The sequence below is a fragment of the Melanotaenia boesemani genome, chromosome 3 (genome assembly GCF_017639745.1).
Source record: "Melanotaenia boesemani isolate fMelBoe1 chromosome 3, fMelBoe1.pri, whole genome shotgun sequence".
In the NCBI taxonomy this organism is placed as follows: Eukaryota; Metazoa; Chordata; class Actinopteri; order Atheriniformes; family Melanotaeniidae; genus Melanotaenia; species Melanotaenia boesemani.
In genome coordinates this window covers 35593624-36085103 of record NC_055684.1, presented here as the reverse complement: position 1 = coordinate 36085103, position 491480 = coordinate 35593624, and the positions used below count along the sequence as shown (strand labels likewise).

At 38.4% G+C, this 491480-nt stretch overlaps 24 protein-coding genes and 3 non-coding genes across 69 annotated transcripts in view; 17 read left to right on the top strand and 10 right to left on the bottom strand.

Annotated features, from left to right (window-relative positions):
* The window catches only part of otop1 (otopetrin 1), a 7591-nt gene extending 7176 nt beyond the window's left edge, over positions 1-415 (top strand). Inside the window, exon 6 of the mRNA XM_041979246.1 lies at positions 1-415. This exon is cut by the window's left edge and continues 1032 nt beyond it. The gene's annotated coding sequence lies outside the window, so the exon portion shown is untranslated.
* Positions 416-2805: 2390 nt separating this feature from the next.
* Positions 2806-4489, top strand: drd5a (dopamine receptor D5a). Its single transcript, XM_041980733.1, has one exon. It carries the CDS (start codon positions 3080-3082, stop codon positions 4460-4462), a length of 1383 nt encoding a protein of 460 aa, XP_041836667.1. The 5' UTR covers positions 2806-3079; the 3' UTR covers positions 4463-4489.
* A 71711-nt stretch (positions 4490-76200) lies between these two features.
* slc2a9l2 (solute carrier family 2 member 9, like 2) lies at positions 76201-184981 on the bottom strand. Of its 7 annotated transcripts, none has more exons than XM_041979489.1 (16): positions 184478-184567; positions 184229-184355; positions 183874-183914; positions 180714-180724; positions 178749-178831; positions 173956-174054; positions 165236-165396; positions 157447-157571; positions 155938-156083; positions 141495-141627; positions 131914-132101; positions 128234-128344; positions 121832-121933; positions 121479-121554; positions 97012-97139; positions 76201-76485 (listed from the first exon to the last, which is right to left on the bottom strand). In XM_041979489.1, the coding sequence occupies exons 5-16, from the start codon at positions 178812-178814 to the stop codon at positions 76243-76245; spliced, it is 1578 nt and encodes a 525-aa protein (XP_041835423.1). In that variant the 5' UTR covers positions 178815-178831; positions 180714-180724; positions 183874-183914; positions 184229-184355; positions 184478-184567; the 3' UTR covers positions 76201-76242. The 7 variants fall into 7 exon arrangements, with proteins under 7 accessions (XP_041835423.1, XP_041835416.1, XP_041835419.1 ...); XM_041979482.1 differs by having other exon boundaries at positions 173956-174057; positions 184478-184566; XM_041979485.1 differs by having other exon boundaries at positions 173956-174057; positions 184229-184262; positions 184478-184522.
* Positions 184982-189543: 4562 nt separating this feature from the next.
* wdr1 (WD repeat domain 1) lies at positions 189544-200416 on the bottom strand. Its single transcript, XM_041981070.1, has 15 exons — positions 200270-200416; positions 199323-199444; positions 198659-198749; positions 198421-198568; positions 198103-198283; positions 196486-196563; positions 195328-195408; positions 194765-194998; positions 193472-193559; positions 192670-192826; positions 192266-192353; positions 192039-192149; positions 191685-191858; positions 191433-191577; positions 189544-190374 (listed from the first exon to the last, which is right to left on the bottom strand). The coding sequence occupies exons 1-15, from the start codon at positions 200283-200285 to the stop codon at positions 190268-190270; spliced, it is 1821 nt and encodes a 606-aa protein (XP_041837004.1). The 5' UTR covers positions 200286-200416; the 3' UTR covers positions 189544-190267.
* A 109-nt stretch (positions 200417-200525) lies between these two features.
* Positions 200526-211604, top strand: idh3b (isocitrate dehydrogenase (NAD(+)) 3 non-catalytic subunit beta). 2 transcript variants are annotated; one of them, XM_041981013.1, is made up of 12 exons: positions 200526-200591; positions 202199-202321; positions 203368-203541; positions 205047-205167; positions 205307-205367; positions 205473-205605; positions 206841-206974; positions 207112-207214; positions 207344-207490; positions 208753-208847; positions 209025-209085; positions 209815-210541. In XM_041981013.1, the coding sequence occupies exons 2-12, from the start codon at positions 202280-202282 to the stop codon at positions 209902-209904; spliced, it is 1161 nt and encodes a 386-aa protein (XP_041836947.1). In that variant the 5' UTR covers positions 200526-200591; positions 202199-202279; the 3' UTR covers positions 209905-210541. The 2 variants fall into 2 exon arrangements, with proteins under 2 accessions (XP_041836947.1, XP_041836948.1); XM_041981014.1 differs by lacking the exons at positions 200526-200591; positions 209815-210541 and adding an exon at positions 211119-211604.
* Positions 211605-214373: 2769 nt separating this feature from the next.
* Positions 214374-243540, top strand: ptpra (protein tyrosine phosphatase receptor type A). Its single transcript, XM_041980484.1, has 22 exons — positions 214374-214812; positions 228054-228100; positions 228192-228273; positions 228352-228780; positions 233547-233640; positions 233840-233913; positions 234374-234510; positions 235024-235114; positions 235379-235455; positions 235569-235605; positions 235708-235805; positions 236111-236230; positions 236518-236684; positions 236779-236914; positions 237055-237204; positions 237308-237401; positions 237961-238037; positions 238203-238337; positions 238776-238901; positions 239113-239264; positions 239535-239670; positions 239937-243540. Exons 2-22 carry the CDS (start codon positions 228080-228082, stop codon positions 240009-240011), a joined length of 2508 nt encoding a protein of 835 aa, XP_041836418.1. The 5' UTR covers positions 214374-214812; positions 228054-228079; the 3' UTR covers positions 240012-243540.
* A 3404-nt stretch (positions 243541-246944) lies between these two features.
* Positions 246945-247995, top strand: gnrh2 (gonadotropin-releasing hormone 2). The gene is made up of 3 exons (XM_041980627.1): positions 246945-247073; positions 247209-247292; positions 247434-247995. The coding sequence occupies exons 1-3, from the start codon at positions 246945-246947 to the stop codon at positions 247470-247472; spliced, it is 252 nt and encodes an 83-aa protein (XP_041836561.1). The 3' UTR covers positions 247473-247995.
* Positions 247996-248252: 257 nt separating this feature from the next.
* Positions 248253-255799, top strand: zmat1 (zinc finger matrin-type 1). Of its 2 annotated transcripts, none has more exons than XM_041981097.1 (7): positions 248253-248428; positions 250637-250743; positions 250838-250909; positions 251161-251293; positions 251470-251757; positions 252151-252241; positions 253693-255799. In XM_041981097.1, the coding sequence occupies exons 1-7, from the start codon at positions 248290-248292 to the stop codon at positions 254651-254653; spliced, it is 1791 nt and encodes a 596-aa protein (XP_041837031.1). In that variant the 5' UTR covers positions 248253-248289; the 3' UTR covers positions 254654-255799. The 2 variants fall into 2 exon arrangements, with proteins under 2 accessions (XP_041837031.1, XP_041837030.1); XM_041981096.1 differs by having other exon boundaries at positions 251158-251293.
* Positions 255800-258468: 2669 nt separating this feature from the next.
* Positions 258469-262770, top strand: cd8b (cd8 beta). The gene is made up of 7 exons (XM_041980685.1): positions 258469-258726; positions 259831-260181; positions 261037-261132; positions 261320-261409; positions 261624-261657; positions 261918-261969; positions 262050-262770. The coding sequence occupies exons 1-6, from the start codon at positions 258672-258674 to the stop codon at positions 261934-261936; spliced, it is 645 nt and encodes a 214-aa protein (XP_041836619.1). The 5' UTR covers positions 258469-258671; the 3' UTR covers positions 261937-261969; positions 262050-262770.
* A 5598-nt stretch (positions 262771-268368) lies between these two features.
* Positions 268369-270580, top strand: cd8a (CD8a molecule). Its single transcript, XM_041980674.1, has 6 exons — positions 268369-268671; positions 268776-269105; positions 269200-269298; positions 269377-269493; positions 269619-269658; positions 269993-270580. Exons 1-6 carry the CDS (start codon positions 268623-268625, stop codon positions 270033-270035), a joined length of 678 nt encoding a protein of 225 aa, XP_041836608.1. The 5' UTR covers positions 268369-268622; the 3' UTR covers positions 270036-270580.
* A 563-nt stretch (positions 270581-271143) lies between these two features.
* Positions 271144-304892, bottom strand: cast (calpastatin). Of its 24 annotated transcripts, none has more exons than XM_041980224.1 (33): positions 304752-304892; positions 284256-284324; positions 282776-282919; positions 282019-282126; positions 281353-281493; positions 281028-281063; positions 280857-280958; positions 280651-280731; positions 280136-280174; positions 279224-279310; positions 278856-278975; positions 278554-278688; positions 278356-278460; positions 278111-278227; positions 277879-277992; positions 277721-277789; positions 276679-276759; positions 276468-276572; positions 276228-276344; positions 275989-276102; positions 275632-275745; positions 275347-275451; positions 275020-275136; positions 274787-274900; positions 274596-274700; positions 274404-274508; positions 274215-274307; positions 273996-274040; positions 273774-273905; positions 273480-273566; positions 272616-272645; positions 272279-272385; positions 271144-272187 (listed from the first exon to the last, which is right to left on the bottom strand). In XM_041980224.1, the coding sequence occupies exons 1-32, from the start codon at positions 304797-304799 to the stop codon at positions 272287-272289; spliced, it is 3078 nt and encodes a 1025-aa protein (XP_041836158.1). In that variant the 5' UTR covers positions 304800-304892; the 3' UTR covers positions 271144-272187; positions 272279-272286. The 24 variants fall into 24 exon arrangements, with proteins under 24 accessions (XP_041836158.1, XP_041836160.1, XP_041836157.1 ...); XM_041980226.1 differs by lacking the exon at positions 304752-304892 and adding an exon at positions 304126-304260; XM_041980223.1 differs by lacking the exon at positions 304752-304892 and adding an exon at positions 300088-300242.
* A 6958-nt stretch (positions 304893-311850) lies between these two features.
* On the top strand, positions 311851-325224 carry pcsk1 (proprotein convertase subtilisin/kexin type 1). The gene is made up of 14 exons (XM_041981612.1): positions 311851-312313; positions 313266-313370; positions 313506-313628; positions 316507-316653; positions 317766-317842; positions 318279-318367; positions 319370-319542; positions 319949-320161; positions 320260-320360; positions 320497-320730; positions 321437-321594; positions 321692-321825; positions 322089-322250; positions 323241-325224. Exons 1-14 carry the CDS (start codon positions 312125-312127, stop codon positions 323643-323645), a joined length of 2310 nt encoding a protein of 769 aa, XP_041837546.1. The 5' UTR covers positions 311851-312124; the 3' UTR covers positions 323646-325224.
* Positions 325225-326773: 1549 nt separating this feature from the next.
* Positions 326774-329348, top strand: LOC121636884 (histo-blood group ABO system transferase-like). Of its 2 annotated transcripts, none has more exons than XM_041980727.1 (3): positions 326774-327074; positions 327767-327829; positions 328081-329348. In XM_041980727.1, the coding sequence occupies exons 1-3, from the start codon at positions 326900-326902 to the stop codon at positions 329037-329039; spliced, it is 1197 nt and encodes a 398-aa protein (XP_041836661.1). In that variant the 5' UTR covers positions 326774-326899; the 3' UTR covers positions 329040-329348. The 2 variants fall into 2 exon arrangements, with proteins under 2 accessions (XP_041836661.1, XP_041836664.1); XM_041980730.1 differs by lacking the exon at positions 326774-327074 and adding an exon at positions 327531-327638.
* A 6563-nt stretch (positions 329349-335911) lies between these two features.
* Positions 335912-353297, top strand: ell2 (elongation factor for RNA polymerase II 2). The gene is made up of 12 exons (XM_041980489.1): positions 335912-336116; positions 338943-338990; positions 339488-339612; positions 339725-339888; positions 343743-344002; positions 344785-344909; positions 346531-346600; positions 346701-347367; positions 348356-348419; positions 348544-348715; positions 349468-349512; positions 351374-353297. The coding sequence occupies exons 1-12, from the start codon at positions 335943-335945 to the stop codon at positions 351488-351490; spliced, it is 2031 nt and encodes a 676-aa protein (XP_041836423.1). The 5' UTR covers positions 335912-335942; the 3' UTR covers positions 351491-353297.
* A 2424-nt stretch (positions 353298-355721) lies between these two features.
* On the top strand, positions 355722-361527 carry glrx (glutaredoxin (thioltransferase)). 2 transcript variants are annotated; one of them, XM_041980501.1, is made up of 3 exons: positions 355722-356023; positions 358876-359007; positions 360358-361527. In XM_041980501.1, exons 1-2 carry the CDS (start codon positions 355817-355819, stop codon positions 358987-358989), a joined length of 321 nt encoding a protein of 106 aa, XP_041836435.1. In that variant the 5' UTR covers positions 355722-355816; the 3' UTR covers positions 358990-359007; positions 360358-361527. The 2 variants fall into 2 exon arrangements, with proteins under 2 accessions (XP_041836435.1, XP_041836434.1); XM_041980500.1 differs by having other exon boundaries at positions 355724-356023; positions 361055-361527.
* On the bottom strand, positions 360897-396777 carry rhobtb3 (Rho related BTB domain containing 3). Of its 3 annotated transcripts, XM_041980492.1 has the most exons (14): positions 396623-396777; positions 392329-392363; positions 387506-387737; positions 386467-386659; positions 384299-384456; positions 383970-384078; positions 381196-381391; positions 380900-381096; positions 370239-370348; positions 368945-369050; positions 368062-368235; positions 365782-365948; positions 365407-365503; positions 360897-361194 (listed from the first exon to the last, which is right to left on the bottom strand). In XM_041980492.1, the coding sequence occupies exons 1-14, from the start codon at positions 396644-396646 to the stop codon at positions 361076-361078; spliced, it is 1917 nt and encodes a 638-aa protein (XP_041836426.1). In that variant the 5' UTR covers positions 396647-396777; the 3' UTR covers positions 360897-361075. The 3 variants fall into 3 exon arrangements, with proteins under 3 accessions (XP_041836426.1, XP_041836424.1, XP_041836425.1); XM_041980490.1 differs by lacking the exons at positions 360897-361194; positions 392329-392363; positions 396623-396777 and adding an exon at positions 388682-388760 and having other exon boundaries at positions 364929-365503; XM_041980491.1 differs by lacking the exons at positions 360897-361194; positions 392329-392363; positions 396623-396777 and adding an exon at positions 388045-388664 and having other exon boundaries at positions 364929-365503.
* Positions 396778-399197: 2420 nt separating this feature from the next.
* Positions 399198-401689, top strand: nudt2 (nudix (nucleoside diphosphate linked moiety X)-type motif 2). Of its 2 annotated transcripts, none has more exons than XM_041980498.1 (3): positions 399198-399259; positions 400144-400274; positions 400358-401689. In XM_041980498.1, the coding sequence occupies exons 2-3, from the start codon at positions 400148-400150 to the stop codon at positions 400681-400683; spliced, it is 453 nt and encodes a 150-aa protein (XP_041836432.1). In that variant the 5' UTR covers positions 399198-399259; positions 400144-400147; the 3' UTR covers positions 400684-401689. The 2 variants fall into 2 exon arrangements, with proteins under 2 accessions (XP_041836432.1, XP_041836433.1); XM_041980499.1 differs by having other exon boundaries at positions 399208-399259; positions 400137-400274.
* A 2717-nt stretch (positions 401690-404406) lies between these two features.
* Positions 404407-414793, bottom strand: ube2r2 (ubiquitin-conjugating enzyme E2R 2). 4 transcript variants are annotated; one of them, XM_041980497.1, is made up of 6 exons: positions 414202-414793; positions 413644-413854; positions 410696-410782; positions 409862-409959; positions 408825-408959; positions 404407-407794 (listed from the first exon to the last, which is right to left on the bottom strand). In XM_041980497.1, the coding sequence occupies exons 2-6, from the start codon at positions 413818-413820 to the stop codon at positions 407509-407511; spliced, it is 783 nt and encodes a 260-aa protein (XP_041836431.1). In that variant the 5' UTR covers positions 413821-413854; positions 414202-414793; the 3' UTR covers positions 404407-407508. The 4 variants fall into 4 exon arrangements, with proteins under 4 accessions (XP_041836431.1, XP_041836430.1, XP_041836428.1 ...); XM_041980496.1 differs by having other exon boundaries at positions 413644-413840; XM_041980494.1 differs by having other exon boundaries at positions 413644-413830.
* A 2898-nt stretch (positions 414794-417691) lies between these two features.
* ubap1 (ubiquitin associated protein 1) lies at positions 417692-424109 on the top strand. The gene is made up of 7 exons (XM_041980759.1): positions 417692-417855; positions 419126-419174; positions 419328-419452; positions 419842-420651; positions 420785-420943; positions 421435-421536; positions 421710-424109. Exons 2-7 carry the CDS (start codon positions 419135-419137, stop codon positions 421848-421850), a joined length of 1377 nt encoding a protein of 458 aa, XP_041836693.1. The 5' UTR covers positions 417692-417855; positions 419126-419134; the 3' UTR covers positions 421851-424109.
* Positions 424110-425142: 1033 nt separating this feature from the next.
* dcaf12 (DDB1 and CUL4 associated factor 12) lies at positions 425143-435066 on the top strand. The gene is made up of 9 exons (XM_041980758.1): positions 425143-425539; positions 427304-427594; positions 428468-428746; positions 430898-430958; positions 431100-431293; positions 431465-431530; positions 431719-431881; positions 432692-432870; positions 433005-435066. Exons 1-9 carry the CDS (start codon positions 425480-425482, stop codon positions 433161-433163), a joined length of 1452 nt encoding a protein of 483 aa, XP_041836692.1. The 5' UTR covers positions 425143-425479; the 3' UTR covers positions 433164-435066.
* A 73-nt stretch (positions 435067-435139) lies between these two features.
* On the top strand, positions 435140-450590 carry ubap2a (ubiquitin associated protein 2a). Of its 3 annotated transcripts, none has more exons than XM_041980756.1 (27): positions 435140-435218; positions 437012-437149; positions 437633-437710; positions 437868-437978; positions 440643-440802; positions 440933-441016; positions 441099-441162; positions 441664-441761; positions 441892-441950; positions 442047-442117; positions 442222-442384; positions 442475-442745; positions 442854-443158; positions 443280-443506; positions 443799-444081; positions 445065-445104; positions 445290-445464; positions 445844-445895; positions 446159-446474; positions 446629-446720; positions 448165-448215; positions 448294-448387; positions 448480-448896; positions 449011-449115; positions 449204-449271; positions 449531-449722; positions 449825-450590. In XM_041980756.1, exons 2-27 carry the CDS (start codon positions 437054-437056, stop codon positions 449918-449920), a joined length of 3768 nt encoding a protein of 1255 aa, XP_041836690.1. In that variant the 5' UTR covers positions 435140-435218; positions 437012-437053; the 3' UTR covers positions 449921-450590. The 3 variants fall into 3 exon arrangements, with proteins under 3 accessions (XP_041836690.1, XP_041836689.1, XP_041836687.1); XM_041980755.1 differs by having other exon boundaries at positions 440927-441016; positions 448168-448215; XM_041980753.1 differs by having other exon boundaries at positions 440927-441016.
* Positions 450591-452103: 1513 nt separating this feature from the next.
* On the bottom strand, positions 452104-457733 carry nop56 (NOP56 ribonucleoprotein homolog). Its single transcript, XM_041980757.1, has 12 exons — positions 457638-457733; positions 456868-456957; positions 456669-456783; positions 456231-456395; positions 455805-456003; positions 455149-455336; positions 454645-454796; positions 454322-454422; positions 453501-453649; positions 453190-453311; positions 452846-452965; positions 452104-452594 (listed from the first exon to the last, which is right to left on the bottom strand). The coding sequence occupies exons 1-12, from the start codon at positions 457638-457640 to the stop codon at positions 452286-452288; spliced, it is 1713 nt and encodes a 570-aa protein (XP_041836691.1). The 5' UTR covers positions 457641-457733; the 3' UTR covers positions 452104-452285.
* Positions 453061-453128, bottom strand: LOC121637596. Its single transcript, XR_006009902.1, has one exon. It is a non-coding gene; the product is annotated as a small nucleolar RNA SNORD57 (small nucleolar RNA).
* LOC121637600 lies at positions 454873-455003 on the bottom strand. Its single transcript, XR_006009906.1, has one exon. It is a non-coding gene; the product is annotated as a small nucleolar RNA SNORA26 (small nucleolar RNA).
* LOC121637597 lies at positions 455463-455598 on the bottom strand. Its single transcript, XR_006009903.1, has one exon. It is a non-coding gene; the product is annotated as a small nucleolar RNA SNORA51 (small nucleolar RNA).
* A 2387-nt stretch (positions 457734-460120) lies between the features above and the next one.
* Positions 460121-463612, top strand: mlnl (motilin-like). 2 transcript variants are annotated; one of them, XM_041980303.1, is made up of 5 exons: positions 460121-460203; positions 461950-462080; positions 463050-463151; positions 463253-463358; positions 463521-463612. In XM_041980303.1, the coding sequence occupies exons 2-5, from the start codon at positions 461961-461963 to the stop codon at positions 463526-463528; spliced, it is 336 nt and encodes a 111-aa protein (XP_041836237.1). In that variant the 5' UTR covers positions 460121-460203; positions 461950-461960; the 3' UTR covers positions 463529-463612. The 2 variants fall into 2 exon arrangements, with proteins under 2 accessions (XP_041836237.1, XP_041836236.1); XM_041980302.1 differs by lacking the exon at positions 460121-460203 and adding an exon at positions 460301-460351.
* Positions 463613-463772: 160 nt separating this feature from the next.
* On the bottom strand, positions 463773-476682 carry zgc:64106 (uncharacterized protein LOC393348 homolog). Its single transcript, XM_041980301.1, has 6 exons — positions 476397-476682; positions 471804-472043; positions 471066-471155; positions 470773-470961; positions 468932-469041; positions 463773-464087 (listed from the first exon to the last, which is right to left on the bottom strand). Exons 1-6 carry the CDS (start codon positions 476551-476553, stop codon positions 463908-463910), a joined length of 966 nt encoding a protein of 321 aa, XP_041836235.1. The 5' UTR covers positions 476554-476682; the 3' UTR covers positions 463773-463907.
* Positions 476683-491480: the final 14798 nt, after the last annotated feature.

Sequence of the window (491480 nt, the reverse complement as noted above, 5' to 3'; positions counted from 1 at the left end):
GGCTAATGTTTAACCCTGAGAGACCAGAGATTAAAACAAAACCATCACAGTCTTTAACAAGACTTTGCACTGTACAAACTCATCTGAGATCTACATAGAATTTCAGTCAGGTGTTCAGCAAGTTCTCAGCCTGGTGCTATCTTCCCTCTGGGTTCTTTGTATGTGCCAAGTTGTGGGAAACAAAAAAAAATCCTGTTTATTATTATTAATATTTTTTTTTTTTTATGTTTTCCCTCTTTAATGCAGATAGCCAAAAATATTAGTTCATTGTCATATTTGTATACTATTCTGATGAAAATCACTCAGATACTGATGATTTTGTGGGTATTCAATTATATTGTGCTGACAAAAAATTAGGTGCATATTAGGTATGAAAGTATGTTATGTGTCTATTAAAATAAAAAGTTTTCTTTTTAACACAACACCTGTCACATCTTCACTGTTTTTTATTTGTTAAAACCCCCGTTTCTAGAAAAGTTGGAAAATTTGATGGGATTCAACAAAAACTTAAATCTGTAATTTGTCAATTTGAGCCTTTATTTGACAGACACAACAGCCAGGGAAATGATCTTCATTGTCACTGGCTAAGTTTGGGGCGTGCAGCAAATGTTTACATGTCATGGTGTTGAGCAGCCTCTTGGGCCAACACCTTCAAGAAATATGTGGAATAATCTGAGCTGTGGGCTTCTTATAAATTTGGATGCCGCTGGTGATACTTTAGCCTTGCTGTGAAAAAGACGGGAATCAAAGTGGACAAAGATTTGCTTTGTAATTAGTGAAGCTAGTGTTATATAATTAGGGTTGTCTAGTACAGCTTTTGTTTTTTACCCATGGCATTTGTCACTTCTGTTGAGTCATGGAGAAACGCTACCTTGAAGGCAACGTGGTGTTTTCATGTGCCCCAAGAATATCTTCACTCAGAGTGTGTGCTTTTCTGGTCTGCCTGCAGTCAAGATCTCTCACCCACCTAAGCACAACATGAAGAAGAAAGTCAGACAACAGCAGCCACGCAGTCAGACAACTGAAATCTTGCATACGGACAGATCAATCTAGCAGGGCTCGAGGAATGAATACCCTCAGTTTAAAACCGATAAAACTGTGGGTTTAAAGTGATGAGTATAGTTAACAAGATGGCAAACACGCTCCTCTTTCAACCACCCTTCTCCAGTTTGTCCCAAACATTATTTTCAAGCTTTAAATTTAATTTAATTGGTCAGAAAAGAAACAGAAAAATTTGTCTATCTGCTAAAATAGACTAAACACTGTTCCAAACGAATATGAGCAAATGACCGATTTAAAGTTTTGTTGCATTTTTGAGTCCAAACTAGCCTCGAAATGTGGTTTATACATGCTTTACATCCATTACACCACTGGATGGAGCCAGATATTTGTTTTCAGACGCTGGTGAAGCAGAGCTGCTGCGCCACTAAATTATTTAAGTCTTAAATACTTCGAACAAATCTGCTTTCCACATACCTGCCAAAATAAGGATACGGTTAAAGCTACAAAGCTAGCAATAAATTAATAATTATTATTATTATTAATAATAATAATAATAATAATAATAATAATAATAATAATAATTAGAAATATTCTTCTTCAACCCTTTTCTCGTGGAAACACGCCCATATACGATGTACTTTTAAACCTGTACATCCGCTGGTTCTGATGACATCTGTGACAACATCTGTAAGTAAAGAAGTTAGCCTAAATTCTGTGTCGGACACAGGTTGCCTTGTGACGTGATGTGATCCTGAGATTATGGGTCAAGCTACTCCAGAGAATTTGGTATGGGGGCGTCAGGGGATTATTTAGACGTAGTGTCAGAACGATTTGACAGGCACGCAGACATGTCTAAAAATAACTATGACGTTTCAAAGACGGAAACCACACTGGTTTTGCTGCTGCTGCCACAGCCCTGACACACGACTCTGCGAAGCTACTGGCTTTATGTGCCCACTGAAAGTGTGAATGTGACTCACCTATTCAGAGAACTCCGCAAAGTGGATGAGTTTTGACCTCCAGTTAGCGGAGAGAAGAACTACCTGCGTCCGAGAAAGACTCCATTAAACCAGATTAAATGGATATCTCTCGGGACATTTGTTTAGAGAGTTCTATTTGGGTTTGTTATAAACTAGACTTTTGTGCTTTATAATCCTTCTAGAACAAAGACATGCACATTTCTGCAGTTTCTGTTATTCGAAACTGATAGATAGATAGATAGATAGATAGATAGATAGATAGATAGATAGATAGATAGATAGATAGATAGATAGATAGATAGATAGATAGATAGATAGATAGATAGAGTTTTACTTGTTGAAGGATGAATGCGGTGTGCCGCAGGCCATCTGCATTTCAGAACCACGGACAGCTCTATGAGCGCACTAGCGCTTTTACTGTGAACCGGATGTCAGTCACGGTGATATTAAGCTCTATATTTGTCCACTAATTACGGGGACTGCCTTGCTCCGTATCGACCCTTTGATAACATATTTTAAGTGCACTCTTAGTGCCGTCCACATACTAGTTAACACTGCACTGTTACACTCTATGTAGTCTCTTTCCGGTCACTGCAGTATGATAACACAAAGCATTGAAACTCTTTGACTAAATAAAAGCTGTATAAATTATTTGGATATTACAATTAAGCTCAAATCTTCAAATTAATAAAGTTTCCTCAGCGCGCTGTTGTGCGTAACACCACGCATATAGAAGACGTGATGGTGCATGCGCTCAAGCCTGGTTAGGTTCGTGCGTATTAGGTTGTTGGGACTCACTCCTCATCTACAGCACATATCTTGGACTGAGGGATCCACAGAGGCAGCCAGGTCAGACGACCGGACCGGCAAGGTTTCAATATGCGCTCGCCACTTCGTGCTGCGTTTCAGTCCCTTAGCGCACCTGGCACGTTGCTCGGTTCAGTTTTAACGCGCTCGACCCTCTCTTCTAGTCTGTTTTACACTCAACATCAAGCTGGCAGCCCAGCTGGCCATCGGGGACAATTCGGTGACTGGTTGATAACTAAGCCCGTCCCTGCACACGGAGCAATGGACTGCAGTTTTACTTGAGCAGCGAAATGGAGAATCCAGCCAAGTATCTCTCTTCGGTGCAGGGTATTGATTCTGTGCCGGCACCCCTCGGTGAGGTTATGTGGAACAGCACTGAAACGGAGGCAACAAGCGACGGGAGGAAGGATGTGGTGGTGCGTACGGTGACGGGCTGTCTCCTGTCCCTGCTCATCCTATGGACCCTGCTGGGGAACATCCTGGTCTGTTCCGCAGTGCTGCGCATTCGGCACTTGCGGACAAAAGTCACCAACATTTTCATCGTGTCCTTGGCTCTTTCGGATTTATTCGTGGCCGTCCTGGTGATGCCATGGAAAGCTGTGGCAGAGGTGGCGGGGTACTGGCCATTTGGCACTTTTTGTAACATCTGGGTGGCTTTTGATATAATGTGTTCTACTGCCTCCATTCTCAACCTCTGCATTATCAGCGTGGATAGATACTGGGCAATCTCGAGCCCCTTCCGCTACGAGAGGAAAATGACCCAGCGAGTTGCCTTTGTTATGATTAGCATCACTTGGACGTTGTCTGTGCTCATTTCATTCATACCGGTTCAGCTAAATTGGCACAAAGCCACCGCTGAAGATGTGGCTGGGGCGCACAACTCTTCCACAAGTCGGCAGATAGAGGAAAACTGCGACTCCAGCCTGAGCAGAGAGTACGCTATATCTTCCTCACTGATAAGCTTCTATATTCCAGTAGCAATTATGATTGTAACATACACCAGAATTTATCGGATTGCACAAATACAAATTAGAAGAATAGCCTCATTGGAGAGAGCAGCAGAGCACGCGCAAAGTTGCAGGACCAACAGAATAGAGTGCCAACACCACAACACCTTGAAAACGTCGATTAAACGGGAAACCAAAGTGTTTAAAACTCTGTCCGTGATCATGGGCGTCTTTGTGTGTTGCTGGTTACCTTTCTTCATTCTGAACTGTATGGTCCCGTTCTGTGACAGGCCGTCCACAGACCAGGACGCAGGTCTGCCGTGCGTAAGCGAGACGACTTTTGACGTCTTCGTGTGGTTCGGCTGGACCAACTCCTCTCTGAATCCCATTATTTACGCCTTCAACGCTGAGTTCAGGAAGGCCTTTGCCAGTCTGTTGGGCTGTCGCTATTTCTGCTCTAACACACCTGTGGAAACTGTAAACATCAGCAACGAGCTGGTCTCATATAACCAAGATACCCTCATCCACAAGGAAATCGTGAACGCTTATGTGAACATGATCCCCAATGTGGTTGAATGTATTGAGCATGACGAAACTTTTGACAGGATTTCACAGTTTTCTCACAACAATGAAATCGCCACCGACTCCGTTTGTGACTTGGAGGACTGCGAGGCAGACATCAGCCTTGACAGGATGTCGCCATTCACACCTAACGGATTACACTGACTCCACAATTTGCGTCTCCCCTGTGCGTGACTGGATATATGGACAATATAATCATTCATTCAACTCCTTTGTTCTAGAGGCTCCAAGGAAGCCATAGGTCAGGGTTCTCTGAGCTACTGAGAAGTGGGCCTTGCAAGTGTTAGGGGAGGTGGAGGGAAATGGGTTCAACTGACCTAGTCATTGACACTTCAGCAGGACACATGTCTCTGTAGCCACAAAGCCACCCTGCCACTGCTTTGCGTCATGTATGAGATGTGGTGTTGTCCTGTTCTGAAAAAAGTGATGTGTAGGTGTTAATTTACATGACAAGTAAAGTCTGTGTTACTTTGTTCTAAGATTCAATGTTGCTGAAGCTGTTGTTTACTCAAAGGCTTTATCTGGAGCATCAGTGTCTAATGTCCATCCTTATGGAGGGGAACTGTAAAAACTCACAGAGGATTCTTAAAGGAAACTTTGCTGCTTAATAACCTCATGTGTATCTAGTGCCCGCCTTTCCACTAAGTATGAAAATTGAGGGCAGCCTTACAGACGGTGCAACTAAGATAGTCAAATGCAGTCATTTCAGCGCCTTACAGTGAAAGAAAAGTTTTGAGACATGCAAGGAATGTGTTCTAGGGAGTTTAAGTTATATGATGCCAAAATGCATTATTGAAGTGTTTTGCCACTGCAACCACTCCGGTGACTCCACCTGCTCTGTTCCATTTGGACTATTAAACAGTTTGATACAAACAAAGAAAACCGCAGGCTTTGACAGGTGAAGTGTGATGCAAAAGCACAAAATCTAATGTGAATAATGGATAGAATCAGCCTGCATGTACTGGCATCTTTAATCCACAGTGAAATTGTCAATAAAACCAGCAGAGACATTTTAACATGTTACAATTATTATTGCTCTTTTCTATTACTTAATTTGTTATTGAGGCCAAAACTAATGTAATGTTTTAACCTTTCAGCCATATTCATCTTCTACTGAACATAGAAATAAAGAAATGATCAAGACTGTCTTACAGAAAATGACTGAAGAGAATCAATAACTCAGACACATTGGGTGTGCAGTGTTTTGTCAGCTGGAGGAAATGTTTCTACAGAAAGCCCACACTATAGAAAGCCAATGGGCCAACACAACTGGATGTCATATGTCACCTCTCCCAGATCTTTATACTGTGCAGATGACCTGATCTGAATGTACTACTGTCCTTTAAATGGTGAAGTGTGTCATCATTTGTCTAATAAAATACTGTCATGCAGAGAGAAACACAGTGTATCTGTGTTGTCCCAAACTATTGTGTCATTTGGTTTCAAACTGGACAAACATTTCAGATTGAAGAATTTTTAATTAAAAAAAAAATTCTTCTTTTGGTATTTTGTTCTCTTTGGATTTTATTTAACAGCAAATACTGACAGAACATGTCAGCAGAGAATCAGACAGTGAGGGGGAGGGCATGCAACAGAGATCCGCTACAGGTTCAGCGGACATTGTGGTTTTGGTGTGCTACTCCTCAGGACACTTTATTAGTCTGACCCGTTTTCCACAGGTTCAGAAATCTGATCTTTCCTCTGGCACATGCAAAGAAAGCTGAATCCTGCAAGTACGTGTGGCACAGTTGTGTAATTAAAAGAGCAAATTTAGAAGTAAAGCAGAACCGGAAAAATATTCATCACTCAGTTGGCCTGTATTGTTGATCATTATTATTTATTTTCCTTGGATTAATGTCAGAACTTTATGTAAAAATGTAACAATACTCAGAGCAAATGAAGTAGCATCTGTATATCCACAACAGCATCTGTTATTTCAGCCGGTCTCCACAGAAAAAATCATCGTGTACAAATCCCATCACTGTTTCACCACCATGTGTTTAACACACAAGCGAAACACAATAAGAAATGTGAAAGCTCATGGAAGTAAATGGATATGAATACATTTATCTCAAATTATGGGTTCCAATGTCACTCTTTGTTGGAAACTGACACTCTGGATATTTAAACACTAGGTTTAAAGCACTTATAAAGGCATGGATGGATGACAGGAAGTGGACAAGTTAATGTGAAGAATGCTGGATTAACAAAGCAATACCTGCCTCAGAGACATTTCAAAGCTATATAGAACAAAGAAAATGTAGAAGGGTGCTAAGAGAGAGCAAGCCCCTTTGCTGAAGCAATGTCTAGAAGTGTTAAACAAAGCAATCCCCTTGGGGTTCTGCTTCGCCTACCCAACAACTTTATGTAATTTGGCCTCACATTTCTTGTGTGATCTTAGAAAAAGACAGACAGAAAGAAAAAAAGATGCTGAAAACACTGGCTACCTCTTTTGCCAGGCAAAGGGAAAAACAAACCCTGTGCCAACTATCTCACTGCACTCGTTTCATTTAAGTCTGCTTACTCCTAGGAAGGCATTTATTGCAACATGTTCATATTCAGGACAAAAACAAGAAAAGCAATTCTCAACAAAAATAATTTTCTTTTATTTTTTAAAATTATTGACCACTCATTTAGTAGCAAATGTTACTTTCACCCTTTCACACACTCATCCTAATAATAAAGTATAAGGCTTCTGTATCTGTCAGATGAACACTTGACATGTGGAGAGAGCTGGAATTTCTTGACCCTCAACACCTGCTCTGACTTCTTAGCAACTTCCACCCCCACATGCAGGTGTTGGATGAATTACTGAAAGATTTTAAACAAAGAGAAACTTAATCAATCCAATACATCAAAGTCTGTTGATAAGCCTTGTGAGGTTTGTAGTAAGCTGGTGCAGATGAATACAAAACTGTAAACTTTTCTATCTTAAGACTTGGCAAGATAAACTTTTCTAAATCTGTGCACTCATGAGTTTGGTGACACTTTAAGACTCCTGCAGTCTGGGGGCTTCTGATTATAACCCCTCAAACTGTTTACTAATCTGTGAAGTGAACTATGAAAAATCTGCTTGAGGCATATACTCCTTTCTTATTAACACTGTAGTAATATAATATAATATAATATAATATAATATAATATAATATAATATAATATAATATAATATAATATAATATAATAAATGAGTGTATTAAAAATATTAATGTAACTTGAAGGAAGCAACCCAGTTTGATTGCTGCTGTTAAAATCCAACATAAACACAGATGCATTGAGCAAAATAGACCTGAAGCTACAAAAGCAACAACAACAACAAAAAAAAACCCTATATTTAAATTTCCAACAAAATATCTTTATAAAGCTAATTTATCTCTAGCTTCAAAGATTGCCCTCTTTTCTTGGATTGGATTAATAGGATTGTATGATGTATTTCTAGGTCTAAAACCTTTTCACAATTTGCACAAATTTTTACATTTTTATAATAAAAGTATAAAATAACATGAAATGATAAAGTATAGTAAAATATTTTAAAATGATGTTTTATGTTATTTGAATCTTCATTATCCATATTCATGCATAAAATAAATCCTAGAATGAAATCAGATTCTATAAAGCTTGATATCACAATATTAAAAGATTTGACTCTATATACATATATATATATATATATATATATATATATATATATATATATATATATATATACATACATATATACACACTGAGTCAAATCTTTTGAGTTGAACACAAGTTTTGAAAGTTAATGTTTTGGAGAAAAAAATACAAGAGAACAGAACAAGCATCATTTGGCATGAAATAGAAATACAGTAGATGTACTTTTCTTTCTTTAAGCTAGATCTGAGAAAATCTGATAATATCTCTAAAACCTCATCATGTCACTAAGACATAGCAATTTAGTGACAGAAATGGAACTTGGAAGTTAAACGAAAACACATAAATTGACCATAATTGAGACAAGCCGAAGCCCTGATGCTGCTGTTCTGTTTGCACCTCTCTCCTAATGATCAGTGTTCATCCCAGGAGATGAAAGACATGAGAGGATGGGTGGGAAGTGTTCAGCAGAGCAGAGAGGAGTTTGTTAGAACGAAAATATCTCAGTAACAAATCGTCAGCTCTGATTAAACTCTCGATCAGGTGAAGAACTGGTGCACTTTGACTCTACATTTTTAAAACACGTCTTGGCTTATCTTGCTGGTGTGATTAAAAGGAGAGTTATTTTTGATATCTAAGGCTAACATATTTTACATACTAATTTACTTCAAGTGAAACAGTGAAGATAAACCAAAGACCAAGTCCTATATAAAGATTTTTCTGAGCCTTTTCCTTTTTAATGACAAATCATTGATTAAATAAGTAAAAAAAATGCTACAACAGCAGCCTTGCCAATGGGCATGCTGTTGACAAGCTCTCTGTGTTGTGTCCTTGCAGTGCAGAGCAGATATGAGAGGTGGTTTGACCTCGATATTCAGCCATGACAGGAGAGCTGGAGAGGATGAGGAGGCAGGCTTAGGGGGGGTTACACCATCCGTCAGGACGCATTCATCAAAATCACTCTCTTTTCTTCTGTGCACACAGGAGCAAGAAGCACACACATTTAAAATAAATAGTTGCACCATTGTTTGGAGAGATTTCTTTGATTCTCCTTTCACAGTGTATTTACTCTGCTACTGTTAAAAAATAATAAAAACACCCCATAAAAAGCATTTTGTCTCTTGACTGTCTGCTCTCTGTTCTCAGCATGCTTCCGTTCACCTTCATCCTGAAAAAAAGGAAAAAGAGAAAAGCAGTTAAACTTCCTGTTTCCTGTAGCTTTCAAAGTAACTGAATCAACTAAGTTTACACAACTTTGAGCTTTTCAGGCCTTTTCAAACAATGAGGACTGAATATGAAGCCCATAAAGAAGCTTTTTAAATTAGCTTTTTTTCAGCTGGTCAGTCCCAGAAAGTCCCAGTAAATGATCCTAACTTGTCCAATGTCAAAATAGCGGTGACAGAAGGATAACAGTTAAAAAAAAAAAGACAAAACAAACACACACACACACACACACAAAAACCAACAACAACAACAACAACAAAAAAAAAAAAACACATATGATAATACATATGAATAGAGATTAACTGTTTTCTACATATATGTTTTCATTACACATTTTAGTTTCATGCAAAGGAAAGAGTGCAGGTCACATCATATTAGGGTATAACAGCTGAAGAGCTGAACAGTCAGAGTGTTCTCCCCCACTGACGAACCCGACACAGGTTCAATGAGTTGAATTAAAGCCAACAGATACAGAGGCTCCAGATTAGGTGACTGCAGCAACTGGTTAAACCAGTGGTTCCCAGACTTTTTCTGCAGGACCCCCTTTTCATTAACAATAATAATATCAACTGCACCCTGATGCTTACTAAGAAACACTCAAAGAAAGGTGCCATGAAATACTCTTTAGTTAATTGGCTGCTACTTTGTTAATTGTAGTTGCAACATATTAGCGGCAGAAGGAATCATCGGTTCCTCTGCTACAGGTGAGTGGAACGTTCTATGAGACAGATGCTGCTTTAGTAAAACAACTATGCTTTATAGGACAGTTTAATAGTTTATTTCTAAAGTAATCAACATGATTTTCTTTGTGTTCTGGATTAAAGGTCCCCAAACAGTGTTATAAGTTGTTGACTGCACATTGTCCGATGCTAATGTTTTGAGACATACAACACACTGTGGTCTCTCTTCATTACCCACCACTGACCATTACCATTACTTGACCATTACCTGGTCATGCGTAGGGCTAGAACTGCCTCTTCATATTTTGTGGTCTTGTTTTTTTTTCGGAGTTGAAATCTCTGCTGTTGATTCATCATCATTTGCCCATTGGTACTTTCACAAATTTGACTATGTTTTGCCAGCAGTGCAAAAACTATCAATTTTATTTAGCCTTGCTGCGCATCCCTTGTCATAAAAACATAGTTTACTTTTAAATTCGTAGCAACACAAACAGCAAACCTCTTTTGGCACATTTAGTTAGTCATTTATGCTCATTTTCTGCTGTTTGTGTGTCTTTTTACATTGTTAAAACACCAAATGGTTAATGTTAAATCACAGCGATGTTTGTCATCCTCTCAATATACAATGCGAAATGCTAAAAACTGCAAAATTATTTTGTGTGCATTACCTGTCCACTTTATGAGATAAATGAACTAAGAATTTAAATGTAAATTTAATAAATTGACTTTAAATTTAAATTTAAAAAAGTGTTTAATATATAGAAACTAAAACGGTGGCTGAAATTGCTTGGAGTAATAATAGATGAACATTTGAGTTGGAAGAACCATATAAACTGTTAAATTAAATAGGTAAGTCAGTTGCAGCTCTTATGTATGAACAGATATGTTTTTAATCAGTCATCATTGTACACATTCCTTTATATGACCATACATGACTAATTATATCAAAGTGTGGAGGAAAACATAATGGACAACTAATTTAGTTTTTATTTATTTATTTTTTTTTAAAGCCATAAGAATCATAACTAACATACTTGAACACAACCAACAAACTCCCTGTTCATCAAACTAAAAATACTGAGATTTGAAGAACTGATCAAATTTTACAATGGTTTTAATAATGTACACTCAATTGCCAAACAGAATCTAGTTAAGCAAAAGTAAATTCAGTTCAAGATGTTCTAAAATAAAGCAACTGTGAGAAGAAAAACTAAACTTAACTGTAGCACTACAAGAACGGTTCAGCTGCATAGTGAACAAATGATTAAAAGATATGAAACTATCAATGAGGCCTATTAAAACACAATATAGTGTGTATTATGATTTATTGTGGTTGGGTATTATTATTATTGTGTATTATGGTTTGTGATGTGCTACATTTCACTAGCTTCCAGTGTGACTGGATCCCCAAGATATCATTTCCTCACAGCAGCGTCAAGCCAGATGTTTTCGTTTTATTGTTCTTTTTTCAGAGACAATTATTAGTGATGGGAGCTCATGTTTGTACAAAATGGGGTATGGGTGGGGGGGAGTGTGCATGCGCTTTGTTTGTATGTGTGTGAGTTTCTGTACGATTGTGCCTTTTCATTCTTTGGTGTGTGAAGGCTTTTAAATTTAGTTTTTAATATGCATAATTTGTTTTTATTATGTACAGCACTTCATATTACTTTGTGTATGAAAAGGGCTCTATAAATAAAATTTGATTTGATATGATTTCATTCGAATAGTTTAGTTATTATGAAAAAAAGGGTTAGGACTCGATAATTATTTGATCAACTTATATATTTTTTTTTAAGTTTGGAAGCTTGGATTTTTTTTTTGTGTTAAATGTTCATAATTTTTGTTTGGAATTTGAGTTTAAAATAAAAAACAAACACATAAAATACAATACATATAAAAAAAAAAATAATAAAAAACAGGCTGGAGAAGCAGGTTTTTGGCAAATAAATGTGATTGGAACAGAATTGGAGAATTGGTGTAAGGCAAGGCAAGGCAAATTTATTTGCATAGCACATTTCATGTACAAGACAATTCAAAGTGGTTAGTGTAGTTTGATCCCATTATCTCATCTGTCCAGGAGGAGACACAAACTTAGGATTTGTGAGCTGTAATGTCTTCATTAGGAAAATATGTGTCCCAATGTTTATTATCAAGCAGAGCTTCTAAGTTAAGATGATGATAGGTACATTATCCACATAAGATTTTCTTTTAAAAAACAAAAATCACTGGAAACCCTTGCTTTGGTTGTAGCTATTTGAGATGAATGTTTCCAACCATGTCTGTAGGTTCTCTTTTAGATTTAGGTTCAGCAAACTTGACAAAAACTGCAGTGAAACACATAGCCACTTAAGTCTGGCATTAAAACTCCTTCAGTCTCTTTAGACCTCAATGTTTAACCATATTCAGTAACTCAAACTCAATAGTATTCAGACCTAAAAATAAAAATCATGCATGACTGAGGCTTTGACTCTTTACAACAGCCCAGCGCTTATAGCATCCTCATGAATTAGCTTGGATCCACTCTTGCATACTATTTCTGCCTCCAAAAGTATCCAAACGATGCATAAACACACTATGGAAATGGAGCTGAAGAAATATGGCAGGAGGTGAATGCATCTGTTTCAGGGAGTAAATGAGTCAACATTGATGTTTCTACTGGAATTCTCCCATCGATGCTGCATGCTTGCCTGTGCAGTGACAGAAATTCACAAAGCCAAAAGTAACATGCGAGTGCAACCAGGGGGGAAGACAGGTGAAACTAGGAACAATAAGGACAATTTTATGACTACAATATTATTATTTTTTTGTCAAAAGAAAAAAAAAAGTATTTTTTGGTATGCACATGATACTTCTAAAATAAATAACTGGCTGGTTTCTGATTGTTACCATGGTTATGCTGGCCTTAGTTCTGGATTAGTCTGAGTGCAGGGTAACACTTAAAGTAAAATTGATCTTCTATATGCTACAGTGACGCTGCCTGTTTTGCATTTTGCTAATCTCAACAATAATAACTTGTTGTGGAAGCTCACCAACAAACACTCAACTACTCCTTCAGATTCCACTTATGTGGTAACACTTTCAACTCCAGGTTCATTTTAATGACTTCATATTTCATTCTCAAGATATAAAATCATCTGAGCAAGGAACTTCCTTTTCATCTGCATTGTTAAGGGAGAATCACTACGACACTGTTGAATCTCTCTAATACAACAGAACAACTTTGAAGATCTGATGTTTTGCTCTTTGAAACTCCTTCCTCCACCTCTTGCTGCCATCCCATCCGCTTCCTGTCTCTGATGCACGCTGTGGTTTTGAGTTTCTTTCTGTGAGCCTGAATGGAGAGAAAGACTGGTGTCTGTTTTCCCAAAAGGCCAAATGGTCCACTGTGAATATTATCTCTCGGTTAATGTGCACATGTGAACAGAACCAATTCCTCTGTCCTAGTAAAACAGAATGTTCAAATATACAAATGAGCTAAGTATTTGTTGATTGAGATTCTATCTTATTCAAAGATGTCCTAATGCAGAAAGATTCGAAAAATAAGTTACCTTTTTTTAGCATCTTTCTTTTCTGAAAACACATACATTTTTAAGACTTTGCAATGTGGTTACAATTTTGGCTAAAGGAAGACAAATGCACTATAAAATGTATAAAATATTATAAAATATTAATGTTTCTAACTGTAAACATTTTACTCCCTTTATTTTTTCCTCACATCTGATTAAGTTTGAGGAAGTGGGATCACTGGTCATTGAGTTTCTCTACAAAGTGCAATATTGATGACTAAACTGTGTGTCTTTCTCTAGCTTCCTCCCATAGTGTGTATGAGTGTGAGCATGCATCTATCTCTGTCACTATATTAACCCTATGCTAGACTGTGCAGCAGCCTATCATCCTGTGGCAGCTGGGATGGCTTTTAGTGATTTTGTACAGGGTAAAGGAGGTATAGATCATCCATCTGAGGATAGTTTGGCTCAATAAACCCTGATCTCTGTAGCACTTCTTCAGCCCACCCAGCCCTTACCTAGTATGTAAGATATATACGTTGGATAGTGATAGACGCGTCAGTAATATAATAGCATGCCTTTCTTGAATTATAATGAAGAAGAATTTGACAGAAAAAAGAATGGGTGGCATCTAGCAGTTTGTGTTCTTTCTTTTTGGCGTGTGGGTTGACAAGTTTTAAACAACAAAAAAATATTTACTGTATTTTCAAACATTATGTTGTTCCCACTTGCAATGTTTAAGCTCCACCCTTTACGGTCAGATAAGTTTGGGACTCCAACGGAAGGGTTCCAAGGAAGTAGAATAGGAGACCTTGCTGCAGCCAGTAAAAGACAGTCGTGTTGGCTCTGGCCTTGTCTCTTGTTCTTTCACTTTCTCTCTTTCTTTTCCTCTTTTCCACTCTTTCGTTTATTTGCTGAATCAGCCATGGTGCACGTTCAATCCGAACAGTGTGTTTATATCTTCTAGCGAGCATGTGACACGGTGCATAAAGTGAAACTCGAAGCGAAACATTATGATTATATAACTATAATTCTTATATATTAGCAAGTAGGTTTCTGGGAGGGACCTGGGTGGAGTTTGCATCTTCCCACTTGTGTATGAGTGAGGTCTTTCCCTGCTTCCTCCCATGGTCCAAAGACATGCATGTTTGGCTGATTTGAGTCTCTAAATTCTCGCTAGGAGTGACTGTGAGCCTGATTGAATGTTTGTCTCTCTGTGTTGGTTCAGTGATGGACCATGAGCAGTTCCAGCCCCCTCACGACCATGCATTTAAATAATCTGTTATCTTGAGAAAACGAAGTTTGTTTTCTCAAAATAATGAGAGAAAATATCCAGTTATCATGAGAAAACATGCGAGACGAGCATGACCACTCTTGGCTTCTATATCTATGTGTAATAAAATGTGGTCTGGTTGCTGAAGAAAGGGCAACCATGCACCAAGTCTGTAGCATAACGAGCTGTAGGTCATACAGTGAAGCACCTCCAGTGGTTGTTAAATCAATTCCCTGTCATTCTTATGCTTGTTGATTCAGCCGCACTGAGGAAGATAATCAAGCATCAGCCAGACAAGCTCTGTGAGAAGAATGCAGAAAAAGAAAGGTCACATGGCAAGACCAGAAGCAGCAAGCGGCCTAATTAGTTATTAAGAGAAAACCCATCTCAGATGTAGCTAATTATTGCAATGATTATGCATTCAGGTACATTAATTTGATTACATTAATACATGTGTTCTGTGGACTTGGATTCAAGCATGGAATGTTTGAAAGTTGCATTAAGCATACTCGTTTTCATTTTTTTTTTTTAGTAATTCTTCACATTTGGAAAAATGTAAAAACTGAATTTAGAATTTGGTCATCCTCCCTGAGCTGCCACCTTACCATGGCGGAGTAGTTTGCTCATCCTGATGATCCTAGGAGCTAAGTTTTTGGGGCCTTTATACCCCTGGTAGGGTCACCCGTGGCAAACAGGTCTCTAGGGGAGGGACCAGACAAAAGGTGGCTCAATAGACCCCTATGATGAGTCAAATCAGTGAATCCATGTTTCCCTTGCCTGAATGTGGGTCACCAGGACCCCCCTCTGGAGTCAGGCCTGGAGGTGGGGCATGGGACCGAGTGCTTGATGTCTGGGCCTTTGCCCATGGGGCCTAGGCTTAGTCCGAATCGGTGACATGGACCCGCCTCCTCCTATGGGCTCATCACCTGCAGGAGGGGCCATAGGGGTCGTCTGATCCTTGGCTGCAGAAGCTAGCTCTAGGGATGTGGATTGGGAGGAACGGCCCCCCTGATCTGAATTTGAATGGTGTTTTGTTATTGGACTTCTGTGCTCGTCATGGGTTGTCTATAACAAACACACCATGTTCAGGCATGAGAATGTCCACATGTGCACCTGGCACCAGGACACTTTAGGCCACAGTTCAATGATCGACTTTGTAGTCCTATCATCAGACTTCAGTCGCATGTCTCTGACACTCGAGTGAGGAGAGGGGCGGAGCTGTCAACTGATCACCTGGTGGTGAGTTGGCTCAGATGGTGGGGGAGGATGCCGGTCAGGCCTGGCAGAACAAGTGTGTTGTGAGGGTCTGCTGGGAAAGTCTGGTGGAGTCCCCTTTCAGAAAGAGTTTCAATTCCCATCTCTGGCAGAGCTTCAACCATGTCCCGGGTGAGGTAGGGGACACTGAGTCCGAGTGGGTTGTGTTCCATGCCTCTAATGTTGAGATGGCCAACTGGAGCAGTGGCCATAAGGTTGTCGGTGCTTGTCATGGCGGAAATCCCCGAACACGTTAGTAGACACCAGTAGTGAGGGATGCCTTCAAGCTGAAGAAAGAGTCCTATCAGGCCGTTTTGGCCAGAGACAGCTGATGGGTATCAGAAGACTAAACGGAGCGCACTTTGGAGAAGACATGGAGAATGACTTCCAGATGGCTTCGTGAAGATTCTGGTCCACCATCCGGTGGTTCAGGAGGGGGATGCAGTGCTCCATCAAAACTGTGTACAGTGGGGAGCTGCAGGGACGTTGTGGGTCGGATGAGGGAATACTTCGAAGACCTCATCAATCCCACTGACACATCTTTCAATGAGGAAGCAGAGTCTGGGGACCCTGGTGTTGGCTCTCCCATCTCTGGGGCTGAAGTTGCTGAAGTGGTTAAAAAGCTCCTTCGTGGCAGGGCCCTGTGGGTGGATGAGATCTGTCAAGAGTTTCTTAAGGATCTGGATGCTGTAGGACTGTCTTGGCTGACACACGTTGGGGACAGTTCCCCTGGACTGGCAGACAGGGGTGGTGTCCCCCTCTTCAAACTGGAGGGTGTGCTCCAACTATAGGGGGATCATATCAGCTTCCCTGGTAAGGTCTATTCAGGGGTCATGGAGAGGAGGGTCAGTTGGGTAGTTGAACCTCGGGTTGGGGAGGAGTGTTGTGGTTTTCAGCGTGATTTTGGAACAGCGGACCAGCTCTACACTCTCTTCAGGGTCTTGGAGGGGGCATGGGAGTTTGCCCAACCAGTCTACATGTGCTTTGTGGACTTGGAGAATGTGTTCAACTGTGTCCCCTGGGGGCTCCTGTGAGGGGTGCTCTGGGAGTATGGAGTGCCAGACTCCCTTGTACAAATTGTCCGGTCCCTGTACGACTGGTGCCAGAGCTTGGTCCACATTGCTGGCAGTAAATCAGAATTGTTTCCAATGAGGGTTGGACTCTGCCAAGGCTGCCCTCTGTCACAAATTCTGTTCAAAGCTTTCATGGACAGAATTTTTAGCCGCAATCGAGGTGTTGATAGGATCTGGTTTGGTGGCCTCAGGATTTGGTCTCTGCTCTTTGTGTATGATGTGGTTCTGCTGGCTTCATCAGGCTGCGACCTTCAGCTCTCGCTGGAGCGGTTCACAGCTGAGTGTGAAGCAGCTGGGATAAGAATGAACACCTCCATATCCGAGACCATGGTCCTCAGCCGGAAAAGGGTGGAGTGCTTTCTCTGGGTTGGGAATGAGGTCCTGCCCCAACTTGAAGAGTTCAAGTTTCTTAGGTTCTTGTTCATGAGCGAGGGAAGGGTGGAGCGGGAGATCGACAGGTGGATCGGCGTCTTAAGTGAAGCGGACGCTGCATCGACCTGTTGTGGTGAAGAAGGAGCTAAGCCAAAAGGCAAAGCTCTTGATTAACTGATCGATCTTTGTACCTTCCTTCAACTATGGTCACAAGCTGTGGGTAGTGACCAAAAGAACACAAATGGCCGAAATGAGTTTTCTTGACAGGGTTGCCGGGCTCTCCCTTAGAGAAAGGATGAGGAGCTTGGTGGTCCGGGAGGGGCTCAGAGTAGAGCCACTGCTCCTCCACATCGAGATGAGCCAGATGAGGTGACTCGGACATCTGGTCAGGATGCCTGCTGGACACCTCCCTGGTGAGGTATTCAGGGCATGTCTCAACGCGAGGAAAACCCCCGGAAGGCGAAGGGCTATATCTGATGGCCTGGGAATGCCTTGGGACCCCCTCGGACAAGCTGGTGAATGTGGCCAGGGAGAAGGAAATCTGGGTTTCCCTGCTTAGGCAGCTGCCCCCATGACCCGATCCCAGATAAGTGGCAGAAAATGGATGGATGGATGGAATTTAGTTTTGCAAAAAAGAAGAGATGAATCTGTTTTACTGAAAAAAGGGGAAAATATATCAGGATGTCTTTCTTTTAGTATAGATAAAGTATAGTTTGCAATTCTCTTGTTTCTCTTGTTTGTATTTTAAAGCAAAGTTAAGTAAGAAGGAAATATTTCAGAGTTTAAAAATCATATTTATTAATACATTTTTAAAAAAGGTTAACATATTTTAACATTAACAAAGGACAAACCCACAAGTGAGTTTGCAATTGCTGCAGTGGAAGGCTTGGAGCTGAAACCAATAATTTTTTTTTTTTTTTTTTTTTTTTTTCTACTTTGTGTAGTCATTATGTCCTTGATTTGCCATGTTGGCATATCATGTCTTTCACTATAAGCCTTCATGTGGGACAGCACTGTTGCTATCTGTAAGATTTGCGACGGGTCAGATGTGATGGGAATGAGAAAATTCCACATGGCATGCTTCCATCATAATTCTGTTATGAAACAGAAAATCTAAAAAGGTTAGTCCTGCTTGCCCTTATCCCAGAGGACTTCCAAAAAAAGCACGATCTCAACCATCATGCATTTTTATCCTGAAGCGGTGTGGGGTCAGCCGCCATCTTGTCAAGAGAAATGACACGGCGCTTCCTGTCAGACAGGTCATCTCCTTCAGGTTAATCGCCCCAAACACAATTCTGCCTTGTCAAAATGAGACAGTGACAAATGTAGCAGCAACTGCAGCCACGAAGCACAATGATTCATTATCATAAAAGCTATTATCTTAGTGCAGTCCAGTTTGAGTCAGTCTCTTTTTTTGTGAGATTTCTTTGGTGATGATGGACAGAGCTGTTTTACCAGTAGAGGAAAATGAATGGACCAAACTGTATATAGCTCTACTGAGTGTGTGTTGTAAATCGATGATGTCTATAATGTGAAAGCTTCTTGAGTGATTATATGCATGGCATGTTCTTAGTCTTTAGCCTCAAATAATCATTTTATTTTACTATGTTCTTAGAAAAAGCTTAAGTCCCTCTGTCATTCAGTCTTTTCACTGCTGGATCATTTTTAAATCCATCTACTAATCTAATTAATAACAGCTGATTAAAAACAGTGTACATCTTTTTTAACCAAGACTGTATGTGTTTCATTACTCTAAAATGTGGTCCTGTTGACCTGTCGCTGCAATTATGATAAAGGCATTTGTGAGTATTTTGGTGTTTTTTTAATGTTTTTCAAATAAAAAGGGACACAACTGGAGACTTAAAAGAATGAGAAATTAATCAAGTCTATGAGAAGGACTTTATATTAAGCTCTGGATGGTTTCTGGACAACACTGTCCACTTCCATGTCATCCTCAGCAGACCTAGTACTACGGGCCCGTTCAATCAGATGTCCAGCCCTCCCATCCAGCCTTTTGATTTTAATTTATTTACCTTTAAATATAATTTTAATTTATAATGATTTAGCAGTTATTTTTATAGTGGTACTGAATAATCATAAGTAGAATCTGGTCCTATATGTGCTTTTTTGTCATTGAGAAAACTTAATCTCTTGAGTTATTTGTAAATTGTGTGTGTTGGTGTGTATATGTAAACTGAAAGAACACAGTGCTTTCTTTCTGTTATTGTGATATTTGGTTCAAAGTCATTGGCTAGTTTCACTAAAGTAGTAGCAGACTGATATCTTAGGACAACGGACATAAGAAAGCAGTCCAATTATAACATGAAGAAAGAAACATGTGTGCGATGTCACGCTGCAAGAATCACCCACTTCTGCAGCTTGAAGGTTTCCAGCAATATGATGAGACTTAGCAAGATAGCAACAGCTGCAGCAACCACAGGTGCATTTGTCCCGACTCATCCATACTAAGTGTAATAAATCACAATTACATGTTTCGTATGTCTGAGTTTTGTCTGCTGCAGATGTTACCTGATGTTATAAAGAGTTCAAGTTAAGTTGCAAAAAATAGGCCAAGATCAGGTTTGCTGAGCTCTAGTAGCTTTTCTCTAAAATAAATTAAGTAAGCTTGTACAGGTTAGTAACTGAGTGTTCCACCTCAGTTCCTCCTTGACTGGGATGTAGAAGTCTGTTCAGTGGCCTGAGTGTGATGAAACTCTCTGCGTTGTGCTGAGCGTTTGTGTTGTTTTGTGTAAGATTTGATCCATATGGGTCAGAACGTATCTCTTTTAATATCTCTGTTTACGGTTTTTGATTAACTGATCTCAACCTCAGACAGTCTGTCATTTAATTATAAAATGTATTATTGGTTGAAATTACCATATTGACGTTTTTATTTAGAAATTAAATGTTCTGTTTTATGTTAAATCTGTTGTGTTACGATCATTAAACTGGCCTAAAAAGTTGTTGGCCAACACTAGAGGAAAATACTTCTTTTAAATTGTATTCTATAATCTGCTTCACCCTGGGCCAAATATTGATTTATTGAACTGGAATTTGTCCTCTTATAAATTCAAATTTCACATGAAAAATGGGGCCCGCCCACAGCGATAAATTGCCCGACAGGTTACTGCGTCCTGGCACTGGGACACTAATTCCTCGGTTGCTTTAGGAAGCATTGTCTGTCCTTTTTGTCTCAATCCATGGATTTTTTCAATGACAAATAAATGAAAGTCCAAAATCTCCCTGGTCTTTCTAATAAGCTAACCCTTGCTCCTGCCAAAATGATTCAGTTGATGTCAATGTTTTCCTTGCATAAGAGCTTACACCCCCACTTAATATGCTGTTGAAGGCTTGTAAAGAGCATCAGTCTTTTTTTCTCTGACAGGAAACTTGAGTAAAAGTTGAAGAATTGCATTTTAATGGACATTTAGCCAATGATTTAGGATCATTTACCATGTCTCATCACTACCATGCTTGTGATGAAGAGTCAAATGTAAATGTATGAAATAGTGCAGTATTTTTAAATGGCTTAGACTTCTATGTCAACCTGATGCTTGACTTTGTGACATACCAAAACAATTATTTATCATGCAGTTGTACTATTAGTTTGCATTTGAATAACTTTGAAATTTGCATTTAATCATAATTCTTTCATGTGATAGAAATCATATTAATACAGATTTTCTTTAATATGAGATTATTATACCAGAAACTGGGACAGACACAGTATGATGCTAATCTTCAGTAATCTTTCAAACAGTATGTGTCCAGGCTTGTATGGAAGCTCAAGAATAAATAAAGTTGATGGTTTAAAAAAGAAATGCTTACAATCTGAGTCTAAAATTAAAGTTGGCTTAAGATTATCCAGACATCAGCAGACGTTGCTGTGCAATCTCAATCACATTTATTTGAGCTCAGAGATTTTCTCCTACATCAGTACAGGGGTGGGTTGTTGACAAGAAAGCAAATACTGGTTAATGTTCTGAACTGCTGCTGTGGACAGACACAGGTTAGGTTTTAACAATGTGCTGTATGCTTTGTAGGGTGCTTGTATTCCATCCAGGGAAACGTGTGTGCACTTCTGTTTAAAGATCCACACAGACCAACTATCATGTCAAAAACCTGAGTTGATATACTGCATCCTGCTTACTCATTTTAGAGAGATTTATTACATAGATCAGAGTAATTTTTACAGAACTTTATAGTCTGTAGGTTATTCTATCTGAAAGCAAGCCAATGTAACCTACTTTACAAATGTTGCTAACTGCAAGTAAGACCACCATGGATGACATCATATTTTCACAGGTCAGCGATGTTCATTTTTACGTTGTGTCCTGCCTCCCTTGGTCCTCAGTGATCAGGTAATTAACATGATGTTTTCATCCACCGACAGACAATGTAATTCTAATGGGATCAGACAGGGTTTTATAACAGTTCATTAGTCTTTAACAGGAATATGCTAACCGTAATGTGATCAAGCAGCCATACAACGTTTGTATGGCTGCTAGTTTAATGACTTCTTAGGGATTGAGATTGCAATGTTTGCAGTCTTTCGTCTTGTATGCAGTTGACAAGTGTATTCGTTTCCCCTTGTATCAAGACAGAGTAACAAAAAGTGGTATTCAGGGGACAAAGATTTTGTTACCATATGTGCTTATGTCTGTGTATGACCTTAAAATACTTGAAAAGGATGACAAAGACATTAAGAAAAGAAAAAATAATGACCAGTGCTGAACATGAATAATTCATTTCAATTCTGCAGCTAGAAATCAAATTAGTTGTCTATGTGGTAATGACTCTTTAAGAACCCTGTCACAAATTCTGCAGGCACCTCTCTCATAAAGCATCTTCAGGTGAAGTAGGGTGGGAGAAGCTCACGGAGATTAGTGTTGGTGTAACTAAATACGAATGCTGGACTGCCTCTCTGAGTGCTGACCTGTGACGACACGGGGAGTCAGGCATAGTTTATCTGTGGCAGGTTGGCAGATAGTGGCTGGCGGTTTGATGCTGCTGAAATCGAGGAATCACGTTACAAACTCTGTCAGCTTCCTCAGTGGCAGATATTTATGCATGTGTATGTTTGTGTTTATGTGTGGCTGCATGCATGTAGTGTGAGAAGTGAATGTGTTTCTTTATCTGCTCAATGACAACATATGTTGAGTGGAAATGTACAAGGTCAGGCATAGCAGAGAGTGCTCAATGCATCCCAGATTAAACTGATTTCTCCCAATTTCTAAAACAAAACTATTGTTCTATAGAGCGTTACTTTAAGGAAAATTTGATTCTAATCAAACAACAGAGTGATGCAGTGTTTGCATGATAAATGAAGAAAGAAGACAAAGAAAACAAATTCCATTTTCATTTGTAGACAAAATGGTTGGACTAAAGAACATTAAAAAATAAGCATTTGGTGGAACAATCCCATTTTTTATCACAGCTTTCATGTGATTTAGCATGGTCTCAGCAAATTTTTCATATTTCTCTTGAATAACTTTCTAAAAAACAAAAAAAAAAAACAAAAAACAAAAAAAAGGTTTGCTTGAAGGTTTGTGACCATCCATCTTCCTTTAATTTTCATCCAAGAGGTTTTCAGTAGGGTTGAAACCTGACAATTGGGCTGACCATGACAAATTCTTGATGCAGTGATCTTTCACCCAGAACTTGATCGCCCTGACTGTGTGGCATGGAGCACGGCCTACGTAAAGACCATCCCTCTGAACTGAGGAACACAGTCTTAACAGAAGGAAGCATTTTTTTTCTTTTTAAGTATAACCTTGTACGTGACTTTATTTTTTTTTATGTATGCGGACTTTATAAAGGCATCTTTTACATAGACATATTTGCCCAGTGTGAGACTGGGTTGAAGATCTCCTCAGGTCTCCATCTACAGCATCTAGGTGTAGAACAGAGCTGAAAGCTGGACTCATCAGGAGAAGAGGACGTTCCTCCAGTCTTCTACAGTCCAATACCTGTGGTCTTTTTCAAGCTTCAGCTTGACTCTTTTATTCTCACTAATGAAAGTTTTTTCTGGTGTTGCATGACTTCTGCTCTGCCTATATGAGCCTGTTTCAAACTGTGTTCTTGCCATGCACTTCACCTCAGTCTCAGTTTGCCACCATGTTTGAAGGTCATTTGATGTAGGCCTACAGTTCCTGAGTCGTCCCTCTCAGTGCTAAATTATTTTTCTCCTCTGCCAGACTGTAACTTTGCTCTCATAAAGCAGGATGTGTGATATGTAACATATGAATGTATACATAACAGATGTATAATAAAAGAAATTAACATTAAATAATTTATAATGATGTCATAAAAGCAAACATTTTTTTTCTGTTTTCAGTACTTTCTCTAAATATAAATCTTAACTGAACTAAGCCTGTTGTAAGTAATTAATTAACTTCCATTTATGAACAATGTTAAATAGCTACAAAGCCACAATTTAAAGGTTTATGATTCAAAATATTCTGGCATGTTCCCAGACATCCCCATATTGCTGAGCCTTACCTGCCTTAATTTTAATTTAGTGCTACTCACTCCATTAGAAAACAGTAATTATTCAAGAAGGACTCAGTAGTGAGTCCTTGAAGCTTTTGACTACCTTTTAAAAAATAAAAGAAGTCTCTGTAAACTCAAAAACAAATTGCTTGTGTTTGAAATCTTTTTATTACTGCATTTAAAGATTTGTATCGCAACAGATCTGCAATATGTCACTTTTTCCACTACATCAACTGGGAAAACAATTACTGTCAGAATGAGACAAGAAAAGAATAAGTCATAAGCAATAGCAGAGGAAAAACTGAAAGATGTAAGACCTGATGGAAATTAGATGCGAAAGAACGGTCCAATAGTTTAGATGGAAAGGCTTTGTTTCCCTCATCTCTATCCAATAAAGATTGCCTGTTGCCTAGTGCAAAGCATTTTCTTGACAAATAGAGCCAGACATTACTTTGTCACAGTGAAATGTTTTCACATAAACTACTAATATGAGACAAAAGGAAACATGATATACATTTGTCTTGCAGAGAAACTAAACACTGGAAACAAATAGTTTTTATTTATTAGAAGTAAACATAACAATGAACTGACAGATACGGTGTTACTCTTGATTGTCAGACAACATAGGGCATACAGCTTTTACAGTAAGATACTAATACACTGATGAGAACTAAGGGATAAAAGACAGACACCGAATGGAAGGAAGGTTGTTATATAAGATATACAACTGATGTCAAACTACAGACTTTAACTGGGTTGAAAGTCTTTGTTAGCCCTGCTATACTAAGACTATAACTCCACATCCGACAAAGGATTTTTACTTCTACGTTTTAAAATCCTTTGCAGAGAAAGAACAAAGAAGTGTATTTCCACGTTGCTTTATTTCAGCTCATATGTATTAAATTGTCCGTCACAGTCGTAATACGCTCGCTTCAGTCTGATGGTCTGATCAAGGAAATCATCTTGTAAAACTGGATTTTACCAGCATAAAGGGGCATAAAGGGCAATGCAGGAACTGGTTGTGACTGCTGATAGAGATGATAGAAATACGCTCAACAACTGGCTCTCCTTTGTTCTGTATTTATTTATTCATTTTTGGGATTAGGATAAACTTACATTACCAGCAAGTGATACCTGAGATAGTGTTGCTTTGGGTTATTCTGGCCTAAACACTTGCAATGTTAAAGTTAAAAATCTAACTAATCCTAGACTAACTAGCTCCACACGGCCATGCAAGTACAACACTGCAGGTGAAGCTAAACTTGCTGTAAAAGTGGCCCTTTCCTTAAATGGTCTGTGACACACTAAACAAGAGCTGGAAAGCTGAAACTTAAGCTGTATAAGGCTGTTTGTGAAGAGAGAGCAGAGGATTTTTGTAAAGACTTCAAATGCTTCATGTCCAATTTCTCAGGTAATTAACAAGTATACCACAGAGGATGATGATGTTAGGTCCTTGTTATTCATTTAAAAGTTTTAGTCTCAAATGATCATACACACACCAAAACAGGCTATCACACTGTATTTTGTATTAAAATGTGACTAATAAATAGACTTTGCTCTTTCCAGTTAATTATCTTTTTCTGTAGCTTCACTTAGTTTGATTGGTTTGTTTGTGGAGCCAAGAACCTCAGAGACTGAGACACTCTACTTCCTTTCTTTTAAAACAAAATAGTTTTATGTTAGGTTTCTAACATGTGGAGTATGTATTTACAGCCATTATTCCACCTTCACATTAATTGGATATGCTAGACATTCCTTTGCAGCCCACAAATGTCCCTGTTATAAGTCTCAAAATGAAAAATATTCTTAACTTTATGCATTTTTATTGGTATTATGTGGTATTATGTGGTATAAATGCTATTTGCTATGCAGGACTTTGGCCAACATGCACTGTTGAGGTGAGCTCTATTACTAAATTGACATGACAGCTGGTCACTATGATCCATATTGTCTCTTTATTAATGGAGTCAATGGTCTAAACTGAATAACTCATTAATTGCCAATTCCTGGCAAGGATATTGAATTACCTGTTCAATCAAAAAGCTATTTCCAATCCTCTCCTGGGGGTGGGGATTGCTATTAAACAACTGTCCTCTCCTGTTGAATCTTTTCCTTTTTCATTTTCCAAAGCACATTCAGTTAATGAATATTGTCCTGAGTGGGTAGCAGTGAAAGTTTATTTGCTTTTGTATGTTGCTGCATACATAGTTGTTAATGTGGTTGAGTCTGAGTTACATGAAAGCAGTCTTTTGTGTGTCAAATGTGTCCTGATTTTCTGAGATGTAATTTATTTTCATTTCTTCATCCACAGTAAAGCAACAGAGACATTATTTGGGGGGAAAAAGGCAACATAAATAAGGTTGATTTACAAGTCTGTCCTTGTCAGTCAGCAAGCAAATTTAAATTTATTTGTTAAATTAAAGTAAATTGGGCTGTTTGCTGCTCATAAAAACCTGCTATTCTCCAGTGAATTGGTACATTTTCATGTAATTTTCCAATTTCCATCTCAAAATTATCATTTGAACATAAACTCCGCCTTATGTGATCTCTTATAATTTAGAAAAGACATCACTGATCCCAGAAACAGAAGGGATAATTTGATACGTAGACTATCTAAATGCCACCAGAGAACTTTTGTCTTTCTTTCTGCCAAGTTGAGCTATTCCTGCTTTCTAGGGTTCTATTTTTGTTTGAATCCCTTTTGGCTTCTTTCAAGTCTGAGTCCTCCAAGACTTCAATCCTCCTGCTTCTTCATGTCTTTGAAAGATTTTAGCATTGGATGCTTTGATAATCTTCATTCAATCTCCATTGATTGTTTTTCTCACTGACATTATATCATCAACTTTTTTTATCCTCTTGGCCCCTCTCTGTGGCAAACAATGTTTAAGGCTTCACTGCTTTCTTTTATGCTCATTGATTTTCCCCAGACTGATGCAACAAGGAGACAGACCTGACTGAAACAAAGTTTTGCTCTGTCTGTCCAAAGACAGAATACAGCATACTGGGTCTTATCAAATGTTTCTCTCATTTCTTTACACATTATATGGTCTTTAAGCTACTCAGGCCCTATTTTCCCATGTTATTGGATGATCAGGTATCAGTATGTTATTAATCAATGTTAAGCAGGCATAGAAATGGTGACCTGTTTGATCTTCGAACAAGTGGGATGGTACTAACTATTGGGAATGAGGCAATAAAAACTCCAGATGCCTGTTTAGAGTAGAGTTCTGTTTATCGGAGTTTTTTTCTTTAAAAGCCAGAAATATTCATGTAAGTTTCTTTTCACATTATATGAGAGAGAAATTAGTGCTTGTTGCTGTTTCTTTTTTTTTTTTGCTACCACTACATGATGTACCAGGAACTCGTGCACTGACAAACGTTTGGAATTCAAACTGCAATTAAATGTGTTAATTTTTTAGTAATTAATGAGCATATATATATATATATATATATATATATATATATATATATATTAAGGTAGCATTTTACTTTCCCATTCCATTTCCTTTCAAATGGTTACTAACAAGAGCAGCTGTGCAGCTGGGCATATATATATATATATATATATATATATATATATATATATATCCCTCCAAAGTTTCACCAAATATTAAAAAAAGAATTTTAATCCACTTGTTTTTGACAAAATTAAACAGGATTTGGATAATTGGAGCGCACTTTGTCCTGACTAGACAGAATTTCCCTTCTTAAGTTGAACATTCTTCCCTGTCCTGCTGAACCTTATCTGACTGATCCCAGTCTTAGTGGTAGTCTGATTAAGCTCCTTTGTCTGGAATAAATGAAGACCTCTCATAAGGATGTCAACCTTGCAAATTCCAACTGATAAAGGGAAGACTCAACCTCTCTTATAGAGAAAATAACAACTGGTTGCCCTTTTACATTAGCTAGTAACTATGAATCCCCATTTGGCTTGAGACTTAAGCCTCACTGTCTCAATTTTCTATCTTTAATTTCTTCTGTCTTTTTTTCAGGCAACATGAAATCAGTTAAAGGCTTTTGCAGAAATCCACTATCACTAAATACTGTTGTAGTTTGGAACGCAGTGAAGCAGATGGAAGAAGGATCTAAGGTAAGATATATTCTCAGACCTTTTGTTAACAACCCTGAATTTTATATTCTTTGGAATTCAAAGGCATCTTTTGTTTAGAAAACTCCTTAAAAGTGGGACCTTTGACCAAATACAACCAAAATATGGAGTTTTAGTATCGTTTAGATACATCATGAGTGAAAAAAACCTAAATAAAACCCTTCTCTGTTCACTTATTTTGAAGTGTCTTTCTTTGAATTTCTGACAGGCACATCCATCAGTGAAGTGTATAATGCTCTCAAAGGGTGTTTTGTCCTTGATATTGAGAAATTGAGGCAGAGCAGGAAGAGAGTACTGAAGGTGATGATCTCACAAGAGATGTGTAAAGACCTTTGAGAAAACTAACCAATCTAGGGCACCGCCTCAAATATTTTACAAAGTGTAATTATCACGTCTTCATTGGTCCAAAATAAATACCAACACCCTGACACACTATAGTTCTGCTCTCTGTCACAAATATAACAGGATTCAGTTACACATGAACCACAGACTGTCAAGCTACAAGCTTGGAGTGTTTTTTTCCTCCAACAGTACATTAGTAATGTGCACTACAGACGATTGTTCAATGTTGCGAGCTATTGTGCAAGAAAAAACATGAAGCCTGCACAATATCTGGCTGGTTCAAGATAATAATGGAACACATCCTGAACTTCCTGGCTTGTGTAACACTTGTGTAACACACTTCAAGACTGGTAATAAAATGTGGACATCCTTTCTGGACCATCTCAGTGAGAATGTTGCTGCTGTCCTGGTGTTTGCTGTGGTGATGTAACTATATCTTTGTGTTGGCACCTTTTGGAGCTGCAGGCACATAATTCCAGCTGTTAAGAAACTGTATGTCATCTGTGTCACCTGTTTTGTTAACTGTAATTATGCAAACTTCTTTCCTCGGGTGAAATCCCCAAGAGACACAGCGCTGTTGCTCAGTGACCTAACATGACATCGTCCTCTTGTGCTTGTGTATGCGTGCATGTGTATGTGAGTTTCAGCTTCAATTCAAGCGTGAGAAGAGCCTGTACTATATAGCAGATCCTGTTTCCAACAACCTGTAATTAGATGAAGACCGACCCATCACAATACAGTGACTAATGTTCTCCAGAGCATTACTGAGCCTGAGATTGTGATATGCAAAAAAAAAAAAAAAAAAAAAAAAAAAAAACCACTCAAATAATTTGTCAAAGGTAATAATAAATAAAAATGTACTAAAAAGGCAAAGAATACATGGAACGACATAACCAAGTAGCTGGCATAGTGTACAGATACATCTTTGGAGAATATGGACTGGAGAAATATTACGAGAAACTGGAAAGATATCAAGGGCTCATTGAAAACAAAGCCTGGAAGGTGAAGGCAACAGTAGCACTGGAGAAGTGGCTCCAACAGATACCTGGAGAAACATCAGACATTTCAGTCCAGAAGAGACCAATCCTAGGAACAGCTAAGATACTGTGCAGGACTCTCAAGTTCTCAGGCCTATGGAAGGGGACCCGAACTTTAGATAAACAGCCACAGCTGAGGTTTCACAAAGCATCCAGCTTCCTGGAAGGTGAAGCCATGAGCTAAAGATTGTGTCCACATTTGTTTAAAAAAATTTCTGTTTATTTTTTTATACCTCATAAACAATGTTTTCTGTTTGGAGTTTGATGAATAATTAACTGTTATTTACATTTTTTATGTGAATAGCAATAAGGGTACCCTCTTGAATATTGTTGAATAATGGATTGATGATGAATGTTAAGGTAGAGATGCAGATGCACATTGTTTCAGTATTATTTTTGAAAATCTACACTGAAATAAACAAAAAAAGCTAACTAATAAAAAAATAAATAAAATAAAATACAGCATTCCAAGATAATCAGCATTCGAAATAATTATTTGGCTCCATGGAACGCTAACAGCCATGGCAGTCTCTGTGTGCTGTTTGACCTTCAACAAACCACCACAGCTATCTTAATTGCTTTGAGCTGTCCAGTGTTTTTCACATAATCTGTTGGTCACTGAGAAGGGCAACAAACACACCTCTGAAACCTCAAGTGTATAAAACAGCTGTCAGCTTTTTTATTTATTCTTTTTTTAACTTTTACAAGGGCAGAGATTCGTCAGATCATTTAGATGCTGATTCACATTTTGCTCACTCCTTTGAGTGCAGCTAAAATTGAAAATGATAGTTTCATTGCTTTTGTTTGTGCTGATGCAGCCTTTCTTCCAATGTATTTGGGTATTTATTATTTGCTGCTGCTTTTGTAAGGTAGGTATTTTGATAAAAAACCATTTTTGAACAGCACTCTTTGTAGAGTGTGATGATTCAGCTATTTCGACATCAGTGCTCTTATCAGCACCATTGAAGTTTGCTTAAAATATGTACATATTTGAGGAAAAACTAGTTAAAAGTAAACAAACATGAAGGTTGGACAATAATAATAAAGACTTTTTCAGGCACTAGTTTATGTGCGCTGTGATATATTAAAATATTACACCATTCACCAACAACATCACCTTGAGAGAGAATTGTCAATATGATCACTTACCAACAAAGGTAGTTAGAAAACCTTGCATATGTGTTGTCTTCACATGCATGTTCATGGTACATTTTGACACATGCAATTTATTGTGACCTGGCTGGTCATTTTATCCATCATGTTGCTCTTGTCCAAACAAAGGAGCAGTCATTTTCTGTCTCACTGAAAGTAGGCCATGGAAAAGGAGAACAGGAAAATCCTGAGTACACTGTCTGCAGTAATCATTTCCTCTCAGCATCCTTCAGTCTTACAAGGTTACTTGTAACAGGCTGCAGGGGACGCTCAGCTCAATTTACACTTGCAGAGCATATTATTACTCAAAGTCTGCTGCAATGATCAGGTGGCATTCAAGGCAACCAAAAAACTTGAGTAAGTAAGCCTGACCCACATGGCCATTTAGGAGTGATAAGGTTGTGTGCCAGGTTCTGCTGGATGAGACAGTAAAGAACAAAGATGGACCCTTTTCCCAACATCCTTTTGTTTAATGGATGAATCAAATCTCAAAATTGAAAATGGAGACAAAATAGATATGTCTCAAAAATAGGCCTGGACTTCGATCAACCCAGCGTTTTACCACTGCAGGCAGATGCTGACGTGAAGGTATTTAGAAAAGAAAGCTGGAAAAGTGAGACAAAGCCGGTGCATTTGTGTGGAGTTGTCCAGACACATAATCGTTTGTGTTGATCTTCATTTTTTTCTCATAATCTGTTAATCTTTTTTATTTTATATCTATAAATATAATTGACCTGTATCAATCCTGATTAGTCATTTGAGAATCAGTTCTCATTTTCTGCAAATTTATAGGACATACCAATAGAATATAATAGAATTTTATTTGTCATTCCAACAAGTGCAACGGAATTACAAAATTCACAAGATATAAATTTCTGCAAAATATTAATCTGTATGCTATTTATCCCCTGGTACTGTAACATAAAGTCAAGTGCAACTGGTGGAATAAATAAGATACATAAATAAAAACACCTCAATACAGCAAATTGGAATCCAGTTGAGTCATGAAAGAAAGCTTGAAGAGAAGAGCTGGAAAAAAACATTTGATTGACTGTTGCAGTGTGTTTTGAATACCTCTCTGCTGTAGTTGTTTTGGAAAATGTAAACTTCAGTAACAGCCTTCTTGACAGCTCAGACATTTCTGCTATGTGCACTGAGAAAGACTTCCTGCAGCTTTGCATCATGTTTTTAGCTGCAAATCATACAAGCCTCTATCCAATGTACTTCAGTTCCAATAGAACTGAAATAGAAGTGTGAAGTGCCCACTCTGACATTCGTGCAATACTTCATAGTCTTTAACAGAATATTAACTTTGCTACAACCCTGGAAAATAGCTCACCATTGAGTTAAGCAAGGCAAAGGAGGTTTATCTGTATAGCACATTTATGTAGAAGACGGCTCAATGTGCTTTACGTAAAACATTAAAAGCAATATAGCAAGGTGAAAAAACCTTAAAAAAAAAATTGATGCTGAAAAAAATATATAAAAGAATTAAAATAAATTTGAAAGAAGAAATGAAAAAATAGAACCAGAACAAGCTAAAACAGATAGAAACAGCCATCCGAACAGTGAGGTACATAATTTACAAATAGATGTAAATGGAAGGTACAGCATCATCAGTATCATCATAGTCATCATCATTATATATATATATATATATATATATATATATATATATATATATATATATATATATATATATATATATATGCAAGAAAATATATTCAAAAAGAAAAATAGCAATTTTCCTATATTAATTACAATCAGTGGAAAGTAAAAAAGTTTAAAAATAAAAAAAAACTGCTTTGTAACAGATTCTCATGTTTTCTGGTAGTTTGTTCCAGATATAGAATATAGATATAGAATTTATTTTTAATGTGTAACTTGAATATTGTGGTTTAAATTGTGTTTTAAACATATTACACATTTTATTCTTGTTTTTCTGCTGTAAAGCAACATCGTGTCTTGAAATACGCCCTATAAATAGAAGTAAAGATGTATTATTAAAAACAAAGTGCTGATTTTGTTTGTTTGATTTGAACTCTCAGGGCCCAGATGATCTTAGAAGTCTCAGTGGCTCATATAGTGCCAGCAGACCAGCTATATATTTTGGACCAGAATCATTCAGAGCCTTGTACACCTGAAGAAACATTTTATATCAATTCTTTGGCACACAGGATGCCACTGTAAAGATCTGAGAACCAGGGTGATATGTTCCCATGTGTCTTTGTAAGGACACAAGCATGATCTGGATACGTTGCAATTTTACAGATTTTTAGAGATATAACAGCTGCTATAAGACTAAATAAAGAAACGAAAGAAATCCATGTAAAAAATATAGAGCATAAGATAAGTCTTTATGCTGATGATGTATTACTTTTCCTCCAGAACTTACAAACATCTCTCTCCCAGACAATCACACTCATTAACAAATTCTCAGCAATCTCTAACTACTCTATTAACTGGTCTAAGACAACAGTTATGCCCATTAACTGTGACTTACAATGCAATACTACAATACAGTCTGGAACCATTAGATATTAAGTCATAAACATTTATCCCAGATTATCAGAACTAACAAAGTTAAATTTTGTTAAGCTATTAAAAACTCTCACAGTGGAGGTGAGAACTCTTTCCATATCACTCATGGAGAGAGTTGTCACCATTAAAATGATGGTCATACCTTAAGTCACCTGTTTTCAATTATACCCACTAAATCATCCTAGTTGGTTTAAGTCACTGGACCCACACATATCCAAATATCTTTGGAAAAATAAACCATCACATATCAGTCTAAAAACTTTACAGCAGACTAAAGACAAAGGTGGATTGGACCTACTCAACTTTAATAACTATTTCTTAGCTAACAAGCTGCAATATATTTCTAAATGGCTTAAACCTAGCGGTCTAGAAGAACCATGGTTAGATGTAGAGCAAGCATTGTGTGAGGATCTAGCTATCTCTAACCTGCCTTTAATCAACTCAGCCATAAAATCACACAAGTGTTAAAAGCATTAACATCATTTCCTCTTTATTGGCTTGGTAGGAATTTCTAAAAATAACATGAAATAAGTCTTCACTTATTGAATGTAAGCTTACACCCATCTGGAACAACCATTAGATCCAGAAAAACTGTTGGGGTGGCTGGGGCAGCCTCGTGGCAATGGGTGATGGTGCCCCGGTTCACAGGGTGCATGGCTGGCTAAGTGCTGGCCCACACCAGGTGGTCGTCTGGGGGAACCTGGTCCTCTTGGGTGTTGTACGGGCCTTTTGCCTATGGGGGAGGGGTGGCTTTTGAGTTCTTGGGGCCCTGGGCCCTAAGCTCTGGCTGCCCTGGATGGCTGGTGCCCAGCAGGGTTGGTGGCTGCCGATCTTGGCCTGCTGGCACCTGGGGCTCTGCCTGAGGCTTTCCTCTCCCACTTTCTGGGCAGTTCCAGGGTCGTCTTTGTAGTGGGGTGGCCTGTATTCATGCTCCAGTATGCTGCTGATCGCTCTGGTCTCTGGGCCCACTCTGCCTCTAGCTTTCTTGGAGGAATGGTGGCATTTGCACATTCACACTCATTTTTGAGTCCTCACACTCTGCATGCTGACACAGTCACTGCATTGTCCTGCGGGTTTATACACTAAGGTTTGTTGCATGTATGTTTCTGGTACTCTGTTTTTTGCTGTGATACGTGTTTTTTCTTTTCTTTGTTTTTCTTTCAGCTTTGTCATCTCTTGTAAGTTGTCATGATGATTGTCATCACTATTTTGCTGTAAAGGCTGTTGGAAGTTTTCTGTTTTTGTTTCTGTCAAGGTGTTGCAGTTGGTTGGTGTTTGTTTGGATTGAAGGCTTGTTGGCCTCTATCTGTTGTATCTCTTTTCGCTTCTCTTTTTTTTCTCTAAAAAGATATTGCAAAAATCATTAAAAATGTAAAATAGTTCAATTAAACCAATTAAAAGCAAACCACAGTTTAGCTAAGTTAAAAGATACAATACAGATTTCAGGCACTTGAAAAAAGAAATGTTTTTAACCTGGATTTAAAAGATTCTACATTGGGTGAAAGTTTAATCTCCACTGGCAGTTTGTTCCTCTTGTTTGCAGCATAACAGCTAAATGCTGCTTCTCCATGTTTAGTCTGGACTCTGGTCTGGACAAGTTGACTTGAGTCCTTGGATCCAAGAGCTCTGCCACTTTGCTATTAATCATGCACACAAATTGGCATGCAATCACTGCAGCTGAATTACAGCAACGTTAGGCTTTTATGTTGTTCTGCATGACAGAGATAGCAGCAACAGCTTGCCTAGGTGATGCACAATGCCAGTCGGAGGCTAAATAAGTGTACAGAGTGGAAATACAATTTTAATTAGTTTCCTCTGATTGTGGAAGTCCTTCACAGCCATGCAGATCATGTGGTGAAAATCTACATTGCAAATTTGGTTGCCTAGTACTTTTCCTTAGCTATAGAGGTCAGTCACGTGTTTTCTGTGCTGGTCTGCAGCTCTGATGTATCTGAGGGCTGTATATTGAAACAGAAAATTGTTTCAGTGTTTAGATCTGTGGAGAGACAGAAGCCAATTGGGTTAGAAACTGTCATCAATATCTCATGTGATGTACGTGATGCTGTTACTGTGTTGCAGTATGGAAAAGCTTATGCTTAAGAGACTGAAAATGTCAATGCGGGACGTGATTGGACTGTTAGCAAGAAAACTACATCAACAGTAAAAAGGGTGATTACAGGAAGGCTTCAGAGCATAAACCCTTTATTATAAAGGTGAATGCACGTGTAAGTTCAGCACCACAAAAGCCACAGGTGCTGTCAAACGTATAAAAGAAAAAAACAAGTGATTTGCTGAAATGAGTCATCCTTCATATTTTTGACAACTGAGCAACTGCATGTGCTGCATACACAAAGAGAACGGCATCAGCCTGAACACTTAATTTGGTGGATCTTTCTATCCTCTGTCCTGTCCCAGTTTCGTTCGGGATGACAATATCTTCATTCATAGGGCACTAGAGATTACTACTTTGTGATATGACCTACTAAGTGACCTGAATAGGTTAAGGACTTGATCAGTATCCAGGTACATTAAAGTTGTTCTGCTTGGCACATGGGGGTAACTCATCTTACTAAAACACTTCATATAGGAAATGCACATGGCACATTAAACTAATGTTAATAAGAATACAAAAGGCTTGATGATGCCATATTTTTTTTTTACCAGTAATCCATTTGGATCACAGTGAATTGCTGCTCTGGATTTACTGTTAAATTGTGGATTATGTTCAAGCATAATGTGAATGTATTCTTGTATATAAGTCCCAAGTGGTTTTGTGTCTGTTATTGGCCTTTGTTATAGTGTAATTGTGCCAGCATATTTCTACCGTGCCACCCTAATTACTGTGCATAAAGTGGGATCAAATTAGCAGTTCCCATTAAGACAATGTAATTAATCAGAAGAACAAAACAAAGTAATCTCAACACATGAACTAAAAAAAAAGAAGAAAAAAAATACACTAAGACCCAGGTCCCTCTGCTGCCACCCATGGGAATTGCTGTGACTGTGGTAGGTGACTGGCTGTCCACCAGTCTTGTAGTTGTCAGTTTGATCTGCATGAAGATGTGTGTTGAGAAAGAGACAGAACTGTAGGTGTCTCCTGCTGACAGAGTATCATAGTGGAACATAGTAGCTGGTGTTTCTGGTGTATGGGTTAATTTACATGAATAAGAGTTGGGCACCTGTAGGACTTAGTTTTAAAATATGTGATGAAACTAAAAAACTGCAGTTACTATGTATAACAGCAAAAACCTCAGCATAGTTTTGAATTGATTTAGTTTTCCAATAGTACAATTCATTATTCTATTTTCAAACTTTAGTAAAATGGCCACCTCTTTAAAAAGTTGTGAATAACATTCCATTTAATCAAAAAAACATGTGTGCCTTTAAAGTTTCCTCTGTTTTTGTGTTTCATGCTGATAACTGATGCGATTTCCATGGAAGTTATGAGATAATGAGGCATCACCATTGAGAAAATGTACAACTGAATTTGGCTTTGCTTTTATCTGAAAGTTTTTAGTCGATCATACATTGAATCCATTGAATCTAATCCTGGCCCCAAACATTAATCAACCTCAAACTCACAACTTAGAATGTCAAAATAAGTAATGTTCAACCCTTGCGATCATTTGCACAAAGAAGTAAAAGCTGGAAGTTTTACTTTATCATGTTAAAAGGATAGAGAGTTAATTATAAGTGTTTCCACATAAATATACATTTTATGCTAAGAAAGAGACAGGCAGTCATCTGATATTGAAGCAAATCACTCCACATGCCGCTGCACAAACTCCTGACTGACTTATTGGGCTCTATCTCTTTAGAGTTCTGCAGAGTTTTAATGACTGCATTCCATTATGCAGTTGCAGTTTGTTAGTATGCAGCTCTGGGCAAAAAATGATTATGTGGTCACAGATATTATATATTATATATATTATATTGGTGTATGTTGTAGAAAACCTTTTTATTTTACAGTTGTGCATTTTGGCTTATACAACAAGTTAAAACACTTATAAATTTTACTTTTTTTTGCAATTGTGTCAGATCAGGAAAAGGAATAAATTACAGAATCACTCAATCATAAAGAAAAATGTGGAATCACCTTTTCATTTCCAAATATCTGCACATACCTGCAGACTGCAGGAAGCAATGAAAAGGTTTTTAAAAACCTTTCAAGAAGGTTTTTTAAAATGAATCATGCAAAGTTGTTGTTGTCGCAGTCAGCTGAGTCAGAGTTCTGTCGCATTCTCTCGCTATAAGCAGATTTTCACATTGGTATTATTTTTTCTATAAATCCATTCCTGGCTTGCTTCCTTCTTACCTTTGTGATCATATTTTATTAAAGGTGAGTAACTATTGTCTGTGCACTAATGAGTTTCTGTTAGTGACAGTCCCTTAAGCTCGCACTGAACTTTGCAAAAAAGCTTTTAAATTCTCTGCCACTGCAGCCTTTAATAGCTTAGATTCAAAACCCTTCTTGTCGTTTACAAATCCCAGAACAGTTCAGGCCCAGAATACATCTGTGATGTGTTCAGAGAATAGAAACCTTGCAAAGCTCTTAGATTCAAAGACTCTGGTCAACTTGTCCAGACCAGAGTCCAGACTAAACATGGAGAAGCAGCATTTAGCTGTTATGCTGTAAACATGAGGAACAAACTGCCAGTGGAGATTAAACTTTCACCAGATGTAGATGTTTTTGAATCCAGGTTAAAAACATTTTTCTCATGCGCCTATGCATGAATTCTGCACGATAACTTTTCAACCTATCTTGCTTTGAATCATTTTAATGTAATTTGTCTTTTTGTGTGATTCTTGCTATTCGTTGCTGTTTTATGTAAAGCACTTTGAATTGTCCTGTACATGAGATGTGCTATACAAATAAACTGCCTTGCCTTGCCTTACAAACAGGTTTAAAACTGCAGGAGCTGATCTCAGTTAGAACTTTTAAAAATGTCTTAAAGAGTTGGCAGGCTGATTCAATAGGTGTATGTTACTGCTTGTCCGGCTTTCCCTATTCTTTTGCTCTCTTAGATTTATAATTTTATATGTTTCATACTGTATGTTTGATATTGTTTTATTTTTAATGATTGTTTTAAAGATTACTGTCTGTAATGGAATTTGGGCTGCTGTTGTTTTAACCAGGGCTTCCTTGAAAAAGTTATCTCAATGGGACTTACCTGGTAAAACACATGATAGATAAAAATAAAAGTTAAAAATTGGGAAGCTTATAAGAAGGTAACATGCAGGTAGACTAGGTAAACATAAAAGTGTCATGATAGAATGTTAGAAAAAAAAAAGAAAAAACAAGTGGGCAGAAACAAGACTTCACTGTGCAAAACTCAGAAAAGCCAAAACATAAATGATAACTTAACACTTAAAAGAAAACAAAGTTAAAGCAATGATTGGCTAAAAGTGAAAATCAGACCCATTGAAATACCTAAAGATAAATCCCTGAAAGAAACAAATAAATTTCCACAATCAGTGATGAAACTGATGTTGGATATAAGACCAGGGGAGATGGTCGTCATTACATCCACATTAAATGCATCGAAAGACATTTCGATTTTAGACACTTTTCTTATTCCATTTGTAGGGGTGAAGATGTTGTGGAACCCTCAAAACAGGACAAAAATCAAGAGTCTGGAAGGATAAAGCATCTCACATGCATGGAAAGAATCTCCACAGTCACTTCTTAGAGCTCTGAGTTTTCTTTTACTTAGAAGTTAATGATTCTCTTTACATTGCCAAATAGCTCACCAATAGCAGGGTGGTTTACAGCATGCATCATCACAGTTCGATCCAGCAGTCTCAGAGTTTCAACCAAAAAAAAAAAAAATGCCTCACATGTCTGTTCCCCCCCTTAACACTAGAAGTCCCAGAGAGGGGTCAATTGACCTTTCTACCTTTACAACCCAGAGATGGGTCGATTGACCAGTAGGATTTTAGCTATAATCCTGTCTTAAGCTGTGAACAGCTTCTTTTGTTTGTAGACGAGTCAATTACTGGCACACCCCAGGAGGGCGCATACTTAGGGGAGACACTGTAGACTCTTGAAACTGGACTGTCAACTTTTGCCCAAAGCTTGGCTTGAGACACTGCTTGGTCCCCTGAGTATGAGATTGGAGTAGACCTCAAACAGATTCAGAAAGGTTTTCCTGCATTCTAGTATATTTCAAATAATTAAAAATATATTTGATATGATATATGATATATACCTCCTCGACACATTTGTGTGCTTTTAGAAGAAAAAAAAAAAGATAATCATTGTGGGCCTTCAATAAAAAAGCAAACAATTTAGAATGATATGACAAAATGATGAATTCATATTTTTTTAAAAAATCACTTTAAAAGGTCCAGCTCTCCTCTTTTCATACAAATGAAAAAATACAAATTTTTCAGAATTTTTTACCAATTTTTCAAACTTTCTAACCCAATGTTCATGTACCTTATGTCCAAAAAGCCCAAGCAATGAACAATTTTGAATATTTAAAATGAACATTTTTTGATTGTGGTGGTACAGGCAGGGTCTGTGAGTAAAATGTCCAGAAGCATTAGTGTCTAAGTCAAGAGGGCATAAATGTCAACATGACAAAGATATAAAAGAACAACTGTGAATTTTTTCCAATGCTTTTTATTTTTGTCATAAAAAAAACAACAAAACAGTTAAAATAATGCAAGTAATGAAACAATTTCACAAATATTTACACAAGGCTACAGTGGCATGCCCTTGTGTGAATGGCTTTTCTGCTCTTTCAGCAGTCCGTCTGTGCTAAGTCCAAACATGCTTGGCACTTCCATGGTATCTCCATCCTGCATTTGCCACATGTGTATTTGTAGCAGTCAACACATCTTACAGTTGCGCAATTGTTCTTGCATCGATGGTTGACCTGACATTTTGCCCTTTTCCCAGGGCTAGGTGTGGGAGGTTGCTGCTGAAGCAGTTGCTCCTTATGTGCCTTCTTCTGACTCACATGAGAGTTGGCCAACTCTTTCGCGAGCTCAACCAGGAAGTCCACTCTTCTCTCCTGCACTCCGGTGCATTCCTTATGAAGAACATGAGCGTTCCGTGCCGCCATGTCGATCATGTTGTAGAACACGGCGACTGGCCATCTCCGTATTCCTGCACGCACGCTGTACTCCCGCACCATCTGGTCCATCACATCCACACCACACTTTGTGGTGTTGTATTGTGTGACAGTGTTTGGCTTCCTTTTGGTGGTATTCTCAGTCTCAACCACATTGTGCATGCTGCTGAGAAGATAGACAGTCTTTTTCCGTTTCGGCGCATATACTGTGAGTGTTGCACCAGTGGTGGAAAACACTCGAGTGGTGAATTTAGTGTGGTCCTTCTGTCTAGTTGACTGAGGAATTTCCCGGCGAATCTTGTTGACTGTGCCAAGGATGGTGGTTTTCCGGCTAAGCAGTCGTTGCGCAAGGGACAGCGATGTAAAAAAATTGTCTGTTGTTACAGTTCTGCCCTTATCCATGAACGGCTCCATCAGCCTCATCACTACACTCTCAGAGAGTCTCTCTCCACTGGGACGACTGGGGTCCTTGCCAAGATATGGCAGGATATTGCAAATGTACTTTGATTTCAAGTCACAAGCCAGCCAAAACTTAATGCCAAATTTGTCCGGTTTTGTTGCAATGTACTGCAGAAAACTGCAGCGAGTCTTTGTCGGGAAAAGCTGTTGATCAATAGTGATGTGTCGACCAGGGTTATAAGATCTGATGCAGTTATTGACAAAAGATTCCCACAGATTAGAAATTGCAGCAAACTTATTTGTCTCCACTCGCTCACTGCGTGTGAACATGTTATCAAAGCGTAGGTGTTGCATGATGTTTTGGAAGCGGTTTCGGGCCATAGTAGCAATGATTCGTGGGTTTCCCAGCTCTGCTGACCAATTGTCACGTAGTGATGGAACTTTCTTCACCCCCCGCAAGATAATAATTGCAATAAATGCCATTAGTTCTGGGAGGTTCATGAACCAATCTGCCTGCTCCTTTTGCCGTGCATGCTGAATGGTCCATTCTTGAATGCTACGAAGCATTTCAAGTGTTATAAAACAGAAGAAGCTTTGAAGACGAGTCCGGATACTTCTTCTGGCCTTAGCAGTTGGCTCTCCATCTGTGCCGTATGGTTCTATTGGGGTGAAATTGAGACATGTCCCCAGCTGTTCTTCATGCCACACTGTGCCATCTTTAGCCATCTCTGTCCTCTCACTTCCCAACCGAGCCCTCTTTTCTGGCAGTGGAGCAGTCTCATCATCTGCAAGGTAAACAATTTCACAATTTCAGAGGACGAAAATAGGATGTTTTGGAAATAAGATTAAAAAAAATCCTTTATTTGTACCAAAATGGAGAAATTCCAGTGTTGCAACTCACAGTACAGGACAAAGCAGAAAGAAAGAAATTTGTCATACCAAAAAGTTCAATAATAGTTTCAAATCTTACCTGAAGACTGCTCAGAGTCAGAGTCCGAATCCAGCTGAATTTGTATCTCTTCTCCATCTGAGTCACAAGGGTTTGTATCGCTGAGGATCAGGTCCAATGCCTGCTGAGTTGTAAGCCGCCTCTGCATTTTGCTTCCTTCTATTTGTTGGAGGTGAAGCTAGCTATTATTTATCCCCCTCAGCCCACCATCCCCCACTGCCACAGAATTTACCAGACGTTTCAAGGTAACAAGGAGGGGCTGGATGCAATGGGTGCATTCCTCAGGTAATGGCTGCATTTACAAATGAAGAGATGCTAATTTTTGCCAGCAGAGTCGTCAGTTTGGACTAAAGGTCTTTCGACCCTTCTCTGGGACTTTAGGGAGACATCAAAATTCCTGGGACTTCTAGTGTTAAATAATTATCGGCTAAACCATTCTACAAAAAGATGGTGTCCCTCATATTTCTAAATACAAATAAACTACTATTTACAACATAACTTCCCTGAACTTATTTACAAACTACATGACTAACTAAACTTAATACATAACAGAAAAGCTAAAGTAACATTCACAGAAAACAAACTAACCAAAACCCCCATTCACTCCCATCCCTCTCTACTCTGACTCCTTGGTTCAGCCCAATCAGGTGATAATTGGACAATTTCCAGCAGCTTGGGTCCTTAGGCTGCCCTCATGTGTGCACTCCATGAAGTCACGCCCAGCAAGACCTCAGAGAGAGAGAGATGTTAGTGACTTTTCCCAAAATAAATCACAACTACAACTTAAGCAAAAAACCAATGTCACAATATATGGAACACATTCACCTTAGTGAGGGGGCTGTCACCCCACACCCTCACACCATTATTTAAAAGCAGCAAGGTTGATGATGCTGAGGTGTTTTATCAGGATGAAATAGCATCTTGCCACAGAACAATAAGTGTTAATATTTTTTCTTTAGGAAAGTGAAATCAGCATTAATGACGTGACCAGTAACCGTCTGGATCTCAATCTGATCTGGAACAACTTTAAAGAATTTTATAAAGTTTTGTTGTGGTAAGTCTTACAAAGCCATATCTTCAGGTATTTGATAAATTCTTTTGTATCTGTGTTGTTTACTTTATTAATAAATCTGAAAAAAGTGATAAATAAACATCCTCCTCCTACTGTCTGCCAGACACTGTACAATTTCAAATACAGTCTGTTATTCCCCACTCCTGCATCTCTGAATGGCTTTCTTTTTACACTGGCAAATTAAATGCTCAGCCTCAATATTGTTGGAAAAGTGGTTTATTTTGCTTTTGGTTGCATGGAGCAAGAGAAAAAGAGAGATCCTGTGCAGTCACATGAGCACTTCTTTTTGTATGACTATTTCAAATCACCCAACTGTGTTTTAGACAGACAGGTCGCTTTTAGGTACAACCTAGAAAACCATGGCCTAAATCCCTGGCTTATCATCCTCCAGAGATGTGTGCGCTCTTCCACACAAACAGACCCCCCCCCCCCCCACCACACACACACACACAAACACACACACAGAAACAAAATGCACACACCGCGACACTGGAATACAGCTCACAAGATCAAAAGGGTTGTATATGATGCAGGTTTCCACATTTTAAAATCTCTTGATGATAGCTTACTCTGGAAAAAACAACACCCTTTAAATGTTTTTCTCACTTCAGCTCCCTGAAACTAGAAGGGCGAGGGAATTGTGTGCTCTGAACATTTTGTCTGAATGTACTGCATCAATGTGACAGCTTCTTGGGATGCTGGAGGCTAGTGTCTGTCCTCCTCTTAGATCGCAGTCCTGCATGGGACAAAGTCTCTTCATAATGGTCCACTTCCTGTTTGTTATTCAGAACGAACTTGATTCTCTGTCAAACTAACTCTCATATTAGTGTACTGTTTTAGGTATGAAAGACAGAATAAAAAAAAAAAAAAAAAAAAAAGGTATGAAAGACAGATTGTTGTTTCAAAGATTTATGTTTAGGTAGCATACAATATTGCATTGATGTTCTAAAAGATCTTGCTTTAGACTTGCTTGTGGACATGTGTTAGAGGTTACATAGAGCAGTTTAAAAAATGAATGTGGTGTAAATGTGTGTAGGAGGAGCTCTGCAAAGTCTTGTCTGGGTGGTGTCAGTTGTCAGTGCTGTATTGCAAAGAACCGTCTCGCCCCAGTGTCCACTCAAGTTACGGCGCTGTGTATTTGCCAAATCATTATTATGAAAGCTGATACACAATTAGTTCGATGATCTATGAGGATTACATCCAATATCTGAATAGCCAAAACTCAGATGACATCATCCTGACTAGTTTACAGTTGGTTTAGTGCTAGAGACAAATTCTGTGTTGTCCAGGATTAGGAGTGGGAATAGATGGGCACCTCGCAATTTAATTTGATTATAATCCAGCAGTCTGCTATGAATGAAATGATGCTAAAATTAATTCTAAATTCAAAGTGCTTTACATAAAACATTTTAGCAGGGTACAGATAGCAATACAAGTGCATTAAAAAAGAGAGAGAGAGATTAAAAAGGTTAAAAGAAATGCAATTAAGAAAATAAAAACAGAATGAAGATGCTAAAATAAAATAGATAAAATGCAAGAAATAAAATTCCAGTGTGGGTGTGATTGCCGTACCTGCGGCCACACATTTAAAGGCGGTAACCCCCACTACACCATACACATTTCATTATGATTAGTTTGAGTTAACATTATTATATTTAATCTTGTTTAAGTTCTCTGTATTTAACATATGTTTTTCTCTTTTAATGGTGCTGGGGGGAACATGATAAACGCTTGGGGGCGGCAGGGAACTCAACAGGCAGAAGCCAGGGAGCAGGAAGTGCCATGGGCCCAGACCAACTCAGCTCCTTCCGGAGGGGGGAGTAATGGTCTTCATATTTTTGAACATTTAGTTTTGTTGTTAGGATTTTGATTAGTTTGATTTCTTGTATTATTTTTGAGTAATTCTTTTGTTAAGTAATAATGAGCTAACTGTTTAGGTTTTGTCTACTTGTTTAATGTATTTGTTAGTATTTGTCAACCCCTCTTGTGTTTTAGAACTGGTCTGATCAGCCAGTATTTAGGTACCCCTTTGTTTCATGTTTGGAGGTCAGGTTAGTTGTTTTGTTAAGTTGGTTCGGTTAGTTTGGTTTGTGTTAATTGAGTCTTTTGAGTTACCTGTTAAACGGTTAGTTTAAAGTTTGAGTTATCGTTGTACCTTTGTTCAGTTTTGTTCAGTTGACCCCTTTAAAAAAGCCACAAAACTGGTTTTGTGAATACTTTGGGTAAATAAACCCGTTCTTTTTTTGAAATCCAACTGTGTCCTTGTCCTTTACCAGCTCGGTCCTTCACAGTGGGGAAAGACAAAATCTACATCTGGTTCTTTTAAGCTGGAATCATGTTTTAATATTGACTTCCAAATACAAACTAGTGAAATGCAGCAGAGAACAGGTAGGACTTTAAGCTGGATTTAAATAAACTGAGTGTTTCAGCTGATCTGAGGCTTTCTGGGGGTTTGTTCCAGACATGTGGAGCATAGAAGCTGAATGCAGCTTCTCCATGTCTGGTTCTGACTCTGGGAACTGATAAGAAACTGGAACAAGATGACCTGAGGGTTCTGGTAGGTTCATACTGGGTCAAGAGGTCACTGATGTATTTTGGTCCTAAACCATTCAGAGCTTTATAGACCAGCAGCAGAACTTTAAAGTCTATCCTCTGAGGAACAGGCAGCCAGTGTAAAGACCTCAGAGCTGGACTGATGTGGTCCACTCTCTTGGTCTTAGTGAGGACTCGAGCAGCAGAGTTCTGAATAAACTGCAGGTGTCTAATTGATTTTTTAGGTAGAACCTGTGAAGACACTGTTACAATAATAAAGCCGACCAAAGATGAAAGCATGGACTAGTTTTTCCAGATCCTGCTGAGACATCAGATCTTTTACCATTAATATATTCTTAAGGTGATTGTAGGCTGACTTTGTAATTCCCTTAATGTGTTTCTCAAAGTTAAGGTCTGAGTCCATCAATACACCCAGATTTCTGGCCTGGTTGGTGGTTTTTAGGTGTATGGACTGAAGCTCTGTGGTGACCTTTAATCATTTCTCTTTGGCTCCAAATACAGTCGCCTCAGATTTGTTTTTGTTTAATTGAAGAAAGTTCAGACACATCCAGTCATTAATCTTCTCAGTGCATTTTTTTATCAAGAGCCTATACAGGTCCTCGATCTCCTGGTGACATTGTAATATATCTGTGTGTCAACTGTCAGCTATGGTAACTAATTTTGTTTTGCTTTATAACCTGTGCCAGTGGGAGCATGTAGATGTTAAACAGAAGAGGCCCCAGGATGGAACCTTGGGGAACTCAACATGTAATTCTTGTCTGCACCAGTGTAAAATTACCTACTGACACAAGGTACTTTCTATTCTCTAAATAGGATTTAAACCAGTGTAGTGCAGTACCAGAGAGGCTCATCCAGTTCTCCAGTCGTTAAAGCAATATATTGTGGTCAACTGTATCAAATGCAGCACTGAGGTCCAGTAAAACTTCTTTATAAATGAGTTAGATAAAGACATTCAAGCAAAACTACATCTATATGCTGATGATACAGTGATGTACACCCAAGCTTCCACCATTGCAGGTGCAGTAAATGAACTTCAGGCTGCATTTCAGACATTACAAAATATATCGTTGAGTCTAAAATTGGTTTTAAATACACAGAAAACAAAGTTCATGGTCTTCTCAAAAACTCTATCACAGCTACTTGACAATTGTCATATCTCGTCTTGAGATGGACAAGCCATAGAGAATCTTTATACAAGTACTTGGGGATATGGATTGATGATAACCTCTCCTTCAATGTACATATTACAACTTTAGTCAAAGAGCTTAAAGTAAAACTTGGCTTTTACTTTAGAAACAAACCTTGCTTTACTTTTAGTGCAAAAAAGAAACTTGTGGAAGCAACTTTTCTGTCTGTGATTGATTATGGTGATATATTGTACATGCAAGCTGCATCCTCAATCTTACGTCATGATGATTCAGTGTACCATGCCTTACTACGATTCATTACAAACTCCAAGTCCCTCACTCATCATTGCATTCTTTATGATTTAGTTGGATGGACATCTCTCAAAATTCGTAGACAGCAGCATTGGTATATTTTCATTTATAAAGCAAACTTCCGCTATACCTCTGTAACCTCCACTCTGTTTGCTCTAATACCTATCAGTTACGCTCCTCAAAGTGGTTATTTTTAATGTTCCCAGAGTTGCAACAGAATTGGGAAACACTGCATTCTCCTATTCAGCACCTTGAGAATGGAATAATCTACAGAAAGATCTTAAACTAGAAACACTTATGTCCATAAATGAATTTAAAGCTTCCATAAAGAATGTGGTGATGGAGACATGTGCTTGTTTCTTTTAGATGTTTTTATGACTATGTACTTGTTGTCTTACTATGAAAATGTAAATTATTATAATATGTATCCTGCATTTACTTTGTGCTTTGGCTGCTACCTTGGCCAGGTCTCTCTTGAAAAAGAGATTTTGAATCTCAATGGGACCTTCTGGCTAAATAAAGGTTTAATAATAATAATAATAATAATAAAAAAATAATAAAAAAAAGACTAAGACTGACATTTTTCCATTGTCTGTGTTCAAACATATGTCATTAATGACTTTGGTCAGAGCCTCTCAGTGCTGTGGTGCTGTCTAAAACCCAACTGGAAGACATCGTAGCAGTTGTTTTGTGTTAAAAAGTTGTTTAGTTTGTTTTTTCGATTATCTTACTTAGAAATGGAAGATTTGAGATTGGCCTGTAGTTGCTCATTTGTGTTTTGTCTAGATTGTCCCTTTTTAGCAGAGGTTTGATTACAGCTGTTTTTAGAAGTTAAGGTAAGACGCCGGGAATTAAAGACAAGTTCACAATCTGTAACAAATCTGGCTCTAGAGCAGAGGTGGCCAATTAATTTTTACAAGGGGTCACATGAGAAACCTGTGAACATGAGAGACAGCTTGAACTTAATTCTGCTCAACTTTTCTCCATTGTAAAATTCTGTAAATGATATATTATGAACAGCTGGTAGTGGTAATCAGCAGAATAAAACTATTCTGTAAATATTTATTTTGGGCTTTGTGACATTGTGGTGCATAGGTCCAACAAGAAAAAAACAATCACTGAATCAGTGCAAACAAGTTTATAGAAACGCAGTGGTACAACGACTTGTAATGTTTTCCTCCTCATTTGACCTTTTCAATGAGATAATCCAGTCTGTTCTGGCTTGAACAAAGACACTGAAATGTGGCTGAGCTGGCTATTTGAAGCTATATCTATATATATATATATATATATATAATATATATATATTTATATAAACATATATATAAATAATGTGCTGGTCAACAATTAAATTCTTTAATCGCGATTAATTCCATTGTCACATGCAAAATGTCCTTTTCCTTTAAGAAGGAGTACTGCTATATGAAGAAAGTGCAGTAAATTTTGGTTTACAAACCCTAAATCAGGAGTGTTCATCCTGCAGCTCCAGAGCTGAGAGTCGCTCTCTGGACATTCCACAATGTTTCTTAATACATGGCTAAAGAACTAACTAATGTTTTTAAATATAGATATACTAACAAGTGCAGGTTTTTTTTTTTTTTTTTTTTAGCAATTTTTCATTTTTTTTTTCATGGAATAATTGCAGTCAATTTCCACAACATAATGATACTTAAAGTACCAGAAATCTTTTTTCAATCCATTTTTCTTGTCATTAGATTGAAAACTGTGGGCTTTTTTCTCTTTTTTTAAACACATTTTTTTTAACACATCATATGTTATAATAACTATATTTACAAACATTAGTTCGTTTTCTAGCATTTTTAGCCATGTATTAAGAGCCATTGCGAAAGGTCCAGAGAACCACTTGCTGCTCCGGAGCTGCGGGTTGCTTTTAGGATGATTGAGGATCTCTCACGCTCCCAATTCAGCTTCCTGCCTTCAGGACGAAGGTTCCGCAGCATCTGGACCACACTGCTCCACAAGACCATTAAATTCTCTGGACTGTAAATACTTTTTTTGAACACTTAACTGTCTGCCACTTACACTTCATGTAGCGTCTACAAAATCAACTCTCTTTACTGACAACTTTGGGTTCCAAGTCTGTATATTTAATTAGCAGATTCTATTTTGAGCAACTTACAAGTAAAAATACTTTGCAGGAATTATTGTTTGAATTGCATGTACATAATGACATTGGTATTTTCTCAGCCTGCATGAACAAATTCTCCGTCCTCTAGCACAGGGATACCCAATTCTAGTCCTCAAGGCCCCTGACCTACAGACTTTTGATGGTTCCCTGCTATAACGCACCTGACTTATTTGTGCAGCACTTGCCAGAAATCCATTTAAGTTTAATGAGTAGTGTTGTAGCAGGGAAACAACTAATACCTGCAGGATAGTGGGCCATGAGGACCAGGGTTGGTGAGCATGCTCTAGCCAAAAGATTTCCTATCCTTGCAAACTTCTCATGATTTTTCCCTCAATGCACAAAAGACTTAATCAAGGTGAAAGTGCACATCATTTGAATGTACAGGTGCGGAATGGCTCAGCAAGGTAGAGTGGTCGTCTCGTAAGCCGAGGGTTGCCGGTTTGATCCTCGGCCAAGTCGAGTTTATGTCAAGGTGTCCTTGGGCAAGACACTGAACCCCTAATTGATCCTGATGGGTCGTGGTTAGCGCCTTGCATGGCAGCTTCCGCCATCAGTGTGTGAATGTGTGTGTGAATGGATGAATGTGATGTATAATGTAAAGAGCTTTGGATGTCATTCCAGGTACAGTAAAGCGCTAAATACGGACCATTTATCATTTACAGCTTTAAACTGTTTCAGGTCTTAGTGCTTTGGGTCCATTCAGGATGAGCTCCTGATACTGTGTGGACACATGAGAGAAACAGTTGGCGTCCTTTGACTTGGAACCCCTTTAGGAAACAAACCTGTGTGCAACCGTGTGCGTTATATACCAGCTTTGGCTGCTTATTTATGGATGCCCTATTTATTGAGTTGGAAGACAATGAGTTGAAAACATCTTGTGTTGCTGAAGAACATTGAATGTCAGACAAAATTCACCTGCGGACTTTTAACAAAATGCATCACTTTAGGCAAATTAAGAGATTTGTGACAAATTGGTATCACAACCTAGAGTCAATTTGGGGATTCCATAAATCAAAAGGATGACTGTGTTATGTTTTTAGGGGTAAAAAAAAAAAAAAAGAGAATTCTGATACATCAGTCTTAATGTTGTTAGGTTTTTTTATTTTTTCTGGCTAAAAAAAAAATGCTATATTAGTATATTACTTCAAATTGGTTTCGACTCTAAAGAAAGCCCAAGGTTACATTCCTGCCAGCACTTCTCCTCCCCTACATTGTCAGCTTTAAAGCTCCAAATAGATGTCTGTCATCCTTTGCAAAAATGAATTTCACTGAGCTGGGGTTGCAAGCTCAGGGATGCATTGTGCCCTGGCAGGCTCATTAAGGCTTGATTTTTGTCATTTCTGCAGCGGATGTGCCCTTCATCTGCACCTCGATTCCCGAGTGTGAATAAAAGATCTAAGGACAAAAGGGACTTATCGTTAAAAGGTAAATTACGTATGTGTTACACATCCCTGGAGGTTTAATGATTGCTTATGCACTACAGAGACCCTCTGTCAGGGTTTAATAAGATGGAGGTAGAGAGGAGGCCATGTATTGATAAGCAAAACTTGAAACAGTCACTGACTTGAGTGTACATCTGGTCGCAAATGGATTTAGCTAAAGTTAGAAAGATGTGCTTTTCAATGTTTTATATTTGGGGAAGCCTATAATATTTTTTTTCCAAAATATTTGCACAGTATCTCACCTCTTGAACTACTATCAGAATGAATTTTTCCTACCCTGCCCTCCACTGCAAAAGCAAGTGTAATTGTTGCTTTCTTCCGATCAGTACACAGCTAGAAATTCAAGTCATCTATTATTCATCACAGCTGGTCTCTTTGGACAAAGATTTCCTGTTTTCCCTTTAAAACCAACACTTGTGTACTATAAGATCTCCAGCAGAGAAGAATAAAGATTTAACTTTGCTTTTTGCTGTCTGTACTCTTGCATGACTCTTATTTGACAGTAAAACCTAAAGTAAAAAAAAGTTTTCTCCACTGAACTTTACAATAGCTTCGTTTAAGTTTTTTACTTTTTTGTTCTTATTGAATGTTTGCCATGTTTTAAACAGCATACATTTTATAGATATAACAGACTCTCAGAGGGGTTTGGGAGCTGCTTATGTCAGTGCATATCTGAGGTTAAAAGAAGAGACATTTCTTATCATAACAGTGAAGGGACCAGTGGGGCAGAATTAACTCAAGAAATCTTCAAATAGGCCATTTATACTACAGTACACTACACAACACTACAATGAATGCAGAACACTAAGCGCACGACAACATTTATCACAACTTTGGTTCTGGCTGGGCTCTACAAAGCAATATATTTGGTGTTAATGGGGAGTGCAGCTCCTCAATCTTTGCCCTTTTGACAGTCTTCACAAGCTTAATGGAACTGAAATTGTACAGTATTTTGAGATAAGGTGATTTCACTTTTCAATCACTGTGTGTGTATCACCTCTTGACCAGTGTTTGGAAAGAGAAAACAGGTTTCTTTAATTCCTTAGAAAAACTTAGTAAGCTGTTAAAAGGTGTCCCCTGAGAGAACCTTTGATTTTTGTTGTAACAGAGCCAGTTCAGCTCACAACATTTGAGAAAAAATGAGTGGAGAAGACTACTGCAGCATATTGAATCGATGCCCGAGGTGCTTTTATAAGGACAACTTCTTCATAATTGGACCACATTTGTATCGTGACAACCAGGTCAAGTGCAGAACTGTATCTCATTCAATGTGAAAATATCACCATTAATGAAGGAAAAAGGGAAGGTATTTTCAGTTTGCCCCCATTTTATTAGTAGAGCTCATTTGACATTCTGCTAACATCTAGTACCTCCTCTTACCTGTGTGTGTGTGTACGTGTTTGTGTCTGCAAATAATTACCTGAAAGACTATGCATCAATGCCTCTGATAGGGATGGGTCTTTTTAATTTCTATCCTTTCTTCTGTACCCCTTTTCTTCTTTAATTCCCCTAAAGAAAATTAATGTAGTTTATTTCACATACATTGTGATCCTATACAGAAAATATCATCTTTGCCACAAGCAAACACACTAATGTGCTCCTCACCCAACTCGAGTTCCTGTTTCCAAGGGGGTTCTGGAACAGGACACTCCTCGCTCTGCTCAAGTTCCTGTTTCCGAGGCAGTCCCGGAATGGTACGTTCCACTGCCCATGGTTGCTGTCCTTGAGGAGGTCACTCCTCCTCCGCCCATGTATCCTGCACTTGAAGAGGTTCTTCTCCGCCTCTGGTTCCTGTCTCTGAGGGGGTCACTTTTCCACCACATCTGGTTTCTGTCTCAGGGTAGGTCACTCCTCTACCGCCCTTGGTTCCTGTTTGTGTGCCTGAGGGGATTTCTGCTCACCGGGTGTCCTTGGACATGACGGAGCTCTCTCTGCTCCTTCACCCCTGGGTATTTGGCTGTCCACCTGCAGGGGCCTTGCCTTGCTGGCCATTCTGGGTTGATCTGTCTCACCAGCCCTTGTTGACCCGGTCCGCTCACCCAACCTTGGTCTCCAGTCTTCATGGCTTCCAGAGCCTGGTGTCCCATCTGTTTGGCTTCTTCTTTTTAGGGTTCTTTTTAGTCATGTCATTTTGAGTTCCCTTTCATGTTTTATTTTGTATTTACTCCCCCTGGTGTGTTACATTCTGTTTTGTTTCCTGTTTATTAGCTCACCCCGTTTTAACAGTTTTTTGTTTTTTATATATGTTTTTTTTAATGATATAAGATTTTTTTTCTTCTATTCAGACAATAATATGATGTTGTAACATACCTGACCTGTTTTGGCGGTCACCTGCAGCCTTCCTCTGGAAAATTGGCTAGAAATCTCTTGTCCGGTTCTGAATTGGTTTTAATCCTTCTTGAAAGAAAGGGACTACTTTGTAACTACAGATTCAAACAAAGGAAAGAATGACATACAAAGTTCCCCAAGGCTCCATTTTGGGCCCCCTATTATTCAGCGTCTACATGCTCTCACTATGTTGCACATGGACCCCACAGAGACAGAAGACAGTTTAACTCAGTTTATTTAACTCAAAAGCAGAAAGGACAGTCTTACTGTACACAGGAGTGAACGGATAATCATGGAGCCTAGAAGGGAGTGGGGACAAGTCCATGCTGGTGAAAACAATGTCCGACAATGAGTGACTGTGAAGCTGGGGCTTAAAAAGCCCAGTGACTGAATCGGGACCAGGTGTGAATGATGAGGCGATTGGAGAGTGACTAGCTGAAGCAGGTGTTTCTGATTAGTAATCCAGTGTGTGGTGGCCGTGGTGCCTGGCTGAACCAGGTGAGAGTGTGACACACTAGCAGGGATAATGAAACAAACTAAATATCTTACCCTATGCTAATGACTCTCAAGTCTATATTACTGTCTAACCAGAGGACAAATATGAAGCTGAAGTGTGTGCTTCAAAGGCCATACTTGGATGTGCCAGAATTTTCTTTGGATTAAAAATGACAAAATGACAAAAATGAGCACCCAACAATCAGTGCCCAGCTTCTGCCAGCAATGTTAAAAACAACAGTTCAAGCCAGACGTTTTGATGTAACTTTGGACAGTAAATTTCAAGAGACATTTGTAAACATTAACTGAGTCAGCCTTTTGCAACCTGAAGAATATACCATGAATACAGCTGGATTTATAATCGCATGCCGTATGCGTAAGGTCGGTTTCGTTGTCACCGCTGTAGGTCCACACGTAGGTCCATGTAGGCCCAATACACACCTCTTTCAGATCTGACATGCACCCCTGCTTGCAGAGCGGTTACATAGAAGTATTCCTCTGTGTTCTGATTATGGGCTTCTGGATTTCTAGAGTTTCTTGCAGAATTTGTGTGGTTACTGCGGAAGAGAAATTGCAACACAGTGCCATAACCATACACTTCAGTGCGAGAGCACATTTCACCAGCATCAGCTGCGTTGACTCTACCATATGCAGATGTGTGCAAGTATAATTCCAGCTTATGGGTGAATGATGACTCAGCATGATTAAGAAAAACGTCTTCATGCATTTGCTTTCATTAGGTTTGACTACTGTAATGGAGACAACTGAAACTAATCCTGAATGCTGCTCATATATTCCCAAAGGGCAAAAAAGGGGAACATATCACTTTGGTTCTCAGATCTTTTACACTAGCTTCCTGTATACCAAATAACTTATTTTCAAAGGTTTTCTGCTGGTGTACAAGACACTGAGAAAAAAAAAAGAAAAGAAAAAAAGTTGGATCTTCTGATGCTATATGAGTCTCCAAGACTTCTAAGATCATCTGGGTCAAGCTTGCTTTATACCCGAAGAGTTAAAACTAAACAAGAAGAATAATTTATTTGGTATACTCCTTATATCTGTAACAAATTAACTACCAGAAAACGTGAAGTCTCCTCGAAATCTTAGCTCTTTTAAATCACTGAAAACACTTTTAGTTGCCACTGCTTTTTAAAATAATGGGAAATTTGAATGTTGATATTGCTGCTGATGATGAGGTATTTCCTGTTGACATCAGTTAGTATAAAATGTAACTCACTGCATGCATTTTTTATCTGTTTTGATCATGAACAGTACAATGGGTTGCCTCAAATGTGTGATACAAATAAATTGATCTTGCTTTCATTTGAATTTGTAGTTTTGAAAGAGGAAACTTGGTCCATTCTCACAGAATACAAGATTTCTGGCTTAACAGTTTGTCATTGTTGTTTATTTCTTCTCTTCATGCTCCTCCATTCATTTTCCAAAGGAAACAGATCCAGGTACTCATTTATTGACCTTTTGCATGAACTTCCAAATCCTATCCAATAAATAAAATTTTAATGCAAGCCTGTATTTATTAAACATGTGTAGGCCACTAGTACACACATCAGTAAACACAAGCTGTTAATAAATCTTGCATGTTGTAAATCACCATGCTTGCACCAGTTCATGGTAATTTGCATTCAGAAATACCTTCAACTGATCATTTATGGTAAACACATCTCTTTCAAAATCACATGGAAATTGCTTGTGTTCTTTCATGGAGTGAGGGAGACGGGAAAAAGAAGAAGTTTTCTGCCAATTTTGAAGGCAGCCAATGTCACTGTTTAGTCAACTCAATTCATGTTACATTAAAATGTATTTATGTGGTACGTTTCATGCATGAGGCAACACAATGTGCTTTACCTTTTGGATGTTGTATTTTCACAATGTAAAACACTTTAGTTAACCTTGGTTGTTCTTAAATGTGTTGCATAAATGAACAGACTTGATTTGAAATTACTTGTACACACACTGTCAGCGTCAATGCAGATGCAACTCTTTCCTGTTTGATTTCAGTTTGATACTGAATTGTTTAAGAGATTTTGGAAACAAGTCAGTGTAGCCATAATAAAGTAATTCAGAATTATATTTGGCTTTGTTCTTCTGAAGTTACACCTTGACTATAGTACTTAAGTACAGTATGTAGATTACACAGTACCCACTATATGTTCCACTTAAGCCAGAGGTACTCTGCAATCCACATCTCATGTTGTGGCCATTCAACTAGCTTAACTTTTTGAATCCTTTACTTTGTAAAAAGATGGCATACAACACAGTGTTATACAGCTCAGTGATGGTTGGGGAATGTCCAACTTTGTGTTTTTGACTAAAAACCACATTTGGATATTCACCATAATATTTTGTTAGTATAACTCTGCAACATGTGGATCCTAAATCATGGCAGAAATCTAACAGGATTGTTTCTGGGAACCAAAAGTCACTGCGCTTTTGCCAAGCAGATTAGTTCTCCGAATAGGTGCTGACAGCACAGGGCTGAGTTTGAAACTTCTTTCAATAATGCCAGATCAGTAATGATACATTCTCAGCCGTCGGTCACAGGTGACTCTTCTAGGTTTTTAAACCAGTTCAGCTACATAAAGATTCTTTTAGACACCAATGGGAATATGCTTTGTTATGAAAGATTCAGTAAGGAAAACGGTATCAATATTAGCCAAAAGGAATTTATGAGTATTATTAATGGCATATCACCTAAGCTTCTGATGCTTAGGTGATATGTCATAAGTGACGCAGGTAAGCGACGCTGATGCTATAAGTGACGTAGATTCAAATCAGGCTTGCTCAAACATTCATTCATTCAGTTGTATTTTTGCCAGTCTAATCTAAAAATTCTTGAAAGCAGGAAAATAGTGTCTTTAAAAGGTACACGGGGAAGATTTGGCCAGCCTGACAGATTTTATAGATCGGAATCGTAACAGAATTGTAATGGAGAAGCCAAACTCAACAGACGTTCTTATCTTTATAGATAAGAAACTAAGTAGTTTTGATGCATGTTTGAGTCTGGTGAAGATTCTCCATGAAGAGTTCCAGGCGTTATGGGAATCACTGGAATTCAGCCAGATGCAGATGGAAATCCTGGCTTTGGAGAACACCAGCCTCAGAGAGCCGGTAAAATCCCTGACCAAGGGGTTGTCACGACTCTGAGTAAAATAAGAAGATAAAGAAATGGTGACTGATCTGCAGGCCTGGAGCATGAGAGAGAATCTGGTATTTGCAGGGATCCAAGAGCAGACAGAGGAGCCCCCCCAAGACCACGGTGAAAAACTTCATCCAAACTTACCTGAAGCTCCCGTAGGAAATAGTAAAAAAAATTGGAGGGCTGGAGGAAACCCGGGGCCAGCAGACCAACACCTATTGTAGGGAAGTTCGTCAACTTCAAACAGAAGGAGCAGGTGAAGATTCAGGGCCACAAACTGAAGGAAACGAACGTTGGTGTAAACGACCAATATCCGAGAAAGATCCTGGTTCGGTGACGGGTCCTGTTTCCCATCAGGAGAATATCAATCACTGAAGGCATTTGCGCTGTTATCACGAGGGTTATTTATTAATGGACAGCTGTACTGCAACCCGAACATCACTCCGTGGTTCTACTGACTTGTTGGTATGTGTTTTAATCTTCCTATATTCTTAGTGTACGTGTCAATGCATGAACTGCCATAAAAGATAGATAACAGCAAATTCACTGCCTACTCCGCTACACTGCCCTCAACATGGATGTTTCTTTAATTATTGTTTCCTTTGGCACTGTCATTCTTTTCACTTTTCACTGTTAATGGCAATCCCACCTGTCATTATATTAATGCAAACCGCGGCACGCACACACACTCAAACATCTGGCCCAGCTTGCTGACACACATCAGCACTTGTCACACATGCAATGTATGAGGGACCAACACAAGCACATTTGCAGACATTTAATACAGAGATCCATAATAGTTATGGATAATAGTTAATGGTTAATAGTTAGGCAGATATATAATAGTTACATTATCTACTCAAAATGTTCAGTTATTTATTGCAAATATTTATGGTCCAAATGTTGATGACCCTCCTTTTTTCACTCCTGTTTATCTCACTCCATTGTCACTTATAGATAACACACTAATTATAGGAGGTGACTGGAAAACCAAAAATAATCTGGGCATTCACCACTTTAGGAATCTATTATTAGACCAAATCAGTATTGAGACAATGTCTGCCTCCTTAAAGAATCAGTTAGCAGAATGTCTCTCCACCTGGTTTTCTGGGATTAGCAGTCAGTAATAATGAAGATCTGACAGTGCTGGCTCAAACAGGACAACGATTTGTTTCAAAGGTACACAATTATTATTATAAAGTCTATAAACACGAGTCTATTGATGATTTTTGTGATTTTTCTTTGTCACCTTTGTTAAAGTCTGGAAAACATTTCCAAGCCTCTTGATTAAATTCAACATGGCAGTCTCATCAGTTAGATTGACTTGACAGGTTGACATTTCTCAGTTTTAATGGATGTTTTTCACAGCAGATGTTTTGACAAGTCACAGAAGGAAATATAGAGTACTTACTAACAGCTATGTTTTTGTTTTGCAGTTATGTATGTTTCATCATCATGGTTTCCTGAGACCTAAGCAATGCGAGCAGTCTGCATATTAAATTCACCCATGTCAGCTGTGAAAATGTTCAGGACCTTTGTCACAGTTTCACGCACTGAAGCACCTCATAGGGATCAAATGCCACATTTTTTCCATACCTACTCTAATTGCTGATTTAGTATGTCTGAATGTTTATCCAGCTTCAACAATAGCTGAATATATGTCCTCACTTCCTGTTTGAAAATGAAATCCAACACAAGTCTGCAAGACTTTAAAGTTTTGACCAATAAATATTTACCAACGTTTTTATACAATACTGAATGCTAAACTCAGCCAAGACAGTGCTGGCACTGCCCTTGCCTGCCAGACTTTTTACATATTTGGACATTAATGTTCAGCAACAAATTTAAAGAAAGACTAAGGAAAACCCCCTTTGAAAAAAAGAAAGAAAAAACATTCCAGTGTATACTGAGATGTGGCTCTTAAGTGTTTTGTTTGGAGTGACATTGGAGTGAATGCAGGGTTGTCCTCTTCTGGGAAGATTGGCAAGTGTTTTTAATGTTTTCCACTTGTGAACAGTCTGTCCCACTGTAGTGTGATTAACTCAATAATGTCTGGACAAGGCTTTGTGACCTTTTCCAGACTGATGGGCAGCAACTATATCTTTTTTTTTTTTTTTTGAGGCTGTGTTAACACACCCCTGAATGCTCCAGACCAGCAGACTAGCAAAATGTCTGCTTTAGGGAGGGAGTTAGATGCCAGGTGTTGCACTTAATTAGCAACACCTGGCTGCTACTTACCGTCTTAATCCCAGTAGAAGTAGTAAGAGTCTATCTAAGGCTACGCTGAAGTTTTTGCCCATATTTGACTCATATCAGATTTTTAATGACAGTCTGGATGTTGCAAATTCGTTGTTTTTTTTTGGTTTTTTTTTAATCCAACCCAGGCCACTTTCATGTGTGATCCTAAATCGGATAAATATCTGATCTGTGTCGAAGCAACCTCAGTCTGAACAATAATGCTACTTTTCACCTGACAATGACATCACAGAAGTGAGACAAATGTCACAATTCTGCACCAGTGGAAGGGGATCATGGCAATATCGAATGTATTAATTCATCAATGAGGCATTATTTTGTCGGCTCCTACTTGGCAATTACTTGCAAAGTGATACACAAACGTGAAGTGTCCATGTTTACTTCTGTAAACATTACACACTGCATGTTTTAATTTTTTTCCTCTGCGCATATGTCACATACCGTTGACGCTTAAGAGTGAAGGTTAAATTGAAATAATAAAGTGAATGACTATGCAAAAAAATCTGTTAAATTTAAAAAAAAAAAATCGGATTTGACCATTAAGACCTGCAGTGTGAACGTAGCCTAATGTGTTTTTTATATACTGCTTCTGCATTTTTCTTTAGTTTTGCTAAATGAGGAAATGATGTATGTTTTTGTTTTTTGTTTTTTTTTGCTCTTCTGTTTCCTTGCAGTGTGCTGCTTGTGATGCCCCCCCCCTTTCTTTTTGTTTTTTTTAGAAATGCAAAGGCAGGCTTTTATTGCTAGTGGTCCTACTGCTCTTTCTCAAGGATCTTGACCTGACTGCACCCTACAAAGCTGTCAGCTGAGACGCCTGAGGTACCTGACACACCTCTGTCATCACTGGAGCTTTCAGACTCCAAAATATTGACCAGTAGTATTAGCATTCTAATATCAGCTGCTGCAAACGACTTTCCAGTTTGGACTTGCCTTACTACAAATTGTCATGGTTCTTTTTATTCCACCCAGTTAATTTGCTTGCTTAGTGATGGCTTGCTTTCATGTGTTGCTGTTAGCATTCTGAGCTTTACATAAATTCTTTGCACTCTAGCATGCTGACTTGTTGAGAGCAGATGATGTTGACAGAAGCACAAAAATGACATTACACCTTCAACCAACAAAGAAATTTGTATAGAAAGGCACTAGCTTTTTTGAAGGTAAAAAAATTACCAAGACCAAGGCGTCTTTTATATTTATATATGTATATATATATATATATATACATACATACATATACGGATGGATAGATGGATGTAATGCATGTAATAATTTTGTTTTCTGCAGTACAAGACTTTATTTGACCACGTTTGTGATATTTTGTGCTGTATATTGCTGCAACATCAGCTGTCCCCTTGCCAAGCCAAATTCAAAATGTCTGCTATTACTTTTTTCCTTCTTTCTCTGCATAGCTGTCTCCTCAGGCTCATAACATGGAAGACAAAAACCCTGTTGCAATTCTCTTTCAAGTTATCAAGAGAAATGCAGCAATTAATATTCATGCTTATTCTCTGTCTGCTCTTTGCATTTCCATATGATCAGTCTCTCATTGTTGATGTCTGATTTTTAACTCCCCATATTTTTCTACAGGAGAAAGATGGTAATGCTCCAGTAATGATGATAATGCACTGTAAAAGGAGAATATAGAATGTAGAATAATTAAGTTCAGTTATTTAAGATCATTCAACTTGACACTGTTAAGTAAAATTTATTAAATCATTTCATTTTTTAATTAAAGAATTGTCCGGATTCAATTAATTGGAAAGTCAACTTAAAATATTGAAATTGTTCCAAATTAAATATTTGATTTATCCAAAAGTAACCTGATATTTACAATATACTTAATATTATGGCATTATAAGAAAATATTTTAAATGAACAATTCCATGTTATATTTTTGTTTTAAAAATGGAAGTATCTTACTGCAGTAAATATATATAAATATATATATATATATTGAGACTAACATTAGATATCAGTGAACAGTTTCACTTAGTTTTGCTCATTTAGGTTCAGCAGCAATGTGTAAACGTAAGTATATAACAATATAACAGAACACAAATCTATAGGCAGAATCACAAAAGGTTAAATTCCTGCTGAGTTTGCATTTCTCCTGGGCATGTGCGACAATTGGTACTAAATAATCTGAGGTCTGACTGTTGAGTTGAACTAACTTAATAAAATAACTTAGATCTCTATTTAATTACTTGCTATGCTAAAAAACAAACAAAAAAAATGTGCTTTAGATCAACTACAGCCCACATATTTTTTTTTCTGTGTAAACTGTACATGCAACATGTGAACTTAAAAAGCAGTTTTTAAAATTGCCCAAAGGAAGACTTCAAGTATCTCTGTCTCTCATACATATATAATTACAAAATACTATTGATCATATTTAAACAAGTTTTTTTTTTCTAAATTTGATAAAAAAAAACTTTGCTGTACAAAATTTGTTACTCGTTATTTTTCTGTTGAGTCCATAATTAACTGAATATTTAAGAAAATCATTATTATCTTCACATCTCACACATTTCAGGGATTCAGTGTGCAGACAAAGGCTGATCCAGTCGATTGTGAACTGTGAAAGCTTGCAGTGTAACGGAGCTCATGTGAATGATATCTGACAAAATTAAAATCCTTCAGATAAAGGTTCTTTGGACATTTTATCATTAGCATTCCTTTAAATACTGTTTAAAAATGACTAAATGTTCCAAACATCTTTGGAAATCTTTTTTATGCATGAGCTAATAAGGATAATAATGAGGATGCATTGGAAAATTTGGGAGATGAACATGAGTGGCTGAACATGAGCCAGTCTATTTGTGGACCTGGAAGGGAGACTTTGGCCCAGCTCCACATTAACCTTCTGTTTTTTAGGCTACTGCAATCAGCAGCTGCACAGATGGTGTACTGGCACACAGTCATTTTGTAACTTTTTCAAGAGACTAGTCTGTGTTTTTCTCTCTTAACCCCAACAGACATGCTCTGACCTACATTCGCTCATCTGTCTCTGACTGGCATCATTATATGAATGATTATTCAAAGAGCTGATATTTTAGTGAATATTCTTGATATAAATGACAAAAAAATGTAAATGATATAATTGGGTGTTTAGGGTTGGTGTTTGGATGTGTGTCTGTGTACACTTGTGATTGTGTGTGAAAGAGACTATAATGAGGAGGTCATGTATTTGGCAGCGTTGGTCTGTTAGTTACATAAGTCAAAGTTATGGACTGATTTTGATTACATTGTCAGAAAATCTCAGAAATAGAATAAGGAACAGATCATTTCTTTTCTTGTTTTTTTTTTTGTTTGTTTGTTTTTATTTGGGGCAGGGGGGATCTGGATCACCACCTTAATCCGGGATTTTTTTTTAAAGGATTCTTAACAATGGGGAGATAGGGATCATTTTTTTTAATCCCATAACAATATTTGCCCCAAAATTCAACACTTTTTTTTTATTTCAATGGATTTTAGTAGACTGAATCAAATAATAGACACAGACATTAAATTGTGAACTCTAGCTCTAGTGATGTCTGGAAAAATGCAGTTAATTGCACTGCAATTCAAAAGAAAAGAAAAAGAAATAGAAAATATCCCTGGCCAGAATCGAACAGACAAGTGCCATTTTAAGTATTGTAACTAACAGCTCCAGCTGTTCTCTAATTAAGAGTCTACAACATGTTACAGTACTTTTAACTTTTTAAATGTTTTCGTCCACACTCTTCATTAATAGGCATTAATATCTGACAATAAGCCAGGGTGGGATCAGCCAGTGACAGTTTTTCATGTTTCATGTTCAGTCTGACGCCTCTAGCAGAGGAAAACATCTCCTGCTCAGACTGCAGCTGTGTGTTCTTTTGGATGGGCCTGAAGCAGCATCCACGACTCGTTTAGAAGAGTAAACGGTACGTGCTTTCACGTCAGTTTCCAAAAGTCTCCAAAGACAGAAAAAGTCGCTAGATTTATCACTAGTCGATTCTTTAAAATAGAGTCACAAGAGGGGAAAATGCCCGATGTTGTCAGCCGAACTCTGACTTGTGTACCAGTTTAATCAGTGTACTGGAAATTGTGCACTGACAAACATTTCAGGTTGTTTGGAATTTAAACTGTGAATAAATGTGGTAATTTTTTTTTTTTATGTAATTAATTGGTTGTAATTAATACATTAAAGTCCCACCCCTGAAATATTCATTTTGTCCCATGTGGCTGCATCTATTAGTAGAAAATGTATTTCAAGAGATTTCTGATGTTTGCAGCTTGAATCAAACTACATATTGTTGGATTAGATGAGCTTACAGTTGGTCAATGAGTAGTCCAGCTAAGCCTAAAAATTAGTTTATACTTGGGTATAACTTTTTAACTATACTTTTTCTGAGAAATTTCAAATGGATGTTTCCATGAAGAATCTAGGCTCTGAAGCAAATGCATCCATTTAGAGCCACTTTTTTAGATTTATTTTTTTTCTAAGTGAATTAATATCTTAGCTTACACGGTTCAAAAGCTAGCAGGGATGTTGATGCCACATTAAATGTGTATACAAGCCAAAGTGTGATCTAAAAAAAATGGAGGCATTAACTGAAAATCCGGTGGGAAAGAAAATAGGCGACGGTGGCCATGCATGGATGTTTCAGGATTGGACAATAAACTGTGATGTTCTATTTCAGTACATCTGAACTTGTCTAATCCTCTTCTTACTTAAACTGTCAGCAGGCTCTTAGTGCATGAACAGGCTTTCCTTGCAGCTACAATACCTCCTGCTCTGAACAAATAGCCTAATGACACACTTCCAGAGAAATCCTGTTTTAAGCTCAAAGACTGAAATCCTTCAGTGTCTGTTCCACTGCTTTGTTCTCTGGCTCTATATTGTTAAGAAGGTTCAGAGCAACGTGTAATTTCCCAGCTATGCATGCAATGTTTCAGATTTATATTTTTCATTCTCTTCAACAGCAACTTGTCCAGACTAGTGATGTTTTTGTTTCAGCTATTTTCTTTTCCTTTTAATTGGTTTGTGGTGTTATTCATTAAGATCTACACAGTTAGGAAGCCATAACGACGGGTGCATTCAAATTTATAGATGTAGCTCTGCCTCAGCACTTACCTCAGTTAATATAGAAATTAACAAAGATGGCCGGACCCACAACCATAGACGAAACACCTAAATAAACTGTGGTGAAAGGGTTATATTCAAAAGAAACAAAGACCTGGCTTTGACAAGGTGAGGTAAAGATTCGGCTTGGGGCAGGGCAAGGTGGGCTGCGAGGAGAAGCACTCAGGTGAGTCTTCAGGTGAGTGGTTGATTGCTACTGAAGAGGGTGGCTTTTCCTTGTGAGTTTTAAATTGTAATCAAGCTCACCAATGATGGAGCTGACAGTGGTGCTGCAGAGTGGCTGAAGGCAATAGAATTGGTTTAAGACCAAAATACATCAGTGACCTCTTGACCCAGGATGAACCTACCAGACCCTTCAGGTCATCTGGATCCAGTTTCTTATCAGTTCCCAGGGTCAGAACCAGACATGGAGAAGCTGCATTCAGCTTCTATGGTCCACATGTCTGGAACAAACTCCCATAAAGCCTCAGATCAGTTGAAACACTCAGTTCATTGAAATCCAGGTTAAAGATTCACCTGTTCTCTGCTGCATTTCAATAGCTTTTATTTAAAAAAGTTCAAATCTGTGCCTGTTTCTTTCAGGCTTGAATTTTTAAACTTGATCATGTTTAAATACTGTTTTAATCCAATGTTCTTTCTTTTACTTTTGTTTTTAGTGTTACATTATGCTTCTTGTATTCTGTATAGCACTTTGAATCAACCCGTCGTTAAATTGTGCTATACAAATAAACTTGCATTGCCTAGAATGACTCAATGCTGGCTGAAGACAAGGAGGCTCTTCTCTCTGAAGCAGGATTTAGGAACCCTGGTTCTTGGTCCACTGTCTTGCAGGTTTTAGACGTTTCCCTGCTCCAACACACCTGATTCGAATCAAATGAAGCAAACAGTTTATCCAGTTCTGTACAGTGGCTCATTAATGTGAATCACGTGTGTTGTAGGGATGTTTCTTTCAAGCCCAACTTCACTGAATAGATCATTTTTTTTAAATAAGTCTATAAAACTTTTCAGGCTCATAAGCATTTGTCTCGAATTATATATTAATACAACTCTAAATACAGTAACACAATCACTGTCCCAGTTGCATAAGCATAAGTTTTTTTCCTACTTTTCCCATGTGAAAACACTGAGTTTGACACTTCAACACAAATTTAAACACCCAAAGATGAAAACAGTAACACAGGGTTGAGAACATCTTTATTAAACAATAAGCCAAATATGAGACAGGGAGCAGCATGGGAATAATGAGGTAATGACTACCCTTCCTACCCTCACCTATGGTCACAAGCTGTGGGTAGTGACCGAAAGAAATGAGTTTTCTCTGCAGGGTGGCTGGGCTCTCCCTTAGAGATAGGGTGAGAAGCTCGGTGATTCAGGAGGGGCTTAGAGTAGAGTCGCTCCTCCGCATCGAGAGGAGCCAGATGAGGTGGCTTGGGTATCTGGTCAGGATGCCTCCTGGACGCCTCTCTGGTGAGGTGTTCTGGGCACGCCCCACCGGAAAGAGGCCCTGGGAAGACCCAGGACATGCTGGAAGGACTACATCTCGCGGCTGGCCTGGGAATGCCTCAGGATCCCCCCCGGATGAGCTGGTGAATGTGACTGGGGAGAGGGAAGTCTGCATTTCCCTGCTTAGGCAACTGCCCCCGGACCCGACTCTGGATAAGCGGCAGATAATGGATGGATGGATGACTAAAGATGCTTCCCCCCAAATGCATTACACACGGACAGACGACAGATGGAGATATTTTTGAATGAATCACTAATTCGACACATTAAGTCAATTTCATGGCAGTTGTGTCAAAGTAACTCAGTTTTTCACGAGGCTTTGGTTTCACCATCCCTACTATTGCAGCTTGACTGAACCACATCGAAAAAGATGAGACGAGACTCTGGCTTGCAGTCAAACTTCAACTTTAGTGAACAAACTTTATGTACATGTTACAGGGAAACTATAACTTTCAACAACTTTGCTTCATTTGCTGACATCACTCATTTCGCACTAAAACCAGGAAGGCAAACTTAGTTCAAATGCATAAATGGTAATGAAGTTTTCATATTAATACAAGAATCAGAGCATATTTGTTTCAAAGTCTGAAATAAATTCTTCGACTGATTAATTAGGTTGAAATTAATTACACTATCACTTTAAAACATTTAACTTAACAGCTTCATGAATTACATCATGAATGAACAAATATGTATTTATCATCACTAATGTAAACAATTTCTTCTTCAAATAACTGACAACACTTAGTGTGTTGAAACAAGGGAACATGTAAAACTTGCAGGACAGCAGCCCTCGAAAACCAGGGTTCCCCACCACTGCTCTAAGCATGGAGATTCTGGGACGCTGGGTCATACAGCTGAATTTGCCCAACTGAAAGATTTATAGGATCAGAAGAGAAAACAATTTCACCTGAAATAGAAAAACCAGATTACTGAAGAAATTCTTCACAGAACATGAGACACACTCACACACATTGGCATATGTTTCCACAGGTAAGCAGACAAACAAGTGCTAACTGAACAGCAGAGCCAGGCTAAGAAGCAGACACAGGTGAGAGTAATCAGCCACCCAGAGAGCCATGCCAATGGCAGGCAGCAGAAGAGCTGAGACAGAAAATAAAAAAACTGGAAAAATCTCAGATCCCATTACAAATAGCAAATATGGTCCGCTACCACCATGGCGTTATCACTTTTGTGAGACTGCTTTTTACTGAACAAGTTTGATTAATTAGGGATTGCTTATTGTTGTGTGAGTTGTCTCACTTAGTCATGAACTAGCATAAAGTTCAAGATGTGCTGCTGTACCTCTAATCCAATGTCAAATGGGAAAGTCTCCAGCCGCCTGCGGCCCTCTGCAGAGTAATGGGAGTATAGATAATAGATGGTCAGATGAATAATTTATTAGTAAAGGACGCATGCAGCCTAAAACTCAACAAGAAATTAGAGATTCAGTTCATGTCACATGTTGTGTTTAAATTGTGACCTAGCATTGTCTGACCTTAACCATGTCATCGATGGTGAATGCAATGTTTTTGTGTGAGGCTGTGAGCAAAATCAATATTTTATTAAATGTTGTAATGGAAAATTGTAATTGACTGTTTTGTCTTTCTCCGTTCATTTTCATTGAGTTTGGTTTCAGTTAAGTTTATTTATAAAGCACCAATACAATATATTTTCATTGATTATATGAAATTAGTCCAACTACTTATAAATGGCTGATTGTGGAGCTGTCATTAGGTGCATTTCCATAACCCCTAGAATTGCGCAAAACCTAAATATCGCAATAAAAAAAATGGTAACACCTAAATTTAAAAAAACCTCTCAAATATTACTAAAAAGGTTTTACACTTTCTTGAGGTAGTTAGTTAGATGTGTCGATATAGAAGTATATCGCAAAAGTGTAGTGGAAACACTTTTTTTGCATTTACACATCCCTGACATGACATAGGGGGTCACGTGACCAGTTCATGTCAAGTAACGATGGCACAGTTTGAGTAGACACAAGAGACGGAAATCTTTTTACAAATAGTTAAAAAAATATATAATTGTCAACCTTGATAGCAAACAATTACAAAGTTTTACAAAGACTTAGAAGTATCCATCCTCCTCAAAGTGGAGTTTCATGAGATGAGATTTAAAGAGAATTACGGCTAAAGGCTGGTACACACATACGGATTTTCTAAATCTGAGAGATTTTTATCTGTTAGAGACCCCACACATGAAGAAAAAAATCAGATATTTAACAGTTTTGATCATGCTGTGTGTGGTGTGCTCCGATAATCCCAGGACAGAACAACACACACATTAAGATTCTGTCCCACAACTGATCTGGAATCTAGTCCTCCAAGCCAGAAATCTTGCGTGTTGTATTGTTTAAATTAAGGAAAGTACCGTTTAGTTTTTTTTTTATAAAAAAAATAAAGTAAAAGATCTGGTCCAAAGACTGAGTGACATGAATGATAATAGGCGATCAATCTACTATTAATCATCATATAATAATTTTAAAGCTGTTGCATGGCTGTTAGTGTTCTTGAACCTCATATATGTGAAAGAAAAAAAGAAAGGATGAGAAGGGCTGGATGAAACACAATGTGAAGCATTTTGTATAATCTAACCTGAATCACTAACTCCGGACCAGTGTCCTGCAGGTTTTCAACATGTGCAGCACACCTGACTCAAATAATGGGTTGTTAAAGGCTGGTGTAGACCTTGACAACAAGCTGTTGGAGAATGATGTCATTTGAACCAGGTGTGTTGCAGCAGGGACAGATTGAAAGCCTGCAGAACACTGGCTCAAGAGAGTTTGTGATCCATGAGCTGAACTATTTGTCTCACAGAGTTTGCTTTATTGCGTCTGTTTTGCAAATAATCTGTTACAAATTAAATAAAAGCGCCATCTGATTAGATAAAAAGTAAACTTAAATGGGTCTCTTGATTGTACAGGTCTGAGTTACAAAGCTTAGCCATCTTTTATGTTGTCTGTGAGACTACAATCAACATATTCATCTATTCTTAGAACTTCTGCAAAATTTACAGTATTGTGCTCTGCAGTAGTCCAGTTTTGAAGCTATAATGGCAGTCCTGGATCATTTGTTATAGCCCTAAGCAACATCTCTCAGAATGAGTTCATAGAGTAGTACGAGTGATATTGATGCCAAAAACGACAAGAAGATAGATAGTTCTCTTGTCCTGTATACCAGTAACATGCACACACATTTGTTTTGAGGGGAGGCATTAATCAAAGGGTCACCTGTCTGTTCCACTTCAAAGCAAACTGCCAGTGTCCCACAGTTAATCAACAAGCATTGCCACTGTGGTATAAGCACACAGAGAAACTCTTGGCCACTATTAACTATTAGCACCACTTGTGGACCATCATGTATAAATAAGTTCCATAGCAGGTGTAGAGTCAGATTTTTTTTCTCCTTTTCCTTTTTGTCCAGCCTTTCTGACATTGTGCAGCTCTTGGATAATGATGATTGAAAAAATTACTCAGAAAGGCAAATTTAATTAAAAAAAAAGTACAATAGCATAAAAAGTTAAATAAATGAAATAATGAATCAGATCATACATACATAGCTGATTATTTAGTTTGGGGAGAACGGTTCACTAAGCATGGAGTTTTGTTGTCATAAGAAGAAATTTATCTCATGGCCTTTTCATTTTTTTTTCTCTTCTCATGACACATGCAGTGATCTTTACTTGATAAATTCTTGCACCATGATTAGTATGAAAGAATCTGTCAGAAACAGATTACAAAATGAATATGATGTAATTAAGGAAGATAACATAATTCCCTTTCAGCACTGCATTGCAGCCATTAATTGAATCACATTCAGTGAAGAGAGAACTTAGCTGATAGTTTATCTGTCATTACTTCTTCTGCATGCTTTGATTCCAGTGATTAGCTAACAGCTAAGTTAATGGGTTGCCAGCTTTCATTAATAATACAGCATGTTACTAAAACACTGTGTATCCTTCAGCATAAAATAAAACCCATTCTTTTTTATACTTGCACATCACCTTCATGTATACTGCACACAGTCACTGACCTTGGCTCCATATAAGAGGATGATGTAATTTCTTTCATGAGTATTTTCAACAGTTTAAGCAAGAAGGCTCTAGACTGGTGTGTTTGCACTCGAGACTGGTCCAGACAGATATTTTCATGTGAGTGTTGGATACATTTGTGAAAACTTTGGCACAGATATCACTGATGCCCAGGGTATAAAAGATAAAGACTTCAGTGGTTTTCTGTTTTTTGCTTTAGGTTACATGGCGGTGTGGAGGTTAACACTTTTACTTTTCACCCTGAAGGGTTTCAGTTTGGACTTCGATGAGGTTTTCTGTGCGGAGTTTACACGTTCTCACTGTGCATGCATGAGTCTCTCTGGGTACTCTGGCTTCCTCCCACAGTCCAAACACGTGCATGTTAGAATAGCTGCTGATGCTAAATTGACCCTAGGTGTGAGTGTGAGTGGATGTTTGTCTCTTTGTTGGCCTTGTGATTGACTGGTGACCTGTCCAGGGTGTACCTTGGCTAATAGTAGCTGGGATGGGCTCCAATTCCCCTAAAACTGTAAAATGACAAGGTTTTACTTTGCCAGCTGGATTGCTGTTTGCTTGGATTAGGGTTTAAAGTGCTTTTGTGTAAGAGTGGTAATTGATGACATGACAAACTGTCACACTGACACAAGCACAGGCACGTCTTAATCTTTGTATTCCTTTTAAATCAACTATTACACACCACGTGGTTTTAAAATATACAAAAACAGAGGCTTTGATGAGGCTTGCAATTATCCATCCACAAATTGTTTGTTTTTATTCTCTTCATATTGTCAGGGCAATTTGTTACACTAAAAATGACTAAATACCTCGTGAGTGTTTAAATGCGTTTATATGGTAAACGTTGCTGGGACCAAACTGAAAGCAAATGTGTCTAAAGCTGACAGGTGACATCTCTATTTACCATTTTGGTCCATTTCACTCATTGACCATTTTAATGGGCTTTACAAGCTTTGTTCTGGGTCCAGAATTAAGGTTGGTGTTTTAAAAGTGCCAAATACCAGGTGAACGTGTCTGCAGTCCTCCATTCCCGGTTATAATGCAGGAGAGATGGCCAGTCCAACATGTTGACCGACTGTCTTGATCGATCAGCTTAGTTTATTTAGATTCAGGAGTTGTTTTTTGTTTTTTGTTTTTTTTTTTCTTTTGTGTGTGTATGGGTTAGAGATGGGGAACAGCAGCCCAGATAAATGCCATTTTTCTTGTAAGCCAAGACAGGGAGTGAAGGGAAAAATTGCATGACTGCGTCTTGAGAATGTCCTGGCATACTAAGTGGAGGCATAGGCTACATGACATGCTCCCTGCAGTTTTTATCTGTTATAACAATGAAGTTCATGGGAAGAAGGTAGCACACTGGTACTGAAAAGTGTGGATGGGCTGAGATTCTTCTGCAGTGCCTCAGAGGCTTGCTGGTTGGGGCAAATGTGATGCACCTTCTTGTGAGTGCAGGACTTGTTCTTTATTTTCAGTTGTTAAATCTTTTACATTTGGAATTCCTCTGCATTAAGTACAGTGTTCATCTCATGTAAAGTGTCATTTCAAACTCCAGGAACTCCTTCAATCATGCTGGTAATAGGTGGAACCTAAAGACATCTGTTAGACATCAGCCAGAAGTCCTAATTGTTGATATATCTTTATACAATGAGAGCAGCTGTGTTGTGTACCATAAGGAACATGATCATTAGCACAACTGTCTCTTTATCCTCATAAACCCTCCTTCTGGTACCACAATGGTTAGAGGTGGCAGTTTGCTGCATGGCTGCACCGTTGCTGCAGTGTACATGGCCAGTCAGGCATGAACTTGAGAGTACCACCCCCCACAGGTCACAGCACTAGAATGGTAGACTGTTGCCTTGGTAACGCATTTATATATATATATATATATATATATATATGTGTGTGTGTGTGTGTGTGTGTGTGTGTGTGTGTTGGTGTTATGAGCTTCCTCACATTACCTCTCCAGGTAGTGTTGACTTGATAGAAGGAGAGGGTGGCTGTGATGTTTTCTATTTCAGGCTGTAAAACATTGTCCCATTAAGTTGTTCCATTTCCTGAGTGATGCCACTTAGAGGCTGTTTTAAAGCCTGACAAGCAGACTGAAAGTCCATTTCTTGTTTGTCCTATACCCTAACTGTGCATTCATGGCAGCTTTTTGAGTGATGGGAAGTATTTTGTTGTGTTTTACCTCATCTGTAATTTTTATAAGAATATCTTTCCTACTGACACGATTTCCACTCAACACTGCAGCTGTGCATTTATTTATTTGATGATCAAACAAAATGGGGCTTTTTTTAAATCCCGAGATAAATCTAAGATTTGGACAGCAACCATTTATCAAGCTATTTTAAGGAACCCGATTTAAATTTATATTTATTGATTTTACAAGTTATTTTTGTCTAAAATGGGCTACAATACATAGAGAAAATGCAAGACTCAGGTGTTAGAATTTTGACTAAAGACAGTTCCCCACATGTTCTGTATATTCTGACGTTTACTTGCTATTAAAAATGAATAAGGGGGAAACTTGTTGCCCATAAGACCCATTTAGGCAATATAGTTGATTGAAGACTTGTTTCTCTCTTTGCCCACACTCAGTATTCTTACAGTAAACATGTCCACACACCATATTCACACACTGTGTCAATATTTGGTCAAGGTTGTCTAAAGAACTGAAGCTGACTTGTGGCAACTAACACCCCTGAGACTGGAAGAGAAAGCAAGTACTTCAAGGACACTGCATCCTTTTAATGGAGCAGCATTTGGAAGCACCCTTAAGTCATTTCACTGTTTTTGCTGAGTGCAAAGGTCAAAAACATTCTGAAAAATCCAACCCCTGCAATAAAACTGAAATTGTCATGACTGAAAGTTTCATGACTACCCATCATATATCTCTTTGCTGGTTGACAGGGCTCAAATGATTAGCCACTGGTCAGGCAGTTTAAGGGGTCAGAGTTTCAGTATACTCCATAAACATATGAAACTGCCCATCTTGCCTACCATTGTGAGATGTTATCCAACGTTCGTATGACCTTACTGGATTTGCTGGTTCCAAAAAGAAACTGGAGGCTGATGGACAAGTGCATGTGCTTCTGTGCAGGCAGAAGGAAAACACATGATTTACACAGTGATGTGAAATTAGAGGTCTGACTCCTGTAATCTGGAGGATGAACTGATTACTGCCTGTTGCTTTTCTTTTCCATTGGTGGTTATTAGATGGAGAGGCCAAATCCCGCAGTGATGGGTGAATAAAGTAGGCAGGCAGAACAAAAGTGGGTTAATCCTCCACTGCTGTGGTAATTCACTCTGAGCAGGAATGACTTAGAATGGCAGGGATGTTAATTTCTAATATATGCAGGCTCACACAAAAATAATGAAAACAAATTTAAGCCTGCTGACTATGTGATAAGATGCATTTAGTTTGACATAGGGGACCACATAAGCAATGTTAAAGAACAGAGGCAGACCTCTGCATTAAAAACACCTGTTTGGTTGTTACAGTTCAAGCGCTGAGTCATTCTACAAGGATAAAAATAAACAAAACTGTTTATCAGTGAATTGGCACAGCTGCACAAGGAAATGTCTCGTATCATTGCAAAGCGCTGAGATTTTATAGATAAATAAACCATTCAGAAAATAATCTCATCACACACACATTTTCTGTTAAAAACCAGCCATAAAAAAGATGTCCACCTTTTGATTAATCACATAGTTAAAGATATTCTGTAGAAAAGATTGGGAACTTAGAGAGAGCTGTACACAAATTGCAATTTTAGTTTTTTCGATTCCCTTCGCAAGTTTAAATCTTCCTGTGTGAGAGCCATAATTTAATCCCAAACTGCTTCTGCAGCAGGTGTTAAGATGATTGTAAAACAATCTATGAAGCATTTTGTAGAACCTGGGAAGAGTTAAAAGCCCTTACACAACTGCAAACCTTTTACTGAGTCCAGGCAGCGTCAAACAAAGACACTAATGCAAGTGTGTGACAGCCACCGAAGTCAGAAAAAGGAGACAAAATGTTCTAACAGGACATCACTGGAAGAAAATCCGCACATTTGGAAACTTAATTTATTATTTAAGGATTAACATGTCATCTTGTCTATAACGTCTCTACGAATGTTAAAAGATTTATAGACGGATGAAAACTGTCCCGCTGTATATAGTGAATCATTTTTAATGTGATTCCAATATAAGAGACAGGGGAAGAGCCACAATACTTATTCAATGTAAAGTTAAGCTCAAATTAATGGAGTGTGAGACTTCTGCAAACTGAGCCTTTTGAATTAGCTTTGCATTCATAAAATTTGGTGGTTTTTGGGATGAAATTGCCTCTTTGTAATTCACTGTAAGAAAAAAAGGCAATGAGACACACCGACTAGAAACCAAATTTAGAAGACTCACTCTGGGAATGTTTTTTTCTTTTTTTTCTTTGGATGAATGTTCAGATGAAATTGAGGCATTGGATTTCATCACCGATCTCTTCACATGGAATCACATCATTATGAACAACAGGAATGATTGCAGTGACCTGTAAATGCCATTCAGACTACTCTCGCTCGGTAAAGGTGCAGCTGAAATGATGTCAGGAGAGATCCAGTTCAACTCTGACAGAACAAGAAAATATTTCATCAGATTCCTTTAAAAATACCTTGATTGGTATTTTTTCTAATCTTTTAAGAGACTAATTTGGGCAAACACCAGAAGTAAACCCTCTGCCATTGCTGAGGTAGCATTTCTGTGCATGTCAAAGTAAAACAGATGAGAATCTATTTTTTCTTAAAAATGTCAAAGACGTCTGGAATGATTTGTGCATTTTTGGCTGTGATAAACAGTTGTCAGTCTGACACTAAATTCTGTGTATCCATGTTGCCGTCCAGCTTGTGAGACAACAGGTAACGTTTCTTATACTAACAGACGAAGAGGTAGCAGGCTGAGCATTAATGACCGATTTGGGAGATATATCAGGGTAATGTTGTCACCAGTAACACAAACAGATCACATACATGATGTCCTGCAGTTATGAAAAAAACTATGCTAAATAATTGATCAAATAGAAAATAAACAGTTTGCAAAAGTCTGAAACAATTTCTTTAACATTTGACAATTTATCATAAACAGATTGTTTTATATTCTGATGTGAATTGTCAGTTATTACAAGCAGTTTCTGTCAAATGAATCGTAATTTATATTGATGCTCTGATGTCTAACTTGGATCAAAACAGAATAAGTTTTAGCCCTCCAGATAAAACTTATCAGAAATGTAGACCACTGTCTAACATAGTCAGGTCAAAATATTCATGCCGCTGTCCATGTCAGCTGATATGAAGCAGTTAGGACTCGCCACTTCAGTAATGGCAGCACCGCAAGGTGGCGCAACCCACAAAACGGCTGCCAGATTAGTCCATTGGTAAACATCAACTGTTATTTTTTTAAAAACTGAAAGGAAAATGTGAGTTAATAATTATTCTGTCAGCATCCTTGTATATAAAAAATTGTCACGGTGAAGAATTTCAGCTAAATGAACCCACCCAAGAGCAAACTTGTGTAAGATTTACATGGACCCTCCTGCTGTACCCACTTCTTACTTTACATAATTGGAGGTTAATTTAACACAAATTATAAGAGGATATGTGAGTGGCTGGATAAGCACAGTAATTTATCAAGCACAACATTACACCACAGTGCATCATATTAAAATGAAGTATTTATCATTGAAGCTCTGATTACTCTCCCACCAGCAATCTACAGCATACCTTTCTGTCAATTACTCTCCATCTAATGCGTCAGAGAATATGACTCCTTGAGAGTACGATGCTGGAGCAGAGATATGCAAGACACCAATTGTTATTCTCCTCACTCCCCTCCCTGCCTGCCTGCCTGCCTGCCTGCCAGTTGGGCAAATGGAATTTGTAGTGCTAACCTACAAGATATGATCTGGGTTTAAATTGAAAGTGATGACACACTGAAATTTCCCCACTTCTGCTACAATGCCATATGAAATTTTGGTCCCTCTTTTGTTGTAATATCACACACACACACACACACGCCTTTGTGCTTGTAAGAGAAGGTTGAGTGTCAGCCCTGTAGTCAGTGGACTTCGAAATGTTGAATACACCCTACTGTGGAGCAAACTGTGACTGTTATCCAATGCTACGCTTGTCCGCTTCTGTTCAAATCACTTCCTCCGCTTGCTTTCGCCATCTGTTGGTATGTAACACCAGCTCTTTCACACTTGGGGAAGCTCCAAAGCATTGTCAGCTTTACAACTTTGCATTATTTTTTGCTCTCTTGATGTCATTGTTGGAAAGTTACCATCGCATGATAATTCTCACTGTAATGATGAATGATACAATCAACAAATATAAATAAGTGGTGCATTATTTTCTTCTTCTCACCTGGTCTATGCAGAATGAACATCTTTCATCATATCCTTTCTTGACCTTTTGGTAACTTCTGCAGACATCCTCAGCTTAGCTCATGTTTAATCTCCATGTTCTATGATTTTGACTTACAACTGTAGCTGGTGAGCATAAACAAAGTAAAAAAAAAAAAAGTGAGATTTACCAGAAGAAACTGGTGGAAATAAAATGGGGAAAAAATGGCAGCAAAGACTGAGTTCATGAGTTCAACACAGCTTGAGATATTTTTGCTTCTGTCAGAAGGTGCCTTTTAAAAATCATGAGTTGAAAACATTGAGCCACCTTTTTATGTCAGTTTTAGATTTTGTTTACATTTTATATACACTACTCAAATGCAATACATAACTGAATGTTGTTTATCACTTTGATATATATATATATATATATATATATATATATATATATATATATATATATATATATATATAATGTTCAATCATTGTATATATCAATCATTTTTAAAGTTTTAAATGCACTTGATGTTGCTACCTGCACCCCACTATAATGCTTTTAAAGTTTTATGTAAAGCACATTGAGCTGTCTTGTACATGAAATGTGCTATACAAATAATTTTGTCTTGATTTGCCTTTTAGGTAAAGTAAGGCTTTACGAAAAAGCAAATATGAAACCTAGTTTCTGTCACTCCTTTAATAAAATACACAAAAATACACAATTTCTGTAAACTAAAATATTGTAATATTTCTTAATATTTCAGTCATACAAAACACATACAAAAAGCATGGATTTCAGTTTAATCAATTATGTTCTCTAAATAAATATGTAAAAACAACAAATACTTTTATTTTAAATTTTCACCCTGATTCTCCATAACCTGTGTACTTTGCTCAGTTAGAAAGAACTCTCCATCTTTGTGACATCTTGAGATTTTCCATTCATGTCAGGTGAAATGGACAGAACCAGCTCCATTTCCTGGCCAGGTGAAGAAACGGGCATTTTGTTGATCTTAGCAAAGCTCTGGCTGATGTCCATAAATGTTTTATTTTTGGTTTCAGGGAGGACAACACAGAGGTAAATGGATCCCAAGATGCAGACAGCCACAAACACCAGGAAGGCAAAGGACTGCAACGTCTCCTGCATAAACAGAAAACACACAGACAAGAACAGACCATAAATAAATTTACACTCCCCAATAATTTGCATCTAAAACAGCACTTTTGTTGTTTTTGAAATCAATGATACCAAACAAATTATTCTCCAATTGAACAGAATGAAAATATATACATTTTTTATGTCAGCCTTTAAACCATTTGACAAATAGTCAGCTCACACACGAAGCTAAATCCAGCCATTTTTTCAGCCTTCTTTGGCTCTTGCCAACTCCAGCGAGACGTCATCTGTGGCATCTGCTTTGTCATCTGTGTGTCAAGCTGAGGACAGCAAATCATCCTCCATGATTTTCCCCTCTAAAGGTGCCACAAGCTTCTGTGTTCAGTCCCTGAAATTCCCATTTACAGCTCAGACATTTTAGCAGCACTAAAAGCTTTGTTTAGAAAAAAAAAAAGTCTCCAGTTTAACACATTTTCTGAAAACATATTTTTTTTGCATGATTATTTATCAGACCCAGAGTCAGAAATCTGAAAGATTTAAGAGTGCCTTTCTATCAATTTTTCTAAATGAACTTTTCACAAGTGTGTATTTGCATTTACACAAATGTGTGTTTAGGTACTCAAAGTATGAAAACTGACCTTGTCCAGTGTGTTATGCCAATAAAGGAGATTAGTGACAGATTTAAAACTACACACTGATTTCACAGAGAGATTTAAATATCCAGAGAGGGTGTGTGTGAGTAAGTGAGAGAGAGAGAGAGAGAGAGAGAGATTCTGTGAGACAGATTTAGCATGAAACAGAGAAACTTGACTGACCCTCACCAGTGTGTCACTCAACTATAATCCCTTGCTCACAAGGGGACCAACCTCACTTGCAGTGCAGGGTTATAGAAACACCCAGTGTCCAGACATCCATGACTTTATCGAAGAGCTACTTACCGTTTTGATTTCACACTGCTGTTATATCTGACAAGGCTTTTCTGTTGAGTTTGCGTTATAACACCAAAAAGAGAAAAAACAGAACACCGTACAAAGGGCCTGACCCAGTTTTCCTGCAGCCTCAGTGATGTAATGCTCATCTGCAAAGTTAGCAAGTTCCTTAGAAAACAATGTCTTTCCCTTTTCGTTGTCAGAGGAAATGAGTCATAGTACAAATAGGATGTTTTTGCATCCACTCTGTCATTAATTGAATTTTTTAAAAATAAGGCTGTCCTGTTGTTGACACAGGGATAAGCCTTTGAGCTGCAGCAGTGACACAGCTGGGTTCGGTTTAGGGCAAAAACAGCTAGGAACATAAAGACCCATCAGTCGCTCTAGACACAAGAATCAGTTTTTCACCCTCTGATACATTTCACATCAAGACGGACTTAATGAGAAGTGATGGCAGTTTCAACAAGAGCTTTGAGAACTGGATTAAATGTCAAATGCCTGTCACTTCTAAGTCGGGTTATATCCAACACTACAACAGTAATCTTGCTTTTGAACAGATTAACAAACTGTGAGAACATTTTGTCAGAGGTAATAATATCCAGCGGGGAAGGGGCAAAATGTTAGAAGATAGAAAAGTGTAAAACCAGGTACGATGGAACAGAAGGGACAAAACACAAGTGGACAGGGCAGAACAGGCAGGAGAGGGATGGGACTATGTCAAACAGAAAAAAGAGGAGATGGGAAAGGATGGGCTGAAACAATGCAGAATGTCAAGGCGTGACTTAAAAGTAAATACAGGCAGGTATGATTCAGGTTCAGGTTGAAAAATTAATGTGTCAGCAGCTAAGTTGCATATAAATAACTAAACCAAAACAGCTAAAACTGATGGGCTGCTCTAGTACCTAAAAGTAAAAAATTAAGGTGGTCTTTTCCCCAAAATGTTCCTGGATCCATTGGAAATTTGCCTTTAACTCTTTGTGGGGCTTTAGCTTGATGAGTAAGGTAGGCTATTGGTTCTTTCTCTTTCTTTTATCTCATCAAGGGACAAAACTTTAGTTTGACATTACAAAACTGTGTCACAAAAATATGCGGCAAATACTCACATTTAATTTTACGGCAAATACATTTAATTTAAAAATACAAATTTGCCACTTTTTGCTTGTACCAGAAAAATACAAAAATAGCTGGTTAATATAAAAAAAAAAACTTAAAGGTTACGGTAGATTTCAGTGACTGTTGCAAAATAACAAAACAAAACAAGCAACAGAGGCTAAAACTTTTAGAAACACAGGACAAAGGGAGGAGGGACAGGACAAAAAGTAGAACCTGATAGAAAAAAGACAACAATGCAGAAAGAGCTGGAAGACTTGGTTTTGGAACAGGAGAGGGCAGAACAGTACAAAGCTTAAACCTTCCCTAGATCATTAAAAAAAGGCCTCCTCTACTGAGTTTCCATGTGTGGAAATATACTGTTACAGCCCTGGGATTCTGGGGCAACTATGACTCATCACTGGCGAGTGGGAGCTGTGTGCTGTTGTGTGTGTGACGTTTTAAGATGCATCTCCCCTGGGAGGCACACTCAAGGACAGTGTGTGCATCGCATCAAGGACAGGGATGTACATGAGATTAAACTGCCAATATCCACACAGGGGTGTTCAGTGATTTTATGGGTTATTGTGAATGAGTGCTGTTACGCTGTAAGCACAACAATAAAAGGACAAACAAGCATTTAACAACGGAATTATGGATTACTACTAAGATAATGCTAATTCATCACAAAGGCAAACACTAGGCAGACAAAAATCACAGTATACACATGTAAATAATTATGATATCTCACTAGTCTTTACAGATGCTACACAAATGAAGCATGGTGTTGTTGCCCTTTTATTACCTCACTAAATCCTTTTAAAATTGACCTCTTTTTTATTTTGTTAAAAGCAATTGTACAAGCCCATTACATGCCAACTAGTATCCAAAAATCAATGTGTTATTATAATAACAGTGGACAATCTTTCCATAAGATTAAATTAGTGATGGGAATTGTTCATTACAAAGCATTATCAGCTATTATTTTCATTAGAAAGGTAATGGAATTTTCATCAGTCTTTGACTGACAGCAATTTGGATGCTTGAAATGATTCTGTAATGAATCTCTGTTCATTTTCATGTTCGTGCCTTACTGGATTATGATGTGCTCTAAAAATTAATTTGTTGCTTTTTTAATGCTTCATTTAGCTTTGTTGTATTCCAGGGACCCATCGCGGCATGTGAAAGGTGCTGTCAAGAAAAAGAAATCAGCATTTTTCTTTCGATATTATTTTTATTGTAATTCATAGAATGTGGACAACAATTTCCTCCATTTCCTTTATTTCCAGTCTATTTCTCCAAAATGTGCATTTGTGCCTGGAGAATGAGACAAAGCCACAATGAAAGTAATAAAAGGGCAAGCCAAAAGATCTCTGTGGAAACTTTAAATAAGGCTTTCAGTGTGATGAACTGCAATGGGCTCTTCAGAGCTATGACATCAAAATCTGCCTCAACAACACTTACAGGAAATGAGTTCTACAGCTGCACGGCTTTGGATATGCTGATGTTCCCTTATCTCAAAAATGTGAGAATACTAAGCCATAAAATCATGATTTGGTATCCAGTTTGAATAAAAATGTAAACCAACATCTGTTTGACAAGATGTCAAACTTATGGAGATTATTATACTCTTGCTTCATTTTGATTAGTTTTACATGAAAGCATTAATGTTTATTTTAACTGTAACAAGCAGGTGAATTGTGTGCAAGTATTTACCAACATGAACCATGAAATCTTCTCAGTTAAGTATATTGTACAGTAATTCATTATTGTATTTAAACCTATGGCGTATTATATTTAATTTGTTTACAATGCTCAGTCCACATTCATTACAAAACTCTTCAAAGTGTGAATAATAGATACATCACTTAGTCATCTGGAGGCTCCGAGGGGAGACCAGGGGTGCCCTCTACACACCTTTGAAGAACAGCCTTATTTTAAAACTACATAAAGAAAATAAAAATAAAGAAAAAGTCACTTCTCAATGACTGTAAAACAAGAACGACGACAAACAACCTGAATTTTAAGCACAAAGAAGGACAACCATAAACTGGCAAAATTACCTAAAGATATACACAACACTAACCAAATACACAAAAACACCCGGGTCCAGATGCATAGTTGATACGTTCACACATACACTGCACGTGCATCCTTTTTCTCCACACAAGCTCTTTATTAAGAAGGTATGCGTGGTGAAAATATGGCCAGTCCCACATTCTTCAGACTTTGTCTACACAAGTCCACAGGTAACCAGTGCAATCTTGAAATGAGGTGGAAACAGAAGCCACACAATCTACCATAAAACAAGACAGATAGTAGAGGTTGCTCGGTATTACAGTGGTCTGTGACTTGTGGGAGCTATAAATATCTGCAGCTGTGCATCACAGTCTTGTATATAGACAGCTGTGGACAACCTTTCTAATGACACTTTCATGATAAAATTAGCATTCTGAGATTGTTCTGATTTACTTTCACATGATGGTTTCATGCTGTGCTGTTTAAAAATAGCTGTTTAAGAAAACATCTTAAATAGCAAACTATGCAAGGTCGTCCTTTGCTCTGGAGAATTTCTGTTTTTTTTGTTAGTTTGTTAGTTTTCTTTCAGTTTGTGGCCACTAAATAAAACTAATTCCTGTCTTGGTTTTATATTTAGTAAAATTCATATGTAAATGGAAAATTATGGTGTTGTCCACATCCATTTATGGCTAAAATATGGGTGGAAATCAGATTTAAGCAGAGTATTACAATTACCTATAACCATACTTACACACAGCTTCATAAATCTGAAACAAATGCATATGCACATTTCTACATTTCTGCATATACAGTTTTAGTCATGAAACTACACTCAGTTTCATGCATCTGGCCCCAGGCACCCAACAGTCTGTCAGGCTCTTACTACACATGGGATGGATCGGGGAGTCATGAAGGGGTCTGTTGTGTTATTAGATATACATGTATTATATGAGGCTTTACAAATAGTATTAAACGATATTAATTTAATTTAATTTAATTCTAAAATACTTTTAAGATGCTTTATTTAATTCATCCTTTTAGGGTTTCTGCACACACATTTATACAAGCCTGAGAGAGACACCCCAGCAGTGGCCTGTCATGGCAGTGGAGGGATGTGACAGTGCAGGGGTGTGTTGTCTGAGCAGGGGTCAGAGCTGGTTTCAGGTGCAAGTCAGGAACCAGTGAGTCACTGCTGTGATCTGGATGCCCGGCTTGCGCCTGGGAGTGTGTAGGTCCAACACAACAAAGCCAACAAAAGGAATGCTGCTGCATTGGCTGCCTAAAAATAACTCTCTGTCGCTTCCTGTCTCTCACATTTGTCCACACCTTCGTCGCCTCGGTCAGCAGTATCTCCTGGGTTCTTCTCTTTGCCTCTTCAAATTCATTTTTACAGGTCTTATCTGGCATCACGGCCTCTTTGCTGCATGAATCTTATCTGTCTAATTACATTCAGTTCTACTTTCCTTCCATTTACTGACATCTATTGTCAACAATTTCATTACACAACCACAGATGTGTGTGTATGTATGTATATAAATTGAATATGTACATGCTCTGAATTGAGTAAAACTAATTAGGCATAAAAGGCCAAGCAAGCAAGGTGCAACAAAAAAAAATCTCTCAAAAATAATACAGAGGTAGATTCTTATTATATTATATTAGTGATGGGTGACAATTTTTAATTAAGGTTCTGGTCATTCCTTTTGAATTAGGTTTGAGCATTACTGCTAATGTGGAACTGAGGTAAAAAGGCTGCTTTTTTATCTTTCTGCAAGCTGATGTCGTGAGAAATACTGTGGACTTTATGTTGGATATATACAGAGACTGTTCACTTTACATAACAGACATTTCAGCTGTATTGTACATTTTAAGCCAATAGGCATGATGATGCTGGCAATTAATTCAAAGTAGCAGATTAGAGTCCTCTGGAGGACTGATCACTCCTGCATAATTTGCATCAGGTCACGCAGGACCAACATGATTCAAATCCCACTGCAACCATCTAGAGTTTAACAGCGTACTGTAACTGAATGAGTGGGAATAATGCTCAAACTTTAGTCTGCCCTAGAGATTCTTCTAGAATCCTGTTTTAATATTCCTGTCACCTTCATTTGTTAAATCCAACGTTGTTATAAAAGGAAAGTAAACACAAAAGCTGTTGGTGCAGCTGGCTCCCAATACAGGCTTCTACAGCGTACACTGGTATGTTGGTCATTATATAGTCATTATCAACACAGCACCACAGCTGTTTATTACATATATATTATATATAGTAATATACAATATATTGGCACTTAGGATATGCTGGACTTTTGCTCAGAAGATGTTGCTTCTGAGAGAACCAACGCATACACTGCATAAATAACACTAGATAAGGATTTAACAATGATGCTATCTGTTGGTTCCCAGCGTTGTGCATGAACAAGCTCAAAAGAACACGCTTACTGAACACGTTAGTTTTCTGTAATAGTTGAACTGATCAAAATTGATTTGCAAAAATACTTGAACATGAACTCGCTCAGATTCTGTAGGGTCCTGCAACAGTCACTGCCTACATTTCCCTGGCGATACACCCACTTCACACTATGTTACCACTATGCACACTTAAGCATAAGAAACCAGGAAGGGTCCATAGTAACGCTGGTGCAGTCCTGCTCTGTAAAGGCAAGTGCACGTGAAAAGAGAGGCATTGTAGATGTTTGTGTTTGTGATTATTTACAGGAATAATATGTACTGCCTGAATATGAAATCTAACATTTCTGTGCAAATTATGTCGGAGCATCAGTTTCATCAACGTCTGATTGGAAAAGACATGGAGTTTAAGCATCTGTCCAGTGTGAGAAGATACAGTACAATAGTTCTACTTTTTTTTTTCCTTGCTTCAAATTTAAGAAGAGGTGAGCTGAAAATAGCTGTTTGACCAAAAATGTTCTGTTACACTGAAAAAGGTTATCTTTGTCTTCTGTCCACACATCGGGTCCATGTGCATCTAAATTGTGTGATAGAATTTAAGGTCTTTCCTTTCTTTCACTCTCACCTCTAACCTAAAAATGAACTGAAGTTTGAACTAGTTCATGCAAAGAAAGAACTTGAACAACACTATTCGGTTCCTTAGGGTATAATATTGTATGAATTTGCTTGTATGGACACAGTTATTATAAAACAGGGCTAATGTGGAGTTGTTTAAATTAATGATGTCTGTAAAGTACCTTGAGATGACTTTGTCATGAATTGGTACTTTGCAAATAAAGCTGAATTCAAGTGAGGTGAATTGAATTAAAAGCAGTTATATATACAGAAATGTAACTACACAGTTTCAGCTTCTTAGTTACGGCGCTTCTATGTTACGTGGTACTGTATGGTATGGCTCTCTCACTTTCTTTTGGTTTTCCACTGTAGCTGGTACCGTGAAACGAATAATATCAGTTACCTTTTTGTTTGGTCAGCCAACATGGTGAAACTGCAGAGTGGGTGTAAACAAAGCTCCGTGCGACATACTTCTTTGTTCCATAAGTCGTTTGAAAGTCAGGCAGAACATTTACAACATAAATTATGGATATTTTGGCACCTTTGCGAGTCTCAGAGTTGTAAATGTGATATTTTTCCTGACGGGCAGCTGACAGAATTATGGATTACAGGTTCATTTTGTCCAGCACTCATTTTGTGTAGGACATCAGAAAACATTACATGATAGATCAAATTACTGCTTGACAACAAGCCAAACTTGTGCAGAGTGCTTCAATAAACTGTACAAAAATGTTTTGAAAAATAAACCGACCCATCATCAACAGACAACCTATGATTAGTAAGTAATATAATTTGTTTTCCGGATGATTTGATTTGTTGTCTCAATTTATTTATTTTTACTGTTAAAATGGAAAGGAATGAAGAGAAAAATGTCCTCTTCTAGGAAACCACAGTTAAAATCTATGATTTAAAAAGGGGGTTTCAGCTATTTTTGCATCCAACACATGACACTTATGGTGCAGCTGAGTGAAAAACCAAAATTAGTTTTATCTGGAGGGGCTGCAGGGAAACCAGGCAGAGAACATTTGACAGAAGGTCAAAGCAACGTCACTGCAATGTCCACCAAGCCCCGAGCAAAGTTTCACTCCCATCTTTAACTTCTACTCTGACTTTTATCCAACTCTTTGTCTATGAATGTGTTCTTCTAGTTACAGTAAGCTAACCTTTTGGTTTGTGTGGGGGTTGGCATTTGTGTGCATCTTTTACTTTTACCACTGAAGCAGTGCTCTAGATCAGGGCTACTCATTTCAGTCCTACTAGGGCCACAGTTCTGCAGATTTTCAAAGTATCCCTGCTCCAACACATCTGACTAAAATGAAATGTATCCATCAGCCCACCAAGTTCTGCACAATGACTCATTAATTTTAGTCAGGTGTGTTGGAGCAAGGACAGATAAAAAAAAGACTGCAGCCCTCATGGGACCGAATCGAGTAGCACTGCTGTAGATCTTCAGGTATCTTCAGGTAAAGTATTCTGGAACTGTATGGACAAGAAAATCAACTATTGTCCATTTTAAACAGGTTAAAGTTCTTACTTATCATGAAATCTCTTGACATATAATTCCCTTTACAGTATCTTTAAACTTTACCGTATCAAATGGCATATACATAGCAGTCATTTAATGACACCAGCTGAAGCGTGAATGGGTGCACAGGTCGAATAGACAACAAAAAGACTGTCCAACTCTTTCAGTTTATACTTGAATGAATACTGTAATACTATAATGAATGAAAGAGGTGAGCAATCACTAATATAATTGGGTCATTTCTGTGTATTTCTGGCTCACTAGTTTTATTGTTGAGAACAGATCAGTGATGTATTGTTGAATATTTGAATCCCAGCTCCTGATTTAGTACATTTTGTATTTTTATGCCTGCAACACTGAGCATTCATGTTGTCTGTGGTTAACCTCATAACCTCAGCAGTGTGTGAATACAAATGAATTCCTGCTTAGTGAAGTCTTGATAACTGCTTCAGGCTAAATTCTTGCATCCAACTGCTTCATGTGGAGGTCAGATTCATTCCTGAGTTACACTACTGCGATGCTCACCCATGCATTCATTTCAGGGAAGTAATATGAGATGTAGATTAAAATCCCAGGAGCACAAAGGATTTAAGATATATGCACAGTAATTGTGAAAACACACACACATACACATAATGGTTGTTGAATAGCATAACAGTCTGTGGCTATTTTAGTAAAATTAAAACATAATTGAGTCAGTTTAGGCAACACTTACATCCCTGTCAATCACTATAGAAACAGATGCACTATACGTTTAGTATTTTCAGCCTAAAATAGAATTTAGGTGTGGTTTCATCAGAATTAACTGGCCTGCTGTTATTCTCCTGTAGTTAATTTACATCACCTAATGTTCATCTAATGTTTTCTGGGAGGTATTCCAAGAAAATGCAATCTTTTCCACTTAAATGGGAACGATAAGTTATGCAACAGGGGATGCTTTGATTTAAAACAAATGATATGAATAGCTTATGTATTCATTCAGTCATGGATTTAATATATTAAAATGGTTCTTGTCCTCTAGGAATTACAATATGTGTGCATATGAATGATTTTGCCATAACTTCAAAAAGAAAAACTCAGAAGGCCTTAAGCTAAACTCAGAGCCTGCATCAGCTATTTCTGTTAATTGTAAATTGTTAGTTATAAATCTCACACAGACAAAGAAGGCTTGGATTACTTAAATGAGTTCAGGAAAGTCTTGGCTCAAGAGAGTGCGAACTTCAGAGAATATATCTTTTTCAGCTTGTGAAGATTGTAATGTCAAATTCAATTAAGATCTAATAAGAGACAAGTGTGACATTATGACCAAGGGCAAAGTTATGTCTCTATTAAAAGCATGCTAGAGCTATGTCCTCATTGCAAAGGACAATTATAAGACAGCCAGTAAAACTCCACATCACTTTTATCATTAAATACTGTATAACGATACATTTTACAAAATGTATTTTCAGAGTATTTTTATCAATGTCGTTGATTTTAAAATTTGCTTAACAATTATTTTAAATAACAACATATTTGTCACAGAATGGTTGCATGATCACACTCCCTAAAGGATAGGTTCAGTCATTATTGTTGATAAGATTGTTGAAGTAAGATGACAAAACTGAATGAAGAGCTGAACCCTGAGGGTGATTTTAGCCTAGTGTAAAGGCAGGATTTTTTTTTTTTAACCAACAGCAGTGTATGTCCATCCCCTCATAATTTCTCAGAACTGTATTTATTTCACCAAATATAAGACTTTGGGTCTTACAAGGATATACTTTGTACTATATGTTAGATTAGACAGGTATATGTTTCCAAAGGCTCCTCTGTAATTGGCCCTGTGGTACCTTATTTTTCTTAGAAAGTGAATTTATTCACTTTATAGTGTGTATTTTGAGTTTCTGGTGGCTAAAAATGCTTGGTTGACATGGACATTTTTGGCATTTTTCAGCTTCTTTACCAGAAACACTCAGGAAATCCAGTCATCTGTCAAGTTTCCAACATCATTGTCACAGGTGATGAATAGCTTTCTAGACTGACAGGATAATGTGCACTGATCTAAAGCTGCATGGATGTGAGTGAGGTAGTTAAAGTTTGTTATTGTTCGTGGCATTTTTTCATAAAATACAAAGTACTCCTTTATGTTTGATCTACAGAAAAACAGAAAACAACCTTATATAAACTCGTCCTTGTAAAGACCTGATGTGACTCAAATTTACTTTTACCATTAAGCCTGCGGTGACACAAAGTTATATAAATTATTTTTAGATATTGATTAACATGAGGGCAGCTCATGTTGAACACCAAATGCTTTTATTTCAAACATATTTTTTCAGAAGCAAGAGGAAAAATGAAAGTTTTTAGTAGACAGTTAATGATTTTTCCACAAAATCCTGTTCTGTTTTTTTTCAACATATATTAAAGGCTAAATAATTAGGATTTTTTCCCAGTAAAAATAATTTTAAATGTTTTCATTTGTTGTGAGGGATAAAAGGAAGCCTCCCTATAAACAATCTGACTCTCTACATCAACAATGTTTGGTCAAGCTTTTCTCCTTTCAAAATAGGAGTTACGTGACGGAATAATGTGGGTGCAGCACTTTACTACTTCCTGTTTGTTTACACTCTGTTTTATGCTAACGTAAATTAGTGCACGAAATTAGCGCATTGCATTGCAAAACATAGCAACTTACAGTGTGTATGAATCATCTTCACTCGTTCACTCATTTATGATGTTTGCTGGCGCTATGTTCTCTGTCCTCCATGAACTGTATAAAAGAACCGTCATCACACAAACCGGCAACCTACGTGAAACTCTCCAAGGGGGAGGGAGGAAAACTGCTGTGTCTTAATGTACTTTAAGTATTCATCTGAAGAAATTATATAATGTCTCATCATCAAATTCACCAGTTTTTACTTACAAAAGCAAACTAAACATGGTCATTTTAGTCAGATCCATCAAAGTGAATCACAATATTCAACTAGTTTAACAAAAAATGAAAAATTTGACTAACAAGAGGTAACAAGAGGGGGATTGATTTAGTTAAAAAGAAAAAACTCAAGGCACTGCAGAGCTGGGAATTTGAAATGAACATTCACAACAGGGTTGCAGAGATGTGCTAAGAATTATAACCAGACCACACTGAGGCCACAGAAAAACATGTGAAGGTCAAAGTCAGGGACAACTAGTCTTCAATTTTGTTGATGGAACTGATAAACTTGTAAGCTCAAATATGCTAATTAATTGTAAGATACGCGTTATGAATTTAACTTTTTATGAGCTATTTAAGCTTTATAAGCAGAATTCAAGCCCCAGGGGTAAGCCACAGTAACAAGATATTTTGGGTGTGGGTAAGTGTACTAATCAATTAAATTATTTGTGAATGAGTTTAGTTAAACAATTTAATTTTTACCATATGAACAATGTGTTTTCAGTAACAACTGCTATCTGATTTTTTTTTTTTAAATAACTAAAGATATAAGTTCTGCACTGCAACCTGCACAAGCATCAGCAGGTCAAGAGTTTATCTCATGGACTGCAATCCTAAATATATGTGACTAATTTTTAATACATTGTTGTGTGTGGTAAATATTTGCTTGGTAAACGTTAAGAACTATTTCAAGACTTGTAGTTTGCAAGTTTCAATAGTAAAACCAAGATTTTCAGTTAGCAAACAAATTATCAGAGTACAAGAAGCTCACTAACAGGTAATATGCACTATAAAAACAAAAATGTTAGAATTAGTTAAACAATTTGCACCGATTTCAACATTTTTTATTTTTATATTACCCAAAACTGAGCACAAACTCACTTGAAATAAATTCTCATCTTTTATTTACATATGTGATTACACAAATAAATTAGTTGAAACAAGATTAAATTTCACCAATTTGTTTAATTAAATTCCTCATAGTAATAAGGAAACGTAATAATGAGATATTTAAACAATATATTTGTGTTTTTTTTTTCAGTTTTGTGTGTGTGTGTGTGTGTAATGGGTCTCTTAAAACGTTAAATCTTTCATTTCTATACTGTTAATTTCATCCAGACAAACTTTCCTTGAAGATATATTTTGCTTGTTAGATATTATGTCTGCTAACATTTATAAATTGATATTTTGAGGGGTTAACAGATTTTCTTTTAACCTTATATGTGAATATGTAAAATGATAGTATTCTTATCTAATACACACACACAAAAAAGGATAATGCTCAAAATGTGTAGGTGTTTTATGAAAGCATCTGAGAATCCAATAGATTTAAAAAAAATACATTTAAGCTCATATAAAACCAAAGTTATGGTTAAATAAACTCGCTAATGATGTGAATTTCTAAGCTAACTAAATAAGCTAACTACTATTTGTACAACTATTTGTAACCTTAGGAAATGGGTTTCTTCAGAAAGTACCACATAAATGACGCCATGTGCATAGTTAACGAATGATTTATGCATGATTCATCATGGAACAGTGTTCATGAGGAAGGTTGTGATTTGCTTGATTCATCATAGTAATGGCCTGTCCGGCTCTTTTCAAAGATTCAGCTCCTTTAGAAGAGCTGGCTCTTACAGATATTCATTTAGTATCTTTGGGGGCTTCCACTTTTGCCAAATTGAGCAGTTATGAGTGGATTATGTATTTGAAAGCAATTTATTTATTATTAATTTATAAAAAGTTTTAAAAATCTGATTCTTCTCTGCTTTTCACTCATTTCTTAAATTTTCCCTAACATGTTTTTATTTAACTGTTGTTCCCTGTACCTGGCCTGTACCACTACACTAACTCTTTTTGGAGAGTCTGCTGCCCTTCCGTCTTTTACATAATGGTATGATCCTGTTCTGTCCTCTCACGTGATTGTCTACATAGCGTACCAATCAAACTGAAGTCCTGCCACTGCCTGATGAGAAGGAGGAGCTGATGATTTGGCATTACCCAACTAGAGTTGGCTCTTCTCACTTGCTAAAACGACACTATTGTTTCATCACTCTCCAAAGTGGCTAATAAGCTTTATTTGTACCCTGCAAGTTGAATTACAACCAGCATTTGATGGGTTGGTGGATGGTAATTTACAATCCTAACTGTGAGGAAGCTTTGAGTCATTTTTTGACCAGGATTTGTCGTTTTATTCACATATTAAACAGGTCATTTGGGGGGCTTTGTTTCAACTTAAGAGCATTGCCAACATAAAAATAAACCTCTCCCAAAGCAATGCTAAAAAAAAGTGGTTCATGTATTTATCACATAGACTGAACTATTGTAATGAAATTTTAGCTGGATTACCATCCAACTCCCTTAAAATCCTTCAGTTAATACAAAACAGAGCTATGATCCAAAACAAATGTTATATAAATAAAGTTTAGCTGTCTTGAGATTAAGAAGAGATTTGATAAAAACAACATATAAAACATGATTAATGGCTTCAAAAAGACATCACAACAAGCTGGATCCAGCTTGTGCAGTTATGAAGAACTTGCTCACTTAGGACCTCTGGCAAGACATTAAAGACCATATGAAAACATCAAAGACAAATGGAGAGGATGATGGAGAGGAAGATGGGGACCGGTAGGCAAAGACTTAAAACTGGGAGGCTGTGATGTGCATTGTTTTCCCAGCAAATCTTAATTCAGCTTCTCTCTTTTACCAGACCACATGAAAATCTTCAGTGATGGGCAAATACACGTAATTAGGTTCTTATTCATTTTTCTTCTACACATTTTCACTGCAGATCAAACACAATCCTCCAGGTTCTCTTTTTCGAGCTAGTTTCCCTCACAAAACTGCATTTAGTGTCCTTTGATCTCTCTGAAATGGAAGCTTTGAGAATAATGAGTGTAAAATTACGTAGGGGAAAAGTAAACTTCACAAAATATATGAGCCCAACAGATGAAGAAATCAATCATTAATAATCACATACCTTCTAAAATTATTTATCTATTGTAAACATTATGTCAGTGTCATGCTGCAGTTACTGTTCATAAATTGTACTTTTCCAGAACTTCCACCAAATTATGAATTTTAAAAGAATGTAGATATCATTCAACTTCCCAACTTGATCTTGTCTAAAACAAGCTTAGCTGGCTGGTCACTCTTGTTCATATAGACCAGGGATCACCAACTCCAGACCTCTTGGACCAGTTCCCTGCAGATGTTAGATGTTTCCTTGCTGCAACATTCCTGATTCAAACTGAATACTTCTCCAATTTCAGTACAAACCTCTTAATGACCTGTTAATTTGGTATTTCCTGATAAAAACACACCACAATCTTGTATCTCTTACATCAAAGGAAAACTATCAAAGGGCCCTTATAAATTATGTCACAACCAAAATAATTTATCATGATATTGTTTAGATTTATAATTTGGAACTGATGTGTTGACACACCATGACCACCAATTTAAAAAAAAAAAAAATAGTCCACAAAATATTGTTTTTCTTTTTATAACTGTCATGATCCAGAAACACATAGTCACTGACTAATTATGTCTGATGATATATTTAAATGAATTAAGAACATATAAAAATAAACATTACATAGAAAAACAAACAACTCCTGACAGCTGCTGAGATTAGCTTGGTAGCTTATATCAACTACCTAAACAAGCTGGCACACAGAACGTGTCACTGCACACAATCCAAAAGCTAAGATTATTCTGTGTCGAGAGAGTCTCCAATCCTCAGGTTATGAGCCAGGTTTGGCAGAGACATGGCTCACATACAGTTCAGTGCTGCTCTGTGTGGCACAGAACAATGAACTGGAACATTGATGAGGACTGTTGTATGCACTCACCAGCTTAACCCACCCCCAACTTCAGTTGTAATTGTGTTGGAGGTGGCCCAGCCCCTGCTGGGAAAACTGTAGCCACTTTCAATCTGCAAGATGTTTGTATTCAAAGCACAAAGAGATAATGGAAATTCTCCCTCAGCATGGTTAGCCTCTATGCCAGGAGTGTGAGAGGGTAAAACAAGATGCTGCCAGTCTTTTTCACACTTGCTGTGTGAAGTGAAAGGTGCCTGAAATCAGTGTAACAACAAGAAAAACATCCTCTGTCAGTGTTGTTGTTCTCAAGTGTTATTTTTCCTGCAGGATTATAACAGGGTATCAGGCACCCCCTGCTGCACTGCCTTACAGATTCTCTGAAGCCCTGGTACTGATCTGGGATTTAAACTTGATGTTGGACACTCTTATTCAATATTTATTTGAGAAAACACAACAGGAATATGCTGTCATTGCAGGCACCTCTGGTTACAGTATCAGCATGGGGCAGAAAACTGCAGACCATTTCCATTCGTGGGTTAGACCCAGAACAATATAAAATGTGAGGTTTGCTGTGAGGTTTCAGCAACACCTCTGTTGTAGCTGGTTCAGGTGTCTCTGGTATGTAGGCCAGATTTCCTGGGAAGACCCACAACAATCTGTCACTTATCTGACCACAGTCAAACAGCATAAAGTAGAGACTAGGAATTTTATGATTACAGATTTCATAGGTACAATTATTATCAAAGAAATAATTATTGTTCATGATTTCCCAACACTATAAATGTGTAAAATCAAATTAAAACTCCTCATAGGTCTGTAAGTTTTGATAAGGGCTGTTAAAATTAACACATTTGTGTAACGACATTAGTTTGTGGAATTAACGTTTTTTTTTTTGTTTTTTTTTTATGAATTAACGATTAAACAAAACAGTTATTACTCAGGCCATATTAAAAATATGAATTTTACATTATTTCAGCAAGAGAAGCTGAGTTTGGGCATGAACCAAATCCACAAAAATAAATAAATACATACTTAAACATGGGCATACTTCTTTATTTAGCATCAAATAATGTTTAAGGTATTTTCAATCAATCAAAATGTGCCAAAAAGAAAAAAAAAAGATAAGCCAAAAACATTCTTTCTAGGCTCTTGTGGTTTATCTACAGATGGGAACTGCAGATCATTTTTATATTTACTACTCACATCCATTTAGTCTTCCGAATTTACACAATATCTCTTGGTCCTTTTAAATATGGTTTCCTCTCTGTAGGTTTAATTCAAGTGATCATTTCCTACTCATGAGACTTGCAGCGCTAACTAGTTTCCTTTGGGAACATAATGTATTTGCCTATGGACTTTAAAGGAGTAAATCTTTTTATATATGTGATTGAATACAAATATATTCTTGATTTTAACAAAGCGTAAATTTACATCTGCATGTAAATACATACAGCGATTTACCAGTTTTAATGATCTGGTGTAGTGAGGTTTAGTTCTTTTGAGTGACTCACCCACTGATTTGAGTGTGATATTGATTTGGTTTATACCTAGAAAAGGGTCCGCATGGGCTACAGATCCAATTTTACACAGAGCACTGCTACATCATAGGCCCTGCTCAAGCGAATGTCAGTTCAAGACATTTGACTCCTCAGACTTAAAGAAGATTACCAGGAGTGTCTAATCTCTTTGGGATTTGTCTGAGCAGTCAGGTTGGTTCTACAGTAAAGCAAAACAGCTATTCTTATCTTTACAGACACTGAATGAACTTGGAAATAGAACTAATTCAGAGATACTGAGTTTGGCCGAGTCCACTGTCATTATTTTTTATGTGCTATTAAATATATCGAGATAAGACTATACAATCTCAACAAATATACTAGGTAGAGCAAAGAGTAGTGTACAGCAAATACAATGGAAAAATCTATCTATCTATCTATCTATCTATCTATCTATCTATCTATCTATCTATCTATCTATCTATCTGTACTGTGTCCATCCATATGTATTCTATTCTATTGTATTCTGTCATGATTATATACCTAAACTCTTAAAATGTATTATACAACGTAAGCTAAGCAGCAAACTCAATGTAATACTCTGCAGTCCATCAACTGACCAAAACATATCCACTAACACCCCCAATTCAATTTAAAACATTAGTACAAGCACAACATGCTTCTTCGGATGGAGGTTTTTAGAGTTTATAATTCAGGAATTAAACCTGAGAACAAAAGAGTAAAGTTAAAAAAAGGAAAAAAATCAGACTGTGAAATCAATGAAAAACAGCAAGAAGCACAGAAGGACGAGAAAGGAGACTAAATGAAAGAGGGGTAATTTTGACTTGCCCGGAGCAAAAGTCTGCTTTTAGGAGTTGAAGGAGGACTTTGCACTTTCCAGGAGAACATCCCAGTCTCAGACACTAAAAGGATCATATGTCTTAAACTGTTGTTTCTTAAGATTGTAAGTTCTTAACAGATGATCATAATTCACAACAAGCAAATATTTATGTCATTTTCTTGCAATTTAAAAAAGTTTATTGCACTGTTTATTATCTTACAGAGAAAGTAGGCAGTTTGCTGTGGTGGCTAAAATATGAAATAGATATGAAAGAGATATGAAAATCTGCTTCAACCCGTTAAGATCAGATACAGAATTTCAAGTAACGTTCAACTCTGACAACTGGAACCAGCAGTGAAATCTTAAAGTTTTCAACAGGAAGAAAAAAAAACAGAAAAAAATTTGATAGAAACATTACATGACATTGATTTTAATTATCAAGACCTGAGTGTGCTAACATGTCTTTTAGGTGAAGTGTGCTTTAATAAGAGATTTGGCCTGGTTGCGAAGACTTCCACAGCAGAAAGGGTTAAATGGAATAAAAACCTGGCAAAAACCTATGGTGCCTGCAAAGCTTAGAAAGAGGCTACAACTATGTATTCATCACTGATGTCATGTACCGTGTTTCACCAGCTACATCTTGTAAACAAATGGCCTGCGGTGAAAATCAGCATGTCAGCAGCAGCAGCCAACTCTGTTGTCCACACCGGATCTGTTCAGCCACAGTTCTACTACACACTCAAGGCATTTTGACAAGTTAAAAAATAATGTGGAAATGAAGCCATTCCAGTGTGTAGCAGATACAGTGCACAGATGGCTGCACTGAGTGAGTAAATGGACAGCTAAATAGCATGTCTGAAACATGACAGATAAGTTTCAATACTTTTGATTTAACATGTGCACTTCCATAAAGTCTGAGTTCTGACAAAGTGATTTAAAAGACAATTCTCAAGTCAAGGCATTTGTAGTAAGGGGACCATATTTGTCCCTCAGTATTCTGCAGTTTCAATCCACAACCCTTCATCTCTCACATGAAGCGAAGTCTTGTCAGAGTGCATTTTATATATTTTGCTGTCATTATCTGGCAGTTATAATTAAAAAAAAAAAAAAAAAAAGTTTGACGGTGCCACAATAAAAGGGAGTAAAAACTGTCTAATTTCCCTCAGGGATAAATAAATTATTTTCAGTATAATCCTATTTAAGCTATAAAAACCTGGTGGAATACCCTAAAGGCCTCAATTTTTTAACCTCACATCTGTTTCAGCAGACGTTATGATCACAGTAATCTCTATTGATGGAAACAGGACAAGAATTTTCATTTGTGTGCTTCACAAAGTTTTGTGGGGTTTGACATTAAAGAACTCGAACCGAAAATCTGTCGGTTTGTTCCATTTAAAGAAAAAATAGTTCATCAAGACACGCTTGTATAATATAATTCTATTGCTTAAAACAAAGGATATAAAAGAAGAAGAAAAGAACTAAATATGTAGGGGAGAACAGGGTTGGATGTCACATTTTTTACTTTGATTTCAATTCTCAAAATTGGTAGCCGCAGATTGATCCATTTTAATCTCTAATGGAAGCCTAAAGTGTCATGTCAAAATTAATTAACTTTTCACTCCTCAATATAATGGTTGCCAAATACAACCACCCCTCATTGTGGGGTTGGTTCTCACAATGCTATTTCAATGAGGAAATAACAAAAAAAGTCATCTGAAAAATTGTATATTTTATTGAAATATTTTATTCTAAAGCATTTAACTTAATATTTTATTTGAAACAACCATTTATTGAGGCTACAACCTCTCATATATCAAGTTTTGGTTGATGCCTTAGATGTCACGTGACAACCAACCCCAACAGTCAGAAGTTAAGCTAGCAAGCATAAACAATAGCCTAGCAAAGAAAAAAACTTGAACTGTAGCTCTTCCTTTTTATTATACAAAGGTAATAAGTGTTACATTTTAAACCAGTGTGTAAAAGACTTAGAAGAAGAATACAGAAAAACTGAAAGGTTACATTTTAATGTCAAAAACTTAAAATGTCCTCTCACCTCAATGTCAAGAGTCAGAATGCTAAATTAACCATGTAGCTAATCTATGACCACTATTAAGGAAATTTTAGTACCACTGTCTTTCAACAGCTTCCTCTACTGGTTGAGTTGTTGCCACTGTGACAACCAACCCGTGTGACAACTAACCCCGGTCTCCCCTACTGCATGACAATTGTAAACAGAACAATCTCTGGGTTAAGAAGCCATTAGTGACAGCTTCCAAATAAACATGACTCAGTGCCCTCCCTCCAAGAGAAGCTGTTAGTAGTATCTAATTGGGGATACTGAATCCATATTGTTTGTGAAAAGACTACAGAAAATCTAAATTAGTGTGCTGAGTGAATATAGTCCAGAGAAGTCAGAGTGAGGTCAACATGATGAGACAAGGTGCCACTGCAAGAATTAATGAGGAGCTGGAAACTCCAAAGGGCTGCAAACGCTGACCTTATACAAACATGGCTGACACGGTACCAATGGCCTAATTTTAATAAAAGTTCCCCTGTTTTAGAGCAGGAATGCCAGGTCCAGTCTTCGAGAACTACTATCCTGCAACTTTTAGATGTATTTCTTCTCCAATACACATGAAATAAATAGTTGAACACCCTAATGTGCATGTCATTCAGCTCTACAGAGGACTGGTAACCAGGCATTCATTTGATTCAGGTGTGTTGGAGAAGGGGTTCATCTAAAAGTTGCAGGATAGTAGGTCTTGAGGACTGGGCTTGGCCACCCCTGTTTCAGAGTTTCTCCTCTTAAACAAACAAAAAAACTTGAGCTGAGTAGAGCTGCTGGACGTTAACACAGAGTGTACTCAATTAGAAGAGCAAACTTACTTGAATGAATGGAAACAGGAGGCCTACAGCAAAGTTGGACAGCCAGTTTACAGTACCAGCGATCATGAAAGCAGCAGGTCGGTAGGACTGTTCAAACAGTTCCCCAGTCAGGACAAATGGGATGCCACCTGATAAGAGAGAAAACAATAGTTCAACCATTAATCACAATAAAGAAATAGAATACTACAAATGGCTTTAGTCTGAGAAGCATTGTGTGCTTAAAAGCCTTAGACAAAGCAAACAAAGACTTCTTTATTGTTTGCTCTTTCTTAAAGATGAATAATATTTTCTTGGCTCTTGTTGTTCTGCCCTCTCATTACAAAGTTTAATTACTTGTTTGCCTTGGGTCTAAGTACAAGTCTGATACGAAATGCTGAATCTTCCTGTTTGCTTTCCACAAAGCACTTTAAACAAGAAAGTCATGATAACTTGGGTTCATGTCAACATTTCATGGTCACTTTGTCTTGAATTTCAGTTGTCAGAAGAAGCACACAGTCCATGGGACAGTCCCCAGTAGCATGGGACCCTGCAAGCTATAAGCTGTCCACATTTCTGCAGTTATTTTATAAAGAACAAGAGAATCTATTAAACAAACTTGCTAATATCACATTCAATTTGAACAAGAGGTAGAAATAATCTATACTCTAAGCAATGAGGACAAAAGATGGTTGTATCTGTCACTTTATTTAGTGACTTAAAAAAGAAAAAAAAGGTTACTGTGGACTGTAACCATGCCGTACACAATCAGAACCAAACTCTGAACTTTCTTCTTCTCTCCCTCACCTTACAAACACACAGACCCCGTCAGCTACTTCCTCCATCCACTCACCACACAAGCACACCCATAGCATCCCGGTCACAGAACAGTGTACTTTCTTTTCTTTAGTTTCACATTCTCCGGCCTTTTGTTAGCAACCTCAGTTGAACCTCCCCTTGACTAGCAAATTCGTAGCCTGTCATTTAATCATAGCCACCCACTCGTTCTCAATATAACCTTAAAACCACCAACTCCTGCAAGATTTGTGTTGGGTCCCATGGGACCTGCTGGATTCCAGTCCCATTGCAAGGTTGTAGCAGCAGGTTTCATAGTTGTGGTCCTGCCCAGAAAAAGCTCTGTCCCATAAAAGCTACTGTATACCTTGGATATACAGTAAGTTCATCCATCCATCTTCTATACCACTTAGTCCAATTCAAAGTGGCAGGGAAGCTGGAGCCTATCCCAGCAATTAGCAGGTGAGAGGGAGGGTACACCTGGACAGGTCGCCAGTCCTTCGCAGGGCTATACAGTGAGTCCTAAACGCAATTTCATGGTCTAACCTGGATGAAATAATATATTTGTTATTCTTACAGGTGGCTATTTGAATATTTAGGTTGGTTGGCTTTAATAGGACATGACTGTGCAAATGAAGAACATTTTATTAGCCCACTTCTTAACTTTATCACATAGTCAATGTGTTGATCTGGTTGTGCTGTAAATGATGTGACTGCAGGTTTTTAAATGCTTGCTGGTTAAATATTGATGCCTGAGGTTTTCTTCACAATTCCATTTGGACTGTGTGTTTGTAGGTGTGTTTGTTTTTGCACAGTAATCACATGGCTGCTGAACCAAACATTGGCCTACCTCCACAGGTGGGTTACTGCCTGAAAATGTCTGGGAACCTCTCCTAAGAGTCCTGTTGAGACTGTTATATTGAGCCTTTTGATGAGGGTAGAGGAGAGAAAAGCACTGGACTGGTGGCTGATAGTTTTGTGTGGATGTTGGTCTACATGGAATAATGAGCTTTGGTGATTATTTAAACTGTGGGTGTGCGAGTGTGAGTATGTGCATGCAGTATATGAGTTGGCGTGGTCTGGGTGAAAGTATGACTCTCGGCCTGACTTTTTGTCTGAGTCTGGCCCTGCTTCAAACTTTCATTGACTTTTTTTTATATAAGTGTACCATGCATTGTTTATTGGCCCCTGCAGATTATTGGGAGGCAGCACTTTTCTTTGAAGTTATCTTGTGATGTAGGTGAATGACAAACTGCCATGTTGAGTCCTTCTTTCAACAATTATAAGGAGAGGGTAGGGCCATCTGAGAACTGGGTGATAACTGTATTGGTTAAGTGGAACATCAGGGACCAATTAGGTAATCTCCCGAGTATGATATAGCAAAATGTGACTTGATTTTAGATTTGTTTTAAAACCATTAATTATTCTGAATGGTATTGGGAGTTTATATTTTTTAGAATTATTCATCCATAATATAAACTGAAAACTATTATCTTCACTATCATAATTATTACTATTACTATCATTACTATTGTATTTAAGTATTGTAGGTTATATAGGCTTATACATTATATAAACAAGGACGCATCATTATCACTACTATATTGTTGTTGCTATCATTATTGCTGTAGATATTATATTGTTACTGTTATCAATACAATTATTCTTACTGCATAGCTCCATTACAAACATGTATTTTGTTTATGAAGTTATTTTTATATATGCTGAGTATTTTCTTTATCTTCTTCTTGCTGCTTCATCATAACATGATGTAATGTATGGCGTTGCCTAGTGTTTATCATTAATATGTGACTGTTGTATGTATAATGAATATGATATTGATAATTATTAGAATTTACTAGAATATGGAGAGGCGGTGTGACAAATGGGTGTCCTTTGTACAGAACACTTTGTACTTGTAGTCTTTTTTTTTTTTGTTTGTGTTTGGTTACTTTTTTACCTTATGTTTTAAAAAAAAACTCAAATCAAAATCAGATAATGTCATGTTTATGTACATGATGGAAACAAAGGGTGTGTTCAGAAAGCAGTTTTCATAGGTCAAGCCAAGAGTACAATATTCTGTACGGTCCACTTTATTAATCTGTTGCTGCAGCTGACTACATCTGACAGCTGATAGAGCTAAATATGTAGAGTATTTTGATGTAGATTCATTGAAGTGAAACTTAAAAGACAATTCTGCATAATAGCTTAAATGTTTGGATTGTTGAGCTAATGAAGAATAGTTCAATCTCGTTTACACTGCTGTGTTGGATAGCTCTGAACTGGGTGACCTGAGCCTTCTGGAGTAGCCTCCTGAGGAACCTTTTGGATAAAGGCAGCAAACTTCAGTCAATTAGACCAATGATGCACCTTTCAGTGAATAAGAAACTGTTGTTGACAATCACTGATCAATACCAGGCCAGTGCAGATTTCCTTTACCTTTGTTCTGTCTACAAATGGACTACTCAGTCAGGAAAGATGGGTTTTCTCTTAGTTTTGATTTTGTGAAAGGCTCCAGCTGTCTTTTAAAGCAGGTTAAAAGCTGGTCATACAAAAGAAAACAATTTAACCACCATCAGTTTCTAGTATCCAGTTATGTCACCTCTCAGTAAGTAAATAATTTAAATGTTTTATTTCAACAAAGATCTTTGTTAGACTGAAATGTTGTAATTTTATTTGTTTGTTCGTTATTTCTATTTTTATCTATTGCATGGAGTAGGGCTAATCTGTGCAGGCAGACCAGTCTTTCTTTCCTCATCCAAACAAAGATTTAAAAAGCTTCTGCATTCGGGAAAAGATGTAAATTTCAAAGTTAGTACTTTGTAGATTCATCTTTCACAGCAATTACAGCTGCAAGTCTCTTAGGGTGTTTTCTATGTGGTTGGCACATCTGGCTGCTGGGATTTTGACCCTTCTTCAAAGCAAAATTGCTCCAGCTCCTTCCAGTTGGATGGGTTCCACTGGTGTACAGCAATGTTTAAGTCATGCTACCGTCTCAGCTGAATTGAGGTCTGGTCTTTAACTTGGCTGTCCCAATGTATTTAAATGATTCAGTTTAAACCCCTTCAGTGTTGCTTTAGCTCTCTTCCCTGTGGGGCTTTCTAGTTTCTTCTGGGTTGCTTTTGGTCTTTGATGTCTGTCAAAGAATTGATGTCAAAATCCTGCTTTTAGTTTCTAACTACTGAATGGGTTTTGGTGGATGGCCCTCAAAAAGCAGGTTTATTGTGGTGTCATGTGTTTTTCAGTTTTGTGCAGATGGGCTTTAATGGTACTTTGTAAGACTTTCAAAGTTTAATTTTTTTTTCTTTTCAACCCATTCCTGATTTTTGCCTTTCCACAGCTTTGTCCCTGGCCACTTTGCAGAGGTTCTTGATCTTCATGGTGTCGCTTCCTTGGTTGTTCCTCTGGATTTGTGGTGTTGCAGACTCTGGGGCCTTTAAAAGTAGGTGTGTATGTACTGAGATCACAAGATGCTTAGAATGCACACAGGTGGACATTGTTTAATTAAGTCTGTAACTTCTGCAGTTAAATGTAAACAGCAAAACATTTTAGGGACTTCATAACAGAGAAGGTAAATAAATTTGCCTGCACCACAATAAGCTTTTAAAAACTTTTTTTTAAGATAATCTTGAATTTCACCTGACCAATCTGGGTATTTTTTAGTCGATTGTTCAAATACCCCTCTGCTGTGACATACTGTTTGAACTGGTAACCGTCCGGATAATTTATTTTAATCTATGCATTCAAACATGAATGCTTTTACAACATAAACTGATGGATGCAAGACTCAGAAAAAAGCAAACTTTTATTCACAGCAGTTACAGTCTTAATGATATTTCTGCAAGTTAAATCTTATCAAGGTCATGTGTTATCTGAGGTTTTTTTTGTTTGTTTTGTTTGTTTGGTTTTTTGTTTTTTTTTGTGAACACAGAATATCAAAGCTTGCTATTAATTCATTTTAGTAACCAGTTACAGAAAGATGGGCACCCTCTAGCCACACATGCAGGTTTTTCTCAACATGATCCATGCTGTTAATTTGGCTAAATTTATTACCTAAGTGTTATTAGCTTATTAGCATTACTTAAAGGTAGGGTAGGAGATATTTTCGAGGAGAATTTTTACTTTATTGCTTAAAATCCCCTTCACACCTTGATTGTAGACAATTAATTAAATGCTCTAACCCAAAAATAAACACATTTAGTCACCTATGGAACAGACAGAACTGAAAAAACACCATCCAGTCATTTTAACCGGCCCATTCTAAAAGATTGGTGGTGATATGTCTATCAAACTCTACTGCCATTTGTCTCTCAGCCCTCTCTGCGGTACTCCTCTTCGTGCATGAATCCCTCTCAGATGCTTGGAGGACTCGCAGGGGCAACGAAGCGAAAGCCAGAGTTTGAAGAAAGGGGTTTGGACTTTTGAATTGTGTATTTTCAAACTGTAGCCTGCTCCTGTTTTTCCAGGATCTCCTACCCTACCTACCTACCTACTTACCTTCAGAACTTCAGGTAAATGGCTTTATATTTGGTCAATCTGGCTGTAGACTGTCTTTTATAAAAATGACTTTTATCAACTGAAGTTACATAATTCTTAGCATCCTCATGGAATTAATTACTTTTGAGAATAAGCTAATTCATTACTTGAACAACAGACTGTTAATCAAATGTGCCCAGCTGAATAAAACTGTGTGTGCTTGTGTGAGTTTGCGCATGCACTGCTCACAGCAATCATCTGCATATCAAAGACTAATCATCTGCCTTTGAGCCCTGCAATTATAAATTACAGTTGATAATGGGCAGCAAACACAACATCCACTTATCCATATATCTATGAATTCAGGCATATTGTGGATAAAGGGATGAAGCAGGAGAAAAAAAAGCCAAAGCATATTTTATTAGCTTAGTAGATTAAGTTATTTTAGACTTGAGAATTTGCCAAAAGAGGCAGTATCTTATTAAATCTACCTGCCCTGTAGTTAAAGGTTACATACAGATTGTGAGCCCACAAAGCACCAGAACAGTAAACACATTCCTGGAATTTTGTCATAAAAATCTTCAAACTTTTTTTTAGATGCAGCTAAAATAAAATAAGAACTTGGGGTGCTACTGTGATGCTTTTACTTATTAAAAAGGCCGTGAAGTTTTTATTTACACAGTTATGGTCTGGTGGCCATTTCAACATGTTACAAAGCAAATAAATTGTGTGCTGCTAGCTGCAAAACTGTCCAAGTGGAAGTATAAATCTGCTTCACACATCATGCAGGGGAGGGTGTATGTGTGTGTGTGTGTGCATGTGTGTGTATACATGCATTTGAGTTCCTGACTGTTGGAGGGGGTTTAGACCTTTTCCATGATAATCCGCTCAGTATAAAAGTGTTTTTCATGGAGTGCTGCTCCCAATATGAAAAGCTTATTCGTGTGCTTGATCAAAAATGGCTCAAAAATCTACAATCTGCAACTTAAAAATTTTAAATTTAATCAGGATCCATAATGTTACAAAGTTATTTTCAAACTCACAGCTTTAGTTAGTTGCAGGGGCTAATAGAGTATCCTTGTTGCCACCGCATGTTGTGGTCTCACAAGGGCGAGTTGAGCCAAGGGACTGCTCAGTAATTGGGCTATTTATGTTATTTGGTCAGCATATGTTTGTAGAGGGCCTCAGAGGAGATGTGATGCATTGAATCATGCAGAATGAAAGTATGCAGGTTTCCCTCCCAGGCAAACAGCACTGCCTCACTTATTAGTATACATCCATGCACAGTCAATTATTCATTTTAAAAGTAACCTAGTTTGAAAATCACTCCCTGTTACACCGGTCTTATACTGCATCTCCTCTGTTGTAATTTTTCCTAAATATAATAGTCATTATTCTGCAATCTGCAAGCATCCCTTTAACTGAGAAGTTAGGTTATATTTTTCCTGTATGACCTATTTCCACTAAAGATTGATTTTTACAAGAAAGTACATACGGGCCCATTAAAAAATGTATATTTGTTTTTTACCTGGGGGAGTAACATGCATCAAGTAAAAACTGGATAACCAACAATCCGTTAGAAAACCAGAACAGCTTGAATTGAAGGTGTTGCTAAAATACAAACAATGTTTTGCTGCTTGAAAGCTCATCCATACTGGAAGTCTTAGAAAGGTCTTTTAAAAATTTTAAAAGAAATGTAAAAAAGTGAGAACAATAATCAACATAAACTACTTTTACTAATTGAAATTCGATCGTGTTCATGACTGGTAAGCAAATTATTAAATTAATTACATTTAATTGTGTAGTGTCGGCATACCAACAACTACACTACTGATAAATTAAGCTAGGGGTTAATTATTGGGGGCATAAGGTTTAATTAGAAAAGATTTTCAACAACATCTTCACATGCATAACAGCACTAAGCCGATCAGACAGATGTTATAAATTTGCTTCGTTGTGGTTTGTGTGTTACACGCACTTATGCACTGGCTCCTGTTTCAGCTTGACCTCCTAAGACATCCCATTTTTTGTGTGTTGGTCACACTCCAACAGTGCCAGAGCCTTGATCTGCTGTGCCTCAGGCAGAAACCTGCAGATGACTGGGCAGCAATGAGAGAGAGAGTGAGCAACCAGAAGCCAGTGCTTTATATTTCCCTTGCAGTTGGTTCTGACATGGGTTTTTAGCAGCTCATTTGTGTAGTTTACCAGGCTGCCAGAATTCTAGGTCATGTTTGTAAATACCCTGCAAAATAAATACAGTAATCAATTGGAGGCTTTTATGGTAGCATTACTTTGGCCCCAGGAATGAGTCATGTGGTTAGCTCCAGATGTGTGCTTCAGAAATTATCTAACAACTGCACTATAAATACACTCTAATTACATAATAGAATAATCATGACACACCAGTAGAATAGCAGCCTCTCCCTTAAACCCATGAAACCAACATGTCACAAAAATACCATGATCTAGAGAGAATTGCACACTGTACACGCATGCTGAGAGTGAATGTGTAATATTTAGTGACATCTGTCTTCTGCAGAAGTACTGCAATACAACAGGGACCAGTACCAGCTTTCTATGTGACTCATTCTAAAGTGTAACTTACAGTTTCACTTAATCCTAGATTAATGAAACCTATAATATATCTACCAACAGATCACCCTAAATTACACTCATCAGCTCTTACAGAGTCAGGATGCCAGCAAACAAAGTTTATTTAAACAAAATAATTTCAGTTTAACATTTAAATATATCATAGAGGAATGGCTTAATCATACTTTGCTGCTGATATTTTTGGACTTTAATTCAATCAGCCCAGCTGATGATGACCAGCCAGCGTTGTAAAAAGCTGTCTGATGGAGCAGATCTATGTAAGAGTGAACATACTGACCACTTTGATATAAAGTCAGACTATAGTCAGTATATCATTTGATTTCACACAAGGAGATCACAAGGAGAGTGGGTCATATACAATCTTGTTACCACTATGCTTTTTGTGATTTTACTGAACGTCACTTCAGCAGATAAATTATGTCACCCTCTACCGAGCCAGGGCAGTAAACAGTTTGGCAATATAAAGTCTAATAAAAATGAGGTAAGCTGAAGAAATCTATAAGCTCAGGGTTAGAAGCAAAGAGAAGATGAAAAAAATGTTTCTTCAAATTTTTCTTCAAATTCTGGTAAATCCTTTAAAGCCCGACCCCAAAAAACTGGGAAGAACATATTTTTTTAACCTGAAGTCTTCATTTGGCCCTTTGAAAAAATGTAAAATATAAATAATAAGTTATGAGCAAAATTATTTTTTGTATATTTACCGTTTATTACAGTGTGATATGTCAAAATTACTGTAGTGCAAAAGGTATCCACCAGGGGGCAGAAGACAAAAATCAGATTGTGTTCAACAGGTTTTGAGCAAAGTTTTTACCATAAAGGGATGAAAAAGGTCTCAGAAACTGTATGTATTAAATATGATACACATTATTATATTAAAGGGTTAAAATGTTACAGGCAACATTGTTACTCTAGTTGAGGGCATCAGCTCAGCTGACATTAGTATGGAGCAGAAGTTTGCAAAAAACCAGATTTTCTTTTTAGAGGTTAGTCAGGGCCACCTAGCAGCTCTCTAGACTTATTAGATGTCCTGGGCTCACACTGCTGAACATCTGTAGCCTGCAGAGAAGATCTGAACATCATGAATCTTTCATGTTGATGATTTCATGTGCAGAACAAGTATTCTTTAACTTCTTTGAGAAGTTGTGCTGCCTGGCTGACAATGAGATGTTTTTCTTCAGAATCTTCAGAAACAACAGGGGTGGTGCTCTTTATGAATAGAGAAGCCAGTTTTAAAATTCTCACAGTTTTGTATACTTTGTTAAAAATCAGCCTTGTTTTTTTAGTTTAAAGAAGCTAACAGTCATTTTGAGGCATTTCTGCAAAGCATTTCCTTATTCTCCTCTTATGACACTAATTGAAAATAACATCCAGACTTTCATCACTTTATAAATGTCTCACACATTCTCACAAGTTATCTTGCACACCTCTACATCTTTGCCTAATGCAGGATATGAGAATCTATGAATATGAAATGAACCCCTGCTTCAATCTCTATTTATTGCCAGCAGCTGTTCACCTTCAACTGTACTAAAAAACCACCCTCAGTGAATTTTGGAATGTTGTAATACTGCAGTAATTCACTCCTGCCTGTTTCCACCAGTAAACTGTTCTAAAGGTGATGTGGCTTAAACATAAAAATTTGTGCTGGGCAACGATTAAAATTTTTAGTCGCATTGTTACGTGATAAATGTTCTTTTCCTTTAAAAGGTCTACTGCAATATGAAGAAAATGCAGTATGTTTTGGTTTATAAACACTAAATCTATCTGGACCTTCCACAATGGATCTTTATAAAGGCTAAAAATGCTGAAGAACTAACTAATGTTTTTAAATATAGATAAAACAACAAATACATTTTTATTTTTTTTTTACAAATTGTCATTTGTTTCATGGAATATTTGCATTGAATTTCCACAACATGAGACTAAAAGTAATATATTTTTATCCATTTTGTTTGCTTTTTTAACAAATTTTCACTAAAATTTATATCCTATACAAGAAAGTCTGTTATCTTTTTGCAAAAATTTAATGTTTTTCTTTATTTTAAAGCCAAAAAATAGAAATAAAAATGTGATTTTTCAAAAATGGCAACAACTATCCTAAAGTAGATATTTATCAGAAATTATAAGTTGTATTTTTTTTAAAAGTCTCAAAACATTTGTGGCTCGAAAGGAGTTTTATTTGGCTGGCTGAGAAAAAAATGGCTATTTGGATTGGAAAAGCTGCAGACCCCTGCACTAAACACAAACAGGTTTAGTAACAGTTGTCTTTAAACAGCAGCAGTTAAAATATTTCTTAATATATATTAAATCAAATATTTATGACAGAGAAGGATGAAATTTTCAGGATTCACTAACTAAAAGGTAAAAAGTCAGTGGGGTGAATTTAAAGCTGTGAAGATGCTTCCTTCTAAACACAGAGAGAACAATATCTGATGAATATCAGCCGGTGAACCATCAGCCATGCAGGATTAGAATCTCACAGTTTATAGATAGTGAGGAGATATAAATATTCACAATATGCACAATAACTTCAATCCATGCACCTTTAGCGGTTGATTATCCAGATTTCTGGCCTATAAATTCTCTAACCTTTCATTCTTAGCTTGACTGTTTAGCTTCACCTCTGCACCTGCACCCTCCGCTACCGGGAGTTAAGGGGTTAACATCTAGTTTTACAGGAGTAACGTCAGGTCTGTACATCTAACTATAATCATGTGTGGTATCCACAGAAAGTCCAGAATCTCAGCTAACAGCTCAGTAAAATAATTTCTATGACAACCAAACACAGTTAGGACAATTAAAGACAATTAAAAGACCAAGTACACAAAGTCCGAAAAATAATGTAAAAACAAATTATCTACCTGTGTCCACTGGAAGGCATGAACACAGACAAACGACTCCTCTACTGAAAGCTCACAGGCAAAAGAACAGTCATAAAATGTCTTACCTTTGCTGTCTTGCCTTGAAACATGTATCCACCAGGATCAAACCAGTTTAGTTTACAAAAGAAAAGTTTCTCATTGTCTTTTGGGAGCAGTTTCCCATCCAAAAATCACAATTTTCTGCCCATTTGCATGACTTTTGCCGGACAAAGAGAAATGCCAGTGAGCAAGATGTTTGGCGAAAAAAAAAAGAAAATAAAAAGAAAGAAAACCTGTGTTGTGTGATAAAAAAATAAAAATAAAAAAATGCTGTTAGTCAATTAATGCATTAATGCAATAATAACCCTTAATGTGCCCAGCCCTAATAAAAATATAAAATCCTGACCGTTCCAGCCCGTGTTTAAGATAGTTATTGACCTTAACTGCTTATTCAGCTTATCATATTTAATCTAGTACATAAGAAACATAAAAATGTTCAAGTTAACAAAGTTAAACACTAGGAGGGGTCCTAAACGTTCAGAGAGCCAGAGGAACTTTAATTTGAATATAAAACCAGGAATTGGGGCGCTACCGTGGTGCTGTTCATTAAAAAGTGGTCCTCACTGCATGATTTGAACATATTCCGTTTCATTCATCCAGCAAAATAGATTCAGATATTTCAGGGAGGAACAGTGTGAGAAGCAACTAGAAGGAGCAGATTAGATTAAAAAATTAGTATCAATGGTTTATTTTACAGTGAGATAAACCTCTGACACATCTGCAAGGTTAACATTTTAATCTGCCTTGCTGTGCTATGAAAACCAGTCCAGTTTTTTCTTAGGTCAGCTCTGTATAACAATCTCCACTGGAAAACAATTTCAGTGCCTTTTTTTGTGTCATTTCAAAACATTATGGTTTTTGTCAGTGGTGCATAAAAAGCTCAATACAAGAAATAAGTCTCAGCCTGTCCAACCAAAAGAAAAAACACCCTGCTGTAGCAGCTGATGTGCATTGCAGGGAGAAGTGAAAAAACTCTTGGCAGAGGATCAATACCAATCAATGGTCTAAGTGAAAGCATAAAATGGTTTTCTGTTGCATTTTAATAAAAGGAGGCAGTGGACAAAATGAGGGCTCCACATGAAGCTGTGTTTCTATGTGTGATGAGGTTTAACAAGACAAAAAGAAAAGTTTATCATTTAATACATGTTACTGTGGCAAAGTGCATTGAAGAGGATGCTTTAAATTGACCTTGGAGCAGCCACAAGTAGAAGCTATCCTTTAACTACTAACATCTCATTTTATCCATTCCTCCCAGCACATGCTCTGCTGTGCAGCCATGAAGTCCACGCAGCAGGAGTCATTATTTGCTGTGCAAAAAACTTCCCCTTTTAAAATGGCTGCTGTGGATAATATTTATTGTGGAGAAAAAAAAGTCTTTTGAGCAAAGATTTGAAACTTTTTCCTTTTTTAATTTTCAGCTTTCATTTATCTTTAAGGTCCTGCATTTTAAAGCTGCAGATAAGCTGGAAACATTGGAGAAACTAATCTAGGTTTCATTTCCTTTAAGTATTCATATAAAAGTCTAAATGAAAGATTATTCAAAGCACAAGACTTCAAGACCCTATGCCAGTTCATTGTCATGTACCTGTTGTGTTTCCCCAGTCTTTGTATTTGTAAGTTTAGTTTGTTATTAAAACCTTGACTTCTGCAGCAGCCTGCCTCATCAGCCTGCATTTGGGTCCTCAACTCCACCACCCTGTGACAGATGAAGGAATTCAGCCATTTGATTTTTCTCTTTGTGTGTACACTGAACACAAAATTTGTTTTTTATTATTGTTTCCATCACTTACTATTAATATGCATATTGGATGAGCTGCTTAAATCTTAGTGTTGCATATGATTTTGTTACTCTGAGCCTTTAAGTGGATGGTAATGTAAACAGTATGCACCTGAAGATTGCACCACAGCTGGAATATATTGCTATGTACTCTTACAAATCTTACAAATTATGTACATTTGATACAACTTACATTATATACAACTGAAAACTTCTTTTTTTCTACATTAACATCAGTAATTATTTGTATCAGAATGTTTTTTACTTAATTCACTGTTCCTCAAAGCTCCTATAAAAGCCATGTTAAAATTTCCACAACCTACCACCCTGATTAGGAAAACATTACACTATTTTAATCCTTGATGTTGAGGCCAAATGTAAGCGTAATGATGGTGTCATTTACTCTTGGAGGAAGAGTGTGTGTCTTTGCTGTGAGGATTTGCAAAGACAGTAACTGATAAGAAGAAATAGTATGGAGAGTGTGTTTGTGGGCTCATGATACGTTCTGATAAGCGTAGACTACAAACTACTTTAGCCATATCCTCTTAGTATGCCAGATGATTCTAGAAATAATTAACAAACCCTCCCAAAAACTTAAAAACGAAATAATTATCCAATATATTGCATTAGTTGACAAATAAATGACAAATATTTGCATGAAAATATATAATCAGGAGGAGAAAGAACAAAACATAGCCAGTGACACATTTGTATCTCATGATCTTCCTATGAATGGCCTGTACAGAGTAATTTTCTTTTGTTGGTTCTTAATTTACATCAGGACAATGGCGGGGTCAGTGTGATATGACAGGGAACAATTACATCCCTTTTTATCACAAAACAATGAGTATCTATAGTGACTGCCTCTGTTGCATTTTCATAATCAACTCCAGACAGATTCTTACTGGAGTGCACAAAAGAATATCATTTCCATTTTATCTCTCAAATCAAATGTGGAAAACATCAGGTGGGTTTTTGTGATGTGAGTGAATGTTTCAGTCCTGATGAAATTGAGATACTAGGAAGGGAAAATATGCAAAGAAGAGAAAAATAATAGCATCCCATACTTTTTATTCAGTTTACATGCTGCACAAAAAGACCGAATGCTTCAGTTAGAGGCAGCTCAAAGATCGTTTCTGCAAAGGTTAAAAGATACCAAAGCTTATGGTCTCATCTCACTGTTTTCAGCCTCCTCTTTAATGAAGGGAGCCATAAAATTCTAAACCAATGATTACATATAGGAATGTGACAACTGTAGGTTTGTTATGTTTATTTTGGGTGTTTTTTTTTTTGTTTTGTTTTGTTTTCTACCATTTTAAAGCAAGTGATGGGGCCCTGAGGTAGTTTATGCAGATAGAGTGTAAACACAACTTCACACAGTGTTGCAGAAGGTTAATTGAGAACAGAGGTCATATTTTCTAATGAAGTATGAATGCATACTTCTATATATACTACTACATAACAATAATAATACAATAATAGACATTTGTATTCTAACAGCACATTAACCTTGGACATTTCCAACCTAAAAAATGGACAATCATTCAGTTCGATTCAACCACTAATGAAATCAAAAATTGAAATCATCTTTACAGGAAGAAAAAACAAGCATTTGTGGGTTGGCAAATACGGGCCATCAAATCTTTTGATGTTTTAAGGCATTTTGGGATTTCTTTCCTTCAATTGTTAACCTCTGTTTTAATTTTAAATTATCTGAAGCCATTTATTTTATTTACAGGTTTGATTTCATATGCAGAATTATTCTAATCTCTATTTTATCTTTAAAAATTTTATTTTAGGGCAACTATATTCCTTGTTTCATTTCTAAAGCAACAAAAGTAAAGTTTTCTATCAACTAGCAAACAGAGTAAAACACCTGCTTTCCAGACTCTTCAGCACAAGGTGTACCTAATCAAGTACATTTCCATATTTATCTTTACTTCTCTTGATGCAATAAGCCACATAATACCTGTAACTAAACAAATGAGAGGGAAACTCGAATGTAACATCCCTGGCAAGAAGATCCAGTAACAAGTTATGTGGATGAAAGTGAACTTGACAACACAGAAGATGAAGAGTAGCAAGTTATGTCTGAAGTTGAGCTGTGAGATTTATTCTTTGTGAATGTGTTGATTTAGTTTTTAATATTTTCAATGAACTATTCTATTTTATGTCTTACATCATGAAGTTTTAATATTCATTACATCATATGATGTAAACTGGCTCTGAATTGAAACCTAAATTGTCCCTCAAGGGGTAACATTTTGCTTTAAAGTATATTATGTAAGTGTGTAATTTTCACTTTCCTTATGGAAGCATCACAAACAACAAACCAGTTCCAACAGGTCCTGTGCTGTTTTGTTCCCCATCTCCTCCCATCTGAGAAGCAGTGCCAGTCTACACTCACACACCAACCATACTTTGTTTAAAGTGAATTCCTATAATACAGGGGGTTTATGACATATGTTTGATGTATATGTGACAAGATGTAGAGCCCTATATAGATTCCATGAAGCTTTTTTTTCTTCTTCTTCTTTTTTATTTACGTTGATGTGCAAGAAAACCTGATTTACTTGACTGAAACATATTTTCTGTTCGGAACATAAACAACTTTTGAGTGGTTTGGAAACTTTAAATGTGGTTAAAGGTCCACCCACTACATGGAACCTGTATTCTGGGCAAAATATCCAGCAGCTCTATAGAAGATTCATCCAAGAACAGCAATTGTAGGATTTATATGATGAGCAAAGAGGAGCAGAGGGAATAGGAACTGTGACAATGGAGGTTATTATATTTCAGTTCAAATATTCTTGTTTATAATCTTCCCTCAAATAAAAAAAAAAAAAAAAAAACAAATTGAATAGCTGAATAAAGTATAGCAGCCAAGCAAGTTTAAATGATATCCTCGAACAGAAATAAAATTTTGTGTAGTTTGTTTCAGCAGTTTGGGGTCCAGCAAATTGCTTCGGAGGGTGAGAGGTCGCAGGGGGGGACAAATATCCTGTGAACAGCCGAAAAACAACAGCCCTAATTAATCGAATGACATCAGATCGGCTTATTCTGACAACTGAGCTCACAGAATGGCCACAAGTTTCTGTTTAATTCTGTGTAACTGACAGCAATGAGAGCCTTATTAGCTTCCTCTTTTTCAGAGATCAATGCTGTCATCTTATCAAAGCGAGAAAAATAGTTGGAATGCATGTCCGTTGGCAATAAAGCCTCTTCTATTGTTGCTTCCACTGATCACTCACCCTTCTTCTTTTGACAAACAGAGCGGCTCGCCATTTTTTAGATCACAAATTTCATCAGTAGTGTGCTCCCCGAAGGGAAGACAAATAAGACAAAAAGAAGTAAAGAGGATAATAGATGAGTTTCCACCATATGCAAGAGCTCACAAAGGGCACATGTCTCGGTGGTATATCAATTGTGAAATATAAACGAAAAACCACAAAGCTTTCTTCATGCTGCACAACAATCCTATACCAAAATAACACCATGTTTGGCTCTGAGGGATGGCAGCTGGAGTGTGCAGTGTTTATTTTCATGTACGCAACGTTTTAGTCCCCTGCTTTACATGAGTGAGTCACAGGAATGAATTAATTCATTAAACTGTGAAATGAGCATGTGCTGAAAGTACTGCTAGTCTGGAACTTTCTTAATATTAGATTTTCACATTTAACAGAGCAGGAGAAAAGTCTTAGTGAACATGGATACACCACACACACAGACGATGGTCCTACTGAATAACTTTTTTAGATTTAAGTCCAAGGTATCTCTGAAATTACTTTTTCTACTCACACTGTAGGAAATTTCCCAGGAGGACCCTCCAAAGTTTCCTTATGGCTTATTTAAAACCAGCTACTTTCTTATGGAGTGTGAGTTACTGAGATATGACAGGATTTCACTTACAAAAATGTTACCAAAGTGTAATAAAAGTCAACAAAGTTATCATCGACTCACTGACTGCTGGTCACACTGTGATTGTCTTAACTTCAACAGACACATAAAGCAGACACCTGAAAGCCTTTACTGAAAGTATCTGCTGCATTCAAAATATCTGAGTATTTCTCCTGTCAGATGGGTTATAGGCTATCTGAATTTGGATGCTAAGCAACATATTCCTAACGGAAAAGTGCTCTATGACAAATATGACTGACTGCCAATAATCACATTTACAAGTAAAAAATATTGCAACCAGCAGAAGAACTGAGAGCATAACATAATTTGCATAGCTATTACTCTTGTGTCCTCTTTTTTCTTTTTGCCTGTTTGCTTCAGCTTCACCACAACGAATCATCTGCTTCCATCTAACCCTCCTCTGCAGTCCTTTGCATCCTCTTCTCTTACACAAACTGATTTCATATCCTCTTTCATTAAATGTATAAATTTCCTCTTTGATTGTCCTCTACACCTCCTAACTGGTAGTTCCTATACATACCCAAACCATCTTAGTCTGGCCTCTCAGACAGCTGTCCCGCCGATGCACTTATTGCATCCATCCTTGTCACTCCCAAAGCAAACCTCCACTGGAATTTAAATGTATCTATTTATTTGACAAGGACATGCACAACAATACATTTAACTTAGACACAAATATGTTTTGTGCCAGCTAGCAAAGCTGCTAATTTCCACCTGAGGCCCCTGGAGAGGTGGATGTTAAATAACATTTAAATCTCCAGTTCTGCCTCCTGTCTTTTTCTCAGGGTCAATGTCTCACAACAGTCTTGTACAACTTTCCCTTCATTCTTGTTGATATTATCACACATCATACCTGAAACTTTTGTCAACCACTTATAAGCAGTTTCTATATGTCTGGTAAGTAATTATGATCACCTTCACCTGTGGCAGAGTCACCTTCACATCTTTATGTCTACTCCCTATAACCTCATCGTACCACTTGGGTCCCTATAATTCACACACATGTATTCTGTGTTGCTGCAGCTAATCTTTTTACTTTTTGCTTTTAGGACATACCTCCACCTGTCTAGATTATCCTCCACCCATTCCCTGCTCTCACTGCACATCACAATATCATCTGCAAACACCTCATCTGTCAGCTTGTCCATTAGCATAGCTAACAAGAAGGGGTTTAGAGAGGGCTCAAATCACACAGGGGTTTTTGGGGAGGATAACATCCTGGTGTGGTTTAAGATGTTTAAGCAAGGTTCTTATAGGTTAGCTTAGTCCAATTTAAAACAGACCCTTGAAGTTTAATTTTTACTAGCTTCTAAATATTACCTTGCAAACAACAAGTGCCCAGACCACGAGAAGAGAACCGTCGTTTAATAGTGTGACTAGTGAGGCTAATCCACATCATTGAATTTATTACTGGATGAAGCAGGATTCCACAATAACAAAAAAGCAGGAGCCATGCGGATCTCCCTGCTGCTGGCTTTGACAGGCCTCAGTCAATCCCTTCATAGGTTATGACTCTTAGGGACTGAGGCCCTTACCTGTTGGGTGGAGAGCCAGCCTAAACTACCTATACCAGCATTTTTGGCAGGTCTAACAAGGGATAAAGGATTTCACCCATTCCAGCATTCGACACCCTGCAGCAAGGTGTGATGTGGGGTTGTCAAACACATGTAGGCTCACATTCCTGAGATGTGTGTTTCTCAATGTGACACCACTGATGCAGCCTTCACTGTATGTGTGTGTGCTAAATACAGATCGTTTTAGATGCTTCCTAAGAAAGAGAAATTAATATTGAGTAGCAACAAGTGACAGCTAACGAATGCAACCTTGGTGACATACATGAAGATAAATGAAAAGAGCATTAACAAGATTTTAAGTATTGTGAATTTACTTTGTAGTACCCCCACAGGAAGCTTGCATTCAAGACTATAATTTTAAAGCACCTCTGGCGGTTCATGCCCGAAATGCACTAGTCCCAGTAATTATGTAAAACTGAGCATTTTCTCGTCTAAAACACGGGGACTACAGAGTTGCCCTCTGCAGACAAACTTCAAATCAAATCCAATTTAATTTATAAACTGAACCTACAAACTTAACCTTTTCTACAGCTCTGAAACAATCTGAAAGCTGCATGGACTTACTGGAGGCAGCAACTGTGTGGCCCGAAGACAGAGTGGAAATCTCTGTGGGTCAGACAGCTAATGTCTTTAAACACATCAATACTTGTAAGTGTGCACGCCTGGAAAACACTGGTGCATCTGTTCTGGGGCAGTAAGGCCCTGTTCCCATGTGTCGTTCCATTTGCCGGCATTCACCTGACACACTCAGTGTCTCCACAGTCTGGAGGACTTCATACATTATCCCACACAAAGCAATTCCCTCAAGGAGTGAATGCACTTTGACCTGAAGGTTCAACCTGTGTATTAATGGAATCCACGGAGAATCATCTTCCACAAACTCTGTCACTGTGTATAGAATAGATATGACTCATACTTGTTTTTGCTCATGTCAAAAAGCAGCACTGTTGGTGCTGCTCCTACCATCACAGCTTGTTTCTAAATTTGCACTGAGAATAAAAACATATGTCAGAGATTTCACTGCAGCCAGTACATGAGGGCTGGACATACTCTTCTCCATTCAAACATCATTTGTTGGAGATAAAAAAAAAAAAAAAATCTTTTGTCCACATATACTGTTCCTTCCACATTAACACATTTATAAGATAAATATAAATAGCTCCTTATCTTAACTACCAATGTCATTCTACTTGGATCTGTTGGCCTCTAATTGGTATTCTTGTCGAATTCAAACATTTGACTATTTCTACCCAAGAAGTTTGTGTTACCAGTTTTATTGCCTAATCTGAGCCAGTTTTATTGCCTAAACCTACCAAAAAACTGAACAAAGAAAAGCAAGAGAACAAGCTTGAAAAAAAAGGCCTCCACTGGGACTTGTGTGGGAACTTCAAGCTACAAGGTCAAGCTTTTTAAAGCGTGTTTAATCAATGATTCTCACAATATGAACAAAAACCAAAAAGCCAGTGGTAGCAAACTCACCCCTGCCTTCACACTCTTCACATTTAATTGTATATGTTTGCTAGAAGAGTCTATAAATATGGAGGTTCAGCAGCTTTACTGCCCAACTCAGAGCCTGGATTTGAGAGCTTCTGGAGCTTTATTCCAAGGGGCTTTTATAAATTATTGTTAGTAGTATTTTTTACTTTTTCCCAGATATAATGGTCTCCTTTGACAGCTAAGTTAATGCATTGGTGATTCTTAATTGGCCATAAATATAATGCATAAATAAAATGTAAGTGATGTCTGTCTGTGTCAGTCCTCCATGACCCTGAACTGGATGAAGTGCATATAAAGAATGAATGGATGGACTTTAGCAACACTCCCCCAAATGCAGCTGATATTAAGGTTGCATAAGTGTGTCCTCAGACTGGCTCACAAATCCACCCTGCACTCTTTTCAGATTGGATCATGATTAATGCCAATTTCTGTCCAGTGGGAAGCACTTTAGTGTAGTGAGACTGAAGAAAAAGTCAATACTAACACTATTGTTCCTCGCTTTATAAAATGTCTTGATCAGCACAGGGGTGCAAAGGAGCAAAAACCTCCATCCCTGATGTATATTTCCCAATTTCCCAGCTTGAAATTATATCTTGACTGTGAAAAAACTAAAATTGTTTGATTTAAATTTGTCTGAAAAATGTAAAAGAAGCACATTTCTGTACAAAAATTTTGGTAAAAGATTAAAAAAATATCTGAACCATTCAGTCCTGTTTTTATGCTTCTTTACTTTTTAGCAAGATAAACAGAACTGCCCTTCCAATCCTGTATGATATATTATTAATACATTTCTATTCACATATGTGCTTACAGCCATATTCGCATATGTATAGCGCTTGTCATTATGCCTGCTGTCTTCCTGGGGCATGTAGCATGTAGGAATAAAGTGGTGGCACGATGCTGCTGTCTTGTTAGCTTGTTGTATGTGGTGTAATAAGTTTTCATGTACAAACTCAGAGTTACATGGGTTATGGAAGTGTTTGAGGAGATTTTTTTTAATTCTCAATACTCGATACTCAACAGAAGTGACAGCATGACAGAATTTAATGATACTGCACCAGGCTGCTAGAGAAGGCCGATTAAAAAAAAAATTGAGCTGAAATCAAAGACTGTTCTCATGTCTTCATTTTGAACAGCATCTGAGTTTAGAATGGAGCATGAATAATGTGAAATTTTATTTACCATATACTTTCTAAAACAAAAATCACATCTTTAAAGTTTCACATTCAGAAAACACATTTTCAGAAAAGAATGCTGCCATATAATTTATCATTATATCCTAAAACTCCAATGTCTCTCCAACTCCCTATAGTTTGTTCAGCTGCTTTTATGCCAGCCGTCTCAGGAGTCCATACAGTGATTCCCAGACTCAGCCACAAGCAATGAAAGGACCCAATTAACCCCACAAGATATATCTGCACTGGTCACCAGCTCTGGTGTTTGGCAAAGAAATTGACTTTCCTCAGCAAACGACAGATCCACTTGTCAATCAACTGACCCAAACCATCTGCAAATCTGTCTCCAGATACAACACTGCCCAGCTTTCATTAACCAAGGTTACAGCAACTTCCAAAAGTCTTATGAATGTTGCGGGCAAAAAATATAATAGTTTGCATATTTGTTCTACAACACTGTGCATATAGTGCACTTCTGCAGCTGATTCCTGTTGCTTCTATATGTTAAAATGAACACTACGCCCAGAAATATTTTGTTGTCTTATAGGACTAAGGGTCATCAGCACACAGTCCAAACAGGCATGCAGCCTCTACCGGCTGGCTCTGTGGCAACAAAGCACAGATCATGACAAGTGTCTTCATTTCCATCTTTTCATTTGTTAATTCTTATTCTCATTTATTTTTTAGTTTTAGTTTTGTTTTGAACAGCTTTCCGGTTGGAAATTTGAACATAAACTACACCACTGGTTCCCAACCTTTTTTCCTTAGGGACTCCCCTCATGCACAAACTAAAATGCCATGGACCCCCTGCTCCACCCTGTGCTGAAACCATGTTTGGTTTTAGGTTTTCAAAAATGAGATTCTCACCATATATAATGTATTCTGGTTGGGTCCTGTCCTTTGATAAAGCCAAAGTCAAATGAACAACATACAGCCAAAAAAAATCTTTGTAAACATCATGTTAACATATGCAATACTTTTATGGATGGCTTGGTGCCACATCAAAACCTACTGGCCATAAAAATTGAAGAATTCTGTGTTGATAATACAGAATAGGATGATAATGAGATTGGTTAGAAAATATACTCACCCCATGCAGGTCAAAAAAAATATGTCAAATCTCTGCTCTTCATCTAGTATTTTTTTTAGTTGAACATGCATTTCACACTGTTACCTTGTTGAAGCAAGAGAAGTTCAGATGGGGGAATATAAAACAGTCAAAGTGAATATTAAACTAAATGCACTTTTATAAAGGCCTCTATGAGATCAACTAAATTTGAGTAAGTGCTGCCATGAAACTAATCATCAATATAAAGATTATCTATAGTTTTTCATAGTAAATATGTTATATAAATATGCTGATTAGTAATAGACACACAGTAATTTAGATTCTTGAATAAAAAATAAATAAATAAATAAAACAAGCCATATATTTGCATTTTGTTGCCATAGTCTCTGAGATGACTGTAGGATATGCAGCTTAAAGGACATTGTCACAAATGCAATGGAATAAGAGTACTTTGTTCCACATCAGTTTTAGAAAACCATAAACTCTTACTATCTTGTGACGTGGAATTTATTATATTCCAGTAATTTGTTACAGTGGCGCCATATAAATGAATATCAAACTGGATTGTGTACTCATTATTTAATCTGAGCAGTATTATTATTAAAAAAAAAAAAACATGTGCAACGGGGAAATTGTTGTGGAAAACAAAGAGTTTGTAAAGTGGTTTTCATTATAAATGAATTAGACTGCAGTGTTGCATTTTGTTTCTTAACTGTTTCTTGACTTTCATTTTGTCTTCCATCCCCTTTCATTTTTTATATGTTATTGTAGATTTTAATCAGGTATGTGCACTGGGAGTGAACTGTGCATAGAGAGCTTTGATCCTTAGCAGCCACACGCTGGCTCACATTCATTTTTAATTGTCATAAAATTTACTATTCAAAAGCTGTTCTATTGTTGTAGACACATCCTGGGTGGTACATTCAGACATACTCTCCTCGCTATAAAGCTAACAATGACAATGTTGACAGTTAATTTTAGCTCTTACACCTTTCCAAATAATATAAAATAAAAAAACCCTCCACACTGCCTGTGAACACAACCCCTTTTCTACATACTTATTACCTGTTTTTCTTCAATAATATTACATTTCTTCAAATGGCACTTTCTGAATAACTACAACAATAAATAAAAGAATAATAATAAAAGAATAAAAGAAACAATAAAAGCTTTCTGTGCTGAATGGATTCTTGAGGCTCTCTAGCTGCTTCCTATTAAGCCTTTCTAGTAAGTGTCAGCACCACAGTGTGCCATTCCTGATGTGACTGTGTTGTGCTGACACTGTGCAAGTTTTAAGACTTCCCCACTGACACGATGGTAACCAACAAGCAGAAAAATAATCCATATTGTATTTGTTATAGCAAGTCTTAGAGCTGCAAAAGCAATTAATTGAATAAAAAAAATACCACCACACATGGCAACGAGCAGCCACAGATAATTAGAATTAAGATTAATAAAATTAAAAACCCAAACATTTTAATACAATCAAATTATCAAAGAAAAAAGTGAAACAATAAAATTACACATATACTGGTAATAAAGATAAATAAAAAAGAAAACAAAGACTGAAACTGAAAATAACCTTAAGATTTCAAGAAAAGTATGAATTCATAAAAAACTGCAAAGATCTGATGAATTATACAGCTGAAGGTTGAGTCCATGACACATCGTCTGTCTCTGCTTCAGCTGAGAAAAGGCTCCAGCACCCAAATGAACATGTAGAAGTGGGTTATAGAAAATAAATGGATTCATTGTAAAATAAATAAATAAAAAATCTTGAAAGAACAACTCAAGGATTTTAAAAAAAACTATTCAAGGAAAAACTGAAATAAAAAGATTCAAAGACAGAAGAAAGGAGAAAAAAAACATGTTGAGCTATGCCCTTTGGAATGTCGAACAAAAAGGCATCACTTCTTCTCTTTAAAGAGAAACATAAACTTTGTCTTTTTGTCCAACTGCGAAATATCTGGGCCACGATTCCCATGATGAAGCGACTTCACAGGAATTTTTGCTCCTCATTTATCCACTCAAAGGCTCAATGCACTACTGGGGCCATCCCTCTTGTGAAAATCCCCCTCTTCCCCTCCCAGAGAGACTTTTCTTCCAAGGGGCTATAAATTATAACTATAGGCTGAAACAAACTGTCATCCCTCAATGATTACCATGAAAATGCACCTCAGCAGGATATTTAATGACTTCAGTAAAGGTGTAAGTAAGGAATCCTTTCCCTCGAGTTACTAAAGATCTGGGTCTGGTAAGAAAAATCTAATATTGTACATCTTCTGTTCCAAATGTGATATCTATGAAGAATCTGTCATCTCATCCTGAAATAGCACTATTCTTGGTAAATGTTCCCTGGAGACATAATTATTCCAAAAGGAGGTGTGTGGAGACAGTAATGGCCTCACTAAGACCCACAGTGCACACACTCACACACTGCCTGCTGTGCATTTCAGTATTACTCCATATACAATACTGTGCAGTATGGCTTCTATTTGGTATGCTAATAAAGGACCACTTTCACTGTGAAGATCAGTGACATGTGTTTATTATTCCAGACCACAGTGGAGAAAGTCACATTGATTCACCAGCAGCTACTTTGCTGCATTAAAATGTGAAGGGTAATTTCCACTGTTTACTTACATTGAAAAGCTTGGAATAAAGTGGTAATTTTACCTGGTCCAGAGCAAAAGGCAGCAATCACAGCCAGAATGCAGACGTAACTGAGGTATGGCATCCACGACACACTTTCCTGGAATGAAAGGTTAAATATCAAGAGACATGATCATTTTTGACATTCAGCAGATGAGCACCTAAACAGTTTCTCAGATTATTGGTTGTGTAGCGGTGATAAAACAATATCTTTTTTAAATAAATCCATGTGTGGTATTCGCAGAATAAATTCAGATTTATACTGTAAATCTTATGTTCACAGTGTGGTTGTGACACAGTTTGCAGGATCTAGTGTGTGCACACTGCACCACCATTACGAATACTATATAGCATGAAGAGGAGGAAGAATAGTTTACCTGGAAATTCAGGAAAACTGTGAGCAGGCTGAAGAAAACAGCCATGGAAGAGAAACCAAATATGAGGAGGGGTTTCCTCCCAATTCTCTCTATAACCAGGCCCTGAAAACAGACAAAAACCGAAACAGGATTAAATCTGAAAGCTGTACTCCTGTTTTATGATATAGACCAATTCCTAGAAATGCTAAAATCATAAGGCCACAGTTAGGCAAGTCAGCTAGCTGATGGGTATAGTAGCTGGTCCTCCGATCTGATCCACACTGGTATCTTTTAAAAGCTGCCGAAAAGGACTTTGATGAAATGAGACATTACTTGTCCCCAGGGAGGAACTTTACTCACTGGTGATCTGCTGACTGCTGCTGCTTTCAGATGAAATCTCTTTACAACTCTGGATGGATTTACTCACACACAACACTGTATGCAGCTCATCAATAATTCTGTTACCACTTCACTTTTCACCCAGGTGTCTTTCTGGATTATGGATGAGGCACCGGCCATGTGATTCAGGCCGTAGCAGAGCACACGCTACAGCTGCAAGCTTTATTCCACTGTGGCCTCTGAAATGCAGAGTATTCATACTACTTGCATCTCTCTTCATCAGTGGGATTTTTGTGAGGAAAAACGTCACAGCTCTTTGTACAGTGTGTGTCCCTGCACTGGGTTGCGGGGTGTGTGGGGGGCTGTACCTAGTTAAAAATAAGCCTTATCCCCTTTTCTACAGTTTATATGGTTGTTATTTTACTCTTCTGCACACTTTCCTGTTGGCATGCCTCAGACTGCATCAGCTTTAGATTTGGCTTGCCTCTTAAAGCAGTGGAGTTCCCTCAGCATGTGTGTGTGTGTCCTGGTGGGCCTGGTCTTTGCAGGTATGAGGCATTTCCCTCCCTGACACTACCCACACTGCAGCCACACATGGTTACATTTGCACATGAACATCAGCAAACACACAGCTCAGTAAGGTCTCTGAAGGTTTTGGAGGATGGATATTTATGAGACTGCATATATGAGTGTGAGCTAGTTTGCCAAGAGTAAAATAGAAGTTTGTTTATTGTAAGACTGCATTATGCATCACTTGCGACAAACAAGACCTGGGAGACAGAAGAAGAGTTATCACTGAATATATTATTTTTTTTAGGTGTTCACTCCTCCTTTTGTGTTTTGAATTAATTATCTTGACACTGGCTAGCAAGCTGAACATGCTTCGTAAAATAATCTCAACAGTTCAGCAAATATAGCTGGTGAACAAGTCATTCCACTTTCTGACAAAAAGTAATGCGAATAATGTGCTTCCATCTCTTTGTGTAAAACATTTTACTAATAATTAAATGGCAGTAGATGAGCTCTAACATCCTACCACAAGCAGCCCAGAATACTATCCTGCTTTTTAGACTTGACAGAGGTCAGAATGGTAACTTCAACCCTAACAGTCGGCGGTTGCTGACAGTCTGGTCACAAGTCATCACATCAAAGAGCAGACAAGCCATTACAGACAACTGGCTACAACTTAATCTGTCTGTGGCTCTTCGCTTTACACAATCACTCAGGATTCAAATACGAAAAACTGCCTCATAAAATAATAAAAGTAGTGCTTTAATTGTTTTTTACAAAGATGGTTATTAACAATAAAGTATGTTGACCAAGATATTAAAAAGTATTTATGTTTTTTTGTTTGCTTTTTAGTTAATGCCAACTTTCTAATTTTTTTTATAAAGGAGTCAACTATTTGTCACTTTCTGGCTGCTAAAGGCCAGAATGGATTCCAAAGAAGACCAGGTTTTCATAGCTTGTTTTCCTGCTTTCAAAGTAAATAAGATCTTGCTTTAATCTTCTGCATCTGATACAGAAAAAAAAAGAAAATCTGTTCTTCTTTTAAAAGCAAAAACCATTTTAAATTAATTGTTGTGCTTTACTTTAATTCAAAGTGCTTCTTCACCCCCACAAGGTCAGTTTGTATATTCCATGATAATTTGTTTGTGTTTAGACTTTAATTTGCCAAAGGGCCCCGGAGTGTGAGGACAAAGCCGAATGTGTGTGAATTAATGCAGGGTGGCATCAAATCCTCAGCTCTTGTTTGTTAGCTAGTAGAATGGTGACAAGTGTGCTGCGGTGAAAGGGCATTTGCCCAGTAGGGCACTGGAAAAGAGGGCAGGAGGTCAGTGGATAGCATGTTGCATTTAGGGTTTCGAAACTGTGCCTGTTTTTCTTTTTCCATTATGTGCTTCACTTATAATAACAGTTAAAACGAGAATGAAGTGAGAAATACTACAGCAGAAAGTAGATAAAGTGGATAAAAAGTAAAGCTATGTATCAAAAATTCAACAGAGTTGGGGGTTGAGACTTGAAAGAAATATGAAGTTTTATTTATTCCAATATTTTCAAAGATAATGTTAAAGTCGGTCAGTATAACTCTTTCCCTATGTTTTTTCAAACTTCCTCTGCAACCTTCTTCTGTGTAATAATAAATTACATCATTATTATTATAATAAATTATAATAAATTATATGATTATAAATTATTATCCAACAGCTAAGACCAAGTTCTAGGAAAAGATGTAATTGTTTGGATAAATGCTTAATTTCCCTGAGCAGACAGTTGAATGACACCTTAAGATTAATGAATTCACAATTTACTTCTTTTACAAAAGGGAATTGGATCTAATGTCAGTCTTTTCCTCCCACTCAACAACCTTTGAGCAGGCTACCAACTGCTTCAAACAGATGTTTTTTAAGTAGGTGGCAATATTCTTGGTCAGTGCCATCAGAGAAAATAAAGCAAAACAAACCTACACTCAGCCTCATTTACATAACTAAATTGGAAAAATGCTCCAGCACAAATCTCATATTCCTAACATGTGACTTCACAACAGACTGATGTCTTTGTACCAGAGGTCCAAAGCTGCCCAATTACTTGATTTATTCAATAAGTTGAAAACATAAGGTGTTAAAAAAATAGCTTTGGAGGCTTTTGGTTGTTTGAGTGAAAGGGGAACCATTGCCCTTTCACTGTGCAATAGTACTGAATCACAGAAAGCTTTAATCAATTATCACCTAAACTAGTTGGTTTTTCTGTAATTCGGTAATCTGTTAATTATTATTATCATTATCGCCCTCCGTACTGACCAGGATTACCTCATTCTGTGAACAATTCTCTGAAAAAAACTCAGGAATACTATCTAAATATCTTAAATCTTTTCAGGACGAAGCTCAAATATGAGAAGTCAATGAAGCATCGAGGAAACAATCAGTATTCAAGCACCTCAGTCACACACCGTTGGAAAACAGTCAGAGATACTATTATGTGCATGACAGGCTGATAGAACAGCTGTGGCAGGAAACTACTGAAGCACTTGCACTGATGCAGAAGGACAAACTATTTCAAAAGAGATTAAAAAGACTAAAGACCCAAACCATAACATTTACATGTATTTCCTGTTTTCCCCTGTTTTATCCTGAAAACATAAGCCTAACAGGAACATAAAGGTTAACACACCATGAAAGCTCTGAGTGTGACTAAGCAAATATATCCCATCCATCATAAATAATTTAGCAACACTTCAAACTCCAGCCTTTTTCTTGTAAAGCAAAATGTATAATATGAATCCAAACAATTCCTATTTCCACACACAGCACTCTCAAATAAAACACAACCTAACACTCAACTGTTGAGCAAATGTTCATTTCCTAGAAAAAGTTATGTTCTTGATCAAGACCAGACCTGGGTACTCCCAAAACTTACCAAAGCCAAACTGCAGCATGCTAACACACAGCTAATCAGCTGATCTTTGCAGATCATTAGTCTAGACTGGGTCCATTCATGAAACAAAATATCTCAAATAGTAACATGTATGCTAAGCGAGAAGTTATTGTTTACATGTTGGCAGTTTTAATGAAAATCATTGCTGACATAGTGAAGTCAGTCTTAGCTAAAAGTACTTTGTGGTGCATGCGTGCAGCCACAGAGTTTTGGAGTCACTCCAAACCTTGAAATACTGCCACTTAAAATAATCTAAAGCAGCATTTTAAAGTCAGATGTCAACTTTTATATGAATATCATAAATATTTGAAACCCCTGAAACTAGAATTAATGTTTTTCATATGTCTCTGACTGAACATCAGGCTCATACAAATGTCCCAAGAAATGGTTAACCACTGTTTCCTCTGTGTGACCACACACACCGAGAGAAAAAACATGGAATTAGTTACTTTATTTAGCTGATGCATGATTTCAATTGAATAATTTATAAAATGCCAGTTTGGCATTGTTGTGAGCAACATAATAAGGGTGGTGTTCAGTAAAGGAAGTTGGAGGCCAAGTTAGCAATGCCTGATGGGAAGTTGCTGCAGGTCCATAGTGTAAACCAATGTCAGGAGAGTTTACACTGATGTTTGAAGTCAGCCACCTGGCAGTAAAGTCACTCAGTAGGGTGTTTCCTCTGCCACAGATCAAAGATCATCTTCAATGTACCCACGCTCGCAGGAATCTCAGAAATAGATAGCAGCCCACAAGGGCAATAACATATTTAATCAATTAGATTTGACAAGGAACAGTTCACTCTGCACTTTTAAAAGTTCAAGCAACTAAAACGCCTCTTTTGAAATGCCCCCTTGGCAACCGATGGGATTAAGCCTTTAAATCAATAAGTAATTAAAAGTAGCAGACTCATTTTAGATGTATTTTCAGACAAGAGGAGAAAACAAATTGTATCATTGTGCTCTGTATAATTTAATGTTGCATGACTGAAAATAAAAACCCTTATGTCTCAGTTCTGAAAAGCATTGATACAGAAGACTGTGTTATTGTTCAGTAAGGGAGAGGCACCAGGCGGCTGCTTCTTTGAAATTGTGAAAGCAGTAGCCAAAGCAAAGAAGCCCCTGCATTAAATCCCTAGCTACCTCGTCATCTCCTCCTGGAGGATCTCACATGGAGGTCTTCTTTCAGTGGATGGTGCTCAAATACCTCCCTTGAGAGGGACTTATATTCTGGCTTCTGTAGTCCATCACTCATAAAAAAAGGATTTTATGCCTCTGGCATTGTATTTTAGCACGAGTGGATAACATAGCTTAAATATTTACTCCCCATTCATTGTAAACTGGATCAATGGTATGCCACCATGTGTGGTTCATTATTCCCATAGAGACACTTAAAAATTATTTTTATGAAATACAGAAAACTATAGATTGAAACACTTTGTTTTAAAATGTAATTACTGGTAGTCCAACATCACTCAGCTGAGTGCTGCTACAGAATGGAAACTGTGAAAGTTGCTCCATCTGTGATTTTCTGTTGGCTAGCCGAGGTTACCAAACATGCTATGTGATGAAGAAATACTGTGGAAGAATGATTAAGCTGTGTGTCACACATAATGGTGTTTTATGTTATCATGTGTTGTTTTCATTAAGGGTGACTCGAGTCAAAGTGTGAGCTAACCTTGTTGGTTCCTTTTATGTTGTAAAAGAAATGTTCATGTAATCATGTTTGTGCTACTGCATTGTGAATTGTCATGCCTGTATAACCTTTAAAAGTTGTCAGGAATCGTATTTCTGTTTGGCTTTTATTCTGTTATCTCTTACTTTCACTCCCTTTTGTAGCTGGTGTGGTGGTGGTGGTGTTACAAGGATATTCAACTCACCTGCTGCTGTTTAACTCAGTCTGCCTACTAAAGATCCAGTCTATCATAGTCCCCTCATCACCAGAGTGTTGCCTTTCCTAGTGGTACAACGCTGGTCATTCATAGACTTTTGCTCTAAAGTATCAGTTGTTGGATATGAATGTTCCTGGTTTTTTTTTCTTGGGAATGTCACCACCACCACCTCTGCCTCAGCTAGTTTTTGTTAACCCAGGACTCTTGGTTCTCCTAATAAGCATTGATGTTTCTTTTTTAATCTGCTGTCTGGCCTGTTTTCCTGTAAACTGTAACAAAAGTAGCTTGCACTCAGTGGAACAGTACTGAATACACAATTGTTTGCTAAACAAGAACTGTATGTTGATATCTGTAGGTTGACACCTGAGCCTCAGGACAGCTGGACCCTAACAAACAAAGAAGATAACCAGCCATACAACAAGATAACCATCAACACAGTGGGTGTGGGTGCATGGTTCTTCTTCTTTGTAACTTTACTCTCAAAAACTGGCCTCTCTTGTTCACATATGAATTACTGCTTAAATGCCCCCCTCCCCAGCAAAGCCTAACACAGACGTTGTAAGAGACTGTGTGACTGCTCTCACCTGTACAGATAGTAATGAACTGTCTGATTTCTGCAGACTCCAGACTCTTGTTAGGTAGATAGTAGAACATGCTGAAATGAATGAATTAGCTCAACTACAGTGCTGTGTCCTTTACCAAAAGAGATGCTGATTTTTTTTTTCTTTATTAGGATGAAATAAAAAAAAAGGGATACTTACTGAGATAATGGCGGCCAGCGTCTCTATAGCCCCGGTGCTCAGTGTGACGTAGGGGAGAATGTTTTCTGCAAAGCCGGCTTCCTGAAGGATCCCATTAGTGTAGTACCAGATCTGTGAGAAAGTAAATAGATTTCTAATGGTGTTTTGTTTAGCATGAATCACAAATTTTGTCACACAATGAAACCTCTATATTTTTCTACTTGCTGGCTTCAGCAGCTTTAGAATATTTAAGATAATTTTAGAATCTACATCACTCTGGTGGGTGTGTCTCTCTATGTCCCTGGTGATGATGATCTGCACCTGCTTTAACCTCTTCATCAGCAACAGTACATCTTCCCAAACAACCTTTCACTCTTCACCAGATTGTTGGTTCTCCTTTTGGTAACTAAACTGGGCCACTCAAGCTGGTAGAAATTGTGACTCAGCTCTGCTTTATCTCAACTACTTGCCCTATGCTCATGTGTCTATTCCCTGCATGAAATCTTCCCTGCCTGCCAGTTCCAGTCACACTGTCCATCCGTCTGCTCTGCTCCAGCCTGGTTCCTTTTAAATTCCAATAAAGCCTTTATCACTCCAGCTCAGTTCTGTGTCTGCATTTGGATCCTGGTCTCTACCCATGATATCACCACTGGGTTCTAGCCGAACGGGACCATTTATAGTTGAGATAAAAATCCAGTGTTGGTCTTCATGAATATTTATGATGTATTTCATGAATAAAAAGCTGAAAAGATGTCACTGAATCAACATAGCAATGAGATTAAATGTGGAAAATGGCCACATGCAATTATCAAAATTTGATAAATTAATACTTCAGAAGAATTACATCACTGATTATTTTAGACAATTAAATCTGAAATGCCAGAATATATTTAGCTCTAGGATATGCAGCAGGATATGAGTTGGTTACCATGGAGACTTAAAAAAGTTTAAAGAAAGTCACCTTTGCACAGTGAAAACCCCGACATCACTCACAAAGCCATAAATCTCACTTCAGAGTGCAGCCCTCAGAATGAGTATAAGAAATGCATAAATATTTCAAATGCACAGATTGCACCAGGTACGTAGATGGCAAGAGAACAAACCAAATTCAAAACACACATAGCTTTTTATCATCTGATATCTGCTGTTTAAAATCAACAGAATTAAAATTTAGGAATGAGGAGCTCTGACACGATCACATAATAACCCTATGGTTGCAGAAACCTTAGACGTAGCTTTAGGTCATGGTTTTATTATGTTAATTTTTATAATTTTTTTCATATTTACTGGGATCATTTCAACAATTCTAAAGATGATGGGGTGGAAAATAAGGTATGACAGACCCAATAAAAACCCATTTAGTAATCTAAATTACATTCCTGTCTCATTTGAATTAAACTGTATTTAAATAAAATAATTTTCACGTTTATGATCATTCAGATGAGCTGTGTTATTTTTTAGGTTCACTGCAGATATTAAGATGTGATCATGGAAAATTAAGTTCAAACACTATTACAATTTACTATTTAAATATTCATCCTGTGAAGCATTTGTGGCTGCCCTTGATAACACAGCTTAAAGAGTCACGTGGAAGACATGAGCTGCATATTTCTGTGATGAGCAGGAGCTGCCGTTTAAAATCAGAAGATGTATTAAGATTTTAATTTTAAGCTTTAAGCAGGTGTTCAGGTTGCTATCCTCAAATTGCCTCAAGCAAATTTTCTCCATTCATTCTGCACTTTTAACAAACTGATCGCACCAGAAATATGATAAAAACCATAGTTGTTTAAACAGCTTCTGTTCAAAGTGGGCTACATGTGTCTTCCTGGCTTGCAATGCAAAAAAAAAATGGTGAAGCTTGTTTCTTTACCTTCCAACATGCTTAATCTTGGGAAAAGTGTATTCTAAGCCAAAACTTGGTTGCTCTTTGGGAGTTAATTACATTACCTGTACTGAACCAAAATAAACCTTACCAAATAGTCTTCTAAACATGACCATCTCATCTAACATGAAAGAACAAGAATTTTAAAAAAGCAAAAAAAAAAAAAACACAAAAGACAGCCAATAGAAACAAGTGGTGCTGTAGCATATAAAACACAAGCCACGTTCCCCTGGGTGACAATCACGGTTTACCTCTTCTCCTTCCGCCAGCTGCAGACTTCTGCATTATTCGTGCCACTTTAGGAGTCATGGCTAATCAACATATTTTGTTGTTACTCCAAGAGATGGTGTAATAGGAGAAGTCCACTCTCCTGCCTTTACTTTGCAGGCCCAAGACAGGTCTGGTAATTTCCTAACCACTGGAGAATGCTGCCCAGCATGACGATGGTCGAAAATCTTATCCTTTATAAGTAAAGGAGCCTCTCTGTGAGCTCTTGTGTTATCATTATCTTGCTGAGCTATTTTTTAAGTAATCTTGCCATTAAAAGCCACCTCAACCACCTGTCTCTGTTCTTATTGTGAAGGAGACAATAAATAAATAAATATTTTTTAAAGAAATAACATGTATGGTCACAACTCTAAATATGGATATCCCAAGGGGTAGGGCATAAATGCAGTGTGCTGCTGCACCTTTTCCACTTCCTGATCAGCACTATTCATGTTTTTGTCACTTTTAGGACCTAAATAGGACGGCACATCTGAATGGTTCTGCAGGAAAACAACAATATCAAAGTCTACGTGCCTGCTGATTTTTAATTAGATTCACATCTGTTAAAACCCAACTTTCAGGGGTATGAGGAAGGATGTAAAAAAGAAAATAAAAACGTTGAGGACAGGTGGTAAAATTATAATGAGCACATTTTATTGGCACACATGTGGAACAGAGGGTAAAGCCTGCAACAAAAAGAAAACACAAAATGAATGAGTGTTGGGGTTCGCGGACCTGCTGAAAGAAATATACCAGAACCTATACCAAAAACCACCGAGTGAAAACCAAAAGACTGTACGGAACTCAGTGAAGCTAAAACCAAACAAAAGAGCAGCAGACCCATAAACTAAAGTGACCGTAGTCACAACCAAAACCAAACACTAATCTAGCCCAACACTGTAACTAAACACAAAGCACCCACTGTGGCAGAACAACTAAAGGTGTAGCCAAAGCGTGAACTGAACTGAGTGAGAAACAAAGGTGAATCCAAACTAAACACAGAACCATTTGAAGTCCCCACATGGGACGCACCACAGCCAGGAATTCTCCTGCTGTGCCCAAACAATGGTCTGCCCCTCACATGATTCAGCCACACGAAGCACAGCGAGCACTCAGTAAGCTTTGCTACCTAAAAAATCCACCACAACTCGGAATGAGGCCACCTGTACCAACCAGCCACATTCCTACAACACAGTGACTAAGCGAGGGGAAGCAGCCTGTGCCAATCCACCCCCCGACTGGCTTCGGCTGCAGCCTTTTCAGCCTCAGCCTCTAGCAAGCTGCAGCCTGATTGGTCCATAGCAAAGCCAATCAGAGGGGCGGGGACGGAGGTGTGCCGGCCCCAGCCATTCCAGGCAGCGCTCTGAAATCACTAATCAGTGATAAAACCGGCCACAGCTGCCTGCAATTAGCAGTGGCCGTAACAATAACAATAAATAATCTAAAAAATATAAGGGAATAAGGTACCCTAAATAAGGTAAAACTGATTGTAAGATGAAGAAGTGAGTTATACTGAAAATGTGGGACAAGTGCAGAAAGAGCTTCATCTTACGGCATTGAGGCCACAAAGCTGATAGCAGGCCATGGTGATGATGATAGTGATGAGCTGCCAGCGAACAGCTGGGTTCCTCAGGAGCTGTAGCACAGAGACTGTGTGCAGGTTATCCTGAGCTCGAGCCTCGGCATGGACCTCTTCCAGCTCCTGGGACACATCCTTCTTCCCCAAAAACCTCTGAAAAGCTGACACAAACACACAAGACTGGTATTAAAATTATTAAGTTTACATAAACTATTGATAACAGCCATCATGCTGGGATCAAAGAACCTGGGGATTTGTTCCACTGCAAATGAGAATATAGTATATTCTCACAAATAGAGCTATTTATTAAACCTTGAATATCCAATTAGTCTACATGAAAATATAAACATGTCTCCTGCAGCTTCACTTGGCCCCTTTGGTCTGCATTCTTACCTTGAAGTATATCCAATTATTTCACTCCTTTTGGTTGCACAAAGTGGCTATTACAGGTAGAACAGTTTGATAGCATGAGGTATTAGAAGTACAGACCAGTGTGGGAGGTGTTACATTTTTTAAGGAAAAGAACATTATTAAAGCTTATTAAAGCTTAAAAAAACTGTTTGGATCCTTACTGGTTCAGCTTTCAACCTTTGCTGTGCTTTGCTTCCTGTACCACTGCTTAGAGAAAATATTGTCCATAAACTGGCAGCAGGTTTAAAGTTTGATTTTAACTCCAGGAATTACTCTTCTCTCCAGGAGTAGAGGTACAGGTTTATATATAAACTTTCCTATAAGGAAGAAATGTACATCTCCAAAGAGTCATTGTAATAGGAAAAACACAAAAAAAGAAGCAAAGAAATTATCATGAGGCCAGCTAATGGTGGATTTTCAAGCTAAATATACTAAAAACAAGGGAGAGTCGAAATAACGTACCTTTTAACAGACATTAGCAGCACTGAAGCTATGCTCCATTTTTCCCTCCGACTTGCATCTTACCCTTAGCTTACAGAGCTATTGTGTTTGGGCCTGATCTCAAAATAGTACACAAATAAAACATTTAATGAGATATTATTACAGATATTGGGTTACCAGACTGTTATTTTCTGTTGTTGTTGAGGCGTGAATTTTAACGTAAAACTTATGGTAAGTTTGTCACAAAAAGCGTCAAAGACAAAAACAAGCCATCTTGTTACCCACTAGGCCAGAAAAAGGACTTTAATTTGTGGCATATAAGGGCGTTTGTTTGGAACTGTGAACAAAAGTGAAGTTTTAAAGTAGTATTTTTGTGTTAATAAGCATGAAAATAAGAAGAGAAAGTTGTTTCCCAGGACATAAATCAACAGATAACAGTTAGTGACAGTTTCACAAAGTTCGCTGCACCTGCGTTGAAATATGCATGGGATGAGATGAGAGGGGATGAGATGTGAAATGTGCTGGAAGTAACAAGCTATTTATACCCAACGTCATGAGGTCATGTTATGAAGTCCTATAGGATTTATAGTAATTACATAAGGGTAGAGCATGTTCTTCTCAGAAAGAATGTTCAAATAATGTGTACTACATAATATTGTAATTATCTTCTCTGTTTCTGTAGTTAATATTCTCAATTTGTTTTAAAAAGACAACCTTATTTACTAAGCTTTGATGATATTTTTCCTTTGACTTTGTCTTATGAACATTTACTGAAGGACAACATGCCATCAATACTTTTTCTGGGTCAACTACACACAGAGAAAATAATTAATTACTTAAGTATATTTGTTTACATGAAAACTCCACAGGGTCCCTTTAAAATGTAAAAATTTGTGGTGCTCCCTGAGGCTACATATCAATTATGTCATGTTCAGAGTTTAAATACCTCCTCTGAGACAGAAAATGTTTTAATGCAATGTAAATGACTCTCAGCTCTTTGCTTCTGCCACCTGCAGTGATTTAAGGAATTTGAATGCTTGATTTCCCTGCCATCTAAGCTCAGTATAGACATATAAAGCTTTATGCATTCTTAATAGTCACCAGCTTAATGCATTTCAGGAATCCACCTATGACTAATACTGACACCCTGTATGAGAGTTAATGCAGTAGCTATGTTACAGAATATTAAATAAATGTAAACTAAATTATTACAGAGCACCCCCAGGTTAAGCTAAGGAAAAGGAAGCTGTAATTCTTCTCCCTCAGTTTCTAAATCGATTCTTAATCCATGAACATGACAATCTGTGCCCACAGATTTGTAAATGAAATTGTGAAAGACTTCTTTTCTCAGCGCAGAGGGAAAGAATCGTTTCAACAGCAACCACTTAACGGGCACCCTTAAATCTAGATAAGGTGGACTTGCTTAGCGGATAGGACTTGCCATTCAAAGCCCCATTTCTCATTCTCTGAAAAGACATTTGAGATTTCATGCTCAGTGTTTTACAAATCTGTGGGCACAGATTATGAGCCCCCCCGGCAAAGTATTTACACCAGCATTAGAGATTTATGTATGTCTGTTTTTTCCCCTCTCAGCTGACCTTAGGGAAACTCCACAGATAATTGCCATTTGACTACATTAAAAGTCTTTTCACTGAAAAGTAATTAACTGGCACCAGCTTTTCCTGCATTTTAAACTTGTTTATTGTACTTCATAATTACAGAGTAGCACTTTAATTGAAAATGTGGAGTAAACTCCTAATAATAAAAACAGCCTTTTCAAAGTTCTGCAGCACATTTTTCTCAGCAGTTTATTCAAGGCTAAAACAACAAAATACAGTTTAGGTTTCACTGTAAATTGGCATGAAAGATTTTCAATCATAAGTACAAACAGGTATAAACACATATTTGAGTAAAGCTGAGTATGCTCAAGGCAGTCTTTTTTCCATCTTTTTCTTTGTAGTTTAGAGCAGTCCAAAGATGTCTAAAGCCTTGCTACTTGAATGAAATGGGCAGGTGGAATAAATTGCAAGTAAAGACATCTTCCTTACTTTGATTATTTCTCCCCCAAGGGTGAATTTCTAAGGTTATTGGAAAACCGGGTAGCTAGAGAATTGGGACTCAACCCTGAAAAGCACATTTCTGAAAACAGACGGGGAGTAAAAGCAGGTTATTAAGGATGTGGGATGATTTTGACAACACAACATATAGACCTACAGAGCTGAAGCTTGATCCACGGTCTCCTGGGTCTGCTGGTACAGCTTGTGGAGGAAATGAGTAGGTAAAGGTGTCTATGACTGCAAACTGTTCGAACTATAATACAGTAGTCAGGAATTTGAAACTTTAAATCACACAATGGATTTCATTTGTCCATTGGCTTAAAAACTGCTTGATTTTAGAGCAGAGTATTCACAACCAGTACAAAAGAAAGCAGGAAGAAAGCCACAATGTGACTAAATATGACTCCTAATTATATAACATATATATTAACATGACTGCATATAGTATATTTAAAAAAATAATGCAGAAAAAGGAGGACATCTCATTGATAAATCAATTTATGACCTTAGGTGCATACACATTAGGTTTTGTTTTGAGATTGTATCATTACTCAGCATTTTATTTTTATCTTTTTTTTTTTTTTTTTAAAGATTTTGTTTTACACTTATGGCCTCTATTCCTTTTGGAGAAGCGAATAAGAGATTGAACAAGGCAGAGAGAAGGTAAAAGTGTAGAACAAGTACACTTTGCTTTGCAGTACAATGTCCCATGCCAGCGACTGGACATCAATGCATTGATAATTTTGGATTCAGCAAGGAAAACCCAAGAAGTCATCATCAGAGGAAGTAAGGAAAAGAAAGAAAGAAAGTGACAGAGCAAGAGATAAGACAAGAGTCTACATTGGACTGACTTTTACTGGCTGCTTTTACTTTTATCTATTAAAGTTCAGGAGTGCTGCTTTAAAGCAGTAATACACAAGTTTTGAAAACCAGTGAGCATTAGACTTCTGGACTCCGAGTTCATCTTGTGGGATGCTTTTTAAGACTGCGCTTCATTAACCAGAGTAAAGTTTCAGACTTGGGTCCATACAACAGAAATGTGCACACAACCATCAGTGCTTTAAACATATTGAACGTGTGACCCATGTGGCATTTTAATCCTTACCTTAAAATGTAATTACCATCATGTAAATGCATAACTAATTGTTTTTCCCTGCTGACAAAAAATATGGTAAGCTATTTAAATCCAAAGTCATGCTGGGGCTGTCCATGTCAGTGTCATGATATTGATGTTTGTATGAGTGTGGCAGGATGTCCAACAGTGTCATTGTGCCCATGGAGGAGTTTGATCTGATTTCCCCTGCGGGACGACAGCGTGGCTCCACTCTGTGTCACTGTTGTGACCAGACACTCACAGTGCCACAAGGTGCAGCGATGTGACAAAACAAATAACCTTTGAATAATCCTACAGCTCGACTGAACTGATTGTGCAACAGCATAATGTGACTCTTTCTAGAGATTTAAAGAAAACAATTTATGTCTTCACATTAAATACTTGGACTTTTGATTGCATTGGGTGCATTTAATTAAAATAAAATATACAATGGCTTAATCTTATTAGTGATTACATATCAGTCAGAATTCTACTACTACAACCACTAATAAATAAATAAAAGCTCTATATAGCTATCTAACGTGCTACATTAGAGCCCACCCTGATGTCCATAATAAAACTATCTGTATCAGACCATAATTTTTTTTTTTTTTTTGTAATAATTCTGATATTGGACATGAACATTGGCTTGGCTCAGTGGGTAGAGTTTTTGTCTTGTAGCCTGAAGGGTTGCCGGTTTGATCCTCAGTGGTATCCCTGAGCAAGATACCGAACCCCAAATTGCTCCTGATGAGTCATGGTTGAACACCTTCCGCCATCAGTGTGTGAATGTGTGTGTGAATGGGTGAATGTGATGTATAATGTAAAGTCCTTTGGGTAGAAGCATTATATAAATACAGACCATTTTTCCATTTAAATTATTTATGATTACAGTCATATGCCAGATATGAATGTGATGTAAAGAAAAGTAGGGCTGCACGGTGGTGTGGTGGTTAGCACCACAGCCTCACAGCAAGAAGGTTGCTGGTTCGAGCCTTGGCTGAGGGGAGATTTGAACCTGTGGAGTTTGCATGTTTTCCCCATGTATGCATGGGTTCTCTTTGGGTTCTCTGGCTTCCTCCCACCGTCCAAAGACATGCCTGTTAGGTTAATTGGTCACACTAAATTCTCCCTAGGGATGAATGTGTGTGTGAATGGTTGTTTGTCTCCTAGTTAGTTAGTCCATTACGGGTCGTGGGTAAGCTGGAGCCTATCCTAGCATTTTAGCAGGTGAGAGGCAGGTATACCCTGGTCAGGTCATCAGTCCATCTAGATCAATAGATCAATCACATCACCTAAGCAGTGAAGTCCAAGCAATTATAAACTCAAAATGTTTTGTCTTTCTTTTCTTGTCTTTTTTTTCACTATATTTCACGCTCTGTAATCTATGAATGGTGGCAGGACCACTGCAGCTACATGACATGACAGGAAACAAGACTGGATGCACGAGAACATGCTGTTCCTGTCTGACACTATGATGATAATAGGAAATTACAAGGCCTGCCTGCATGATCTGTGTGCACTGACAACAATTCCCTTCACTGCAGTGCCGTAACACATGCCAACGATGTAGCAATGCAGCACCATGCAGATTCATGCCAGCAAAGGGCTGGCTGGCAGTGGCAGGAAAAAATCCCAAGGGAATTTGGGTTGGCTGTCCCTTAACCAGACTATCATGTCCACCCAGCACAGCTGCTTGTTTCTAGCAAAGATACATTTAATAAGTGTGTATATTAAGAACAACTCAAAAGTTTTAGAAATAAAACAAATTTAGAACTTTAGATTAAAAACATTACTTTTTTTTTTTTTGATTGATTTTCCTGCTAATTCACTTTTTTATTTTGGCTTCTGAATAAGTTCATCTTAAGAGCCCTCACATTTCGTTAGTGCCAGTTTGCCAGAATTATTCATTTGGTGCAAATATAAAAGAAGGACAACAATAAGAAAATTGCCCTTCAAGAATTCTGTCAAGTACAAACACTGTCTGTGATTTTAAAAGCATTAAACTTTGGAAAATTAACTGCATACAGCAATATATATAGAAGAAATAAGAAAATTAAACAGGAGAAACTTTTAGTTACTTTAGTTTGGGTGATTGGAAAATGGACTTTTCTTATGTTGTGAATTAATAATCTGTCAGAAAAATAAAACAAGTGGTACTTTAAAAATATTGCTGAAATTGAACTTTACTAAGCTCTTAATATAAAAGTAAAGTGAAAAGTTGCGTTTGATGATGAATTATCCCTAATTTATTGTTATTAGAAGTCAACATTGTCCACCCTCCTTTCACACATCACCATTTCCCATGTCCTCTTATCACCTCTACTAAGGCAGAAGTTATGTTTTCTGCAGAGTACGTCTGTCTGTTTGCAATATAACTCAAAAAGTAACGGACGGATTGTGATGGAATTTTCAGGAAATCTATGAAATGGAATGAGGAAGAAGTGATTGAGCCGGATCACCACCTGGATCCAGGAAGGATTCTTTACAGGAGCAGAGCAGGTCTTGCTAAACATGACACTATTTGATTTTCAGCATTGATCCTCATACATTTTTCTTTAATTTTCTCAGAGTTTCCTTTAAATATGACGGCTATCTATCCGTCTGTCTGTCTGTCGGTCTTTTGATCGATCATTTTTCGAACTACCGAAAAGACACATAAATAAATATTCAACAATTTGTTTAGACCATTTTGAGACTGGTGAGTAAAATGATGTAGGTTTGCGCCAGCCAATGGGAAAAAAGAAGCTCTAAAGGGAAATATTATCCCTAACTAAAAAAACAAAACAAAAACAAATGCCTTGTAAAAATAAAAAAAATTTTATAATGGATAGTGGGGGTCTGCGTTCTCTGAGTCCTTCATTGTTGTAACTTAAGTACATTAAATATTTAACCATTTGCACTCCAAGGTCCATATAATTTAGTTAATTTAGACTTAGATTATTAAGATTGAGATTAGTATATCAACTACATTTAAACTAAGTTATAGCACTAAATATATTGTTAAAGCTGAATTTTTTAGTGTAAATGTTTATTAATATTCTCTTTTACTGCCTCATCTTAAATCGTATGGCTGTGCCAAAGACATTTAACATCTTATCACTCATCATTGTAATAAAAACCGTTTCATGTGAAGTCTTATATCACTAATACTTCACTAAACTTCTGCACAAAAAGAAATAACCAGGATGTTCAAGGTTACAAAAAACACAAGTAAGCAATCCTTCAGAGAGTATCCTTCTATAATGTATAGACACAGACATCAAAGGGCACATATCACCAGGAGACAAAACTGATCAAAGTCACATGTTACGTCATTTTTTTTGCATACTTCATTAATACATGCACTTTTAGATGAGACTCAACCAGATGCTGCTTCCTTTCATGTCACATCATCTCAACATTGGACAAGATCACATCAGAAAAAAACAGATTTATTGAAGAAAAGAAAGAGAGGCTTTTTGTTTCTGAAGTTGAAAAAATCTGCTACTCATAATGCAGGTTGCACTAATAAAAAGAAAAATGGGGGGGGGGGGGGGGGGGGGGGGGTCTAAAGTTAACAGAACTGAAAAAAAAAAATAATAGCCTTCATTGTAATGAGAGTCACACAACCTGATACCTGAGTGTTCAAGGCCTTTCTAGACCAGAGGAGGTAAAGTCCAATTAAATATTCACTGTGCTTCTTGGAGTCTCAGCAGTCCCATCATGAAATTACAGGATGTAGTCTGTAATGGACATGGACGTTACAATGAAAGGAGCCTAATGCCTCCATCGGTGAGTTTAAAGGGGCGCTGAGAGAGAAAATTTAGTAAAAAAAATGTTAATACTTCTCAGTCAAAGCTTAACAGACAAAATTGTTGCCTCAGAATTGAACTGAAAATGACTTGGTGAATTCTGTGCTGTAAATCTACATTGTCTCCAATGTTCTGTAAGGGGTATGACAGACTGTTAAGTAAAGGTTTGGCTGTCCAGGAAATTAGACTACTTGTCACTTGATTTATTGCCAAGATTTTTCCTACTGATTTAAGCCATTTCTTTTCCATTTGTAAACTACATTTCCAGGTGTAGTAATGAACAATAATTCTGGGTATGCTTTAGGATTGGACTATGTGAGATAACCAAGTAACACATGCTTTGTTTCCATGGTTCTCAGTCATGGTGCTCTTTGCTCTTTATGTCCAATTTTAAAAGAAAATGACACCACCCAAAAAATTTTAAACAGCACTTAAAAAACCAGTGTGTAAAACCCCAGTGGTTAATCTTATCCTGAGGTTATGTTTTTATGTTCATTTTAAAAGGCAGCACACACAAAAAAAGGCCTTCTGTATATTATGTATATCATGACTTTAGCTTTGTTTATACAAATGAAAATATCAAAATAAGTTTTGACTATTTTTGTCAAGCTAAATCTTTGCATTAATCAGTTGGAAAGGGTGAAAAAAAACTCTGATCCACTTTAACATACAAAAACATCAATTTTTTTTAGTATTTAGTTATTTTTTCACATGACGTAGAGGTACGGTTGCATTAAAGAACGCTGTATAACATTTAGGTTTGATCCTGCTGATGTGAATGATGTTTTGCTACCATGGCTTGCTGAGACATTTAATGAAACCAAGTCATCATTAGTCCCTTTTGTGCCTCCCTGCTATTAAATGTCAAATGTTTGCTGTGCTGGAGATATTGCATGGGGTTAAGAATTTTAAATTAAATTAAACTAAATTAAATGTAAGAGCTGTTGAAGAGATAAAAACACTAACAAGTGCAGTTGATACCATTCCTCCATATTCCATCTGTGTCTTCTTTTGCTAACATTTTTAAAGGATAATAAAAAAAAGCACAGAGTAGCTGTATTGGGAGGTCTTACCACGTGACTAGTTTATGATGTTGTATTAAGATAAAAGTAGTTTTTTGATTTAGTTCAGTTTTCCAGGTTTAAATTAAAATACCTCCAAATATGAATAGCAGGAATCTGCTCCCAGACAAGAGACATTATACAGTTATCCTGCAATAGTTTTGCTCATTGAAACTATGATGCTACATCATTAAATACTATGGATGACATAAATAATGCCAACAGTAAATTAATCATGGATCTCTGGTCTAAATTTATACTTATATTTATAGCTATAAATTTACAGGATCAGTCAAAAACCAAACCATTCATTTTGAATAATGTGTAGGTAGCCTTTTGAATTTGTACGTTTTTACAATAACAGCATTTTTTTGTAAAATCATTACATAGGCTCCAATAGTGAGGCGTTGAGAGGGTTTTATGTTAAAGTCATGTGGAAATGTGTGACACTGTTATAAAACTTTTTCTTTTGGTTTATGTCCTAGAACATAGAGTTCATTTCATGGTTTGTACACAAACATAACTGCACAGCTGGACTGTAGTTTCACAGTATTTTGTAAAATTCCCCTGAAAGGAGGGATTTTCGGCTTTCACAGGCAATAAAGTCTGGAAGGTTTGTTGGTGAAGAAGGCTGCTGTTTGCGTCATGGAAATGTATTCGAGCAAGCGTTGGTGTGTGTCTCTGCTGCGTGTAATACCTCTTTCTGCTCCCGCCTCATCTCTCCTCTCCATTAGCAGGAAGCGAGGACTCTCAGGGAGGAAGGGCAGCACGCACAGCTGCAGCACTGCCGGGAATGCCAGGAAGGAAAATAGGTAGTTCCATCTGGATTCCTGCAGTCAGAACAGCAACAGAAGAGCTTCAGCTACAGAAGCACAACAGCATGTTCGACGAGGACATTTGACAAAATCGACAGCTGTTAGAAAAAACTGAGTTTTGTATTACAGAAAATAGCACAGAGCCTCCCTCAAGTATGCTAACACATAGTGAAGAGGTCATGACAAGAAAAATAATGTATTGTGTAATATTGCATTTATCCTATATTTATCAAATATACGTGCAAGCCTGGTGGGTTGAAGGCTGTCTGCTTCTGCAATGATGTGTGATTGAGCTTTTTTGGCTCAGAAAGCCTGTGAGTGAAGGCTTGGATGTAACCTGAGCATTTCTCAAATGTTAAGTAATTAAAAGGAAACAATAAATAAATATATAATCCATCTAAGTAGGTAAACAATGTCATCATTAAAAAATCATCACCCAAACAGCTTCAGACTTAGTGAACTATAGAAAATCAGTGTATGCACAATAATCCCCGGAGGATAAATATTTATCAAGTCTGGCAAATTTATGGAAGCAAGTATTCATAATGGTCTTTTAAGTGGCTTAATTTAAAACAGCAGCTAATGAGGATCACCTGGGAAACACAGTTACAATTTTCCTCCAAAACAAGATGAAATCTTTTCCATATTTCATCAGACATTCCTTAATCGTATCACAGCATCTGACAAAAAGCAAATGGATCAACATAATTAAGTATATTTATAATTGGCGTCCAGTGATTTGTGCCCACAGAAAGATGTTATGGTTTGTGTTTCCAAAACAGCTTCCATGGGATTTAATGACAATTGAGTTCTAAACATGCTCAATAAAGATCAATAAAGATAAAGATCAGCATCCTCGACATAGCTTAATTTGATTTTTAATCACTCTGGATAAGATCTTGACATGCTCTATACATGGTTATTCTTACTGAGGACTGCACTGGCTTGATATTGGAACACATGTGCACAAGTAAACATAACCATTGATGAGCACAAATACAGATGGACTCTAAATGAGTTTGCCTTGTACACGCTTTGAAGAAAACATACATATGTTAGTGCATACCAATATTACACACGGGAAACATTTTTGGATGCAAAGCCTTATCTATGAGCAGATATACACATCATGACCTAACCTGAGCAAATGGGAGGGGAATACTTTATGCAGGCACTTGGAAGAAGGTGCCCTTTACATAGAAAATGTTAGCTCCAAACCCATGAGAAGTGTGTATGGGATTTAGATGCTTCAAGTTGTTCATTTTTCCATATTCAAAAGCTACCGCATATTTTATGCCACATTCATTTTGGGGGCAAAAATAAAAACTAGAAGAATGGAAATTAACTAAAACTATGTTTTCAAAACTGAAACTGATTAAAGTCTGAATTTACCTAAAAATGCAAGAGAGACAATATGTGTAAGAGACTCACTAAATGTATGAAACTGCTATGAACGTACAGGAATGTCAAAACAAAAATACACATCTTTTAGTTCTTAGGTTTAAATACCAAGACAATAAATTAATCTGATCTGTATCAGGTCTTAAAATTAAGTAAAAAAAACTTTAGTTTGTCTTTGCTTATTTAACAAAAACTAAGCCAAAAAGCAGAAGCAGAGCATAAAAACTAAGTTCTGGTTCCACAGGCGTTCACAAGTAGCAGCCAGAGGTTGCTGATCCCTGGCTGGTGTGGAACATTCTGGAAATAAGGAAAGACTTCAGATATGATCTTAGAGAAGCAATTATTGCTGCCCAACAATTTGAGAAGGGTTATGAGGCAAATTCCAAAATATTTGAAGTCCATCATTCTACACTGAGAAAGATTATTCACAAAAGCTGCTGCCAATTTTCCAGGAATGGATATCCTTTAAAAAAATATGCTTCCTCCAACTGAGTCAGGCATAGAGATAAAAAAAAGTCTGAAAGTGAGAAAGAAAGAAGAGCTAAAACCAGACTGTGTAAGAGAAATATTACTTTCTTATCTTGCACAGCCCTTAATTATGTTTCTGGGTATTGTCTGTCGGGATGTCTAATGGAATATGAAAACATATAAGATGACTGCCTTTTTGTCTCTGATAAACCTGAATTGTCTGCACTGCTGGTGGCCCAGCTCCTTCGGGTGATTCTGTGCATTTAAATAGGGCTGTGGTGTGGGTAAGTTTGCTTTCCTGAGGAGATGCTCACTGATGCTGAGCAGTGGACCAACTTATCCAATCAGGAGATGAGATGCCTGATAAGGTGAATCCTCTCAGGCAAAAGAAAAGTGTTCTAAGAGGCATCGATTTCTGTAGTTCGTACCATTAACATCTCATTGGAACTCAGTGTTTTACCTCATTGTTATTCTCTGGTAAGATGTTGATGAACAAGAAAGCTGCATGCAACAGGAAACACATCCTTCAGTACTGTGATGACCCTGACTTGTTTCCCTATTCCTTCCTCGCTTAGGATGTAATGTTGTTGATATTCTTCTCATCCCTGATGCGGTTGATTTTACTGACTTGCATTTGTAAATGATCTTACTGGAAACATTTGCTTTTTCACCTCCAACTTTCTACTTTCCAAACATCATTGGGTCAACCATGAGGCCTTATGTGACTTTTTCCAGTTAGCAGGAGGCAGGATGTCATAATTCAGCCTAATAATCAGGTTGAACTGTGCCCATTATTTATACAGAGAAAACGATAGTTGACTAGGCAGTGGAAACACATATGAATAATTGATGGATTCAGAGCAAGGTCCTGACACAAAGTCATGCATGGAAAAGCAAAGTTACAAAGTTAATGAGCAGTGAGAGTTAAATGCTTTAAATTTAAATGGCTTTAAACTGGGCCAACCTCAGTGTGTCTGTCTCTGTTACTTGAATGATATCAGTCCTGATGATGAATTAACACTAAACAAAGCATGACCTGCATGTTTTTTTGTTTTTGTTTTTTGTTATTTCCTTTTCATTGTTCTTTAAGGTTCAAGGCTGTACATTGTCATTTTGCGATGTGAACAAATGCAGAGGATAAGACCTAGCTCTGTCTTCTAGACATGAGGAAAAAAAATAAAAAAAACAGAGTAAAATGTCAAGCTTTGGTTGCTGTGAAGCTCTGCCGTTTGTTTAAAGAAGGCAGTTATAAAACCAGAAAGAGGGTTGATGTGAATGTTTAACTTCTCAGACAGACATAATGAAAATGTTTAGTAGTCCACTTCTGTGTATCCAGTTATGCAAGATAGTGTCCTTTGTATAAAAGTCAGCCATAATTACATTACCCATGTATTATCAATCTGCTACTGAATATGCTTCTCTCGAAATTTAGTCCCGCAGCAGTTAGAGCTAATATACACTCGAACAGCAGGTGGTGAGATTAAGGCTGTCACTCACTGTTTCTGGATATAATTGTGTATTTAGATAAATATTCTATTCTCCTGTGAATGTAATCACTAAGGAAAATGTTTCTCACAAAGGGGTTCTGCATGTTGCAAGCCAAATGCTTTAAAATTCAAAAGCACAAGAATGCTTGAACTTCAGCGTTTACATTTTGTCAGTCTGTTACCTGTAGATAAATATCTCCCTGCGGTTATTGTATGTCTGTAAAATATCAGAAAAAAAACAACACTAATTTCACAAAATTCCACAGAGTGAGAGGCTGTTTTATAAAACTCTCACGTCACTAGAAACTCAGCATTTGGAATACTGTAAGTGGGCATCTGCCAAGATAAGAAGAAAAGCCCGTCACCCTTCTGCCTGCAGCTGTTTATGATGAATGTCACCTTCTCTATAAGCCTGTTTTGTGGATGGTGTGTCAGAAGAGCAAACAGACAGCTGGCCCTTGCAGGTGTGTGCATTCTCATTCTTAGAATATTAAAGCAGAAATTAAGTGAAATTAAAAATACTTTATTCATCCCGGGAGGAAATTGCAATGTTATAGTTTTTTATAATATTAATATTAATATTAATATTAATATTAATATTAATATTAATATTAATATTAATAATAAGGAATTTATTTGAAGAAGATAGTAATTTGTTCCAGAGGGCAATGGCTGCTGGCAAGAGGGATCTCTGGTACCTCTCTGTCTTGCATCAGACTTGACGAAGCCTCACACTGAACACACTCTGTTGTTTCCTCACTATGATGTGAAGAGTCCTCCATTATGTTCAGCATTCTTTTCTGGACAATCCCCGGCACAGAACCAGAACTAGAGTTATCCCCAGTACAGAACCAGAGTTATCCCTGGCACAGAACCAGAACCAGAGTTATCCCCAGTACAGAACCAGAGTTATCCCTGGCACAGAACCAGAACCAGAGTTATCCCCAGTACAGAACCAGAGTTATCGGCAGCACAGAACCAGAACCAGAGTTATCCTGGTCACAGAACCAGAACTAGAGTTATCCCCAGTACAGAACCAGAGTTATCCCCAGTACAGAACCAGAGTTATCCCCAGCACAGAACCAGAGCCAGTTTTCCCCAGCACAGAACCAGAGTTATCCCTGGCACAGAACCAGAGTTATCCTCAGTACAGAACCAAAACTAGAGTTATCCCCGGCAAACCAGAACCAGCCTTCTTAATCAATTTGTTCAGCTTTGAGTCTTGGGTTCTGATGCTGCTGCCCCAGCAGATGCTGCAAAGCTGATTGCACTTTCCACATCAGATTTAGACAAGATCTGCAACATTTTGGTGCAGACACTGAATGATTTCAGCTTCCCTAAGAATCAAAGTCTGCCCTGTCCTTTCTTGTAGATGGTTTCTGTGTTGCATTTCCAGTCTAGTTTGTTGTCCAGCTGAGTGGGCTCTCTGACTAGGTAGATGATGGTGTCTGTAAGAACATTACAATAAGCAAACTGTAATGGGTCCTGAAAGTTGTTCACTTGCTTATTAAGGTGACCCAATAACAATCTCTCAAGTACTTTCATGATGTCAGATATAAGGAGAACTTCTCATTTGGTATAGATGGTTGGGCAGTTTTTAGGTACTGTAACAAGGCAGGATATTTTCCATAGTACACGAACTCTTTTTGACTTCTTTTCAGAAATATACACTGGGATTCATATACTGCACAAGAGCATACCAGTCATGTGAGCTGGAAATAAAGCCTCTAAACCAGTCACCACAGGTTAATCAGATGCTTATTATGAATTGGAGAAATAGTAGACATCAAATAGTTTGAAATCTTAGCAAATAGAACAGAGTCAAAAAGTATTATTGTCATAACTACAGAGTATGCGTGTTGTGTCGTTAGCAACAGCGTCATCCTGAAAGCAGAAAGTATAACCTGTCTCTGTGTAAGAACTTTTAAAGTTCTCCATCAATTTCATTAATTTAATTTGGGAAGGAAATCTGCTTGTTTAGGGTTAGTAATACTTAGCTTTGGGTTAAAATATGTCAATTTTTTCACTGTGTTAACTATGTTTTAAAATTATGCTACAGAATCCCCAGAGCATTATAATATGATATGAAGTAACACAGATAGAATTTATCATCACCAAGTGGGAGACGGGTTAATGAGACATGGCTTAACTGCCCAGTTTATATAAAATCCCGAAAGGTCAGGATGCCTGGTTCCTCATGTTTTAAATTCAGACCAAGGGATGAGTGGAAGTTGAATGAAGTTAAATCTATAGTGTATTTTGCAAAGCGTCGCTTCTATATGGAATTTAAATTAGTGAGAATCTTATTCTTAATATATTTGATTTATATATAGTATATTCCATTCAATTTATTATATACCACGTGACAGAGCTAAAGAGGAGTTAAGGCTGGTCTTGCATTGTATCTCTGAGGATACACAAACATTATATAACTCTCAGAGGACCTGATGTGCTCACACACCATTTCTTAACAGCAGGTTGTGTAAACCTGGGCAAGCAAGCTGACTGGACGATTCAAATCCCAATAAGATTTGTGTTAGAACAGAGACAAGACTAAACATGAACACACAACAGACACATACAAACCAGCCACAGCACAAACGCAGCACACATGCCTGCACACTCTGGAGAATTCATTCATGACCTTTATTGGCAATGTGTACTCCAGTATGCTTACTGCATTGCTTGTTTCTGAATGCATTACAGAAAATACAATGTGACACTGAACTCAAAGAACACATACACAATAGCACATAGACAATGTCTCCAATGCAATACTCCATGCCATACATGTGTAGAATATAGGCACCAGGAAATGTACTTTGGTGACACTTGCCATTACAAACAATCAATGCTCTTGTTTGTCTGAAGTCACAGAAAATTATGATGAAGAACACAAAGTTTGTCGGAGATAAGGGCTCATTCTGGTTGTTTGAGGCGGTCTTAGGGTGCTTTCTGGCACGTTGGCTAAAAGCCTGTTCCTGCTGTAAAGCCGAAATAAACATGGCTGTCCTCAGGAAGAAGGTCACTAGCTGTGCATGAAGGTTAGATTAATTATCAGTTGGGAAAGCTTATCACAATTTGGCACCTGAAAACAAGTGACATGTTGGGCGAACTCCCTAAAACAGAAAACACCATCGAGAGGAGGCTTAATAGTCTGAACAAGGGCCTTGCACAGACAATGTCAATGCATTCATCACACTGAATATGTGGTAAAACTCTGATGTGCCAGTGAAATGACATGGAAAGCGGTATGTCTACTTAACAGAAGCTGCACAGAGAAAAAAGCAATTCCATATGACATTCATGAAGTTGGTCTACAGGTTAAAATGAAAGATGGAGCAAATCAGTACTTAAACTTTAAAAATGACTCTGCTTTGTCAGAAGCACAGACTCATCACCAATGTGAAGATGTCAGTGCAAAGTCACAGCTGAAGAAAGTAATGGAGGAAAATTAATTTATATTTGCACATAGGTATAGAAAAAATGAAAATACAAAGGCAGAAATTAATTTGATTAGAAAAAGCACTCTCTTTGCATTAAAATGTCAAATTCAACTGGTAGCCTTTGTTTTTTTTATCTAGACAAAGAAGCTTAGCTTTGAAAATCATGATATTTTTCTTTTCTGGTCCATTTAATTTAATCAAAGAGACAGCCACACAAATGAAGTCCCAAACAAAATAAAAAATGAATTGCAACACTCAAACCTTCATTATGGATAGGGAATCGATCCAAAGAAATTACACTACAGGAAGCCTCATTCTAGACACACTGGAAATACACACATTAGAATTGTTGGAATGATAAATGAACATTTAGAGATTATATACACATGACAAAAACTAAGCCCAGAACAAAAGACAGTTCAGTCATGTCTCTGAAGTCTCTTACTTACATGAAAACACATGACAGGTACTGTTTAATAAATGACTCATTAGATGTGCACATCAACACCTTTAAAATCCTAAAACAGTTTTTTATTAATAAAAGACTTGTTGTGGACCAACTATTTTACTAGACTCCTTTTACTGGAGCTTTGCTGAAGTAACAGGACAATTTTTGTTGCTGTATCATCTGCTACTGGAGTACAGTATGGCTTCAAAGATAAACTGCATTTGTTACTGGTCAGACTTAAAGGTTCACTGAATCTACAGTCATGGTTGTAGCCTAAAATGGTAAATACTGTGTCATTAAAATTTCAATAATATTTTATTTATAAGTCCTGCCCACAGGATGTCTGGTACCAATGGGTTAAATCTAGGATGTTTTTTGTATCGTAATAAATCATCTTCCACACACTCTGCAAAATACTTGTTGGCTTAAATGTCAGTTCGTTCATTATTTGATGACGACATTACCTATAAAACTGCTGCTAAGAGTCTCCTCATGAAGCTGGACACCATGCTGTCATCTGTGCTCCCTTCAGCACGCATCACTCCGATTTGTATTCTCATGTCAACTGGCCAAAACGTCACTCTCAGAGGCTCATCCATTGGTATCAGTTTATTTATAAAACCTTAATCGGCAAAACCCCAGCTTACCTCCCTCCGCTCTTTACACATTATACATAACAGTGATCACAAGTTACGCTCCACTAATCACATTAACTGACTCATCCCAAAAGCCTGCACAGCTTTCGACCGTTTAGCTTGTCAATTTGCAGAATCTAATGACTGGAACCATTTACAGCAGAATCTAAAACTCGGCTCATTCATTCCATTTTCCTCTTTTTCAAACCTATTTTAAAACAACTGTCTAATCGCTGCTCCTGTTATTAACTGTTCCTTAATGTTTGGAACTGTTTTATTGCATTCTTTCTATTTTTTTTTTAACCGTGTATATTGTATTTAATATTTTGTGATTTTACTCACTGCATGTTGTGAGACCTAATGTGTGTTTTATGGTTGCCTCTGCCCCAGGTTGTCATTGTACATGAGTGTAGGTTTTCAGTTGACTTATTTGGTTAAATTAAGGTTAATAATTAATTATATCAACTATGTCCGTTTGTGGTGGTAAATCCTTAATTATTCCTTAATGTTTTAGTATTTTAGTTATTGATTTGTCTCTTTATTTTGACCTAATCTTTAAAATAAGGTATAATTAAAAGTACCCTAAAGCCTCCAGCTTATTGAAGTCACATCAGTTATTTAGAGATTTATCGTGTTTATTTAACTATTATAATTCTCACACTCATCTGAGCAAGTGCAAGTGCCAAAAGATATGATTGCATGCTTTAAATATAGTACATCAATTTAGCTATCGCATATACCATTATTCATTTATTAACAGTGCCAAAAGTAAATGGTGATCCGAAGACAAAACATGTCAGCAGAGGAGGGCTTGATGTTCTTTGCCTTCTGTTTGCATGACACAACTGACTGGCTTTCGAAGCTTATCCGCCTTGAGCGAATGTCTGTTTTTCACTCTAAAAGATAAACAGAAAATGTAGCATATAAAAATAATCACGTTTAGATGATGGATTCCTGTCATGAAAATGCTTCAGCTGCAGGCCAAATCAACAAAAAATGGGCACAATGATGGTATAAAACGGGTGCTAAAACTGAGAAGGAATGAAGTGGGTAAGATCTCCTCTGGGGCTACCAAGGTGTGACTGACAATTCCTGCAGTTATCTAACTGAAATAAGGGACAGATAGAGCCAGACACACAGCATTGTGAAGGGTAAAAGTACTTTTTTTTTTTTTACTCAGACTGCTGATGGGCAAGCTGCTGTCAACGAGCCTGAAAGAGTGCAGAAAAATAATTAAGTGGGAGCAGAGATGGAACTTTTTCTGTGCCAGCTCAAGTTTGAATGTCAAGCTGAAATGGAACTAAATTCTGCACTGAGGGTGCAGAGTTGAAGAAGTCAGCTCTGAGCCATGAGACCTCATCAGTTAGACCTTGGCATTTAAACCTTTGTGGCCAGATCTCACCTTTAATGTCCTGCAGGGCACAAGGCAGACATGTGACAATCAGGCTCGTGATTACAGTTTAACCCTTGTGGATCATTAGTGACTGTTTTTTACATTCAGGTCATTTTTCCTGCAATTTTTGCCCACTATTTTGGTTGTGTTACTTTATGCTTTTTGTAATCAAGTGTATCTCTTGATAAGGTCAAGAAGTCACAAAGGAAAAATTTACCACCCAGTCTGGTTAGCAGAGGAAAAAAAATCATTTATTTCAATTATTCAATTATTTTTTTTCCACGTTTTTGCTAAAATCTTTTAATCAACTTTAGTCCTTTTCAAAACTGCCAAATTTGTAAGTATTCACATATATTAACCATTAAAATGGCAATTTTTTTAAATGATGTCACTGTTTTTAGTTTTTAAAATGCACATAAATTTAGTAACTTTCCATATAACACATGTTGGTGATCTGGTGGATTTTGTTTTATTTTCAATTTTTAATCAGCCCTAAATATACTAATGATTTAAGAACATTCTACATTCTAAATAAACACTTTAAAAATACTAATAATCCATTAAAATCAATGTTGTTACAACTTTTTTGTATATTTAAAGATTAGTTGTAAAGAGAGAGAGAAATCAACTCCCCAACCATGTGATTAAATTGGCATTTAAAGGGTTAAAATAATTTGAATGACTGCATATTTGGTAGTTTTCATGAGGACAAAAGTTGATTCAAAGATTTGAGCAAAAATTGTGAAAATAATAATAATCTGTCTCTTTTTTTTTATAAAAGATTTGTGGTCCACTGAATGGGTAGTAAATTGAAACGAACCACCAGGGTTAAATAGGGAAGCAAAAAGTAGGTTCGAGTGGCTTCATGACACTAAAGGTAACTTTTTGAAAGACGCATGCGACAAAAGTTACTGCAAGTCAACTCAGATGTAAAAATTCTGTCTACATGAAAATACTCCAAATAATTTACGTCAACATGTAGTTTTCTAAAGCAAAGTGCTTTTATAGTTTGTGTCATCAGTTTTCCTACTATTTGAGGAATAATTTAAATTCCATTTGAGATTTTTAATCATCTGGTCTGAAGCACTTAGGTTGTTTGGAAAAAAAAAAAAATCACAACCCTGATTACTTTCCCAGCATTAAATGACTAAAACATCACTGCTGATGGCAGTTTGCAGGAGATAAATTAATGGCACTCTTGGCTCTGCAGACTCCATGCAGAATGTCAGCTCCTCTTCCTGTGCGGGAAACCCTTGCTGATGCTGCACTATTTATGAATTTGCACTTTCCCCACTGCTACTCATTACATGAGATCAGAGAGGCAAGGAACTGCTACTTAAACAGGTCAGTGAGGGTGGGTTTCCAGGTTAGTCCACAAAGGTGGATACTATTACCAGGGGTGGAACTCAGGATCATCCCCTTGCACTCAGGTTCACAGTGAATTACAATTATGAAGCGAAGGGTAAGGACAGTTTTATATCTGACATAAATCTGTTTGATTTTGGTTTCAAGTCTGAAATGCCTTCATCTTTAACGAAATTTGTAACAATCTGAGTTCAATGTTTCACTGTTTTTATTTAAGTCTTGTCTTTATTCATCAACAGATGTCCTGTAGAATAGAAATAGAGCAGAACTTAACTGTCATTGCAACAAAAGTGCAACGAAATTACAAAGCCCTCTTGTCAGTGCAAGACAGAATAAAAAAAACAAAATAGAATAATTGCAACATAAATGAAGAAGACCGAAGCTCTTCTGTGTCCCCACTACTGTTGTAGTAAATTCACATAGAGACGACTATGTGAATTCCCCCCCAGAGAAAAATATATATAAAATAAAATAATTTAAAAGCATTGTTTTCAGATTTATTATTCATTTCTTCATAGGTGGGATGAAAAGGTGAACAATACTGTGCAACAGTCTGGAAACCATTGGTGTTGATCAGTAGCTCTCCAGAATTTCAGAAGGTCCTTCATCGATTTGCTTAGACATTAGCTGCTTTCCTCTCATTTTCAGTCCAGTTCTTGTGTTTTCTGTTTGTTAAATCACTTAACACTGACCTATGAATCATTCAAGCATAAAAAAGCAGAAAACCTAGGAGATAAACCAGTGTTCTGTCTGCACATAATGGACAGCTTCTCAAAGAAGCTATTTTAAATTGTGTCCTTCAGCCCTTCGTTGCATGCAGGCTGTGGTAAAGACATCAATTGTTTCTGTTTCCTTAGTTGCATCTTTAAACATGCAAGAGATAGCACTATTTTAAATCCATAAAATAGTATGTTCGCATAAATAAAGAAATCCAAAAAGTTAATTCCCAATGAGTCACAGGTTGAAAACTCTGTCCTCAAAATCTGAGAAAATATATATACCATAGTAGAGATGGGGGCTTAAGTCACACTTCAGTCACATTTCCAGTGACTTTAAATCCAACTTGGACTCATGATTTGAGACTCGTCAAACGTCTTATTTTTTTTCATGATCTTCTCACTGTCATTTGGATCAGGTGTGTTGCTGCAGGGAAACGTCTACCTACAGGACAGTTGCTGATCCTGCACTAAAATGCAGCTTATTGACTCTCCTCTCTACATTTAGGGGAAAAAATGCTATCAACTGCAGCATTCATTTTTAAAATTTCACTGTGGGTCCAGATGGCTTTTGGTTCACATTAAAAACTCTTAGATAAGTTATGTTAAAAGCATATACTAATATGATTAAATTTCCATGTTCATTTACAGATTTTCCGAATTCAGTAAAACAAAGAAATCATCCAGAATAGAAGGTATGTGTCAGTTTACGCTAAAGATCAGTCCTGTTACTAAATGCTAGTGGATAAAGGGTGAGTACAGACTTTAAATTCCTTGGATATTATAGCGGTCCTCTCAACAGACCAGACAAGAGGCACATGGCAGATTAGTCATTACAACTAAAAGTAATTTGAGACTTGACTTGGACTTACCACTCAGAGACTTAATTTAGACTTGAGGTCAACGACTTGACTTGTAAACAAACACACACACACACACACACACATATATATGTATGTGTGTGTGTGTGTGTGTGTGTGTGTGTGTGTGTGTGTATTTAACCAGATCATCATTTTTATCAGTTTCTTCATCAATTCATTTATCAACAATATCATTTGTCAACATCTGGTGGTTTTATGACAGATTATCACCATGTGATCATGTGTAGATGGTTGGTAAGATGATGCTGTATGAATTATGTATTATGATCTAGAACAGTGGATCCAACCTGGGGTCTGGGACCCCCCTAAAGGGGTCCCCTGAAATGCACAGGGGCTCCCCGAAGCTTTGAACATTCAGAGCTATTGTGAACAATGTTCACACATTGTTCCTTTTTTAAGAAAACAACTAAGGGTATATGTTGTTAATTTAATTTTGGCTTTATGGTAGGATAGGGCTCATCCAGAATACATTGTTTATGGTGAGAATCTCACTTTTGAAAGCATAAAACCAGCATGGTTTCAGCATGGTGTAGGGCAGGGGGTCCATGGCTTTTTAGTATTTACATGAAGGGGTCCTCAAGGATAATAGGTTGGGAACCTCTGATCTATGACATGGTAGAGATGATGCAGAACATATAGAAGTACTTTACATGCATTTACTGACCCTTGGATATCTGATGTTTACCCAAGAGAAGGTCAGTCAACAATTAATATTTGTAAGCACCGGCTCTAAACTGGCGAATTTCAGGCAATGTCATGAATGGTGATTAATCATGATTAATTCATTTGTAAGCTGAGATTAATCTGATCAAAACTTTAATCGACAGACAGACAGACAGACAGACAGACAGACAGACAGACAGACAGACAGACAGACAGACAGATAGATAGATAGATAGATAGATAGACAGATAGACAGATAGACAGACAGACAGACAGACAGACAGACAGACAGACAGACAGATAGACAGACAGATAGACAGACAGACAGATAGATAGATAGATAGATCAGGAACATCATAATTAAGTGGTAGTCAGACTGCTGTGAGTCCAGTTGGACACGAGTGCTGTCGTGTAGTGCTAGAGGCAGTGCATTTGTTTTTCACCCTTCCCCTCCCTACAATAGTCCTTGTTCTTGACAGTACAGAACAAAGGGCAACAAACATCCAAATTTTAACTTTTTATGTTGTCAAAGAAGCCAGGAGAACTATTTCTGAAGATCACATAAAAAAATTTAAAGAATGCTTGTCTATTTCAGTACATTATTTCAGTACATTTCGGTGTGTGTAGAAGAATAAAGGCATTCATAGCAAAGACTTTTATACAGTTTTGTTCTGTAAATATTGTATTTCACAATGTTTGTTGGATGTAGGAGCCATAACTTTTAAAAAAGAACAACTTTTATTATATCAAAACAAAGTTCATTCTGTCATTGATAGACTGGTGATAAAGAAAAAAAATAAAAACTGCCTGCTGACTAATGCACAACCTGACAAACAACATATTCAAGCAGATTCAATCCTGTACCCTGGTGGCATGTGCTGGTGCAGAAATAGTGCAGAGCAGGTTTTTTGTGTGTCTGTGTCTGAACCATGTGCTCCTCCTTTTGCATCAGCTTTCCACCTGTCAGCTAGTTGTAGACTGTGGTAAAGTTTTTTTTCTTTCATTTATTCATTTATTTCATACACAACTTAAAACAGACAAACACAACAAAAAGGACAAGACAAAGTCTTTGAAAAAGAGTAAAGAAACTTATTTCTCTTTACCTCTTTTTAACAGTGACATAAATATCAATTTAACTCAATTTAACAGACTTCTCACCTATCAGATTACTAGATTAAAAGTTTTTGGTTTTTTTTACTGAAAAGTAAGTAACAAGTGAGACATCTTAAAGGAGGAGTAAACCATTATTAGAAAGGAGCCCAAGAATAAATAAGTTATTATTTAATCCTGCTCCTTTCCAGACTTCCTAAAAACTGCTTTTTAACTATTCTGTGTTCTTATATTTAATATTATATTTTGTCTGAAATTTAAAAAAAAAAAATGCCTATAGTGCCATATTTTTACAGTTTCTGCAGCACTGACCTGACCAAGGAGCTCTGGCAGCCCCAGCACTTGTCCTATGAAGACTCCTAAGCAGATCAGGATGGAGTTGAACTGGCCAATGAAACCTCTGATATGTCGTGGGGAAATCTCTCCTAGGTACATGGGGAGGGCACTAAGAGCTATACCTGCCAGGTAGAAAGGGATACATATCAGATTTAAAGTGAAACATGTATCTTAAAAAAAAGAAAAAAAAAAAGCCCTGCGGAGTGGCTGTTGTGTGTGGACTCAGCTCATTCCAATGTGTTGAACCTACAGCCTTCTGCAAGGCAAGGCAGGTTTATTTATATAGCACATTTCACGTAAAAGACAACTCAAAGTGCTTTACATAAAACAGTAAAAGCATTACAGCAAGGTGCAAAAGAAACATTAAGAACAGGAGAATTACATAGAGAAATTTAATTTAAAAAAAAAAAAAAAAAAAAACAAGATCCTCCATTGTTAACCGCAAATCTCCCTAACTGAGCCTTTCACTGTTATCACTTCGCATCATCAGTAAAAGAAAGAAGGAGAAAAAAGCTTTTTAATCATTATTTATGTCTCTAGAAGCTTTTACTGCAGAGACAGCATCACACATCCATCTGCTGAACCTGAGGGAGGATTGTCATGGCTTCTCATGGTCAGCACTGAGTGAACATTCAGTCTCATAATGAGCTTTATTCATTGGTAATCAGTGGTGGAAAGTAATTAAATTATTCATTTTGGACTATACGTCTAGTACATCACAAAGGAAAGCATCATGTTTTCTATTCCACAACATTCATTTCATGACTTCGGTTAATTTTAAAATGACAACAATTTATAATTCTACAAGATTTTACAAAAACAAAAACAAGTGATATTTGTGGATTCTAACATTTCTTACAGCAGTAAGACAGTGATTTTTTTTTCTCAAATCTCAAATATGGTTTAATTTCAGCAAACGGTTTAAAATCATATATATGCTAGATGTCAGAGAAGCTTCAGAAATTTCAGATAAGGTTTTAGCTGCTTCAGTATCTCACTGAAATCAAATAATCGAATTACAAATATAAGATGACTGATTTCCTCTCATATGCATCATCTCAAAAACTTTAGATTACCTTGTGTCTTCATTACTGTACATGAAGAAGTTTAAACTAGATCCAATTTCAGCAACAAGAACAGTAACATGCTGTCAACAAACTGATGTCTCGGTTAAAATAATCCTAATGATAATTTAATCCAAAATGAAAGATCAGTGTGAGAGATTAAACCAGTATAATTTAAATATTATGCTCGTAATAGTTATGCTGTTTCTCTTTTGTAAAGAGCAGGAATTAATTTAATATCATAATTGCACAATTTATTGATGTTTTGGTTGTTGGATCTTGTTGGACTTATAATATCTCCCCTTCCGCTATGTGCACATGTAATAACTTGTGATGGTCAAAATTACAATGTACTGACAAAAACGTCTCAAATTAAGTAAAATAATAAAGTATACATACAATGTTTGTTTAAATGACTTACCAGAGTTCACCCCCATAATGATACGACCAATAATGAGCATCTCAAAAGATTTGGACATCTCGCCAAAGGACAGCAGCAGAGCAGCAATCACAGCAAAGCTGTTATTCAGCAGCAGGGTTCCCTTTCTGAAAGTCAGTTACATGGCTTGAATTACAATAAATAAAGAGAAATTAACTTTAAGGACACTAAAGAAATCTTAACACTCAAATCAAAATTAAGGTTTAAAAAAAGATGTTGTCAATATCGAACATATTTCAGCAATGAACACCCAAAAATAGTAAAATAGCTGGGGAGGCCTTTTTAAAGAGAGAGAAGAGGAATAAATGGAGCTTTTGTGCCTCTGGGAGCATAAAGAACAGAGTGAAAAGAAGTAATTCTTCAAGGCCAGAAAAGCAGAAAGATTAGTTCTATAAAGAAAGCTGCTCATGTCAAGCCAGCAAATAAAATCAATTCAAACTTATTTTTAAATGGCTTGAAAACTGAAAGGTAAACAAAACTCAAGAATGGTAATCGTGCATAAAAACCTGAAAACATTCACTTATCAGGCCACAGTGTCACCCACCGCACAGGCGAAGGACAAGACATGTTCCAGTCCCAAAGAGGACCTGAAGGCCAGACTGAATCAGGACTTCTTAACAAATAATCCAACAAAGACTTAAACTGCAGCCTTCAGACTCATGCAACACAAAATGCTTCAGTCTACTTTAAATAGTTGAGTCCACAGGGAAAGTAAGGCTAGCTTTGTGGTTACAGAGGTGGGCTTGGGTCTAAAGAACCTGTGTTCAAGTCTCCGGGCTGGAAACTGAGGTAGGCCCCTGAGCAAGGTCCTTAACCACCAACTGCTCCCCAGGTACCAGAAGCTAGCCCAGCGGCCCCCCGCCCCGAGTGTCTAGGATGGAATAAAGAAGTAAAATAACAAATAAACAAAGCAGACTTTTGTGTTTAAGTTGAAATTTATTATTTAAAGCACATTTTTTTTTATTTATTTATTTAATTATATTATGTCACTTATTTGAATTGGTCTATATCTGTAGATTTCTTTTCTGTCTGTAAAGTCTTCCAAAAATCCAGTTGACACAGAAACAGTCAATGTAAACCTTTCTGTTGTGTGAGCAGCTGTTTTCACTTTCACAAATACTTCCTGTGTAGCCACACAAACGGGCCATGTCTGTCTCATTGGTGGCTTCTCATTATCAACATATCTTCTTGTTTTTGCTAATTCACGCTTTCCAGGCTAACTTCAGTACAAATTAAAAAAAGATGGTTGCACTTGTGTTTGTCGGTCAGTGTAATATCAAAATGTCACCCACAGAACATGAGTATTTATTTAGAATTTATTTGTAATTTGTTCATTAATGAGTAAAGACGACAGATAAAAACTTGATATGCAAACATGTTCAAAAGATCTGGAACAAGCAAAAAGCTGCGTTTTATTGGACATTCATGCACAAGCCTGGAAACGCTTAAATACATTGTCATATAGGGTTGGGTAATATGTACAATTTCCACTGTGTTATTTCTGTTGTCATGTATGTTTGAAATTGTACTTCAATAAATGTTTTAAAATATACTTTATTCATACTTTGAATCAATTCCCATTTCAGTGCCACCAGCACACCCTAAACTTTCTCATTTTCTTTCTTAATCTGGAGGCTTTTGCAGGGGTTTGTTCATATATCATTCATAGCCTGATTTATAAAACATCCTTTTCCTTAAAGTGGAAAAAAATGATTTTCTGTTGTTGAAAAGTTTGAAAGAAGTATGCACACATCTAAATGCATACGAGCAGTCTTCTGTCCAGGTGTTATCTCAGTTGCATACTGAAAAATTACATTTCTCAAATTAAACTATGAAGGGAGACACTACAGGTGCATAAGCTAAAAGGGAATATTTGTTTCAGGATTAAATAATAACGCTTCACCGTGTAGTGTTAGAGGTCAGTGTCAAAAGGGCAAAATGAAATATGCTTTGTTTGGCTGCTGCAGTGAGAGGGTTAGCAGAAAACATCGTCTCGAGGGCAGCCTCGTTTGCATTATAGCCGAGTAAAAGGATAAACAAATCATATTAATATTTTCATGTCACGTCTTCACTCTGAAAGAAGTCCCTGTGGTAAAACATCCAGACTTTAAAGTTTTTTGTTTTTTTTGTTTTTTAAAAAGACACAAAATTACCTCAGCTTCAAAACTTTTAATGAAGAACTTTCTTGCTCTTTGAAGTAGTTTTCTTTTAGATTGCTTCATGTGTCCTCATCTGATAATATATTCAACTCTACTTCCTGACATCTGAATGTCAACCACTCCGGGACTCTGAGCTGAACTGCCGGCTGGCCCCCAGATGTCTAGCAGAGAATATGGAGGAAGAATGAATAATTCCTCTAAACCTAATCAACATGTTTAAAAACAGCCACCTGATAGATCCAAGGTGAATCATCAGGGCGTTTTAATTATCTCAGATGACTGAACAGAAGTTTCATACGTCTTTCTCTGCTCCGACAAACATTTTTATCAGTACAGGATAACAGATTCTTTTGAATGTATATTATTTTGGGGTGATTATGTTTGTGCTTTACTCTGTGCCTGCAATCCTGTGCAAAGCCGGCAAAACAGCTCGGCCTGGCCGTAACCCTCTACACATGCATGTCCTTCGAACTTGTAGATAATCATTTACAGAAAAAATAGATTAAAAGAAAAACATAAATCAAGGGTTATTTGCATAAAAAGCATGGTGCTACATTAGAAAAACAACACATATATAACAATTTCTTGACTGCTGTCTTACTGACTGTCTTCAGGGGAAATTAGGGGGGAAACACGGGGTTGTCTTTGTCATTATTCCACAAACAGCAAGTTTAAAAGCAAAGGAAAAAAGAAATGTAAATGTAATTCAATATAATAAAGAATAAATAAATATAAAAAAAAAAAAATAAAAAAAAATTAATTCACTGCACTAGCACTACATGACAGCACCTAGGTCCAACTGGACTCAAAAGTGGTCTGACACTTAATTATGATGTCCCATCTTGTTTGAATTCATGCTTGTGTTGTTCTTCCTCTCAAATGTAAGTCGCTTTGGATAAAAGCGTCTGCTAAATGACTGTAGAATAGAATAGAATAGAATAGAATAGAATAATAGAACTGACTGATCCATTTTTGTATGCGTGTACCCTTGGGGTGTTTGGAGAGACTCTGTGAGGTAGGTAGGTAGGTAGAATATATATATACACACACACACACACACACACACATATACATTATAAATTAATAGTTGTGACTTGAGCTTGTATGATGAGGTGAGTCAGTTCAGAATAACTACACATGTGGAAATATACGCATGTACATTTAAAAAAAACGTCTAGATCTTAAAAGTTGCTCTGATCATGAATGAGTAAATGTGTAAATAGGTAAGATAGATAAAATAAAAAAATATAAATATAATGTATAAATGTAATGCCGCAGCCTCACAGCAAGAAGGCCGTTGGTTTGAGCCTCTGCTGGGGGGAGGTTTGAACCTGGGGGGTGGTGGCCTTTCTGTGTGGAGTTTGCATGTTCTCCCCGTGTATGCGTAGTCTCTCCCCGGGTTCTCCGGCTTCCTCCCACCGTCCAAAGACATGCATGTTAGGTTAATTGGTCTGTCTAAATTTTCCCTATAGGACTGAGTGTGTGTGTGAGTGGTTGTTTGTCTATCCGTGTTGGCCCTGGGATGGACTGGTGACCTGCCTCTCACCTGCTAAAACACTGGGATAGGCTCCAGCTTACCCGCGACCTGTAATGGACTAAGCAGTACAGAGAATGAATGAAATATGTAAACAAATGTAATAAAATCATGTAAATGTGTAAGTGAAGTAAAATGTTGGTAAAACTGGACTTAATATTCTCCCAAAATAAATTTAGATTTAATCATGTTTTCTAAAAGGGCAGTTGACTAACATTTGGACTAAAAAACAGTTTTCATGCTGTTATTTTTACTGGTTTGGCTCACTTGAGATCAAATTCCACTGTATGTGGCCTCTGAACTAAAATGTAAAATGACTCCCTTGATTAAGTTGGTACTGGGCTGAAAAATTATTCTATATGGGGTATGATGTTGAAAAAGAACCATTGTGCTAGATGACCGCAGATTCTCATCAAAATACAGTTTAATCTAATTTTAAGATTAAGCAAATGATATGAAAACAGATTTAGATTCAAATGTTGCTGAAATGTGAGTAGTACACTGAGTTTTGTGAAAACTTCTATTGATAAATAACACAAGAGGATATTATAATTGAGGGGGAAACAAGTCCAAATCTGTAGAGGTGATCCATAATAAGTGAAACACCAGTGTCTGGAATTATAAAACTAATTGAGTCATTGATTCAAAAACTTGCAAAAATCCATGACCACATACAGAACCCGTAAGAGATGACAGCCTCAGCCAACAGAGCATTCTACATTTCACAGAAACTTTATTTTTTCTTTTGCATAGTTGTAGATAGGTTTGGTTATTTTTGTTGAAAATTAAAACCTGCCAGCTGGTAGGAATGTTTTAGTGGTTTAAAAGGGGGTTAAAAAGTGGAAAAAGAAAGATGGAAATAAAGAAAGAAAGGCAGACGAAGCAAAAAGACTAAGGTTATCCGATGGCATTCAGTCTCCTCTGATTGAATTTTTGTGTCTGCTAAGAAATAAAAACCCTTATCTGTGGTATTTCAAAAGGATAATTCTTCTACTATAACTCAGCAGACAAAATAACATAAGTGTTTGAAAGAAGCCAGGAAAAGTAAAAGTTCCCATTTTACAAATCCACTAGTTTTATCTCACTGCAGGGGACAATTTAAAGTGAGGAAGAAATTGCATGTTTATATGTAAACATTCAGAGCAAAAACTCAATATTTTCAGATTTTTTTAATGTTATCAACTTTTTTCTTTTGCGTTAAAAAAAAATCTGTTTTAAGATTAATTTATTAGTATAAAAACTAAACTCAAAAGTGTGAATGCAAAAACACAAAAGACTGATGGGAAAACATGGGGACTGGTGTTTTTTGCATTCAACCCTTTCTGCTGTGGAAGTCTTTGCAATCAGGCCAAATCTCTTATTAAAGCACATTTCATTTCTTGATGATTAAAATCAATGTAATGTTTCTATTGATTTTATTTTTGTTTTGTTAAAAAGTTACAGATTTTACTGCTGGTTCCAATCGGCAGAGCTGAAGTTGCTTGAAGTTTCAGTGATTAAAGTTTTTTAGGTCTGTCTTAGATCTTAACAGGTTGAATCAGAAGATTTTCATGTTTTTTTTAGCCACCCAGCAGACCTGCCTGCCTCCCTCCTCTGTAAGATAATACACAGAATAATAAGCAAAAGTTTACGGAGGCTGGAGATTACTTTAGTTAAATCCTTCAAAATAACTTTTCTGATATTAAATTGCAAGAAAAGGTCATAAATGCACCTTAATAATTGCCTGTTGTCCTTTTAGTGTCTGAGACTGGAATGTTCTCCTGGAAAGTGCAAAGTCCTCTTTCAACTCCTAAAAGCAGACTATTGCTTCAGGCAAATTGCTCCTCTCTCTCATTTAGTCTCCTTTGTCATCTCCCTGTGCTTCTTGCCGTTTTCCATTGATTTCATAGTCTGATTTTTCTCCTGGTTTTACCTTTACTCTTCTGTTCTCAGGTTTAACCTGAGAGTTATTAACTCTAAAAACTGCTGTCCGTAGAATCATGTTGTGCTTGTACTACTGTTTTAAATTGAGTTTGGGGGCGTTAGGAACATTCTTTGGTCACTTGATGGACAGTTGAGTATTACATTGAGTTATGTTATGTTGCATAATACATTTTAAGAGTTTAGGTATATAATACTGACAGCTGTCCAGTTTTCTCAAAATTTCCTGTAATTTTACATATGGATGAAGTCCAGACACAGTATTTGTCCGGGCTGATATTTCACATCAGTTACAGAGATCAACCATGTCCAAATCGGACATTCAGGAGCTTGAGAGGCTGCCGTTTCTGCCTCTGAGGAATGTGCGGTAGTCTTCAGATAGCTCCATGATGTGTGTACATGAGCAGTTCTCAAGGCCCACCCTGAAAGTGGCTTGTGGCACATTTTCCCAACGGCTGTCACTTGCCTTCAGTGTTTCATCCAGGTGAACCATGTCATTCAGGTGGGTTGTTTCCAACCAGGAGAGACACAACTACAACACAAGTGAAAAAGATGTCCCGCTCGTCCCGTCGTTACTCATTCTATTCCTACTACATTCTAATGTATTAGCAGCCTAAAAATACTCTAATTTAATGTTTACAATCGCCCCTGACAATAAAAGAATAAAGGTTAAACATATTATTAAACAGTATTTCCTGAATCCTTATGGCCCTGTGAGTTTTCCAAAGCTGTTTATTGTTTAAAGAGCTACAGTGGCCTCTATATTGTCCAGATAGATTGAAATCTTAGTTTGAATTAAACTTTAAAAGATCCTCTTTAAAATTATATCAAAGATATTGACAGATGTCCTTTACCTGAGTTTAAAACCAGGATATCCACCAGTGTCTAAAATGTCATTTTCTAAGGGGGGTGGGAAACTTCATGAGCTGATAACTATGATACAGCTGCCACTCAGGAAGGGTTATCATACCAAAATATCACCAACAGACATGGATCTTTTAAAAAATCATAAGTGTGTTTGTCACCTTCAACAACAAATGAAAATTTGGGCTCTGGCCATGGACTAACACATCCTATTTGGTTGAAGGAGTGAAGTGATAGTACAGGAGAATGTCATGCATGGAGAGGAAACCAAGGCAAAAACATTTTTAGGACATGATGGATGGATGGATGGCCAGATTGAGATTTTTGTTCTTCAGATTCTAACATCTTATTCATGACACAATCTGATCTGGATTGGTGTGTGATCGAGTATCGTTCTCTAAAATGAAGTGATGTTTTAGAGGTGTCCCAGCATGGTGGCATGCATGAATGCAAATCTTCACCTCATTTTCTCCAGACACTCATTCACTCCTTGCATGTGGAAAAGTGAGTGCATACACTATTAGAAGCTGCTATTTTATTTTCCTCTCTGCTGACCTCTATGTTGCTTTTGACTCATTCCAGCGATTATGGATATGTTCAGATAGATGCAGTGCTGATATCAAGACAAAAAAAGAGCCTTTCTGCTTTTCTCAACATGTTCTGATGAAACGCAACAATTTCCACAGCATCATTTCTGCTACCTCTTGTGTGCCCTGAACAAATTCCTCCTGTACCCCCTCTCTCTCATTTCCAACCATGAGATCACATCTCCAGCTGAATCTCCTGCTGTGAAGCACATGTGCTAACAGCAACAACCCAAAAAAGTCTGGTGCAAATTGTCCTCACATTCTCCAAAACATCTCTGTTCATGTGTAAAAATAGCTATGCAGTGAGACTCATATTTACAGCATGTTGTAGCAGTGAGTGTGATCCCCACAGAGTGGCAGAAACATGAGGAGACACTTTACACAGATTTAAACCTGATGCAACACATCAATGCCTTCTGCAGTGCTAAACAACTCTTTCTCCATGACAAGACGCCGTTGAATGCTGATTCAATTTTCCAAATGAGATGATCAATTAGCAGGCCTGTTGCTTGGGCTTGAACATTTTAAACTGCTCATCTGTGGAGAAATGTGCTACAGCTGCAACACCTAGCTCAGCTAAAAGTGAGACAACCTCAAGACATTTAAAAACTAGGTTAAATTCAAAGTTAGCAAGAGCCCAGCCTGGATTCCCAGGGCAATACCAGTGTAAGGAAGACCTGTTATTATGAGCACATGGGTGAACTCACCTTCCAAGTACTTTGATGATTAAAGAGACAGAGAACGCTCCAAGGAGGCCTCCAATGGCAAATATGGACACTGTGATGGACCACAGGAGGGTGGATGTCTCTCCTGGGATAGGCTCGCCATATCTCTCAATCCAGGTCTTATTGTAGAAAGCTTTGATGTACTGAGATAGAAGAGACACAGAAAGAGACATCTTTCAAACTGGTCATATTCAATATTAAAAAAATGTAGTGTATGTAAATTGTAACGGTAACTCTGAGGTGGATAGACATGGTGAGATTTGTAAATAAAATGTGCATGATTTGATGCACCATTTTGCTTATACTTTATAGAGTTCATCCTGTAAAATTGTTGCTCGGTAACTCAAAAAGATGTCTTTTGTTTACAGTGTTTAAGCCGTTCTTCATAAAACTGAATAAGAATGCAAATAATTCTTAAATGTGACCCTTTAACTTTTGACATGGTGTTCAGGGTATTTTGTAAGTCAGAGGTTAGGGTTCGGGATAGATGTGTAGCTTGGTGGAGGATGGAGAATTTATTATTTGCAACTTTATTGTTGTCAACTGTTCATCGTCTCTTTTTGTGTTCTTTTTTGCTTTGTGGTTTAGTGAATGGGCTTGATTAAGTGCTATATATGCAAACTTAATTTAGGTTGAATATTGCCACAAATAGAAATCTGTGTTGCCTGAATTAATGACAGTAGGTGACAAAAAGTGTTAGATGTATTTGTTCAATCAAGAGTTATGTCTTTAACCAACGTGTGAAATATGGGTGGACACGGGATGAGGGTGGTGGGCTGTGAGGGTTTGGTGGGTGATCCTCCCAGTCCCAGACCCTGGGTTTGTCTTGAAAACAGAGCCACAATTCAGCCATTAGATTCCAGCATCCACATAAACAGCTGTTGACTGGTTGATTATTGGTCTTGACTGCAATATTTTCATTTTTATTGTGCTTTTTATTCTTATAATCAAAGCTTGATGGAAGTAATTATAAATTAAATTAAAATTAACCTATAATCAGTTGTGTTTTTGGCGTTGAAAAGGGTTCAGAGCTGTTACTTAAGGTCTTTAAGACACCCTGGAAGACACCAGTATTTCACAAAAACAGTTAAAGATTTTGAATATATTATAATTTGTGATATCTATTGACTGGCCACCCCACACTAACTCGTGTCTTATCGTTCTCATTAAAAACTTCCTGGATATGTCTGCAGAGAGGAAGATGAAGTGCCAGTTAAGGACTAAACTGGACAGGCCTACACGTCCTTGCCACAACTTGCTGGGAAAACCTCAGCAGCATGTTAAGCAAACATTGATTCTGCCATGCTGCAAAGCAGAATACCACAGGAAATCATTCCTTCCACTAGCCACTAAATTTCACATCCCAACACTGTGGAGTAGATCTCTAATCATAATCTTCTGTAAGTACTATAATATCTGTCTAGTCTACTTCATGCATTTACTCTATCAGATGTTTAATGTATTAGTGTTTAATTCATTGCCTCATTATACCTTTTACTTTCACTTTTATTTTTCTGTTTTTTCCTGCTGTATTTCAATTGTTTTAGGTGCACAGTAATGCAGGAATTTCTGATCCTGTTCTCGAAATGGAAACAGAGAAAACTGGTCAGCTCCATCAGAAAATTGAATTCACTGAAGTACCCATGATAGTGACGTAGTATTGTGTTTGAAATGAAGCTAACACTGAAGAGCTCAAGCTCAAACAAACAAAAATGCCCTTGTATCTATTTTAATCTTTCATTTTACTAATGCAATCATCATTGTATTTTCGTAATCCATGCTACACTGCTGACAGTGCTGAAAACAGAGACAAGTCTGCATTTACTCAACAAGCATCATGCATAACAGTTCTGAGTGCTGACAAAGTGACCTCTTGTGTGACTGCAGAGCCCTAGAAACTTAAATAGATTTGTTTTATGGAAGGAAAAGAAAAGAAGGTCACAGGTTACATTTGTCCCTGCAGGGCAACAAAGAGCATTACTTAACTGTGTGTATCATACTTGAAACAGTTTCTGAGACCTTTTACATCACTTTATGGTAAAAACTGTTGCACATTATCTGATAATTCTGCCCCCTGGTGGATACAATAATTACATATCACACTGTAATAAATGGTAAATACAGAAAAAAAATTGTTGATGTTTTACATTTTGTTAAAGGGTCAAATAAAGTTTTCAGATTAAAATAAAATTACTTTTCTATCGATTTTTTTTTTGGGGGGGGGGGGGTTGAGCTTACATAAACTGTCTTTTCTAAAGGTTACAATGGACAGTTTAAACATTGGTCTTTTCGTTCCACTTCTCTCACTTCTGGTTTGCGCTAAAGAGTGAGCTAAAAAGCTAACTGATGAGCAAGATGAGGCTGGTGCAATGGCATCTAATTGCATACAGTATTTAGTGCCTCGGAGCATCTGTATTAGGACTCATTTAGAATGTATTTTTGACATTTGATATGAAATTCCTTTGCTCACATTTTAAAATGGGCCTGCTGTGTAAGGGGAACACTGAATGTTGATTTATACATGCTGTGATTATCCATGCTGTGTGTAGAGACTCTCGTGGTTTTAGTGGTCTGTTACTGAAGAGGCAGATTAAAGCTTTTGTAAGACAGCAGCATGAATAGTGTCTGTGCAGTGTGCCTCTTTTATCATCTCATCATTCAAATAAAGTGTGGCACTTTCTTTTTGTCAGTCATTCATTTTCAGCTAAAAGCTGGCAGTAAGCGCCTCAGTGATCATTAGATTCTGGCACAGCAGGAAAACATACAGCAAAAGAGGAAACATGCTGGCTCATTTATTCTTTATGAATTTTGCAAAAAAAAAAAAGGAAAAGAAAAGAAAAAGCAGACAGCAGAGCCAGTGATGGACCCCAGCAGTGGTGGACAGAAGCTAGTGTTACATTAATGATCAGCTTATGTTCCTGGTGGGCAGGAACCATGAAGGAGAATAAAAAACAAGCGATCACTCACTGTGCCTGTAAACTGGAAAATTAGCTGTATTGGCAGAAGGATAGTAGCTGGAACTTCAAAGAAAGAGTCCAGCTTATTTGAAGTGGGGTTATAAAAAGTACTTATCCTTAGTACTTATCCATAGCTTCTAACGTAGTCACCTACAGTAGGAGCTGATGATGCATCACATTTTCAAGGAGACAGGAGTGCCAGCAACAGAAAGCTGTAGATGATGTGTGTATATATAATATATATATATTATATATACACACATATGTATATACATATATATACACACATATATATAGATATATAAATACATATATAAACACACACACACACATATGCATGCCATATGCAGCACCTTGGCTCAGAGGTGCAAAACTACACTTTTATAATGAATCTGGTGGCTTTGAAGAGAGCAATGCAACCACTACAGCTCCCTGCTGGAAAGCAGTGCATGACAGTGAACTATAAATAATCCAAACATTGTACAGACTTAATTATTGACTGATTAATTTTTAGAAGGCTAAAATAAATTTTGTTGCAACACCATTCACAGCAGTATCACCTCTTACTTTCCATACCAGTACTCCCACTTGTTTTGTTTAAATAAGGATTTGCCAATCCCAATTTAAACACATAGAATATGGATAAGTACCTCATACTAAACCCACTCCAAAGAAAATCAATTATTCCTTTAAATTTGATAACAAGAAATTAAAATGTAAGAAAAGCTAAGAAAAAAGTTGACTTACTCAGGATTTTCAGCTCAGAATCTGAGCTACTTTTTTTTTTTTTTACTTGATCAAAGTTTAATTGCATTTTTTAAAAGTATTTTGTTAGTTTTTCATAACTCCATTTATGTTATGTCCTTATGGAATTTATTGTATAATAAATCTACGTACTGCTGTGGGTGCAAATACGACCAACATGTTTAAGATGGTATATTGTCTAATAAAGCCTATAAGCCCAGCCTCTACAAAAAAGGGAATTTTTAAAGCAATGTTAAGCCAATTCACTTTCAGTCACCCATGAGTAAGTTCTAAAGAAGGAATTTAAGGGATTTCTGAGAAGTCATTGATGTGCAGTCCACACATGCAATAAACCATGTACAGTGTATGGGTGCTTCGAATTTTTAGAGGCAGCAGAATTTTAACTAATAGAATTTTATTAAAGCTTTTTCTTTCTCCATTTCTTCTTCTCTCTTTTGCTTTCTCTCTCTCACACTCTCTTTCTCTCTCTTTTTCTCTCTCTTCCTCTCTCTCTCTTCCTTTCTTCCTCTTTCTTTCTCTCTCTGTCTTTCTCTCTCGCTCTTGCTTTCTCCTTCTTTCTCACTTTCTCACTTTCTTTGTCAAAACTAATGCACATACATACATTTATGATAAAATGTGTGGCTTTCTACTCTTCTTGCTTATAAATGCATTGTGGTTCTGATCCTGGAAATCAGACCAGCCAGGTTTCCTGACTGAACTCAACCCACTGGTCACAGTTAGCACTCATACAGGTAAGAGCCCCACTACTCCATGCAGCGCCAGTTTTGCCACTAAGCAGACTAGGCGACCACTTAGGGCCCCGCACCACTAGGGGGCCCCCTACAGAAGAAGGTTGTTTCAGTGAGTGGTTTATGGGCTTCGTTATGAAGAGGATTTATCCATTCGGGGCAGGAAAAAAAGGGGAAAAAAGAAGGCTGATGAAGCAGCTGTGCAAGGACAAGGTCATTTCTTTTGCAGTTATACTGTAAAGTAAGGTATTAGTCCAGTGATGATGAAGATTAGACATGTGACAGCACATTTTAAAACCCGCAATTTTATTTGAGGAACAGGTTTAGCAGTTGGTTAGCCAGCAAAGCAGTTGTAGCTCAAGCTAGCAGTAGGGTTGCCAACCATCCTGTAAAATATAGAATTGTTCCTTATTTGACAATTAAATGTCTCCTCCCTACATTTTATTGGTTCAATATGGACGGTCCATATTGTACGCATTGTGTTTCGGTCACGGTTGCCTAGAGACCGACGCCACATGCCGGCGCTGCTCACAGCACCTGCGCCTTTTTTAAAATGTCCTCTGCACCCGATATTCCACTTGGCTTGACAGCATCAGTGGAGATGTTTACAAGACAGATTGTAAAATGTGTTGCATTGTTTTCAGTGGCGCACGGTGGGCTTTCTGACATCATGCATCAGGAGAGCAACACTGGAGGCTCATAAGAGCACAGAAGATTAGAGCGTCAGTGTCCCAGTTCTTCATCCCCCATCATCTCCTGAGACTGATCCGGTGTGGGACATCATGTCGTGATTGATCCATGTCCAGAACTCAGGACGATGAGATTTTAAAGTCGATTGAATGATAATTTATTTAATATATGGTAGTATCAGCCTTTATAAAATTATATATGTCCATTTAAAGAAGAAGTCAGACTAATGGATTAACAGTTAATAAATAAATGTTATTTAGAGGAAAGGTTTATTTTTAAAATAACTTAACTTTAAAAGTTACATTAAGGTTTCCATGCATTTAATTTATATTTAAAAAATTCATTTTCACACACTCCACACAAACATCTGCTTTAGTTACTGGTGCTACTGCTGCATGATTATGCAGTATCTTTTTAACTAAGTTAATTGTGCAATAACTAAGTTGTGTGCATATTGTGTGCATTGTGCATATTTTGTTATATATTTTCCTCCTGTATGTTAAATAGAGATGCATGTTATTACAGCTTTATGGGGCCTAATTAACAGTCCTTTATATGCAATAATGTTGCACAATAGTGTCCTAGAGTGTTTTGAATAAGTTAACATACATTATACCATGGTCTGGGTGAATACTCAATTCTGATTGGCTGGAGGGTGTCCATTAAAAAGTGATAATGGACACCTATGAAAGAAGTTCCAGTCAAAAAGACTCATTGCTGTAAATTATCTCGCTGATTAAACGATAGTTGGTAACCGTGGCAACAGAAACTCAGACGCTGGGCTGGAGACACGCCAGATCATGTCTGTGACGCGTATTGCTGTGAAAGCAGGTGCAGGCTTATTGGGCTTCGTCGGTCCAGGAGAGACGAGAATGGAGCAACATTGTCGTCCTGCAATGTCCCAACCAGCAGCGGTCAGGGTCCACAAACGTTAAATCTCCGTCCTTCAAACACCACTATGGACATGCCAGTATCTTTATGAAATGTCACGATCAACGGCAACGTTGCTTTTAATTTTAAATAGGTCGTCGCCTGTCTTTTTGTCTTGATTACCTTACTCACATACTTGATACAGAGTGAATGGTGGATAACATAAAAACGATTTAGGATAGACTTGCTTGATACACATTTAATGAGCAGAGTGAATGGTGGATCATATTTTATGCAATAAAAACGATTTAGGAAACTATCTGTGGACTTTCACTGTTTGAAACAAAATGTTGCATCATCCTTTTGACACACACACAAGCTGTAAGAGCTGCACCCGCATCTGAAATGTTTGTGTCACGTAACATAACTGCGGTCCCCAAAACTTATTCTGCTTAGGGCCCACTGAAGTCTAGTCTACTGTATAAAAGATAATGATAATAAAATCCAATTGCAATGTGTATGATAATTTCATCTGTTGGCTTCATATGTTCACAGCTTTTGTTCTTGTTTTTCTTCACTTGCTAACCTTTAGTTGTATCTGCTTTCATGCAGTAATTAAGAAGAGACAGATTTTGGGTTAGCTTTTTCTTTACTGTGGTATATCCATAGTGCCCAAATATAGAAAATAAAATAAATACAATTTTTAATACTGGATCTTATTTTTCTAACCGTTCTACCTATTGGAAGGGTCTTCCTATTGGGTCTTTCGCATCCAAAAATTTTTTGGCCAATTTTTTTCTCTCTCTCTCTCTCTCTCTCTCTCCCCATTTTTATGGATTTATATTCATTATTTTGTTCCCAGTATTTTTTTTTTTCAAATATCCCAGTGGTAAGCCTCAAAGGATCTGAACTCAATATGCCACTCTATGACAGATGTGTTACAGGGTCTACCTGTAGTATATAATTATTAAGGTGTGGTAACACACGCACCCACAATTACAGTCATCATCAATCACTGAGAAAACACGGAACAGGTTCATTTGGCCATTTTAACTGTAGTTGTGCAGATTTATGCCAGCGCAGCCACTAATGAAGGTGCACCCACTCACATTGTGGTCATGCAAACCAGGGCTGTTCTAGCCAAGAAGAAACACAAATTACTATTTACTTCAGTATTTTACAGTAAAAACTAAAATCCCTTTTGCATTTTGTACGTTTCCCATGTTTGTGTGGGCATCTGCTGAGCTCAAGGCTGTAATCTTTGAATACTAATTAAATTACCTATGGCGTCTAATTACCACTGAACACACACAAGGCCAAACTGGAAAGCCTGACTTCTGAAAGTGTTGAAAATAGCAATTTCTTCACAAAACATGTAAAGACCGAAAACATCTTGTCTAGTTTCGTAAAGCTGAATACACTGATCATCCACAAAATTAAAACCACCTGTTTGAAATTTTATAGCATGATCCTCACGCTAGGGAAAACCCTGATCCAGGAGATGGACAAGAGAGCTCTTGGGGTGTCCTGTGATATCTTGCCATAGAAGATGTGTCTGGTTCAGACAACTCTTTAGCTGTTGTTGAATGCCAGAGTAACTTTTACAGGACGGTTTTCCTGCAGAAGGTGACATTGTTGGAAAATGATAGAAGTTACTCATTTCACATGTCATTGCTTTGAAGATTATGACTGATGGATGTCTCTTAGTTGTGCCAGAAGAAGTCTTAGTAAGTCTTAGTAGTCATTTTACATGCATTAGTTTATTTATCCAATTTGGAATTTGTGTGATCAAATAGATGGAAAAAAAAAAACTTCTGAGGATTATGATCAAACTTTTTAAATAATTAGTTCTGCATTAACATGAAAGTGATATGAAAGTTTAGGGATAAAACAGCTTCTACTAAAACTGAACAAGCTGGAACCATTTTAGTGTCACTGGATTACATGGTGTGAGAGGAACTTATATTGTTGTGCATCTCCTTGAGGATCTGAAAACTCCATTATTGGTCTTTCTATGCTCGATCAGGTAAGATAGTAATGATAGCATCTAAATCACAGCAAAGGGATTTTGTACTGAGTACACTTACTCATCTTCTGGAGGAAGGGGCTTAAAGCAGCGAGGGAAGAGAGCAGAGCTACTGGAGGAAGACAGCAATATTGTTTTCCATTTATAGATATTTCATATTACAGCCTTAAACCAAACAGACTAGACCTCTGTGACATGTTTTTGTTTGTGTGTTTTTATTTTTTTTTTAAATCTAATATAAAGTGGATATATTGTGTTGTAAATTACATTTCAAAGCATTCAATTTAAATGTGAAGGTTACTTGCTTCTTTTAAACTTGTGAGTACCTTCATCATTACCTTAGTAGAACAGCTCCCTCATTTCATGCAGTATAACCAACACAGTGCACAAAGCTATTTGTCCAGTACTCACATAAAAAGTCAAATATATAAATATAAAATACTTTTGGGTGAATCATAACTATATTTTAAAAGCAGCAGTAATAACAATGTGTAAACTACTCCTGTTAGCACAAAACAAAGTTGTAATGTTATAAAAAACCTTGCTCTGAAACTGAATCATAGTCTAATTTAGGATATATTGATTGTGAGACGTGCTAACACAATGAGAAAACATGAGCAATCAATAGTGGGTTCCCTCAGCAGGGCTGCCAACACTTCGACTCACCACAGCAGGCGCGTTGACCACAGAGAGGTTATAGCCATAAAGAAAGGATGAACCCAGGGCCCCGAAGAAGGCTGCACTAAACAGGCAGGCTGTGATTGGTTGCTAATGAGAAAAAAACACAAAAGATTAGATACACAGATCCACGCTGGCTGCACAAACACAGGCTTCATCATTGGCAGTCACATCAACGTTAAGGTCAGAGCATGCCATGGGGAGTGTTTTATATAGGTCCAGGTATTTAGGTCAGGTTTTCACTTCATTTTACCTTTGAGTAGATCCCTGCTTTAACATTATTGGCCTTCTAGCGCAGCCTTGAAACTGTTTCGTGCAGCAGAAAAAAGGTGATTGGCATGCAAGACGTTATTTATTACAATGCACACATATCTAAGTAAATAAACAGATATATGCAGTCATATAGTGCATGCACGCTCTATACATTTTTACACCTGCAACTGAAAATAAGCACGTTTGAAGATGCAAACAAGCTTCAAGTTGCTGGCAAAATACATAAAATTGTGATCTTAACTTCGCTTTGTGGAGAGTTTGTTTATTCCCCCCTTTTTTTTCCCAAGTGATCTCAAGGGCTTTGGTTTGTCTTTCTGGTTAATTAAGGTGGACACATCACAAAGCAAAGAAATTATGCAGCACGCTGGAAAGTTAAGGCTGAGAATCCCTGACAGCTTGCTCATGACCTCCAGCCAGTAGCTCTGTGTGTTTGGGCAGAGTCGGTAGAGGCTGGACGGTATGAGCATCTGTTGTTTTGTGTAGAACCCGTACGGTGAAGTTTGTGAGTTGTTTAATGTATTCTGTGGCAAAGCTTTAAACAAATTTTTTCCTATCAATGTCATGGTCAATACCACTGTTGATTCTTGAAAGAAAGAGGGAATGAAATTAGATTTTGGTATTTAAACAGATGATGGGAAAAAGTGTTGGTAAAATAAATCATTGGACAAAAAGCAGGGGACAGAACATATCTTGTTATCTGACATTTATGGGGTTAAAAGCAAAAAAGAAAAAGGAAATGCCATCATTAAACCATTTTTTCCCTGTACAATGAGCGTGCTTAGCAGATTTTTTGACAAAATTACATTATGGCATATCTAGAGTGCAAGCCTGACATTTAAGCCAGAAGGTGGTGAAGATGCTGAGGAGTATTAATGAGTATTATGACTTATACTTTTGGTAACATGAATGTGTTCTGACTTTTATGTGAGCTAAGGGGTTGAAACATTGGGCTCATTGTCACAGCAGAGGAAAGCTTAAGGAATGGAAACAAATATTTGATATAATCCTGCATTTTCCTCTCATAATTTTAAATTATTATACATGGGACAACATTGTGAGGTAATTTCTAAGACCTAAAATAATTTTATCCCATTGCTGTGGTGTGGGTCCAATCTAAAATAACATCATCATCACTTTTCTATATATCCATGTATTAATGAGTAAATAACAAAGAGCATTTATATAAAAAAAGTGCATAATATACTTGCAGACCAAATGCTGCAGCAGCAACCTAGCTACACGGCTACACATGTAGGAACAAGACTCGGAAGGGCTAATACTGTACGAGTGTGAGTTTTTGTGACAGATAGGAAGAAAAATACAGGCATTTAAGGATTTGACCTAATAATGATAAAAGCAAATTATTAGGGAGTTGAGTACAACCTGGGTGGCAAATGAAGTTCTGTTGGAGCTGTTTAAAATCAACAACAACAGCCTGCAAGATACCACATCTTAGTGAAAAGAGATTAGGAATGTGTTATTTTTAATCAGAACTCCTTTATAAGTAGACTTATTTGTAATCAGCATGGAGGATACCAGTGTTGAGCAAGTTTTAAGACATCATCTACCCTGTAGTTTTCCCTTTTTTACTTCTTTAGAGGCAGGATGCTTTGGATTGATGCTGGATTATTCCTCTTCTCTTCCAGTAAGAAAGTCCTCTAAGCCAGTAATCAGGAATATCAGGTATTCATGGTGGCATCTACAAATATAATCTGCCCATCAAACTTTAGGCTCATTCTTACTCCCACCTCTGTGTTTCACCATCACAAATTACTGACAGTGTATTCACAGCGGCAGACCGGGGCAGGCTCACAACACACACGTTGGACCTCATCTGAGCTGAATGAATTTATAGGTCTCATGTTCTTCCAATAGATCTCTTGCTGTTTTTACAAAAGTTTCATATTGAAGTTTTATAAGCATAGGCAAGTTTTATCATTTTTGTGGATCTCATACATACAGGTTCACAGTGTGCAATTTTGTTTCAGACAGAAAGTTGAAATTCCAAAACCTCTGCGGCAAGTCTGATAAACTCGTTTTTATGATTAGTTAGACTTTGCAAGCAGTGCACTGTCTGTTGTCTTACTGTTGGAGGTTGTCTGCCACAGCTATGATTAATGGCACAAAGGCTCAATCTCTACCTCCTGATTACTGCTGAGACTGCGCTTCCACTGATTTTAATCACCTTGTTATGTCCTACTCCAACATCTTCAAACCGCTCTTTTGCATGAGGGGTTATATTGAAAAAATGCTGACAGTTAAAGCTCTCACAATTCAAAATAGAGAAAATTCAAGTATCATTCAACTCAGTCTTGTTTCTGCCCATATATATGTACTGCTGATAATCTTATTCTTGCAATATGTAATGCATGATGATGGAAACCGACAGTGTCCCTTTGAGGTTTAGCATGACCTGTACACACAGGTAACCCAAGCACAGTCGATGGCAAACTTGGTACACAATCAGGCAAAGGCTATGCATTGTACAATTTTAATTTGTTTATCAATGCACAGATATTAGCATGAAGGCATTCATTAACAAAACAAAAGTGAAAAAAAGATGTCATGTTCTTTTTTTCTTTTGAATGTGTTAAATTTGTCCATTTTGTCTATGTTCAGCAAAAGATTTGCAGCCATTTCTGTGCACAGCCAAGCAATCCGTGTGCAAGTATCTCCATATTAATCTTTTGAAGCAAAAAGAAAAGAAAGTAGTTACTACAGTAATGGACAAAATATTTATATGATCAACTTATGCAGAAGCTAATAAAGAGGGAGATTAATGAATACCCAGGTAAGCTTTGAATTCTAAATAAATTGAATATTTTAGATAATTAAGTTATGCTACATGCATTATTTCTGGCAAAAGACATTCACGCTAATGATGTCCTTTGTTAGCTTTGAACGACACTTAAAAAAATAGGGAACTTCAAATTTTACACCAACAATTTGCATTCAATGATACAAAAAAAAATTATGTGAATGATCATCAGAAAAGTCTTAACATATTATTTTACCATTGCGATAATTTTCAGTACTAGCAAATAACTGATAATGTATAAATTTAGATCACATGTCTTATAATGCACCTCTTAATGTTTAACAAAAAATTAAAATAAAAAAAATTGAGATAAATTTAGGTTGTGTGCTTTGCGTTGTGTCTTTTAGTGAAACATGTGACTTTGCATGTAATATAATGTGCAGTACAAATATTAAGTCTAGCAAGTTGTCATTACACAGAGCAATACTACATCAAGACATATTACCTCCATCTGTAAAACCTGCCAAGTAAAGCATGCAAGAAAACATTAAACATTAAAGAGGAATTACTCAAACATTAAGGCATTATTCATGTTTAAGTCATTGTATTATATGTGGGTCGATGCATTTCTTCAGAGCATTTTACAAAATACAACCCATAGTAACTGACAGGTACATTCTCTTTTATGTGAGAACAAATTTATGCATCAGTGCATTTTATGCGTCTCACTCCTACTGGGGGGGGGGGGGGTGTTTGGAAGGTTTAAATGTAGGTGTATAGTCATGAAGATATTGTTCACCTTTAATAACAGTTTCAGCAAACAGAAAGAGATAAAGCTGTACGAAATATTTCCACTGGGACCTCGCTCACTTGGCATAGCAGAAAAGCTACGTAGCGGATTGTAGGATGGAGTGGTTTATGACTGACTAGGTGGAGGGTGATAAAGTGGAACAGGAAAGGCAGCTAGATCAAAGCCATAATGCTAATGTCTGTCACAAGTGGTGAGGGGTGAGGATAAATAGAGATTTTATGAAAAGTTATAAACATTTACAGATGTTCATAAACAGAATAACGAACATGTGTCTTAGATGTGAGACTTTGTGTGTGCACAGCATAAATCAATCTTTTTCCACTGAATAATACATTTTCTCTACTTTTGTATAACACAAGTCAGGATTATCAGTTAATTATCTTTGAGACACATGTGAAGTTATTTTCTGGGGTGTTTTTTCAACAGGTCAAATCCTTAGAGAGCAGGAACAGGGTTTTAAATAATAGATCTTTGAGCTCTTTCCAGATAGCAAAAATCATGTACATACTAACTGAAGTATAATACAAGTTTAGTCACATGCCTGTGGTCACAAGTGGTTAATGCAGTGTTTCTCAGTCCTGGTCCTCACTGCCCTGTAAGTTTTAGAGGTAACCCTGCTTTTACACACCTGAATGAAAGGAATGGCTCCTTAACAGGATTGCACTAACACAGTGAGAAAGTTAATTAATCTGAATCAGGTGTGTTGGAGCAGGAACACATCTGAGACATGCAGTTTCAAACACTGGGTTAAGATACGGCCCAACAGGAAAACAACAAGGATGGCCGTGTTCTAAATAGTGTTATCATGACAGTGCAGGCAGCCCATATATCAGACCAGGCATAGCTGAGTCCTCCCAAGAGACACCGTGTTATATCATTTGGTACATGTCAAAGAAATTACTTCCAGGCCTTAAATAATTGTGGCATAATCATACCAACCTTTTCAGAGCTCTTCTCTGAGTTGTTCTTTTTGTGATCAGCTTGTCCATCTTTTGGTTTGTCCATGTTTAACTTTCAGCAACCTGAAAAGATAAGGTCATAATTTAGCTCAACACATCTAGTTAACATGGAATAACAGAAGGAATGCAAGAACCGTTTCACAACGTGGATGGGGAAGTGTAATTTCTCATAGAAACTAAAGAGTGAATCATCTGGTGAAAAGGAAACGGCAGTGCATCTATGTGTTGACATGCAACACAAAGAAAAACATACAGGATTAGGATCAGAACTTGGTCACAAGTTCAGGATTGTACCACACAAAGTAGGCTTTAAAGTTAAGTTTTAAAGTTAAGTTAGTAAAAATTAATCTTACCCAGACCCAAGCATTTAAGACAAACTTTCTAACTACAGAGAGAAACAACAATGATCTGGATTTGCTTTGTACTGCAGTAGAATTTCACACTGGTGGAGGACCAAAGACTGAGTATGCCACCTAGTGGTAACATAACCAGCAACACTTTAACACGTTACAGGAAAAACTACATCTTAACTTTTAGCTGTGTAGCCATGCAGTGGAAGCAGAGCCTGATTACGGGGTTTTAGACTGTCCAATACAGCTCAAAATGAAATCTTTATGAAATAAAAATGTAGAATTTATCAGAAAACTATGCTTATGTATAAATGTGTAAAATTCACAGACTAAATATCACTCAGTCATCTTCTGAAATTTAAATGAGTTCTTGATGGGATGCAAATGAAAACCAGCAGGACTCTGAGTCATGATGGACATGAATAAAAACCCCTGCTGTGCAGTAGCTTTGTAGGAAGATGACATTTCAGCCATGTCTGTCCATTAAAAATAAAAAAAAATAAAAAAAATAAAAATAATAATTTGTGGTTAAATTATGACAGCCTTTGCCAGCTGCAAGTTATTCTCAGATTTGAAATATTGTGCATGCACCATAAAAATCCCACACATCACAACGCAATAATTTTATTAGAAATGAAAGAAAAATATCTGATCAGTCCGACAGAACACTTCTATTGAGCATCTATAGTTTCAGTCCCTCCCTGCAGCAAAAGACACACTCTTTCATGTGCATGGCATGCGTCAAGAGTCTACGGTTTGCTTAACATGAAGAAAAGATTGTTATCAAACCACTGCTGCAGTTGTCTGCATACACAGCTTGCATTAATTTATGCACTTTTGCCAGAACTTTAAAAGACTTAAAGAGAATTTGTACAGAGCAGTTCCTCGAGAGCACAAACTAGAACTTGCGATAGAACATGGTGACAGAGTAGGAACATCCCAAACTGATTAACAGCTTCACTCGTACAAGGGCTATCATAAAACAACTACGCCCAAGTTTGTCTTTCATTAAGCTTGGACTGCATCACATGCATCATGACAGCAATAAAATGATAAGGTGGTAACATTGATACCATAAAATTATGTAATTTCCCCTAACACAATGAGAAACATGCAAAAGCAGCAGATTAATACTGACAACGTTTCTCCCCCCAAAAAACGGAGATAAACAAGGGAATATCAAAATTATTAATTTATATATCTGCTCCACTCTAATGTCTATTACTACCCTCTATGCTGAAATGATATCCAAGTTGCAGAATTATTATAATTAATGCAATCATTATAAGGCAGACAATAGCACATTTCACCACCCAACCGTTAAGGTTCCACTTGTTGGATACACACTTCTTTTCTTTAAATTAATTATTTGTGTAAAGAGTAAAGAATAATATATATACACACACACACACACACTATACAGCCTATGTGCATGAAAATATAATAGTCTGCAGAATGTTAATAGCTAAAGATATTGGCTTGTCTAAAAGCACCAGAGTTTAAGCAGCCTGGTCAGAAAGAGAATCTAAAAACCTGCTGTTATTTTTCTCAGTTAATAAATATTGAGTAAAAAGAATCAGCAGAAACATTCTTACCTGCATACAGACTGTGTGTCCAGAGCATAAAGAGAGAAAACAGTACATGTCACAGAGACAATTGTGATAACACTGACAAATTATTAACTTTGATGACTCCCCTTACTCTGTGATACTTTATTATGTCATCATTACAGGTCTGCTACATTCAAGGAAAAAGAAAAACGAACCACATTTCCCTGCAGAGACATTGTCACAGTTCTACAAAGAAGAATTACTTCCACTTATATATGAAAATGAAATAGCAACAACTTGAAAGTACTTGACCTCAGAAAGCATGGATCAATTATGTCCTGGCCTTAAACCACACAAACCAAAGTTCATAAAGAATCAACATCATGACAGACTTTACACATTGTGCATTTATGCTTGCATGGATGTGTTTGAAGCCACTGTAGTCTTTGGTTAGAAGATACAAACTTTTCTCATTGGTGTCTCTCAGAGAAAAAGACGTGAAAACTATAACCTGTCTTCTTAAGTAATTATAAATACCCAAAAGATATAATACTGTTTTAACATTTAACTACTGTATTGCAACTAAGGAGCCACAACGTTTCAAAGGAATTGATGTTATTTCTGCTCTGTTGTGGTTGCACAATTTTAGAGCCACTGAGGGAAAACTGAAAATGTCAAATAAATCTTTATATCAGTATTTTTAACTTCAGAATTCATCCTACCTTAAACAGCAAGTATAACCCTGTTTTTACACAAAAGTCCATGAAATTAGCCACAACCAGGTCAAATCTGAGCTTATCTGCATATCAGTGTCTTAAAGATTTTAAAGCCTATATGGTACCGGTGACATGCCAAAATTAAAGTGCACGTCTCATCTGTAACACTGGAGTTTTCCAACCTGCTGCAGTAGAGTTATACTCCAGGATTGTGTGATGTGACTGAACTCAAACCATGTTAGAAACTTAAACCAGCACTAGCAGAGAAATATTAATTCTCAGTCATGCATGACTTTTCTGAAATTAGCAACACTCAATTTACCTATACTAATAAGCAGCTAATAAACAGCTATAATGTTGCATTACAGCATTAAAATTCTGCAGCAGTCCTGCAGCTTTTTAGACACAAATTAAAGCAGAACTTGATGAAATGTCATGTGTGACATACATGTCACTCACTTGTCACTGAAATGGATGGTGAGTCAGACAATCATGCAGGATTCTCCAGATTTCTGTAATTCTGTATGGACTGACTGACAGAAAATACTCTTACTCCAAGAGTGACAGCTACTGAAAACTGCCCTCACATTTTCTATGACCATTAGAAGAATAAGTGCAATATAAACAGTAGCTACTGTCAGAACGTGTTCTGAATCAGTTAATTTTCCCAAGAAATTCAATCACATGTGTATCAGTTATGGAGCATTTACTACCACAGTTTTCATGTTTTATTTACTGCATGAAATGTTACTAGCCTATCAAATGTTTTAGAGTCAGCTTGGCTAAAAACAAAGATAAGCAGTCCATCTGAAGGTTAAAGAGATAGTCTTGGTCCAGATACAAATTATTTTTAAAGAGTACTTTTCCTGTCTTATTTCTCATTGTGCTTGTTTAGCTTGATTTCTCTGTGAGTTTACATAAACAGATTATCAGCAAACTCAGTACGAGAAGAAAAGAATAAATTATTTGTGCTGGCAATGTGATACTTTGAAAGTACATTGTGCTTGGATAGGTGCTCCTATCCAAGGCCTGAGCCTTGCAAAACAAAAGTCAGTCTCTCCATTTTATGCCTGAACACTGCAGTCAGATATGAGGAGAGCAGCTGAATCATGAGACATTAAAAAAAAGTCATAGCTTGAATATTCTGGTGCTTACCTCCCAAAAAGTTTGAAAAAAATACATTCTGTCAACGATAAGTTGAAACTCCAAGAGCTGGAATTGATGAGCAGCTGGAAGAAAATCCTTCTTTCTCCTGTCATAAGGATAATTAAGACCGCCTCAAGCTCACCCATGCCTTATTGTTCTGTTACATTCCTTGACTATGTGTAAGTATGAGCAACAAGCCCTTCTTCAGTATGACTGGTCAAAGTCCAGAGAAGACCCCAGGTGAGATGTTTGATCAGCAAAAAGACAGAATGAAGCAGCAGAGTTAACACAGCTAATCCCAAGCTATTCCACAGCAACATGTTGGAGGCTAATTTCCTGACATACACGCTGTAGCCTGTTACATAATTAGGCAACACAACAACTCTTTTTATCACCAAAAAAAACTTTCTCCTCAGGCAGCGTTTTCTCTCATCAATGGCTGCTTTCTTCTCCCTCATAACGATAACATTTTCAAAACTAGTCTGGCAGCAGTCTATAGTCCAAGCATGTGAGCTGCATCGCTGCAATATGAGCACTGCCTAAAGAGAAGCATCAGTATTATAATCTAATTTGAGCTTAACAGTCGTGCCACATGGCTTGAGCTGGACTGGGTAACTTTAAGTGTGTGTTGTTTGCCTTGTCAGGAGCTGCTGTGGGAAAACAATATCACCCAGTAATGAGGCTCTGGTTTGTAAACTGAACACCCCCTTTGGGACTTTTCTCCTCACTCAGCCCTGAAGTCTCGGTGACACTTGGTGTTGTGTTTCCAAGTGAGTGGACTGACGTTTTAGTGAGCAAGGAATTCACTGACAGACAATGAATCTTTATCTTTTTCTGCCCCTCAGCTCATATTTTTTGTTTTCAGGTCATAGTTATGCTGTGTGACACATTGCCGTTAAAAAGCCTCTAAATCTCCTCAATAACAGACTACCAAATAAGTTGCTATCATATTATGTTTAATTCAGGTTTACCATATCCCACAGTTCTGTCCACATCAGGCTGCTTTAGGTTTATTGCTTCGTTGTCATGTGTTTGTTGAGCAACTAAATTAAAGTCAATCCAGAACTGATTCTGCCATCACAAAGATCCTTCCTTGCCCCATGCCCTATATCCCTTTTATCTCCAATTTTTTAATACAGTGGTGTAAAATCAGATGTCAGCAGCTGTGTTAAACATTGACTTCACTCAACCACCACAAACAGCGAGCTGTCCCTCTTGCTGCGACTTTTAAAAACAACCTTTTTTTGTGAATGAGAAAAAAAAAAACATTTCTCAGTAAGCATTTCATAGCAGGATCACTAGCTCTGTATGAAACATAAAAGAGACAGGAAAAGAAAACTCACCAAGACACTGGTTGTCCAAAATCAGGGTTTTCCTGCAGAATCTTCAAGTAAAGCCACAGTAGGCACATCATTAGGAGGACACCATCATCACATGAGATCCTAACTTAATTTACTTCAACTTGAAGCAAAAGTGTTTAGAGACGTATTGTGGCACGCTTCTGCAGCTCAGTCAGTTATCTGCCATGTTAAGTTATAATCTAACACATCATTAACCACCAACCGTTTCATTTTCACACTATGCCTAACACACAAACTGATTTTATTTCCTGAAATCAATAATAAAGAAAATGCTAAATGCTAGTTGACCATCACATTGTCATCTAAAAGTTTTCCACAGTTGTCTTTCTTAACTTACCTTGCAGGTTGCTTCATGAAGCTCAGCCTGGCTGCTTTTCAACACAAATATTGAGGATTTTAAGTCAAATTGTTCACGTTTCTACCTTTTCAGTGTGCTTCTAGCCAAAAGGAAGATCACTGGCCACCTAAATGTGGTTCTACAGGGAGAGACGAATAAATCTTCTGTTAACCTTTATGAGCTTTTTTTCCTCCCTCCACTGGTAGCAAACTGTGTATAAACATTGTGAAAGAAATTCAACCCTGGTACCTTTAGCTGTTTTCTTTTCAAACGCTCATTTCTTGTGTTCAGTTGTGCAGTCAGCCTAAGAACCTGTTGTGATCGTATAAGCTGGTAAAGGATTACTTTATTTAAGAAGGACATAAAGTTAATGATAAATACCAAAGTAAACCCTACCTGGTTACAAACTCCACACAGGGAGAAAGACTTTACCCATGTTTGGGTCATAACAACCCTTAGCCTGCACATCAGGAGTTGTCCTGCTGAGGATGTTAAGGTGTATTTAGGACTATTAGTTCTTTCCTGTATTAATAAAATGTTGTTCATGCCACTGTTGCAATACAAGCCCAAAAGCCGGATCAATTTGTCCAACACTTTACATTTAATATTTTTTGCATGCTTCATATTTTTACACAAAATCTTATATTTTAACTTCTTAACTTTACAGTACCTGTTTCCAAAATGCACCAACCTTTTAAATGTGCATTTGCAAAATGATCCACCATATTTGTTGCGAGAGCCGTGGACTTGAAGACCCAAATGCGGGCAGACGAAACAGGAGGCAGACCGGTGCAGGTAAAAAAAAAAAAAAAAAAAAAGGTTTTTAACTCAGGAACAACAGAAAATGAACTGAAAACCATGGACTTAAACACACAGACAGACAAACTAGACACAGGTGATGTGAATGAATAATCAGACCAGGTGCACTAACAAGCAAAAACCAAGAACACTGAAACGGAACATAACCTTAAATCCCAAAACACAATAAACCAAAAACATGACTAGACCCAAAACAAGAAAGAATGAAAGAAAACCAAGGAACAAAGCCAGAATCATGACAGGGCCCCTCCCCCAAGGTTGGCCGTTAGGCCACATAGACAGCACCTGAACCTCTGGTGAGTGCACCAGAATCTGCTCCAAGACAGTGGAGTGTCCCCTCCTGGGACCTCCTTGGGAAACAGCATGGATCTGGGCATCAGACGTTGAAGCACTGGAGAAGACCTGGGCGCCAGCGTGGGACGCCGAAGAGCTGGTGGCAGCATTGGAGATGTGAGGCGTGGAGCTGGCGGTGACACTGGAGACGTGGAGCCGGCGGTGATGGTGCAAGGCGAGGTTGTCTGGATCCTCGCCTCCTTCTGGCCACTGCCACACATGAGTCTGCCTTGAGGTGTCCAGATTGCCAATATGGACCCATCTGGAATGGCAACCTCTCAGGTGACTCTTCCGTCAGAGAGGTACGCCACTCAAGCCAGCTCACCTGTCCGTGTGAGGCCAGTCCATTTCACTTCCCTCTAGCCAGTACCGCAGAGGGGATGTAGGGACGGCCCATTGGGTCCGGGTCTGGTGAGTTCATTCTGTCACCGGAGCCATTGACGTGAAGACCCAAATGCAGGCAGACGAGGCAGGAGGCAGACCGGTGCAGGTAAATAAAAAAAACAAGAACTGAACATGAACTTAAATCCCGAAACACAATAAGCACTGGAGCCCCCCAGGGCTGTGTTCTGAGCCCGCTGCTGTACTCACTGCATACCTACGACTGTGTGGCCACTTTCAGCTCCACCAACATCATGAAGTTTGTAGACGACACTGTGGTGTTGGGCCTGACATCTAACGACGACGAGACAGCCTATCTAGAGGAGGTTAGAAACCTGGAATCATGGTGCCAGGTCAACATTCTCCTCTGTAACTTCAGCAAGACTACGGAGCTGATAGTGGACTTCAGCACAAAGCAGGAGAGGGATTACCAGCACCTGACCATCGACGGGACCCCAGTGGAGAGAGTGGACAGTTTCTGGTACCTAGGTGTTTACACCACACAGGACCTGACATGGTCCTGTCATGTTAACACCCTGGTGAAGAAGGCCCAGCAGCCTCTTTATCGTGAGACGCCTGAAGGACGTTAAACTGCCCTCAAGGGTGATTATAGATATTGATATTTTTGTATTCTTTTATTCTTTTATTCTTCTTATTGATATTAATAGCTTTCATTCTTTTTCAAATATAGTTTTTCATTATTCTTCAAATATAGGACAGTGGTCATAAGCATTTCACCACATATTGTACTGTGTATGGTTTTGTATGTGGCAAATAAAATTTAAATTTGAATTTTAACCAAAAACATGACAAGACCCAAAACAAGAAAGAATCTAAGAAAACCAAGAAACAAAGCCAGAACCATGACAATATTTTGACATGAGAAATACTTCATACTGATTACTTCTCCATGCAATTCATTTTTATGGTGGTGTAGCTAAATAGTGCACCTTCCCCTAAGTCTTCTCAAAGGTCCTTTGTAGTAACGTTGCTATTGGAGTTTTCTTTTGAACCCTTTTGAAATTAAATTAAAAAATACTTTATTAATCCTAGAGAGAAATTGCAATGTTGTGATAGTTTCTTGTTTTGTTTTGTTTTGTTTTAAACAAAAACAACAATAATGATTAGTTAAAAGTTATAGATATGTTCCAGATGGTGATAGCTACTAATAAAAACTATCGTCTGTAATTTTCTATCTTGCAGAGAATCCAAGTCTCTCACTGAACATACTCTTTCCTCACTGTGTTGTGTAGATGATGTGAAGAATCGTCCATTATGTCCAGCATTCTTTTCCTGGTCTCCAGTTATCCCCAGCACAGAACCAGCCTTCTCCATCAGTTTGTTCAGTTTTTTTTAAGTCTCTGATGCTGCAGCCCCAACAGATGCTACAAAGCTGATGAGGTGGTTGTTTCTGCACCATCTCATTTCTTAATCACGTTTAGAGGAAATGGCTGCCTGAAAAAACTTCATCTTCTCATCAGCCACTTTTACATTAAGACACGAGTGCTGGGCAACTCCTTAGAGGTTACTATTATTAGAAAATAAATTTAAGGAGCCACTTTCCATTTAAAACTTTGAAAACTGCATCACCATGCAGACCTTGGTTAAGTTTCATCACATTTTTTGCCTGGTGCTGCTCACTTTGTTTTCAATCTAATTGTCCAGAAAGAGAAATACATAGATGTTTCTTAAAATATAAAAATGTTTCCTCTCAACTTAGAAATGCTGCATATCATTCCTAGTAAGAGATATACCCAAGCTGTCTCATAATGGCGTTATGCTAGAGTGTCATCTTGTAGATCCCTTGTCCAACATTATTTTAATCACACAGTAGATTGTAAAATTAAGTTTTATGAGTGGGACTTTAAACGGTGCTAAGTGAATTTATTGTGCTCATAAATACCTTTACAATTTGTGGCACTGCCAGAATTGTAAATGGATGGCACCTTAAAGGCATTTAAAAGTCTGAGTTGGGCAGTACAGGTGAAACTCAAAGAATTAAAATATCATACAAAACTTAATTTATTTCAGTAATTCAGCTTAAAAGGGGGAAACTAATATATTATACAGACTCATTATATGCAAACTGAGATATTTCAAGCATTTATTTATTCTAATTTTGATGATTATGGCTTACAGCCTATCAAAACCAAAAATCAAAAAAAATTTTAATATTACATGAAATCAATAAAAATAAAAAAGAAAAGAAAGGATATTGAATACAGAAATGTTGACCATCTGAAGAGTATAGTCATGCATATGAACTCAGTAGCTGATTTGAGCCCCTTTTTCATGAATTCCTGCCTCCATGCGGCGTGGCATGGATGTTATCAGCCTGTGGTCCTGCTGGGATGGAATGAAGACCAGGATGCTTCAATAGCGGCCTTTAACTCTTCTGCATTCCGCAGTCTCAAGTGTCTCATCTTTCTCTAATCATTGCCCCATAGATTTTCTACAGGGTTCAGATTAGGAGAGTTTGCTGGCCAACCAAGCCCAGTAATCCTTGGTCACTGAACCAGGTTCTGGTTCTTGTGGCAGTGTGGGCAGGCTCAGGTCTGCTGGAAAAATAAAGTCAGCATCTCCACAAGGCTTTTCTGTTGAAGGAAGCAGGAAGTGTTTTAAAGTCTCCTGGTACACGGCTGCGTGGACCAATACGGGCAGATGACATGGCTCCCCAAATCAACAGACTGTGGAAACATCACACTGCACTTTGATAGTCTTGGTTTGTTGCCTCTCCATTCTTCCTCCAGACTCTGAAACCTGGATTTCCAAATAAGATGCAAAATTTGTTCTCATCAGAAAAGAGCACTTTGGACCACTGCTCAGCAAACCAGTTCATTTTTGCTTTAGTTCAGGTAAGATGCTTGTGACATGTTTTATTCAGGAGCTGCTTGACAAGAGGACCAGGATCCGTCTGTGTGTGGTGGCTCTGAAAGCACAAACTCCAGCCTCACTCTTCGTGAAGCTCCCCCACATTTTTGAGTGGCCTTTTCCTGACGATCCTCTCCAGGCTGCTTCATCCCTGCTGGTTGTGCATCTTTTTCTTCCACACTTTCCCTTCCACTCAACTTTTTTGATGTGCTTTGATGCAGCACTTTGAGAGCATCCAGCTTCTTCTGCAATCACGTTTTAAGGCTTTCTCTCCTTTGTGGAGGGTGTCAATGATGGTTTTCTGCACAACTGTCAGGTCAGCAACCTCCCCCAGTCTATTTCAGTCTACTGAAAAAGAGACCGTTTAAATGTTCACGATTCCTTTGCAAGTGTTTTGGATTAATTAGCTGATTAGTGTGGGGAAATTAGAGGCTACAACACTGAACCGTTTCACACTTTTCTAATTTTCTGAGGTTTATATTTTTGGGTTTTTAAAAGCTGTAAGCCATGATCATCAAAATTATAACAAATAAATGCTTGAAGTTTCTAATTTTGCATGAGTCTATATATTAGTTAATCTTCTTAAGTTGAATTACTGAAATTAGGTTTTGTGTGATAATTTTTTTTAGTTTCCCCTGTTAATCACCACATCCTTACTTTCAGTAATAGGATTTCTAATAAGATAATTTTACAATTATTTGTCCTTTATTAATTCGTTGTGGGGTAAGGGGTGGGGGGGATAAGTAAACATGACATTGATGTGACAGCATTCAATGTTCAGACCAGGGGTGTCATTACATTACAGCCAATAGGCAGTTAACATTTACGGTCAAGTACGCACCTGAATAATGATGTCATTCAGATAACTAATGTAAACAACCTGCAGCATTTGAGATTAGTACATGAAGGGGTGAATGCATAAAAAGTTATTTATTATTATTCATGAGCCACCTCCATTTTGGAAGAAGATGCAAAAAGACAGAAAAAAAAAAAAAAGACAACCAAACACAGCAGAAAAAAAAAAAAACAGAACTTCTAACCCAAGAAACAGCATTTTGATTGTATTTGTTCTTTATCTTCTTATTATTGCTCCCCAGTTTAACAGGTAGAGTAGTTGAATACCAAGAAGTTTGAAACTTATTACAAAGCAACAAGGCAAAAGAAAGAAAAAAAAAAAAAAATCACTTTAAAAATGGAAAGTGATGTGAGATGCAGCTGGGACCAGTTACTGCTCATTTCAGGAATGTAACCAAAAGTTTATTTCTTTCCAACATAATTCTGATTAATATTAATAATAAAAACAAAAGTAGCTTTTGGTTCCTCCTTTTAGATAGGATGCAATGACCCCAACCACAACTAGGATTTCAGTTTAAACTGAGTCACCTATGGAATGATGAGCTAACAAACAGGTTGCTGGGTCCATGAAGAGGTGTAAAAGCACTCATGGTTACATTTCCATGTACGCTCAGGTTAACCGCATTAAAAAACAGATCATTCTGTGGAAGCCATTCCCAAACATAACCATTTACAATTCAGATTACATACAGCACAGAGCACATTTGGATGTTTAGAAAAAGAAAAGCTTGAGTTCTACAGTAGTCCTTGTCCCTGGAGATGTGAATGTATGCTTGCAGCTCAGTATGTTATTGTCCACTGTTTGATGCTGGCATCGTGGGAGGTGGTGACAAGAGTGTGCTCGTCTATCCAGGCCAACCCGCTGACGTGGTGCAAACGGTGAGAATCTGCAGACAAAGCAAGACAATAACAAGTTAAAGAAGATGAGTTCTAACCCTGGGGAAAAATAAGCAACCAAACAAAAAGCAACTCTTACAGAACAGTTTACTCAACACAGAGTTGGTTGGTCCGATTCTTGAGCATGTTTGATACAATTTATGATCACCTCTTTTATTTGACTATTTAATAAATCCATATTTTGTAAATGCATCTCTGTAAAAGTAATTTTAAGTTTTTCTGTCTTTTTATCCCCATCATGGGTCATTTAAGCCCTTTTCATGCACACAGGATTTAAATTAATGACATCAACCTTTAAGTTAGTGACTAAAATATTTAACTAAGCACACATGGGGATGGATTATTCAATCATCACAATCTGATGCATTTGTCTACCGATGAAGACAAATCATGCATGATTGTTCTGGCTCCAGAACTAATAGTGAAAAAGTTGGGGCAAATCTAGAAGATTTATGCTGCAAAAACAAAACTTTTGTGCCAAGCTAAAAGCTTTTAGCTGGGATATGACGTATAACGCTTGTGATTTCTCTTTATATTGAACCGGTATGTGGAAATTGTTAAGGAATATGAAAGACATCAAAGGTAAAGTATGAATTCACACAGGAAAAATGGTGATTGTGTTTTACATATGAAAAAGGAGAGCATTTGGTTTGATGTAGTTTCTCATGTGAGTAACTTGTTTTTTAGTGTCGATAAAGTTTATGCAAAGATAAACCATTGATTTGTTTGGGTGAAGTCGGGGTTGATGAGTTCGCCTCGACTTTCCAAGTGGGATATCCGACTTCAAAGGGGTGTTTGCGATGTCTTTCCAATTGGGAACTCGGAAAAACCAACTTCCGAGTACAAATCGAACACACCATTAAGACAAACTGTGTTTGCCAGGTAACTTAAAGTGTCACTAAATAAACCAATGCCTAAATGCTAAAGCAAAATGTAGTCTACATGCTGTTGACTACATTTTTGCATGTCTGAGTACACACAACATACAACTTGGTATACCTGCATATATCACAGGTAATAAATTAACACATGCGCTCATATGGCCAACCTGGAAGTTTGATCCTCTGGTCAGCATCTCCGACCGCCCAGATATACACCATCATGTCCATTCCACCAGTCGCAAAGTGCTCGTTATCAGGTGACCACGCCAAAGTCACTGGTTTGGCATGGTGTCCATAAAACTCATTTTTGACCTAAGGGGGGGTAAAAACAATTCCCATTAAATGCTAAAAAAAAAAAAAAAAAAAAAAAAAAGGATGGATAAAAATAATTAACTACAAAAACAAAGACAAATTTTTACCGAGTATCCATCTGCCACATTAAAGGCTGTGGTAACTTTCTTCTCATCAATAACAGCCAGATAGGCTCCATCATTAGAGTATGCCATGTCTGTGATGGGTCCTTTAGAGTCAAGAGTTTTACCCTCATCCTTCAGAGTGTTGCCCTGAATCGAGTACAGGTGGACCTTCCCATCCTGAGAGGACAAACATCAGGATATAACGAAGGGATGAATGAGTTTGTGTTCTAGGACTTCAATTTTTGTTATAACAAACAAGAATATGCTGATGCAATTTTATCCCCCTGAACCTAAAAGTATTTTCAAAGGGCAAATAGCTAGCATTATGGTCATGTCTGGCAGAATAACTTCACTTACTGCTCCCCCCACTGCAGCAGTGGTGCCACCAGGATGGATAGCGCCAACCTCCGCTTCGTAGCCAAGGTTGTCCAACGTGAAGACTTTCTTCTTATCCTTCAGCAAGACGATCTAGGAAAAGTAACAAGAAAACTCAATACCAATTATCTGTCACATAATGTGGTATACAGTCTTGTAAATGAGTAAAAACAGGATCTGGCTAACCAATGATAAGACAAAGAAGTTACCTGCCCGATGCACACAGCCAATGACAGCCCTCCTACTGCTGCTGACACACTTTTAGGCTGGAAATCCATCTTTACCATATCAGAGGCACTGAAAGCCCAGCAGTTAGGGTTATTAATGGACAAAAAAAAAAATTAAATTAAAGCAATTTCATTTCTAAAATCTAATCTTCAATACAAGTCAAATCGAAACAGAAGACAAATTCCACTGACATACATTGTCCCGTCATCCAAAACTATTTGAGGAAATAAAGGCCTCTTACGATAACATCATAAACTTTTCTAACTTGTCAATGATAGAAATATAAACAATGCATACAAACTCATTTTAAATGCAGAACATCAGTATAATTTCCAGCAGGTAAATCCCTGTTATTATCCATGTAGCAACAGGTAATGATCTTAACCTGTATTCCTTCTTCTTGAGGTTTGTGAAGCGCAGTGTGTCGTCCATGCTGCATGTCACCAGTTCATTGGCTTCGTCAGTCACCATCTTGCTCACTTGGTTGCTATGGCCTTTTCCTGAGAAACAGTCATTCTCTCCCGTTTCTGCATCCCAGTAATGTGAGGTAGATGTTAAGGGGAACATGGTATGGTACAGTACTGCATGGCACATCGTTACCAGCTTGTTTTCTTTTACTGTCAGTACCATCTGACTGAGCAGGATCAACCTTTTCTAAGCAAGATGATGTAGCAGAAAAGTGAAAACCAACTGAATGGAAGGGAGCCAAAATGTTAAGGCTCTGCGCAATTTAATTGATTAAAATTAGATTCCTATTGCAGGGGGATTACTCTGTGCATCACGGACTTTACAGACCTTGGACTGAGCCTAAATCAAATACAAGCAAGCAGCATAAAAACACCACAACCCAATAAGCATCAGATGAGGACCTATAGCTAGCAACATGGGTGGAAATAACAGCATTGTCAAGGGCTAACATGTCACTCATGGACCCCGTGGCTCAAAAAATAGATTAAGAAAAACTGAGGTCATTTGGAAAAAGTGTGTTTTGGTCTGCCTACAGACTGGCTGAAACAAACTCACAACGCTACTCTACGATAGAGGATATGTGATCATAAAAACAATTAATCCTTTTGTCTTCCACTGTCAGAGCCAAGCGACTCAAATTTCTGGTTTAATTGCATGTTTTACATATGTTAAGACACCTATGCCACTGACTTTTATAACATAATAACTTGAAAGGATATTGATGTGTCCATCATGACTCCCCGAGTAGATGTATGATCGTCCTTCATTTTTGTGAACGGTCAGACACTGGATGGATTTGGTGTGACCCTGTAGGATGAACAAGTGCATGTTATTAAACATAAGGACAAACAAGAATAGATTAGTATTACCCACCATCCATGAAGAACATTGTACAGCATTAATTCCACTAAAAGGCATGTGCTTATTTTAAATGCTTTGAAATTTCCTGTCCAACTAATGCAGCGTGGCTCAGAATAACAACTTAACATGGTAAGTCCAGTTACTGGGTCAGCTCGCTATAAGCTGGCATTTAGGGAGGTTAAAAAGAAGGAGAAAAAAATGAGTATTACAGCAATTTCTACCAGCTTAATCGCCACTGTTAATGACATATTTACCAATCAGAGGTTTTTAGTTACTCTTTAATGTCCCCAAATCATGGTACATTCAAAGACTCATTAAAAGCAAGTCAAACAAAAAGTATCCAGCCACTCATGGCAAATAAAACATTGTTTTAGCATTTCAAATAGCTTCCTCTATAATGTACATAGTGAGCTTATTTTGGTATTATTGAAACCAATTGTCCAATTCAATAATTTAGAAATCATATGTAGTAATTTTACTGATGTCAATCTTTTATGTCTGCACCTGGAAACACTAACTGGAATAAAAGGCATGTGACATTCATCTTAGAATAAATTTGAGATCTACTCTGCTGTGTAACAGTGTGTTGATGTTGAACCATAAAACTGTAGCAATTATTTTAAATTGCTGTCACCTCCCTCTGATCTGCTCCAGGCTCATTTCAGGCACAGCTCCCCAAATGTGGAGTTTCTAAATTTAACTGGTAGATGCAGATCAGCTAAACAAAAGTGGGGCGTTAAATTTGCTGATATCGCACCTCCTGTGGGTTGTTTGGATATGCTGCTGTTCTCAGCTCAACGGTTATGAAACCATTTAAGAATAAAAGTTTTATTTCTCTTACATAATCAATTTGTTGTTCACTTTCTACAGATTGCTTTAACACCACTGCTGCTGTGTTACTAGTTGAACCGTGGAGATGTTGATAAATCTCAGTACTGTTGACAAGCTGTATCCAACAATTTTAGCTTATTACACTTTTAACTACACTTACAAATCAAAGTGGGCAAACTATTAGAAACTCTATGTAACTGGTGGACCTCAAGAAAGGTTAAAGACAAAAAAAGATTAATAAGAAGCACAAAGCTTTATTTCTTTCAAAGAACTGCATTGATCACATCTAGAATTAGCATCATTAAATCTTGTGGTCTGACCTTCACTGTACGTATGGGCCGGTTAGGGCTGTTCTTGTCCAGGTAGTTGATGTATCCAGACAAAGAGATGCTGAGGAGGTGGTCTTTCTGCCACAGGCAACCCAGCTGCTGGTCTGTCACATCAGAGCCCATGTTGAAGGTGGTGACAGCCGTACCTGCACCAACATCCCAGAGCTTCACAGTCTTGTCCCCTGAAGCAGAGATCAGCTGGGAACTGTCTGGGCTCCAACTGACCTGCAGGATATGAACCAGAGAGGTTGAAGGAAAATCTCAAAACAAGAAAAAAGAAAAAAAATTGAAAAACACCACAGGAGGTGGATTCAAGGAACATTATCCCTGATTTGAATAGGTAAATTAGGCTTTTTGTTACAATTCCACAAACTAGGCAGACTGCATGCAGAATGATTAGAGAGTTCTGACGAGATCCACACAGCTAACCAAGTTACTGCAAGTCAGGTGACAGCTAGGTTAAAAACTAGTTCATTACAGACTACATATAACATGATAACTGCAACATTACACTCTCCATCTTCTTTTTATTCATTTCTCACAAACACACTTACAGCATAAATTCCTCCGCCGTGGGCCTTCTCTCCACCCAGTGATCCAACACGTTCACCAGTTGTTCCATCATAGACAAATATCTGTGGAGATAATCGAGCAGACAGGAACATTCACTGGTCACTGTCTGGGAGTTTTGCAGACTTCTTTTCCAATTCCAAGTCTCTTGAGGTTGTCACTGGATCAAGTTTACATTTCAGAAATAGTAAACTTGGTTAAAGGGATTCATATTTCAGGTCAATTAGCTTAGATCTGCTTAGCCAAATAATGTGTATGTGTGCTGACGGTAAATCCTGAGAACTACTGGACTCTGTAGCAGCTGGCTCCAGTATTGTCACCATGGGGGACGATACAAGGGCCCCTTATGTGAAATCAAAGTAGTGTCAAAGGATACATTTACATTGACAGCATAATGATGATGTTAGCTGTCATAAACTGGACTACACCATCAAATAAATGGGAATTTCAAATCAAACTTAATTTATAAAGCATTTTTCATACTTGCTTTAAATAATAAAAACAATTCTTAATATATATATAAAAAAAAAAAAAAAAAAAAAAAAAAAAAAAACACACACAAACCTTCACACATTCAAATAGAAAATATCCAAGATCAAGAACACACACATGATCATACTCTCTGTTTCACAATCATCACACTCGTACCCACACAGCACACATGTACAACCCCCACCCCTCTCTGCACAAACAAACTGACTTCTAGTTTGTCTCTTTAACTGAAACGTCAATATAAAAATACATCTGGAGATAAACACATGGTTTGACACTAAGGGGAGGAAATAATATCTTGGGGATCTGTCCACACCTGGAGTCACCTCGTTTCTTAATCTCTTACCATATATTCACAAAAGATATTTCAGTTAAACTTCATAAGTCATAACCGAGATAATTTATAATTAAATGAGAGTTAACTTTACACAAGACTGACTCAGTGGTAAATGTCGCATAATAAAACTACTTTAGTGGCTGAAGATAAATGCTGCTCTGTCTAAAGCACTTCTCATTAGTAAGCTATTGTTCATGTGTGCCTGTAATCAGCAGATTAAATGGCCATCTGCTTTATACTGGTCCAAATAACTGCATCAGTTATCCTCCATTTAATACAATGACATGCCCACACCTAGTAATCTGATACTTACCTGGCCATCAGCGCCAGCTGTGACGAATCGGCTTCCGTCTGGAGAGAAACGGACACAGTTGACAAATTGGCTGTGGTCCTGTATGAGTCACCAGGGAGACAGGCCAGAAGAAGAAAAAGAAGTGGTGAGACAATAAATAAATGTTTCTTAGCACTAATTTGCCACTGTTGCATTCAATAATCATGTTATTATATTTTAATATATGTTGTCTATGTATTATGTAATTGTACTTTATGTTGTAAGTCCATCTACCTGCCAAAGGACTAAAGATAGAAATTAGTCATTGGCCATATCTCGCATATTTACATGAGAATGTACATTAATATGCATAATCCCTATTTTTAAATAAATAAGAATAAGAAAAAAACTTTGTTCTCTAAGACTCACACATTTCTAGCAGAGCTGTAGATGTGTGCTTACACCTTAAAAAAAAAAAAACAAAAAAAAAAAACTCCAGAGTGGAGTGGGGTAGAAGACATGATTCAAAAAGCACACAATGGAAACGTTTTGTTTCCAGCTTGTCAAGAACAACGAATCTTTGACTATCTGTGCCGATTTTTATACGAGAATGTAATGCTAATATCTGCAAGTGAATGAACAGCAACATGCAGGTCATCATAAAAATAAACAGCCACTCTTAGCACATATATGCTGTAAATACTTTTTCTTTTGTATCCACACACTTGCATAGCTTCCAGAGTTCTAGCCAAGGCAGAGAAGTCAGAGGCTAATTTGCATTTTCACATGCAGCCCCTACAGAAAATCCACAAAATCCCAGGCCTGTGTCGCTTTTATGAAAACAGCTTTAGTCATCATCATGACAAGACAGATACTCAGCTCTTCCTCATTTTACACCGTTGTGGCTGACAGAAGCTTTAATTCAATAGCACGCATTGAAAGAGACAGTGAAAAAAAAAAAAAACATGGCTAAAATAAGACACTGCTAAATATTTAGCTGAGGTCAAAAGCAGAACTTGCTTTGGGCATTCAAACAGTTTCCTGCTGCTGTCTCAAAAGAAGCATAGTCACTGATAAAATACACAGAGGGGAGGGGGCTTACTTAAAACCCAACCGCACAGTCTTATCTGTCCACTTTCACCATAAGAAGTAATGAAACATTACTTTCTTGAAGTAAACATGAGCTTTCATTTGATTAAAAGTGTGATGAGACAAACCTTTGACACACACAAACATTCTGTTGAAAAATGTTTTACATTTCGAGAGGGAAGCCCTGTTATTTCAGTCTGGAACACACACACTCTCCAAGAATTTATGGGGGAAGTAGGTTACATAATACAGAAACAAGGCAACACTGTCAAAAACCACCAGGGCACGACAGATTTGAGATGACCAGCGGGTATTAAAAAATAACTTTTATAGCTCAAAATCAGAGACTCTTAAAGCTTATCATACGCCTGCATTTGCTGGAGGCGAACTAGCTGTTACCAACAAAAACAGAAGTCAAAAATTACATTAACAATTGACCAGTCTGTGGGATTTACTACGCTGTAACCATAGCAACCAGCCCCAAATGCTTTGTTTAAACACAAATGCTCCTCTAATGAAGCAGCGCAACTGGCTGAGAGCTCAAAAAAAGAAAAAAGGGCTGCTACTCACCCGCAAGGTGAATTTGAATTTGAAGGGTGGTCCTTCAAAAAAGGAACCACAGGTGTCATCACTAGCAGTGGCAAGGCGGTAAGGGCGTTTCTGTCTTATGTCCACACTGTTTATCAGTTTTGAATGGCCAGACACCTCTCCCACTGATGAGCCAGAGTCCCACAAGAACACTGCGCCAAACCTACAATGAGAGATGAAAGCTCATTAATGTTCCAGTTTACACATGGCTGGCTTCCTATACTTTTTAAGAACGTCACATCATTTAATTTCAACTTTAAAATGGTTCACACTGTCTAGAATAAAAACTCTGACCCTTACTTTTCTCGTCCATCCCCAACAACAGCAATCCTCTTGCTATCCTCTGTCCATGCAATGTCCTTGATCTTCCCTGAAAGAGGGGTGTACTCATATTTGAGCATGTGCTCTTTCTGTGTGGTGTCCCAGATACGGATCCTTCCTGATGCATCTAAAGGATTTAAAGGCATGCATTTGATTAAAATCATGACATTTCTAAGTCAATCAAAGATGTGTTGGTATGTTTAAATGTGTCTTGTACCTCCAGATGCAATATAGAATCCACTGGGGGCATACTTGGCCACAGTAACCGGATGGGCATGCTCAGTATAAATGTCTGCAATAGCTGGATTCTTTCAAAGAGAAGAAACATGAAATATTAGCACAACTGCATCTAAAGGAAGGCATAATGGTGGTTTCCTTATAAAAAATAAAAAAAAAAAAAAAAGGTCAAAACACAGTCAAGTGAAATTTCTCTATAATTATAATTTATTCTAACAGATTTAGACTGTTTGCGCAATATGCAATAGCCATTTCTCAGTGAAACAAAAAGTACTGCCAAGTCTGTTCTTACTAATTACAAAGTAAAAAGAAAACTAAAGGTGAAAGTTTAAACACTCAGAAACTGTCAAATTACAATGCTTTCGATTTTAAAATTACAAAATCATATTGTGGCTAAATCAATAAACTTGCTGCTGTGCAGACTTTAGTGCACATTAATGTCATTCATGTAAGGTGCATCACACACTGAGGCATACAGAGTACTTCAACTGGAGCAAACACCTCCACAGCTCTGATGACAACTTCCTTCATTCAGGAACACTAATGAAATGTAATTCATAAGTAAAAATCACAGTGAATAAAATTAACGACTAGTAACTAAATCGGTAACATTTGTAATTACAGCTTAAAGAAAAGAGAATTACTTCAATATTCCTGATGATGACACACTTCCCATTGGTGTAGAGGAAGTTGTTTCCTTTGGGATCACCACCAATCACCTTTGCAACTCCCCTCTCCATCTGTGGGAGACTGGCGAATACACGTTCTAAAAATAAACAAACAAGTCAACAAGAGATGTGGTAGCACCTTAACCAGAATATAATAAAGCACTGCACTGAACTATTTAATGAAACGTCACTTGAAGACAGGAATATGTCAAGTGAGTATATAAATCCTAAGATACTTCACTTTAAACAATGAATAAAGTCATCAATAATTGCTGATACAACATAGTGATAAGATAATCTCAGGTACTTCACTAATCTTTCTGTATAAAAAAAAGTTTCTAAATTGATCACTAACACTAAGCTTTCTCAAGCAATGTTCAAATATTAATTCATATCAAAGTATGTATGAGTAGCATTAATAAAAGACAAAATATTGTACATTTATTTTATACTGGTTTAGATTAAGTCGACAAGCATACAAGATAAAATGTTACTAGAGCAAAAGAAACGGAAACAGAAATTCTTCACTCCCAGCTTTGCTGGGGGAAATCTTCTGTCTGGACATGCCACAACAATGCGATGTGAGCACAACTATTTCCTCTTGAGTGGCGTTAGCTCACTAGCTAATGCTAAGTTTGAAGTGCAGTCTCTAAAGACTGCTAAATGTCAGGTCATCTTTCGACAAACTATATTTCTTAGATACAGCTCTGTTTAATCAGGCAGAATAATTTCCGGTGTAGAATTTTTATCTTTTATGTGCAAGATATGTGAGATGCGATGTCAAAAATCACAGAGCAATGGGCGAGGCTAGCTAGCTGTGGGCTAGTTGAATGACTAGCCGAATTTGCTGACTAGATTCACTCAAAACAAGAATTTCGTTGCTTTTTAACTCGGCCGCTGACTTAAAAAAGAACCAGACTTACTCAGTTCGTACGGCATTTTCCTTGTTGGCCTCTAACTGATCGTTACTTTTCCCAATGAATGAAATAGTGCAGACAGAGACGTTCCTCTGGCTGTGTGCACAACCCTCCCTGATCACACAAACACGGAAGCGGGTGCAGCGCTCCCTCTGCCTGGCTTTGTCCATATATGGTAAACTCAGATTCTACGCCGCAGCTGTCAGCCAGTAGCCGTGCGCGGTAGCTATTGGGATAAATTTCACCTAAATATGGTCTTTCAGGCGCCAGGGTAAACGTATGCCGTCCCAAACTTCCAGCAGTCAAACGACAAAGCAAGGGGTTGAAGGTCAGTTTCAGCTTTTGGTGAGATAGTTTTAGTTAACAAAATGTAGTCACTTTTCTGACAGACATTCTTGTTCACCTTTTGGAAAACAAAGACCGTACAAACCATCAAAGATACTTTAAGCATCAACAAAATTCTAACAGTTATACAAAAAAAAAGAAGAAAAACATAATAACAAAATTAATCAAGGTTGATCACAGAAATACCTTTAAAATAAAGTTAAAATAAAGTTGGCAATGGAAAAATTACCTAAGAGACCAAACTGAGGGCACTATCCATATTCTTATGTGAGCTGCTTTGGGCTCAGAAAAATGATGGCAGTATGAATAACCAAATTATTCGCCCCAAAATGCAAATGCTGACTTGATGCATAAACTGGCCTAAATCGCTTAAATGCAATCTCATTTTTTTTTTTTTTTTTTTTTTTTTTGTTGTTGTTATTCTATGTCATCTTGTGTATCAGTAGAAAGTGTCACCTGCCTGAAATAGTACAGGGAATCCCCTAACCTATTTGGGACCTATTTGGAACAGGCTCATTCTGAGAGTGAACCTCTCCAGTACTAAATATATTGTCAAAACGACATGGAGTGTAAAGACAAGATAGCCAGCATAGAAAATCCCAGGTGTGGTGGGGGTGTAAAAATGTGCATCCTCAGCACAGGGATATTTCAGACCCTCTGAGCGCAATTCAACAACTCTGACACAACAAATACCTGAAAACCCCTGTATGTTCAAGGGGCCATATCCTGCTTCAGCCTAGTCATGTGTACTAAACTAATCCATGAATAGTGGTTATACAAGTTAGTATAGAGTTAACAAGTGTAGAATGACATGGACTATAAACTTCCTGGTATAATATAGAATTGTATGAGTGCCACACACAATCTCACACACACCTCAAATAAATGAATAAATAACTGGAGTTAACAAACACGGTATCTGTCAGGGATGATAACTCCTTTTGGTATGGAATTTGGCCTTTGTACCATTGCAAACATGAAATGCACAAAACTTCTATGATGCAATGAAGGAAGAGGAAAACCCAAAAGCTATCATTTAGCATTTAGTTTATTTTCTATATAGTTTTTTTCTAGATCAGGGGTTTCCAACTCCGGTCCTCGTGGGCTACTGCAGGTTTTACCTAACACACCTCTGCACAAGCCTGTTAATGACCCAGTGATTTGAGTCAGGTGTGTCACATCAGGGTAGAATCCAAAACTTGCAGGACAGAAGCTCACGAGGACCGGAGTTGGAGATCCCTGCTCTAGATAATTACAAGTTAAATAAATTGCGCAATGGCATTCCACATTTTTTCCTTTATAAAAAAACAGAAAAAGTTTCAGACTACTTTTGTGATATCTAGCCATTTCTTACAATTTTCCTCTGTGTATTTTTCATTTCATTTATTAATTTAATTTAATTTTGTTCTAATGTAGCTGTCATCTGGTCTGCTGTCATTTCTTGGAGCAAGCTATTCACTTAGCCGAAAAAGGGGAGACTGCTTATCTGCTTTTTGACATACAACCTTTAAAAGCAAAAAACTGCATTGCATCATACTTTATGACATGCAGTGTTTCCCCATCTTGCATGTCATATGCTTTTTTGTCCAGTTGGGGCCACTGTGGTCCTATACACACACTGCTCCACTGAAGCACCACAGAAGAAGCAGTAAAGCTGCTGAAGCTGGAACGATGGCGGCCGCCTTGAGAGGAAGCTTAGCAACATTGGTCAAGGTGAGTGCACAGATGATGTTTAAAGGCTAACGGATCAAATTCATCAATATTGAACCGTTTAAGGTATATCACGTTAAACCCATCGACCCCCCCTTTTGGAATTAGCTGACTGTATGAGACACTGACTTTTAGCATTGTGGCTTAAGTGACTACTATTCTGAGCCTCTACGATGAAAAAATTAGTGGAGCTACTTGTCTGTAGCGAATTATGTACGAAGAACAAAAGGTTATAATAGTCCTTTCGAAAAGTAGGTAAATGTCAAGCAAACCAACACAACCAGTTACATAGCGTGTCTTTTGGCTAGCATAAGTGGCTTAGCTTAGCTTCCCAGTTTGGTGACCCTTTTAAAACCAAAACAGCCAACAGCGCAATCATCTCCAAATGCAAAACCTCATATACAATATGCACAAAAGAATAATTAAATAAAAAGAATGCGTGTACATGTTTATAAACTACAAACACAACAGTCATCATATACTTTAAATCTAAAGGGCATACAGATGTAATTTAAACACTATTCAAATGAATTTAATGCCAGTCAGCACCATTAGTTCTTACAGTAGCAGCTGATTATCTGTTAATATTTTGAATAGTTTATGACTCCAGGTCTCTAAATTTAAATAGAAGTTTAAATTACATTTGAAATTGCTCTTACCCTATTGAAATAAGTTATCATGTCCTTGAAATTACTTTTATCCCATTGAAATGAGTTATCATGCCCCTTTTCTTTCATGAGCCCAACTATATCTATATATATTCATCGAAGCCCAACCTAGTCAGACCAAATGCAACATATGTTTTTTTTGCCTTTTTAAGTTAGGTGCAGCTTGAAGATTTTATCAACATTTTTTTTCAAATAATGATGAGGATTTGAGTAAAACAAAAAATAAAAAAATAAAGCTAAAGGTTTATTTATGTGTAAACTTTGTTTCTACAATGACTGGGTCTACATATAATGAGTAATATCAAAGAACAGGATAGTTTGTATTTGCATGTGATATTCCGTAGTCTGGTTATTCATCTTGTGTTTGTCAACATCTTTCAGGGTCTTGGAGGCCCCAGGTGGCAGCAGCTGGCCTCCCGACAACTAAATGTGTCGGCTTGTCTCTGTAGTTCAGAGACCCCACCAGCTCGTGCTGATGGTACTTTCAAGGTCACAATGGTTCCTGGAGATGGAGTGGGACCTGAGCTGATGACTGCTGTCAAGGACGTCTTTAAGGTACACTGTGCCTGGACAGAAAGGACAAAGTTAATGTTTGTTTGTTTTTTGTTTTTGTCTCTTATATATGCTTACAAACCACGGTGTGTACAATAAGAACAGGGCTGGTGTTAATAGAAATAAGAACAAGAAACGTTCTTAGAAGGGATGCACTGATACCAGTATTGGGTTTCGTTCTGATCATATGTGCATGTACTCGGTATTCATAAAAGTGTTCTGATACTACACAACCCAGTACCGTTGTGAAAAAACTGGGGCTGTCAAAATGAACAGATTCAGTGTTTCCCACAGACCAGGTAGCAATTTGTGGTGGTCCCCTGGGAATCAAGTGTACCGGTGGTCGGTGGAGTCGATCATCGGGGTGTGTGCAGCAAGTGGCATTTAAACACAAACTTTCTGAGCTGCCAGATTAAATATACACCTGTATGCTTGTCTGTTCTTCAGAGTCACCTGCTGACACAGTTTTAAAGCTACAAGACCCATTTCAAATCATTCAGCTCAAACTTAACTCTTTAGTAAGTAACGTAAGTTCTTTAAGAGAAGAGAGAACTAATCTGTTTCCACCTCACCTGTTGTTTCAGCAGCATTTTGGCTGCTGTCCTTCTGGCCTATCCTGAACAGTCCTGAGCAGCACTGAGATGTTCAGCTGTTTGGTGAACTAATGGAATGTTTTAAATTATATACTAATTAACATTTACTAGTCACAGCCATTTGACCGTTTAGCTTCATTTCAGACTGATACCTCCTCAAGCTGCTCCGTTTCCTCAGGATGGGGCCTTTGGAGCAGAAAATACTTTTCAATACTAATCTGGATTAAAGCAGCAAACAAGAGTCAATAAAATAATAATAACTTAATAATGTGTTCTATTAATTTTTTATTTGACTGTGGGCATATATCCTACTGTAGCCTATCTCAACTATAACTGCATTTAATCTTAATAGCATTGTTTGCTGTGTTACCAATGTTTTATGCTGACTTAAGGTACGGGATGTTCAAAAATAATAACGTTTAGTTCATAAAGCTAACATTACCTTTTTTGAGTTACGATCATTTTTGGGCAGGTGTTTGATAAACTCAAGATATCGTCGACCATCTTCTTTGTGCCAGATATCCCGCTGCTTTTTGTTTTCTTTTGATAGGCCTCATTTGATATATCACACAATTAACCACTCATTCATCGCATCTTCTGGTCCACATTCCATACCAGTAAACTGTAACAGGATTTATTAGTACTCATATCAATACTCCGTATCGACAGATACTCAAATGTAGGTACTTGTACTTGGTTTGAAAAAATAAGGGGTCGGTACTTCCCTACTCCTTACAGAATAATTCAGATTTTTTTTTTTTCCCTACTCTTTGCTGTTGTAGAGTCTTTCACTTGACTTATTTATGGAAAAATAACTACATTCATTCTACATTTTATTTCCTGAATAACAAACCAAAACTGACTGATGTGTTTTTCTTTATTGTTGTTGTTGTCTTGTCCCCCGCCGCTCTTTAGGCAGGTGATATTCCTGTTGAATTTGAGGAGTTCCATCTGAGTGAAGTGCAGCACATGGCCAGTGAGGAGAAACTGGATCAAGTGTTGACATCAATGAGAAACAACAGAGTGGCTCTAAAGGGTATATTTACTTATTCTCTTAACATTCGCCTTCATTTGTTCAAAACTTTCTAGTGATGTTAAGTTTGTAATGGAGTCCTTTGGCTGAAATAAAGTGTGACATGTAAGAATGAAAAAATGAATGTTTTTGTCTAATCTAGGGAAAATTTACGCACCCATGGAGTTTAAAGGAGAACTGGCCTCATATGAGATGAAACTAAGGTAAGATTTTTTTTTTTTGTGTGTGTGTGTTTTGTTTATTTTTTTAATAGGACAAAATAGTTGTTTGTGTATGTGAACTTAACCTACATCTCCGTTCATCCCCAGGCGTAAACTGGACCTGTTTGCTAATGTGGTTCATGTAAACAGCTTGCCTGGCTACAGCACACGACACAACAATCTGGACCTGGTTCTTATCCGCGAGCAGACTGAAGGAGAATACAGCGCCCTGGAGCATGAGGTAAACAACAGTTACCTTCTGCAGTCTACTAGCCTAAAAAAAAAGGGGCTAAGTTGTTTTTGGTGTTGTTTTTTTCTCATTTGTTTTGTTTTTTATTCTGCAAATTGCTTGAAAGATTTGACTCAGAGCACCCTTGGGTATGAGTGATGATTTGGTTTTCCATCCATTGTTCATACCTGCTTATTCCGGTGCAGGGTCGCAGGGGGCTGTAGCCTATCCCAGCTGCTAGGCAGGGTACGCCCTGGACATTTCAAATTTCGGGAGGTGACTACTCTTTAGCTTCCTATCCTTATATTTTATATATATATATACATATATATATATTTTATTTATATATATATATATATATATATATATATATATATATATATAATCTCAGATTGTTGCAGCATAATAATTTCTTATTCATCTTAAAGTGATGTAGTTAATTGTGGCTCTCCCTCTCTTCTTTGGCATCATCTCTTTAAGCTATATTACTGTGTGCATCTTCATTTTGGGTGGTGACTCCCTTTTTTCTCATTTCCATGACACTGTACCATTTATTTGAGCACTCCAGCAGTGTGCCTTGAAATGAAAATGTCTAAATCATATCTTTCTTTTTTTTCCCTCTTGAGATATTTTTTTTGTTTGCTTAATTGCTTAAATTTCAGTTTTATATGCTTTACCATAAAATTTCCCAATTTAAAATATTATGTCATGATGGTTATAATTATATGCCCTGGAAGTACTTAATTAATTTGTAATAATATAATAAAATAATTTTTAATTAAAAAAAAAAAATGTTAACCCCCCCCCCCCCCCAAAAAACAAAAGCCCTCTCCGTCACCAACCCACCTCAACTTGTTGATGAAGCAGGGGCACTCTCATGTCCTCGAGTGTTGCTATAGTAACAGGAGGCGAAAGAAGGGCAGTTGTAGCTCAGGAGGAAGATCAGTCAACTGTCAATCGGAGGGTTGGTGGTGTGATCCCTGCTAAAGTATCCTTGGGCAAGACACTGAAGCCATTTTGATGTGTTGATTGGTGAGTGAGTGTGTTTATGCTAGGCAAGGCAGGTTTTTATATGGCACATTTTATTGTCATGATGCATGTAATAAATGTGGAGCATACATACATAAGACATGAAACAAGACAAAGATATGTATGCTTTATGTAGTGTGGTAGTTTTACTTTCTTCCCCTGTTCTCCCAGTAAAACTATCTTTATGAAATCGCATGTACCCTCGTCTCTCTGTTTAGAGTGTGACAGGTGTGATCGAGTGTTTGAAGATCATCACTAGAGAGAAATCCCGACGCATCGCCAAGTTCGCCTTTGACTATGCCACCAAGAAAGGCAGAAACAAGGTGACAGCTGTCCACAAAGCCAACATCATGTAAGTGTATCCCTAAGGAAGTTTCCTTTTTGTTTGGCAAAAGTTTTGAAATCCCAGTCTTCTGATTCTGTGTTCATTTGGGTCATGATTTGTGCTACAGTTTCAGCCACAAATATCCTCATCCCCTCTCATTTCAGGAAATTAGGTGATGGCCTGTTTCTGCAGAGTTGTGCGGAGGTAGCAGAGCTCTACCCCAAAATCAAATATGAAAACATAATCATCGATAACTGTTGCATGCAGGTATTTTTAGCCTCAAAGTTTCTTTCCTGAACTTAGTTCTGTTTAATCAAACCAAGCTTACTCTTCTTTTTTTTTTTTGTGATGTATTTCTTCTCTGACCCTGTCCCTGCATGTATTTCTTTGCTGCAGCTGGTTCAAAACCCATACCAGTTTGATGTGCTGGTGATGCCCAACCTGTATGGAAACATTATTGATAACCTGGCAGCAGGGCTGGTTGGAGGAGCAGGAGTTGTTCCAGGGGAAAGTTACAGTGCAGAATATGCTGTTTTTGAGACTGTGAGTTACCTATTAAATGCTTTTCTCTTATTTCATACCCATTTTAATTCTTAGCCAGTCTGTTTTTGTCTGTTTTAGAATTCTTTATTCTTGTATATATGAAAGTAAAAGGGTGTAAATTTAATTTAATTTGTACCCAGGCTAAAAACCCTCAGGAAGCAGCTGGTGTTCTTACAGATGTGTATATTTATCCTCAGTGCACAGCTGGCTAATGGATTCCTATCTCATGTTGAACACCAACAAAAGCTGTTTGCATGTTTTTTTTTCCTATCGTCACTGGGTGGTAACCTGTTCCAACATATTCCTGACTGGGGTAGAGCTTGATGTCGCTTCCGATTTTTAAATACCTCAGTGTCATTCTAGATCCAACACGTTCAAAAAAAAAGTGTCCAGGACTATTAACTTTAATCTTCAAAACTTCAAATATATCAGAAATAACATAGAGACGCTCCTTCACTCAGTCCTTTCTCACATTGAGAACTGTGTGAAGAGCTGGTCACTTGCATGTCCCACAACTCTCAAACCCATAGAAGGACTCAATAAAAAACTAGTCAAAGCAGTTGATAAGAAACCTCTTCCTTTTCATCACAAAACACAAGTTACTAAACTTCCAAAACATGATTAATTTAAAAACTTTGTTTATGGTACCTCACGATATAGCACCACCCACATTGATGGAATTTATCAAACATAATATCAATGTCAATAATCCTGAAAATAAAATGCAAGCCTCCGCTAGAGGCGACGTCGCAGTGACACACAGGCATACTACGTTTGGTGAAACGGTCATGTCTGTCCGGGTGGTAACCTATGGAACCCACATACGCTAGTTTTAAAGCTAAACTGAAAAACTGGCTTCGGTCAAATCAAGATTTCGCTCAATTTAAACCACAGAAATAATGTTTTGATATAAAATTATGTAGACGTGTGGATAACTAGGTGTGTGTAAAGGTTGTACGTGTGTGTGTATGATACATCACTGTGTGTGTATGTATGTATTTAGGCCATTTCAAAATGACAAAAATAGGAAATATTCTATTATATAGTATATTTATCTCTATTACATTTTTAAGCCCTGCTTCTAACACAATCCAAGGACAGCAGATGGAAATATCTTTTGGCTAAAATCTGGGGTGTTTTCATAACACGCTTCCATGTAATGTTCATTAACGTTCACTGGCCCTACAAGTAAATAAAAAAAATTATGCCTGCAGAAAATAGTGTTATTCTCTGTGTCTTTCCTCTATTTTTTCTCCATTCAGGGTGCACGCCACCCCTTTGCACAAGCTGTTGGACGGAACATTGCCAACCCCACAGCCATGCTGCTCAGTGCTTCTAACATGCTAAGACACCTGAAGTGAGTCAGCTTCTTAAAGCCTTGTATCTACCACATCTCCCTCCATGTTTCCACTATCCTGGTTCATCATCATCATCAGCCCTCCTTGAGGGCTTGAAAACAGCCTCGTGTGAGAATGTTTGCATTTATAGAAACTAGTTCTGGCACTTTTGTAATTATCAGTGTGATGTGTTTCAGCTTGGAGTATCACTCCCAGATGGTGTCAGATGCTGTCAAAAGGGTCATCAAGCAGGGGAAGGTAAATATGTCAGTGTGGAGTAAATGCTAGCTCTTTCTGTTCTATGCCTACTAGTGCATGGAGGTATTGAGACCCCGCATCATAATAGAAATATGCCAGAAACACTAACAAAATTATCCTCAAAATAGCATAAATTTTCATCCTAGTAAACAAAAAGTACTAGAAGTTGTTCTGCAGAATGTGAACATGTGAAACTAATAGAATGTATTTCCTAATTGAAAAGGTCTTCATTGGTTTTACAGGTCAGTCATTGCAATGCTAAACCCACAGTGTATCATAATGATGCAGGCACTTTAGAAAATGAAAAAACCTCCAAATCCTAGCATTTTAAAACCTGCATGTGAGTGTGTTGGAGAGCCTTGGAAATACTAGATGTGAAATGGCATGTGAGCAGATCTTTCCTGCTCTGCTGCATTTTCTACTCATGCTTCACTTTCTCCTTCTAAAGGTTGTACATCCTTCTCCAGGACAGCCTGTTTTGTCCTTTTTATACTGGTTAGGACTAACTTTATCTGCCACCTGTTGGCATTAACATACTGAACATAAATAAGGTGTAAAGTCGGTCAGCTTTTGTTCCCACTTGGCTGGTCAGCCTCTTGCATATCATCTGAGTACTCCACCTCTTCATCTGCTTTAATTCCTTCCTCTACTTGAACCCTGTTACCCTGTGTGTGGGTGGAGGTTGTGTTCATTGTTGTGAATGTGTATACGTGTTTGTGCACATCTCAGGTACGGACACGAGACCTTGGCGGGTACTCTACCACTGGCGACTTTGTGCAAGCTGTTGTGGAAAACCTGCGTCACCGACCCATTCACTGAGATGTTTGGTCCCACTCCTCACTGACATTTCCTTTAATGTGGACATTGATCTTAACATGAAACGAGTGCATGTTAAGGCTCAGCTCCCCCTCTGCTGTGCTAAATGGCAGCTGTGTCTCTCAGCGTTGACATCAGTGGAAGCAGCAGTGATTTCTGTTTTTTTTTTTTCAGCCTATGACTATTTGTGTCAAACAGATCGGTCTCTTCCACAGTTGTCCATACCTTTTCCATTTTATGCTTTTTCAGTTTTTATTTGGCTGTTTGAGATTATCATTTCACCGATTTCAGCAGAATATTTTTTAATCCACCTCTTTACTGTCACACATTACTGGAAACTGTCTATAAAGCTGCCAGACTGTCTTATCAGTTTGTACGAATCTTCTTTTGCCTCATAAATACTGAATGTAAGCAGAACAAAATACAAAGTAAAACTGACCATTAATGCTGTAACATTTCTTACATGCCATGTCTTACTTAAAGTGAGTTATATTAAATCTCTCACATTGGAGCATCTTAAATCCAATTTGAGGTTGAAATCGGTCCTTTGGGTTCCTATAATGTTGTATCCATGTTTCCTGGATTGACTGTAAAACAACTTTCTGGTGTTGTACCACAATAAATTTCATACTTTAAAGATTTCTTAGTAGCCACAGATGTCTTGTCATGATAGTTGCAGTGTCCATAAAGCTACAAGGTTGATTTAAGAGTTATTTTCTTATTGAACTAAAGTATCAGCTGCAGTAATGAGGAAGATGATGTTTTTTTTCTATTTAAAATGGCTTCACATGGTAACGTTATCTAAATGTAAAAAATATCATTTTTGTTGTTTTATCCTGTGGCACAATCAGAAAAGCGAGGAGTTTTTGGGACACATCAGTCTGAGCGGTGTCACACTCCTTATAATGTAGTCAGTGTTTGGTCTTTTAAATTCCTAAAAAAAAAAAAAAGATTGTGCCCACTAAATTTGTTCTGGTACCTCAGCAACACTAAAATTCTACATCAGGTTTACATCTATGGCTGCTATAGTTGAATTCTTACTCTGCTGAAAAAGAACTAATTGGATTTTTATGTAAAATGACGTATAAAGTGTGCCATCTTTGCTCTATGAGTGTAATTTTCAAAGGCTCTCTAACATGCAGGCCCTGATACTGTATGTGGACATGTGTTGCTGCAGCTGTGCATATAGTAACATGCTGTCCTTATGTTTGCGACAGGTGCGCACTGGAGACCTGGGGGGCTACGCAACAAGCGATGAATTCACCCGGGCTGTCATTGCTAACCTGGCAGTCTAAGCTTTGTAATAGCAAATCTGTCAGCTGCTGAGATACACACATGCCTTTTTTATTTATTTATTTACCCCCGGCATACAGACTGTGCACACACTCAATGTATTCCAGCAGGAGCCTGCACACTTACCGCTTCTCATTCACTGTAAAATGCAGAGGACATGAAGAGATACGTTTCCAAGATCTGGTTTGCTTTTACTGCCATTTTAATTGGCAAAAGACTGTTTCCATGCAGTAACTTTACTATCTGCTCTCCAGATACTGTTAAAAAAAGTAATGGTTTTATGTCAGGAGATTAACCAGCAGTCAAAACATCATGTGTGTCTGCTACATATTATTCATTAACTTCAAGTTACAAGCGAATTGCCTTGTCATTTATGATGCGATGTGAATAATAAATGAGATATAACCAGCTGTGTAAAGTCCTCACATGACTTAATGGAAGACTAATGCAGTATTTAATTAAAAGTTTATTGCAGCTGCTGGTGGCTCAGCATGGATCCCTTCAGCATGATGAACCGAGGTCCTTACTAGCCCCCTTCTTGCACGGACATGAAAATTATCTGCAATAGGAGGTTCATTGATCTAAATTTGAGCATCAACCTGTATGTTGGATACATGAAAGAATTATAGTCTGTGTGTGATGGTAAGATATGCACCTGATCCCCACGACCATAAACCTCAAAAAAGTATTGATAACAAAATGTGAAGATATTCATAAGTTTTGTATTTTCCTTACTTCCACAATTCAGAAGAAGTGAGGCTGCAGGTCTTCTATTCATTAAATTACTGATTTGTTAATATTCTGAAATAATGAAAATCTTCATTCTTTCAAAATCTTGACCTATTCAGATTAAAAATATAAATATTCACATTTAAGTGTATTTTAACTATAGAAAACAATTAGTTTTTTATTTCGAAGCACCTTCCAAATATCTTCTTGCTGAAGCAATATTCTATATAAAACTTTATTATTGAAATGCTATTAGAGAAAATAGCAAAAATCTTCTGGTATTGCAAGCTATTACTACAGTGTGTGCAGAATTATTAGGCGAATGAGTATTTTGATCACATCATCCTATTTATGCATGTTCTACTCCAACCGGTACAGGCTTGAAAGCCTACTACCAATTAAGCATATCAGGTGATGTGCATCTCTGTAATGAGAAGGGGTGTGGTCTAATGACATCAACACCCTATATCAGGTGTGCATAATTATTCGGCAACTTCCATTCCTTTGGCAAAATGGGTCAGAAGAGAGATTTGACGGACTCTGAAAAGTCAAAAATCGTGAGATGTCTTGCAGAGGGATGCGGCACTCTTAAAATTGCCAAGCTTTTGAGGCGTGATCACCGAACAATCAAGCGTTTCATTCAGTCTTGATGGGCCAGATGGATGGGCCCGTGGCTGGATCAGTACAGGGCAGAGAGCTCCACTCCGACTCAGACGCCAGCAAGGTGGAGGTGGGATACTGGTATGGGCTGGTATAATCAAAGATGAGCTTGTGGGACCTTTTCGGGTTGAGGATGGAGTCAAGCTCAACTCCCAGTCCTACTGCCAGTTTCTGGAAGACACCTTCTCCAAGCAGTGGTACAGGAAGAAGTCAGCATCGTTCGAGAAAAACATGATTTTCATGCAGGACAATGCTCCTTCACACACATCCATGTACTCCACTGCGTGGCTGGCCAGAAAAGGTCTAAAAGAAGAAAAAATAATGACATGGCCTCCTTGTTCACCTGATCTTAACCCCATAGAGAACCTGTGGTCCCTCATCAAATGTGAGATCTACAGGGAGGGAAAACAGTACACCTCTCTGAACAGTGTCTGGGAGGCTGTGGTTGCTGCTGCACGCAATGTTGATCGTGAACAGATCAACACACTGACAGAATCTATGGATGGCAGGCTTTTGAGTGTCCTCACAAAGAAAGGTGGTTATATTGGTCACTGATTTGTTTTTGAATGACAGAAATGTATATTTGTAAATTTTGAGTTGTTATATTGGTTTCCCTGGTGAAAATAAATAAGTGAAATGGGTATATATTTGGTTTTTGTTAAGTTGCCTAATAATTATACACAGTAATAGCCACCTGCACACACAGATATCCTCCTAAGATACTAAAACTGAAAAAAGCCCCACTCCAACTTCCAAAAATATTCAGCTTTGATATTTATGAATCTTTTGTGTTCATTGCGAACATAGTTGTTGTTCAATAATGAAATTAATCCTCAAAAATACAACTTGCCTAATAATTCTGCACACACTGTATGCATCAAAATCTCAAATATGTTCAGCCATAACAATGTAAAATCAGAGTTAGCCAGTTTCAGTATCATGTTTCTATTTATGATTGGTTTTCACCAGCAGTACTGGTATACACAAAATTCAAATTTATACCTTTTTTTTTTCTTCCCATATTAAGTTCTGGGCTTGAATCTGCGTGTTTGTCACAAAAGAGAATAATTTTATAGGCTCCAGCCTGCATTTGAAGAAGCGGATACAGAAGATGGACAGACAAATTTAAATATAACATAATATTTAAATATAAATATACATGCCTGTCATTAATTTTACAGTTGTCTACCTGGCCATGAATATATATATATGTGTGTGTGTGTGTGTGTGTGTGTGTGTGTGTGTGTATAAAGTTTATTGGACTTGGCTGAAATTGGCTATAAATGTAAAAAGTTCATGCTAAACTGATATATCATTAATGTGGGACATTCAGGTTGAATGATGTCTCCATACCTTGCCATGTGGTGTCTCTTGGTTTTATGTCAAAATGTGAACAGTATGATGAAGAGGACTGTTTAAGTTGTCACTGAACCAGAACATTTAGAGGTCGATTCATAGTTCAAACACTTCCTTCAAAGCCTTAGAGAAAGTTAAAGTATATTCTCACATCATACAAAAAGCCTGAATATCCCCAACTTCTTGTGAGTAGTGTGTATGTGTGTGTGTGTGTGTACATACATATTTTTTTCTTGTTCTTTTTCTTCAAGTACATGGTTATATTAGTTAATTGGGGAAAAGTTTACGGAAAATTTATTGTAAAAATCTGATTCTGAACAACCTGTTGGGTCGGTCCACGTGCGGTGCGCTGCTGCAGTGTTGACCGTGCAGTGTGCAGGTCTGCCAGCAGGTGTCGCTGATTCCTGCGGAGAACCCGAGCGGAGAAGAGACGGGGCCTGGCCTGGGAATTTTCTGCTCGCTTCCCATTCTTCCTATGCAGACAGACACACAACATGGCGGACTAGAATAGTCGACCGACGCGCCCGGATACAGCGGATAAACTGTGGGATTTACCGTCCCGTGGGGCAGAGAAAGAACCTTCCGACGAGACGACATACGCGGGGAAATCGTTGTGTTTTTTCGGAGGGGTTCCTTCTTAGTCTGGATTTAGCAGAAAAACTGACTGCGAAGTGTTGGCTGTGTGTCCCAGGTCGTGCTTCCCTCCTCTGCTATCACCCAGAGCCCCCCACCCCGCTCACTCTCGGTTCTTGGGGTGTGGAGACAGCGGCCGGGGTTGAAAAACGTGGAAGAGAAAGAGCAGATCCATTCCCACTGGGCCTTGATTTTTCTCCCCCCTTTAAGGGTTTCCACCGGCCGCTGCAGGAGTTTTCGGTGAGTTTTCATGTTTTCTGTTGCGCAAAACCCAATCACACTTGTTACAATGTCGCTGTGTACGCGCATGTTTCCTCTCGCTGTAACAGTGTATCACCCACAAACAAACACTTTGCCCCCCTCATTTATCCCCCTACATGATGCTTATATCACAGTGGAAGTAAAGTGGGAACGTACAAGGAGCTTGGCTTAGTTTAATAGTTGTAACCCTTCCTGTAAGGGTTGAACATTTCAGAAGTAGCTCGGAGGCAGGGAGGGAAATTTTGGCGAAGGGGGCTCTCAAAAAAAAAAAAAAAAAAAAAAAATAAGAAGAAGAAGAGGGGGGCTAAAAGATGAGCGCGACAACATACAAGAGGTCAGAACTCGGCTCGTTGTGCTGTTGCGCTGGCACTGGAACAAAGAGGGGGTCTCTGGACTGCCTCACTGGAAAGTACACTGTATTGATCAATGCTTTGTTATTACACGTTCAGAGAGGGAGGGAGGGGAGCTGGCTGGGTTCGTGGGTGGAGGAGCAAGGGGGCTTCGTGAGACCCACAACAGGAATTAGGTCGCCCTAACATTAACATGTATCCTCTGTCAAATCAAATCACAGCGGCTGCTTTGTGCTTTCTTGTTATTCACAGGGCTTCAATGAAGCCTCTTACAAGCTCTAAGTTATTGTAATGATGAATATTCTCCTGTCTTGGTGAATATTGAGCATAACCAAGCATTGGATTTCATTTTTCTGGGTGCTGCGATTTTTTTGTTTTCTTTTTTAATACATTATTTCCACTTGGACATTAAGTTAGGAATGTTGTCATGAAAACGTTTTTTTGTTTTTATCATGGGAAATTGGGACAGTTAGAAGAAAGTTATGGAATACAAGCTACACCAGATCATTGTGCTAGAAAAGTAGCTTAAATGCTTCAAAGAGCAGAGTGATGCATCATCAGGCTGCAGATGCATGGCAGAGCCTGGATTGTCACATCTGTAAAAACCTTTGGTGTGTGTGCTTGCAGCTCTGTTTCTAACATCTGGTTTGATTCAAAGAACTGCAGCACATATACATCATTCCCCACTCCGTCTGTTTCTCCACATCAAGTTCTCAGAGGTTGTCCTGTCATGTTTGTACCATCAGACTGCAAAACTCAAGGTGCACAATCTCCAACCCGCGTTACTCGTCTTTTTTCAGGCCTACTGTGACCTCTGCTTGTCAGGCCTCAACATGTTTATCTTGTTCTCCACAAAAAGCTGTTGCACCATTTTTGATTGTCAAACAGCATCGTTTCCTCAAAGTTAAACTGTAGAAGACGGATTTTTTTTTTTTTTTTTAAAAGTGTGCCTTGGTTATGTGACAAAGAAAAGCAGAGCTGTTATCATCTTGCTCTGTATCTCCTACAAGCTATTTTAAGAAAAGAGGTATTTTTGACTTGGGAAGCAGAGCTTGAGCGATCTTCACACCACACTTTTCATGATTGGCCTAGTTTCTAAAAATAATTATAAATATAGCTTGAAATTGCCATTGGGGAAGTGTATGAAGTTTCGGTGGGTGGATTACCTCGCTGTTATGAAATTTCACAATTTCAGTGCTCTGACACAATATTATGAGTTGGCTGGTTGGGTGGGGTTGGAAGTATATTTTTGTTTCCACCTGTAGGCCTGTGTGCTGTTACTGTGGAAGAGCACTGTAATTCAGCCTATGACAGGATAAACACTGCTGCGTTTAGAGGATTATGAAGTTTTATGGAGCCTGATTGCTGCTTCATGTTTTATGTCATTCAGCCATTTATTTTACAGCACAGGAAATGAACCTGTGTGACTTGTTTTGATTCATGAATCAAATCAAATTTCATGACTCATAGAAGGACTTCAACAAAAGTCATTCAGCTCTTTTACTTCTGTAGGTGTAGAGTGACAATAATTACGTTCATTTCAGGTTGAGTGAATCATAGTTGAGGTGGGAAGGCTAATGCTAAAGATTGGATAACAGGATGTGTGTGTTTGTTGGAGGATTTGAATATAAAATTTTTTCCCACTAAGTATTTTAGTTATGCAAGGAGTTTATTTTTATCCTGCGAGCTTAAAGTTGGTTCATATCAGTCAAAATCTAGTGCCACATCCCTGTTTATTTGTTTAGCTTAGAGTGGCACTATTTGCTTTTTTTGCCATAAACTGTGTGTGGATAGTGGCTCTTTGTTGGGCAGCTGGGTTTGGCACATCCAGGTAACTTATTACTTATCTTTTAGGCATAATTGGGGCAACTTAAATAATTTAATTCTTATGCAGAATGTCTGTTAATGTGTCCACAGCACATTTAATAGGATTTTTTAATTGTTCTTTTATTCGTAATATCATAGTGAAACAAGTCCTCCCATGGAAAAACATTGATTTACTTTCCTAAACAATGCCTTCTCAGTCAAGGCCAACTTGGGTTGGGTTTGAACACTTTTAAGAGCCATAGTTATAAATATTTATATTTGCCCTTGGCATCTGTCAACCAGCAAGACCTTTTTGTTTGCCCTGGTTTGGAAAAAAAGGGCCAATCATAAGGATGCTTGACAAGTTTTCCAGTACTTTCCTTAAAACTGGTTTTGTTGAAAGAGATTTTGGGGCTCTGGCAACACTCTGGCTCTGAAGTTAGACCTTTGATTATTGCCTGGTTGATGGTTTTCTTATCTTTCAGAGGAAAAGGAGGAGCAGAGTGTGATGGTCATGTCCGATATCAGTACTGTCACTTTGGGTTCCAGCAAAACTAAAAAAAAAAAAAATTATGCCAAGAAACCAATTGTTATTGTTTGTAGGGCTTTATTTTATTTTATTTTTATAGCAATAGTCATCTAAAGATCAAGTTATCATTTCATATTTTAGGGTGCTACAATAATTGTTAATTTTGACTTAGTACAGTTTTGTTTTTTGTTTCTTTTCCTTTTGCCGACCACAGTGATGGACATGGGCTTCCATGTGTACTTGAACTTGACTAACATTTTTCAAAAAGCAGTGTAGGTTTATCTTCAAAAGTTCTCCAGAGATTTGCTAGAACACAAGCAAGTCTTATCATGACAGGCTTACGCTAACTTTCAGGGCTTCCGCTGACAAAAACCTTTCTTGGCCTGCCAGCAGTTTTAAATAGTGGGCTGCTTGTTGCACTTTTTTAACAGATGTATTCAGGCTTCCCCACACAATAATTCATCTCCCCACCCTTCCCTTAATGCACACACACCAGATCTTTACACAACTATCTATATGAGAAATGCTCATGGGCCATTCTGTCACCAGCTAAATTAGGTGACCTTCAGATATTTTTCAGATCCTTCATAGCCTCTACTTTTTTATTAAGAAAATAACACAAAACATATGCCAAGGTATTTAACAAACCTTAATTAGTTTATCTGTAAGCTAGCCCCTCTCTATCCCTGATTGCTTCAGTTACAGTGGGAGACTCACTTTATGTTACGTAATAGTCGTAACACAGGTGTACTCTGAATTTAGTGCAAGATAATTCCACTAAATTAGGGTAACACCTAGCTCAGTCTGCTCAGTGAGCTGCAGAATGAACAAGGAGCAGCAGGACAGCTGACAAGGACATGGCTGGTTATGACCATTAAGGAACTGTGTTGCTTTTAGCTTAGTCACTTACTAGGAAACAATGCTTTATTGTGTGATGGTGGGCAGATCTGATGTTTGGAATTGTTTCAACAGTACGATTTGATTGGCTGGCGTCTTTACAGATGTTTAAAAATGCTGAACTGCAAAAGTTTCACTGGTTGGTTCCATTTGGGGACCCCAAAATATATAATGTAAGTAAAAAGAATTCAAGGGTAAATTGATTGAGGGATGGTATATTTTGTCCAGCCGAGTTGCTGTAATTCCATCGTTTCCGACATTCGGCAGAGTACCAGAGCCAAGCTGACTGGGGGTAGGAATCTTCAGGTACACCAAAATTCAATTCGATAACAATTCAGATGGCTGTGATTTGATTTATAAAACAATTATTGATGCATCTTTTCCCCCCTGTTCGAAAACTTGAAACACGGTTTCTCATATTTGTCGACAAACGAAGAAAACTCCATCTACTGTTATGTGCACACCACAGACGGTCCAGGCGCTGCACTTCCACATTTTTAAGTTCCGCCTTTTGCATTCCTCTACATTGTTTTTATTAATTTACAGTTAATCAATTTTTTAACATTTGTACATCAATTCAGAAGCATCCACGTCTGCATTGCTATGCATCTAAAATACAGCTTTTCCACCACTGAGCACTCTGGTGAAAGTTATTAAACAGTGGAACCAGATTTTGACTTGGCAGTGGAACCATCTGACCATGGTATATGGTAAGTATACTTTACTAGTGTATACTATGATACACTTAATTAAAGGCTACATTAGCCAGTATTTAAATCAGCATCAGAACTCTGGCATCAGTTGTGTTCATCCTTTGTAAAAAAAAAATTTCACAGAAAAATACCGTTTTTTAAGCAGGAAATGTTGAACACCAGCAGTATCTGCTCAAGAATAAAAGAAAATATTCAAAATAGTCAGGATCTGTCTTAGAGAGAAATCACAAACAATCAAGAATCTTAAGTTGGCATTCAGTGCCAGCTTTCAGGTCTTTGTGGGTTTTGATACTTAATGCATCTCACACATTTTGTTCGTTGCCAGAAATGTACTGAGGTCTGATGTCCAGCCTTAGCTGCATGCTGCATCTAGAAATTGGTTATGGTGCTTGAGTTTCAAAGGGCAGAAGTGATAGTGAATCGAGGTTCATTGTGGTTCTCGAGCCATCCATTTGGACCCACACTACACTTGAAGGTCACAGTGGCTTTTGTGGGGAGGCCATGCTTTGCGCCTCTAGATCCTCTCTGTATCCAATGTGGGAAAGCTTGAGAGGCCCCTGGCATCCTCTGTGAGAAACCCCACAAAGCAGCAGACACAGGGCAGAGCTTCACAGAATCACCACTTTCACCCATTGAAACGAGTAAATTTTCTTCATCCCCGCAGTGTGATGGGCCCAAATCATCATTACAGGCTTAATAACAGACACAGCGGTCACTCTTCCCCCTCGTGATTAGCCAAAGTAATAATCCCATGCTTCTGTTCATCTTTTCATCAACTCACCAGCTCATGAATGAAGCCAACAGGAACAGAAACCACACCAGCAGGGAGTAGTATTCCTCAGAAAAGGAAGTCCAGAGGATTGTGGCTGTTGTATGTGGCACTGGGGATGTATAATCTGTGGTTTGTTTCAGAGCAAGAGTCCTAACAGCCCCAAGTTAGGCCTACTTCAGTCTCCAATGAAGAGAAGCATTCACAGTATTCCCGTTGCCCCAGACCCCCTCCTTCTGAAGACATAGAAACAGTATTAATATGCCATGAATGGAGACAGACAGACAAGCATTATCCAGCACTGCAGCAACTAGTGAAGCAGGATTCCATGTTAGAAAGCCAGAGAAAAATATTTCTCTGTATGAATGATGGAGTCCCTTTGAATGCACAACTAATGGTGTCCTATTAGTCAAGTCTGTGGTCTGTAGGTCACGCACTCGCCTCGAGTTGTCTGTTTGAAAGTTTTACTAAGCACATATATCATATTTCTTCTAAGAATATTATCAAACATGTAGTTCCTTGCTGCTTTAGTAGTATTAGTAACCATTTGCCACATTGTGTTTGGGTTTCTGCCAAATCTCTCATGAATGGCATATAGTAAACTCATTCACAATCAGCAGCTACATAAACTTCTTTTCTAATGCTTTAGTACTTTAATCCCCTCAAATATCCCTAAATCCATTCTAAACCATTCACAATTTCTTGTGAGCATAGAAAAGGCTATTATTTCTCCACCTAAGGTCACAGATCACTGAAAATCCACAGACTTCAGCTGTGACTCACCATTTTAAATAACCATCCTTCACTGATCTTATGTCTTGGCCTTTTGGTTGTCATGGAGATGTAATTAGGCTCCCTTTATGTGCTGCCTATAAGTGTTTCTTTCAGTGTATCAATGAAATGTGGTGGGAACAGCCCAGCCCACACACTGTGATTGCACTGCACTGAGGTAGAGGAACGTCTTCATTAATGAGCTGCAGAGTTCTGCACAGTGCCGCTAACTCTGACATGTTGTAAGCCCTATGCCCTGTCTTCTTGCTGCAGGCAAAAGTGCAGCACGATAATAAAATGTGATGCCGCTTTCCATGTCAGTCTCAGATTTAGCTTTTTTTTGCATTACACTTTTGAGTCTCCCATTTCTAAGGATGCTTCAATCCGATTTCACAATCTCAATCTTCTCAATCTGTTTTCACTAGAGGTTCTCCTCTAGGCATGACTTAGCCCCTCGTATTTAACTTAACTGTAAACAAAAGACAAATCTGTCAGTACCAAAAATCCCAACGCTTGGCTGCAGTTTGTCTGAAATCAGATGCAAACATCAATTCTGAGATTCAAATCCCTTTAGCTGAATGGCTTGTCTCCGTGTAGTCGGACGAAACAGGATCACAATAAAGATATAAGTAAAACTGTGAAACTTTTCTAGAAGAAATTAAAGTGCAGTTTAATAGCAGGAGGGCTCAGTACTATGATGCTGTTCTTGCAGCAAAATTTAATTTGTTTAAACATTTGTTGTTGTTGCTGTTTTTAATTAACTGGGATAGCCATCTTTCTTCTTGTAACATACTGACCATCAGTGTTCTGCGGACATCAGTGTCATCAGAACCAGTCCAGTAACTACCAGTACCTTCTCTAGAACAAGCCTGCAAGTACAACTACATATAGGGATGACTTTATGCTAGATTCTACAAATAGTGTTGAACCACAGTTTCTAACAAGCACAACTGTATGGAAACTGGTTCATGTCTTTGGATAGACTCCATACAGTGGACATGAGAGTCAGCTGCCAGCTGTCTGGACATCAGCTAAAGTCAGTTAATCTTATCTCATTGTGTTTAAGTTATTGCTTCAAGTTTCAGAGCTTCTATGTGAGACTTTCCAGTGAGCTGCGCCCCACTGTTGGTAATAAGGTTCAACTAGACCTTACTTCTCAGGCCTCTTACTATATACCATTTATTACCATGTGATAGTTTAAAATTATTATAATGTGGTTTTCTAATTCTGGGTATCTATATGGGACAGAAGACAAGTATCAGATTATGTTCAACAGGATTCAACAGGATTTTAAGCAAAGTTTTATTCTATAAATTGAAGCAAAATGTTTCAAACTGTATGTGACAAATATGTCACATTGGTCTCTTATGGGTTCATTTTCATTTACTTTGGAAGTGAAAGACCACATTTAAAAATATAGTGTGACATTGGCAAGACAGGTGCCCTCTCCCCTTATTGTTTTTAACTTAAGAAATAAAGCAGTCTACAGGTTTGACAAACCAGCCACTAGGCCAGAACGACACGGGGAAAAATCTTATTGATGATTTTTCTGACCAATATTGCAGTTTAGCTTCCAATTTAACCTTCAAATTCCAGCTTCTGTTCAGTGTCCATGCAGAAATATATTTTATTTTTGAGATGGAGGATTATCACATGGCATCAAAATATGAACAGCTTCATATTCTAACAAGGACAAAAAGCTGAGATATGAACGGCTTCACTTGCCACCTACATGATGCAACTGTGGCCAAAACAGAGAAGTTTCCTCTAGAACAGGTTTTTACTTGGTCCTTGTAAAAACTAAACAGTCTGATGTTATTTATCTGATGTACAGCACTGCTCATCTTTTCACTCTACATGATTGAGAACGTGTTTAGAGCGACTCCACTCAATAAAATGTCTTTGTCTTTTTCAGATGTTGTACCCTCTCATGGGGGAAAAATCTGATGGGACTTGTATCCCCCACGGGTGTGAAGCCCGTCCAAGAATGTGAGGAGTGAGAGTAACTCGCACTTTCTCTGCATTTTGCACAAACATCCAGCTACTCCGTCCTCTGCGCTGCGGCTGCCTCCTCTTCCCCTCCATCTCACCGGCTGTGAGAGAGTGGAGGATAACAAGCAGCATAAATCCGATGTTAACATATTTTAGGTTCAGACAGAGCAGAATCACACTCGGACGTATTTTTTTTAAATCTCAAAAAGAGGACCCTGCTGTCCACCGGAAAGATGACAGAAAATACGTCTGAGGCGAGTGGATTTGTAAAACCGCGCTGCAGTGCTGAAACCTGGACAAGGTGCCGTGTAGCTTGTAAAATAATCACACTCTGTCTGATTTGCTAATTGCAACGTGTTGAATTGCGATTTCAGTTTAAAAAGGATTAATTGTTCAGCCCTACCAGTTATAGCTCAATCAGAATTTTGTGATTCACAACACCAACCAAGTGATCACTCTCAGCTATTTATTTATTTAAAATTCTATCTCTTCCTAAGCATTTTGCAGACCTTAACAAGAACTGCTTCCCAAACTTTAAAATTGTGAGGCAATATAAAGTTATGAAGCTTTCTTTGTATTGTAAATTATCCATAAATACATGAATAAGAACAGCAATGTAGTTTCACTTTATTAAAATAAACATATACAGTAAAGTTTAGTTGACTTATGTTTGTATACATATATAAAGTTATACTTTAGTGGCTTTGAAAACTGATATTACGAAAACTGGAAGAGCAGTAATCACCTGTTTTATGAAAGTTTGAGTTTAACTTTTCATTTAGAAGCTATTGTTAATCTGTCGGTTGGAATGAATGAGGGCAGCACGCCGTTTACTCAACTCAATCATAACTTATCTGAACTAACTGCAAACTTTTTAAAGAACATCTACACAGCGTCTGTATGTTTATATGGTTGTGATGTTTGTTCTCTCACACAAGTGTGTGGTATAAAGCATCGTAGGGCTTCTGTGTGAATGTGGAAAAATCTGTGAGTGATTGTTTTTTACCGGTTATGGCTGGTCAGGCTACAAATCGCTCACTGGCATCTCTGCTTGTTTATGTTAACCAGAAAACATTTTTCATCAGGAAATCAAAAGAAGATTTAAAAATGACTCCGTCCAAACACTCAAAGCCAGCCGAGCATTTGATACTTGTTGAGCCGCTGCAGTCGGTTTTAATATTTATGTTGTTGTTATGATGCCGTTAAATGTGCTTCTGGAAATCAGTCCCTTTTTATTTCCATCAAAAAGAGAAAAGCCGTCCGGTCAAGTCTCTGGTGTGTGCTTCTTACTTCCATTAGTTAAACTGCTGTTGTTTTTTTTTGTTTTAGTCTTTGGAAAGCTGTGACAGTTTTGCACTTATGTCATGGGACAGCTCAGTCCCAGCAGTGATTTCTGAAACAGACTGGCTCTAAGTGCACCGCCTTGTCTAAAAAAATACTCACATGGCTGCATAACACAAACCCAAGTCAGGCGAGTGTGAGCTACATGACTGTTTCTTGACTGCGTTCATTCACCATCAGATGGATTTGTACGTGTTTCCTCTGCAGGGAACAGCTGGTAGGTTTTTGCTTCTGTAATATGTGGTTGTATTGACGTACAGAGCAGAGAACTGAAGTAAAGAGCAGTTAGACTAGAAGTAAAATGTCTTTTACCAATTAAATTAAAAAGGTCTTTCATAAACACACCGAAGAGGTTGGATTTAGAATTTGTGCTTTTGAAGATGTAAATGCTTTGGGCAGAGATGGAAATTTAAAGTAAACATATAGAAATGAATAAATAATAACTGAGGATGCATTGATCACTTGGCTGATGATGTAAATCGATCAGTTTCCAGTCAGCTGTGAGTGGTTGGTAGAGGGGACTTGGAGACTTTATTTTTTATTTTAATCCTTTTTTTAAACCCAAATGTTTTGTTTCAAGTTATTGAAAGATTCAAAATATAATTTTACATTAAATATAAATGACTAAAAAAGGACCTTGAAAAAAGAAACAGATCAAATTTGAAGTTGGAATTGGCTGATAAAATTGAGGCTGTTTATTAATTTAACTTATACTGTTGCAGATGACGAGCCCATGTTGGACTGATGCTGTCACCTAGGGGGTAATATAAGGTCCCTTTGGAAAACATGTTGCTGTTTATCTTGTTAATGTAAATAATAAATGATTTTACTAGATTTATGGAGGCCCACACTTCCTTGGAGGTGCACATATCCCACGTCGGTTGAACACTGGTCAACAGTAGAACGTCAGTTCTGAAAATCCTTATCAGCTTGTGAAAGATTGTAGTCAGTTGGCAGATTAATTGGGCAAATTATAGGACCTGTTTATACCATTTCAAGATAATTGACATTTATGATCTTCCACCATTGTCACCAGAATCTAATAGAACATTGTTAAACTTTGGCTAGAAAACTAAACAAGTTATTTACTCAAAACATCATTTTCTGTTAACTAATGTGACTACCCACACACCTGCTTTGTCTCCTGCATCCTCCGTGAGGGTGCATTACACATCTGCAGAAAGTGTACAGAACTTCAAAGTGGCACAAATAGAAGCTCCAGCCAAGTGCTTCTTAAATTAAAGATGCCTTCCACCAACTCATAAGTCAGCTGAAAAAAAGATTTCATGCATTTATAACACACACACTGGAAGATGACAGCCTCTCTGGAGGCCAGGACACGTCAAGATGCATCTCCAGAGCTGTAGACATGGTGCTACACAATTTCTCCATAAAAACCTCCAGGGTCCATGCAGCATCTGTGGGGCAAAGCTTAGCTACAGGATTAGCTTTTACCTTTTACATCAACACAGTGACACATCATCAAGTCTCTGTGGATGGCAGACTGAAAACGATGAGTCATACTTCACTATAAAAAGGTCACTGGGGGGGAAAAAAACTTGTTCATGACAATATTCATCAGTCAGCTTTGCCCATCACATCAAATTTATCCTAACTGTGTATCACAGAGATTCAGTGAGAGGACGGTCAGTAGAAGTAGCTGTTTTTAGGCTTGAGGTGGAAGTTGGATGAGCTAGGGACGTTTCTGTATGACCAGACAGAGAAAGGAAGGTCATCATTTATTCATGAGATTTTGTTTACAGGGGCAGATATGTACTTTGTCAAGAAAGCTCTGTAGTTTGGCACATTTAGATTTTCTCAGACTGGAGCCATTTTTAGTTTAAATTCTTCTGGGTTGAACCAGCAAACAATCAGTGTTTGTTTGTCGTAATGTAAATGAATAGCTATTATAGGGAGACGATAAATATTTAAGCTAAAATGTTTATAAATAAACATTAAAACCAATGTTGAAGGAACGGGGTGAAGATGAAGAGAGGAGGGGTAAAAGGGACCTTACTGGAGAAAGTTTAATCCCAATGTCAAGGAATAGGAAAACCTATTCAGATTATACACATTGTTTTTGTGTTTACATACCCAAAGTGATCGGGATTCTCCTGATGGGCTCATAATCTTCTGCATTCTACCTTATGGTTCAGCTGTGCCAAAGCTGTGCAAACATAAGCATGTAATTAGTCTACAGTGCATTGTAGAAGTCTGGATACTGACCATTCTCTTGCAGTCTCTCTTCAAACATCCATGTTGTTCTTCTGCTCCTCATCATCTTAGTCTTGTGTGTTTTTCTCAATAGAGAATTACATGTCATTAGCACCCTTAGCCCACGGGGTTGCATATATGTTAACTCCCACCAATCTGCTGCAACGGGAGCAGATTAAGACTTAATTTTGACTAAATTAATGTAGCAAAAGCCTCACAGCCAAGTAGACACAGAAATAATAGAATATGTTAAACAAACCAAGACACGACACAAGTCCATCCACTGAACTGGAAAACTGACCAATATTATCTCCTCTTGGATTTCTGGACTTTTTTTGTTTGTTTGATTGTTTGTTTTTTTTCCTAAGAGGATAAGTTGTGCATGTAGTTATAAATTCAAGAAAAAGCTCATGAATGTTTTAGAAATGGGACAAAATCTGCTACCTCACAATTATGTGTTCCTATAGCATCATTATAAATCAAATCATTTCTTAAAAAAATACTTTATAAGATGTTCACCTGCATTTTTATTTTATTACTGAGAAAAAGTAAGTGCCTCTAATATTTTAGATATTTCTGTTTGGAAGATTTAAAATGAAAAAAAAGAAAGAAACAAAGAAAGCCTGGGGACAAAGCTCTGGATTTATTTGACATGACGTGACCTTTTTTTGGTTTTGAATCATGAAATGTAGAAAAAAATTGATTATTTATGTGCACATACTATTTAAAATATTTGGGGCTTTTTTTTCTTTTACAATTTTAATGGCTGGAATTGTTGACTTAGTAGGTGCACAGATGGATGACTGAGAGAAAAAGGGAGCAGCAATTAGATTAGTAGGTTAATAGCATCCTCATTGACTACATAACTTGTTCATCATGCCCAACAGCTGGCTGCAGTCAAAGCAGAATTGTCCTGCACTTAAAACAAAATGTAAGTAGCACCGTAAATGAGCTTCACTCAAAACATCAGAGGATTGGCAACTGACACTATGTGCGCTTTTAGCACCCAGTCTATGGTTTGCCCACTGATGCAGTAATCCATCAGTCTGCATGGGGCAGCACGCTGTGTTTGGCTCAGTCTACTGTTCAAGTATCGCTGTAGGCGAAGGCAGACAAGCTGAATTATGGCAGGGTCAGGACCGCAGGATTAGGTCCAGGGATTATCACAGCTCAGTTAGCCTCTGGGATTATACAAACGCCGGACAGTTAGTCTGACCGACCACCGGGCTTTCGCCAGGATCTCCTCAAGTCTGTCCAGCTCTTACTCATCCACATATGCGTGGCTGAGCAGCTGAATAGATGCTTTGTTACAGAAGGAATTTAAGTGGCACAAGTTCTTTTTTTCATCCTGCTTGGGAGGGTAAATGGTGAGTGTTAGGAAAGTAATAATTGGGTTATACACATTTTTTGATCGCACAAGCAAAAATCTGGATGTGATCAGATATTAATGGCATACATCCTGCTCCCATTGTGACAGCTGCTAAAAATGTGAATTAAAATGTTAGTGTTTTTTATTATTATTATTATTATTATTGTTGTTGTTGTACTTGTTATCTAACTGGAGTTTTCTGGAGAAACATTCATTTGGACCACAGACATTTTATGAGCCATTCATTGTGTTACAGTTCCAGTGAGGTGAAGTGCTCAAAAATCAGCATCACTGTTGATGGGGTGCTCATATTTATTCATGTGTGAACACTGTGACATAGGTTTCAGAGAAGCATGCATAATACAAGGATCCAGATTTAGTTGAAAAGCAGTACAGTTAAAAACATGAAGAAAATGTAAACCTCTGGGTCGCCTCAAACGTCTCACACCTGTTTTCTGTTGCTTTCCAGGACCACGCTGTGCGAATGAGTGATTGATGCCAACTTCGCTTCTTCAGGTAAAAGTATTTGTTTTTAATTTCATTCCATGTCATAATTAAATTTATTTTATTTTATTAATTTCTTTTGGCTGGTGTGTTTTCCACCCAGGGCAGAATGGGTGTGTGTCCCCTGCTCTTGCTGCTTGGTGTAGCCTTGGGGGCCTCAGCCCAGGTTCAAGCCCCCATCACAAGTAAGACCTGCATCCACTTTTTATATGTTGAATAGTTCACGGAAACAAATGACCAAGTTTCATCTTTTTCTTCACAAGGTCCTCCAAATGCCACAGCCAAGCCCACAGACCCGCCTACAGCACCCTTCCTCAACGACACGGTCCCACATGCACCAGCCGCCCCCGATCCACCCACAACACTTGCCCCCCTAGTAGTCGTGCCGACAACAGTGACAACAACAACAGTCACCACAACAACCGCAAGCCCAGCTGGCAACGAAGACCCCCAACCTTCTGGTCCCAATGGCACTGTACAAGTGTTACCAGTTCCTCCTCCACCAACTCCAAATCCTACTGATCCCCCTGAGGCACCAACAACCACAGAGCCCCCACCTCCTTCTACTACGGCAGAGGATGAGACAGCCTTTAGTACAGGCTCAGCACCTCCAGAGACTGACCCTAGCGTCACTGATGATGTCGACACCACCACCATATCCATAATATCCACCTCAGAAAAACCCCCAGATGGTGAGTTGTAGACTTTCAGACTTTTATTTCACCCCACTGAAAACCGCCTCTCACGGATGGATTAAGTTTTAAGTCTTAAAAGATGATTCCAGATTATTACATAGTGTTTTTGTTGTTCCATGAATAGATTATATGTTTCATACAGAGATTTGAGGTTGTAAAAAACCTACCAGAAATTTACAGTTTACAGAGCAACAAGGTTTCTCCTCTAGTTGTGTTAAACTTTGTTAACTAACACTTTGTTGTAGCTTTGTTACCGTGTTCCAAACTTCATCAGAAAAGACCCCCGTGTTTTAACTGACCATTAATCACCCTGGATTATTAATCCCAGCGTTAATGCACAGCATCTTTTCACAGTTGCATTGTAACAAATCTCTTTTAGGGCCTTTATCCAGACAGTCATCAGACTTGGAGTGTCGGTGAACGTTTGTCTCTCATGCGTTTCTCGGCGTGTTGTGCATCGTCGATGTTGTCAGACTGTCGATGTTCAGCTGATTCAACTTGCTGAATTGGCATCGGGACTGTCAGAGAAAGACTTCACTCTGATTGGATGTTAATGTAGCAAATGACGGCAGAAAAAGAGTCAGCAGTGACCACAGGAAGTAAACTGCCAACTTTATATGTGCCAACAGCTTGGCCTTGTAGAGTGAAGATACTGCAGACCAATAATAAGACACAATTTAAGAACAGCCAGCTCTCTGGTGTTATTAAAAAAACACACAAAACAAACACTTGTTTGCTTTTTATGTATTCATTCATTCATTTAAGTACCTTCTCAACCAACTATCTTCAGTGTGATCTTCTGATATCCCTTGTTAAATAATACATCTACTGCCACCCGCTGATGTGCTGGCGAGCTCTGTCTTTTTGGACAGGTGTAGATTTTGTGTCCTGGCCTTTAGTTGGAAGTCACCTTTAAAGGGTGTTTGTGTTGAGACTGAGGTGATAAGAGCAGCAGGTGTTTGGTCGCTGCTAGTTTTTCATCGTGATTCAGTGTATAAGAGCCTTTGGAAGACTGGACCTTAGTAGCTCAGTGACATGAGGCTTTATGTGTTGGACCGTGATCAGAGGGCTTACACGCATTTCATTTCAACAGAAAAAATAAACACGTAAAACTGGATGTCAGAAATAAACCCTCTCACACTCACAGCAGCTGTTTGGTTATTTAGATAAACATGAGAAAAAATGAAGGGACTGCTTAGACTCTGTTTCCAGACTAATCTCTGACATGGATCTCTTGTGTTGCTTTGGTTGGAGTTTCCTCATTTGATTTTTATTTTTCAAGCAAAGCTCCACTGGCTGATAATCAGAAAATGAACATAACGATTACTTTGTCTTAGCTATGTGTACTTTGATTCTGGTTCATTATTTAAATGATATCCAAGTAGTTTCTCTCTTGATAGTGTTTTCCTCCTGTGTTTTGATTGATAAATGAATTCTCTTCTTGTTCATACCTGCATTTTGAAAGCCTCTTATGTGTCATCTCTTTACCTAAAATACATTTTATGTGTGAAAGCGAACATCAGGTTTTTGTGGGAAAGGCAGTAGCGGCGGGTAAAAAGAGTTTGAGGCGTGCGAGCTCCGCGGTCAAGAGTCAACCTTTAATATTTTAGATAGTTGGACATTTTTCTGCTTTTAGACTCCATTGTAGCAGCGCTGGAAATATCCTGACATGAAATGCCTGCATTTAACCAGTCATCCACAAAAATCAGAATGCCAGCCACAGTAGATGACCCACACACACACACACACACACACACACACACAATACTAAGAATCTTATTTATAGACAAGTTTTCTCCTATGCGGTAGTTGCCAGGTTGAGGTTATGTATAAGGTGGATCAGAAGGGGGTTAGCAGGTGTAATATGGGACAGATATGCACCTTGTTCTGGTACTTATATCCTATATTATTTAATATTTGTCATTTTATTTATATCATATTATATATTGTAGTATTACATATGTTGTAGGGGGGAGTGGTAGACTAGTGGTTAACAGAGGTGCACATGGGTCTGGAGAACCCGAGTTTGAGTCTCCACTGTGCCAACAGAGGTGAACCACTGTGGGCCCTTGACCAAGGCCTTTATTCCCTCCCTACTCCTACCTGGGTGCCAAAACATTGAAGCCCACTGATCTGTAGTACACCTTAAAATGGGTCAAATACAGAGCCAAAGTTAATTTTATAGTAGTAGTTATTAATTATTAGTAATTATTATTTCTAATGAAACATCTGGTAACCTCTTTTTTGTGTTTAGCAGTTTGTGTTTTTAACAAAGTGGCTTCATCGTGGTTAAAGCTTGTGAAATTCTCCAAGTCTCAAATGCCATTCAGCATATTTTTCTAGCATCCTGAAATTTATGTGCATGAAACATGATTCCCCCCTCTTTCTTTTGCATTAATTATTTATGATACATGATAATTGAGAAATGCACAAATCACCAGCCTATGTCACTGATTCATGTGGTAAGATGCTTTTCTTATGGAATGCAATAACATCAGGCATGTTTTGAAATTTCCTCCAGAAGCCTCCAAATGTTAGGTACAGTAACTGGCAGTCAAAACAAATGCAGCATATGCAGATGAATAGCACTACATAGTGTTCTCATTATATAATGTGATCACTTTAGGTTCATAGGTCTTATGTAATTGCTCCTTTGTCTTCCTCTGGACATCATGAGTGTGGCGTGAGGAGCTGTGAGCTTCCTCTAAATGGCATCTGGTCCATCACGGCCGTGTCACTTCCACATGACACCCTTAGCCTGTTGTGCTCCTGCTCTTTTTAAATGTGCATATTGTCCTGGGGAGAATGCTGAAAAGTCCTGGGAATTGTGAGTGAAAATGCAACATTACTGGGCGGCGGGCCAGAAACCCTTCTCCCAGAAAGTGCATATAGAGCACGAAGTCAAATGATGCATTCTTTGCGGCATACTTTTGTAATGTGCAGAACTTTCTTGAATTACATCCATGGAACAGCTGATTTTGTCTTTCTATTGTCACCACTGTCATGCACTTTTCTAGAAAAAAACAGTTCTTTTGTTGCACCCTACTGTGTCTTATTGAACAGTCATCGGCACACAAACAGCAGGCGGGTTTTTGTACACAAAACTCTGCTTGTTGTTCAGGCAGATCTCATGTCTTTTGTTCCATCTGTTGCAGTGAAAGGTCACCAGGAAGACCACAGGGTTGACTTCAACTGGTTATAGTCATGCATATAGTGGAAATTATACAAATTGGTCAGCTATTGTAATCTACAGGGGGAAACATCAAGAATAGATAACTTTCTCTGTGTAATGTCTAATTTGTAATGGTAAGCCTATGTGACTGCAATCCTTTCCCTCCAGTCACAAGCAAAACAGCAGAGCTGTAAGCCGTCAGGCCTTCAGACACGTCGAGAGCATTCAACATCACAAGTTTAAATCATTTATCAAATTGACAGCAAACTTTCTCACGTCTTTCAGGTTTTTTGTTCCATCTCACAGTGTCTGCTGTCATCATGGGTATAACTAGTTACTAAAACAAAAGGTTTACCGTCTCGGTTAAAATGTGATTTATCTGCTCACCCTGAGTCTGACTGTTGAACTCTTTTGTCTCTTAAAAAAAAACTACTTAAATATTAACAAAGTTGGCAGTTATGGAGCTGAAAGCTGGTGTAAAAAGAATCTGTGGACAGCTTAAGAAAGAGTCTGTTTCCTGTGAATTTTAACGCATATCAAAAAAGGTTGTAACACCTAAAAATAAAGCACAATAGCAATATTATATTACCCAAAGATGTGGCTTAACATTTTACTTTTCATTCTATAAATATATGATCAGCTCAGATGGACGAACACAGTGGAAAGAAGTGATTGCAGGAGCATCCTGGTTTCAGCTAACTGATTAACGTAAGAGCAGGAATCTTTTGAAATATTCCTAAGTGTTTAAGTTGCATAAGATGCATAAGAATAAGCACATTTATTGCAGTAGTTTTGAAAATCTGGTGCTGAAACACGTAATTTTAGACCAGGACTATTCAGTTCAGTCCCACGAGGGTCACAGCCCTGCTGGTTTTCAATGTGTCCCTGCTCCAACGCACCTGATTGAAATTAATGAGTCGTGGTGCAGAACTTAATAGGTTGTTGATCCATTTAATTCTAGTCAGGTGTGTTGGAGCAGGGACACATTGGAAACCTGCAGGGCTGTGGCCCTCGTGGGCCAGAATTAAGTAGCCCTGTTTTAGACCTTTTTAAATACTCTGATAAAACGATTGTTACCCCAGGAAACAGGAGAGCTCTCAGTTTAATCAGTCCAAAGGTATCTCAGTCCTCTGTCAGCCCTTCAAAAGCTTACCAATTAACACATTATATGTAGCATGTTTAATGTTTACATATCACTTTTGTCTTCTTTCATACGAGTGATATGAACTGGCTGGTAAGCAGTGTTAGCTTTGGCTAGCTGTTTCTCCTGTTTCTAGATTTGCTGCTAAGGTAAGCAGCTGCTTGTCATGAAATAAAGTGTGGTATTAATAAAGCTTCTGGGCAAACATCCTAAAAGCACCTCCAGAAGGTTCTTTAAGGTAAAGCAGGTCCTCATCTGTGCCTGTACTTTCTTTGGGAAGCCTTTTGAAATGATTACATATTTTTGTACAATGTAAATCAATCCAGAGGGAACTATGACCGATTTAAATGTTTAATTTAAAATCTGTTCATCTTTGAGACTTTAAAAATTGGGATATATTTGCTTTAGTTTAAGCACACCTTTTTTTTTGTGTGTGTGTCTCTGATGTAGACAATTATGAGGACATGCCAATCATAGCTGTCATGGTGGCCCTTTCCTCCCTGCTGGTCATCATCTTCATCATCATCATCCTTTACATGCTCAGGTTGGTGGAATTTAGTCGATGTTCTTCAGACAACAGAGGCATTAGGTGCTGCTGTTACCATGGCAATGACTGATTGGCATGCTGCTGTGAGACAGCAGCACTCTGTGTGTGTGTGTGTGTGCATGTGCGCACGCATGTGTGTGTGAGAGAGAGACTGTGTGTTTTTCTGTGTATTAACATGCACTTTGATCTTTGACAGATTTAAGAAGTACAAGCAGGCAGGAAGCCATTCAAACTCCTTCAGACTGACCAATGGCAGATCAGATGATACAGGTGAAACAACCAGTGTGTGTGTGTGTTTATCTGTGCTTTGGATTTGTCAGAAGTTGCAACATGCTAAATACTCAGTCTCATTTTTGGCATTAAAAATTGGCAAATATTTACAGCCAACTTGTTGCTCATAGTTCTTTTTTCTGATAAGCCTCACTTGATCTTTCCTCCCCGTCTGATAACATTTCACCATCTGTTTGCAGGAGGCTTTTGTTTGTTGTATTACCTAATCAACAGACTTGCCATTGACTCCCTTATGTTCCACTGTTAGCTCACATCGCCCTCTGCTGGCCATTTAAAGAACATCCAATGAATGATGAAGTCAATATAACATGCTGCTGGACAGTTCCAATCTCATGTTCTTACCCAGTATCCCATGTCTTTATCTCCACCTGTCTGGCCCCTCCCGTTCCTTCCCTCCTCTCTTCACTCTTGCCTCCTCCCTTCCTGCTTGTTGGCACAGAGCTCCAGAGTGTGCCGCTATTGGCCCGATCACCCAGCACAAACAGGAAGTACCCACCCCTTCCCATAGACAAACTTGAGGAAGAAATGAACCGTCGGATGGCTGACGACAACAAGCTCTTCAGAGAGGAGTTTAATGTATGGAACACTTTGTCATCTAGAACCACCTACAGACTCCCAGAAATTTGACTAATTTAACAGAATAAATATTCATAGTTAATTAAGAAACATACCAAAATATTTGTATGTATAAAGAAAATAGACACAAAAATCTTACAAATTGGCTCAATACTGATATTCTAGTACATCTTTAACTAAGAACTAGCAGCTTTTCAGTAGTTTGAATATGGTACCATTAAAAATTCCACATCTACTTATAAATCAGCTGAAGTGAAGACATTTTAAATGTACTGAATTTTAGATGAAAAAAAGTCAAGTTTACAACTTTAGTAATGTTACTGCAGAAAAAAAAAATTTAAATGTAAATCAGTGGTGATTACATCATGATTATACTTGGCCAAAACAAAAATCTTACCATCAAAACATCAAAATAAACTATCTATATAACACTTTTCAGACAAAGTAATTAAAAGTGCCTAAAATAAAGCAACCAGGTGCAAACATTTGTTTGTTTTTTTTCCTTTTGTTTAGGCACTGCCGGTCTGCCCCATTCAGGCATCATGTGATGCTGCTTCCAAGGAAGAGAATAAAGAGAAGAACAGATATGTCAACATACTGCCATGTAGGTTACAGTTTATTTGTTAATTCAAGCTTTTACACATATTTCCCTGCACAGTTGTATTCAGCCTCAGTGAGTTGGTTTAGAGGTCTAAAATTTACCCGGGGTGGGAAAAGTTGTAAAGCTTTACATGTTGGAACTTCAATTGTGGGCTCTTTTTGTACTTTGGCTGTACTTTGCTGTTCTTTATGTCCTCTGCCCTCTCTCTCTCTCTCTCTCTCTCTCTCTCGCTCTCTCTCTCTCTCTCTGTCTCTCTCTCTTTCTTAGATGATCACTCCCGGGTGCATCTCTCATCTCTGGAAGGAGTTCCTGACTCTGATTTCATCAATGCCTCCTTTATAAATGTTTGTACAACATCTTTTCTCCATAAGAAACAACTCTTCTCCAGACATAATGGATATAATCTAATTGTATCAGCATCACCCTATTATCCCTGTCTTGTCTCTTTCTTTTGTAGGGTTACCAAGAGAAGAATAAGTTTATTGCAGCTCAAGGTGAGGTTGATATCTGCACTGGAGGGATAACAAACTATTATGATGTCCTCTAATAAACTAGATTATTAATACTCTTTATTGCTTTATCTCTTGTTATTTCAGGGCCAAAGGAGGAAACTGTAAATGACTTCTGGCGGATGATCTGGGAGCAGAATACAGCCACCATCGTCATGGTGACTAATCTGAAGGAGAGAAAAGAGGTAGGAGACCTAGAGGAGCAGGGATGATGATGATGCTTTCATTTGGATGTTAAACCACTTTTTTCACATATAAAAGAATATACTGTTAAAATTTAAATACATTTACCTCTATAATTGGGATAAAGGTGCATTTTTTTGTTCCTATATAAATCCTAATATGACTTGTAATCCTGACCGTGCTCTCAACTCTAGTTGGTTTTTCACTGTACTCATCTTGTCAAAGATGCAGCATGTAATTATTATTATTTTATTTCTGAGAGCTGTAAACTTGTGTGCTCAGTCTGAAATTCCTCCCTGTTATTTAGTGTAAGTGTGCACAGTACTGGCCGGACCAGGGCTGTTGGACATATGGGAACATTCGTGTGTCTGTAGAGGACATGGTGGTTCTGGTGGACTACACAATCCGCAAGTTCTGCATCCAGCAGGTATCATGAACAACTTATTAGATATGCTTTATGTCTGTGTTTACTTTTTAATTATATTTCCTACTTTATTTTATTAGCATTATGTAGAGTTCTCTCTACATGTACTTTTACTCACTGATTTCATGTACTGTATGTCATATTTTGGGGAATCGAACATTCGTGTACATTAATCTCTGAATGACTAAATGCTGTCGCTGCAGTAATAAAGCCATTTATTTTGTACCATGAAAATAACATGTATGAATGGAAACCCTGTGGACTGTGATATGATTTGGATTCTGTTTCAGGTGGGAGATGTCTCTGGGAAGAAGCCTCAAAGGCTCGTCACCCAGTTCCACTTTACCAGCTGGCCAGACTTCGGGGTGCCCTTCACTCCCATCGGCATGCTCAAGTTCCTCAAGAAAGTCAAGACCTTCAACCCCCAGTACGCTGGCCCCATTGTTGTACACTGCAGGTACATATGTGGCTCTTGAGTTCCCACTTTACTGTTGTCATGTGTTGGTCTGCATGCCATACACAACTCACAAGATCTTGTTTCTGTCTGTCAGTGCGGGAGTGGGGAGGACAGGTACCTTTATAGTGATCGATGCCATGTTAGACATGATGAACGCGGAGAGGAAGGTGGACGTGTTTGGTTTTGTCACTAGGATAAGAGCCCAACGCTGTCAGATGGTCCAGACAGATGTGAGTCTGGTGCTGACACACATCTCTCACCACACATTAATGATGAAAGTATAGAAATGTCAACAGTTTCACATAAATCACACAACTGTGTGATCAGTTTCATGTGAAACTAAGAGCGATTCATGTTTTGTCTCCCACAGATGCAGTACGTTTTCATCTTCCAGGCGTTGTTAGAGCACTACTTGTATGGAGACACAGAGCTGGAGGTCACCTCGCTGGAGTCCCACTTGGCTAAGCTCTATGCCCCTTCACCTGGAGCTGGCTGCAATGGCCTAGAGGCTGAATTTAAGGTGTGTGCACACTCATCAGTTTTCATATCTTTGTAAATGTATTTTGGAAGTTTTACAACAATTTTTTATTTAAATTTAACTAAGCTGATCTCATGTTCTATAGAAACTAACATCCATCAAGATTCAGAATGACAAGATGAGAACAGGCAACCTGCCTGTCAACATGAAGAAGAACAGAGTACTACAGATCATTCCCTGTGAGTAAGGGCTCGTTTATGCTCGCTTTCTGCAAACAGACAGGTACATCTGTTTAAAAAAAACATAGCCGACATACTCCCCATGCATGCTTTGTGTTGGTATAGTAGTAATGCAATACCTCCACTAGAGGGCAGTGCAGAGTTTTGTATCAGTTTTAACAGCAATCTGCAGTAACAAATATGGTACTGATGGAAGAGATCATATTAATTCACAGAAAGTGACATAAAAATTGGAAGTGCAGTTAACAGCGGTGGTCTGTGCAGCCATTAAATACTTCATTTTCTACTTCTGCGTTATTTTCAATGGTTGCATGTGACTTCAGGCTGTTTTAAAATGTATTAAAATAACTAAATAACGGACAGAAGACTCTGTCCGTACACGTGTATTTAACATTCATCCTAAATGAGCCTTAATGCTTTTCTTATGTAGTCTCATGTATATTTGGTTGTCTTGTTCCTGTTACACAGTGATAAATGTCAAGATTACATAATGAAATTCCAAATCTCCCCATGTCAAAACTCCCTCCAGTCAATGTAAATTCTTCTCTGTTTGTCATAGATGAGTTCAACAGGGTGATCATTCCAGTCAAACGAGGAGAAGAGAACACTGACTATGTCAATGCCTCCTTCATTGATGTAAGTGTTGAAAAAACACAAAGCCTGGATTAGAGAGGACCATTTCATTAATGCAAGCAATCGATCTGCCGTTTTTCTCCCTTCTTTTGTTTATTTTGCATCATTCAATCTTTCTTCTTCCCTGTCCGGACATCACTTCCTGTTCTCTCCTCCAACTGGACACAGGGCTACCGGCAGAAAGATGCATACATGGCAAGCCAGGGCCCCCTACAGCACACTATAGAGGACTTCTGGAGAATGATCTGGGAGTGGAGGAGCTGCTCCATAGTCATGCTTACTGAGCTGGAAGAGAGAGGGCAGGTGTGTGTTTGTGTGTAAATACAAATATCCATAGATAGATAGAGCCAACACCAACCACATGCCGCCAGTCTTGTCACTAATCTGAATATCTCAGTATAGTTGATTTTCAGTGTTTGTAAATTTAAGCTTCTTTGACATACGCATCATTAGTATGAGCAAGTCATCTTAAATCAACAGCATAGAAAGCTTTTCCCAGACAGCATGGTGGATTTGGTGTCAGTGTCTCTCTTTGCTCATGTAATTAATGATTCATGTCTTGGAATACATTTCTCTCTGTGGTAAGCATCCCACACTCGTTTGACATGCAGATGCTTGAGCTGTAGACATTAAATGTATAAACAAAATTCCTCAAATTTAGGATGACAGACTTTTTACATTTCAAGAACTTATTTAAATGTCATGAAGGGTAATCATCTGTTTCCTTCTTGCTTCCATTAGGAAAAATGTGGCCAGTACTGGCCGAGTGATGGAGTGGTGGCCTATGGGGACGTCTCTGTCGAGCTTAAAAGGGAGGAGGAGAGTGAGAGCTACACAGTGCGTGATCTCCTGGTTACCAACAACAGGGTGAGAAAAGATTTATTGAAACAAGATCCCCCTTTCACACTGCGATCTTGCATGATTAAAAACAAGGCAACAGTTGTACCCTTGAAAATATCTTAATAGATCCAGCAAATACAAACACCCAATAGTTGAATAGATCACAGAAACATTGTCTGATAATAGGCACATAGGCTAAATGTTATTTTACACACTAACCTTCATCATGTGTTTTCAGGAGAACAAGGCTCGAGCTGTGCGTCAGTTTCATTTCCATGGCTGGCCAGAGGTGGGCATCCCTACAGATGGCAAAGGCATGATCAACATAATAGCTGCAGTGCAGAAACAACAGCAGCAGTCCGGCAACCACCCCATCACTGTGCATTGCAGGTGGGATGCATTAAATGCATACACACTCACTGCATTTTTCACTTTTTTTACCTCACTAAGATACTTACGAGTATTTTTTTTTCTTCGTTGTGCCTTTTTTCCTCCCATGTCATAGCTTTTAATAGTTTTTTTTTTTTTATTTTTTTTGTCGAGATAGACATGTGAAGCCTCTAGTTCAGGCTGTTTTGTACCCTCTGTTGATTATTTCTACACACTTAATACAGTATGAACACTTTAGCTAACACATTTCCCTCGTGTGCACGTTTGCAGTGCTGGTGCTGGCCGGACTGGGACTTTCTGCGCACTGAGTACAGTTCTGGAGAGGGTGAAGGCAGAGGGCATCTTGGATGTCTTCCAGACAGTGAAGAGTCTCAGACTGCAGAGACCCCACATGGTGCAGACACTGGTAAGAGTGCAGATAACCTACATAACCTACATACAGCAACTGAGACATTTGCTTTCCTCATGATTTACCACTCAGCAGAAGGAAGAAGGAAATGCTCAGATTTTATTTACAGATGTAGAGGACGTAATCACTACAGTTCTTTCTTATACCAGGCACTTTAGTTTTATTTATATTCAAGGCAGACGTTGTTGCTTTGTGATTGTACTGCGGTTTGTTTTTAAAGCTCGGATTTACAGATTATTGACTTTTTTCCATCCCCTCCTCAGGAGCAGTATGAGTTCTGCTACAAAGTGGTCCAAGAATATATCGATGCTTTTTCTGACTACGCCAACTTCAAGTAGGGACCTGCCATGGGTGGATGGACATCCACACACACTTATTACATGCATAAGCGCGTATCAGACAACACACGTACATTGTCATGCAGAAAGCTGCATATTCCCCATCTGGTGGATCTCTCAGAAAGACTCAATTTTACTTGATCTGTGGATGGGAGGAACTGGCCCGCAGGAAAAGGGAACAGAGGTCTACGCCCGAAAGACAGGGCAGTGCAGTTGGACATAAAAAAAAAAACTGAGATGCCTTCTTGAATATTTTGTAATGATGTTAATACAGCCCTTCACCTTTTATTTGCTTTACTTTTTCACCCCCAATATGTATATATACTTACTGTGTTGCATTTTATTACATTGGTTTTGGACACAGTTTTGAGTCTGGCTGCATTTTCGAGTGGCACCTGTAATGTATTTTATTGGTATATAAAGATATATAAAAATATAAATATATAAGTATAAATAAAATGTTTTGGTGGCTAATGTGCAACATCAAGAGTCAAGATGAGGACGTTCGTGTTTTTTTTTTTTTAAGTAACTTTTTAGGGACAGACTTCAGATATTTTTGACTTTGCCTGAGCCTCGCTGCAGCAGTATGTGTGGTAGCAGAAGTTTCTAATTCACCTACAAATCCTGGGCTGTTTTCCTCTGCTGGTCATTCGCTGGTCACACAAAAAAAACTATCTTCAAGACATTTGCAGTTTAGCTTTGTTTCAGGTGTTCACAGGTCACTCACCTTGGGAAATCAAAATCTGTGATGTAGCTCATATTCTCAGGTTTTCATACACACACACACAACGACATGCCTAATATCCGGAGTCTTTTTTTTTTCTGGAATCTGTGTGTGTGTTTGAACCGGAGTAGAAGCTGGCAGACTAAACTTTGTGTTTTCACATCATTGTCTTCAGTTTGCAATGTTGAAAAAGTCTTTCGCTCGTCTAGTTCATGTAGCTCTGCAGCCTGAGAGACCAGCAGCTGTGTTTAGACTCCTAAAACAAGGAGGCTGTTTAACACTGCAGGGATCAGGAATGAACACATTCCTGGATTAAAACAGGAATTGAGGATAGTTTAAAAGATTTTTGTGCCCCATAAATCAGAGAATATAAGACCTCTCTAAAACCATTAGTCTGTTACAGTATGTAGCTGTGTCCTTTTCATTGACCAGCCAAACCAGAAACACAATCACTAATAACTCCATTTTTTTCATTATAGAAATCGGCTAATCCCAAATACACAGCATGTTTTACTTGTTTACAGACGTACGTCAGTGTTTCTTTTGGACTGTGTCAAGTATTTTTCCTCCGTGTGGGTCTTCTTTGTGTTTCCTGGGATTAACTGCCTTTTTTTTTTAAAGATCAGAATCACATCATTTCATCTGCCACTCCTTTAGAGAACAATGCCCTTTTTATTTTTCCAGATGAATACTGCTGCACAAGAGTTTCTTTTCATCCAGATGCTGTTGCTGACAGATTCCATAAAGATGGATGACTTGTTACTTTTATAGTGGAGGCCTGCTATGCCGTGTTTGCTCAGATTATTTCATCTTAATGGAAGTCCTGTGAGGACTGTTGACCTACAGTGTTTTTATTCCAGCCCAGGTCATTATAGAGGCCTCGGCCTTTTTGATTGTAATGAAAGATAAATGATGTCATTTAACCGCAGGGTCGGTCCTAATTTCAGCTCAGTCAACTCAGGAAATGACTGATGCTAGCAATGTTTAACTGTACTAATTGAACAAATTCACCATGAGGTTCTCTCCATGAGCGACTGTGGCTCCCACCAAAGTGAAGGTATTTAGATCATTTCCCTTGGCTGGAATTTAACTTCAGAGCCATCTATTTTTAGGATTTATTCAAGCGGTTTCAACCATTCTTGATGTAGACTTTAACTGAAAGCATATTGTTCTTATGCACAATCTACATTTCTCTAACACTCCCATATTTATTAACTTTTACTAAAGGAATGAGCACAATCAAATGTATTTATTGCAACCGTTATTAAAGATTACATGTGGAGCAATGAGAAAGGGCAATTGCATCAATGTTGATTGTTTGAACACTCATGCGCTATTTGCACCAAAAGCAAAGCCCTTAAAAAAAAGAAAAAAGGAAAGAGAAAAAAAACGGAAAGAGAAAAAAAACGGAACCAAATGAGAGTTGAGGTCAGAATGATGAAATGGTTTTGCATTTAGAACATGGAAGCTGTATGTAACTCCTCAGAAGCTCCTCCAGGTCTCAGAGCTGAAACTTGGCTGTTTGTGCATCCTCGTCTTCATGTCAGGTCTTCCTTCTTTCCAAAGCATCACAAGTGCCCACACTCATAGTTAAGTGCCATCAATCTCTTCTTTCATTTCCATCGCAGCTTGCTTGGTCTTTAATTGACGGGTGAAGAAGCTTAGCTGTGTGCAGCCTGCGCTTAAACTGCATGGGTTTGTTGTGCTGAGTCACAATGTCTCACTGCAGTTTGATAGCCAATCATGACACTGTGCCATCCGTGGAATGCTTTATGATTCAAGCTAAAAAAAATATTAAAAAAGTGCCTCATTGATAGGCTTTTGAAAGTAATTATTTCTCCAAATTTCCTTGAATTTGTGGATCAGCCATTGTCAACTGGGTGCATTTCCGCAGCTATCTTCTGAGGAGCAGTAATAAATGCTTTGTGTGAGACAAATCGGGGGCCAAGACCAAGACCGGTTAGCCATTTTTTTTATTCACATTCCGTTAAGTTGCATATATGTGAATCTCTTCATTGAGAAGATGAAACTAATACAGAGACTCGTGTCATTAACGTAGTGGCTTCATTTCATTCCATATCAATCGAATGTGAATCCATAACAAGTAATCAGTTGTGGGTTCCTAAATTTCGAGAAAACGTATAAATTAAAAATAGTTTCATATTTTATCATCAATAAAAAAAACATTTGTCTCCTTTTTTCTGGGAGTTCGGTCCCAGTGGAGTGTTTTGAATGCTCCAGAAAAATCAAAATCTTCTCAAAGTCTAAACAGAGAGACCACAGAAAACTAGAATCCAACGTCTGTCTTCTTGCCACCTTTGTTGTCCTTCTTGTCCTTTGTTTCCTCTCCAGCTCCATTCACTGCGGTCAACATGTTTCTTTCTTTCACTTTGTCTTTGGACCATTTTTCGCCGTGGTTTCCGACCCCTACCTGCCTCCCTTTGTACATAATGTAAGGTTATTTATATTTCATTCCTGCCTGCTGCCTTGCTTATTCTGCCCCATTTTTTCTTTTTTCTTTTTTTTTTTTTTTAACAGATGTATATTGAAGTGTATCGGGACCATTTTGAAATGTATTAGATGTTTTTGTTTTGGCCATCTTTAATTTGGTATAATTGTCTTACACAAATTCATTTTTTTCCCCTTTTTTGCTGAAGTTGGTTTCTAGTGTTTTGTTATTCAACATTTGAATATATGTATATATATAATTATATATATGATGAAATTATATATAATTATATAATGCCAAATGGCCTTTCTAAGCAAGATACTGTTGAAAACTTAATAAAGTGCTTGAGATTTTAACATTTGTTTGTATTTGTTTTCTTTAAATACACAGAATTACTGTTCTGTCACAAATACAATATAATGGTGTTTCAAGCTCATTATTGTGTAAAGTCAACCGAATACAGAAAAATAATTTGAATCATTGTTAACAGAAGTTTGATCATTTGGAGCTACACTCCAATGTTCTCAGGGCTTTTTTTTATTTAATTTGAGATGGGATTTTTAGATATTTCCTGTAGAATAAAAGTCAGGAAATACAGACCATTTTATTTGATAACTCCAGGCTATTCTAGCAAATTTTTAAATTAAATGCCATTTTTTACACATCAAGTCAAAATCAAATACGTTTATGGTATCTGGGACCCAGAAACTTGTTCCTCGACTGTTTGTCTCGGTATCATGGTACCTATACTTATGACAGAACTACAGAAAAAAACAAACCAATGCATTTAGGTCCATGTTTTATTATTTAAGATAACTTTAAACTTAAATAATGAATTCAAAATTAAATTAATGTCTTACTTGATTTAAAATACAGCAAGCAACCCTTGATGCCTCCCTGCAACCTCTGGAAAATTCACTGAAGTCCATCACTCACATAGCTGCTCATCAGTTAAGCCATAAAAACCAAGTATTGTTTAAGTGTAGCAACAATACTTCGTTTTCTACACCCAACAATTATCTGGGTATCTGCTTTATCCTCTTGAGAATCGCACTGCCTGGACTCTCATCTAGTTATCCAGTCTATTTATCTATTAGGGGGGTGGAAGCCTAGTGGTTAGAGGTTGGCCTTGGAGCTGGAGGACCCAGTTATAAGTTCCCGGACTGGCAGCATAAGATGAACTATTGTGGGCCCATGAGCTTAACTTCTACCTACATCCAGGATGTACCAAAGTATACACCCTACTGCTCCTTGTGCATCTTGGTATAAATAGGTAGGGTTAAATGGAGAGAAACAGTTTCCCAATTCGGATTATTAAAGTATACATTATTATTTTTACGAGCCCAGTTGTCATTCAGCTGGAGATGGAGTCCAGTGTGAACTGTATCTAGTGGATCAGAGAACTAAAACAGCCACGCATGCTCGTGCTAACACCTAAGATATGTGCCTTCAGACTGTGGACGGAAACCCATGCAGGAACATAGAGAATCCAGTGAAAGGTATCTGTCAGGAGCCTTCTCCTCCATATGTGTAACTGTGTCCTGTATTTTTTTAACATGTCAATGATCCTGCCAGTCAGTCATTAAGGGGAAGAGATGGAAACATTGCTATGTAGTCAGTGGATGAGGTCAAATTTCAATTCTACAAGACAGACCCTTTTTTTTTTTTTTTTTAAACATGGTGACTGCTCTTCTTTCAAGTATGAAACCAGGAATCATACCACGAATGTCAAATTCAGCCAATATTTATCACTTGAACTGTCTTGTCTTGCAAGACACCACTGTCATTATCGTCTTTGGAAAGAACAGCTCTGTATAGGGCCACCATAGTATCTGGAACTCTGAAAGGGAATTACCTTTCATTTTCTAAATCATTGACTCCCAACCTGTTTCCCTTGAGGACCCCCTTCAGCAAATACTAGAAAGCTGTAGTTTCATAAGCAAGATTCTCACCGTGAATTATTATTCTGGCAGAGTCCTGTCCTTCGAGACAGTCAAAGTAATATTAACAACATATGGTCTCACTTTTTCTATTTTTAATAGGAACAAATCTGCTCTGTGGTGTTTCTCAGACACATTTTATTAATAAATTGTTGCAGGAAAAGTCCAGCTTCCCATGAGATAGACATGAAGCAGTCCACCACTGTATCTCCATCTGCTCAGTGACCTCCCTAAAACCCCAGTACATGGATTAAAAAACAGATTGGATGCACAAAGTAGCCTTATGGATTTTTTTTCTACTTTTTAAAATTTTTGACAAAGGATACATGTGTTAAAATATTGTAGCAGATTTTGATGACGCCCACCCCTTAACCCCACCCGTCGTCCCCGTCATCCCCTTTATTCACTTTGGTGAACCAGATTATTTAAAAAAAAACAAAAAACAAAACTTGAACGGACAAACTTCAACTCCTCTGTGTGGATATTGTCTTGATTTTTAATCACAATGGCTTTGAATGGTCAAATGCCTCAGGGATCCCCTGTACTCTTAGGGGGACTCCCCAAAGGGGGGTCCCAGACCCCAGGTTAGGGACCACTGCTCTAATTGATAATGTCGTCATCTGTGACCTGGTCAGGAATTCATTGTGTTTTTTTTCCTCGTGTTATCAAGGCTACAGAATTTCTCCTCACTAAGAGTCAACAGAAGGGATCATGTGTCGTCATTGTGGTCAAATGAGAAGAAGAAATTAAGAAATTGAAGCTTTTGGGATTTACATAAATTTACTGTAAGAAATTTTTGAAAGCAGTTTTATCTGTAAAATGATTTATGTCTGTGTAGTCAAAATAGATTTCTAGATGTATTTTTGAGAGGGTGAACCTGTACAATCCAGAAATTTATCCAACACGGACCTTTTTTTTCTGTTTTCCTTATCCTGTATACTTCAGCATAACTAAAAGCTCTTTACATTTCAAACACTATTTAAAGGAGGATTATGTCCAAAGATGGGAAACCCCAGGATGTCAATGCTGTTTGCAGGTGATAATTGGAAATGGTTGGGTATCTCCACCTCTTGTGACCAGGGACGCTTCATTTAACCCTTGGGGTCAATGATGGGTGAGACATGTGTTGGGAGGGGGTTCTGGAGACTGGTACATATATCAGGGAGGAGGAGGCAAGTGTAGAGAATCTTTACAGAAATAGTTGTGAAACTGTGAGATCTTGAAGGCTTCAGCACCTGATCAACTTTACAATCAACTTCGAGCTCAAGCAATAACTTGAAAGAACTCCTGTTTTAACTAAGTTGTGAGCGCTGAGAATAAGGTAGGACATTTCCATGTATCTTTACTCTTAATTAAACTGTTTGTCTCCCAGTTTTATCTGACTTAAGATCTGATATTTCAATGTGAAGTAGTTTAAATTTACTGCAGTAATATTGGGGAAACAGTCTTTTTTAAAGGCAAACACAAGATAAAATCTCTAAAATTATGTTGCTGTAACTTTCTTCCAGATGCAATAAAATCTTTGGATGTTTAATTGGTTCTTTTCACACAAGTGTTTTAACTTTGATTTTTGTCAAACTAGAAAAATGCTTAGCAAACACATAGTAAAATATGTCAGTCCAAATATTAAAAACTACAGCATTATTGTGCCCTTTGCTTGTGTGTCTTGAAATGCAAATATTCTGATATTAAAAAAAAAAGCAAGATCAAAATTATATTTTCAAAATTCCCATAAGTCCGTGGGGTCAGTGATTAACTAAACTTACGATGTAAACCTACTGCAGACTAATATTCTGTGTCTGCTTTTAGGGAAGAATATCATGTCTCGGCTGGTTTTGCTGCTGGGGCTGCTTTTATATGTGGGGGCGCAGCTCTCATACGCTCAGCACTGGTCTCATGGTTGGTACCCTGGAGGCAAGAGGGAGACAGACTCCTTTGGAACATCGGAGGTCGGGATTAGTGTTTGCTTCACTGAGCATGATTTGGTCATTTATCAGGCAGTTCCACTTGAAACAGAAGATATGTTTTACTTGTTTATTGTTTCCTCATAGTCTGAACCTCACTTTGCTTTTTCTTCTTTTTAGATTTCAGAGGAGATTAAATTGTGTGAGGTAGGAGAATGCAGCTACTTGAGACCCCAGAGGAGGAATATCCTGAGAAACATCATTGTAAGTCCAAACCTTAATATCATATAACTCCTTATTCTCGCTGTATACCACATTTGACATCAAAATAATTTAGGCAGTACCACAAAACAACTATGAGTTGAGTGTGATCCAATTTAATTGTATACCATACTCTTTTCACAGTTGGATGCTTTGGCCAGAGAACTTCAGAAGAGAAAGTGACTACTTTCCACCTTTCACTGCTTTTCTATCCATAGCAACCATCCTCCTCAATATCTGTGTCTTGAAATTGTTCTGTGATCTTTTTGTTACATCTTACATCTTGTTGTCTGTAAATTTGTTTTCCAGCATTGAATTTCTTATCCTTGTGGCAAACAAATATGGAAATGATGGCCCCAAATAAAATGTCTATTTTGATATTAACCTTGTTACTCATTCATTTTTAAGTGTACAGAATTGTTTTGAAGGCATAGGCGCTGTGTAGATTGTATGGATGGAGTATAAAAAGGTTTAACTTTTACAAGCTGCAGAAGCAAATAAATAAGGAAATGAACAGCAAACATTGTCAGATGGATAATTAGAGTGGAAGAATACAACAAAAATACATTTAAAAAATCAGATTGTCAGGAATATAATACACTGGAAAATCACTAAATCCTCTGGTTTTCCCTGAATTAATTACGATTAACTGTTCTGATGTTTTGTGCGTCCGTAATAAATGTTCATATTTTTTGTTTTTATTATGTACGTTGGCTTTACCATATGTATACTTAATTTTCAATATATAAATGTGTTTTATGTACCTGGTGTTGTGTAATCATTTCTGCTTTACTTGCAAAAGTGATTCTTAATTGTCATTAAATTCCCCACATAAATTACATCCATTTTCAAAAATAAACTGTAGAATAGTGTTAAGATAAAGACAGGTACCGTCCTCATCGCTTTCGATAAGGGAACACATCTAAAGCTAGAGAAGACGGGGCAAACGCCCCGATTACCCTGACATTATTGCGCATGCGCTAAACAGCTAGGGAAAAGGATGGAGGATTCTAGCGTCTGTATTCCGCAAACTGCGGAGTCAGACCCCCAAAATAACACTGCCAGTACCCCTAACGCGGCTTCTGTCGTAGATCTTGACAAAGTAATAAACACTAAAATTGATAGTACTCAGGTTGAAGGTGAGTTGTGTCTAGAACGTGAAAATTCAGCCGTTGTGTGCCCTTAAATGCTGTGGCAGCATTAGCTGTTTTAGCTAACTGGCTAGCCAGCTCGTCCGAGGGAGCTAGGTAGCTTCTTAGCTAAACACGCTAATGTCATCTGTAGCTAATGTTTTAAAGGTACACTCGTGCAGGAAGGTGTTGACGTTATATCCCACCTAAGCTGTCTCATTACACTCTGGCCATTCTGATATTTAAATCATACTAAGTCGGGAGATTTCTCGTGTTCGCCTCGTTATTTGGTGTCTGCGAACTGGGTCCACAACAGCCTTTGACAAACCTTTAAAGAACAATTCCTGAAAGTGGTTAGCGTTATTTGGCTGAGCAACGTACTGCCTTTTAGTAGCAGAAAGGCAAGACAACCTCAGCTTATCACCATAGTTTAAAATAGGTTCCCCATTTGTATTAATTAGGTCAAAACATGATAGCGAAGCAATACACAATCTATTAGCAAACTTGGGTGCGCAAGGGTACACGTAAGCTGTTATTGTGAAGGGCGTTCTCTCATACTACTAATAATCAAGTTTAAAATAAACAAATGTTCATTAGGATTAGACTAAAACAGTTGTACCTACACATTGTACAAACACATACTTTGAGACACAATTTTTTTCTTTTGCTGCCACTGTCTACTATAATGAGACTATCATTTGGTAAGTACAGTTTTAAATGTATCGGCAGATACGGATATATCGTGTTTTACGTGGAGCTTTTTTAGATTTCAGTTCTTCGTAGACTAAATGTCGCAAAGTATGTATAGGAAATTAAGGCATTTGTACACTTACTGCCCTATTTTCTTAGTTATCATATGCCATCATAGTTATTTTTATGTGGTGAGGAGTTATTTAAACAAAGTCACCAAATATTTTTTGAAACTCAATTTAAGGTAATCGGTTTAAAGTTTAAGAAGAAAAAAAGGTTATAAAGTGATTTGATGGAGAAATTACATCTCCAGTGACATTTCCATCTAAAAAATAAAATGCATCTACTGGTCATAACCTATAATTAGCTAAATATGTGTATATTTGTTGCCTCCAAGAATCAGCAGATTTAATAATAAATCATCATTTTATTTATCAATGCCATATAAATACGTCTGAGAACAGGTGGAAAAGTGCATTCTGGTTTGTTTTTTTGCAAGTACCTCAGAGAAATTGCTGTTCTCATAAACATTTACATTTTTCTCTTCAAGCCGTTGGCTCAACGTTTGTAGTTAATATTCACAGTAATCTGACACAATACTACGTGTTTTTTTTAATACTAATGTTTGTGTTTTATTAGATAATGAATATTTACTGCGCCTGGCTTTGTCTGGAAAAGTTGTCAAATTTTTATGCCAGCCTCAGCACAGTGATTACAAAACTTTACTCCTGATCAGAATTCCCCTAAATTTCTGTTAGAGGAAAAATGTGTATTTCTACCTGATAAGAGTTAGTATGACATATTAAAAGAGAATAAGCACAGTTTTCTCTAATTCCCTCTTTATTTATTTATTTATTTTCATTAAATTCTGGCACATTTGTGATTCCAGGAGTACTGTACAATATCTTTATTAGGAATTACAAAATGGATGCAGCATTAGCAAAACATGAACACACATCAAGCCTTGAACAAGGAGAAAAGAGACCAAAAAAAGAGCCATATTTCATGTTATCAGTGCAGTGTTTTGTTTAGTTGCGCTTCACATGCCATTAAAGCGTCCTGTTACTTAAAAGCCACAATGTGAACAGAATTTTTAAATTTAATTTTAGCTTATTACAAGTTGTGAACATAAAAAGCTAACCTTAGTTTATCTTGTCCTGATAAATCATTTTAGTATTTGATATACTAGTTGTGGATTAGTGCCTTTTTTTTATAACTACAAATTTAAATGAGCTATTTTGACACTTTTATTAAAGAAGCTGTTTTCCTTTTTTATATTCCAAAACTAATGTCCAGAAAGACAAGAAATAATAAACACATTAGACACGAGCAGTTTTTAGCTTTTGATCTTGTTGCTTCTTAGCAAAACATGTTTAAACTTTTTATTATTTTTTTTTTTTGGACAAAATCAGTGTTTCTTTGCACAAATTTACTCACCATCTGGATTTAGTTTCAAAATTCATTGTCCTTTTATTTGCTCATAATTCTTAAATAATCTTCCTGTTTATTCACTATTCTGTGACACAGGGGAAAGGAGTGATGAGGAGCTACTAAAGGGTCTCCTCACTGACAATTATTGCCATGTGTGTTGTTCTGAGCTGCTATTTGAGTCTCACCGCCTGTCTCACTACAAGGTATGCAGCACTTTCCAGGCTCTTGGTTTTGTTAACACAACAAAAGTTGGAGTCTTTGTGATAACGCCTCACATACTGTGTTCTCTAACTGCAGGGAAAGAAACATGCTCAGAAAGTCAGGGTATTCCTAAATGCTGTAAGAACAGAGAAGGCCAAGGGATCCCAGGTCAGTTCTTATTTGGAGATTTTACTTCTTACTTTGGGAACAATCATTTTCTTAAAATATGACACGGTTTAATTAAGCAACTAGTTCCTTCCATAATATATTTTTTAAAAGCATATGTGGGACATAAAGAAACCTTGTAAAAATGTATAATCTTTTTTTTTTAAGTAAATACTTTATTGTTCTCTGCTTATTTATTTAGTTAAAAAAGAACTGTCTGTCTCCAGTCTGACGTCTATTCTTTTTTACAGCAGACTATGCCTAATGATAAAAACCGTTTCTGTGAGCTGTGTAACATGGTGTTTAGTTCCCATGTCGTGGCGAAATCACACTATGAAGGCAAAGTCCATGCAAAAAATCTTCGTAAACAAAGTCTTCATCCACCAGGCAAGTGCTCGTTGTGTGACTAATAAGTACGGCGGTGATGTGGATTTTAATATTTACAGAATAGCAATATATTTTGTTGACAGCATGATGATTCCACTGTGCTTTCAGCTCTGTTTAATGTCCAGAGAGTGAACAGAAATAAAGTAGACATTCATCATTTATCACTAAATTTACAGACAGAGACCCAGAAGCATGTACTTCACCAAGTCTCACTCAGGATCCGGACAAATTTGACCAGAAATCCTCCCCAGAGGGTGACACGGAGCTTTGTGTGGACCCAACAGATGACTCTGCTTCCCCTAGCACAGATGTTGCTCTCACGGATCCTAAAAAGTACTGCTCCCTTTGTGCTGCCTCCTTCAACAATCCCCAGATGGCCTTCCAGCACTACAATGGACGCAAACACCAGAGGATTCAGGCGAGACAGGACTTGCTCAAAGAGCTCGGAGAAGATGTGCAACAAGGTATCACGGGATCCTGCACTTCAGCAATAAAAGTACATTTTATCTTAAATATGTTAACACATTATATGAACATAAACATAAAGGAAAACAACAGCAAAAAAAATGTCCAAAAACCACCAAGCTATCTCAAATATAATCCGATATTTGATCTGGGTAACCCCCTTAACCATGGAGACTTTGTCCGAGCAGAGGCTGCAGATAAATAACAGATAAATAACAGCTTAGAGTTTCAGTGAGTGACTGTAGTTGATTTGCACAAAAATGATTTTGCATGTCTTCGTTGAGAAGACTTGGAAACAGGTTAGGAAACAGCTAGAAATAAAACTAAAATACAATAAAGGAAATTTGATGTTTTATGCCATTATACGTTTTTTCTGCACCTTTTATCTCCAGCCAGCTACCTAATGTGTCATATGTGTGGTGTGCTCTTACACTCTGTGGAGACGTATCAGGCTCACATGCAGGGTAACAAACACCAGATCAGGTAAGAGAAAACTTTTCTCACACACATTCCATGTTTGCTGTCATCATGTGATTTTTCACTACAATTCACCCAGCCTTTGCAGAACATTTACACATCACTTCATAAACCTCCAGACCAGGTGTTTGACACAGGTTGGCAACTCTTTGCTGGTAATCAGACTGCTATTAGCACGGTATGATTACAGGGGAATTGCAAGTATCTTGTCAGATGGCTCCAGCTTTCTGTTGTCCATCTGCTAAGCTGGACTAAGGGGAAGGTGTACCCTAGCAAAAAAAAAAGTAGGTTATGCAGCATTAACAGTAAAATAATGTTTTATGCCTCTGATTAATGTAAAGTGACAACCCAGTGACAAGGGGAGCGGTCCTAAGTCATATTCTTAATTTCAAAGCATTAGCTTACATTGTGCAGTTAATAAAGATCAAAATGAAACTTGAGGTGGCTCTTTACACATCAAGCTGACACTGCTGAATCAGGTGAGTGACGACAGCACCATTTGTTTAATATAGTCCACTCTGTGATTCTGGCTTGATGTGTGTAAGCACATGCCATGGAGGGAACATGTTACCTCTGTTATTACCTTCCTTTCCAGCTCAAAGGTATCAGCAGCAGATTAGCTTCAACTCCCTGTCCAGCCTCTGTGCTTTGACATATGACATGGTGTGTGGCAAAGCCACGTCAGTCCCTGCTTGAAAGGCCTTTTTACGGTTTAATAATCAGTGAATAGGAGCCAAACCCGTTTTAAGCTGCAGCATTTAGTCCACGTCGATTGTGTTGATAGAATATCAGCATCATACCACTGTGCTGCTGCACCTGATCACTGTACAACAAGGTAACCCTACCAGGGGCAGGACATGATGTGTTTCAGACTTACTAAACTAATCATTTGAAATAGTTTTTAATTTAATTCAAGGATATTTTCTTACACTTTTTACGCTTTCCCCGCTCCTGTTTTGGTTTTTAATTTTCGAATGAAGGTACAGTATTAGCAGCTTTCAGTATTGAAAGTTCCTCTGATTTTTACTGTACACACAGTTTAAGTGGATGGTCATATTTTTTTCTGTCTGCTGGATGTACAAAATAGAAACGCTTTGAAATATTGTTTGAAATCTAAAAATAATTTCAGCCAGTTTATGCAGAGTAGAGTTACTGCTCCTCTGCATCGAGAGCAGCCAGATGAGGTGACTCGGGCATCTGGTCAGGATGCCTCCTGGACGCCTTCCTGGTGAGGTGTTCCGGGCACGTCCCACCGGAAAGAGGCCCCGGGGAAGACCCAGGACACGCTGGACGGACTACATCTCGTGGCTGGGATGGATGGATGGATGGATGTGGATGGATGGATGGATATGCAAATAGGAACCAAATTGTTTGTTTTTTGTTTACTTGCTAACATTTAACATGACTTTGACTTTCAACTCACTAAATAGTAATTCTGTTTCTGTGTTCCTGAGCAGGGAGAAGAAGATTAGTGACCTCTTTAAATCCCAACCAAAAGTCTACAGCACATTTGCAGATGAACTGGCAGATTACATCCAGGTTCAGAAGGCTCGTGGAATCACCCCAAAGGCCAATCAAGTTCTTCCTCAAGATGGCACACAAAAGGAGGATGCAAACAAAGAAGAAGAAAATCAAGAAGAATTAGCAGAGTGGGATATGATAGAAACAAATCAAGCTATCCCTTCCAATTCCAACCCTTCTCATATGTCCCACCCGGGAATGTGGCATCCTCCTTATCCGGGTCCACCCTGGCCACCTCATGGACGGGACTTCAACTGCCCTCCTCCCCTCCTCCAATGCTCAGTTTCCTCACAGTCCACCAGCTGGCCCACAAACAGCAGACGGCAAAGAAGACTTTCTAGTTCCTCCACATACACCACCTCCTCATCCACAACCCATTCCTCCGACAGCACTCTCACAAGTGACAGTGAAGCAAGTGAGCATAGGCCCAGAGAAAAGAGGAGGGTTCTAAGAACCAAGAGGGACAGAGGCAGGAAGGGAGGAGATGAAGTCTCAGAGAAGGGGGAAAGGAGGAAGAAACGCCGGAGGCAAGAGAGTGATTATGACTCAGAGGAGAAGGGAAGAGAGCAGTCTGTGGATTCAGAGGAGGAGGCAAGGAGAAAAAAGCTAAAAATTCATGGCAAGTGGAGACGACAAGAAAGAAAACACAAGCAGGAGAACTTTGAAGCAGTTAAAGCCGAAAGGCAGATGGAAACTTTACAGCCAGAACATACAGCGGAGGATAGAAATGAGACGGAAGTACATTTACAGTCTGACTTTAACATTGAGCAAAGTGACAGTGGACACGACAAGCCAACCAAACCCAAATACAGGAAAGAGAAGAAGAAAACAAAAGAGAGAGTAGACACTAGGACAGAGGAGGAGAAGCTGTGGGACGACTCTATTCTGGGTTGTTGAACTGGCAGGAGCAGCTGACCCCTGTCCTCTGAACTTTCCACTTTTTGCAAATATAAAATTATTAAAGAATCAAGTTAAATTATTTTACTTTTTACTATAATGTTAAGTAATATAATGCAATCCTTTTGCACAGCGAACTGTTGGCTGCGGCGTTTATACCTGTTCTTGTCAAATTATGCTTTAGTCTTATCGCATCACTGATTAACTGTCAATGAAGAATTTCTGCTTCTGCCAAGAATTTGATCAAGTGTAATCCTTACTGCGGTCTGTGGTTGGCGCTGTTGAGCTTCATTCAGAACATCAGTAAAAAAAAAAGTTCATAGATGCTGGAAGCTTAGTCATTTCATTCCTTCTGGACTTCTGGGTGCTTTCACTCACAGGTCCAAAGTCTGAAAGAAGGCTGTAAGAGATGTTTAAAGGGTCAACATATGCCGGATTTAGAGAATACTTGATGGATAAATTATGGGTGTGTTGCACACAGAGCAGCATATCACAAGCACAAAAGATGAGAAAGATTGTAGAGTGCTGAGGCATTTCCTTATTCTGCAATGAAGAGTGTGCATGCCAATATGTTGTGGATGTAGTTGCACATCCAAACAACACATGTGATGTTTGGGGTCATACAGGTGCACAGGTTGAAGTGAGTACAGATCCTCAGAAACCTCAGAAAACAAGTTTAGCATGACAAGTTGAACAAAGCTAGTTCACAGTACCTGCAGAAAAGGAAAGTCAATATTTAATCAGCTACGTTTGCAGCAGAAAAAATGTGTTTTTAATTTAAATGTAAATTCTTTTTTTGACTCCCAAGAATCCCCTCAGAAGAGTTTTACATGCAGCTCTGGGCATTTGAATGGTGCAGCAGTGTAACAGGCCAATCTGTTTGTTCTTTTGTGCACATCAAAGCTGCTCCTAGGAAAGCCTTTACACATTTTCTTTTATTTTAAATATATATATGTATATAATGAATTATCTTAATGTGCCTGATTTGCATAGTGAATACTGGACAAACTTGATAAAATATTCTACATTTTTCTAAGCTGTGAACGGAAGAAGGATTATAAAGCAGGGATTTGCACAAAAGAGTTTGCCATTGTGTTTAATAATTATTCAAAAGCTTACATCCTAATTACAGAGAGTGATGCTAAATCTAAATAAGAAAGTGGATGTGTTGTCTGCTACAGATGTCTTAGAGGTGTTAAAGTCAGATTCTCGGTAAGCCAGGTCTGGACCTGAGTTTAAACAAACTGCTGATGGGAACCAAACAAGGTCCTATATCTCTGACACAAAGTTCTGTGAACTGGATGTACAGATGGAGTGTTAGAAGTAAGAAAATGAGTAGAGAAATGAAATGAGAGGCAAACATCTCGGCTTTTGCTTGAAGCGTTGAAGCAGAGACCATCAAAGGCTTCGTCGCTCTGCGATGTGTAAAGAGCATCTCTGAAGCCCCCTGAGATCTCCTGTTTTCAAAGAATCCTGTGGTCTCGTTCCCTTTCTCGCTCGGATCTTCGACCCCCGTAGAGCTGTCTGCTGCCACATCCTCTCAATTTAAGGCCCCCGCCAGACCGTTCTTACCCTAACCTGTCATGCAGACACAGAAGAATCCAAAAACAACATTTATTTGATATTTAAAGGATCTTCAGTCTGATCAAGGAACTCTGTGGATGATCAGCGAGGCGATCCTAAAACGAAGGAGGTTCGATGGAGATGTCCCTTTTCATTTTGGGAAAACTGCGTTAAACGAACGTCCAGTGTCTCAGTTTGTCCTGTGAATGCCGCATACATAAATTTGGTATTAAAACAGTTGGTTTGATTCTCAGTTATGTCAGAACGGATCAGTTGTGCACTAATTTGAGATTTGATTATGTACAGATTAGCTGTTTATTGCTGGATTTTTTAAATTATTTTTCTTTTTGTTTTTTTTTCTCAGTAAATTGATGGAACTTTGGATCATTCAAAAGTTATACCAACGTGAAGATTTAAATTTTTAAACATAGTATTATAATTATTATCATACCAGTTTTTTTACTTGTTATTATCTAAGTAGTTTGTTTTTAAGTGTTGGACAATCATGTATTTAAGTCTTTTTTGCTTGTATTTGCCTCAGACCTATGATCCTGTGACACAGACTTACATGACAAATAGATTGTTTTTTTTTATTAAAGTGTATATTTAGTTAAGAAAAAGAAAAAAAATCAAACAAACTAAAAACCATTCATAATTGATTCATTGCAGATTATTTCTCATGTCTTTTCAAGCTTTGCGTTGAACTGCAGGATGAAGTTTACCTGAAACACGTCTTCTTTTTCACTGCCATGTAATGAAGACAGACACTTTTTAAAGCTGGAACTTGGGTTGTGAAAGTTCAATATCAATTTATTTATAATCCAAATTAAACAAAGATACAGAATATGAAAGCAACGTCCATTTCTAACCATCAAAGCCGACACGACATTCCTAAGAAGATGATTTTACCATTCATTTATCTTATTAAAGTTTTTGCTGAAAACATATTTAGCAAAAACTTATTCATGTGCAAAATCTTCACAGGCCTCTGTTTAAATCAGGGGTGTCAAACATATGGTCTGAGGGCCAAAACTGGCCCTCTAGAGGATCCAATTTGGCCCACGGGGTGAATTAGGTCTATATGAAAATGAGGTAAAAGAAATTAACAGCAGTTTTATAATAAAAGTAACCGTAAGTCCATGTGAGGTTGCATTTTTTTATGTTTAAATATAAAACATTTACAAGACAGACAACTTTATTTATTTTATATTTTTCTTAATCTCACTTCAGTTTGTAAAAGGTGAGTCAGTTCAGGTGGCCTTCGTTACTACACAGATATGGAAACGTACACGTCGACATTTAAAATAACTTCTAGATCTGGAAGACTTACTCTGGTTATAATGTGACATGTTTTATTTTTTCCAGAAACCTGTGATTAAACCTTGTAATTAATGTGTAAATGATGCAAAAAAAAAAAAAAAAAAAAAAAAATTGAAACTGCTGTTTCATCAATTTCAGGGTAATCGTATTTTTTCTACACTTATTAGTTCATGAAATGTAAACATCTCGATAATGTACTTGTAGTCTTTTGCACTAAAACAAAGAGAAAAATGTGACGTTTAAATTATTTACGTTATTTTGCTTTCATGTGACTGATTCAGCCTTGCATCACTGTTAAAAGAAGTTGTGCTGTATGTGGCCCCTGAACTGAAATGAGTTTGACTCCTGGTCTAAAAGCTTCCTTAACAAGCCTCTAAACACGTTTTCCACAAGACTGAACTTAAAAAGCTCTTTACATGCTGGTATAGTGAGTATTTAGAAGTAATGTGTAACAATGAGGATTAAAGTTTGTACTAGTAACCCCTCATTGCCGGGTAATATTTCAGTGTGCAGTTTATGCTGCATACACTGGTATTTCCCCGTCGCTCTGCAGTGAGGCATGATACAAGCGTGCATACATGCATGTAGGGCTCCGCTGAGCTCTAGGTCACGCACCTGGGCAGAGACCACAGCCCTGCAAGCTGCTGCTCAGAGAATATAACTTATTGTTTGATATGTGGCATCATGTCAACTCTCATAAAACTGTGCTACATGTCTTCAGCTGTTTGTCATGTGCGATACGAAACACTTTATTTTGTGTTTGTTGAACTGTGTGTTCTTCGCCTCTGATGAGAGGATTGTTGGGCACATGTTAGAGAAACATTATAATGTGATGGAAAGCCTTCGTTTTTCTGCTACATTGTCTTTGCTAATGATCCATTTTGCTCACATTTTAAATCATGCCATTTTTTTTCATTTGTGTGTTTGTGTGTGGTATGTGTGTCTATGCACTGTAGCTGGAGTATGGGCCCTTCTGATAGGCCCTGTTTGTGTCACATCAGGGTGTCGTCTTAAAGACTGAGGACCCCGTCAGCACAGTTCCTCCCATCACCTCTGACAGATAGATAGCAGGAAAAGAAAGTATCAGCCCTTCTCAGCTATCAGTCATCTCTACACACACTGGCGACCCGACAAAATGATCCCACTGCCACTCGCATGGACTCTGATGGCAGCACAGATTTGGACATACGGTAAGACCCCTTTGTTCCTCCAGCATTTTCAAGCCCCCGGTGTTGTCGACATCATTTCTCTGTCAGGCGGCCTGAAGCGAAGGATGTTCTCGTCTAAACTGATGCAGCTCTGTTGTTTTTACTTCTACTTCATGTCTTTGCTCCACACATACAGTCCCGATGGTAGAATGTGTTTATACAGACCTCACACATCATTTGATTTGATGTTTAAAAGTTGGTTTTTTTTTGTTTGTTTTTGTTTTTTGTTTTTTTTTAGATTTACAGTGCAGGTATACATTGTGTGCATTGTTATGCTGTTAAGTTGATGTTATGCGTACGATCCGTACGATTGGTCGCTATGGTAGTCAACATAGTAATCAGCTTTTTATTTACTTGTGTTTATGCCATTAAAACGAAGTATTTACACTGCACATTGCACCTTAACAAATATATTAATAAGTCACTTTGGTGATTTGTTTTGTGTCACAGTTTGTGCATTCTATGATTATCCAACAAACTTAAGAAAAAGCAATCTTTAACCTTTCCCACAGTCATCTTTTCACCTTTAGATATGTCAAAACAGAGTATTGCAACAGGTATACACTGCAAATGTATGTACATGTCTAACAGGAGATAAGAGATTAAATGACTTCCAGCGAAGGCCGCTCTTTAACATTAAGCAGTCGTTCCTCAAAGCTGTTTTAAAATGTCACCATCGTAGAGTTTAAGATTTCTTCATAGTTCAGCTTTATTTCTACTTTGGTAAAACCTTTGGTGAGAGCAGTGTTTTTTAGAATCACCTGTTACTTTTGGCTCTTTTCTGCTTTCCGAGAAGCGCGATTCCTTCATTGTTTTATAATCAGTCTTTGTCTTGCTGCAAACCGTTGAGGCTTTTTGCTTTATGAACGCCTTATGATGAACATGCCAGCTTTTATTTATTAAAATAAGTTTTAGTAACCCTCTTAAGAGTGTCAACACAGTCCTTGAGTTTTTTTTACCTTGACTTATTTTAATGCTCCAGTTTAATCAAACAGTCCTAATCTATTAACACTGTCCTGATCTGTACTGTATTCTCTTGGTTTTTCAGTGTCTAAGAAGAAACATCCCTCTGTTTTCTCTCCCCAGGTTCAAGCCAGATCCTGCACGAACCCGTCAATGTTCTTTACCCTAAGATCTCTAGCAGTGAGACTCTTGACTGTGACTGTCAAAACATGGCCTGCGACAATGTCTTCTGGTTCCACACGGTCCCCAGCAAAGGCAAAATACAGTTTATTGGCAAAAGCAACAATGCTGACCGTGTCATCTATGGGAAAGTGGACACGAACCGGTATAAATTAAGCAAGAGAGGCAGTTCATCCTTTGTGTTGCGCATCATTAACGTGACTGAGGCAGACGCCGGGATTTATTCTTGTGTCCTGAAGGACACGAGAACTGATACAGAAAAGTTTAGACCCGGGACTCTTCTTCGGCCTGGAGGTTTGTATGCTGAAATGCAGACGGTTTTGTTTCCAGCAGTCGAATGTCCAAATTAAATATCAGTTGTCAAAAATGGTTTTAGTTTATATGTTTGATTTCAAGTGGAAGATGGTAGAGAAAAGTATTTTGGAAGGAGGGATTAACTGTGGTGTATAATCAGTTTAATATAAAGACTGTTCCCCCATGAAGATCCCACTGTTTGCAGTGCAACTGCAGTGTTTCAGATTTAAGTGCACCAGAGGACGTTGATTAAAGTTCTCATCTTATGTTTTATTTTGTTTTTACACTGTAATGTTCCACTGTTATCTGATCTTGCAATCGCAGAAATTGTAAATATGTAATAAAATGAATTAATAATTAATTAACAATAAATAATTGTTTTCAGTTTAAGGTTCTGACCAAAGTCTTACTTCTCAAACCTTAAGTTTGTGTTGCTTGTTGTAGAGTTCATGGACTCAGCTCAGTGACTGATTAAGTTTTTATTAAGGGACGAAAATGCATCAGTATGTATTAGAGGAATTATTGTTTGACTGTTACTTTGGTTTATGGGTCAGCACGTATTTAGGCTCACTGGTGCTGCGGTACTAAACAAATGACAAGAATGTAAATCCTTTTGAGCAAAACAGTGAAAATATAAAAAAGAAAAAAAAAAACCTGTCCGCTTAGCCAGCTGGAGAACCGCATGCTGCAAACATCTCATGCCTGCAGAATAAAACTGTCCAAAAGAGTCTGGTTGGACCTGTTTATTATGTTCATCATGGCAGTTTGCCTTGTTAATCCTTATTAAATTATTTTGTTATGTCCGGGTGCTTTTTCTCGCTTTGTCTTCATGGTTTTTTGGTCTTTATCCAACAGCGACCCCTCCAACAATACCCCCAACCACGAAATCCCAAAACTCCAATAGGAAACCCATACCACAGGGCTGTCGCTGCAATCTCAAATATCCACCGGGTAAGTTTTTCGGGATTTTTCAACACTTCATATGTATCTCATGTAAAAACATATTGTGTCCAAGGTCTTTAAGTCATTTGCAATGATGTACAGGCTGCATAAAATACGTAACCATCTCCAAATCTCTAACGAAATCAACATAACTATAACCAGTCTAAAAAATCATGAGCTGTGTTTACTGTTGCAGTTTTCTGTGAGTACTATGTTCTGTGGACACTGGTTGGACTTCTAGCAGCCCTGGCTCTCGCTGTTCTCTGCATATTGTATTACTACAGCCGTGAGTAGTATTCCTGTTCATTGCGCTCACATGAAGTCAGGCAGAGAAAAGTACACCAGTTGGGAGAGGTTTATGTTGGGTGATGCAACTAATTTTGCCATCAAATGAAAATATTCTTGTCACAGATTTGAAATATAAACATTTCAATTTAAAAAATGTGTTTTTCATGTGCTTGTCTGATGTTTTTCTTTCTTTTAATCATTCCTTCCGATAGGACTTCCCAAAAAGTGTCAGCACCACTTTGTGAAGTAAGTCCGGATCCTGAATAATGGCTGTATTATTTTATGTCTTTTAAACATTGTATGCATTCTTCCTGTTCAGCACTTTGATCAGTACTTACTGTTTTAAAGTGTTTTATAAATAAAGCTGGCTTGGCTGTATTTTCTTTCCCTTTCTTTCCCATTACAATAATAATATTAAAAAGCTTTAGAAAACATTTCATTTCACTTCCGAAACAGTTTGTTCTGAAGATGCTGTAAATTCTGCCTTTTTATTTTTCTCTATGAAGGAAGAGAATGATGACCTAAAGCCATGCATCTGCAGCTTTTATCAGACTTAAAGTAAGCACTCTATATGTGTCATGTGATGTTAGACTAATGAACTTCATTAAAGCTAATGAAGCCGGCTTGTGTGATTGCAGGCGCTGAGCTGGAACCGTCTGACCTGAAGCATCTTCAAGATTTGCTCCGCTGCTGACAACATGTCATGTTAAATACAGTGAAATGAGTCAGTCAGAAAAGAGCAGGAATGATGTAACATATTGTGATATATTGATGTTTTGTTGTATATTTGACTAGACAGAACGCTGGTATGTTCAGAGCTCTGTGCCGTCACCTTTCACCTATATTATTTTTGTCATTGAACATTATGCAGATGATGCCATCATTTATAAACGGACTGTTTTCACTTCAACAGATATTGTTTGGCTTTTTCAGATTATTGTTGAACAGATATAAAATGGTAAAGAACTGTTTGCTTGTTAGACAGGCATCAGGTTAATTAAGATATCCTGATGTGTTTCTTTCCTGAGCAGTTAAATAAAAGCAGTTTATACGATTCAGTTTCTTTATACAGCAACAAGTAATATAATGGAACTTTACAGAATAAACTGAACTCAGTTTATTCCAGTTCAGTCCATCCATAATAGTTTTAATGTCAATTCATTAAACGTGAAGCACGAATAAGTTTATTTATATACATACAAAAACTACAGAGCAGGTAAATTGAAATACTTTTTCTTTCTCTCTTTAATTGTCATCCTGTTTTCCTGCACCTTTTTTTTCAAAGAACTGTAGAATTGTGAATTCACACATCTGTCTCAGAGAAATTTTGTTTAACCAATAAAGTTGTACATGTCTAATCGTTTACAAATCTGTCCCTTTCAATACAAACAAGCGCTCCTGCAGACTGATGACATTTACATTTGCAAAGATAAAAACAACACAGGTACAACGTGGCCAAACTCACGTTTCCACTGACACAAATGGCTGAAGCGTAAATAACTGAGGACCTGAGAAGGTCTCTGCTTTAAGATGCATGTTGAGTTGTAGTGTGAGTGTGTAAGGAGAGGTTTGGAAGTGGGTGTTGTACTTCCATTGTCAATATTGTGTTTAGCGGAAGTTGAGTAGGAGAGTGACAGAGTTTGGTTTCTTCTTTTACTTTTGATGTTTAAACTCACATCATATTCAGTTTCTGTTGAAATTACCTCCCTAATGCGCAAAGAGGCTTTACTGTTTTAATCTTAAAATACAGCCTACAGAGCCATTTTTGTAAAATGTAAGTTTCTCTCTCCCTCACACACACACACACACACACACACACACACATACACACACAAAAGCATGTTCACACCTGTGTGACTGAGTAGTGCAAAGGCTCCGCTGAGTTAGTGGTTGTCCGGGTCTCAGGGAGTGTGCGCAACTCTTTCCTGTGTGCTGGAGAGAGAGGATAGACGGAGCCATGTTCACTGAGATGCTATCGCTTCGCTCAGCTTTGAGCTCATCTCGACTCTGAAACAAAAAGACCACAAAAAATACCGCAGACCGAACCACAAGCACTAACAGAGTCAGTAAAAGAAAGACTCAAAAAGTTTTAAGACATGTGAACAATGTTAAAACAAAATAATAACAATAATCAAGGAAAACCTGTAGATTCTTGTTGCATCAGCTTTTATTGGATTAATTTCAAATAAGATAATACAAATCTACAACAAAATGCATTTACACATAACTGGGGAAATATGTGTATCTGAGTAAAGTGGGATTATACTGTTATATGTTCAAACATTCATAAATTACTGTGATAACAACAGACAGACATTTGGTGAGTGCCTGTAAATGAAGGTAAAATGAGTCACATTCATTTGTCAGGTTAAACAAAAATCTGATTAAAAACTATACAATACTGTAATTCCCAACAGGGAAAAGTGGAAAACTAGCCTCATTTACTGGATATCATAAACAATATAAAACAATACAGTTCAAGCTCGTCACAAAAAAGCCTCCAAAATGTCCAGTTTGATTTAACATTGCAAAATATTCTAATTTAGCCATTAAGAGTGTAAAAGTTGCTGCAGCATGTAAAACATCTTATGTACCTGATCAGCCTGCAAGCAGCCTTTACTGCTGCGTGTTATCACTCTCTGTAGACGTTTGAGGAAATAATCTATTTGCTTTCATCAGTTCCAGGAAATGAACGTATAAAGATGGCAGCTGTAAATCAAAAAGATGACTGTTAGAGAGTCATTATTCCTGCTTTTTGCTTCTTTTTAATATTACAAGATTATTTTTTTCAGTAGTCTTAAGACACAATAAAAATTATATTAAAAAAATAAAATATTTCCAAAGCAATTTGTACTTTTTCTTTTAAATCAAACATAATACAAATATAGTTCAACCTGAAATACAATATCAGTGTTAATGAAGGAAGTTGTTGCCTTTCTTATTTATATGTATTCATATATTAGGATTCTGTAAGTTTCCAAAGAAATAAAATTAAGTTGTGTTTTCTGTGAAGAACTGACAAATGTCTTTTGTGTCAATTTGCCTTTAGATGTATGTTTAGACTTGAAATTTGAGCTCTTTTAATCACATTAATGTCTCTTTATTTTCCTTCAACAGAGAAGTTTTAAAGCTAATTGAAATTGTGCAAAATTTTAGTAAATATAATTTTATTACAATAAGTACAGAAATAAACCTGCCTGAGCTATCTTTACTACCTGGTTTGAGTATGTAATGATAAACTAAAGTGTTCTCATTACTGTTTCTGTCACTTTTACTATTTTTATCTTAATAATAACTGTCATCTCAGCTATTTGTTAAAAAAAATCTTATTATTGTCCAAAGGAAAATAAAACATGCAACGAAACATTTTCTTTTGTTTTTCTTAGCATGAACTTTAATGGAGTTAACGACACTACAAGATGAAGACGTCAGACCTTAATATGTAAACATCTAAAGCAACATCAGCAATTTATGGGAAAATCTGCAGAAAATATACATAACAAGCTGTTAAACAAAAGATCTCTAAATGTTTAAAGAGGACAAAATATGATCGTATAAAAAAGTAGTCCCTACTGATGCGTCAAACCATGAAAACTATGCTAATGAGCTGCATTGACAGGACACACACGAAACAGTATAAGACATGTCTGCTTTAAATGTTAATCCGTCTGCAGGTACAGGATGATGTAAATGTTAAAAGTGCTTAATTTATCACACATTTATCTAAACCTGTAGGTGGAAATTCAGCCACTCCAGTCCATTAGCCTGTAATGAAACAAGTGTTAAGCACAAAACCTCAAATATTCAAACCAACCCCCCTTTTTTTAATTTAAAATAGTCAGTTCTTACAGCAAATGTTGTAAATACATTTATGATATTGTATAATGGATGAAAAAAGGAAAGATTTTCTTTCATCTGTGTGCACACATACTATTCACAAAAAGCTATGGATATTCAGCTTTTTTCATGTCAGAATGAACCTAAAATGCATTATAGCCCTTACAGGTGATCTTAATTTGACCTTCTTTAAACTTCTAAATTTATACGTACAACTGTTCAGTGCTAATACAATTACTGCATAACATGCTGTTCTCTAACAGCAAAAAAAAAAAAGCCAAAAGAAGTGTCTGAACCATGAACAGACCACTAAATGTTCTGGCTGCAAGACGACTCGACATCTAACACATGATGAGCTGATGAAACGTTGACATTTTTATGTTGTGGTATTCCCACCACTGTTGTTAGCTTTTGTTTAAAATGCTTGAGATGAAGGAATTACTGTTGCATGATTCGACTTAAATACCCAATAAGATCAAAGTAGCATCAACTTTTTACTTGTTTTTATAAATTTCAGCTGAAAGCTGAATATTTCTAATGTTTTGTAAATAATATTTTAACAAAAAAGTCCTAAACTGAGTAAAAACGGATGTGACACACACAATAGGCACATACTGGAACATGTTTCTACATAACACACATTTTTTCATATCTTATATTGAATGCAAATCCAATCGAACATTTTTTTTTTTTTGAATGAGTTCATCAAACAAATTCCAAAACAAATATCAGTAAATACTGATTTCTTTCCACTGGGGTTGATGATGCCTCTGCATTTACAGACCTAACAGGAAGTCCTGGACGATCATCTACCTGCATGTGGTCGATTCCTTCCTCTGAGAGCTTTCCATCTCTATTTACTCCTCTTGGAGCTCTCGGTTTCCATATGACAGCAGCAGAGCAGTGACCGATGAAGCCAAACTGGTGAAGCTGGTGAACAGTGTTCGTCCTCTGACACTGAGGATGCTGCCATTTTTCAGAACGTAAGGACCAGTCTTCTGACTACATTTTCAGTGTTCATGTGCAGGATGTGCTCCTTTTCTCACTGGCTTCCCCCTGGTCACCCACCACATAAACACACACACATATGCAAGTTTCAGGTTGGAGACCCCCTGTGTGACTAAGATAGGGAAGCCCATGCAGGTGTGTTTGTGAGTGACTCATCCCTGAAACAGAGATATGGAAAGGTGAAGTGGGCTAATCGAGTGCGTTTTGACTGGGTCTTCCCTCTGACAAAGCAACAACAGAATCCCCTGCTTACTGAAAACGCTGCTAAGACCGAAACCAACCTGGTTTCTGTCTAGATTTAACTTTAAATAAATGTCAAAGGGATTTATTAAAATAAAAAGCATTATTGTTGCTAACCGGCACCTGCGTTTTAACGGAATACTGTGTCAGGGTGAAGGAAAATCTCTACTGCCCATTTAATAAGATGTAGTAATTGCCTCTTTCTCTTTGTTATTTCATTCCCACCTTCTATTTGTGTCTATCTCCTCCCACCCATGGAAAAGACAAATCGCCCACAGAAGAGTGAAATGTCAGCAGTTGTTGCCCATCACCAAATCTGCGCATTTATTTTCCAGGAAACAGGAAATGTGACGAGCTGAAGCTCATAGAAAGTTTCACTTCCCCACAACTCTTAGACCAGCTTTCACAAGAAGAGAAAGAAAATATTAATTCATGCTGATAGATTTCAAGTTATAATCCTTTGTTATTCACTTACTGTTTAATGTCTAATACTGGGAATCAGGTGCTAACTTGCCAAACCATTAAAGTAATGCTCAAGTTAGTTTTTATCTTTAAAAGAACAAAAAAACAAAGTTGAACCAGCAGAGCCTAAAATAAACCTGACTTTTAGTTTCAAGTGTTGTTAAAGCTGCCCAAACATTTTGTTTTAATTAGACTTTAAATGCCTATAGCTTTTAAATTCCAGCTAATAAAACCTCATAACCATGGTCATTTTCAACCTTGACTTATCTGACTAGAAAACACATGAGATAAAATTCTGTTCTTTGTTGGTCCAAACATACAGTAAGAGTGTGTAGCCACAGCCCACAGCCCGACCACGGATGTCAGAGCAGGTGTTTTCTTCCTCAGCTTTTTTTAAATGTTGAAGCACCTGTGGAGGCAGGATGAAGTGTTGCCTATAAGATGACACACTTGTGAAACATTTAATCACTCAGATCCACACTAATATCACCAAAGTGATTCATGATTTAGTCATTTAACTGTTCAAACAACAGCACGGAGGTGCACCCTGCTTCTGTTGCCATCTGCTGGTTTAAGTTTTCATCACGCACAAGGGCAAATTTGGACTTTACAACTTTTTATTTATGTTTTTTTATTACAGAAAGTTGTTGTTATAATGCCAAATTTTAGGCAATAATATTAATTAACATAACATTTACACAAAAATAAGAAAACACAGTCAAGAACTGGCCTCTGGTAAATATGATAAGTTGCAAATGGGTTTAGCTTCAGAATTACAGGTGTATCACAGGTATTACAGGAAGTGTATGGGTATTGTGTATTCATACTGATAATCAGTTGTGTATGTACTGATAAAAATACAAGGTAAAAACTGTTCAATGTTTCCTGATATCCTCACCCACCCTGCTCTTTGTCCATTGAACCAGACAGCCATACAGCAGCAGACAAGCAGGAACACCGCTTTGCTTCTACGCGTGTTATTCTGAAGACACTATTAGAACTTATAGATATAAAGCCTTTTTTCTGCATCTCAGATCAATCTGCTGAAGTTGCCTGGAGTCAACATGAGGAACCAGAGGCCACTGAGATGATTTTGTTCTTATTTTCTCTGAAAAATAAAAAGTTTTGCAAGAACAACTGGGGTCCCGTGCAAAGGGGAGGTCAAAGGTCATGCAAAGACTACATTTTTCAATGGAAACTTCGTCAGGGCAGATTTTGTCTACATCTTGTATAAAGATGAAATTCTTCATTTGATTTGTGCAAAAACAGAGTGAAGTTGTGTAAAGTAGGCTGCCACGCAGACTGATAGCTGGTTCCCCATGTTTTTAGACTTCCTACCCCATCTATTTCAGCCCACACACTGCACACTTCTGCTCTTGTGTGTCAATTGGTTTTGGATCACGTTGCACTTGTCAATGTTTCAAACCAAAGACAGAGAAGCGAAGTTCAGCTCTGGTGGGCTCCACTTCAAAACATCATACAGACCACGATCACGCTGCAGGAGGGCTCTGCAAATGCTCAGCTGCAATGATCCCATTTGACACAGCGGAGAAGAAGGTTGCAGCTGGGGCGTGGTTTCATATCTCACGGAACCATCTCCTAACAGCTTCCAATAAACACCGCATAGACGACTTAAGCAGCGTTTGTTGTCTTTAAGATTTAAAATGGACCAAAAATGGATTCAGATGCTGGTGATTCTGGTATTTTATCAGCGTAAGTTCACTCTAAATGTTTTTCAGCTTTTTTTCCTCCCTTGTTTTGTGTGTGAAACATTGAGAATTGAATGATTATTGCTCTCATTTTGTCACAACATTTAGAAATCACCCCAGGAACTGCTATAGCAAAGGTGGTAAAAGAAGGGGAGTCAGTTGAAATCAAGTGCAAGACTGAAAAAGGGACCCTGGGCTTCTGGTTTCGAGTGCTGGACCAATCTGGCATGGAATTCATTGCATCATTCAGCCCCTCTGGCCAGATAAAGAAACCTGGATCCAATTTTACGGAAAAGTTTACTTATAAAAAGCAAAATGAGGATGTGCATGTTTTGACACTGAAATCCTACAGAAGTAGTGACAGTGGCATCTACAGCTGTGGCTCTCTGATCGGTGGAAATTCACTACAATTTGGAGAAGTCTTCCAGCTGTATGAAGGTGAGTTTGATTTATTTATGGTCTAATACTCACACAATGGATATTTCTAGAGGAATAACACCACCATGTTTTGTGCTATCTCCTGTTTTAAAAGAAAAAAAGAAAGAAATAATAACAACACCACCATGCACCACCTTACCAACTCCATCCACGACTACCACGAGCTGCGTTTGTAAAGAAATGGCATGGACAGGTAACTTTCCCAGAACATGATCAGGTAATGACTCCTTAATGATGCTGTGATAAGAACACAAGCTGTAAACATCCACAGGTGTGGCAGGGACATCTGATGTTTCCATGTTTTGTACTCCAATCATACTGGGCCCACTGGCCGGCGGCTGTGGCCTTCTTCTGCTGTGTCTCATCATCACCACCATTTACTGCAACAGTAAGTCTGTCTGATAAATTACAACAAAATGTACAATACATGTTTCACTGAATTACAAATTCTGGTGGAGTTGGCTGAAGTTTTGAAGAGATCATTTGTGAGTAAAAAAAATGTCTTTGTTGTAGAAATGAGGACACGACGGTGCCCACACCATTACAAGAGAAAGTAAGGCTTGTTTTATTTGTCTTTCCACATGTGGATGTAACTTTAAATTGAATTATTTTAATGCACGTCTCCTCCAACAACAGGAAACAGTAAAACAACAAAACAGGAGTGAAGGCATTTTTATATATTCTGTAATTTTCTGATTTTTATTATTATTTCCTCCTTTTTTTTAAAATATTTTCTATAACTTTTACCGTGTAATTTTTACCAAATTTAAAAGTTTTCACCAGAACTCTTTTCATATTAAATATTTTTTGCCCAACCTGAAATTGCTTGTTTTCTTTTGATGTCTAAGATGAAACAAGTCTTTAATAATAATTTTTGTCTCACGCAGGCCGAGGATGGGGGTTCCTGAAAAAATGATGACCAACATCTGATGTAAAAGTTGCAATTTCATTCACGTTTATTCAAAGTGACATTAATATTGCTGTTATTTGTTTGTTTGTTTGTTTGTTTACAGCCGCTGTTTTTTTCTTTTGAAATTAAAAAAACACAAAAGTCTCACGAACGTAGAAGCAGCTAATATGCAACTTAAAACATCTTAATTTTGCATGACAAACAAATTCCAAAGCATCAAATATCCCGTAAAGTTTTTCACCGAAGGCTGACAGTGTTTTATGTTTGTTGATGTTTATTGTTTTGTTTTTCAATGAAATAATGTGACACAAAACATCTACTAAATTACCATTTATGCTGAAAGTAAATGAAAATAATCTTGAGAATTTTAAACTATTGTTTATACTCATTCTTCAAGTTGAATTTGTGCAAAAAAATGTACATATTTGTTTATTTTTGTTTTTTTTTACATTTACATTATAACAAATTCAAATTCTATTATAAGTATTTACTTTTCTGTATTGAACTTACCTTGCCCTTCTGTAATTTCCTTTATATTTCTTTAATTAATAAACAAGTGATATTATTTCTTGTTGGTTCTAAAATCTTGATTTTTTTTTCACTTCTCTAAATTATAATCCCTAAAAAGCATTTGTAATAAAGTTAAACATTTCTAAGATTAAAACTTAATAAAAAAAAAAGCTATACATATTTCATATAAATTTACATATTATTATTTAAATATAAAATATTTTGCAATAGTAATATATATATATATATAGTAGTAATAGTAATTATAGTTATAGTAATATATATATATATGTTTCTGTAATGAATTGTAATATTTATTTAATCATTTTACACACATATCACCCACTCATTTGCATCCCCATCAGTCATTCAGGGTCTCAGCACAACAATACAATATTTAAACAAATTACATTTGTTTTAAGCCCCTCTTGAGTCTAAAGGAAGTGGGCTGCTTCAACCGTACAGGGTAAAAAACCACGCGTCATGGAGAAAAGAAAGACACGTTCGAAGGAGAATTTGTTCTTTCTTTCTTTAATACAAACACACACTCACACATTTCCTTCCACCTTAAGCACGACCCTGTTTGTTAATTTCATTTTATTTTTTAAAGGCAGTGCATATGAGATTTATCTTTTAGGCACAAATGACACCAGACCTATTGGTTCTAATTTTTACATTTTCTTTATTTCTGTTTTAATTTCCCAACATCAAAGTCCATTCCACTGAAAACCTTTGCGTTTGGGACTTTTGACCCCAGTCGAAATCTTTGTAAATTATACAGTGTTGTCTTTAATAGAGCGAATCTCTTTTACAGTATACAAACAACAGTTTGTGAAGCTTGTAAACACCTTAGTTTACTAAGTGCACTTCTGAATGTAATGATTTCTTTTTCCTGAAAGGCCAAATAGATAAAAGCAGCCATCTCTGGACATAGAATCCCCCACAGAAATAAAGAAGCATTTGCAAAAAGTTCTCCACTACAGAAAAAAAAAAAAAAAAAGCAGAACACCTCCTGGAAATCCTCCACTTTACTGATAATGTAAACTATGCATCGTTCAAAATATATGCAGACTAAGCTGTACACTAGTGTTTTAAATTGGCATCCGACCACAGCATGATAATAAATTTGACTTTTCTGTCTATACCATGATTGCACAAACATCCCGATACAATACACCTACTCTGTACTGCTCCCACACAAGCTGACAGCCATCACTGAACCAACCAACATCACAACACTACCTGCCTTACGTAACTACTGTGTTGCGATATTAATGTGTCACTGGAGAATGTCAGCTGAGATGTAAATGCATGAAGTTTTTTTTCTGTTTTAAACTCCTCTGTTTCCCCATAGTTTCCCTTCTCTCCTTCTTTTTGTATCTTTGCTTGTTCTTTACAGCCATCCTGTTGTGAAAAGTTTCCGTTCATTTTCTCCAAAGACAGAAACTGAAAGCTTCTCATCTTTGAATGTACAGCCTTGCAAGAAAGGCGGCACTCGCAGATAAGTTGATGTGTGTGTGTTGGGCTAGTGCTGTGGATTTTGTTTGGGTCTGTGGGTCATTCAGCATACATTCTTGATTTAGAAAAATAGAATTATTATCCAAAGAGCAGCTCCCTCACTGATGCATCCCTGTCGCCTGGAGGATGAGTTACACCCACGACCTGCAACATGTCAAACATTCAGCTGTCAGTGAAAACACGGGATGTAGGTCCCAGCCGTGTTTACAAGATTTAAAAAAAAAAAAAAACTTACCAGGTGAACTAGCTCTTGCCTCCCTTAGCTGTAGATTTTGGCACAACGTCAGAGCTTAGCTGAGCTGATAGCAGGTCAGTGGCGTGGGGCTCAGCTGCATGTTGTGTCTGAAGAAGTTTAATATATTAATTAATAAAAGGAAAATAATAAAAATAATAATAATAATAATAGATAATTGCATCAAACAGAGTGTAGCGTTCATCACATGTCACCGCAGGCATGTGAGCGCTTTCAATTTACTATACTGGAATTTTTTTTAAATGATACACACACACACACACACACAAAAGCCAAACGTTGTGCATCTTTAACTTCATGCAGCAAGCATTTTGCTTACTTTAGACCTTGACTTCAACTTGCTTTTGCCCTGAAACAAAGTTGACAAATGATGACGCTCATCAGGTACCCCTTTAACTCATGTAACTATGAGGTGTGATGCATAAGTTTTAGTGTGTAATTCACAGGGGGCGCCATGTAGCAGTAATTAATGCAGTGCAGGATGACTCCTAACAAGCCATGGCTAAAAAATCGCCTCATTAAAAACAGCATGAGGTTAGCAAAGATGGTGAAATTCATGGACTTCGGAAATCACGCAGAAGTAAGAATCCAGTCACAGTCGGACTGAGCCGCGATGGGGACCTGCGTCACTGAAAATACAGACCTAGTCTCTACGGAAAAAATTATATTGATACTTCACACAGTGCTGCTTCATGATGTCACCTCTATATAATTTAAAATATCCTGTCATTAACAAGGTAATAATTAAAACAAAGGATAGAAAAAGACACAAAAGTGAAGGATGTTGTCACAAGCTGCTCACTCTCACCTTCCTGTCCTCAGGTTTACTTGCATCAGTCAAAGTTAGTACATGTAGATAAAAATAATCATGCATCACTTGATTAATAAAAAACTTGAAAACTCCCAATAAACACAGTTAGGAACTTTCAAACACACAAACAAAAAAGGAGGACTGTAAAAAAGAAACACACAGTTTGACCAAGAAAGACGTTAAAGCGCCAGAACGGAAAACTCAAAGTAATACGTCTTAAAAATGGAAAATACTAAACGGAAGAAAAGGTCTGTAATCATTAGCAGATATTAACTTTTAGATCCCAAAGTAAGAGAAGAGATTTGATCTGATCTAACTTTCCGTTGTCTGATAATGTAATCTCACATCTTGAGATACAAATCTTCTGTTTACCTTTGGCTTGTCTGTTTTAGATTTAGACTTGATGGGGTCAGGGAGCAGTGTACCAGACAGGGAGTCCAGAACAGGACCGGCCATTGGCTAGGAAAGAAAAGCAAATACAGTATTAGTGAATTTAAAATCATGAACATAATTAACTCCAAACACATTCAAGAAAATTCCCAGAAAACATCTTTTAAGGAGATCTCTAAGTCAGTGTTGCTAGAATTAAAATAATTAATTTTATTATTTCTATGACATCATCTCTGTACTGGATGAGGTGGAGAAGAACTGTGTCCCCTTTGTTACCTTCAGGGGCTCTGAGTCCAACACAGGAGGTTCCAGCTTTGTTGTGGATTTAGTGACCGGTGCAGGAGGCTTGGGAGCTGCAGAAAAGTCACTGGACAGAAGGTCCAAGGCTTCTGTATCATCCACAGGGTCCTGCTGGGCCCAGAAGAATAAAAATGGGAGCTTAGCATCCTTTTGTTATACCTTTCATTTAATTGATAGTGTATCATGTGAGGACCCAACCTTTTTGGATGTTGCATCTGATTTTTTTTCATCTTCTGCCATTTTCTGTTACATTAAAAACAATATTAGACACAAGGAGAAGAGAAAACATGAAATATACATATGAAATAAACATGTGCCAGTAAAGACTTATTTATGTTGCCTTATTCTCTTCTTAGCATAAGAATTTAGTCACATAGATGCATGTACGCCACCCGCTTTCGGCAGCCGTAAGTTTACCTTCAGGACTTTCTCAGTGGGTTGGTAATCTGGTGGCAGGGTGTCATCTCTTTCGCCCATTTTTATCGCCTTCTCTTCCACAGCCTTTTTCTCCTACGATGATCAAACCCACAACACAGGGCAGCTAAAGTAACTTAGTTTTCTGAGGGCATTTCAGGTGAAAGTGTGCATTTGAAGCATATGGGCTACCTTGACAATGTCTTTAGCAGGAACTGGGGCAGGCTGAGGAGCAGGTGTGATATCCTTCAGTGTGTGTGACAGAGCATCGAGGGCATTGTCTGCTTCAGCTGCCAGCTGAATCCACAGAAAAAGAAAAAAGATTTAGATCTATCTGCAGGAAAATAGTCTAAAAACAGACTTAAGCTGTGCTGGTGTCTTTACCTGGCCAGATTCAGCTGGAGGACAAGGTGACGATTTCACTCCTGGAGCAGCAGTTGAGGCAACAATATCTCCTCTTGACTTGGCATCCAAAGTCAAGCCAGATGGCTGAGGGAGCGACAGAATAAAGTGCACTGTATGAAATATATGACCTTCAGTAAAAATTTATTCTTTTTACTTCCACAAATCTGCACCTGTGTGGGAAGAGCTGATGGAGGCACAACAGGAGCCTGGACAGCAGGAGCTGCTGATGAAGTCATGAAGTCTCCAGACAAAATGTCCAGAGCCTCACCAGTTCCCATGGTGGGCTGCAGAAAGAAATATTGTAATTGAAGATGTCAGTGCAAAGCATTTTAAAAATGGTATTTTTTACTGTGGTGAATTGCTGATTGCACTTGGATCACTGAGCTCATGTTCTGAGTCTCACCTCGGGTTTTGGAGCAGGCAGTTTTTTGAGCTCCTTCTCATTGAACCTATAGTTTGGAGGAAGAGTGTCCTCCCTCTCTCCTACACGCACACCCTTCTCCTCCTTGAGTTTGTCCTCCTGTAAAAAAAGAAGGGTGGATGCATGCCCATTTATGCAAATTTAAGCATGCAATTAAGTCCAGTTCCCTCTTGTTATCACACAAAAACCTCATAAAAACTTGCACATCACAGAAATAAACAGAGGAACATAGTTAAGTATTTGAGACAGATTAAATTTGACATTTTACACAATAAAAACGACAGTTATGAGCATTTGTGTTCTCCTTACAGAGACAATATCTTCAGGTCTGAGTTTTGGTGATTCAGGTTTCGGTTCATCTGCTGCTAACGTGTCACCAAGAGCACTGAGAGCATCCAGAGGCAAGGAGCCACCCTGTGGATGTGAGAAGACAGGAAGCTGTTAGAAGACCACTTCTGAGATGTAACTTTTGCTGCAGAAATACAGATACATGCACACTGATGATGAAAGAAACATGTAAATCCCTTCTGTTAGCTTGAAAAAGAGACAAACGTGAACAAATATGCACACATTTGTGTTCACTAATGGATTTACCTCTGGTGCCTTCTTGGCAGGAGGAGGAACAGGTGCCTGAACTCCAGCAGCTTTAGATGAAGCCACAAACTCTCCGGAGAGGACATCCAGCGCTGACAAATCATCCACCTTTACCTGGAAAATTGACACAAGAGTTCTTTATGGTAGAATATTTTGAAACTTTATAGGAAATTTAAAGAAAATTGCTTCATCATAACATGAATTAAGACTACCTTTAAATGTGAAGATTGTAAAGAGACAGAAATTGGTACATATCTAGACAGGCTTCATCTACATAACAGCACACAGCTCCCTGTGAAACTACTGTGCATGTGTTACTGTGACAATATGTTCATTAATTACACATCTACAACATACCTGTGCAGGAGGAGCTGTGGGGGCAACAACAGGAGCCTGGACTGCAGGAGCTGTAGACGAGGTCATGAAGTCTCCAGACAAAATGTCCATAGCCTCATCAGTTCCCATGGTGGGCTGCAGTGGAACACAAAGAGAAGAATCAGTTTCCTGACGTTATCAATTAATCCATTTTACAAGTCTTTGAAACTAAAACAAAATATATACTTAAAACTTTAAAATTTAAATGGTCCCTGTCTTACCTCTGGTTTTGGAGCAGGCAGTGTTTTTATCTCCTCCTTGTTAAACCTGTAACCTGGAGGAAGAGTGTCCTCCCTCTCTCCTACACGCACACCCTTCTCCTTCTTCAGCTTGTCCTCCTGTTAAAAGAAACAAGCTATGTGAAAATCTCAGACATAAATGTAACCGACAGGTTAACAGTTGAGGTTTTGTTTTGCAATCAAAGCTGGAAACATCATGATAGTGATGAATTTTGCTCTTACTGAGACAATGTCTTCAGGTTTGAGTTTGGGAGGTTCAGGTTTTGGTTCATCTGCTGCCAGTGAGTCACCAAGAGCACTGAGAGCATCTAGAGGCATGGAACCACCCTGAGAGGAGAAAGGAGGAGATTATTTAATCTTAATCTGTGTAAAACATGACAGTAAGCAGAGCAGAGGGGAAGAAATACAGAAAAAGATGAAATATGTATCACACCTGATCAGTCTTGGCATCAGCAGCAGTTTTTTCTGCTTTGGCTTTCTTATCAGCAGGAGGAACTGCAGATGATTCCACTTTCTACAGCAGACAGCACAGATAGCATTTGTGAATAAGAGAGAAAGCTGTTTACATGCAAGACATTATACAAGCTCTAACATTTCCAGATTTAATTCAGTTTAAAACAAAACAGCACAAATAATATTCAGAGCCAGAAATAGTTTACTTCCAAATAATATTGAGAATTTGTTTTCAGCAAGAGAAGAGGGTTATGTTTTAAGAGGGAAGCTGAATTTTAAAATGCAGCGTGTCAGAACATCTTTGTGTGTCGTAGTAAAAACATAAACCAGTTTAAGAGAAGGTACAAAATGCAAATATCAAAAAATTATATAATTTAAGCTTGAAAAACAAGTTTTACAAAGGACAGTGATGATGGTGTGATAGTGTCAGAAGTGTGGTGGTGTTTTGTTTCATTTATTTATGTCTTCTTTGGAGGAGGGAGGGGAGTGTGTACTTCTTTTTTCTTTTACTGTGAAGTAGGAAATTTGACTTTTAGATCAAATATTTTAAAGAGAGTTGAGGTGTTTGTGTATTGTAGAAATGGAGTAGGGCGTTATAAGTTTAAACTTCTGCTTGCTTCTTTTCAGACATGAAATGTAAATATTGTAAATATTTTAAATCAAAGAACATGTTTGAAATGAACTTTGAAATGAAATGAATGAATGAAACTTTATTAAATTAATTTTATTAAAACTTGTGAAAAGTATCTGAAACATTTTTTTTATGCATTTTGTTTTACTTTTGAACACAAATGCATCACAGAGAATAACGCTGCTTTCTCTGGCCTGTTTTTCTGCACAGGAAATGATCAGACATTAAAGGTAATGAGTCGTGATCCTCTGCTCCATGGAGAAAATTCATGAAATTCAGAGGTTTATTTTTTGCTTAATCTTGCTGATAGGACACACTGCCACCTCAGCTCTGGCCTCGGCAGAGGACCCAACACATTCAGGAAAGCAGGTGTGGTGTTGCTGTACTGCACCTTGGAAACAGTAGCAGACAGACCAGCCTCCATCTTGGCTTTCTTATCAGCAGGAGGAGCCGCAGCTTTCTAAAACATCCAAGAGAAATGATCAAATAGACAAAAATTATATAATTGCTTGTTTTCATCTGCTGTAACCAGAAATAACTCATCTGTACCTGTGCAGGAGCTGCTGATGAAGAGACCATGGGAGCCTGGACAGAAGGAGCTGCTGACGAAGTCATGAAGTCTCCAGATAAGATATCCAGAGCCTCACCAGTTCCCATGGTGGGCTGTTAAAGGAGAGTGGATATGAAGAAAAGAACGCTGTTAAATATTTTAAGTAATGTAATGTTTTATCCAGTATCAATTCTTAAGAAGATTCTTCATGTTATTTGGTCCCCGTCTTACTTCTGGTTTTGGAGCAGGCAGGTTTTTGAGCTCTTCCTTGTTAAACCTGTAACCTGGAGGAAGAGTGTCCTCCCTCTCTCCTACACGCACACCCTTCTCCTTCTTCAGCTTGTCCTCCTTTAAAGAGGAAAGGTGAAAAATGAGACATTCTGATGAAGCGAAATGTCTCTTTTTATTACATTTAAATTGTTTTTTGATTAGAGGTTATTTAAGATGAGACGGTGTGGTTGTTTTCGTGCCCCTACCGAGACAAAGTCCTTAGGTTTGAGTTTGGGGGATTCTGGTTTCGGTTGATCTGTGGGCAGTGTGTCGCCAAGGGCACTGAGAGCATCCAGAGACATGGAGCCACTCTGAGGGGAGAACAGGATGGATGAGATCAGCAAATTATTATTACCAAAACTGCAAAGTTTTGTTTTTTTTTGTCAACTTAATCTTGACCTCACCTTGTCAGCCTTGGGTTTAGTGTCTACCTTGGTGTCCAGTCCAGCCTTTAGTGAGACATCAGCAGCAGTTTTATCCATCTTTGCTTTCTTATCAGCAGGAGGAGCAGGACACACAGCAACAGCAGGGACTGTTTTCTAAAAGAGAGAGAGAAAAAAAAAACATGATTATATAAGAAATAGTTTTAAAATCTTTAAAATAATTTACTTTGTTGAATTACAGTGTACCAATCATCTGAAAATAATTACTTTGAGTAGTTTAAGTTGAACACACAATTGGCTAAACAACCATTATAGGAAATTACCACGGAGAGTCCAGCCTCATGTGAGATATCGTCTGAGGCTTTCTTCATCTTAGCTTTTGTATCAGCAGGAGGAGCAGGACACACAGCCACAGGAGGAACTGCTGCAGGAGTTACACCTTTCTACAACAGAGACGATGTTACAGGACAGTCAGAGCTTCATCGGCCTAATGCCGCATTGTGGAAAATGCAGAAATATTTCACATTTTATAAATTTGGATAAATAAGAAATAATGCACCCTCTGTTACAGTATGTAGGTATGCGTTCAGGGCAACCCCTCTTTACAGCACAGAGTTATCAGGAGGGCACATGTAAATGTAAAAGATGGAGGATGGATGTGCATCTGAGCACTACATGCTCGAAGACTGACCTCTTGCTTCTTGGGTTCAGGTGGAACAGTGGACGTTGTGAAGCCAGCTGAGAGGGAATGCAGTGCCTCATCTGTACTCATTGGTTTCTGAGATAAAAAAAAAAAAAAACACCTCTATATAACAACATAAGATGAATACCTTTTTAAAACTAATAATTCATTTATTTAAAATAAGTAAGTCATCCAACTTGATAGATAATCCACCACTAGAGGGCACTACTAACCAAGTCACAAGGCAAACAAAAGGGCAAAATAATATAACACAAAACAGACTGCAATGTACCAACGTGAGGAAAAAGTACAGGCACACCCTTTCACATTCCACAGAGACCAAAAACTCACATATAAATGCTCTTACGAAACATGATTGACACAAAATATCAAGTTCCTTTATCTCAACACTGAAATCACTCAGGAAGAATGTTATCTGGGTGGAAAGTGACAACGAAAGATCATGACACCATGATAACCTGGGGGTGGGCTGTGATGCAAATGTGGGTGTGTTGAAGGTGAGTAAATACTCATCTACAGATGTATCACTGTGTGTGCATGTTTCTATGTGTTCGTGAACACTGAGTAAGTGGATTGTTCTGACATGAATCAATAATCTGTAACCAAGAAGGAAAGTTCAGCACCGTTTCTAAGCCAACACCCCCCAATGCAACGCAACATTCCCCACTCTAGAGGAACCAGCTCATCGTAGAGGGGAACGAGTTCTTGCATGTGTGTGTGTGTGTGTGTGTGTGTGTGTGCATGTGTGTGTGGGGGGGTGTTAGTTACTGTAAGTTCACTTTCTTATAAACGCTGGAAAATGTTTATGAGAAGTGTGTCTTTGAGGATTATCTAGATAAACTGAGGTGAGTGTACGAGGTTGTGACTCCACTAAAGGCCAGCTGTGAAAATTTTACTTACAGGCACATCCTTAGGTTTGACCTCTGCAGGGACTGGAGTCTAGAAAAACAATGCATATTTATTTGGTAAGAGAAAAATAACAAAGGTGAAATATATCAAGAACTAAACACTAACAGGAAGGCTTAGTTAAAATGTGAACAAAGAAAAGGTGAGGTCCAAAACGAACAACTTTGAAAAACCTCAAGTGAACAACATTTAACATCTTACACCCTGGAATAATTTATTTAGCAAAACTAAGATTAAATACAGAAAAAGAGTGTGAAATACTTGGTACACTCTCATCACTTCAATAAGAATTAAGAGGTTAAGCAGCAGCCAGGTGATGCTTTTCAAATGCACTTGATTAATTGCTTGCCAGCAAATGTGAGTCCTTCTATAAAATCAGACATTTTGGTAGTTTGCTTATGTGAAACATTCAGGTTGTGAACCATCCCAACAATGAAATCTTAAACAACTACATAAAAAAAGAATAAAAGAAAGAATAGAAATGCAAGCAGAAAGTGCGATAAACTGACCATATCTTTAAATCTGTAGCCAGGAGGCAACGTGTCGTCTCTTTCTCCACACTTCTGAGCCTTCTCAGAGGTGATGCCATGCTGCGATACATGCGTCACGTGGTTATTCACACACACACACACACACACACCAGATACATGCAACTCAGTGTGATCACTTAGGTTTCACTTTTCTAAATATAATCACAAGCGCATGCAAGCTCTACCTCTATGACTTCTGGCCCAGTGTAAGCAGGCTGTGAGGGAGTGACAGGATCTGATGATGGTAGTATGCTGGCTAGGGCGTCAAGCGGATCCACAGCAGGTGCCTGCACAGGCAACACAACTCAGCACACTGGAGCAAGCAGCATGCTTTCACAGCTTAAGTAAGACTTTACCTCTTTGGCTGCTGAGGGAGGAACTTCCACCTGGACCTGCAAAATAATAAATATTCAAATTTTGTTCCAACTTCACCACTACTGTCGTTCTTTGTTGGACAGCAATTACAATTTGAGGAATGATATCAGGCCAGGTATGACGATTTCTCCTGGAGATTTGTTTTATTTCTCCATATGTTGAAAAAAACTGAAAAGTTTGACCTCCATAAAGAATCCTTGGAAGTGCCCCATTAGCACACCATGCCAATATTAAATCCTACCATCAATATTTGGCAGAAAACGTATCAGCCAGCTTTCACCCAGGTTGTTAAAAAGGATCATCTACCTTTGCTTGTGTTGTTTTAGAATCTCCTTTGTTTTCTTGCACAGATACATTTCCAGCCAAAGCTGCAGCAGCTGGCTTCGATGTTTTAGTGGGATCGGCTTTGGACACGTCAGCTTTGACTGCTGCTGCAGAAGTTGCACTCTAAAATATAATGAATTGGAATCTATTACAGGAACATGTCCAGTGAAATTACAGATTGGGTGTGCACATGCAAATTCTGTGATGTACAAGGAAGCAATATCAGCAGAAAGACAGCCTCCACCAACTTGATGATGTCTACAATGTGAGGAGACTAGAACAAGAAAAAAAATGAATAAACTGCAGGCTTCTCCTCGTCCTTCCCTTTCTGACTCAGGTTTACACTGTGATTAGTGTGGTGCTGTAGAACAACAAGCAGAGGCATGCTGAGCAGAGAGCTGCAGAGCGATGAGCAAAAAGTCCTTCAACATTTCCAAAATGTTCCACTCCAAAGTAAGAAGAAGGAAGGAAGGAAGCAAAAACCTTTTTCAAATAAACTCCCAGAGCAATTCATAAAGTGTTTTCAAGTGGGGAGATTTTAAAAAGAAATGTGATAAAACTCTGCAACAGGAAAGAGCAGAAAAAAAGGAGAAAGCCCCTTAAAAATGAACCTCAAGAGTCAGAGCAGCCTGTAGTAGCAGAGTCTACCTTGACTGTTTTTTCAGTTGAGATTGCTGCTGTTCCAGCTGTGGTAGCTGTTCCTGAGGCTTTAGAAGGAGCTGTAGCCGCGGCTTTGACTTGGGAGGCAGGCGGAGTCTAAAAACATTTAGCCAAATAACTATTTAGAAACACAAGGATGAAAAAGTCACAGCAGCTCAAAAAGAAATGAGATGCATTAACAGGAGATTTGTTGAGACTTTAAACTGCAGTGATCACTGGTCAAATCAGACTTCACCCTCATCTCAGCTGGGATTCAGGAAAACATGAAAAACACCACCTGGTTATGACATCCTTAAATCTGACATCTGTCCAGGACCAACATTTGTCCCTGCTCATGACATGTCAATAACAATAGCACCGGCCAGCACAGTGTTAGTCTTCAAACAAGGAAGATGTGTTTAAAGAAAATGATGAGTAAAGTTATTCGGGAAATTAAGCACTGCGGTATGTGAAGAGCATTCATCCCAAGCGTGAAGATACAAGAGCTCATGGTGAGTGTTCAGGGTGTGACGAGTATAAAAGATCAAGATCTGGTTGAGCCACAGAGGGATCACACAGAGAAGTAAAGCTGTTTCACAATATGAAAAACACAGACGAAGCTGGAGGAGAAGAGGATAGAGCTGCCTCATGATGAGCACACACCGAGTGTGTAGACCAAAAGAAGGAAGCTGTGAGATTCTTGTTACACCGAACAGCCAAAAGCCCCCTTTGTCCACTTTCATTCAGACATCCAGAGTCAAACTACCTCTGGTTTGGCTTTAGATGACCCTGTCCCTGCTGTTCCAACTGTGGCACTTCCTCCTGCTGTAACACCACTCCCTGTGGCTCCACCTGTTGCTGTGGCAACCACCGCAGGCTTTGAAGCCATGCTGGATCCTGCTGATGCTTTCTGCAAAGCATCAAGTTTGGAGAAGTTGATCGTCAATATTTGCATTTCCTCAGCTCTTTGCATCACCTCAGTGACTTGTTAAGAGGTTGAACTGCCAGTTTTACACAAAGATTTGCTTGTTAAATCATCAAGAGCAACTTTGTAGGCTAATAGTGTTTTTATTTCCTTTGTCCATAACGATTACTGAAAGTCCTGATCGGAAGTTCTGCTGCCTCAATTTTTTTTTAAATGACATTTGTGTGCATCTTTTGCAAGAACCCAACCTTTAGGACAGTTTGATAGATGGAAAAGCCCCCCCCCCCCCAAGGTATTCTCATTGTAAAACTGCCATCAACATCTTAGTGGGGCAGCAGATTGTTCACCTTTTTTCTTCTTCTTTTCTCATAACTTTCAAATAAAATCAAAACATTTTTAGGACTATTTTAATTGACGAGTTTTGGATACAGTGTCACACAGCTAAATATGTCAAACTTTCCACATACACGCACACTAGGAAATAAAACCGGAGCACTTATAACCCGCTATGGCACAGTTAGCAAAGATGAGTGATGAAGGTCAAAAAGGAAGGAAATTAACAAGAGTCTCTTATAGCTAAAGGTTCGCAAAATGTAAGCAAAGTCTATAAATAACTCATAGTGTCAAGCATGTGATGTTATAAATTTAATTTCCTTTTTTTTTCATCAATTTATTTGTTTTTGTTTTGCTTGTTTTTTTACACGACCTCTTAGACAAATAAACAACATCTAAGCCTAGTTGAGGGACAAATAAAAACCCTTCCTGTTTAACAATGCTGGATTGTTCAAACACTGTCTGCTTGTAACAGAATCCTGCAAGAGAATCAGACTCTAAGGTGGAAAGAAAAGGAGGTGCAAAGCCTGCAGTCAGTTATTTCACAAATTGGATCTTAAAGAAATAAATGTTAGAGTTGCATTTAATAAAGAATATTTTATGCCAAATGAGAAAATAAATCTTTCTAGAAGCAGAAGCCACACTTGAATAGACACAAGTATTTAATTTCCAAACAGGTTAACACTTAAAACTTGGTCCGTTGTTTCAGAGCTGCTCTTAGGCTGGGTGTTGCCTTCCACGTGTTTGAAAGGAAATATAAAGTAAATTTTATTTTCTGTGTATTTCTGAAAACAGTCTAAAGCCTTTTACTCCACACTGATGTTGTAGCTCTTAAAAACAACACAGATCTAAAACAGGAAAGGAGGCAACAACACAGCTCTGATAATGGCGGGGTCAGGGGTCAGACCGACACAGGAAGTTCAGTTTCTTAAGAGAAAGAAGCGGAGGCAAAAGAGGTTAAACAGCATTACAAAGGAATGTTTGATACCTCAAACTGTGCCGGATTCACAGTGGAGACCTGAGCTGCCGGTTTGGGTGGTGCCTGGCTTGGCTGTGACTGCAGAGACAGACAAAAGGAAAGAGAGAGAAATGTCACACATGTGCTGCAAGCGCAAGAAAATGTTCTAATTGTATAACAATCCAAACAGAGAACAGCTCAATTTCACAAGAGCAACATTTGTGGAAAAACAACACATTCCATAAAGCTTATTTAGAGCACAGAGTGTGCAACACCCGGACGCTAACACAGACTTCATACTACAGTCAGAGATGGCTGACTACGTTCCAGACTGAAGGGTGTGGCTGTTGTTTGACAGCATAGTGCAAAGAGACCCAGTATTATTGTTGTCGGTCACCTCCTTGGCAACTGGCAGCAGTAACAGTAAATGTAGGATTCTCAAGTTAGCCACTGTTTAGCTGAGGTCACAGTTTTAAAATGAACCGCTAACATAGTTCACGTTTGTCTTTAAACTGACACAGAAAGGTCAGATGAAGACATTTTTTAAGCTAACACATGCACCACGCTGCATTTCCTCTTACAAAAAGTCAAACTGTGTCAGAGCTGCTGTGATCTGTGTCTTGATAAGATCTCCAGACAACAAGCAGTGTTACGTCAGCTCATGACAAAACAGACATTTAAAAAGAAAAGCAGCAAAGTAATATTTAGTTAATAGAGCTGTTGGTACATTTATTGGTATTATGTTCATATGTGGTCAGAGTATTGAGCATTATTCAAATTGGCTCAAACAGGTGTTATATCCTTATAAAAAGGTGGAATACAATGAAGCCAAACACAGCAACGACAACATTTTCTATGAGATGTTCTCTGTGAAGCTGACAGTTTGTTGGCTTTTTGACAAGGCTAATACCTCAAAACCAGTTAAGTGAGTTGGAAGTAGCTTAACTCCTGGAATTAATATAATCTTATTCAGACCAGAAAGCAAAAGTATGCTAATGGCTGGTGTCACTGCAAGCCAAATGCTTTAGACTCAGAATCTGATCAGTGAGACAACGTTTAGAGAACATATCTGCCATGCAAAAGGGTCTTAGCCTGATGTAGTTTACATATTTATTTTACTTATTTAATCTTGTCCTTATTTAAAAACCGCCTATTTTTGTAACTTTTTCAATTCTGTTTTTTATGCTTTTGTTTTACCAAAGCACACGTCTTCATCTACCTATATATTTATACCTATATATATGTTTTTAGGTATATTTGATTGTGGTCTGGGCTGTTTCTGTGACCAGGAGTCTGTGGTCAGAGTGACTCCTGGTGTGCGTGGATCCCCAAGATATTGTTTCCTCACAACAGCGTCAGATTATATTCTTTTATTCTGAGTGTTTGTGTATGAGAGAGAGAGAGAGAGAGAGAGAGCGAGAGAGAGAGAGAGAAATAATAAGTGTGTTTTAATTGTTTGTTTCTTTGTTTTCTAAATTCTTTGATTGTGTTGAGCACTTTGTGCTACTCATGCAATCATTATCCTGTTTCCATATTTTAAAGATATATGACAAGTCCTGCAAATACCACGTACAGTAGCTTTACCTTTTTGCATAATTTCAAGCAGGCTCAATAAAAATTGGATGCTATATAGAAAAAAAAGGATAATATTACTGAAGAAATAGTAAGTCCCATAAATTGGTGCCCTTAACAATTTGTATATGCAATATACATTTATCTTAAAGTTATCCCTGTTGGTTACAGAAACTGTAAACATTCAGTGGCTGCCATTAAAAGCTCGAAATTACTCTGCTCAAATATTAGCTCTAAAGTTTACAGATGTAAATCAACTCTGTACAATATAACCAAACTGTGAACACACTTCAATCAATCAATCAAAAGTGTATTTGTGTAGCACTGTTCATACATAAAGGCAGCACAAAGTGATTTACACAACAATAACAACTAAATATCAGGAGCAAAACAGACTAGAAAGAAGCTTTCACATACCCAAGCATATAACTCAACCAAATTAAAAACAAAAACACACATCCAGTCACTTTCTCTCACACACCCTCACAGGTAAAGCACACCCTACCAACCCAACATTAATACCATACCCCACAGACAAACCAATCCCCAATATCAGGCTTAATGCTGACATGAGGAAGCATGCAACAGTTTTCAGGTGGAGCTGAATATGCTGCACAGCCCAGCCCATTTGGAGAAAAGAGCCTCCACCCCTCTGATGTGAGGGCAGGATTTACTGCTGTTAGTTCACATCCCACCCAACACATGGTGTGGCATTGTATCATTGTTCAGTCAGACCAAGCTTAGCCTGTTGGTGAACATTACACACAACTGTGTATTTGTTTATTACATGTTTTAAAGTTCATCTGGATATAAAGACAAAGGAAGAAAGTCATCCAGTTGTCAAACAAGTTATGACTGACCAATGTATGAACTCAGTATTTATAAATCCAAAAGATTTAACATTTAACATTTAATTTAACAGAGCTATTAGATCCAGTGAATACATTATCAAGCTTTAAGTGAGTTAACCTGTTAAACCAGCTCTGCATCAGCTGTGCATCCTCAGTGAATCCAGGCTGTATCTGTATGACTGACCAGTGAGTAAAGAGAAGCATGAACAACAGAAAGGGACAGAAGTTCATAGATGAGACATAGAACACAATGTATTTCACCATATGAGCCATCTGCAATTTGGGACCTCTGGTTTAGAAATGATTGCACCTCAACACAGCCTGTGATTGCCTCACACGCTGCTGTTACATTTAACACAAATGAAGCCACAACCGCACTCACAAATGTAACATCGTACACTGTGAGCAGCTTCGCTTCAAGGGCAAATAAATGGTTGAGTTTTCCCCATGTTTTGGGGGGAATTACCTGACTAAAAGTGCATTAAAAAATATTAAATTCCAAAAAGGAATGATCAAAATCATCCAAAACAGATAAAATAAAATCAATATTTGTACAATCAGTGTTATAAAAACAAACTTTCTTCTCAGCTACAACTTTTTTCTCTTTTGCTATGCTCTTCTAGAAATTCAATTGATATAAATTGGAGGAAAAGTGAACAGAATATTGTTCAAAAAGCAAATGAGGTGGAAGTTGCATAAAGGAGGAGAGGTCACAGGGACCCAGGCCATCCCCCCGACACAGGGGAAGTCAAGCTGCCTCTGTAGTCACTGTAAACACTGAACGTTACCAAGTCACCATAAAATCATTAATAGACGAAGAAAAAGGAAGAGTTGTTCTGCATGCTGGAAATATGTGTATCCAAGCACAAAATTTTAAATACAGACATCTAATAAATGGAGACACAATGAAACACGATGGAGGAGTCCATAAAGTACTAACCAAAGCTTGACAGAAGGGTGGTTTTCGTCTCAATATAACTATCACCCTCTGACCCCTCACATACATTTTTTAAATTCCACTCTTAAACAACAGAACACACTCATCAATGTGCATTTTCACATTTATCATTTTATCACAAGGATTTAATCTTGGAAAAAAGCTTTAATCTACACATATAAACAACGTGGCCTTTGTTCGAGACTCAGTCTGAAATCAAAAGCACTGATTGATCGGGCAAGTCTGAACTTAAATCGAACCACTGCTGCAGCAAGAAACCAGCTAAGCTACCCATTTCTTCCACAGTCCATTATGAGAACCAAGGAACAGCGTTGCATGCAACGAAATGATAATATGACACATTATCATATCCAGCACAACTCATTCTGTTAGAAATCATACAAACCGTTAGTACATGTTAGTTTTAAGTCAGTCTTCTTCTCCTCAACTCTGCACTGAAGCAAAATCTCTTATTTCACAAAAAACCTGTTTTTCATGTCAAAAGATATGGAATTAAAAAAGCCACATTTTTAAAAATCTGAACAGTGGTTGCTCACACTGGAAAAACAGCCCACAGGGACGAATACTAAAGACCCACAAGGGTGAAAAAAAAGAAAGAATTTATTCAGGAAGAACCTGAAACAAACCACTGAGCTATTAGTAGTAAAACTGCCTGTTGCTTTAACTTGACCCTGATTTTCAGCTGTTTTAAAAGTTAAAGTAGAGGTTTGTTTTGCACTGAGCTCACTGGGCTCAACCTAAGATCCAACCAAGCTATTAGAGTTTTCTGTCAGCTGTGACTCAAAAATGCTGCATTCCTACACTCCTCTTGTCTCTTGTTGGGCAGCAGCTTGTCAACACTAGGCTTTACATCCATAGACACAACAGTGCAGCACAAGATAAATGCAGTGATAGCCAAACTGTAAAATATTTTCCACATTTCCACATGTCAATTTTTAATTTTTTCAATTCCAAAAATACTAAGTGACAACTTTTATAAAATCTTTGCCGGATAAAAATATATATATTAAAAAAAAAAAAAAAATTATATATATATATATATATATACTACAGTCACTGTAGCATGAATTCTTGCTTTTGGTACTGATCACTAGACCCACGTCATTATATTTTTAACCAAATGGCTCAAATGCTATCAAACTGTTAAGCATTAGCTTTAACTCGTCGAATAAATGTGGTGCGTTTATCAGTGCTGACAAATAACAACTGAACATGGGAATTAGGAGAGAAAATCTCACAGATATGAACAGATCACAAAAAAACAGACACCACACTGTGCAGCAGATGCTAATGAAACACAAGCTAACTGCAAGTGGTTGATGTTAGCGCAGTATGTCAGAATTTTCACAAGATTTTTCTCACCAAATGCCATGACTGTAACACTTAGATAGGACAGAGCTAACAGAAATACATTGAAATGTTTCCTATGTGAAAATCTTATGCTATTTTTATTATTTGCTTTTATCCTTTAAATCAGAGCAGTTATTTTTGTGATGTATGCTTATACAGACAAAATCAAAGTTGGTAAGGAAACTGCTTAGATGCAGTGGACTATAAAATAATGCAAATTAAGACTAAACTACAACAGCATCCACACACTGGGATAAGCTTAAGTATAAATACATATACATAGTATATGCAAACGCTTAACATTGTAATTTAATTCAATATACCTGTAGCTGCATGGCATTAAAAGTCCATTTGGAACCTAACACAGATATCCAAAAGCATGTTTTTTTTATTACTTTTTAAGTTCACTATTTGTGTAAAAATCACTGGAGGCCACAAATATGCAACAAACTATTTGAGTGGGGGCTGCATTGCGCACGATACAAACTGTATGCTATCACATGTACAGTTTTTTGGTATTATATCATTAAACAATAAGGAGACTAAATGACACTGATGATAGATAAAGCACTCCTATTAACGTCTCGGTCATTCTGGAAGGGCCATTAGGCACCCATCACATGACCATGGCAGTGGAGTAAAACAATGTGGATATAATGTCATCGTGTCATTTAAAACCTTTTTAAATATGATTCTTAAGCCATGTTCTGCATAACATATTTGTTTGTCTAAAGAGAACAGACAATGCAATATGTATACAGGCCTTACCCAACAACTGTGATAAAGGCCTGGCCCTCTAATGAAAACTGATGACTAATGCTGCGCCCCACCCGACACCACTAGAAGGCACATTGCTGGAAATCACTCCTCAGTTCGCTCTCTGCTCTAAAATAGCACTGGTGACTTTCTAAATGGTCAGCAGTGATGATGTACATCACCCAAACAGTGCCAATGATGCAAGCTGCAGTGTAGATTTATTGTTATTGCTCTAAGGAAGATTTGATGAGCAAACAGTTACAGGCTATGCTGATGTGGCGCTGTTAATTCACTTTTTTGTCAAATTAATTAAATTCAGGAGAAAGACAGAGAAAATGCATCATGGTTTCTGTTTTATTTCTGCCTCGTTTTGCAATTTAACACTTTACATTAGATAATTGCTTCTCATTCATTAAGGAAAGACTGACACACTGACCTTATATTTTTACATATTCTTGCTACATTTGTCTATGCACTGCACAGTATGAGGAGTTCATGGTGACTAGCAGAAGCAGAGTTAAGATTTTGTCCAAAAGGTGCTTTGATAGTCATTGTGAGAAACAGTAAAACACAAGTCCGGTGTCCTTCAGTGCACATTAAGGAGTTTACTTTTTATTTGGATCCCATATTGTTGCTACCTTAGCAACAACTGCCCCCTGGCTCCATAAAAGCAACAATAACAAACATGGTAGCCTAGTTTGTTGCCAACTTTCCTTAACTCGACAAGCCAAGAAACTTTAGAAGATAGATGCTACATGCTGTTAGATCAACAATAACTTGCTAAAACTCTGATCTGAACAAAATATTCACTGAGGCAAGAGCCATAACAAATTTGACAGGTATCAGTCTAAGAGGAAGCTTTTCCACACAGGCATTCACAAAAGAACCGGCAGAAAAGGAAACACAATCCAGATACGTACCATAGGTTTGACTGAGAGTGATTATCCTCAATGTGTTGTGTATTCTACCAAGATTCCCTCTGAAAGCTGACAGACACTTACTTGGGAAATACTTCAGTCCAAAAAGTAAGGCGAGCAAACACCCATGCACACGTATACACACATGCAAACACACCCAAACACACAAGCATACACACCCAGTGGTAGAAAAACTTGCTGCTCCGCCCTCTTAAAATGTGCACAGGCTCCACCTCATCATCCACAAGACAGCAGCGCAGGCTCAGTCAGATTGGACAGTCAGACACACAATGACCCACCCACTGCTTGCTGCCTATAAGGAGGACTACATTAGCCAGCTACAGGGAAACTTTGGGTTGGGTCAGGGCAGGCTCTGTAAGGAGGGATGTTGTGGTCTGATAACAGCCATGACACCAAGCAGGAAGAGTTAAAGCAGAAGAAGAGCTGAAGATTGAAGCAGGGATGTGGCAGATGTGGATTTGCTGTAGCAGTGTTATTTGGCAGAGTTTGGGTGTGTCAGGTAGACTCACTCCTTAGGAATCTAGACTGCAGAGCTGCTTGAACAGCAAAGACAGCGAAAGAGCGCATGTATGTGTGCCAAAAAAAAAAAAAAAAAAAAAGCTGAGGGAGGGGGATCACATGACACGTCGTCCAAACCACCCAGAGCAGAGAAAATTACAAGCTATATCTGAGATGGAAAATGTTACACCTAAGTGAACATAAAGAGCTTCCGCACATTTTTCAGACAAGTTCTTTCTGGTCTTTAAAGTAGATCCTGGACAAAGGAACAGGCAGGAAACAGCTTCTGGACAGCAGCCAAGGGTTGCAGAAGAATTTAAGAAACACACAGCCCTTTCCCTCTGCACAGACACACAGCACACACTGTTTGATTCTGTAGTATTAGCTTTAGCTGATCCTGAGAATTTAACCCTCCTTGCAGATCAAATAATTTCCAACAAAAAAACCGATCAAACTCTTAGAGAAGGGCGGGGCTTTTTAAACAACACCCCCTTCTGTCTAAAAATGCTCATAGCACAACAAGCAGTCTGTGAGGTTTTATGGGTGAGAGCAAGACAGTGTGTGTGTGTTTCTAAAAGTCATCATGCCTAACCAAGTAGTCCTTGGTAACACTTATCTTTCACGACAACCAGTGAGCTACAGCAGACCCACCCATTCGGAGGGGATCAACACCAACAGCATTGCAGCTGTAAAACAGGGGGTTACTAGTCTGATATATAAGTTTGTAAAATTAAATATATTTGTCTTTATGTTATCAGGCAAGTTCTGAGTTAAGCTAGAAACATCCACTGAGAGGAAATAAGAGCTGAAATAATTACTTTACAAAACAAAAAAGCTAAACTGGCAACCCACGCTTTGCCCAAAAATTCTCAAGAGTTTACAAGAGTGTGAATAACATTCAGTCTGAAAATGAACACCAGCTGCCAGGATGAATATATTTTCTTACTTTTGTCATCATGTAGAGAAAGGAGGAAAACTCTGCAGCCATTGTTGACTTGACTGAGCTGAAACACTCACAAAAAATGAAGATAAGGGGGCAATTTTTATAACTTGACAAACCAGAATAGTAACTGTTTAAGGGATAGCTATACATAGATTAAATCTGCACTGGAGGGAATTTTAAAGGAATGCTTTTAGGTTTCAATCAACGCTGCATTTGCTGTGGAACAATAGCTGGGTTTCCATTCACCAGAAAATCAAATCTGAAGTGATGTGTAAAATGCTAAATAAATAAATAAATAAAAGTGAATCAGACTCAATTGGATTTCCATTCTACCAAATATACATAAAGTCTCTTTTAAAACTGTTTCAAAGTACCTCAAACTGGCGTAAGAATTTATTTGTGCACTTTAGTAAAAGTTTTTCTCTGTTTTTTTTAGCCCATTCTATTCACCTTTTCATAATTATATCTTAAAAATATGAATCAAAAACTGCAACAGAAATTGTCACTGGTTGTAATGAACTCTCAAATGTAAGTCGCTTTGGATAAAAGCGTCTGCTAAATGACTGTAGAATAGAACTCATTTTGTGTTGTAACCTAACATGGACTGCAGAGCTTGTTAGCCTCTTTTAGTGCATTTTTTTAATGTTACTAAGTGGTTGAGCAGACACGCCTGTTACTCCCAGCCTGCACCTCGAGAAGTGGACAAACTGCTTGCTTGGAAACTACATGCACTACATGCATATTTATTCTTTGATAACAATCAAAATATTTCTCTCAAGAGTTGGTAGAGCTAAACCAAACAATCGCTAAAGGAACTAATGAGTTGGGGTTTTTTTCAAAATAATTCTTAGTATTCATTGTTGGTTTCTTAGCAACATGACTTTAACTTAGTGTTGTTTAATTATTTTTTGAAATATTTAACAATATGTGAGCTTGTTGTGGAGCTCAAGTGACTTAAATAAGAACAGGAAGAGGCACAAAATAACTTAAATCAAATTAGGACACCTCATACTCCTCTGTCATCTATGTATAGGGCCATAAATCTTAATGAGTGTGATCTTAGGGGATAGTAGTGGCCTAGTGGTTACAGAGGTGGGCTTGGGTCTGGAGGACCTGGGTTTAAGTCCCCAGATTAGCAACTGAGGTGAACCACTGTGGGTCCCTGAGCAAGGCCCTTAACCCCGAACTGCTCCCTGGGCACCAGAATCTGGTCTGGCAGCCCACTGCTCCTGGTTTAATGTTAAAATGAAGAGGACCTTCTTCCATTCTGGTATTGCTCCCGGTGAGAGGCGCCAAGCAGGTGTGGGCATGCTCATTGCCCCCCGACTTGGCGCCTGTGCGTTGGGGTTTACCCTGGTGAACGAAAGGGTAGCCTCCCTCCGCCTTCAGGTGGGGGGACGGGTCCTGACTGTTGTTTGTGCTTATACACCAAACAGCAGTTCAGAGCACTCCCTCCGGGGACTCCCTCGTTCTGCTGGGGGACTTCAATGCCCCCGTGGGCAATGACAGCGAGACCTGGAGGGGCGTGATTAGGAGGAATGGCCCCCCTGATCTGAATCCGAGTGGGGTTTTTTTGTTGGACTTCTGTGCTCGTCATGGATTGTCCATAACGAACACCTTGTTCCGGCATAAGAGTGTCCACATGTGCACTTGGCATCACGACACTCTAGGCCGCAGTTCGATGATCGACTTTATAGTCGTATCATCCGACTTGCGGCCGCATGTCTTGGACACTCCGGTGAAGAGAGGGGCGGAGCTGTCAACTGACCACCACCTGGTGGTAAGTTGGCTCAGACGGTGGGGGAGGATGCCGGTCAGGCCTGGCAGACCCAAGCGTGTTGTGAGGGTCTGCTAGGAACGTCTGGCAGAGTCACCTGTCAGAAAGAGTTTCAACTCTCTCTCTGGCTGAGCTTCAACCATGTCCCGGGTGAGGCAGGGGACATTGAGTCCGAGTGGGCTGTCTTCTGTGTCTCTATTGTTGAGGCGGCCAGCCGCAGCAGTGGCCGTGAGGTCGTCGGTGCCTGTCGTGGCGGTAACCCCCCAACTCGTTGGTGGACACCGGCAGTGAGGGATGCCGTAAAGCTGAAGAAGGAGTCCTATCGGGCCTTTTTGGCCTGTGGGGCTCCAGAGGCAGCTGATTGGTATCGGCGGGCTAAGCAGAGCGCAGCTTCGGCGGTCACTAAGGCAAAACCTCAGGCATGGGAGGAGTTTGGAGAGACCATGGAGAATGACTTCCGGACGGCTTTGAAAAGATTCCGGTCCACCATCCTGCGGCTCGGGAGGGGAAAGCAGTGCTCCATCAACACTGTGTACAGTGGGGATGGGGGGCTGCTGACCTCGACTTGGGACGTTGTGAGGCGGTGGAAGGAATACTTTGAAGACCTTCTCAATCCCACCAACACATCTTCCGATGAGGAAGCAGAGTCTGGGGATCCTGGTGTTGGCTCTCCCATTACTGGAGCTGAGGTCGCTGAGGTGGTTAAAAAGCTCCTCGGTTGCAGGGCCCCAGGGGTGGATGAGGTCCGCTCAGAGTTCCTTAAGGCTCTGGATGCTGTAGGACTGTCTTGGCTGACACGCCTCTGCAGCATCGCGTGGACATCGGGGACAGGTCCCCTGGACTGGCAGACTGGGGTGGTGGTCCCCTTTTTCAAAAAGGGGGACCAGAGGGTGGGCTCCAACTACAGGGGGATCACACTCCTCAGTCTCCCTGGTAAGGTCTATTCAAAGGTGCTGGAGAAGAGGGTCCGGTTTTCGTCCCGGTCGTGGAACAGTGGACCAGCTCTACACTCTCTTCAGGGTCTTGGAGGGGGCATGGGAGTTCGCTGAACCAATCTACATGTGCTTTGTGGACTTCGAGAAGGCGTTCAACTGTGTCCCCCGGGGACTCCTGTGGGGGGTACTCCGGGAGTATGGAGTGCCGGACCCCCTTGTACGAGCTGTCCGGTCCCTGTACGACCGGTGTCAGAGCTTGGTTTGCATTGCCGACAGTAAATCAGAGTCGTTTCCGGTGAGGGTTGGACTCCGCCAAGGCTGCCCTTTGTCACTGATTCTGTTCATAACTTTTATAGACAGAATTTTTTAGGCACAGCCGAGGTGTTGAGGGGATCCAGTTTGGTGGCCTCAGGATTGGGTCTCTGCTCTTTGCAGAGGATGTGGTTCGGTTGGCTTCATCGCGCCGTGATCTGCAACTCTCACTGAAGAGATTCGCAGCTGAGTGTGAAGCAGCTGGGATGAGAATCAGCACCTCCAAATCCGAGACCATGGTCCTCAGCTGGAAAAGGGTGGAGTGCCTTCCCCGGGTCGGCAATAAGGTCCTGCTCCAAGTGGAGGAGTTCACGTATCTCGGGAACTTGTTCACGAGTGAGGGAAGGATGGAGCGTAAGATCGACAGGCAAATCGGTGCGGCGTCTGCAGTGATGTGGACTCTGCATCAATCTGTCGTGGTGACGAGGGAGCTGAGCCAAAAGGCAAGTCTCTAGCTTTACCGGTTGATCTATGTTCCTACACTCACCTATGGTCACAAGCTGTGGGTAGTGACCGAAAGAATGCGAATACAAGCGGCCAAAATGAAATTTCTCCGCAAGGTGGCCGGGCTCTCCCTTAGAGATAGGGTGAGAAGCTCGGTGATCTGGGAGGGGCTCAGAGTAGAGTCGCTGCTCCTCCGCATCGAGAGGAGCCAGATGAGGTGGCTCGGGCATCTGGTCAGGATGCCTCCTGGACGCCTCCATGGTGAGGTGTTTCGGGCACGTCCCATCGGAAAAAGGCCTCGGGGAAGACCCAGGACATGCTGGATGGACTATATCTCGCGGCTAGCCTATGAACGCGTCGGGATCCTCCCGAATGAGCTGGTGAATGTGGCCGGGGAGAGGGCATTCTGGGTTTCCTTAGGCAGCTGCCCCTGCGACCCGACTCTGGATAAGCGGCAGAAGATGGATGGATGGATGGATGGATGGATATATATATATATATATATATATATATATATGAAATGAATAAATAAATCTTGGTATATGGGTCACTTTCTTTCACCAAAAGTATGAAAACTATGTCTGTTTATATCATGTCATTCCATGATACAGCATCTTAAAGTGCAGTATCATGATAACGCTGCATCTCACAAGTTGGTGTATTAAGATTTTTACTAAATGCTTGTAAATTTGAAAAATAAGAGTTTGCTTGATGCCTATAAAAAAAAAAAAAAAAAAAAAAACAAGTCATGTCACTCAGAGGTTTGATGAACACTAACCTCAGGGTTCCAGTATCCCATTCAACCAGACAGACAGACTGGTGAAACCATGAAAGTGTTTTAGTTATTTTGGTACACGAGGACAAACAGAAATAGTGGCGTTGTGTAAGCTGTAAGCTATAGATGCCCTTTGCTATACTGCCTTTAAATTTAGCACTCTGTGTTTCCTCTGGTTCATTGACCCACACACCAAAACCAGAGACATACAAATAAAAATGTATTCACCTTTTTCCCAGCATTCCCTGTCTGGACATGTTAACTCATGCAAACTGTATGCCATGTGCTAATAAAAGCCATTAGCTATGTGACAAAATACAGAGCAAGAGCACCAAACTCAGTCGCAAGAATTATTTAGATAGTTAAAAGAAATAATAATCATCACTAACTTCAGCTTGTCCCTTTCATTAAGAGAAATACCAAGAACCTCAATCACTGTATCATATCCAGTAAGTCTGCAGCTACAGAGTCTTCATAACTCATCTTGCTCTCCAGGAAAAACATAATGTGGCTACAAGCATAAGCTTTTCCTCAAGCATGGCAAATGTAAACAGGAATGGAAATGCACAAACAGAGCAACAGCACTTCGCTGAAGCCTTTTAGTCAGGTGCAGTGTGCATTAAAACCTGGAAGAGATCCCACAGTAGCTTTTATATAACTGAAAATGTTTGGTTCGAAAGTGAAGCTCAAGGCAAAATAACAGGGATGTGAGAATTCTGATGAGTGCAGGGAAATATTACAGCCTATCCATGAGATAAACAGCAATATTTGGTAACACATTTAACAACAAATAGAAAGATAATGTTTGAGCAAGATTTGTGTCAACAAAAGTGCCTACATATTTATGGTCACGTGCACACAACGTGCCATTCCACTCTTGCACAAGCACACACACAGCCTAAGGGTTCGGTGCAGTGTTCCATGGGCTGAAGCATCTCATCAATAATGCCTATTCCCAGCCATTCTCACAGCAGATTTAATATTTTGTTTTGTTTTTAATATTCAGAACACTCAATAAGTGGCTTTGCAAAGGGGCTAGGACAGCTTATGATATCTGAACTTGAGTATCCAGACACCACATGATGTGATGTCAGAAAAGTCCACGTGACACCGGCTCTAGCTGCCAACCCAGCAGGGCTGCAGTGATTTATTTCAAAGCATAAAAGAGGGAAATTCAAGTTTTAATTTCCTGCCAGTGGTGAAGAGCACATGCCTGACATCAGACTGATTTAAGCAGGATGTGTCAGCACCATCTAATATTAGTGGACACAGTTTATACCTTTGTTCAATGCTATTCTAGGGTTCTCTACAACAGAAAGAGTCACCTTGCTCATGCACCATGCTTAGGTACAATATGTAAGCACTTTGCATGAGCTTTTTTTATCTCGGGATACTGAAAAACAATGACTTCTTTTGGAAATTAAGGTTTAACTAATAAATCATTTGATAATCCAACAGTACAAAAGTTTTCCCTAAACTTGCTGTAACAACATGAGGCTGTTTTGCTGTAAATATATTATTTTTAAAATTTCAATGTGTTGAACATTTCTCCATTTAGGGATTTTTCTGAGTGGTTCTTGTTTTTGTTTATCTGAAGCACATGTACAAGGTCACATGATTTCACTGTTCAGCAGGTGGTGATAATATTCAAGGAAGACTGCATGCTTCTAAATGTTATGTCTGCTTTGGACTCCACCCTGTCTTAATGGAAACACATTATTTTTTAATTGTTAAATACTTCAATATGCTCACCAACTTCTAACTTTGTCTGCTGTTTGGTGCTGAGCAGGTGAAGTACAGTGGGATGTAGATGTTCCAGTGAAAGCAGCTTTATAGTCTTTTTTAGTTGTGCTGTTTAAATGAATTCCTCTTCTGTGGAAGCATCAGCAGCCATTTATTAAAACACATTCAACATTTATATTAATCTTCCCCCACAGATTCATTCAGATGTTCCTTTAACAGAGACTGAGAAGTGCCCTACACATTCACTTAATACTTGCCACTCGCTTGAGGTTGAACAGTACATTAACCTTACAGGTTTTTCTCAAAAGATCATGTCATATCGCCGTGACAACTCATATGAGCGTGCAAGCATGATGGATGGGTTTAACCAAGAATGTTGCTCTTTTCTTCTTCAGTCATTGATGTTTTGAAGAAATTTGAGCTTTTAGCAATCTGTGATAACGACTGCATTTTTATCAGCTTTCATTTATGCAGCTTTTATGTGATCTCTGTGATGCCTGTTGAGTGTGTGACGGAGTTGTAGCACAACCTAAAATCTGATTTATTTCTTCTTCCACATTCATTTCACCCAAGCACTATGATAAAATCACTTGCTGCTCCAAATATTAGCAATGACATTAACAGAGTAGGAGAGTTTGAGCAGCATTATTATCTATAGATTGAATAATATAACTGGTTAAATTAAGCACAATGCTACTGTTTAAATCTCTGTTTATGTGACTGCATACATAAACGCTACTAAGTCAGACCCAGTAAATCTTTGCTCTTTTAGACGTGACATCAACATGCTCAGCTGCCACCAGATTAATGGTATCAAAGGGGTTTGGAAAAAGGGGCTTATGAGAGTTGTGAGAGTGAAGCAAAACAACACATTACTGACCCCGACAGTTAAAGCTATTTAAGAAATTAACTTAAAAAGCTCTCAACTTTAACACGACATGAAAACAGCAGGAATGTCAATGTCAAAATTGACTTGTGCAACTTCCATAAGACCTACAGTAAAATATGTGTCTGTTAGGTCCATGTTTGTTTTTGATCATTGTGTCACTTCACTGCAACGGTTTTGTGTATGAGATATGTTTGCTTTCAGTGGAATTAGCCATGATAGATGAGTGTGAACTGCAGAGGAGGAAGAGTGCTGCAAGACCAGAGCTGGGAAACTTTATCTGAAAAACACAACAGAAATCCTCCCACCACAACTCTGAATGCTTTCTCTGTGCAAGCCATACTCCCAAGACACATTAGTCTTTAACCTTTAACACGTATAATGACACAGAGCAAACTAGCACAGCCCTGATAAGAAAATAGTGACATCAAGAAAGTCTGTGTAGACCTGGCACATATCACCACACAATCATGTTCTCTGGATGACATCCAAAAACAGAGAAGAAGACAATGATGAGGTTGCAGGATATGACCCAAGTTACATGCGATTCTAATTTGAACAAGTTTATTCCAGAAACACACCCTTTCAGATTGCTTCATCTGTTGCTGCCGATTATCAAAGGGGAATGCTATTTGGGGTGAGAGAGAGAGAAATCAAGCCATTTATGTAATATCCCAAATAGAACTAAATGTTCTTTTTCTATTAACAGCAAATCAGGAAATTATCAGCATAAAAACACACTTTAAAATAACCATGACAAGCAGGAATGTAGATTTTCATTCGGGTTTGATACTTGTAGCTACTCCTGGCAAACACTGCAGGCCTTGTCTCTGCGTCGGTTTAATATCTCACTCTGAACTGAACTCTCAGACCGGGTGCCTCACACATTCCAGCAGAGAGAGAGAGAGAAAGACATCTGGCTTGGATTGATTTTCCCCTATAAGTCCTCTGTTAAACAAACCAGTACAAACTAGACTAAAAGGACTAACAAAACAACCATGTATTCTTATATTTGCAGACTGATGTGAACTAACAAAACAAAACACACGTGGACACTTTATGGATCAATTACTCAACACACACCATGGAATAAGCACCCAAACATAAACAGATTTAGCACAGACCTGCTCCTCCACAGCTACATCCTGCAGGGCTGGGGCATCCCGAGGGCCTCGGATCCAACTCAGTAACTGGCCCATTTCAGCTTAATGTGCCTCTGAGTATACGTCTGTGTGTCTATGTATGTCTGTCAGCCTCTGCCTTATCTGCCGAATTGCTGCATGCTTCCAGTAGACAGGGAAGGAGAAAAGAGGGAGGGCAGAGGGACTGAAGGGGAGGCGGACAGGGAGGGAGGGAGGGGCGTGTGGAAGTTTCAGTGGGCCAGGCCGTCACTCACTGGGCTAAAAAGGGAAGTTAGCTGACCATGGACTGACACCCGCCTGATGAGGGGTCACATCTGAGCTCGTTCTCAGGGAAACAGATATGGCTTTGACGCACACACACAAGGGCACACATGCATGAAAACAAGCACACATGTGCATGTGTAAAACAATATTTACAGAATACCATCAGGTTTATCTGACTCAATAGCTCCAGTTCTTTATCAGCAACAACATGCAGAGATTTGTGGTAGTTTATAAACATGCTCTATGTCATGGCAAGACTCTCGACGTACACATGCATGTGGACACACTTCCTATGTACGGCCACTCATAAAAGGCTTGTGCATTTGTCCTGGCTCCCTAATTACCACTGACAGTAAACAAAGCGATATGGCTGAGCTGAAAACTTCTAACCCTGTTCTCTACTACAGTAATATAAACTCTTTAAGATAATAGCAGGAAATGAGTTTTATCAGCATCGGGCTGAGCTAAAGAAATCTAATCTGATAGGAATGGAGTACATTTAATCAAACCGACTAAAATGCCTTTAACAAACGGAAGACTAGGGAGTGTTTCACTGAAACGTAGCTGGTTGCTGAAGCTTAAGGCATGGGTGTTGGCTCTGAGATTTAACCATGCATAAACCTTTCTCCTTTGGATGTTTTACTTCAAACTTTATTTAAATGTGCCTAACTATACACAAAAGTGAGAAAAATGTCTATATTTGAGTTTCTGTAGTACCTTCTAATATTTATTAACACTATGTTGGAACATAAAGTCATCTAAGAACAATTTCGTTGCTTCTGCTGATTGTATGTCGTTCAAAGTCATTGAAGGTGCAAAGTGCAACATAACCATATCTCTGTTGCTTAACTTTGTGACTTTATGAGTACCTTTGGATAGATCATAGGTGGAGCCAGCAAAGACCTTTGCATGACTTAAAAAAATCTGTCTTACAGCTGAGCTGTCTTTTATTTTTAGGTGTTTTAGAAATAGATCACAAAGCGGATATAATTCACTTGACACCTAATATGTTTCAACCAGTCTGATGTGAAACTCCTGTTTGTGCAACAAGCAGCACAAACATGAATCATCAGGGCTGCATTCAGGTGAGCCACCCCTGGAAAGAGCAGAAGAGAGACTGAAGAGCAATTCACTTTACAACGTGAAGCAATAAAGCAGAGACAATAAAGTACTTCTCATGATAGAAAGGGGAAAAAATAAAATCTTTATTGGATTAAAAACCTGCAAAATTAACAAAGGGATCCTGTTTTGCACCAACACAAGCCATGACAACAACAGCCATGCAAGTGATAGTTGCTTATTAAATCAAATACCACCAAGACTCTGAATGCTTTCGATATGCAAGTTCTACTCCCAGAACACATTTGTCCTTAATCTATAACACATATAATGATACAGAGCACAGCCCTGATAAGAACATAGTGGCATCATATACAGTAGATGCTTTTCAAATCTCACCACACAGATATGGTGCATTTTGTCTGATGGACAGTTAATGAGAAAATTATCTCCAACAATATATCCTAAATAAAACCTCCTACAGATAATGGCATGTTTGTAAAGGCGGGACTTAACTGAGAATATTCATGTTTTTATTCTGTATTTAGCATTAAAATATTTCAGTGAAGGTATTGTTCATATCTATGGGTAAATCATAAAGCCCCGATGATAGCTAATTCTGCATAATTCTGCATACTTCTACATGTGCCAATTTGCCAAATGAATATGCATTTTTAACACACACCTCACTCACTAAACCCATAACATTTGCCAAACTTCTTGTTTGCTCCCACTAAAACTTGTGGTGAATTGTTATCTTTTATTAGGAGGGTAGTTTACTGGGCGCAACCTACCCTGCTCCCATTCTGCCAGCCAACACACACATAGGGACAGGAGGCTACGCGGGGCAATACATTTTAGTCATCATACTAATGAAAAAGCAAACACAAAGAGCATGACCCCCCTTGATCATGATCATGATGGTCATGCATGCTTATGTGTTCACAGATGTACACACAGGTTGTCCACATAACTCAAAACATGGCACAATCCCTTTCAGACAGACACACCTTGGGCGAGGTGAACTGCTGGCTGACCAAGCCTGTAAAACTAGCTGGTGCACCATGGGAAATTACATGTCTTCAGCTGTAACCGCCCAAAGAGCAATCTGAATGCAAATTACTTGAGTACGTGTTTGTATTCAACTATTTTTCAAGAAACAGCTCATGAAAACATACTCAACACATTTATCTAAAAGATGCTGTCATCAACACGTCTGCATTTAGACATATCTATGTTGTGCTATATGTAACTGGACTCCCCCTCCTAAACTTATATTTAGAGCCATGCTAGAGTTAAATCATTACTGTCTCTACCACTCGCTCTCCTAGATTTACAAATGTCAATCATCATCTCACACACACAGTCACAAAACACATCAGGTGTACTTGTCTACCTGTCGTCGGTCAGCTGTATGAAGAACAACTAAAGGCTGTATTATTTCTTAAAGAATTTATGAGTCTCTTGAGAATTGGTTCCAGTGGTGAATCGGACAGGTTTGTTCTGGAAAATGATCTTTAGATGCTTAACAAAGAAGGCACAGAAGAGGTGGTGGTGTACAGATGTGCAGCTCTTATCTTGGGTATCAGCTTTAATGCGCTTATTGTTACTACATCCAGCAGAGGGAGACAAACACAATGAAGTAGTTTCCTTCCTGTTTGTGCTCCAGCTCCATCTACCTCAGAACAACATACACTGACTGCATTAAGTTTCTCAGATTTCTCCTTTTACTTAGCCTCGTCTTTTAATTCTAAAAATCTCACAAAAACAGCAAAAAGTAAATTTTTTGTGCATTGTCACATTTTTTCATTTACTGCAGTTGACACAGTCAATAAAAATGAGCATTTCTGTGTGCTTTTATAAATAGGTATAGCATTTAATCAGAAATCTGTACCATAAGATTCCTCCTTCCTGTGTGGTGGAAAATAATTCAGTGGATGTACATGTCGTACCTTTCCATAATGAGACCATACAGTCGGATAGCAGACTGAAGATTCGCTACCATGATGGAATGCAAGGGGGGAATGTGCTCTTCCCTGCTACAAACACACACATTCATAACCCAAAGCAGCTTGCTATTTTAAGTACATTTTAAATGCTTAATTATTCTTTAGCACACCATTCAATGGAACCTCTGAACAGGATGCAGTGATTTCAGCTTATTGTTTTTGTGGGTTATTCATTTTACATAAGATTAGCGTTGTTTTCTCAGTTTTTGGGTGTGTAATGCTACCCAGTTGAATGAACTAAAAGCAGTTATGATCAGGTTTAAATGTTTATTTTTTAATATTATTCAGGCTTCATTGTGAGCAGAATGCCTGTGGGTGACTCAGTAAGCGATCATTAATAACACCACAACACAAGACACTGGGACTAATACAAAAATGAGGTGTGTGAGCTGAAGCCTGTAGCTCAGTTTAAACAGTCACACACCCTCCTGTATAAACAGTGTGACTACAGGAGAGTCTTACAATACTTTATTTAATTTTTAAGTTTATCTTGTGTAGACTGCCAAGTTTTTTAAGCTCCTCGCAGAGCTCAACCCGTTTCAGACTAGTTGCGCTGGGTTTGTGCAATAATATGGCGTCTACACTGGTGCCAAGTTGGACTTAAAAGTGAACTATTCAGCGTTTTGCCAGAGGGGTCAAGAGAAAGGGAGGGGGTAATAAAAAAAGAGAGAGAAACAGATGTACTTACAAGACTCGTCCAATACGCAGCATACGCCATGATGAACCAGATGTGGTTTTCGCCTTGTGCCACTGTCTCCTGTCCTTAAACCCCGATCCTTTTTCTCATGCCTGTCCAAGCGGAGTGCCACTCCCCTCACAACTCAGACTATTGTCATGCAGCGGTCTGTTCTGTTGCTTCTTGTTCTGACTCGGTGTAATTGCTGATGTTTCTCTCTTTGCCCGCTTTCAACACAGGCACAAACTCACCCTTAATTCCAAGTAACTGTTTGTTTCCGAAAACGTCACGCAGCAGAATATGTGGACGCACGATGATGCTTCACTTGTTGCAAAATGAGGATTCTGTTTGCACCATCAAGCAACTTCCCAACACCACTGATTATGCAAAGTAAATTGTCCATATGAATAATCAACTCTCAAGCAGAGTGGAACTGAAGAAATTAACTGTAAATGTTGTGTAAAGTCCAGAGCATCAACCTATAAATCATAACTGTGTGTCACAAACGCTCTGAAATATGATCAATAAAATGTTTCTAATGCATGAACAGTGAGTGCGTAACAATATTATCCGATCCAGTCATGTCTTCTTCTGACAACCATTGCACCATTTGTCATGCAGTAATGAGGAAAACCTACCTCCTTTGTGTTCTTGTGTTTGCCATGGCTTCTCCTCTTATGTGGCATCTTTAAAACCTTAATGGATAAACTTTTCAAGCTCCCTCTGCGCGCTCTGCCAGCTTTTGGAAACCAGAGTTTAAGTGTTCTCCTTCTCTGACTCAGTTATGATGCCCCTCCCGCTGTGAAAAACTTGTAAAGGATCAAAGTGGATTTAATCCCGAAAATATAAAAGATAGTCTAAATATGACGTGTAGCAGCGTTTAAGGTCTTATTCAGCCGTTTCTTTGTGGGTTACATGAGTTTATTTTTATTATTATTATTATTTTAACATTGTGGTTACCTTTAGCACATTCTACTCAAATTTTGAGCATATTGATAAAGACAAATTCATAAAGTGGAACCATAAAACCTGGCCTGATATTCTAATGTATTTTTTATGATTTCCGTATTTGAAACAAACATGTTATTCTTTTACTTTTTACCCCTCCCTGAAGACACACCCCATAGTTTGGGGAAGAATTGACTCACTCGTTCTCCATCGGAATCACGAGCGCTCGCTTAGAAGCACAATGCTGCCCTCTGCTGGTCACAATCAGAACTGACCAAGTCAGTCAAAAGCAGCAGCTTGCTTGTACACAGCTGTAGGACTGGGACGCTTGTGGTGTTCTTCAAACGGAAAACACAAAAAGCTGTGCTTCTGTCAGGTTTATTCGTGCATGTAAAAGCTCATAGTGTGTACAGAAATTGCTGGTGCTGTTTTCTACTAATATACTCGTGGGTGACCACCTCTACATATCTTATTTGTCCCAAACTTCATTTGCAAAAGAAGAGCTATGCCTTGAAGTTCTCGTTCTCAAAAGAGGGCACATTCTTTCTCAGAAGCAGGCATTTGAACAGGACACACTATCCCCTAAGAAAGGAGAATTTACACTGTCAGGAAAAGGGGTATAGTAGGAATACATTAGTGCCCCCTAGATACAACCTCAACTTATGAACCTACTAGGGCTCATAATTGGACTTCAGGGTAACTATATGTACCTTTCTGAAGACCTTAAGGTACATATTGGCTCATACCTAATAAATTATAAATACTGTATATGTGCTGTTTATTCTAAATTTTGGGAGACTGTCTTGTGAAAGAAAGAAAGAAAGAAAGAAAGAAAGAAAGAAAGAAAGAAAGAAAGAAAGAAAGAAAGAAAGAAAGAAAGAAAGAAAGAAAGATTTAAAAAGTTTTAATAATTTAAAGGCTTTAAAGTTCCCTCATACATAAAAATCAGATTTTAAATAATTTGAAGAAAGAAAAAAGGTTTACATGTGCATTTAGATTTTTATCAGTGTGCTACAACACACTCTTCACTAATCATTTTTCTTGTTTACATGATCTTTGCTTGTTGTTGGGATGTCGGTGGCTCTGAAGGAACAGTTGTCTGCCAGTGAGGAGGTTGTTGGTCTGAGACCAGCTTTCTCCAGACCACATATCAAAGTGTCCTTGGACGAGACACTGACCCCTACGTACCCTACAATGTGTTCACTGGCATGTAAATGTGTGTTTGATAGAAAAACGGTTATCTTTCTTTTGACCTGTGGAGGGAGACAGACATTTTTCTTATTTCAAATATTTCAAAGGGTAGAAGACAACCACCAGGTACTGTTCTGGTGAATAAAAGGTCAAATCTACAAGAGTGCAAATAAGTACCTACTGTTGAAGGTACAATACCATCCCAGTGGCAAGTCTTTTTACCCCTAAAGGTACAGTTTTTTTGTTTGTTTGTTTGTTTGTTGTGTTTGTTTCTGATCCAGCAAATACACCCATCAACTGAATTGCACCACATGCCTATTAATATTTTCAATACATTGTTTTTTCTTTAGACGGACAATGCTCCCCTCTCAGAGTTAGACGTTACATTTGAAAGGATTTATTATCCCACAGTTACTTCACCATAGGAGAATACAGCAAACCTTTTCACCATTTTTAAAACTCGCCTACATCAGTTCTTCATTATTGTAGGTACTTCTACCAAAAACACTCAGAAACTCACAGACCACCTTTTAAGTAGATAAAGCCAAATGGACAAATTTAACTTTATATTATTATTTAGTAAACAGCTTTTATAACAACATTTTTAAGGGTGGTTATACATACTGTCTTGGTCCACCAACATCTGATACAGGCTTTTTTAAGATCCAGGCACCATCTGAGATGATAGAGTTTCTTTTCTGTGTCTCACTCATGTTATTCTAAGGTTGCACCATTTTCTGTTCAAGGTGCTGCAACAACAGCCAATCAGACACGGTGATCAACAAACTACGGAAGTTACAGTCACAGATGTAACAATCACAAGCAAGATTAATATAAAAAGATGGAGCCGGAGAAGTTTGAAAAATACCAAGAGGAAAGTGAAAAGATGTGGGAAGTAAAAGTGGGAATCAGAGCATTTGAATTTTCCCAGTTTGGTTTTGTGGAGAAATATTTAAAAAGATCTCTGTCCAGAAGAGCGCAGCCCTTGGAGCATCTAATAAATTGTTAACAAACCTCAAACTTTTAAATGGAAAAGAAATTTCTGCAAATCTTTATGTGTATAGAAATTGCAAAAGGTTCAATTTCAACTAAACTCTCAGTAATTTACTGAAACATACTGTTTGAATTTTTACATACTCTCATGTTTATGCCTCTCTGTCACACTATGACATGCAAGTGTTTCTGTACAGATGTTATGAAATGTTAAGTATACTTTACATATGATTATTAAGAACTAAGTGGAAACATTTATTACTTAATTACCATCTATGGACTTGGTAATCATTCATAAGTACTACCAGAGAATGTGGAGGTGTTTTATTGTAAGTCATTTAGAAAATGTTAGAGAACAGGGTTTGATTGACATATACAGAAGGTATAAAAGGGGGATTGTATTGTACTTTGGCTGGAAACAAACTTAAGAATAAAACGGTTCTAAAGAAGACAGTAAATCCAAATGAAATCAGCTCTGATGTGTACTTCCTTTCTAATCTGCTTCCTGTGCGCATCAGACCTTTTATTTTCTGTGGGTTTTATTCTGACCACTCTGATGTCAGCCACACAGAACTAACGAGCTGATGACATGCATGTCTGGATAACACCAGACCTTTGTGCTTCCTGATACGAGTGCTGATCCCCACATATCCTCCGATCAATTAACAGTTTCCTCAGTCCATCATCTGCGAAGTGAAGTCAATCTCTCTGACACCAGAGCAACATTTTCGCAGCGTCCTCTGATAACAGATGACATTTCTACAATGCTGCGTGAACTTTGGAGACATGAATGACTGAAACAGTTTCTTAACCTTTGCTTTTGTCCCTTTGTTGTAGGAGTTCCTAAATAGACAAAGCACCATTTTAGCTTCTGTATCATCACAGGTCACAAAGGTTCTCCAAAAAGCTGATGTATTTACGCAAAGCAACATCTATCAAGCAGAATCGAGTGCTCTGGAGAGATGAGATTTAAATTGTGTTCTTTGACCACCATTGAAATGTGTTTGTGTGACAGTTTAGTGTAAATATGATTTAATAAAACAATATATTTATGTCAAATCTATGTGGAAACTTTTCTTGCATGTTTGTACTCCAATGACCTCAGTTAAAATGCAGATGCCAAAAGGAGGTGTTGGCATGGCAACCATGAGTTCTTGTTAGGGGTCAATGCGGACACATATCTGAAGAGTGACATGCGAGAACATTGACCCTTTTCATGGTGTAATGGGTCCTTTTTTTCTTTACAGTGGTTTGTTTTCTGATCTTGATGGACAGCAGTGTGTGTTTGATGACACACTTCTGTTTCATCCCATTTATTTATCAGCATTATTACATATAAATAAATCAGCTGAAGTTGTTTTGAAATTTGAAATAGGTCTGTGATTTACAAAAGCTTATTTTAGGCAAGTAAAATGGAAAAAACTGGCTATGACTGGAAAATACAGACTATTGTAGTTTCTAATGAACCGCGAGATGAGCAGGAAGTGTGGTCCAAGTCTCCCCATCTATTTGCCACACTTAATTGATTTTAGTTAAATTTTTATGTATTGAGGTGACTCCCCAGCCACCACATCTTCATCTGCGTCACCCTCCAGCTAAAAGCTTTCCCTACACACCGTGGGTCTGTGCAACTGGAAAAGTAATTAGATGACGAAGCACAGTCAGACCTCTGAACTCATTTAATGGAAAGGATGTTTGCGCGTTTGTGTTGGTTTTGTGAGTAGGTGTGAGTGTTATTTTGTGGAATAAGGGATCATTTTACTGTGCATGCTTTCAGCAGACAGCTCAGAGGTAAGGATGGAGGACACTGAAGAGTAAAAGTAAAAGATTTGGTGTCTTTAAAGTGAGCAGGATCTCCTGACTTCCAGCTTCCTAATATTTCTGCAGCTCCTCCGCTTTGTGTTTCTGTGTGAGTGAGTCCCTGGGTCAGAGCAAACAGTTGTTGCTAGGTAGAGATGGATTATACAATAGATGTGGCGCAGACCTGTTTACACACAGCCTGATGACCAAAGGTAATGACTAACAACGCACTCTATAGAAAACCACTGCTCATCGGAATGAGAACTGAAGAGTCCTTCACTTCACTAGTGCTCTCATTGCTGTTTCTTTGTTCTTATTTATGGTTTGGTTGTCATTATTGGAACTGTGTGTTGTTTACTGTGTCCAAAAGGGGAAAAATAACCCTCAATATGTCAGTGTTACTATCTCTGTATCACTGTACACACAAAAAAAGACATTTTCCACTAGTTAACAACCTGAGCAGCACCTGAGCTGCTGGACCATTGTCATTTCCATCAATACCTGCCTCAGTTATTGTTTGACTGGGCAAGAAGAGAGAACATGTTGTAGCTTAATGATGGAAAGATTCATAATCCATCTATTGGTCTGAAGCCACATTAGCTTAGTCATTACTACCAGCAAATGTTCCTCTATAAGAAACAACAGAATGGTGACATTCCCATCACTTTGATGTTTCACACAGTGAACATTTTAGTTTAAAATGATTAAATCATTAACTTTAATTTTACCCTTAACAACTGTATGTGTAAAGGTTTGCAGTGGAAACAATTCTGCTTTGACATGTTTTAATTCATAAATGTCACATCTAATATGTAAAATTGAAATAGCCCATAAAAGTTATACAGTAAACATAAGCCCTCAAATAAACTGAAGTGCACATTTCTCAACCAGACAAATAATTTTTAATCAGTGTGGATCAAGTATGTCTAAATAATTATTTTATTTCACTCTCTTAATTTCTCTTGTTTTAAGGTGATGTCAGAGCAATCCCCAGTGAATTTGGTAAGAAACGGTTTATGTGAGTTCTGTAAAGCTATTTGTCTGCTTTTATTTTCACTATACATCCACTGGAGGCTCTACCTCCTCTGCCTGCAGGGTTGTTGCCATGGTGATCATCCTCATCTGGCTGGATAGGGGTCCTGAACTGCAGCCCTATGGCTGTAGTGTGACTGAGTAAAAGAGAGACTAGAATCAGGTGTGTGTTTTTAAATTGCTATGTTGTATACATCGGTGTATGGAGGCTTATTTTATTAATATGAATGAATTGTTTTTATTATGTAAAACACTCTGTGTTGCGTTTGGCATGAAAAACAGTTTAAAAATAAAATTTAATTGATTTCATTGATAAATAAAAAAAAACTGCTTAAGATATCCAGCATGTTCTGTTAGACTCATTTTCTGCTCACTTAAAAATCAGACATACAAAACAATTCTCAGCGTTTCACTGCTTCTCATCAAGGGCAAATAAACATTGGCTAAATAAGATCACATACGACAAAACCTGAGCTAATAAGCCATTCCACATATCAGTTATTATACTCATCAACACAGTTATTGAGTTTTGTTTATTTTTGTTGAGTTCATAGTGTAGCTTAGTTACTCATTCATATTCCTTATTTTGGGTTAAAATCCTCCATAACAATTAATTATTTTGCATAATTTTAAACCAAGTAATAATAGGTTGGGCTGCTAGCTTTCAGCGCTGTGTTTATGTGGAAGCTTAACTTAATGGATTTTGTACACTATTAATGAGTAGCAACGCACCTCACTGTTTTAACGCCCTTTGCTCATTACTTGCAGGAAATGATGCTTAAATTAAGAGAATTTAAATTTAAATATGCTTAAATTAATTATATTAAGATAAAAAAGAAAGGGAACACATAGTTCCCCAGGTACAGCTACACCACGACAAATGCAGTTTTTTATCACAACTGCCTCGTTGCACTTGAAATGATGCTCACACGCCCTCTAATTTTGGTAAAGGAAACTAGCTGTTGTGTACGTGCCTCATGTAACTCATAAGTCTTTTCTGGGGCAAAAGAAAATAAAACTAAGGTAGTTTTGTAAAGATCCTAAACAGCATGAAGTAAATTTATTTAGACATTATATTATAGTGTAATTAGGACTATAGATACTTGCAGAGCCGCATATTCACATTCATTTGATCACTTTCATATTATGACTCATTTATGAGGCATTTATTTGTTGCTGATTTCTTTCTAATCCCAACAGCTGATCGTGCTTTAATCTGAACAAAATGTCTCAGCTGCTGCAGGGACCAACTTCTCCTCACCTCCCTGTGTGTTCGGATCAGTTTCATCTCGATCTCGCGATGTGCGCGAGGAGCTCTCCGCAGTGCTGAAACGTCTCGCGAACACCCGCCTGAAGACGGATAAGGGGATGCTTAAATCTAACAGATTTCCTTTATAATCTGTTGTTCGGAACAAACGAAGAGAAACACAGAGAGCTTTAGAAAAATTATTTATTTCACGAGCCTTCGCGCGCGTGTGAAATGGAGGAGATATGAGACAGATGCTGCACAATATCCTCTTCATAATGATCAACGTAAAGCCGAAATAAATATTCGAATGGGATCAAACAAGATTTGTTCTATTGTTGTGTTTTTTGTTTTTGTCTTCTTCTCCTCCTCATTGTCCTCCTTTAGGGATAAACAGTAAGATATTTTTAGTTAGATCTTCCTCCCTCCTCCCGCTCAGACTTTCTCCCTCAGGAAAGAGAACTCAATCTCAACAAAGGTAGACGCCAAACTGACGTCAGAGCACCAGTAATTTGACGTGTGAACACCCCCCACAAACCACAAGCACACACGCGCAGCGCACAGACCAGCCCTACCTACCCATCAACTGTATTTCCTCTGCTTGGCGGACCAATAAGGAGCAATTTCATGTTCCCTCCATCACAGCCAGCGGTGTCTTCGTAAAGAAAAGAGGATATACTGATAGAAAATTATTTATTCTCACCACGTGACAAATATATTCAGGGCTTTTTTTGGCTGCTTTTCTTGGGGACAACAAAGCTGCTTTTAGATATTTTCTCATCTGGTTGAATTCCCTCTGACATGGAAGTGCGATGTCGTCCAGCGGTGATATGCTGTGTTTTTGCCGTCCTCTGCTCCGTGCTCCCCCGGTCGCTAGGGTCTTCTTTCAGGGACAGACAGTACCTGAACGAGTGGGCTGTGGAGATCCCTGGCGGGCTGTCCGCAGCGGAGGCGATCGCCAAGGAGCTGGATTACGAACTGGTCCGACAGGTATGGCACCAACGCCCTGGAGCAAAACACTACTACAGAATAATAAAATAAATAAATAAAAAAGCTTAAATGAGTCCAAACTGAGGTGTGTCTTCACAGCTTTCATATGAGTTATTTATTAACTGGCTGGGATCGAAACAAGAGCTTTATTTCACATCAAGGTTGTTATTTAACAGGCAGTTACGCAAAACAAAAAAAGAATTTGTAATGAATTTTTAATCCTAGTTGCCCACATAAGGCTGTGTTGAGCTGTTAAAGCAGATCAGAAAAATAAATAGCAGGAAAAACAAAAGTCACAGCTTTTTCATCTACATTTTCAGCACAGTGTTTAAATATAGGACATGGATTTAATTGAGATATGACTCATTGTTTACTTACTTCTAATAACCCATAACTGGAAGTGGCCAGTTGTGTACATCTCTGACTTTCCCCATAATTCAGAATGACTCATTCATTCCCCTTTAATCCAAACATATGACCTTCAGTCTGAATTGCAGCGAGACCTAAATAATTAATAAATATCTTTGGCTTTAAACAACATAGGGTATTATTATTCTTGCACATAAAATATGCAATGCACTTGTTTTCCTTGCAATTTTTCTTTTATTTGGTTTGATCTAAAAACATTAATCAGAAGGCCACACTGATAGTTTGCTCACGGTATTTTACTGTTCACACCACTAATGTGGTTAAATGAATGCTTTGAAATCCTGAAAACCAATACAGCTATAGATCTAGTTTGGTTTATTTGGTTTTAATTTGAATATTTGGAAATAAAAATCTGTAAATGCTTGATATCTGTTCATAAACAGTTGGTATTTTAATGATAACAGATTGTGAACTCCATTACAGGTTAAATTAAAAAGCAAAAATGAATTTGTGTGACAAGCCTAAGCCACCAGATGGCTGGTGTTATGTCATTTCCCAGAATCTTCTGTCTTCCTTTCTGCAGATTGGGGCCCTGGAAGACCACTTTTTGTTCAAACACCGCGCTCATCCTCGCAGAATGAAACGTAGCGCCCACCATGTCACCAGGCAGCTATCAGAGGATGATCGGGTAGGTGGTCTTTTTCTTGTTTTAGTTTTTTAGGAAAATCTTAACCTAGTCCATACAGAAGTATGTAAACCCTTTAAAAAGTCAGATTAAACATGAATTAAACATGAACTGAAATGTTTTAATTCATTTGTGCAGGTGTTGTGGGCAGAGCAGCAGTATGAAAAACGACGCAGCAAACGAGCAGCTCTTAGGGAGTGTCGAGATTGTACCGTGGACAAGCTGTTTGATGATCCCATGTGGAACCAACAGTGGTACCTGGTAAGTCTCCAAGAAAGCTTAAACAATACATGATACATGAAAATTGACTTTAAGAGTGACTGTGTGCATCACTGGTAACACATCCAGGGTGTACTGGACCTCTCACCTAGGAGGAATTGGATGAAGCAGGTTTAGAAAATGGAATGGCTGGTTGGACAAATCAACCAATTTGTGGAAATTATCTGAATGTGACATACTTGCAGACAATAAGCCTCAAATCCAGATTGATATCTGCCTTTCTATGTGTAATTTGGGTCTGGTGTGGTCTTCTGTTTGCCTGTCTGCCCTCCCCCGAGACATACATAATGCTCTTTGAGTGCTGGATCACTCCACATGCTGTCCATGTGTGCATCAAGCTGAGGATCATTGAGTGCATGTGTCCTAAACGTTCACACTTAGAGCAGGTGTAGCAGAAAGTTTTTATGCACACATGTATTTGTGCATTAATGCATCTGTCAGGAATGCAGAAACAGACAGTAAACATATGTACTGAGGGAAAGAAATGACAACAATGAAATGAAGCAATAGAATATTATCAAGCAGTTTCAGCCAAAAGATCCATTTGCTTAATTGGTTACACAGTCCCTTGTGGAGATGAGAGGGGTGGAGAGACTAATCCAGCAGGATGAAGCAGAAAGCACTGTGCATTAAGGCCCAATTTACCCAGAATAGGATGTTTTAGCCCACTGAGGCAGAGTAGTAGGACACAGCGTTGTCACAGCTGTGTTATGTTCCTCTTTTACATCCATAACTAACAGATTTACTTTATATGAATACAAAACTGAGCCAAAAATCTTTACAGATTTTAATCTGTAAATTTAAAATCTGTCAGCAACAAATATATTGTAGCCACACTGCAACAGCGATTAAATGAAAATTTGTTCTCTCTGTGCACAATAAGTGAAGAAAAACTCAACCATGCATCATGTTGCTGTTTTTGTGGTCAACAGTTAGAGCCTACATCTAATGATCAGCAATAAATTAACTAAGCAAAACAACATGTTCAGCACCAAATGTGATCTCTTTTATTAGCTATATTGTGTCACAGCCTTTGGATTAAAGGGTTTATCAAGTGAAGCGGATTGATTATTGCAGTGAACACATCTTTGTATTTTTTATTTTTTTATGTTTACCCCTGACTTGACAAAAGTCAGGGGTAAGCAGCAGGGTACGCAGCAAGTGGTAATGTGTAGCACGTCAGTGCTTAGTGTGCATGCGGGGAGGAGAGAGATCTGTTCTCTCAGGCTTGACTTTTTTTTGCACCTGCACTAACCGAGTATGAGTCACACTTGTCGGGAATAAGAAAACAAATTGAGATGAATCAATTTTGCCGATGAGGGATGATGACTCTAATGGAATTGGCCTTAAAGTGCCGTTTATTGTATTTCCACATCAGCCCATGTCTGTCTGACTGAAAGAGCCACGTTATAGCTCATCTCAGGCAGTGCAATTTATTGTCTTCCTCTATTTGGCAAAGACAAAGGGAAATCTATGTAGTTCCCTTTATACTTGTCACTGTGGTTAAATGCTGTTTTAATAGTCTTTGCATAAATCGATATGCAATGCATACATGATAATGAAGGATTAAAGCAGTTAACACAGAGAATGAGAGATATAAAGAGACTGTATGTAGGGAATGCAAAGAGATGCCACAGATCACAAGACAGTGACGTCAGGAGGCCTGATTAATACAGATATTGGAGTTGGGGTGGAGCTGTGTAACAGGAGCAGGGGGGCAGTAATGATAGCAGAGGTGGCAAGCTGGGGCTAGACTGGGATCTTGATCTATTACGAGTGGGTGACCATCTGAATTTAATCAGGGAGTGACTCATACATCTGAAATTCCTCCTGTTTGCATGGTGATATGTGTGTATGGGGGTGTGTGCGTATCCATGACTGTATGGGTGTCAGTTTGTGTTAATTTTGCATTGAAGGATCTTGCTGTGCTCTGCTGTGAGTTTCCACTCACTCATTATGTAGTCAGTGCAGGGAGAGTCATATACACTGCTGTGTGTTTGGTGTACATCATTAAAATCAGTGCAAGCCAGATCATTGAGACCCCCTCAGCTGCTACCAGCATCAACAAGTGCACTATCTGGCTTGACAGATAACTGGCGAACAGCAGTTATGAGCTAGCCGGGGGTTAAAGCCTTTCAATTGAAAGTGTGGCATATGTTGTTAGAACTGCTGACTGCCCAATACCAATAAGAAAGATGGGTTAAATGTGAGATATGTGAGAGGATAGTGAAAAAAAAGCAATAAAAGTGGAGGCCAATAAATCACAGGGATGAGTCACATCTTGGAGTGGCGTTCTGCAGTGTCTGTGCATAATGCACAGAGTGAAAAAGCTGAGTTCTTTTTATAGTCTTAACTGTCTCCTGCTCTGAATCTGCAGGCTGCAGGCAAGCAAGCATCAACACTGCTTGTTTTCCTTCACTGCCTGATTCTACTCTTAAAACAGGCCTGCCCCACCCCATGCTGCATGTTATCTAGATAGCTTCATGGTTGGATTTCTACATAATGTGACAGGGGTACTGACTGCGAGTTGAGATGAAACAACAGGCATGACCATACATGTCTAGTCACTGTAAGACATCTTAGGGTTTAAATTCACTTTTAGATTTGTTCTAGTGCACAACACAAAAGCCTGAATTATTATGACCTTCAAGCATCATCCTGCAAGAGACCATGCAGTAAGAGTGCACTCAAGCTGCAACAAAGGAAACGCTGAAAATCCAGTAATGAATTTCTATAAAGGTCACTGGCAGACTCAGTGGGCTGGAAGACCCCACTTCAGCTGAACACTTATAAAAGCGTGAACATGTCAGAGATAACTACATATGTGTGATTAGATTATGGTTTTTTGTCGATCTTCCAGCAAGACACACGGACATCGTCCTCGCTGCCGAAGCTGGACCTGCACGTGATCCCCGTGTGGCAGAAAGGCATCACTGGAAAAGGGGTGGTCATCACGGTTCTCGATGACGGACTGGAGTGGAACCACACAGACATCTACTCCAACTACGTAAGACACCGTTTCCATGGAGACAGCCTCTGTCGTCTGGGTCTGCCGTTACCATAGCAACGCCGCTAGTGACACCTTAGAAGGCGATTCATAAAGACAGTAATGAATCTGCTTTATGATAACACCTGCCTCTGAAGAAACTTTGTGGTTTTTAATCATTTAAAAGAAAAAAACATATTTATGAAAACAACTGCACCCATTACTCTCAGTGATTGTAATTTGTACTATTTCTCATTCTACCCACAATGTTTTGACAGTCTGAAAGCAAATGTAGACCATTACAAGCGTGAATGAATGGAAGCTCAACAAGGTTCCATGTTGACAAAGTTTCTATTGTTTAGAGGAACTCTAAAAGCCTGATCTGTGGTGTGGTTTCAAAAAGCAATGCTCTCAACAGCAAGCCTCTGCTACATCACCAGAGCAAAAAAAAAAAAAAAAAAAAATCAGATGAGAAAGAGGGACGAAAGAAGAGAAATAACAGATGACAATAATTCCCTCTGTAATTAAGTTAATGCTGATTAATCCAGGGATCAATCAACTGAGACGCTCATCCTTAATAATCAAGGCATATGATCAGCATGCATTTGCATAACTTAGTATCAGTAAAATGATAGTCACTGATTTCATTTAATATGAAAGCCCTCATTGTTAAACAGAACCTGACAGGACTAACTGTCTAACTAATATGAGCATTTGTAGATTTTATTCTATTTCATATCCCAGTGGTACAACTAGCATAAAAAAAAACAAAAAACAATAAACAACAAAAAAATAAAAAAACAGACATAGATGCCAAAGTACCTGCCATTTAATACATATAATATATGTTAGTTTGTCAAGCTATGATCCATTTCTCAGGCAAAACCAGTATTTTAAATTAGTCTCAGTGCTGATGGCCACTGACAGGTACCTCATCATCATCATAGTCGACCACTATATGTGGACTCATTGTTTTGTCACAACTCTTCCCACATCATCAGTCATACTGTAGGCATCGCCATGGTGACAGGTTGGCCCATACAAATCTGCTTTGCTGCTTTTATCGCCGATGACCTCTGACATAATCCCAGCTTTTAAAAAGACTGAACTGGTTTCCTTTATGTTTCCTAAAGGATGCAGCAGCCAGTTACGACTTCAACGACAATGACCCCGACCCATTTCCCAGATATGACTCCACCAATGAAAACAAGTGAGCGTTTTGTTTTATTTACTTGTTTGCTTTTCATGTTTAACATGCCTCTACTTCTGATGTAGAGCTGTAAAAGATTTTTGTAAAGATATTTTTTCGACAGTTTTTTTATCGAGAATTTATCTGTCGAGCAGTCTCATTGCTTTACTTTGATTGTGTATTCCAGTGTAATAAAAGATCATAATCTCCAGTGCACAAGCCAGTTTTGCCTTGATGACACCCTGATCATCAATATTTAGTGGCAAATTTGAAAAAGATTGACACCTTTCTTTTTTCAAATGTATATATTTTCTTTAAAACAACACACCTACTTTTATAATGTCCCTTAAAATAACCCTGTGCTGCACTATTGTCAGAGTTTTCCTGGTGGATTAAAACAAAATTGACTTCTGTTTCCAGGAACAAACAACCATATTAATTGAGGATTTCTTTTCAGGCATGGCACTAGATGTGCAGGGGAGATCGCAATGCAGGCAGACAACAATAAATGTGGAGTTGGAGTGGCATACAACTCAAAGGTTGGAGGTAAGAGCTTAAACATGGAGGCGTCTATGTTTCCTACATACATTATTCCCCTACATGTTAGGTTCTTGGTGATGTAATAACGTGGTTATTGTTTTTTTTTTTTTTATTCTACAAGAAATCCCAATTTCTCATTAATCTTGTGCCTCAGCTTACTACTCACCACCAGCTTTCTGTTAAGAATTACCATTCATTTGTTGAATCAGCCTCATCAGTATTTTAATCATTATCACCATATCCTCCTTTGTTATGTACACTCTCCTGCTTCTTTGCCTTTTGTTTTGTATTCTTACAGAATCATTTTTGTTTCCTGATGATTTTTTTCCCCTTGATCACTTAATAAAACTTATTTTTATCTCTCCTCCATCCTGCTTCCCATGTGACACAGCTTAACCGTGACACAGCACACATTGTGAATTATGAAACAGATACTGTGACTGATGCAGGAGTTGTTCCAGTTTATCTCTTGGGTGTGAAAGCCCTGAGGACAAAACACAACACTGGTTAAAGCGATGCTGACCTGATACAACAAAACAGAAAACATGACAACAGAGTGCATCGTTTCAAGATACCTTTCATTGTGTATTTTAATGTGTCTTTTAAACAGCTGATGGAATCTAAATTTAATGAGGAATTATTCTTCAACAGGACACAAACAGCATTCATTGCATGCAGTGCTATAAACACTGCTTTTACAGTTTCCTCATACAGAGCTTTTATTGTAGGCAAATATTACTGAGAGAGGCCTGCAGAAACATAAATCACTTATTAAATAACTGAGTGGACTTCTGTCCACCTAGAAAGGATTTATAAACATGTAAGGGCTGCTCTTAAGTGGAAGCTAGCCCTTCAAGTTGCAGAAGCACCTCATCCTCAATATGTACAACCATTTTTTTTTATTATTGTTATTTTCAGTTTTCAACTCTAAGGAATATTTTGGACTTGTACTGTATATAAAAACCAGTCCTATCCTGTGATCTAATATTCCCATCCTTCTCTGCTCAGGGATTCGTATGCTGGATGGGATTGTGACCGATGCCATTGAGGCAAGCTCAATTGGATTCAATCCAAACCATGTGGATATCTACAGTGCCAGCTGGGGACCAAACGATGACGGCAAAACAGTGGAGGGCCCTGGCCGTCTGGCCCAAAAGGCTTTCGAATACGGGATTCAGAAGGTAAATTGATGAAATGGGGTATTTCTATTGATGTAATCTCCTAATACAGTACATACAGAAGTGAGTGAAATTAACTAGAAGAGAATTAATACAGATAATGGAGTTAGCTGCTAAGAATTAGGCTTTATTGACAAGATGTCACCATCTGTAGTTGTTTGCATAGATTATTAAATTGCTCCTGTATCAACATTGTTTGAAACTATCAGTAGAATTATTTAATCTATTACCTCTAAATAATTTGCAAAACATTACATTTCCCTGCATTAAATTACTTTAATTATATACATATTTTTTTGTATTATATACTTTTGTATTATGTATATACTTTATTATATATATTATAGAGAGTAGCCGTAAGCGATACAACATATCCAGCGTTTACTTGTCTTTTTCTTGCCTTGTGTAGGGTCGTGGTGGGAAAGGCTCTATCTTTGTCTGGGCATCGGGTAACGGTGGCCGACAGGGCGATAACTGTGACTGCGATGGTTACACAGACAGCATCTACACTATCTCAATCAGCAGTGCTTCCCAGCAGGGCTTGTCTCCATGGTATGCTGAGAAGTGCTCCTCCACTCTGGCTACAGCATACAGTAGTGGAGACTACACTGACCAGAGGATTGTACGTAGCTGTACTTGTTTATGTTCTGTTGTATCATGTCATGGTAGTTTTGATAAGAAATTGATTTATTTAGTCATTTTTTGTTTTTTGGTTTTCAGACAAGCGCTGATCTGCACAACGAGTGCACTCAGACTCACACAGGAACTTCTGCTTCAGCCCCGCTGGCTGCTGGAATATTTGCCCTGGCGCTGGAGCAAAAGTAAGCAATCTGCAATCCAAGCAATTGTCCCTAACATATGTGTACTATAATATACTGTAAACAACAATTTACAATGTAATGATGTGATATAACGATTCTCACTGACCTGCTTCTTTGTACATCTTTGCTAACTTAGTCCTGATCTTACCTGGAGAGACCTGCAGCATATTGTGGTCTGGACTTCAGAGTTTGATCCTTTGGCCAACAACCCAGGCTGGAAGAGGAACGGAGCAGGACTGATGGTCAACAGCCGCTTTGGCTTTGGACTCCTCAATGCGAAAGCCCTGGTGGACCTTGCTGACCCAGCCACCTGGAAGCATGTGCCAGAAAAGAAGCAGTGTATCATCAGGGATGATTCCTTCCAGCCAAGGTGTGTGAGGATTTTGCAGCAGCTGCTTTTTAGTCTGTCCCATTATTCTGCCTGTTAGAATATTACTTATGAACTAATAGTCAATTAGAAATGATAGACATACCTGAATAATACAACTTGGCAGAGACAATACTTTATTTCCTTCTGTCCTGACTTCTTGGGTCCAACAAAGCAAATCTTTGTAATTGTTAAACACTGAGATTAAAAACCGAATCCAAATGCTACCAGGAGAAATGAGTGCCCTCCTTTTCTTAGAGTAGATTAAAAGAAAACTGCTGCTGCCATGATACTTACACTGCTGAGAAACCTAGTTTCCCTATTACCTTACTATACCCCTGTTTAATCCCAAGGATTTGGGTCTAAATTTCCATCAGTGCTTAATGGTCTTCAAACCCCCTGCAGTTTTAGACCAGCTTGAACATAAAAATCCTTTTATTCATGTCTAGGAGAGATGGGGATTAGCTCTTTTTTAAAATAAATGATAAACTGCCTTAAAATCTGCATATATATATATATATATATATATATATGTATATTGTGATTGTTAGGATAATGGAGTTATGGTTAAGGAAAACATAGATTGGTGCTTTTTATGAAATCTTGCATGTTGTAATAATGAAATTAAACCAAGGCACATATGACAGACTTCTTATGTCTTGGAGAGCTGTTTGTGCTTCATTCACTGCTATAATAAATCATCCCACAGGGAACTTAAAGCAGCTGGGGAGATCACTATAGAGATTCCAACCAAAGCCTGTGCAGGCCAAGAGAACGCAATTCGCTCACTGGAGCATGTGCAGGTAGAGGCCAGCATTGAATACACCAGGAGAGGGGACCTGCACATCACTCTTACCTCCCCAGCAGGTTAGACACATGCACTCAAGTTTATATAAACATGTGGACATATGAGAAAAATATAACGAAGTCCTTAAATGATCCATTTCTGTGGGTTTTTCCTCAGGCACCGCCACAGTGCTTCTGGCAGAGAGAGAAAGGGACACGTCATCTAATGGCTTCAGAAACTGGGACTTCATGTCTGTCCACACATGGGGAGAAGATCCTGCTGGTACTTGGACCCTAAAGATCACAGACACTGTGAGTTTCCACACATATCTGTTGCAAAAAGACCATCTGTTATTTGAAACCAGTGTCAATATTTTTACATGTTGGTCAAACAAAAATTCCAATATTGCACTCAAAAGGTATATGGACACCTAAATTAAGTAGTCAGGTATACAAAATAATATTTTTACGTTAAGTTTCTTCCAAATAAAAAGCTTGTTGCTGTGACAAAAAATAACACATCATCTGTGGAATTCTTGAGCTTAAGATTAAATTGGTGCTACTCCTTTTCACAGTCAGGACGCATGGAGAACAAGGGAAGGATCTTGAGCTGGAAGTTGATTCTCCATGGAACATCAGAGAAACCAGAGCACATGAAGAAACCTCGAGTGTACATTCCTTATAATGCTGTGCAGAATGACCGTCGGGGTGTGGAGCATATGGATGACATGATGGAGGTGAGTGCAGAAGGAGACAATGGCCTTTATGTTGCAGGAAAGAGATAAGTAGGAGTGCGGGCCCCTGATACTTAAGACTTAATGTGATGACTGAACTGACTCATGATAACACATAGAGAGTACAATTTAGGAGATACAACAGTGACAATGCTGGCTAATAAGATGGTAAACAAGTTTGCACAAAACTTTCTTACCCTCAGGGTGAAGTCAGTCGTCACATAGAGACATAATCCTGTGAAATGTTGCAGGTGGTGTAAAAAAAACGAAGGCTGCACAATAAATGTTATTTGGGTCTGAACTGTAACAAATGTGTTACACATAGTGTTTAAGACTTCAAGTTAAACTTTTCATGGTGCACGCTAGCTTGTCTTTTTCCTTTTTTGATGGATATGGCACAAGGATTATTTTTTATCAGGATTCTGTGTCACTCAACACAAAACAAAATAATGTTTTGTGTTGTATTCACTTGTTCAAATAAAATTCTAAAAAAAAGACCAAGATTGAATGATCAATTGCATCAGGAGGTTTCGTAGTGAATTAGCTTAGGAGACATGGAAGACAACTCACTTGACTATTTTGGTACCTTCTTAACTAATAACATGCAAAGCTATGCTAATACTCGTCAGTCTTCAGCAACATGAGTGAACACATGTAGAAGTTATACCAACAGCCCATCACACTTTTTCTGGAAAGGCTCTATTTTTGTGATTGTATTAAATTTGAGGGTGTTTTTATTTTTCATTTTTCCTTATAGTTTTAAAAGCAAAAGAAGTTACTGGTTGTCCTGGTTTAATTTTGAGTTCAATGTTTTCTTTTTGATTTCCTTTTATGTGTGTCTTTCTTTTGTGTGTGTGTGTGTGTGTCGTATTTATAAAACAGAACCAAATAAACTCAATACAATCCATATGCCCTTTGCAAGGCTTATTCATGTCTCACAGTTTGTGAAATAACCCAATGGCATGTCTCCTTTTCTTTTGTCTGGTCATACAGGAGCCTACACAGGCCCACTCGCCACAGAAGGCTGAAGTTGCCCAATCCTCTGATTCAAATCTGGAGAAGGAGCCTGAAAAGCCCTCAAACTCCTCTCTGGCCTTGTTGCGTCTCCTGCAGACAGCCTTTAACCGACAGATCCCTGCGTTGCAGCCGCCCCGGCCAGCACTGAGGCCCTCTGCTTGGAGGAAGCAGCAGCTGAGCCAGAGTCTCTCCCCTCCTGCCACAAGACTTCCACCAGAAAAGCTGTTCCAGGCTCTGGACTTGATCAACAAGTACCGGGGTCCAGAGGACAGCATCTACAGTGACTACAGCGATGGCTTCTACAACAACAAGCCTTACAGGCACAGAGATGACCGACTCCTACAGGCTCTGTTTGAGATGCTAGATGATGATCGGAAGTGACAGCCAGGAGGTGCAGAGAGGAGATGAAGGATGGTGTTGGTTTGGGAGCAGAGGAACAAGGGGAAGGGGTGAAAGTAAGCAAACAAATGCTACTGGGTCTGGAGGGGAAGATAAGAAATACCCAAAATGCTGCATTTCTGATCTATTTGCCAATTACCTTCTTTTAATCAAATTTTTAATTCCTTCATTTAGTCATCCAAAGTTTCCTTAAGCATTTCAACATATGATATTATATTTAAAACCTCTCTGCTGTAAAAAGTATCTTCATGTGGTGAACATCAAATTATTTGATCAGACGAAAAGGGAGTTATGGTGGCCTTGTCTCTCTTCTCTTTACTGCCAACTCAAGCATGCCACCTTTAGGATATAAGTTTTGTAATCGTACCTATATCTATATCTGTTATTCAGACAATGATTGTAATTATGGCTTTAAAAATTCCATTTCACACCATAACATGAAATTTATTGTCCTAAAAAAATAAACTAAATTGAAATAAATAAATTGATTTTTTTAAAAAGATTTAAATTAATTGCAATTGAAAGCAATAGTGTGACAGATAATGTTAAATCTGTTGGCAAAAGATTTATCCTCCAGGCATCGACAAAGCTCAAGAGAGTAAAAGAGTTATTTTCTGTACTTTATAAAGTACTAAAAAACAATATATTTATTATGAGTTACTATTAACTACCCCAGTATACAGATAAGACAATTCACTAGTACTACAGACTAAGAATAAACCTTAAAAACTCGACATTGGTAATATAAAAATACATAACAAGAACCCAAATACAAGATTCATTTTCTTGTGCAATTTGTTTAATTTTGTACAAGCGCAATGCCGCATTAGAGGAAATATTTTTCTAAGGATTCATTATAACTCATGAAATAATATATAAAATATATAAAACCCTTTTAGCGTTTTATTTTACTGTGGCACGGTTCTCAATGTACAGTGTAGTTCTAACTACACACAAACACTGCCAAAACCTTGTTGTCAAAAAGCTCCTGTGTATCAATGACTGTACAAATAGCTAAAATGTGTTTATCACCTGTAACATGCCAGCTAAAAACACTTCTGTGAATCTTTGACAAGTTCATATTCTAGTACTAAACATTTGGTGTTAATAAAGCTGTCACAGTCAGAAGATAACCACAAGTTTGTGAGAACAGGGGCTCAGCTCTGCAACGTTCAAACACATTAATGTTGAACACCTTATTTTATGCTGTAACTGATGTGCATACTCATCTCCACATGGTGAAGATCGAGTTACAGATGCTAGTTTAATTGTTTAGGACATGAATTGCTATGAAGCCTCGACCAGTCTCTATTCTCCAACTTGGAGCTGCCTGCCCCCACTTCTCTGCCAACAAAGTGAAAGGAAATAGATGATGTTTGGGAAAACAAAGCTTTCCATTCTCCCTGTAATTTATCCATCATTTAGAGTAGCCTGTGCTGTTTTTTGTTTTGACTGACATCTTCAGTCCAAAGTTGTTTACATAAATCCAATATAATGTTGCCATTTCTGTATGGATGTATAAAAAGTATAAGATTTATCAAAATAAATTGCAAAGTAACAACTTGAGTCTTTTGGGTCTTTGATAGTAAACAATATATTATGGAAATAAATTAAAAATTAAATGAAAAGTACTTTTCAGTCCCCTAAAGGGGAAATTAAGGTAAGTAAGGTTATTTTTTATGTTTTGTTTTGTTTTTTTTCCCTTTACCCTGGTGTGTCCATGTTGAAAAGCACTGCAGGACTTCCTCTGTTAGCTTAAAGCAGCATATAGACATATATAGGATTTGTTTCTGCAGCCATGTCTCATAAAACATATGAAACTGCATTCTCTGTATTCCTTCTGTGTCCTTCTTAGTGATTAAAGCTCACATTTAAGATCACATTTCCCATCAGAGCGGCAGGAAAAAAAAACTTAAATTTCCTCTTCTTTTCTCTCTGCCTTAATCCTGTCCTGAATTCTCTTTGTTAATTCTTCAACTAATGTGGGATTTTTGTCCATTATTGCAGTGATTTTGGAGATTTTTATCAGTTGATCATACTGGAAAACAACTTTTCTGAAATTGTGGCCACAGTGACAGCTTACAAATAAAAGTAAATGTAAAGACTGTGTCAGCAGCTCATGGTTTAAATTTATCCAAGACTTTGGTTAGAATTAAACAATAAGTTATGTAGTTATAGCCTACTTCTCGACAGTGTATTAAAATTACCACCTTCAAGCTTTTCATGAGCTTTACTATATTTATATCTATATCTATATCTATATCTATAGATATAGATATAGATATATATAAATCTATATATATATAGATATATTTATATATATGTGTGTGTGTGTATATTAGACTGTTGGTTATAATTAGCTATACTGTGTTGTATGCTATTCATTATTTTTCTTTGTGTTTCAGTAATTGGAACTTGTATTAAAATAAGTAATGCTGTATATTCTATTTTAAAAATGATGCTCCGTTGAATTTACTTGGATTGCGCATTAAGCTGTTGTGTTGATGTCCTACAAAAAGACTGTGTTGATTCAGTTTACATAAATTTACCTTACCTCACTTACTTTACATTAATTTACAAGAAACTTTGCACTATAACTACACTATACTGAGAAAAATGATCTGAAACGAGCTAAAATATCAGAGTTGTAGTGTCTGAATTCAACATTTTATTTTAAATTTACTACCCCTCACACTACTGCAGATTTATGCATTGGTGAGTTTTTTTAGAGGTAATTTAATGACTTTACAACACATCATTTTGATATCTTTTTTTTTTATAAAAGCTACAATCTCTTGATCAAGAGCCTCTGTTTCAAGGGCTTTCTTTCCTTTTCTTTTGTCTATTATCAATTGAATATCCCCACCTTGTGGACAAAATGGATTCAACACCGGGAATTATTTCTTGTTTGTAAAACTGTGGTTATTTACTTTCTTTCGACTCTCATCTGTGCCATACTGTAAAAGATGTAATTGTTTACAAGGAAAGTAAAATTGTTGAATACACAATTTTATTGCCTAAAGTTTGTACTTCCAGTTTAAACTTATTCTGCACTCAGTCAGCTCCTCCCCACACATCTCCTGTTTCCCCACACATCTGGCTGCTTTGGTTTTGCTCCAAAAGTGAATGTTGCAAAAGCCGGAGAAGGAATGTGAGCAAGGAAAGTGGCAAAAAAGAATAGTAAAAAAAAAGGAGTGGAAAATGTTATAACAGCAGTGAGAGGAGATAGAAAGTGGATGCAAGTTAGGAAAATCAATGGCAGAAACAGCAACTTTAACAACACAGTTCCAGGAAAAGACAAACAAGCACGTAAAAAGAGGCAAAAAACAGAGCCTTTAAAACAAGGTTTGTGTGTTTATCCACCAGTCGGTCCTGGTATGGCACTGTTCCCGTTCTGCAAGACAGCTACAGGTTAGTATAATCTCTTCACCTTCTGCTCCACCTCTTCTGCTGTTTTGTGTTTTGTTACTTCTCACTGACCAGTGACTGCTGTATAGGTTTAAAGTTGCTTTAAAAACAAGGACATTTGGATTGATCCAGCCAATAAATAAATGAAACACCAAAGAAGGTAACAATCAGTTCCTGAAAAGGAGTAGCTCTATGATACTGAAAGATCTTTGGTTGTCATAGATTGATGGATGTCATTTCCCTACAGCATGGGTGTCAAGCTCCGGTCCTCGCGGGCTACAATCCTGCAGGTTTTTGATGTGTCCCTGCTCCAAAACCACCTGACTCAAATTAATCAGTAATTGTGCAAAACTTAATTGGCTGTTGGATCCATTTCATTTGAGTCAGGTGTGTTGAAGCAGGAAACATTGAAAACCTGCAGGACAGCAGCCCTCGAGGACCGACTTTGGACACCCCTGCCCTACAGCATCACATGCCCAGTTCTTGACAGCATAGATGTGGTTATGAAATGTGGTTTGCATTAGGAGCCAGCGACATTAGTAGAAAGATATTTAAAGACTACAATGTGTGAGGAATTTGCCAACCTCCCAGAGATTTCTCTTAAGATGTGAATTCTCAAAATTTTCTGTGAGATGTCTTAAGGGGACATTTGTAGATGTCTGATGTGTGCATCTGTGTGTTTGTCCTTCAAACAGGCCCAATCAGAACAACCAGGATACAACTATTTCTGTGCTGTTTTCTTCTGTTTCTTATCATATGTGAGTATACAGAAGAATACGTTCTGTACTAACATTTTGTATCAGGACACTGCAAGCACAAAAAAAAATTTGTGCTGTCTGCTTTTAAAGTGACCTTAACTAATGTTCTGAGAACATTTCCAGTCCTGTTTAGAATTGGCTTTAATTCATTTTCTCTTACACGTAACAGATTACTTGAAATATTTGTCTCAATGTCTCTTCATCTCAGAGTTTTGGTGTTTGAAATTGTGAACTATTTTTTATCTCCTTAGACTTCCTTAATGGACGTAAAGTTCCCATCAGTCTGGAAACAACTCAACGCATCCATCATGTCTTGGGAAAGGAAAAGGGGAGAATACTGACAAACATGACAGTGGTCAAGGCAGCAAGACCACGGTCTCAAGTGGAGACATCATGGGGCGCTCCTTTAGTTTGGGGTGACACCCGCTACTCAGTGTGGCGCAGAGCCAAAATTCCAGAACGGGAAATTCGCGTAGGTCTGTTGGTCCTTGTGGTGGGAACTTATGCCCAGTTTGTCCGACATTTCCTCTCTTCAGCTGAAACCCACTTTCTCCCTGGTCAGTTGGTCACATATTACATTCTCACGGACAATCCACGTTCAATGGATCCACGTCCACAGCTGGGGCCAGAACGGCAGATGAAGGTGGTTCAAGTCACAGAGCTGCCGGGGTGGGACAGGTTAGCTTACCGTCGAATGGTGCTGCTTGCTGATGCCATCAAAGATCCAATTGGCAGTGAGGTTGACTACATCTTCTGTGCTGATGTTGACCAGGAGTTTGTGGCCCCAGTAGAGGAGGAAATCCTAGGAGAACTAGTGGCTACATTACATCCAGAAATGTATGGAAAACCAAGAAATGTATTTCCTTATGAAATTGAAGAAGTCTCATCAGCTTATGTGGAGGAAGATGAAGGGGACTACTATTACACATCAGAGTTTTATGGCGGGTTGGTATCTGAGATGTACAATCTGGCTCGAACCTGTTCTTTACTTATCCTTCAAGATCAGGCTAACAGAGTGACTGCCAGAAGGCTCGAGGAAAGCTACCTGAACCGCTATCTGATTGACCACAGGCCGACCTGTGTGCTGTCACCAGAATACAGCTGGTGGGACTCACCCCTGGCTGCCCGTGTGCCTGCACGGAGGCTAGTTTCCTTAGGAAGGCAATGTGCAGCTAATAATTTTCAGAAGAGAGAGCAACACAGTTGCTGAAATCATATCCACTCAGCTAGAGATACAGATTGAACTCCTATGTGAAGAATAACTGGTAAAACATTACCAAGTGGTGTTATATCCAGACAGCAGATAACAATAAATTAGCTCATAATACTGTCATCTTAATAAAATCTGAATTTTATTTGATTTTCTGTTTTGTTGGTCAATAAACAGAGTCTGCAGTCTGCAGTCAAACTGCACAATTTGCACTGAATTAAACATGTTTGTGTCAACAGCACCTTTGTATGCTTGTTATCTCTGACCCAGCTGATAAAAAAGAGAAATAAATTGACCTGTCTCTTTAAACGAAGCACTGTTGTCTCCATTAATGTCAGCCTCAGAGATACTTGTCCAGTGCCTTTGTGGTCAGCAGCGATAAGAGTCAACATTGTAAGTGCACACTTTCCCCACAGTGGCCAATCATTAACTGGAAGAGCTGCCGTCTCTAGGTCTTTAAAGGCCAGGTGGGTGAAAACAGATCCAACGGATGCTGTTTCTCCAGGTTGTACATGTTTAAATTCTTTGAAATTTTTTTATGTCATTTATAATAAGCTAAAATAAAAGATAAACCCAAATGACCTGATTCTGGTTGTTACGTTGTCTGATTTACTTTCTCCTACAAACGCAAACCCCACATTCACACATTGCTTGTTCCTGCTTGTGTGCTGTGTTTTTATGGGAGGATTAAACTGGAGCAGATGTTTTTTTCCCACTGCCAACAGAATCTGTCCTCAGGCCCAGATCGCCACGTGGAGTGAGTTGGAGGTGAACTTCAAATAATCCCTTTTGTGCTTCTAGAGAGTCATTATCAGTATACACATTTTCTTAAACTTTATTCAAATTATAACAGAACTGCTCACTGGACTGTAAGTTTCTGTCTCATAACACCCTGCTTTCACATATCAGAATAACCATACACCACAGAACGACTGCCATTTGCAGATGTTTCTTAAAACCAGAGTCTGGGGCTTAGATGTAACCACACTTCCAGCTAAATGAACCTGTTGTGTTATCAGTTTAAGCTGCTCTTTTTCCTTATTTAGTCAGTTAGTGTCAGTGGCTTTCAAAATCTTGGCAAGTGGTGGCCAACCTTTTAAGAAAAAATAGAATGTCTATGATATAAACACATATTGTTCTAATAATTTTATAATTTCCAATAAACGTCTAAGGACCAAGTAAAACACAAAAGTACACATAAGTCAGCAAAATACAGATTTTTGGAAATAGCCTGCAACAGTTTTGGAATGAATGCCTGTGACATGAACAGTATACAAATCAAAGGAAAACATCCCAGAGAGATCCCCTTAAATGTCAAATAAATCAATATGACATTTTCTACACCTACAACTGCATTTGTTCAAAGTTGGACAGTTGTGACACAAGAAAAAGGGACAAAATTAAAACTACTAGGGGAACTAGTGGAGGCCATAACATACCTGAAGCCAGTAAATGATCTGGCCAGTGATTTAAGCCAGTTTTTGTAACTGATGAGCCAAGGATGGACAATGAGAAAGCATTCAATCAAAGTCTCAACTAATGTGTCTAACCCGCCAACTCTCTGCATCAGTTACTGTTTTGGCGGGGCATCAGTATTAGATTGCCAAGCATTAGCATGAGAGGAAATACAGGGCAAGTGGCATCAGTCTGAAAGTTTCCTCACTTTTACAAAAACAGGGTCTTGAAACAAAGGTCCAGTGTGTAGCATACAGGTTGTTTGTTCTGTTGATGGGAACACAGCATAATATTCGTGACTATCTTTTCCTTTTATGGTTGAGTGAAAATCAGAATCGTCAGAATGAGACATGTACTGCATATCTAAATATTAGCAGGTTGCCCTCCATGTAGACCTTTAAATTATAACCCAGCCTACAGGAGACCAACAAAACACTGCCCTTAGCAAAAAGTAGTACTACGAGGATACTTATTTTAAACTAAAACTGAGATGCTATACTGAAAGTTTACTTTTTATATCTTATATTTAATATCATTTAGAATAGTATAGAGATGTTGACTTAGCTTATATTGAAAAGCATAGAGAAAAGTCTGAGACTAAGTACATTAATACAGCAACTTAAACTTTCATACTAAAGCTTGCACTTAGTATATCTTGATCCAAGTACAGAATAAGGTGAAGTCATTGACTCGTGCTTACATTTAATTTGGCAGATTAAAAATGTTTTTCACTACACATGTTTGCTTTGAGGTATTACCCCTGTTATAAACCTACATGTTCAAGTAAATAGTTTGTGTGCTCAATTGCATTATCTTTATGTTCCTAAAAGTTTAGTTTTGGTAATTCTAAGTTCATGAAAGTGTACTTAAAGTGTATTTCAATAAACTAAAATGTGGACTAGAAGTATTTCCCTAATTCTTGTATACTTGGAAGTGTACTTTTGTAAACTTAAAATGACCTTATAAAGTACACTTTAAGTATACTTTTATAAACTTAAAATGTTCCAGTTTAGTCTGAAGAAGTATTAAGTTAGTATACATTCTAGTACACTACAAGTACATGGTCCGTAGGTTACGTGAGGTGATGCATTGGGTTTCTTGGGAAATGTCCTGACATGGCTCTGAACCTGCTTTCCACTTGTGCTTTCCACAGCTTTGCAAATGCACATCTGCCTGTTGTAGCATGTTTCTTCCACTTAGAGATCTAAGTCATCGGTGACACAGAACTGCTTTGTGGTTTTATGAAATAAATTCTTGAGAAATTCATCTTTTTTATTACTTGGGGTGGTTCTTTTTCATTGTTAATTTTTATCTACAATTTGTCCTCTTTGTGATGAAATGTTGGTCCCATGTTGCTCATGCTAATTTTCAAGCTAAACAGTCAGCTTATGGCCAACGAGCTGCATCATCTTCAGCAGCTTTTAGTTTTATGGAGGACAGCACTCAAGCCCGTCTGCTTAGGTTACATACTCAGTGGTACTTTCCAGGTTAAATAAAGGTTAAATAAAAATAAATAAAATCTCTCACTGTGCATTGAATGAAAATTATTAAGAGGATCATGTGATATCATGACTAACCTTTACACAAGAGTATTCATTTTCTACTGCTATCAAATCAGTTATCACTGGCAGCTCATCATTGGTCACAGGACGTTTTAGCAAACCACCTGCCTCTTTCACACAAGTCTTAATTTAGTCTTTTTTAAAGTGCCATAGAGCAGCAGAGTATGCTCCTATGCAAAATAACAAATAATATACATCCACAACATCAGAATACAGACAGAATCTCAGTTAATCAAAAGTTAAAATGCTTTTCTATACTGTTATAAGAATTTTAACTTCTGTGAAAGACTAATCCTACTCTGTAAGGAAGATAAAAAGCATTGCTCACATTTTTGGTGAGATTTCCTGCTGTCTTTAAAAGCATTTTTCACCTTCCCTTCTCTAAAGGGGGTGGGTAGCTCTTCCTCCTCTACCTTTCTCTTTGAAATACCTCTAACTTGTTGGTTTTGGATTCAAGTTATGCAACATACCTCACTTGATTATAGTCTACCGCTTTGGAAAGTCCAGTATTTTAAGCAGTTTGCTTTGGCTCTTTATCATGGTGGAATATTCCTCTTCAGGTAAGATTAAGGAGACTGTAGTTGTCTTGTCTGCCAGAATTTTGATATGGCCACAGATGCTATCAATAAATATCAAATCCTGATCACCTTTTACTTCCATAATCCCTCTCATCATTACGCTATAGCCTCTGTATTACACTGGTAATCAAAATAAATATCTTGATTTCATCTAACAGTTTGCTCCCAGTATTCATTGTGCTTATTTTCTTGTTCTTTAGCAGAAGTTCCCTTTAACTTCTCGCACTGATGAGCAATCTTGAACCTTCCCTCTGGCTGAGCTGTCACAGAAAACCTGATCTCCACTGATAACCTCTGTGTCACGTCTAAAGCACCTGGCAGTCTGCTTTTCAGAGCTGGACTTTTAACCTCTTAACATGATTCATAAAATCAGTGGCATCACTTTAAGAAGCAGGCCCCTATAGGTCTGATTGGTGGTCCTGCCTTGTTCTATAAATCACAATCACAAACACAAATGTATTCTATCTGATTTTTGATTGATTAACAATCTTGCTAAATACTTTTTCATTTTTGTGATATCTTGTTGGCAGATTTTTAAGGTTTTTTTTTTGTTGCTTCTTTTCCATGTGGAGCCATAATACATGAATGTAAGCAGTAGACACAGCCAACAGGTCCAACAGGTCCAAAACTGAGAAGGTTCTAGGGTTTGCAGGTCATGCAAAAAGGCTGAAAGGACATAACGAATATTTTTCAAAGGTATTTGCCTATAATTATATTAATTGGAGAAAATACTCTGCCATGTCTTATATAATGCAATTAATAGGCTGTTTTAAATAATTTTACATTTTTTGACACTGCATTGTTTTGTGCTTACTTATATCCTACAGTACAAAGCAGCCGACTGTTGGTCCGATCCATGCAGAGTACCCTTTTTATGCTATAATGCAAAGCAGTTTAAAGAGTTATTAGTTTAATCCCATTCATGTGGTTTACTTGTGGTGAGCGAGCCTATTGTTGATAATGTAAAGCATAGAAAGACTCAGCCCAAAATCCTTGACAAGAAGTATTTTTGTTGTTGTTGTTGTTGTTTTTTCTGGTTGGTTTTTTCTTAGCAAATCTCTCTACCGTTTTTAACCCCTTAAGTGCCAAATTAGGTATAAAGACAGGAGCTGAGAAGGATGCACTCATTCTCAGTGACACAGAGCAGATTAAAGAGAAAACATACACAAAACACTTTTTCACTGTTGAAGTACTTTCTCAGTTATTTTCTAATTACTTTTCAATATGCAAAGAGATAAGTAAATGTACCCCCATCATACGCTCTGGTTCATATTAAACATTCTTCTTTTTACTGGAGGCCTCTAACCACTTCCAAGCTACAGCCTTTTGATTCTTGTTATCCAAATGTAACTTTTTTTTTTTAACTCTGACACCTAAAGAGTTAAACCAGCAAATCAAAATCACTGAAAACTCAAAATGCAACAGAAAAGATTTTTGAAATGATCATAATGAAAATAAGGTTAATAAGTATCCAGACACCATATCATTACAGCACAAAATTTAAAAGAACCTTTCAAGTTTTACACTAATGATAAAAGACAGGGCCATGAAAAGATTTTATAAGGAGTTAGCTCTCATTTGTGGAGTTTACTTCAGCATATAGTGAAGATCACATAGGAAGGACAAATCTAATTCTGAAAAGCAAAATGGCCCCTTTAAATGTTAAGGTGCAGGAGCATCTTTATCCCTGTTACTGATGAGCCCCGACTACTAAAGCATGTAGCCCCGATTAGCTCTGGAGGCTAGAGCCTGGCTGAATAATACATCTATTAATGGTTAACCTTTGGTTTGTTTGTTTGTTTGTTGGGTTTTTTTTTTTTAGAATTGTCTGTGACATAGAATGAGACTGATGAAAGAGTAACTCAGAAACATCAGCTGTAGACACCACCCTGAGCAAATTATTTAGCTACATAAAAAAAATAGCAATCAAGTAAAAGGCAATGTATTCCTGGTAACACTCTTAAGCATCCTGTATTTATTGTTTAGACTGAAACAAGTGGGGTGTTTCTTTAAGGTATTTTTAAACCTCTATCAGGTGACACCTTTATGGCCTATACAAACACAGAAGCTCTCAAATCAATTAGTCAAATCCACCCAAAGGCTTTATTGTTTGCATAGCAAGTAACGTGTCAGACAAACAAGAGCCCTTGCAGAGATAAACAAAGTATCTGGAATTTAGATAGATTAAAAGAAAGAGAGGGCACAATATTATGCTCTGTAGCAAAACTGTTTAATTCACCCACTGCTGTGTTTTACTATTTTTAAGCAACAAATGATAAACTCATTCACATTAATAATAGTCTCTTAGGTCAGATTAAACCTTTCATGCGTGCATTTATCTTAAAAATCAACTGTATAATAGTTTATTTTTGGATTAAGGCAAAGCAAATTTGTTGATGGCAAGAAGTTGTAAACATATGACTTGTATGCAAGTGTGTCATAGGGTGGGGTGGGGAGCTACGGTAATCTGCTGGATTCACACAAGCCTTTCCCCACCCTGCCCGGGGCTACGCCACTAATCACCGTGTCAAGGGAACTGACACTGGTAGATAGTCCAGCTGACAAGAGAAAACACTTGTACCCATTGTGCTGATGTCACTTTATCTAGCATATTATTAAAAGAAGTGAATAAAGGAGATTTTTGTAATGTCCAGCATGTGTATAAAGTTTCAAAGTTGCTGAAATACAGGATATCTACTAACAACTCTGTTTGCTTCAGTGTTCTTATGTACCGTAGTATGAAGTAGTTGATTTAAGATATTAATTTGTCTGAATAACATAAAAAAAATTGTACACAGTTCAGAAGATTAATTAAAATACATAATTACTCTCAATTCACTGCATCAAAACCTCAAATGAATGTGACTTTTCACTGCAGGGTTTTCACAAAAGCTACCTTTAACATTTTCAGTAGGCTAGAATTAGTTCTACATTGTCAGCAAAACAGCAGTGTTTGTGTTTGAGGAAGGTTAAAGACTTACAGCGAAAGAGGAACTAGTAGCTAGAAATGTACTTTTAATAAATGTCAGACACCTAACATGACACCATACAGTTTTCAGTATATGCACAGCAAGTTCAAACATTAAAAACAAACAGTAAACCTAAACCAAATCATGAAACTATTAATAAGCACAATAAACTCTTACAACATAACAAAATATGCAACACTTTGTATTTACTGTTTTTTTTTTTTTTTAAGTGGAAACACTAAAAACTTTGCAAGTTGGGACCAAGCCAACTGTCAGCCCTGCAGGCAACAAAATAATCCCTCCCAGGAGCAGAGAGAGCACAGGGAGCCTGGCTGCTAAATGCTCCTGCTTCAGAGGGACGATGGTGGAGGGCTGGTAAAGATGGCGGCTCTCTCGGAGGATGGGAGGTACGGATTAAATTGTGGCCAACAGAGCGCAGAAAGAGTCACTGTATTACATGTCAAATTGACTGAAACGGCGCTGAGAGCGATAGAAAGCTACCAAAATTGCATGGTGAGTGAAACATACATTAATATCGCTAGAAAACAGCCTGGGCTCTCGGGCTGACACTGCTTGTCTCAGCCAGGAAGCTCAACTGCCACGCACAGCTAAAGCTACAAAGTTAGCTAAGCAGTTGACAGACGGAGTTTCTGCTTGATTTGGACCATATTAGCTTTGTGTTGTTGAAATAACCATCTAATGAAGATAAACGTGGATATGGTTTCTTGTTCTGGTCTTGTTTTACTAGCTGACAAAATATTATTAACTTAGAAAACTTGTTTGTGAAGTTAGACACTGATTAGGGTTAGCTCTGCTTTGGTGTAAATCCCCTATCCTGGTCGTTAACTCCTTTTTCTCTTACCAAGCAAATTTACGTTATCTGACAAATTAGGAATTGACAGTTTCATATCGAGCAATACTGTCGTTGTAAGGCAACTTTTAATTTTTCACTGTCAGTTTTTAAAGCTTTGTTAACAATCTAAACTTTAACATGATTTCGATGAGATGATATGTATGTTAGAGACATGGTTGAAATGTTTAAACGAATAAAACCTGTAGAAAATGTATTTTAAGTTCGTGGTGTTTCAAGCATGTCGGTGACTGGTCATCTTACCATATGGTTACATGTTTCAGGTAGCTGGAAAACCCAACACCGCAACTGGCAGGGAGCTCCTACCAGACTCTTTTCTTTTTATAGCTGTTTAACCTAATTATACAAACTCCCAATCAAACAAGCTTCTACACTAAAGGATTTTTTATGAACATATTAGCTTTTTCACATTCCCATCCACATCAGTTAGCTGAACGAGTTTAGGCAGTGGCAAATGCATGATATCCGATGGCATGAATATATGTTTATATTAACCTAATGCTGACCACATTGTGTTTATGTACTTTAACAAACTACTTAAGGAAAATGCATAATCTGACACCAGCTGATTTCAAGCTATAGAAGCCGAGTTTGCTATATAGTGCTGCATACCAGAACAGATTAAATATAACTAGTTAATCTTAGACTGTTCAGGTGATGTAATCATGTTGGGGTGAACACAGGTGAACTAATCTGGAGAAGCCTCTGCAGTCTTGAGTTGCATATGTTTGAATCCACGTTACCTGACCTAAACTCTGCCAGGCTGCCAACAACTACACAGTTACATAACACAGGGACTCTGTCTAGGTCCTCACTCAGGACCAGTGCTCTACAGCTTAGCATGGGCCTATAGCGTTCAGAGTTCTGTGTGATAGCTTTTTATGGTGTGTCTGTATGACACACACTATAAGAAACTTTTCCTCAGCGTCATCCCCATTGGATTGCTTTTACAGAAATGTCTTAGAAATTTTGAAATAATGTGATGATAGACTGATTAATTGTGAAGATCAGATGCCTTTTCCATGCTAACACACCTGCAGTACAAACAATGTCTGTTGCTGCAGTGGAACAGCATTATTTTATTTTATTGATGTAATTTGTCTCACATTCATTGTTTATCAGGGAAAAAAGGCTGGTATCTGTCAATAATTGCTGCTGTTTAGTGCTCCAAAACTCTTTTTTTTTATTATTAACAACCCCCTCCCCTATCATTCTTTTTAACAATGTTTGGCTTACATGTAAAATGTATTACCAGTTGATTTAGTATTTTATTTTGATGGATTTTCTAAAGCAAACAAACATGTACACTATGTTAAATAAATGTGAAGTTCAGCAAATCTGTCACTTTTGTGCTTATCATTCAACAGTGGACTCTTATCTAAAGTAAAGAGTACATTATATCTGCATGTCTGTCACTTACTGTTGAAACTGGCATCATCAATGGAAAAAAAAATTGTTAACCAGAAAAAAGCTCGATTTTAACAGATTATTTGCTGATTGCTGTCTGTTCAGACTGCATTATCACCAAGTTGAAGGAATTCTTTTGTAACAGGCCATGCTACAACCTTATTGGGTGTGTTGGTCTGTTCGCTGCACTGAACGGCAGCCTGCCATCTCTTGCTGCCTCAGCAGCCAAAACTGCCTGCTTTTTGTTTCTCTCCCTCTCAGTAATGTGTGTTGTAGCTGAACCAGTCATCGAACTATGGAAGCTGGCTATCTTTGTCTTTCTGTGGTGATGTGAAATGTGATCAGAACTGCCTGTGAGTGGGGGAGGGAGTCTGTGGCTCAGAGTAGCTTAGCTTTTACAACCAGGACATACTCTGTTCCATAAAATTATGCATTTACTCAGCAATTTCTTTTAGGTTAACATGCAAGTTTTGATGTTCTGCACTGAAGAGTGGCTGTTGATGAAATTTGCATTTTACTTCAGCCAGTTGATGCAGTGTTTCAGAAGTCTGGCTAACTGGCTCTTCTGTGTGCTTAGGCTATATGAAGAAACTGGGAGTTTTGTGCTTTTCTGTCTTGACCAACTATATACTGCTCCAGAACAGCCACTGCATATTTGTGGCTGTCAGCACCATTGCAAGTTGACACTGACAAGCGTACATAAAACAAGAATGCTTTTGAATACTTTGCATCTGAAAGATTCATATGCTTGGCATAGTATAGTGCTGCTGTTTTTCTTCTTTTGCCTTTACAATACAGGTGCAACCTAGTACCTTCTCATCTTAAAGCATCTAAAACTGCTCTTTATATGTAGATTTTTATTATTATTTTTAGTTCAAATGTTTCACATAAATATTCCAGCATACTCTGGAAAATTTAAATAGATAAAGTTGAATTTGAATGCTGGTCTTTGTAACTAATTCATCTCGTTTTAACTCCAAATTATTGGTTTAAATTTATTTTTATACATATTAATGTAGTTCCTAATATGTTCAACTGTTTTCTGTCCCTTCGTTTTTCAGAATGTACCTTCTTTGCGGCCTACAATACAATTTAAGGGACTCCAAGGGGTATGTACTCTAATTTTCTTTGTTGGTTGGGTTCCTTTTTCTTCTGTCCTCAAGATGTCTGTCACATGATCCCATGCTGTTAACTTTAAAAGATAACAGTTTTCCCATTCTTGATACTCAGACCCTTGTAGATTGCATTTTGATTTCTTCCTTTTATTAACAAAAATAATAATCAATTATCAGACAGATTCTGCAGAGCTCATCGAAGAGCCAATGAGTTTTTTTTTTCCTGTTAAGTCTAGGGTGTTTGGCGCATTAAAATATGTAAAGCATGCAGGACATGGGGCCATAAGCTCCAAGCTTTGGAAATCCAGTGCTGGTTGAACAATGATGTTTTAAAATTGGTTAAACCATTTCTGAGCATTGCAATGTTTATGCTTCAAAGATTGATAATTATTATATTAAAATATTTAGAGCTTACTGTCTCATGGAAATGCTTATGATTGGATTATAGAAGTTAAGTTATATCTTCAGTTTCTGTCCAAATTATTTTACAGCGCATTAAAATCCCCAAGATTAACTCCTCCACGGACACCTTCCACAATTTTGATTTCTACCTGTCTAATGTGGGCAAGGACAACCCTCAGGGAAGCTTTGAGTGCATCCATCAGTATGCGTCAAGGTATAATAATCACTGTTCAGCTGAATCAACTGTTACTGTCTTACTACACGTTGCTGGAAGGTAATCCCTCTCTGCCTCACATTTCTCTCTCGTACTCCCTCTTTGTCTCCAGCTCTGGGGCCTCACACCTGGCATTGTTGGCAACGGTGCAGGACAAGGTCACTGTATGTGCCACCAATGACTCGTACCAGGTGACCCGGGAACGTATGACCCAGGCTGTAGAGGACACACGTGAACGTGGGACCAAAGTCATCAAGCCTGGGGGCCAGTACAGAGGTAAGGCCCTCACTTGGCCTATCTGTAGCAGCGACTAGATTCCCACTATACACCACAAGATTACATCCTGTCAACACTCCCCCCCTTTAAACCTTGAGACCTTCCTCTTTTGACAGACTGCATAGGTAGGGATGCATGATATTACATATTTGGCTGATATATATGGTGGTATTTTACAACTCATTTGGCCTTTTACTGATATTGTGCATCTCTAATTCAAAGCCAATATTAAGACTAACTAAACCATGTTGCCATCAGTTTTTTTTGTTAATTATTATTATTATTATTATTATGAAGAGTCTAAGAGCAAAAGCTGATGAGTTTTTTATTTGACCAATAGTGTACCAAAATGGTTAGAAAATTAGTAAGAGTATAATAGTTTGATTTTTGTTCTGTTGACAGCAACAAAAACAGAAAATTGTAATGAGAAACTATATTGTGACTTTGTGTGATGTCAGACTGGGCCTGTTGGGCTGCATAATTTGTATAATTTATGATATATTAAAAGTCAGTGCTACTGACGTGCTGCTGTTAACCCTGCAGTGATGTTGCGAGGTACACGGCCTGCGTACCCGACACATTCAAATCTGAGATGACGCGTAAGCTCACTATCGATGCGTCATAAGACACGCAACTCATTTTTCCCATGAAAAATGACACATACATTGTGAACAACTTCTTTAAAATCACAGTAACTAGCAAAAGAAACTTTGTTAGCAGACCAGACAAGCGCTGGGTCATCTAAAAGACGTACAGACGTGGTCCCTGTTCGCACAGTGTCGTGACATGCTAGTTCAGCCACTACCACAACGACTAGCCAGACACCACAGATTTCATTTCAACAATTAAAGATATGAACTTTATATTAAGTAAACTCATTCATGTTGATGTTTTAACATTAAGGGGACGAGCTGTAATGAAATGAATAAAACATACTTTGGTGGCGGTAATGAAAAATACGTTGAATAGCAGTCGCGTGTGTGCATACATCCCACTTCCGATGAGATCCCGTTTTTCTTATGTAACTAGGAAAAGGAGAATGCTAAAATGCCACTGAAGAAAAAGATAAAACCTATTGCTGGTCAGCAGACGATTGGCACGTCAGGCTTCTGTGACAGCTGTTTTGTAATAAATTTTCCAGATTTGGAATTTTATTTATTTAATATATATACATACACAAATGTCTGGTTATTATATCCATATACCACCATCAAAGGAGTTTAACACTATAACTCAAGAAATAGAAGAATATAACAAATAAAAAGATTTTTTTTTTAAATTGGGGACCCATTGAATTTCTCAGGGACCCATTCAAATCACCAGCTGTGGGTCCCAGGAATCACTACATTGAAAACTTATCAACATCTCTGACCCTGTTTGAGTTGAATATAATAGTTTAATCACAATTATTTAAGATATTTTGACATAACTGTTTTCTCTCATTTTAAAAATGGCAAGAGGAAACATTAGCATAAAAGATAAAAAGAAAAATATGTGTTCCAGTATTTGATGCCAGAAATAGAAATTTTCTTTAAAAGGTGTTTATGAACCAAATTTCTTGCACCCTTATACTTTAACTGTTCTTAAAATCGATAGAAACAAATTAATTGTTCTTTTCAAATATATGTATGACAGTTCATTGTCAAGACAGTTGTAAATTAGGAGTTGCCAGTGTTTCTACTAGCAAAATATGAGAAAAGATCATTCTGTTTTTCCTCTTTCTCATCTATGTATATGTAAAATATTGTGTCTGAAAGAGCTGTTCAGGTTTGTAGCTTACAGAGAGGCAAAGCGCTGCTGATAATTACTGATAATCAGTCTGAGTATCACCTAACAATGTAGACTGCCCTTTTTAAACCCAAATGAACTACTATTGGCTTTTCCTTACAAGAGCTGCTTCTGCTAACGCTAAGACATCTCGACTATGAGCGAAGTAAGCCAAAAGCTCTGTTGTTGGCTGCAAACACACAAGTCATAATTCATCTCCCAGGCTCTGGAATCAAAGACCCCATGGAGTACTTGGGTTGAAAAATGTGAAATCTTTGCTAAATGTTAGTCTATTGGGCAGCTGCTGTTATAATATAATTGCTAGTTTGGATTGTATACTTTGAGGGGCGCGCTGACATTGAAGAAAATTTTTGAAAGATATTTTTAAAGGTCTTTTTCTCTTTCTTTATTTCTTTTTTTTATGTTTAAAGGATAACATTTAGAGCCGCTGTTTTAGGCTGGTAGTACATACCCATTTTTAAAACTGCTGTTGTATGTTTGACCCGTCAGTGTTATTTTGCACGCAGTTCCTCTTGTGTCTGGAGAATACCTAACCCCTGAAATTCTTGCAATTTTTGCCTAAAATATTATTTTATGGAGCAAAGAATAGTGATGGACTAACTGTTTTACTGGAGCCTTGCTGATGTATTAGTGTTTTTGTTGCAGTATCATCTGCTACTAGAGCACAGTATGGCTTACAAGGTAAACTGCATTTACGACTGGTCTGAAATGAATGTTTACTGAACCTACAGTTATGATTGTAGCCTTAAATGTTGGACATGATTCAGATCTCCAAAATCTCAGCTTTCCAATGATGTATAATGTGTAGGTAGAAGTCAGTCTTGGAAGGGAGACTAAGTAAAATACATACGGGACATCTGGACAAACGGTAAATTCAGGAAAGGAACTATTAAAGTTATGACAAATGTATTTCTGCAAATCTCGATAGTCCTCAGTAGTTTCTGTGATCTGGACACAAAATACGTGTGTGTCTGAAAGAAGTTTTTATCTGTAAATTCAGTTGCATATCTAGACCACAGAATAAGAGTCTGTTTCATTCATTACAAAACACATTTCTTCTCTCACACCTGAAACAGCCCATTTAGAGCAGCTGCTAACCCAGGGATTTAAACAGGGTTGAATGTGTGGTATTTGGGGCTGACACTTGGAATGCAAATTCAAAGAGTTTCATTTACTTGTTTAAAAAGGTTTATAGTACATTCCCTGTAATGTAGCCCTGGGCATATATTTGCATACACTGGTTCATACAGAAACTGGGAAATGAGAAGACTCCACAGAGCAAAGAAGTGGGTCAGGAACTTAAAGCACCTGGTTTAAAGTTTGTTTCACACGTGACGGGAACCTTTTAGCTTCTCACATTCAAGTAAATTCATGTAGCAGTCTATAACTGGCATTTTATCTCTCATTGTTTATAATCTGTATGTTTTAATGTTTGAATCAACATCATCATACATGTTGCTGTGACATTTGATGGTGTAGATTATTGAACTGTATACCTGCGTAAAATGATAAACGAATAAAACTTTCTTATAGGCAGTCTTTTTTTTTCTCTTAGATAACAACGTGAGCTTGCATTGCCACTAGTCTGCTTTTTGGCAAGAAGGAGGAAGAGTTTTCCCTTTATCTTCCTGTCTCTAACCTTAATCTCTTAAAGAGCTTTAGAATTTCATAACGGCCGCAAAGAAGTATAGAGAACGTACAGGCAACCTGGTAAAGCACATGGCCCAGCTATAGAGCAGTGTCTTATGTCTTCATTACTTCTGCATTTTCATATCAGTGACCCGAACTCCCTTGAAATAATAGAATCTCAGATTTCTGTGGTTTAGATTTTCACAGGCTGTTGCATCATAATTTTGGGGCCTGACAAACCTGACAAAAATCAGGTAGTTGCTTCCTTAGATTTGTAAATTAAGATAACAGCACCAGTGCTGTTTTTATTTGAATTAACATTAAACAGACGCTAATATATGTAGGTTCAGCTGTATGACATCAGCCTGATGATATACGATGATGAGGCTTCTTCCAAAAAATTGTTTTAACATTATTTCTATTTTTTCTACTTTTAGGAAAGCAAGTGCAAACTCGTAAGCCTGCGCTGACGGCTCCAGATATAGTTCCAGAGCGCAAACGATCCACACCTATCAACCCAGCCAACACGATACGCAAGTGCCTTTCCAGTAACCCTGTATCACAGAGGTCACTCCGGGACCGCATCATTCACCTGCTGGCGCTGAAGTCGTACAAGAAGCTGGAAATGCTCGGCCGTTTGCAGCGGGATGGTATCAACCAAAAGGACCGAAACTCACTGGGGACGACTTTGCAACAAGTAATAGAGGACTTTTATTGTAGCTTTTTGTGTATTTTAAATAAAACACTGTTTTTGAAAGTTTGCAACCATTTTAAAATGGAGGTGAGCCAAGTCACAACATGGGTTACTGAAAAACCAGTACAAAGGCTTGAGTTTGCAGAAAGCTAATTACTATATTGAGTAACTAGGCCATCCATCCATCCATTTTCTATACAGCTCATTCCAATTCCGGGTTGCGGAGAAGCTGGAATCTATCCCTGCAATTAAGAGGCGAGAGACAGGGTACGCCTTGGACAGGTTGCCAGTCTATCACAGGGCAAATACAGAGAGACAAACAACTACTTGTGCTCACACTCAATCCTAGGGAGAATATAGAGTGACCAATGAACCTAACATGCATGTCTCTGGACTGTGGGAGGAAGCCGGATTACCCAGAGAGAATCTATGCATATACAGGGAGGACATGCAATCTCTGCACAGATAGGCCACTGTTTGAAGCCCTCCCCAGCCAGTAACTAGACCGCTTATGACAAATCAGCACCATAAGTGGCCTTCAAGTATCTTACTTGACCCATATATAATTTATCAATGTTCAACATAAGATTGAAGCGTGCACATCTGCCCGAGGAAATCATGTCCACGTATAAAGGCTTCATTGATGAGAAAAATATCCATAACTTGCTAAACATTTGCATGCACAGATGGCCAGCACAGGAAATGTGAACTCTCTGTACATGTTGTATAGGTTTCATACTGTCATAGTTGAATTTGAAAACTCTACATATGTTTCTTCTAAACAGGTGGCAAACCTGAATCCCAAAGACAACACATACTCATTGAAGGACTTTATTTATCGTGATGTCCAGCGAAACTGGCCTGGCTATTCTGAAGATGAGAAGACACAGGCTGACCGGATCCTGACTCGGTACAGAAATGGCCTATTAGGATTTATTTAAATATTTATATATTTTTTTATTTTTATTTTTTTATTTATTGTTTTTTAATGTAACTTGGATGTTTCTTAAATTTCTTTCATATAGGCAGTAAAGATACAGAATGAAATACAGGGAGACACAGGCCCTCACTAGTTAGGTTGTAACTGAAGCATGCCTTTTGCAGTCATAAGACACGAGCCTCAACCAGATGGCTAACACACGGCCCCATTCAGGCTTTTCAGTAACACTTAAAGACAAGCATGCTTAGAACAAGGACAACATTTGTATTTTATGTGTTAACCGCTTGAAATACATTTAATATTGCTTTTTAGGCTAGGCAAGTTTACTTGTGTAGCATATTTAATGTACAAGGCAATTCAAATATTAAAACCATTACAGACGGTGCAAAGAAAGCACAAAAAGTTGGTAAAAGGCAGCAACAAATAGCAAAAATCACAAGAAAATCATAATACATTGAAATGATTAAAAGCAAGATAAGTTGAACGTCCCTGTTCAGATTTAATGCGTAGGCACATGAGAAAAATTTTTTTAACCAGAATTTTAAAAAGTCTACATTTGGTGAAAGTTCAGTTTCCACTGACAGTTTGTTCCACTTGTTTGCAGCATAACAGCTAAATGCTGCTTCTCCATGTTTAATCTGGACTCTGGTCTGGACTAGCTGACCTGAGTCTTCGGATCTAAGAGCTCTGCTAGGTTTATATTCTCTGAACATATCACAGATGTATTCTGGGCCTGAACCAGAAGGGTTTTAAAATCTATTCTGTGACTGACTGGAAACCAGAAGAAAGATTTTAAAACTGGTGTGATGTGTTCAGATCTCTTAGTCCTAGTTAAACCTTTTACTGGTAATATGACGGTATGATAGTTATCAAGCACACATCTAATCTAATTTCATCAATTTAAATTAGAAACTCCTGATGTACATTCAGTCTCTACAGATGCTGCACGATGTTGTCTTCCTAAACTGTAGCTTTTAAGTTCTTAAAACATGGAAATCAAAAATGGCTATCCTAGTAAATGCACTTAACTCATAATCACAGTAAAAACATGCACTGCATAATGGCCCATTCATGCTTGTATAGATGTCTACCTGCTATGAGCCCTTGCTGAGTGAGAGGTTGTAGGTATTTTATCAATGCAGATGGATTTGTGCAGTCTTTAAAAACCTAACGGCACATAGACCTCGGAGTTGATGCTATAGGTCAAATGCTTATTGGTTGAAAAATGTACTCGTGCCAGAAAGGATCAACTACAGATTCCATTAAAAAATAGAACAAAGTGCCAAAAATTGTTAAGAAAAAGTTGAAGTGAAAAGCAGCATCATCTAAACTAGGAAATCTGTATTATTCCGGCACTTGGTTTTGCTTCATGACCAAACAGATCTTTGTTTGTTTTGACTTGTGAGAGAGAAGCTAAAGCAGCAAAAACACAAAACACACTAACACAACCATGAGCAGTCCACAGCTCAGATTTTTCTGCATGTTTTTCAGACTGCTCCTGAGTAGCAGCAGTTTGCATTTGTGAAACCACTGGTGATGAATTCTTTTATTCAAACTTCCCCACTCACGGCACTCTTTCCTCTCTTGACAGCAAATTAGGTCTTCCAGTTGAGACGGCCTCAAATAGTTCTCCTAAAGAAAGTGTCCCCACATCCCCTCAGGTATCTAGACAAATGCTCATTAACACACTCACAGGGAAGCATACCATCATTGTCTTGATGTGTTTACTTTTTTTAATTGTGTGTGTATTTTTTCATTCAGAAGCGGCAGCCAGACTTTGACTTCATTGATCCCTTGGCTCCCAAGAAAGCTCGCATCTCTCACCTCAGCAATCGAGGACCAGCTGCATCTTCATCCTCCTCTGACCGCCGCGAGGATGAGAGCATCCCCAGCTCTAAACACTTGTCCCTACCCCCCAATGTTACCTCAGGCCCTCCCACCCATCTTCCCATTTCATCCCACCCTCCTGCACCCTCTCACCAGCAACCCAGCCCAGCCTCCAACTCCAACTCACCGAGCACCCCGGAGGGCTGTGGCACCCAGGACCTGCCCACGGACCAGAGTTCTTCCTGCAGAGATCCTTCACCCAGCCCCTTTTCCTCGGACAGGACCCTGCAAGACCGCTATCAGCACACTGTCCTGAGGCCAGCCACCTCCCCCAGCCCTCCTTGCACCTCTCTCACAGTTACCTCCACTGTCATCACCAGCCCTCCCTTATCTAGCAATACAAATAAAAAGTTCAAAAAGAAATCCAAGAAGCACAAAGACAAGGGTCGAGAGAAGGAGAAAGGGAAACGAACAGAAAGAGCCAGCATTAATCCTCCCATCGTAGCAGAGCAGACTGAGGAGAGTCGTAGAGCCAAAAAGAAGCGCAGTGCTGAGGAGGAAAATGGACAAGTTCTGGACAAATATTCCCACAAAGAACAAGGTACGTCTTCATCTCAGTTCTTCCCATATCCCCTCCTCTCTGCTGTGCTCCGGCTGCATAAGAGGCAACAAAGCTAAATCTACAGTCACAGCAGAAAAGAAAAATTAATGTTGTTGTACATCACAGACAATTCAGCAGACTTGTATACAAAACTATATACAAACAAGAGCACAGGAATTGGTCAATATCCCCTTTTTCTGTCTTTTTTTCCCCCCTTCCTTGCATGTAATTTGAAATATATTCCTCTCCTACTTTGTTTCTTTAAGGAGCAAACAGTCTTATTGGTTGAGGAAGCGCTGAATATTTTAGTCTTGTGTAACTTATTAATATGGAAATGTATTTCTGGCATCAGCATACAGCTGCAGCTAGTACACAAACTCTGATGGTTTAGGGGCATATAACGCGTTAATCAAATGGTTGATGGGTAAGGTTGTCAGAATATCCAAATATCTTTTTTCTTGTGAGGGTTTTCTGATTCTTATCAAAGCCCCAACAAACTTTCAGTGAGACTCTTTGATTTGGTCTTCCCATAAACTTTATTTTCTTTATGAGCCATTATTTTACAACTTTTTAGAAAGGTCTGGATGGCAGCAACACAATCCTAAACTGTAAGATTTTCAACCTACTGCCTCTTTAATGAATGAATGAATTAATTAATTTATTTGATAGGGACATGCACTGCAATGCATTGGCCTCAAAGGGAAACATGTTTGGAGCCAGGCTTTAGCAAAGCTGCTAATTTCCACCTGTTGTCCCTGGACAGGTAGTTGTTGATACAAGCACTGATATTTAAAACAAAATGAGGTTCTTCTCCTGAAAATATGTTTTTGGTCTGTACACAACAGATTTACTTTTGCTTCCAAACAGTTTTATTAAGGTCTGTTCAGAGCTTGTTGTTTAAAAAATAAATAAAAGCACAAGTTTTTGCCCACATTTTAATTTTGTTTCATTATCTGCATGCTCCTCTTTTCCCCATCTGTCTCTCCAGACAAAGAGCAGCTGGTCCAGTCCACTGAATTCTCTTCCAAAACTGAGATGCCTGACTTTGCAGTGTGAGTAACTTGGATATTATTTAAAAGTCCCATCTTTCTGGTGTGTGTTCCTTTTTATGTAATTTATGTAGTCAGTACAATCAATGTAGGGAAAGTTTGGAAAAAGGTTCTTCTGTGTTTAAAGGAAGTACACAATGCTGGTGTCCCTCGACCAGAGACAGAGCTACAAGGATGACTTCAACGCAGAGTATGATGAGTACCGCCAGTTGCACGCCCGTGTGGAGAGCATCACACGCCGCTTTACCCAGCTGGATACCCAGTGTCGGAAGCTGGCACCTGGCACCAAAGAGCACCAGGTTATATGGAAAACACAGCTTGCATCTTAAGATGGAGTGCTCTGGCAATAATATGAGCTCTCAGATAAGTCCTTACATGAGCTTAAAGATTGTTACAGTGAGGAGCAGAGTAATGAAAGATTTTACATTTAAACAGTAGTAAGAACCACATTACACTCTGCTAGTAGCTGTTTCACATGCTCTTCCAATTTTTTGCGTGTCTGGTTGGCTCCTGCAGAATCATATTAAGCATTTCAATTTCCGAGTTGAGCTGAGAAATGTTGATCAAAATTCATATACCAGTGTCTTTAGTTCAACTGGCAGTAGACAACATGCTGTATACTGTTATTTTATCCAGAATGGGGTAAATATTCACATTGAAGTCAACACCACAGGCAAAATTATAATATGCAAATTATTAATATAAATAATTTAAAGGGTGTAATCAAATTGAAACCCGTCCAGGTTTTTTCTCCTGCTCAACAAAGAACATCCATCTCAATTACTGTATGAACAAGAATTCAAACCCTCCCCTGTTTGAAAATGTACAGCTTCACATAAAAGCTGTAGTTTTAAAAAGAAGGAAAAATTAAAGTGTGTGAAATACGAATGTGTAAACTTTCCTTTAGTGCTGTGCCACTAAAAAAATGTAAACAGAAAATGAATTGATTCCCTGTGCAGTTGTATATTTTCACTCAGTAAACATACACGTCGACGAGCACTCACTGATTTTACTAACGTAGCTTTTTCTGTTTTTGTTTTTTTATTTACAGAAAGTGCAAGAAGAAGTCCTGAAAGAGTACAAAAAGATGAAACAAGTGAGTAGTTGCAGTCAGTTGTAATCATATACCCATGGTACCCTGTGTGTGAGGAATTGTATTGCATCAGAGTTGTTGGCGCAGTGCATTTCCCTTCTTTTTACTCTAACTTTAATGGCACATTGTGTAACATTTTCTGTTGTTTACTGGCCAAAATCAATGTCTGCATGTACATATGTCTTATCATTGGTGTATTATGACCTCGGCTAATGATCCGATACATTCTTGTGAGCGAAGAATTTTAGTTTTGTTCATACATATGACGGGTAAGCCGGTAGGGCAGCACCGTAACGATCTAAAACCCAGTACTGTATAAACTGGCCATGATGTTAGTGTTACGTCTGTTCCCTTCAGCTCTCTGCTGCAGCACTTCACCTGCTCTTTCTGTTTAAAGTATTCAAACTTTGCCATAATGTGTCGGGGTGTGCCGCTAGCAGATTTCCTAGATCCCATCCAGTGGACACAGTAAAATGTGATGGCTTTAACGGTGTCATCTGGAAGTTTAAGCTGTGTTTTGATTAAGTTTTTCACCGTAGCTTCGGGGAATCAAGATTTTCTCTCATGCTGCCTGCAAGTCTGTAACGGCTTCTCTGATTTTGTATCTTCTCGGACTCGAGTTTATGGTCTCCTTGTGGGTGGCGTTCTCCGTAGCTAGCTCCTGTACTTGTCGCATGCTAAATTCCAAGCGGTGTCAATAAATTCCATTGGCTGGTCCAATTCTTCGTTTTGCTCCTGAGCATTTGTGAACGAGAGAATTATTGTTGAGCAAAGATAAGATCAGCTTTCCAATAGTTAATATGTATTGGCACAGTTTCTATGAATGATGAAAATGTTTGATCAGTAGGTCGCCATGTTGGATTTTGCGAAAAGTCTTGTGTGTTCTTGCAATGCTACAGCATCATTTACGGTCTCCTGACTTACCTGACTGCTCCTCCTTACCTGACTAAACGCAGAGGAACAATATCTGACAGTGAATTTCCATCCACCAAAAGTTTTCCACCCGACCGATTATAATCCAGAGGTAACCTCTTCACCTGAGTGAGCACTAGTAACTACTGGATGCTTTCATCGGTATTGTCGTGGAAACAGATTGCGGCTACCATTGCTGCAGTACGTGTTTGAGAAAGAGAGACTCTGGAATGTGCTGTACATTAGAATGTGATTCAGGATTCCAAAGTTAGATGGCAGTAATTCTTACAAAATGTCCCTTTAACCTTACAACTAAATGCACAACAGCTTTTATTTAAAACTAATTCAGATGTAAATCTGAAGTATTGACCCTGAAACAGAAAATGAGGCCTGAACTTCCAACAAATGTCCTCCCTCTCGTGGTCTAAATATCAATTTGCTCACAAAGACAAGTTGGTCCATTAGCATTAGCCTTTTCCAGACAACAGATACACATTAATTGCTTCATAAATCTGAAGTGACAGCACTCAGACATGGGTCACTTTTAATGTTCCTGTTAATCTTCCTCGCAGTTGTTCAGACATTCCCACAGCGATGAGAGCGAGCCACAGAGTGTCAGTGCTACTTTTCAAACACATGTGATTGGATGATTATATTGAGGGAAATATCACATGAGGTCCTAGTTTTTATTTTTTGATTAAAGGTAGGTAATAGAGTTAAGATGCAGAGTTTTGCTTGCTTTGAGAATTTGATTCTTTCTTTAAATCTGATTGAGGCACAACTTTCATTCTGCCTTCTGCCTGCTGTGTCTTATTACTGTCAGTTGAGATCTATCTGGCATAATGTGACTACTGTTGTAAAGTTTCCATTTACGTTTCTGTGATGCTGACATCGGTAGTTTGACATCCTAGTTTTGTGTTTTTATTTAAGTTTTGTTTTATGTCTTTTACAGCACAACCCAAACTACCATGAAGAGAAACTACGCTGCGAGTACCTGCACAACAAACTGGCTCACATCAAGCGGCTAATAGCTGATTTTGACCAGCGCAGAGCCCAGGCCTGGTACTGAGAGAGCAGCACGGGGCATTTTCACTGATCAGTATTGTGAATGGAGTGTCAAACCAGGAGGGAGTGACCAACTTGGGCTTATTTATTAACACCCCTCCATTTCCTGCCTCTACAACTTTCTCCCTTTCCCTACTTCTGTCATCCTTCATTCCCTCTTTATTTTATGTTTTTGATTCCACAGGCTTTTATTTTGTTGCCTGCAGTAGTGAAAATCTCACTTAGACTTTACTCCCTTCATTTGGTTTCTCAATGGTTTTTTTTTCTTAAATAAGTAGCTCCTGTGGAATTGAATGCCACTGGTCCAGTGGAAGGGGCTGCCTGCATGAGCAATGAGGTGTGCTAAATAACTTCAACTCTAACTTTTTGAAGGACAGTTTTCAGACAAAAGTATTTGAGCATCAAATAAAATATTAAGTTGTATTTAAGTTTAAAAAAATGAAAAAAAAGAGGGAAATCTATTTATTTTGAGACTCGTAGTGCAAGCAAGAGTCTGCAGATGATGTATTGTTTAATTTTTCTTAAACATTGAAAAGAAAAAAAATTACCACGGGCCTTATGTGTTTTGACTTTGTGAAGCCATTTTGCACGCAAGATCCATACGTCACCTCATCTGGAAAAGATATCTCTGCTGCCTCATTTCCTCTTCAAAAAAAAAAAAAAAAAAAAAAAGAAAAGAAAAAAAACTGTATTGGAAAATGTTGCTTCAACAAATTGCTGCCAATGCTGAGTGAAGAGGAAGGAAATGTGACAGTAAGGAGAAGCAACAGACGGTGTGCATGGGTTGTAAATTTAGTTTTTAATGACCCACATCGGTGGTGAGGTTAGGGGAAAATAAAGACCCCGTCACCCACTGGGGCAGGCGGGGAGCAGTATTCCTTGCATCAATTAATATGTAAAGTTCAGTGCCTTATGGCGTTTACATTCAGAACGTGTAGTTGGGCTGCTCCTGCGGTCCACAGATTATGCAAAGGATCTACAACTGCCTAAAAACTGTCATATATGAATGAGTGAGTGTGTGTGTATGTGTGTGTGCTCGCGTTCGCACTTGTGCAAATGTCAGACTGGAAGAGAAAGGAGGCAATACGTCTGAAAGGAGTGTTACAAAATGAGTCTTTGTATGGTTGTGAATTATTTAGAGTAACAAAAAAAGTAATGTGGAGAAATTAGAGATATGAGGGGAGCGGGAAAAACAGAAAACAAGCTGCTATAATGTTTGACCAGCCAGAGCACTCGGGATCAACCTGGTTGGAGTAACAGAACCTGATCCTCATAGAAGTAATGCAGACGATCTTTATTTTCCAGAGTGGTTCCTCTCTTGACCCTGGAAAGGACTGCAACCGCCTCATGAGCTTAATCCAGTGGCAAAGAGCCTGTTTTATGTTTTAAAAAGAAGCCACTTTATGATGCGTCCTCCAGAGGACTCATCCTTCCTGTGTTCAATGTATTTGGTTTAGGTCTACTTCCACCGAGGAGTGAAAGATTTAAGTATTTCCCCAGCATTGATACAGATTTATTGTCATGGATGGATGGCTTCTAGAAGATTTTTTTTTTTTTCAACAAGGGAAAATTGTTTACAAACTTGTGTTAGAATGTTTGCCAAACATTAAATGCCTTCTGGTACTGCTTCCATGGAATACATTTTCCAAAAGGAGTGCAAGTTGAGGAGACGTGAATACTGAAATATGTGTTGCATTCACTGGTAAACATCCAGAACAGAAACTCGGGCACTGTGCAGTGGTCAGCCTCTTTCAGAGCTGGATCTGAGATATCGTTTATTCAAGTAAGAGTCTGTATCCTGTACTGGGGTTGAAAAAAAAAAAGCGAGACACAGGGAACAATTCCCTAGAAGATGGAGATTTAAGTAAATAGTTTATTTCTTGAATAGTTTGATTGTGGCATTCTGTCAGGCAGCCAGTCTCTGCAGTAGACTGGCTGTCCAGGTCGGCCGTCAGAATCAGTTTAGTATCTTTTACAAACTCTGCTCACCTGACTTGTTTAGTTACTATCCATCAGCACTTGTGTGTTGGGTGTGTTACAACAGCAGAGCACGGGGTCGTTCTTTTTTTTTTTTTTGGGCGAGTTAAATTTACAGACTCAGTAGCTACAGAGTCGTTCCCAACAAACTGATGTTGGAGTTTAACATAAGTCTTTAAGGTGCAGTCCGTCACCCCGTTTTTGTCCCCAGTCTTCTGAGTTCAGTTCTAATTGGAGAATCTTTTTCTTGAATCTGGTCAGAATAACGTGGATTAGCACATTGTGACTCGCTGTGGTGGGAAAAAGGAAGAAAGGGGGTTAAATAAGTCTTAATGAGGAAATAAATGTCCCAGCAGTGTTTAGAGAGAAGCAACTAGTGAATTTGGATTGAAATGTCATCCTGCCCACCTGAAGATGTACCAGACATTTCAATAAAAATAAACTTTGTGAAACCTGGAAATTGTGTGGATTTCTTTATTTGATTTTTCTTATGACTTTTTTAGAAATTACAAAACATGAAAATTTGATGAGTAAACACGGGCACAGTGGCTGAGAGACGGTCCAGAATGGACCACTTCCATCCACTATGCTGTTCTACACCTGATGGAAACCTTTTTTTGTTAAGAAGAATGTGGTGGTGTTACTTCTAATAATAATACAATGCTAGGCAACCAAATAGCTACAAAATGTAGATGTACTTCTCGTATAGTTTCTCTGTAGTTGAAAAAGTTGGTTTGAAACAATGTTTAGTGGAAAAAGTTCTCAACAGGTTAATCTGTAGTAACATTTTCTCTTGTCTGTATACAGAGTCAGGTTGGTTAAACTTGGACCAGAGCTGAAGTTGATAGAAATGCCACCTTTTCCAGATGGGTTCAGGAACTTCTAGGTGTGGGAAGCATTGGAGGAACACATGAAATCTGATTGTATTAGCTAAATTATAATGGGACAGAAGGCTTTGTGCCCAAGCATCAACCTTAGAGACGGAAAAGTAAAGTCACAGGAAGAGCTACACACTTCCAGAGCCACTTGCGTTAAAATGCCCAAACATGTTTACAGACTTGTAATAGAATGCATTTGATACAACTCATCCATTTCTATGAAGATCAGACAGGCGTGACGCCTTTAAGTGACAGTAGAGTGGTAACTGCATCACTTCTGTCAAAATATTCAATTTTTACTTTTAGATAGAAAAAATTTGATATATGAAATATCTTACTGGTGTGGAGGTTGGAGGTTCGATTTGTGGCTCAGTCACATATTAAATGTCCTTGCCTTGGACAAACCGCACCCTGCTAAATCCCCAAGGGTGGGTCAAGATGGGGGACCTGTGGGTTATCGTGTCACCCCTAAATCTGACCAGCCCGTCAAGTACTACCCCAAGAACAGACTATTAAAGTCTAACAAAGAATTTGTGTAAACTGACCTTTATCTGGAAAAACCTCTAATGCCCAAGTAGAAGTGAACGCAGCATGTGATGATTTTTTTTATTATTATTTATTTATTTTTATGTTCTATATGATGTTCTATGTGTTCTTGGTCATAATGCAGCATTAATACAACACCATGTTGCTGGCTGAATATGTGGGTGATTAGACTGGTCCAAACTAAACATTTTATGAGGAGGATGTAAAAGTTATAAAACCACCAGATGTTAGGACTTTTTGTGCAGCAGTAATTAAAGCCACCCAACACAGGATCACCCATCTGTTCTTGTGTGGATGGTAGACAGTGGAAACTACTACTACTACTACTACTACTACTTCCTGTTATTACTGTTATCATTATTTGTGGAAGTAAAGACGATGATAGTGATAATAATTATTATTTCACTTTTGGGCTATTAGATTATGTTTTGGTAGAAGTAGTAGTTATTTTTATTAATTAAGTAATCATGTATATAAATATTTCAAATATACCATATGGACCCCATGGATGAGAAGAATGCAGACAAAACACACTGATCCCACCACTTAACTCCAATGTTTTGTTCTTTTTTCTTCGTTCCCAGGTCCTGTAATGACGTACATTATCAAAACAGGATGATTTTTATGTATTTAACTAGAGAAAGTTCAATATTTAAAAAAAATAATAAAAATAACACTTATGTATGTTGGAATCTTCTGAATAAATTGCGCAAAAAAAAGGAAAGAGCCCAACAAGGGGTTGCCCCCATAGATATAGTGTATATAATAAAGGTTTTTATTTCTGTGAACTCATCAGCGCTGCGTCTTTAAGATGTTTGACACGTGTCGACGTCACACTTGAACTAACCAAACGCTGACGGGGACCATCGTTCATCCCGTTATACCAGTTATTTGGAACATCTGTCTTTTGCTTGTCGAAGTTGGTTAAAATGGCGCAGCAGTTTGTGAAGGCTCAGATCAAAGGCGACAAGGTGGTGGTGTTTCTCAAGCCCACGTGCTCGTACTGTGTCCTCGCTAAAGATGTTTTGTCCAAATACAAGTTCAAGCCGGGGCATTTGGAGTGTATTGATATAAGCGGGCGCAGCGACATGGGCAGCATGCAAGACTACTTCCTGGAGATCACCGGGGCCCGCACGGTGAGATACACTCACCAAGATTTACACACATTTGGGAAGCAGTTCTTTCAAACAAGTTTGTTTTTATAATGAAATTCTAAAGGAGTGTGTATTTTAATATATTTTGCTTCACGGAAAAAAAAAATCTGGGTTTTGTGAAGCATGCTACGAGGCTAAAACAGTTTTGTTTTTTTTTTTTGTTTTTTTTTGACGGGTGGGGTTTTTTTCTTTCTTACTTTGAATGCTGCGCCAACATACTGCCAGTAAAAGTAGGTGGAGTTGCTCATCATCATCATCATCAGTGTTGTGCAAGTTCAAAGTTCAGTTCATTCCGTTTAAATCAAATACAAATCAAACTTTATTGTCATTTAGCTACATACAACAGTAGTGCAGGCAAACTGAAACCAGTTAAAACAAATTTACACAATCACCCTACACACACATCACAACTAGCGACCTATAGCAGGAAGTACATTCTGCTACTATGAATGTATTAATTCACGTTCCTTGTTCACCATTTCAGCTATGAACTAGTTCAAAGTTCACTTCATTTAATTAGTTTTAAGTTAGAACTGAAGGGGAAAGACTAAACTTAAGAAACTTGTAGCTAACCAACTAACCTGATGCTGGGAAGTCATACCCCTAAAAGCTGCAGACAGTGTGATCTGGGTCGTTTGGGGCTGTTTGCAGGGGGTCTTGTCCTCTCCTAATGGCTTTTATTATTATTATTATGTTATTATTGAGGACTTGCAGATATCCTCTCAAACTTAATGGATTCTTTAACGCCTCTAATTTTTTAAAATCAAAAATCAATGAGGCTGACGTTTTAACTTGCTTTTTAAGTGCAAACTGACATAACTTGCATAGAAAATGTAGATTTTTATCGTCAGAATCTTCTGCAGACAGTATGTAATAGTTCTACTGCTGGTCTATAAATGTCTCAATGGTTTAGGACCAGTAAGCATCATTACATTACAGTCATTTAGCTGACGCTTTTATCCAAAGCGACTTACAGTGGTTAGGCAGTAGCATTACGGGTCTTGGCGAAGGACCCAACTGGAAGGTGTTAACGTTTGTCCCCTGTGGGATTCTAACCCAGGTCTCCCACACGGGAGGCTGGTGCTCTACCAGTTGAGCTAACCAGCCACCATCAGTGACCTCTTGACTCAGTATGAACTATGAACCTACCAGACCCCTTCAGGACATCTGGATTTGGTCTCTTATCAGTTCCCAGAGACGGAACCAGACATGAAGAAGCTGCATTCAGCTTCTATGCTCCACATGTCTGGGGAAGGAAAAACTCCCAGAAAGCCTCAGATCAGCAGAAACACTCATTTTATTTAAATCCAGGTTAAAGACCCACCTGTTCTCTGCTGCATTTCAATAGCTTTTATTTAAATGTCCAAATCTGCATCTGGTTCTTTTAAGCTTGAATTTTTAAACTTGGTCATGTTTTATTGCTGTTTTTATCTAATGTTTATCTTTCTTTTTCTCTCATTTGTTTTCAATTTTAAATTATGCTTCTTATTTTCTGGTGTTTCAAAGCGCTTTGAATCACCCTGCCGGCGAATTGTGCTAAGAAATTAAGCTTGCCTCACCTTATATTCCTGTAAGTAATCATAATGACAGAAAGCATGTGATGCACACGCTGCTTCTGCAGCACCCTTTTCTCTTCACCTCCACTTTTCAGAGCAGCAGGACTTCACCAACATTACCAAGGATGTGTTGCTTGCTGTGCACAATGCATGGGGGTAATGTATGAAGTAGGTGTAGCGCAAAAAAATGTAGGTAGTGACTGTTACAGGCCCTTGCATAATCTAAACGAGTTCAGGTTCAGGTTATGTATTTGCAAATACTTTGTGTTCACAGAAAAATGAGCGTGTTCTTGCTCATCACTGCGGATCACTCATCTGCTTCATTCTACTGAACTCTGAATCATTTCCAGATTTGTAAGAGTGAAAACCGCCTCACAGAACTCTAGAATTAATTTCAACCTGTTTTTGTGAACTCTGTCCATCTTCATATAACTGAATCTCGTTCTTGAAAAAAAAAAACATTCCTAAACGTGCATAAATTAAAATAATATTGTTCTCAGACTGCTTGCACTGCAGTGTGCTTCTGTGTTAAGAAGCCATCAGTATAATTTTTGGAAAGTGCATATACCTAAAAAATTCCAGAGCAGAGAATACAGTGGAGACCTTGTGGTCTGAAACCACATCTAAAGTGTCATATCTTAATATAAATCCAGAATTGTATAAAAGTTTTACAGTACAAGAAGCTTTAGGATGTAAAGTAAGGTGGAAATATTAAGATTTGGAACTGTTAGTAGATTACTAATAAAACTGAAGCAAATCAGGGATGTCTGGAGGCAAATGAAACCAAACCTTACATCATTTCACTGTGTTTTAACAAAAAAGACAAAAAAAAAACACATATTTTGCTGATGAAAAAGTTACTGAAGCAGGAAAAAGAATGATGTAGCAGTGTGGCGAACACAGTGGAATATTCAAAGCTGCAGGTGTTTTGTTGCTCTGGAGCATGACTCCACCCTGATCAAGGAGAGATGCAGCACCCTCTGCTTTGCATGGACAGGATGAATGTCGGATTCATCCTGTAGCAGGACAAGCCCAGTCCAGATCCCACAGGGGACAAGGAAAGTAATTATTTAACTACAAAGTGCACCCCAGCTGGATCATGTGTCAAAGTGTGCATGAGTAAGATAGTACAGGTGTGTACATCCTGTCATCAAAGGCCCAACTAAACACAAGGAAATAGTTCCATTTAAATGGCTTCACCTTACAGCATTTATAAGTAAATTAAGTGAATATATCTACCAGTTTCATCTCTGTTTTCTTACACTGGTTAAAATGCAGGTCCCACGGGTGTTCATCGGTGAGAAGTGCATCGGAGGCGGCAGTGATGTGGCAGCACTGGATAAGAACGGCCAACTTCAGGGAATGCTGGAGCACATTGGGGCCCTGCAGTGACCTGCTCCAGACCTCCAGGTACAGGACGATGCACACACTCTTTACCTTCACATATATATACTTTCATGAAGTCAAACTAATAAATTTACCCTGGTGAGCTATTGTGCGGAGAAATTAACCTATATAAATCAAGTAATATAGGAATAACTGCAGCAAATAACTTAGAAAGATCACTGATATGTTAATTCTAAAACATGTCTTTATTTAAAGTCAGACGGCATGTTATCTACAATCTGTACAGATCCCACCCAGTGGAGCCTCATGGGCTTCTCCACACACTGGATTTATATGCAGCACTGAGGCACACTTTATGTCACAGTCCAGAGTTTCACCTGCGTTTTACTGATTCCATCAGTGGATTTGGATTTATCTGAGGATTTCTAATTAGGTAAACTTTAATAACAGTTGTGCACCTGCAGATTAAATACATACCAACATCTTACAGATGCCAACCATTATTACCTGCATGCTGTCAACATCTGCATTGGTTGCTTGATGGATATTATATGCACAGCTTGCTAATAAATTTCTGCTCAAATACTGCTAAAACTGGATGCAAATTACATTTAATGGGCTTTGTTGATTTTTTGTAGACTATTATTAATCCATAGAAAAAACCATTAGGTGAAAAAGTTGATACTGATTTCACTTTGTTGAAGCTTTAAATGAAGATTTTCTTACCAGTGAAACATTAGACTGTAACTTAGTGCAACCCTGTTGTCTTTGCTCCTCGTGTTTAAAAAATGTCCACACATATTACAAAAAATTATTGCAGCACCAGAAATCATAATATCATTATGATTAAAAACAATATAGCCAAAAAAGGGCAAAATAAACATTGTATATAGAGGCAGTAAGGTTTTTAGCAACACCTTCATGATGTTTCCTTTAACAGATAAACTTCTTTCCACCTCTGTATATGCTACAAACCTTTTTCAGACAGACAGATCTTTATTATGCATTATTCCAGACAAATATGGACTAATTTCTATATAGTTATTTATTTTTAACTTACTAAAAATGTTCTACAGTTCAAGATCTGCAGGTTTTAAATGAAAATGATATATAGGTTATTGTTCTGGATTTGATGCACCGAGCACTTTATTTTAATACGGGCTAAGTGTAGTTAAATTTGAGGATTTAATTTCAACCCATCTTTTTCTTTTTTTTTCTTTTTCAATAAAAATGAAATGGCCTCATTGGACTCGGACTACAATCAAAATATATTCCATCTGGAAAGAGATTAAAATCCATTTGTCTCTAAGACACTCACCGATATTGAGTTATGGATGTGAAGGAATCTAATAAAAGAATTGTAATTAAATTGGTCCTGCTCATAAGCCAAAACGATTTTCTGTTATTTTACAGATGGGATTCAGTATGCCGGCGATACCAGCGATGTTAGCGGCAACTGACTACGCCACTGAAATGCTGATTTAGCCACAGACACGTCAAAAAGAGTCTTTTCAGCTGTAGAAATGCTGGATGTGCACATGTTCACAATCTTTAAATTCAACAGGATACAGATGCATCATGAGCCATCATGAGTTTAATGTGTGATGCAGCCGTCATACGGTACTTTCTCCCTGCTTATTCAACCTGAAGTTTCATTACTTCATTAATGTGGTTTCGAACAATCTGCACATGAGGCCGGTTTGTTTCCCCAACAAACATCTGGATATCTCATGGATTATTTATACTCATAATGGAGCCAGCTTGTGTCACTGTTCATCCCCAGTAACAGCCAGTAGAAAATTAATCTATCACAGAGCCTCATGCCAGAGGCCAGGCGGTCATTTTAAAACCATGTTGGGTTTTAAGGATGGATCATTTTGTATTGCCCATGATGAAATAGTCCTTATGCAAAGAGTCCTTATTGCAGTTGCTCATCTGCTTGACTTTTTTTGATTTGTCTTTGAATTATGTCTTTTCCTTCTGCAACAATATCCCTCAGAGTGAAGCCTAAATCCAGCAGGATTCTCCTCATATTAACCACCATCCTCTCATCCTCTTTTTACTTATTTTCTCTTTGGATTTCCTCCTCTGTCCCACCCCCTTTCCACAGGGTTTTGGCGTCCAGATGTGGTCACATGATTATGCAGCGGGACTTGCGTAGTTTGCGCCGTCGCTGCTGGTACTCACTAAGCTCCTGCAGGTAGCCTCTGGACGGCCAGCGTAGCCTCTCCACCTGCTCACGCTCCTCCTCTGGAACACACAAACACAAAACTCTAATCTACTGCACACCCAACATCACGCTATGCTAATAAAAACAGTTACAGTGAGATTTACTGTACTGGCACATACTCACACATACATAAACATTAGTAACTGCCTGGCTTGCTGCTATCAAACATGAGCAAAGAGGATTAAATATCTAAGAATTTGTTTCCACAAACAAGCGGATGAAGATCGGTTGTTTGCTGTTTCCTTCCTCTGATCTTTGCTTTGCTAATGCCCTTCAGTACCCGTCCAACAGTCTTCAATAAGTCTTGTGTATTTCTGTGTTGCTAATGATGACAATAAAATGTGCTTCTGCTACACAGTGTTGTTGTTAATCTTTGCAATTAGCCTGTCTTTTTTTTTCTTTTTTAAATGCAAAAGACAAAACCATAAACGGACATGTACTAAAGGGCTATCAAGCTGCAGTGTAAACCACAAATACTGCCATATTCTGCTGCATGGTAATATGGCCTTGGGTTTTCCACGGTGTCAAAAAGCATGTTTAATAACCTCAACTTCTCAAGAAAAAAAGTTTCTTTATATTCCAGAATAACATGAAAGAACAGAACTACCTTGAGCAGTGTTACTGGGATGTGAAATGACTTCAGACGCATCACCTTGTGGTAACTACATTACTTATAGTTAGAAAATGAAAAGCTTCAGAAGTAGGTGTTTATTTTTGATGATGAACTAAATGTCTTCTGTGTGGAAGGTCTGGTTAAATGTTCAGCCTTACTTCAGAGGATATTTTTTTTCCAACTCCGCTTTGCTGGAGAGGTTGTTTTAGCCTTTTCTCTACAGAGAATGATGGGCCAGATGTTCTGATCAGATTTCGGTTATCGGAGTGGATCAAGTCTTGAAAATGGGTTGTTCACAAGGATTCAACAAAGGATTCTGAAATTGGATTAGATTATGTAATTCAATCCTAATTGTGAGCTGGATAAATCCTTCAGTTTGTGTTGTTCAAAACTTTTGAGTAGGATCTGGATAACTTTGATCCAAGAAAACAGGGTTATCCTGATCCCAACACGCGGTAGGATTTCATGGCTGATTTTTGGAAGAAAATGTGGTAAAACCTCAAATTTGAGATAATAATAGTATCTTTTTAGTCAGCACATATGCTTATATTTATATGTTTCACTTGACTTGTTCAACCGTTGCAGTGATAAAGTAGATAAAGTAGCATAGGCTACCTGTTAGCCTTTCAGCATAGTACAGCAGAAATAAAATCATAACATGATCTTGTCCCCATGAAATAAACCCCCCAAACAAATTTTAATAACAAACACAAATAAATCTGTATTCCTGCATAATCAGAGAAGAACCTGTCAAAAATATTGTCTAACAGTTGCATCCCCTACTACACGTTCAGTCAGTCCCTCATCCTGACAGAAGGCCAGAGGTTGGCCCGGTTCCTCAACACGGGGCTCAGGTGTTCACTTCAAGGTTTAAGGAATCTTTTTTATCCCGTGAAGGTAATTTGTTGAACAGCCAGCAGTAAAACAATCAGTCACAAACACACAAACAGCAATAAATATCTTAAAGACGGGCATTGAGCCTTTTTTAAGACGTTCCCCAAAAAATCCACAATGTAGCTGTTAATGAATTTATTTTATATTTGTTGTGGCTCAGATGAGAAGTCATAAAATTATAGAAAGAAGTGAATGTTTATGATTTCTGTGTGTTGTCTCAAAATGACAAACATTCAGAGTGCCCCATACCGGCTCTTCTACCTGTTCTTTACATAGCTGGAAGCCCACGTTGTTTTAAGTTCTGGTAATCCGGATTTGGTAATCTGGTAATTTGGTAATTTGTAATTTGGTAATCTTGAAAACTGTGATTCTGGATCAGGGTGATCCAATCCAAAGCTGCTTTGAACAACCGGGATAAAAGTAAGATGGATTACGTGATCCTCCATCGTGAGAAATGGGATTCCTAAATCCGGAGCCTTTATCCAGATTAAATCTTTTGAACAACTGGCCCACCAAGTTCACATCATGACTTTGATCCATTTAGACCGGAACTACTCCATTTCAGTCCTATTAGAGCCACAATCAGCAGGTTTTCCATGTATCCCTGCTCAAACACACCCGACTCAAATTAAGGAGTCATTGTGCAGATTTTGATAGACTGTTAGACCCATTTAATTGGACTCAGGTATGTTGAAGCAGAAATGTGAAAACCTGCTGAATTGCAGCCCTCGTAGGACCGATTTGAGTAGCCCTTGAATTCTGCCTTCAGGATTGTATTTTAAGCTCAAACTGGGTGATTAACCTCTCAATACATTTCCACTCTTCTAAAGGCTGTTGCCCACTAGAAGTTAAAAACATGTTAATGAGTTTCACGATTTAAACATCTGATTTATAAAGCTCACTACTAATGAATAAAATACACAAACTGCTGAATGTATTTGGAAGTATTATTTATTTGGGTACATTGGCCAAAAAACAGGGTCAGATTTGGTGGAGATCAATGCCTGTTTGTTAATTTGCAGATTTGTCCATCTCTTTTCTTTACTGTAAGATTGGTCTGTTATTAGCCAAACAATCAAATCTAACCAGTTCAAACTGGTTGTAAGCTGAGGTAAGAGGAGAGCAATCTGTACAAGATGGCACTCTGGTCCCAGCATGCAATGCAGCAATTTTCATAATCCAAAGCTGCCCAGTTAGATTCAAGTCCAGCATCATTCTTGTGAGGTCATAGCTCTTTACATGATTTTCTAAAGAAGAAATGTTGGCAGCTTGCTTTTGATTGATGCCATACTGGAAATGCCTCATCAGCCAAACCCTATGACACTGAGAGTCATCCTGGCAGTATTTTCATTCATTACAGCTTTCTATCCACAACATCTGGCAACATCTTTTGCTCTTGTTCAGCCTTTATTCTTACAGTCACCTCTGTCTGTTAGACCGAACATCCTGAGCCTCTTCCATCCTTTTCTATACCTACTTATTCCAATGCAGGGTCACGGGTGAAGCTGGAATCTATTAGGTCACTAGTCCGCCATCAGGCTAACACAGAGAGACAAACAACCATTCACCCTCACAATCACTCCAAGGGAGAACTTAGAAATGCTCATCAAACTAAAATAAATTAATCTCGACCCCATCTAAATCTGACTGTCCATATTGCAGAGCTTAATTTTTGCCGTCTTTGTGAAGTCTCACATAGGGATGTCACGATATAGCCAAAGAAATAATCAGCATTTTGCAATTATCACAATTATTTATGCATTAATTAATTTCCCAATGCTATAAATGTGTAAAATCCCATGCACAGTCCTTTTAGGTGCTCAGGTTTTAATTAAGGCCGTCAAAATGAACATGTTAATGCAAACAGATTACTCTGTTTTTTGTTGTTTTTTTTTTTTACTCTATCGCTTTTTTTTATCTCTTTATCTTTTTATTTATCTCAGGCTTTGTGACAGCAATGAGCCGAATTCACCAAAAACCACTTTATCCTCCTCATTTATTAACATTCTGATCGTTTTCAATCCTTAAATTTGAGGATGACCACAGGATGACACATTTACAGATCAAATAACTTTGTTTCTGTTCCATGTGCAAGTTGAGCTAATCTGCCTCAATGGGTCAGACATATTATAAGGAAAATTATGATTTTGTAGGATCTTTATAATTAATTAATCATGGTGTTTAACACAGCGACTACTGTGGGGTTAAGTAATAGTCACATCCCTAGTCTCACAGTTGTCAGTTCCTCTGCCACTTTGTTTTCCTGGACACTCTCACAGCAAATAAACACAGCCAAGAGGTCTAAACTGAGGCTAACTGGGAATCAGTGGTGCACAAAGGTGTATGTTGTTTCAGTAATTGTGTTTTTAATCACTTTGGGGCCAGTATTTTTGGCTTGGTCTTGTTTTGGATTGTTCACGAGAGCAAATACTTGACAACTTAAAATTAATGCAGTTACTGAGAGGTGATGCAGTTCTGAATAATTTGGCTTGAAGTAATACTGCATGGTTGTGTTCTCACTTCTGCTGTATGCAACCATTTGCATTTTAATCCCCAACTAACTGATAGGCAACATGGCTATGCCTCATGAACTTTGCAGCCTGCTTTCTGCCATTTTATAACACCATTATATTTGTACTGTGTAATCTGTTATATTTGTATTTTTCTAAGACTGTAACTGTAAAAGTTGTCTTAAAATGAGACGTTTGTTTGAAAGGTCACTAACCTGAGAGCTCCAGGAAGTCGGGTTTATGACTGAAGATCAGGTAATTGTTGGCGATGAAATGGAGGAGCCAAACATAGAGCTGCTCTGCATTGTGGCACTGGGAATAATAGAAAGATGGGAGTTATGTGAAATAACTGTGAATCTTTATGCTCATCTAACCACCACAAGTGCTTAGAATAGGGAGGCAGATACAAGCTGCTAGAAACTTCATTGGATATTATGAAAAACAAAATACATCTTTAATGATGAGCTTGCAACATAATTTCTATCATAATTAAGCAGTTGTATATTTATCAAGTCAAGCTGCACATAAATATGTCCTCACTTGGTTTCTTTGGCCCTTTGTACACACACATGCTCAGTGGTAGCACTGACCTTTGCTCGGCGCAGCAGTCGGACCACGCTGATACCCGTCGATGCCAGCTCTCTACTGGGCATGCTCTGAAGATAAGCACACACGCACACTTCGCATAGATGCTGCAGCCGTTTCACCTGGTACATCTCAGCACAAACCAGCACAGCCATGGCCTGCAGCACACTGGCTGGACACAGAGACACACACAGCACTGTGATATACTCTAAACATTATACATGACGGCATAATGCAGAATAGATTCATGTAAGGCTTTAGCTGTGCACTACAGAGGAAATCAAGCTTAAAAATGTGGCTTTAAATGTTTTTTGTTTGTTATTAATGAGTGGGCCAAGAAAATCCAAGAATGGAGCCATGTGGAAATTGAGCACAAAGCGTAAAAGTAATGTCATTTCAGTCCACTGCTCACAACTTCACAAGATATTTTTAAGGAACATACAGGCATATAGTAAAAAGACAAAGTCAAGATGCTTTTCAAGCAAAGGAATAAATTCCAATCAAGGTGACGCACATCATTAATCTCATACCTAAAATACAAAAATCGTGGTTTTAAACAGTTTTATCACCAATTTCACTTCTTTTTAGACATATTGTCACTGTCACATGCAGCAACTCACAGTTCTACTCACTTGAAGTGAATCCTCCAGTGTTATAATCAAAGAGGCTAAAGCTTCAGCTCGGTTGTCTTTATCTACTGTAGCTCCTGTGCTGTCAGCTTGCATCCACACACGTATCATTTAAAGAAGAACTATCAATCTCAGTGCACGATGTTAACTGTCAAATCAAATATCCTGATTCCTGTCACTTATGCCATGCACCACCACCGTCAATCCTTCATGTCTTCAGACACACACTGACTCTCCTTGTGTGCCTCAGATGGGCTGCTGTACCGTCAGCTAAGCAGCAGGAACACAGAAGCTTTATTCTATCCCACTGCGTAATTACTCAGATGTGCATTCAGGGTTGTCTTCTGTCATATGTACAGTGCACATTATCTGGATGGAATACTCTGATAGCTCTCCTGCTGTGATTTCACACCCTTTGTCACTGATGCTCCTGGAATTACCTTGTTTTGACCTTGAGTGCAGACCTCTTACATAACAGAAGAATAGCTACAGCCTCTGAAGCTGTTTCATTGCTTTAATTTCCTGTTGTCAAGCTGTTATCTCTGGGAAAAAGGAGATATTTATCCCAGCTGTAACTAAGCTGGATCTTAAGGATTTTTTGTTGGGTTTTTCATTATTTTTTCCATCAAAAGATTTCCTGTTACAAAGAAATGGGATCATCAGCTGCTGGGAACTGGTTATTGAGAAGAGCTTTTTCTATTCAGAAGCTTTGTTACGCAATCTTCCAAAGGAAGATGATATTCAATCCTGCGTCTAAATCTGCAACCCTATATTCTTAATTCATTAGCCTGAAGCGGAGTTTTGCTCCTTTTGAACCTGTAATAATCTGCGGTTAAAGCCTTGATTGTAAGAGGCACAACAGTCGGTACAGTGTATTTCTTGTTTTCATTAAAACAAACACAAAAACTGCTGCAGCTTCAGATACAGCTGCCAAAGCGCATTGTTCAAACAGCATTTAGCAAACTCTTGCCACTAGGGGACAGAAAAACTCTAACACACATCAACAAAATGATATAGCAGCTCATCCAGTGTTGCTGGCTAACCTGTTAGTCAAACAGTTGTAATCCATACATGCAGCAGACCCAGGCCAACATGAACAAACCATTCTCTAGTCAATAACAAAGATAAAATCAATTACTTAGCAGGGCGTTAATTCTGCTTAATACAGATATAAGGCTGTGCTGAAGCTCTGTGCATGTAATGCACTCTAGCTCACCACCATGACCAGTAAGCATTATCTGCACTAATTACTTTGAAAATGAAGCACAGAGTGACAGACAGCGACAGAAGAAAACAACACGATCCAGGCAGCTACAGCAGCAATGCCATGAGTTGATTTTGTTCTCACTAAATCTGATTTCTTTTTAAGCTTCTGGTCTCTGAGTGCCTCTCGATAGTGGCATGTTGTCGTCACACAGATGGGTGATAGGGCTGCATTTTTGACCAAACGCTGACGCACATCGCTGAATTGTTTTCCTATCTGGTAATGGTGCTTGTTTCCACATAACTGCTGTGCACAGCATTGCAAAGCAACTTTTGTCTTAGTTTCCATTAGTTTGTATAAGCAGCTTTAAGTGTCTATCAGTCATGAATGTTACTGTAAATACTAACGCAGTACTGTTAAGTACACCTCTGGGTTGTTTGCAGTAAACTCACCAGGACAGCAGGAGTCAGTGTAGAGGTACTCCAGGAAGGACAGGAAGGTATCTGAGGAGACGCCGTGGATGGGAACCACTCTGCTCCGGGCTTCTGCGTACTTCCCACTGAACATGGCCGCCATCACGTCACAACGAGCCACCAGCACTGCCCGGTGTGCAGGTAATACACTACCTGAAATCACACACACACACACACACACACACACACACACACACACACACACACACACACACACACACACACACACACACACATGAGCAACATTTAAAAAAAATCCCAAAAGAGTGAGACTTGATAGTACAAACAAAACAAAAAACATGCAGTTTACATCTAATATATTAAATATCAAAAGATGCTAAGTGGCATCAAAATTCAGGAACAGCTGCAAAATTTAAATCAAATTTATTCAATTGACCTGAAACAGACAATCCTCATTTCACACAGCTGACAAGGGAAGCCGACCACAAGACCCAACATAATCACTCTTATTAAGGGCCACTAACAATAACAGCCTTCTGTTCAATATTTAAGCAAATTAGCATAAAAACAAGACTTTTTTCTCAAAATATTCCTCGATAAATTTCCTCTTTGACCTCTAACAGTTGAACCCTCAGCCCATAGGTGCACCTACAGGAAAAGCTCATTGCTCTTTTTAGGATATTTTTTCCAGTTTAATAGAAAAGAGGAGCTTTTATCAAGATGAAACATGAATAGAACGCATCGCTCAGACCGCTTTATCTTATTTAGTCTCCAAAAGGATGACCAGGCCGGGCGGCTTAGATCATAATTCAATCACGGATGATAAAATGTGACCTTCCTCTGCCGTGCAAGACTTGCATTTGAAAATGTGCGCACGTTTAAATGATCAGCCTGATCCTACCTTGCACCATGAAGATGACATCAGAGTAAAGAGGAGAATTGAAGAGGTTGACGAGAGTCTGGGGCCCCAGCTGAGCTGCCCGTGCACTTGGTGTGTCTCTGGAGCCCTACACTCACATACACGCACACACAGAGAATGAAGAGGAAGCCAAAAGAATCAGACACTGAGAGTTAGCATTCCTGTGCTGCACGTCAGGTACTCATTACCAGAAGATTTGCCATTCTGAACATCTATCGTGAGTCCCCCTGGAATACAGATGGCCCCTTTGCCAGTCTTGCTTGGCGCTACCCAAACACATTTTGAACTGCCAAGAGCAACATGTCTGGAGCTGGCAACCACAGAGTGGGAACCAGACGGTTGTCCAAACCAGCTAATATCAAAACATCAGTGTTCATTGGAAGTTTATAATGAAAGCATAACATGAAAAATGACATTCACTGTAATAATTAAACAGGTAGGATATGAAGACAGTGTGAGTGACTTTTTTTATGCCACGCTTTTGCACACAAGGTTTTGTTATGTCCACAAATGAGTGTCGTAAAGCATCTCATTACTATTGCACGACCTTTATTAGTCCAGTGAAGCACAAACAAGCCGCATTCTCACACTGGTCTGTTGCAGAGAGACAAGTACTCAGAGGAGGCAAAAGCAAAATGAAGGCCTTTGATTTTTTTTAAATCCATATAAATACAACCAGTTTCACAGAGTCAGACGACCTGGAGGTGTTTGCAGAGAAACACATCAAATCGTGACAGAACATTATGGTGTCTCATCACATTAAAGTGGCCATTCCATCTCTGTGCGTCAGCTCACTGCCTCAGGTTGAGGACCTAGTTCTATCCTGGGTTGGTAGAGCATATGTGGGGCCAAAAGGCCTGTCAGACGAGGCCATGTCATATCTCCTGATCCCTCCTTTCATCTTAAAGTCTGTTGCTTTTTCTATGGGGCTACCTCATGCTTTCTAATTATAGACAAAGCAGCAACTTTCGGTCTTCACAGCTGCTGTGTTGTGATTTTGTTCTTTTGAGAAAAACTCTTGTTTATTTTGTGCTAATTCTCACACTATCTGAGAGGTGATTACACACTAATTATGCAAATATGCTTATTACTGTCACATTATCATTAACATACAAAAACATAAATTAAAAGAGTTGCTTAACTATTTAACTTCAGCTAAGAAGTGCTGTATACGTACACTGTATGCACCATAGAAAATATTGATGTTCTGTGTTATTTACGTGGCATGTTGGAGTGTTAAAGACAGTGAAAACCAGTGATTTATTATAGACCTCACCCTGTCTCTGCCAATGAGGGTTCGTATACGCTCCAGAAGCTGAGCAACAGCCAGTGAATTCTTCAGCTTTTCTTCCAGGGCCTCCTGGAGGTGCTCCCACTCCCATGCTCCTAAAAAAACATCCAGAGGCATACTGGTTCAATGAGTCCACAACAGTACAGCTTAAAAAACAACAAAAAAAAAAAAACAACAAGCAAACTATTTTCTACAGTGGCTGGCACCATGCTCTGACCACCCACATACTTCACACTCAACACCCGGCGTCTGCTTTTGTTAAAGTTGAGTTTTTCTAAAATGCTCCTGTTTACATAATCTTTGCTGGTTATGGGTGGTGCACCAAGTTCAGATTTCACAAATGTTGGAAATAGTGCATTAAAAGCCTTTTGTGCAATACTCCAATTACCATGATAGACCTAGGTAATAGTTGTTATTTTACTTAATGTTAATATCAAACCTGTTTTAATTTGTTTTCTTTGTCTTTAGTTACAGTTCATAATTATTAAAAATTTTAAGAATAAAATTTGACCAGATTTCTACAAAGGCGGGGGTGAGGCGGGGGACATTGAGTCTAAGCGGGCTGTGTTCTGTGCCTCTATTGTTGAGACAGCCAGCTGAAGCTGTGGCCGTAAGGTTGTCTGTGCCTGTCATGGTGGTAATTCCCCAACTCGTTGGTGTACACCAGCAGTGAGGGATGCCGTCAAGCCGAAAAAGGAGTCCTATCAGGCCTTTTTTTGGCTGTGGGACTCCAGAGGCAGCTGATGGGTTTTGGCAGGCTAAGCGGGATGCAGCTTTGGCGGTCGCTAAGGCAAAAACTCGGGCATGGGAGGAGGGGCCATGGATAATGACTTCCGGACAGCTTCGAGAAGATTCTGGTCCACCATCAGGCGGTTTGGGAGGGGAAAGCAGTGCTTCATCAACACTGTGTACAGTAGGGATAGGGGGCTGCTGACCTCGACTTGGGACATTGTGAGCCAGTGGAGGGAATACTTCGAAGATTTGCTCAATCCCACCAACACGTCTTCTGAGCAGAGTCTGGAGACCCTGCCGTTGACTCTCCTATCTATGGGGCTGAGGTTGTTGAGGTGGTTAAAAAGCTTCTCAGTGGCAGGGTCCCGGGGATGGATGAGGTCCGCTCAGAGTTTCTTAAGGCTCTGGATGCTGTAGGGCTATCTTGGCTGACACGCCTCTGCGTGGACATCAGGGACAGTTCCTCTGGACTGGCAGACTGGGGTGGTGGTCCCCCTTTTCAAAAAGGAGGACTGGAGGGTGTGCTCCAACTACAGGGGGATCACACTCCTCAGCCACACTGGTAACGTCTATTCAGGGATCCTGGAGAGGAGGGTCCGTCGGATATTCGAACCTCAGATTGGGGAGGAGTGTTGTGGTTTTCGTTCCGGTCGTGGAACAGTGGACCAGCTCTACACCCTCTTCAGGGTCTTGGAGGAGGCATGGGAGTTTGCTCAACCGATCTACATGTGCTTTGTGGACTTCGAGAAGGCGTTTAACCATGTCCCCCAGGGAGTCTGTGGGGGGGGGTATGGAGTGCCGGACCCCCTTGTATGAGCTATCCAGTCCCTGTACGACCGGTGTCAGAGCTTGGTCCGTATTGCCGGCAGTAAATCAGATTTGTTTCCAGTGAGGGTTGGACTCCGCCAAGGCTGCCCTTTGTCACCGATTCTGTTCATAACTTTTATGGACAGAATTTCTAGGTGCAGCCGAGGTGTTGAGGGGATCCGGTTTGGTGCCCTCAGGACTGGGTCTCTGCTCTTTGCAGATGATGTGGTTCTGTTGGCTTCATCAAGCTGCGATCTTCAGCTCTCACTGGAGAGATTTGCAGACAAGCGTGAAGAGGCTGGGATGAGAATCAGCACCTCCAAATCTGAGACCATGGTCCTCAGCCGGAAAAGGGTAGAGTGCTTTGTCCAGGTCGGGAATGAGGTCCTGTCCCAAGTGGAGGAATTCTTGTATCTTGGGGTCTTGTTCACAAGTGAGGGAAGGATAGAACAGAAGATCGATCGGCGGATCAGTGCGGTGTCTACAGTGATGCAGACTCTGCATCGGTCTGTCGTGGTGAAGAAGGAGCTGAGCCAAAAGGCAAAGCTCTCGATTTAACAGCTGATCTACGTTCCTACCCTCACCTATGGTCACGAGCTGTGGGTAGTGACCGAACGAAAAAGACTGCGAATACAAGCAGCTGAAATGAGGAGCTCGGTGATAGGAGGGGCTCAGAGTAGAGTTGCTGCTCCTCCGCATCTAGAGGAGCCAGATGAGGTGGTTCGGGCATCTGGTCAGGATGCCTCCTGGATGCCTCCCTGGTGAGGTGTTCCAGGCACATCCCACCGGGAGGAGGCCCCGGGGAAGACCCAGGACATGCTGAATGGACTATATCTCTCAGCTGGCCTGGGAACGCCTCAGTATTCCCCCGGACAAGCTGGTGAATGTGGGCAGGGAGAGGAGTCTGGGTTCCCCTGCTTAGGCAGCTGCCCTTGCTACCCGACTCCAGATAAGTGGCAGAAAATGGATGGATTTTCAGTAGCATTCAGTAGTATTTTGAAAATCTAAATAGTTAATGCCCAGAACAGCAGAAGCCTTTTGTGAGATAGCAATATTTTATCTGAGAAACATTTCCTCTATTTGTAATGTAAATAAGAAATACAAGTTAACAGCAAAGTAGAGATGTGGATATGTCTGGAAGAACACGAAAAGTTTCAGAGAACTGCTGGTAGGAATGCTAGAAAGGCAAATTAATCCCCCAGTCTGACTGCAAAAGACTTAAGGGAAGATTTATCAGACTTTAAAGCAGTGGTTCATTGTTCTACTGTGCAGCCATACCTATACAAATCTCACCTTCATGGGAGAGCTGTCAGAGTAAAACTTTGTCCTCCACAACACAAATTTCAGTGGTAAAAGTTAGAAAAATGTGGGAAAAAGTATTGCAGACTAATGAAGTAATTTTTTTTTTTTTTTTTTTTTTTTTTTTTACTGAGCAAATATGTCTTTTGAAAAAAGGGTGCATTAGTTTGCAGCCATATGGAGAACATTTTACTGATAAAATAAATAAATCAGGAGCGATGAGGTCAAGGATCTCACAGAATTAGAACAAGAACTGAGACTCACTAGCTGCAAAATGTGTTCATAAGCTGTCATTCTTGTCAAATGAGGTCTTTCTAAGAAGTGACCCTGTGGGATAATCCCACTGTTATTTGGATAAAAAATAGTTTGAAATCATTGCTGAAGAAGAAAATTCATTGGTTTAACCACAGGGTTGAGAAGAGCAAAAAACCCATATGGGAGGGATGTAGAATTTCATGGATGTAAGATGTTGAATTGTCTTTGGTATTTAAAGGACCACACAAACACACATATATATGTACTGGGAAAGGATTACTTGCAAGTTGTCCATTTAATCCACAGTTTTAGAAATCTCAAATTGATATCAGAAGTGAGTTATCTTTAACTTCATGCTGAATCCTCACTGCAACCATGAGGATTTATTTGGTGATTCTTATTTTAATCTATAAATGAAGCATCTGGACTTCAGTTCTTTTTCATAATGAAAAGTGTGGAGCATCATATTGACTAAATGTGACAAACATCATTTATCTACTATTTTAATGAAAATATACTTCATCTGTATAATGACAGTTCTGTTAGATTGTAGTGCAGAGTGGAGCTTTAAGCTAAATATTCAACATCAGCACGTTAACATGGACTGCCATGCTCATGTTTACCATGTAACGTTGATCATTTTAGCTCATTTTGTACGTTAACATATTTTCTTTTTTGTTTCAAAGCTATTTGGTTATGACTTTATGACTTTTTTGTGCTAAAACAGTAAAAAGCACAAAAAATGGAACATTTTTATGGCCAATGAGTCATTAAACTAAAATACACAAAGGAAAGTTTCATAATGCGGCCTGAGCTAAACCCAGATCATCAAAGTTATTATGAGTCAGCATGCGGGAATCATGAATGCCTGTACATAATTTTATGGCAATGCATTATATCTAGAATTATATTGCCAACTGACAGGAGAGCCCAAGCCACTGGAACAGTAAATCTATTCTGCATTAGTGTAACATCTGGGGAAAGTAATTACACCTTTGTGTTTTACTTCTTCACAAATCCTCACGGCTTGATACGAGTGATACACACTGTCTCACTGGGACATTAGCAGACTGTTGAGGAAAGAAGGAAGCTTGATTGGGCAGGATTTAGCTCATCATTAGCTATAATGGCGGTATTTGTGCTGAAAGAGGAATTGCCTCAAAATAGAGTACAGGGTAACGACAGAGCATGGCACAGAATCCTCAAATGTAGGGTGAGAGATTAGCTCAGGAGTCGTAGTGCTGATGTATGATGCAGACAGTCAGTAATGGTATACCAAACACACACAAGCTGATGGAAATGCAACTAAACAAACTGACTATATAGGGTAAATGAGGAAGCAAAAGCTGCAAAGCTTTGTACGTCTCACAAATAAGAGTCAGTGTCGCTGAATTTCATATCACTGCTGTAAGCAAACAAACACAAACAATGTGGGAGTAGTTTGTACAGATAAAAGCTAATTTCCAACAGATTTGCCCTAACTGTGCTCATGCTTAATTTCTGATTCGAAAATGTGCTCATGCCTAAACCAAAACCAGCAAACAGGTTAGCCTGTTGTGATAAATGCAGTTGCAAGGACACCCAATGTTCACTTTATTCCCCAACAGTTTGTAAAAGTCACAAGCAAAATCAACAAGCCTGCTGCATTAAAACCTCAGTGATAACACACACATGTCCACACAGTGATTTATCTGCCACACACATGTACAATGTGTGCAGAATACGTACATGCACAAAATTGCCACCAAATGACAATTTCAATGATTCAGCAGCAGATTACAAAAGGAGACAGAGTCTCACAGAGTTAACATCACACAAGTAAAGTCATGGCCTCTCTGACTGTCCTCCCACAGTCAAGTGACAAAAACCCAGAGCGTGGAATAATACCAGGAGTGTGATGCTGTTTGTTTACTGAAAATGTGATGCTGTAGTGAGAAAATGAGCTACAGCTGAAGCTTTTTATTTTAATGTAAACATTTGTTGAACATAACATAATATTTGCTCATCATGTTCAGAAAGTTTCTGTGGGCAAAGAAGGCCTTCTTTAAACTGAAGTAAATTAAAGATAACAGATGTAGTGTATAACACATGCAGTGTATATGATGTCTGATCCTTCAAATGTGCAATCGGACCCTCTATGTTGAAGGTTAACTTTAGTCATTTTCACACGACTTAACATTGCCCGCCTGCAGGGGTTTATGGAAACGTGACATTCTCATTCCACTCAGCATGTGCACTCATATTCCTCTTTCCCCTATTCTCACCAAACCACAAACACACAAACACACACACACACACACACACACCACTGACAGTATGCTGTAATGCCCAGCTTGTTACTAGCACATTTTCTTACACAATTGCAGGAAAGCAGCGCCTCGCTCTATCCTCCTCCAACACTCTCCCTCTCATCTCATCCTCACATCCTGCCACCTTCGATTTTCACCCTACACGGTACTTTCCTTTCTTCCTGAAACACACACACACTCACACACACACACTGTTCCCCCCATATTTCAACCGCTGGCTCTCTTATTCTTATTCATACAGTCACTCTCACAGGATCAGTCTCCCCCTATAATCTTCCTCCCCTCTCTGCTCACCCCCCACCAGCTCATGCATTTGTGCATCTATATCTTGTGTTAATGTTTTAGAGCATCAGTGTTGCTCTCATACATGTTAAAAAGCAGCCATGAATCAGATGCTAGAAAAGCTTTTTGCCATGAGGATTCATGCACAACATGTAGCCCTGTGATGAAGTGCTGGCTTGCAAGGGTGCTCTAAAATCTAATGTACTACAGGCACAGCTCTGCAGACGCAAAGCTGCAGTCTGAGAAGATTTTCATTGAAGTCACAGAGGACATCACATACCTGTTAAAGTAAGCTTCACATGCAACTGGGGAAAAAATAATGGTATTACCTTGATGCCTGCACACACCTGTGTTTTTGTTAAGCTAATATTGAAGTCCCTTAATTATCCAGTTTCAAAACAGAATTAATCATTTCTTGATGTAAGTGAGGACTCTATAACTTTTTTTAGAGTCAGATTCTGTCAACTAATCAAATTAGCCTTGAAATAACAGAAGATATTCTTCTTCTAAAGATGCCACTCTTTCCTCTTTGATTTCCATGATAAACAACCTCAGCTGAGAAGAGACAAAAGCAACACAAGTGGCCTGAGGAAGCCAAGCACAAACACAGATTAAGAACAGAGTGCAGGATCACACTATCAGAAAATGAATGGTCAGGTCCCAGATTAAAATACTACAGTTGTTTACTATCAAACACTTTCACTTTGACTGATTTCTGTTGCTCAGTGTAGTGGAGATTTGGATGAGTCCCAACAGGACGCTGACTGCCTTCTGCTGCCAAGGGGCATTTATCATCACATCTAAATTATTAGAAAATAACTAACTGCTCGATCTGGCTTTGTTAGATGTATTTAAACTCCAGTTCCAATGAGCACAATGTGTTTATATTAACAAAACAGGAAGCATCAGAGCGGTGCAGCACCACTCTTGCTAATATAGATGATATGTAAGGTACTGCAATTATTAGACATGTCATTGAAGTATATCATGAATGCAGTAATAAACATCCCATTAGTAGTAGGAAATATCTTCACAGTGTAGTGTGATGGAAGTAAAACAACGCTCTACTGCATGTTGGTGGGATGCTTTCTGTATTTTCCTTCATGTGGATCTGAATCTGCCGCCAGAATGTCAGTTTGGGCAACTCCATCTTGAAGCAATCACAAGGTTTTAATCAGATGATGGCAAGCTCATCTGTGTTGCAGCTCTGTTGTTGCAAGTGATGTTGGTCCAGCTTTTAGTACACAAGTAATTTAACGGCATTCATTAGAAATCACTACTGAACAACTCACCTCCCTGTTACAGACTGCTGTCATTTTCTACTGCTCACTACCAGAGCAGTTTACCTTTTTAATGACATATTTATCCAAGATTAATAAAGTCTCATATCAATATAAATATGTAGTGCAATAACATTCAATAGATTAATAAATTTGTTTACTGACAAGGAGTACTTCTTTAACACCATCATCTATGACATTATCAAAGAATATTTACCTTACAACTGGCTGTATGCTAGTTTACAGGCAAATTTTAATTCATCATTGTCTGATTTCTTAAATAGATCTGGCTCAAATCTGATCCCAACATTGAGTAGCTACCCAGTAATTCATCACCTTTACAAAGAACAGAAAGTAATCCTTTTACCATTCTGAGCTGCTGATATAGATATGAACTAATCTGAGCTTTTAAAGGCTGAATAATTAGGATTTTTTTTCCTTAAAAATAATTTAAAATGTTTAGATTTGCTGCGAGGGATAAAAGGAAGCTTCCCTATAAACAATCTGTCTCCTAGTTTTTCTCCTTCAAAATAAGAGTTCCGTGCTGGAATAACTTTGGTGCAATGTGCTGCTCTAACCAACTTCCTGGTTCCTTATCCAATCATATGCGACTCCCCACGGTTGCCTAACAACAACACGATATTTTATTTGGTATTTTATGTCAGCAAAAGAGCAGCAGCGTGCAGATATGGAAGCTAGTAAAAGAAGCGAGCCAGAAATAGTTTCAGAAAAACCTAAAAAAAGCCTCTGCATCCTGCTAAAAAAACAAACGACAAAAAATGGAATAAAACGAGGCTCAATATTGGAGAATCTTTTGGCTGGGTGCCGTTTGCCCTGGGGGTGGTCCTCGGTGCCGCATTGGGGGGCTAGTGAGACCCCTAGGAGGATGTGGGTAGGTGTGTGAATGTGGAGATGGTCGGGTCTGGGCCTGCCTTCCCTTGGCAGGGGGGGGGGGCTGTGAACATGTCCATGTCCCTTGGGGTACCTAGCCTTGGTTGGCGTGGCCCCCGGTGGTTTTGCCTGGGGCAGTCGGGTTCCGCCAGGTTCCTGGGCGGGGCTCTGTAGGGGGGATGGGTGGCCCTTGGATCTGTGGGGTGCCTGGGCCTGCTCACGGTCACTCTGGGCTGCTCGGTGCCCCTGCCCCGTCGCATCAGGGGCTCCGGTCTGGGGGCCCCTCTCCTCTGGGCTGAGTTGGGCAGCTGCTCTCTCTGCTTTGGCTGTCCTGGGGTCTGTGCTCTGCGGACCTGCCGGGCCTTTGGGGCCTCAGGCCCCCCCGTCTTCCCCGGATGCTTTGGGGTGCAGGGTCCCCTTTGCAAGCACACAATTCATCCTTTTTGCATGGTCACACATGCATGTTCACGTTCACACGTGCATGCTCACAAACATGCTCGTCTCTCAATCCGCTTCCAACTAGATGTTGCTGATGTTTGTGTGTTGGTACGTTTCTCTACAGGTATGTTTGATGACTGTTGTACTATTTCATATCTTCATTATCCTATTTTTTTATGTATCATGTAGTACTGTGGTAGTTTATATTTTAGTTTAGATATTATAGTTTAGATTTAGGCAGCGTAGACAACTTTTATTTCCACATTTCAATTCTGTCCTTTTCTCTTTTTATTGCTTGCTCTGTCTCCCTGTCAAGACAAAAGAAAATAAGATTATAATGAAAAAAATGAAAATATTACAAACATCAAGGGCAGCCATTTATATAACATGTCTCTCTTGGCAGAAATCTGCCTGGCAAAATATGGCACACAGACCGCCGTTCTGTATGTTTGGATGCTGGACAGGACAGGGTTAAAAAAAAAAAAAAGGAAAGGCCACATTTCCGTCAGTCTGCTCCTTAGTGATCTCCTACTCACAGTTAACAGCTCACTGGCATCAGGCATTTTTCCAAAGTCACTAAAGATAGCTGCCATTAAGCCTCTCCTAAAGAAAAGGAATGTAGACGCCTCTATAATGAACAATTATAGACCTGTCTCTAACCTCTCTTTTATAATCAAGATTATTGAGAAAGTTGTATTTCACCAGCTTAATGACTTTTTAAATGAAAGTGGAAATCTTGATAAATTTCAGTCCGGCTTCCGACCTCATCACAGCCCTGAAACAGCTCTGGTCAAAGTGTTAAATGACATTAGGTTGAATACTGGTTCTGGACAAGTATCAGTCCTGGTTCTGCTGGATCTCAGTGCTGCGTTTGATACTGTAGATCACAGAATCCTGTTGCACAGACTGGAAAACTGGGTTGGACTTTCTGGAGCGGTCCTTAACTGGTTCAGGTCCTATTTAAAACGCCGGAGTTATTTTGTTACGATCAGCAGCTATGAATCAGAGCGAGTGGCCATGACTTGTGGAGTCCCCCAAGGGTCAGTCCTTGGACCTCTTCTGTTCAACTTGTATATGCTCCCTTTGTGTCGAATATTACAGAACTATAGCATTTATTATCACAGTTATGCAGATGATACACAACTTTATGTGTCTCTGTCATCAGACGACTGCAGCCCAATAGACTTATTGTGTCAGTGTCGGGAGCAAATAAACACCTGGATGAAGGAGGATTTTCTACAATTAAATGAAGACAAAACTGAGATTATTCTGTTTGGTAGCAAAGAGAAGAGGGTCAGAATTGGCAAACACCTGGAGACTTGGGCTCTTAAAATCAACGACCAAGTTCGTAACCTGGGAGTGTTGATAGACTCAGACCTGACTTTCAGTAGCCACATCAAAGCTTCACTAAGAAGCTTTTTGCGAGCTCAGAAACATCAACAGAATTAAAGGTTTAGTCTCCCAGAAAGACCAAGAGAAACTCATCCATGCATTCATCTCCAGTAGGCTGGATTACTGTAATGGCCTTTTAACAGGACTTCTCAAAAAGAGCATTAAACATCTGCAGCTCATCCAGATGCTGCTGCTAGAGTTTTAACCAGAACTAAGAGATCTGAACACATCACACCAGTTATAAAATCTTTACACTGGCTTCCAGTTTATACTGGTTTCCAATCAGTCACAGAATAGATTTAAAAACTCTTCTGATCGTTTATAAATCCCAGAATGGTTTAGGCCCAGAATACATCTGTGATATGTTCAGAGAATATAAACCTAGCAGAGCTCTTAGATCCAAAGACTCTGGTCAACTAGTCCAGACCAGAGTCCAGACTAAACATGGAGAAGCAGCATTTAGCTGTTATGCTGTAAACAAGTGGAACAAACTCCCAGTGGAGATTAAACTTTCACCAAAAAGAGACATTTTTAAATCCAGGTTAAAAACATTTATGGTTTTATTGTGATTCTTGCTATTTGTTGCTGCCTTTCACTACTTCTTAATGTCTGTAATACTTTTAAGGTTTTATGTAAAGCACTTTGAATTGTTCTGTACATGAAATGTGCTATACAAATAGACTGGCTTCCCTTGCCTTGCCCCAGGGCAACTGAGGCTACACATGTAACTTACCACCACCAAGTATGAATGTGGAGTGACTGAATAAAGGATTCAATGTGAGCGCATTGAGTGTCATCAGCAGAAAAAAACTATATAAAACCATTATTAATCCACTATTTTTACATATAGCCCACATCTTGTAAAGCTAAGCAACATTTCTTTTGACACATCTGAAAAGGAACAAAATAGCAGATTTAAGAAGACAGTTTCATTTGAGCTGTGTTTGACTGGTGGGTTTACCTCTGTAAATAAACATGAGAGTCTCCCACAAGCACATGCACAGGAGGGGGTCCTTCACCACTAGCCGAGTGAGGCGTCCTGTCACGTGTCCATCTGTTCGTGGCATGTCATCGATAATGCCGCCATCCCAAGTGGAAAGCAGCGAATGGGGGCCTCCATCCCGCTCTCTGCAAACGCACCGCGACTGTGGACGTTCCCTGTCCAATCAGAGATGAAGAAAGAGCTTCACAGTTCCACCAGCATTTATAGCTGAGCTCCTGCTGGTGAGATACACAATTAAACTCAACTTCTCCTACCTGGTCTTAGGCCCCAGAAGCAGCTGTCTGAAGTACGGGCTGACAGCACACAGTACAGCTGCGTGTGCCCACCCCAGTTCTTTCCCAGAATCCCCGGCGTAAAAAGCCACATCGGCAAACTGCACACCACGCTCCAACAGCCACTGCATGTCCTGGGAGAAGCTGGACTCCTCCACCCGGATAGGGGGAAGACGAGCTTAAAGGAGAGGAGAGAAATACTTCTTAATGAACAATCACAGCTGAAATTCAGCTTCTCTCTTAGTAAGAAAAATCTGCCAAATGTGTTATTTTTAAAGCCAATCAGAAGTGCTGCAATACAGATAATGTTGTCCACTTCTATTATTGATCCCTTCTTCTTTTGGCTAGAAGTTTTGTCTAAGAGAAATGGGGTGTATGCAGACAAAGTGATTGTGACAGCAATAGTGTGGTGAAGTCTTTTAGCCAATAAAGAGAGGGATGAGAGAAACCAACGTCATGCTGTGTCCTTTTCTGCTGTTCTGGTGAGAAAAAAGTGCTTCCAGATATGTTTGTCTTTGTACTTAAAGTCCTGAAAAAAAGCAAGCTTGGACTACTCCTCTGGATTGTGGTCTGTGGAAAGTGTCAGGCGTATCTGGTCTGCACTGGATTAGTCAGTGCCTTAATGTAATAAGACTCAAGGTTAACAATTAGTGGGTAGATAATTTGGTGGCAAGACAAAATAAGAAGTAAAAACAAACATGAACGCAAAGTTTATTTTGAAAAGGGTTCAATTTAAACAACATTTAGAAACAAAACTTGCAATAGTTTAAAAGCGACAATGGTGAACAACATGAGAAAAAAAAGCCTAAAACAACAGCCTTTGATTTATGAATTCATGAAGTTATATAAATAAAAGTGAAAAGCAGCAAACAGGAGGGTTAAAGCAGTGTGGTGGCTATTACAGCGCTGCCTATTATCATCCTATTTGTGCTGAGTACACACTGCCCTTCTTTGCAACTCATCTCCCTTTTTATGGCTGCTCTGATTCAGCCATGAAAACTGGGCTGTTCCTGAATCAGTGCATGTCATATTTAATGTAAACTGTCCCGTAAGTTGAGTTAAGCAGTGTCCGACAGGCAACGATAAATCCAACAGCACTTGCTGCCTTTTTTGGCAAGACTTTAAGCTTTCAGTCACTGCTTCAGATTTATACTCACAGCAGCAGCAAAGTGGTCAGATCGATATTTAACACCAGTTTAACAGCTTTGTCTGTGTTAAATATTTCCATGTGTCTTTATTTTGGGGAAAAAGTAGCTGCAGCACAGCAAGGAAAAGCAAAATAAAACCAGTGTTGCTATGAATTAGACCATTCAGCACTATTTTCACATGAAATGATCCTGCCAGATCTACGGAGCTGTGCTTCGAGCAAAGTTATTTCAAATGATGTTTCATATTCACACAGAAAAACTCTGTCAGGGAAGAATGGCAGCTGGTTTCAGATAGGGACAGAGAGTCCCACAGTCTAAGGAAAAGTCGAGCGTTTAGATTAAGAAGAAATTGCAGAAATGCAGCTGCCAAATGCTCCAACGTGCCTTGTTATTTTCAAGCTTTTCTATAGTAATGAAACTTCCTCCTTCTAAGCTGCCCAGTATGCATGAATGTGGCTAATTCTGTAAGTTTTAGCCTCCTTTGATCAGCATGGTCATTTATCCCCTCATAATTAGCGTTTTTTCCTGTTTGCAGAATCTGACTGGCTGAAAGGAAGCTTGAATAAGTCTGTGGTAAATCTGTGAAAAGTATGGAGTAAGTAGATGTTGCTGCCGGATCCTTAACCTTAACCCCAGGTTGAGTATGCAGTATCCGCCCACCCCCCACACAATTTATTATGACGCTTAATTGAAATCTCAGCTGAAATTAAGCCTATAAATCACTTCTTAAATAGTTGGGCAATAATTACACAGCAACTTTTTGGTTATCGGTTGATTAATTTAGCCATTTTCATATGAAGAATATTTTATTAACATATTTCCATTTAGTTTTTAAAACAGAATAGTTTTTTTGTTTGATGCCCAAATAATTTGGAAATAAAATAATCTGTAACTTTATATGTTATTGTTACAAAATAGGCTGTTATTTATAGTTTTCATTTCATTGTATTTTTGTAATTATGGTAGCCTTTTGTCTTATTAAAGTGTTTTTACATTCTTTTGTTGCTTAATGCAAATTGTCCTTTTTTAAATAAATTGGGAGCTGTAAATGAATTCAGCATTTCTATGATATTAAGACAACTAAATTATTAAAATACTGTGAAAATAACAATATTATTTGTTGCAGTAATAGACAACAAAATCACAAAAGTAAAAGTTAACCTCACAATGCACTGTACAGATAAGACAGGTGCATTTGTCAAATATCTCATTTCATTGAGATAACTTGGTAAAGATAAGCATGAAGACACACTGAGCCTTCTCAACTCAAGGCACTTAACCTCGTTGTTGTCTTAAATTGATTCTAATGTCTGAAGAAAAGTAGTCTACCTAGCTTTTTTGTCTCCCTTTTTTCCCAGTTCAGAACAGAATATTGATCCACATTAAAACCTTTGTGCTCAGCTCTTTTTACGGCTTAGTAAGCTCAAGAGAGAAGAATCCAGAATCAGTCCACTAAATGTTCACTAAACAGAAAAAATAAACTATAATAACACAACAGCATAGAAAAACTGTAAAGATTTGCGTTTTTGGAAGACAAACAAGACATAAATGCATGCCAGTTACAATGAAGGCTGTATCACTCATTACGTGCCATAGTCTTCCTCTGACCTGGTTGTTCTAAGTGAGGAGGACGAAGCTCATTCACTTTATTTCCTCGCCTCTTCTCCGGCCTCTCTTTAGCTTTGTGTTTCAGACACTGAATCATGAAGTACTCTAGCTGAACAAAACAGACAAAAATAGAGATGTTAAGATAAAAATAGTGGTGTTAAGTCATCCGTTCTTCATCTTGAAAACAACTCCCTGGTAGGATTAATTGATTAAAGCGTTAAATAAACGTGGAAATGCCAGTTTCCTCAAGGGGATGATGAGTCAAACAACACAGTCAGCACCAGTGACCTTATTTAAAACTGAGTAATTTGGTTCCTGTGTTCTCTTACCACACTGCCAAAGTAGCGGCCGACAAAGACGTGGTTGAGAGACGGCAACTCCAGATAGGTAGCCCCAAGGTCCCGGGACAGCTGCAGACCTTCACTGTGAGGCACACAGCTGCTCCAGTCAGACGCACACAATGGACACGTACAAGGAGGGCCTTCATCTGAACACAGAAGAGAGGAAGTGCATTTGTATGTACAACCTAATATGTAAAAAGCAGTACCTGAATTAGTTAAATTAAATTATGCATTTTGGAAAACATTAAATTAACATGCTGACAGAACGTATACCTTGTCTGAGCTGCACTGGAACACAACAGTATACAATAAACAGAAGGTTAAAATACCCCATGATACTCACCATCCCCAGTGTTAATGTCCATACTGGACATAGATCAATAAATATCGATGACATTTTTCCACCACTTTCCATAGATCTTAGTAAATTAATGACTAACATTTAATTTTAAAGGAAAACTTCATTAGGATAAACTATATTAGACTGTAAACACACCCACCCCTCGGGTTTTCATGATTAGCGTGAGAAAGAGCTGACCTATTCTGAGTAAATGAAACCACACTGACTGACAACATATAAGGAGATATATAGTATACAAGGACTTATCATTTTAAAAAAGTGTTAAGTTTGAGACTCTAGAGCATGTTAAACCTACTTACTTACACGTATTAGATGGGGGAGTAACATTAAAACCAGATGTCCCGGCTATTAGTGGTTCCATAGTGTGCATCTTAATTGCTTCACTCTGTCTTTTTATTATTTATGTGTGCTTAATCTTTGTTTACTCTTTTGTGATGTCTGACTTTTACAGCTTTAAAATGAAAAAATTATTTTGTGGCACTTTTGTGCTGCAGCTTTTACCTCTTTACTATGTTCATGGGGTGGAAGAAGGATTATAAATATGAGTTAGATCATCTAAGTGACTAAAATCTGCAGTGACACGTGAACTAGGACTGGCTGCTCTATGGCATGTGTGCGTGGAAACCACAGAGACAGAATCAGACAGAAAATAAGAGGGATAATTGTGAAGGGGAAGAGAAGACTGTACAGGGGAGGAGAGCAGAGGGAGAGGCTAAATGAGCTGAGGCATTTGATAAATCATACTGCTAATAACCTACAGCTATGACACAGAGATGGAGCCAGGCTGAGTGTGTGTCTGTGAGCGAGGGGTAAGAGGAAGAAAAAGGGAAAGCATGTGTGAGCCCCTGACAAGCAGTGACTTGGCATATCGGTGGTATGTTTGTGCATGCGAGCATGCCCTTGGATAAATCTGTCTGTGCTCCTCCGTTCACCGTTGGTTTAATGGCTGTGTTAGTCCACGTATGGTAGCGCTCGATGCCACAGCTGCGCCTCAGGTGGTCTAAAGTCAAGCAGCAAGGAGCGCTCAGAGCTCAGCCGTCATTCTCTGCAGTCATGAGGGGATAGAATGAAAATACTCACAGCAGCCACAAACAAAAACACAAACAAAGGCTCTGGTTTAAAGCCACTAACTCCCTTTGCTCTTCTTTCTCTCTTTCCAGCAAATACTCGCACTGTGATCATTCTGCAGTCGAGCTCTGACAGATCTCAAAGTATGTTGAGGAGACAGGCTAAAAATACAACCTGAGGTGTGTGATGGGTTTGTTTACAGGAACTAAATTCAAAAGGGGTCAGTGTGTCTACAAAAAACACACATAGACTTAGTGAGGTGCAAACGTACATGTACAGTAATACATAATTTATCGGTCGGGCTGCACTCAAGGGTCCTAATCTATGTACAGTAAGGAATACACTACTGTTGTGGTGCCTATACTTGCAAGACTTCAAAACCTCTAAACGTCATGTTTTACTATCGTATCCTTTAGGTAAATATGTGAGCGGAAAGCCTTAAGGCACCCAGAAAGAGATTTATTATTATTATTATTATTGAGCATTAATGAGCATCATCTTCATTGCTGTAAGTGAACACTGGATGCGACAAGACTCAGTGGACTTACTCACCAAAGAAGAACAATACCTTCCTAAAACACAAAACAACTGAGGCAGCCTTAAGCTTCCCCTGAATGACTATCAAGCTGAGTGGCACTCAAATTCCACTTATACCATACAACAATGTTAGCAGACTAAACTCAATCTGACTCTGACAGAAACAAAACAATGAATGGTATGTGCTCACCATTCAGCCGCGCTCCAACAGCAACAAGGATCACAGGCACACCCCAATGCCTCAGAAGAGGGCGGAGCCTGGGGGCGTAGCCGTTCCTGACCTGCTGGAAGGCCAGCTTGTCCGTTACTGAATATTTAATGACCAGAATGTCTGCCTGCTCAAGAACTTTCCGTACGCTGGCCCAGTCGCTGTCCAACAAGTCCTGCAGGGCGAGAAAAGGATGATACACAGAAACAGCGGTAGGTCAGAGGGGCGTAGATACATAAGAATGACAACAGAAAGAGCTGCCTGCATACTCAACCTGTACCACAAATCTCAACTCAGATAACACTAACCCCTCCCTTTCTTAGTCTGAGTACCTCAGTGAGGCTAGCTCTTGGGACTTTACCCCTAAGGACTTCAGTGAGGCTAGCTGCTCTAAACCAACCTGATTCAACTCATTAGAGAGAAGAAAACAAAATCACATACATTCTGAAAGCTCTGAGCAGTTTGAATGAAAATAGAGAAAGAGAATTAGACTGAGACTCTCCAAGCAACACCCCTGACACAGATCGACAGCCGTATAAAAGGACGTGTACAGTGCCTCTACAGAATCACAACAGTGCTTTTCATTTCAAATTCATGTGCTATTAAGAACAAAAGCTCTTTCATTGGGGTTTTTTGTGCAATGCATGTTAAAATAGCAACCTCTATGAATAGAGACATTTTTATAAAGCCTGCAATCAGCAGTGGAAGGCCTTCTAATTTGACATGCTGTACTGCATGTCTTATGAGAAGCAAAACAGAATGAAAAGTAAACAGCATGTCAGTAAAGTTGCACATACTCTCATAATGACAATGCTCTGGAAAAATTACACCACAGTTTTATGGCATGTTTGGCCATCTTGGCACCCTGCCTTCCTGTCCATATCAAGTCTAAATTTGGCTTTCCAAAAAGCTGAGATGGTGACTTTTAGATATGACTATTGAAATTAATATAAGAATACATATAAATGATCAACCAAAGTCACAACTTAATCAATAATTAGTCTCTCTGATAGTCTCTTACCCAGCTGGGACAATCCCGAACCACTACTGTTACATCTCCAAAGACGCGTGAGGTGTACTCCATGAAGGCTGGATTGTGCATGCTGCCCTCCAGGTCGCAGGGTCCCACCAGAGCTCCGTGACCCAAGTAGCTCCACAGCAGACCTCCCTGCAGCTGCCCCTGGCCCATGATCTCCTCTCCAGGCCCGACTCCTCCGGGACACTCGCTGCCTAGAGCCACAATGTGGATGGACCTGCAGGGCAGACAACTCACTGAGACTGAGTGGAGGCATCACAGAGGAGCCTATTATTCATGTCTATCACGGAGACAGTGCATCACCGTTAAATCTCTGAAAAAAAAGAACCTCGCCAAGGCCTTTACCACACCTGAGTGGATAATATGGTTAAATAAATTAGAGTCTGATACATTTTTTCGGTTAATATTACCACTACCATGCAGCAATGTCATTAACAAAAAACAAAAAATGAATTAGGCATTCAGTAGCTACGACAACCGTTTCCCCACATGTTTTGATGAGTTGCAGCTTCAGAGGAACTTACATTGTGGTCAACCGCGGTTTTGTTCCGCTGCTCTACGCTATGGAGCCCGTTTCCCCCTCACGGTGCGTTTTCACGCCAGTCTGCAGTCAGGCTCGCTTTTCCGCAATGAGCCGCGGCTCTGCTCCGCCGTTAATCCCTCTCATCCGTGGCTGGCCCCCCGGGAGCCCGGTTGCAGGGGAGTTCAACAGTCATTCGCATTTCCCCGTCTCGTTATTCATTCATAAAAGCGGAGCTCTCGATACCGTCCCGAACCGACCGCAGAGGCGCACCGGACAGCCCAACCGGCGGAGCAGCAGAGTGGGTAAACAGCAGCGCCCATGGGCGACCAATGCGCTAAAAGACGAAACAAGTTGTCAGACGCAGGAAACACAATTACCGACGGGGAGAGGGCAGCTCCGCGCGGCTCGGCGCTCACCGCAAATGAAAGACGACATGACGTCGGCGGACAAAACAAAAGTCTCACTGGCAAAGAACAACCGGGAGATAAAGGGAGCAGGGGAGGACTGAACCGAGAGTGGTCGTGCCTGACTCAGCAGCACGCACGCGAACACAAGCAAAAGTAGCGCGCGCTAACGCACACAAACAAGGCCATTGACATTGTCAGCGTGCTGGGTACAGTTGGTTTGTTCAGTTTTACACGCTGTTGTCTTTTAAAAGCTGTGGCTTCATCTTGAGGAGAGTTTGGTCTTCTCCACAGCTCGTGAGTGTAGCTGCTGTCCATTTCTTTACAAAGACGATCAACTCCACTTCCAAACTGTAGGAATCATTCAGGTTTTTTTTTGTTTGTTTGTTTGTTTTTGGTTTTTTTGTTTGTTTGTTTGTTTTTTTGTTGTTTGTTTTCAAATGACTCCTAAAAGTAGAGAAACACATTCCAGCTTAATAAATGAAATATTTTCTATCTTTTATTTGGTCATTTCTTGAAGACAATCATTATTGGAAACATTAAAAAAAAACTTTTAGTATTTGATGATGAAATATGAGGTTTCAGTCAGTGGGATCAGGTTTGAGGGGGCACAGTCAAAGTCAGATTTCCACTCAAGTTTACAGATCTGACTCACTGCTCTAGCAAAAGAAATTTCTAACCTTTTGGCCTGGAAATACTTTTGTATTTTACTAATACAGAATCTAACAAATTATCTATGGTATTCAAAGTAAGCAGTACTAGACCAATACAGTAATCTTACCGCTATAATGCCATATGTATCATATTTTATACCGTTTCTAAGAGCTTTTGCATTACTTTATGGTAAAAACTTGGCTGAAACTCTGCTGTACACAATCTGATACTGGTCTTCTGCCCCCTGGTGGACACAATAGTAATACAATAATGCACTATAATATTGTTGACATACCCGTTACACACACGTTAATAAACAGTAAAAATACAACATTATTTATTTATTTATTTCTACATTTTGTCAAAGGACCAAATAAAAACTTAAAATTACAACAAAGTAAAGTTTCTCCCCATTTTGGAGGCATCAGTCTTTAAAATGTTAAGTAACAGACATTTAACATGTTGAGAGGTTTGGATATTCACAAGACCACCAACAAAACACAGATCAATAATATCTGCATAGGAGGGCTGTAGAGAGAAAACCAAAGTGCTGCCCAGCTGCAGTTTGCTGAGGATCATCTTTAACACAAATCTAAAATCGTTCTGATTAGAAAAGCAAAAGTAAGTGTTTAAATGGACATTTAATAGAGACACCAGAACTAAACTCTCCTGTCATGTGGAAAGTTCTATTAATCTTTGGAAAATATATCAGGCAGATGTGTCCTAAATCAATTTTCTGATCAAGAATGAGGCACTGAAAAGTTATTACATAAAGATGTTCAGCAATCCTTAACTTTCCTAAAGTCTGCAAAAAGTCTCTCTGTCATTTATGTGTCTTTTTTTTTTGTTGTTTCACTTACCCCTCAGAAACTTATATGTGGTTTGAAAATAGGCAGATAAAAACTAATTTATTGCAATTAGATAGGGGAAAAAATCTGATGTAGATGTTTACATGGTTTCACCTTCTTGTCAATAAAAATTAAAGCACCACTCTCAGTCTGATTCAAAGTGGATTTTGACTGAATCTGAATTATAAAAGCAAATGCTAAAGGAAAATGTCAGCACATCTCTCTGTGAATAACAGAAAGTGAATCATGCAGCAAAACAGCAAGCCGTGCAAACAAATCGTTCAACCACAGGATGATAAAGAAGAAGAAAGTGGATGCTTTGGTTTTGCCAAGTCAAAGCCCTGACCTTAATCCAACAGAAATATTGCGGAAGAAGCTGAAGCGAGTAGCTCAAGTGATGAAGCTTCCCCACATCCTAGAGCCGAAGCTGATCTGTACGGAGGAATGGGCTGAAATTCCCCCAAGCTGATGTGCAGGACTGATCAACAGCTCAGCATCTTACCAGCATCTTGATATTAGATAGTTATTTTCAAATAATCTACGTTCTCTCATTTGTTAATTTGAATATTTTTATCTACAGTCAAGTCTTATGAGTAAATTTGATTATGCTTTAGGTCACGCTGTTACAGAAACATGGAAAATTCTTAAGAGACTGTTAACAACACTGCAGTGTTTTGTTGTGGGAGTAGCAGATAATAGGTAATAAATTAGGTCTGATAATCCCTTTTGGACAAACTCCAGGGCTTTCAAAGTGATTTTAGGGGAAAAATAGCCTGAGACATTAGCATTTATTCAGACCCTCTTGGGGTTTTCACAACCACAATGTAAAGATTAACATAAAACGTATCTTAAAGTTGAATAACTTTCATAGCAGCAAATCCATGCTGTTCACATGCAGTTTTTTCCCCTTACTTGCCCTTCTTAGCAGTTTCCTCACATAGTCTGCTCTTTACCTTGACAAACAGCCCTCACTTGACCTATTCCAAATGACCACCTGCAGATAATGGCCCCTGCCTTGTGTCAAGATTCCCCATTTGACTACATAATCATATTTTAATTTTTAATATGTGGTAACGGTGCACATGTGGTCACCCCCTCACTCCATGTAACCTGAGGCCCTGTGCATTTCATGACTATATTTGAAGCGTCAGATAGGCCAAAGCCTTCAGACCGTGCTGGGAGTTTGCTGTAAGCATGAGACTAGCATCATTCATGCAGAGGAGCATTATTCTCCATAGCCTCTGTCTCTTAACCCATGGCATTTGCAGTTCTGGGGCAACACCACTGTTTAGGTCTGCACCACTGCGAATCACAGAAGTGTGAATCTGACAGGCTGTCTCAAAACTTTAAATCAAATGGTTGAGAAATAACCCAACTCTTCAGTATTGTATGAGCAAAAAATTTTAATTAAACTTTGTTCATCCTCGTTACTGATATGAATTGCACCACAAATGTATCATATTTTCTTCACGTGTTTCAACATATTGCACCATGAATAAATATGAGAACAGTGATTTTCTTTCATTTAGCAACTTTCCATCTCTTTGGGTGGACATGAAACATGCCACAACTTAAAGCCCCAAAACAGTTATGCATGCAGCCTGAGAGTGCGATCATACATCTCATTCTCCTGTTCAGAGTTAAAGGACAGAGAAATAAGTCCAAATTCATCCACAGAAAAGTTTATTTAGTGAGGATGATTGCAATTTAAAATTATAAAAAAATTTATAATGCCACCTCTGAACAGAACAGTCATAAGCAGTGCAGGAGGTCAGAGGAGGTAAAAGGAAGCTATTTGGAGGCAATCTTTAGCAGTCATCGTCCACAACAGATGTTTTCTTCTCAGCTTTCTCAGCTTTGGCTCTTTCCACTTTGCCCCTTTCTCCTTGGTAGTAGTCTGACTCGATCCATCCTGGATGCACAGAAAGCTTGACAAAGATTTCCCCATTGTTCTCTGTGACTGTGTGGGTCCGCTGCTTTACACCTTTGGAGTACCATCTGCGCACAGGTGACTTTTCCCTGGGGTCTAAGCCCTTGTACCAGCCCTCCCCTTCGGCTAAAGAGATCTTGTACTTGTGCTTCGGACAAATTATGCACAGATTGCCATTAATGTCCTGTGTGTGAGTGTGTGGGAAGAGAGCAGGTAGTATAATGTTAATGTTATGCAAATTTAATATCCTAATTACAGAATCCCTCCATGTCTCAGTTCAGCCCAGCAGCTGCCTGTAGGTGTTTAAGTACAGCTAGATTAACATGTGAAAACAGGAATAGGATCAAAATAAAAACTATGTTCAGTACTCTAACTTAAATTACTTTACAGCATCTTTCCTCTGAGGCAAAGTCGTAGCATCTCATCTCTTCAGTTAAATAAGAACTTACCTCAATATCTCCATTCTGCAGCATTCCCCCAGCATCTGTCAGGGAAAAAGTTTCACTTTATTACAGAAGAAACCATCAGGTAACAACACGCTAACTTGTTACCAACTGGACACAATTTCATTTTAATATGTGTTGAACATGTTCGCTTTTTATAGTTCAATAGTTTTCCAGTCTGGTACGTAAAAGAGTAAAAGGCATATGTGGGCACATTTAGGTGGGTTCGCCTGAACATTTCTGTGTTAAAACATCTGTAAAACTGTGCAGGTTCACTTTTTTAGTTTTAGCAGTAACTAATCAGATATTACTTTACTTATTCCTGGATAAACTAGGCTACTACCTTATTATTCAAAGCTTATTTTTACTCTACGTGTAGTGGGAAATTGTTAGTCAGAGATTAAAAATTTTTATTTTCTACTGTGTTCCAGATTAATTAACTCTGACATGGTAATACATATCTTGATTCTGATAGTTTTGTTGCTATTTCATATGTCTTAACTTTCTTTTAAAACTAAGATCATTCAACACACCTGATTCAAATGAAATGGATCTTCAACAGCTTGTTGTCAAGTTCTGTCTGTAAATGACCCATTAATTTAAATCTGCTGCAGCGAACCGTCCAATACCTGCAGGACACGGATCCTCGAGGACCGGAGCTGGTGATCTGTTTTGGATCACCAGCTCTGTTTGGATATGACTGTTTTGGATATGTGATTTATTTTGGAAAGGAAGTTAAAAACAATCCCTTGTTTAAACGACAATTATATAAAATAATTTAAAGTACCGCATTTTTTTAAAACACATATTTTCACTTTGAACTTGATAACAGCAATGGAATTAAAAAATATGTTGTTTTATCCAGGCTGCAAGCAGAGCCAACGTCTCCTTCACCTACCCATGCCATTTCTACTAAATCAACCCCACACCATCAGGGATGCAGGCTTTTGTGCTGTTTACTGAAAAAAAGGAGAATGATTCATCTTCTCCTGAGTTGGGAGAATAGGACGTCCATAATTATATTTTTTTAAAAAAGAGAGATTTTCAGATTTGAATTTGTGGGTTTTTATTTCGCCTCGGCCCAGAGAAAGCAGCAGAATCTCTGGGTTTTGATGTAACACAGGTTAGTGTTTCTCTCTCTTGTTTTTTTGTTTTGCATTGTAGTTTTAACATATGCAGGTGAAACTAAAGAAATGAAAATATCATGCAGAACTTAATTTATTTCAGTTTGTTCTTTTGTTATAATTTTGATGATTATGGTTCACAGCTTATGAAAACCCAAAAATAAAAAATCTGAATATTACATCATGTTTCTCATCTGTTCCAAGAGTCAGAACCAAACGTGGAGAAGCTGCATTCAGCTTCTATGCTCCACATGTCTGGAACGACTCCTAGAAAGCCTCAGCCCAGCTGAAACGCACACACCTGTTTTCTGCTGCATTTCACTAGTTTTTATTTAGAAGTCAAAATCTACATCTGGTTCTTTTAAGCTGGAATCATGTTTTAATATTGTCTTTCCCCACACTGGAACTTCATTTCTTGTATTTTATCTATTTTATTTTAGCCTCTTCCTTCTGTTTTTATTTCATAAATTGTATTTCTTTTAATCTTTGTTTTTTTAATGCACTTGTTTTGCTTTCTGCACCCTGCTGTAATGTTTTATGTAAAGCACTTTGAATTGTACATGTAATGTGCTATACAAATAAATTTACCTTGCCTTGCGTTACATTAAAAAAGGACACTGAATACAGAAATGCTAGTATTTAAAATTTTCCTGAGCCCATGCAGATATTTTCATAATAAAATCATGTCTCTTTAAAGCAGTGCTGCCTGAGTGCCTGCATATTGCTGCCACTCAGTATTTAATTAATTTGCTCAACTGATGCAAGATTTGATTTCCATCAGGAAGAAAAATAATCATGTATCATGTCAATGATCAGACATGTTGTTCTGATACATAAACTGATTTTTTTCCAGCATGTCTTGTTGGAAAACAACATAGTCTCTTTCTGTTCTGAGTGTTTACACGTCAGGACATGATAACAGTTATCCAATCCTTACAGGTCCTAAAATACTACTTTAAATGAACAACATCATATGATATATTACATAATGTTATTACTTGTTAAACTAAAACTAAGCCAAACTGCAGATGCATTGCATAAAACAACCAAATGCATCGGCAGAAGTTGCTTGTGGGACAACCTTTAGCAGCAATAACTCGAGGTTATCATTTTCTTTGACATACTCAGTCACATTTATGTGAAGCGGTTTTGGTCTACTGCTTTTTACAACATTGTTTCAGATAATTGAGCTTTGTGAGCACAACTCTCGTAAATTCTCACCACATAATTCCAGCAGGGTTTAGGTCTGGATTTTGCAACACCTCGTTTTGCATGAACACACCTGAATGCTTCAAAGCAGAAAACTGCCTAAACATCTGTTTTTCTAGAGGCTGTCAGACTTGCTCATTATCAATCAAGTGCATTGATTAGCATAATTTCATCAAACATTTATGTACTGCACTGAGTTGTGTCATCTACAGAAATTCTCTGATGACACGGCCACTGTGGGGTGTGTGGAGGGAGGAAGGCTGAGTACAGGGACCTGGTTGACCGCTTAACCGCTTTGTGAAGTGGTGCAGGAAGGACCACCTGCAACTGAACGTGGCGAAGACAAAGGGGATGGTGGTGGACTTCAGGAACAACAAGCCCCTTGCCTCTCCTGTCTGCATCAGGGGGACGGATGTGGATCTTGTAGACTCATAAAAGTACCTGGGTGTAACACTGGACAATAAACTGTACTGGTCCTCCAACACAGAGGCCATTTACAAGACAGGCATTAGCCAGTTTTACTTCCTGAGGAGGCTCAGCTCGTTTCATGTCTGCAACAAGATGCTGCAGATGTTTTATCGGTCTGTTGTGGCAAACACTATCCTCTTTGTCCTGGGGTGCGGGCATCAAGAAGAACGCTAACAGACTGAACAAACTGATAAGGAAGACAGAGTCTGTTGTTGGCTGTGAACTTATCATCCTGGAGGAGGTGGTGGAGGAGAGGATGCTGGCTAAGCTGCTGGCAATCATGGACAATCCCTCTCACCCCCTCCACAAAACACTGGACAAGCTAAAGAGCAGCTTCAGCAACAGACTCATTTAACCCGCTGCTCTAAGGAACGATACAGGAAATCCTACCTTCTGCTATCAGACTTTACAACTCCTCTATCTCTGTCAGAGCCACGATTACACACCTAGTCTAATTTTGTCTGTCACCTTTGCACTCTGAATCCCATCACATTGCAGTTATGTATTTTTGCATACATTACACATGTGAAATATATGTATATATAGGCATATATGTATTTATATATATATAGGAAACATTTCTATCTATCTATCTATCTATCTATCTATCTATCTATCTATCTATCTATCTATCTATCTATCTATCTATCTATCTATCTATCTATCTATCTATCTATCTATCTATCTATCTATCTATCTATCTATCTATCTATCATTTGGCCGCTACTTAACCTCTTAATTCCCATGTAATCCGAAGAGGTGTAATTAGTTTTTCACACAAGACTTTTGTATTTTGGCTTGTTTTTTATGTATGATGACATGATGCAATATACCACATGTTATTGCTCGTTTGAAGATGCATTTACATATTTTTAAGACTGGAAAAGACTTGATAATCCTTATTATTCATTTTTAACACATATAACCTCACATGACTTCTATATAAGGACAACAATTTAAACGACTTTACCTTTTATCAGCATTATGCTATTATAAAAGATTTACATAGTGAATGCATACCCCAATATATCTATGGCAAGGCAACACTGGCCCATAATATTTAGGAGATATTATGTCCTGTGCAAAAGAAAATCCACTCTTTACAGTTTTACATTCAGAAGTGTGAGTTTAGGATCATACTGCACTCAGCCTCTCTGTGATGCTCTATTTGTGTCCAATCATATTAGCTCATCTGACATTCGTTAACTTGATTTAGTTTCATCATGTTTATTTTAACTGGATATGGAGTTTGAATTATTTACAAAACACTGTGATCTTTTGTGTTTTTTTAAACTGCAACTTAATATAACATCTCAGGATTTTTATTTAGTGAAACTGGCTTTAGTCGTCAACTTGTTCAGAAAATAATGTATTGCTTAATAATTTCTATTGGTTGGCAGTATAACAGAAAAGAAATGTAGTAAGGGTTCAGCATAATACTTTCCATCTTTGAAAAGGAGCAAAATTTTGGGGTTGTCACCTAGAAAACCTGTACTCACGATAACAGTAGGAGTCCATGGCATAGAAGGTTCCCTGGTGGTAGATAATCAGTATGTCCCGACCCTCTAGTGTTCTGAAAGAACGCTTTGCTTCAATCAGTTCGTCCTTCTTGCCCACAAAATGAAGACCTCCAACTGGCTGGTCATTCTCCTCCATCATCCTCTGTAAAAGTCTGCTTTAACAGCAAGCAAGAAAAATCACAAATTGTCATATTTATCATTTAAAACAATGGCCTGATTTTCTACAAGCCTGGGTGTACAACAGCAACCATCCCTTCATTAATACCATCTCTACAACAATGTAACTATGATGTGCTTAAGTTTGAGAACTTTTGAATCCTAGACTACTTTCAGAAATTGTGGTTTTTGGATTTTTTCAACATCACAGATTACCGTGTTGGTGCCTCATGTTGCAGCTGTCAGCTTAAATTAAGTCCACAACACCTCCAGAACTCTCAGGCAAGAACATCTCTTGCAACTGATCACTGTTTTGTTTTTTGTTTTTGTTTTTACAAACACTCTGAGACCTGTAGCATTATTCTTAAATATTTCTCAATCATATAGTGGACACATTTTTACCATATTAAACAAACAAACAAAAAGCTTCCAAAACCTACTTTCCACACTATGAAAATAACTTTTGAATCAAATGTCCAGTAATTCCAATTTCATGTTGTAAATAAAGTGGAATATGGACTACAGAAAAATTAGATTTCATTATTTATTCTAGACACTGGGTATCCAGAAACAGCAGTGCAACATCATGTCTACTTGCTATTACCATGTAGGCAGTGTGTAAGAAATATATGGATAAAAATATGAGTCATGTATAGCAGAGTGGGATAATGAGTACCACAGTGCAGGCTGACTAAGCACAGTAGTAGCAGGAAAAGTCACATGTCTTTAAGCCTGTGGCTAAAACACAGACAGCTGATTTTCAGAAAGGAAGTACAGAACAGCAAAATTAATATGTCAAAAAGAAAAAGCTAAAGAATAATTAAGCCTTTAGGGACTATATAAGATAAATTTGAATCATTCTTTCGGAATATTGCTGCCCCACGCTTAGTTTGCAAAATTCTCCATATATATTTTGTGATTTTGCTCAAATATGACAAAGCAGAGTTTACCTCCTATTCTGACTTTACCTTGAAACTCAATGGCTGTGTCTCCTCTATCACATGGAACGACGGTTCTGCTGACAGTTCAGGGTTGTGAGGGAAGTAGGGCCTCTCTCAATTATCTTCAAACACAAGCTGTCTCCAGAAGACCCAACCTAGTCTGGTTTTGTATCTTATCTAACTCCTTTCAGACTAGCTCCTCTCCATTAACCTGAAAGCTTCATTTCTGACACTTATTTGATAAAAAGAAATAAAGTAATGTGTTTGTATATAATAATTCCCTTTGTGCAACATGAGAGAAATTTCCAGCAGGACATCACTATGATCAGTTTTTATACTTAATTTCTGGCCATTTTAATCTAACTGATTATTTGCTTTGAGTCATCAAATTTGGGAAGGTATGCCTGTGCTTAAGGCAAGCAAATTTGCCTGACTCAGATGTGTATCATTATGGCACATCAAATCTCAAAATAAGATCAGAATGACTAATTCAGTTTGATTTTGTTTCATTCTAGTTGTCTAAGATTAATGTAGATTATGTGAATGTCTCTTATATTGGTTTAAAATGACTCAGAAAAGGTAAATTTGCTTTCTAGGCAAGTCAAGTCATATTTTACTTCATATAAGTCAAACTATTCCTTTACACAATTTCATTGCTGAAATTTTATTAAATTGCATTAGATTTCATTTAACATGTATGCACATAAAATGACTGCTGAGTGTACATATTGTATCACATACTGATAGAAAACTTTGAAGCCAACACAGAACTAATATTCATCTATAAAATAAGACTACTAAATATAATATAACTGTCAAATAATGGTTAAAAAAATGCAACTGTTTAATTTGTTCTTATTTATTTTTTATTTTACAGGCCACCTAGCATCATCTTTGGGATTTTAATTTAATTTTATTTTATTTTATTTTATTTTATTTTATTTTATTTTATTTTATTAATATTTATTTATTTATTGCACAGGACAAAATGAAGTAGATATAAAAGGGTTATACTAATTTGACAGATAATTGATTTTGGATACCAGAGAAATTAGGCATACTTTTGAAACATCACAAATCTTTATTTGGGAAAGTTTATTAGGTATTAATAAATCTGATTATAATAAAACATTCAGCCATAGCTACTTAATTTCCATTTATATTATTATAAAGCCTAGCCCCAAATGGTGTTGTGTAAGTTTTAACCCAGTCTAATAATAGAAGATTAGTGAAATTTAGGAAGAATGACTTAATTATAACTTGAGTCGGGAGGATGACTTGAGAGAGTATGTCAGTATATTATATAAAGCACAATATGGTCATGTACAGTCACAATTATATATTTAAATGCGGACTTAATGAGAACTTTTCATTTTGATCTTTGCATCTATTTCACATTTGTTCCTCTTCCTCTACAAAGCGGAACGTTTTGTTTTGAGTTTTCTAATGCGACCGGACCAAAATTGACGGTGCGCTGCTAACAGCTCACAGCGCTCAGTGAAGTCTGTCACTGCAAAAAGTAAGTTGTAGACATTTTTAAGAATAAACGGATATCTGTTCGTATGTCTAGCTGTCAGTGCGCGTGAAGACTAAAGCAGCCGAATATCACGATGAGGAGCGAAACTTACAAAAACGACGTCAAATGTCTATTTTGATATATGCAAGAGTGTAAGAAGGCTAACTAGCTAGCTAACATGGCTTATTAAAAGATTTCTACGCTAATAAAGTATGCTACACACACACACACACACACACACACATATATATACAGACAAAATTAATCTCTTGGATTAAAAAAAAAAGTGACTGTCAAAGTAACTCTGTCTTGTCTAGACAACCATACTACATTTTGTCTGTCTATATTGGAGGTGATGGATCCTGGATTTAAAATAAAATAAAGTAAAGGATTCTTTACCATGGGGAGAAAGTGATTATCTTGACTTTTGTGCCTTTAGTGCTTCTAACTAAGAAATAAAGCCAACAATCAATGGCAATATGTTTATTATTGTTTAATGTTTGTGTTTTGTTTAGTTTTTTTTCTCCTCCCCCTGCACCTCAAGTCTTATTTTATTTTATTTTTTTGTTTGTTTGTTTGTTTTGTTTTCTTTTTGATTTGGCTAGGCCATCATTGTAACTAAGAATCTGATTATTATGTTTAGAAATCAAGGTTAAAAAAAACATCCTGCAGATGCTGAATCAGATTGGGATATTAGGAGTGTTAACACACTGCAGAAGGGCACATCATCTGTTTGACATACAGATGGCTTTACTGTCAAAAAGAGTGAAATATTGCTGTTGAGTCCTTCCTAAGCTTTTGTCTGAAAGACAAGGGTCAGCATAGAAGCCTGTTTTAACAAATACCAATAAATAATAGAAAAAAATGTTTGTTTGTCCAATCGACAGGAAAATGGCAGTACGAGCTTGTGGCTTTATAGTGTTTCGTCGTCTTGTCGGCTCCATACCCCCACCAGGCAGCATCGAATATCTCCTCTTACAGACTTCCTATGGGGAACACCACTGGACTCCACCCAAAGGTGTGTTAGAAAACACGAAATTACATAGTATTTGTATAGATTTAAATATATATTTTTAAATGTCATGATATGCTCACTGTCAGGCCACGTGGACCCAGGTGAGGATGACCTCACCACAGCTTTGAGAGAGACCAAGGAAGAGGCGGGGCTTGGCTCGGAGCATCTGCAGGTGATTGACAGTTTTGTTCAGGAGCTGCACTACGAGGTTCGTGGGAAACCCAAAGAGGTGCTGTACTGGCTGGCCGAGCTGAGAGACCCGGGAGCAGCTGTGACTTTGTCTGATGAGCACCAGGACTACCGCTGGGCCCAGCTGGAAGAGGCCTGCACTCTGGCCCGCTACAAGGACCTGCAGGACACACTGAGGGCAGCACAAAGACATTTAGAGGCTCAGCAGGAAAAACAGTGTTAGGATGGACCTGAAAAGATAGGTTGTTATAAAAAAGGGACATGACTGCCAGCTGGGTCATGTATGACCTTACATTTTTCTTTTAAAGTAACTGTGAAAACACTGCTCCAATTCATTCAATTTACTTTTTCTGCTTTTACTATTTGTTTTAATGCTCTGCCTCTACTCTATGGTCATGCAATGAGAAGACTTGCACTGAGATTAGCTGATCCTGGATCTTTTTAGTCACGTGTAAGGGGAAATACATAGAGTTCAAATAATTGTGAATGTGAATAATCTGAAATACACAGTCAGAGCACAAGTGAGTTCAGAAAATCAAGCCAATAAAGTTTTTTTTTTTTTTACTTGGTCTTCCAGCCACACAAAGTTTTTGTGTAGTTTTACCGGTCTTTTTAGATTCAAATTTAGCCATAATTGACTTTATTATTGTTGTTTTTACCCATTTAGCATCAAGTAGTATCAATTATGGAAAATTATGGAGAATATGGGTATGGGTTAAACATGGTCAAGTGGAATTAAATTAAATTGTAGATTCAGGATCCTGCCACAAGGTGGAGACAAAATCCTTATTTTACAAAACTGGTAAGTTTTAAAATCGGTGGGCTATATATGACGTTGTTGCTGTCCATGGATTAAAAGTAAAGTAATGCCATTTTATTATGTTAAAAATATTGATCATTACATTTAAAAGACGCTGCCATGATCTATTGCATCTAATGAAATGTACCTGATGTGGTGAACAATGAACATGAGGGTATCCGTTCCTGTTGATCAGATAAACTGTAACTAAAGTCAGTTCAAAACGGTCTAAACTGTAACTTGAAACGAATCAGCAGTGTAGAGTTTTTCATTTTTGAAGTATTCTTTAACAAAGAAGTGTTGAAATTCAACTGAATGCTTCTGGCACAGTTTTTCAGCATACAGGTACAAACTCTGACAAAACTTTATACATAAATATCTGCTGCTCAGAGGATGAAATGAAAGTCAATAAAATAACCAAACTCATAAACCAGGATGGAAGTGTTGATATCAACTAAATGTTTTTTTTATTATCATGAAAATGCATGGGAAAGACATTTTTAAATTCAATCAATTTGATTAGTGAAGACATTAAAAAAAATAACTTTCATTGTACTTGTGTCCATTGAATAAAGTTCAAATGAATTGCCTAATTACAGATTTAGGCTTTTGTTGCATTTTATAAATGGTATCTATCAATAGAACTGCTACAAGTAATACCCTCCACAGGGCTGAGCTTTATGGAAGTATGGTCAGAAAAAGACTTATAGAATAATTAAAGGACATTTTACTGTTGTTTACAGTCGGATGAGACTTAAATTTAACATTTAGGTTGATGAAATTTTGATGTCCATCACAAACCCATCACTTCTCATCACCTCCAGAGCACCATACAGTGAAGCCTGGTCATAGCAGCATCATGTTGTGGGGATGGTTTTCATCAGCAGGGATTTGGAAATCGTAACACAGCCATCTAATGACCACATGATCACAGATAATTTGAAAAACTGAGCATCTCCCTCCTCCAGAATTTTACGCTTCAAGACAAAACTGACGACTATCCTGTCCACACAAATGGCACAGCAAAGGGATTATTCAAAAATCTTTGAATTGGAAGATTTCTCAAAGTTAGTTTCTAGGGCTTCAAAACTGTTAGTATGTGTATGAAAAAAGCAAAGACATGAAAAGAAATCTGGGTTAATTAAAAAACCCTGTGAATGTGGGGATAGGCCTAAAGCTTCTTGTCCACCTACTATTTGCTTTAGGTTGTTTTCCATTACACCCCAGTGAGCACCACTTTGATGTGGGTGAGGTCATCTTAGCAAGACGGCCCAAAAGTCCTGTGATGACATTTTTATGCAACACAAGGACAATACAACAATGGTGGACATTGAGGCGATGGTATATCTGCTCCTCTGCCTTTTTCTCAGACTCAAGGTAAACGAGAGCCAGAGAAGGCTGTGAGATTAAATGCTCTAGAAAAGTAAAGGAAACTTATCTCGATTAGAACCCTGGCTAAGTATTAAAGTGCCCGGTACCAGATGTCACTACCTAATAGGAAACCCTAAGAACCTAGTCAAGCTGAGCAAGTGCAATCAAAGGCTTTCAGCAGGCATCAATGACAGAGTTTTATTTTCAATGATTATCAAGCTTAATCACAATCATTTTCCATTTGCATACCACTCTTAACTTTAGCCCAAAAATGTACTTTCTTTGTTGTTTGTGTTTGATGACATGTAGCCTTAGCAACAGATATCAAAGTCATTTTGCAAAGAAATCCAGTAATGTCTTTTTTTTTTTCTTCTTAACATTAGCCCATGAGTGACATTTTGTGACAATCACAACATGATGAGGGGGGGAAATAAACTAAAATAACAAGGGCATTATTAACAAGTCAGTCTTTTAGCACGTGAACATGCAAAGTCTTTCAATGGACCTCACAGTGTGTACCCACAATTAAAAAAATAATAATAATAAAAAAAAAAATCACACATCTCACACAGAATAAGAAGTAAATTATTTCTTTCAGTTTTTGTACACAACAATGTGCATTCAATAACACTTTGTACACAGAGTTTATTCTTATTTTTTAAACAGTAGCTTGTGGCTGTTCCGTCAAACAAAGGAAATCACTTTCTTGTTTTTTCTATGGCCGGATTATCAAAAATTTAGATATACATGTAGGTCCAAAGTGGGTGCAACTCACAGGCATTAAACTTTAAACAAATACGGGTTAGGCTAAACCAGGACATTTAAACAGGGCTAGCAATTGCTCATTATTTTGGGAATATATTTGCTTTCTTGACTTAGATGAGAAAACTGATTAAAAAGTACAAAAATAACCACTCATGAATGTTTGGATAATATGATGGATTAGACCATGTTAGTTAGCTATTCAGTCAGTTATTTAGCTTAGCAGAGGCAGAATGTGGGGCTCCCAGGGGTGACCAAAGGGCCGCTGTCCTGCAGATTTTCCAATGTTTCCTGCTTCAACACACCTGACCTGAAATAGATCCAACAGCCTATTAAGTTTTGCACAATGACTCATCAATTTAAGTCAGGTGATTTTGGAGCAGGGACACATCAAAAACCTGCAGGATTGTGTCCCTTGAGGACCGGAGCTGGGCCCAGCTCACAAACTGTTCTTACAGGTTTTCTACTTGTGCTGGGTGGCATTCTAGTGGACAGACCCAGAGGGGTGTTTTACTGAATATTTGAATGCTAATGACAAGCTAACATGTTCCTGGTTGGTCATTCCATGCTACTTCTCCTTCTCAATTAATGTCATAATTATTGGAAAATCATGAAATCCAACAGATGTACTGGGCAAAAACTTTCATTTAGTAAGATTCTCCCCCTAGCATGTATTTGAAGAGAGTGGGCCTAAATAATACATTATTTAATGCAGAAGAAAATATTTCTATTATAAAACTATACATGTTGGGTAAGAAAAAAAAGTGAATAAAAATTTGAAAAGCTGTATTAGATTTTTTTTTTAAGTGGATAGAAACGTTTAGCAACAAGAATCAATATTCAAATTATCTATGGGGTTTTATTTATGTTCAATTTAAATTTCATACCAGTTCAGTGAAAAATGAGAAATTGGTGTAACATCGTACAAACCGTTTAACGATATCTCAGGAATATCCATGGCATTACTCAAGAGTTTGTTGAAATTAAGACCAAACATGTGCATCCATACCAATCAATCTTTCAGGCCCTGAAATGTGTGAGCCATTTTCTTTGTGTGTGTGTGTTTTTTTTTTTTTTTAAATCAGTGTTAGTTAAGAAGCCATGAAATGAGCCATATCTAATGGACAGACATTATATCAATCTTCTCATCTAACTCACAATTTAAAAGCATATATACCACAAAATGTTTAACTTTGCCTTTCCAAACACACAAGATTTGGTGGTACTTTTCATCTCTTAATGGTAATTAACTTTTCTATGTGATGAAGGATGGGCAAAGATGGGGAAACACATTAAAAAAAAGTTCAGAATCTCCAGCATCTATTCTCCTCATCTTGTGCCGCAATATCAAATCCATCATAGGTACAGTTCAGGAGTGGATCTCCTATGTTTGCCCACAACATAATCCAGTCTAAAGTACAGGGCCAGGAGAGAATGTTTCACTCCTTTGATTCACATTAAAATCCAAACTCAGGAAGAGTTTAAATCAAAAAGCAGTAAATCCACTACATGCATCCAGTACTTCATAGTCTTTAGAATAAAAGTTGAAGGGGCAGTACTTGGTTTCCTTGGCATAAAAATCCACCTGCTGGAATCACAGATTTCTTCCCAGTGCTCCATTGTGTTGAACAGGGCAACAAATTCTTAAATCAAAACATGTGGTTTACATGATGCAGTACAGGTAATATTATTTTGGGCTGCTCAGGGTGTTCAAAACTAAATACTCAGTGTTTTTTTTTTTCTTCACTTCTTTTCTTTGTAAATCAGTCAAATCCTTAGCTGATTCAGGCCACCTGAAACAGGACGTAACTGAGGATCTCTTCAAGCTCAAAATGTCATTGGGGCAAACTTATCCATGTGACACAAGTCTGCACAAATTCCACACAAAGTTTAAGAAAAAAGAAAAAAAAGGGTAAAACTCTGACATCATAGCCAACATGAGTGCTAAATGTAAATACACACACACGCACACACGCATTAAACAGAACAAAACAGGTAACAGGTTACAGGCAATCAGTGTCGTATTCATTCAAATGCAAGTGTGTATCTATGCTGAATGTTGTCATCGTCAACAGACTCTAAATACAATATTCAGTTCTCACAAAGTTGCATTGAAGCATAGATTGGAGCCACATCTGTCACAACATACTGTAAGCATTGTCTTGAGAACAAAGTCCCTACAGCTGTATTTTAATTTTCTTTATCTGGTTCTTGCTTACCAAGAGGGAAAGGGACTTAAAGCACCCTAATCTGAGCAACACTCGGTCATGTGTAAAGTCAAGCAGTGGGACTGGAGACTATCAGAGCACCCTTGGCCCTCTAATAATGCTCAGTGACACATCAAGTAAGAAAAGAAAGTGGAGGTGAGGAGCTGTTTGTGTCTTTTCTTTGTGACAACTTAGTTTTTCTCTCTCAGTGAAAGTCTACTGAGGCCCTGAGATTTAAGAGGCAGAGATAGGTGAAGGAGGCGATGTAACAGAAGGTCTTGACTTTGTTCACCCTAAATGAAATGACACTGCTTCAGGGAATCATGACGGAGAAGTTGAGATTAATACTTCTGAAGTTGTACTAAATGGGCGGGGGCATGGCAGGGTTGTTGATCACATCAAAGTCAAATGGGGCAGCCTCAATGAACAGAAATGTCCATTCATTGAAAACACTGGATGACAGTGAGAGGACAAGCTGGACAACTCATTAACTGGCCAGTCTGCCTGAGCCATCACAGAAAATACAAGAGACAAGTCAAGGGAGGACAGAGTGTCAACCAAATAATCCCAAACAAAAACAAAACAGAGAACGAGACAGTGGACCCAAAGTTTCTTTCAACATGAAAACAACCTGACATGGGGGAGGTGTGTCGCTCAGTTGGTTGAGCAGCCGCCCCACGTACCGAGGCCACAGCTCCTTGGTGCAGCCGGTCCAGATTCGAGTCCCGGTCTGGGGCTGTTTGCTGCAGGTCTCTCTCCGACCCATCTTTCCTGTCCAGCCACTGTTAAAATAAAAGGCCACTAAAGCCTAAAAATTAAAAAAATCTGACATGGACTGGCCAGACAAAGATTCAGCCAGCGACAGTGGGGCTCAACAGACCACCACAATTACAACTTGTTTTCATCATTTATCAACACTACATTTTTAAACTCAGAAGATTGTTTATAGGATGCATTTCATGGAGCAGTTTGTTTTATTAATAAAATACTGATGCAGTGGAAATATCTCGTATTAACTAGTTTTTCCGGTAATAGTAGCTAAGCCTTAACATCAAGAGTATTACTTTGGAAATTTGTAGTTGAAACTTTGTCTTGAGGACCGTAAGATACAGCCTGAAAGAATTTTTATTAAAACAAAGCTTATTAAATTCAAACCAGGGCCAGACAAACCTAGAGTTGTCACCATCTGATACAAAGACAACTGTAGCTTAAAAGATATACAAGTACGAGGGAAAAAACTATAGCAGCTACCAAACCACTCTTTTAATGGTACAAAGCATAATTATTTAGCAGGAAACTAATAATGAAGTTTTTGTTATGAGCTGCAGAAATAAACTGTAAAATTAAAAACGGCTAATTTCAAACTAAGCGACACGAGGAATCCGTTGCACGAAAATGATACAACAAACTAGAGCTGGACAAAGGTAAATATCGAGATGTGGACATATTTCGCTTCATCTTGAGTCACTAACGTGGATATTAAGTGTATCCTGATCATGCATCCACACTGCAGAAAAAGAGATGATCCGCAGCCTCTTAAATGGAACATGGATATGACTTTAAAAACACTCAAGATGCCCTCAAACAGTGTGGAGATCATTTCACATCTCAAACTCTGCAAAAATGTTAGAGTACAAGCTGTAATTAAGGCAAACGGTAGAAACTCCAAATTCTAGGTTTTCAGTACCAACAAGCTGTCACTGAAAAGTTATTTAACAACACGTAAGAACTATTATTTGACGAAGCACGTGTTAGTTTAATAAATGATGAAAAGTTTTTGGCAGTAGACTTTTGACCCCACTGTATGTGCAAACATACGCACACGCATCCACACGCACGCACGCAGACACACTGAAAAATGAAGGAGGGTGGTGGGGGAGTTGGCAGGGAGGAGTTATCATCCAGATCATCATGAGTCTTCGTTGCCAGAGTCGTCCTGGTTGTCATAACGTCTGGTGGACGTCCCACCGTCCTCCACGCTGCTCATGCCCCCAGCCTCGCCTACGGACTCCATCTCACTCTCGTCTTCATCTTCGTCTTCTTCCTCCATGTCATCATCATAGAGGTCATCATATAGAAGGTCCGAGCTGCTGTCCTGGGAGGGAACCCTGGTCTGGATGCAGTACTCCGCCAACGTGGTCGGCACTTTGACGCCATCGCGCTCAGCTTCTGCTGCTGTTGACATCACCTGCTTCCTGTTGTTGAAAAAGAAAATAAATTAATTTCTTTTTGCTAAATTAAGAACAAATTTGCCCTGATTACATAAAGCAGTGGTTCCCCAAGACAACATACATTGGTGCTTTCCCCCCATAGTTAAAAGAGCAACTGTAATAATAATGTTTCTGGACATTCATTCAATATCTGAACCACTTAATCCATTATGGGTCGCGGGTGAGCTGGACAGCATTTTTATCCCAGCGTTTTTAACAGGTGAGAGGCAGGGTAGACCCTGGGCCGGTCACCAGTCCATCGAAGGGCCACCACATATAAGGACAAACAACCATTCTCGCACACACACACACACGCCTAGGTAGAATTTAGAGTGACCCATTAACCTAACATACATGTCTTTGGACGGTGGGAGGAAGCCTGGCGAGAACCCACATATACACGGGGAGAACATGCAAACTCCACACAGAAAGGACACCGCCCCCAGGTTCAGACCTCCCCCCAGCCGTAGCTCGAACCAGCAACCTACTAGCTGTGAGACTGCGGTGCTACACCATCGTGCAGCCACACCCGATGAAAAATAAATTATAAATGTGAGGCTAAAAAAACTATCCAAAACTTTATAAATAAGGAGGATAACGTGTTTGGTGGATTGGATTCACAGCTGTAACAAAGCATCTCCAAAATCAGCTACCAAGTAAGGCAAAATTCAGATTTTCAATAAATGAGTAAAAATCTGGTTGTTTATGCATTAATGCGTTGAAGACACACTACAGGACTTTTGCAGATTTTCTCAGTGACACGCCCCCTAACGATGGCTAATTCAGCATCTATCTTGCATCCTACCTGTACTGTCAGTCGTCTTATCGTGACTCTTGTCTCATCTCTTGCTTGGCTGAATCAGTTGAGATGTGCGTTCAAAATGGCCAGTGTGTTTATATCAGCTTGCAAGTGTGTAAAGCAGTACATAAAACTAAACTTGGGTGCAGCATCACCAGAATTGGGACCCCCAGTTTGACAAAGGCTGGCATAAATGGATTTGTACATGTGCATTACCTGATAATCTCTGCATACTCCTTATCCTTCCCTTTGCTGTCCCTCCATTTGCGAAACATAACTGAGGCATCAACATTGGCTGGGGAGAAGGTGTTGGGCTCATTGAGCAGAGAGATCACACTAAGAAGGATGGTCCTGACAAAAAAAAAAAAAAAAAAAACAGAAAATGAGGACATGCAAATATCAGATTTGATCTTCATATAAAAGTTTGTTTTTTTAAAGGCTTATAAGCTACATTATGGCACAGTCAGAGGTGTTGCTTCACCTCTTTCCCCAAGTGGTTCAATTACTAGTTATATCCTGTCTGCTCTGGTCTTCAAACAGAGACTCAGCACTTTACCCTTAATTCTACATTTGCTGACATGTTAAATTTAGAGGAAATTCTCAAAAAAAAAAAGCCCTGCAGCAGTGTTTCCCTTTACAGATGTTAGACAGAACAAAGGTTTGGTAGAGATTAACTGTTAAGCAATACAGATCTTAAATTTGGATCTTTAAAATGTACATCACAAACACTGTTTGTGCATGACAGGACTACATGTTTCAATTTCACTTATTTTTGCAGACAATCAGAGTTTACCCCGAATGAACTGGTAACCACATTACCACACTGCAACTTTGAAATTAGGAAGTGCACAAAACTGCTTCAAAGGAGAAAATGTAACAGAGCAGCACGGAGCCAGCAACCCTTTTATTTTTACTCGTGTAGTACTTAGCTTCAAACAGCAAAGTGGTGCAACATCTTTTACGGTAACTTTTCAAACATTATGCAACTCCCTTAGGAGACACTAAAAGATTTAAGCATCGCTTTTCTAGTTTGTGATCATTCCACTCAAGACTAAACAGATTTTCACGTGAAACAAATTAAGTTCCACCCTCAGCTTTCTTATCATGCTTCCTATTTTCATTGTGTTTATTGTAGTTTGCTGTTAAATAAATATTCAATCTAAGAAATAAAACTAGAAAATAGATGACGCTGCATCCCACTTTGTGCCATAGAATGGGTGAAATAGTGTGTAGAAGTTGTGTTGAGAACTCACCTGACATTCTGGGTGGGGTTCCACCTCTCGGAGGGTAGCTCCCCGCTTTGTGGGTCATCGACAGGAGGGTGCAAGATGGATATGCACACATCTCCATTCTGGAAGACCAAATGTCATAAAGCTATTAAAACATGAAGGTCTCTACACAGTATTTGCCTCCAAACTACTGATCACTACCTTTAATATCACCTCTGTAAAACTAGCGATCACAAAGGTGGGCTTGGATCTGGAGAACCCGAGTTCAAGTCCACACGAAAAGTCTAAAGGTCATAGTTTTTTCTTGCCCCCCAATTTCTTTCTTTTTTTTTTTTTTCCTTTCAACTAGATCTATTGATTCTGAGAGTGTACACATCGGGAACTGGGCCTGGCACTACATCTGCAAGGCTAGTAGGGATGGAAAGAAATGGAAGTTCTTCACTCTCAAAGGGGTCTTTCCAGTAACCTAAAAAAATAAAAAGAAAACCTTGCTGGACCTTTAAGCCCTCACACACAGGGGAAAATGTGAAAAGCAAGTGCAGCACACACAAATCAAGATGGCCACCTACACAAACCCACTTCAATCACCCAATCAAGCCATAAGTAGTCTACCAAAATGGCCCAACCCCTCATGACACAAACCCCTAAATATCCATCTACTCAAGTACAACAACGTTTCTAATGAAAACACTGGTCTCAGTGGAATGTTGACACATTTTGATCAGAAAGAAGTTTATTTGACGAGCAGACAACCACACAGCAAAACTCGCTCTCATTTAACAGTTAAATACGACTAAAAATACATGGATGAAGCTCACGAAACACAAGTTGATGTAGCATCAACTCAAAATGTTTTACCTCATAAATATTTGGGTGCCACATCTTGGTGAGAAAACGAAAGGTAGGCGGGGAGTAAGGGTAGTCAACTGGAAATTTGATGTGAGCCTGGAGGAATAAACAGAGAAGTCAACACATTTTACCCCACGTGAAAAAACAAATAAACAAACATTATAAATTCAATACATAAGTCTGTTGGCTGAACAAAACAGTACCTTCATTTAAGTAAATGGAGCAAAACATCAACAAAAAGTAACTTTTCTGTGGTTTCTCATTGGGAATCAAGTTCCTATTAACTTTATCATGTGATTAAAGCTAAAAGCTGTTTTAAGATAATCCTTCCTGTGTCTAATAATAAACCCAAACTTGAGTCACACTAAAAATTGGATTCTGTTCACCTTTAAAGTCAAATTATAATGTTGCTTTAAAAATAAGCTGTCTTTTGTCTGAATTATCTGCCCTCACGAATTGACTGATGGCATGTGTTTAACCACCAAAACACTTTCCAAACACTTTCACTTTAAAGATGCCATTACAGACAAATATGTGAGTCATTCGTTCAGTCAACGTTAGAAGAATTCAATGAGATGTTGTCACCCGATCCCACCGCTTTTTGTTTTTTTTTTGTTTTGTTTTTTTTTACTACACATCAGGAGAGGCATTTCAGGTTTTCTTTGGTTTTTTTTCTTTTCAAAGTATTTCATATTTATCTAGAGAAAATAGCTGCAGGCTCGGGTGTGGGCATATATGTAACACCAAACCAGCCTCCGCTGATAGTCAGATAGGGCTATCAACACCCCACAGCAAGTCACTACACTGCTAGAGCCTTCTTCATCATAACGAAAGAAAAAAAGCAACAGAAACCTGACAAACTGACTGTAGTTTTACTGATTAATACACATTTTACACCTGCAACAGTAAGGACAGACAAATCTCATAAAATCAAAGTAATAATGTCCAACATGTGGCTGTAAAGTTCTTTGATACAATGACAATGTGTTTACCACCTGCCATAACTCAGGTTTCATTATCCTCTCTGTATATGCTTAGAAAAACCCATCATTGATGCCCTCACCAACAAAGCTGAGTGAGCCTGTTACAGAAAACTTTACATGACATGACCTCTCCTGTGTTTCACAGCTCATGGCATCTTACTCACGTTTTCTCCATCTCTTTGGTAAAGATCAGTTTTGGTCTCATCTGTTCATAAAGAGAGAGGACTCGCTGGCAAAAAGCACCTAAAGACAGTTTTAGGTTTCATTCACACTGCCTTTTTGCACCATATTTATGCATCTTAATGCCATAATTTGCACACGAATGCCAAAATGTGGGGAAATACATATAAAACCAATCTTAAACCGATCTGTATGGTTAAAAAAAAATCGAATAGTTCATAAAGCGGCACATATAGAACATACAAACCAGCTTTTTATTCATCTGAAAGCTTTTAAACTGAAGGACTTGGTTGACTTTAAAAAGTCTTAATTTATGTATAACATTAAGAATAAATAAATTACCAGTTCAAATTCAGGGATTGTTTTAAAAAAATCGATTCTGTTTATAATTTTAGAGGGGGTGAAATGTTCATAAAACCTCATGTGAGAACAAATGTAAAGCAGCTTGTATTTCTGTTGTTGGGGTTAATGTTTGGAGTAAGTTGGACCCAGAACTAAAAGACTGTCCAACATTTATTCCATTAAAAAAAATGTTTAACAAAAAAATGATAAAATCCTATGTTGAAATGGAAGACTGACTATAGTTACTGACTATGTCGTTTTCAGACATTTATGGGGTGTTTTTTGTTTATTTATTATTACTATTTCCTATGTTTAAGATGTCTGAATACAGTGTTTTTAATCTTCATCATCAAAATCCATATCCCTTTCCATGTTATATATTTTTTTAATACCTGAATCTTTTAGAGTGAAATGTCATGTCTGGAGTGAAAATGATCAACTAATAAAGGATAATTAAAGTATCAACATTTGGTAAATGGACTGTACTTATAGAGCGCTTTTTCTAGTCACATTTTGACCAGAACGCTTCTACACTACGTGTCACAGTTTCCCTTTCACACACACACACACACACACACACACACACACACACACACACACACACACACACACTTCTATTATATATCAAGTGAAGACACATCGGGAGCAAAATTAGGGTTCATTTGTCTTGCCCAAGGCACACAGCAGTGGGAGCCTGGAACCAATCCCCTACTTTCTGGTTGGTGGACGACTGCTCTTCCACCTGAGCTACAGCCTGACTTATCTATCCAACTACCTACCTAGCTACATATCTATCCATCTATCTAGACAATCTCTGCTTTGAAGAACTGACCACAGCTCAAAAGTGCATAAGAAATTAACCCCCTTCCCAGTGGCAGACAAATACAGTAGATGACAGCAGTGCATACTGTACTCTGTATTATTCTATCGATAGTTCTTGCCATCTGATATTTTCTTTCACGAGATAAGTAACGTGAAAGAAAGTCAGATGAGCCTAATCATGCCCTTCTCTCCAACTCTTTCTCTGTGCTGAGGTGCCATTTATAGCGGTCACATAGCTAAAAATAGCTATCCAAAGCACAACCACCATACAGTGAGGAGGGTGAGGGCTGAGAATGGAGGGAAAGGGGCAATAATGGCTAAAAGCCACTGAAATATAATAATGGTGGCTGAAAAACTCTCTTAGACAAGAGACCACCTATGAGACATTTGAGAAATATATAGTTTTAGAAGACTACTTCATCTTACAGTTTGAATTTGAAGACAGTCACTGTAAGCAAACTCCCTGACTGGCTGCATGATTTTTTCCCCCCACATATAACTATAAAATAAAAATTCCCTATTATCAAGGCTGATCTTTATAAACTGCTGCTTTAGAAATGGCAGTTGTTAAACAGTCCTGATGTCCTGTTTTGATTTTTCTGAATGCATGTGATGAAGAATTTGTCTCACCTTAAAGTATCCCCCCTCATAAAGGGTATTTGGGGGCCCGAAGATGGCTACTTCCCAGTTGTAAAGGTCAGACTCCTCCACCAGGGTGATGCGGAAGCCCTCCACTGGTTGCTCCTGCAGAGACTTCAGCTCCATCATCAGGGCCTTCTGGGAACTGGGGGTTGCCTGGTGGGCCATGTCTACTCCACTTGTGACACCAGTGACCACAAATCAGTGAAAGTGTAGAGAGAACAGAAATAGCATGAATTTTTATTATTCTGTCAGGTCTGAACTTACATTTCATGATTTTTTTCATTTAATGATCCCTATCTCACTATTCAGCAAACACCTGCAATATTTAAACTTCATATTTATTAACAGATTTTTCCTGGAAATTGTTTAGTTAGAAAAATAAATAAATAAAAAGAAAAAAGAAAGAAATAGAGAACCAATGTATATAAGAGACCTGTTGGTAAACTTAACGCTACATAAATCAGAAACACGTTATGTGGCCTGCCAAGCTAGGTTTAGTTTGGAGGCCCTTTAAGGAGAGAACAAAGTTAATAAAAAAGTGTTTACCTCTGTCTCCTTGCACTGTAATATGTATTCGTTTCGTTACAGCTGAAACCTGGAGGGTAAATTCATAGGTTGTCCATGCTAGCCTTGCTATGTCTTGACAAAAAAGACAGTAACTGGAGCAGTGGATTTTCTGCTAAAGCCTATGGCTGGTCCTCGTGTTGTGTTTCCGAAATTCTTTGTGTGCCACTGTTGACAATTGACATGGAGCTGGTATCAGTATAAGTCACGGTCTCCTGTGGATCATGCTCGGGCTTAAAAGAAGAATTTCGTTGCCCCTGCCATCTCTCAGAGCTGGTGGTTCGGTTCGGACAGGCGCTCAGCTGATCCCTGCTTGTTTATGTTTGTTTATCTGCTCTCTAGCAGTCTCAACTTCTCCACACGTCAGCTAAACCCCTACCGAGCAACTTCGTTCAAATAGAGATTTTCTGTTCTCCACCGTCCCCTCCAGCACAGCAGCAGTGTAAGACACTGAGGAATTCGAGCCTATGATCGCAAAAAAAGGATGTAAGTGAGAGATTTACACTCGCGAATAACAGTGGATTTAATCGATTTTTATTTTCCTCCCATCGATGCTTCCGGCTATCATTGCGCGTGTCTGCGGAACGTAAAGCGCGCACTGGTCTGACGTGACGTGCGCGCACTCCAAGCTAGAAAAAAGTACATACTTCAAGTTACCTCACATGTGTAATCAGAATAATATATTAAAAGAATATTGTATTGTAAATAGAACTGCAGAAGCAGAACACTTTAACAGCCGAAGTCTCTATAGCAACCACTATAAAATAAATGTATATTTAAATCAATTTAACAGGTTCAGTGTAATTGCTGTTTCCAAGACATGGCTTCATACAGAAAAACAATTAAGTGTTTTATTTGAATGACACAGACTCTACTACTAACAGATGAAATAAAACAGGAGGTGGTGCTGCCTTACTTGTGAGTAACAAAACAAACTGCAAAATTGTAGAAATAATGTCAACAACTTTTATGGAATGTGTACCTATAGAAATATATGCAGATAAAACCAAGAATATAATAGTTACTTATATCTAGAGAACTCCTGGATCTTGTCTTGATATTTTCAGTTACAATAGAGTTGAACTGTTTGACAAGAGGAATGACATTTTTTATTTGTGGTGATTTCAATGTTGATCTGTTAAAAGAACATAAAATGAGTACAAACTTCTTAGATGTTATGTATATTTGCCTTTCCCCCATAATATTAAGACCAACCAGAATGACATGTGACTGTGCAACACTAATAGATAATATCTTTACCATTGACATGGTCACTAGGGTTGCAAGTGGACTGCTCATCAATGTGTGTGTATTATAGGCTGATTCAACACAAAACACTTGAAGCAATTTGAAGCTCTCATAAGAGCCCTAACACAGCAAAAATAGAATGAGATTTGTATTTATAATGATCAAATTATAGACTAATTTGATTACTTCCACAATTTTTAAAAATCTTAGTGAAATTGTTTATTAATAGACTTGATCATTTTATTGAACACCACAATTTTCTGACTGAACATCAGTATGGCTTTATGCAATCCAATCCACTTTATTTATAAAGCAAATTTTAAAAACAAAGACAAGTCTCCAAAGTGCTGCACATCAACAATCAACAATATTGACTTAGATCAAATCGTTCTACATTAATGCCAACCATAGATCTCAAAGAATATTCACAGCAGTTGATAATAAACAATATAAAGTGGGTATTTTCATAGTTTGACATGATTGATCAGACAATACTACTATCCAAACTACATATATGTGCAATTACAAATGGCTTAGCAGCTACCTGGAGAACAGACAACAATATGTGCAAATAAATAACAATAAGTCTGATATGCTACAGGTAACATGTGGGGTCCCACAAGGACCAGTAATGGGTCCTAAACTGTTTATATTGTATAAAAATTATATTTGTAATGTGTCAAAATTGTTTAATTTGGTTTTGTTTGCTGATGACACAACTTTGTTTTCCTCTGGTGGAAACCTGGACCAGTTTCTGGATGCAACGCTAAAGGACTTGGATGCTTTGAAGTGATGGTTCAGTGTTAATAAGTTATCTCAATGTCAACAAAACTAAGTGTATGATATTTGGAACCCGTAAAGTTAACACCAAGATAAAAGTCATGGTATAAAGCACTAACAAGTTTATGAAAATAAATTCCTGAGAGTTTCCGTAGATCACAAATTATGTTGGAAATCTCATGTTAATTACATTAAAACTAAATAATCAAAGTCTGTTGCTATATTGAACAAAACTAAAGATGTTCTTAATTTAAACTCATTGTATATGTTTTACATAACTTTCATACTTCCACACATCATGTATTGTGTGGAAGTTTGGGAAGAACATACAGTATAAAAAACCCACAAATCAAATTATTTTTGCTGCAGATGAAAGCAATTAGGCTCATAAAAAGAGGCAACACATTAATTATTCTTAATCATAAATGTTATAAATTTTATAAATTTATTAATTTTATAAATGTGTATACTTGAGAATTGCTTCTTTGAAATTAGAAGAATATATATATATATATATATATACGTTTTATATTTGTATTATCTAAAGTTAAAAGGAGCTGATTGAAAGATTGATTTAGAAAAAGGGTGGGTGAAATAAGCCTGCCTTTTCGGTCCTGGTTTTGTTTTTTTATTTTTGTTTGTTTGGGACACATATGTTGTGCTTGATGTTTTAGTGTGACATAATAAAGAAAGAAACATATAAGTATATTTTCATTTTATCTTAGTTAGATACATTGCCTATATTTGCTTTCTTCATTTTCATTTAACATCTCTGGACATATGTTTGGATTATATATGGTTATTCTTATTAGTTTAGGGACATAGTGTTCTTATAAAAGAATAAACAAATGAATAAATGAATCAATAAAAACTACTTCCAGTCCTTTATACTTCAAAATGTGTTTCGACATTTAAAATATACGATTGTTATGTATAAAATAATATATAAAATATCTTGGCCGTGAATGAATTTGAATTATTCAAAAGGTCTAACTGAGGTCATATATAAAGATATTTTTTCATTTAATTTGTTTATTGAAAACATTTACACTGTAAGGAAACATACTTTTAACCTATTTTCATTCTTACTAAGACCTAACCAATCTGCTAAACATGTGCTGTGCTTAGATAATACTGGCACAATTAGTCATATAAAAATATTCTCTATGTTGAGTTGTTTTTAACAGGATAAAATAATGTAGGCTGAAGCTTAGAGTAAAAAAGTCAAGCAAGTCATTGTAATCATGACAATTACCAGAAATATTCTTCTCAATACAAATCATTAAATGTGGTTATTTCAATTAACTAAACATGCTGACAAGCCTTTTTTAAATTTAATAATAATTTAATAATTTAAATTTGGACATGTCCTCCTTGCTGAGTTTCTAGTGAACTATTGCGTATCGCAGTCTGACGTTATGGACGTGAGTGACATCACACAGGAACCAGTGTAGAGAGCTTGACAAATCAAGATGGCGCCGTACGCCAAAGCAGGAAAGAGGTTTCAGTTTAAATAAAACTGATTCCAGGCACACAATAAAACTCATTCTGAGCCAGCGCGATTAAACATCGTGGGGATTTTGAAAGGACAAGACGGAGCAGATACGGGTGAGAGGGCTCTGTTTTTATATGCGAGATTAATTTTATGCGAGGGGCGGTGGCAGCAAAGGCATCAGTCTGTTAGCCAGCACGTAACGCTACAGCCAGGCCACAGGCGAGGCTAAGCGTATTAGCATAACTGTGGAATTCCCCCAAGACATTCTTTCAGTGTGTGATCGCTGTTGTCGTGTCTTTTTATTTATTTTGTCGGTCTTATGTTTTCCATATGTCAACTAAGTGAATGTCATTTCTCATGTCGACTTAAAAACTTCCACTTGTAAAGTTAGCTGTCAGCGCGTCAGGTCAGGAGTAACTGAAGATAGCTAGCTTGTAGCTAATTACAATTTTAAGTGACTATGCCGAACTTTACTGTGTTCGATAAGACCTTTTTGAGTCAAGGGAGACAGCTGAGGGCGTTGAAATAATTCATTTATACACACAGAAAAATCTGCCTTAAATAGCGAAGACATGTTTTCATTGTCATCATCTGATGAACAGTTTTCATTAGGTAGGTGGAGTTTAACCTTCCCAACTCAGCAAACACATCTCATCTCAAAAAGTTGTCACGTGCTTTTGAGGTTATCACTGATATCGGGAATAATAACAGTAACCTGTCTTAACACTATTAGATTAAGTACATACTAAGCTGTTAAATAGCTGCGTAGAGCTACAACTTGTGGTAAAGAGGTGTTATATAACCTTATCCCCAACTACTATTAGCTACTAACTATAGAGTAACTACTAAAGTTAACACTTAAGAAATCCGAAAGACAGAGACGTGCTCTGATCACAAGATAGCAACTTTACTAGTCATGTGTGACCCATGACAGATTGGTGCCACTGGCATTCAATTTGAGGCGTAAGCTCACAAAGCATGAACTGAAAGATGCAAAGAGAAGTTAAACTTGTTTTCACTGATGTGGAAAGTACTGGCAAGATTCTAATTATATCTCAGTAAGTTTAATGTGCAATGATTATTTTAAAATGTACACTTTTGTTTTGCAAATCAGCTAAGTATTTGGATCCTTTTACTTAAACTGAGACCAAAGTTCTGTTACACAGATTGGAAGAGTTTCCTCGGTCTTGATAATGTCAGGCAGTGTAAGCGAATCAATAAATAGTAAAGCAAATGTGGGACAAATGTGAGCGCCATTTTTCGTTTTCTTTCATATGTTTTGATTGTTCAGTCACTATTGTGTGTGTAGATATATTGCTTAAAGTTGTTAGCTTTGTTTATTGAACACAACACGGCACAGTCACAAAACATTTTGATTTTCAGAGACTATAAATGGCTGCGAGGAAGTCTGGAACAGATGCATACAACAATGGCAAGAACTTCCTTTTATACTTTATTAGCTTTACTCTCAGACTACTTTTTTGTCTTATAATCAAAGTTTATGTTCAATGTCGGTAAGGTGTTCTGGTTCCAGTGTCTGTTCTCCTCCTGTATGGCCCATCTGCTTTTCTTTTTCTGTTCACAGGACCCATCAGCTACCTTGATGATGTTCCTTTTAAGATAAACGATAAATTCTGCTGTCCAGCCAAAGTGGGATTACCTGTTGGTTTCTGTATGCCAGACTGTGGCTCTATTCTTGTGGACACGCAGGTTAGTCACACAGGAAGGATGGCTCTTTTGCAAGAATTTAATGCTTTGAAACTGAACTTATAATTTTGGCTTCCAGCTGTTCTGAAAACAAAGTAATCAAGATAAAACAATCCATGTGCTGTTTTGAAATTATTCTTTTGTTTTGTCTTGTGTTAAATAAGTAAGTAAATGCACCCATTTTTGGTAATGCAGTGAGCCTTAATTTTTTTTCCAAAAAGCCTAAACTTGCTCCTTACAAATCTGTGGCATGCCTATCTCATCTTAGGCCAAAAAGAAGAAAAGAGAGTTTCTAATCAGCACTTTGGTCTTTATAAGTATTGCAACAATAATTAAATCAGTTTTTTATTTGCTCATTATACTCATTCTTCCACTTGCCTCCTTGTGAACAGTATGACTTTTCGTTGGAGAGGCGTAGTGCACGCTGGGGGATAGAACTTGCTGAAGTCAGAGCAGCACAGGCCAGAGCAGAAGAAGCTGCAGCCAAGCAGGAGGCAGAGAGCAAGGATTCTTTGGCCAAGGCTCAGGACAATGATGATGGTGGAGGGAAGAAAACCCTGTCTGTTGCAGAAGACCAGGACCCTCCACCACCAGCACTGAACCCCGTACTGGCAGGGCTGAGCCATAATGCCATCCTTACACCACTGCCTGCCCCAAGCTTTGGCCCTAGGAAAACCCAGCCAAGCACTCCTCAGACACACAGTCTCAACTTAGCAGACTTTGAGCGGGAAGAAGACCCCTTTGACAAGCTTGAACTCAAAACGTTGGATGATAAAGAAGAGCTAAGGTGTATCCTACAGAGCCAGCCTCAGCCACCTCCCTCTGTATCATCACCAGAGGCCTCTCAGCAAGGGTCAACATCACGTGGAAACAGCCCATCTCCCCCCAATACCAACACCAGCTTCTCAACCAAACCAGGCTTTGCCCACAAACCCAACGGGTTGGTTGCCTTGCTGGATATGGACAGAGTTGGACATCCTGGACGAGTGGGCTTTGACACAGATGACCGGCCTTGCAACATCCGCTCTCTGTCTTTTCCCAAGCTTTCTGACCCAGAACCAGTGAAATACAGCCCATTTCCTGCACCCATCCCTGGCCCCCGGCAAAACCTACCTAACGGCAGCCCGCCGACCCTACCAAAAACACAATTTATTGTTGCCCCTGAGACATCCAGTCACAACAAGAGTGGTACACCAAAGCCTGTGAGTGTCGGAGAACATATAACATTCTGTATGTGTGCAAAATATCTGAGTGATATTACATTGAATATTAACAAGGGTTGGGCAATAAAATAATAATTGAACCTGTGGATATTCACTAATGCTTTTATTCTAGACTAACCCAGGATCAGGATCTTCTGGTCTGCCGTGTGGTGGAGCCCTTCTCAGCATGACGCCCAGCGAACGCCAGTGTGTGGAAACAATTGTGGGCATGGGATACTCTTATGAGGGAGTCCTACGGGCCATGCAGAGACAGGGGCAGAATGTGGAGCAGGTGCGACTCCCGCTCACGTCAGTGTGCAGAAATAATTTTTAAGATATTTGAAAACATTGTGTCTGTAAATATAACGCTAGATTAAAATAAAGGTCTTTCATTGCTGTGTCTTTTATCTTACAAGTACTGGAAATGGATCAGGTTCAGTACAAAAAAGTATGACATAAAACAACAGTGTCCTGGTCAACCATGGCCAAGTTATTATGGAAACGGTCAGGTACAACAGGGTCTGCTGGGTCTTGTACGGTATATAAGAGATGCAATCTAGACCAGTTTATTGATTGTAAACTTGTGCTTGCATACATCACGAAGACTAAGGTTAAAGACTTTAAATAAACAGATCATTTACATGAGGGGTTTTTGTTTCTTGTTAAATATAATCTCTAAGAGAATTTTTAAACACTGAATTTGCGTTTTTATTATTTATATAAGAAGTATGAAAGCTAACACTGTTATTAAAATGGTTAACATTCACTTATTGTCTGTCTAAGGTACTGGACTATTTGTTTGTTCATGGCCGTCTGTGTGAGCGAGGCTTTGATTCAAGCGCAGTGGAAGAATGTTTAGAGATGTACCAGTGTTCAGAAGAAAAGGTTTGTACATTTTTACTGCTAGATTGCTGTACCTCTTATAGCAAAATTGAAATGCATAGTGTTTATATGTTTGATATTCAGTTAATTGAAAGGCTGAAAAGTTTGTAGACTGGATAAATTGATAATCTTATGAAGTGTTTGCTTATTTACTTTTCCCCCTTCATCCCTTGCAGGCCTTGCAGTTTCTTGAGCTCATGTCAAGATTTGGTGAAATGGGATTTGAACGAGATGCCATCAAAGAAGTGCTGCTAGTCCACAACAATGATCAGGACAAGGCTCTGGAGGATCTGATGGCCCGTGCCACAGCTAGCTGAACCAAGCCAGTCAGCTAACCAAAGCTCTAACCAGGGCATGCCTCCTGTTACCACCAAACAGTCCCTTTCCCCCAACGTACTTTATCTCACCATGCCCTGCCCTTGCCTTGGCTGTAAGAAGGGACAGCTGGGAGACTTATTTCTCTCTGTGCTAAAACATATTGTGTGTCAGCACTTCTAAAAATTTGTGTGCCTAGATTGGAGGGAGTTAAACTGTTGCAATATTTCATGGTTGTTCTGGGACTTGGTATCGCTAGTTTATTCAAGAACATGAGGAATGACTGATCTGGGAAAGAGAAACTGGAAGATTTGGGCTGTGGCATTTGGATGCTGTGCTGTTTTGCTTCTCTTGGAAGTGTTTCTCTGAAAGCAGGTAAAGCTGCAAAAACTCGATGCAGAGGAGCTTGTGACAGGCCTCTGTGCACGTCAGCAAAAAAACCAGTGTGAACTTCAGAAGTCCTAAATGACTAAGCTGCCATCTTTCACTGCTCTCTGCAGATCTAGTAAATGCTGGTTGGGATCGGGAGCTAAGAGGAGGCTCTCTCAAACTGTACCAACCTGCATTTAACATAAAAGGCACAGCCATCAGACAGACCTGACTCAAGAAGTGTCCTCTGAGCTGTTGTGCCCCTCATCTATTTCTGTTTTACTTTCTGCTTTCATTCATTCATGTCTTGTATTTTGGGTTTTTTCTGTTCATTTTGGGCACTTTTTCCATGTCAGTTTAAAGATTGCATTTCTTTGCTTTCTGTTTTAGGGATTGCATAATAGATTGTTAGTAATTATAACTCCAAATAAGAGAGTACCAGTTGTACTCTTCAATCTGCACTGGAATAGGCTACAACAGTGGGGAGGGGGGAGATGGGAAAAGTTTCTCGGGGAAATTTAGAAATATCCCATGACCCGTTGTCACTGATGTGTCACATACTGCACAGGCAGACACCTTTCATAATTCACATTTATTTAAAATAGTACACTGACACTTTGATTTAAGAATAAAGCGTTTAAAACGATAATGTAAGATATGTTAACTTACAAATGTGATGCTATAAACTGTCATGATGAACGTTTGTTTGCAGAGTGGAAAAGAGTGAATGGTTAAAAAAAGAAGAAAAAAAAAATGAAACCAGATGTTAAATGAGGGTTGTTTTTGCAGCCGCACCACAGTGCAATAGATATTTCATGTTGTGTGACTGTTGACTGGCACTTTGAGCCTCAAATAATTGTTGGGAGAAACAAAATGGTATTTAAGCCTTGCTGGAAATTTGGCATAAAGTAGTGATGAGTTGATTTAAATGATTTCTATCATTCATTCTTTAATCGAACTTTGGTTGTCCAATCTTTTTCCTCATGTCTTTCTTTTACTTCAGTTAACATCACCTCAGTTCTAAATAGATTTTTAAAGTCTTAATTTACCACATTTTGATTGAGTGCAGTTTTTTGTTTTTTTTTTTGGTATGTGATAATGGACCTCCTTAGTTCCATTTGTTCAAAAGCATGTCTGCTCAGTTGCACCAGGAGCAAAGATTTTTCATGGGGATTGTGAGAGGCATGGTAACAGATTAAAAAGTAAGCAAAATGTGACTGAAAACTGGCACTTTGCCCCAGACAGGTCTTGTACTTTGTTCCAGTGTTCCATTGCGAAGAAAGCTTTTCTAACCACCGACCAGTTTGAGAACAAACCAGTGAAACTGTGTTTAATTGCCAATTTGTTTTATTAAAGTGACCTATTCTTTGCAGAGTATAAACTACGAAGTCACAGTTACAGTAAATTAACTTCCAAAATGACACATTCACACACATACACAAAGACTTGTGTCATAAATTTGTCTTTGACTCAAATTGAGCCATTTTTCTGGTGTTTGTAGACTTCGCATTCCTGGTGTAGAGGATTAAACATGTCATTGTTCAGATGTCATATCAGACTTGGTACAACTACTTTTGCCAGCATTTAAAGTCTGATAATTGACAAGGGAATTTTTATTTTAGTTGCCTTTTTTAAACATTTCCATAATAAAGTAGAAAGGTCTACTTATCCAACAGGATAAAAAAAAAACAAAACCAATAAGTGATATTGTTTCCATACTTAACTTAAGTGCAGTAAAGTAACGCATCTCTTCTCAACTCTTGTTAGCGATGAATTGGGCCAGTTGCAGTATGTAAATTTCTGAACCGCCTATAACTGGTTTCTCATTTCCATTCTGGTCCTTCAGTTGTACTTGTTGTAAGTTCCTTTTAATTAAAGGAGTACATTTATGATTTTATATATTGGATTAATTTCTAAGACACCACTTAACTAATGAATTTGAATTATTTTTATGAAAAGGTTTAGTGAGCTCAGTGGTATACCTCAGCCTCATATTATTTACAAAATGTTTAACTTCCTAGTGATTATTATTTGACAACTCCACATGGTTAAATGTGCACATCTTTCCACTGGTGGGACTTTTGAGTGTTGCTGCTCTATTTGAACTCATCTTAATATTTGATCTCAAGTATGATAACGTATTAAAAGTGGTACATGAAGCTGGAAAGGAATTACAGCTCTTTTTCCTCACACTGGTCATTTCTAGTGCAAATGTTTTTTTGTTTTTTTTTTTTGTTTTTTTTTTTGTTTGTTTTGTTTTTTGGGCTTAAAGATGGCAACAATACTCACGATTGTCTATCTAACTATTGTCAGTGGCAACTGGAAACGTCCAACTGTGAGGCCTAGCCTGCATTAAACAAAGGCCTATAAGCAACAGACCAGGGGCCATATACAGCCTTTCTGCTGTAATCCGCGAACTGAGAAATGTGCAAAGTCATCTTCAACATCAGTTTACAGCTCTGGGCTGACATTTTACATAGTGTTTGACATCTGTGATCTCAGATTTATTCAACAATCATACGTTAGTGTGCGTACAATGCTATACCCATCCTTTGTTTAATTCAAGAATACCACGGTTATACAAATTTATGTTTGAAAGATGACGTCACAAAAGTCTCTAGTTGACCGCTTAAAATGTATAGCATTAACAATAACAGGATCAAAAACAGATAACCCTCAGTGGCAAGCCTCATTTGTCTAAACCGAGTGAATTTAACGAATATTTTGCCAATAGCAAAAACATAGTTTTTTCTTTCTAATCGTTGCTTGTACTGATATAGTGCATACTTGTAGATGCATTACATATTATTTGTCAATGACTCCAAATAAAACAGTCGTCAGATCAATGGTGTCATGCAATTAGCTTGGACGAGCACGCATGACGCTCACGTTCACGTACGACCTTGTTGTTGTTGATGTTTAATTTGAGTGCGGCTGCGCACTGCTCAATGCTTTTGCCGTTGCTGCTGACGCGACTTGGCAGGGAGAAACGAATGTGAACCCTAGATTTTAGCTATTGAACGTGTCGAAACTGAACAGTTTCTACGGCAGAAGTATTGTTTTATTTAGGAGGCTAGGGGAGTAAGCTAACTTAATCTTAGCTTGCGACTGACGATTCTCTCCCGTATGTGGTCGCCCTTCCTTATCGTCGGAAACTGCCAGTGAGGGCCAAGGAACAAAATAGCATATCGCCATTATATGATCCAGTGTCCAGCGTCACTTTTACCCTCCATGTGGGTGAGGGAACTGTGTGTGTCAGATTATGGCGAGAAAAACAGTTAGCAGGAAAAGGAAGACAGGAGAGCCCAAGGACCAACAACAGGTAGGCGGAAACCGGTTGTTTTAGCATGCTAACTAGCATTATGCTATTCCGAGTTAGCTCTAATACGCTGTGTTGGCGTCAGAGCATGAACTGCATTTACATGTCCAACCACTGCTTTACAGTTGCTACAAACGAACCAAACAAAGTGCGTTTGTGTTTAAATAGTAATGTGTTTTTCTCCTTATATCACAACTCGATAGGGTTAGCACGGCATTTTAGCCAACGGTAATCCGTTATCATACTATTGCTAACGTTAGCCAAGGGGTAATGTACTTTATCTTATTAGGACTATTGTTTAGCATAAATATGATCAAGTTGCCTGATTTTTGGTAGCTCGATAAAACTGGTAATCATATGCTTTATAAGGGTCCTCACATGGCCATCGAGAAGAAATTTAATTGAAATAGCTAAATGATGCTAACCGACATCTATCAAACGTCAACATTTGTTTACACGTTAATTGTCAGCTAGTTGGCTCCAACTATTTATATAGCAACCTTTATAAAGAATTATACGACCATTCTTAAGCTCAGACGCAGCACTAAAAATATCCGTCAGTGTAGACCCTAGTCAAATCCAGAGAATGGTAAACGTATTTTGTCTCCCAAAGCTCAGAACTGTTACACAATGTACAATGGGTATGAATAATTAGGGCAGGATGAAACAATTAAGGAACAACATTTGGGCTTTGTCTGCTTTACATTAAAACAAATTATGAGGCCTTAAACTGATTGTTTGTGGTCCGTCAATTGAGTTAAAACAAAAGTATATTTGTTTTTGACTGAATATCATTCACAATAATGTGATTGGTTACTGATATACCCTTGCAGAAGAAAATGCTGTTCTGCACTCCTCCCTTCCCCTGATAATGTTTGCAAACTTACTTTGTAATTAGATTAGAAATTCATAAAACGTTTGAATCCAATGGTGAATTACTTTACATTCATACAGCATGATATGCTCTGCCAAGTTTTCTGTTACCTGTTTGATTTGCTGGGATTCACATCTTAAATTATGTGAATATTTTAACAAATTACAAGTCTTTTGTAAAATAGTGTTTTAGCTTAATTAACAAAATTTGATAACTCTTTAAGATAGAACAAAATCATATGACAAGGAAATTATCTGGAATGCTATTTACTGAAGCTGCTTTGTTTTAAGGTTGTAATCAGAGATGTAAAGAGCACTTTAAAGTACAAGTTGAATTTTTTAATTTATTTGGCTATTAAAGTCTCGGTAACAAGCCACTTTGTACTGCAAGGCAAAGTGAAGGTTTGAATGAATGAATGAATAAATGAATAAATAAATAAATAAATAAATATATATGGAACAAATTAGACCAGGAACTAAAAGATTGTACAACTTTGAAAAGGTTTAAAAACATATTTAAGACAAATGTGATTAAACATTATGAATCATGTGAATGTAATTATCAACAGTAAATATGTGTATATTTTCTAAATCCTATTATTGTATGCATGTCATGGTAGCTATTTTTTTTATAGTTCAACGTAAACTGATTTGGGGGTGGACGTTATAAGCTTTTGCTTCTGCCTACATACCCTTTTCAGACTGTCTTTAAGTTTTCCTTTTACAAGAACATACATTGTATGTATCTTTTTCTTGTCTGAATAAACCGAACTGTAGACTAGCTTCTCCCCAGTTTAACCTAAAACACAAAAGTTGATAACTGCTTAATTGCTTTTGACTTGATAAAACTTTTGTGCTTTTTCTACAAATAATCTTTCCCACCTGACTCCATAGCTGGGCTGGTGTCAGGCACCACACAAGCGGAGCCGTGTTTCTTGTTCATCACGCCATGCCCATCAGTGGTGGTGCAGTCGGCGCTCCGTGGTGTGCGCCCTCCGGGGCCGGGAGTTCAGACCTCAGCAGCAGCATGAGTTGCGGCTGCAACGAAGCCTGCGTGGCTTTGCAGCAGGCAGGCTCCCTGGGATCCTCAAGGAGAGGGAGTTTTCTCTGGGACGACTCAACAAGGTGTTTGCTTCGCAGTGGCTCAACCATCGGCAGGTGGTGTGTGGAACTAAGTGCAACACGGTGAGACTTTTTCTTTTTTGTTCTTGCAAACTTGTTTTAGTGAGTGATAAATTTCCATGTATTTCTAACATTTTATACTAAGCAGGATAATAATGAATTAGTGAGTTTACATGCATTTAAAACCGTGAACAATTTTTTTTTTTTTTTTTTTTTTTTTTTTTTAAGAATAATCATTAAAACCAGCTTAATATTGGCCTGTTTTGAATAATCTGTGTGTTTTGTAAAGTTATATTTTATCTGATAATATTTCACAAACTTTAGCAGGGTTTTTATAATGGAATTTGTGGAGTGTTATTTGGAAAAAAAAAAAGCTTTAGAATTGCAGAATTTTAGTCTAGTTTTTTTTTTTTTTTAGGCTTTCTGGATTTTCTGTCTGCTCAAGTGAACAAGGCCTGCAAAGCTCCAGAGAATGTGGCCATGTGCCCTGAGGGACTTTTATTTGATTAGGATGCGGTCTTGTTTTAAGCTAAAATATTTAAAATTGGATGCATTGTGAAGGGAGTTCAGGCCTCTGAAGGTTTTATTCATAAGTCACTTATTACTGTTCTATTGAAAGGAATGCAGTCATTTACTGGCCTCAAAGTAAAGAGTCTACTATCCAAGGTGTATAATTTTTAGGGAGAGTTCATTAATTTTTCTCCTAATTTAAACTAATGGTAATTATATAATACTATTTCTATTAATGTTAGTTATTGACTGTCATGCAGATTTTAATATTGAGCTAATATCTGTTATTTTCAGCTCAGGTAATATGACCTGAGCCTTAGTTATTCATTCAGATTAGTGGACCAGATTATCTGTACTGGTCCCTGAGCCTTGATGTTCTTCCTGTACATTTTTGGCTAAACCAGCATTTTTTTTTTTTACTTACAGCTCTTTGTCGTTGATGTCCTGACTGGACAGATAACACGCATTCCAATGTTGAAAGACAGGGAGTGTCATGATGAAGGCTCTGGGGTGGTAAGCACCGTGGTGGCCGGTCGGCATTACCACCCAACAGGAAGCTCCCGCACCCGGCTGGACCATCAGGGTTGTGGGATTCACGCGATTGAACTCAACCCCTCAAGAACACTGCTTGCTACTGGAGGAGACAACCCCAACAGCCTAGCCATTTACCAGCTGCCAACTCTGGACCCTGTTTGTGTAGGAGATGTAAGTGTTTTGATCTGTCCGACTTCACCGAAGTTATGCAATTCTAGTTTCTAATCTATCCAAGGTTCATTGTGTTGTAATTCGTTTAAATTATATCACAGCATGAAAAGCTAAAGTGTGATGCATAACATTGTGGATGAGCTAGGTCCTTATAGGCGCCTAGGTCAACTTAGTTAAACCAGTCTGCAAAACAGATATCAATTTATGTCTTAGCCATAATTACACCTGAGTGGCATGTGTACATGATACACACAGACTGGTACTCACCTTTGCACATCAGCATGTAACTTGTGATTTAAAACACACTCTGTGTAAGACACACAAAAAAAAAAGCCAATCTGATTGGGTGTGCGTGCAAGCCCTCAGATTTCTTTACTGAATAAGCAGGGTTCCTTGATAAGAATTGTACAATGTGTAAGATTTAAAGATCAGACTGTTTTGCTCAGGTTTTCCTGCGTCAGAGAACCTTACAAACTACTAGATGTTTCACTAAAGTTATACATGGCAACTTTAAAATGTCACAACCTTGCTTCGACCTTGAAGTGTTAATAGACTAAGATCTGATTTACAACAGCCACATCATCAGAATTTAAAGTTTTGTCTCTCGAAAAGACCAGGAGAAACTCATCCATGCATTCATCTTCAGTAGACTGGATTACTGTAATGGTCTTTAACAGGACTTCCCAAAAAGGGCATTAAACATCTGTGGCTCATCCAGATGCTGCTGCTAGAGTTTTAACCAGGACTAAGAGATCTGAACACATTACACCAGTTTTAAAATCTTTACACTGGTTTCCAGTCAGTCACAGAATAGATTTTAAAACGCTACGTGTTGTTTAGGCCCAGAATACATCAGAGAATATAAATACTAGAATACAAGTGGAACAAACTGCCAGTGGAAATTAAACTTTTAACAAATGTAGACACTTTTAAATCCAGGTTAGAAACATTTCTTTTGTCTTGTGCCTATGCATGAAGTCTGCACGGAATATTTTATTTTACCTAGACTGCTGCTTGTCAAGTCAGACGTTTAGCAAAATGGAAATCAGGACTAGTTTAGGTCCTGTTTACACCACAACGCTGAGACCGTGGGTCAGCTTCTTTACCCTCAGCCGGGCGGTGACCTGGGAAAAAGTGATGGCGAACATGTGGTTAAAAGGGGCGTTCTTGCTGAACAAGCCGTCGGATCTGAGCGGGTCATCCGGCTGATGCCCTGGCTGATTGCCCGGTTTAAATGTAGTGAAAACTCCACCCACCGAGGTCGTCGGGTCACCCGGGCGATAAATGGTGCAGACCCAGTAAAAAGTTTGGTTGCGTCCTGGCCTGTTGTTTAAACTGGTAACAGAGTTTGGCGTGGTAAAACTGCAAAAATTTGACAACTGCCTCCAAAGTCAAATTTTCTCTCAACACAAGGGGAGTCAGTGTAAACTGGAAGTGGAATCTTTTGGTGACAATAACGTATTTCACAACATCTTGCACTCGCTCGCTTAGACCCTGCCGTGAAAAGCACAACGGCAGACCTCTGTGTTATGTTTGTGCCGCTGCATATTTTTCATTTATTTGGTCTGTGGAAGCAAACCCTGTTTCTGGTAGAGTACATATGCCATCAGCGAAGACACATGGGTAACTTACGCCAGATAACTAGCGGTTTACACGTATGTTGCGCTGTGTTTTATTATATATATACATAGTTTTCATTTCGCTGTTGAGTAAATGCATTCTTTTGTTTTCTTCCCCCCAAAAAACACAAAGGAAAAATATTTGCGTTTTGCGTGGAAACATTGTGTAAACGGGGCTTTAGAAAATGCCACTGGGGCATCTCTCAAACATTGCTTGGTGCAAGTCAACTTGCAGAGGTTAGCCATCCTTTTCATAAAAAAAATAAAGAGTTGAATAAGATATTTGACCTGATAAAAAAATAAATTAAAAAGGTCAAACATGGCAATTCCGTTTATTAGGTTACTGTTTGCTTTTATTTATTCCAGACCCTTTCAAGTGGAAGTTATTCAGTTTCATAATACATTTTATAACATTTTAATAATATTTCTATAACACTGTTTTAGTTTTTCAGCATTTCTACCTGAAGCGTACAAGATTTGATATTTGTAAAAGAGAAATTTTCTATTAATTCATTCAATAATTTTTTCCCAGGATGGTCACAATGACTGGATTTTCTCCATTGCATGGATCAGTGACAACATGGCAGTATCGGGTAAGTTTCCATGAGCTCTATAAACACTGGACAGCAAGCAGTTGAGGCAGTTTCTGCCCTACCTAATTCAAAGGCAGGCATGTCATTATTTTACAATGTCACTACTTTTGTATATATTTAAAAGTTACATTTTATTCACAGGTTCCAGAGATGGCTCTATGGGTCTGTGGGAGGTTACAGAAGAAATAATGAACCAGGTTCAAAGCAGCCAGAATGAACAGACTGTGCCATCCTATGCCCATATCTCCCACCGAGCTCTCAAGGATATCCCCAAGGAATACACCAACCCATACAACTGTAAAGTCCGTGCTTTGGCCTTCAACAACAGCCATAAAGTAAGACTTATCTTGATGCAGCAACTAGGAAATTATGTTATCATAAAGTAGCCCCCCCCCCCCCCCCCCCCCCCCCTGCCTTATAAACTGCTATCAGTAGTTATTTAAATGGAGAATCTTTCATCTTAGAAAAAATTATATCTAGTTTTTCTTTGCTTTTGCTCTTCTCAGGAACTGGGTGCTGTGTCATTGGATGGTTATTTCCACCTCTGGAAAGCAGAGCATAACTTGTGCAAGGTATAGTAAATGGACAAATAATACATGTTTTTGTTATGTACTCTTACAAAACTAATTCGCTTTTGGTTGTTCTGTATTTTATTTATTTTTTTCAAATTGAGAATGGGATTTTGTTTAATAGTCTACGCTTGTTAAAGTGTACAGTGGTTAGCTCCTTACCATTTGACATCTTTTGTCCATCTTTCCAGATACTGTCCACCAAGCTGCCTCACTGCAAAGAGAATGTGTGTTTAGCATATGGACAGGACTGGTCAGTGTATGCTGTAGGTTCTCAGGCCCATGTTTCCTTCCTGGATCCACGGCAGCCAACACACAGCATCAAGTCAGTTAATTCCAGAGAAAGAGGAAGCGGTAAGACATCTGTACATTTTTTAAAGATCATTAGAAACATGAGCAGGGGGCAGCTGACCTTACAATATCTGTAAAAGATGATTGCATATTAAATACACAGTGATAGTCAAACCCAACTTAGTATGTTTACTTTTTAAATTATAATCCGACAAGGGTGTTGTAATTTCCAGTATTTTCCTTGGTGGTCATACAACATATTAGTGTGTGAAATTTAACAAATTCTGTAGGATATCTGACTTAAAACACAGACTTTCTCTAAAGTGGAAAAAGAGAAACAAATTAAAAATCAGTACACAAGTGTATTTACTTACTGGTAAAAATGGGTTTATTTAAAATGAAATATTTTATATTGTTTTGCATTTGGTTTGCTAAATGAGATTGATCTTTACTTTTCACACAGTCTGACCCCTTGTGCCACAATAATGAACCTTCTCCAGTAACTGTTGATCAGCCTTCCAAATAGGCTTCTTTTTTATGGATGAAGGTCATAGCATTGACATGGAGAATGAAAACATTGGTTTGTATAATTCTTTGGCAGATCAGCTTGTGTTAAATGTTGTTGTCTTGCTTTTTTAACCGCTTTATCTTAAGATTCATTCCACAAACAGAGGTCCAGACATTTTCCTTTTAAACTTTGCTGGTGCATTTTCAAATTCCTAATTTTATCAGTGATTGTAAACCAAACTGCCTGAAATGCAGCAAAACTAAGCCAAACTCATGATGCTACCACCGCCGTGGCAACCAGAGGAGGAAGGGGTAGATATGTCATTTTAAGTAGTTTTTCACTAACATTTTGTTCCCTTGTTGCAGGAATCCGTTCAGTGAGTTTCTATGAGCACATCGTGACAGTGGGTACTGGCCATGGTTCTCTTCTCTTCTATGACATCAGGGCCCAAAGATTCCTGGAGAACCCTTTCAATCCGACTGGTGGTTATCGGAAGGGCTCTGGAGATAGCATCCTCAAGCTCACTACAGGGAAAGGCTGGCTGGTATGCAATTTTTACTCTTTATTATTATTTTTTAACTGTTCCATGAGTGAAGTGTAGCACATATGCTGATTTCTATATATGTTTGTCTTGTTTGATCCCCATAATCTCACTTTTCTGCTCTGCATTGCTTTCAGAATCATGATGAGACATGGAGAAGTTACTTCTCAGATATTCATTCCTTCCCTAATGCCGTCTACACCCACTGCTATGATGACTCCGGCACTAAGCTGTTTGTGGCCGGTGGGCCACTCTGTTCTGGCCTTCATGGCAACTACGCAGGACTGTGGAGCTAGCCTCTCGTTTGTCTTCATCACTCTGTCACTACCTACTCATCCAGATCTTCACTTATCCAGTCCCTCCATCCCTCTCCTTCCACAAGTTTACCTGCATCGCTGTCTTTGCTATCCCTCTTGCTCAACAAAATCCCACTGATTTGCTCACTTGTTGACTCAGGAGCATGACCTTTCACTTACACTATTGTTGCTGTGTATATTTCTATCTACGTGCACACTTTCCCTTCTCTTAAAATGATCTTTTAAAACCTTTCACTTCAGCTTCTGTTTGGTTAATATATAAAAATGTACAAACAATAATTTAAAGAGCTGCAAAGTCTGCCACTGGGAATCTCACTAAACAGTTTCTGAAATCATTAAGAATAAAGGTAAACATGTTCACATCATTTATACATTCACATCCGACCTGCAGGGATTAGGCTGTGGTCTTTTGCTAGCTTGTTTTTTGTATGCAAGAGTAGAGTTAACTGCGGCTTCCTATGTGATAAATGGGTGTCTTTGTGAAAAACTTGTGGAATTTCCTCCTAAAAGTTCATTTTCATTATCTCACTTAAATGGATGGCAATAAAAAAAAGAGAGAGAGGAAGAAGGACTGAAGAGACAATTCATTTTGAAGGACTGACCCGGAGTGCAGTTCAACATTTGATAAAGAATACTTACTGACTGGATGGCTGGCAACAATCACAAAGGACTTCTCTCTTCTCCCGCCAGAAGTAAAACGAGCAAGTGGATTAAAATGAGACTTTGTGTTCATTTTACTCTAACTGAAATGACGTCAAGAAGAAACATTAAGATCGTTAGATGCAGTGTTGTTGCTCTTCTATAATTTAAAATTTGGAGAAAAATTTTTTTTTTATTTTTTTTTTATTGTGATTTGACAGGTTTATATCCCTGCTGATATTCTAAGTTTTGTTTGTATTTATTTCCCCCTCTTCATTTGGTTGGTTAGGGTTGTGTATCCGCTTCTTTTGAAGGATGTGTTTTCTGTTTGACCAATGCTTGTGCTCCTGTTCCCCCTTTTTTTGTCCTCATCTGAAACCACTCTGGTGTTACTAGAGAATTTATTCCAGGATTTTTGTAGAAATTAGGTGTCTTCAAATATGATGATTAATAGATCAAGGAGCCTTTAATCACTGGACTGAAACCCTTCCACAGAAACTGGGGAGAAAAAAATTGTTGCGGCTCAGTTTGATCTTCTCATCTTGAAAGGGTGTAAGGAGAACATTTGGACTTTTTAATTTTTTTTCTCCCCTCCCCCCATTCTTTATACCAAGGAGTGAGTGAATCTGCTCTTTTCCTTGTTTGGTAGAGGCAGGGTAAGTTAGGGTTTTTGCCTTCCTGAAGTCTTTCTGTGAAAGACAGCCACAGGTGATCATAGTTTTCCTTTTCTATATGGAACTTTATCCAGTTTTAATGATGATTGGGGGAAAAAACGCAAAACAAACTATTCTGACCACTTATTGAACAAATAACCAACACTTTAAAGTGTATTTTATATATAAATGTGTATATGTATGTGTAAAATGCATAAGGACAATTGCATACATCTTATGTATATGTCTGAGAAAGTGTGTGGATTATTATGTCTGCTTGGTCATACAGTTTTTTATACACACCTGTGAATGTTTTTACAAATGACTGAAACAGGATATTGTAAAATATTAACATCTGGGGAAAAGAGATAATTCTTTAAAATGAGTAAATAATACAAATAAAATGTATATTAATGTAAAAATTCTCTGTTTGCTGTCTATCCAGAATGAAGTTAAACTCTTGAATTAAGCAGTTTATTAAAAGTTAAGTAGTTTTAGGATGATCGTTTGAATTGTGATATGCTGTTTGTGTGGGCGTCTTCGATTAGCAAGACCATTAAAAAGTTTAAGATTAAACATGCTCATTTAAAGCGTTTTAATGCGTCATTGATTGTAAAAGTAAAGAGTAGATGTATTCCAGTGAGGAGCGTTTGACCTGAGATGAGAGAGGAGCATCCACCGCGGCAGCGCATGTCACGTGACCCATCGTGTCTACTGCTGGCCGAGTGAAGCGTGTTAGCAGGTAATAAAAAACACATTTCTAATCTTATTCAACTTTACTTTGAGTATTTTGCTTATTGTCAACATTATACTTAACTGCGTGTTCTGTGAGATAGTTGGTGACTTGCTCCTTTGTTCCGCTTACACTAGAATTTAAAGGATGTCTTTCGCAATTTTTCTGTTGTCTTGATTCCCGGCGAGCAATGTCGGAATGGGATTGTGTGCTGCGAGGCCTTTTTTTTCTCTAGATTGGATACACCTTTATTGTTTGCTGGTTAGCATTTAGTTAAATTATACATGTAATCGACATTTTAACTGTAACAACAGTTAAATTACTACGAAGCTCTAAATACCTAGACTTTATCAAGACAGTTTGATTACCGTTGGCTATCAACTTGAATCAGATTTAGATAGCATCGTTAGCTAGCTTCATTTCCACTGCATCGTTTGTTCAGGATCGGCACTAGTGTCAGCAGTAGCACAAAATAGCTAACTTCATGCTAGCGAGGACAAAGGAGACCGTAGTATCAACCACATAAAGTCGGTCAAAGCGGAATAAATAGAGGTGTCATAAAAATCTCGCATTTTTTAAAAAGTGAATTGTTGCTTACCAAGAGTCAGTGAATAATTTCATGTCTATTCTTAAAAAGAATAAGTAACATAACAACAACGGGCTAATGTTAGCATTGATTCAAAACAACACTCCGCTTCTTTTATTTATTAAATAATACAATAAACAACAAACTGTTTACCAGCTACTACTAGACAAATTTCGTAATAATTGAGTAGTTTTTGTATGCAGTTTGTATGGAAAAAAACCTATACGAGTTATGTTTTTAAAGCCAAAATTAAAGCGATAAGATTTCTATGGTCAATGAATGTTATGTTATTGTTTGTACAGGAACGCCGATACTCATGGTTTTATATGTGTGTGTGTGTGTGTGTGTGTGTGTGTGTGTATGTTTTTATATATATAATATGGTTGCAGCCATATTTATGGATAATATATATATATCAGATGTCATAGATAATGCGTTTTACTGAATATGCATTAAAGCTTTAAAGCTCGTCCGTGTCGTAGCTTTGTTCGGTTCAGCAGCCAATGGCAGCTTTGTGTGATCCAACGTCACTCAGTCACTTAAAGCTTGATGCTATTGTTCTCTGACATGTCTCAAATGGGTCAGTGGAGATATAGTTTCTTTTTCTAGTGATGGACACCATAGTCCAAGTTTGCAATTAAACTTATTGTAAAAATCAATTGGCTATAATATAAGCTTACTTTTCAATGTGACTACAGCCTAGTATGTGTTGTGACAATATTTTGAAATATGAAATATTTACTAGTAAATAGCATGCTTTTATGAGGTATTACTCCTCATCTGCAGCAATGTGTACATTTTGTAGGATTCGGATGTCAAACAGATTGTTCCACTGTATTTGTCTGTGTATAGAGCATGCATAGAAACTCTTACTAGTAACAACATTGGATGTGGGGTCAGGGTGTGTCGTATTTGTTCTGTTCTCAGACTGTGGTCTGTGCTGTTTTCAAAAGGACACTGGGTTGCTCTTCCTCCTTGACCCAGATTTTCAGCAAAGCTATTGCGTCACCAGGCCAACTGTCTGTCTTACAGCTTTGACAAAGCCAGAATTCATTATTTGGCAATATGGCTTTGCTATGCTCAGAACATAAGCACTTGTTAATTCTGTGCACACATAAGTGAAAGTATTGCAGATCTATTGTAAACAACAGTACAGGTGGTGTGCTAATGATGCTACAGTTGATTTTACTCATTCTTTTAATGTTTTCTCTCGTAGGTTTTTCTATTTTGTACATACAGAGTTTTGTATATACTGTATATGATGAGCTCGCTGGGCAGCGACAAGGCCCGGGGCCCTCGGGAGAAAGCGCTGCCAGCTGTCACTCAGACATCACAACCACAGAAACAAATACAGGTGAGCCCCGAAAATATAGAAACACGCTCCTTTGGACCACAGATACCTCAAAACAAAACACTAATGGACAATTGACCACCATTGCCAACACAACTACAATGCACACATTATGCAGTGAACCTGTGTATGCATGGGTTCTCTCTGGCTTCCTCCCACCATCCAAAGGTGGGGTTAATTGGTCACTCTAAATTTCCCTAGGATTGAGTGTGTGTGTTTATGGTTGTTTGTCCCTATCTGTGTTGGCCCTGCGATGGACTGGTGACCTGTCCAGGGTGTACCCTGCCTCTCACCTGTTTAAAAACACTGGGATAGGCTCCAGATTACCCTCATTCTATTGAAATGGAGTACACTTACAAGGACAATAGGTGTTTTTTTTTCAATGTCACCAATTTTACACAATAAAAAACCTAGCTAGAAGTTTCGTGCATCCTTTTTGCCACATTATGATTACCTCTGTTACGTCTAACTGTAACTGTGTTACAGGCTACTGCGGAGCAGATCCGACTTGCCCAGATGATCTATGACAAGAATGATGCTGACTTTGAGGACAAAGTTAACCAGGTGAGGAACACTTGGACATTTGCCAGGCAGCACAAGCCACATGTCTGGCAGTGCATTGTTTTGTCATCATCTCCTAATACATCTTTGTTGTTTTGTTACTTGTCATGCCTTGTTCAGGAATAGATGCATGTCATATTTGTGTTTGTTGCCTTCCTAGCTGATGGAAGTGACTGGGAAGAACCAAGATGAGTGTATGGTAGCGCTCCATGACTGCAATGAGGATGTCAGCAGAGCCATCAATTTCCTCCTGGAGAGCACCTCAGACATGGCAAGTGACAACTTTTTCTTTTTAGTCTCACTTAAAGATTAAATCTTTAATTTGTTGTCAGCAACATGGTTTTACTCTTTCAGATAATGTGACTAGATTTATTTAGCTGTTTTAGGAATGTGTAGTATATTTTTCTTTCATATAAATATATTTTATAAAACTTGATGGTAAAATGGAATAACTATTTTAATCAATATAGATTGGGGTTATGCTAGATTCCACATTTGCTCTGTGAAGTCGTGCCAGTATTTAAACTGCTCCTCTCTGTTGTCACACGGTCCGGTCCTTACGTTCTCTCTAGAGCTGCAAGAAAGCTTGGAGACTTTCAAAACTCACCAAAAACGAATCCTCAGTGTTGCCAAAGTAGTAACTTTTCAACCAGATGCTGTCAAAAAATAAATTCATATTTGCAACACATTTAGCAACTTCTTGGACAAAGTCTAGCCAGAGTGACTGTAAACACAAGTGCAAATAATTAAAACATGTGTGAGGCATAATCTACTTCTGACATTTAATAGTAATAGTTTCTGCTTGTCTTGTTATCCTTGGAGATGTAGCAAAGAGGTTTTTCCATTAATTTCCTTATCAAGATTCCACGGAAGTGGTCTGTAGCTTAATCAAATTTTTTATCTTCGGGGAAAGATGGTATCAGTCTCCCACAAATGCACTACCAAGGTTAATATATTTTGTAAACCACTAATGAATACTGTCTATTCAATACAGTTCCAATTTTAAATGCCTGTGTGTGCATAAAAGTTTTGAGCCACTGAGAGGCCTCTGAAGAAAGTGGTATTAATGAAAATAAAAATGTATACTGTGATATACAAGTGAAACTCAAAAAAATTGAATATTGTGCAACACTTAGGCCATTCAACAAAGTGGCGGAGCTTCACAAGTTTCCACAATCTTTGTTGATTTGGGGAGCCGTGTCATCTGCAGGTGTTGGTCCACTGTTTCCTATTAAGTCCAGAGTCAGTTGTGCTTGATTAGCCAGCAAACTCTCCTGACCTGAACCCCACAGAAAATCAATGGGGTTGAAAAGAGAAAGATGAGACGGAGCAATGTAGAAGAGTTGAAGGCTGCTATTGAAGCATCCTGGTCTTCCGTTCCACCCCAGCAGGACCGCAGGCTGATAACATCCATGCCAGTAATTGAGGCAGTAATTCATGCAAAAAGGGGTCAGACCAAATACTGAGTTCATGTGCATCACTATACTCTTCAGATGGTCAACATTTCTGTATTCAGTATCCTTTTTTTTATTGATTTCATGTAATATTAAAATTTTTTGTCATTATGATTTTTGGGTTTCATAAGCAGTAAACCATTAACATCAAAATTAATGCGTGAAATATCTCACTTTGCATGTAATGAGTCTATATAATATTAGTTTACCTTCTTAGGTTGAATAACTGAAATAAATTAAGTTTTGCGCAATGTTCTAATTTTTCGAGTTTCACCTGTAAATGTGAGGGAAAAACATTTATATCTTATCTGTAGGTGTAGGTCACTGTTCATAATTATTAGAGGCATTGTGGTACATAATGAGTAGATTTCAATGTGATTCAGACATGTGCAGTGGAAAAAATCTTAGCTATATGTGAGGTATAAGTCAGCTTTGGCAGGCAAAGACTAGATATGTAATTCTCTGTAGCATTGTTGAATCCCCTGTGACTGCTGTATTTTTGCAGCATTAGGGACTTGATGGCTAGTATGAAGGCATAATAATCTACACTATTCTTTTGCTCTTTGCACAGAACGCAGAATTATACAGAAAAGCGTCTGGCAAACACTTGTGCTTTTGTCTCGTTATTCTGAGTGTCCCGGGCAGCATTTCTGAGAGGAACCAACCAGCTCAGATGGCAAGGAGTGGCATGGCAGTGAGCCAGGGAGCTGCCTATGTTGTTGAAACCAAAACTAACTATAAGAAGAAAAAATAGAGAAAGAATAACTAAATAACTAGGCATTTCCTTTACAGAATTGACTATTGTGATAACTGCAAGCCACTGTTTCTGCTTCTTCATCATCAAATAATGTATTCATTGGTGTAAAGCTGTAGCTGTAATCAGTGTTATTTTAAAGATCATTTATGCCCTGTTCTAAGGCCGAGATATTTTCAGTATCTTCCAGCTTTAATAGTTATCTGTTTTCGTTACATAACACAGTTGTATAGACTCACTTAAATACATAAGTTGATCATGTAATGCTGGTATAACAACATTTTCTGTTTCTTCAATTTATTTATGGTGTTATATTTTGTGTAAATATTCTTTAAACCTGTTAACAAAATGCAAATGTCTAAATGTGGTTTATATGATTTCATAGCAAGTGCTGATATTTTATTTTACCGCTGGCTTTTTTTTAAATGGGTGCTTCTAGGCAAGATTAACAACCAACTCATCAGCCAAGCTGTTATTCCTGCAACCTGTTTCATTAGCTTGTTATGATAAGATAAGGTAAGATTTCCTACAGTGGGGAAATTTGCATGTCACAGCAGCAAGAACAGAAAAGACAGATCCAGAGAATGATACCACATACAAAAAAACAAAGTTTGTGGGTGGCAGTAGTAATTATTAACATTATCTACATATTTAAAAGTGAGTTAAGACTTATTTAAAAAAAAAAAAAAAGTCACATTTTTTTCTTTGACCTCTCTTCGGTGTATAGACCTCATGGGAAACGGTGGGGAAGAAGAAGCCCCTGGTGAAGGAGGGCCCATCAGAAAGCAAGGAGAATAAGGAGAATAGGGAGAAGAAAGGAGAGAGGGAGGCAAGCAAGGGCCGTGCTGCAGCCACCCGCAAAGGCAAGGGGCAAAGGAACCGACAGGGTGAGGAGTCTTGGTTTAACATCAGTTTAATTCTAGCTGAGAGCCGACTTCCTGTTCTCTAGCTGCCCTACATGTTTGATCGTACAGTTTGTCAATGTCTATTCTAATTTCATCTGTGCATTTGCACAAGGAGTGCGTCCGGAGGAGAATGGCGTGGAGGTGACAGCTGTGGAGAGAAGTTCAGACCGAGGTCGAAGGGTTAAAGGTGGCAGAGGTCGGTAGAAGCACAGTGCAGCACTCTCATTATGCCAAGTAGCTGAGTTTATGTTGTTGACTTTAATGTGAATGTTCTAAAGGATCTGGAGTTCGAGGTCGAGGGAAAGCCCCAACAGGGAGCAGGTTCTCAGCCCAGGGCATGGGGTATGCTGGCAACAAACATCTACACTCGCATGAAAGACTTTTAGGAGTCAGCTTTTTTTTCCTCTTTTCCAGTTAATTTTCTGTTAGTTTGTTCTGAATTAATTATAGGTGGTACTTTTGTGTCATAACTAAATGAAGAATTTACATCCAAATCCCTTTTATTTTGAGTATTTGTCCCTAAAAGACTATTTGCCATTAGTTTTCTTTTTCATTCCAATAATATTTATCTCAACAAAACTGCTATACAAAGCCCAGAATTTCAAAGTCCAAGAGGCCTTGTATTATTTGAGAAAGACACTGTTATGACACTGTTATGCAGATTCCAAACACAGCTGGATGCTCTTCGTCTCATGGTAGCAATGCCCAGCACAACATCAATGGTGAAACTAGAGATATTGTTTATTTGGAGGAGAATGAACCACACTGAACCTTGACCACTCCCAGCCTTGCTTCACCATTCTGTCTTTAACGCAGCCTTTTTTTCTCCTGAATCCTTGTCAGGACTTTCAACCCTGCCGACTATACCTCAGAGGCTGGAACTGGGACCACACAAACAGAGGTTTGGGACACAGTGACCAACAACAGCACAGATGGAACAGGTGAGATCTAGTGGGTGCACATATGGCTTATGACTTCTGTATGACATTGTTTGTGCCCTAATCAGACAGCACTGTTGACCGTTGTGTGTTATTTACTGCAAATAAACACAAAGTCCATGTTCTCATATAGTTGCCTGGAGAAAAACTTTGGAAGACTGGACAGCTGAGGACTGGAGTGAGGATGTCAGTGTGAGTTGGCATATTACAACAGAGCCTGTTAGTCAGCTACATATAGATACTTTTGTTTAACAATTTTGTCTTCTGTGTCTTTGTCCATTTGTGCAGCTCTCAGAGACCAAAGTGTTCACCTCCTCATGTGCACCAGCTGCTGAGAACCATATCACACCTGGGCAAAGGCAAGTTACTGCCTCAATATGGCAAAAAGCCTTTCTGCAGGCTTAATGGCACATATGATTCACAAATACATTGTTTACTAACTCATTGCATCTTTTTTTTTTAGTCTGGATCTTTCCGCTCTGCTGCAGAAACCTGGGGTTGGGGGAAGAGAGGCACCTTCATCTTCTTCTAATCATAGTTTGGTCTTCACCAACTCCCACCATCACCAGCAGCCGCCCCCCAGTCGCAGCACCACCAGCAGCACAAGCTACGCACATGCTGCTCTGGTAAAAAACACTCTTTTTGTTCCTACATCTGCCGCTCATAATGCAAATAAATTGAAAACTGATGACTCCTTCTCTCCTCCTTTGTGGCAGTCATCAGTTCTGGGAGCTGGTTTTGGGGACTTGGGCCAGGCCAAGAGGCCTCCGCCCAGTGCTGGAGCTCAGATACTGGAACAGTTGAAAGGTCCTGGCTTGGGTCAGTTGCCTTCATCTCAGACAGCTCCTCCTGTGAGCACCCAAGGAAGCAACACCTCCATTGGTCGATTGCCAGGTCTTGGAGGACCTGTACCTCCGCCATCCTCCTCTGGTTGGGATCTGAAGGCTTCAGAGTCCAACACAACCCCATTGTCTTCACAGTTCAGCCGTAAGTAGATTGTTCGTTGTTCAGTCTTAGATGTATGACTGTTTTTGTATTAATGCAGGCATGTGTATTTAAATGTTCCTGTTTTAATTCCTTGCTCTGCTTCTGCAGGTGAGTTTGGACTGCAGCCAGAGCCTTCGCTTGTGCTTAGCCAGCTGGTTCAGAGGCACACAGGCCCCTCCTTGCCTCTGGCACGCCAGCCCAGTCCTCCATCGCAACAAGCAGCACCCCCTGCGTCAGCATCGCCTGCTCCCCAACACACCAGCACGCCAGCACAGGCCGGTCCGGTGATGGCTGCTGGTGGTGTTAAACCTCCTGCCTCTAGTGCAGCACTGGACCCTCAGGGAAGCGGTATGCCACAGCAGCAACGGGTGCAGCTCAAAGGTCCAAAACGAAGGATACCTCCCGCATCCAAGGTAGAGAATGGATGGTGATAGGCACAAGGTTACAGTCAGACTCAGACAAGCTTTTGTGTACCTTTTAAAGATTACAATTGGATTTGATATTAAAGAAAAAAAATGACTTCCTTTTTATCAGATCCCCTCCACAGCAGTGGAAATGCCAGGCTCAGCTGATGTCCCTGGGTTAAATCTGCAGTTTGGAGCGCTTGATTTCGGCTCGGAGTCAGCTTTGCCAGAGTTTGGAGTTGTGGACAATTGTGTGGGTGCAGTATCCAGGGAGTCCACACCTGCACCTGCCTCAGCACCAGCTGCATCAGGACCAGGAACACAGAGCCAAACAAGTCTGTACTCAAAACCGCTAAGGTACTGTCAATGCTGAGGACAGTTCATCATTTTAGAGTGATGCAAGGAATGTCATTCATGAGCCAAAATACACATTTTACATTTATTCACATGAATCATAATGCAAAATAGGAAATGGTACAATTGAAAGGTTAACCAATGCATATTAAGAAAGTAAAAACAGTTAAAGTAGTTTAACTTTTACACCAGCACTTATATAGCTGTTTTTAATAATTTTAGTTTTCATTTGACCTATTTTCATCTCGTACTTCTGACGATGAACATCTGTTCTCTTCCTCTGGGTGCCTTGCAGTGAGTCACTGGGCAGCCCTCTCTCTGTTGCCCTGCCTCCGCCCCTCTCCTCATCAGAGCCAATATATCACTCCTCCTCTGTGGCGCTGTCTAGTCTCGCTCCTTCATTAGGGACAGCCAGCTCCACCAATCCTCCATCCTCTTCAACAACCTCAACCACCTCCTCCTCCGTACCCTCCTCCTCCTCCCCCTTCACATCAGTGGGGGGAAGCTACGATGGGACGATACCCCCTCACACACGGCTGGCCTTCTCACAGAGCAAAGAGGCCACGGGGCCAGTGATGGTGAGTAGACATCATTACACAGAGATGTTCACTTTGCTTTTAAAGGAGGGTGATTTATTTATTTATTTAAGTTAAGTAATTGTGTTTACTCGAAGAGAAATCATTCAGATTTACATTTTTCTTGGGGAAGGATTTATTTGAGCTTTTTCACACATACAGAGTTGTAAAAAGTTCCAGTGATGCTCTGGAGGGGTGGCGTTGGCGAATATCTACATTATTTGCACCAGACTCCTTGTGGAGATTGTTCACCTACACCCCCAGTTAAAATCTCTGTTGCACGAACATGGAAATGCATCTTCTGGAGAATTTACTTGCAGTGAATGAGAGAGCGAGTAAGGCATGTGGACTCGTGTTGCTGCTTTATTCTTCTTGTCTAACCTGGACTTTTCCGCTCACTTCTAAATAGATCCCTAGATACATGCATTATTGATGTCAACCAAACTTGGAGACTCATCTGGAATTCACAACGTGCTGTAAAGAAAACACAGTGATTACTGCAGTACTAATTTCTGCATCACGGCCTGTCTCCTGTATACTCTGGATAAGATATTCCCCTGTGTTTCCTCTCTCTCTCATTTCCAACTGTGAAAGCGCATCATCAGCAGGAAGTCTCCAGCTGCGAAGCATGTTGTGAACAGCAACTCCAGAAAAAGTACAGACTAGAGTGTTGGCACGTTTTCTCTTGAAAGTCTCTGGTGTTGTGTGAAAATGGCTTCGGTCTGCTGGACTGTAAACAGCCACGCAGCAGTTCCTGGGTCCTCGGGTGCCACAGTGGTCAGACACATGCTGGGAAACTTTTTAAAGTTGTTCTAAAATGGGATAAATGATGTTCTGGTGTTTTTTATTTATTTTATTTTTTACTTTACAGTGAAGCCTACACTGAATTAATCTTAAGGTGTTAAAGTTTTTCCCCATGGATTTGACATTGGTTCTTATTATTTATCAGTGTATTGAAACAGATATTTTTTTTGTCTTTTTGCCAGAATGGTCTGAATGGTGTAAGGACGTCTGCTGCTCTAGACAGTATGTATCTATGACTACTTTATTGTTCATTGTGTAAATTACCAGTTAAGACCTGAAATGCCCTCTAAGGGCACAGGTATACCCATCTGTATCGGTCTTAATAGCTTAATGGTAAAACCATCAGCCAACTTTTACATGCTAAAATACTCTAACTTATTTACATGCTGTTTACCCCCTTCTCTCAGCTTCATCAGCTTCTTCCACACCGAAGCCAGAGTCGCCATCTATTAACATCAATGCCAATGGTCCGTCAGCACCTTCGTCCCACTTACCCTCCACCCTGACTGCACACAGTTCAGCTGCACTCTCTAACCTGGCGCAGGAGCTGCCCTCAGCGAGCCAACTCAACACACTGAATAGGTGATGCAACTGACTTTTTAAACTTTACCATTTTACTTTGCCCTCTACTTTTTGCTGAAGTCCACCCACTGCCACATTTTGAAAAATGCTGGAATCTTCGAGGTGTGGTGTAATTGGGCGGGTCTTGAACACACAGGCAGAAAATATTGAATGCCACGATTTAAACTTGCTGGCTCTCATCAGATTAGGATCAACAAGTAAAGAATAAAGTTCAGTGTTACTTTTAAACCCCTCACAAGCACAAATCAGTTCCATTGCAGCAGTATTTTCTCAAAACCTCTGTAAAAGTCTGAAACTAGTGAATCCACATCAGATGAGTTGAAAAGTTATGATGTCTACTTTACAATTGCTGATGATCACTCTCTTCTTTGCTCTACAGCCATGTCAGCAGTCATTCCTCAGTTTCAGCTCTGGGATCCAGCTCTCTCACTGTGAGTACCTGTTTATTTGCCACCAGCATACTCTTTTAACACCTTATTGGAACTTGTCCAGTGTAAAAAATATATCTACAGACCAACTGATGGACGTATTTTGCACCACACCAAAGTATAAAGCTGCATAGTTTCACATATAGTATATTATGGAAATAGCTAAAGTAAAAGCAAAACAAACAAACACCTGTGTTGTATTTCCCCATGTTCTCCATAAAATGTCAAATATATTGAAGACACTTCTTTTATTTGATTCTCTTTAGTACACCAGTGTTGACAGCAGCACCGTGAGCTCTCTGGCTCCTTCGTCTGGCTCTTACACCTCATCGCAGCCTCCAGCCTCATCACTCCACACAGCCCACAACAGCAGCAACAGTAGCAGCAGCATCAGCCACCTGGCCAACATGCCCAGCATGGGCAACAACATGAGCAGCACAGTTGGCGGTATTACTGGCACAAGTGGACTTCACTCCGCTGCCACCATCGCCACCAGCACAGCGCTGGGACTTGGCTCCAATGGAGCTACTGCCACATCCAACCTCTCTGCACCAAGGAACACACCCCTGCTCTCCTCCACTGGTACGTAAGCACATCTGAGACTGTGGGAATGTTAATTTATTGTTTGTTTGTTTTCTCATGCAGCTGTTCCAAAGAGTTGCATTTTAATAGAAAATAAGAACAACGTATAGGTCTGGCTGTAAACGTGATGATTCTGTTTTCATTTTGTTGACAGGTAAAGCTCCTCCTAACCTGTCCCAGGGAGTGCCTCCTCTACTGCCCAACCAGTATATCATGGGCCCCGGGGGGCTGCTGCCTGCTTACCCAGTAAGTGGACCATCATGACCTACAACTGTTTGTGTGCAATGAACTCAAAATATATATTTATCGCTCGCTGTAGATGCGTTACTTCATAAGGGCAAAATGTCTTCTTCAGTTCTGAAAAGTGGCGAATTTTTCCTCCAAAATTCTTGTACTAGTAAAAACACAACCATCACAGTTTTACAGAGGCTGCAGTCTGGCCCTGTGTAATGAGAAACTAAATGTTGGCTCTTGATTTGTGAAATTTTACCCCATTATCATCTGAGTTCATTCATAAGAATCAGAGCACTGCAGGGGAGCAAAGGCATATTGAAACCCACAATTCATCATCTTCTATGGTGACTTTAGAGCTTATTGACATTAAGCAAACAAAAGAATCATGGCAGAGTATGAGTGTCCATTAATTTAGCAAAAATAAAAAGTTGATACACAGTTGAGAATATTTTGAATAGCTAAGAAAAAAAAAACATTACATACATTCCAAAAATACATTTTTTCAACAATTTCATATGGGTTTGAGAGGTCCAACAACATTCAAAGTATTTTACCCCAAATTCAGCCTTGGTTCTTATTTCAGCCATTCTAAATGTGGCTCTAGTGAGCTCTAATGAGAACGGACTGTTTCTGTGTCTGAACCTTTAAATGTTCATAAGAGGTGCCCGTCCACGCTTACAAACAACCCCAGCAGAAGTTATTTCCCTTTGTGAGGTCTCAAAGGGAAAGATCTCAGACTCGCCCATTTGAGCCCACATTCGCTAAAAAGTGGAGCAAGCAAGTAAGAGAGGAGACAGAATTTTCTCATTTTTGGGACACATACACAGGCTATGAGGACACATATGACTTAGAAATCCTTTAGAAAGTAAATTTTGCATAATATGGGACCTTGACGTTTTCAGTAAATGTACATCACCTAGGGAAAACACAAGTGCATAAAATCATCTCTTTATCTCTTAAAGGTCTGGACTCCAGCGATGGTTCAGTGGCCTTGTGTGAAAATAATGTCGTTTTCTGATCCCTGTTTAACACGTTAAACTCTGTGTATCTTGGTATTGTCATCTTGGAAATGCGTTTGCTACCAGGGAAGAGAAATATCCATGAAACCTGGCTTCACTATGTTCAGCTCGCCTCATTTTTTGGGGCAGATAACATTGTTGAATCTGGACCTGAACAACTAAAGCAACCTCAGATAATAACACTCCCTCTACATACATGTGCAGGAGGCACCAGGCATGATGGGTGTCCCCATCTCTTTGCAACAGGGCAAATCTAAACTCATGAAATTTGACATTTAAAAGCGCCCTAGAAATTTGAACTGTTTTATTTATTTTTTTTTTTTTGCTGATTAGCAAAGATACAGCTTTTTTTGGCCAAACTTTTTTTATATCCAGTTATATTTTGTTTTGTTTTCTAGCTTGTGTAACTGAGTTAATTTGCTCTTTGTGTCTCTCAGCAGATCTACGGCTATGAGGACCTCCATATGCTCCAGTCCAGACTGCCAATGGTAAGCCACATTATCACATTTTTATGATATCTGAACATATAAGCACAGCGATCCTCCATTCCTCTTCTGTTTCTCTAGCCCTCTTTGCAGGATTACTATGGAATCACATTCCCTGGCCCCACGGCAACTCTCTCTGGCAGAGACGGAAGCCTAGCCAACAACCCTTACTCAGGTACAGCAGCTCAAGTCTTTGTTTTCCTTTTGAAAAAAATGATCCTACAAAGATGTGTTCTCGCCTGAAATCCCCCCCCTCCCATTGGTCAGGTGAAGTCACAAAGTTTGGCAGGAATGACTCCACCTCCCCAGCACCCCCTACCAGCCTGGCCACCCAACAGCCTCCACAGGCCCAAAGCCAAGGACAGACCCAGGCCCAGCCTCAGCCTCCTCAGGCCCAGCCTCAGCCCCAAGGCCAGCCGCAGCACCACAGCAGTCAGCAGGCCTTTCTGCCACCAGGCTACAGCTACACAGGCCTGCCTTACTACCCCGGAGTGCCCGGCGCCGTGCCCAGTGCTGCTGCCTTCCAGTATGGGCCCACCATGTTCGTTCCTCCCGGAGGCCCAGGACCTGCTTCAGCCAAGCAACACAGCATGGGCCTCGGCCTGGGAAACCCTTCAGCTAGCCCCTTCCAGCAGCAGGCACAGCAGCAGCCCAGCGGTTATGGCCAGCACACCTTCAGCTCAGGTTCTTAGCAGTTTAACTAGGGTTTATCAAAAATATCTGTTCATTGTTTCTGGTGATGTAATGGAGGAAAAGTAATGAGTGTTGGTGTTTTATGAGGATTGTTTTCTTCTCTAGGGTATGAGGAGCTGACAGCAGGGCCAGCAGGAGTAGAATATGGTAAAGGCTACAACTCCTCGTCACAGGCACAAGCCAAATCTGCTGCTGCAGGTCCTGGGAAAGGTACAAAGATATCAAATTTCTATTATTCTTGATCTGATTTTTTTTTAAATTGAACTCAGAGATGGAAATATTGCTGCTTCTCTGCCAGGTGTCTCAGTAACATCCAGTAACTCCGGTGTGCCAGACATCAGTGGAAGTGTTTACAATAAGACCCAGGTTTGTCTCAAATACCTCAACCTCCCTGTTATTATTTTACTCCTCTTTTTCTTCTTTTTTAATAAACCTTTGTTTGACCAGGATAAAAGACTCTTGAGATTTAAAAAATCTATTTTCAAGACAAACCGCATCTCAAACCAGCAATACTTCCAACAATATGAACATGTATGGAAAAAGATTGAACGTACATATCACATGAAATAAACAAGATTCTTTTACAGTTCTTTATTCCAATACATTCTTCCTGCTTTCATTGCAGTCTTTTGATAAGCAGGGTTTCCATGCGGGGACCCCACCTCCCTTTAGCCTGCCATCAGCGCTTGGGGGTCCAGGGCCCCTGAACCCTGGAGCAGCTCCCGGAGGCTATGCACCTGCCCCATTCCTCCACATCCTGCCTCACCAGCAACCCCACTCACAGCTGCTGCATCACCATCTAGCTCAGGATGGACAGGTAATGCGCTAACAAATGCCTCACAGCAGTTTCCCAAATGAGATCTCACTGCTTTTTGCAAATCTGCAAATTAGAAATATTTCATTGCCTGTCGTCATTCAGGGTGTTCCCAGCCAGCGGGGTCAGTCCAGCAGCCTGCAACAAAAGAGCCAAGTCAACAAGTCGAGCTACGGCAGCTCCCCTTACTGGGCCAACTGAGATGGCTGTTTCTGCGACGTGTGTGCGTGAATGTGCATGGACACACACCAGCACAGGGCACCACTCTCAGCGGACATGACTGATGAGGTCACAGAGGGACAAACCATTTTACAATACAAGCTAAAACACACACTACCACCCCCTCCCCTTTGCTCTGTATATCCCCTTTTCAAATTTATGGCTGTTGTATGTAAAATATATTTATGTATTTATACAGTATATATGTATTGGTAGGACATAAAATGTGGTTTTCTGCATTGTTTTCATTTTGAAGGACATTTTATTTTAAAAAAAAAATGTGGGAAGATGAGAATGCTAATCGTGGCGATGAAGTTGGTGAATATACTTGAACACAAGCATCTTGTGATGTGGATTTTCTTTTTTATGCATACAAGAACTGAGAATGATGTACATAGATTATACACATCATTTTCACGGCAAAGGCCTTTTTTTATTTTAGAAGAAAATATGTTTTTGTATCTTTGGTCTCCCGCATCTGTGAATCCTTATATTGAGGGTGACTTTATAGCTTGACTTCTTTTTCTCCTTCCATTTGTCTCTCATCCTGAGTTCTTACTAGTTGGTTGGTCTGACCAGCCAGGCCTTGGATTTGATGTCATTTTAACATTGGTTTAATCCTTGTTGTCCAAATTAAAAGTTATCAACAGTTTTTATGGATCTGGAATCGATATTTAAAAACACCATCCTTTCAACCAGTTAATTTGCTTTACATGCAGTTTTATACTCAAGTATTACATTTAAATGGCACCTCAGATTTAAAAGTGAAGGACACTTGAGGCAATAATATCTTACAAAGTTAGATTTTTTTCAAATGAATAAGGCCTTCCTTGAAATAATGTGTTAGAAAGTTGGATTTTTTTAGATGTCAACAGAAAAGCCGTCATGTTCAGGACTGATAATCGTTGCATGCTAAGGAGGCTCGACATCCACTCTGGCTAAGGACCACATTCAGCTGTGTAACTAATAGAAAGATCTAACTGATGTAACCTTGCAATGCTCAATTCATCAGTTTGCTGAGACATTATTAGAACAGCCATATTCAAAAGTTCTTAGATGCACTTGAGTCATTTTTATTACAAAAAGATGAACTTAAGGCATCTTGAAGGTAAGTTTAAGCCTCAAAGTTGTACAACCTAAATTCCAAAAACAATTAGGACACTGACAACTAAGTTTTTATTTCAGGAAAAAGCTGTATAGCATCTCTTCTTATAACCGCTGCCTGTAAAAATCTGGAAACAGACCAGCTGCTGAACCTGTGAGAGATGATCCCAGTCTTCTATTTTACATGGTAAAAAGTCTGAACTGCCAACAAGCCAGTTCAGCATCCATTTTCTAATGTAGTTTAGCATCATCTTGCTAAAAGATGTAAGGCAGAGATGTAAGAGCTGGCTAAATGCCCTCACCCACATCACTCAGCTCTGCAGAGGGCAGGTAATGAGCCTTTTCAGGTGTGTTGGAGAATGGATGCATCTACAAGTTGCAGGATTGTTCATTTTAAATGAGCTCTGGCTCTGAGAAAATGTTCCTCTGGATCATATTCACATGTGGTTTAACATAAATTTGTGGGTGGTACTCTGAACTGTTTCACAGATGATTATGGAAGGGTTCCTGAGATCATGCAGTAACTTTTAGGACAGATTTATGTACGTTTCTAATTTGAAGTTCATGTGCATCAAGTAGTTTCAGCCATGTTGCTTGCTTGTCTCCAGATTCACATCTGATGTGGATGATGGAAGACTTGTTTTTCTGAAAGTGAAAAATCGAGTTTTTCCTCCAGTTTTAATTTCTGAGAAATGCAAATGTTTTTATTTCCATTTCACACAATATCCCAACTTTATGGATCCGGGGCAGCAAGACTGAGTAAATATAAATTTACAATTGAGTTCTTTCTTGTACAGAAAGTTAATTGTAGACAAACCCTGCTGGGACTTTATACTTGTGGTGTCTTCAATGTGCCTTTATACATCTTTGTTTGAAGGCTAGTTTCATTTTTAATATGCATGAACTGTTTTATGTAAAGCCCATTATGTTGCTTTATGCATAAAAATGCTTTATACAAGTTTGATTTGTAGCTCCAACTACAGACCACAGCCTCTTAGCTTACCTGGGATCCCAAATCATGTTTAAAGCTCTTCAAAAGATGAAAGCATATTTATTAAAGCTTAATGCATCAAGAGTTTATTTACAAAATTTAAACAGATTTCAAGGCACAGTTATAAGGATTAACCATTTGACCTACTCTGAGGTGGCAGGACAGTAAGACATAAAGCAGCTAACATAAACTAGCCTTGGATAAGTAAAAATAAAACTGTACACAAATAAAGATTCAGTCTCTGCCCAGTTTCTAATCTGCAGCCTTTTTCTTTTTCTTCTTCTTGTCAGATACAGCCGTTTGTGGAGTTTCTTCTGCTGCCTCAGCATTTTTCTTTTTCTTCTTAGCTGGAGTATCTGTCTGTTCTGTTCCGTTATCTGTTGCTTCCTCTGCTGGGGCCTCCTCCACCTCAGATTTTCGTTTCTTCTTCTTCTTGGCTGAAATCTCCTCTGCCCCGTTCTCTGCAGCAGCCGCCTCTTGTTCCTGGACCTCCATCTCCTCAGCTGCTTGTTTCTTCTTTTTCTTCTTCTTCAGAGCTGTTGTCTCTTCTTCATTCTCAACCTTCATGCCAAAGAAAAAGCAGATTCAGGAAAGAATAACCAACAACCCTGCTCATTTTAACAAGACATTAGAACATCATCCTTTAAGTGGCTGAAATGTGTGACTCTCTTCAGTGATCAAGCCCATTGATTAGGACTAGCCAATGGTTCGGAGTCTAGATATTTTAGCATGTCGTACACTGAGAAAGGACCACGTGAGGGTCATGCCTCAAATCAAAACATGCCGTGACAGATACTGAAATCAAAGCCTACCTCAGCTTCACCGTTTGTTTCTCCATTTGCTTCGAGTTCCTGCAGCTTCTTCTCTTTCTTCTTGCGTTTCTTTTCTTTCTTCTCTAGTTTGCGTTTGATCTCAGCTGTAACGTCTGAAGCCTGAAAAGAACAAAAAGGCATGAGAACAGACTAATAACGGACTGAGGAACTAAACCTGCATCAATCCATCACGTTTTCCCTCAGACAGTAAAGCTGCATCAGGCTCATTAAATCAGCTTTTACCCTCACTGGGATGTCAGGGAAAGACTTGTCATCACTTGCAGCAGTAAAACAGATTAAACCCATATTTAAAATATGGAAATGAGCTTTACAGGTATGCTTACCTCTTTTACAGCCTCCTTCATGACGTCCACATTTTTCCGAGGTACCTCGCCCGTCTCGTAGAAAGACAGTCGCTCCTCCACCTGTTCACGCAGCTTGTCACCAAACACACTCGTGGGCACCTCTGTAAGAAATTTAAACTAAAAAGGTCAACAAAAAGCCAATAGGTGTTACAAAATGCTTCAAAAGACGTGGCTTTGCTCAGTAAGTTACTTCTCAACATCAACCCGAAGGATGAATACTGTTGACGAAAAATAGGAGCATCATTGCAGTTTTGCCACCAGAGCTGTGAACAAACATGGCAGCCACTCACCGGAGAAACAATCTATACGCGAGGCGATGGTGCACTTGTTTGCCAGATATCTGGAGATACGGCCTTTATTCTTGGCAGCTGCACGGCCAATAAAGGTCGAGTGAAAGATGAGACCATACTTTGGGGTGTTGCCACGTGTCTTCAGGGCTCTGTGAGAAAATACAACCACTTACCACCACACAACTTTCTGGACAAACAGTCAGGGAAATGCACTTTATCCAGTTAGAAACACATAGAATCTGAACCATTGAGGTAGTTGAAGCAAAATTAGTTCAAAGTTAAACATCTGGCCTCATTACTTGCAATGATCAAGAAAGCTTAACCAATAGAAATGCAGTCTAAACTCAAACTGAGGCTCAGGCAGCATTATAGAAAAGCTGCAGCCCATAGGTTCATGTATCTGATGCCAGCAACCAAACAGCACCATCTAGTGGACTTTTCTACACATTACAGTTAGGAAAACTGCAGCTGCAAGCACATCCGTTATCTGGTGTCCATTGCAGTGAACACAACAATAGGCATCTAACAACCAATACAATGTTGCAGACCCACACTGAAATCCTTTGTTCAACATCTGACAGCCATCATCCTGTTTGGATTCTTATGTGGTAAAACAAGCATTCAAATCAAACTCTGGTACTTTTCCAATTTTCTACCTCAGTGCTGTGAGTGGATGCTCAGACCATGGGGGTGCATTAGGATGAGAGGGATCACTCCAAAGAAGACTTTAAGACTTCTTTGGTCACCCTGCTCTGCTCCAGCCCAGCCCTGCCATCACTGCAACCACATCTTTCCCCAGCAGGGAGGGGGTGCCCCAGTACCTGAACAGGGCCTTTTCTGCTCCCAGGATTTGGACGGTGGATGCGGGGTACTTGGCCAGGTTGGTTAAGCTTCCAGCATGAGAAATCAGACGAGCTCCAACCTTTAAAAAAAAAAAAAAAAAAAATAAGAACAAAGTCAGTTTTGTACCATAAAAAGTTCCTATACAAACATGGCTTTGAATTTAGACCAGATCTAGTCAAATAATATGAGGACCATCAGCACCGGATACATTTCTCATCAGGGGTCAGGGGATTGACAGATTTTGGCATAACATCACTGGTCCTGTGTCATGTAAAACACAGATTTTAAAATGGGTGCTTACCACTTCTCCAATTAAGGCTGCCAGGTTTGGTGCCACCTGGCTCATCTTAGAACGCAGGTACTCTTGCAGCTCCAGCCGGTAGGCAGCCAGAGACACCACACGATTGGAGAACCTCTCTATGTTGATCAGGTCAATGGGGGAAATATCCATACCTGTAAGAAAAACAACCAGCAGCCTTTGAGCAAAAGCAGACTTATACTAACATCTCTTATACCGGCAGCGTTATGAGGTTGTTTCTCCCGACAGGATCCGCAGTGAGGATCGATGCCTTCACTACAGGTTTATGAGAGAGTTTCTCTACCCCCCTGTGTTAGGCACCAAGGACGATTATTGGTCCAGGGTGGGCAAAAAAGGGGTAAACCTGATGCAAGTCTCCAACAAGTCTCTTTGGAGACCACATTTAAACAGGCGCTTCAAACTAGCACACTGGTACTGCTTCTTTAAACATACATCGGTTATTTCCTCCTCTGAAAACCTAGAAACAGTAGATTGTAGTGTACTGACCCATAGAGGAGCGTGACGCCTCCAAGATGGCCTGAGCCTTGGCACCGTCCATCACCACCTCTTCTAAGCTCTCCAGATTCTCCTCTGACAGCTCCTTTCTGTTGCCAATGAGCTGAGCCAGGCGGCAGTACATAGAGTTATCTGACACAATTTTGATAAGCTCTGGGAAGTGGTAGCCATACCATTCACTACAAACAAAATACAGAGAAGGCATTAACAAAGTTAAAAAGCCACTGCGTCATTCAGGCAGCAAGAGATGGAGACCACAGTAATGATAAAACACACCAACATCATGTCTGGTTAAATGGATAAGATAATGTCTCACCCAACAAGAATGCCTTGCCAGATTATAGCTGGCAGAGCACAAATGTTAGGAGAAGCTGCTCTTCCTCCCGTTTCTATACAGACAGCACTCTGTGGTGCACTGCCTGCGGTAAGCATTGGGAGGATGCTCCAAGAAGAATATCTTATTTGCAAACAAATGCCTAGCCATCAAAGGCACTATCACACCTTTCCAGTGTAATAGTGTTATTTTTTTTTACTCAATAAATGTTAGCTATGACAGAAAAACAAAAATAAATAAAATTCATTGAATAATTCAGTTTAATCTTAGTTTTGAGCAAAACATCTTTCATATGAGGATTTCAGAATCTTACCGAACACGCATGGAGAAAGTATTAATGTCTTTGTCAAGCTGATCCAACAGCGCAATTGACTGGATGATCATGTTGTCTGCCCTGTTGACATTAAACTTGACTTTCGCTCTGGAGTAGCTGTGACCAAGACCCAGCTGTGCCTTGGAGGCAGCCTGGGCAGTCAGACCCTTCACCAGGGAGTGGAAGTGCAGACGCACACCTGCCATGACAAAACAAAGGGTTTGTTTTGGGTCAAGAGGAACAGTGTAGGAACACTAATAATCTGGTGGCTGTTCAGATTTTCAGTATGAACCTTCATGAGTTTCAGCATCACAAGAGCACATCACAACAGGCCACATTTACAATAAACTAGAATGAGCAATACATGCTGACTGAATTATGCTTCTGTCCTGTTCAAATATATTAGGGTAAAGATTTTTTCCTCACCTCTGGTTATTTCAGCCACTACACCTCCAGTCTGGATAGAAATAGTAAATTCTTCTTGTAAAGAGGCCCCAATCTTGGCATCAGAAACCCCCAACACAGCCTTCTTTTTCCCAGATAGGGGGAGGTTTGTCTCCAGGAACAACTTGAGATCAGCATGAACCACCCCTGCAGACAAAAATATAATTTATTGCTGATGGAAAATCATGCAATATATTGATTAACCCACACAGAAATTATCTCAACCAAAAGGAAAAGAAAAGAGCAGAAGTCACATTTAACATGGGTTTACAGAGCACCCTTTTCCCTCAGATGTTCAGGGTTAACATTAAGCTGTCAGCACATTGACTCAGTGGATTGACAGATTTGAAAACATCATTACAGCCGAGGGTGGTTAAATCTTAAAAAAGTAACAATAAATAAATAAATAAAAACACTTGCCTTCAGAAATGGCATTCATGTTCTCCAGGGCAGCCTGGGCTGACCTGAAGGGGAAGAAGGCAGCCAAGCTCACCATGCTGTTGAACTTTCCAATGCTCAGCACGCTCTCCTCGACCTGTAAAACACACACAGCTGGTAATCTTTGCTCTAATTGAAACAAAATATTAAGTATAGCACAGAGAAATGAGGCTAGACCCACCTGAGGTAGCAGCATGCCGATCTCCTCCACCTCTTTGACGGCGAATAGCGCGTAGCCCGCCGCATGCTCGAATAGCACGTGCAACAAAACCTGCACAAGGCAGAATGTCAAAGATGAAGAGAGGGCAAGACAGCTACTAACATTAAACAATATCGCTGGCACAACCAATGAAGATTTTCGTCGAAGCTTTTTGTACAGCGGAAGTATTTACCAGTCTGCACGTGGTAACCAGTGAGGTACAAGACATCCTTATTCGGGGAATTTTCGGTCAACCATGCAATGTTGTATTTAAATTATATACACTGATGCGTTATCTAACTAATTACAACATGTTTATGTACTAATAAACCCTGTACACATAACCACGTTGTGGTCTTCAAGAACCCACGTGTGACTTGGGCCCACATGAACAAGCTACAATTGCTAGTTTGTGCTAACAGCAAAGCTAAAGAACTTACCACCTATTTCTGTATATAAGCTTATATTGAGCATTGCTATGAATACTTAAATATGACTAATAAAGTTGCCCCAACTCTTACATGTTACATCTTTAAGTAGTTAAAATGCAAATAACTTTCAGACACTGCTGCTAGTGTTAGCCACGGAGGGAGCTAAATGCTCTTCTAGTATTTAAAAGGCCTTCAACAGTAAACTGAATTTTTTTGCATTTGTTCTCTTTAAGAACGTCCGCAGTTTAAAAGGGGTTGCTATTTTATTAGTTAATTAAAAGTTTGTAATTAGGTACAGATCGTTAAGATTACTTAACTTACCATGATTGAGAAACTTCAGCAGCCGCACACTGTGCGTGTCTGCTCTGCTGCTTCGCACCCGATGAAAAAGACGTGGTCGCGTTCAGCAAACTGCCACATGACCCACATCCCGCGATATCTTTGTAACACCGCGAGATTGTAGTTGGATAACTCACTGTGCCTAGTTTCAAAAGCTGAAGAGCACATAATAAGAATGGGCAATTTTCTCTCATTATAGTGCCATTCTTTTATGGTACTTTTTCATCTACATCGATACTTTTTCCCCTTTAAAAGATCACATGACTACATGACATGACAATAATATATTAATTGCAATGGCAACATGAAATATGAATGAAACTCATGACAAAAATACTTGAGAGAAATGCTTATAAAATAAAAAAAAAAAAAACACAAGATTATTTATATTATTTAAATTGAATATAACAAAATGTGATAATACAATAAATATACAATAATAAACCATAATGCACAAGAAACTGCACCCTACACCAGCAAAATCTTAAATATTAACACATCACTAACATTAGCAGCATCATCATGACATTATGACATTTGATGGATTACCATAATCATGTGACACTGTATACATGACTGGTTTTATGATAATTTTATTACCTAAAACTCTGAAAAATGAAAACAAATAGCATGTTCTGAATCTGTATTAACACAGAGGTATTGTAATATTAAAAAGAATCAAATTGATATTTTGACTAGCAGATATTTTAAAGTATTGACTCCAGAGTATCAATAAATCCATCCCTAACACACATATATGACATCACAGGCAAATATTAATATATGATTGTTAGTATTTTTAATAAAAGAAACATATACTAAGAAACATCAGTTGCCAAACCACAGCAAAAATCTGTTGCCAAATCACCAAATGTCCCATCTTCTGTTCAATCTGCTCAGTCTCAAACTTATTCATTTTATTTGTAATGTCTGTACATCCAGCACACTACACATATAGAGACACTTACCACAAAAATGCCTGAAAACAAACACGGGACGATTTTAAAGCAATGGAAACTATGAGGACAAAACACCACCCTCCGAAAAACAGGCAAAACCTACTACTACTTCTAGCTACTGTAAATAGAGGCAAAAATGTACTCAGAGACCTTTTTGTCTTATAATCTGTCCATTTTTAGCCTTTGATATATGCACCTCTCTTTTCTATTTATACAAATTACAGACGTCTACATTCAGAAGATTTGGACATCTAAATTATAATGAAGCATTACTTACACTGCATGAAAAAAATCTAAAGTGATTGGTGATGAAAAAATGTAATAAGAGCTCATGCATCACTGTGGCAGTTATATTAAGTGCTGTAGAAGCTGTTTAAAGCTGCACTCATGTACTTGACTGACCAGAGGTGATATTTTTAACAACTTTCTTCCACATAATATTCTGAAAACAGCATAAACCTAAGCTGCAATAATATTTCACCACCATACAGGAAAACAGTTAAGTGCCATATTTAGGAAAACATCAATAAAGCCCTTTAGAGTCACAAAGTTCCCAAGAAACAGATGCATGTGGATCTCTGTGTGCACAAACACTTTTTATTGGCAGGTCATAAATGTTGCTTTGTGTTATATAACAACGTAGAGCAGAAAATTTATGAGTGACCTCCTTGGACAGATTGTTTCCTGCCTGTGTTTTAGTATTCAACTCGGTGATCCAAATGAAGGTCTCGTTCAGACTGAGCAAAGCACTTTGTGTTCTGTAAAATGTGTTCTGATATGGGTATATTCATCTTCCAGCCAAGCTATGATCGTGCAAATATGTTGTTTGCTGCCAAGTGAGATGACATGAGGTTTAATAACCCTTTAATGCAGTATGTATCATATTTGGTGCAGACAATTTTTGAGACCTTTTTGCATCATTTTATGGTAAAAAGTTTACTGAAAACCTTACTGAACTCAATCTGAGACTTGTCTTCTGCCCTTTGGTGGACCCCTTTTGCACTCCAATAATTCTGACAGATCACAGAGTAATGAACATTAAATATACAAAAATTTATTTAGTCATTTTTTTTTCTAACATTTTTTTAAAGGGCCAAAAGAAAGACTTCAGGTTAAAAAATATAGAATTTTCTCCCAAATTTTTCTTGGGTACTACTTTAAAGGGATAAATGAGATTAAGTAACCTCTTGTGTGCTGGTTTTTGTGAACAGTGACAGATAATGCACACTGCAGCATGTAGAACACAAGCAGACTATACTGACAGAACCAATCACTGTCCACACACTGCAGGGTAACTCATCAATGTGTTCATCAGTCTTGTCAAAAGCTACATCAAAGCAGCATGGTGAGCTTATTGCCCTAATAAAAAAACAAGATTCCAGAGTAATGTCCGTGTTTCCAGGAACATGGAGAAGAGTCTTTGAAGGAGCTTGTTGAGGAGCGGATGGGAGGGAGGACAGTAAAGAGCTTTGGGATCAGGAGAAGACTTGATATAAAGGCAGTAGGGGCAAGCTGATGCTCAGACCAGTGGAGCCCTGCTCTTCTTAAAAAAAACACTTCTTCAAGCAACTGACTAAGGCTGACAGCACGTGAGTGAGATATGGCTTCTTCTGCCGCTCTGCTTCTCCTGCTGTCCTGTCAGGCTTTCCCTCTCACTCTGTTGTGTTACTCCTGTCGTCCTTGTCTTTGAAATCCTCTCTCCATCCGCTCACATTCGTGCACAGAGTTGCTGCTGTTGTAAGTATGGCTGCTTCACTTCAGCTTCTTGTCTCTCTTCTCTGTGGAAAAGTTTGCTGTTCTGCCTCATGGAACCCTTTTCTGTCTTATCTCCGGCCCTGTCTCTTATCTATTGGCCAACCCGTCTCTTGCATAAGCATTAGATCCTTTGAGTCTTTCTCTTTGGTATTATCAGTTACGCCTCATGTCAAATATTGACTTATTTTTACTGTCACGTATCTTCCCCCTATTTAAAAAACAAAAAGAAAAGAAAAGCATCTACTATGTTCTGTAAAGAACCTGGTCTCAGGGGTTGTGTACCCCACAGACTTTATTGTACACCTCTCTGAACCTTCTGCTCTGAAAGGACAGGGCACTAATGTGTATACGCATGTATAAACTGAAGTTTTAATCATCGGTCCTGAAGACAAGAGAGGTCATTTTAGCAAAATTACTTCATTTTAATCCTTCTGGTTCTTTTTAACTCTGAGCTGGATTTCATTCCAAATATCAGAAATGTCACAAAGACAAGATTTTATAATCTTAAAAACATTTCTCTCTCTAGCTGCTGATACATGCGGCCCTGCTCTCTGGTCTTCCCAAAAAGTCTATTTCTAACCTACAATTACTCCAGAACCCAGCTGCACTTGTTCTGATGAGGACCAGAGGACCAGTTTTAAAGTGGCTGCATTGTGTTTCAGGATAGATTTTAAGTTTCTTTTGGTGGTTTATAAATGTCTGAATAGTCTTGAGCCTTCTTATTTATCCGACCTACTGTTAAACTATGAGCCCTTGCGCACCCTGAGGTCCTCTGAGGCTGTTTAGTCGTTCCTAAAGTCAGAAGCAAAACTTATGGTGAGGCCTTGTTCCATCATTAAGACCCTCATCTGTGGAACATCCTGCAAAGAACCTCAAGGCTGCTGAGACTGCTGATGTTTTTAAAGAGAGGCTTAAGACCTACCTTTTTAGCTTAGTTTATAGATGAATAGTTTATTTGTTTGTTTGTTTATTTATTTATTTGATAACTTTTTAAAATTGATTTTACTTATTAAAATATATACTTCCCTGCTTATTTTAAATTCCACCTATTTATGTAGCCTTCTGTTGTTCTTGTTTTGTATAACTCATCCACATTGTTTTTATGAACTCCTTTATTTATATTTGATACCTGTTGCTTTTATTTGGTCTTATTGTTTAACATCTTTAACTCCAGTGTTTTCCTCATGGAGATCCTTCACGGTGGGGGCTATGCCTGCTCCGTCTGCAGGGTCATTGCCGTGGGGATCACCCTCCACTGGGTGGCTCTGCCTGTCCTGATCTGTGTGGTTTCCAGTGGTGGTGGCTTCGGTGGTCTTGAGTGCGCTGGCTCCTGGTGTGACAGCAGCATCAAGCCAGATGTTTATTTCCATAATAATATTCAGATGAACAGAAAGAAGGGTGGGGGGGTAAAATGCATGTTGTGTGTGTGGATGAGTGAATGTGAGAGAGATTATTATCTGGTGTGTTTTTTATTTTTTATTTTAGTATTTGGGTGTTTTTATGTAGAGCACTTTGTGCTACTTTTTATATGAAAAGTGCTTTATAAATAAAATTGGTTTGATGTGTGTATGTGTGTGTAGGAGAGGGCAGAATGAGTATGCGTGGAGCAGTGGCCGGTTGCGTGGTGCTGACGTGCCTGCTGGCGCTTCTGGCTGAGAGGACAGACGGACACATCACATTCTTCAGCCCAAAGGAGATGATGCTGATGAAGGTGAGCAGCTTGTGTGCAGAAGTAGTGCCGGAGCAGTCAACCCACCGATTAGCTATCACAGCTACAAAAGAAATCAATCAGCTTTTTTTTCTGGTTTACATTTAAGAACAAATTTCTATAATATCTATTGAAATTTTAGAATGAATTGCTTTTGCTTGATTGTAAAATAAGTATCTTCAGGGTTTTGACCACTGTTTGGTGAAATTTTAGAAAAAGCTTGAGGAAATTGTATTTATTTAAATTTGTTAAGGGACAACAAGCTCAGCCTCCTCCCCCAAACAGAAATTAATCGGCACATTGATCAGAATTCAAAGAAAAGATTTCTCTCAGCTCTAGGCTTTAATTAAACATGAGCTGTTAAAGGAAATTTTAACAGTTTTTGTTTCACATCATATCTTCTTGTAGCTTTTCTGGATCAGTTTAAAAATATGATGGAAGTTTCTTGTATGAAAGTTTTGGGAGATATAATTTCCAAATATTGTGAACAACACTCCGTTTGATCCACTGTCCCCTTTTTTGTACTTGGTTCCAGGTTCTCAATAAGCAAAACTTGGCCATTTTCTGTGTCTTATGTAGTAGAAAATGACCCATTTTTAAGTCGTTTCATTGCTTTACAGACACAAAAAGATATTTGATGACAATGACTTCAGCTTGATGACATCTTTCCACTTATTTGCAAACCTGCAAAGGCATGCAGCTAATCAAGAACTGTCAATAGTTTTAAGAGTTTATTTAATTTTGTATTGACAAAAGCAAGAGAGAAATGATAAACCGAAACACACAATTGTCAAAATGTTTTATATTTGCTTGCAGGACCCCTCAGCACCTATAAACTGTCAGCAACTCAGGAAATTAAACATTTATCCCTAAAGCACGAACTAATATCTGATTCTCAAATGTTCATTCACATGGATACAATAGAAAATCTTTGCTCCATGTCTCTTCTGTGTTTGTGTGACTGCACTGTAGGAGCGAGAAGGTAAGAAAGACATAGAGCCTCGATCAGAGGACGGTCAGTTTGAAGAAGTCGCCATTCAGCAAGTTCCTCAAATGGAGCATAATGGAAATCCTGTGAGAGCACATGCCCATATCACCCTCTCTACCATCATCATCCAGGCTTCAGCAGCAAAACTTGCCTCACTGACGTTTGCTTTGTGCATGTTTGTGTCCAGGATAAAACACTGGAGATTGCCGTCCGTCTTTCACCCAAACAGCGGAATCATGTGGCGCCAATGCTTGAAGAGTTCATCCATGAAATAGTAGAAGACAATCAGAAAGGTATTTAATTGGTGCATGGTACAGTTGAAATGGATATAAGTAAAAAAAAAAAACACATTTTAACTTCTTGATTTCTAAAATAAAGATGAGTAGAAACAGACAGGAAATAAAGGTTTTGTCAGAGAAATACTTGGTGACCATAATCTTTTTCTGTCTCTGCAGCCAAATAGCGAAGCCGAGAGCAAGAGGGGATGAACACTGTATAAAATGTTCAGAACAAGCACTGAATGCTTAAATGTTTTGTTGTATTTTAATGGATTAGTCAATAAAGGAAAGTGATTGAATCATTGTTTGGAGCTTCTGTTGTAATTCCTGAGAGAGTGTATCAGATTGTTGGCCACGTGGTGTCAGCATCTGGTGTCTCAACAGTTTGATGAAAAGAAAACGAAACTTTCCAGAATTGCTTCCAGCAAATTATTTAAATATGTTTATTAAAAACGTTTCACCTGAAATCTCAAGAAAGATCCTCACACTTGATCAGATTATCACAGTCAACAAGAGCAGGGAGGGCTTTGACTTCTTCTTATTAAGCGTTGCCAGATTGTTGTTTCACAGCTTTGATGTCAGTCTCTCACAGATGTCGAAGTCCTTGACCGCGAGGGCTGGGTCTCGAGCTAAAGGGGCAGGAAGAACCAGGGAGCAGTCGCTGTCAAAATATTTCCCAGTTACCCCCTCCATTTCTTCTGCCACAGCACAGTAGATTGCGCTGATCGCACCCTCCTCTGGAGACTGAGATGGAGAGAAGAATGGGAATGAGACAAAATCTCAACTAAAGGCCAGGATGGGTTCAAATATACAGCAAGGACGTTTGTGAAATCTCTGCCCTTATATGTAAAGCACATACCTTTACAGAAAGATATCAGAAAAAAAGCAGGTTTAGACACATGTAATAAATAAATCTGGTTCATTTTGTTGTGTGCCCAGATTGCAATGTATTCTCAGGAGCAAATATCTTATCTGGAGCCCTGACTCTCAGAGTCATGGTGCCTTCCATACATAGTCCCTAAAAGTTTAGGCATTAAAGCAAGTGGATTATAAGAAAAATCATTATAAAATGAATTAATTTCTTTGTGGGGTAAGTTCCACAAGGATTCATTGGATAACAATCTGGTGTTAGACAAAATTACAGAATCTGCCCCAATACGATTTCACTTTAATCTGATTCAGGTGCCAGTAGCACAAGCTGACCTAACACAAGTCCGTTCGTATAGAATCTCAATAAGCAACTAGAATATAACAACATGCTTATATTCCTGAGCTCAATCGGGCGTTTTAAAGAGAAACAATCTGTTCTTTAAAAAGAATATACTTCATTCCATCCATCCATCCATCCATCCATCCATCCATCTCTATAAATTGTAATATACAGCACCTTTGAATGTCAGCATTTTCAAATTAAGATAAGAAATTGTGATTGTGAAACAAAGTGAATGGAAACAATTCCACATGTTCATCTGCAGCACTGGAGTTGGTGGTCGCTGCTGTAGACCGATGTAGATCAATGTTGCACCCCCAGTATGCAGTCTCTGGATAATAGGTCATCATGTAGCAAGAAAAACACTCAATCATACAGAATCCACTGAAGTACAGAACCAAATCCAAACAACTATTAAAAAAAAAAGAACAAAAACACACACACACACACACACAAACACAGAACTCCTTGGATTTCTCTTTTTGGCAGCTCTAGGCATAGTTCATATGTTGATGTTTCACCCTTGAGGAGCTGTGAAACATGTGGCATTACTTCATCTTGTCATCCTCTTTCTATAAATCTGGTTTGCACATTTGACATTTGTTTGATTCCTTCATCAAAACCTGGTTTGTGTTTTCCCAATACTTCAAACACATATACCAATACTAAAACACACGGTGGGATCAATGAAAAGACCGCCGTGCTGCTACGAGAATCCTGCCACACACATATTACAGCAACTTTCAAAGATTAACTACAAAAAGACCCGTGAGTTCTGATATTGTTATTCACTTATCAACAAAGACAACCCGGTGAAAATGTTAAATTATTACCGTGGCTGTTAATCTAAAACAATTTAAAAGAAGATAATTTTGAACAATAATTGCAGCCTCTCATAATTCACTCTGAAGATCTTCACTCTGTATTAATGGACTGGGACTCATTTTAATCACACTCATTATGTTTATATGTAGGAGGCAAAATGTAAGGTTGAGATGACATGCTGAATAAACTACCTGCATAATTATTGCCACTCCTGTTTTAGATATGAATTGTATTTCCACCAAGGCCTGCAATGAGTTTGCTAAATTCTTCACAGAAAAAATCCAGAATATCAGACAAGTAGTTGGTTAATCAAAAGCAGGTTCAACAGACATACTGTGTCCATTGAAAACCAGTTTAAACACCATGACACAGTTTAATCCCACTAACAGCAAAGATCTGGGCGACATCTTACGTCAGCTGAACTCCTGCTCTTGCTGCATGGACATCCTGCTCACAGGTTTCTTCAAAAAGGTCTCAAAGACTCTGATTGTGAACTTGTCTTTAATTTCAGGCGCCTTCCCAGAGCTTCTAAAAACAGCTGTAATTAAGCCTCTGTTTAAAAGGGACAATCTAGACAAGACACAAATGAGCAACTACAGGCCAATCTTCCTTTTCTAAGTAAGATAATAAAAAAAGCCATTTTTCATCTAAATAACTTTTTAACACAAAACAACTGCTACGATGTCTTCCAGTCAGGTTTTAGACGGCACCACAGCACCAAGATGCTCTGACCAAAGTCATTAATGACATATGTTTGAATAAAGACGATGAAAAAATGTCCGTCTTACTGGACCTCAGTGCTGCATTTGATATAGTTGACCACAAGATATTACTTAAAAGACTGGAGAACTTGGTGGGCCTCTCTGGTACTGCACTACACTGGTTTAAATCTTATTTAGAGAATAGAAAGTACTTTGTGTCAATAGGTAATTTTACATCTGAGCAGACAAGAATTACATGTGGAGATCCCCAAGGTTCCATCCTGGGGCCTCTTCTGTTTAACATCTACATGCTCCCACTGGCACAGGTCATGAGGAAAAACAAAATTAGTTACCATAGCTACGCAGATGACACACAGATATATATTACAATGTCACCAGGAGACCGAGGCCCCAGACAGGCTCTTAGTAAATGCGTTGAGGAGATTAATGACTGGATGTGTCTAAACTTTCTTCAGCTAAACAAAAACAAAACTGAGGTGATTGTCTTTGGCGCGAAAGAGAAATGATTAAAGGTCACCACAGAGCTTCAGTCTATACACCTAAAAACCACAAACCAGGCCAGAAATCTGGGTGTATTGATGGACTCAGACCTTAACTTTGAAAAACACATTAAAGGAATTACAAAATAAGCCTACTATCACCTTAAGAATGTATCAAGGGTAAAAGATCTGATGACTCAGCAGAACCTGGAAAAACTAGTCCTGTTTTCATCTTTAGTCGGCTTGATTATTTTAACAGTGTTTTTACAGGTTTTACAGTTTTACACCTGCAGCTTATTCAGAACTCTGCTGCTCGAGTCCTCACTAAAACCAAGAGAGTGGACCACATCAGTCCAGCTCTGAGGTCTTTACACTGGCTGCCTGTTCCTCAGAGGATAGACTTTAAAGTTCTGCTGCTGGTCTATAAAGCTCTGAATGGTTTAGGACCAAAATACATCAGTGACCTCTTGACCCAGTATGAACCTGCTAGAACATTCAGATTATTTGGTTCCAATTTCTTATCAGTTCCCAGAGTCAGAACCAGACATGGAGAAGCTGCATTCAGCTTCTATGCTCTACATGTCTGGAGCAAATTCCCAGAAAGCCTCAGATCAGCTGAAACACTCAGTTTATTTAAATCCAGGTTAAAGACGCACCTGTTCTCTGCTGCATTTCACTACTTTTTATTTAGAGTCCAAATCTGCATCTGGTTCTTTTAAGCTGGAATTTTTAAACTTGATCATGTTTTAATATTGTCTTTCTCCACACTGGAACTTTATTTCTTGCATTTTATCTATGTTATCTCAGCTTTTTCTTTCTGTTTTTATTTATTTATTTATTTAAAATTTTCATTTTGTCTTTTATATGAAATGTGCTATATAAATAAATTTGCCTTTGCCTTTATTATATATGGATGTAGCTTCACTCATTGTGTACATTCGTTTTTTGTTTTTTTTCCATGTGAACTTTGGTCTTTTTTTCATCAGAGGGGACATATAATGGCCTATAAAAAATTAAATCTGTCTCTAGTGGTGACATTTTAATGTGCAACTGACTGATTAAAGTTTGACAAAAAAAATTAAAAAGAAGCAAAAAAGTAAAAACACAAAACAAAAAAATAACAAAAAAAGTACACTGGTTTTCAGACTGAGTGATTGTTTATTCTCACCCTCTTGTCCCTATATATTTTTTTCTAATAGATTTATTTAGTTAATGGATTAGTTATTTACATCGGTATTTCCCAAACTGTGGGTCCCAAGATCATTTCAGATCATTGTAAGAAAAAAAAAGAAAAGAAAAAGAAAAAAAAAAAAGAATAGAAAAGAAAACTACATTCATCAAATAAATTTGGGATTTTTATTAAGGCTGTCAAGATTGATGTGTTAATGCAAAGGGATTAATCTGTGAAACTAACACATACATTTTTAATGCATTAGTAGATAAATATCAAGTTATTACTCATTCTGTTTTAAAATCAGAATTTGGCATTATCTCGGTGGATTTGGGGCATGTGTGGGCTTTGTTACAGCAGTGAACTGAATCCACAAAAAAAACCCCAACATTTTCCTTATTTATTAAGTTTCTGATGGTTTTCAAGCACTACATTTAGAATTTTTATCAGTGGGTGTCCAGAAACAACGTTATTACAGGTGCTATTTTAAAAATAGAAATTTTGCTGTATGTCGTGAGAAAAGCAGATTTTTAGCAACCACTGATTTAGATGAATACAAAGTAATTTGTATCCTTGAATGAAATTAAATGAATGAAACGATCTCCTATTTTTCTGCTAACCTGCAACCAATTTTCTCCTGTTTTCTTGGTATAAATAACAATCTTTGTTTGAGGTTTGAGGTTTTACCACCATAGTCCTGCTTGTTTTGCTTATCTTAAATTACTGCCTGCTGACCTTGAACTTGATTTTTTTCCAGATAGCTTACATCTTGCTTGCTTGTCTTGTAACTCAAGCAAGACTCAAGCTGAGTTTCATTAACCATTCATTTTGAGCGCAGGCATGAAACAGTAACATATTTTGCAGTGGATTCAGTATCTCAGCAGACGGTTATGGGAAAGACTATATACAAACAATCTAACTTTTGATCTAAATTTGGACAAACTATGGTAGATGGTTAAATGTCTCAGTGGAACAACTAGCCTTTATGTGTATTCATCCCAAAGCAAATCCAGCTTCTCACAGTTAAGGGAAATATTTTATTAAAGTTTAATGTTGTTGGTTTGAAGGCATTGGTTGGTTAAGAAGAAGAGATTCTTACACAACACCCTAGCAATGTTGTTGATATATTTGGGAAAGTGAATGGACGGTGGCTCTACAGTAAAATACAACTATTTGCTTACCTTGAAAAAGAAAAATCCAATGAGGTTAAAAGGATAACGGATCCAGAATGGATAGTGTCTCATCACTTCTGTCATGACAACACCAGGGTGCACAGAGTTGGCGGTGACACCTATGAGTACATGAGGAGAAGAAAACACAGACACATATGTTAATGTTCAAGAAGGGTACACATCTAAGTAAGAAATCTTAAAGTGCAGGATTTTGTCCAGCTTTCAAATTTGCACAGAGAAAGTTTTAGCTTCTGCTGCAGTGTTTTGCTTCAGGCTTTAATGTCTTTCACATGAGCTAAATGCCCACTGCATTCAAATGACTGAAAAATCTGTGCTATTGAATCACTCCGAAGGTTTGATTGCACTTTGAAACTGACAACCAAAGAGATGCAAAGATTAACTTGTTCCTGGTGACTGAAATTTATGAGGCCAGATCAGTCTCAATAAGAATGAACTCACGCCAGGTGTTTCACAAATGCACACGCTCTGGTTTGTATTCGTATTTCAGAATCGGAAATGCACACAATCTGGTTTGCATTCGTATTTCAGAATCGGAAATGCACACAATCTGTTTCACAAATGCACACGCTGTGGTTCACAAATATAATTTTGAGGCACACTTGTAAGATTATACGAATTGCTGAACGTGCATTTACGAATTCTCTGCGGTGGATTTTGAGACTCCCCTGACGCCGCAGTGTAACGAATGTCACCATTGGTTGACTAATCTGTCAATCAAATTTCCGAGTGTGATTGACAGATTCATCGGTCAATCAGGTGTGTTTGCATTCAGCCAATCATACTGCTCCTTACATTTTCTCCACACTTTTAGACCTGTCGCAGAGCTAATACTGCTATTTGAGCATGGTAGTTAAAGTCCAACTAGCGGGCAGACATGGAGGAGACGCAACAATCACAACCTGTAAGTAACACATTTATCTTACATTCCCTCGTTGTAGATCATGTAATGTTATCGAATTAACTGATTGACTGATGAATCTGTCAATCACACTCGGAAATTTGATTGACAGATTAGTCAACCAATGGTGAGATTCGTTACACTGCGGCGTCAGGGGAGTCTCAAAATCCACCGCAGAGAATTCTCTCACGAATGCAGAGATGTTCACAAATGAGAAGCAGTTCGTAAATGCACGTTCAGCAATTCGTATAATCTTACAAGTGTGCCTCAAAATTATATTTGTGAACCAGAGCGTGTGCATTTGTGAAACAGATTGTGTGCATTTCCGATTGTGAAATACGAATGCAAACCAGAGCGTGTGCATTTCCGATTCTGAAATACGAATACAAACCAGAGCGTGTGCATTTCCGATTCTGAAATACGAATACAAACCAGAGCGTGTGCATTTCCGATTCTGAAATACGAATACAAACCAGAGCGTGTGCATTTCCGATTCTGAAATACGAATACAAACCAGAGCGTGTGCATTTGTGAAACACCTGGCGTGAGTTCATTCTTATTGAGACTGATCTGGCCTCATAGAAATTCCCCACATAAGAAAGCTGATAATGTAGACACTGGGTTTTTACCATGTAGAAAGAAGCTGGTTTTGCTGCATCAATTTTACTCCCTATTTAAGTCAATTCCCCTTGTTAAACACTGTTACGCAAATACAACGCTAAACAGACATTTAAATAAAATGTAATCATGAATTAAGAAAAGTGGTTGTTCTCATAACAGCAAAGAATGCATTTCTGACTGATCTGCGCAGCTGGTACCAGTTTGTTTGAAAAAATATGGGAATTCCAGCTATAACTTTCCCATTCAGGTAGTCTCACTACTTTATATTTGCTTTGATACTTACAAAATGATGAACTCAGCTTTGGCTCACCTGTCTCCCGTAGCCTGCGTGACAGCTCATTGGTACAGATGATATTATGTAGCTTTGTGTGGTTGTAGACTTGATCCATGTAATGAACAAGGTTCTTGCCATGAAAGTGAGAGAAGTCTACTTCTCCCCTCTTGTGGTTGACTGAGCTGACGGTGACGATCCGGGCTGGAGCAGAGCGCTTCAACAGGTCTGGAATGAAACAAGAATAAACTGAGGAACGGAAAGAGGGATGCAAAGAAATGCAACAGAAAAAGTAAGGTGTTGAGCATGTCAGTGACAGCTGACAGTCTTACCCAGCAACAGGTTGGTGAGCAGAAATGGTCCCAGATGGTTGGTGGCAAAAGAAGCCTCAAACCCATCTTTGGTGATTTGCTTTGGCAAACCTGGTGGCATAATTAGATGTAAAAAATGTGTACACAAATTACTACAATTGCATTTGAATCTTTAACCACATGAACGTCAAACCACTCACACACTCAGCTATTTTGTTGACATCTGCTAGGATACTGATAAAATCATTTCCTGGAAACATACTTTAATGCTGTGTTCCAGCAACCTAATTGTAAAGACACAGAGCTGCGCTTCCTCATTGTCACCAGCAGAGAACATGCAGGCAGCGAATCTTTCTGTCATGCAGAATGCTTGCTCTGTCTGAGAATAGATTTACTAAACTTATAAGCAGTGTGTCAGTATGTCAGGCTGCATATAATTGCTTTCTTATGTGTAGCAAATACTGAGCAGGATGTTCTTTCTCTGGGGTTCATGATGTTCTATTATTTCACAATTCTTTTCCTCACACTGACTTTTCTAACTGATGGGATGCTTAACTAGCTTGCTTTGGTTTATGGCTGCTTTTGGTTAAAGTCCACATAACAAAGGTCTGATTGCCAAATTCCACATGAATAAACACTGCTTGTGGTTAATTGTGTAACTGAAGTATATTGTTATATATGTTTCTGAGTTTTAGTACTTCTGGTTTCCCAAATACAAATCAGCAGTGGAACCATGTTGGTCCTTGGGCCATGTGTCACCTGATACTGCTGCATTGTTAACGAGGATATGGAGAGCTGTTTCTTCCTCAAGTATTCTCTTTGCAAAGTCTCTGACAGATTTCATAGAGGAGAGATCAACCAGGCGCAGATGGACGTCTGTGTTTCCTGTAATTTGCCTGATTTCATTTACTGCTGCTGTCCCCCGGGACTCGCTTCTGCATGCCAGGATAACACGGGCCCCACGGCGTGCAAAGTCCAGGGCGATGAACTTCCCAATGCCTTGCAGGGAAGAGGAAAGCAAAATTTAGTTAACTCCTTGATGTGAAACAGCAGAGAAAAGTCAACAAGTGAGTTTTTGATAAGGAGGGAATACAAATGCACATTTTTCCTAGAGTAAATAAAATTAAATGAAAAAGAACAGAAACTTTTCTCAGCTCTGTTTGATGTCCTGAGGTAACACGACAGAAGTCAGTAAAGGCCTGACTGCTGTTTATTGCTGCATCTGTTTATGTTGTTGAATAAAATCTGTTACAGCACGCTGAGATAGGGCTACCAAAAACAAATATTCTAGGCTTTGAATTCTTTTCTTCTTTATCTAGATTAATTCTGGAACAAAGTACCTCAAACTGGCCAGTCATTTGCAAACATGAAGCATGGGCCAGAATTTAGTTGCAGCAAACAACAACAATTAAAGCCGCAAGCGGCATCCATCGGGTCCGAGCGTCCTGGACCCCGCCACCCGTCTCATACACCTTTTCCTAGCATGGTAGGTAGCCTGGTAACATGGTAGGTAACATGGTAAAACACGCAGCTGATAATCTGAAATGTTGAAATACCAAGTTAGCATTTTTTGCTTGCATGCTAATTCTGCTAGCTAACATGCTATGTTGCCATGACAAAAGGTGGTGTAATGCGTTAGGGACCCAACGTGTATGAATCCTGTCAAGTTTGGTGCAGTTCCAATGTATTCCTATGGAGATATGAGCAACCGTGTTTCATGGCGAGAAGGCTTTTTTCCGTCTGTTGCCACGGTAACACGGTTTTTCCTATTAGAAAGATTTGAGGAGCGTTTGGTCCCCAACTTGTCAGGATGCTTCCCACCAAGTTTGGAGTCAGTCGCACGAATCCCCTCAGACTAGTTCGTTTAAATGGCAGTGAAATCCAAGATGGCGGCCACCCCGTTGCCATGGCAACAGGTGTTTGATTGACTTCTTTGCTGGACTTAGGGTGTGACACGTATGAATACTGTGAACTTTGGTGCAGATCCCATCTATTTCTATGGAGATATGAGCAAACATTGTTTCATGGCGAGAAGGCGTTTTTCCGTCGGTTGCCACGGTAACACGCTTTCTGCTATTAGAAAGATTTGAGGAGCGTTTGGTCCCCAACTTGTCAGGAAGCTTCCCACCAACTTTGGAGTCAATCGCACGAATCCCCTCAGACTAGTTCGTTCAAATGCGATGTGTGTAAAGTGCAAAAAATGGCCAAAAAATGGCCGCACACGCCAAGATGGCGGGCACGCCGTTGCCATGGCAACAGGTGTTCGATTGACTTTTTTGCTCAGCTTGGCGTGTTAGACGTGTGTGCCGAGTTTCGTCTTCCTACGTCGAAGTAGACTTTCGGGACCCCATTCATTTGGGGAATTTATTTTTTTCTAGGTGGCGCTGTTGAGCCAATTTTGTATTGAAGTGTATGCGGACCTTATAATATCCGAGTTACGCGGGGCTTGACGTGTGTGCCAAATTTCACAACTTTTCATGGGTGTTTAGGGGGTCATATTTGGGCTCAAAATGCTTAGAAGGAGGAGGAGGAGACTAAACATTTCAGGAACAATAGGGTCCTTCCATACTTCGTATGGCTCGGACCCTAATAACTTTTTCAGTCCCATAAAATGCAGAAGATTAAAGGTGCAGACAAAAAAAACAACATTTTTTTTATTTTAAGAGATATACTGTATTCCTTTTGATATGTAATCACTTTAGAAAAATAACTTTTATGTTTTGTTTTGTTTTTTATTTAGAATGAGCCATTAATATCTACTTGCTTGGGTCCGCATACACGGTAGCTGCCATATTTATAGATTTATAGCAATATTTTTACTATGGTGGCTCTGAATGGACAAACAACTTTGTGTGTAAGGTGAGAACCTTTACCTTTACTACTGGTACTGCTTTAATACTGCAGTACCGTTGTCAGATAAGTCCTAGAGTGCCAAGTGGGCTAAGTAAAGCCTTAAAATAAACACAGAAGGAGACACAATTTTTGAAGTAGTTACTTCCTGTGCAGTCATTGCTGCAGCTGAGGCCACTGGATCTGAACAACTTTAGAAATGTGAAACTAAAACTCAGAGGAAGCTTCTACTTTTCATGCACTGAGCCTTTCTTACTTAATGTTACATACATTATGAGTCTTTGCAAGTCTAGAGTGGTGCACATGTCACTTAAACATTCACAAGATATGTGAAATATTATAATCTTTTGTTTTGTTTTGCTACAAACGCAAAGTTGGTCATTAATGATTTTATGTTTCAATTGTCCACATAAGCTGAGAAACAAAATTTTAGACAGTTTGAAGTTTTTCCAGTGTTTCCAGTCTGGGTTCTTGAAGGCTTTTTAAAAAGTAGCCTCAGGTAAAATGGATTAAAGCCAGATATCTGTTGCTTTAAACTGTTTATAAAAAGTTCAGGCTCTACACAGAGTTTAACCATAATACCAGGCAGAGCACTACATGATGACTGTGCTAATTTACTGATGAAAATGTGTATAGTTTGTTATGAAAACATAGATTCTAACATGACAGGAAAAAACATGGCCTTCATTGAGATTAATTCATTACACAAAGATGTCCGTCCACAATAAAGGTTATTACACAGTAATTGTCTATTTATAAGCTGATATGACGGCAAAATGTTTTACAATTACAACTCAAAGTTTTACAAGTTTCCAAGAAAAGTTATTCAGGCTTCCCTGTGAAACATGCTGATCTCAGGTGGAACTCTGTTTGAATGGGAGGAAGGATAGAGTTCTAAAAATAAATGTGAGGTCATCTGGCTTCCAGGTTTTTCCGAGGTTGTTCTGCTTGCAACTAAAATTGCCCTTTCTTCCTCTCTTGTCCTCTGCTTTTAATAACTGCCCAACAGACAAGGCATAAATGTGTTTCAAGCAAGAGGAATGGCAGAAATGCAGGGAAATGCTGCTGGTAGGAGGATTGTGTGAATTTATTCATGGGGGGGGGGTTAAATCATCGCAGTGTAAAAAAGCGAATGGAAAGCATTTAATGTTCTTCGGTGTAAAAGATTTAAACAAAAAACCAGCGGCACTGATAGTGTGTGGGTGTAAGAAGATGTTTTAATGAATTTTTAAAGCAAAACAGTTTAGTTAGAATGAACCCAACCAAAAGTCCCACAACCAGTTTAATGAATAACTACCATTTTTCAAATTACCCAATAAAAACCATACAACTGATTCCACATACTATCTTGCTGCGGTGCTATTTGCCCTGAGGTTTCCTCAGAGATGTTTAACATCTGATAACTTTATGAGCTTAAACAAATAAATGGAAGATTTTTCAAAAAAGAACTTGAATAAATTAAAATGCTTCTAATGCCAAATGACCAGAAACCACATGAAACACAGTGAACATGAAGCCTCTCAATGCCACAGTGTTTTCCCACTTTCTGTAGCTGCTAATCCCACTTTCTTTCTATGAACAAACATAGATCTGTAGATTTGAATACTGAATGCTACTCTAGGAGCTCCATTACACAAATGTCCCAGTGTAAAACTTCACTAAGTGGAATATTTTATAAGCTGTTGTTTTAGTGGTGTATAGATCACAGCTGTGATAAACTCCGGAAGACAGCTCCAAATTGTCCTGAGGACCTTTCTGAGGAAAAATTCCATCAAACCGCTGCTGCTGAAAAAAATAAAGTCAAATCAAATCATTTATAAAGCACTTTTCATTCAGTAAGTAGCACAAAGCACTCTACATAAAAACACACAACTAACAATTTTAAAAACACACACCTGATCCTAATCTCTCTCTCTCTCTCTCTCTCTCTCTCTCTCACACACACACACACACCTATGTGTCTCTTAAACTGAATATTAAACATCTGGTTTGACGCTGCTGTGAGGAAATGATATATTGAGGATCTTTTGACATCAGGAACCAGCCCACAGAGGTCGCCTTCACTGGAAATATTTAACTTGTGCCCTTGAATTTTAAATTATAGACAAAACAGTCCCTACCACACAGCTTTCATCAACTCATCAAGGAGTATATTTTAGTCTGCAGCAACCAGGCTGGTGGCTAAAGCTACTGCTGTTAGTTACACAACCCTGAAAAGATTAATTGGGAAATCGTCTTATCTTGGTGCTCCCTCATTCTGCCACCCCAACATAAAAAAGGACTATAAAACATTAATCATAGGAGCCTTAACAATAATCAGGTTCGCAAAATATAAAATATCCGTCTTGTTACTGGCCCACATTCAATATGTTAATTTAAAACGGTCGCCTGAAAGTGGGCTTCAGAAGATCACAACTCTTCAACAAACAGGTGACACAACTGACATTTTTTTTTCAGATTTGGATGTATAAGCGTTGCAGACCTGAATTAAGAGATTACAACCTGTATTGGCTCCTGTCACAATCGCAGTCTTCCCTGTGAGCCGCACCGCGCACGCTTTTGGATCCCAGAGGGCTCTCCGCTGTAAGCGCACAACAAGAGCCAGCAGCGCCGTTGAAATGGCCCAAAAAGGGTGAGAAAGTATATCCATGAAAATCATTTTCCTCTCACAGCCGATCTTCTGTTAGCAGTGAAAGTAAAGACAGTTTAGATCCCCGCTTCAAGTAGGTGTGCCTAAAATCCTCTACAGCGGAGGTTGGACACTTGAGCCAGACGCATGTGGCAGAGTGGGTGTGCTTTCTAAAGCTACAGTTATGGTTAATTGATTAAATCACTTCATTCTCTGATTACACCATTGCTCTATAAACTTCAGTGAACAGATTAGCTCAGTAATTCGGGATAAGAGCCTTTTGTCCAAAAGAGGAATAAAAGACGAGAGAGAAAAAAAAATAAAATAGATGAAACTACAATCTTATTTAATCAAAATGCCAGCTCCTGCCATTCAAATGTTTATCCACCCTTTCTACAAAAAAAAAAAAAAAAAAAAAAAAAAAAAAATTCACAAGTAAAGCTGGAAATAGTTATTTCAAAGGTTTGAGATCTGTGGTGGAAGAGGACATCTGGAGCCTATTTAGTATACTGCACATGACAGCAGGGGCGGTCACTTTGCACTTAACAAGAGAAAGTGCAGAGCAAATTAGAGATGCATACGATAACTGTTCCAATCAGTCCTAATAACTGGAATTTTCTGGGAAACTGTTTCCTAACAGGGAACACACATAAAGAACACATAAACACGTAAAGAAAAGAAATCCAATGAGATCCTAGAAAGACAAAAGAAGGGTTGTTCCTGCAGAGAACCTTGAGTTAACTCAAAGTCCGGCTTTTTAATGAAGCAAACAGAAAATAATGCCTATTTACATCAATAACAAAATCTTAACCAGGCTACTTTCCTGTTTTAATATGCTAAGAATTACAGCTACTTCTGAAAGTGCATTTTCTTTTCATCTTCCACAGGCATGCAAGTCCAATCATTAGTCATACTGTGCTTAGCTGTTCTCTAAAAGACTAAACTTATGATAAAGAACATCTCGTTATAATTGTGTAATCTAATAATTTCTTTCTCAACAAATGGCCAACATAAAAACAATTATCTATTTCCTCCCGGTGGGACATTCCCAGAACACCTCACCAGGGAGGTGTCTAGGAGACATCCTGACCAGATGCATGAGCCACAGATGCCGCATTGATCTGCCTGTCGATCTCCCGCTCCATCCTTCCCTCACTCATGAATAAGACCCTGAGATAACTGAACTCCTCCACTTGGGGCAGGACCTGCAGAAAGCACTCCACCCTGAAGACTGGCTGAGGACCATAATCTCGTCTTTGGAGGTGCTGATTCCCATCCCAGCCACTTCACACTCCAGTGAGAGCTGAAGATCACGGCCTTTGAAACCAACAGAACCAAATCATCTGCAAAAAGCAGAGACCCAATCCTGAGGCCACAAAACTGGATCCCCTCAACACCTCGGCTGCGCCTAGAAATTCTGTCCATAAAAGTTATGAACAGATTGCCCCTCCACCATTAGATGTTTTCATACAGAAGAAAACAAACAATAGAGTCACTACTAGAGCATTAACCAGAGGAGACTGTAACATACAGCGCCGCAGGACTAAGTTTAGCCAAATGGTGGTGTCTATCAGAGGCACACAGTCATGGAACTCACTACCAGCTCATATTAGAAACTGTGACAACTATCTCACCTTCAAGAAAACACTAAAAGAGTGGTTAAAAACAAACCAGTCCTGTACTCATGTGTAACTAACATCCTGTTTACCTCTTATTACTAACACTGTGTTTAATGTTTATTGTAACTATTGTAAATATGAGATGTTTGTCAATGTTTGTTCAATGTGCCTGCCTTAGGACAACAGATGCAATTTAGCTTTTGTGGCTAATTCTGGCATATTTACTGTGAAGCTTTTGCTCATATGTTGATTAATATGCATTGTCCTAAATAAATAAATAAAAAAAAAAAAAAATAAAAAAATTAGATGAGTCCAACCCTCACTGGAAACAAATCTGATTTACTGCAGTCAAAACGGATCAAGCTCTGGCACCAGTCGTACAGGGACCGGCCAGCTCATACAAGGGGGTCTGGCACTCTATATTTCTGGAGCACCCCCCCACAGGAGCACACTACCATGCTCACCCTCCAGTCCCCCTTTTTGAAGAGGGGGACCACCATCCCAGTCTGTCAGTCCAGGGGAACTGTCCCCAATATCCAAACAATGCTGCAGAGGCGTGTCAGCCAAGACAGCCCTACAGCATCCAGAGCCTTAAGGAACTCTGGACGGACCTCATCCACCCCCGGGGGCTTGCCACTGAGGAGCTTTTCAGCCACCTCAGTGACCTCAGCCCCAGCGATAGGACAGCCCACATCAGGGTCCCAGACTCTGCTTCCTCATAAGAAGGCATGTCAGTGGGATTGAGGAAGTCTTCGAATTATTCCCTCCACTGACCCACAACAACCCGAATCGAGGTCAGTAGCCCTCCATCCCCACTGTATGTGTAATAGGTATATTTACTTTAAATATTTTTTTGGTAATTAGCTAAATCTTGATGTGATCTGCCTTATACTTGTTCAAATTAATAGTTTTATACCATGACATCAGTTCATATGTAAGAGATTAAGATGATCAGTGATCTACTAATTAAGTCTGAGTAATTATCCAGATTGGACTGGTAATGTCTGCAGAGATCAGGAGAGGGAGCTGTCCACACATGCTTCATGCTAGAGCTGCTGCAGATGAAGCATCGCGTCTTGAGTGTTCGTCCTTAAATCTCCCATTACAGCCATTGCAGAGCGGAGTCCAGCCGGGTACCAGGGTGTAACATTTTGGAGGTGCCGCTGGGATGAAGGTGATGAGGGTCAGCTGCCCCAGACAGACATCCTTGTCATCACTCAACCCTTTATAACTACAACCTCGTACGACGATAGGGTGTGGTGGTGAAAGAGCCGCGCAGAGAGACTTGCATTGAATCTGAGGTCTACCAGCAGGTACCAGGAGACCTGCATTGTTTCTTTTGCACAGTGAAAGTTCTTCATCATACTGATGCTGTCCTCAGGTTGAGGATTGAAATTAATTCATCAGTGTTGGAGGACTTAAAACTCAATATTGGTACGGCTCTGTACATCTTGACAAAAGATGCTTTAATTGAAATTTGTGGGTTCTTCTGATTGCTGATTCAGCATTTGATGAGTACTCGGACACATACTACCAGACACCTGGAGAGAGATGGGTTGCGTGAACTAGAAGACCAAGGTATAGCAGAGCTACTTAGCCTGAGTGATAAAATTGTAGAGTTACAACAGTCTACTAAAGATAGTGCATCAGATTATTTAGCTCCCAATTCAACTCAGAGAGATGTGGATGAGCACACTGTTCAGTTCACTGAAGATGAACTGAGAAAAGAGGTGGAGACACAAGTGGCATTATCTCTGTCATTACCTAACAAACCAAGTCAAACTAACAAGGTCAAAACTCTTTTGAGTGATGAACGTAGTGGTATTAGGCAAGGCCAAGCCCCTATTCAGCCTATACTCCATAACTGAGTCTCTTTGTAGTGGGAAATAGAATTCAGAATATCAGGCCAGATTGGTAAGCCAGGGCAGAAGGACAAACTCAGTTTTTTAAGTTTAGCACACCAAACCGAACAAGGCATCAGCAAGGGATTTCCTGAAATTGAAATAGTTGATGCTGTGATTAGGGCAATAGCACCAGGTCTACAACTACACAACTACCTCAAGAGCAAAAGCAACCTTACTTTACCTACCTTGAGGAGGATTCTCAGGTCCCACTTCCAGGAGAAGGGTGGGGCAGAACTGTATAAGCAGCTCACCTCAGAGGTTCAAAATAGTAAGGAGACCTCACAAAGCTTTCTGTTCCGTGTTTAGACCGGAGGCAAAAAATCCTCTTTGCTTCACAGGAAGCAGAATCTGGTTTAAGATAAGATCCTGCCCTTGTACAGAGTATGTTTCTCCATACAGTTCTGACAGGCCTGCAAAATGACAGCATCAGGAGTGATCTACAACCATACTTGCAACAAACAACAAGTGATGAGCTACTCCTTGAGAAACTTAACATTGCATGTGCAAATGAAGCGGAGAGACAAAATAAAAAGAAACTTCTTACCCAACAGCGGCCAGCCACTGTTCACTCATTTCAGTCTAATGACTTCCCTTTTTATCCAAAGTTTTAGAGAAAGTTGTTTCTAATCAGATTTTAGGTTTTATAAATGAAAATGACATCTTTGAGAAATTTCAGTCTGGTTTTAAAGCACTACATAGCACTGAAACAGCGAAACAGCTCTCCTCCAAGTCTCTAATGACCTTCTTTTAGCCTCGGATAGTGGAGAGAGCATTCTTTTAATTCTTTTAGATTTCAATGCTGCATTTCATACCGTTGATCACGTTATTTTAATTGATCGTCTTAAAACCTGGGTTGGCATCACAGACACTGCACTTGATTGGTTTTATTCTTATCTTTTAGATAGAACCTTTGCGGTCATCATAGGTAATTTTACTTCCTCCTCTGCCCCCATTGCCTGTGGTGTACTGCAAGGTTCTATTCTAGGTCCCATTTTGTTTTCTATTTATATGCTCCCCCTAGGACACGTTATAGCCCGCCATAACGTGTCCTTCCACTGTTATGCGGACGACAAACAGATATACCTCCTGCTGAGACCAGGGGACACTGGAAGCCTAGCTGCTGTGTTAGAGTGTTTCAACGATGTGAACAGTTGGATGGCATAAAACTTCCTACAACTCAACAGTTCTAAATCTGAAATGATCTTAATTAACCCTCCTCACTCCACCGCCCATATTGAAGCCAGTCTTGGTCCTCTCTCCTCTAACATCACCCCCTCTGCCAGAAACCTAGGTGTTATATTTGACTCCAATCTTATATTTCATCTTCACATCAAAAAAGTCACCCAGTCCTGTTTCTTTCACCTCCGCACCATCAGTAAAATCAAACCTGTCCTCTCCTGGCCCGATTTAGAAAAAGTTATCAATGCTCTCATTTTCTCCAGACTCGACTACTGCAACTTCCTCCTCTTCGGTCTTGTGTAATGGAAAATTTACACAGAACCCTTATATTCTGTAGACTACACTTTGCATTGTTAAAGCTTGGCTTATGTTTTACTTAGGGAGGAGAATGACTGTGTACCCAGATAAGGATTTAGTGAGCTCCCCTTCCCCCTTTTCTTTTCATCCTTGTACCAGGCCATGAGGAGTTTACTACAATGACCTTCGACCTCGATGTTATCAGCTCAGGCTCTGGCTCTATATTAACCAGAGCACACATGTATCTCTTCAGACTCACTTAGCAGATCTTTCTGACTGTGTGACTCTCATTGCTGATCAGCTCTTAATGAAATACTTTGTTTGATTCTCACTTAGTGTGTGATCTTTGATAAATAAAAATTCCACAACACTTGACAATAAATTCCTCTCTCGCCTCCAACTGGTTCAAAACGCAGCAGCTAGGCTTCCCACTGGTTTTAGCAGAAGACAACAGATTACTCCTGTTTTAGCCTTGCTGCACTGCCTCCCTGTATGTTTTAGAATTTAGAATAGAGGTCTGCCACCCGACTACATTACAGAGTGACTGACACCCTACGAGCCTCCCAGATCCTCAGGCAGGTTAGCTGTGCCAGGGTCGAAACTCAAAACCAGACCTAACCCTATTATAGACAATACAGAAAGGACTTTTCTCATATCGCAGGGCCACTGTACGACTTGTTGAAAGGGACAACAACAGACAACAGTATGTCACAAAACAGGGCTAGTGTAAAACAAGTTAAAAGAAAGAACAAATGCGTACCATCACACAAACCAATTGTGTGGACTGAAGAACATAAACAAATATTAGAGAGGCTAATAGACTACCTGGTTGAGCCGTCTGTCCTCGGGTTCCCAGATTTTTCAAAGCCATTTATTCTCCACACAGATGCCTCAAACCTAGGTCTCGGAGCAGGTCTATACCAAAGACGAGATGACAAACTCCACGTAATAGCCTATGGCTCCCGCACATTGACTGCTTCTGAACGTAATTATCACCTACATTCAGGGAAATTAGAGTTTCTCGCCCTCAAGTGGGTAGTCACTGAAAAATTCAGAGATTATCTTTATTATGCCCCTACTTTCACTGTTTTTACAGACAATAATCCCCTTACATATGTCCTCTTGAGTGCCAAGCCTAATGCAACTGGTTGTAGGTGGGTAGCAGAGCTCGCGGACTTTCATTTCACCATCAGATATTGCCCAGGCAAAGAAAATGTGGATGCTGACAGTTTGTCCAGGATGCCTGTGGACATAGAGGAGTTGATGGGACAGTGTACTGCAGAGTTAGCCTGGTACCAGGGTGTAATATACGCAGTTTTGATGGAGTACTGCTTCCCCCCCCCCCCCGAGCTGCCAGATGGTGGATCAGAATCTCCTCAAGCTGTCCGGAAGTAATTCTCCATGGCCTCTCCAAACTCCTCCCATGCCAGAGTTTTTGCCTCAGTGAAGCCACGTTCCGCTTAGCCTGCAGATACCCATCAGCTGCCTCTGGAGTCCCACAGGCCAAACAGGACCGATAGGACTTCTTCTTCAGCTTGACGGCATCCCTCACTGCTGGTGTCCATGAAGAAGTTCAGGGATTTCCGCTGCGACAGGCTATGAAACGACCTTACAGCCACAACTCCGGCTGGCTGCCTTAACAAGAGAGCCACAGAACACAGCCCACTCAAGCTTAATGTCCCCCGTCTCACCCGGGACATAGGTGAAGTTCTGCCAGAGATGGGAGTTGAAACTCTTTCTGACCGGGGACTCCGCCACACGTTCCCAGCAGACCCTCACAACACGTTTGGGTCATCCAGCAATCACACCCCTCCAGGTCTCACTGTCATTGCCCACATCAGCACTGAAGTCCCCCAGCAGAACAAGGGGGTTCTCAGAAGGAGTGGAGAAAAAAAATAGCTGTTTTAGTGAAGTGATTACATACCAAAAAAAAAAAAAAAAAAAAAGACAGTTTTTAATTAAATATTACATTTTTCTTTCAGTGACCCTTGATTTTGTTTCACATTGCACGTTCAAACCACAACATTTTACTGTTTAGTGAAAAAAAAGCTAATTTTGATTTTGATATCAGCATTAAATAAATAACTTAGTAAGTTGAGTCAGGGTCATGTCACCTGTGCATAGCATCCCATACGCTTTTAAGAACAGTCCTTAAATGTCTGGGAACTGAGGCAGAAGAAGAACAGAAATCACCACATTTAATTTCTTAGTATAAATGAAGCACTAAAACCAGGCTAACTACCTTTAGTCCAATAACTCCCACCGTAAAGGGTGTCTTTAACTGGTGAAACAGTGTCTCACTCAAACGCCAGGTTACTTAATCACTCACGTTTATTGCAACCACTAGGAGCTACTTGCTAATAGCAACTAGCATCCCCTCGTAACCGTGTTGCTTTTAGGTAAACAACTGTAATGACACAAACAACAGAACAAAATATTAGCACCACATACACTTGACGGGCAGCATACCGCTTACATATTTTGTGGAAACAACCATATATTTAACAACATTTACATGACTCACCAGCTCAGTCTCACCAGCAAACAGCGATAACTCTACTCTAAAGAACACACGCGGATGAACAAAACTTACACAAAAAATTTACACAAATAAAACTGCTTCAAGCGAACACTGTGAAATGGCTGACCGGTGTTAACATTTATTTAATCATTATCTTGACCGCTTAGTCCATTACGGGTTGCGGGTGAGCTGGAGCTTATCCCAGCATTTTAACAGGTGAGAGGCAGGGTACACCATGGACAGGTCACCAGTCTGTCGCAGGGCCAACACAGATAGACAAACAACCATTCACACGCACACTCTCTCCTAGGGAGAATTTAGAATAACCAATTAACCTATCGTGCATGTTTTGGACGGTGGGAGGAAGCCACCCACGGACACACGGGGAGAACATGCAAACTCCACATAGAAAGGCCACCATCCCCCAGGTTCGAACCCCCCCCCCAGTCGAGGCTCGAACCAGTGACCTTCTTGCTGTGATAGCCATCACACCACCATGCAGCCTGGTGATAACATTACAAAATAAAACCTACATGTCATACAAAAAAGAAAGAAAGAGAAATTCCACACAATTACAGGTTTTCTCAGTATATTGTTAAAAGCTAAGTTTTGCTATTTTTTACTTTTTTGTGCATGGAATCGCTCGTTTTGTTTATTGTTATATTACAAAAAATCTGCTGTGCAAAATGATCCAGTGTGTTTTCCTTGTTATGTAATTTGTGAATTATTAAAATGAAAAAGAAATTTAAGTTTAGCCACTGACATTCAAAATCACTGCCTTTTGGTCTCAAGTGAAATCCGAAAAACTGGCCAAGTTATTTCATGCTCATGACTTTTATTACTTCGCTGTCTGGGCGTAACAAAACTTGTTTTCTTGTTGTAACTTAATATCTGTAACACAATCAGGAGCACCATACCATCATACACAGAGGACTTTTTGACAACTGCTGATTTGAGCAGGGCAAACAGAATGGCTTCATGTGTTCAGCACTAACAACTAGCATTGGAACTTATTTCTGCAGCTGTTGGCTTAAGCAGAGAAATGAATGTTGGCCAACCTATTGCCTTTGCCCGCTGAGATATTGTTTGCTCCACTAACTGCAGTACAACTACATACTACATACATACATAAGTTCATCACAGATGGGCATGAAGGGCATCTCCTCCTGATACTGGTTATGTATGTTTACTTGTTAAAGTGGTTTTTCAGTTTTAACACGATTGAGCTTTTTTGTTTTAGTTTAACAAAGTTGTTTAACTGTAAAAATATCTCTGCACAGAGAAGATGGCCTCAAGTATCACCTACCCAGAACCTTTATGCTGCTCCCCAGGCAGTTTCATAACAAGTCATACACTAAATCATGTGACCAAAACAGGTTTGGTCAGGCAGGTAAACATATATGACTTTAAACAACCATCACATGAGAAGGTTACTTTTACAGCTTATAAAACCAATCTTCCTACAGATGAGTTAAAGCTGAAGAAGTTATTTGAATTAAAGCTAAAAACTCTTAAAGAACCAGAAAAGAGGTCCACTTACTTTTACTCAAGTTGTTATGGTTACCATGACCTGCATGACTGAAAACCCATGCTATTTTCCTGAAATTAGTATGTCACAACAGAAGCTGATGCTTTTTGAAAGGTTGTCTATTTTCTTCAAAGGCTTTACATCTGAAGACTAGCTTCATTTATACAGTCCAGGCAAGGCAACTTTATTTATAAAGCACATGTAAAAACAAACATAGAACAAGGTCAACTAATGCACATTAAGAAAGGTAAAGAATAAAATGTGTCTTCAGCAAACTTTAAAAGTGTAGGAGCAGCTCTGATATGAGGGGCAGCAACTGCAAAGAATTGACATCCCCGGAGAATCAACCTTAACGTAGAGACCTCCAAGAGTCTTTGGCCAGAGGACCTCAACAATGTATGTGGAGTGTAAGGGCATAAAAGATCTGCTAAGTAAGAGGGGGCTAAACCATGAAGTCATTTAATAACAAACAAAATCTTAAAATCCATCCTCAGCTTGATGGGAGTCCAGTTGAAAGAAGCCAGGATTGGGGGTGATGTGCTCATATTTACGTGTGCCTGTAAGACATGCAGCCAAAATTTGGAAATTGGCCTCTTTTCTCCCAGAATTCATTGCGCACAAGACGATGGCGAATGAACAACCATGCTCAGAAGAGTAAGTTTTTTTTCCTTCTTTTACTACATTTTAGTAGAAACGTGACAAAACCAAGCACATTAAAAACATGTTAAACGCTGGCTTTACATTTTGTCATATTTGATATTTGTGGATTTTTTAAGGGGTGTGTGAAGTGTCTTCTGGCTGGAAAACAACAGAGGTCAGACAGTTTTTTCTTTTACTTTTATACATAATTACGTAGTTGGTGTTAACGTTCACTAGAATGAACATCTTATGATGTACAAACTTAGTAATTTCAGAAGTGATTCAGCGTCCTACGTTACTGCTATGGAAAATTCTTGTTGGGTAGGATTGCACAAAGGTTAAGCAGAGTGTGCAGACTACGTAGGACACTCCGTAGCCATGTATAGTCTGCACACATGTGCAGACCCTGAAATGGGACACAGCTATACTTTACCTGATGGCTACCAGCAGGTAACACACATGTAATGACCAGAAAGTCAGTGATCAACACTGTAGATGGAAATGACTAATGCCTTTTATTGAAACTATGGCATTTGAGAAATATTCTGCAATATTCTAACATATTTCATCTTCATATGTTCTGTAACTTTCATGAAACAATATATGTACATGGGGGGATGCTACAAACATAACGATCAGTCTAAAAACCTCCATCTGATTAGCCATGTAAAACAATAAATGTACATGGGAGGCCTGAAAAGTAGCGGGGACATTCCAGAATTGGAGGATATTTTACATCCCACCAGTAAATTTTCAAGTAATTAGTGTACAATACACTAATACACGAACTGCTTGTGTAAATTACACTGATCTTGAGAAAAAATGCAAATATAGTTGTTGGAAAATATGTTCTAAAATATTGTTCAAACTACCGTTTGGATCTCAAGCACCTCCTAAAATGACATTTCTCTTGTGCTTTCTTCTAGATGACAAACCTGCTTGTCAAATATAACCATTAGAATAAGTTTTTAATGCACTTTTTCTCTTTGATTATTGAAACAGTTAATTTATTAATCAGCAATAGTAACCCTGCTATCAAAACGTATTTTAGCATGGAAAGAAGATGAAAAACAGTGAGTCACATGACACGGAAGAAATAACAAATTAAGATTTATGCTACCAGCATGGTCAGACCAAGGACCAAGTTTTTCATATTTTTCCAATCATTGTAGCCTTGACTGTGTCGCTCTAATGCAACCCTGTTACTCATACTGTAAAAGTAACACTAATTTAATTTTTTTCTCTATTATTTAATATAACTAACTCTGTCCTCAGTGTTAACAGTAACATGACATTTCACAGCTAGACTATTTTCCTGAATAAAAGCTCACATTAGCATTAAATTTCAACCCGGTTACTCTAATTACAGTAACAGGGTTGCATCTTTTTCAGTTTACTCAGAAGGGGCAATCCATTATCTAAAGTAAGATTAAATGTGTGTATAATTTAGCATAATATGCTTGTTGCGCTTCATTACTGAAATCTTCAAGAAAGGGTTTACAAGAGGAACTCAGAACTTTTTTGAGACTGCTTATGGCAAAGGGGTCCCAGATGGTGTGGGTCGCTTATTGAAGAGGAGGGAAAAAAGAGCTTGTCAGCCAAAGGGTTGATATCCCCACAGCATTCTCTTTGCACCAGGTTCTGAGTAAGGGATCAAAGGTGAAATAGTTTTACATTGAGGAGCAGCCAGTGAAGGAAATGCCAGGCTCCATCTGGTGGTAACTCTGTCACCAGCCACGATTCTCCACCATGATGTCAGCTGTATGTGCTCTGCAACAGGAAATCTGGAGTGTGATTGCCAAAAAAACAAGCACTTCAGCTGTAAACTTACACAGAACCCCACAGATGTTCCCATTCACAGCACACCAAAAGAATTGCAATTGAACAATCCAGAGAATGTGGGGAAATGATGTGTCCTGGCAGTGTATGACCATACAATCTACCCAGGCATCATCCAAGAGATGATTGAGACCCACTGCCAGGTTAAATGTAAACAGAGTGGGAAAAATATTTGTTTTCTAACCATTGAGGGATGATCTCAGCTGGTTTTCCCCTTAAGGATGTGTTTACCCTCATTTCTCCCCTCACACAACACACACTTTGGCAGCCATGACTGTTAAACATGGACATGTTTAAACATTTAGCTTATTATGCTCTATATATAATACTATAATCACACCTTTAATTACTTTGTTTACTATATTAATTTATAAATTGTATTTACACTGATTGTTACTATATTACGCTTTTTACATTGCACATTTTTACTCATCATGCTTTAATTAAATTTTAAGGTTTATTCTCTTCATATACATGCTCTGTTAAAAGTTCACTACAAGGTTAAGATGACCTTTATCTATTCCTTCCTCAGACCCTTAGTCAGACTGTTCTGGTGGAGACACAACTATGTGAGGCTGCTTTGACGCCAGCTCTTGGAGTTATGTGTCCACCCAAGGTCTTCAGGAAGGAGGATTCTTTCTAAAGAAATGTATAACTATTGTTTTTCCTCTTGCCTCCCCAGTCTCTCCTGACTTCACGCGAGTCAGGACGACTACTCTCATTACTTGGAAGTTATTTGTCTTTTGTTCATTTTCCCTTTAATAAATTGTACTATACTTTCCAGACTCTTGGTAATTTTTCTACAACATCAGCTAATGACCGTTGCTCTTTTTTTATTCTCATTTTTTTTGTTTGTTGGCTCACTTTAACACTGTTTTTCATGTTTGCCTTTATATATTTAATCATACCCAATTTGTGATCTTGTTGGCATTTAAATATTTTATATGATTTTGGGGTTCCTGAGTATTTATAACAGAGTTGCACTAAGCATGTTGCACACCAAATAAAACGTCTCATAAAAAATATATTTTTTATGCTTAAACTGGACGAACACATTTTTTGCTTGTTTATTATGCTATTTTCAAAAATACATGACAAATTACTCTTAAATAAATAGTTAATTTTTCAAATGTTTCTATGCATAAATTGTCTGCCAATTCTGGAAGGACCCAGCGATCACCACCCTCAGTTCTAATGGCTGCCTTGTCCCATTTCATAGGACAACACAAAGCAAGGTCTTATGTCAAATTAATTTGACGTGTCCTTCAACCTGTTTTGTCACATCTTCACTGCAAATATGTCATTTTTGACCTAACAATCCACACTGTTATTGTTCAACTTTCACTAAATTTGAAATTTTATTATTTTTTTCAGAGTACTTCTGGGATTCCCAGCGGCCGGGTGTTGAGAATTTACCTTCTCCTCGGTCAAACTCTCAGCAAGATCTTTTGCATATTGTAATTAGTAGTCACACGCTCAAAATTATACGCATTGCCTCTGGCACTACATGACGGCACCTGGGTCCAACTGGACTCACAGGAATCTGACTACCACTTAATTATGACGTCCCGTCTTGTCTGAATTCTTGCTTGTTGTTCTTACTCTCAAATGTGAGTCGCTTTGGCTAAAAGCATCTGCTAAATGACTGTAGAATAGAATAGAATAGAATAGATATGGGTTCAGCGTTCCTCTCTCTATAGCCAGACAGAAATGGGTCAGCTCAGGAAGTCTGAAGACTGAACGCCAACTAAGATGTCCCTTGAACCTTTATAGAATATGCAAAATGTAGGTTGATCTGCGCTCCATCCTCCCAATAGCCGGTCCCACCTAAGATAATGAAAGAAGTAGAGGTGAGAAAGCTGTGGGAATGATGTGCACAGTAAATTTCTGGATCATCTTGCCCTTTTGACCTTTTTTTAAATAAGAAAAGTAAAAACTTGAACTTTTAAAAGAAGAAATTAAAAATAAGTTTGTCTACAGAGTGAGACTGCTTGGACTTTAAAAGAAGTTTATCCACCAAATAGCTGAGTATTTTCATTCTAGCATGCCTCAGTCTGTGCTTCTACATTGTACTGAGATTCTGTTGACCCCAGGAGTTTGAACCTCCAAATGCTGTGTGTGTTGCATCACAGCATTCTGTGACAAAGAAGTCAGCAACAAGATTCTGGACATACAACTTGTACAGGTATGCTTCACATTTAATCCTTCAAGCAACTTCTTTATTTCTGTTTGGTGGCAGTGCGTACATGGAAAAAGAAGGACCCAGAAGAGGCCTGGACCTTCTAGAATCGAATGATTTGAAAGTGGACTACATTGCCACTGACTGTCAAACACAGGTTCAGAAATATCTGAGAAAGTGAGCTATACTGCAGTACTATGACCTTTGGAACCTTAAGAAGGGTAAATAAATTGATATGAACATGTCTCTATCATATCGATCTCTTTATTTGTGTGTATGCCTCTGTCTATAAAAAATTAAATAGTTGATTATGTTAGATATGTGTGCAAATCTATCTATTGACAGGTTTATCCAAAAAAATTGGATAGAGTGGCTCAGAATAAGGATTGCCAGGTGTTGAGGAAGTGGATACTGTTACATTGTGAAACTGCAATCTGAGGACCTACGTTTGCGGAAAGGGTCGTTATAAAATAAAGGGGGGTGTAAAAATGCTTGATTAATTCCTGCCCTTGTGGACTCACGTATTAAAACAAATTAGCCTGAAATGAGAATAATAGAGCCACTTTAACTGGGTTCAGGTCTGTTTTCATATTGGTTTTAAGTTACTTTTACTTCCTTTTAAAGTTTTAAATGGTATGGCACCTAGCTATTTAACCAACCTGCCACACAATATTCACACTTCTAAATCTTTTTGTCTCCTTGGCTTTTAATTGGGATTAGGTTTGAATGCCATCAGATTTCTATGTTGTGTTTTTTTCTTTTTTTTGTCCTTAGATGTTTTTAGTCAAATTTAATGTATCTGTTGCTTTTAGTTTTCATTGTCTTTGTTCTTGTTTTTAAATTAGCTTGTAAAGCACTTTGGTCTACCTGGTTGTTTTAAAATGTGCTATAAAGATAAATTTGACATTTGCTAAATTTGTAAATTGAATGAGATGACAAATCACAGCTGGAACTGATAGGAATATGCAGGGATAAGTAGATGAGAGAATAGACTGATAAAAATTATTTCAGGAGATTGTTTTGTTTTTTCATGTTTTAGCAGAGAGCACTCTGGTTTTAGATTTTTTTTTAAAATATGACTGAGTTAATCAGCCATATGTATAAGTGTATTACACCATTTGGCAATTGATACTGATTCTTGAGATGCTTTATTACAAGCTGCAAACATCAGCCTCTAGGTGACACTAGAAGAAAAGAAATCAGTTCCAGCAAGCGCTGCACACCAGTGATTTTATTAAAACATCTATTCATC

Excerpts from the sequence above, each read along its gene's own strand:
- ubap1 (XM_041980759.1), top strand. The coding sequence starts at position 419,135 with ATGGCTGCGAGGAAGTCTGGAACAGATGCATACAACAATG. Across the intron at positions 419,453-419,841 it reads CTATTCTTGTGGACACGCAG|TATGACTTTTCGTTGGAGAG; the intron begins GTTAGTCACACA and ends CCTTGTGAACAG. Across the intron at positions 420,944-421,434 it reads AGGGGCAGAATGTGGAGCAG|GTACTGGACTATTTGTTTGT; the intron begins GTGCGACTCCCG and ends TGTCTGTCTAAG.
- wdr1 (XM_041981070.1), bottom strand. Across the intron at positions 198,284-198,420 it reads GTTGGGGATGGACGAGAAAA|GTTTGGCGCAGTGTTCTTGT; the intron begins GTAAGGGTCAGA and ends CTCTCATTGTAG. Across the intron at positions 196,564-198,102 it reads AATTCAAATTCACCTTGCGG|GACCACAGCCAATTTGTCAA; the intron begins GTGAGTAGCAGC and ends TGACTCATACAG.
- idh3b (XM_041981013.1), top strand. The coding sequence starts at position 202,280 with ATGGCGGCCGCCTTGAGAGGAAGCTTAGCAACATTGGTCAAG. Across the intron at positions 202,322-203,367 it reads GCTTAGCAACATTGGTCAAG|GGTCTTGGAGGCCCCAGGTG; the intron begins GTGAGTGCACAG and ends AACATCTTTCAG. Across the intron at positions 207,491-208,752 it reads AATATGCTGTTTTTGAGACT|GGTGCACGCCACCCCTTTGC; the intron begins GTGAGTTACCTA and ends TTCTCCATTCAG.
- gnrh2 (XM_041980627.1), top strand. The coding sequence starts at position 246,945 with ATGTCTCGGCTGGTTTTGCTGCTGGGGCTGCTTTTATATGTGGGGGCG. Across the intron at positions 247,074-247,208 it reads ACTCCTTTGGAACATCGGAG|ATTTCAGAGGAGATTAAATT; the intron begins GTCGGGATTAGT and ends TCTTCTTTTTAG. Across the intron at positions 247,293-247,433 it reads ATATCCTGAGAAACATCATT|TTGGATGCTTTGGCCAGAGA; the intron begins GTAAGTCCAAAC and ends CTCTTTTCACAG.
- zgc:64106 (XM_041980301.1), bottom strand. The coding sequence starts at position 476,553 with ATGATTTTCATGGATATACTTTCTCACCCTTTTTGGGCCATTTCAACG. Across the intron at positions 471,156-471,803 it reads TAACAATGCAGCAGTATCAG|GTTTGCCAAAGCAAATCACC; the intron begins GTGACACATGGC and ends TTATGCCACCAG. Across the intron at positions 469,042-470,772 it reads ACGCAGGCTACGGGAGACAG|GTGTCACCGCCAACTCTGTG; the intron begins GTGAGCCAAAGC and ends ATGTACTCATAG.
- nop56 (XM_041980757.1), bottom strand. Across the intron at positions 453,650-454,321 it reads GCAGAAAAGGCCCTGTTCAG|AGCCCTGAAGACACGTGGCA; the intron begins GTACTGGGGCAC and ends ATTTTCTCACAG. Across the intron at positions 453,312-453,500 it reads GCGTATAGATTGTTTCTCCG|AGGTGCCCACGAGTGTGTTT; the intron begins GTGAGTGGCTGC and ends AATTTCTTACAG.
- ell2 (XM_041980489.1), top strand. The coding sequence starts at position 335,943 with ATGCTCCTGCTTCAGAGGGACGATGGTGGAGGGCTGGTAAAGATGGCG. Across the intron at positions 336,117-338,942 it reads AAAGCTACCAAAATTGCATG|AATGTACCTTCTTTGCGGCC; the intron begins GTGAGTGAAACA and ends TTCGTTTTTCAG. Across the intron at positions 348,716-349,467 it reads CTGGCACCAAAGAGCACCAG|AAAGTGCAAGAAGAAGTCCT; the intron begins GTTATATGGAAA and ends TTTTATTTACAG.
- ptpra (XM_041980484.1), top strand. The coding sequence starts at position 228,080 with ATGCCAACTTCGCTTCTTCAG. Across the intron at positions 228,101-228,191 it reads TGCCAACTTCGCTTCTTCAG|GGCAGAATGGGTGTGTGTCC; the intron begins GTAAAAGTATTT and ends TTTTCCACCCAG. Across the intron at positions 236,915-237,054 it reads GTCAGATGGTCCAGACAGAT|ATGCAGTACGTTTTCATCTT; the intron begins GTGAGTCTGGTG and ends TGTCTCCCACAG.
- nudt2 (XM_041980498.1), top strand. The coding sequence starts at position 400,148 with ATGGCAGTACGAGCTTGTGGCTTTATAGTGTTTCGTCGTCTTGTCGGC. Across the intron at positions 400,275-400,357 it reads CCACTGGACTCCACCCAAAG|GCCACGTGGACCCAGGTGAG; the intron begins GTGTGTTAGAAA and ends GCTCACTGTCAG.
- ube2r2 (XM_041980497.1), bottom strand. The coding sequence starts at position 413,820 with ATGGCCCACCAGGCAACCCCCAGTTCCCAGAAGGCCCTGATGATGGAG. Across the intron at positions 410,783-413,643 it reads ATGAGGGGGGATACTTTAAG|GCTCACATCAAATTTCCAGT; the intron begins GTGAGACAAATT and ends TTATTCCTCCAG. Across the intron at positions 407,795-408,824 it reads GAGTATGCAGAGATTATCAG|GAAGCAGGTGATGTCAACAG; the intron begins GTAATGCACATG and ends TTTCAACAACAG.
- cd8b (XM_041980685.1), top strand. The coding sequence starts at position 258,672 with ATGATCCCACTGCCACTCGCATGGACTCTGATGGCAGCACAGATTTGG. Across the intron at positions 258,727-259,830 it reads AGCACAGATTTGGACATACG|GTTCAAGCCAGATCCTGCAC; the intron begins GTAAGACCCCTT and ends TTCTCTCCCCAG. Across the intron at positions 261,410-261,623 it reads CATATTGTATTACTACAGCC|GACTTCCCAAAAAGTGTCAG; the intron begins GTGAGTAGTATT and ends TCCTTCCGATAG.
- cd8a (XM_041980674.1), top strand. The coding sequence starts at position 268,623 with ATGGACCAAAAATGGATTCAGATGCTGGTGATTCTGGTATTTTATCAG. Across the intron at positions 269,106-269,199 it reads AGTCTTCCAGCTGTATGAAG|AAAAAAAGAAAGAAATAATA; the intron begins GTGAGTTTGATT and ends CTGTTTTAAAAG. Across the intron at positions 269,299-269,376 it reads TAAAGAAATGGCATGGACAG|GTGTGGCAGGGACATCTGAT; the intron begins GTAACTTTCCCA and ends AAACATCCACAG.
- zmat1 (XM_041981096.1), top strand. The coding sequence starts at position 248,290 with ATGGAGGATTCTAGCGTCTGTATTCCGCAAACTGCGGAGTCAGACCCC. Across the intron at positions 251,294-251,469 it reads ACAAAGTCTTCATCCACCAG|ACAGAGACCCAGAAGCATGT; the intron begins GCAAGTGCTCGT and ends CTAAATTTACAG. Across the intron at positions 252,242-253,692 it reads GGTAACAAACACCAGATCAG|GGAGAAGAAGATTAGTGACC; the intron begins GTAAGAGAAAAC and ends GTTCCTGAGCAG.
- dcaf12 (XM_041980758.1), top strand. The coding sequence starts at position 425,480 with ATGGCGAGAAAAACAGTTAGCAGGAAAAGGAAGACAGGAGAGCCCAAG. Across the intron at positions 428,747-430,897 it reads ACCCTGTTTGTGTAGGAGAT|GATGGTCACAATGACTGGAT; the intron begins GTAAGTGTTTTG and ends ATTTTTTCCCAG. Across the intron at positions 431,531-431,718 it reads CAGAGCATAACTTGTGCAAG|ATACTGTCCACCAAGCTGCC; the intron begins GTATAGTAAATG and ends CCATCTTTCCAG.
- pcsk1 (XM_041981612.1), top strand. The coding sequence starts at position 312,125 with ATGGAAGTGCGATGTCGTCCAGCGGTGATATGCTGTGTTTTTGCCGTC. Across the intron at positions 321,595-321,691 it reads CACTCTTACCTCCCCAGCAG|GCACCGCCACAGTGCTTCTG; the intron begins GTTAGACACATG and ends GTTTTTCCTCAG. Across the intron at positions 322,251-323,240 it reads ATATGGATGACATGATGGAG|GAGCCTACACAGGCCCACTC; the intron begins GTGAGTGCAGAA and ends CTGGTCATACAG.
- ubap2a (XM_041980753.1), top strand. The coding sequence starts at position 437,054 with ATGATGAGCTCGCTGGGCAGCGACAAGGCCCGGGGCCCTCGGGAGAAA. Across the intron at positions 443,507-443,798 it reads CTGTACTCAAAACCGCTAAG|TGAGTCACTGGGCAGCCCTC; the intron begins GTACTGTCAATG and ends GGTGCCTTGCAG. Across the intron at positions 448,897-449,010 it reads CCAGCACACCTTCAGCTCAG|GGTATGAGGAGCTGACAGCA; the intron begins GTTCTTAGCAGT and ends TTTCTTCTCTAG.
- mlnl (XM_041980303.1), top strand. The coding sequence starts at position 461,961 with ATGAGTATGCGTGGAGCAGTGGCCGGTTGCGTGGTGCTGACGTGCCTG. Across the intron at positions 462,081-463,049 it reads AGGAGATGATGCTGATGAAG|GAGCGAGAAGGTAAGAAAGA; the intron begins GTGAGCAGCTTG and ends ACTGCACTGTAG. Across the intron at positions 463,152-463,252 it reads TGGAGCATAATGGAAATCCT|GATAAAACACTGGAGATTGC; the intron begins GTGAGAGCACAT and ends GTTTGTGTCCAG.
- drd5a (XM_041980733.1), top strand. The coding sequence starts at position 3,080 with ATGGAGAATCCAGCCAAGTATCTCTCTTCGGTGCAGGGTATTGATTCT.
- cast (XM_041980223.1), bottom strand. The coding sequence starts at position 300,162 with ATGGGCCAGTTACTGAGTTGGATCCGAGGCCCTCGGGATGCCCCAGCC. Across the intron at positions 279,311-280,135 it reads TCAAACCTAAGGATGTGCCT|AAACCAATGAGTACAGATGA; the intron begins GTAAGTAAAATT and ends TTTTTATCTCAG. Across the intron at positions 272,386-272,615 it reads AGTTGAAGTCAAGGTCTAAA|ACACAACATGCAGCTGAGCC; the intron begins GTAAGCAAAATG and ends AAACTTCTTCAG.
- LOC121636884 (XM_041980727.1), top strand. The coding sequence starts at position 326,900 with ATGCAAGTTAGGAAAATCAATGGCAGAAACAGCAACTTTAACAACACA. Across the intron at positions 327,075-327,766 it reads GTTCTGCAAGACAGCTACAG|GCCCAATCAGAACAACCAGG; the intron begins GTTAGTATAATC and ends TCCTTCAAACAG. Across the intron at positions 327,830-328,080 it reads TCTTCTGTTTCTTATCATAT|ACTTCCTTAATGGACGTAAA; the intron begins GTGAGTATACAG and ends TTATCTCCTTAG.
- glrx (XM_041980501.1), top strand. The coding sequence starts at position 355,817 with ATGGCGCAGCAGTTTGTGAAGGCTCAGATCAAAGGCGACAAGGTGGTG. Across the intron at positions 356,024-358,875 it reads AGATCACCGGGGCCCGCACG|GTCCCACGGGTGTTCATCGG; the intron begins GTGAGATACACT and ends GTTAAAATGCAG.
- rhobtb3 (XM_041980492.1), bottom strand. The coding sequence starts at position 396,646 with ATGCCATGGACTCCTACTGTTATC. Across the intron at positions 381,392-383,969 it reads TCCTCACTTAGAACAACCAG|CTCGTCTTCCCCCTATCCGG; the intron begins GTCAGAGGAAGA and ends CTCTCCTTTAAG. Across the intron at positions 369,051-370,238 it reads CCCTCATTGGCAGAGACAGG|GGCTCCAGAGACACACCAAG; the intron begins GTGAGGTCTATA and ends ATGTGAGTGTAG.
- slc2a9l2 (XM_041979488.1), bottom strand. The coding sequence starts at position 178,814 with ATGGACAAACCAAAAGATGGACAAGCTGATCACAAAAAGAACAACTCA. Across the intron at positions 157,572-165,235 it reads ATCATCAAAGTACTTGGAAG|AAAGGGAACCCTGCTGCTGA; the intron begins GTGAGTTCACCC and ends ACTGACTTTCAG. Across the intron at positions 97,140-121,478 it reads TGCCTTTTGCTCTGGACCAG|GTGGCATCCCATTTGTCCTG; the intron begins GTAAAATTACCA and ends CTCTCTTATCAG.